General features: G+C 38.4%; 3 protein-coding genes and 1 long non-coding RNA gene across 4 annotated transcripts; 2 read left to right on the forward strand and 2 right to left on the reverse strand.

Moving 5' to 3' along the window:
- Positions 1–120856: 120856 nt before the first annotated feature.
- LOC128851306 (uncharacterized) lies at positions 120857–127045 on the reverse strand. The gene is made up of 3 exons (XR_008448633.1): positions 126822–127045; positions 122881–122930; positions 120857–121766 (listed from the first exon to the last, which is right to left on the reverse strand). It is a non-coding gene; the product is annotated as an uncharacterized LOC128851306 (long non-coding RNA).
- A 74450-nt stretch (positions 127046–201495) lies between these two features.
- ADCY2 (adenylate cyclase 2) lies at positions 201496–432245 on the forward strand. Its single transcript, XM_054060772.1, has 26 exons — positions 201496–201951; positions 220015–220212; positions 268917–269078; positions 309919–310068; positions 348397–348545; positions 349738–349849; positions 350925–351052; positions 353147–353305; positions 353666–353798; positions 354130–354306; positions 355614–355657; positions 358809–358889; positions 362890–362959; positions 365954–366051; positions 372357–372441; positions 383755–383892; positions 392807–392926; positions 395826–396010; positions 396527–396611; positions 403745–403903; positions 411256–411402; positions 412525–412632; positions 414722–414836; positions 417666–417790; positions 419102–424213; positions 432125–432245. Exons 1-25 carry the CDS (start codon positions 201550–201552, stop codon positions 419252–419254), a joined length of 3483 nt encoding a protein of 1160 aa, XP_053916747.1. The 5' UTR covers positions 201496–201549; the 3' UTR covers positions 419255–424213; positions 432125–432245.
- Positions 432246–436019: 3774 nt separating this feature from the next.
- FASTKD3 (FAST kinase domains 3) lies at positions 436020–448444 on the reverse strand. Its single transcript, XM_054060774.1, has 7 exons — positions 448337–448444; positions 446439–447902; positions 443187–443272; positions 442429–442591; positions 441124–441193; positions 439860–439974; positions 436020–439393 (listed from the first exon to the last, which is right to left on the reverse strand). Exons 2-7 carry the CDS (start codon positions 447871–447873, stop codon positions 439295–439297), a joined length of 1968 nt encoding a protein of 655 aa, XP_053916749.1. The 5' UTR covers positions 447874–447902; positions 448337–448444; the 3' UTR covers positions 436020–439294.
- On the forward strand, positions 448390–478464 carry MTRR (5-methyltetrahydrofolate-homocysteine methyltransferase reductase). Its single transcript, XM_054060773.1, has 16 exons — positions 448390–448477; positions 449594–449697; positions 451117–451309; positions 455672–455825; positions 457853–457970; positions 459380–459752; positions 462709–462831; positions 464480–464633; positions 467134–467222; positions 469088–469268; positions 471062–471104; positions 471528–471714; positions 473956–474074; positions 475102–475194; positions 475281–475460; positions 476321–478464. Exons 3-16 carry the CDS (start codon positions 451166–451168, stop codon positions 476463–476465), a joined length of 2103 nt encoding a protein of 700 aa, XP_053916748.1. The 5' UTR covers positions 448390–448477; positions 449594–449697; positions 451117–451165; the 3' UTR covers positions 476466–478464.
- The last annotated feature ends 98252 nt before the right edge of the window (positions 478465–576716 follow it).

Raw genomic sequence — 576716 nt, forward strand, 5'->3', positions numbered from 1 at the left:
TGGAGGTTTTGATGAGGTGTGCACATGTCTTTCCACGATTTGGACCTCTTTTACTTACAGTAGAAATAATGTGTGCCCAGAGACTGCATAAAGATGGCCTACATTTAACTAAAACAAGGAGACTTTTGTAGTGACATTTTGATTTTCTTAAAAAAGAAGAGCTATTCCACATTTTCATGACATGGAACCAACTGTATACTAAATTTTGTATCAAAGATACACAATCTTCTTGTTGCTTTTTAACTCTGACAAAATGCTTTGTGCACCATTAAAGCTGAGTTCTGCTGAATGCCTCTTTATTTAAGATAATCTGTGAGCATTTTCTGTAGCTGACTGAGCATGGTTTTAATACTCTTTTAACAGACAATATAAATGGAGGCTGCAGGGTATATCAAAGGGAAGCATGCTGTGGAAAGATAATGGATCCTATATGTGCGTTTCAGTATCTCTATGGTATTGAGCTGTTAGATTTATTATCTTTACTATCAGAGTCTATATTTTTGTGTTATTTCTCATCCAAAACATTACCCATTTTTTAAAGTGTTTTGTTGTTCAGTGAGTAATTTGGATTGACTCTACAGCATAAGACAAGCTACCAGCTGCTTCTGGCAACTCACTCTATTCTTATTCATTATGGTCTTAACACATGCAATATACACTAATCACAGTATTACTTTTACTTTGGAATAAATCTAATAAGCTTAATGCCATTGAGGGCTTTGCCTCTTGTCAGATCAAATTTTACAGGTTATTGTACTAGAAGAATCAGAGTTTCTGAAGCGGAGCTACTGGTGAAATCAGGATTTTCTTGCAGTCACGTGGAATTTTCCCTGAAGCTTAGATGACAGTGAGCTTTCTGTGAGGAGTTTCTCATTTCTGGGGAATGGGTCTAAGATGAAAGGGCTTAGGCATTTCAAAACTGATGTTGATCCTTTCAAGAAATCATGGGTCACATTGAAGTTGTGTGTGCATTAAGAAAAGGAAAAATATCAGGAGTGAGGAGATGCAAGCCTCTCCCTGCTAAAAACCCATCTTCAACCATTCCCCTCCAAAGAAGCTTCTGAACCACTTGTGCCAAAATATTTGATGCTAACCAGTGCAAAGCTCCACCAAGGCCACTTTGCATTTTTCTTCATGTCAAGAATGTTGACATGAAGAAGCCAAGCCAAGACTGAATGTTGTCCTGATCTTACAGCACCCTAGGATGAAAACTAGAGGGAAGGCATCTCTAGAAGGAAATGCCTTATAAGATTAGGGTGCTCAGACATGCTTGTCTCCAGCAGCTCTACCCCCTCAGCCACCTTTTATAGAACTCAAGAAGCTTCTTATATTGTTTTCAGACTGGGTGTCTTGGTTTATCTCCCTGCATTGTACCCGAGCCAGGTCAGCAGCTAAAATGGGCAGCTCTGTTCCCAAACCCCTCCAGGGAAAGGGGAAAAGAAAATGAGAGAGTGATACTTATGAGTCGGAAACTAAAACTAAAAGAGCTTTAGTTAAACAATTGTACTAAAAAGGAAAATATTAATAAGAGAGTAACAGAATCACAGAATCAGAATCAGAATCGCAGAATCACAAGGTTGGAAAAGACCTCCAGGATCATCAAGTCCAACCATTCTTATCAACCACTAAAGCATGCCCCTGAGCATCTCATCCACCCATCTTTTAAATACCTCCAGGGAAGGTGACTCAACCCCTTCCCTGGGCAGCCTGTTCCAGCGCCCAATGACCCTTTCTGTGAAAAATTTTTTTCTGATGTCCAGCCTGAACCTCCCCTGGCGGAGCTTGAGGCGATTCCCCCTTGTCCCTGTCCCCTGTCACTTGGGAGAGGAGGCCAGCTCCCTTCTCTCTACAACCTCCTTTCAGGCTGTAGAGAGCAATGAGGTATATAACAAATAATTACAATGAGGTATATAACAAAGTATATGCATTCATATAAAGCCAAATAAAACTTCCTCAATGGTTATACTTCACCATGGATGATGAAGGGCAGGAGAGGACTAGGGAGAATGGCTGTAAATTGGAGAGGGGAAAATATAAACTAGCTCTAAGGAGGAGATTCTTCACAATCAGGGTGGTGAGGCATTGGCATAAGTTGCCTAGGGAATTTGTGGATGCCTCATCGCTGGAGGTGTTCAAGGCCAGGTTGGATGAGGCCTTTAGCAGCCTGATCCCCATGGCAGGGAGGTGGAATTAGATGATCTTTTAGATCCATTTCAACTCAAGCCATTCTATGATTTGTGACCCTCTAATTAATCCATAGCATAGCATTTGGCATAAAATAAAGTAGCTAGCTGTATATGACAACAGCTAGATAAAGACGATCAGAAACCTGTAACATATGCCTTGAAGAAGCACATGATGTTGAGGGCCTCTGGAAAAGTTGAGATTGATGGATCAACTAGTTGTTCCCTACATTTTAGTGGGCAGTTGCAAAGATGATGGAGCACTTCTTGCTGGTACCAGATACTAAATCACGGAAATATCCTAGAGATACCACACAAGGGCTTTGCAGTTTTCTTTGCCCAGAAGCAGGGACCCTTCCACAGCACCACCAGCATGCCAGGCTGATTCCTTGTGCAGTCAGAATTGATGATTTAGCTGGTTTAGATTATGGCATGCCATGATATTTTTATGACAGGGAGGTATTGCAAAGAGAGATCAGTGCCAACATTGCCCTCTTCTACTTTAGCCAGCTCCCTGGAAGAGTTTGAGACTTTCTCCAAAAATCTACTGCAAATGGAAAGAACACCAGCAGCCTCAATACAGAGGGGTTTCTGAGCAGTGGCTTTTTCATGGCATGGGGCAGGGATGAGAGGCAACAGAAGCAAGCAGTACAAGTTCAATGTAGTGACCTCTACTGAGCAAGCCACCCGACCAGGGTTGACAGCCTCTGCTACACTGTATTTCTGGTGTCTGTTCCCAGCCCAACCTGTGAAGTATTTGGCTTATGGACGGTCTTGTAAAGGTCAGCTGGTTTTACTGCTTCTGCATCCCTATGTTTATACCAGAGAGCCTTCTGCTCATCGTTTTTGAGGTGAAGCATGCTCCCAACCTGCCTGTGGCTGCATAGCCTCCCTGGCACTCATCTTGAAACATCTAAATCTTGCCCTCTCTGTGACTCAGACGTTTCCCTCTTTGAATGAGCAGCACCTGCAGCCTACCTGTGCTGCAGAGTCTTTGCAAAATTCAGTTACCTGTGAGATGAAAAAAAATCCTGGGGGCATGAGATGATGCCGATGTCAAATTGCCTTTGGTGTAGGTAATGGTCGCCAGGCTTGTTTAAGCATTAATTATGCACAGGTGAAAGTCAATGTCACAGCCCAATGACTGGAGAGACCCCAGAAGGCACTATCAAGGCCCAGCAGAAACAGATTTTCAACAGAACACCCTCACAGGGCTTACAGGTGTGCTTCAGGGCTGAAAACACTGTTGCTGCTGGGGAATTTGGTCCTATATATATTGCCTGGCATGAGTAATGCATGAAGCAGTGAAAGTATAGTGTCATTGTTTGCCTTCCCCTTTAGGCACTCAAGCCCACTGTTTATACACACTATTAACATGTGCGAAATCACTGTGTATCTGCGATCTGATTCTTCGTAGACCTACACCTAACAAAGCCATCCATGTCTCTGCACGTGGGCCTGAAGGCTGAAACTGTTCTGCAATTAATAAGCTGATTGGTGGTCTTGGCATGCCTGAGGGAGAATTCCCAAAGGCTGTTTCTCCTATGTAATGTGCCAGCGGGGCCTGTTGCTGTGACATAATGAGAGACGATGCCACCCAAAATGAAGCTGGCATATTATGATACTGTATCACTGGACATCGAGAACTCATGTGAATGGAGGGTAAGATCCCTTATGTAACTGACTAGAGGCAAGTGGGGCAAGCCCAAAGGAAAAAAAGGTAAAATAAGCCCTCAACAGCCAGTGAATTAGTAATCAACCCAGTTGTTCAAATATTTGAGTAAATTTTCTGCTCTGAGCCTTTTGCATGTTTCAGTTTTGACAGTTCAACACTTATACTGTTCCATTTTCATACTGCTTTATGTTCTTCATCCATCTAAATCAAGATGATTTGCTATGCATGTTTTATTTTGAACATCTCCTCTTTTGGTACATGTTTTCTTTTTCACTCTCCATTTTACACTTCTTTTTCCGTATTCCATTATGTATCTCAGCTATTGTATCTCCTTTGGCATTTCACAAGCCGTGCTGCATTAGCATTTCAATTGTTGTTTTTGCTTGTCATTATGAATGATAGTTATCACAAATAATTTTATTTCTGATTTCACATCTCATTACTTATTTTCCAGATCCTCACTGTGGGTTTCAGTGTTCATGTTCCACCATACACTGTGGGGGGGGGTTTCTTCCCATCAAACACTGATATTTCACAACTTGTTATGGATTTTTCTTTCTGTGTTTCATCACACATTTAGTCTTTCATAATTCATTCTGCATTTTCCCTATTGCATCACATGATTGACTATTTAACTTCATTTTCTATTCGATTTTTACTTTTTGATCTTAAAGGTGTATTTTTGGTTTTGCCTATCATTACTCTTTCAGATTTTGTACTTCATGGCTTATTACAATTTTTCAACTTACTATGAATTTCTGATGTTGAATCTCATTATGAGTTTTTCTTTTCACATCTCATTACCTACTTTTTTGCTTCTGCATCTCAATATGAATGTTTTTTTACATCTCTTTTCCATTTTCCAGTTTGGGTTTTTGCTGTGTATATTCATTTTTATTTCACTGCTTGGTTTTGCTTCAGCATCTCATTATGTACTTTTAGATCCAATTAGGAATTTAATGTATCATTGCTTATTAGTCAATTTCCTTTTTGTTGCCCATTACAGACCATGCATAGCGTGCTAAGCATGAGCTTTCACATTTCTCCGCATGTTTTCCTTCTCTCACATTCTTCAGTTAACTTCTTACATCTTATGGTAAATTTCACATATTCCTACGAGCTTCTTACTATGACTTAAAATCTGTTATTTTTTTACACCTGAGTAAGCTGTCTTTCTTTTGCACCCCAAATAAACATTTTCTTTTAATATCTCATCACTCATTTTAATGCTATCATATTGCAGATTTAGTTTTTGTATCTCATACTAGCTTTTCATTTACACAATGTGTAGTGAACTTCCATTTGGGTGTTTTTTTTGAAACTTGGGGGTGGTGCTGCCTCTTAGCATACCTTTTCATATCTGCAAATCCTCACACATTTCCTTTTCACATTGTGTATTTTTTTTCTTTTTTTTTCAGAGCTATTTCTGCACTTTCCCTAATGCATGTGATTATGCAGCTTGTTTTGTTTCTAATGACATGTTTCAGACTTTGTAGTTCATGACACAGTTCCAATTTTGAATGCTCTAATGCTTTTCTTCTTTATCTATTTATGCATTATTTTTGCACTTCCTTATGAATTTCCCCTTTCAAAATGAATTTTCCTTTTTGTCTCTCACCAAGCTTAAATTTTTCTTAGAAGTTTTCCTGAATGGATTACCTAATTTCATTTTTTAACTTGGACATTACCTCCTTTGTTGTATAACATAACCCATTTTAGATTTTTCTGTCTCCTCTTTTAACATTAATCTCTGTTCTGCATTTCGTTATGGAACTCTATTATTCACATGTTGTTCCTCATTTATCCTTAAAATGCCATTACACATTTCCATTCTACAGTCCTTACGCGTTGTTAGTGTTGCATTTTTCCACTTATTAATACTTGTTTGTGTTTATGAGCAGCAGATGTGATCTCATACACACCAGATGTGATCTTTGCTCATATAGTTATCCACTTCTCTACCATCTCACTATATTTTTTTCAGGTTTTCCTTTTTTTATATATGTTCTTACTGCAGGTTATTTTTTCACAATTGATTAGGTCTTAAATTGCGCATCTCATTATGTTATTCTTTCATCTCTCATTGAAGTGTTTCACTTTTGTAACTCAGCATGCATTTTTGTATCTAACACAATCTTTTCCCTATAGCTCAACTTTATTTTAACTTTCCTACCACTCATATCCCTTCGCATATGTTCTTTCACCTTTTATTGCCTGCTCGCCACTATGTTGCACTATTTAATTTTTGCTTTTAAAGCGCTTGTCCATTTTTTTGTATCACACAACAGCTTTTAATTTTTACCTCTTATTTAACCTTTTATTTCTGTCACCTTACTTTGAATATCCTTTTCCCCAGGCTGTTATGTTTCCTTTTCTATAGAACATGATGTATCTTTTTATTTGCATTTTTGCGTTTTTACACATTTTTCTTTATTACACATCAGTCTGTGATGCTTTCACTTTTCTTTCACTTTTTCCTTTTCTTAAACACTTGCATTTCATTATTATTTTTTCCTTTTCATTATACCTTTTTCTACTCAGCTATGTCTTTTAAAGGCTTTACTTTTCACTTTTACATGTTTATATTAATATATCACCTTTCATCCTATATCTCCTCAGAAAATATTTTTTTCTCTTTTGCATCTAATTGCTTTTTTTTTTGTTTCTCTTTAAGTGTGTTACTTTCTACAGCACATCAGGTTTTGTTGGCATATCTCCTATACACCTCCTGTTTCGCATAGTTCTAAACTTGATTGCCTCTTATCATCACCCTATTTATGACCCCAATTATGCAATTTTTTTTCACATACCTCTACAGATTTGACTTTCACGTCTCATAATTCATTTCCTTTTCTCTCACAATAAATTTGAGTAGCTGATAACTTTGAGGTATTTATTTTGCCCTTGTGTAGACCAACTTTATACTGAAAACAAAGGGTACTTCCTCACATGGTTTCCTTGGTCCTTCCTTTTTTTTTTTGTAGTTGCTACCTGTGTATGTAAAAAAAGATTAAGTTAATACTTCTTTCTTTTCTCCCTACTGGATGACCAAGTGCTTTTGGTTCACAGAAAACCCAAGAAAAAATACAACAGAAAATATGAATGTCAGCACAGAAAATACATTGCAGACAGTATGGGAATATAGAAAGTTGAAGATGAATGTATGCTTAAAAGCGTAATTAGGAACCTTTTGTCAGGTTTGTTTGCTAAAATCATCCATCTTTTGAAATGCTGATTGCATTAGCAAGCACTCTCCATTTTCATAATCAGATTTACTTTATGAAAATCAGATTAGGCAGGTTCTCTGCTTTTCCCAGTTTACTTTGGAGGAGGGGAAAAAAGGTAAGAGAAATTTGGTTCTCTAGCTTGCTTCATGGCTCCAGGAATACAGATTAGCAGAATGGTGGTGGAGGTTATGTGACCGCTACCCTCTGAAGAACCATAGAAATGCTGTTTGGAGGAGACCTCTGGAGGGTTCTAGTTTAGCATCACAACAGACCTCTGAAGACACTTTCTAGCCTTCTGGCACTGACCAGCCCCACCTGGAGCCTCCCACTATCCAGTTCATGGCCCTGGAGCCCCATTCCAAGCTGAGCCTCTGGCCTTCAACCCTTGCCTGAGCTGTACTGTAGGAGTGCTTGTCTCCAGCTTGCACATTTGGACTCCGACCTGCATATGGTCTTCCCAGCTTGACCTTGGATCTACCTTGCCACTGCAGATCTGCCTGGACTCTTGGTTGAACCTGACTGTTCCCCCTAGCCCGCCCTACCTGCCCTGCTGTGACACCATGGGACTGGGAGTTGGTGGGCTGGCAAGCCCCTGCCCTGCTTCCTACAGAGCTAGACCTGATTTGTTACTCCACGACCTCATCCTCCCAAGTGGGGCAACACTAGATTTTGTCAGCCTGGGTATTGTCAAACCACAGCTTGAAAGCCTCCAACCATGTATATTCCATCTCTCCCTGGGCAACTTGTTCTGGTGCTGCATTGCCCTCTTATTGAAGTCCTCACACTGCTGATTGCAGCTATTGCTATTCGTTATATTGCGTGGCACTATGGTGAAATATTTTTTTCCCTTGGCTTTGCAGCTCCCTCTTCTAGCAGTGTAAGCAGAGTGTCCTCCAAGTCTCTTTACCAACTTCTCCTCCACTAGAGAGGGGAACAGAATAAGACCATTTGTGGTGTCTGTGTGTGGGCTGACTTTGTCCCTCTGTGCTGACCTGTGTATTTGGATGTGTGTATATGTATATATATGTGCTGTTCACATGTGCATGTGACTTTGGCTGATACATGTTCAACCTCGCTACTGGTTGGCTCTGGAAGCGTGGAGCTGCAGCAGCATTTTTCTCCAGGGCTACAGGATTTGGCAAATCCTAACAGTCATAAGCACAACCTTAGGTCAGTGTCCTCTACAGTGTCCTCTGCTGAATACGGGCTCTGTCACTATACAGGCCACCTGTGAAAATGTTGAAACACTGTTGGCACCAGTATGAATCTCCACTTCACTCATTGCCATCTTCAAATAGCTTGTTGATCTCGACCTTCTGAGCATGTTAGTCCAGAAAATTTCAAGGCCTTCTAAAAGTCTTCTTGTCCATTATGCTCATTCTCAGTTTCCATATGAGGATGCTGTGGGAGGAAGTACCTAAAGTCAAGTTGTATCATATCCACCTCTCTCCTAAATTTTCTCCATTTCCATTTTCTTCTGCCTCTAAAAGACATCTCAGAAAAGAAGAACTCTCTAGAATCATAGAACCACCAGGTTGGAAAGGACCCACTGGATCATTGAGTCCAACCATTCCTAACACTCCCTTAAACCATGTCCCTAAGCATTTCATCCACCCGCTCCCTAAACACCTGCAGGGAAGGCGACTCAACCACCTCCCTGGGCAGCCTGTTCCAGTGCCTGATGACTCTTTCTGTGAAGAATTTTTTTCTGATATCCAGCCTGAACCTCCTTTGGCAGAGCTTGAGGCCATTCCCCCGTCACTTGGGAGAATAGGCCAGCTCCCTCCTCTCCACAACCTCCTTTCAGGTAGTTGTAGAGCCTCCTCTTCTCCAGGCTAAACAACCCCAGCTCACTCAGCTCTAGATTTTTCCTACAGTGAGAATCCTAGAAATATTAGTATTGAATGTTTATCACAGTAATGACTATTTCTATGTCTGACAAGAGTTGCTACAAGATGTAACTGGTGAGAGACACATATGGTCTGGCTCTCCGTATTGACTACGTGGGGTCAGAAAGTTGGAAAGGAGTTGTGGTTCTGTTTGGCAACAAGAGACTTGGCAGTGTTGTAGAAGAAACAGACTAATGAGGAATTAGTTCCTTTGAATCCACGCTAGTGTGATCCCACCTCAGTGAAACTGTTGTCAGCAGTTTGATCAAAGACTGTGGCTTTTTACAATTTAGCATGTTATCAACGTTATCAGTGCTTTTAGTTGTCTAAATATTGTCTTGAAGTGCACTTAACTGTACAATGATTTTTACAGGAGAGGAAAGAAAAGGTGTCACTCACAAATGAACTTGCCTATTGAAGACAAATGATATTTGAAGCTGAAACGTGAAACAGCTAGGAAGCAACTGAACTGTTACTCTGATCTCTCAGCGCCAGTAAAACGAAGACCTTGTATTATTTTCAGTTGCAAGAGAAGTATCTCAGACAGGACTGATTTTTGCTTTGCTTCACATGCGTGCAAATAACTCTGTTTAAGGAACAAGAAGTGTAAAACAGCATAAGCAAAATACAGTAAAGTCCTTTAACTCAGGATAAAAGTGGGTCCGCTACCTACTCAACATTCATCCTTTTTTTGCATTATTCTTGAAATTCTGTTTAGAGAGAATGACATCTTTGATTAGTTCTTTGTATCTGTCCTTACTTTCTGCATTTCTGAATGTTTGAGAGCACCATGTTACTTGCTTACACTTAGCCACTAAAATTAAAACCTAGAATCCCTAAACATTATAGCCATTTAAAGGGATAGGAATAAATGAGATTACAGGGGAAATTTTTGCGCACAAATACTTCCTATATAGATATTATCTTCCCTAATGACAGTTCATTTAGTTTCAGACTGTGCTAGGAAATTTGTATTTGCCTGGACAGCAGTTTCCTGTGAATCTGGAAGTCACATGCTTTGCTGCTATACGTAATCCAGTTCCTGACTGGCCCTCGTAGCACTGATGTGTAACCTGAATATGGCTGTAGATGCTTATTGCATTCACATTTGTTCTGAGTGAAGGTAGGCAAGAAAAAGCACAGTAACTTTGTTCAATATTTGACCTCTTTTGAAAGGACACAGGTCAACATGCTTTGTGTCATGTGCTCTTTTTGAGTTCCTTGTAAGCCATTAAGCAAATGATCTGCATGAAGAACATACAGAACTTGCAGTCCCACGGTGTGTTTCAGTATACCAAATAAGAGTATTTTTTTCCATTTTCATTCCATGTCTGTAAGAAACAGGATGTTATCAATGTTGCCTGCACTTGTTATCTGACAGATTTGCATGGTAATGAAAGATAATGGATGGATTCTTCTACTGAAGATTCATATTCTGGATGCCTGACAGTTTGAATTGTGATGTTGAGTGATGGTCTAATATTCCCTGATGGCCAAAGGTTTGAGAAAGCTGATGGTTTTTAAATATGTATGCAAGACATTTGGAAGTGCGTCAGAAGTTCAAGGTCACACTAAGCTGGCATAGCCTGGGAGCAGTGCCTGAAATCTTGTGTGGCATTGGGCTATTGCCCAGTGAAAATATGTTTGCGAAATATTAAGGTAATATTCAAGACTGGAGTTCTGACAATCCAGCTGCATCCCCTGTAGATGTTAAAAACCAACAAAACCAAACAAAAATATTGCATTTGGTATAAACTTGATGGTCTAAAGATATTATTTGGATAAAGACTAGAGTCAGTAATGTCTTGTTAGACTAAGTGTATAATGAAGACAAAAATAGACAAGTTTGAGTAGGCAATCTCTTGTCCAAGAGCAGCAAACTCCGAAAAGAATTAGAGATTCAGATTGCTTCTTTTGTCAGATGAAATGTGAAAGGAAAAATGTTTGGAATCTTCAGAGCACAAGAGGAGAAATAAAGGTGGAGAGAGAGTTTTCGCATTCTGTGAAGCATAGGTATGTTGGAAGGGGAAGAAGGAGACTGTAATGTGCCATAAAAAGTGTCTCTAGTGAATCCATTGGTTTTGATGTCCTAGTGTTATGCATTTAATTCCCAGGTATGTCTGTGCGCAGTGTTTTCTAAGTCTCCCTTGAGGATCAGGACTGAAAGATGAAGAACTTGTTCTGTGCAAAGCATTTCCTTGCTGGCTGGATGTTTCATCCTTTACACATTACCACAGAATTTAATTTTGGCTGATAGTGGCTGCTTAGTTTCCCTTCCACGACTTGAGAGCTTTTGGTGTGCTGAGTGAAGTATGCAGGGGTCAGATCTCAGGAAGGAGTAAGGTCACTGATTGATTTCTTTGGGGATTTGGGCTTAAGTTTGTACTATTCAACATGTACATCAACAGGCTAAAAAAGGAAATGAACAGTTATGTGACAAAGTTTGCAGCCGATACTGAGGTACCAGTGTGGTAAAAAAGCGAACACTTTTTTACTATAGCAGAAACTCAGCATGTTACTGGCTGGGAACTACAATGAATCACAGAATTCTAGTTACATAAACATGAAGCAATTCACATGAGAATAATCCTACTTCCACAAACAAAAAGATGGGCTCTGAGCTGACTGTCACTGCTTGGGAGTGAGAATTTGCAGTTTCAAAAGGTGCTTCTAAGCATTTATCACCTTGGTGCTCTGAGGTGGCTGAAAAACAAATGGAGCAATATAAAGGCTCAGACCTCCAGCTGCTCTTGGTCAGAAGCAAGGTACTGGTGTTGACACCAAGAAGCTATATTTAGACCTGACCCAACATCACCATCCTTATATTAATGATTCTGTCACATCATGGCATTAGTGGTGTTTTGTTGACAAACCTTTGCAAGATTTCAACAGACTTCTTGCACAGTTTAGATTCCTTTGTTATATTTTGTGCATTGGAAGCGAATGCTTGAATTTAGCAGGTCTGGGAGTCTTATTAGAGGTTAGCAGCAAGATTTCATAAATGCTCTAGGGAAGGGGTTTTGTGTTCATGAATCTGCCTGATGTTTTCAGCTGGGTCACTCGGTCTAGTACAGAAAGTGGACAGGTTTCAAGGGACTGAACAGCCAGGGCTGAGTAAAAGTCCTTGGCCCAATGCTGCTCACATAATTCATTCACAAAAGTTGAATGTAGTACAAATCACAGCAATATTCCAGTTACCTTTTCAAGCAAATAAGCAGCCCACTTCCAGAAGCTGTAATGTGTCTTACTGTATTTTCTCTCTATTGAAAACACTTCTTTCTCCTCATCTGCTTGCTGAAAATGAAACTACAAATGTAATGACTCTGTGTTCCCAAAAACTTTTTCTCCATGACTAGACATAGGAGATTTCTGATGACGAATTGGTAATTTTCAGTCAACTTGCATCTAAAATTGTCTGAGGGTAATCAGAAAATTTGCAACTCTTGGCTTTACAAACTTTCTGGAGCACAGTTTGAGTGCGTACCTTTCTTTATAAGTTCTCTACACTGGCAATGATTTTCCACATTAGAGTATCATGCAAAACAGAATGAATTGAATGCATGCATCAAAAAAAAGGAAAAAAAAGGGCTGAACATATTTTATGTAAATGCAATAAAAAAATCCACAGTACTAATTTACACATCTGGTAGAGTATGGTAGCAGTAGAGACCTATCCTCTGCCAAATTAGCATTAGAAAATCATCTGGTTAATGGATGGGCTTTTTTAAGGTGTGTGGGCAGATGACTGAGTCACAGCCCAAGATCTAACTAAGCAATCAGACCATGAGAAACTACAGGACATGACATGAGAAATTGTTGAACATAACAAATAACTCAGTATGAAGCTGATAAAAGTTACAGGTAGTGTCCTGAGGAATGGCCAGGCTTCACAAATGGTTATGAGTGAGTTATGTGAGAGGTGGTGAGGTTTCAGTGACAAGTGGAGAGGAATATTGAGGGTCTTTCAGGGAGTACAATCTTGCAAGACCCCAAGTGTCTCAGTAACCATAACTGTAATATTATGTAAGACCTAAATGTCCTAGATTACAATATCAGAAATGCCACATTTAAGTACACAGGTGGCAAAACAGAGACCAATAGAAAAACTTATTAGAGATGTGTTGGGTTTTTTTGGAAGGGAGATAAGGGTGAAGGAACGGAGAACTTGGTGAATGGGGAGAGAAAGATTAGAAGGAAACAAAGAGAAGTTGAGGATGAAAAGTCCTGTGTCAAGAAGGATTATAGAGTCTAATCAGATTTCCTATCTAGACAGCAGCAAAAACCCAGGTAATCATTTCAGGGGAGATCCTTGTGGGAACAGATTATCTCCCAAAAGTGAATCAGTGTTTAATCCAGTAGACCTAAATTCTGCCTACTACAGTAGTTAAGCCATAAGCCTGTCCACAGAGGATGAACTTCTGATTATTCTCAATTACTTTTCTTCCTGTCAAGCCATTTGCAGTAGTTCATAACTTTCATACAAAAAAATGAGAAAGGCTCTTCCCTACATATACCTCTTTCGGTGACATAACCACCACATCTTCAATTTTTTAAACCAGTTTCTCTCAGTTCAGAAAAATATCACAAATGGCAGCCTAGTTCAGACAGGATTAAAGAGACTTTGTTTATCCTATTGAATCTGTTCTCTATTGCACAAAATAAACCTCATCCCCCAAGCGTAGCATAAACAAAATGAGCTTGAGCAGGGGAGTCGAGGCTCTTAGTTAGGATATAAAATAGTAAGATTGGGATGTCCTTTTGACAGAGATACGTTTATTACTGTGTTACTGCACAGGAAATTATGCTGATGCAATGGAAGGAGTGAGGCAGGGATGCAAATGAGACACTGGAGCTGGAATGAAAATTCAGGGAAAACGGATGTGCAGAGACCTTTAAGTTGGGGGTTGGAACTAGATGATCTTTAAGGTCCCTTCCAACCCTAACTATGCTATAATACTATGATACTAAGTATCAGGTTAGTGGGTATTTTAGGAACACGCTGTATTTCTAAATGTTGGACTCAAGTATCTATATATTCTTTTATCTCCATTTTAAAGTTCCTTCCTTCACCTGTTGATCATTTGCTCTTGTCTTTATAGATGATGCTCTCTTAAGTATGGTATAGAATTGAGGGCTTCGAGGTATAGAATAAAACCAGAGTAATTTAATTTGGAAGAGACTTTTAGATACCACCTGGGACAAACTCCTGCTCCAGCCAGGGCTAACTTCAAAACTAGACAAGGGATACTTCTTAAAGTACTTTCTGCACTTTGCTAAAACATTAAGAGCAGCTCAGTTTAATTTCTTGCTTCTAGATACTCTGGGCTATTTTAATGCAGTGAGTTATTTTAGTACTAAATTCTGTATCCATCTGTAAATAAATAAATAAATTATTATTTCCTTGCTTGATTTTTATCAGCTTGTGACAGCAGTTTGTCTTTGGTTTGTTACGCACCTAGAGGCCCACCTTTCAGCTGCTGCTGTGCTGAAGGGCCTCCTTGTCATACGGTCATAGAATTATAGAATGATAGAGCCACAGAATCATGGAATGTCTTGGGCTGGAAGAGACCCTTAAAGGTCATCCAGTCCAACTTCCCTTCAGTAAGCAGGGACATCTTCAATTAGATCAGGTTGCTCAGAGCCCCATCCCACATTACTTTTAAGGATTTATTATATTTGCTTGCTTCTTGACTGCATAGATAAGCAGGTGGTCATTCAAGCTAGAGTAATATACAGGCACTCTAGATTGCCATTGCCTACAAGGTGAGCTGTTTCAGTGTGGAAGATGGTTACGTGGCTGGAGCATTTAATGTACATGGAGAGAGTGAGGGAGCTGGATTTATAAGTTGGGGAAAAAAATGGTGAGTGAGAAGGAGGAGTGAGAAGCCTCATTACAGTTTTCCTTTACTTAAGGTAGTGGCAGAGAGGATGGTGTCAGACTCCTCCTGGGAAATATCCATCCTTAGGGATTTCTGAAATGTGATGAAACAAGGCCAAATATAACATGGGAATTAGTCCTGTTGGAGGAGGAAACAGGACTAGATGACCTTCTGAGATCCTAAAGCTGGAATATAGTTCCAGCCTAAAATATTTGATAATTCTTTGAATAGGACACTGTGGATTGAAAATATCTGGTAACTTCTTTTCTAAGCTTTGAAGAAAATCATCACATAATGTCACACAGGCCTACTTAAGAATTTTCTGTGGTACTGACCAAAGAAAGTTAGAAGAAACTATAGACCAATAGTATAAAAATGCTGGATAAATACAATTTACTGCTATTTTCACTTTGAAAAAGGTATGTCATTCTAAACTGAGAAACCACGTGTCAAAATTCAGTTCACACTAAAGAATCCTATGGACTATTCTTCCTGTGACTCTTGCCTTCACAGAATGGATAGATAGAAAATACCTTGTTTTCTTTAGCAAATTTTATATATTTTTTTGCTATTGTTATTTTTTTCTAAACCCAAAGGGTTAGAATATCAGAATAACTGGATTGTTTTCTTCCTCAGTTTGAATAATCTATTTTTTTATGAGGAGAGATTCACTTATATTGCATAAAGAAAATGATTTTGACTGTGGGCTATGGATTTTGACTGGTGCACCTTCTGTTGTTATCACAGATGAGTTTCTGCAAGGAGCAACACATTCTTAATGGTCCACTGTTCAAGCTATCTGATAACAACAAGGTTACCTGTCAAACAGGGAAAGAAATACACATCCTATTCTGCATGAAGTATGGACTGCCTGTTGACTACATTTGCAGCTGTTGTGAATTGTGAAATGCTACATAAGTGCTTACGTAAATATAAGAAAATGAGAATCCCATTCATTAATTTTCGCTAATTAGATTTTGTAAGCATTGAATCATAGAATCATAGAATCATAGAATCACTAGGTTGGAAAGGACCCACTGGATCATCGAGTCCAACCATTCCTAACAATTCCTAAGCCATGTCCCTCAGCACCTCATCCATCCGTCCCTTAAACACCTCCAGGGAAGATGACTCAACCGCCTCCCTGGGCAGCCTCTGCCAGTGCCCAATCACCCTTTCTGTGAAATTTTTTTTCCTGATGTCCAGCCTGAACTTCCCCTGGCGGAGCTTGAGGCCATTCCCTCTTGTCCTGTCTCCTGTCACTTGGGAGAAGAGGTCACCTCCCTCCTCTCTACGCCGTCCTTTCAGGTAGTTGTAGAGAGTAATAAGGTCTCCCCTCAGCCTCCTCTTCTCCAGGCTAAACAACCCCAGCTCTCTCAGCCGCTCCTCTTAAGACTTGTTCTCCAGCCCCCTCACCAGCTTTGTTGCTCTTCTCTGGACACGCTCCAGAGCCTCAACATCCTTCTTGTGGTGAGGGGCCCAGAACTGAACACAGTACTCAAGGTGCGGTCTCACCAGTGCCGAGTACAGAGGGAAAATAACCTCCCTGGACCTGCTGGTCACGCCGTTTCTGATACAAGCCAAGATACCATTGGCCTTCTTTGCCACCTGGGCACACAGCTGGCTCATGTTCAGTCGGCTGTCAACCAACACCCCCAGGTCCTTCTCTTCCGTGCAGCTCTCCAGCCATTCTTCCCCCAGTCTGTAGCGCTGCATAGGGTTGTTGTGCCCCAAGTGCAGGACCCGGCATTTGGCCTTGTTAAACCTCAACCCATTGGTCTGAGCCTATCAGTCCAGCCTGTTCAGATCCCTTTGCAGAGCCTCCCTACCCTCCAGCAGATGCACACTCCCACCCAGCTTACTGTCATCCGCAAACTTGCTCAATGGCTTCATCCAGGCCATTGATAAAGACATTGAACAGAACTGGACCCAGTACCGAGCCCTGAGGTACCCCACTTGTGACTGGCCTCCAGCTGGAGTTAACTCCATTGACCACCACTCTCTGGGCCCGGCCATCCAACCAGTTTTCAACCCAGGAGACTATGCGCCTGTCCAGGCCAGAGGCTGACAGTTTCTGAAGCAGAGTGCTGTGAGAAACTGTGTCAAAGGCTTTACTGAAGTCCAAGAAGACTACATCCACAGCCTTTCCCCCATCCAGTAGTCGAGTCATTTTGTCATAGAGGGTGATCAGGTTAGTTTGGCAAGATCTGCCTTTTGTAAACCCATGTTGACTGGGCCTGATCACCCGGTTCTCTTGCATGTGCTTCATGATAGCACTCAAGATCACCTGTTCCATGACTTTCCCTGGCACTGAGGTAAGACTGACAGGCCTGTAGTTCCCTGGATCCTTCCTGCAACCCTTCTTGTAGATGGGTACAACATCAGCCAGCCTCCAGTCTAGTGGAACTTTCCCAGTCAGCCAGGACGGCTGGAAGATGATGGCTAGGGGTTTGGAAAGGACATCTGCCAGCTCCTTCAATACTCTTGGGTGGATCCCATCTGGCCCCATAGACTTGTGGGTGTCTAGCTGGGCAAGCAAGTCTCTAACCGCCTGCTCTTGGATTATGGGAGCCTCATTCCGCTCCTCTAACTCCTGGGTTTATTCACAGAGGGAACAACGTCCCTTATTATTAAAGACTGAGGCAAAGAAGGCATTAAGTACCTCAGCCTTGTCCTCATCCCCTGTCACTGTTGTTCGTTCTGCATCCAATAGGGACTGAATATTCTCCCTTGTCCTCCTTTTCTTGTTAATGTATTTGTAGAAAGATTTTTTATTATCTTTCACAGACTTAGCCAGTTTGATTTCTAGTTGGGCCTTAGCCCTGCTGATTTATTCCCTGCATGATCTCACTTTCACCCTGTAGTCCACTCAAGATGCCTATCCCTTCTTCCAACGCTCATAGACATTCCTCTTCTTTTTGATATCTCTCAAGATCTCCCTACTCAACCAAGCTGTTTTTTTCCCCCTGCCGGCTCCTTTTCTGGAACATGGGGATGGTTTGCTCCTGAGCTGCTAGGATTTCATTTTTGAAGAGCGCCCAGCACTCGTGGGCTCCCTTGCCCTTAAGGACTGTTTCCCATGGGACTTTGCCAAACAGCCTTCCGAACAGTCCAAAGTCTGCCCTCTGGAAGTTTAATGTGACTGTTCTGCTAATCCCCCCCTTCATCTCACTTAGAACTGAAAACTCTACCATCTCATGATCACTTTGTCCCAGGTGTCCTCCAACCGTCACATCCCCCACAAGGCCTTCTCTGTTCCAAACAGTAGGTCCAGGAGGGCACCCTCCCTTGTCGGCTCACTCACCAGTTGTGTGAGGAAGTTGTCTTCCACACACTCCAGGAACCTCCTAGACTGCTTCCTTTCTGCTGTATTGTACTTCCAGCAGATATCTGGAAGACTGAAGTCTCCCATGAGGACAAGAGGTAGCGATCTAGAGACTATCTCCAGCTGTTTATAGAAGAGCTCATCAGCTGCTTCTTCTTGGCTGGGTGGTCTATAACACTCCCATCACAATATCTGCCTTCTTGTGGGCTCCTCTGATTTTAACCCACAGGCACTCAGTCCCTTCCTCACCATAATTGAGCTCGAGGGTATCAAAGCACTCTCTAACTTAGAGGGCTACCCCGCCTCCTCTCCTACCCTTCCTGTCCCGCCTGAAGAGTTTATACCCTGCCATAGCTGCCCTCCAGCCATACGAGTCATCCTACCATGTTTCCGTGATGGCAACGACATTGTAGTCACCTCGTCCTACAACAGCTTCCAGCTCCTCCTTCTTATTGTCCATGCTGTGTACATTGGTGTAAATGCACTTCAGCTGAGCTGGCGAACCTTCAGCCCTCATAAAGGGAAGAGAGTTCATTCCCAGTTGACTGATCCTTGGAATAACTAACGCCACAGTGCCACTTTCATACTTACTGTCCCCAAGTGTAATCGCTCCCACTTGCTCTGAGGTGATGTACTGGTGGTCCTCTCCAGCACACCATCTCTCAGTCACTGGAGTCCCACTTCCAGGCTCACTCCTAACTAGCCTGCAATTATCCCCGTCCCCCTTCACATCTAGTTTAAAGCTCTATTCAAGAGCCTAGCTAGATTTTTAGTAAGGACTTTAGTCCCCCTAGGAGACAAGTGTTTCCCATCCCTAGTAAGAAAGCCTGGGGGTGGGTCACCCCATGATCAAAGAATCCAAAGCCTCTCTCCTCATACCAGGCTCAGAGCCAGGTATTAATCAACAGCTTCTCTTTGACCTCTTGCTCCTCATTCCTTAGCATTGGAATGGAACTAAACCCTACTGGTGCCCCAGAGCCCTCCATTGCTCTCCCTAGAGTCCTGAAGTCTCTCTTAATGGCTTTCAGCTTTCTGCTCTCTATGTCATCATTGCCAATTTGAAATACTACCAGAGGATAATAATCTGTCTCTTTGACCAAGGAAGGAAGTTTTCTAGTTACATCCTTCACTGATGCCCCGGTAAGCATCAGTGCCCCGGTATTGAGTCACAAAAGACTCTCAGCACATTTTCATATAGCATTCAAAATCTTCTTCAAAGCCAAAAAAGTAAATGAAACCCATCTCCAACTTCTAGTTGTCTTCTAAGTCTAATCTGGAATTTCTTGACTACTGTAAGATTTGATAGGATGGATGCACTTCCCAAGGAAGAGTATTCTGCCTTCCAGCTCACTAAAGAGTGTTGTGATCCAAAGAGGACTTGATTGCAAACAATTTGAGACCTGCCGTTGTTTTCCTATACAGCTTTTCCCAAGCCCCAAGAATATGATACTTTTCTCAGACCACATTTGAAGCAAGACAAGGAGTCATCTATGAATGTAAGCCAAATCATTTAATAGTACTCTTGGTCAGATCCAGTCAAGTAGTATCAAGGCAGGTGACAAGTCTGAAGTCAAACCAGATAATCAGTCCACAGCTCAGGCACATCAATCGGGTCTGTGGCCAGGCACACATGTGCTATGATACAGCTAAAGACAAGCAAACCTATAGCATACATCAAACTGAAAGAGACTAACAATCACAACGGAGCTTAAAATGACCTGGACTCATGAGCAGAAGGGGTGGGTGGAGCCCACAAGTAAGGTTGACCAAGGTCTCTTAGTGCCCTCAGGGCTCTAACAATTCTTGGAACTGTTGAGCAGTCAATAACAGTATGCAAACAGAAGATAATGGAATTTTGGACCCTGAAGTTGACTATATTTGAGTGCACTATGAGCCTTAGAATTCATTAGATGTTTCCCATGGTCATCCTACCTCTTTCAGTGTACAGCCTAGCTGGAGGTAATTTTAAGCAAGTGTCTCTTCTTTATCTGTTTTCCTCCCCATATTTTTCAATGAGGCCTAATTTACTATATATCATTCAGAACTCACTCAGATGAAAAAAAAACTAAATATTTTTTTCACAAACTATTGTCTGGAACTCATCACAATATTATAAGCCGCATGATATATTGCTATTTTATCTTCACAGAAGCCCTGAGGGGAAGGAAACTTTCATAGGTTCAGAGCAACTGCACTATTCATTTCATTTCAAGCTGCAAGTATTTGATGCAGTTGCAAATCAAAAAAAGAAACCAAAAAGGAATTTAAATCAGGCAATAGAGTCTCAGTTAAGGAATCCACATAAATGAGTTACTACCTTCAGGAAACTTCCTTCACTAATTTAACAGTCATCCTTAGAGGTACACTGAAGAGATAGTGCCGCAGACTAGATCTACGAGTTAGGATTTAGTTTCTTTGATCAGGTGCCTTCTGTGGTCTCACATGGCTGTCTGCCTTCATCACACCATGCCTCAAACTCTGGCAGCTCTACTGCCTCTGTTATTGTACTGTCCTGTTTCAGCCAGAAGGCAGATAGATCTACTGCGCAGAATTAGGTATTTAAGAGAAGAAAAGAGGATTTTTGTAGTGAATATTAATGTCCATGTTTCTGAACTTTTTGCACTTGAGTCTACTCATGACATTTCCTTTGTATGACATTTATATGCTTTTCTTCTGCTTTAAAAGAGCACAGATCCCATCACAGAAGGGACAGTCACAGAGCCCATCATAAGTAGACCTCTTGCACACCCGTTTGTTACTAAAGTTAATGGAAAGACTAACATCAACAGCTGGTGTTATCTTCTATTCAAATCAGCCCTCATTCCACATATGTTTGTTGACAGCAGAGGAATGATAAAATTTGAGAACTGTAGGCACCATTAGACTTTCCAGAGTGAAAAGATACACTAATTGCCATAGGCTGTCATCCTGTCATACTTTCTTTTCCAGTCTGTACTCCTCTTTCTTGTACGCCTTTTTCTGTCTTAGTTCCCAAGGGAAGCAAAGGAGAAATACTGTTGGATTGGGAGTTTTATGGAAGACATTGTGTTCGAGGAGCTGATGATCTTGATCAAGGCCTGACAGCCATACTGTGTTTCGTGCTTGGTATATACATAAGTTCATGTGAGAAACAGCAGCATAACGCCAGGTATATAGCAATGGAGGGCAACATGCTTGAAGTCTCTCTGGATTTGTACTGCTCCTGGATACATTTCCTAGATAAGTTTACCTAGGCATAATCTGGTGGGCGTAAAGCAAGACACCTGTCAAAGCAAGATATACAGTTTTGTCTGCTTTAGGAGGTAAAAGAAGACATGGTACTGGGCAGGATTGAACCTTGCCATGGATGGGATCTGCACAGCATGCTGTGACCATGCATCTGGGTCTTGTCCAATGCTCCAGAACAGCAGGGTTCACAGCACCTGAAGAGACATACAATTTACTTACTATCTATATTTTTCTTCCTATTTCTATTTCTGTTTTTGTTGTTATTATTATTATTTTTACTGTTATTAAAACAGTTGTTGCACCATTTGCTGCTGTGCCTTTCCTACTGAGATCCAGAAAAAAACTGCCCCCCTCCCACTGCACAACAACTTACAACTGAATGAGGGGGGAGGGGAGTTAGCAGTTCCTTTATGAAATATGTAAATAGTTCATGTTGTTTACATTAAGGACTTTGATGGGACATGTCATTTAAGGCTTTGAGGAGTAGAGTGCCTCCTGTGATATGTAGTTATTAAACTATACAATGAAGGTATGGTGAGAAACATATGTGTTGCCATATCACTCCCCCATGACACTTTCCATATTTTTGCATTCTGAAGGGGTATAGCTCCAAGTCTTTGTGGGGAGGTTGAATCACATATCACTCCATGAATAAAGCATTTCAGCATTTGCATCTAAACTGAGAACTGTGTACATCTCCTTTATTAAAAAAAAATGAAAGTAAGAGCAAAACTTTTTTGCCTCACTGCCTGCCTCTCTGTTTTACTCTTCCTGTTACTTAGAAAGCACTTTCAAGATGGATAACCTGATTTACTACTACTAGAACATTAGGTTCTACTATTAAGTCAAACTCCTGTGAATACAAAGCAAGTAAAGAATTTCATTGCAATCAAATGTTCTATTACAAGGGTTATCATCAGCAGAGTTCATTAAATACCTTTTTCAACTCCATTGAAGTCTATCTTCACCTTTCATCAGGAGAGAACAGTGTATTTCTCTGCCTGCTAGAAAAAACAAACAAAAATAAGTCCAGGGAGACTGAATTATCACTTAAAGGAACTCTCTCTGTGCCTCTCTCTCTTTTTCATCTCTCTCTCCCTCTTTTTTTTTCCCCTCCCTAAGAAGACACATACTTTTGATTCAGCAGTAGTTTCTTCCATGCTGAATTCTCATTATTGAGAAGGTATGTTGACATAATATAATGCTGTCTCCAAATCTTAACTGATATTTCTCAGTCTTAGTACGTACATTCAGACTATGCTTTCAGCTTATCCAAGAAAAAAAGAAACTATCCTAGGAATTTAACTTTTCTTATACTTCCTCTTCAATAAAGAAAAGAAATAAATAAAGAATTTCAAAACTATTAGATAAGCCTCTTCCTAGCTGAAGATGAGCTTGGGTTCCCTGGTGAAGTCATGTATATTGTTCTGCAAATTCCTAGCTGAACTGAGTTCAGTAGAGTTGAGGACTCTTTCACAAGGTCCAGGACAATATATGGTGTCTCCATGGAAAGATGCACATTTCATGCTTGTCTTCAAAGAGCAGGCCGTGGTTAGGTGTTCTGCAGACTAATCCTGCAATTAACAGTCCTAAAATCAGACTTCTAGCACTTTGTATTCAAACAGTAATAAAGCTTTTTAGGAAGTAAATATCAGGACTTGGAAAACACAGCATAATTTCTTTGGAAAAATTGGATACATTTGCGTATGGACAAGCTCACATATTTTCACAATAAATTTCTTTGCGACATTTGAATAGTCAAATACTGTGCACATAAATGTATGTTCTGAATTATTTTATCCCCATGAGAAACTACCATCAGAATACAAAGTAGAATTAATTTTGCTAACTTGCTATTTGGTAGACCTTCGTGCAACAACACATCTCGCTGAGAAATGCACTGAGAAATTTGTGAGATCTTCAGAAAGGTATAGGAAGACAAGAAATTTTCATAAAAAAGAGAAGGAAATGAGGGCTATTTTAATAATTGTTTGCATTAAATTTTTTTTCTTAAGCAAAAATATCTCTAGCAGAAAACTCTTACCTGTGAAATCAGAATTAATGATACAACAGTCACTCATTTCCAAGAACAGTATATTTTTCTGTATTTGTTTTCACTGTTCATGAATGATCTAGCCTTTATGACCTAAATAAGGATTATAGAGAACAGAGGGCATGAGTCTTCTCACAAGCGTAACAGGGAAAAGAGATACAGCAGCACTTATAAGGAAAATTCTGAAGAGATGTAAGGATAAAATTCATCGCCTCAAGAGCATTCAGTCACTGGAACAGGTAGCTCTGTGAGGCTGTGGAACTGGCATCCTTGGAGATGTTAAAAACTCATGTGGACAAGACCCTGAGTGACCTGAATTAACGGTGAAGACAGTCTTCCTTGTAATTGTGCTTGAGTCAGAAGACCTTCAACGTTCCTTCCATTTTAAGTGCTTCTATAATCTGGTGATCTCAGTTATACCACTGATTGATGGGTAAACAAAACCCAACAGGACTAACAACCAACTTCACTAGAAAAGAGGGGACTGCATGAGTACATGAGGCACAAACAGCAAAAGGCATTGCATTCAGTTTTGAAAAGGAGTAGATCAGGGGGCATTCTGTGATGGAGATGGCTGCTGAGTTCAGAAATACATGGCAATACTTCACATGCTGCTGTTCAGCATGGGATTTCATGCATTGGGAAGTCACAATGTGAAATTTTGAGGTAAACCAATATCTAGTCAGCTGTACAGAAAAATAATGACTTTCTTTTCCATAATGCCAAGCAAAGTGCAATCCACTATTTACATTTGGAGATACAAATTGATTACTTGACGCACCCTTTGCATTTGTGACACTAAACATTAGGCCAGAGACTTAGATATAATGTCACGGTTTAGCCCAAGCCAAGCTTGTCTGGCGGCTATGGTGTAAGCAGTTTGGCTCCCAATTCCCTTCCCCTCTCTCCGGGGAAAGGGAAATGAGAGGAAAAAGACTTGTGGGTTGGAAGATAAAACTAGAAAATCTTTAATTTAACAACAACAATAAAATATACACAAATATACAAAATTGCCCCTTCCTCCCTCCCCAATGACTACATCACCTCAAATGCTGCAGAGTAGGCAAAGGGAAATAGTCACTGGTGGAAAATCGCAGGACTCGGGAACTATATTCTGGATCACATGGATCTGGGATCAGGGGCAAGAAAGATGGATGAGGTTCTCACTGGACATCAGCCATGGAAGAAGAGACAGTGACCCTCATGATCCCTCAGTTTTATACTGAGTATGACATATGTGGGACGAAATACTCTGCTGGTCAGTTTGGGGTCACTTGTCCTATGCACTTGTCCTTGCAGATGTGACGCTTCTTTGACTCTTTGGTTTAAGGCATTCCATCAGCTCAAGAATGGCATTGATTACTATAAGAAGATGTATGAGCAACAGCCTGTCCGCATGTCAGTGCCCTGTATTATCACTTCTAGAGAGAAACACTGTCTAAAAACCACACAGTTAACTTTCAGAATCACAGAATCACAGAATCACAAGGTTGGAAAGGACCCATTGGATCATCGAGTCCAACCATTCCTAACACTCCCTAAACCATGTCCCTAAGTACTTCATCCACCCGTTCCTTAAACACCTCCAGGGAAGGCGACTCGACCACCTCCCTGGGCAGCCTGTTCCAGTACCCAATGACTCTTACTGTGAAGAATTTTTTTCTGATATCCAACCTGAACCTCCCCTGACGGAGCTTCAGGCCATTCCCTCTAGTCCTGTCCCCTGTCACTTGGGAGAAGAGGCCAGCTCCCTCCTCTCCACAACCTCCTTTCAGGTAGCTGTAGAGAGTAATAAGGTCTCCCCTCAGCCTCCTCTTCTCAAGGCTAAACAATCCCAGCTCTCTCAGCCGCTCCTCATAAGACTTGTTCTCCAGCCCCCTCACCAGCTTCGTTGCTCTTCTCTGGACACGCTCCAGAGCCTCAACATCCTTCTTGTGGTGAGGGGCCCAGAACTGAACACAGTACTCGAGGTGCGGTCTCACCAGTGCTGAGTACAGAGGGAGAATAACCTCCCTGGACCTGCTGGTGACCCCATTTCTGATACAAGCCAAGATGCCATTGGCCTTCTTGGCCACCTGGGCACACTGCTGGCTCATGTTCAGTCGGCTGTCAACCAGCACCCCCAGGTCCTTCTCTTCTGTGCAGCTCTCCAGCCATTCTTCCCCCAGTCTGTAGCGCTGCTTCAGAAAATGAAGTTACTTAGACAAGACTTAGCTGAAGTTAGAAAACTGATTCTACTTTAGTTCAAACCAGAACATAAAGTTACTTACATATTCAGTTTTGCTGGTTTCTGTAGTAGAGGTGAGCAAGTAAAACAGAACATTAAGATAAACAAGCCAGTGGCAAGATCTTATCAAATATTATTGCTATCTCTTTCTCTTTGTTTGTCTGTGGAGATTAGATTCCTGCAGGCAAGTGTCCTTTGAGAAATCCAGGAGACTTCTCCCCATGCCCTCTGATGAAAGTAAGACGTGTTGGTGTTCAAAATTAAAAAGGCAGAGTGTACACTCCTTTTTCTTCTACATTTGCAGCATGGTCAATGCAGAAAAAAAGATTGTTAAAAGATAATATGCAAGACCCTTATTTATGCATGATTTGCATAGCTGCTACTCTCTGTTTTGCAAAGCTTAAGTTACAAAGTGAGTTTCAGAACCAGAGAAATATGGAAATAATGAGATGATTTTAAAATATCAAAAAGCGTTATTGTTTTCTGCTGTAAAACCCAGGACTGCCAGCTTCTGTGGGAAGTGAACAGGAGAAGTTGATAACTGCAGCAATGAGTAGGTAACATGTCTGTATTTCTATATAGTATTTCACTGATCACTTTTTCAAAAGTGTCACATTTGAGAATTATGTCTGAAAATGCTCTTGCGGGATATTTTTATTTCCAGTTCTGTGATAACGCTACTGGAAATAAATTCTGCCAAAGGCAGTAATTAAAGAAACCTTCCAACTGTGCCCCAGGCTGCCTTTTTGTGTTTTCTGCACTGGCAACAAAACTAGTCTTGACAGTAAAATACTCTGCTGGCATATCTTGAGGCATATGTTCTTCAGATAGCCTTGCCTAGTTTCTAGATTCCCAGCTCAAATAATTAACAGTATTTGCTGATGTGCTAGAAAGAGATGAAACTTAAAATTCCACTTCATATTTTTAAGAGTGTATGTTACACAAGGGCATGTCACACATCCAAGCTTACTGCACCTTCCTAGAGAATGCCTTTTTTCCCCCATCTCTGGCAAATCAGTGTGAGTGTCTTCACCGGCTAAGACGACATTTTACAGAAGTTCCTAAGCTTCAAGAGTGGGAGAAAATGCTGTGCCTTTTCTGCACTCTTTCAAGAAACAGACATCTTCTGCCTCCCACTGAACTCCCTTGAAAGTCTCCCAAACTATAACCATCCTCATCCTTCCCACCTCATGTCTTCTCATTGATGCCCCCGTTTCTACCAGCTTCCCTTGATTCTCTTTGTGCTGTCTGGTGGTGATTCTAAACCTGACAGGAGCAAAGCAGAATAACTGACATTCATTAAGACTTCCTTATTTCAACCTCAAATGCCATGCCCTGTACAAAACAAACAAACAAACAAACAAACAAAATTACAAAAAAACCCCACCCAACAAAAACCCCACAACAAGAATATAATTCAATATATTTTTAATACTGGGCATGGAATTTGGGCTAGAATAAGAATTAATCCCTTTTTAAAGAGGAAATTTGCAAAATAAAGTTTTCCAGACTTCCTGGTATTTCTCCTGTACCTTTCCAATGTGAAAGGAGAATCTCATGGAGTCCAACTCTTCCAGTACATCTTTTCAGTTCTCTTGTGAACTTCTTAAGAAACCTGAAATGTCAGCAGCAGAATAAACTTTTTTTTTTTTGTCTGCATTTTAAATAATGATCATCACCAGGAGTAATTCAGAACACCTTTTTTTTATGCCCTTAAGCACAATGCAGACAACAGCCTATGTCTTGTTTAACTGTGAACTCAAAACCAGGTTGAGTAGCTTCGGTCTAAATTTTGAAAAGTATCGTATATAGCCAAGAACAAAATTCTGAGTGCTAAAGTAATCTCTTCAACAGATGCTAATTGAAGCAAAGCAGGAAAACAGGTTCAAAGCTGAGAGCTTTTAAATAATCAGAAGCACAAAGTTATTTGCATAATGTTTGCCTAATTTCTTAAAAATGTAACAACACTATATCTAAAAGATGATGCATGCTGCAAGGTCAGCACTGAGAGCAACTGTTTTCTGTAGTACATTTAAAGTTGTTTAAATCAGTTAGCATGCCTTGGAACAGACTTACAAAAATAAATATTATTATAGTTTCACTTTTATAACATGGAGAAAAATGACTAATGAAATGTTTGTGAAATACAGTTGCTTTAGTATGGGGGATTTATGTAATGAATATGAACAAAAACTGAGTTTAATAAAAATTCTGTAGTTCTGAAAGGATGGATTTCATTATAGAAATAATCAAAAAATGAGATGATAGGACCACAGGAAAATTCAGTCTGGAAGCTAACTCAGGAAGTCACTTATCTGAACCTCCAGCTCAAAGAACAGTCAACTATATAAGGTCATAGAATCATAGAATCATAGAATGCCATGAGTTGGAAGAAACCCACAAGGATCGTTGACTCTGACTCCTGTCCCTGCACAGGAGAACCCCAAAATTTACAGTAGGTCAGGTTAGGTAATTCTGGGCTTTATCCAGTCTGGCCTTGAAAATCTCCAAATATAGAGACTGCACCAGCTCTCCAGGCAACCTGTTCCACTATGTGACTGTCCTCATAGTGAAAAAATCTTACTAAAGTCAAGGTAAATATTGTCCGCTGCTCTATGCACACACACCAAGCTAGTGATCTCATTGTAGAAGGCTGATTAAGCATGGTTTCCTCCTCATAAATCCATACTGGCTGCTTCTTATCGCCTTCATGTTGTTCATGTGTTTGGAAATGGTTTCCAGGATTAGATGCTCCATCACTGTCCCAGGGGTCAAGGTGAGACTACAGTTCTGTGGGCCCTTATTCTTGCCCTTGTGGAAGATAAGAGTGACATTCTCTCTTTTCCACAGCCCTCAGGAACCTCCCCTGATCATCACAGCCTTTCAAAGATAACTGAGAGTAGCCTCACAAGTATGATGTTGTCATAATATCAGTTGTTATGAAGTATATCGTCAGAAGGGAGAACTGTCCTGATATTAAATAGGCTACAGTTTTCTATATTGTATGGAACTCTCAAACCCAAATCATGTGATTAAAACAAAGCAAAACTCATTTTCTCTAGTTTTAGCTGTTTGATTATGAGTTTCTTAAAGGATATTTTAGATTTTTATTATGTGCTTGCAAGACCCAGAAATTCAATTGTTTAAAAAATGAAAGCTAAAATAATCTCAGGCCTGTATGCGATAAGAGAAAGGAGTTTTAAACTCTGTGTCTTGTACCACGCTATATTTGATGAAAGCCTGAGTTCTGACATTGCTACTCCTGCATAAATGAAATATTGTACTTTTCATTCTCCGTAAGTGAAAATTAATCTTTAGCATTTCTCTTATTTTTTCTTATTGTTAAAACATCTGTTATTCAGACATAATATTTAATAAGTTCATATAAAAATGCATTTGAAATACTCTGTGATATGATATTTAGACACTGCCTTTTATTCAGATCTTTATGAATAGTTTAAAAAGTAATCACGTTTTTTGTATTAACTGCTTGCTTTGAGCTAATCTAAATGGTAATAAGGGAGCAAATGAATTAATTATTTCATTAATTTTTCATGTTTTCCATAAGTATTGAACCATTTCCCTTAAAACTCCTTCTTCCATTCATTTGTGCACACATTTCTGTGGATTATTACTATCCACATATTGACATAATTATGTTTGCAAAGTAGCTTTTTCTTAGAGGAGTCCTGGAAGTCTCTGGACTTTTCATGTAAATGAAGATCAACGTTGACTTTTAGCCTTCCTTTTAAGATCAGCTTCATGTAAAATCCGTTTTCTCAGATTTCTAAGATAAAACATTCCCCCTGCCTAATTTTATGCCACGAACGCTGCTAGTTCCAGAAGGAATGCTTCTCATTTGTAACATCTCCAAAACCCAGTCCACTTAACTGCCAAATTACCACTTCATTGAGTTCTTTGCTTACGGAGACGGAACCATGGAAATCTGTGACAGTGCCCATTCATTTTTGAAAGCTTTATTCAGAAGCAGTCTAAGATGTTATCTCAGAGATGTGGCTGGGCTTTTTCTCGCATGAGATAATAACTAGAATACCTGTTTAAAATATCAGCAATGTTAATTACGAAGTATTTTAACACCAAGTCACCGTAGGCAACCCTAAGACTATATCCCACAGGCAACTGTAATATGACACCTCTCAAAAGCTGCTTCCCAAATTTACAAATTTCCCGACTTCCCTCACTATGCAGTGTAGCTGTGCATTTTCAAAATGGAATAACTGCAAACAGTAGAGTGTTATAAGACCTGGGTAAGCCTCTGAAAGAGGCTTTGTTGAGGCAAAGAGAAAACTGATAGTATTTCTTTTTGCAAAATTCGCTGTTATCAGCTGCTGAAGAGACAATTTCAGGTTACACAGACAAGGTAAAAGGCTTATTTGAAAGCTGACCTTTCTGACATGAGATGTTACGGCTTGCGGGAACACACAGATGCTTTGGAGTCTCAGCATGGGTTTACAGGAACTCCTGCAGCTCCCACGGTGAAATGAGAGGCACAAGTATAGTGAACTGCAGTATATACACATCTATCTCACCTGGCGATGTCAAGAATATCACTGAACAGTAAGGAGAGAGCTCCATAGCCAGGAAAAGGAAGAAAACATTCCTGAAAGCCTCTTGTATGGATAATAAAGTAACAAATATTATTGTATATGAGGTAACGAAACACAGAGCAGAAGAATGCAGAACCAGGTTCCTGCAGTTCAGCAAAGTAACTACGCATCAGCTGGGAAGCAGTAACTGGACATTCATGAATCCAGACTTCTATTATTCCACATTCCACATTGAGTTCATAAACTTAGATACCCAAAGGTATGTTGAACACCACAACAAGCTAAAAACGGATTTATAGACTATGATGAAGTCTTGGATGACAGACAATGAATTACTGAGCAGTATACTTGATCATTTTCTGGTAGGTGACATGCCCTTGATGTAGTGTTAGGTAAAATAATTTTAAAGCAAATAATTCTATTTAAATCTTTAAACCAAAATATTCCCATGGTGTTTGCAAAATTTTTTTGTCCTTTAAGGAAGAATGTATTTGCAGACTGTTAGTAATTGCACTGAAACCTGAGGGATTTATTAGTATAGAAGTTGAGTTAGATAGAAATCACTTAGCGTATATTTTGGATTTGTTGCTATTGTAGACAATTTGGAACCTGACAGATTAAATTAACAATAAGGAACGACAGCTAGAATCAACTGTCTTAAATCATTATGAAAATTCAGCTACTAAAATAGTGTATCAGTCTTCTGAAAAAGTGTATAATACAATGGGAGTATCCTCTGAGACAGTTGCATGTAAATCTAGAGCTATCATTTGTTTATCATTTAACTTCTTCAAAACTTTGATTAGACTCTGGGATTCTTTCACATTTGAAATGTTTGTGCCTAGAGTTTCAGGTCATAAATGTAATTCATTTAGAAGTTATTTATTTTAAAGCATTCGAATAAATGCAAAATATCAAGTTAATAAAATGTTTGAAATACATTTTCTGTCATGGCTGTTAACTGATCAAGACATTGAGGAGACCTGGAACTCTAAAAAGGACATTCTTAAATCTCTATAGAAAAAAAAATTTTAAAAAATCCTAAGTATGATTTCCATGTGAAAGAGAAAACAATCCTTCCAGGGAACCGAAATGCTTTCTGAATGCTTCTAAAAAAGCAAGCATGGGAATGTAATGTAACAGGATGAAAAAATATGAAATATCTAAGCACTACAGGGAAATTTGTCTCACAGACACAGTGCATCCATTGGAGGAATATATAGGTAGAATATATGCTGTAGATTACAATGATAAGTAATTATAAATGCCCTAGTTTTCTCATGTAACCAATGTCAGACATTTTCATATTGAAAGTTAATAGCTGTTGGGTGCTCTTGTAGGGTACCTGCAGTGTACGTTGCTCCTTCAATTTCTGCAGCTAAATTCAGACTTTCACTCTACATTTATATCACCTTCACTGTGTACACAGTCTAGTCCCTGCATCAGGTGATATAGAATTTCTCACAATCTTTTTTATCATTTAGAGGGCCCTGGCCAGGTCCACTAATTCCTTTACACCTTTACAGTAGAGCATCTCACAAATATATGCTTGTATTTTAAACTATTTTAGAAAAGGATTGCTGCAGCTTGTTGAAAGGGAAGGCCTGGAAAACTTAGGGTTAGCTAATGCTTTTCCCTGTTCAGTGGTTCTGCACCTTAAAATAGACCATTTTAATTTCTTATGTTTAAAGTAGCATTGTTTGGTGCCATGCTGGGAGCTGGCAACTAGCAGTGCTGCACTGCACAGCAGGCTTTTCAGAGGGCTACCAGCGTAGCCCCATAATACAGCAGAGTTCTGGCTGAGAGCAAGTTCTTTGCAAATGCAGACTTGGAATTCTATATCCCCTTTGGACTACAAGTTGCTTTCCTCTGATCCTAAGCCATCACAATTAGTAAGCACAATAGTACGTATAATAGGAGTGCATTTTGCAGCTTGCCGGACTTGATGTTTTACAGCATAATGACAAGTGCACAGCAAGCTAATAAGGGCATGGCAAAGCCTATGAGAAGACATCCTTGGATATCTTAGAGAATTGTATTAGGAAGAAGAAGCAAAATCTGGCAATGGTTTGGGACCAAACTCTTTGAAGAGCAGGGACTTTGGCAGAAAACATCTTCTCTTGCACACTCATGTTTCACTATGGAAAGAATTAGCTGGCTTGTTCCAAACCAGAGCAGTGCAGACAATCAGGTCCAAACTGAAATGGAGAATGAATTAACTTGGCAAAGACATTTGAACAATTATTCAAATAATCTTAATTTTAAACCCCAGCATTCACAAGCTGTGTAAACTCAAACTCCTCTAGAGAGAGGGGAACATGTGCACCTGGTATCGTTCAAAACCAAGGTCTGTTCTTCTCAACACAGAATGTAAATTGTGCTCACAGCCTAAGCCCGAAACGCTCAGAACGTTTTCAGCTCACTTACAAGTAGTTTTGACACAGTAAGTGGCCACTTTCTACGTAATTATTAGTTGTCATTCAAGAAGGTTGAACATTTGGGTTCTTAGTTTAAAGACGTTTGAGCTGCCACTTTGACATTTCAGGGAAGTGTCCTCACTTTAAGGATCTCAAAGTATTCACCATTGAAAAGAATGAGTACAAGAATCACGGTATTAAAGAGAGAAAGGAAAATGATAAATCTGGAACATGTCTGAGTCAAAAAGAGTTTCTTTGTTGGAGGAAATAATGAGTTCCATATGTTAAACTACTGATATAAAAAATCATACCTTTGAGTGTAAGATAACAAGTTATTCTTACTTCAAGAAGCAGGAGAAGCTTATGGTGCCTTGAGAGGGCTATTAAAAACAGCAGGACTTTCTTTTCATCCTAACCACAGACAGGTGAGTTTTCATAATGGCTTTCTGAGGTCTTATTCCCCTCTCATAGCCGCTTCATCCCCTACATTAATATATCTACCCATTTTTTCTATCAATTCAATTCATATTTACATCAAGAATATATGCTTAATTAGATTACTTCCACAGCAAACCAGCCATGAAAAACCTAATTGTCAGAAATATTAAAAGATAGTAGGACTTCTGTTTAAAGAAGAAATTATTTTTTCTTCTTTTTACTTCTAGTGAATGTAAAAGATTAAATTCATTCACTTGCTGTAAAAGTTAATAATTAGGATTTTAAGTTGCTTTATTTGCATGCATATATTTCCTCCCATCTGGAAATATGCCAATGTGCTGATTAACTTAGTATAGAAATCTAATCTAGAACAGTCATGGAAGGAAAAAACAAATAAAATGAACTTTCGTAAAAGCAATGTAAAGTCAGTGCTGCATTTATGCCTTTATGTAACATCCATTACCACTGAAACTCTCAAGTTGTGCCCATTAACGTGTGAAAAAGTAATCATATAAAAATCCTTGTGCCTCGCAACATCTACAACTCAATACTGAAAGTTTTAGACAAACTTTTCTGAGTTGAAATTAATGTAAAACAGTTCAGTGCTCAAAGCAGGAATCAAAGAGTTGGTACATTTTTCTTGTATGAACTATTTGGTCTCTTAAATTTACAATTTACTTGAGAAATCAGTTATGAGTATAACAAATACCTTTGTCAATTAATGGATTTTGCATGAAATCAAATATATCATAATATGTGCCTGTATAGTAAACCACAAAACTTTCAAAATGGACATACTCTGAAGTTTTTCTAGTTAGAAACAAGCACATCACCAGGGATTTAATCACAAAAAAAAAAAAAGGATTATTCAATTAATCAAACCCAAAAATGAAAACCTGTAAGTGACTACATGGCAAAAATACTCCAGATAGCAAAGGGCTTTAAAAATAGCCAAAAAAAAAAAGAGCAAGATTTAGTGTTTTCATCATTAGATTAGAGAAATCCGAACTTGAAACTGCAAATTTAAGTGTTAACCAAAGTTATTAATCACTTGAACAATTTTCCAAGCGTGTAGTGGTATTTTGGCACTTGAAGTGTTCAAACCATTCCCCACTAAAAAAGAGACTCTTCACAGAAGTTACTTAGTGAAATCATATGGCTTGAGTTGTTCTGGAGATCAAAATAGACACAATGCAATTTTAGTAGTGGCCTATGAAAACATGAAGGTGTCAAGAGGAAGACGGTAGAATTTGTAGCATTTTCCTTTTCACTTCTGCAGAGAGAAGGTGACTTGGAGACAGCTGAGTAGAAAGTCAAGTATCTGTTCCTTTGAGGACTGGTTTTGTCTGGTAGTCATGCTATTGGCACTGTAAGAGTTAGTAACTTTGTGGAAGTAACTTTCCATCAGCAATCAAGGTAAACCCCTGGCAGTTTGTGGGCCCTTCATATGCTGACGGTATATAGCAAGGGGAAATGTGGAGAGGAGAAATATTCTGCAGAATTATCATTAGCACTGGTCAGTGTATCAACACAGTGCCAGTCTTCTACCCCAAAAATGCTTTCCAGGGTCATGTATCTAAATTCTGCACCTGCATGCCATACTCCTTTGCCTTCCAGACAAGTGTGACTAAAACGTGCACACACAGACTTAAGCTCTTCCCTTTGCTAGGATCTTCAGATGCCTTCAGGTTGCAGGCTGCAGCTAGTGACTATGCGACACTAGAGAAGGAGTACCCCTCTGCTTTTCTCGTTTCTTTTCCTGAGGCTTTATTGAAAGCTTCTCTTGAAGACTGAGAAGGTTGTCCAGGACTTTGCTGTTGTTGCTATACTGTCTCTAACTGTGATGGAGTTAACTTTCATCATTGCAGCCCACACTCTGGTGCTGTGCTCTGCTCTGTATTTGTAGCTAAAACTGTTTGGCCATTCATGAGTAGTGCTTGCAGAACATGAAGGCTTTCTGCTCCATCTCCCTACCCAAAGTTTACCCACTGCAGTCATGAAGTTCAGAGGCAACATAGCTGGGGCAGCTGACACAAAGAATGTCCCATACTACGTGGTGTTATGTTCAGCAACAAAATCTCAGAGAAAGGGTGAAGAAGGGGTGACGTTTGTGCTTATGGCATTCATCTTCCCAAGCAACAGTTACTTATACTGAGGCCCTGCTTAGGAAGTGTTTAGACATCAGGCAGTCAATGAGAAGCAGTGACTGAATTCCTCTTCTGCTTTGCTCATGCATGCAGCTTTTGCTTCAGTTACTCCTTTATTAAACTTCATTATAATTACCTTCTCTCTTTTCATCTATTTTCTTTCTACTTCATGGAAGACTAGAGTGAGTGAAAGGCTTGGTGAGTGTTTGGTAGGGTCAATCCACCACAGTACCCAAAGAGCCAGTGCAGCTCAGCACACCGGAAGCATGCGCACTGATCTGTGGTCTGTATCCCAACATTTTACATAAGCAACTTCCAGTTTTTCTGTATGAAGCTGTATTACTGAGAGCTGGTTTATTTTTCTGCAGAACCAGAACTCTGTGCCTCCTTTTCCAGTTGTAGAATATGTGGAGTTGTTACATGTTTCTTGCAGGGGAGCGATAAGTAAAGAATATATACATACGGAGACTGGTCCCTGCTCTACACATGTCCCAGGTGACCTCTGTGGCCCTGAGGTATTGTTTTCCATAAAAAGACAGAAACATTAGGCAATAAGAAAGATACTTAACAGCCTACTATGCCTGAGGATATATACCAAGTCAGCCAACTTGTTCAGTACATGTAATAGCTCAGGAGTGACCTGATATCATATGGACTGAGAAGGGAATGAGGTTCTGAAGCCAAACTGGAAGGAAATCACCACGATTTAGTGGTACATGCACTGTAATAGTTCCTTGTGTTTGGAATATCTGCTTCTGCAAATTACCAATTTTTTTTTATATGGTGTCTCCACTTCAATTAGTATCATTACTGTATCAAATGTTAGTGCCAACAGAAAAAAAAAACCTTTATGTTTGGTGTTGTCTGGGCAGCACTTCAGTTTGAAAAATGGCATAAAAATTGTGCTGAGGTTTTTGGGCTGACGAAGAATACGGAAATAGCAGAAGAAAGAAACCATGCCAGTCTGAATTTAGCACAACTCCTTGATCAACTATGGTCATCAACATATAAATTTTAACGTAGAACTTTGAAGACCTTATTGAAGTAACAATTGACTAGAACTTTTAATTCAGCTTCCATTTTTCAAATTTATAGGAAAATGTAGTATCATCACAAATGAAGAACTTATGTTCCATTACTATTGTTTGCTGCTGAGAAAATAATTGCCTCAATAAGTGTATGAGAAAATAGGGCAAGGAGAACTGAACGTTGAAATAGTCAGTACAAACTATTCCTATTACAATTGCTAGAAGGGTAGTGGGTGAAACAACCTGCTCCAGGGACATGCTAGAAGCAGTCTGAAGGGTTTCTCTAGGCAGTTTTCCTTTAGGTTCTTCCGAAGTGCACTAAACTCTTTGTTCTCTGAAATCTTGTGCTGTTGTTAAGATTTGGGTGACTCTAACAGTCACGCGAGCAGGAAGAAGTCCTCATACCTGCATGCTCAAAGAGGGATCTGTTCCTTTTCAACACACAGGGCTAGCCACATAATAAAGTTACTGCATTAACAATTAATTTTCAGATATCAAGCTGATACATAGCAGATCCTTAGAAGCTAGTTAGTGACTGTTATTAAGATAAAGATTTTGTCTTATTGTGATGCCTTAACTAATGCTTTAGCAGAACATATCTGTTTTCCAGAGTGAAGACTGGTAGAAATGAAGCATCTGGTATATGGTTCACTCATTCCTTGTCCCTCCATTTGTTTTGCTGGAATATGTTTATGCCATTTTTAGAGACATTTTTTTCCGAAGTAGAAATTTAGGTAAAAAAAGACTAGGAATCAGATTAGGAAAGAGAAATACATACACACACACATACACACACATATGTATAATTTTATATGTGAATAAAAGAATTCTTGTTGGAGAAGTTCCAGTCAAATCAAACCATGCAAACATGACATGCTTATACTTTTATTTAAAAACAAAAAAATTCTTAGCTTAACTCTTGAAATGCTTAGACAGATAATTATTTGGGTACTCCAACTGAAGCAAACTTGGAGCTGAGAAACTGCACAGAAGCTTACCAGTGATTCCTGCCCCACGGTTTTAGCATCTTCAATACGACAGAAGGTAATGACTCTCTTGTGGTCACAGTACTCCTCCTGCTGGTGACTAGGAACCGTGCATGAGAAACCCGAGTTGAACGTAGAGGGAGTGATTGCATCAAATTGACTTTGCAAAACCAGACTTTTAAGAAGGCATCAGAAGTAGGCTGGGAAAAATGGCCTGAGGTAAGAAAGGAGTCTGAGAAACAACCAACAAGGTGTGGGATAATGAGAAAAAAATGAAAAAGAGCTAGCAAAAAAAATGAGTGGAAAGCCTTGAATAAGTAGTAAGAGATCATGAGTCAGAATATATTAACAGCAAAAGACAAAGGTGCAGAATAGGGTTTAAGATCTCTGACCAGTATAACTCCACTTTGTCAAAATAGGCATAAAGTTCACTGGCAGAGTGTCTCTCTTCAGTGGTTAAGTGAAAAAATTGAGAACAACTGTTTGTCCTGCCAATTTTAGGGTAATTTAGGGTAATTAAGAGGGACTTCTGTAAAAGAATTCTAAAATTCCAGATGGCTTATCACACAAGTTACTAGTGAGACATCATAGTTCAGATACTAATAAGTAAATTTCACAATGAAGCTGGTTAAGCAGTGGAACAGCTTGTCAAGAGAGATGGTGACATTTCTACCATTAGAGTCAAAACCTTCTCTGTACATGACCTTAAGCAACCTGCATTAGCTTCAACACTGCACTTGCTTGGAGCAAAAGGCTGGATCGAAGACTGATAGAAGTATCTTCCAATCTATATTTTTGCTGTGAACACAACAGGATTTTTCTGGGGAAAGTTCCATTTTCTTTTGGAAGAGAAGAATATCTAAAACTTGCACACACCACTATCAAGAGACAAAAGTTTATCTCAATCCTGGTATTTCTTATCCCCACAAACTTGACCCAGCTTCCAGCAAGAATTTTTCTAGACCCTTTTCAGGCATAGTCTATGCTTCAGCCACATGATCCATACCTTATTTAGATGATGGGTTGACATGTGCAGTGGGGGAGGCAGCATTGTCAAGACCATGTTCTGATTCATTGCAGCTACTGAAGTCAGTGAAGAAAACTTTGTAGGAAGAAAAGTTTACTTCAGGCAAACCAGTGTGGACCTGGAGAATATAGGTTATCCTCACTTGCATTGCTGAGCTCAATAGGCTACTTATGCAAGGTAAAGTTTTGACGAATGTATTCCTAGTTTTACATATGTAAAACTTCCATCCAGAATCTATTTTGTGGAAGTGCTGAGTGCAGGACAACAAGGAAAATGCATGAAAGAGCTTTTATACGAGCAGAGATTAAGTGAATTTAGGATCTTTCAGCGTGGAAGAGAAATAACTAAGGGAGGAGATATGACAAGGTCATATAAAGTCATGACTGGAAAAGTTGAATAAGGAATAATTCAAATAATTGAATAAGGAATTCAGGAAACATTAAAAGAAATTATGAAGCTGCAGATCAGAAGCAAATGAAGGGCTTCTTCCACACAGTGTAGTTAAACTATTGAAATCATTGTCCTAGAAAACCGTACATGAGAAAAATATAAATCATTTGTGAAAGTGATTAGACGAGTTCATAGATCATCCATCAAAGGTTATTACAATGAGAAAGGCAGACGTAACCTTTGACTTGGGAAGTCCCTCAAAGAAAAGACTTAGCATGAGGACATCTATTTTGTCTGTTGACATAAGCACACCCATGCTAAGTTTTCTCATCCATTCATAAGAGACTGCGTAAACAGGCTGAGCAGATAACAAATGGCATGTGCCTAACAAATAGCAGCGTTATCTCCTTTGACCAGATGCAAAGATAGGTACTATGATTTAAGTGCCCATTTTCTTTACACAAAGGATGTGACATATTGCAAAACACACTTATTTTATTGCCATGAATCCAGTCATACTGAAACCCAAGCTTTCAGACCCTGGAATGGAGCCAGCAATAATGTTAAAAAAAATACATGAGGAAATGTGTTATCAAAATAGAAGAACCAGGTTTGGGAGACTAGATTTAGCAACACATTCAAAGTGTTTCTTACTCTTTCTTTTACTGGAGTTGTAATTTGGATTTGTTTTTTTTTTTTATAATACTGCAACTGAAGTGTAATTAATTGCATGGGTTTTTTTTCCCATAACAAGTGGTCTTCCTGATATTTGACAGAACAGCATTGCTCTGTAACTAGTCCTGTTGTTATTCTCTTTCCCCAAATTTTCAGTTCTAGCTGCTGATGTATGTGAAAACACATTTTAGTCTTCACACTTGTAACAGTAACTGTCAGTTTTACTGAGGGTTTTCCATTACTGCTTTAGTCAAAGATTTACTAACATTGCAAAGAAGGAATCAAAATGCCTTCCCCTAACTTTTCCTCTTATATTTGGGTGGTAGTATTCTTTTGGCTGAGCAACCACAATTTTCAACATATGCAAGAGACTTTGCAACTTTGAAAAATTCAAGTTCAAAAATTCCCATACTTGGCATGACGGACTTGGAATTTTGATAGAGCATCCAGTGCTCTTGGTGCTACTTCGAGCCCTTGCATTACACTGCGTTCCCTGGTCAGCAGCAGCGTTCCCTTTGAAGTTCTTCAGGGAGATCTGAGTCATAGGGATTAATGAAACAAAAATGACAGGGGACTAGCAGCTGCGTGTCTTTTCCCCGAGGTATTAGGACTGCTTTTTAAAGGGGGAGAGAATGTGGTTAGAAGCCCAACAACCGTCTTATTAAAAAGTAATATGAATCGAGCACCTAACGGAGAAACAGAAATGAATCCCAGGAGGTGTTTTTTTTACATTTTTAGTCTCATGTATCTTCTGTGAGTCTAGTCCTAGATGTTAAAGGGGCTCTTCTCTGATACTGACAGTTAAAAAGCTCACCATGAAAGCATGTTAGATCAATACACGCTCTTACACAGTGGCTTGTTTGGATCTGTAGCAGACTGAGCACAGTAAGAAGCACATCAAAGACATCCTATTGTGACACTGGCTACAGTGCTACTTCTTCTGCCATCCGTTGCTCCCTGGCAGTCTCTTCCAAGTGCCAATCGTAGAATCATAGACTGGTTTGGGTTAGAAGTGATCTCAAAGATCATCTAGTTCCACCCTCCCAGCCACAGGCAGGGGCACCTTCCATTTAATAAGGTTGCTCAAAGCCTCATCCCACCTGGCCTCAAACACCTCCAGGGATGTGGCATACATGACTTCTATGATCGACATGTCCCACTGCCTCATCACCCTTAAAGTAAAAAAATGTATTCCTGATATTTAATCTATCTGCTTTCAGCTTAAACCCATTAACCCTCATCCTATCCCTGATAAACAGTCCCTCTCCATTTTTCCTGTAGACCCCAGAGAATCTGTTTGATAGTTCCATCTCACTCCTTTTTCAGGGTCACTGGCCAGCTGATAGCCCTGTCTAAAGCTGTGTCAGAAACAATTTTTATTCTCTTCCCTGGAGCAAAAGGGACATATTCTGAAGAGTTTCATGCAATTGTTGGACACACAGCATTCAGAATATCCCAAACCTGATGATACTAGGGTTCTTAGGCAGGGCAGAGAAGACCATTGTAGAACTAAGAATGGTGGCTCATTCTGACCTGGATATGAACCCAGGAACTAGCCTATAGGCACTTCTCAGAAGACTGTTTCTCATGTTAGCTCTGATTATGTTGCATTTTGTATATTTAATTAAGCTGTAATTAGGACAGACTGTAAACAAGAGAATGAGGCTAACACACAGGAATGAGAGACAAACTAGCTCCTTCAGGCCACGTTAAATACAATTGAGGACAGATACTGTTCTTGGTAGACTGTAGCCTAGACAGTAGACTGCTGTTCGTATCACATTTTTCCATGATTTACTGAATGTAAGAGAAAATGAAATGCAGTTCTCTAATCTGTGAGCACAGTGTCTTTCCTCAGAAGAATATGACTTAGATTCCGTTATTTTATTTGATGAATACTCGATACAAAGTACTTAAACTTTTATCAGAGCAGCTATTTGAATCCAGGTGAACACCCTAACCAAGTACAGTAGTTGCTCTATAGGTTAACAGTAAATTTATTAACCCATCTTTTCATGTGATCAGAACTCCTATAACACTACTGTTCTCCCCTCAAATAGGCCAGACGTGAATGTAATTTTTTCTCCAGGAGGTAAAAACTGAAAATCCTCATGTGAGTGCATTGTTGAAGAGTTGGTTCCCTGTGTTTCAGGACGGGATTCTGAGATAACCACCTTTTAGATTGTACTAGTTTCTGGAGCCTACTGGGTGACTTGGGAGAAAATCTCCTCAGGTAGGGCACTGATTCTAGCTTAGGCTTACCTCAATCTGAATGAATCCTTTGGGCCATTATGAGTTAGGCTCAGACAATGAGTAAGTCAAACAGTCAAAATATTGTGGAAAGTTATGATGAAGCTAATAAAAAAGTTCAGTGTCTCCACAGTTCAGCTTGTTGTCCAGTAGATAACAAGGTTTCCAGAAGATTTTGTGAGAACTGGGCTTAACTCCTTATATCACACATCTTCAGAAGCTAATTCTCTATTAACCAGAGAAAAAAAACAATCAAAAGAGCTGTTACAGAAGAACAAAAAATAACCACAGCCTCAGGCACAGAAACATTGCATGGCTATTAGAAATAACTGTGTCCTTGGAGCTCCAGAGCTGTCAGAAAATAAACTAACTTAGAACTTTTGTTGTTTGAGAAAACAAAACTGTGCCATTTTGAAAGACTTTTTGTCAAATGAGCAAGTTGTTTTCTATCATTATTTTCTTTATCTAAACCAACAAAAGCAGTGTGTAGAACCACAGATATTGGCTACGTACTTAGGTCTAGTAAAGTTAATATTATGGACCAAATGTTTCACTTGATGTAATTATAGCACATGATGGCAGGAAGTTCAGAGAACAATAAAACATTATTGTGTTTCAAAGCCACAAGCCATAATACACTCGAACACACATTTTACTTTGGGAATAATATATTGAGATACCATCTTCCTCTGTAGAAACAAACAACCAAGCAAGCAAATAAACAAATAAATAAATAAGTAAATACACACAGACATATTCTATTTTATTGGAAATAACTATTTATAGTTTATTTTGTAATTCTATGGAAGATTGTCTGAGGAATATTTTATATACTAACAGAGTGTAAAATACCAGAGCTCTCTGAGGAACTTAGGCATCACTTCTTGCCATTTGCTTGATGACTAAAAATAAACCAGAAGTTAATAAACGTGAATCTATAGCATGCTCTGTTCTGTATTTTTCATAGTGTCTTGTAAAGAGATCCAGAAACTGATGCATCTTCTGAAGCCAACATCACTGCTTGAAATTTTCAAGGCAGCAACCCACATCATAACAGAGCAGATAAAATTGCCAGATGCTTTACATTAAGTATGTTTTTTAATGGTAAACTATTTAGTTAGAGAAACTGAGGATGCGCTAGCTTTTTTCAAAGATTCTGTTGCTGACTTCTCAGACTAATTGTGCACTTAACTCTACTGAAAAGTAAGACCTTTTCTGTTTCTACGGACCTTCATTCACGCATCCTGAAAACTAACAACTATGTTTAAAGGAATCAACCCCTGATGAAATAAAAAACCCTCTTGTGTCATTCTTGTTGTGATAATAGCTGTTAGTGATCTAAATGAGTATTAAAGTATGGTTCAAAGCAGATACAAATAGATCACGTTAGTGTACCACGTTTTTTAAATGGAAGTTGTGGAGAAATTGTACAGTGTAGTGACCATGCCAGCACTTCCTTAAGAGCTTCTGACTGTTCTCAAAAAGTGAATTAATTAACACTGAAGAATAAAACCTTCAAAGTGAGACTTTTTTTTTCCTCCATGCCCAATTGATATTTTAGGGTCTTTTTTATCCTCTCATCAGGAGGATTCTGGTTTGATTTCCCTCCTACCAGCTACTCAGCACTCTCAGATTCTGCCAATTCTACAATGAAAAAGCATTTACGGATGCAGCTTCTATGAGAAACAGTGACAAAAACAATAAGTCTCACCATAAAACACCACAGAAGGAGATTCACTGGTATCTAAAAAAAGTGTTTGTTTTAATAGAGAGTGGAAAAAGCAATTGTTTCAGTCTTTGTATCCTAGTTATCAGGGGTACCGATGTCTTGTCTTATCTACTTAACCAGAGGCTGAGTTCTCAGGCCAAAAGTCAGACAGGCTTATTATAGCCAGTAAGACAGTGCGATAACACAGAATCATATCCACTTTCACCAATAAAATAAGGATGTGGGTTTGGCTGTAGGAAAACCTCTATATGATTACCAAATCACAGAATAATTACTGGAGTGTAAACAAATATGTACAGTCATTTTCTTCCAAACTGTCTTGTCTTCTCACCTAGTTCTCTGCTTGAAACAGATGGTTTCTTAACTCACGAGATTTAATTTTCAGGGGATTAGCTGTATTGTGTCTAGTGAAAGTGTTTGTTGTCAGAACTCTACAATGAATACAGAGAATCACAGAGGAGTGATTCTTAGATCAAGCTGCTCAGGAGTTTATCCAATCATGTTTTGAAAATCTCCAAGAACGAAGGTTCCTCACCCTCTGGGTAACAGATGCTCTTGTGGAGGGGAATTTTTTCCTTCAATCCACTTGGAATTTTCCTCGTGGCTCTTGGGTATTGTCTCCAATCCTTTCTTCGTTCACCTCTGAGAAGACTCTGAATCCTTTTTCCCTGCAACACCCCTTTGATAGAAGAATACAGTAACTGGATTCCCCTAAGCCCTCTCTTTAAACTAAACAAAAAATTTCCCAGCTTCTCACTGTACACTGTGCTCTATCCCCTCAACCATCTCAATGGCTGTCTGCTAGACGCACTACAGTTGTTTTGTTGTACTGCAAAGTCTACAGCAGCCATTGTCTTTGATCTATTCCAGCTTCTTCCACTACCCAACTGTGTAATTCCGAGAAGACCAAACCACAATAACTTTTCTTTTTCTCTTTCGACTTTGTATACTATGTCCCTTTGGGATGTGAATGCTTAGAAGTAGGAATTGCTTTTGCCACTTGCATGTGCAGTTCCAAGTATATCAGGATTCTGATCTCTATTGGCTTCTGGGCATTGCTACAATAGAAAGAACAATCATACTTATCCGCAGTAAGCACATAGGGAAGTAATAATGGAATTGAATGAAAAAAGAAAGACTTTTAACCATATAATAAAAGCTAAAGTATAAAATGAGGAATGATGATATTTTTCTGTGCCCAGATTGTTTCTTTCACAGAGAGAAAAATAAAAGTTAGTAGAAGAAGGAGTAACCACCCTATTTTTTCCCCCATTTTTGCTTCCCTGCCTGGAACCACCATTCTTTTATCTTTTACAGTCACTGGACATATGTACAGATCTTGAGAATCATCCCATGTTCTTTACACTAGAGTCTTCTCTGCAGGATGATCTTCACCGCTGCCTTTCTCTTTCTATGATGCCACTGAAATGTTGAAGTTGTGTTGTCATAAGTATAATGGGTGAAGATAGAACAGGCTGTAGATGTGATATGTCTCTCAGAAGTTTTGTGGGATAGTAGATTTTATGCACCTTCAGTGCCACTGGGTGTATCGTAGGCATCTCCAGAGAAGTTTCGCAGTAAAAAATTGAGTGTTTCCTTTGTGAGTTACATTTCTGAATGAACAATAAACCCAAGGAGTCTTAAGTCCAGTCAGGATATCGGTGTAGTTGTTATTGTTCTTGTTACACAAGTGACATTAATCTCATTCACGTAAGCAGGTGGCTAGATGAAGGATGTAACATGCCATTGAGTGAAGATTAATTTTCTTCACTACACCGTTCAAGGGTAAAATATTTTATCACTTCAAAAAACTTGACCTAACTTGCTAGTAATTTAAAATTTTATATGAGCACAATTTTTTTTCCTGTTCCAGTAGATAAGGCAGAAATTGTGTACATGAAGAATTCAAAGTACAGTGGATCAGAAAATAAAAAAAACAATTTTTTTTTCCCTTATCTTTTTCTGATTATACTTTCATTTGTTCCAAAAAAGCATTAAAGGAAGTTTTCCCATTTCCAGTTTCTAAATTATGTTTTGAAAGTATATTCTGTTGTTTAGTTCTCAATATTGTAGGATTAAAAATAAAAAATAATGTCAAAGAATTATCTGTGAAAGTGCGTGGGAAGAGGCTGTTAAAATTACTGCTGATAAAAGAACTTTTGTTCAGCCATATTTTTTGCTTCAAAAGGGGATCAGACAGTCTTAATGACTAAGTTTGTACAAGTAATTAAACAGTAATCTTTCAGGTTATAGTTCAAAGTATTACCCCCGACTTCTTGTCTCCTTTCATAGAGCTGACCAATATTGGAATGAGTAGATTAAAATGCATGGAAAGACAGTGGTGTTGTCCAGGAGCAAACCTGCAAATCAAATTACTAAACCCAAACAAACACAAAACTCAAAATCTCCTACAATTAAATATATTTGATGTTGGGACACTCTAAGATGAATTTGGAAAATGTGATTCTACTTTTGCCTATTTTAAATAACACAATTCTGTGTAATAAGGCAAAAATTATCTGTGGATTTTCTGAATAATTTGTCTTCCCCACAGAATTCTTGACCTAAAAAGCACAGGATTCTTGACTTTTCTGATTTGAAAATTCAGTTCCTTATTGCTTGGATAAAACCCTGCAACTTTTCTCTCAAGAAACAAAAGAAACAAAATAATATTGAAGTTTTATTGAAGATTTTTTTCTGGGAATTGCCTAGAACGGTCTAAAAAAATTCCATCAGTTTGCAGCAGTCCCTCTTAAATCACGATTTTTTAGTGGTTTTTGTTTTCCATACTGTAGATGTGGCTTTTTCATGAAAATGAATAGCTCCATGGAAACTTCAGATCAGTGCTCAGTGATGGCCAAATCCCCTGGTGAGTGCTAGTAAATTATTAGGAAAACAACAGACAAGAAAAGACACTCTTATGCCACTGCCATGCAGTTCTGAAATTTTTATTTTCTAACTTCCTCCTCCATTCTTTCACAGCAAAGAGGGCATAGCAAGGTTGGAAAACATATGCACAAGGTCAACAGTGAGGCTAAAAGGTATGGAAAGCCTCAGTCTGAGAACAACTAGACAAGGAATCTTCTTTTTGGGTGGAGGCGAAGGAGATCATGGAAAAAATACACCAAAAGCCTATGAAATCAAACAGTTTCGGGAGAGAGAGGATGCAGGTCAGTACTTCTATGGAATAAAACCCTAGGAGCCATCAAATAAGGCCAGCAGGTAGCAAATTCAAAACAAACCTAAAGTAGGAGGTCCTTCCCATGGTGTTAAACTATGAAATTCCTTGCCAGCGGTTGGTGAGAGCTAACAATTTGCATAGCTTTGAAAGGAGACGAGATAGTGTAAGAGAGAGAAATCGATACAGTGGAGAAATACAGAGAAGATATTTCTGCATTGGAAGTCCTCAAGCTGTGAATTCTTGAGGCTGAAAGAGTATTTGGAACTTACCACAACATGTCTTCTTTATCCCTTATCCTTTTCCTAGGTATTTGAGTTGATGACAGAGAAGGCAGAGGTATGGGGTCATCCATGTCTGTGTGGCAATGGCCAAATAACTGCACTTCCTGGATGAGTGTCCATGACCTTCAATGTCTCCTCATATCCATCAAAAATAGATTTTCCCTGCCTTCTTCCAGAACTGCAAAGGCAAAGCTTTAGCTCTGGCCAAGCCCACCAGATTTTTTATTTTCCCTGGTTTCTTCAATGCACACTGGTTTGTACCAGCCACCTGGACTCTTTCCGTATACTGAATTTAATGCAGACCCAAGTCATCCTCTTGCTCTAAACGTTGTGTAGAATCCAAGTCAGAGCTTGTTTTCACTTGTCCCATCTCTATGACTGATGGTTGTCTGCAGTGCTCATCTGACTTAGCAGGGCTAGGTGAGCCTTGAGAACACCTTAGCAGGCTGCTGCATGTGGTTGGGAAACAGGCAAAGGCGAAGTTAAGGACGGCATAGGGCATTGATTGCAATCATGCCCATTGCATGTGGTCTTGCAAGCTCAAACTGGTAGTTACTGATTGGTGGTAGGGTCTTAGAAATAGATATGCTGGTGCTGCTGGCAGTATATGCATTCCATATGCTAACCACAGATGATCTCTTAGGCTCCTGTGCACCCTGGCCAGAACAGCGAGAGCAGCTGATCTGCCTTGTCAGGCCAACACCATCAATACAAACTAGCATTCCCACAGTATGACACAAAGACTGAAGTCACAGTGAAAGTCACTCTCCATCTGGAGTCTAAGAATCATAGATTCATAGAATAAAATTGGTTGAGAGGCACATCTGGAAGTTGTCTTATCAAACGTGGCATGCTGCATCTTCCTGGAAGAAAAGCCTTTAAACTACAAAAGCAGTGTTATTCATCTTGGAATTAGGCTCCAAGGTCTCACTCTCTTCTTGACATTTCTTGTCAGCTGATGAAAGCTATTTCTGGTTTAATGTTTTAGATTCTGTTAACATTTCTCAGGTGCACAGTGCTGCCCAGGCATTATACGGCTAAGCTCGTATCTAATCCAGGTTTGAGAAGTCCCTTTAGTGGTACCACACTCAAAGAATTACTGTCATAAGGATGTTAAAGAGTAGATTACAACATGGTGGATGCAAAGTGTGTAATACCCACATGGAGACAAGCTTCCATCCAAACGGAAAGGACTATTAAATCATTTTAGTACAGTGATATTTGTAACTATGGAGGGAGTAATATATTTATTAAATAGCAATCCAATAACAAGAAGCCAGAAAGAATCCTCTTTGTGTTTTTTCTAAGAAAAATTCAAGAGGTATTTTATTTCATAAATTTATTTTAAAGAGCTCAATAGATCATATGCTGCATAAACTAATGGTAGTCTGCATAGACTGTAAATTTCTTCAGACATTATGTATTTTGTAAAAAGAATTTTGCACCATGATGAGTTATTTTGATCTTCTTATTTTCCAGGATATTTTTTTACCTTCTCTCTCGTGGTTCATCAGGCCAAATTTAAACTTTTAAATATGTGTAATTTCAAATGAACCTTACCACTTGGCTCTTTTCTACAGTGTTGAACTAGATTGTATAAAATAGATTTAAATATAGATCTTCTGATTAATTTCTGTCCCCACGTGTCTCATGTGAAGCGATACATTACTTGAAGGAGGGATATGGATGGGCTACAACAGATGTGCTTTAGTTCTAGTACATATGGAAAGAGAATTCCTAATTTCCTCAGACAGTACTGAGTTCTAATTTTGTGCACTATTTAGCACACACTGCGTGAAAGAATAAGACTGCAATCTAATATAAGATAGAATTCCTTAAGTGTAGTGACAAGTAGAATAAGAAAAGGAGTTGACCAGTGCTGAAAACTCGCATTTTCAAAAGCCGTTATGACTCTAACAGTAAAAACATACAGGATTTAATCTTAAAAGGAAATAATAATAAGCAATCTGTTAATAAGAATCTATGTTGGAGCACAAGAACAGAGCAGAACAAAAGCATGCCCTGTGTGTGGTTGTAGGGATGGTAAGCAGTTGAGTTTTAAACTCTCTAGTTTGTTCCAAGGGACTGAAAGTTAAGTCTGAATGAGTATGTACAAAAAGAGAAGAGGTGCCACCACTGACACAATTAGCATAATTATTTTTGAGAATGGCAAGTACCTTAACAGTAAGGTTAGACTACGTCTTACTGAACAGAGTTTTTCCTTTTGAATTTGATTTTATTTTGAGCAAAAATTGTCTGCATTATTGAGGCATTGTTTGCTGAACTTACCAGTTATTGGCATTGTATTACATTTTGCCAATAATGCAATATTGAATCAGATTTCCTGGCTAGGCTGTGCTGTCTTTATCCTTGGGCATTATCAAGGCCGGTCTGGGTAAAGCCTTAAATAACCTCATCCAAACTCACAGCTGAACCTTTTTTTGAGTAATGAGTTGGACAGGATGACCTCCTGACATCCCTTTTGACCATAATATTCCTATCGTCCTAAGATCAACCTAGAAACCCTTCTGAATTCACTCACTGGAGGGGGTGCAATACTGGACCTGATGGTTACCGATACAAGTGAGTTCATCAGTGACGTCAAGATTGGAGGCAGGCTGGGCTCCAGTGATCACACACTTGTGGAGTTCAAGGTCTTGATGGATATGAGACAGACGAGGAGCATAATCAGGACCCTAAATTTCAGGAAAGCAGACTTTCAGGTCTTCGAAGAGTTAGTCAGCAGGAGCCCCCTGGGACATGGTCCTCAGGGACAAGGGAGCAGAATGGAGCTGGCAAATATTTAAGGATGCTTTCCACGAAGCACAAGAGCGCTCAGCCCCCAGTTGTAGAAAATCAGGCAGGGAAAGGAAGAGACCAGCGTTGCTGAGTTGAGACCTGCTGGTCAAACCGAGGAGCAAGAGGGAACTGCACAGGCAGTGCAAGCAGGGACAGGGAACCTGGGAAGAGTATAGAGATGCTGCCTGGTTGTGTAGGGATGGGGTCAGGAAGGCCAAGGCACAGCTGGAACTGAACTTGTCAAAGAAAGTGAAGACCAACAAGAAGGGCTTCTACAGGTAGGTCAATCAGAAGAGGAAGGTTAAAGAGAACGTACCCCCACTAATGGTTGAAAATGGTGACTTGTATCAACAGATGAGGAGAAGAATGACGTACTTAACTTTTTGTCCTCAGTCTTCACTGACAACCACTCTCCTCACCCTTCCTGGATCAATGGACAACAAGATGAGGACCAGGGGGGTAAAATCCCTCTCACTGTAGGGGAGGATCAGATTTGTGATCACCTGAGGAACCTGAAAATATATAAGTCTATGGGACCTGATGAGTTCTGAGGGAACTGGCTGATGTGTTTGCCAAGCTACACTCCATGATATCTCAAAAGTCATGGCAGTCAGAAGTCGTCCCTGTTGACTGGAAGGAGGGTAGTATCGTCCCCATATCTAAAAAGGGTAGAAGGGTAGAAAAGAAGACCCTGGGAACTACTGACCGATCAATCTCACATCCGTGTCTGGGAAGATCATGGAAAAGGTCCTCCTAGAAGCTATGCTTAAGCACATGGAGGACGGAGAGGTGATTGGTGGCAGTCAGCATGGCTTCACCAGGGGCAAGTCCTGACTGACCAACCTAGTGGCTTTCTATGATGGGGTAACCACAGCAGTGGACAAGGGTAAACTGACAGATGCGATCTATCTGGACTTCTGTAAAGCCTTTGTCACAGTCCACCACAACATCCTTTTCTCTAAATTGGAGAGATATGGATTTGATGGGTTAACTGTTCGGGGGATAAGAAATTAGTTGGACAACTTTGTTCAGAGGTTAGTGGTCAATGTCTTGATGTAATGATGGAGTCCATGACAAGCGGTGTCCCTCAGGGGTCCATACTGGGACCAGTGTTGTTCAATATCTTTATCAATGATATTGGCAGTGAGATTGAGTGCACCCTTAACAAGTTTGCAGATGACACCAAGCTGAGTGGTGCAGTTGCCACAACGGGAGGATGGGCTGTCATCCAGAGGTACCTGGACAGGCTGGAGAAGTGGACACGTGTGAATCTCATGAGGTTTGAGAAGGTCAAATGCAAGGTCCTACACCTGAATTGGGGCTATCAGCGGATTCAATACAGGATGGGGGATGATGTGATTGAGAGGCAGCCCTGTAGAGAAGGACTTAGAGGTGTTGGTTGATGAGAAGCTCATGAAGGCAATGTGGGTTTGCAGTCCAGAAGGCTGGTATCCTGGGCTTTATCAATAGAAGTGCAGCCAGCATGGCAAGGGAGGTGATTCTGCCCCTTCACTCCACTCTTGTGAGACTCCACCTGGAGTATTGTGTCCAGTTCTGGAATCCTCAACATAAGAAGGAAATGGAACTGTTGGAAAGGGTCCAGAGGAGGGCTGCAAAGTTGATCAAAGAGTCATAGAATCATAGAATCATAGAATCACTAGGTTGGAAAGGACCCACTGGATCATTGAGTCCAACCATTCCTAACAGTCCCTTAAACCATGTCCCTAAGCACTTCATCCACCTGTTCCTTAAACACCTCCAGGGAAGGTGGCTCAACCACCTCCCTGGGCAGTGTATTCCAGTGCTCGATGACTCTTTCTGTGCAGAATTTTTTTCTGATATCCAGCCTGAACTTCCCCTGGAGGAGCTTCAGGCCATTCCCCCTTGTCCTGTCCTCTGTCACTTGGGAGAAGAGGCCAGCTCCCTCCTCTCCACAACCTCCTTTCAGGTAGTTGTAGAGAGTAATAAGGTCATCCCTCAGCCTCCTCTTCTCCAGGCTAAACAACCCCAGCTCTCTCAGCCGCTCCTCATAAGACTTGTTCTCCAGCCCCCTCACCAGCTTTGTTGCTCTTCTCTGGACATGCTCCAGAGCCTCAACATCCTTCTTGTGGTGAGGGGCCCAGAACTGAACACAATACTCTAGGTGCCATCTCACCAGTGCTGAGTACAGAGGGAGAATAACCTCCCTGGACCTGCTGGTGACCCCATTTCTGATACAAGCCAAGATACCATTGGCCTTCTTAGCCACCTGGGCACACTGCTGGCTCATGTTCAGTTGGCTGTCAACCATTACACCCAGGTCCTTCTCCTCTGTACAGCTCACCAGCCACTCTTCCCCCAGTCTATAGGGTTGTTGTGCCCCAAGTGCAGGACCTGGCATATGGCCTTGTTGAACCTCATGCCATTTGCCTCAGCCCAGCGGTCCAGCCTGTTAAGATCCCTTTGCAGAGCCTCCCTATCCTCCAGCAGATCCACACTTGCTCCCAGCTTAGTGTCATCCACAAACTTGCTGAGGGTGCACTCAATGCCTTCATCCAGGTCATTGATAAAGACATCGAACAGGGCTGGACCCAGTACCAAGCCCTGAGGATCCCCGCTTGTGACTGGCCTCCAGCTGGAGTTAACTCCATTGACCACCACTCTCTGGGCCCGGCCATCCAACCAGTTTTCAACCCAGGAGAGTGTGCGCCTGTCCAGGCCAGAGGCTGACAGTTTCTGAAGCAGAATGCTGTGAGAAACTGTGTCAAAGGCTTTACGGAAGTCCAAGAAGACTACATCCACAGCCTCTCCCTCATCCAGTAGTTGAGTCATTTTGTCATAGAAGGCGATCAGGTTAGTTTTGCAAGATCTGCCTTTTGTAAACCCGTGTTGACTGGGCCTGATCACCCGGTTCTCTTGCATGTGCTTCATGATAGCACTCAAGATTACCTGTTCAATGTCTTTCCCCGGCACTAAGGTCAGACTGACAGGTCTGTAGTTCCCCGGATCCTCCCTGCAACCCTTCTTGTAGATTGGTACAACATCAGCCAGCCTCCAGTCTAGTGGAACTTCCCCAGTCAGCCAGGACTGCTGGAAGATGATGGAAAGAGGTTTGGAAAGGACATCTGCTAGCTAAGGGCTGAATCACTTCTACTACGAGAACAGGCTGAGAGAGATGGGGTTGTTTAGCCTGGAGAAGTCTCCAAGGAAACCTTATAGTCACCTTCTAGTACCTGAAGGGAGCCTACAAGAAAGCTGGGGAGAGATAGTTTACAAGGGCATGTGGTTATAGAACAAGGTGGAATGGCTTTAAGTTGGAGAGGGGAAGATTTAGACTAGACATTAGGAGGAAATTCTTCATAATGAGGGTGGTGAGACTATAGAAGAGGTTGCCCACGGAAGCTGTGAATGCCCTATACCTGACAATGTTCAAGGCCAGGCTGGATGGGGCCTTGGGCAGCCTGATCTAATGGGAGGTTTTCCTGCCGATGGTAGTGGGGTTGGAATTAGATGATCTTTAAAGTCTCTTCTAGTTCAAAGTATTATGTGACTCTATGATTCTATGATTCTATTAATTTGCAGAAGTGCAAAGAAGTAATTCTTTCTGATACTAGCACTGCTCTAAATATGGCTATTAACACTATGAAAATAAGTAATTTTCTTTGGCACAAAGACTTTCAATGCGTAATAAGCTTCAGAGACTTTGTACCTCTTGGTCTACATAAAATGAATTATGTTCAGTACTTTCTCCACGTGCATCTAGTAACAACATGGCAAGAACTATGAAATAAAATTTCTGTGAATCTATTTTTACATACTACTCTGGCTTCAGTTTTCCCAGAAGGATCCACATTTTTTAATTATATTTGGCAAAGAAAGAAAATTTGCTTTGTATTTGTAGGCATTCTGGAGGAAATGTGTTATTCAGTTCAGCAGTGAATACTTAATAACTGAACAGCAAGATCAAAGTTTCTTTTTTCTTTTTTGTGAGAGTTGGATTTAAACATGTATATATGTCTCAAAAAAATATTCTGACTCCAGATCCTATAGGGATAGAGTACACTAGGATAAGGAGAAGGCAGTACTTTCAGTCTCATATTAAGCACTTCTGGAAATAGCAGACTTGGGTGTCTATTAATTAAGTACATGTAAGAAAAAGAAAAAAAAAATGATTAAGCTGTTGATAATGACATTCATTTTTAAGATTGTAGACTTCAGTAATCATTCCAGGCATGAAGTTATAAAAGGTGGATCAAGATCTTCAAAATAAATTGCTCCCTAGTCCCCAGAATAAAAGGTAGACCATTAAAATACCCTTTGAAGAGATTGCAGATACAAGGGCACGTCCCTTGAAGAAATCATGAAACCAGAAGAGTGGACTTCAAGCCAATGCTCGAGCTCCTAACCTGCCATCAGATACCAGCTCCTCAATTTTGAGATCCTCTGGTTTTGTGCCTCTCCTATCATTTCCCTTATCAGCCCTTGTTGGTTTTTTTCTCACATCAGCTTACACCAAAGACTGAAAGTCTATAGGTGGGCAGGTAGGGTGTATACAGCTGTTGAAGGAGAGATCTGGCCTAGGTTACTTGGCCCGAGAACCCAAGGGTCAGCATAAGTCTCTAAAGGAGCCAGAACTGCCTCACATTCAAAGCAGTAGCACCATCAAGGTGTAGGAGAAACACAATTTTAGGAGTGAGTGACTGACAATGTTCGTGCACCTTTATTCTGTGTGCGAGTGGTGTGTACCAGTGTGCTACTGATACATATTTGTCTACTGGATTCCTCCAAAGGCTCCTTAAGGGGTTGTTTTAGGACAATGACGGCTTGCACTTGTTTGAACCTAAGTGTTGCTGAAGGCTTTTTGCCAAAGCATCTGGGTGGACTACAGAGAGGCTCGAGTCTATCGGAAAACACCCTTTTCTCCCTACTCCCATTGACATGTACAGCTCTCCTGTGTTAAACTGTCACCAGTGTCCCCAGCCAGGCCTCACTTTGTCTTCTGCTACCACATTGTCTCTCATAGTCGTAACATCTGCTCAGAATAATATAATGTATATTAAGTGTTTTTTCCCATATTTTTGTATAACTAATAGCAGAAGGCTAACTTTGAAAATGTTAAAGAATAAGCACTACTGCAAACTAATACAAGGATTAACTCACCAAAGGATATCAGTCCTCAGCACTTCCCAGAAAGGCAAAGTGGAAGTATATGAGAAAATTTGACTTTTATCTGAGCAATAGCTGTTATCTTGTGTTATCTTCTAGCACAGAAATACTGTTTGGGAGCACTAGTTATGCTGGGAAGAAGCCCTGAAAGTTTCAAATAAAATCACAGGTATTTCAACAAAAACAGCAACCAGCCTTAATTATGATTCTGGGCAACCTAGTTCAGCAGTTTTCTGAGATCACAAAGTTGCTTGGAAATAAGCAGTTTTGGTGCATTCACACAGCTCAAAATTTACTGTTTTTCACACACAGCCGTGTGCTGTATTTTCCAATGATTCATCAATTATATGAATAAATATATACATGCACATATCTTTTCTACATCATGTGACAGAAAATTAATGTGCCCCGTATTTTTCTTAAGTCTAAGGTATTTACAAACATTCATGGAGAAGTAACGAGGGGTTCAGAAGAAGTGCCACCTTAGATATCTGGAGGGCAGACTTTGAACAGTTTAGGAGGCTAGTTGATAAATTTCCTCAAGAGGCAGCCCTAAAGGGCAAAGGAGTCCAAGAAGGCTGGATGCTCTTCAAGAAGGAAATCCTGGTGGCACAGAAGCAGGCCATTTCCACTTGCCCAAAAATGAGCCCAGGGAAGAAAACCAGCTTGGCTGAGCAGAGAGCTCAACCAAGCCCAACTAGAACTTAAATTGTCCAATTCTAAAGAGATAATAAAAAATGTTTCTACAAATATATTAACAGCAAAAGAAGGGCCAGGGAGAATCTCTATCCTTTATTGGAAGCAGGGAGAACAATAGTGACAAAGGCAGAGGCTGAGGCTGAGATACCTAATACCTTCTTTGCCTTAGTCTTTAATAGTAAGGTCAGCTGTTCTCTGGATACCCAGTCCCCTGAGCCAGAAGACAGGGAGGGGGAACAAAACAAAGGTCCCATAATCCAAGGGGAAAAATGCTAAAGACATGCTCAGCCAATTAGACATTTGCAAATCTATGGGGCTGAATGGGATCCACCCAGAGGTATTGACGGAACCAGCAGAGAGGCTCACCAAAGCCCTTTCCGTCATCTTGCTGAACCTCATGAGGTTCAACAAGGCCAAATGCAAGGTCCTACACATGAACTGGGGCAATCCTTCTTTTCAATACGGGATGGTGAATGATACGTTTGAGAGCAGCCCTGGGGAGAAGAACTTCAGGGTGCTGGCTTATGAGAAGCTTGACATGATCTGGCAATGCATGCTCACAGTCCTGAAGACAAAGGGTACCCTGTGCTTCACCAATAGAAGGGTAGCCAGCATGGCAAGGGAGATGATTCTGCCCCTTTACTCCAATCTTGTGAGACTCCACCTGGATTATTTTGTCCAGTTCTGGAATCCTCAACATAAGAAGGAGATGGAGCTGTTGGAATGAGTGCAGAGGAGGGCTACAAATATGATCAAAGGGCTGGAGCACCTCTGCTATGAGGATATACTGATAGAGTTGGGTTTGCTGAGCCTAGAGAAGAGAAGACCTCATAGCGACCGAGGAGACCTCATAGCGACCTTTCAGTACCTGAAGGGAGACTACAAGAAAGCTGGGGAGGGACTTTTTACAAGGGCATATAGTGATAGAACGAGGTGGAATGGCTTTAAATTGGAGAAGGGCAGATTTAGACTAGACGTTAGGAGGAAATTCTTCATAATGAGCATGGTGAGGCACTGGAACAGGTTGCCCAGGGAAGTTGTGAATGGCCCCTCCATGGAAGTGTTCAGGGCCACTTGAACACTTGAGCATGGGGTCTGGAGCAGCCTGATCTACTGGGAGATGTCCCTGCCCATAGCAGGTGGGTTGGAATTCGATGATCTTTAAGGTCCCTTCCAACTCAAACCGTTCTGTGATTCTATGATTCTATGATCTACCAAAAGTCCTTGCTGACTGGGGAAGTTCCACTTGGCTGGAGATTGGTGAATGTTATGCCCATTTACAAGAAGGGTTGGAGGGAGGATCCAGGCAACTACAGGCCTGTCAGTCCGACCTTGGTGCCAGGGAAGGTCATCGACCAGATCATCTTGAGTGCTATCACACAGCACAAACAGGACAACCTGGTGATCTGATCCAATCAACATAGGCTTATGAAAGGCAGGTTGTGCCAAACTGACCTGATCACCTTCTATGACAAGGTTAGTCACTTAGTGAACAAGGGAAAGACTGTGGAGGGAGTGTATCTGGACTTTAGCAGTCTTTGACACTGTTCCTCACAGTACTCTGCTTGAGAAACTGGCTGCCACTGGCCTGAACAGGCACACCCCCTGCTGAATGAAAAACTGGCTGGATGGTGGGGCCCAAAGAGTCGTGGTAAATGGAGTTAACTCCAGTTAGAGGCCAGTCACAAGCGGTGCACCCCAAGGATCAGTTCTGGGCCCAGGTCTGTTCAATATCTTTACTCATGATCTGGATGAAGGGATTGAGTGCACCCTCAATGAGTTTGCAGATGACACTAAGCTGGGAGGAAGTGTTGATCTGCTGGAGGGTAGGGAGTCTCTTGCAAAGGGATCTGAACATGCTGAATTGATGGGCTGAGACCAACAGGATGAGGTTCAACAAGGCCAAATGCCAAGTCCTGCACTTGGGACACAACAACCCCTTGCAGCGCTACAGTCTTGGGGAAGAGTGGCTGGAAAGCTGCCTGTCAGAGAAGGACCTGAGGGTGCTAGTCGACGGCTGGCTGAATATCAGCCAGCAGTGTGCCTAGTGGCCAAGAAGGCCAAAAGCATCTTGGGTTGTATCAGAAACAGTGTGCCCAACAGGATCACGGAAGTGATTATGCCCTCGTACTCAGCATTTGTGAAGCAGCACTTTGAATACTATGTTCAGTTTTGGGCCCTGCACTACAAGGACATTGACGTGCTGAAGTGTGTCCAGAGAAGGGCAGAGAAGCTGGTGAAGGGGTGGGAGAACAAGTCTTATGAGGAGTGGCTGAGGGAACTGTCTTTATGCAATCAAATGATTCTATGGTTCTACGATTATCTGCATCCTGCCCATTTAATTAATCTCTTGGAGTTACTTTCAACCATTATTTCTAAAGTTCAATGCAATCTCCACACAGAAAAAGAAAATCAAAATGTATAAAAGCTCCTATGATAATTTATGAAATACAAATTTAGGAAACTAACTTAAAATACATGAGATTGTAAAGAAATGCCCAGTTTCTAACTCTGTCTCTGCCAGATTCAGTTCAACGTGAACAGAGCACAACCCCATTAAATTCTTGCTATTCTACAATATCAAATTCTGATAATTATCAGGCAATAGATAAGTACTTAGAGTAACTTGGGCTAGATCCTTCAAACATGTGGGACAAATTCTATCAGTTCTGAACAGGCCAGGGTATATGAGCAGTTATTTTAAAGAAAAACATTACAGAAAAATATTGTAGAACAAGACATGATTTCTGTGAAGAACCTGCCATGACAAAAATATCTTCAGTCATGCTGAAATGGACCAAAGTGTTTCTGAAATAAAACCAAAGAGTAAATACACAGACACGTGAGAAGCTCTATGTGAAATGTTTGCCATAATACATAAAAGAAAATGAAAACCAATTAGTATCATACACAATCTATACTTAACTCAATTTCACAGAATATCCCTTAAAGTAGAAAAAAACTATGGATTTTATGTAAATAAATGTCAGCCCTCAGTACCTGAGCAGTCACTGTGAATGCCCACTTGAGAATTGTAGTTCAGCAAGATAACATTCAAAAATGAAAACTGCCTCTTGGAGTATTAATAAACTGATATCAAAGGAAGAAACATGATATGAGTAAAGTAATTATTCACTTTTAAAAAAACTATATAATTCTAAGCTCTATATTTTTTTTTATGTGAATCTTCTGTTATTTCTTCTGTGATGATGGTGGCAGAAGTGTAGGGCCAGCATCCCTCTTTTAGCTAATACCACCTACATTCACCAACAATAGAATTCTAGGACAGATATTATTTAACCTTCTCTGGTTCAGCAAAACACTTCAAAATCCTGTATGTGAAGTGACATGATGCAAAAAACATCATCAAAAGCAAACCCATTAGCAAAAGCAATCAGTCATTACTTGATAATCACCGAGCAGCGCTGTGTAATTCTCAAGTGGCCATAGCGCACACTCCCTTGCCATACATGATGAAAGGCAATCATAATTTCCCTGAACAAAGTAGCTGGTTATATAGCAGTACCTGCCTAGAACTTTCCAATGCAAGGAAATGTATGTTCCCTCATTTGTGTGTATATGTTTTCAATAAAGTTTTGAAGCTTCCAATAAGCCAAAAGCCCAGTTGACTAAATAGCTACCTCAAAATCTAATCTTTTGTCACTTTGCAAAGTGAGCATAGAAGTCTACTTTGAATTGAGCTTTCCAGACTTGCAGATAAATGCAGCTCTTAAATAAGCAGATATGAAGTGCTGTTAACACAATGCGATTGTGATCATGTAACACGTAAAGATGAATGTCCACTCTACAGCTTGGCTATCGTCACAATAGTTGTCCTTACTTATACAGCTTTTATCACAGATTTGAAAGATTAAAGAAATTTAATGTGGTTGCATTTAGTATAATTCAGATTTTTAACTGACAGTTTGGCCTCAGTTCCTGATTTCAGTGCTCACGTGTAATGTCCAAATGTGAAGTTCCTCATTGAGTCAGTTTTGTTATTGACAGTTGCAAAAAAAATGTCTGAGGTAGCCCTCTCTTTTTAAAATCAATTTCCCACTTAGGCAGGCAAGCAAGCATAATAACAAAAGAACACATCAGCTTTCCCATGCTGATATATTCTTTGTTTAGGAAGGATTTATGAACCAAGAAGTGAACGAGACAGGTTATTCATTACACAGATGCACAGAACACCTACACTGGTCTTCATATGTGTGAACTGACAATATTAATACACTAATAATACTGGGGTTTTATCAATCAGGATTTTTGCTGTTGTGATTTATGTGCTCCCTGCTTGCATATTCCACAGACATGTCAAATGATTTGATCCATGTTCACCATCCTCTAACCATCTCTTTTCCAGAACTACAGCTGTCAGCTCCATCGTTCCTGGATGGAGAATAGCTTGAAGCTAGGCATTGACTTTGCAAGGCTGTTCAGCTCAAACTGCACTTACATTAAAAGAATAGGTAGAGGTTGAAATCATTTATTTAAAACAATCCCAGCAGACCAGGAAGTCATGAGTATTTATACATGACACAACTGAAGAAATGAAAGAAAAATAAATATGCTTGTTCTTATGCAAAAAAGTGGCTGTCCTACATTTATTCTAATTAATTGAGAGAGCACATACTCTTCTTATTAATTTGAGGAACACTTTGTATCCTAAGGGTTACAAATGCTATTTTGCAGACTACATGATGTGCCTGAACTTATTTAGCCTACTTATTTAGCCGACTTCTTGACTCCGTATAAAGTGAAAATTTACGTCCTTCTTTATGTTTGGTAACTGAATGTTCTAGAAGACAGAAAGGGTCATCAGGCACTGTCAGAGGCTGCTCAGGGAGGTGGTTGAGTCACCGTCCCTGAATGTATTTAAAAGACAGGTAGACAAGGTACTCAAGGACATGGTTTAGTGGCAGATAGGAATGGTTGGATTCAATGATCTAAGAGGTCTTTTCCAACCTAGAGATTCTATGATTCTATGAATTCTTTCTATATGAATCTATGATTCTTTCTATAGGCTCTACATGTCACTTGTATTGTTAAACATATGCAAAAAACTGTTTAAATAGCATTAATGAACATAGCCTCAATGGAGACAAACTACAGCAGTAATTAGTTACCTCAGGAAAACATGAGTTTGAGGTGAAAGGTTTTGGAAATCAGTTTTCAAGGGTTACTACAAACCTGACCACAAATACTTCATGAGGCTTTGTGTCCCTTCATTGTGCTTATTCCACCACTGAAGAAGAGGAAGAATAGCTATGAAGGAATTTTTGGCATGGTCTGCCTGCTCTCTAAGCTCCGTGTTAGTAGGTCAGCTTAGTATTAGGCCTTGCTGGTGTCACTTTGCTGGCCATCAGCTTGACAATTCCTTTCTCAATCTTATTTATTTTTAATACTGAAGAGAATTTTCATACTTATTTGATTCTTGATATAAATATATAATCCTAACATAACTCTCCAAGTACAAAGCTAGACTGAGAAACTGATATGATTCTGCTGTGAATGAAATTAAGATACATAACTTTTTAAGAATGAAGTTTCACAATGAGGTTACCACTTTCTAGATTTTAGGAAATCCCTCTCTTATCTGCAAACAATTTTAAATTTTTGCTCAATTTCTTAAAAACCCATCAAACCTAAAAGTGCCTCCCTGCCCATATTTCTCTAAAATTCTAAATAGGTAGCTTAAAAAAGAAGAAAAGGCTTGGGAAGATGGGATTGCAGTGTTCTTCTACCCAAAGTCGTGTTGCAGAAGCATTTATGCTGTTGGCAAGGAACCTCTGCTTGAAACTCAGTACAGAATGGTGGACCAATCAGCAGCTGTGTTTTGTTAACATACACACTTTCAAGCAAATTTGGAAGTGGAAATCAACCCCCTGCTACCTGGTCAGAACTGATATGGCTGGCATCCTGTAGTAATTTTTCAATTTTTCACCAGTATATCATCAATGAAATGAAAACAAACAAAATAGTTCTTAAGTTAGTTAGAAAAAAAAAAAAAGAAGAAAACTTGTGGAAACATGGGCTTTTATTTAGGTTTCTATTCTGACTAGAGAAAGAAAACTTATCAATAAAAATAGGAAAAACAGATGGTTATGTAGCTTTTCAGTGATTTCATTAAAATAATCTGTCATTTCTTATTTCCTTTCAAACAAATGTTTTCAAACATGTTTGTCCCTTAAATGACTCATCAGCTAAAGACTATTTTCCTGCAGAAATGCATCCCATCCCTTATGATATACCACAGCTAGCATACAGCATTCCTCTCCTGTCCTGCCAGACAGCACCGTCACCACTACACCTCCTATGATCTCTACTTCTTCCACTTGCAGTGCCACAGCCTGTTGCCCTGAACAGTGCTCTCAAGCCTCTCTGCTCCCTTCAGCCAGTAGAAAAGCTGGAAGCAAGACACTTGACCATTAGTCACTCCCATGTCCACAAGATTCAACTGCACATACAGCTATCTGGTGCATGCTGGGGCCTCTGCCACAAAAAGGCAGGCTCTGGCTCCTCTGCCAGTTCCTCTCTGCTCATCTCTGCTCGAGGTTCTGATACTTGCAGCAGCTGTCTTTGATATACTTGTCGTCCTGCTGAGTCAAGTTTAAAAAGGGATCAAAAGGTTTTTGGGCTGAATGAGAAACACGACTCAAATAAACTTCCTTAGGATATTAGGATTAAAGCACATAATGCTAATATTTATATGTCTTTATTAATAATGCAAAGATATAGAGAGAGTGCAGGACTTTAACCAGCTACTCCATAGAATTTAATTAAAAGTTACACACAGAAATTCAGACAAAGGAGAAAATATGTTCCCAGACTGTAGTCCCTGGGAACCTACTTTAATATGAGCTAAGAGGAAGTACTGCTGAATATAAAATAACTGTGAGATCTTACAGAATTTGAAAAGAAGAAAAAGTGACTAAACCTTTTCTGTTTTACCTGATGGAAAAACAACAAATGTATATACCGTTGATTACAGTGACAAATTCGTTGAGGACAGCACAGATGTGTGAATCACAGTAGTATTCTTCCTGCAAGCTTACTCTTCAAAGCCAGGCTCCTAATCCCCTTACTACTCACTTTCTTACATCAATATTTAGGAACATTTTAAAAGGCTTCTTGCTGACAGCTTTCTGTATCTACAGGAAGCATACTGTTTTCAAGAAAATACTGCTCGCAGATGAGTGGCCATACTCTACCTTTGTCTGGTCTTCCTTAGTCTGCCTTTAGTCAGTGGGTTTATTTTCTTCCATATTTTTCCACAGTAGACTAAAATTAAATAGGATTTTTGGAGTAAACAATAGTATAAAAATCTGGAAGAGTATTGGTTTTCTTTCTTGAAACACACCGTAGTGGAATAATGGAAATGCACAAGCATAGCAAGACTAAAAAATAAGCATCTACATAAACAAAAACTGCCTTCAAAGTTCACATGAGGAAAAGAAAAATATTTATTTTCTTTCATGTTCTGACACTTAAACTATTTTGACTCCAACTGTTAAAATCAAACCCATGAGGAAGCAGACATTATTTTGAGGTTGCAGAAGAGGACTTGATCTACAGCTACGTTCTTCCTTATGCTCCAAGATGTTAAATTGGCTTGATTTCAGAGTATGTAAAATTAATCAGGTAATTATTATTTCAATTTTGCAGGAAACATTCCTTGATAAATACAGGAAATTCTGACTCCCTTTATTTGTCCATTTTTCTCATTTGGTCAACTGTTTCTGCCCATAATTCCAAAGAGCAACAAGCCCAAGCATAAAGCTCTGGATTTAGTGTAGGCTATTTTTGTATGCTGTTATGTCCCTACCTACAAACCTTTCCAGTGATGGCTTCTGCACATATAACATATGAGAACTTTGTGCACAACAGCCTTCGGTTAGTAATGAATATAAATCGTGTAAAGCGATATTTGAAAAATATGCACCCATGGAAATGGTTCATCTTGCACTAGTTTCAAATTGCACTCAGATGACACAGAGAAGAGATTAAAAACGTATGTTATGAGGTCATCTACCCTCTTAAGAACAGAATGATGACCTCAGTAAGGACAGACTGAATCACAACAGACTTAATCTCTGTATAAGCTCTCCCTGTGCCTGAAGGGAAAGGAGCTTCTTTACTGGCTTCTTCCTGGACATAACTAAATGTTCCTACTCAGCTTTTTATATAATTCAATACAAAGAAGAAAGAAAACAAGGAAATAAACCTGCCTTTCTTTCCTTCTGTCAGGGCCCACTCCCGACCTGCACAGGTAAAGAGGGAGGGTCTTTTGGTATCTGCACAGCAGATAAATCTCCCAGAGTAAATTCAAATGCAGTATTCATTTTGGACCCAGCCAAAATAACAAACTAGATAGTCTACTTAACTCTATGTGGGTGAATGTTATAGAATTGCCTCACTTGGCTTGAAATGAGGAGAGATCATGCCTATTAACTGAACTAATTGCAGTTGTATGGAGTAATGTAAAAAGTAACATAGAGGTCCTGTCAAAAGACACCGAACTGAGGGACACCAGAAGCAGCACCTGAGAACACTGTGACATTCCTGTGTGCCTTGCCTTTGTCCTTGCTGTCTAACCCTCCTTTGACTTCTATTTCCAACTTTCTTGATCAGTGTGAACCAACTCACAATAAATCTTCATCTTCTTTTTCTTTCTTAGGAGCTTCTCATTTTTTCTTTCCATCCAGATCTTCCTAATTCAGTGTTCAGCCACAGCCTCTTCCTGATTCCTCACCCCTCACTCTGCCAGTCACTGTCAGGGTCAGATATCTGTTATCAACTTGCTTCTGTACACCTTCTCTGCCTCCACACCAATCTACAAAGCCAACCCCAGACTGCCCAGCTGGTCCCAGTCTCTTCACTGAAACTCAGCCCTGAGTTCTTCATACTTGTGCAGTGGAAGTCCTCCATATTGCACAGCTGTCTATTTTGTTCCTGTGTGAATATGCTTTGCTTTCTTAGGTACATGACTAACAACACTGTGCAACACCTTTGAAACAACAAACTTCTTCAGGTGAAGAGAAACCGTAGTTATGATGGTGCTGACTCTGAGGACTCTCATGCCATTTTTTCAAAGCATACAAATAAAATGGTCTCAAATTTTAGCATCATTAAAGATGAAGGCTTGTAAGTACACCATTATCTTGTGTTTTACCATCATTTGTTGTCTCCATTAGACTGATGAAAGCTTTCTGACACTTTCTGGCCCTTTCTGACAACTTTCTTCTGTGCACTTCTCTAGAAAAGCAGAGGTTTATGAAGAGGGAACTGTAATTCCTATTTTACATTCTGAGTCCTATTACCAAGCATCTCAAAGAGCAATTTGTTAACCATAAAATACTATGCAGAACTTGTTAATTAACTGTGGCTATGTAAAAACACCTGGGAACTGTTGGTTATATGCAACACTGTAATGTTACAGCTAGTGCTGGCTGTTTGCTGTTTATGGTGTTCTCCCAGAATAGAGTTTGCTAGGCATGGCATGTTTTCATATTCATTTTTAAAAATCTATTTGCACATTCAGATTTTATTCCTCAGTTTATGATCTGAAATTTTAAAGTGAATATGGGGAAACTGTTGTTCGAGTGTTGAAATATTTACATGTGATGTGCTGGGGAAAAGCTATCTGGGTTGTAGAACAAAATTTTGTGCTCATTTGTACAGTTCAGTTTATGTTATGTCAAATGGATGCAGTTTTGACCACTGGAAAAATGAATGCATCTCAAGAGTAGTTGTGCACAATGTGCCATGTGGCAAAGCGAATTACAAAGTATACACCAAACTTGGGCATACTTGTCCCTGGTATAAAAATAACTAGCTCTTCTCTCTGTTAGATTTTGCAACAAGCACAACATTCTTTCCCTCTGCTGGAGGATTAGAATCCAAGTATTGAATTCTTCATTCCCTAGGGCAAGCATGCTTCTAATTTCACAGCAAGAAAAAAAAGAGAAAAAATAGAAGCACAACCCAGAACACAAGAGGTAAAGATCTACTGCTGTGTAGGATCCTGACTTATTATGTGGTTTTTTTTTTCCCTACAGAGCTGTATCATTTTGTGGTAAAATCCAGTAGCAGTTTATTGGATCACAAGGAAAAGTCCACTAAACTGTCCTTCTAACAGACTTACTCCTCAAGCTTGATCATAAACCTAATTATCTAATTTTAGCTCTGCATATATATATATAATGATTTTATTTTAAAATACGTTAATAGCTGTCTCAGTCCCAGGTCAGCTGCAGGCCGTGCTACAGCAATAACCATTGTACAACTGTAATACTATTGATCATTGACCTCATTGTCTCAGTGAACACTTAAGTAAAGAATGATAGCAATATACCAAATAAATATCCAGCAACCTTTGCTCCAGTTACTTTCACGTACCCCTACTTCCACTTATGAGCAGACAGGAAATCTTTGTGCAGTCCTCATGGAACAAACAGTTTCATAGGCATTATGAAGAATGTACATTTGGCAGCTCTTCTAATATGGTAGATGAGGTTTTCTGGAAGACCTTCAGAAAGCTGAAGTTGAAAGACGCACTCTGAAGACAGTATTGTGCTATTAAAATCATGCAATATAAATGTTAAACAAGCATAAAGATGTAATGAATTCTCAACATATGTGTTCTCTGTTCAAGAAGGGAACTCAGGAAAAACAGGAAAGAAGATAGCCATCTTAAGTAGAAAATAAACATGCACATAGAGACTACCACAGGATGAAAGGAAATCTTAGGTTTTAATGTTTGGTTATCCACTTCCTCAGGACAAAGCTTTCAATATCCATAGAAAATGCTAGATTTTCTGAATCTTTTTTTCTACTCCTATTCCTAAATATCTAGCTGTACAGAGTGGTGGTAGATGTCCCATTCCTGAAAACATTCAAGGTCAGTTTGGATGGGGCTCTGAGCAACCCGATCTAGTTGAAGATGTCACTGCTTATTGCAGGAAGGTTGGACTGGATCACTGTTAAAAGTCCCTTCCAACACAAACCATTCTATGATTCTATGATGATATTTCTGATGATGATGGTGAAGCACTGGCACAGGTTGACCAGGGAAGTTGTGGATGCCCTATCCCTGGAGGTGTTCAAGGCCAGGTTGGATGGGGCCTTGGGTTTTGGAACTAGATGACCTTTAAGGTCCCTTCCAACCCAAACCTTCTATGACTCTATGATATGCTCTGTATCCTCGCTTGCAACAATAAGGAGATACATACTCAGCTCATAAGCCCACAGGCAGCCATGTGAGGTGGAATAGGGATTATTATGGTCCTATCTTCTTGGAAGCATTGCTGACTTTAGGAACTCATATCTTAATTAAAGTCTTGCCTTCAGAATTAGATGTATCTGATGAGATGCTCTGACCAGGCTGCCCATGGTTTGAGCTGATGGAGCCTGCATCCACATTAGTAAGCTCTCAGCAAAACACCCAGTAGTCCTCACTTGCGTTTGTCCCATTCACAGTGCAGCTTTCGTAGACCCAAACTGGATGACTTTCAGAGAAACCTAAAGTTGGACAATTCTCTTTAAGTTCTTATCAAGCAGTCTCCATCTTCTAAAGAGAGATAGACATCAATGTGTTAATCACACTGACCTGACCTACTCTGGAGTATAACGGCCATTTAGCCATCAAGATCTCATGCAAAAACCTGAAATGATTTTCAGGCAATACAAAGGGCCAACAATCATGTGTGCCTTCAATTTTACTGAGGAGTTCCAGCCTTCAATTCTTTTCAAATTCATTGCTTCTTTCTCATCTATCCATTAATCTTCTGCTTAAAAATCCTTTCTCATCTTTCACCTGGCCTACCTTCTTTTGTCATAGTCTACTGATTCTTTCATCACATTCCATTTTTTTAGTAGGAGAAGGAGTAGTGATACCTTTCCCAATTTTCTCTTGTTATCTGCTCCCCTGGCACCTTCTGCTCCGGAAATGTCAATTTGAGTATGAAGGCAGAAAAACTGGAATTAGTATGTAAAAAAAAAAAATTAGGAACAGATTTTTAATTCAGGAGGAGTTTGGATGGAGAAAAAGTGATCATGGAACAGATCCTCCTAGAAGACATGCTAAAGCACATGGGGGATGGGGAGTTGATCAGAGGCAGCCAGCATGGCTTCACCAGGGGCAAGTTCTGTATGACCAACTTAGTGACTTTTTATGATGGGGTAATCACAACAGCGGACACAGGTAAACCAACAGATGTGATCTGTCTGGATTTCTGTGAAGCCTTTGACACTGTCCATGATAACATCCTTCTCTCTAAATTGGAGAGATATGGATTTGATGGGTGGACTGTTCAGTGGATAAGAAATTGGTTGTATTCAGAGAGTAGTGGTCAATGGTGCAAAGTCCAGATGGAGTTCTGTAACAAGTGGTGTCCCTCTGGGGTCCATACTGGGACCAGTGCTTTTTAATATCTTCATCAATGATATTGACAGTGAGATTGAGTGCACACTCAGCAAGTTTGCAGATGACACCAAGCTGAGTGGTTCAGTTGCCACACTGGAAGGATGGGATGTAATCCAGAGGGACCTGGACAGGCTGAGAGAGTTGGGGTTGTTCAGCCTGGAGAAGAGAAGGCTCCAAGAAGACCTTATAGCAAACTTTCAGTACCTGAATGGAGCCAGGAGAAAGCTGGGGAGCCGTATTTTACAAGGACACGTAGTAATAGAATGAGGAGGAATGTCTTTAAACTGGAGAAGGGCAGATTTAGATTCAACATTGGGAGGAAATTCTTCTCTATGAGGGTGGTGAGGCACTGGAATAGGTTGCCCAGGGAAGTTGTGGATGCTTCATCCCTGGAAATGTTCAAGGCCAGGTTGAATGTGGCCTTGGGCAGCCTGATATAGTGGGACGTGTCCCTGCTCATGGTAGGGGGGTTGGAACTGGATGATCTTTAAGGTCCCTTCCAACCCAAAGTATTCTATGATTCTATGATTTTATGATTCTGTTTTGGTGACAGTTTGTCTTATTTACCTATCAGAACAGTGTTACTATAGACTTGAAGTCAAAAGAACAATATTTTCTTGTCATATCACTACTTCTTCCAAACAGTCTTTCTCTGAAGGAACGTACACTGGCTTCAGATTCAATAGTCAAAAACATTTGCTGTAGGAAAAATAGTGTAATTTGCTAGCAATTATCTATTTGTAAGTAACAGTTGAGACACTTTTTTTCCTGAACTAGTGACTTCATCTGGTTAAGTGAATGGTTTGTAGAAGGTTTCTGAAAAATTTTGTGTGTTTTTTAGCAATCTGACATTTGCAAAGAAGTCATTATTTAGTTCCCTAAATTATTTCTTGCTATTTGACATTTTAGGAGCTGAAATTCCATTTGCATACAAATGTTAGCATAATTAATATACAAAAAAATGATTATTTGAAATAGGAAAAAACTTACTTTCCTGTAGTATGACTGAATAACTGAGATCATAACTATAATTCAGCTATTAGTTATCCTGCATTCAGTTTCACAGCTTCTTATACAATGAGTCTTATTCTCAAAAGTAGAACTTTTGTTAATTTTTTTCTTTATCTGGTCTTTTTTTCCTTTATCTGATTTGTTTCCAGTGTCAGTTCTGTAAAATAAGTTGTTTCAATAATGTCAGATGTAAAATTTGAAGACGAAGGTGGATTGTTTCTGCTGCAGATCAATCGTTATAGATTTCAGGTTTAGGACCTGTTTTAGGTGCTGTATGTGTAGTTGTATGACAGAATCATTATTTAACCCTACCTTGGCACTTGGATCCTGAGTTTCAGTAATGACAACGAGTGCTGTATTAGATATACTGGCCCTTATGGAGAAATAGGCACAACACTGGAAAAGACAGCGTTGCTAGAGGTGTTTCCCCAGAAGTGTTAAATATCCCTATAAATAGCTATTATATATTATTTATAACAATGGGAAAAAAGCCACTCCTGAAAAAAAAAACCAAACTCCCACATTTCTGTGCAAACCATATGTCACCCTTACTAAATTTGAAAGTGCTAGTCAGAAATGTGCAGTACACATTGCATTTAGGCTCCTGGAAAAAAAATGGGTTCATTTGGAAAAGCTGTTTAATCAGCATTGTGTGTAGCCACACTTGAACCTACGGTAAGTATTTTAGCAAATATTAGCTAGAGCTTAATATTGAGCCTTTGTTACAGAAAGTTCATCTAGCAAGAACAGAGTATAAACTGTAACACAGAGCAGTGTCTAACACAAAGAATGTGACTCAGGGTGAGGGGAAATGATAGGGCAGTAGATTTTTTAAAGAACTTGTAGTACCTTTAGTATCAGATATTCTGAGTGTTATTTATAGATGGCTGAGTTGTACAGTTAGGTAAGCTCTAAACCAACAAACAAACCAGAAAAATATAGCAGTTAATGACAGTGAAGCATGTAACACCTTATGAGTAATAATTATTCATTGATTACATTTTGTTTCTGTGTAAAAACAATCTAGGAAAGGATTTTGATGATTCAAAACCGGAGAAGTCCTGGAATAAGTAAAAACTGAACAAAAAATAAACAATTCTTCTAAACTGAAGATCCCCATGTGGTTTGAACTTTTCAGTTTAAACATTAATAAGTAAAAAGGAGTTTTGTAAAGACAAGGAAGAAAATATCCTGCTTATCTGTATTCTATGATGTTTTTCTGAAACAGACAGTTTTTTAGAAAATGAAAGAGAGATGTATTGTGCAAGGTGTTACAGAAGTTTTTCCTTGGGTAGGAATCTAGTCAGTGTATTCATAAATTACTTGACTGAATAAATGTAATGTTTGCAGAGATGTCTTACTACAAGTTAGTTTCAAGGAGTTTGGAGGAAAGGATTGTAATTGAAGATAGTAGCGACAGGGCAAGGAAAAGAGCTGAAATCAGGTAGAAAAACAAGAACTGCACATTCAGAGTACATTGTGATAGGGTGATACAAGTGAGACTTTCACAAACAAATTCTTCCACCTGCCAGGGAGCAGCAAAGGCCAGCTGCCCCCTCAAGGACATGAAAACATTGTCAGCAAGGCCAGGGCCACTCCAGTAAATGCCCAGTCCTACAGTACCCAACAAAGTGATCAGGGGAAACAGATGGCTGCTAAGCTCATCTAACAGTCTAAATCCTTAGGCAAATGCTTGGTAACAAGACAGGGCCAAGGTCAAACCAAAAATTCAATCTGCAGGTCAGATCCAGTGGCTATAACTTTTTTTTTTTTTTTTTTTTTACCTCTGAGGTTCCACAAGGCCGCAATGAGTGCTAAAAGGTACGTTGATTTGGATTTTCCTCTCCAGAGTCTTGGCCTCTCTCTCTACTTCTGCTGCTTGCTTTTTGTGTTGGATTGCCAAATCATGTGGAAGCATGGAGGAAATAACATGCTTCCCCATTTGTTTTGCGCTAAGAATTTTAAGACAGCATGCACAGCTTTAAATTCTGCTTTGAGTGCGACTGTGCCAAAGTAAAGATTCTGTAATCGTGTTGGTTCAAGCTAGGAAGCATCTTAGTTATGTAATGGACATACAATGCAGTGTACAAAAAAATTGAGTACAGTCATGTGGAGCTTCTCTTTGCCTGTTGGTAACTTAGAAGACTGACACTAATGAAGTCCCCTGATAAGCAAAGGCAGAACTAAAAGCATCCTGACTTCAAAAGGATTTTGTGCTTCAAACATTAAAGAGAAGCAGTAGAAAGAAAGGGCTCATAGTTGAGGAATCCCATGAGTTTAGTCAAAGTGCTTGAAGATTAAGGACCGTATCTGACCTTGTATCCCAGATATATAAATGATAGAACATCTGTTCAGAGGGGATTTGTTGTCACATTTTCTGTACAATTTCTAAGGGAACTTCTAACAGGGGACTGTGTGGCTGAAGCTAGATAAGCTCTGATGTTGTTGGGGGTCACCCTAATGATATGCATATGTAAATCCCACGTGTATATGTCTGGTAACCATCAATGAGGAAAAACATCAGTCATGCTTCACTAAGGATTTTATGGAAGTGCCAGGAACCGTGATATAATCCTAAAAATAAAGCTCCAGGAAGATTTAAAATGCTAATACATAATAAAATATATTGGAGTATATAAGAAATAAAAATAGGGCAAGAAAGATGGAGTGATTTACACAGTGAGATTTTACTATCCTAAAAATATTTTGTGTTTCTCACCATTTCTTAAAAAAATTCCCTGTCTGTGGCTACTATGGGTGTCTAATAGCAACAGATCCTGGCTGCTTAAATTAGGGTCTCTGATCACAAGAACAAGTGTTTCTGTGCAGGTTGATGACTCATGCAGGTTACGGTTAGCCAGGTGATTGTCAGGTACTTGGTGTAGGTTTTCAGACACCAAATCTATTTTGCTCCATTTCGCTGTGCCTCTGTGAGCCTCAACAGACGTCAGGAGCTCTCTTCTCAGTAGTGCAGTGCTTATGAACGGGACAGAACTAGCATAAGAGTGTGAAAATGCAGCTGGTGAAATGGTGATGGGCTAGGCAGGGCAAGGCTGGGTTTCTGGGCTGAGGTCAGGAGAGGAACAGAGATAAGGTGTTGGTTTTCAGCAGGAAAGTGTAAGTGGTAGGAGGGTAGGTGTGACAGCATGGGGCTGAGCTTTAAGTTGGGGAAGTGGTCTGGTTGAAGAGGCAGGAAAAATATTGTCATAGAATAACAGCCTTGAAAGGAGCTTGGAATGTCACCTTGCCCAACCTTTTATTGAAAGCAGGTTGCTCCTGAATTCTTTGAGACTGTGGAATCTTAATCTAGGCTTGGGAAAGGTGTATGGTTTCTGATAGGGAGTGGCCAGGGTTGAGGTGGCTCCCCTCTGCCACTTGCCATGCAGTTAAAAGGTTGCTTTAGCAAATGGTACATTTCTTGCCTGTGTAGGTTTGTGAACTGTCATGGAGCCACCAGGGGCTGCCATTTAACTTTTATGTAAATAGAATAAGCAGGTTGGATATCAAAATTAGAAAATACTTTTCACAATGAGTTTTGAAAAACATGATTCCTTTATGTGGGAAAATAAAATACAGAAGAAATTAAATATTGCATTCAGCAGGAAGATCCCAAGCCAAAAGTATGATTTCGAAAAGTTTGACTGCTTCTGAGGATCATCGATTGAAAAATCATGAACAATCCAGAGAAATTTTTTTCAGTTCAGGGGAAAAATTCAACTCAATTCTTAAATCTTAAGTAGCTCTCTAGGCTTCTCTTTAGGATTCTCAAATAGAGTCAGGGATCCAAATCCCTGTTCAGCTGTGCAGTCATTTTATGAACCTGACCAGTGCCTTGTACAGTTTAGAAGGAAATTGCTGCTACCCTGAGAGGGGAGTCAGAATCTATTCTCGACAAGTAGATAATATTTCATATTATGGGGGATATTTTAAATTGTTTTTGACTGATGAGTTGCTGTCCTGGTAATATGATGTGGATTTGAGTAGCTCTGAAGTCCTAGGTTTAGTTAGTACCTCAAAGGATCTTGAAGGATATGTAAATCCCAATGTGGGTTTTGGGATGTATTTTCTTTTAATATACAGAGCAGTCAGTGCCAATTTTCATAATTGTCCTTTTGCCATTATAGTAATTCCGAAGTTACCTTGCCCTTAGAACTTCTTTGTCCTTGCTCAAATAATAACCTCATACAGTCTTGCAGATGCTTTCAAACAGACAGAAAAAAGGAAGAGCTTGCACACCTACTTCTTCTATGTCTTTTCTTAAGAGGCAAGGCTGCAGGTGGCTGAGATGTCTCAAAAAAATACCAACTTTTTTTTATTAGAAAGGAGTGATTAAACACTGCAGGACTGTTTAAATGCATTAAAAATGAAAGCCTCTTGTGGTTTTGAGAGCTGGCGATGGTGCTGTATATTCTTGAAGGGAGAATATTTCTCTTGATTGACAGTTCTCAAAAAGCATTGCATACTTTCACGATTGAGATTTGAGGACTGTTATGATCAATCATTTTATGTTCCCATCTTTACAAATGTGTATTTATAGCTTGACAAGGCAAAAAAAAAAAAAAAAAAGGAATCCAAAATCTTCAAGTTTAGCAGCAATGAGTAGGATTTTTACTACTTGGAAAGTATTAAATGCCTTTTCCAGGATCAGAGTTTCCTTGTAGTCTGGGAAATCTTAATATCAAACAAAGCATTTGATTTCCAAGAATGTATGTGGTAAATAATATGAACAAGTCAAAACTGTATCTAAGTGATCAGAGGGCTTGTGTGTAGTGGTGGCTTTAGCTAACACATTGATAACTCATTTGATTAGGGAAAATTAGAAATAGTATGAAGAAATATACTTTACAATTTATTATATCTCTCAATCACAGTGAAATTTACTTATCCTAAGCTCTGTTCCATCTCTTCTTCTCAGGAATAGGTTTCCATATACAGAAATAGAGGTGAACGTACACTCAGGAGTAGAAATTAAATTATGTTTCCATTAAACGAATCAAGACAACTCGTGTTCTGCACAGTAAGAATTTTTATTATGTAGTCAATACCGGCAGGAAGACGCAAAATGCCGATCTTCCAAAGGACTCAGTCCAGAACACTAATGGGTGTCAGAGCAGTCTTCCTCCATAGACCTCCCATCTGCATCTGGTAGTGCTTACCTTGTGACAAAAAGACAGTGGGAACAACTTCATGTAACTGAAGGAACTTCTTTTCTCTGATTTGATATTTATTTCTTGCAAGACCCCATACAGATATTTACTGGGATGATTCTGATTACACAGGAGGTAAGAAGGGTTTTTGGATTTTCACAATGAATTGTCAGCACGTTGCAATCTTTTAAAGACATTACATTAAATAGCTACAGACCATTCCTCCCTGATATGAAGTATGTATTGCGCTAGCACATTATTCCTCCACAAACCAGAACACTGTTATCTGCAACCATTGGTAATGTAATTAAAAACAAATGAAAACCTAAATATACCTATCCTAGAAAATCTGGAGGGCTGTAAAATTTGTTTTCAAAGCCTGCTTCACTTAAAGAAGCAGCAAAATAATAAAGTTGTTTACTACTCTCCTACGCATTTTCAAGCTGTGCATTTAGTTTTATAATGAAATTTCTTCTTACCACATTTATTAACATATTTTCCTTTTGCTAAAAGCCTTGTGGGTTTATGTTAAAAAATTAGTCTTTAGTGATGAAGCTATAAACAGGCAAATATTCCAGAAAAGTATCTCATTCTTTCTTAGTGTTAAACATGATGAATGTGCCACAGGGGAAATGCAATAGCTTGATTTTCTGAGCTGTATTATCAGTACAAAGGAGGATAGCACGTCTCACTTTGACAAATGAATGCATTTTTTAATGCAAGAATATGATAAATATACTATAAAAGGATAACAAAATGCTGTTTAATGTAATTATTTCTGGCTTCGTAAGAAACATTCTTACAGACATTAAACTTGCTATTTTTTGTCCATATTTTTCCTAAGAGGAGTCAGGCTTAGATAGTAGGAATTAAAAGAAAAGAGACATTGAAAAATAGATTTGCTACACCTGGGATGCTAGAAAGACCTCATTTGTGAAACCATTGTCTGAACTGAATTACAGCCTCCTCTGCTGCTTGCATGCAGCACTTTAGGCTTTATGTCCTCAATGCTAAAATTTTCAATGTAATAATAATAGCAATAACACTAGTACTAGCACTAGAACTTCAAACGATGAGGTGTTCCCTTTGTGTTAGGTATTACACAAACACAACTGAAATGGAAAGATCAAGGGAAAAACAGATGCTATTATTTTTCCTATTTCACATCAATGGGTCACAATACATTTAAGCAAATTTCCAATGTTCTCCTGAATCAGAGTTTGATTCTGGAGTGAGGGTTAGAGCACATCTGCTATATCTGAATTAATCTTTGCTTGCACCATTGCACTTTCCCCCTGCATCCTGCTGCTTTGATTGCCGGTGTTAAGCACTTCCTGTAGCACGACAAGCGCCTAGACTCCCTTTGAGTGAAAAAGAATGTGCAGGGAAGGGAAGAGTAGGTTGTAATCTTCTTTGTTCCACTAAAAGTGGAAGAGGCTTACAAGAGGGGATCTGTCAAGGGTTGAGAGCTGAACTAGATAAGCGTAGCAGTGTTTATTATGAGGTCCATCAAATGTAGTATCTCACCTCTAAGAGAGATCAGTGGAAAGTGCTTATGATGGAGTACAAAAGCAGAGAAGCACACCCCAAATACTCACCTAGCCACCTCTGTTCTTTTAGCACAGTTAACATCTTTTGCGTTTCATAGACATTGATGTCTTTTTTACACCCACTAGAATTCATCCAATAGATTCTTAAACATACAGAACCCCTAAAAACTCATCAGTTCTCATGGCAAAGAGCTACATATCTTAGATCTACCCTTTGTCAAGTGGTTTGTTGGGTTTTTTTTGTTCCCAAAGAGTTGCAAATAATTTCCTTTGCTATTTCCTCTTGTAATTGAAAGCAACAGAAAACAGCTTCCTACCCTCTGTAGGCCATGTTGATTATAGAGGTCTGTTGCATATTTTCTCCCCAGTCACCTCTCTTCACATACTAAATAATCACATCTTATAAACTGTTCATGGGTAAAATCCAAACAACATTCTGGTACTTCTCCTTCTACCACTTTATTTTCCCCTCCTGCAACTGTCTTTAAAATTAGGAGCAAAAACACGTATAAAGTTCTACACAAATCTTGTGCAGACTTGTACAATGGAGTTATGCTTACTGGCTTTTTTATTTTTCTCTCTCTCTCCCAACAGGTCTTAAAACTTGATTTTCTTTTTTTGACCAGAAGTGAGAACTGAGCTGACGTTTTCACAAGTTCTTGCTCTAAACCCAAGAACTCTTTCGTAAGGGTCACATTCAGTCCAGAATCCACAACTGTACATAAAAATTTAGGGTTCTTCCCTGTCCATACATTTCCCCAAACAATTTGAACTTCATAAGTTTCCTGCTGGCTCACTTTTCCAGTTGTCATTTTCCCTCTGAATGCCCTGTATCTTGGAGAAGGAATATTGATGGCTCTTCTGAAACCCTTCCAGCTTAGTGTCTCTGCAAGTTTGTTGAGCGTGAACTCTATCCTATCATACAGACTTTTTATTGAGACATTAAACAGATCAAAATGCTCAGTCACTTGTCCTCCTCTCTTAATGATTTTCATAATTTCCGAAGTTGTTTTCTTTCATCATTCTCAAATACATTCTCAAAATTCTCAAATACATTCTCAAAATCTCTGTGTCTTCTCAGGTGGTTCTCTCCAAAGTCTGCAGTGGAAAGTATATTTAAATGTTTCCTTTTATTAAAGGAATTTTTTATTGTAGTCTGTTACCGAATTACATTTCTTATGGTAATAAAGGTGACAGACAGGCCCTTCTGTTGACCAAAGATTTGGATGTGGCTTGTCTTTCTGAGAAATACAATAGAATGTAAAAGAATGTTTCAGATCCTTTACTAGGGAGTGGACTGATACTCCATATTCTATATTAATTCTCTCATTTTTAAATTGTATTTTTTATTATACACACTTCTCTCTGATATAGCATGGGAAAGAAAATTCTGCTGCATTAGATAGGAAAAAGACCAGATCATTGAATTAAAATAATTGATGCATATCAAAAAGGAACTGTGAAAATAAAAGAAAAATATATGATACTCGGAGAGATGTGATGCTTCCTTAAAATATCCTTTGACTGTCCTTTAGTCTTGTGTTCAACCATTTGCTTTGTATCATAAAAGGGTCACTATTAGACTAAACTTACCAATTGCCACTTGATGTTCCAATAGTCTTGCAAGAACAGAATTAAATTTTGGCACAAATAATTTCTCCCTTTTCTTGTTTACTACCTTTGAATTTTAGGGGTATTTATCTTGGTAGGTTTGAACCAATTAAATTCCCATATTTTCAAAAAAATAGAATGGAATGGAGAACTTTTAGGTTACTAACTGAACCTGTCTCAAAATAGATGAATTTGAAGTGGGTAGCCGGAATTATAGGCAAAATTCTAGGTAAGTTCTTACATAATAGCATTTGAAGTGGAAAACTGGAAAGTTTGCGTAATGAATCTTAGCATTAGATTTGCCTCTTTTATAACTTCTGCAAACTAGTGGTTCACAGTCTGAATAACCACAGATATTGCTTTATCCCTCTGTCTTGCATCTGGTTTAAGCTGAGAGCATTAGTGTCAGTTCACCAATAAATGATGGTAAATTTGTGTAGTTTTACACATTGTCACATTTGTGTTGTCCCATTGTCACACTCTTCCACTTTGTTTTGTTCCATTTCTTCTCTGCTTTGACAACATATTCCTGGTGACCTGGTGAGTCATACTTCTAGACCCTGCTGCCCTGGCGCATTGTAGAATCATATAATCATAAAATGGTTTGGATTGGAAAGTACCTCCAAGATCATCCAGTTCCAATCCTCAGACCAGGTTGCTCAAAGCCCCATCCAGGAGTGGGACATCCACAGCTTCTCTGGGCAACCTCTTCCAGTGCATCACCACCGTCAAGGTGAAGAATTTCTTCCTAGTATCTAATCTATAGCTACCATCTCTCAGTTTAAAGCTATTACTCTTTGTCCTATCATTACATGTCCTTGTAAAAAGTCCCTCTCCGTCTTTCTTGTAGGCCCCTTTAGGTACTGAGAAGCTGTTATAAGGTCTCCTCAGAGCCTTGTCTTCTCCAGGCTGAACAACCCCAATTCCCTCAGCCTGTCTTCAAAGGTTTAATTTCAGACAGTAATCCACCACCAATTATCCCCAGTTTCTAAGCATTAGCATGGCTCAGTCTAGAACTTAAGGATGAAGCCTAAGCTTAAATGGAGTTCCAATCTGCAGAGCTTGTGTGGGTGGAGGTCCCAATTAAGGCTGGTTAAGACAACATACGTTTATTAGTATACTCATGGACCTGCATTCATGAATTACCTAAAAGGCCTTCTGAAACTCTTCAAATGACCAACTCAAACTGTTATTGACAGTTAAAATAGGTTAAAATATTCTGCTTCATTTCATCATTTTTTTTTTCCTTATGCAAATTTCTTTCTGGATTTTCAGCTCCATCCATCTGATCTAAAAGGAAACATTTATCTGCGAAGCTGGCTGAAGCTGGCAGCTGCTTCTTCTGTTTTACATATAGTGTATATCCTAAGTATGCTGTAGATTCCAAACCACAGTCAATGGTAGTAGCCAAGACAGTTTTAGAAGACCTGGCTCAGTCATTTGAAAATACACACAACCTTGCCAGATCTTACTATAAGTTAATTCGGTTCTGGTCAGAAGTAAGACACTTCCAAGTCAGAAGCAACGTCACTGTAGCACACTGGGAATAATGGCAAGACAGGTCATCAGTGCATGCAGAGCTAGTTTGGAAATAGTTTTGTTTCTAGAGCATTCCATCTACAAAAAGCGAATACCAGTTTTTTTCAGTCTAATAAAGGAAGACACGGAGCTCATCGGAAGGAATGTACCCATGCCTTGGCCACGTGCTACTAATTTGCAGCTGTAAATGTGTTATTCCAGTGACAATAGTAGATCCTTAGTGAAATGTTCCTGTGAAAATACAGTCCACATATGTCTGTGAGACTGAAAATCACCTCAGTGATTAACACGCAGATACCTTTATCCTAATCTCTCAGTACAATTTCTATTGCATCAGTCTGCTTCCAACAGTGGAGAAACTTATATTTGTCTGAAAGAAATTAAATATCTTTTAAAAAGAAATATTCCACTTCAAACAAGAACCAAGTCATGAGTATTGTGATTTGAGCTGCACCAGAGAGCTGATGGAATCATTTCTGCATGATGTACAGCCCATGTGCAGAATATAGCTCAGTGAGCAATATCTTTGGGTGACAGAAAATTTATGTCATTTGGCTTATCATCAGCTGAGAAGAGAAGTGTGATTCTTAGCTGGGTAACCATATAAGCATATATCTAAGTAGCCAGCCAAAAATGTACCTGCCCATACCTTCCAGACTGGAGGTATGCTGGTTTGTCAGCACACTAAGTGCAAGTTTTTCTTGTCCTGCTGCCCAAGTAAGTGCAGCTCTGTGTGGGTCTGCTGTGGTTTTGCAGGCAAGTGAGCCTGGCAGTGCACAAGTGCATTACAAAACTACTTTAAAAGACTTTTCTGTTTGTTTAGGTAGGGAAAGGTGACAACATATTTTGGGGGAATGGAAAGGAGAAAAACTTACTGCAGCAGAAAAGAAGGTGCTCCCTACTGTGAATAAATTAAATACATTTAGAAGTTCACCCACTTGTTGATACTTGACATGCCTGGGCTAAACTCATGCAGTGGTCCCTTCATAAACAACAGGTGGGTGATAAACAGGCAATTAAGGTTATACAAATTTTTTGCTTAGATAAAGTTAGGAAACAATGCGTGTTGTCCTGCCTTTTTTAAAGATTTTGACTATGTGATTTAAAATATCAAAATGTCATTTCTCTTTCATCACAAGGCTTGCATCTTGAATAACTTTCTGCTTGTGAAGAAAGCACTTTTGTCATATTGAAATGGTAGAGAAATCATAATTTTATCATTCTTTAGATACTAAAAGGTAGGCATTGTCATAAATATAACTAGTTTAATGCCATGTATCTAGTTTAATGCACTTTTTTTTCTTTGCAATTCAGCCCAGTTGTTCTTAATCTTTTCAATGATATTTTTCTAAAACAATCAGCTTTTTTTGTGGCCTACAAAATTCTTGTGCATGGAGAACAAAAAGCTGTGTTCTAGGACTCGTAAAAGCAATAGCTGATAAGGAGATATCCCATAGCTGCTGTCTCTTACAGATTTAATTTCCTCAGTACTTGGGTATACACATTGTCATATTTGAATTTAGCACAATGGCTGGCCAAAATCTCTGCCAGGACAGAGAAGAGGGGAATGTAAATGTAGGTGTAGGAAAAGCTGTATCTAAGTATAGAACTGAAAAAGAAGAGGGAAAAAAGTCGTAATGAGAGGAGTTAAGCCCTCTCATTGACCAGAGAGCTAGTGGAGTACGTGCCCTTGGACATTTTCAAGACCCAGCAAGGCAAGGTCATAAACAACCTGACTTAGCTTAGGAGGCAGTTCTTCTTTGTGCTGAGGGTTGGCCTCGATGACCTGTGGAGGTCGCTTGCAGCCTGTCTTTCTGTGATTTTCTGAATTGGCACTAACCAAAGAGTAACCTTATATAGAAGTAAACTATCTACCTCGGGAGACTTTCTAGCTGCTTATTTTATGTCACTAACTCTTAATATGATTCTTCAGTTACGTCAGATTAGAAAAATTAGCATTCCTTTGCAAACAAAATCAGCCTTGTTCATATGCCATAATCACTTTCACTTCTCACCTTGCAGATTTAGGCGGACATCTCAATGATTAGATGTTATCTCTCTGTTGACAATGTATGACTGTGCTTCTGAACATCTTAGTGTCAAGGACAAGATACTGCCTTCTTGCTTTTGGAACACTGGTTATGTGTGTGGCTTAGTCTAGGGGCACTCCAGATGAGTAAGATTCACGGGGAACAGGAAAGAAAGCAGTTTCCTCTTGCTCCTTGGCTCTCCTTCATTTTCATTCATCTCCTCCCCGTCTACGTTCCGAGTCAACTGCAGGCTTCAAATCAGCCCCTAATGTCTTTATTCTCAGTTTTCCTGGATATTCTTAAACCTTTCTTCATTGCTAGGTCTCACTGTTGCACTCTTCATGCTACACTTTCCAGAGGCAGGAGGAAAAATGAAAGACATACACGATGATGAAACTAATTATGAAGGAATAGATCCAACCTAATTCAGCCAGGAATATCCTTGGGAAGCAGTAGTGTCAACCACCATATGCAGCTATCTCCTAAACTTTTTCATTTTTCTGGTTGTTGTTTTTCACTGTGAGACTCTTAGATTTTTTTTTCTCCATGATGCATTTCTGGGTGCTTACTCTCAGTCCCCAGAAATCTATGCAATTTTTGAAACTACTCATTTTCTGTAGCTTGTTGGAGAATTCAGATGAAAGGACTAAATCTGGACAGTATAAATAGCGCTTCTTCCAGCTGTCAGACTCAAATGATATTTCGTGCAAGTCACAAGCCCAAAGTTAGTGTGTTTTCATAACTGAGGGTTTATTTTTCACCATTTTCCTTCCCTGATAAGCCCTTTCAAAGTCTTTCTGTAGTGTACAATTATATACGGCAACTGCACTGTTGACATAAATTACCTTTTTAGATGGCATAAGTTTTACATCCTTGTGATCTGCTCCTGAAATATCTCATGTGGGAAACAATACAAATGATCTCTTGTAAGTGACTACTGAATGGATTCATTCCTAAAGTGCTTAACAACTCACACTCTTAAGAAGGTACTTTACAGGCTTGCAAAGCCTGAGTTTCTTTTGAATATTTCAGCTTTGTTAGCTGTACACTTTTTGTTACAGTTCACAGCTGATACAGTCTGTAGTTCAATGAAAATTCAGACACTACGTGAATACTGCCCTTTATCTCCCAAATAGAGAGTCTTATCCTTTCTTAGATTGACATTGCTGTGCTGTATAAACTGGATCATCATTTATACAGCTCAATCTGTCTATAAAGATGTCTCTTTTTGCATTTAATAATGTCAGGGGCCAGAGCATGTTCCTTCTGTTCTGGGAGTTTATCAGACTACATTCAGGCCCAACTCACTGATGGGAGCTGTAACGAAGAAACAAACAACAGGATGCAAGAGAGGTCCCTTCTCCTTGCCTTGGGAGATGCCATCATGCTGAAGCTCTTTCCTTAGGTCCCTGCCTGAGCTGCCATGCCGGTATCTGACCACCTATTCTGCTGATGTGGATCCCGATACTGGCCCACACAGTGGACTTTCCATTATGACCACTGTCACTGTGTAATTGGCTGGAGATCACTAGACTTTGGCTTACCCTGCTCACTGTCTCTAGACGTGGTCTAGGTCCCCGAATTTTAAGACTGATTGGCACTTAGCATGAAAGGGCAAGGAAAACTGCTCCTTGTTACCTGATCATGGAAATGAAACAGAATTGCAACTTCAGCGTGTTCTCTAAGACTCATCCTTTTCAGAGAGATGAGACTTTAAATGTCCTGCAGACAACGACACTAGCATGATGTTTCAGCCAAACAAAAGCATTTTAGTATTATCTAATTTGGACGGTAGGAAAACCAGCCCTTGACACTAGTCACGATTTGTATATTCGACCTTAAGTCCCAATGGTACCACTGAGTTTGTTTTTTTCTAGTTACTGAGAGATGTAATTCTTCTGTAGTCACTGGAAAATTCAATGGTTATATCAGACATTGAAATAGTCGCTGTTTGAACTCTTCCTATCTATCTTATTTTATCTGTTTTTAACTGGCAATTATGAGTTTACGCTGATCTACAATTTCAGTTTCTTCAGCAGTACTTTTTAAAAATGATTTGGTTTTAGTCTGCCTTATTCTTCTTCAGTAATACATTTCAAGGTTTGGGTGCAACACTGAAATATACATAAAATTCCAAACGAGCCACATTTTTTTTGAACTGTATTATAGCAATAGAAGCTGCCCAGACTGAAAAAAGAACATAAAAGAGCAGAAAGGAGGGTGAAGAGAGAGCAAGAGAAAAGTAGGAGGAAAAAAAAATAGAAAACCAGACTGTAATAAAAGAAAAACTGCATAAGGAAAAGTAAACACAATAGAAAAAGATAGGAGGAGAAATGTTAAAAAGAGAATACAAATAGATAATTAAAGTGTCAATTTCTATTAAACCTTATACTCATAAACTTGACATAGTACAGTATCTGAAAGACTAACAAGACGGTGTGACATTTGAGTTTCAGAGGGAGAACAAACAACTTGAGATCAAATACAGGACAGAAAAATCAAGAAAAATGGTTGCTGAGAAACTGCCTTTAAAACAATTAGGGGAGTTATTAGAATGTAAGTTCTTAGACATCAGAGATGAGACTAGCTGAATTTCAAGAAATGATGGAAGCATTACTTTCTTGGGTGTCTGATTCTTTGGATAACCACCTCAAACTGGATGTGTTTGAAACTGATGTGTTTGAAAATATATCTTTTTATGGATTATCAATTGCACTTATTGTGTCAAAGAATAAATCAGATGTCTAATAATATCTGTCTTCATTTACAGCCTGTTTATCAGCATTAATTTTATTTCTGTTCTTTAATTCTTCTGCTGTTTTATTCCACGATTTTGTGGGTTTTGTTTGTTTTGTTCCACTGTCATGGATTATTCTAAATTAACCAGCCAATTGTTGCACCAATTGCCCTGCCTGACTTTCTTCATTCCATGGTGGGATGGCATTAGCACTCTCCCAGCCCTTGGACCTCTTTAGCCACTGCATTATTTATGATCAAATGTAGTCTTCTGGCCACAGCTCAATAAGTTAAAAGTTTTGTATTAGCAGATTAACACTGCCCTTCAATAAAATTTATCACCTCCTTGGGTCTGTCAGCATAAATTCACATGAAATATTCCTCTCTAACCTATGTTTACTGAAATGACCTGAGGGATTTTCAGCGCATTGAAAACAAAATGAAAGTATTTAAACTAAGGAAAAGATCTGATCAGTGTTTCTTCTTAAACAGCTCCATTGGAGGCAAAACATAACATTTTGGCATGTTTCTAGGGTGCTTTCTTTGTTTGCAATCCCTTTGTAAGATGGTGGGAGCTGGATGAAGGATTCCTGCCTTTGACATCTTAGTAAGTGTTCAAAAAAGTCATTAGGAATAGGCTGCTTGTTGTAAATTGTATCTGCCTCTGTTAAGCCTAGCTCCAACTGGCATGTTTGTGATGTTCAGCTGCAAGATGACTTCATTATAATGAACAGTGCACTGTAAAGTGTTGGTAACTACAGGGCTGTTAGCCTAAGTGTCCCTGCTTAATAGCCTTCTGGTCCAGACAACTATTAGTACTGAACTTCTGTGGAAACACAGCACATTATACACACATACCTCTTAAAAAGTGTGATATAGAACAACTTTGCCACACAATTTTGACCTTTGTGCAAAATCAGAATTTTGTCTACAAGTGACCATAAATAAGATTGGATGTAGAACCCACATGGCAGGAACATGCTTTCATAGAGATGCAATTATATAAATTATTGTCACTTGAGAATCTTGCTTCATATTAAATTATGACCATCATAATCCAGGATTCTCCTAACAGCTAAAACTTTGAGTATCTCCAGAGAACAGCAAGATACTTATTCTGCCTGGACCCAAGAGGTTACCCTGATGAATAAGACTAGTGAGCTGGTAACAATGGATGAGGATAAAGCTGAGGTTCTCAATGATGTTTTTGCCTCAGTCTTTCCTGATAACCCCTCTTCCCACACCGATTGAGTAGATGGACTGCAAGGTAGGGACTCAGGGACAAAGTTCCTCCTGCTGTAACAGAAGATCAGGTTCACAACCACTGAGGAACATAATTATACGTAAGTCTATGGAACCTGAAGAGATGCATCCCAGAGTCCTGAGGGAACTGGCTGATGTAGTTACCAAGCCACTCTCCATGGCGTCTGAAAAGTCTGGGTCTCGTCTCAGAGACTGCGCCCCAGTAATAGCTTGATGCCCAATTTAGGGTCGCATAAAGGTCTTGATGACTATACCATATCCCCTTCTCTTTAAAATAGTCCATAGAAGCTAGAAATAAGCAGAGATTACTCACTTATTTTAATAAGTTTGCTGGCGTCTGAAAGCTATAGCAGTCCTGATCCCTCTTCCTTACTTTCTCTCTTTAAGCAAGTTCAGAAGTTCATATATAGGAAAGCCAACCTAGTTTTCTTCCTCCCTGCTGTCTCACACTTATTTCTGTCCAGGGTTTATTGTATGTGTGTTGTGTGAAGGAAGGGACAGGGCTGGTCAAGATGGTTGTACTCCCTTTCTGTTGGCACTAGTCCACCATGAACTAGTCCACACTGAAATTTTGCAGATTCGGAGTGAATGGGAATGTCTCATGTTAAATATTTAAGAATCTCTCTGGAAAAAGAAAGGTCTCAGATAATGTTAAGATTTGTTAAGGCTGAGGCATTTCTAGACACGTTAAGAAGCAGAAATGTAGAAAACCGGGAAATACTAAAAGAAAACTGACCATAAGCAACTACAGAATTTGTATATTTTCAATAGAAGAAAGCAAATAAAGATTTTAGGATTGCAATTTCAGCCGCAGATAGATGTTACTTAAGTCTATTTCAAAGATGCCTTGCAATTAACCAATCTGCTTGCTTGAATTTAAATATGATGTTTTATCTTGGTCCTTCTTTAGCTGATTCTTATTATAAATATTTCCTTCTATAATAGATTTTTTTTTTAAAAAAACATCTTAACAGAAGATGTCCACTTCAAGAAATTTGGACCACAGCTTGTGAGATTTACACGAATCTTTCAATATGCTCAGAATGTTTCTTAATCTATTCTGAAAGGTGAATTATTCGACAAATATTTTCCATGAAAATAAAAGATACTATTTGTTTCCATGGCAAAACCATAGTTTCTTTTCCAGTAATCCATTTGCATCTTTGTACTCATGACACAAACAATTCATATAAAAGCGTAAGAAATAAAGCATGTTGGGGAAAATATAATTGAAAGTGGGTCAAACTGCAGGAGACAGGTTACACAAGATTCAGAAGAGAAAGTACAAAGGAGGCTTTACCTTCCAAAAAAAACTCTAGGAGGGATTTCTTCTTTTTTTTTTTTTTTTTTTTCTTTTAAACTGGTCAGATATTCTCAGAGTGTAAGAAAGGTCAAAAAAAGATATAGAACCGATGTTCTCACCATTTGTGTGATTGTATCATTTGAATTCGTGTCACACTTTGAAAGTTCAGTGCAACCACAGTCAAAAATTCTAAGGCACATCCCTGCTTCATGCATGGAAGTTAACAAATCAGTACAGGCATTTTATTTTCGAAGTGAATAGTCCTTTGGACTTTGGACTCTTTATTTGCTTTCGTTGTTAAGCTCTCTTTCAAGATTCACAAATTTTGGAAACAGTTATGAGAAAATATATGACATTTTTTATCACTTACCTCTCCAAAACCCTTAGCAAAACACCTACTGGCCTACAACCACCAGGTACCTGTCACCGCCTTCTCACAAGGAGAGGCTTACAGCTCCAAGTGAAGATTTGAGGTTACAGGTAGCCTGTGACAGATTATACCATGATTCACTCCAGTCACCGAAAAAACAAGTTTTGAATCATGATATCAGCTGGACCTTGCTATTTACCCTTACAAGATGAAAAGCTGATCAGAAAAAAATGCATTGTGCAAGGATGCAGAGAGCACTAGCGCAGTGCAACCTTGGTGCTTACAGGAGAGGATAATACAGCCAACCTGCTACTGCTTTTGCAGTTAGCAGGCTTACTTCAGGTTTGGTTTAAATTCACTGCAAAGTTGATTTAGGTCTGGTTTGGGGAGACCACCTGCCCTTTAGTTAAGAGATAAAGCACACGTTCATACTATCTGCTTAAGCCTTTCTTTTGAATTGCATTGTAACACACTAAGGTGGTGGCTCAGGTGAAATTTCTGGTTTAAAGCATGACAGCAATCGATTTTTATAAAATCATTGCAGTACATCAAAACAGAAAGCTTGTGAGGGAAGGAGAGGAGGCTGGAATCTCAGCCAGACTGCAGACAGCCGCTCAAGCAAGCTACAATCAATCTTTTCTTCAGGCTCTTACAGGTACAATTACTATTATAATTGCTACATAGATGGACATGACTAGACCATGCTCAAATAAGCAAATGGGAGGAGGCCTCTAAGGTCAATTAAGCAACAGTGATTATTCTAGGAAATGAGGGAGTGTAAGATCACAGGGATGGAAGGAATCTCAAGAGGTCTTCTGTTCCATCCTGTTCCTCACAGCAACTAGACTGCTAAATCTAGGTCACTCGCACAGAACGTTTCCCCAACCTGTTCTCAAGGGAGACCCGTCCTCCACCTTCAATTGGTGGAGGTGTCCCTGTGCTACTTACCTCTGTTACTTAAAAGTTGTGGGGATAGGACCAGGGGGAATGGGTATAAAATGGAGAGAGGCAGATTTAGACTGGACATTAGGAGGAATTTCTTCACTATGAAAGTGGTGAGACACTGGCACAGGTTGCCCAGGGAGATTGTGGATGCCCCATCCCTGGAGGTGTTCAAGGCCAGGTTGAATGGGGCCTTGGGCAGCCTGGTCTGGTGGGAGGTGTCCCTGTCCATGGCAGGAGGGTTGGAACTAGATGATCTTTAAGGTCCCTTCCAACCCTAACTACACTATGATTCTATAATACTTCACTATCAGGATCATCACAAGATATTTTTCCATCCTGAATGTTCCTTGTTGCAGTTTACTTCAGTGACCGTTTCCTGTGCTATATTTATGAAATTAATTATTCCTATCTCATAAGACTAATCCATATTAATTAGTACTTTGTAGTCCTGGGGATTAGGAGGTTGATAGATTTGGGCAGAAATATAAGAGGTGTATCAAATTTCCTTAATGATGAGAAATTGTATTGCACTGCTACCATTTACGGAGGCATCACTAGAAGCAATGTGTGCCTCCCTTATCTTCCCATAGCTCTGTTTTTACAGTAGAAAAGAATTCTATTTGATTTTTTGCAGCTGCAGAAACAAGCCAGCAAACGAGACTCAGCTGCATGAGTGAGGAAGTGGATCACAGGAAATAATTTCAGGCTGATCAGAAAGTAGCAACACACTGAAGAGAAAAGAGGAAGATAAAATACTCTTTTACTCCAAAAGATTCAAAGATTGTACTATAAAAATGCAAAACAGGACAGAAAAAATATAATAGATTCAAATTCATATTCCATCATAACCCAGGGATTGCTTGCAGGTTTCGTTACACGACACGGGGATCTGAGCAACCTGATCTAGTTGAAGATGTCTCTGCTCATTGCAGTAGCAGTTGGACTAGATCACCATTAAAGGTCCCTTCCAAAACAAGCCTTTCTGTGATTCTATGATATTTCACAGTGGGAACTGATTTTATATATATTAAATCATATTTTCATAATGTTTCCCCAATCAGTGCCAAGACAATTGGCATCTGACAGCACTCACTGTCTTTACAAGTTCTCAAAGAGTTTGAAATGATAACTTTAAAAAAAATCTCCCATTTCATGTAAGTTCAAGACTTATCCGTTTTTTGGTTTTTTTTTTGAAATTGCAGGTTTTAATAAATCCTGAGATCAAAAGAGACTTTAAAACCTGACCTTTTTCTTTGTAGTCTTCACAGGCTATGCAGCAGTCTGGTTAGGGACCTCTGTATTGCAAGCAGATCGGTCAAGTGGTTTCAGTCATGTCTTTCTAGAAGACTTTGAAGAAAGACTTTGAGAAATGAATGATCCAGCATTCTTTAGTGGTTATTCAGTTATTAACAACTTTGGCTTTTAAAATGTGGACTTTGCCGTGTATGACATAAGATCAAAAGAAATAAAAATAATTTGGAAAATTTTAGGCTTTCTGCAGCTTGTTATAGAGGAACTAATTTTCATGGTGTGCTCTATACAGGCATGTATAAAAAGCCCTGCTTCAGGAAGGAGGTATGCAGAGGGGTACAGTTACATAAAAGAAATGATAAAATAGTCTACCTGCCATTTTAGGTTCTCAACTTCAAGAAAACCCGAAGACCATACTTCCTGCTCTGGAGATACTGCCAGTTCACTAGTATAAATGATTAGACACATGGTTATCTGCCAATGGAGAGGTTCAGTATCACTAAGTCATGGCAACAGTCCTGCACTGTTTAGCACCTTATGTCACCAGGAGGCTCTTGGCATCCTTCTCTGGATTAGCTGATCCAGGAGGGACTGGGTCTTTTCCCCACAGCATTTGTCTTCCTATTAAGCTCTTGTAGATGGAAGAACTTACTCCCTCCATCTCTGCTGCATTTCCTATCTGTGTTTGTTAGAGAAATTGCCAGTATGTAAGACCCAAACTCATAAACTGGTCTAGAAGCCAGGATTTGGTTCTCTTTCCATCATTGCCCAGGGTAATTCCTTAGCAGTTGGTCTATAAACATGCTGAGAAATAGGCATTGGAGGTCCCTTTATCTGTACCCTTGAAATTGTTAGACTTGTGTAAGTCAGAAAAAGAAAGATGGAAAAAAGCCTAATGTTTGCCACAGTCTGTATATTGGATAAATGTTCCCATGAGTCTAAAGAGGGACTTCATTCTTGGCTAAAAGGTCTGACAGCACAAGTGCTTTGTTTAGTGCAAGAAAGTGGTGTCTTGGCTGGGACCCCTTCAGTCATGCTCCTCACTGGACTTCTGAACCTCAAACTATAGCAAGTCTTACCCCAAGCCTTCTGTTCAGTTTTTCCTAGTGTTTAGTCCAGCTTATCTCTTGCTTATCTTCCATAAACACCAAATTCTTCTCATTCCTTCCTCTTCAAAGTACATAGAAGTCCAATTGTGGTTAAAATCAGTAGAATTTAGGAATAGGGTTCTAGGGAGTGTAAATACCTTGGAAGAGGGGCCTTGGAGGATACAATTAGAGAGGAAAAAAAAAAAGCAGTTACAAGTTGAGACACATAACTTTGGCAGTGTCTAGATTTGTAAACTAAACAAGATGGAACATTTGTTTAGGTCCAGAAGCTTTTACAACACAAGTTGCCCTATGCTAGTAAACTTTCTATCTTCAAAAACAGGGTGCCCATACTCTGGTTATTCTCATTTTGGTTTTATACGGATGCTTGAGCACACTCTCTAGAGCTAAAAAAGGCATGAGCTGTATGCCTCTATGCTGGCAGTTTCTGTTGCAGCACTGTGCCACAGTATGTTACCTGTGACTCCCTAGTTCTCTCTGGGTTGCTGCTTCTCCTCCTGTTTTCCTTCCTTACATCCATGTCAGACAAGATATGTTACCTTCTCAGGGCCATGGGCACATTTTTACTTGAAGATGAGATCTGGATATATGGATGAGTTCTTGTTTGCTGTAATAAGATGTTTATAACAGTCTGTTTCAAGAGATTCTAAGAAAGAGGTATGATAAACTATGATAAACTTTGTTGTTAGTTAAACAGTTGAAGGAAACTTTTCTAATCTCTAGTAAATAGCATGCACTCTTAAGACAGATTAAATGAAACTCTCTTAACAGGAACCATTTAACTTCTGTTTCATGTGTATGTGTGTGAATTATCTTTGTGGCTGCTATTACACTATCTTTTTGATATATTCCAGCAATACAACTCTGTTGCAAGTGCTCTCTGACTATCGTCAGGGCTATTTTCCAGGTATTCGTTACCAGCCAAACTGTATGTTTATTTCATTTCTGCAAAGCTGTTGATGGACTAACCCTGTCTGTTTTCCAGTCTGAGACAGCAGGAGTGTAAATCCTCACATAAAAATGTTCCTCTACCCTGTAAACTGTTTTGTGTGCTGTTGCCAGACAGCACAGTGTGTAAGCAATCAGGCAGTCGTAGTATCATTTAGACTGAACTCTATGAACCTAACTACACACAATTAATAGAGGACCGTGTAACATCTCTCTGCTGACTTGACCTTCTTTCTGAAAGTCTGTCAGAGGTCTTTGACCCAAAACACTCAAAATTCAATATGTGTTTATTTTTCCAGACAGTCATGTTGAAGCAGGAACACTCAGAGGTCAAGTGCGACTTCCTGATGGCAGAACAGTAGATATATACATATTCTGTTGCTGTAGTAATTGTTTGACAGGGTCCTTTCAGAACAAAGTGACTCTACAGATATCATAGTCCCAAAAGATGTGTGTTACCTCTCTTGGCCCAATTCTGGTCAAGAAACTGATAGCAGGAAGAAGTTGAACACAATATCATTTCTTCATTTAGGGAAAGTGGGAGTCTTCTTGGGTTAAATTTTCCTTTAGTTTTGAATAACCTAGAAGTAAAGTTATTCACATCCTAAAATATTTGCCATCTTTTAACCTTTTGAAGAATACAACATTCTGTTTCAATGCTAGCACTTAGAGGTCAGTTTTAGAGCACTGACCTGCTACAGATCGCTCGTATATGTACTAGGCAACCAGTTTTCTTTTAAACTTCGTTTATATACACCTCATAAGCAGCACCATCTATGCTCGTCTATCACCTGAAACAGATTTCTGCTCTGAAACAGCTGTCAACATAACTAAAAATCCTTAGTTATTGTTAGTATCCAGGCTGTTATGGCTTTAAAGAAATATTATCATTGCAAAGCTCAAACACAACTAACGTCAGCAACTGGTACTGCAGCCATGACGTTCTCCATGGAGGTTAATCAATGAGAAACTTACTGGCAGCAGGTGGTTAATTTTCCATTGAATAATCTCACATAATAATGTGACATGGCATCCTTTACTTGCAGATTTTTTTGATAGGTGAAGGGATTGACGTAGCTCTCTTGGCCATCTGTCAGCCAGACTATCTGATCACAAAAACATGTCATAGGACTAGCATGGCTTAACAAAAGTAAAACAAAACCAAAGAGAAGTAATGTTCAGACAAATGAGTTTCCTGACCACTCCCCACTCACTTATATGAGCACTGAGGCTGCTGCACACAGAAACGAGTGACTGCAAGTAGAGGTGGTGGCAGGGTAGTCCTGTAGCAACATAGGTTTTGATGACTTTAAGCCACCCTGGAGTTTCATCTTGCTAAATTTAATTCAGGTGATTAGTGACATATACTGTAAAAATTCATTTCTTTGCTAGGGAAATCACTTGTGAAATTAGAGATTTCTTAATGTGACTATGTGAACAAGTTACTAAATAGGCAGGGAAAGGAAGCAACACAATATCCTCATTGCAAAGGCAAGCAAAAAGTTAATAATGTAATGTAGATCTTGACAGAGATATCCACGCAGTTAGTCAGACCTAGTTTGGTTTTCTTTGCAGAACATTGTTTTGTGACCCCTAATAATAATATTAGACCCAGGCACTTGTGCAGGGACACAAGATACTGAATCTATAATTCAGAACCCCAAGATGCCAAGCACACCATTCCTACTCTCTGTTGAAGACAGTTATCATACATCTGAGATACATATCTCACTGCTGTGAAACTTGTGATTTTGCAAGAATATTTCTTGAGTATGAAGCTGAGGAGTCTCTGTATCAGTTTAATGGCTGGACCTTATCATTGCTATTTTAGTGACTGTGCCTAAAGTAGTTTAAAATTATTAATAGTTCTAACAGAAAACAGACCCACTTTTACAGATCTACAACATAACAGGTGCTAACAACTGTGCCCAATGACTCTTACTTAAGCTTCTTCATATAAGTGAGACCATGTATCCCATTCTGTGCCACTTGCTCTTTCTCTTTCTTCTGGGGTCAGATTTCAAAATATATAGGATATCTACTAGTATTGCACACCAACATTTGCAAGATTTCCAGCCAGCTACAGTGTGAAAATGCAGGCTTGCAAAATCTAACACACGTGTACTCTGCTTACTCATGATTTAGCTCCTATTTCTCAGAGCAAGTATGTGAAAAAGGGAAGGAAATAGAATTCATGAAACTCCAGGTGCTGAAAACTGTTTATGTTAGCAGCTTTGCCTAATTAGTTTAGTTTTAAAAGTCTCCATATATGAGATAGATTTAAGGAATATTAAAGCAGTGCTTTATGAAATTATTTTTTTTACTTATTTTCAGATTAATTCTTTGAAGCAGGGCTGAACATCTCATTTTATTTAGCATTACACTGAAAGTCAAACCTCAAGGAAATAGCATGTAATGTACAATTATAAATAGGTGTTAGTAGATCACATCCAAGTTCGTAGAGGGCTTGCCATAGATTTTTGTAGTTAAAGACTGTAAATATTATTGAGGGAGGGGAATGCTTTATAAATTGTATGAAACATAACAATGGAATCTGAATACTGTGAACTACTATTAAACAAAATCTTAGAAAACTTAATTTTATTTGGAAAAAATCATTACCTTAGATACTTCTAGAACAGGTTTCAACATAATGTTTACACTATAGCTTAGGATGGAATAACGTATATTCTTCAAAATTCAGCAAAATGTATTGCCTGCTTTCCTTTATTTTCCTTCTTATTATTAACATACTACACATGTTTATGCTCATATTTCCAATGGCACACACTCCAAGTATTTTGCAGACCCAAGAATACTGGAATTGATTAATTATGTTATTGTATTATTGGTCACTGCTCTCTCACAGGACAAATAAAATCTTTGATAAAATCTTTGAGAATCATCCTGGATTCTTCCCAGCCTCCTGAGGGAAAAGGGAAAGGAATCATATCTGGACAGTCTCATTGGGACTATGGAGATGTAAGTTAGAAATGCAGAAGGAGGTAGGGCAATCTCAAGGGTCTGGACGCTGTTCATACTGCACTTTGTGCCTTTGTGCGTCTTGTTCCTGCTGAAGGTCTACAGGGATCCAGAAGATAGACAGAGTGCTGCTTATCCTGTGTTCCCAGTTCAGGAAGATATTTAGGGAACTCCCAGCACAAACTCAAGTCTCTCAGCTGAAACTGCATCAGGAGTAAAAAAACCTAACATCTTGAGAACATGCCATATGCCGTCTTCAGAAGAGCTTCCAGATTTGAGGTCTTGTCTAGGGCCTACAACTCACTTCCTGTGCTTAATGAATAGACTGCACATCACTGAGTAACCAACCAAGTGTCCTACAGTAGGGTCAGAGGAGAAAGGACTCTGTTGTGGAGTGTGTGCAGGTCCACGGGACAGTAAGGCTGGAGAAGCTTTCGGTGATGGCAGCTTTTCTTATCAGCCATTTGGGCAACTAGTTCAATTTCTCTCATTGAGTGACATGTCCACTGTCGAATAATAATGAACCATTAGAATTTGTATGGGCTTCTTATTGCATTTTTTAAATTATGTATAAATTTTGCTGTGCAAGTGAGATTGTTGACATCGAGCTGCTCTAGTTTTTAAGCTTCTGGGGAGCTACAGAGCTCATCAATAAATTCATGCTAGACTAATTATTTTCGTACCCCTGATTTCTCCATTAACTTTAATTAATCTCCAAGGTTGATGGCCTATAACATACATGCACATAAATATCTTATATCTACGTACAGAAATGCACATCGCTCCTTCTCAAATTATTTTTTTCCGGCATCAAGTCTCATAGTTATTTTTTAAATTACCTCACCTGTACTACTATACTTATCTTCTGCTGTTGCTATGCAGAAGTATTAAGGTAGCTGTATGTCCACAAACCTTCTAAAGTCCATTTCAACCATAGATTTGGAGATGAACATTTTTTTTAAGTCTTTTCTCCTTCTCCCATAGTTCTCAGGCCAGTAGTGTGTTATTTTTACTCAAGAGCATTTTCAACTTACCACTGCTTTTTAAGACTTTAGGGCACTGCTTCAAGACTGAATGTCTTATCAGTGAAATAAAACTTTTGCTACAAATTTTTAAAGAAGATTTGTATACGCTGAAGTTAGAATTTCTTTGAATTTCAATTTTTACTTCAATTCCTTTCGTCTTTGTCCAAACCTCTGTCCTCATGATTCATGTGTTTCCATTATTGTTTGAGTATTCTCGTAAAAGCACTTTAGCCCATTTTCTCAACTTGGAAAGAAGAGCAGCTAACACAGTACAAATCCCATCTCTTCCTTTCTTTTCAGTGAATCTGTGCTGATGCAGGATTAGTTTAATCCAGCATTTATCCAAGAGATTCTGGTATGTCTAGCATTTAAAAAATGTTGGGGTTAGGCCTGCCCGTTTCAAATTAATTTCTTTTCACTCATTGGCTAAAATACATATAGGAAAAAAAGGACTTTAAAAGAAATACAAAAGGATTCCCTTTTCAGAATTTGCAAGATATAATTGTTTCTTCTGCATGAAGTTTTTAGTCTTTATATCATTGCCTTTTTTTTTTATTTCCTGCTCTTGCATTTGCTTTTACCAGCAAAGGTCACAGAAGTCATTTTTGCTAAGTGCCACAATTTCAACTAATCATTAAAAAAAAGTCCAACATTGCACTGTTTGAGAAGTAACATTTGGGTTATTCACAGTTCTGAGCAGCTTGCTGCTATGTAGAAATAGATGCAACTTACAGAAAGACAAGCTCTGTAGAGATTAAGGTCGTCATCTCTACTTCTCCACCTCACCGACACTCTATGACCGTATTGGCACTAAGTCTGTGTAGCCTCATAAATACTGTTTTCCCGTTATTTGTAAAAGGCCACAGGCTTTGTACAGAACTCATAGGACACTTTCTGGTCTTGCCAGTTTAAAACTTTGGTGATTTTAGGAGGTATTAGCTATGACACCAGTTGCCTGGTGGCCACTTACTATTGCCTCCTCTGTATTAGCTTTGCTTTGGGAGCACTTGGAGATGATGGCAGGTATCCCTACTTTATCACTGCAGAACAAACAGCCCCTCTGGGGTAACAGCACCAGGCAAGGGCTGCATGAAGTTTTCAATGTTTAGTCTGAAAGAAGCAGGCTGTGATAAAGGAAATATATAAAAATAGCCAATTAAACATTAATTGGTCTAACAATAAATTCTTAGCTCTGCCCCTAGTTTATGTTCTTCTCTGCTCTTAACAAGACTTTGAGCATAACCGTCTAGTACACTCTGGCTATCAGAGCAGCTCACGTGTACAGATATTCTAGAGAGAAAAGCAGCTGCCCTGAACTATTAGAAATTGCCAAACTCACCTGAGAAGAGCCTTTACTAATAACCACTCATATCATAGCTCAAATAGGCTGTAAACAAAGAAGAGTAAATAACTAAACTTATCTTTAACCAGCAAATAATCTAATGATACTGAATATTCCCAGTCATGCATCAATTCCTAGGAAAATAAACAAAGAAAAGGCAAATAAACAAAGAGGCATAAGACCTGCATAGACTGGAACAAGCACAAGTTAAAAATGAAATACTATAAACTTATTACTCTCTGTACCGCAGAATCATGTGACTGCAAACAGCAAACTTGCTTTTATGAGGTAAAGGTATGCATTTCTTTCTCTTGTGAATTTGAGAAAAGGTTGACAATTTTTCCTAAGTGTTAAGAATGCAGAAATGTCTGGCTTGCTCCACAGAATTTATGCCATACTCCTCAAAATTAATTTGATATTTTTTCATAATTTTCTATATATGACACACGAGTGTGTAGTGTCTACCCATATCTGTACAGCTAGATTAGATTTTTGGTCACTGTCTTGTTACTCCCAAGATAAAGCATGCCACTATTTCCTTTTCTTCTGATTGAAAATGGTTGAGTTAGAAAGAACTCTACCATTACTGTCTGTGTCTTTGAAAGGGATAAATAACCACTGCCACACAACTGGTGATACAGAATCAATACATACAACAGAAGTTAATAGGAAATCTGGGGTTTTTTTACTTTGTATCCAAGTTTCTTTTCAGTCTGTCAGGGAAGATGTGTATCATGGATTGAATATAGTGAGAAAGACAGAAATGGTTGGCAAGAATAATAATACTATCAAACATTCCAAGTTTAGAGGAGTATTGGCCATATTTAATCTTGAATCACCTAAAATGTGATTTTGTGCTATCACAACAAAACCAGACTGAAGTCAGGGAATTTCACCTGAAGAAGGCAATGATCACCTCTTGTTCCTTGTTTAGTTTTTCTTCTGTGTTTATTCCTTCACTAAGCACCTTATCAGCATAGTGAAAAATGTTTCCAGAGGTGTCCTGCTAAGGCTGCTTGGATAATGCCATGGCAGATGGTAGGACTTTTTCCTTTGTGGGGTTAGCTGATTCCTAGTGTATCGTACACTGTTCTGGGAGAAGTCAAATGGGAAACTCGCTTCTCTGGCCTGAGAGTTCAAAAAACAGTGTCTGCAATACTGTTCGTAGCATACCAGGTATATTCTCTAGTCTCTAGCTTCAACACTTGCTGTACTATGTCAAGATCTACAGCAGCCAATGGATTTGACCTAATTCAAAGTAAATTGTTATCCACGGCTCTGCAATCTTGTGCACAGAACAAATAGGACTGTTGTAAGGCACACATATTTTGGACACAACATTTTTTTATCTGAGAGAATCAGCTGATTTCTAAATTTCACTGCCGGCCCCTGGATTGGTTTGATACTGCTCTTGACAAACCATTTGGTCCCTCAGCAATGGCAATTGGGTCCAACTGAGTATATGCAGGCAGGAATTACACCACCTACTCCAAACACCCAAAGCCTTCCTGCCCTGTAAGACCCTCAACAATGGTCAAGAGAGTGAACGATGGTAAGGACATCAAGGCAAGTGGCAGTAGGTGGCAGGGTACCAATTTCATCTATTCAAAACAGAGCTATCTCCTGCTAGAGTTGGACATAGTGCATAGCCTGTGTCCTTAGGCCATGGTCCCAAGAGGTGTAGATATCCATTTTGAGTAGCGAGTCCACCCCACAAAGAGAGAGTCTCTAGCCTCCAGCAGCTGCCTCAGTTTCTTTCTGAACTGTGTTTGGGCAGGGGCACTGTGGGCATTGACTGGATGATGTTTCTGTGCATGATGGCTGAGGTTTTTTATATAACGTTTCTTCTGCAGTGTTGTTCACATGTGCCTCAGGACTGGCTGAATTATCTTACAGTTTATAACACGGGCTCATTGCATAGGCACACTTCATGTCCCACTTTTCCATGTTTAAAATGATGGTGCTTAACTCTTCTGTTCTGACTAAACATGCATACACACATTATGGATGCAACAGAATTTACTGATTTTTACTTCTATTCTGACCACTTAGGAAAATACATCATATCCCACATTTCAACAAAATGGCTTCTTCTATGCTCATATATTTGTCTTCACTTATAGTCAACAATCAGCTCTCAGTTTTAAGGAATAATTTGGAAGTGATTTTCTCTAATGTTTATTCAGGCAAGAGGAGGATTTTGTACCAGTTTAAGTGTGAGTCAGTGTTTGGTAAAGATTTTTATAGCTGTAGCTTCTGGCAGTATTAATTAGAGCCAAATATAATGTGATAGACAGGTTTTGCCAGTTTAAAATGCTCAACAGAACTCCCTCTGTCTCTTTTAAAAATCAAATGGAGATTTTGACTGCATTTGCATGCCTGAATTGTTAGACTCCTTGAATGTAATACTCCATGAATATAATAGTCTATATGCATATTAAATAACCAGAAGCTTACTTAAACAGATAACCAGATGTCCACGTGTGCACGTACAGCATTAGGAATGGCGCAATACTAAGCATCATAAATATTTTGGGCCTTCTTCATTACATTGTTGTTAACAATGTTTTTCAATCTCAGCTTAAAATTTTCTGGTCAGGCTTTCCATTATTGACACTTAAGTAATTTTTCAATTATCACAGTTGTTAATTTCAGGTTTCCATTTGACTGGAGTTGGTGCTAAGCTATTAATTTGAAAAATTAGTATATTTTTAATGAAGTATTTTCTGTCATTATCTGCTCCAGTGGCTTCCTGGATCCCAAACAAAGACACTTAATTAGTGGTTCAGTCTCTCTCTGGTCCAGCAAATGTTTTAATTAACTAAAAGGAATAAGAGCCAGTAAGAAAAATTCAAAAATCAGTCAGTGTACATCATTAAAGAGCACCATTACTTCGGTTTCTTTCTGCATCCATGGCTTCTTTGAGAAAACGTAGTGTATTTTTTTGTGAAACACATATCAAGAATTATGTTTTGTGTAAAATGAAGTAATTGTTTTCTGACCAGCCCTGTTTCCAAGTTACAGCTTCCAAACTTCACTTTCTGAAGATGAAGTAATCTTCAACAGTATCTTATCCCAATGGCAGCAAGAAACGGGAGTTGACTATCCAATAAATCTCAGTATCTTTTCTAGAAAATGGATTTTTTAACAGGTAAAGAAGTGTTCTTTAACCATATATGCCATGCTACCAGGATCGCAAAGTGACTCACATACAAAATGTTAGGTATGCTTTCTTTGTTTTCCTAAGTGAAACAGTTAAAACAGTGAAAACATACCCCTGTTAGACTACATGTCTGGATATAAAATTAGTAACTCTAAAACAATTTTCTGTGCAAAGACACTGGAACTCAGATGACCAAAATAGACTCATCAACTCTCCTTAATTAAGCGTTCAGTTAATAATTACGAATATTAGGTAGTGTCTGTTGTTAATTATTGCATCTTCTTAACCTTGGCTGATCTCCCAATTTGACTTTGAAATTTCTGTAGCCTGACCTTCTTTGCAATTTCTGGGTTGTCAAATCTTCATGTTATTTGAGTGCAGACCTTGGCAATTGTTCCCACTTCACTGAGATACAATGCTGTCTCCAGAAGCCTGAGCATGCATAGACCAAAGGTGCAATCACTAGCCCTGTGATTGTTCCATACTTTCCAATGTCCCAGGGCAGATTTATTTCTCTTTTTCTCCTGATAATTGCAGATGCAAGGAATAGGTAAGCTTTTGTGTGTCAGCTCTTTGTTGCTGCAAGTCTCTCATTTTCTCCACCGTGACATTGATTTTAAACAGGTGAACCATAAACTCAGTGATAGAAACTGTTGTCTGTACAGATTTGTGTTCTCAAACCAAAAAAAAAAGAGTATTTGGGAAGCCCAAAGTTCACAAATCCTGCCCGGCTTCTGCATAGCCCACACAGCTTGTCCAAAACTGCCCAAAGCCCAGACGGCTCACCGAAAGACCCCTGAATCCTGCACAGCTCCCCCAAAGGTCCCCAAAGTCCGTACAACTTGCTCAAACTTCCTGAAGCCTTCACAGCTCACCCAAAGCCTGCACGGCTCGCCCAAAACTTCCCAAAGACCACATGGCTCTCCCAAATCCGCCCAAAGGGTTTTCAGTTTACTGAGAGGTAAAAGTGAAAATTTGTAAGAGCAGCAAGGTTTTGATCAAGTAGAAGCTTTTGTTACATTATAATACTAGTGTGCTGCAGAATGGAAAGGAAAATAACAATGAAGTAAAAATTTTAAGAATTTTGAGACTCTATTTTGTCTATAATATTAATTATTTACAGCTAACAGTGTGATCTAACGCTAAACATGATGCTGACTAATAGGAGAGGAAAGCTAAGTCCATGTCTTTAGGGCCTGTAGGTAAACATAAGTGTTTAAGTTTTGGTTTTTTTTATTTTTACAGGTCCTGACAGGTCTGCCTTGAGACTGCCAGTGGAGTCACTGTCAACCTCTGCCTTGGGACTGCCAGAGAAGTTGCTTAAATCACATGTTGATCAGCACTATAGTTAATAGAACCGGCATGAATTTAAGTTATCTTAGAAAAGAAGATGAAACTAAGTTTACCTTTCCAGAATATAGCTAATATAGATGGTTGAAGTTACATTTACTGTTGTATAGTTTTGAGTGGGATGATTGTAATGAAAAAGTCTTTTAGACTGCAAAGTTTATTACTAACGAAGATAAAAAAGACTGAAGTTTCATGTTTCCATAAATACTTTTTGTTCTCTGGTGTGGTGGGTCATTTTTCGTCTGTTTTAAACTTTAACTAAATTCATTGTTTTGAATCACAGCAGTAGCAGAAAATGGCATTCTTCCTGGGAGTTAATATTCTATATAAATAAATAAATAAAAATTATTTAAAACAAAATTACTCCCAGAGACCAAGCCCTTTTCTACTGCTGTACCAGTTTTATTATTTTATTATACTTACTCTGCAACACACAATACCTTAACCCACTCTACACAGTAACAACATGCTGTATGCACTACTCCACCTCACTCATTAAAAAAATACTAATTAACTCTAATTATCCAATTAATCATGCAAATTAGCTAACTTTTTTCCAACACACCCGAACCACACCAACCAACTCCTACCAAACAACCAGCACCACACATGAACAATGCAAACTATCCTACAAATTATCTATATACCATGCAACCTAACACAGTCCTCTAAAACACAAACATGAAAAAAGAAACCCAAAGGACCAAAATATGCAAATTAACCTAACAACTCATCAATACAAATGAAACGCACATCACACACCTAAGCCAAAGCGATTGAAAACCAGACACAAACTCAAACCCAAAAATCAACAGCAAAAGAAAAGCACAAACACTAAACACAGACCAGAGAACACCACACCCCAAATCAACTACCAACTAAAGCCAACAAAACCCACTTACAACGAACTAAAAAATAAATAAATTATGCAAATCCAATCAAACAAAAGAAATCGTTTAACTACACAAAATCACACACCTCAAATATCAACAACCACGCAATGAACTACAAAAAGCTACCTTAAACCCAACATAAAAAACGCATGCAAACACACCTCAAACCACAGTAACTATTAAACACAACACAAACAGTAAGAAACAAAAATCAACTCCACAAAACACAAACAACATAAAATACCTCTAAAGTACATCAAAGACGGCATCATCATGTGCAACCCACATTAACTCATCACACTAAAAACAAACCAAACAAAAAAATAAATAAAACACACTAAATAACAACCAGTACACCAAATTAAACACAAACTTCACCACCACTGTCAATACCTAAACATCCTATGACTGTACAACACATTACCAGCCCACACAATTACTCCCCACCACAATTACTCCCCACCACAACTAACTAAATGACAATGCAAAATATGGCACAAAGCACCCCCCCCAACCTCACATCACCTACAACAAGCTGCACCTACTGCTACGAAACACATGAGAAGAACACCATGAAACACAACCCACAGCAACAACTACACCCACCAACCCTCACCGAGGCCCTTCTCCACACAAACCAATACAATCCCTCACATGCTAACACACATGCTAATGCACTACACACTCACACTAGAATTGCAATTGCAAAAAACCCATAAACAAAATACCTACAGCCCAAAAATCATAACCTTCAAAGGACAACTGCACCAGATGTCCAAATGGTTTGAACCAGACTTGATAAACCACAAAGCACATAAACACAACAAACTTCCATACCAAATTGCAAAGGAATGTGCTTTCATTTCCACCACCTGTACTCCTTTTGTTACTCTCTCCCTCTTTCCAAGTGACCATACAGTATTGTCATCCCATTTCCAACCATTCAGCTCTCTCTCTGACATCAAATCCAATTTCCACTACACAACCCTGACAATACACAAAACCCTCACACTGTAAAGCAACAACACAAAAATCTACTTTCACACCTTTGAGAATTTGCCTCTAAAAACACACATAAACAGCTTACCTATCACTACGTCTAAGCCCAACTCAAACACTACATTTCACTGCATCCTAAAAAACTTCTCGATCACCAGCTTACCACAGACACCAAACAACCCCACCTCTTCAACTACAAGGATGAAATCAAGGTCCAGACACCACCGCTTCCTCAGACTCATGTCCTAACAACATAAAACTGAAAAACTTCATAAATTGACAGATGCAACACACACATGAACATTGAAACTCAGCCACACACATCAACACTTACCTACATCACCTCACCTGTTGACAATACCATATCAATTTACAGCCATACACCACACCTGTAATCTTACCCGCAGCTGGTACCAGCCTGGTGCCACATATAACTGAACATCACAGAATCAACTGACACAATAAAATCACACACTACAGGATCAACTAAGAATCTCACATTAAAAAATAATATTACACTAGGAGTTACACAGTACACAATCACACTACCTTTAACAGGACAGATTATACTTGTAGTATCACATTACACTGTCACCTTATACTACCAGGTTACAATGCCAGGTTGTGTGTTGGATCTCAAGTAATGATTAGGCTATAAGGTCAATGTATCACCTTACTCTAGCAGCCTACAGTTATGGGATCACCTTAAAAAATCAGGTTTTGATGTCACACAACAGTGTCACATTACAATTACAGTGTCTGGTTACAGTCTCAGATTAGGGTTAGGGTTTAGGGTTAGTGTTAGCATTAGGGTCTGGGTTTAGGGGCCATTAGGTTTAGGCTCAGGGTTAGGGGCCATTAGGGTTAGGGTTAGGTACATTAGGGTTAGGTTTAGGGGTTAGGATTTAGGATTTGATTCAGGGATTAATATCAGGGTTGGCCTTTGGGGTTAGGGTTTAGGATAAGGTTAGTGTTTGTGTTGTGCTTATTGTTAGGTTTGGGGCTTAGGGGTGAGGGTTAGTTTTAGAGTTAGGGTTAGGAGTTAGGTGTTATGGGTTAGGGTAAGTGTTAGTGGTTAGGATTAGGTTTAGGTGTTGAGGTAAGAGGTTAGAGTTAGGATTAGTTTTAGGGACATTAGGGCTGGGGTTAGGGTTAATGTTAAGGTTAAGGTTAGGGTTTAGGTTTCTGTTGAATATTAGGTTTTAGGTTTCAGGTTAGGTTTTGGGGTTAACATTGATGTTAGGGTTTATGGTTTGTGTTAGGGTTAGGGGCCATTAGAGTCAGAGTTAGGGGTTATGGTCAGTGACTATTAGAGTTAGGTATTGGTTTAAGGACATTCGGGTTAGGGTTAAGGATTAGTGTTTGGGTTAGATTAAAAAATAATGAAGGAAGATGAATAGCTGGTGTTCATCTTGCAGCAGAGAATTTTATTGAAAATATTTAGTAGAGTTCGTACATAGTATTATCTAGTCTAGACTTCTAAATCTGCTCATCATGAAAATCCATTAGTGCCCATGATCTCCTTCAGGGAGATCGCTCACTGAAACGTGTCCTGGGAATCAGACAGCACACATTAGGCAATTCAGTGGAGAACAAGGATGGGGTCATGTGCTGTTTGGTTGAGGTGCTGGAGGGAATATACATACAGTGATAATTACTACAGGAGAAAAGTCAAGATAACATAGATCTACTGACTACTTTTGATATGCAACATGGCTTCTGTTAGGTAACCATGACTTTAGGACTCACCATGATTTAACTGATATTTGAGTTAATGTGAACAACTTCAGTACCTAGTAGAAGTGAACTTGGATATGATCAGATGTATTTTTATTTCTTTGAGGAATGTGAAGTTCTTAGATAATATTTATTCCAAGAAGAAAGAAGCATTCAGAGAAAAATTAAGATGGTATAATAGGCAGATAGCTGCAAAAGAGGACAAACAAAGATATCAGATTATACAACATGACATTTGAAATTACTATTTACCTTGGACTTTCAAAGGGATTCAGAGGAGGTGCTTGAGGTCAAGCCCAGTGGTAGTCAAGATCCAGGACACCAATGGAAAAATTAACTGTATTAGCTGCAGTCGTATCAGCTACACAGGAGAAGGATTCCAAAAGATATCCCATTGAAAAACCAGAGTAAGATCAACACTAAACAGTTATTGGAATGTTGTAATTCCAAAAAAAAAAGGAGGACAGAGTCCTCTTCAAGGAAAAAGACAGACTAACACAAGGCCAGGAAGAGTCAAGTTACTGGATCAGCTGAATAATATCCAATATAAAGCCAGTACTTTTGGACAAGTTTGTGCCAGCTGCACTTTAGCCAATAGCCACTCCTGAATCACTTTCATCTGTGAAGTTCACAGGATTGCCCCAAAGGTGTAGAATAAAACCAGCAACAATAATGCTGTCTCATTAGGATTTCAGATCTCCTTAGTCACTGGTGTTTCTCCCACCCCTTTATTTCAGATTTTGACTCTAAATCCTTAGATCCCAGCCCTCTAAGAACTGTGAAGTTCAGGTCCACAGCTTGGCTGTTGGTGTGAATTACCAAACTTTTCTATTCAGATCCATGCCCTAGATTTGAGCCTAGATGTGCTTTAAAGTTTTGAAAGCTGAATCTGCTCCATCCTTATGTTAGTGGAACACATCTTGGTGTGAACTCAGGGAGCTGAAATTTTCTCTTACTGTTTCTTTCTTGTGTACAACAGGGTGAGCATATTGCAGCTAGACATGCAGCATCCACCCCAGGTTCACTTCGTTCAAGAAATATTCAGGATTCTACAGGGCTCTCTAGTTTTGTGTGCTCTGTAATTCAGGTGTAGGTTTTACTATGTATGTATCCTTCTTCCAAATATTTGCGTCAATTATTCCAACCCCATCTGCCCCATTATCGTGAACCAAGAAGGCTGTAATGCAGTTCAACATCTCAACACTGTGTTGCAAATCTGCAGTCAAGTGTGGTAAACCTTGAATGAAAAAGGCCACGCAGAACTCAGGAAGCAGATTGCTAGACTAATGGAGCACTATCATACATTTTGTGGTTTTGCTCTGAAGAATTTATATGCTTTCCCTGAAAGATTCTGTTAATTTACTGTCTGTATTACTTCAATGGCTAAGAATAAACCAGACTCTCCTGGTTGGGTTGCTATCTGAAATTCATTATGAAAGAGAATTTTTAGACTTCATAATGTTTTCACTCTTCCTGCATCCCTTTATTTTGCAGACAGATCTCTTTCAATAGTACAGAGGTCCTGCTGGCAAACACATGCCCATCCCCAAATATAATGGGCTTTCATCATCTTCCCTCGGCAGTCAGCAGCAACAGGGTGCTACAGCTGTCTGAAAAGTACCACTCTGAGTTTCCAAAGCAGTGCAGAGTGACCTGTATGTCATCTCCACCGGGCCTTGCCTCCCTACCTCAGTGAATCAAGAATTCAATTTCAGTACATCTATTTTGCTATTTACTATTTGTAAGTAGTCTTCTGAGGTGTGTCTGGCAAGACTACAAAAAGCAGTGATGTCTGAAGCCTGCTTCATGAATTATTGGGTGATAAGTTGAAAGAACTCCATACTTCTAAAACTAAGTTGACTTCTTAAGAAAACCTGTTGTAACTGTGCTGCAGGTCTAACCATTACATTCCCTGAGAACAAACCTGTATTTTTAGTGCCTCTTTCCTCTTGCAATATATGTTTTCCCTGCTTATTTTCACACAGAACACTGAGCTCTCTAATGAGGTTGCTTTGGACAGGGGAGTCCATTCTTCCTAGAGTTACTACCCCTCAAGACTTCAGATGTTCCATGGATTTTTCTTCACCATTTTAAGGGAAAGAGCTGTACTGGTTTCTATTAAAAATACTAGGATTCTGCCACCATCTCAACTCAGGAATTGAGGCCTGATATATGGGAATGAGTCAATGATTTTACCTCACAATGGCCATGTCCGGTGAAGTTCTACCCATCCCTGCTCTTCTGAGTCCTTAAGATATTGTCTTGGGCTCAGTATTTTATGCTCCAAGGCTTGCTTGGCTTCCTGCTTTATACATAGGCTACTAGAAGACATTTCAGGAAAGTAAAAAGCAGCACTACAGAAGCTTAAAACACCTGGCTTTTGGGTTGCCATGCAGCTTGCAGTGTCCTAATCAGATGAGAAAGTTTTGTGTTAAGGCTGTGAGAATTGGAGTGAAAAGAGGTAAACAGGTGGGAGGAACTCTATAAATTTTGACTCCTTTTAGGCCTTTCTTTTTATATGCCTGCCATACTGAGCCTGTTCAAGAGTTATACTGTCCAGAAAAATTCAAAAGCTGTATTAATTAAGTAATAAAGTATTAATAATAATTGAAAACTAGAAAGAAATAGGGCACAGAAGAAGTGGGTATAAGTTTCACAGTAAAAGAAACACAGTGACTGACTATCTTCACTGATTCCCCCATATTTTTCTTAGGAAGAATTCATTTGTTCCCTTCTTCAAGGAACTGCTGTGGTAAGAAATCTCTGTCTTTTGAAGATGATAAGATGTATCTGTCACAGAAATAATACTCAAAGTGAGTTAAATCAACAGGAGATGAAAAAAAGGGATTTAAAACAAGGCAAAACTTTGAAAACACCTGTAAAAATAACAAATCAGCATAGGCAGACCCATCATATGCCAGGGTAAAAACTAATAAAATGGAAAATAAGCTGTGGATTTTGGTTCTGCCTGTCGGATTTGCTTCAAGCAAACTTTCAAAAATGTTCAACTACTGGTGACAATAGGAATTTATGGCTCAGTTTGGTTTGTTGTAAAAGCTGCACTGTTGCAGCTAGTATAATAAAGATTATTTTAGGCTTGCTTTCAGTGCAATGTTTTTAACTCTGCAGTACATGATTACAGGAGTAGAGATTTCATGTGCACACACGTGTGTGTGTGTGTGTGTGTGTGTGTGTAAGGCAGCAAGTGAGCATGCTGCGAGGACTGTGGCAGGCCTAAATGACCGCTTTAACAAACTGAGATTAAGCAACAAAGCTGCCGTATTCTCAACTGTAAAGGAAATGTAGCAAATTATCTCCTGCGCTTTCCAGTGTTGTGCAATGTTAATGGAGAGTTATCCAAGTTCATCTGTCCCCAAAACGGAAATGGGAATAACATCATTTAATTCTCATCTTTCTCTGCCAGAATCCCTGGTTCTTAAATTTCTGCTTCCTGCAGGTTGCTGTTTACAGCAAAAATCCTCAAGTGTTCCCATCTGTAAGTTCCTGAAATTAGAACTCCCATAAAATAACTGTACTAAAGTTCTGCTCCTAGAACCCCTTCATCCTTACGATTCACAGTCACAGAAGGGCTGATGTTGGAAGGGACCTCTAGAGGTCATTTGATCCAAACTCTATTCAAGCAGGACCACCCAGCGGTGGTTGTCTAGGTCTGTGCACAGATAGCTTTTGAATATCTCCAAGGTTGGAAATTCCTCCTTGGGCACCCTAAGTCAGTGCTTCGTTATTCTCACAGTGAAAAAGTGTTTCTTGATGTTCAGAGGGAACCTCCTGCATTTCAGTTTGTGCCCATTGCCTTTGGTCCTCTCACTGGGTACCGCTGAAAACAGCCTGGGTCCCTCTTTGCATCTTTCAGGTATTAGTACAATTTGATGACATCCCACTGAACCTTCTTTCTCCAAGTTGAACAGTCACAGCTCTCTCAGACTCTTCTCATAGTAACAATGCTTGTGTCACTTAACTATCTTCATGGTCCTTCGCTTGACCCTCTGAAGCAGCTCAATATCTCTCCTGTACTGGGGAGTTTGGGGCTGGACTCAGCATGCCAGGTGTGGCCTCCCAGTGATGAAGAGAGGGGAAGGATCAGCCTCCTTCACCTGCTGGCAACAGTCCTCTTCCTAACACAGCCTAAGATACTGTTAGCCACAAAGACACTGCCTCAAAGACACATCGCTGGGTTATATTCAACTTGGTCTCCACCAGGACCACCAAGTTGTTTTCTGTAAAGCTACTTTCCAGCTGGTCAGTCCCCAGCACGTACTGCTGTGTGCCCTTCTGATGACAGGACTGTACCCTATTCCTCATTACAGTCCCCACATTCATCCCATTGCTTCCTTCCACCCCTCAGCTTCTGCTCCCGCTTAGACATCCCTCTGCCCCATAGCTTGCAGCCCCCATCCTCAGCCCATGCCTACTGTCTGCAGTTACTCTGCAACTCCATTTCTTTCTATTTTAAAAATGTTGATAATTCTTCCTTCCTCCCCCACCCCTGGACTTGGATTACTCTCCAGCATCCATTTGTCATTGATTCCACCTCCTTTCCTGACATTCCCCACAGGAAAAACAATAGTTGGCTCCAGGCTGCAGCTATCAAAAATCTGCCTAGACGTATTCAGAGGAAAGAAAAAGAGCAGCTGTCTGGGGGAAAAAAAAAAAAAGTATGATAGCGTGTATTATACAAGTAGGCATTTTCTTGTGAGCTAGTAATTATTGTTATCAAGGCAGAATCTCTGCAAAACTGACTGGAACTCTTTCAATTAGGAATGAATGCCAACATAAAGTTTGAAAAACTCAGAGATTTAATACAATTTTATTTCTTTTGTCCTATATATTTTCCTATAAATAAGAATTAATGCACTTGGACAAAAGCGGGACACATTGCAGTATTTTTAACTAGCTTTCCTTTCAGTATGCAGCAAATCCTGTCAGTCTCTTAAGTGGGGTAAGCAGATGTATTGAGTTACCTGCCACTTTGCCAAATGAGCCCTTCTGTCTCATCTCCGCAATTCACTTCTTCTCCAGCAGACTACTCAAGAATCAAAGCATTCATAAAGGAAAGCCAAACTCCTCTAAAATTCAGGATTCTTCAGTTTCATTAAATAGTCAAAAAAATACAGATCCTTTTCATTCAGCTGTTATGTTATTTCCATTTCAGTTTGAAAACCAGATGATTTTCCAGAGCAAAATAATCTCTTTTGAGCCAATTGGCTCAGAAGTTTAGAATACAGAATTCAGAAAAAAACCCCATTGCATATGGTTTTGATTAGAAATAAGATTTTTTCATCAAATTCTGTTAAAACCTGAAATGGTGGGCACAGGACTTTCAAGGATAAAGTAGCTAAGGAAATTCCCCAGAAAAACAGTAAGTTTCTCAGATTGGTGCTGTCAGATCACAAGACTGAGAGTGAATTCATTATATAACGAAAGAGTGTTTGAGTCTTTCTCTTTTTGTACTTTTCTCCTCTTGTTCAGGCCTAGCAAATGCAGAAGACAAAATGGAGAATAAAGGAACAGAGCAAGCAGGAATGGTTATGACAGGTTTCTTAAATATGTGCAGATTGAGTTCAAAGCAAACCTTCAGAGAAGGGTGAGAAAAAGGCAATGATAGGGAAAAGCATGAAGTACAAGATATGCTTGTAGTTGACAAATGTATATGACTGTTGTTAGGCTCATGTGGTGACTGAAACCAAGAAAGCAGATAAAATAAAAAATGGATGATACGTAGATGAAGAAGAGGTAACAGAACTGGGGAAGACTTACCAGAGCAGAGAAAATAATACAGAGATTAATGTCTGACTGCAGAGGCACAAAAGCTTATTGCCAGAAGAAAGAGACAAACCAGAAAATAATATATGTATTATATGTTAGTCACATAATATGTGTGACTCTGTGCAGTCACTGAAAAGAACACTTGCATTGGAGACCAAATCTCCTTCATTTGGCACTGAAAAGATATAAAGTGGTTTTTTTTCAACATTTACTTAATTTGTGGTTTTCTATTTTTATTTTTGTCATTATAAATGGTTACAAAGTGTTTCTTTGTATTCTATGTTTTCCTGTTGTCTTCTTTCTTGATATGAACTCTGCTGAAATGAGACCTTATAATGATAAAATCAGTGTTGCCTATTTGACATAAAGAAGATAGTTATAGAAGCAAATTGGTTAGAATATTTGAACTGCTCTAAATCTATAGGTCAATGAGATTTATTTTTTTTAAATCAACTTTTATTTCTAGATACTCCCTGTGTTCCTGGGATTTAGAATTATAGAATGGTTTGGGTTGGAAAGGACCTTAAAGATCATCTAGTTGCAACCACGTTGCCGTGTGCAGGGACACTTCCCACTATACCAGGCTCTTCAAAGCCCTGTCCAGTCTAGCCTTGAATGCTTCCAGGAATATAGATTTGCAACTTCCCTGGGCAACCTCTTCCAGTGCCTCACCACCCTCATCATAAGGAATTTCTTCTTAATGTCTTATATAAATCTTCCCCTCTCCAATTCCTTCTAGTTTTATTACTACATGCTCTTGTAAAAGTCCCTCCCCAGCTTTCATTTCTTTCATATGATGGAAGGCAGATGGAAGGAGGGAGGAAAGAATCACCCCCAGATTCTCTCATTAGCTGCCCCAAGCCCCTAAAGTCTCTTTTTATTGTCCTCGGGCTATGTACTGCAGCTTCGTCACCTCCCACATAGAAAAGCAGTGATGAGTAGTAGTCTGAGGGTTTTACCAGACGGGGCAGTTTCCTAGTGATACCCTGGGCACCTCACTTAACTTAAATCATGGATGTGGCCTGAGATTTCCAGTAGGAATGCTTGTCATCTCTCTGGGTGACATTCTCTTCTTCATGTACACTCTATTTTTACAGTAGAAAGTGTGGTGATGGGGAAGAAGTAAACAATTCCAGTGATTGTAATCTCATGCAGTCTGGCATCCCAGAATCAGTGTCAATAGCACCAGCAAATCAGTATAAGCAGAACAACAATTGTATACACTACCAGTTTAAAATTTGAAGATTTGTGTGTGTTTAATGTTTGAGAAAAAGAGCACATTGAAAATGCCTGAATCTCACATCTTCCATTTCTCCATGGAAGGGTTACACAGGGGGAGCTGGAGCATGGGAGCCTTAACAGTGAAATAACATGGTGTCGGTCACTTGATTACCTGTTATTCCCATCTTGTGCATCAGATCACCTTCAAACTGAGAATATACATGTGTCTTTAATTTTCACCAGTATCCGACTTTTGGGCCTCAGTGTAACATAGACATTGCCAGACTGCAGACCTTCTGCCATGGTGATTGGAATTGCACGCTGTAATGCAGCCTTCCAGAATCTGTCAGGAGTAATAGCAGAATAACTCTGGAACATACAACACCCATCACGTATTCCCTTCATCACCATAATAGTGTGCTTTGCTAGTGTGTTATTGGATGAGAATAAATCCTTTGTATAATGCCTGGGGGGTTCCTGCAGCTGAATGCAGACTTCTGTACATGCTGGTTTACAATTTCAGCATGATTATGACGGCAAGGGAGGGACAAAGTTCAGCCCCTTGAACATTTCTGTCCTCTGCCCTCCTGCCTTGTGAGGACACATATTCTGACTTTTTAGATACAGAAGTGCTGTTCTTGCCACAGGAATCATCCTGCTGGCTATTGATTGGAGGCCGCCACTCCTTGTGGGTGGCACACAGCCAGAAGCTGAACTGCAGGAATTAATCCTAAGCACACCTACAGCCTCCAGAGGCTTTGAAAACTAATCTGCTTGTTCCTCCTCAGAGAAAGGTGTGAGGGAAAGGTAATAAATTACAAAGAAGAAATAACAAATGGGGGCAACATAACCTTTTTAAAAATGCTGCTTTTCTCAGCAAATTTCTTTTGTTACCTAGGTTCAGAAGCAACACTCAGCACATCTCTTTGCTGCCCACTGGATCATTTTTCACAATTAGAGTGTGCTACCAGAGCACTGCTGACTTAAGTTGCATTTTCCCCAACATTTGACTTCTATAAGAAGAAATTTGAAGTAATCTGTTGAATACGAAGAGGTTAATAAGAGAGTGAACTTTCTCTAACAAGCAGAATTAAAGGAAGTGTTCCCATGGCCTTTCATTAATTTGCTTCAACTCTGTCAGCTGCTATTCAAGATGTCATAACTATTAACAGAGAAAACATTAAATTCTGAATTTAAACAGTCTGAAAGCCAAAAATATGAAATAGTGTGTCATTTCCCTCTGTACTCAGCACTGGTGAGACCGCACCTTGAATACTGTGTTCAGTTCTGGGCCCCTCACCACAAGAAGGATGTTGAGGCTCTGGAGCGTGTCCAGAGAAGAGCAACAAAGCTGGTGAGGGGGCTGGAGAACAAGTCTTATGAGGAGTGGCTGAGGGAGCTGGGGTTGTTTAGCCTGGAGAAGAGGAGGCTGAGAGGTGACCTTATTACTCTCTACAACTACCTGAAAGGAGGTTGTGGAGAGGAGGGAGCTGGCCTCTTCTCCCAAGTGACAGGGGACAGGACAAGAGGGAATGGCCTGAAGCTCCGCCAGGGGAGGTTCAGGTTGGATATCAGAAGAAAATTCTTCACAGTAAGAGTCACTGGGTACTGGAACAGGCTGCCCAGGGAGATGGTCGAGTCACCTTCCCTGGAGGTGTTTAAGGAACGGGTGGATGAAGTGCTGAGGGACATGGTTTAGGGAGTGTTAGGAATGGTTGGACTCGATGATCCAATGGGTCCTTTCCAACCTTGTGATTCTGTGATAACATATGAGGATATATCTGGAGAGCTAATGTTTTAAATGGTTTGACAAAATACTGAATGCTAGTGATGAAGTTTTGCACTTGAGAATCAAACTAGTTCAGTGTCCAGAAACTGTTTCTTTTACAGTTTCAGATCCTTTTTTGTTTCGTAGTGAGGTTTTCTAATGCCTGTTCAATGGACTGTATTGCTGCGAAAGATGATGGAACGGTTCTACTTGTTTGCTCATCGTTTAATTTATGCACACTGTGTAGTATGTCCTACTGTAAAAACAGTGACTGTGTATCAAGACAAGAGAGTGTCTCTGCTTTTTAGTGACTGCCACGCTCCAGATGGAGTGGAGGCCTCCAGAGACAAAGAGACACTGCCTTCTTCAGAGCTACCCAGCACACGAAGCATAGGGAGGTTCCCAGTGTGCTGAGAAAGGCAAGACCTACATCACCGGAGAGGTATTGGGAGGCTGGAGAAAATGTTTTTCTGAAACACAGGTCAGGTCCAGGTCAAGCTTTAGAGCTGTGAAGAAGATATGTTGTTAGAAGCGCAGAGGTAGTTGTGCATGGAGCGCTGAACCCAAGAAGCTATTGGAGAGGAGCTGGACTGCAAAACACAACAGGAAAGGCTGCCTCACCCCACAGAGAGTGCCAGAGAAGTGACTGGGTTCTGTGTCAAACGATAAAATGAAGTGGCATTTAATGTTTTTGTTTGCTAATGAAGTCTGACTTGGAAGTTCAGAGGTTTTCTACTTTTCAGTAACTCCTTTATGGGAATGCTTCTGCCTCCAATTGATACTCTATCGAGGCCAATTTGCTTTCTGTTCCTGGCATGTATACTTAGGAAACTGCATCCACATTATCAAAAGTACAATAATAGGAACATTTACTTGTCAGCTGAACAAAGCCAAAGGACTCAATGGATGTAAAAATCGAGCATATTGTAAATGCACATAAGGCCAGTGCTGGAGAGGCTTGATGTACTGTTGGCATTTTGTGCCTGGGCAGATGTAACCATCGAGGGAATATTTGTACTGAATTACCATATTCACCATACAAAAATAAATCTGAATGCATTTGTTCTAAAAAATAGTACGGTCTCTTCTTATTTTTTTTTGGCTGAAAATCATGACAGACAATTCTGCCTCTGAGGAGCTGAGCTTCCCTGAATGACAGGAGTGGAAGGCAGCCTAGATGAGATCAGAAAGTGTTAGCTATTGCACCAAAGGAGAGGAGGAAGGGAAGGCAGCAATGGTAGGCAGTATGAAAAGACAGAGCTATGAAAGAAAGGGAAGATTCTATGCATGTACATACAGATAGGAGGGATGCTTGTATACATGCTTCCTCGCACCTGTTGGCATACCAAAAGGTATGTGACTAGTGGAAGGGTGACATCAGTGTAGTTACGTCTATGTGCCTGGAGGAAAGTGAACTATTGGTCATTGCCATTGGTGATAGTTAAGCTTTCCGTTCAGGGCAGGACAACTTAAAAAAATCCTACATCTATGGAGTCCAGCACAAGGGATCTTTGAATGGGATACTCCTGGAGACTGTCAGAAGGTAAATCACTGCAATAGCTTATCAAAATTAAAGCAACGTAATGAAAAGCATACCTTTGAAAGCATTTCCCCCAGTACAGCTGAAAATGTGTTTTACTATATCTTCTGACAGCAAAAAGATATTTATCATTATTGTAAAGATTCTTAGCATGATTTTCTCTGTCACAGAATTATTAGCGGGCAATGAACCTAGGCACAAAATTAGCTAAAAGGTAAGCTGTGCATGACAGTACCTCCTCCTTTAGGAACATGAAATAAATTTTGATCTGACAGGATATTAGGAAACCATCTGCATAATCTACAGTAACCATTAATAATTACATTCCTATCTAAAGGAACTCAAGGCCTAAATTTTTTATGCCACAATAATATTTGCCCTCCTTTAACTAATTGCTTCCCTATAAGGTCAAGAACACCCTTTTTTTCTGTCTGTACTAATGCAAAGGGTACCAACAGGACAGCTTCATATTCCAGATTCCTTTTTTTTTATTTTTTTTATTTATGGTGACAGGAAATGGCTGAAATAGGTTGATTAGATATTTGACATCAGAGGACCAATTAGGGAAAACTTTTGACAAACAAGTCTCAACCTCTCCAGAGGGACAATAAATTTTTTGGTCACAACTATATAACCATTCCTGTCATCTTTTTATTTCTCCTCTTACTTATAAACAGAGCAAGAGTCACAGAAAGATTTCATTTTGAAAGGATTCCAGAGGTTTCTGGACACATCCCACCTTTGAGCAGACCCAATTTCAAAGCCCTATCACATTATTTGAAGGCTCATTCAGGTGACTTTTGAAACCTAAGGATGGTGACGGCGTTTACATTTCTGGACAACCTGACACTTACAAAGATAGAGAAATATTTCTTTATTTACATAAAGTGGAATAAATAATTGCACACTAACACTCCCACACATTTTTTCTTTTTCTGATTCTTATTATTTACTTAACTAAGCATACTACTATTATGATGTATGAAAGCCTTAGCAGATTGAAACCGAAGAAGCATTTGTTTCTCTTTTAAACAAAAAGAGCAGCACCTTTTAAAAGTGTCCAGCTCTGTTTGGAAGAGAATTTTCCTCACAGCAGCATAGGTCCAAGTGACAGATGGGTACTTTTTGAACAGTCCTGGCTTTCGCAGAGTTTTTAGCAAAGTAGCCAGCTCTTTTTCTTGCTGAAGGTTCTGATAAGCTGTCGTTTGCCTGTATGCAGCATCCTTGTCTTTGTTTTTTTTCCAGGCAAGGGGCAAAGTCAGTTCCAGTCAGTTCCTTCCCCCCGGTTGAAAAATAAAATACTTGTCCAGATCGCTGCTAAGATTTGCTGCTGTAAAAAGTAATTTTTCCCCCCCCCAATATTATTCCTTTCACTACTGCGTGTTCTTCTGCACTTACTTCATAAGTATGATATTTGACAATGCCAAACACAGAGAAGAGAGGATGTCACACACTATATAGATAGCTTTTCACCTGTGTATTTACAGGGATTCAAATGCAACATTTGAACAGAGCCTTAATTTTCTGAAGAATCAAGAGAGGTTTTTTTTTCTCCTGTCAGAAAATCTTTTGCAGCTGGAGCTCTCAAGTAGATGAAATTTCCCTTCCTGCCAGAAAGAGTGGTAGCTGCAGTGACAAATGCTCCTTCAGGGCCTATCTAAGATCCCGATGGAAGGTTATGCTCTGGACGTGCCACAATTTGAGCAAGAAGAGTTTACACAGCATTGGGCTATTTTCACTTAAAAAAATCAGGCTTCAGCTGGGCATACTGTGTCCACTTACAGATAAAGAACCTTATTTTCATTACAAACAGAGCTACCACACAGTGTTACCAACTTCTGTGATTTTTTTTTTGTGTAGGTAGTTTTGAAAGTACTCAGTGATCCTGACACAGTAAATTGTAACTCAACACTAGATGTTACCAGACATAATTGGGTACAAGACGGCTCCTGAGACTAGAAGCCTGCAGGTTATTAGACTTCAGATTCCAGGCACTTTTTATGACATCCATCCTGTACTAAATATTATGTTATACCTGGGGGTGCATATTGTTTGTTAAGAGGTGTTAAAAGGGCCTCAGAGCTGACAGCTGCAGGCATCTTAGGTAACAGGGAAAATTAGGTCAATAAAGCTGACTGTGTTTTATGCCTATAAAAATCAGCTTACTAATGAAAAAAGTCATATGAAAATGCATGGGTTTGAAGTGTTTTTTTACAGTGTTTAATCTGACTCAAAAAATGACTGCTAATTCACTGAAGACTGTTGCTTTCTGTCCTTTATTATCTATATGCCATATAAAAATATATTTGTTCACAAAGGTCACCATATCCTTTTTTCTTGGAATTAAGAAAAAATTTTTCTACTTATGCATGTTTGCACTTCTTTTAGTTATCAGTTGCTATTGATGCATATTCTTTATCTTCAGACCTTTAATAAATCTTCATACAGCATCTGTGTCTTGTCCGTTATTGCAATATTCTCCACTCTTGTAAGAGATGTTTTTCCTTTCTCAGACTTTGTCAGCGTTTAGACTGTGAATATGTAGATTCTGTTAGTGCATCAGGTTAGAAAACTACACAAAGTTTTCCTTTTTATTTTGACAGTACAGCCAAGTTGCATAATTTTAGAAAGAGAAGAAGACATGAATTCTATCCCAGCCACCTACATTTTGGCAGAAATCCTGATGTCAAGCAGTCTGTGTTTTGTGTCAAGACTGTTGTCAAGATTTGTGTCAAGATTGTTGTTTACTTTGCACCATATGGAGAAAATTCAAATAATTTTGCATTGTAATCATTTGAAAGTTCCAGCATGTTTTTCAGCACTGATTAAATGCTGAAACAAATTTTTAAATTACATTTGAAGAGGCAAAGTTACAATATTATTTGAGCTCTATTACCTGTTGTTAAATTAGTCTCATTTTTCCATTCCTCTTTTTAAATGCTGCTTAAAATACTGTCCTCTTCAAAACTGAAATATTCATTTTATGTTCTGTAAGTTAGTAGAAAGACTGTGAAAAAAATTTGATCAGCCCTGTTGAAATTGCATTTTACATGACATATTTTACATTTTAAAAATATAACATAAATTTTCAATTAGATTATAAGAAGCAAATCAAAAGGAACTGACTAGAAAGTCTCTGCAGCACTTATTTCACAGAAAGTTAATGGTAATTTTAATTTCTATTTCATGTCTTATTAGAATGTTTTAATAATCCTAATCCCTCACAAGCAAGAAAAAAATGCATAAACTAGAGATATCAGTACAATAGAGTTCTTTTTTTCCTTGAAAAAAATCCCATTTCACAGTGAAATCAAGCAAAGAAGAAAGGTTCAAATAACAAAATTAATCTTTAAGGTAAATGCTTAAAATCAACTTGGTTGGATGATACATAACCAAAACCAAGTGTATGTCTGTATGTATCAAAATCGTAGAGTTCTATGGACAAATAGTAGATATAAAACTCTGGTATTTGTTTGTTCTTATTCTAACAATCAATTACAATCTACCTTCTGTAATATGATAAATTCAGATGAGGATTCTGCAGAATCAGGAAAATTGGCCAGTTATGAGATGCACACAGATTGATTTTGTTCAGCCACCCTTTCATATTTACATGCTGGTGGAGCCATGCTCTGGTCTGACACATTAAATGTGCTAAACTATCCTTATAGGTCTTCTGTTTTCCAGTGGCAATACTGATTCACAGGGACTATTCCAGCTGTCAGGACCACTGAAGCACAGCACATATCAATCATAATTTATCCCACTCCCCCAGCACCTTCTCTGAAGAGTTCATTAAGCAAAATAAGGTAAAAACTGTAAAAAAATGATGATGCACAGCCAACAGGTTCCTCATATATAGGATCTGGAGATGTTGCTTCTGTAGGGGAGTCAGTTGTTGACTGTCAGGGACGATTTTTATGTGCTGCTGAACACAGAAAGTACAACTGACTCAGAACAGAGCCAGGTTCATGGCTAGTTGTTAATATAAGTATTTGAAAGGTTCTTGCTTTGCATTACACAATGCACACATAAAGTAGACCTTGAGAAAGCATTCTTCATAAAATGGTCGCTACTAGTACCAGCTGAAGTATGGTAAAACTACAAAGCTATTCCTCCAGTAAGCAGACAGCCAAATACAAACCTTTCTTTTCCTGTCTCTGTATTCTTCTCCATTCCTCTTTCCACTTATCTCCTTGTTTCTGTCATGGTATCTAACGTGATGTTTTACAGCACGTCATATAGCCCCTCTCATGCTTTTCCCTACACAGAAGCTTCCCAAATCTGATTTCTCAGCTCTTCCCAAAGATATCTAAAATCTTTTAGACATAATTGTCTTAAGACTACAAGACAGTTCTGGAATTTAGATGACACATAATCATTATTGCTACTGTTATTAATTCAGACAGCTGAATAATGTCACATTAACCAGAAAATCATGCACTCATCTTCCCTCAACAGAAGTCATCTCCATTCCATTACTGAAAAGCCCTCAGCAACCTGGTGTAGCCATGAAGATAGTCCTGTTTAGAGTACGTTTAGTCTAGAGGGCCTCCAGAGGTCCTTTTCCACTTGAATTTTTCTATAATTCTTACAGTACAACTTTAACCTGGAAGACTGGCACTGAGAAACAAAAACAGCAATGCGGAGGGGTAGGACTGTTAAAAGCCTGGGGCAACTGCGTAGGAATTGTACCAATTGTGTAGTCTTCTCTTTTTCAGTGTGTTCAAACGCAGTTTACGGTTACTTTTCCTAATACTATTGTGTTCCTAATGTAGACATAGTAACATGCAGGCCTGTAGTTAGAAAACTACAAGAGACTAATGCAAATCTTTGCAGCTGTGACATTCAGAAATATTTATTAGTTTATAATTACTGAAAAAAGTAATATGCCTTTTGTCAAATTATTTTCAGCAACCATGAAAAACACATGGCCAAAAGAAAAGAGTTTAAGATTTGAAGCCAACCAGCCCTTATGCGCAGCAGTTGTTTAATGCTAGGGAACATATTGCCTCTCTAAAGCAGATGCTATAAAAGAAAAAGAGGATAAAAATATTCTCATCTGAGTGATAGAAGGGTATTAGAATTCTGTGTGTTTAAGGCAAAAATTATGCCCAAAAATACAGCAATATCCCTTTAACATTGCCATCTTTCATTGTAAATATTCTTTTACATAAACATAGGAAAAACTAAGTCAGGTTCAATACCAGCTTAGTGGCACTGGTAATTAGTAGGGAATCTTGTTTCAACTTGAATGCTAATTATATAGTATGTATTGGGTAGTATCTGTTTATCTGGAGCTTACAGATGCTATACGTTATCTCTGCTTAAAAGGGCAGTGCAAGGACATCAGGGAGGAGCATGATTTCTTTCTCTGGATTGTTGGATGGGGGAGCAGAGATTTGTGAGTTTGTAGCACAGTGTACACTAAGAAACTCCTGGGAAGAATAGGGCTCGGCACAGAAACAGCTTCTTACTGACCCAGAGAGTTAACACAGCATTTGCTATAACTGGACGTCTGATGATTCATGCTAAAGCAGGACTGGAAGGAGCTGTGAAATGAGACAATAAGTAGAGGAAGGAATGTTTACAGACCTTTCTGTTTAGAACACCTTTTGCTCTACTTGCTTTTGTTACTAGCCTAGCCTCCACAAATACTTTAGGTGTTCAGATCAAGGAAATGGTGCAGTCAGAGTCATGTCAGAAGTCTGGCCAGTTCACATGGAGGTATGATACTGTGTCAATCCCCAACATAATTGTGTTCCGCTGGGCATCTCTGGGGTGCTGTGTAGTGCCCTACTAGCAGTGAAATCCTGGATATATTGCACTCCTCCATCCTCACAGAAACATTTCAGCATGTTCCTTTTGCCACAGCTGTGGAAATAACAAAATGCATTGAGTGGGAATGCTATCTTTTTGTGGCCTTGCCCACGTTCTCAGAGAAGCATGTATAACTCAGCTTGCAGAATGCAATTTATCCTCTTTTCTGACTGAGTAAACACCCTACCTTTGGATTAGCCTATGATTTTTTAGTGAATAAAACCACCTGTTGCCCACTCAGATCAGTTAACCCCAGGCAGTAATGAACAAAGTGAGTATGCAATTTTTTCTTTCTCTCTCCATACTCCTGTCTCCAATACACATATTAGTGAAATTATTGTGTTTGCATTATTGCAAATAATGCAATATCACATTTCTATATGCAGTTAAGTGGAAAAAACAAAGAAATGGATTAGATCGCTGTGCCATTGCACATAATCAAATGTAGTTTTTTTTCCTCATCTGCTTGTTAGAAGCCAGAAAAAAAACTGAGGACCTCACTAATGTCAGAGCTGCTTAAAGACTGCATTCTACAAGCAACTATTTGAGTATGGAATGTATAACAGCAGAACTTAGAGCTTATGCTAAAAACGTTTTCTTCATATTAATCTCTCAAATCCATTTAGATTTCTGAAGATTAGTCCGAGGTCTGACACTATTGCTAGTACACAAATTCACAATCTGTAGCAGTCTAGGTGTCACAAAGCAGCTAGCTGTGAGTGAGATTTGGCCTGCTGCACATGCTGGTCCAATGTGACCCTCAACTGTGCTTCGTTCTAGAACACAACACCATCTAGACATGCATACATCAGACTTTGACTGATGAACTGAGTGAACTGAGTGGATTGCTTTGCACTGTCTTAAAGTGTTCAGAAATGTAAAAAGTTGACAGTTTTATTATGAATATATTGGTCTGCAGAAGCAATCATGTGCAGGTGCTCTCCTCAAAAAAAGTTTAGGAGACTAAAACAAAGGCATGCATTCAAATTAGTATTCCTTGAATCTAAAAAGAATTTGCTAGACTTCCTGGATTGTGCAAAGGGATGCTTTGTGGGAAGTTGTGCTGCAGTGAAAGAGTTGCAAATGTGAGTAGAAACTTCCAACCTTTTTTAAAAAACCCAACCAAACAACCTGCAGGACAGATGTGGTAAAGAAAAAGTATAGCTAAAAAGAACAATGAATTAAATAGTGAAATCCCAGTACTTGTCAGCTCAATTCACTTACTGATACAGAAAAGAAGGACTGATGATCAAAAACCAGCTAAAGCCATGAGCAAACTGAGTTGAGATAAGTTCATTCTCCCTTAGGATTTTATGTTCTCCTACAGCCCGGGGGGCCATTATGTTTTTTCATCTTTATATGCATCTTGCAGATGTACATATGTGATGGGTTAGCCTTGGCTGACAACCAAACTCCCATCCAGCTGCTCACTCACTCCACCACCACCATCACCCTAGTGGAAAAGGGAGAGAAAAATAAGAAAATACAGGAATGAGAAAACTCATAGGTGAAGATAAAAACAGGGGCATTTCTTACTGATTACTGTCACAGGCAAAAGAGATTTGATTTGCAAAAAATTAATTTATTCCCAATTTATTTTATGGATTTGGCCAGTGAGAAACAAAACTCCAAACATTAAAGTGACCTCTTTCCTCCCACAATATCCCAAGCTCAACTTCACTCCTTTAGACTTGTCTACCCCACCCAGCCTCACAGGGGGATGAGGAACTGGGGGTTATGGTCAGTACATAGCAGGAGGCTTAGCTTCTCCTTTCTCCTCATTCTTTTCCGCTGACATTTTAGCACCTATAAACAAAACAAAAAATCAAAGACATGGAGAATGCCTTTTAAAGAAACCAAGACAAAATGGAGGGTAACTGAGGGGTGAACAGAAGGGTAATACTTTGGTGAACAGAAATTGTCTGAAAATTGTTCTGGACATCTGTGAGATCAGCCCTCTCATTGCCTCTGGCTGCAAGAAGTACCTTGCCATTAAGCCCCACATTTCCCAGACGTTGACTACATGTCATGGCTCTGCTTCAAGTTGTCAGGGGTGGTGGGGGAAAAAGAGTTTTTGGGTGCTTTGGTGCCCATTAAGCCATCCTAATCAGACAAAAGCCTAGTACTGGCAGAGCACTCTACATGCCTTGGTGGTGTAAATGTTGCTGTAGATATAAACAACAAAGAGTCACCGTGCCTGTGGTGATGCCATAACTGGCAGTGCTGAGCTCTGTGGTTCCGAAATTTTACAATAGAAGCATCTACTTCTACTCCTGTTGGAAAACTTTATCACTGTTTTTATCAATTGCCTTCCAGTCTGTTTCTTTTCTGCTGAAAATCTGCCTAGGCAGGATATGCTTTGTGACTGCTGGTTGTGTTTGGATTAATGACTGCAGGCCTTGGGCATCATCATACAGTCCTGGAGACAGGTGATTACTTCAATACCACACCGCTGAGGGTTACTTTTGGTTATCTTGCTCTTGGAGTGGGAGCTACAGCCTAACACCAAGTCAGAGGCCATAAATAGGAGACCTGCAAAGTTAGCACATCAGGGGTCAGTCTGTTACCTGTGGTCTGGGATAGGCACAGGCTGTCTCTTCCAATTCCTTCTGTAGGTCTGAAAACAAGATGGAAGAAAAATAATTTATAGGCTATGACAGAGAAAAAATGAGATGCAATGGTTGAGCTGCTTAATAGCAAAGAGGCTTGGATGCTGTTTTGACCCTAGAGGACTTTCCTGGTGACAATTTAGTTATCAGTGGACTTGAATTTGCAAGCAGTGAGAACAGAAAAAGGGTGTTCTTAAAAAGTCTAAGCATAAAATATTTTTTCCTAGTGAGGCAGTTAACTACTCAATATTTAGCTTACACAACTTAAGATGTATGCTGAATTCTCTATGCAGTTAGAAAATGGAGTTTGGAGGTTGACATGTGTCTCCATGTTTCATAACAGTGAACATGAGGTGTACCTCACTGTATTTAGCATGATCTCAAATAATCATTGTTGGCTAATGTAGTATAACGGCAAATGCTGCATAACAAATGTGGTATTTCTATATTGGAACAGAAATTTCTTCAATACAAGTAGTGTTAGTGGAGTATGTTTAAATTGCTGCAAGACATTAAATGTAGGCTCACCTGTTCTGCTAAAACAATGCTGTATGTTGTGAAAGCAGTAAAATAATGGTCTGTGAAATCAATTGTGAATGAGAAACAGCTGTTGACAACAATGCTTCTAGTGGAATCTTGCAGAGGTAGACTTACTAGAGCTTGTTGAGCACTGGCCCCTCCTTGCACAAGCACAACATCTGATAATCCTCCTCCCTGGCACTTGAAACTCCTTTTGTAAAATCAATAAGTTTGAGAAGAGCCAAATCTCGTTTTGGACTAAAATGTGGTCCAGATATTCACTGCTCCGCTATTTACTACTGACCTTCTTTTTCACACAGCTACACTTACATATAGGCTGCTTTTATCCATTTGCTTTTTTGGTAGTTTTATCATTTTGATCTTCTCTTTTCCTGGTATTAATGTTTCTCTCTATATATAGATAGCAATTGTTCCAGCTAAGAATTAATTTTGCAGCATTAGGAAAAAACAATCTCTTCTAGCCCCCTTTAAAGTATAAATAGAAAGACAGGGATTTTTATGCCTGTCCTCTGGAAGTCAGGGACAGTTTCCATGTCCAAGTGTGTTATCTGGTAGGATTCTTGTACTGCATTGAGGTGAAATTTGGGTGTACACCACTCGGTTTACTCTGTTTTTAATGGGAAGAATACCAGGGCACACAAGTGAAATGGAGCTGCCATGGGCTCCAGTTGATTACCCTTCTAGGAAGATGTGGAAAGAAAATGCTGTGGGATGCCCATATCTACAACATAGACATAGTTTTGTAGTTCTCTGTACCTGATCTGTTTTGTACTCATATTTTTCAGCATTGATATTCAGGAGTTTATCTGGTGTTCCTGATGTGGTCCCACCACTATCTATTTTAATTACAGTAATATTTCCCTCTCACTCTTTGAAATAAATTCCTCATATTGCATTTGCCTTCACTGATGCTTAATAGCTTGCAGTGAACCTGTAGCTAATTAGTTGAGATTACGGGTCTTGTGGCTTAACAGTTATTTCAAAAAGGAAATTCTCAATTTATCTGAGATCTACAGTATTTTTCAAGTGCATCACTTCACATATAGCAATACTGTTTTCATTATCATTTTCATTATTTCAGTCCTTCTGGTCATTCATTTATTACAGTCCTCTTTTATGGTAATACATCCCAGCTTAGCATATTCAGTATGCTTTATTGGAATGCATCTTTTTTAATGCCAACATCTTTAATAAAAATATTGGAAAAGATCATTTTCAGGGGCAATAGTTAAGAAACTCCACCAATCACCTTGTGCTGGCATAGTGTTTGTTCTTTCAGCAGCTACCTGCTGTATTCTCACCTTTGGCAAACACACTACCTGTCCTGCAGCTCCTGTACTAAAAGTCTAATTCTGTTATTCATTCGTACCTTTTTAAAACAGAGTTCCTCAAGCCAAACACATATCTGTCTAGTATCTGGTACTTCCGAAAAAAAGGGGGAAAAACATGTCAAGGAACATGAAAGGTAGACAGACATCTGCCAGCCATTAAGTTGAAATCAGTTGTATGAATGAGTAAACTTTGAAATCCTGCTAGCTTTTGTCTAAATTGCTTCTAATTTTTTTCTGACAGTGAATTAATTTCATAGCTTAAATTCTACATGGTGTTTTAAGATATTCTTTTTTTGGTTTTACATGTGATATCTTTTAAAATAATAACTTCATATTCAGCATATAATGGACACTTTTCTCTACATCATCATTCATATAACAGATTGTTTATGTCACATCTAAACTGTCATCCATGTCTGTAAAATTTTTATCTAGAGACTCACAGATAATTCTAGGAGTCCTTCTTATATAAAGGGCACGCAGAAGAGAAAGATGCTAACCACTATTGTTACTACTTCTTTAAAAAAGATTAGTAATTTGATTATTCATTGCTCAGAATTATGGTCTTCTTAACCTGCATACTGTTTATGATCCATTCAAAACAGGACCCACTTATTTCAACTTAAAATTTAAAGAAGAGAAATATTTTTGGATACTCACACTTTTTTTTTTTCCTCAGTGACATGTAAACTGATGAAAGGAAATATTTCAAAACAGGTTTATAATCAACCTGTGGAATCTGCTGCCAAAACAAAAAAATAATCCTTTACTGAGATGAAGAACTTGATTTAATGCCAAGGCTGGCACAAATCTATGAATTCATCTCAGCCCTCTTCCCCCTTCCTACCCTATTGTCACTTCATAGAGTCAAAGTATCTTACTCCACTAATGTTTGACAAACACTTTGAGCTGCTCAACCAAATAGAAATAATCCCCTGTCGGTTTTTCTGACTGCCCTTTCTGTCTCCCAGCTCTCTCTGGCAGACTCTTTAGACAGATTTAAATTTTGAAGTTACCTCTTAAGCAATGAATGAAGCAGGGATTTTGATGCTCAGCTGTCTCGCACCTCTTTCTCTAGAGTGCAATATATTTCAAAAACAATTAACATCATCTGCAGAGGATAAAACATCTCTAAACTGTGTCGGGATTTGTAAAAATGTCTGGGAAAAAAGACTGCACAGAGAAATAGAGATATATTCTTCATGATGTCATGAGGCAGCACATCTCACCATCGTCTCAAAACTGTAATATATCCTATAGTCCTTGCTTTAAAGAATAGGGGGAAGTTCAGAAAATATTTACTAGTTATGAAAATTCTTTCTAACTCGTTTCAGTATGTTCTGTTTTTTTAGTATATACAGTAGGCACTAAACCACTGAATCTTCTATTGAAGTTATTTTATCTGCCTTTGGCATGGGTTGGATAAGTAAGAACTGTGTTTGTGTCTGACAGATGATCACACTCAAAGTCATCAGAGAGATGTCGCAGAGCTCAGTCTACTGAAGTGAAATGCTCGTTTGGTACAGTCAACTGCATACATCCTTATTTAAGTGGATTGAAATGCATTTAACTTCTGTAAGTACTGGCCTCATTTGTTCTAGCAGCATTGCTAAAGCCAATTTGAGATAATGTTCCTCCCAAAATGTAGCCATTACATCTAGCATATTAAAGTTAATCTATTGTCATTGATTTTGGTTCAGTGCCACACTGGTGAACACATTACTCTCCATTTCAGAAAGCTTGAGACCACTCTTTGATATAATTCAAAGACCTTCTCTAAATCAAGTTTTTTAACGGCATATATCAATATTGTTTTTCATTCCTTAGCTCACAATTGCTATTCTTGAGACTCAGCTAGATATATAAGAAAACACATACATTTTTATCTCAGACCATAGAGATAAAGGAGACAGGCAGATGTTTCTTAAAATAGATGGAAAGAAAATGAGAGACTCATTTTCTTGCAACTGTGTGATGATAACAAAGCAAAACATGGATTTAACTGGTACTGAAGAATATCTACTTCACCTTTTTGTATTCCTTCCTCAATGCCTGTTGCTTTGGTCTTCTCTTTCTATCTTCTCTTAATCGCAGCTGCACCGTATTGTCCATGTAAGGCAGGTACCAATAAAACAGAAAGGAAAGATTTTTTTTCTGAGAAACTATGAGCTTCTGTAGTAGGTAGAACTTTAGAAAATGGTTTATTGCTTACAAAACATTAGCAGTTGCATACTAAGTCTACAGTGTCTTCATTGTACTGCTAGCAAACAGCACCGCAGAGCTTGGGGGATTAAAAAAGGAAAATAGATAGTGTTTTTCCTACTCTATTTTAGAAGCCTGCATTAGCAAGTCTTTTACATGTTTCTGAATATGGAAGGAGCCTGGTAGTATAGCTGAGCACTGAAGAGAAGAGTGTTTCTACTCAAATCCCAAACTAGAATTCTTGATATTGCATGTATCTTCCCTTAGAAGCAGGCAGTTTCTTCTATTTCAAAAGATCGGATGGAATGGCTACATTTTTTTTGGGAATTAAAAAAAAATTCATTTTGGATTTATTTATTTCACCATTCTGGTGAATAAATATATTGAAAAAAAACTATTGCGTTCTCTCCTTACTACAAATTACATTCATTCATTACCATACCCAGCAGCAGGAAAAATCCAGCCTCTAAACTCTACTGTAGGTGGCTCCAGGAAGGTCATCAATATTCAACACCAGTCTGAGTTCCTTCATCCACTCCAGCTGCCCTGTGTCACTTCTTCATCAGATGATCTGAAGAAGGGAGGATCACAGGAATATCATTACCATAATGCATTAACAGTATATTCAAGAGATGAGGAAAAAAACATTTTTAGTTGTAGGGAAAGAGATTCAAGAGTCTGTGGTGAGAAGCTAGTGATGTTTCTTACATGGAGATGTAAGATAGAGAACTGATGTTTATGCTTGGGATACTGAGTACTGGGAGACATCCTGCTAGATGAAGAATCTCTCCTGCCCCAAGTTATGGGAAAGAACAGCAACTTGTCCAAGGGCTCATATTAGGAATTTAGAGCAATAAAACCATATCTGTATTCCATAAATATATAGAGAGGAACAAAAGATGGTCAGGAGTGGGGATGAAGTGTGAGACACGGAAATCTATGTGTACCTGTCCATGAAGTGGTCCAAGAGCAGGGCTATGACTGTTTTACTACAGGACTAGATGAATTAAATTGAATATTGTTACCTAAATCAGGCATATTTTTACCTTTGCTCATTTTTATTTTTGTGTAGAAATGCTTTCGACTCTTCTAGTACGCAACTAGGATGCCAGCTGTTTCCCAAAATGCCCATCCTGAAGTGGGATGACTGTCCAGATGAGAAATACGGTCCTCTGCCCTATAAAATACACTGCCTTTCCCCTATTTGTATCTTGGTTGGATTTGCAAATGGCCTGTAGATTGCTAGTTAGTAGATACATGACCAGCTTTTGGCAGTCATCTGGGTAATTTTTGAAGTGTCCAGTGACATTAAATGGCAATGTTTTTGCTCTTTTTCCTGCCAGTACCATCTTCAGTCCTGTCCTGTGTCTGTTCCTGCCGTGGGTGGGATTGTATATCCTTTCAGTGATAAGCACTGCACAATACAGTATTTAGCTGGGCAGGGTTTTCTTGTTTATTGGAGTGTCAGTAGTGGCGCTGACTTGTCTCCTGTAATACCAGCTCTGAAACATGGATATTCCACATACTATAGGATCAGTTGCATCTTTAGTGGAATATGAAGATTTTCAGCAGTTTTTGATAAGGAAAATTCCTTAATGTCTGTACCGGCTGCATTTGCTGTTTCCTTGGACTGATGCTACATGCCACCTTCAGAAGCAGGGAGTAGGAATGCTTGCAATGTCTTTTGGAAATTCCAAAATGTGAAGAGAGAACACCTGAAAGGAGAACGTCTTAGGATGATGAATCATACATGACCTCAGACTACAGCACAGATGTCTAGGCTAGAGTGAGTTAGATATCTCTGGGAATTTGCTACCTCTTTCAGGGCAACTTCCCTGCACCTAGCTACAGGAATTGCTTTGTGGTTTGAGTAATTCTATAGACAATTCATGTGATAAGAATCAAATTGAAAAAGCAAGTGGGCTGTATTTGGATCACTATGAATGTCAAGACATAGATACAATCAGTTAATATATTTTTATTAAAACCAATCGCTTTAAGTAGCAGAAATAAGACATTTATGGAGAAATACTAAATACACTGAGATATCTACTATGTTCTGTGCTTCCCTGCTATCTATACTAGATTCTCATCTTTTATGTTCTGGGTACTTTTTAGGGAATAAGAAATTGGTGGCAGCTGCAAAACTAATAAGCAGGTAATTTGAGGTAGGCAAAAATCCTAAAAAATGCTTCCAATATTGAAGATTCTCTTTCATCCTATTTTCAATGTTCAGAACGTCAAAGTGCAAATATGCTGGCATCTGCAAATCTAGTATAAGAATTCTAGTCCCATGTCTAGCATTTTTAGGGAGCTATTAGTTTTTTCAGCATTTGAACACACCTTCAGCATCTAAAATCCAAGAACAGGTTTGTTCAGATGGACCCAGATATGCTCCTAGGAAGGCAAGAAATTATTACAGTGAAAATAATACACAGTAGAAATATCAGCTGGCAAAGTTAGGACTGCTTTAAAAACAGATATCCAATGCTCTAGTAACCGTTAATTTCTGACTCAAAATTTTCCTTTACTCCTATAGTTGTGTCTTGTGTAAGAAAGCTCTATTTATGTACCTTTCCTGTCCAATTTACTTTCAGTCTACCTCTCTTTGAACTCTTTTGCTAAACTTTTTAATTCAAATAAAATATTTCATTTTGAAAACATTCACCAAATGAGGAAATTCTAGGTGAGCTGCATCTCATAGGTTTGGCAGTATAGTTACAACTCTAGGCCGTTATTAATGGTGACATAATCACACAGATGTGGCCACCAGTAGCTCCCTGATATGTAAAACTGCATTTGTGAAGAAGAAGATGTTTCCAGTGAAAAATACTAATTCATCAGTCCCCCCAAAATTGCCACGAAAATGCTGCAAATTTGACAGAGTCATTAAATTATGAGAAGACTTGGATTTGCTACATGGTGTGATTTCCCAGCTGACTTCTATGGAACAGGTCTCTGCAATTCTGTAGGAAGACATACACATCAGGTTTTGATTTCAGGATTCCTGAAAGTGTGGAAGGCCCTCTTCTAAATAGGATTCCAAATTCTGCATTCCTGAGTCTTCACTTGAGTGGTTAGATGCCTGGGAATCTCCATTCAAGGTGAGAATACACTCTAGGTTCCCCAAGACTCTATTGAAGGCTGGTACCCTTCACAGGCTCCCAAGACCTTTCTTCTTCAGATCCGAGCAGCTAGTTGTCTCAAGCAATAAGCCTGTGCTGCCAAATATTTTAGACTTGGAGTTCCCGCTAGGGTTCTACTCCTCTGCTTGTTCACATATTTTAATTCAACCTTAGAACGTCTTTTGGAGTGAATAGATTTCTTGCACACAAAACAGAATCCAGCTAAGGTCCTGGGACACCTCGCAACCTGTGGTAAAGATGACCAGTTTTGACTCTTGCTGCCATATGCAATAAATGAACCTTATAGGCCATATGGAATGCATCAGCCTTTTCTCAGAAAAGTCTCTGTCTCAGTGTGCCATATTGCAGGATGTGTCCTTAGTTTCATATAAAAGAATGTTCTGGTGGATTGCTGCACAACCTTTGCATTGTTACTAGTAACAGTCACAATGCTATAGGACAAGACAGGCTGAAAGAGACAAGTGTCACATAAGATAGTGACAGTCAGCCTTCTCTAGAAGATAAGACTAGTGGGCCCACTTGTTCAAGGGTTATAATCTCCTCCCAAAATTGATCCATATATCACTCAAAAGGAAGGCCTGTATCCTGAAACTCTGGAGTAATCCCACCAATCATTTCACTCCAAAACCATGGATTTATTGATGTTCATCCTTTTGAAATGGCCAAGACTCCAAACTTCCGAGCTGTTTGCCCAGAAAAATGTTATTAGTGACATCTGAAAGCCCTACAAGAACTCTGGTTGAATTAACCCACATACTTATAAGCTCACAAACTATGGATCCTGTAAACAAGAAAACATGTGGGTTTTTACACATGTACCAACACACTTTTAACAGAAACAATATTTCAGGCAAGAAGCTATTGAGGTTTTCAGTGTTTAATGTTACTGCAAAAACGAGCTATTCTTGAAGCTAGGTTCAGAAAGTATCTCTTACTGACAAAAAATAAGAGCTAAAATATTCCAGAGAATTTTTATGTGTCATGGAAGTTCCATTATATAAGAGTCCCTGTTATCACTGCCATAGAAAAGTTAAGCACTGCTTCAGTGCTGAGGGAGGTAGTAGGTGAGCAGGTTTTATACAGATGACTGTAAGATGTATGTGCAATAACCATCTTTTAATGCACACTCCATCTTGTTAGTTAATAAATAATATGTATGCTACTTTGCTAACATGTCTTTGCCTTGCAGATATCCTTGATATTAAAGGCCACATTATGATTTTCAAAAGCATATGGCAATAGCAAAAAGTTTAAAAGAATTAGGCAGTAAATCATATGTAGTCAAGTGTGTTCATTAGATTGCCCTTGAAATGCTTTTTTTTTTTGGCTAATCACACTTCCCCGTGTTTGTATCCCATTTCATCATGCAGAAGTTGTTTGGACATTGCTCATCCAATCCTTAGGTCCAGATCATGACGCGTGGGTTATTCATGAAGAATTATTTGATATTAAGAAAAAATTTTTCTGAAGAGTTTCAAAACTTCCTGTAAAGATTTATGAACTTGGACTCATAATAGTTCTTAGAGATTCATAATAGTTCTTTAAGGTACAACAAGAGAGGATAATGTTTATTTTACTGATATGGGAATTATATTAAGTGTATATGTATGCAGACTCTATGTAAAGCTAGGATGTTCAAGCTTTAACAGAAAAAGCCTGGCACTTGAAAAATAAGAGATTTTTTTTCAAGATATTAAGTACTCACATCTTTCCTGGACTTCATTAACATCTACTGTAATCAAAAAAGATCTCATGGTATAACTTTGTTGATCCACTCTTGATATAGTTGGGCAATTCCACTTGCAGAAGTCTTAGCAGAGGCCATGAGAACATGATGATTAAGGCAGAGATGTTTCATAAGTAGTGAAGCTCCTAAATCCAGTTGCAGATACCTAATTTAGCAGTCACAGTGAAAGTTGTTAGAAGTCCAGCACTTTTGAAAATCAAGTCAGATAAAAGTCTAATTCTTGCATGCAGTAGTGATTTTCTGCCAGGATAGTCTCACTGGCTTAAGTGAAGTTACTTTACCAGGAAATGTGTTTGCTATGAGCTGAACTCATAGTTGAAAATGCTGTTCATTCACACACACAGTTGCCATATTGCTAAGACTCGTCCTCTGTTTCCCAAATGAAAAACTTTAGTGTTCCTGGGAGTACCTAGTCAAAGCAGCATTTCACACTGATAGTATGACTTTTACAGAGATAATGGGATGCAGCATAAGCAAATCATTCATCATAAAAAAGTAACTGCTTCATTTCAATATTTCTTATTCATTGGACTTTAAGTTGCATGTCAGTATGCTTAATCAATCCCTGTGTAGCTTTTATCTACCACCACTGACAAAGAAAACATTTCTTCCTTCATCTTTGGGTCTTTATTCTTTCCTGAAGTCACATCTAGTCAAGAATAGGAAATACTGATGTAACAGTGATGAAAATGATATTAGTTTATTGTACAGAATCTCTTGGTCCCCAAATAAGATATTGTTAACACAGGAAGGAAGAGAAACTTGAGAATCTCTCTTATTATGAAATTCAGTCTTAAATGTATTGAGTCTTAAAACTATGGCTACTCTAAATTAGTTTTGAAAACAAACAAACAGTAAAAAAAATAACTTTAATTTGTCCTGGAAGGTTTCTGTGAGCTCTTCAGGTAACTGTATTCAGTGACTTTGGCAGCTTGTTTTGCAGGAAGGATACTCCAAAAACCCCAGCAAAAATGATTTTGAAACCTCAGGAAAAAATCAGCCACCCTATGTGTAATTTCTTAACAGAACAAATAAAACAAATGAGACAAATAAAATACCCAAATAAACACTCTTGACTCTTGGCACATTCACCTACTCTGGCATGGGCTCCTTCAGGGTCTGCAGGTGGACCTCTCCTCCACCATTAGCCTCCATGGGCTGCAGGGGGATAGCCTGCCTCCGTAGTCTTCACCACAGGCTGCAGGGGAATCTCTGCTCCAGTGTCTGAGGCACATCCTCCCCTTCCTTCTTCACTGACTTTAGTGTCTGCAGAGTTTTTTGTCTCACATATTTTCACTCTTCTCTCCTGGCTATTGTTGCACAGCAGTTTTTACCCCTTCTTAAATATGTTATCATAGAGGTACTACCACCATCGCTGATTAGCTCAGACTTGGACAGCAGCTAGTCTTTTTTGGAACTGGCTGGCATAGGCTCTATCAGACATGGAGGAAGATTCTGGAGTCTTCTTGCAGAATCAGAATTGTTTAGGTTGGAAAAGACCTTTAAGATCATCAAGTCCAACCGTTAACATAACACTGCAAAGTCCACCTCTAAACCATGTCCCTAAGCACCACATCTACGCACCTTTTAAATATGTCCAGGGATGGTGACTCAACTACTTTACTGGGAAGCCTTTTCCAATGCTTGGGTGCTCTTTTGATGAAGAAATATCCAATCTAAACCTCTCCTAGCACATCTTGAGGCCATTTCCTCTAGTCTTCTATCACCTGTTGCTTGGGAAAGGAGGCTGACACCCACCTCTTTACAACTTCCTTTCAGGTAGTTGTAGAGCATGATAAGATCTCCCCTCAAACTCCTTTTCTCCTGACTAAACCACCTCTGCAGAACCCTACTACCAAAACCTTGCCACATAAAGCAAATGCAGCCAGGAAACACTCAGTTGTGCCTTACATGTTAATTGTACACAAACACTTAATACTGTTGAAAATCATATTTGTTGTACTATTTTTATATCACTAGGTCCAGTGGAACTTTTAAAATGAGATTATAAAAATACTTGTGTTCTCTAAAGCTATATCAAACCTTGTGGATGTGCGTTAGGAATAATAGCTTCATTTATCTTTTCAGAAATGCCAATTTGTTGACTCAAGTGTAATATAGCATATGCTGTACTTTCAGAGGGAAGAATTGCATCATCTTTGGATTTTTTGCAATTCTACTCAAAATTATATGTATAGCTTTATTAGATGTGTAGCATGGGCAGATACATTTTAAAATATCAAGGGTTTCTGTGATAGTTCCTCCATATTTATTCTGTGTATATTTACTTAACAAGAAGTAAGCTTTTTTTTTTGTTATATGTTTCTGTAAAATATTGGTAATGTATGTGACTCAGCACAACAAATTTATTAGTGATATAAATGATGAAATTTAACATGAGATCACAGCTTTTGAAAACGTTTGTCACTGTCAAATTCCTTTTATTTGAAATCCCCTACAGGATATAAAAGTATATTTACTTCCACTGAACTAAGATCACTCTCCAATGCATTGTAATTCCGCTTAGGATCTAGATACATGATAAACTAGTACCAAAAAGAAATCCTGTATTTGTGAAATTTTACAACTTTAGAGGCAGTGGCTAGGAAATCATCACCAGGTCGGAAAGTGCAGGAGTGCTCTTTTTTATCTACCAAAGATCAAAGGAAGACACATAAATGAAGACTGATGATGAAAATGTGGCATGGTGCTTTTATTTCAACTATCCACCAACTACCATAAATATGATGTGATATTTACATTCATTTAGAGTTTCAGGTTCTCAGTATTTTGTGCAGCCAAATCTGATAGAAAACTTAAGGATTCATAGGCAAATATACTGTATTAAGTTGGTAGACATGGAAAAATCAAAGGTAATTTTTTAGTTTCTATGTGGAAAATGAAGAAAAATGAGCTTAGTCAATACTATTGGTTCAAATTTGGCTGAAAAGAATGCTTAGGCATTCCATATTCCAGACAGCGTGAATGGGAGTAAGGGTGCAGATGGGAAAGAAAATCTGTCAAGGATCTTTCACTCCTCCCCTCACATTCTGCAAAGAATGCTCTCTTTCTGAAGGAGACATTATAATGTGTTTTAATAGCCTTAAATAGTGAAATAGTCTTTGCTCATTAAGATAAAGTCTAATTCCATTCACTATAGGTTGTTTTAAATATTAGTAATGTATTTCATTACTGCTATATTGCTTATTTTTATAGAAAAAATGAATAAGAGAAAGGGTAGATTCAATGTCTTTCATCAAGTCATGGGTATTTACTCTGTCTCTCCATCACAGACATCATGTAGAACAAAACAGAACAGTACATATTCATATTTGTAGTACTAAAATATGTGGTTTACCTTCAAAAATGTCTGTGCCAACTACTTTTATTCCTTGCCTTTTTTTTGCTAGCAAAATCAGTGGAAATTTTTCATGCTTTTTCTTATTTAAAATCTGTGATCCACCATATTTTATCCAGCCACGCATAATCAAACTATCCTTGTGAGTGATTTTAGAACGTGAGGAAAAATATAGAGAATGATTACACTAGATGGATTTTATATTTCAGTATTGTACAAAGAAGATATTAAACGACCATTTTATGCAAAGATATATCCAGCCTATACATGCGAATAATAGTTCTGTTTTTACCATTGTGCCTGGATTCATGTTGCCCTGAAAAACATTGTTTCATGAGAAGGAAAATAAAATCTTTTAAGGAATACTTTTGGAGTGATCTTATAAATCTTCCCTCTTCTCCTGTTTTAGTGGTTGTTGTTTTTCTTGGCTTGTGTATGCCTGTGAAAAAAATCTGTCATTTTCTGATGAGCGTGGGATACAAAGTGACAGAACCGAGTTAGACAAGTCAGGTAGCGGCAAAACCCCAGAGTTTTGCCATATCTCTCCTAGATGTGACGAGTGGGGAGAAAAAGTTATTTAAAAAACAATCAAGTCCCTGCAACTTTATTCTGCATGGGAACTAGGTTTATCTGCAATGTTCCTTTGTAACAATGGTGTGTTTCAATGATTGGAGTATTTAGGTTTCATTGATCTGGACTATTATGACTTCTGAGTAACACTTTGTTCACTACAGGGAACAGTATCTTGTCTTCTAGCATTTTTATGATCTTTTTAAATGCTAAACAATAAAATACAAGAGAAGCGACTCATGAGAACTGTCTTGGCCTCGGTGCTATTGCAGAGAAGGTCCAGGTCCAGGCAGGAATCAGAGCTTGCTTCAGTTGTTTTCCTGCAGGTTTCACGTTCAGAACTGCCCTTAGAGACACTCCCACCTCTTGCGCCCAGGTCATTTCACCCCCTCACTATCTTGTCTGGGTTGTCCTTCACTAGCCATAACATGCTCATATGTACACCTGCAGTCATTCCAGTCCCTGACACACGGACTCTCCTATCTGTGGTCTGACTCCCATGGCTGCACTCCCACCCCATAAACACACAGGTGCACATAGCACAGAGAGCCCTCCCCCAGGAAAGAGTTAGAAAGGAGTTTAATAAGACAGGACAGACTGAGCTGGTCAGGTGTAGGGCATGGCTAGAGAAGCATACTGACCAGAAAACTATTAATTCATGACCAGCCATTTTAATCCCCGTATTCCTCCTTTTTCCAATAATTTTTCTTCCCTGAACTACCTAATCACTTCCTTTTTCCTACTTTTGTTCCTCCCTGAACCATCTCATAATAATTTATGTTCAACCCCAAAATCTTCTTCTGCAGCCCATAATATTTCCCACACTGATGAGCAAATGCCCTTAATCCAAAAGTGATCTGCCGAGAACCTCTCATAGCTCATGGGGATTGGTGTCACACCTAGAGGCTGGAGACCGGACAGCTCTGAGATGAGTCCAGATAGGGCTGTTTGTTCCTTCAAGCCCTTAATTTTCATTCCTGCCTGCCCCTGCACTCCTCAGAGCTTGTGGCAATGTGTCTCTGATGTACTGAGGGCTCCTGTGATGGGCCTTGGAATAGCCAGGACAAGGGATTACTTGGGCTCCTCCACTATTGTCTCTCTATACTCCTCTACAGGTGTGCAGATGAGCTTTTATTGCATAACCAAACTATCTACATTTGCTTCGTTGTATATTGCTCCTTTTTTCTAGCTCCAGAATACAAGAGAAAGAGTAGCCTTATCTTACCCTTCAAAAGAAGTATCCAAGTCAAATAATATTGGGCCCTTGGAAAAATGGGGTAACATGTTTCAAACCAGAATGCATCATCAAGTTGCTCCACTGAATTTTATAATACTCTTAATATTTGAAAAATGGAGCAAAAGAACAAAAAATTAAGCTTGCGAAACTCAAAGATTCATTTAAAATCACACCTCCCCCAAACTATACTACCTTTTCCTCTTGACTTTAATCAACTCATGTTGTCTTTTTCTACTTGAGTGATCTTTACAACTTTTTAAATAACCCTCTTTCTCTTAAAGTGCTCTCTCTTTTTTGTTATGTTTCTAATCTATTTTCTACTTGCAAATGACTTCTGTAGTGACTGCAAAAAAAATTCTGGCTCGTGCACAGAGAACTGTGCTCCTGGAGGACAGGAGGCTGATGTGGGGACCGGAGAGAGAGGAAGGGAATGTGAAAAAAGAATGTTAAGTCTGTCTCACTTGGACTGAAATCAGACCTTATTGGCCTGGGATATGAGCCTAAACAAGCAAAAAATGGAGACATGTTTTGAGAGTGGCCTTAATGTTTTCATTCTAAATGCTTTGTAGGTCTACTTTCCATCTATTAGTTCTTTTACATGTTTTTTTCACAGATTTGAGTTTTCATTGCAGTTCAAGCTGCAGTGAATAAGAGCCTCTGCAACTTTACTGCTCACTAATATCTTGGAAATGCGAGAAAGCTGCAGATCATGTGGATTGTAACAACTGAAAGACAGCTATTGTGCATATTACGTTATAATTGTTGTGGCACAATCATGCCACGATAACTAATTTGATTAATAAATGTCCAAAGCTAATTGTGCTTTGGGTCAACAAGGTTTTGGAATTAGCATCTACTGAAGTTACTGCCCAACTGCACCATCCTACTCCAGTCAGAGGGCAAAATTGTGCAAGTAAGTGAAGAAATAACACTTTGTATACAAGAGGTGTGATTGGAGTACTGTTAAGAGTCATAGGTAAAGTTTGTCTCTCCTTTTTTCAACACTCGACATCACAATGCCTCAAGGTACAATGGGACTTCCACTGCAAACCTTAAAAAGCTCAGATTTTGAGATCTGTGCCTTACAACGAAAACTTGGGAGAGAGAGCAAACATGCCAAATTTACATTGGCATTGAGAATGTCCAATTTGTATAGTAGAGGAATAGTCTTTTAACTCTGAGCAGCAGTTGGATCAAGTGAAAATATAGCTGAAACATTTTAAAATGTGGTTGCAAATGAAGAACGGCCCTTTTCTGCTGTATTTCAGCTCAGTTTTTGTTTAAAACTCAGAGCTGTCTATGAAAGTAAATGGCCCATGTAAATGTTGTCTTAGAGGGCTAGAACAATCTGCACCACTTCTCTGAAAAAATACAGATGTAATTTAATTGTCTGACACATCAGTTTTCCTTCGAATGTTATTTATATCTTCTGCTAGTTCAGCATACCAGCATCTGGATAGAAATTTGAACAGGGAATCGTTTGCAGTTGTGTTAGTTTAGACCTAAATTTTAAAAGATGTTAGTACTTATCCTGCTGTTACAAGGTAGAAGGCCCTTGGAAGGATTCCTATAGTAACTAGATTTAAGCTGTTTGGATTTTTTTTTTGTGTGAGATAATTACATTTTTTTCTACTCTATTTCTATATTTGAACACTTTTCATTCCATTTTAGCTTCTCCAGGAAGTTTATTACCATTTAAATGATAGGAGCAATCATCATAGTAAGCATCCAATTCCAGATCCAGTCCACTTTATCTGAAATCTGAAATCCAAAGCGAAAATCTTTTTCTGACAGAATTGGAATAAGTTGGTTGGCCCAACATTGCATGCAGAGCATCTAGGAGTAATACAAAACTTACACATCAGTAAGGACTGGAGGGCTGAACAAAACTATGGTGAAAGGTAATTTGTTTGGCAAGCCACTTAACCAGTAATAATAGAGCCTCAGATCAGGAAAATGTGGGAGTAAATGATGGACATTTTCAGGAAATTTACTCTATTTGAGACCAGTATTCAGATGTAGTAATCATATCAGTTCTTGTAGAAGCATATCAGCACGTTTAATTATTTCAAATGCTGGCTTGAAGTGTTAATTTTTAAGTTTCCTAATAAGTTCTTAAACGGATAAAGACGGACAGTTCATATCTCCTCTTTTTTATTTTTTCCCTTTTTTGGTGTCAATTATATAACTCTATATTGATATAGTTTCATTTATATTTGAAAATTTTTCTTTATTACTGTAATAGAACAGGCTCAAACCTTTTATAAGCCTTTTATATTAAAAATGGGCACTCCTGCTAAATTAAATCTTATTTAGGTTGCTAGATCAATGTTTTAAAAGTGTTGCATATCCAAAAGAAAAAAAATCACAAGCTCTGAACCCACACAAGAAGGAGGAATAAAAGGAAATATATCACATTGTTACCATAAACCAAATGTCTATTGAGAAAAGAAGAGATTATGCTTTACACCATGCATTCATGTTATGCTTATACAAGCTGTGATTCCTCTGAATGTCATCCTCCTCATTCCCTAAAGAAGATGCCTACACGTAGCTGCAATTTGTGTCCTCTGGGACAGATATCTTCTTCTGCTTACATCGTAGGACACATCAACCTTAAAGGCTTCTAGGCTTATTGAGAGAGTGATTGAGATTGCCGACTTCCTAGAAGGCATACATAAGTCACCATATTAAAAATAAAGTCAGCACACCCGTTTTGTAATGGCATTTGTAATGCTCTACCAAAAAAAACCCAAACAAACAAAAGACAAAAACCAAACCAAAACCAAACCCCCCATTGTTATCAGGAAAAGATGCTGAATTAGAAAACATCCCTATAACAACAAGACTCATGGGACAGTAGGGTCACAACTTTCCATATTAAAGAAGAGTAAGCTGAGGACAATATGCCTGACACACCTGCTTTCGTCCCTAGCACAAACAAAGAAAGTAACAAATAAGAGAAGTCATCAACTTGCACATGGTCTTGAACTAATCAGAGCGCCAAGAATCACATCTCGCTTGGTGTCTTTTAGATAAATCACAGCCCAGAACTACTATGTTATATAATACACTGGATTAGATTAATTATTCCTGAAAATCTATCAACTCCAAATGAAGTTAACCTAGCCCTTTTAGTTGTTTATATATTGTTCATGAAAATAATTTTTTTTTTAAAAAGGATGTTTTACTTTTTCATTATAAAGGTTGCTCCATGGTGGTCATCTGCAGCTAACTGTATTTCATTCTTGCTTGAACAATTCTCCATTGATTAAGTATGAAATAAAGCCTTCCATATAGGCTCGGTAACACCCTTGTGAATAATATACATAATGCATATAACACTTTATTTATATATAAAGCTGCATGGTAGAACAATTCCCTCTTCCATAATCTTTCCACTCAGCTCAGGACTAATTTTTTAACAGCATGAGGGTCACTGACTTCATATGTATTCCCCTGAAGATGATGTTCACAAGAACAAGTGAAAATTATTCACTTGGCTAGAAGCTTCAGGATTATCCATGTAACAATGATGGAGTAAACCTCCACAAGTGAAAAAAACCACAAAATTGGCACTTCAGATGTAAAATGGAGATTAAGATCTTTCTTGGGGTTTTGCTAGCTTAAAAATCTTGGAATCTAGATTTCTTTAACTGTAGTGCACAGCATGCTTAGTTTGTTTTCTATTTCACTTCTTCTTTTTTTTTTTTTTTGCTAGGTCACGCGTTTCATTATTTCCCAGCATTTTAGCTCATTTGTGCCTGCTCTGTTTATATGAAGAAGTAAGAGTGATGCTACATATAAATGGCAGAACTGAAAGCATCCCTTCTCTTATTATAACTAGAGGATCCCCATTAATGGAATGCTCATGGCTATTGTAATGTCTGCTTCTGTCCCAGCTCCTATGCAAGGGCAAAGTAAATCATATTATACAAGAGTAACAGAATAAGTTCTTTAGTTGAGGGTATGTGACTTTTGCCAGAAGTATAGCCTGAAGGAGTATAATGTTCACAAGTTCCTGGAACACACTGGATCTAACAGAGGTAAAGTAGGCAAGAAGAAAAGCAACGGTATCATCCAAATGGATATCTTTGGGGTAAACAGAAGAACTGTTTATGCATACCTTCCAGTTTCTGAATGTATTTGAGCACGCGGACCAGTAGCATGAGCTGTCGTGAGACCAGAGGGAGAAATCATGACACCGTCAAACTTGATCTTCATCACTGCTAGTAAAACAGTATTCCTACTGGAAGAGATCTAAAGATATCACAGCAGATTGTCCTTAATATTCAATAATATTAAAGATTATTTGGCCTGTTTATACCATGCTCTGCACACGTATTCTTCAGTTGTATAATTATTATTCCTGCGTGCAATTGTTCTGGGCAAATAAAAGAGAGACACTACTTTACACGCAACAGTAACAACAGTGAGACAGATTTATGTCTTCGGGCCAGCCCAGCTGTAGAGCAGGAACTTGCCATGCTGCTTCACAACACCTCCAGTCATCCACGGCATAAACAGGAATGGGACTTTTGCATGGAGAAAGGATTTAATAGGTATCCTGCTGACTGCTGTTGCCACTGCAGTTACTGTTCTGGTTGGGCTGGGTGATAAGAGCTATAAGGAAAGGGGCTCATGGTTACCTTCATCTCAAGCAAAATCTTTACACAGCAAAAGCTGGACACAAGCATCAATCTGCATAATAGGCAACCTTCATGCAACTACTACTAGTGATTTAGCATGTCAAATAATTACTAGGGTGGTGCAATAATAATTTTGTCATTGTAAACTGTGATACTTATTTTGAATTGCACTTTGATTCAACTGTGTTCATGTAGCATGTCATTTTGAAGTGTGACATTTGCTCTATTTATTTATGCAATTTTTTTCATCGTTTATTCTTTTTTATATTACATTAAATTAACAGTATAATATTACATTAAAGATGGAAAACAAGGAAATTCTAGGGATTTTGTTGTATGAGTTCAAAAGGGGTATAAAGCAGTGGAAAATGTCAATAATATCAATTGAGTATTTGGGGACCATCAACAAACATACAGTTGGACATTGGTTCAAAAAAATATTGTAATGGAAACAAGAGCCTTGAAGAAGAGGAGGGTCACAAATGTCTTTCTGTGACAGATGACAACAAATTCAGGGCCATTATTGAAGTGAATACATACAAAATAACCTGAGAAATTGCAGAACCGTTGACCATTCAACAGTTGTTTGACATTTGCACCAAACTGGAAAATCAAAAAATCTCAACAAATGAGTGCCGCACAACCTGAATGAATGAATGAAAATAAAACCAATTGCCATCACAAGGTCTGCTCTGCTTCTTTTATGCAACAGAATCCATTTCTTGATCACATTGTGACATGTGATGGAAAATGGATAATGTATGACAACTGGTAGTGTTCTGCACAGTGGCTAGAAAGAAGTGAAGAACCAAAACTCTTCCCCAAACCAAAGGTGCATCAAAAGAAGATTATGGCAAATGTTTGGTGGTTGGCAAGTGGAACCATCCACTACAACTTCTTGAATCTTGGCAAAACCCTCACAGCAGAGAATTATAGCCAGGAAATGACAAAATCCACCAAGAACCACAACATCTACAACCAATATTGATCAATTGAAAAGGACAGATTCTTTTCCATGACAACACCATGTCTCACAAATGAATCAGCAGAAGCTGCACCAATTGGGTTACCCACCTTACTCACCACCAGACCTCTCTCCCACTAATTACCACATTTTCAAGCATCTCAACAATTTTCTGCAAGAGAAGGTTTTCCATAACCAAGCTCAAGACACTTTAAAAGAATTCATTAGGTTTGGGACTCCATATTTCTTTGGTACTGGAACAGACAGACTTATTTATTGTTGGCAAAAATGAGTAGATTCTAGTGGTTCTTATTTTGATTAATAATTTTTATTTCAAACTGAGATATGCTGCTTAAAAGTTGGTGGTTAGAAATGACAATTAGTTTTGCACCAACCTAACATATCTCCATGCATACCACTACTCTGCAGTACGTGGGATATAGCTTTTCTGAGGGATCTAGGGAATAGCTGGAAAAAACATTTACTAAAACAGGGTTTACATTAAACAGTAAAAGTTATGCTTAGAAATTAATCAGATTTCATATTGCATGTTTTTCCTTCATGAAGATGTAGAGTTACTGACTTTGACAGCTGTTTATTAGTTAGTTGAAAAGTAGCCTTAGATTAAGTTCAAAGATGTGAGTGCATATGTAAAACATTACAGCTACGCTCCCCATTTTTCCCCTTCAAAATACCACAAATTCTGTAACATCTGAAATATAGTCAGGAAACTCATCTGATCCCAGTCTGGATGAGTATCACCGCTACTGTTACATTTTGTGTGAGATGAAGGAATTTCAGCCTTCCAGCAACTCTTATTAAAATAAGTGCTTTTAGTTCTATTAACTGGTGAAGTTGTTAGCAGCCCGAAGAGGGAAAACAGCATGAAAAATTGAACTACATTTTACTTTGAGAAGTGGCCTTTCCTGTTAAGTACTGAATTATAATGCAAAACAGCATGTGAAGCTTTGCACTGCTGTGTTCTATAAAATACTCTTTCTACAGAGGAGGCCAGTCCCCACTGTTTTCAAGTTGACATTGATGTGGGCAATAAATCTGACACACACGAACAGAAGTTAGAAGAGGATGATATGCCTCCTTTTTAAGACAAAATAGCTAAAATACTTTAAAAACAAAGACATGTTGAAGACCTTGTAATGATGAGCTATTGAATTACATTATTGCATATATGGAAAAAGGTATTTTTCTTTTATCACTGCCTGTGGTGTAAACTACTAGAATGCTAATCATTTAGAAGGTCAGTTTGAGACTGTTTCTCCTATCTGCAGAGTCAGTTTGGGGAGGCTTGTCCTCCCTCCAGTTTTCCATATTGCCTCTTTTTGCTTCCTATCTTAGTTTACATTGTTGCAACTCAGGGCTAATGGCGTGTTTCCCTCATTCTCCTTCATGAAATGTTCATTATACCATGGCGTTAACAAAACAGTAAAATGAAGAGAAGGGCAAAACAGTATTTTTCTCTAAGGTTGTAACAAACAGAGAAAAATCACTAATTTATAAGCAAAGGTATTATAGCATTTGCATCATATTGCATAAGTTGTTAAACCAAACAACACTTTTATTTCAAGGTTGTTTTATTTTTTTAATACAAGACAAAAATACAGTAAGCCAATTCTAAAATCAATTGTTTTATGAAGCTAGAGGGTTCTTTGTTGCTAAAATTAGAATAGAACCCTAAAGATGTGAACAGCAAACATTTTACGAAGCAGGTAAGGGATGGAGGCTTTAATGTAAGTGCATCAAGCTGCCCTGCAGGAAGGCAGAGTAATGAAACTCTACTGATTTTCTGCAGCAGTGAAGAATGCCACTGTATGTTACTGCTCTGATAGTTCCTGTAATGTTTTTCTGCAGTAATTTTCTTTGAAGAGACAGAGCTTTGATTTTATCCTGGGACAACATGGTGGATGCAGCCCAAGTATTTCTGAATTATTTGGTTAAATGCCACATCACTGCAATGACATTTTCTAATGCAAAATTATGTAGTTGTTTATATATCTAATAATATGCATATAACTGTCTAGCATTTTATTAGACTTCTTTATGTTTGTAATCCAAATATTAGGCTATGTTTAAAATATATAATCTCAGACATCTAGTATTACCCTTAGTTACCACAGTGTTTGGTCACGCATGGTACACTTCTTTATGCTATTTCATTTAAAGGAAAATCTTGCTTTACTGAAGTAATAAAAAATATCATTTTCTTCTAAATGTTTTAAATTTTCTCAGCCTTGAATTGAAGGTGATCCAGCAAGTGATTTCTAAACCATAATTACTGATTGCAAAAGCCCTTTTAAAATAATTTGGAGAAACAGGCTGCAGAAATACTGTAGTTATTAGACATTATATAGTATATCAAATACATATTATATAAATAATACTAGCCATTATCAAAGGAGCATGAGTGTGTTTCTTACTAATTTGACAATGATCCTTAGTTTAAATGGGTGCCTGGACATCACATGATAAATCGTCTTGAAGTTAACACAGCCAGAGCTTCAGGACGCTGCACAAGCATTTGTATATCAATTTCTGCTTCCAGGGAATCCATGACGCTTTCTAGCTCAGTCTCAGCCATAGCTCTGTGCCCTGTTGACTCTGTATGATTGCCCCACAGGACACAGGAAAAAAATAAAGGGGAGGTGAGGAAAAGAGAGAAAAACACCTACTGAAGAAAACACGTCCTTGGCATGGGGGGAAAGAGAACATAAAGGATGCATCAGGCGACAAATGGGAGCATCCCAAACCTCCCTGGCACTGAGGGCAAGGGCAGGAGTAGAAGCAAGAAGTCACTCCAGCTATGAATAAAGGGAGCAAATGAGGGAAGCTGATGGGATGGAAGAAAGTCCAGGACCCAGCCAGCAACGTGCAACCTTTTCATGAAGTTGGCCTCGTCACTTACCTCGGCAGAGGAAAGAGTCGAGGTGAATCCTGGACTGGGGGCTGCTCTGGAGGCTGCATTGGTGGCACAGATCTCTCTTGGACATACTACTTATGCTACCTTGCCGCTGTGTAAGCTTGTAAGTGTGCAACAACCCTACTGCCTCGGCTGGATCCCTGAGCTCATAGAGGTGTTTCAAATGAATATAAGCAGTAATAGCAAATTAATTCTCAAGCTGCCATAAACTAAGAGCTATTATCAGCATTTACTTTAATAACTTCATCTGTATAATCGAACTCACAAACAGTCAAAAGGACCAAACTTTGATATAGGACGAAAGCCTAGTTTCATAGGCACAGTCTATGCACAAATAATGACTGACTAATCTGTCAAGCACTGTGATCAACTTCAGTCCTCTAAGGTTTGTACTGAAGCTCATTGGATTTTAGTGCTAAACTAAGGCTAGGATAAGAGGTTAATTACTTACTTTCATTTAGATATGAAATCTCATATAGGTTGCAAAATTCTTACTAGCATAAGACTTGTAAAAGCCCACTTTTTATCATAATAATTTAATATTATGCTTATTAATATAGCTGCAAGTAAAAAGAAAGAACATTTGAATTATAGATTAACATACTGTATGTTGGTAGATATTTGTACTAAGGGCTGTAGAAATCACTGTAAGAAACTATGATGTACAGTGAGGAGCAAGTTACGTCATTTAGTTCAGTTTTTGTATATGAGCTTCTAAAACTTACTCAGAAAAACAACTAAGAGCTTACTCACTGTGTAAGTAACATACATGAAAAGACATTTTGGAAGATCAGGCCTTCTATTACTAACCACAGGATTTTGCCTGAATAATCCTCAAGTTAAGAAGTAAGAAGAAGTTAGTAACTGAAAAATGCATAATGAATTAAAGGAAAAATTAATACAAGATTCCTGGAAAGACAGAGAGAAGATAAGTGTTGAAGGAAATGCAGTTAAACTATTTTGAAAAATTAGCCATAAGGTTTGCATTAAAAAAATAATGAGATATTTGAGTTATGTTTTCCCTTAAAGGCAAGCAATAAAATTGGAAGGCATAAAAATAGGCATAGTGATGTTGTTGGTATTAAGGGTTACCAAGCAGAAAAAAAAATAATAAAGAAATTCAATGAATTCAACTTGCAAATTGAGAAAAATTCTCACAAAATGAGTTAAAGGAATATTCAAAGTAATGTTCTTTTCCGGAAAATTTAGCACGTAATATGTGTAAACATAGTCCCAAATCTCTGCCGTGTTCTCCATGTTTCTACAAGACCTAACCAAAGAATTGAGGAATAATATTTCCTTAAATGTTCGTGGTTATCACTGTTATTGGTTCCTTTTACAATAGCAAGCACAAGAGACCTGAATATGGACTGTTACCAGTATGCTAGTTTTGTTTAGAAGTTAAAAGGATGGGTTTCATAAGCTTCCAAAAAAAAGTGATGCAAATAGTCATGCGCTTCATAATTTTCCAGTTATTTTCCTGTGTCTCTTTTGTGGATCTTCACATTAGTTTACAAGGACTCTTCATCTGATTTTCAGAAACAGGCAATTTAACAGCAACTGTTAAAGTGCCTCGCAGATGCTGAGATTTTCCAGTACTTGCTTTTTTGTTTTATTTTCTTTATAACTAAAATAAGGAAGAAGAAAAGAGTGCATTTGACATTGGTCTGTGGCAAAGCTAACGTCAGTTAATATCCCCTACCACATCTCTCAGTACTGCCCTGCAGCACAACAGATGTATGTTGCGCATCATAACAAATGTTGTTCTTCCTGAAAATTAAACATAAGCATGCCAAAAAGCTTCACAGTAAAATCAACATAAGCATTTGTAAGTAAGAAAAGAAACAATTAAGGAAAAACAGATGCATATTTGAAAAACATTCCCTTTTTGTATAGTTTCTGAAGCAAATGCAGTTGGGCAAAAAAACTTATGGTGATGTGTGCTTATTTTTCTGTCCATTTTAAATATATTCTGGTAGAGCACCATCAGCCTAGAATGTGTTCTATTAATTTCAAGATTTTTGGATACCACTCTGATTGATACTGCTGACACAGTCTAAAAAAATCTTGTTTTTCATTTTTTGGCTATTTACCACTGCCAATTGACAGCACTTTGAGCCTGCTCCAAGATCTGTCAGAACCATAAATAATCCATCTCCTTGCTCAGTTAATGCTTTGTTCCCTTTCTACTTTCTTGCACTAATTCTTATGCAGACTTTTCTCCAAGGCTGATAAGTGAGGTACCTTGAGCAGCAGCAGCAGCAGCAAGAGATGGCCCACTTGAGGTCTAGTCATCCCAATAAAACAAATGGAAAGATCGTCTTCTAGGATCCCCTTTAATAAGCCAAATCCCCAGTCTGTAAGGATCCAAAGCGACTCTATAAACATCAGACCTAGAAGCAGAGACAAAGGGAGAACTCCCCGGCTTCTCTCTACCCAATCCCCTCATGGAATCTGAAGAAAAGCCAAAGGGCAAGGAGATCCTAGTGTACAGCATTTGTAATGACTGAAATGGTGTTGCTGTGTCATGAGCTTTCCTTAAAGATCCTTTGGAATTCAATATTACCATCTGTTTCCTGTTGCTAACAGATCTCCCAAGTTTGTGTGGCTCCACATGGGATACTTTCTTAAACTCCTCAAGGCACATTGCAGATTGATATATGCCAAGTGTCAGCCTTTAATTAACTCAACCTGCAAGTGCAGTGTTCTGGTAGGATTCAGAGCATGCCCATATGCGTGTCCATAAGCTAGTAGCTGCCTTCCTTGGAAAACTGAGTAGACATATGGGAAGTAGATCGGTAGGTGGTTGGTATCACGAATTGCTACAGGTGTGGGATGTATGTGTATGTGGGAGGGAAGTTTTGCTAGGCTCTTTTGGAAGCCATAGAATGAAGATAACTTGGCATAACTGGGTTCTCTGAGAATGGGAAGAAATCTGCTGGAGGGACTGGGAGCTGCATTTGTTCTGTTTGGCTTCTGGAGTATTTCGAGATGGTAAGATGAAGCGTTAGTTTTGCATCCCATGTACTGTTGCTACCATCCTCACAGAGAATACTAGTGCTTCATACGGCCCCTTCACAGCTGGGATTCACAAGAGAAACATCACTTTTGAAAAAAAAAAAACAGCAGTCAGAAAGAAATTCTGCAGCCCAGCATATGATTTAAGATGTATGGCAGGCCGTGTCTGTCACTCGTGCATCATAGCAGTAACAGAGAATTGCTGCCAGTTCCTTAGTTGCAAAAAGTGAAGAGACTGGAAGTCTTGCTGGCACCGGTTCCTCTCTACAGCCACAGGAGGTTGCTTCTGCTGCTGTGCAGAGGCAAATGCACAAAGTACGAGATCACAATTTTTGGCCCTTTTCCTGAGCCATTATAAACCATATCTGAATGCAGATTTTTACTTTAGTTCAGGAAAAAAATGTGGTGTTCTTTCATTTTGAAGCCAGAACACTAATTTCCTTGCTGTCAGATTTTGGTTCTGGATGAATCAAAATTGCAGTTTGATCTATTACACAATTATTTGTTTTGTGGTTTTTTAATCCCCGAGGGCTCCAAACCAGAGGAAAAATCTTGACAGACAGTTCCAAATAGTTTGCAACTTTAGTTCCAGCCTTTGAATTTAGAACACTGAATTTTGATGGACTTTGAATAGGGTGACAGGTAGTAACGAACACTGCTGGCAGTATATGCCTTTGGGCCTTATACTAGATCTGTGGCATAGAAACTGCTTTGACCACTGTGTTTTTCTCCAGGGTCCCTCCAGTGCTGCAGGGACTATCCAGTCAGCAGCTTTCCTAAGCCAAGGTCTCTATGTGGTGCTGGAGAAACTTGAAGAAAATTATCCCAAAGCCTTGGAACATCACCTGTAATGGACCTGACAGATCTGAAGAGATTCTGTCTTTACAGTAACAATGGTGTTTTGTTTGCCTATATTTGTCTTTTCTATGTGCTGATATCAGAGTTCATGCGTGCTTTGCAGAGATAATGCAAATAATTTTAATAAGCCCTCTCTTTCATCTTTGTTTTTTCCCCAAACCTGTAATGCCTTTATTAAATAGGCAAAAAGCAAAGATTTTTTTTTTTAATATATATATATTAGAAACACTTCTAATGATCAGGCAAATTTTCAGACTCGTAATTCAAACCAGTCATTGATGTTTGAACAAAGTGAGACTGTAGTTCATACTGTTGCAAGTGAACACGTCCTATATAATAAAACAATCTTTATTTCTGATTTATGTCTCATATTAGGTAGAAATGTTCTTATTGAAAAATATTTCCTAGAAATTCAATGACTGAAATGCAACCATTACTGCTGATTATAAGTGATCATGCTGTAATTAGAAGTTCTGTTTTAATTTTGTTTAGGCAGTTGGTTCACGAAGTGTAAAAGTTGGTATGTGAGGTAAAATCTCTTACAGTCTTTGGGGTCTCAGCTGGCTTGTTTTATTCCAATCTTAGATCAACCTATTAGTCCACTCACTTTATGAGATGCCTATTTAAATCTACTTTTGTGGCAAATAAGAGGCTATATTACATAATCTTCCATTACATTTTCTGTTGCGCCAATTTAGATATGATTTCTCTGTAGGTGTTATTTCCAGATGGGTTGTCTCAGCCCTACAGATCAGGTGTAAAACTCAAAAACGAAGAAAAAATCCTCAACAAAATCTCCTAAAATGATAAGATTTCCCTGAAATAACAAAAAAAAACCCCTCCCCCAAACCAATAGATTAAGGATTTGTTTCAATCCTTTTTATGTACAGGAAATGTTTTTCTTTTGAAAAGTCTGACTAGAATCCTAAACCATGAAATTACTTTGATTCTATTGGAAGTGTCTTTCTTATGCAGGAAACTACTGCATTTTTCCAGTTCCTCAAATTAAAATGGAAAATTATTTTCCATTGTCCCTGCCTCATGCAGTTAATTATCCTCTCAGGTGTTCTTATCTGCTTTCCCAGCATCTACCAAGATTCACCTCACTCAGACCTGATGCTAGAGGTGGATTGAATGAGCATTTTATTTACAGGAGACAGTCAGCTCTACCTCCTCTTCTACTCAGATATTTCTATGTTCTTAAAGGGACGACGTGTGCTGTTCTCTACGGTAGCACTGGAAAAATACTCTGGGAAGAAAAACAATTTGGAAGACAATATTTCAGATTGGATTTTCTTTCTACAAATACAAGAAATTCCTAAAGGAAAGTCTAAAGAACTTGATATTGATTTATTTACTCTCCATTCTGAAATGAGAACTTCTGAAGTGTAAGGCAAGAGGTACCCACCATTTATTTCAAAGCTTTTCAAAACCCCTTCAAATTTAACTACTTCCTCTTGACTTGATGGAATGACCCGAAGTGATTAATTTAAATCTATTTTAATGTTGACTCATATCTTCAATGGTGGCATGTTACTCTTGAGGAGGAAGGTGATAACTGGATTAAAACAGAGATTCTTGTATGACAGACATTGTGGCCAGACAACAGAGCTCGCTATGCACCAAGGATCCCACCAGTCCTGTGATACTCCGGAAATCTTCACAGCTCCTGTGTTGGAATTGTAGCCTGACTCCAGGGAGAGATCAGAAGGTAGAAATACAGGATTCATATGACGATACAAAAAACCTTTCTGATTAGGATTGAATCAAGCTGAAACTAAATACTTTGCTGTGAGCTTTCTGGTAGAAAATCAGAGCTTCAAAAATTTCCTAGGATGAACTGTACTTGGTACAGCTCGTTGCACCAGTAAATCACTTCAGCAGAAAATCTCAGCTGGCTCTGATGACATCTTTTACACACATTTTCTTTGTTTTCCTGAAACATGAATCCAACTGTTCACAAGGAGGTGAACTGCTCACTCTACTTAGGCATTTTGAAAGGGAACTGGAAGACCGATGGCAACATTTCTGCCATTAGTAATAGCAAAAATTGTAAAAAAATGGCGATTAAACATTGAGCCCTATGGTCTATATTTGGTTTATGTTTGATCTATATTTAAGTAACAGTGCAGAGTTCAATTTTCTGAGTGCTGGATAAACATTAAGTAGCTTTTACTAAGGCCCCAGGCATGACTTTCATTAAAATGTTGTTTATCATTTGGTTTCTTTTCTGTAGGTTACAAAGAGTCCCCACTTTGAAAAACACTTTGTGTTTTTCATCTCTGTGAGCAATTGTTTACTACTATCTGTTCCAGACAAAGTTACATTTCCATAATTGATAAAATAATGACTCATGGCACACAACCCAAAATTTATTAAACACAGTGTGTTACTTGCTTCATTGTCATAACTATTTTTGAAAATGAAGTAAAAATAAGAGGTATTTTTGCTAAACTGCAGGTTTTCTAAAATTGCATCTGCTTATTTTAATGAACTAATTATATTTTTTAGTACAGTTAATATTCGTTAGCCTTGGCAACCTAACACAGCTCTGTAAGATGTTACCAACAGATGTGCTAAACGGTGGAATTATCAGAAGTTCGGTTATAAAAATATTTTCCTTTTCCAGAAGCAAAAGAGTTCAAGTTTCATGGCAGACTGTTCAGATTCACAATTAGCACCACCACAACTATTTGCATGAAGCCTAGAGAGAAAGAAAGAGTTTGGAAATTTGCCATATTTTTTTGTAAAGTTTTTTTAGAAGATGGTTCTCAATGTAGCAAAAGTAATTGTATCCAATCTAGTTTAATTTAAGTGAACTGAGATAAAAGGGCTTCAGAAATAATAACTAAATGTATCAAATGTAGAATTTAGCACTCTCACAAGGCCTTTTTTCATGTCTAACTGAGACTATATTTATCACTTCTGCTCTTTTTTCAAGCAAAAAAATAGGTCTGACTTGTACTGTACATTTTCTTATCCAACTCTAAAAGAAGCAAAGCATAAATGTGTCTCTCTGTAGAGATTCTCTCTGGTGCCAGGCCATTAGTATTCAGGAGAGGTAAATTAGTTTTTAGAAAGAGTTTATTTCTCCTGACAAGGTAAGTGGGTAAGAAACATTCCAGTAAAGAAGAGACAATAATAAATTAAGGAGAAAAGATTAGGTGGTGACATTTCATCCTTGAATGCAGTGTATTTTTACAGAGTAGGTATTATCATTAGGTTACACCCAAATAAGAATGATTATTAATGTAAGTATTGGAAGTTTAATTAAAGGCTATGGAGAGTTTAATTTAGCAAAAGTAGTATGCAGTTTTTCTAAAGCTACAGGAGCAGTGACCTGGGAGGAATATGATGCAGGGAAAGGAGATCTGTGCAGAAGCACTTCTTACCTCCTATACTGTAAAAATCACAATGCATCAGGTTTTAAAATGGGGCCTTACAACAATAGAAATAGAAATAAATAGCAGAAGAGAGAATAAGCAGAGCATTTACTGAGCAAGAAAGAATCCTCCCATTGAATTTGGTTTGAACGTTAGAATGCTAGATAGAAAAGAGGAAACACTGGCATTTCAGCAGACCAAAGCTTTCCAAGACATAGCTGTTTACTACAACACTTATGTTGCCAGTAAAATACACAGATGCTGACAGGAAGTAATGTTTCCTGAGCAAATACACACTGTTGACACCATGAATGCATCATGGACTATTGAAAGTAGTAAACTTGCTGGCAGTCAGCAGCTTCTTTATTACAGCATATGTGTATTTCTGCCTCCGAAAAAAAATAACTATTAGCATTATACTTTGTTGTGGGTTTCTTTTTTTTTTTTCCAGTTAGATGGTGTATTTCCCATTATAATATAAATTTCATTTAGACTAATGACTAAGATGCACCTGTAAATATCTGGTCTGAAAATACTGTCTTGCATATTAGATGTAGTTTTACTAACATAGGAACAATCACACCTTTAAATTAGAATAGTCAAGGTAGTTTTCAGACAAAGTTTTCCTCTTAGTAGGAAAAGAGTAACTCCAAAGAAATTAATAAATAACGACTGTTGCCCCTGGTGTAATGTGTTCCATATGGTGTTAGCTTTAAAAATGCAAATATTGCAATTATTTTACCATACAAATTTGCATATTGATGCTGCCTTGCTTCATCAGAAGATGAAGGATCTTATGTATTTTCATTTATTTATTGCCAAGTTTATAACATCTGGTATTTTTCTTGATGTCTGACTTACATGACTGCTTGAGCATATCAGTTTTTGCAGGGGGCTGAGTTTTTAAGTTAGAATTCCTATTTCACAGGTTTTTGAGGATGACCCTGTAGTTAAAACCTTTGAAAAAAAAATATTAGCAGGTAAACAAGAAGATTTTTTTGTTGTTGTCATTATAAAAAAATGTATAACTTGGGAAAGAATTAAAATTCAAAATCTTGCACTTCTGGGAATACCATGATCATGGATGCTCGTTATTGAGAGAAAAAAAAAAATTTGAAATTATCCTCAAACCAGGCTGTCTCCAGGCCTCTCATAGTCCAGGATTTTTTCAAATGTGACTAAGAGTAAATGGAAAATTTGACTATTTAAAATTTTTGTCTTCTGTCGTAATTATAAATAGAAGTGAATTTGTAGCACCAGCTAAGAAACATTTTGGTTTATTATTCCATGAAAGATGTTCTATGAAAATTGATAGTGCCAGTCAGATTCAATCAACTTAATGGGTTTTTCACGTACCACTGGGATGGTGCGATTTTTCAGTTTATTTTGGTTTTGATACATTCAATTTTTTTTTTTGGAAGGAAAATGTTATATAAAAGAGAACAAAACACATCCAGTTTTGCACTCTGATCTTAGCCATTCCTCAGAATTTTTGTTGCTGCCAGTGGTGAGTCATTTCCTGAAGCTGCATGTGTAGCTGGCACACTGCATTGTTGTATGTTCCTTCAGTCCAGTAGTTTTGATTGATTGGCATCCTTTTTCTTTTATTCCAACTACCTCAAAAGTGTTGTAAACAGAAAAATTGCTTTCTGTAGCTTTTTCTACTACAAGGTCTTTTTCATGACCTGAGGATAACTTTTCACATAGTTCTTGTTTTGGCAAAAACCGCTAAGTGACATTAGCTGTGACCCAAGTTTACAGCTAAAAAGCCACACAGAAGTGTAGGTAATTGTGAGATCTGTCCACAGCAACACTTTTGTATAAATAAGGTTTTGAGGCAAGTCTAATTTCTTTTTTTTAAGATGACTTGGCCACTCAAGGTGAAAGATAAACTGAGTTCACACAGTCCATGAATATTTATATACCCACACAGAATGTAGGGGCATCTGGTGTCTTGGTCTTCTCAAACAATTTAAACAAGCTAACAAGGTCCTCCGGAATTGCTATCTTGTTTGATTTGTACAGCTGTGGTATTTCTCTGTGTTAAATTCTAACTCTTAGTGGAGCTATCAGAATTTTGCCACTCACTTTAAGAGAATAATGATCTAAATATCTGAAAACAATATTCACATCATTGCAGTTGTTAATTTTTAAGAAATATTACAAGTTTCCTCATAATCTACTTCTAACAGCTTTTAGATGGTCTGTTATATTCTATGGTTTCAGATATTACATTATCTTTCTTGTATATATTTAAACCAGAGTACTGTGAATCACAGCCTGGGTTGGAAATGTATTTTGATTTGGGAAGCAATAGAGAAGAAAGAAAATTTGCAAGAGACAAAGATAACTATGAAAGAAATGTAACCAAATCTTTCCTCTTCATTTGGATAATACACAGGACGTATCAAACATTTTAAAAAAAATGAACTGATAAACAACAATTGCTACATTTTTAAGCTAGAAAGATAAAACTGCATCTAGCATTTAAAAGTCAAAATGAATTTGTGGCAACAGCAGCACCAGATTTTCTCTGCTTCTTCAGTAGAAATAATCCAATTTTCACTTTTAACCTCATTTCTACACAGTGACTGTCCAGGCCCTGCACAAGATGAAGAAACTCTGCCACCCCTTCTGTTCTGCCCCAGGTGACAGTCAGCGCCAGTATGGTGCTGCTGTGGCACCTCAGGTCATGGTGCTGTGCAAGGGGCACATGAAAACAACTGTGAGCAGCTCTTTTGGGGATCTCCATGTCTTTGTTTGGGAGCTGCAGGTAAGCTCAGGAACTGAGCTACGTTGCAGCTGTGCCTGTGCCTGGCCATGAACCTTATTGTCTCTGACCTGGCAACGTGACTTCTTGGCTTGACCTTGGGTGTGCCGTGTTGCTACAGGCTAGTGTGGCAGTCACTGGTCTGTCAGCTGAACCTGGCCACCACTTCTGTACATGTTGGCTGGTGTGAGACTGCACCTCTTGTAAGTGAGGTGACTACACCTGTCTGCCTCGCTGTCACCTTCAGTGTCTCATTCATCTCCTGCTTTGCTGCAGTCCCCTTTTGCTGCTCCTCAACAATGAGAGTGCATTGTTTTATCTGCAACATCAGGGTTGAGGATTGCATTAGGATTGATGCATTTGTGCATTGGTCTGCATTTCTCAGTGTTGGAAGATGAAAGTCAGTGTAAACAGTTCTGTTGCTCATCTCAAGAAAACAAACAAAAAGAAAGCAGAAATGGCAAAGGATTATATAGGTGATCAAAGGTGTGGAGTAACTTCTATATGAGAAATGACTAAATATGCTAGGACTCCTCATCCTGGAAAGTAAATGACTGATGTGGAACACGCCTCCAAGTTGTGAATGACCTAGAGATCATCAAATAAATGTAGTAGTGACAGATTCAAAAGAAATATGACATGATTCATGAGACCACATGCCACTGCATTGTGGAAATACTCTCTGATAAGCCATAGAGTCTGAAAGCTTATAGCTATTAAAAAGAAAACAAGGAATGAAAAAAAAAGGGGGAGGAAAAAACCACTCTACCAAGATATACTTACTTCTAAGACACTTTCTTCAATGACAAAAATCTTCTAACTACAAATCACCAGATGTTTGAAGCATCATTACATGTTTGTTCTGTTCTCATACACTTTCCTAGGCATCCGCTAAGGCCCCCGCCAGACAGGATGCTGGGCTAGACGGATGTCTGCTTTGACCTGATACAATTGTTCTAATGTCCTTAGCACCCCCGGTGGACACTAAAAAGTCATTTGTGCTGTCAGGATTTGTGCATGGAACAAGGACTTATGTTTTGAATCTCTGTGGGGAAAATAGGACGTGTTATTTCCCTTAAAGGATTCTGTCCAACTACTTTCAGTTCTGTAGTACCTGGAGGATGAATGCCCCAAACTGTTCTTTTTAAATCTTACCTACAAATTTGGGGGGTTAATAATCAGTTTAAGGTGGATATTTCCAACAACTAAATTTTTAAAAATAAACAATACTGTCGAGATAATTAGCAATTAAAGGCCTCATGTATTAAAGGCATTTACAAATTTTCCATGAGTAATATCAATTATATCAAAGATGTAAGCTATTTGGAGTATTTGAGTTCCGGGAAAGGCTATCAATGTATATTTCCTACTGAATGGTAGCTCTTGTTGTTGATCACTTAATTGAGTTCCTGTGCTTCACTGGGGAGACTACACATACAGACAGAATGAGGGCTGAATTAGTTCAACATGTTTGTCACTTGATCCCTTCAACTCTATGTGCCCATGGAGGAAACAGATGGGAGAGTGTCTGTAGAGTGGTAAACATGCGAACCACCAGCCTTGTCATCACAACTCCATTTTCCATTCTTTGAGTAGAGTGGAATAGAAAATTTTACCTTCCACCTTTTTCAGCTGAGTCATCTATGCCCTGTGGAAGATCAAATGAGCATTTAAAAGGAGGAGGGGAAGCTAATTTGAGGAGACTGTTAGAGATCAGATGCCAGAAACATACTGGAAGGAGTATAAAAACAGAGCAAGCTCTTCAGGCAGCAGTAATGAATATAAGATACGGAAAGAGGCAGAGAGGAGGGGCAAGGCAAAAGGACGGTTTGAATTATATTGAATGATCTTTTTAGGTAACTGAACCAAGTAATCCAATGCACCAATAATTTTGAAATTAATCAATTTAGAACAATTAAGTTAAATTAAATAATTAATAGTAAATCTACTCATATAAAATTACAAAAATTACCTTGCACCTTGTTTTAAAGTTAAATGAGTTATTAACACAGGAATATTAAGAGTACATATGGAACTTTCTCTCCCTACCTCAAGGACACAGACTTTTATTTTAATTACCCAGTCTAAGAGGAAAAAAACCCAAACAGATAATTTCTGATAAGAAAATTAAGGAAGAATTTTTCAAAGTGTCTCAAGCCATACAGCAAAATAGACTCACACACTGGTGTAGACTGAAATTTGCCAGGATTGTGTAGTGGGCATGAAGGAGTTCGAGAAGTGCCTTTTCACATAGGTTTGAAAGACTGCTGGAAGGAGACAGGATGGGGAGAGGAACTGCTAAGATCTGCGTCAAAACCGTCATTATAGTTATGTTTTTGCATTGAAGGGATGGAAGGACACTGGGAACATGGCATTACTCTTGCAGTGTGTATCCTCTTTTTCATCTCAGTAAGTAACTGGTTTACCATGAAGGGAAGTTCAGCCTTAGCAGTTTGGACAATGGTTGTCTTGCACCATAGGGTTTAGAAGATACCCACTGGTGCTGTGAAATACACCTGTTGTCTTATTTATTTCTGCCCATAGTTCTTCCTGTTGGAAAGGACCTCTGGAGCTCTTTTGGTCTAACCTTTCTGCTCAAATCATAGCTTCCTTTAATTTGTATACTCGGGACCTCCGTCAGTCAAAATATGAATATCTTCTAGATGGAGATTGCACAACCTCTCTTGACAACTTGTTTCATTTCTTGTCAACCTTGAAAGTAAAAATATTTTCCTCTAATCTAGTCTGAATTTTGTGTGTTTGTTATGTCCATTGTATTTACAGCTTGCACTTCTGAGAAGAATCTGGACACGTTGTCTCTATATGCATCCCTATGCTTTGTTCAAACACTCATAAGATATTCCACTAAACTTCTCAGGGAGAAAAAAACAGTTCTTATCTTCTCCTTGTACATCATGAGTTCCAACTCAATAATCAGTTGTTGGTCTTCCCCTAGACTTGCATCAGTGTGGCGACACCTTTCTTGTATCAGGAAACTCCAAACTGGAAAAGATACCACAGTCATTAACAGGTGATTTACCCTTAGGTTAATCCTGAACTCTGACAGAATGTTACCACTTTGGAACATAAGTACTTGTTTTCAAAGTACTTGGTTTTGTACTCAAAAATCAACTGCAAATCTTGTAGAACTTGCTGCTTTTCATCACATTTTCAGCCAGTGAAGAATTTGCTCCTTACTTAAAATGCTTAGAAATTGTTGGCTCTTTCAGAAGACTCTTTCCAACTTGGAAAAGAATGTTTTCTTTCTCTTCTTCTGCGAAAGATTTTCAAAGAACTGCTTGCCTATTTCTCATACATCCTACAGTAGTAACATCACTGGGTTCTTCCTCCTGTCGCATTTGAGTAAAAGGTGTTACTGCACTCTATGGTTTGCTTATCCTAGGAAGTATAACAGATAGGGTGTACTATCTTATTCTGTTACTCTTCTTCACTTTCATACTATTTTTTACAGAACTAGAAGGAATAATATAATTAATAAATTCATTTTTATATAAATTGCAATAAGAATGTTAATGTGTGAAAAGCTTATTTTGAATCTCAAATAAGATGCAAGAATCCAGCTGTTCAGAAAACTGTTAGTTGCTTAAGTATTTTGACAGAGCTTTTCAATTTAGAATTGAGATCTTAAACCTTCACCAAAGGAAAGGTCAATTGCCCAGGCTTTTCTCAGATGCTTAAAATACAGACTCTTCGTATTTATACTACCTAGGTCAGAGACTTTTATATATATATTGTAACACAGCATGTTTTTATTTGCCTTGGAAATGTTGTAAAGGTAGTAAGCAGTTCTTCATTAGGCTTTTAATCTGTAGTACCAGTAGTTAAGCTGCAGGTGATTCTAAGCCATTCTTCAACATAATTTTACGTATTTTCTGAGCGAAAGTGATTACTATTATATGTTATCTACAACACAGCTGGCACACAAGAGGAAAATACTGCTAGCATGTGTATTGCACGGATATTGAAGTAAAGTATTAGCAATGCAATCTGCAATAGCACATTGGGATGAATCACTTCCTTGAATTTGCAGAAAAACTATAATGCATATATGTGTTTGAAACATTTACTGCCGCATAACATCAACAAATACAATGGTACTCAAATCCAGAAAAACATTTCTATGTCTACCATACAACTTTCCTGTAAGTTTTCTGTATTTGCACTTCGTGTAGCCAAGGTCAGCTTTTCTCATTACAATGTTTTATGTTCACCCTGAGGTTTCTATATTCTGCTGTTTAGATTTACACTGTTACAATCCACAGGCTCTCCTCACCCGTTCACCAATAAAGAACATAGATTGACTCTAGGAAAGAGAATTGTAAGATTCAGTGACAAGTAATATGAAAATATACCACTTAGCTCTTCATAAGATCAAGCAGAACCCAGAAGAATGACCCTTATCTTCATTTTAAGACACTCTTAGGAGATGGTTAATGATAAAAACCAACTGTGTTGCTTTACACTAGGAGAGTGTGCAGCTCAGAATGATTTAAATACATTGGTTCATGTGCATTCATAGCATAAGGGTTTGTTCAGCTGTCCTTTGCATCCACAAATGGAGTTTGTCTTCCTGAACATGTAAGCAACAGGTGATCCAAACTTGGGGCTGGAGATCAAAGCCCTGTAATCCTTTCTGTGCTAAAAAACCTATCATCAAGTAGTATAAATACAGACAATGTTTAATTAAAAACCCCATCCTGATATAAAATCTGTAGCAGCAAGTTTTCACTAGCTACATTTGCAGCTGGAAATTTCATCAGCCAGAGTCTTTGTCATCTCTACATTATTTGGTGGTGTCACATTAGTCATTATAATTAAAAAGAAACTGACAATAAAAACACTTTATAAGAAGAGAAGTTTAAAAAAATCCTATTAGATACTCTGTAAGAGAGATTGGTTCAGAAGAGCTGCATGAATTTCCAGAAAGCAAATGACAGTATAGTCTGTGACTAGCCTGACATTATCTCAACCCATGAGCTCATCCTTCTTATTTTCTCCCATGTGCTATTGAAGAGTAGGAGTGAGAGAGCAGCTGGATGGGAGTCTGGCAGCCAGCCAAGGTCAATCCAACACAGTAATAATAAATTAAACCCATGTTTAGCATGGATCATTTTATCACATCTATCTATTCTGAGCGTAATTCAGAATCAGTTAAAGGGAATCACAGAATCACAGAATCACACAGAATCACAGAATCACAGAATCACAAGGTTGGAAAGGACCCATTGGATCATCGAGTCCAACCATTCCTAACACTCCCTAAACCATGTCCCTCAGCACTTCATCCACCCGTTCCTTAAACACCTCCAGGGAAGGCGACTCAAACACCTCCCTGGGCAGCCTGTTCCAGTACCCAATGTCTCTTACTGTGAAGAATTTTTTTCTGATATCCAACCTGAACCTCCCCTGATGGAGCTTCAGGCCATTCCCTCTTGTCCTGTCCTCTGTCACTTGGGAGAAGAGGCCAGCTCCCTCCTCTCCACAACCTCCTTTCAGGTAGTTGTAGAGAGTAATAAGGTCTCCCCTCAACCTCAGCCTCCTCTTCTCCAGGCTAAACAACCCCAGCTCTCTCAGCTGCTCCTCATAAGACTTGTTCTCCAGCCCCTTCACCAGCTTCGTTGCTCTTCTCTGGACACGCTCCAGAGCCTCAACATCCTTCTTGTGGTGAGGGGCCCAGAACTGAACACAGTACTCGAGGTGCGGTCTCACCAGTGCCGAGTACAGAGGGAGAATAACCTCCCTGGACCTGCTGGTGACCCCATTTCTGATACAAGCCAAGATGCCGTTGGCCGCCTTGGCCACCTGGGCACACTGCTGGCTCGTGTTCAGTCGGCTGTCAACCAGCACCCCCAGGTCCTTCTCTTCCGTGCAGCTCTCCAGCCATTCTTCCCCCAGTCTGTAGCGCTGCATAGGGTTGTTGTGCCCCAAGTGCAGGACCCGGCATTTGGCCTTGTTAAACCTCATCCCATTGGTCTCGGCCCAGCGGTCCAGCCTGTTCAGATCCCTTTGCAGAGCCTCCCTACCCTCCAGCAGATCGACACTTCCTCCCAGCTTAGTGTCATCTGCAAACTTGCTAAGGGTGCACTCAATGCCTTCATCCAGGTCATTGATAAAGACATTGAACAGAGCTGGACCCAGTACTGAGCCCTGAGGAACCCTACTTGTAATTGGCCTCCAGCTGGAGTTAACTCCATTGACCATCACTCTCTGGGCCCGGCCGTCCAACCAGTTTTCAACCCAGGAGAGTGTGCGTGGGAACACTGAGGAAGCTCATTCTTCATTGAACGTGGCTGCTATGTCACCTAAAAGATCTACTGCAGCAACTTTTACCTTTCGGCTAATTAAGTAAAAGATACACTGCACACCACGTGCATTTCCAGCACTGTAAAGAAAACTGTTAAGTGCTTAGTAGAACAGTATTTAGGAGTATGTTTGTTGAAAATTTCACTAGTGAAAGCTGCTTTACTCATAGAAGACAGGGCTGTTTAACCTTAGCATGCTGCCTAACGTAGTAAGTCACATGGCACATAGACATGGCACTACTTGGCAGAAGATCTAGGCATGTAGTACCAGGCAGAAGTGTTATGATACTTGTACTACTTTGTCCATTTTTTTAGTTTCTTCACTTTTAATCTCACTTATAGCAATACAAAGTTAGCTCACCCCTAGCTGCAACTTGAACAGGAAACAGTTTCTGGAGTAAATATATGTTAATTTAAATAAGCTATCCATATTTTTATTTTCTGGCACAACCCTTTCGCTCACTCACCAACAGAATGAGCCATGAAAACCAGTTAGAATCAAGAGTTAATGTAAAAATGCTTTGGCATTTCCACTTCCACATGTCATACATTTGCAAAGGAAATGATACATTGCCCATCCCTTTTCCTCAAGTACCTCAAATATTTTAACTATACTGTATGAGGTCAAGTTGCTCATTGGCACTGGTCTTACATGCAAGAAAACAGGCTGCTGGTTGATGCAGAGGGAATAAATCTCAGGGAGTAGCATGCTTGGATTTATTTTTAGTTTAATTTGCCTGAGATGATAGAAATTATTCTTGCTCAGGAAACAATCTGATAATGAGGAAAGGCCTGAGGCTTTTAAACACAGCACCTCTACTTCCCTCAGTGGGACTGGTGATAATGGCCAGCAAATTTCTGGCAAGTTGCCTCTTGCAGCAATATCATTTACTTGCTTTTGAAAGGAATATCTCTGTCTCTGGAGCAATTTTATTTCATTTTTAAGGTAGTTTTAAATAATTAATGAAGACCTAGTACTTCTATGGGTGTCAAGTTCTATTTCCAGCACCGATTCCTGCTACAGACCAAGAACGCACGTCTTCCTGACATCAGCAACAGCAGCATCTTGCTAATGTGCCATTGGCAAAGGACTGTCTTTGCAAGACTGGCTACAAGCAGTCCTGAGATTTCTCTGTGCGCTATCAAAAATCACCCCGTGGTGTTATTGTTCTGGTCTGGGTTACTAAATCAAGCATAGGCAATCTTATTGAGACTGTATAGCATCTAGACACAAGATGTTTCACGTCTGAACTTCTTCAAGAAAAGATGTAGACGTATTAGGAGCTGCTCATAAAGACCATTCTCAAATACCTGTCTGAGGAGCCTGGAAAAGTGCACCTGAAAGCTTCTCTGAAATGCAACACGGAAAAAAAAGGCAAGGCAAGGCAAGATGAGGCAAGGCAAGGTGAAGCAAGGCAAGGAAAGGTGAGGTGAGGAAAGGCAAGGCAAGAAAAGGCAAAGTGTGGAAAGGCGATGACAGGTGAGAAGAGTGTGGAAAGGTGAGGCAAGGAGAGGTGAGGAAAGGCAAGGAGAGGCGAGGAAAAGAGAGGCAAGGAAAGGAGGGACAAGGCAAGGCAAGACAAGGCAAGGGGTCAGTGATACTGGGAAAAATGAAATCCCTACTTGAAGGGAGCAGATGTTTACTGATATTTACTCTCAGATTTCAATACTGTTACAGTCAAATGAAGAACAACTTCAAGAATTAATGAAACGGGACAAGGATCTAAAAGTTTTTTAGAAAAACTTAAGTATTTAACTCCTTTATCTGAATGCCCTGTATTTGAAGAACCCTGCACCATGTTACAAAAACCATCTTCCTTTAATATACTGATTTTTGATCAGTTTACTTACCATCTCATAGCAAGGTTTCTCAAAATATGTATATTTCTGTATTGTCTGTTTCAAATATGAAATGTGTGACATGCATACTAATTACATATTTTTCCCCTGGGCTTCTGCATCAGACCAGTTTTTCAATATGATAAAACTCAAATTCTTCATTTTGCCATTAAACTGAGTAGACAGGTTCAAATTAGATTTTGAAGAGGTAATTCTTTAAGACTTTGCCATTGTTGTTAAGTTTAAATAGTGTCTGCTGTGGAAACACAGCTGATGCACTAAAAAACTTCATAGAAATTAAAGGGTTCAACATTGATGTCATGTTAGGCAGCAGGAATGTGAATTATGGGAAATACACTTGTTTGTTTCATTAAAAAAAAGTGTAGAGTATAAAGATACCATACAAAACCCCATTTTCCCATGCTTCTTTAGTCATGAAACACCCTCCATATAATAATTTAATGTCTGCTATACTCTTGAATAGCTTGACAAGTTGCAATTTCAGTCAATTTTGTCTTTCAATACTTGCTGTCATGGAAAGAAAAGCTGTTTCAAATAAAAGACATGAGATGAAAGGCTTGAATCTGGAGCAAGGTTCCTTAGACAAATGACCTTTCAACACAGGATAGACAGGATTATTTTTTAATTGGCAAAAGAAAGGATAGATTATGAATATTTAATTAACAAGACTTCAGTGCAAACCAGAGGCTGCAACAGACACAGGCAGATCTTAGTCTGTGATTATACTGCTCTTTTTCCTATTATTTAGAACCCTACTCCAAACCTTTTTTTTGTGTTTGTGCTGTCTCTTATGCTAATTGTAGTTTTAGCCTTTCTTATGGAACTGTAATTTACATGTTATAATGTTGTATGCTTTAGCTAGTCATCCTCTTGCAGCTCCCAGTCCATATATTTTTATTACATTCTTCTGTAGCTGGATGGATATATTAAGTCTGTTGGAGTGTCTATAGCTGGAGATATATCACTGTACACTTGATTATGTTATCAACTCTTTCTCAATAAAATCAGTAATAATTTACATGTTTCTTTAAAAAAAGGGGATTGATTTGGAATATGCAGCACTGTTATGCAGGTAGCATTTCTTTCTTATCTATTTCTGTTACAGAAAACTAGTCTCTGATTCAACATTAGCCTTTATGCTATTCCACTATCAACCACAGTTAAAACTTTTCTGGAGTTATCTCACCAGTCAGTGGCAAAACAATTGGTATTGTTGTGTAGATTCTTCTTGCATGTAGACTAGCCAGCCATTTCAATGGTTAAACATGAAATACAGTACAAAAAGGGAGAGAAACTATCTGTATTGGTGGCCTCAAAATTTGGCTTCAGTTCAGACTGGAAATGTTAAACCTGAGAAAATCAACACCACTATCCTTGCTGATTTCTCTACCCAGTGACCACCTTTAAAGGTAGTGGGCTGTGGTGAATGCCTGTCAGCTGCTTGTCCCTTGTAATGTTTCAACAGAGAATGAAGTCTTCCGAGTATTTTCTTAGGACTTCTGTAAGAAGGTCAATGCTTAGCACTGTATTCCTCCAGAAATCTCACACATGGGGTGGAATAACTCTAGTAAAAAGGCTGAGGATCAACTAGCTAGAAAGGAGCTCTGCAGAAAGGGGAATTCTGGCATACAACAAGGACATTAAAAAAAACACGGATGAGCTCTGTACCTCTGTAGCAAAGGCAGACAACTGAGCCAGCTGTAGTAGGAAGAGCGTAGCCAGCAAGTCGAAGGAGGTTTAGCACTCCCCCGTGTTTAGCAGTGGGGGTTCACAGCTGAACTGCTGTGCCTGCTTGTGGGTTTTCCACTATAAGAAACAAGGCTTTCCTGGTGTGAGTCCATCATCAAAATGTTTAGGGGACTGCAGTACATGGCACATGAGGAGAAACTTCCTGCCCTTCCCGAAGCTGGGTAAAATTGCCTTTAACCATTCATCAGGAAGAGTCTTTCCGTTCCCTCCTTTCCAATTCCAATGAACTTTAATCATGATAGAGTCTCTTCTTGCAATATTAGCCAGCTCCATCAGCACTCCTGAACAAATGTGTTTTTTTCTAGCATTCTTTCCCCCCTCCCCAATCTTACAAAGATAAAAGTTAGCTTCCAATATTGATGAATACGAGGTAAGGAAACTAGAGTCTTTCTTGTCCTCTTTCTTCAGCTTTATCAAATGGATAGTAGTTCAAGTTTTGGCTGATTCTCAAGTATGAGGATTCTCTTAATGCATCCTCAGATGGAATAATACAGTAATTTAATGTAACAGAGTGGGCAGGGTAGTCTACTAAAACCCAAATAATAATCCATGATGGAAAACATAATTTTCAAAGGAGATGAAGTCCCCTTTCATAAGCATGGTGGGAAGTATATTTTGTGGCACCTAAGAATATTTATCCAAATTCTGATGTTACCAATGATCTTTCATTGCTACTTCCTTCAAATCTAAAGTACAAGCATAGAGTTGTAAAAAACTGGCTGTGATTATACATTATGAATAAGCCCTGCTCATGAAAATAGGTAAGACCTAGATCTTTCTGTGCCTTTAAATATGTGAATGTAGATGTCCACGTAGGAAAGGAAAGAGCCCCAAACGAAGGCTTTGAGGAGCCTATTCTACGTACACAAAATATTGAGATAGGCTGCTGGGGAGATCACAGAACTCCAGATTCATTGACTGTAATATTTAAATTTCTAATAGTTACTTAGGAGGGACCTGAAACCATAACTTTTACTGGAGAGAGGGAAGAGAAGGCATGTCTAGATACTTGCAGTTGGCAGGAAGAAAGTAAAAAAACACCAAAGATAAAATGCTTGGTTTCTAAGGATTAGAAAAAACCCAAACACATAAGCCTGAATAAGGATAGGAAACTGAGGAAAAAGCAACAAGACTAATGCATGATGCTAACAAAGGAAAAAGCAGATACAGAAAACAGCAAAAAGTATTACTAAAATCTGAGCCTGCCTGAACTGATTTGGATATTGAAAGCTTAGACAAGAGGGAGAAAAAGCTAAGGTGGTGGAGAAATACAGGATGATTGAAAAGTGATTTATTCCAATACAATTTATTTTTAAAAAGAGAATGTTTTTAATACTGTAATCCAGACAACTATGCCTGTTATTTTATTAAAACGTACCCTAATTGAAAATTGTAGGTATGGGCTCAGAATGTTTTAATGGTTTCTGGGAGAATAAGATGTAGTTAGTAAAGCAAATTAATTACCGCACTGTTTCCAAAAAGGGGTAAGGCTCTGAGTGAGTTTCAAATTGTGTTAATTGATTCCTTGGGTGAACTGCTTGCCCATTTTCTAATTGCTCCATCCTTTCCCTTCCCTGAGCTTGGCTTTTCTCTGTCATAGCAACACGATAAATTGTCTGTTTGTCTAGCTGAGAAAAATGTTTACCTGCTTTTCTGAGGAACCTTCTGAGGTGGAGTGATGCCTGATTCCAGAAGTCGGTATAGTCTTTGGCTGTAAAGTTGTCTTTAGCAAATGCACCAAAGGCATAGTTTGCTTGAGATGGTGCTCAGGTCCATTGCTTATCAAGTACACACAGAGACATTTTGACCAGCAGTCAGGGAGACTGGTGATAGCAGTCAGCTTGTGCTTGAGGCTGTGGAGGTTGGCAAAAATCTGTCTTACCTTAGCCAACAAATGGAAACTGTTCTGGTGATAATGTTCTGGTTCCCTTCTCTTGTATCCAGAACCTGTGCAGGGCTTGGGCTTCTTGCTGGATGCAGATGCTGAGTTATGGTGACTTGTAGAGGTCAAGTGTGCAGACCATTCTAGAGTTAGTGCATATGGAGCTATTTGATAGTGCAGGCTGGCCGCAAAACTGTTGGTGACTATGGACTCCTTGAAGATTCTGTCACATGGGTAGCCTGCTTTAACATATGTATTTCAGGAGGCTTTGTAATTTTATTATAGAACATAAGCTATTATTCTGTGAATAATTTTAATTAAACTGGCATAATATCACCGAGGGAGAAATATAGCAAACCCCCATATTCTTAGGTCTTACATAAACCTAAGCTGAAGTATTGTTATCCTATTACCTCCACTGAGGCAGAATAAAGCTTTTAATAACTAAGGAAAAGGAGGGGAGAGAAAAGTGCTAAATTCCATGCAGTGTTGTCTGCCTTAGAATAAAATTCACCTCCAGGAAGACGAAAAAAATAATGCTGTATTAGCTGATTAGTTCAGAAGCATTTCTATGCCCTAATGAAGGCAATTCTGGAGTTACATGTCACTTAACTTGTGTGGAAGGGGCAATAAATATAAATCTATCTCACTGGTTATGGGCAGTTATTGTCTGTCACAGCCTTTGCAAAAAAGTTCGGTCTCTCACAGAGTGTGACATTTGAAAGCAGGGTGACATATACAGAAGGGAGTAGTCACAATACTTATGCTTCATGGCTGCATAACATACTAAGATGTAAAACATACTAATATATAAACATACTGGGGTATAAAACATAGAATCAAGTAACATTTAACAATGGAGCATTACCACAGCAAATCCAGGAAATATTATAAGTAACATTGTTGTCACAAGTGTTAGGTCATACTGGTTACATCACTATTTAATTGCTTGTATAATGAATGTGATCTTTATTATCACAATCAACGTTATTTTATTACAGTTACAATTTTGTATTTTAACTGTAATATGATTATTATGACTTTTACAATTATATTACAGCTCTAATGTTCTCATATTATAATGAAAAGTGATAATACTATTAACATGGGCTTACTTGTATCATGACAATAATATTTCATCCGTTGTTACTCTTTCAAATGTTTTTATTAATGTCTGAAATGCCAGACAGGGAGACTGGGGTGACTAGGAAGAAAACTGAACCGCCTGTGGCAGAACATGAACAGCCTGAGCCAGAGTGGCGTGATAAACCCTCAGAGCACTTTAAAAGAAAACAGAGCCAAATTATAAGGTACAAAATGTTTCTGCCTACACTTATTTTAAACATTCCAAGCAAAATGGCCACTGAAGCAAAATTAGTGAATGATTAGACAGTGAAGAAATTCAGAAGTCCTCTGGAAATATAAAAGTTTGAGGAAGACTTTGACAACTTACTGCAAACTTTTTTGTACATTTTCCATATAGATCTGAAATTTTCAGAGTGAGATCCAGACTGTGAAAAGTCTTGTTTTGCAAGAAAGAAGGGGAACGAGTATTGGAAAGACAGCAAAATATAAGAAAAAGGCAGTTTAACATGTGGAAAGCTTTTTATCACATCTCAGAACAAGAGGAACAAAAGCTAGATATATTTCTCCTAGAGCAGTTGTTTGAGCATTTGAAACATAATGGCACAGCTCATACTACTTCCTTTTCTGCTTAGTACAGTTTGCTAACTGTGTAATGAGGTTCGTTGAGAATTAGACAATATTGTGTATGTACAGAAGTCTTTATATGATGATGCATGTGATGCTAAATGTTTTTAACTAGAAATAGCAGAAATGTAAAAAAAATCTATAAAAATATTTGATAACTCAGCCATATAACTATATCCCCGAAATATTGAGTAAACAAACCTAGAACACTTACTCAGTGCCCCTTCTACACAGACTGCAGGCACTACCTTATGACTGAATACTTAATATGTCAAGTTCTTTCATCAAAATACATTCATAACCATAGTACACACATTCAGATTCTGAGTAAATGCGCTGCTTTTAATTTTCCTGCCACTAGAGTTCATTTACAAGGAAGAAGAAAAAGGTATAAAACAACGTTTTGGAAACCAGAAGCAGTGATGCTGTCTTGAATTTGACAGCTATTTTAGCATATGTGACAAAGTACCGAGTTTGTCCTTCCCCCGAGCAGAGGAAAGCACAAAAGAAAAAAATAGCAAAGATTTGTCAGCCATCCTAGTCGTCTTTGAGAAGCTTTAGGAGAACCTTCTTAATCTTTTCAGAAAATAAATATAAACTGTTCCTTTTAAACATTCTCACCTATGAAATACTAAATGCAAAGATTATATCTATAAATATCCTACCACCATGTTGTTTCCCAGTGTGGTGAGTTTAATTGGCAGAAGTTCTTAATTTTTATTTGAAAGTCTTTCCATGTTCGCTCAACCTCTATGCAAAGAAAAAAACAATGAATCAAAGAAGTATACTTCTGAAATTTATATAGAAAGAGAAATACTACTTCCCCACACCTCATCACGCTTCATAGATTAATCAGGCAAATGGTATTGAAAATAATAGTGCATAAATAGTAACTTTTTTTCCTCATGTATGATTTTTTCTTGTTACAAGTGAAAGAGGTGAAAAAAAGAGGTGAAAAGAGGTGAAAAAATTGCAGAGGTGAAAAAAATGGGAAGGGAGGAAGGGACTTGAATAGGGAACTTCACTTTTCTGAATTTAAAATTCTGCTAGAATAAGTGGAGAAGACACAAAATTTATTTTTTTCCTCTCTCCTCTGAGCCCTTCTGAAATCATAATCTCTGGCTTCTAAGTATTTTTGTCCCCGTAAGCATACAGCTCTACAAAATAACTGTGCTTATCATGCCTGAAAACATGGAACTTCACAGCTTATGAACTTGTGGCAAACAACGTCCTTTTAGAAACCTTTAATGGAAATGAAAGTTGGTTTTGGTTTGAAACTTACCCGGGACACCCACTCAACCTTTTTTCAGTATTAGGAAATTTATCAGTGGCTGAAACAGAAACTGATGATTTCTAATTCGTGTAATATTACAATATTTAAAGAGAAACAAGTAAAGAAGTGAGGTGCCACAAAGCTAGGACATTGGGAAAAATATGGAAGTATGATGAAGTTCCTCAAATAAGAGTCTATGATACACCACCCCAGAGAATGTAATGTAGTGATGGAGCTGTGAATAGTAAGAACACGGGTCTTCAGTCTGCAGTTAGTAAGAACCTCTCATTTAAAGATTTTTACTCTGTATGTTCCCCAAGTATCTTTTTTGATGTTTGAGAAAAAGTGTATAACAGCTCTGTATAGTAATTTGGTATTTAATATTTGTAGCATTTCTGCAACTTTTAATTGACTGCTGCTTATGTACGTGTTACAACTCAGTACAACAATTTTAGAGGCAGGTATTTTCCCTATTTCTTCTTTATTCCTAACTGAATAAAGCAATAATTCGTCTAAAGACGTGGAAAATACATGCTCTATGTTATGCTATCTCTTCTGAGTTGTAATAGATCTTCATCACTCACTGCCCTAAACAAAACCCTTTTCCAAATCCATTAAGACAAATCCTTCTCGCTGCTGCATACATTTCAGTCATTTATTACGCTATCCCTATTTGTTCAGCATTATCTCATCTGTTTGTCTAAGGGGTGTCAATTGTTTAACTGTAGCCACTCTAGTGCATTGATTTCACCTCTTGAATGTAAAGGCTTAAGATAATTTCTTTTCATAGTGGAACAAGGCTCTGCTGCTTCCAATATTTGATGCTTATTTTATCTAAAGCAGATGCTTGGAGCCTGTGAGTAATACTTCCTTTTACTTGAATGTATTTAATTTAGCACCCTTTCACAGTTATTTAACTCATCACAGCTAGTTAATGAACTACCAGCACAGGTATATTTTTCCTCTAAAAATCAGTGAAATTAATGCATGAAAAATGGTTTCAGTAACCATTGCTGATATAATCCTTCAATGGAATTTGATAATTAGTTTGGGAAATAGCACATATTCAGAAAAAATATAAAAAAGACAGTACTTTATAGCAAAACATACAAGCCAGCAAAATCTGAAACAAAAGTAGCAGCCTACAGATTAGAGGAACCTCTTAAGAATAGACTAATATTTTTTTCTAGTATATACTGCTCAGTCAACGTGTGACAGTCTTGCTTATGTTCTCCTCCAACAAAATGTTGTGATTTCTTATCCACAGATCTTATTAATTGAGCATTTATGTTTGCCATATTTTTTCCCGCAATAAAGCACAGCTCAATTAAAGACTGAATTTACTGAACTATAGGTTAAGTAAAGAGCTTTCTCGAAAATATGCAAGGATGGGGATCTCTGGGATTCCATGGATGGATGTTTTCCTTCAGGAACATCCGTGACACCAGCTTCGTGCCTGGCAAGTACAGCTTCTGCTGGAAAATTCTTGCTGAATTTCAGAAGCAAGGATTTCTCAGTGTCCAGATTTGTACAATCACTACACCCTTCTGTAAGGAATACACTTCTATTAGGCAGCTAATGTCATCCTTCAGCCAAAATAGAGTAAGACAAACAAAGATAAGTTATTCAGAACCTCCAGAGCACTCTGAAGTCTGCATCCAGAAAAGTAAACACCATAGCTGGAAATGTCACTTTATCAGTGGAGGAAAGGGAGATGAAAGCAAAAGGAAGCTACTTACAGAGAAATTAGATAGGAGAATTTTTCTCATTCCATGCAGTTAGCTAGTGTTGGCTTTACTACCTTTCACACCTCGGGTATTTCCAGTCTGTCCTGTGCATGCTCTGCTGGGAAGAGATTCTGTCTATTAAGCAAAACCTGTTAGCTTTTTATAGCAAATATCTGTTCTGCTATAGTATCCAAACAGATTTAATATTTCATTATTAAACAACTTGTTCTTCCTTGTCCACGATTGATACCCAATCGATACTTATGCCTGGCATTACTCTGTCCCAAGTGCAGAATTTGGCACCTGGACTTGTGACATTTCATCCCAATGGTCTATTCTATCCAGATCCCTCTGCAAGGCACCTTGTTCCTGGAGTGTTAACAGCACTTCCAATATGCAAACTTGCTAATGGTGCATTCGACTCCTACATCCACATCATGGATAAATATATTGAATTGCACTGGCCCTAGAATTAAGCCCTGAAGAAAATCACCGGTGACAGGTCTCCAGCCGGACCACAGCCCCATTCATGACAACATTTTATGCTTTGCCCTTCAGCTATTTCTTCACCCGGTGCACTACGAACCTCCTCATCCCACAGCTGGATGACTTCTTGAAAAGGATACTGTGAGGGGTGGTATCAGAAGTCTTACTAAAAGTCCCCAAAAACTATATCCAGAACCTTCCCTTCATCCATTAGGCAGGTGACAGTATCCTAAAAGGATATCAAATTAGTTAAACAGGATTTTCCCTCTGTGAACTCATGTTGACTGTGCCTGATTGCTGTTGGCAGGCTCAGTACCCCTTTTCTAAGCATCCTATAGCATATTCTTTGGAGTTGATGATCTAGTAAGCCTAGACTTGTGCTTGGTAATCTAGTTACGATTTTTCAGAAATTGGCAGTAAGAGCGAGATTATAAATTATTCAAGTTACTAAGTTTTTTCCACCTCTTTGTCCTTAAGACTAAACCGTGTTCTCTAACAGGTGCCTACCTATGATTATTTTTTTAAAAAGGATGAGTGTATATGGGTCCTGTCTGTGTCAGCTAATCAAAAGAAGAACCACACAGCTGAAAGCCTGTGAACATAATGGAGTGCAAAATGTACCCACAAGGATAAACGCAATGTCATGCATGCATCACACCTTTAAAAGCTTGAAGTTACACATCTCACTCTACACTATGTTGGACCTAAAGTGGTATTAATTGAAAGGGAAATACTAGCTTTCGTGGGAGATCCAAAATAGGGAATATATATTGAAGGAATGTGACTGGTTCACAGGCAAGACCTAAGACAAAGAAAATGCAAGAGGAGAAATAGATCATGTCAAACCAAAATAGTGTCCAGAAGTGTAACATGGGAACAAATTCAGGGATGATTCTTGCTATTCATATTGAGAAGTTACACCTTGGCCTCATTTACAAGAACTGCAGCTAGCCAAGAAGGTCAATGTCATCTTGGCCTGTATCAGAAACAGCATGGCCAACAGGACCAGGGAAGTGATTCTGCCCATATACTCAGCACTGGTGAGGCCGCAACTCAAATACTGTGTTCAGTTTTGGGCCCCTCATTACAAGAAAGACTTGAGTTGCTGGAATGTTTCAAGAGAAGGGCAATGAAGCTGGTTAAGGGACTAGAGAACAAGTCTTATGAGGAGCAGCTGAAGGAACTGGGGTTATTCAGCCTGGAGAAGAGGAGGCTGGACCTTATCACTGTCTACAACTACCTGAAAGGAGGATGTAGCGAGGTCGATGTTGATCTCTTTTCCCAGTGACACGCAACAGGACAAGAGGAAATGTCCTCAACTGCACCAGGGGAGGTTCAGATTAGACATCAGAAAAATTTCTTCACTGGAAGGGTTATCAGGCACTGGCACAGGCTGCCCAGGGAGATGGTTGAGTCACCATCCCTGGAGGTATCCAAAAGACGGGTAGATGAAGTGCTCAGGGATATGATTTAGTAGTGGACAGGTACGGTTGGACTTGATGATCTCAAAGGTATTTTCCAACCTAGGGATTCAATGATTCCATGAAGTAGATAAATGCAAAGAGGTGCCAGAATTACATGCATTCTTCAGCGTAACTTCATTTTTTGTTTGTTTTCTTTCTGTACTGGAGCATAAGAAACTACAAATGGCAAAACTCCCCTGAAACATATACCCTAGTTCTCATTTGTCCTTAATGGTATAGTTGAGTTATGGCTATGTACACTTGTTGTTTTTTCTAGTCAAATTAACTAGATCAAACTAAATAAAGTTTTCTAATAATTGCTTATTTTCTTTTACCTTATGAAACTTTTAGAATGGGCATCAATTACAACGAGTATTTAATGGTGGTATCACTGTAGCCCTAATCTCTGTTATTTTTCAACAGACATGCCTTGCTTAACGATGGTATATGGTTCTGACCAGAGCATTGATAATTGATTTTGTCCTTACGTGAGTTGACGTATACACCTGAACTAATGTAACCTACGCTAAGTTAACCTAACCTCAAATAACCTAATCTAACATTAGCACAATATGTAATCACATAAATTAATAACTACTGAAGTGCATTAATAAGAATACACTAATAACAGTATTAATACTGTAGTACCGTAATAATAATAATAATGTACTTACCAACTGCATTGTGGAGCTGAAGTTTTCTATCATCTTTCGTCTTGTGAAGTGAGGCAGAGGGGTTGTTTAAGACAACTCAGTGATATCACAGTAAAGAATGCCTTTGAAAGCATTTATATAAATCTAATATTGTACTGAATTGCATTACAATGAACAACTTACATTTTTAGCAAATGCTTGAAACATATATCATGGCCAATCTTAATAACACTTCTTCCTTTCTCATGTTTCTTTATCACTTTTACCTTGATTTTCAGGTCTATTACCTTCCTTTGCTCCCTAAGAGCACATGTAGAAGCTGATTGCTGTTGTGTGGGGGCCACGTTGAATGAAAACAGGGTGTATAAAAGAGCACTTGTAAGAGGATATTATTGTAACTGTGTTTGTTTACATATACTATACTGTTTATATCTCTAAAGAAGTTTCATTTTTAAAGCACAATGTTGTTAGGAGGTCGTTAAGCAAGGCACAACAGTATTTATTTGCTGGAGTTTTAATTTCTTCTTTTACTGGATTAACATTTTCTTATTAAAACAAATATTCTATTATTCTAACATAACTGAGCTTTTTATTTGAATCATGCTCCTATGTGGTACTTTTACTAACAGTTATAACATGCCAGCTGTTAATCTCCTGATATTGTGTAATGACGTAGATATTTGCAGTATTTAGAAGATTTGTGAGAAACTTTACTATATGTGTTTGCCACTCATTCAAGGTATTTCTTATGTCTGCTTTATTGCATCTCTTGTACCTCCTAAGCCTCTTTATTCAGTACAGTCCTCTGCTGCAAAGTCATTTTACTTACTTACGTTTCCTTGACCATGCCTTATAAGTCGTTTATTGTGCACCATTGCTCTCCTGTTAGATCTCCTTGTGACAGTTTTATTTTCTTGTTTTTAGGTTAATCTCTTTCATGTAAAATAACAGCTGAGCTGAGACTGTCTCTGTGAGGCTATCTGACCCTGCAGCTGTTTCATAAGCAGAACATTGGTGGGGTGGGAAAAGGGAAAGAGGAGCATGATTTTCTTTCTGTTATTGTCGCTAGTACAGAAATCTCTTTGTTCAGTTCAGCTTAACAGTGCTCTCTGAGATTTGCCTCAGCAGATCACATGCATGACAGCACTCCATTTGATTGAAAAGAGTGACTTTTTTGGCAAAACTTATCAATACTATCTGCAACTGGAAAAAGCAGCATTCACACTTGTTTAGAGTTTAGCTTCAGAACTAGAATAAGTGTTCTTGGGTTGTATACTAAATTGCCGGTATAAATGTTTTCCTGTTTGTAATGGACATTATGCAACAACGTTACAGTGCTATTAGGAAAATACAGCCAGGAGATTTGCACTGAGGTCACCAGTAACCTGAGGAGAAGCTAATTTCAAAACTGTAAGGTTAATTTTAGAAGCTTGTGTCCCTCTTTTTGTAAAACTATTTCCAGTCCAGTTTTGCAGTCTTGCAGTTGGCTCTTCTACAGCAAAGTTGCATGTAATTCTTCTCGCTGATCTCAATCATATCTCTGGGAATCCATTATTTTTAAGGATAAGGAAACTCCCTCTAAATAGAAAATTTGTTATAAAAGGTCCAATTTTGTGCCTAATATTTCAGATTTGAGTATTGTAATTTACATTACTTATAATAGTTGTTAGAGAAAGCTGCATTTTTTTTAAATAAACCTGCTTCCCCACAGCCTTACGAATTCACATCAAATATTCCTTTGGTCAATGGTATACATTCTTTGCTCCACAGAGGGAAGAATTTCTGTACATGTGAGGTCCCAACAAAAAGAAGCAAATAATACAGTTTATTTCTGCATAGGTATTTACAATAATTTCAGTATAATTTTAGCTGTTGTTATATCATGACCATACTAACTAAAACATAATATTTTTTTTTACTTAACTTTGCAGTTGCACATCTCATATTGTATCAGGAACTAGCCTTGGAACAGGAGCCCTTTTCCTAAAATAAAAGGAGGACTGCAGGAGAAATGAGTGATTGTGAAACAGAGATTGAATTCTTGATCTCTTGGGGGAACTTTGCTTGCATTAGTTTTGCAATTTCTGTCTTCATAAGCATGCAGCTATTTTGCAGAAACCAGAGAATAATAATGAAATACAGCACTTAAAGAATTATCAACTGCAGAAGACAGACTGCTCTACCCCTCCACCCAACTTGGTGAATCTTACTCATATCTTAGTTGCTGCATGGCAGCTGCCTCATGAAGTGTTAAATTTATTTTATTCTTATTTCACAGAGAATATCACCATGAAAACTTAGGATTGCATAAACAGCAAAAAAAAAAAAACAAAACAAGGATTTTCAATATCAAATTAAAATTAGTCAACATCATGTCTTGTGGAAAAAAATAAATTTTAACAAAAAATCCTTTTTCATGCCTTGTTTTTGTACAAAAAAAAAATACTTTAAGCAATTCAAACAATAGCTTCTGTCTACATGAAGCACATTTCCAAACTTCTAACGCCCCAGATTCCTTGGAAATCCTTAGGAGTTGGTTTCGAATGCCTCATGTTGCCAAATATGATTAAAATATATATTTTGTTCTTTAATCAAGACTCCTTTCTCTTGCTCTGCTATAAAATTACTCTGTAGCCTCATGGAGATGAAAACAATTCTTGGTTTCCTGTGTGCAGAGAATTATTGGAAAGAGGTTCATCTATTCCATTACCAGATTAAAGTACTTCTGTGCTTGTGCTTATGTCACTCCTGACAGACGCCTGTCGATCTTGATCTGAAAGACCTTTAGTGACGACACACACTTCTTTCACACCCACTCTATCCCACTCTTCTGCTGTTCTTAGCATTTGAAATCTTTCCTGAATATCTAATCAGAATCTCCTCTGCAGAAGTCCACTTTTTGCTCTATTTGGACAAAGGAAAAGCTACAAATTTTGCTTACTTTGACTTCAGGAAACTTTTGAAAGGAAAAATGATACCAAATTACTTTGAGAAAGATATGAAAGAAATTAAATTCAGCTGAATAAGGTGAAAAATAATCCTATGCAGGAATAAGAAACAGAATGAAGATTAGGTGGGATCAATGGAAATGGGTTTTCAGTAGTTGTGCATAAAAATATATAAAAGACTGTGGAGGATGATGAGATGGCTGTGACCCAACACTGTCAGGACACTGTGAAAAGAGATAAACATTGTTCTAGGAAGTATAAACAGACTTACTGAATAACTCTGCTATGTAGTACAAAGTAAAGTAAGGTTGGAGTTCCTACTAGGAAAGGTTCTTTTTCAAGAAAGATGTAAAGCAATTAATGAAAGCTCAGATGACAAAAATGGAAAGAAGATAAAGTATAGTATAGTGATATGTGATTTGAAAAGGTTGAACAAGCTGGAACTTAATAGCTTAAAGAACAGAATTCTTAAGGGGAAGATCACAGTCATCATCAAACAGGTGAAACAGTTACAAGGAGAAAAATATATAATCATTTGAAGACTTTGCAGTTGTTCTCTTAGCTTTTTCTAGCATATTCTGCATAGGGCTGTAATAATAAAGGGTTTTGTCTAGGAGCTACTCGCATGCCAGGATTATCAGGGCAGAGTTTGAGGTTGTCTTATCATCCTTGAAGTGTGCTTTGATCTGCTTTATCTGCATCCTGAGTGGGCAAGATTTTAGGGAGTCCATCTTCTCTTGGGTATCCATAAACTTGGTTCCCTTATGCCCCTGAGCATTTCTTGTGATCTCCTCTGAATACTGAAACCAGGATTCTTAAACAGCTTGTTATCAGTGGCATTGGGTGGTTGATTGGATCATATTGACGTGAATATTCCATTATTTGTTGACTGCTTCTGTGCACAGTTTCTGGCTCTCAGAAACAGTGATCCTGGATTGCGAGGCTGAACAGCCTTTAATAACGTTTAAGATCAAATAGAGCCACTGGAGCAAAGCTTCATCAGTTTCAACACAGACAAGTGAAGTGCATGTCCATTATTATTCCATTACTATGAAAATCAGTCTCCGGAATACAGGCTGATCATTGCAACATTAGAATTAACTACAAAAATATATAAAGATAAATTAAAATAAACTTATTTGGAATTAATATTGATAAATTCTTTCTACAATGACAAATTGTGATTAAATTTATGTCACCTCATTGCATGCTCTCAGTAAAAGGGCTTATATGTGAGATCTGAGATATGTAATGCAGGAGCACTAAATGCAGGCACTCTTGCTTGGTGTTTTTTTTTTTCCCATTCTTTCATAGTATTACAGTTTTATTTGGTTTATATCAATTCATTCATACTAACTTTGTTTCTGGAAGGAGTAAATGATATTACTTCTGAAAGGGAAGTACAACTATTTTAAAAGCATTGTTTTAGGCATTAAGAAAGCAATAGTTGTTAAACAGAGCATTTATAAACTCCACAGATGCTAGATAATTTCCAACTTCAGAAGAAATACTGTCTCGAGCATGGAAATGATCTCTTCCTCTTTCAGAAAGTGTATTTGGGAGACGTATGGTAAACAACAGAATGGATTTCAGTTACAAAGTGTCCCCTGTTCAGGAAAGAATCATGTCTGCCTTGAATGGATCTGAAAGTGGAACCGAGCAGTGTGATGACACACTGTTGGGATCTTGGAAGCTACAGTCATAGCTTGGACCAAGAGAGGTAAAAGAAGAAAAAGGCAGTTGCCACAACTTGATACGTTACTGCCCTTCACAAACAATGTGGTAATAAAAGTAGTACAACAAATTACGAATACTATCTGTTTTAAGGCAAAATTCATCTGCCTGGAAGTTTGCAAATATTTTCCAATTGCTCATCTGGATAATTAATCTCACATGTTCATTGTTGGATATAGCTCAAATGGCAAAGTCAGCTTGAAACAAAGTGAGAATTGCCGCCATGAATTCCTTTGATATTATGCTTTCATCTAACAGCTCTAGATTTAAGCTATCATTAACACAAGTCTCTGTGTAAAGAGTTATATATTTTTAGAATGCTTTTAGTTATAGATATGACATTTGCCTTACTCAAATACTGGAAACAGAGTAGATAGTTCACATCTACCATTTCTGTTCTATGGCGTGTTTAATTTCAGGGCCAGGCTGAGAATTCCTCACTTATTCTAGTTAATAGTAATCTACAAAAGCAAGTCTATTGGAAGCTGTAACACTTTTTGTGAAACTTTCTTATGGGTCTTATAAACTACATGCCAGTCTGTGCGAAGAAATTGTGGTACTGAATCTACAGCATTCTTTACATCGCCTTAACATTTGTCAAAGCATCGCACAAATAACGCATCAACCCCTCCCACCCCAAAACAATTAACACTTCTAAACTCCTCAAATTCTAGGTTCTTCTGGTGACAATGATCATCACAGGAACAAACCACTTCCTGTTTTGAACAACTGGAGACAGGCCTTCAAGGACATTCTCCTAAAGAACAATGGGGCATTCTGATTTGCAGGCAGAAGATCAGCATGATCAAGGGCCTCCTTACCAAGCTCAGTCTACAAAAGGAACCCCTTGGCAGGCAGAGGTGTGGACAGACTACCCAGGAGGAATGTAGAGATGTTACCTAAGGATGCACTGTTGGAGTTAGGAAAGCCAAAGCTCAGCTGTAGTTGAAACTAATGAGGTATGGAAAGAATGGCAATGAGAATAAGAACTTCTGTGCATTATATACATCAACATAGAAGGACATAGAAATGACCAGATTACTCAATGCCATTTTATTGCCCGAGTTTTCACCGGCAAGGTCTGCCATCTAGCTCCCCAGGTCACTGAGCCTACTGGCAGAGTCTCTGGGAATATAGCGTTTCCCATTGTACAGAAAGACAACTGGGAGGTAACCAAGTCAGTCTGGCATGCACAAATCCAAGGCATCAGATGGGCTTTACTTGAGGTTTTGGAGGGAGTTAGCCTGAGAAAGGCCATACACTGTTATCCTTGGAGAGGCATGGCAACTTAGGCATGTTTCTAATGAGCAGAAAAAGACAAATATCACATCCATCTTGAGGAAGACCAAGAAGGGAAGCCCAAGTAACAACAGACCTGTCAGTCTAACTTCTATGCCTAGAAGATTATGCAGCAAACTCTCCTGGAAGCCCTGTCCAGGTGTATGTAAGATGAGAAGATGACAGGAAAAAGCCAGAATGGATAGACTAAGAGGAAATTATGCCTGCTTATTACAAAAGAATGCTAGGCTCTGTGGGAAGGAGATAGCAGAAAACATTTGACACTGTTTTACATAGTATTTCTGTAGTCAATTTGATAAGATATGGACTAGAAAAATGGACTGTAAGATGGGTGAAAAATTGAGTAGACCTTCGGACTCAAAGTCCGATCTGTGATCAGCAGTACAAAATCCAAAGAGGAGCTATTATGCTGACATCCCTTAGAGGCTGATATGGGGATGATGTTTTTAGTATCTTGGGTAATAATTTGATGGGACAGAAAGCACGTTCAGCAAGTTAATGGATGATGCCAAATTGGAGATGGTCTGCTGTTCAGAAGGTCCTCAATGAGCTGGACAAAGAAAGCTGACAGGAGACTCGTGAAGTTCAACAAACACAGATTTATGGTTCTACATTTTTATGTCGAATAATTCTGTACAACTATACAGACTTGGCACCAACTGGCTAGAAAGCAGCTTTGCAGGAAAGGCATGGGGAACTCTGATACCCAAGAAATAAAATAAACATGAGTCAGCAGTGTGCTCCTACAGCAAGGATGGCCAACAACTTAACAGGCTGTGTTAGCAGAAGTGCAGCCAGCAAGTCAAGGGAAGTGATATTCCCCTTCTGGGACACTCACAGCTAGACTGCTGTGCTTGCTTGTGGTCTTTCCAGTACAAGAAAGACATTGCCATTCTGATGTGCATTCAATGGAGTGTCATCAAAATATTTACAGGGCCACAGCACATGGCATGTGAGAAGAAGCTGAGAGAACTGGTTTTTTTCATCCTTAAGAGAAGGCTGAGGAGACATCTTTTTGTTTTGAACTGTCTAATATGAATGTGTAGAGAAAGCAGAGCCAGATTATTTTCAGAGATAGACAGGTATGGGACAAGCAGCAGCAACAGGACAAATTGCATCTGAACATTGCCATACTAGAATGAGTCCGGTGGAGCTGATTTGAGACTGGAGTGTGTGAAATATTAGGTGAGGTTGACAGAAACGAGTTTGTTTAGCCTTAAGATTGGAAGTCAAGAGGATTTCTTACTGCTTTTGTAAAGTTGCTAACAGAATGACACAGAGAAAGTGGAGCGAGGCTTCTCTCAGAGGTGCAGAGTGTATTACTCAGGGGGCAATGAACATAAGTTGCAACACAGAAAATTCTAACTACATTCAAGGAAAGCACTTGAACAAGTTGTCCAGAGAGGTTGTGGAGTCTGCATCCATTCACCTGGACAAGGCCCTGCGCCTGATCTAGTTGAGCCTGCTTGGAGCAGGAAACTTCTTGGATTAGATGACTGTTAGAAGTTGCTTCTAACTTAGTTTCATAAATTATATAGTGTACTTTTTTTTTATACTTTTATTGAAGTTTATATGTATTCTATATTTTTAATTTAATGTTAAAAATTGACTGTATTAATATGTATTAACTTTCTCATTTTATAAGAGAGAACATTTAAAGGCCATATAAACATTTTCTATATTTAGAACATATAATTATACAGTCTCCTGAAATTTGTTTGTTTTGTTATAAATATAAGGCTTCTTTTTGCTTCCACATACTACAGAAGGCTTGTTTTGTTTAGCTGTAAAATGAAAATAGTCCCTAAATTAATTCATCTTAATTGTGCTTTTCATAATACATCTGCAGAGCATGTGTTTGTATACTACAGCTGAATATGCACCAGTCATGAAGAGCAGAGTTCTGCTCTGAGGCTGTGTAGTTCTTCCATTAAGTCCTATCCAGAATTTTGAAGGAAGGAAAAATCAGTAAAGCAGGTACATTTATAAAACATACATACACACATGTATACGTACACAACTTCTATTGTATACTTATACTTATGCATATCTCTTATGCAATCTGGAATTAAAGCCTTCTAGATAATTTCTCTTTCTACAGCTCTTACAACTATACCTAAGACTAAAAGGAATTCTGCCTTTACAGACACCTTTGCATAAACCACAAATGCTTTCCCAAGACTACCATGTGCTCAGGTGGTAGGGTAAGACTTGGAAGGGTATGTGTAACAGCACCACCTGGTGAAATATTTTTAAAGTCTAAATGAGACACTACTAGTTGATGGGCGAGTAGTCTGCGAAAGTCAATATGATGTTCAACCAAGCTTTCCTCAAATTAATTTTTCTAATTTATTACATATTTCAGAGTTGCTTTGAGGATCTCAAGTATTAAAAGCAGTCATTTAATATGGAACTTGCAATTATATTTATTTCACAGTCACGCCATTGCAGCAGTCATCATTGGACAGGAAGAGAAGCTTCAAGAGGTCATTTCTTCCATCCCATGGTTCAGAACAGGATTAGGATTATGTAGCATTATGTACATCCTGCCAGCTGATATCCAACTTGTTCTAGTGATGTAAGAAACTTTCTAGACAAAAAAGTCCTACAGACTCACTAAAATCTTCCCTATTAAACCTACAATCCCTCCCTGTTTTCCATATGGACAAATTATTTCCTTTTCTCCAGAGGTTTTTCTTTCCCTTAACTGCGCTGCGTGTTTTCCAATCTTTTACCGACTCTCACTTTTTCTATTATAGATTATCTTTACTCTGGTCTAGGTCTCCCTTGAACAGCAGTGCTGGACACTGATTGTAGGGTTCTAGCTTCTGCCTTACCAGTGCCAAATGGAGCAGCAGAACCACCCAGTATGAATTATAGGCTATGCTTCTGCTTAAAAACTCCAGCTGGACATGTAAGGTAACATATCATGATTATTGTCCTGCAACAAACTTTGGATCCCTTTTTGCAGTTCTATACTAGATCAGCTGTTTTTTGTTTTCTGCATGAAGTAGATTTCTCCTGCCTACATGTAGCACCGTATGTTTCCATCTGTGCAATAAAATCCTGCCTTTTATACTGCAACCCCAGCTTCTTAGGTTTTGTTTTCACTTCCAATATACTCAAGTCCTCTTCCAGCTTGGTCTCATTTGCAGACTTACTAAACTTATCTCATGACCCAAGCTATGCATGAAAATATGATACAGAACGAGACTGAGGACAGACTTGTACAGAATCTTCCTAGATCACTCCATTTATTCGGACGAGTCAGAAATAGCTGCTCTCTTGGAGCAGATTTTTTGATATTCTAGCAACTCTGCACACACTCTATAATAATTTAATCTGTGAATTGTTTCCCTGATTTGCATATGAGAATACCACCTGAGATGGTGTTAAAACCCTTACCTAATCATCTCCTTTCTGCAAAGTCTGCTACCCTGTCATGGACAGAAATCAGATACCATTAACCAATGCCTAGGATAAAGTTAAATAAGGCATAGCTGGTTGGAAAGCATCAGTTTTATCCATTTATTCCTTCTCTAGTAGAAGGTGGATTTTTTTTTTTAATCTTTTTTTTTATAGCAATCTGATTGTAACAGACCTTGAAAAGAATTATACCTGATCATTAGGCCTCTCCACCAACCATCCTCCTATATTCAATAGGTCTTTGGTTTTGATTTCACAACTGAAGTCATTAAAAAAATCATTGCTTACTACAGATTTTACTGTTAGATTTCTTATACCTCATTTCATGCCATAGTCTTTTTTACTTTGTTCCATCACATTAATGTTTTTGACTTATCATTTTAACCTAGCCTAGATTTTTCTTCTGTATATTTTCCTTCCTTTTAAGAAGAAGGTACATTTACTAAGAATTCATCAAGGTTGTTCAACAGGAAAGAAAATATAAAAAACTATTATTAATATCAGACATTCTGGTCACTTCTTCTATGATCTTAAACATTTGTTTTCTAACATGGATAGTATAGCCAGAACAACAACAACCCCAACAACAAAAAAAAAAGGTCAGGAAACAAAACCTAGTCAAACAATTAAAAAAAAGGGAAATCAAACAGAAAACAAGGCAGGAAAAAACATAGAAGGACTCTTATGATTAGCCTGTTTACCTGCTCTTAAACCCATGATAGAAGTACTGGGAAAAAAATGCCGCACTTTTGAGGATTTTATCTGGGGATTCTTATGCATCTGATACAGAGACAGGTGTGAAAGGAGAGTGCAATGGGTGGTCTGCAAGACAGGCACAGTATTAAAACAAAATTATGGAATAAACAAAATTATACTAACCCAAGAATGAGAAACCAGGACCATTCTTCCAAGGTCAGGTGACTAGGACTGATATCTGGCAATCTACTGCCACTCCTAAATGTCTGTTCTTATGCTTACATCCAGCCCTGCACGGCTGATCTTGCTTGGTCTGCATGTCTTCCAAACCACAAAGATGTGCATTACTTTTCCTGTGAATGTTTAAACTTTATAAACCTATTGCTTTCTAAATATTTCTTAGTAATAAGGCTATCAGTATACAAAACTACTCCAATATTAAATTAATCTCTATATTTTAAGGACAATTTTGGAAAATTGGGAAATTACTTCCCTGAAATGATGCAATTCCAGAATTCTATAGCAAATCCAGAACTGTACCACTTTGTCTTGGCCTCCAGCTAAAGCTGTTAACCACAAACATTATGATTCGTCTTACAAAAAATGTTGCTCATCTTTTGTTGTTGGTTTGTTTTTTTTTTTTTTCCCCACTGAGAGAGTTGTACTGATTCCAGGAATACTCAAATTTGCTGTCCATTCCTCAAAGCAGTAGGTGTATCTACACCAGGTAGACAGAATTCTTGCATTATCTGTGATCTGTGTAATCTGCATATCAACATTTGTGAACCCACCTTTGTTGCAAAATGCATTTATTTTTCTTGCAAATTTATTTACAACAAAGCACGAAGTTACAGGTTTTACTCTTTCACAGTCCAGTTGACTGTACTACACTTGATCTATAATTCACACCACTGTGCATTTTGATACTGATCTTATTTTTTTCCTGATATGTTGCACAATTTTGTTGCATGCCTTCTTACGTAACAATGTGGCATTAGTCTATAACTTAATTTTTCTCCAATCCATATGAGACACTCGTTCACATAACAGATCATTCTCACCTTTTTTTTTTTTCTTGACTGAATAAAAGGTCCAAGAACAAGAAGTTTCTTGTCTAAAATCTTGGTTTAACTATTCACTACAAGGGTGGTCAGGCACTGGAACAGCTTGTCCAGAAACATCGTGGATGCCCCATCCCTGAAAATGTTCAAGGCTAGTCTGGATGAGGCTTTGAGCAAACTCATTCAGCCTGGTCTTGGACATCTCCAGGGATGGGGCATCCACAACTTCTCTGGGTAACCTGTGCCAGTGCCTCACCACCCTCACAGTAAAAAATTCCTTCCTAATATCTAATCTAAATCCTGATCTAGTGGAAGGTGCTCCTGCCCATGGCAGGGCGATGGAAGATCCCTTCCAGCCCAAACCATTCTATGATTCCATGATTCTATTCCTCCCCTACTATGTTAATATCCCATTCTTTCTTAAACATGACATCCTTCACACAAATCTATCAGGCAAAGACATTGAGGAAGAATGTATGCTCCATATATAGGCCTGTTATGCTAGATAAGATATTCCACATTGTTTTATACCATGTTATAGTTTCTTGGGGATACAAGATGTGTGGTTAAAGATTTCAGCCTTTGCTCTGGCATTTTCAGCACTTGATTTTTCGTCTTCATGATTGCATTAATGTTATTGTCTTGCTTATAATAACAGTAACAATGTTATGATAATCATATCCCTGTTACTCAAAGTGAAGCAATATTTTCTGTAATAAAACAAAGTAAAGCAGTTATTTATAGATGTGGGAAGAAGAAGAGTCTACCTCTGGCAAATATGTCAGTGGATATTTTATATTAGGAATGACGGTCTTATCAGGAGAATATACTTACCCAAATGGGATTTCAGTCAGGATAAATATTTGTTCTGAGCTAAACTCTCTGGTTTCAATCTTATCATATCCTGGAAAATCGAAAAGAGTTTTATTCTCAGGCCGAAGACTTCACATATTTTATTTTTAATTTGTGTCCATAGAAAACCAGGGCTCAATGTCAACATTCAAAAGGTCTGAAGACCTTCAAACTCAGTCATACTTGTGTCTCTTTCCTTCCCATGCCTGATTTTCTCTGACAATAAGGAGGCCCTCTGTGTTACAGGAAGCTCTTTATTCCTTATCCATTGGAACCATAAGGTTAGAGGGATGAGGTGTTGGTATGGGCCCTCCACTTGTTGACACAGGGCATGTTCAGGATGCTGCAGCACAGTTGGAGTCTTACAGGGATGAGCTGGGGGTTCCTAAGGTAGTAGAAGCCAGCAAGGAAACTTCTGCGGAATACCTTAAGAGAAATAAGGGGTGTTTCACTAACCAAGTGTTGCAGCCAACAGCCCAGCTGAAACGCCTCTATACAAATGCACACAGCTTGGCAAACAAACAGGAGGAGCTGGAAGCTACTGTGTTACTAGAAAGCTATGATCTGGTTGCCATTACTGAAACTTGGTGGGATAAATCCCATGACTTGAAAGTGGCTATCAATGCTACAGGCTGTTCAGAAGGGACAGACTGAGAAGGAGGAGTGGAGGCGTTGCCGTCCATATCAGAAAATGGATAGAGTGTGAAGAGCTGTCATTGAAGAGTAACCACGAACAGGTTGAAAGCTTATGGGTTAGAATAAAAGACTGAGGCAGCAAAAGGAACCTTGTGGTTGGCCACCCAGTTGAGGAGAGCCTACTGACAAAGCCTTCTTCCTCCAGCTACAGAAGGCTTCACACTCCCAAGGCCTTCCAATACCTGAAGGGGGCGTACAGGCAAGCGGGGGAGGGACTTTACAAGGGCACGTAGTGATAGGATGAGGGGAAATGGCTTTAAATTGGAGAGCGAAAGGTTTAGGTCAGACATTAGGAAGAAATTCTTCACGATGAGGGTGGTGAAGCACTGGCACATGTTGCCCAGGGAAACTGTGGATGCCCCATCCCTGGAGGTGTTCAAGGCCAGGTTGGATGGGGCCTTGGGCAGCCTGATCTGGTGGCATATCCCTGCCCATGGCAGGGGAGTTTAGAACTAAATGATCTTTAAGGTCCCTTCTAACCCAAACCATCCTATGATTCTATGATCATATGATTCCATGATCCTACAGTTCTATATTATATATTACTTATACATTTACTAAGTCTTACAGTTTCTCTGCTACTGATCCTTCAGACTAGTTCACAACATCAGAAAGCATGGAGTATTGATGAAAAAAAATGTTTTGGCATTGTCACGGGTTCTAGGCTTAATCAGGGGCTCCTTAAGCTAATAGGTATCTAGTGTGTTTTCCTATTACAATACTAGCTAAAGGATAAAGTGTAATTAACATTATCTGTATGTTCTGGGGAAGAGGTGGTGAATTAATGCAAATCCTCTATTTAATCTGCCATAGCTAATGCTTTTAAGTCACAGATGCTTTTCTTAAAATATGTCTTTATCAGAGAGGAAGGGAAAGTGAGGAGTGTCAGTATGTTATCAAGAATTTATTTTCTGTTTTACCATCTATAAAATGATTGTCTTTTCCCCCAGAAATGTCATGCATTTTTAATTAATTTATTTAAAGAATTTTGACAGAAACAAAAGAATTAATTTACTTACCTCTTCCACTTTGAGTTCTTTGTTCCTCTAATTTATATGACATTTGCATCTCACAAATTTTTTTTGTGATTCTTTCCTGAACTATCATTTCAGCTGTTGAAAAATTGACTATGCCCTTGCCATTGAAAATTCCAGAATTTCACTCTATAATGAACGGCTGTGAACCAAAAGCATATTCTCAGATCTTCACCAGAACAGTCTTATGCATCATCTGCACATGTAAATATTCCAATACTATGCAGGAATTGGAAAGGGTGATGCTGTTTACCAAGGAATGCCTTAAAGATTTATAAATTGAGTGATAATATAGAAGTGACTAAAGTCCATTTGCAGTGTTCAAACAGAAGGCTTTTTACATTTTTTAGAAATAGGTATGGCTGAAAGAAAACAGAAATCCAAAGCAGAATCACTTTTCTCTTGATCAGAAGAGTTCTATAAATCACACTCCTAGGAATGTTAAGCATCCCCCACAGAAATGTTTGTAGGACTGTTAGACTGTTTTAATGGGATTTATCAGTATTTAGACAGCCTCAAGAACTCACCCAAAAATAATAAAAGAATGACCTTATTTTTAAATTATGGTTTCTTGCAGTAATTATGTAATTTAAATTGTTTTGTTTTTAACTACATTTTCACATTTAAAAGTGGCTGGCATAATGCTAAGACTAATATTTTTTGTCCTTTTTTAACATTGTTATGGGTATCTGTCTTTTTTTAGGGAAGAAAGACCTTTCCTGTTGTGTTGTAATTGTGCTTACGCCACCTCTATACAGGACTCAGAGGGGAGAAGGATGAAAGCAATACTTCATCTAAAGTTTTCTTGGACAACAGAGTCCCTTCTTCACTGGCCAGAAGTCATCTGCTCAGTTTTGAAGGCTGATCTTTTTCAGCTTCTGGAGAGGTTCGCCTCAGGCTGTTTTTTTTTGATTCACCAGTTAATTTCTTGATAATTCTACAGGAAAAGTAAAAGAGAGAAAAGGAATGGCTTTGTAGCTCATTTTTTAATTATGTTTACATAATATTAAATTTAACTAATGTTTTTATACAGTTGGGATTTTGGATGATTGTGGGTGAGAACTTAAATTGCATTCCTTGATTTGTTTGTTAGAAAGATATGTTTTCTATTACCAACCTTAATGACTGCCCTCCAAAATTTCTGAAGCACTTCAGAAACTCAAATTTTAACAGCAGAAGCATTAGAATGTGTGCAAATTGCTGCTGACCAAGATGAGAAAAATGAAATAGTTCTAGGGGAATAGTTTGGGCATTCCATGGAGATAATTCTCTCAAAGCCTCTTCTTAGCAAAGGTGCTACGGAGTGGGATCAGGGGTCCATCCACCCTGGGAACCTGTTTCCAACAGTGGCCAGTAGTAGATGCTTAGTGTTATGCATAGAAGTTCATGAGTAACAAGGACGTTGTGTGAAGATCCATGACTGAAATTTACTGAATTTTATTGCTAGTCTAATGCTGTAACAGTCTAACCAAATATAACAATCACTTAGTTTTAGTCTGGTTACAACAACACTACCACTTAGAATCTAAATATCTTAATTCTATTAAAGGTCATTAGTAATGTAATAAAATCAACAGAATCTGCCCTCTAAGCTCTCATCCTTCCAGTGGACTCTTACAGCAAATTTTCTTTTGCGAAGAGAAATACAGTGTTGAAGGTCTGTTCAGAGTTATTTTTTCAAGTTTCCTGATTTCACCAGTGTTAATTATAATATGGTAACTTATATTTGCTACATCTTATTGCCACTACTCCTTTAGAATCAGAGGAACTACACAGCTGAAGAAAGCTAAAGAAAAAAAATAAAGCTAAAACAAGCTAGGTAACATCATCTATAAACAAGCTTAACAGTACAGGACAGGCAGCACACACCTGGAAGCTAAGGTTTTACTGCCATAGCTGTGACAACCTGGACAATAGTCATCTGATCACTGAGGAGAAGAAACTTTTCACATATTGTTTTTTTGTAGCTACACTCAAAGCCAACTTCAAATACCAGACTGGCTGGGCTGTAAGGCTGCAGGAGGAAGCTGTATAAAAACTGGAAAAAATGTGTAGTAGTGCTTCATCTGACTCCCCTTTCAGCTTTCAGTAATTTGTAGCTCTAAAAACCAATTGTTCAGGAACTTTCTGAAGAGAAAGTTCAGTTGTGAAGGGGGAAGGGGAGGAGACCAGGCTAGTTGGGAATGAGCCTGGAAGTGGGAAACCGGGGGCTGAGAAATGGTGTGCTGGAGAGGACCACCAGTACACCACCACAGGGCAAGTAAGGGCGAGTACAAGTGGGGACAGTAAGGATGAAACTGGGTCTGTGGAATTAGTTATTCCAAGGACCAGTCAATCGAGAATAAACTCTCTTTCCTTTACGAGGGCTGAAGGTTCATCAGCCCAGCTGAAGTGCATTTACACCAATGCATGCAGCATGGGCAATAAGAAGGATGAGCTGGAAGCTGTTGTAGGGCAAGGTGACTATGATGTCATTGCCATCACAGAAACGTGGTGGGATGACTCACATAACTGGACTACAGCTATGTTGGGATATAAACTCTTCAGGCGGGACAGGAAGGGTAGGAAAGGAGGCGGGGTAGCCCTCTATGTCAAAGAGTGCTTTGATACTCTTGAACAGGATTACGGTGAGGACGGGATCGAGTGCCTATGGGTTAAAATCAGAGGAGCCCACAAGAAAGGGGACTTTGTGATAGGAGTCTGTTACAGACCACCCAGCCAAGAAGAAGCTGCTGATGAGCTCTTCTATAAACAGCTGGGGACAGTCTCTAAATCTCTGCCTCTTGTCCTTGTGGGAGACTAACTTTCCGGATGTCTGCTGGGAGTACAATACAGCAGAAAGGAAACAGTCTAGGAGGTTCCTGGAGTGCATTGAAGACAACTTCCTTGCACAACTGGTTAGCGAACCAAAAGGGAGGGTGCCTTCCTAGACCTGCTGTTTGTGAATAGAGAAGGTCTTGTTGGGGATTTGACGGTTGGAGGACGCCTGGGATTAAGCGATCATGAGATGATAGGGTTTTCAGTTCTAGGTGGGATTAAGAAGGGGGTTAGCAAAACAGTCACATTAAACTTCCAGAGGGCAGACTTTGGCCTGTTCAGAAGGTTGATTAGCAAAGTCCCGTGGGAAACAGTCCTTCAGGGCAAGGGAGCCCACGAGGGTTGGGCGCTCTTGAAAAATGAAATCCTAGCAGCTCAAGAGCAGGCCATCCCTGTGTTCCGGAAAAGGAGCCGGCGGGGGGAAAAGCCAGCTTGGTGGAGCAGGGAGATCTCAAGATGCGTCAATAATAAGAAGAAGCTTTATGTGCTTTGGAGGAAAGGACAGGCATCTTGGGTGGACTACAGGAACGAAGTGAGATCGTGCAGGGAAAAAATCAGGAGGGCCAAGGCCCAACTAGAATTAAAACTCGCTAAGTCTGTGAAAGACAACAAAAAGTCTTTCTACAAGTACATTAACAGGAAAAGGAGGACGAGGGAGAATATCCAGTCTCTATTGGATGCAGAAGGAATAACAGTGACAGGGGATAAGGACAAGGCTGAGGTACTAAATGCCTTCTTCGCCTCAGTCTTTAATAGCAAAGAAAGTTGTTCCTTCTTTTTACAAATCCAAGAGTTAGAGGGGCAGATTGAGGCTCCCGTGATCCAAGAGGAGGCGGTTAGAGAATTGCTTGCCCAGCTAGACGCCCACAAGTCTATGGGGCCGGATGGGATCCACCCAAGAGTATTGAAGGAGCTGGCGGATGTCCTTTCCAAACCCCTATCCATCATCTTCCAGAGGTCCTGGCTGACTGGGGAAGTTCCACTAGACTGGAGGCTGACTGATGTTGTGCCCATATACAAGAAGGGTTGCAGAGAGGATCCGGGGAACTACAGGCCTGTCAGTCTCACCTCAGTGCCAGGGAAAGTCATGGAACAGGTAATCTTGAGTGCTATCATGAAGCACATGCAAGAGAACCAGGTGATCAGGCCCAGTCAACATGGGTTTACAAAAGGCAGATCTTGCCAAACTAACCTGATCACCTTCTATGACAAAATCACTTGACTACTGGATGGGGGAAAGGCTGTGGATGTAGTCTTCTTGGACTTCAGTAAAGCCTTCGACACAGTTTCTCACAGCATTCTGCTGCAGAAACTGTCAGCCTCTGGCCTGGACAGGCGCACACTCTCCTGGGTTGAAAACTGGTTGGATGGCCGGGCCCAGAGAGTGGTGGTCAATGGAGTTAACTCCAGCTGGAGGCCAGTCACAAGTGGAGTTCCTCAGGGCTCAGTACTGGGTCCAGCTCTGTTCAATGTCTTTATCAATGACCTGGATGAAGGCATTGAGTGCACCCTCAGCAAGTTTGTGGATGACACTAAGCTGGGAGCAAGTGTGGATCTGCTGGAGGATAGGGAGGCTCTGCAAAGGGATCTGAACAGGCTGGACTGCTGGGCCGAGACCAATGGGATGAGGTTTAACAAGGCCAAATGCCGGGTCCTGCACTTGGGGCACAACAACGCTATACAGCGCTACAAACTGGGGGAAGAATGGCTGGAGAGCTGCACGGAAGAGAAGGACCTGGGGGTGCTGGTCGACAGCCGACCGAACATGAGCCAGCAGTGTGCCCAGGTGGCCAAGAAGGCCAATGGCATCTTGGCTTGTATCAGAAATGGGGTCATCAGCAGGTCCAGGGAGGTTATTCTTCCTCTGTACTCAGCACTGGTGAGACCGCACCTTGAATACTGTGTTCAGTTCTGGACCCCTCACCACAAGAAGGATGTTGAGGCTCTGGAGCGTGTCCAGAGAAGAGCAACAAAGCTGGTGAGGGGGCTGGAGAACAAGTCTTACAAGGAGCGGCTGAGAGAGCTGGGGTTGTTTAGCCTGGAGAAGAGGAGGCTGAGGGGAGACCTTATTACTCTCTACAACTACCTGAAAGGAGGTTGTGGAGAGGAGGGAGCTGGCCTCTTCTCCCAAGTGACAGAGGACAGGACAAGAGGGAATGGCCTGAAGCTCCGTCAGGGGAGGTTCAGGTTGAATATCAGAAAAAAATTCTTCACAGTAAGAGTCATTGGCTACTGGAACAGGCTGCCCAGGGAGATGGTCGAGTCACCTTCCCTGGAGGTGTTTAAGGAACGGGTGGATGAAGTGCTTAGGGACATGGTTTAGGGAGTGTTAGGAATGGTTGGACCAACACTATCAGTTTATGAATTAGACAAGATTGCAGGATGACAATTATGAACACCTTATGCTTTCCTCCTGGGAATTCTGATTGCCTTTTGAAATTTGTACTTGTATTTAAACTTACACTTTAAAATTTTACTATTATCTAAATGTCTCTGCTGCAAAGAAAACAGCTGGGTTTTGTTTTTGTTTTTTATCTGCTTCACTATGAAGAACCTCTTTAAAGTACTCTCTTAATTGTTTCATAATTGGATATTATTATAACCAGAGTATTTTATCCTAATTTTATTCTTTATTAGATTACCTTATAGTTCTTATCCTTTACATCTTGATAACTCTACAAAATACTTCTACACACATGGCACAGATGTCTCCAGTATTCTCTGCGAAGTCATACATACAACATTGTCTTGTATTTCTTCATCAGTCTATTGCCCTCTTTTGACTTTACCTCTCACCATAAGACTGATGCTGGACTTTGGACAAATGTAGCAGGTTTTCTATTGATTCTTCACTGGTTTCCTGTGCCCATCACCAAGCTGTTGCTTGTCCTATATTCTTTACTGTATTTATTCCTTTATTCTCTGGCTCTTCCTATCTTATTTTTAAAAGTAGAAGTAGTGACCTGCTCTATAAATTCTATTGCCTTTTCAAAGACTCAAATTTGGTTTTGACTAATACTTGATATAGTCCTGCCTATATTTATATCCTTAAAATATTTCTCCTTTTATTTGTTGTTGATTTTGCTGCCTTTAGCTGCATATGAATTTTAGATGTTACGCTGTTTTGAATCAATAAGCATACGGCCCATCTGACTATACACTACCCCACTAATGGATGATCACTTATGAATGCACATAAAAGAAAACATACTGCTAGTGAAAAATCAGGTCAATAGCTAAATCACTGGCATCACAAAGAAATTACTTTGATGATCAAAAGAAAAGCTATTTTCATGCAGTCAGAGACTAACATGGAAATTCAATTCCATATAGCAGGTATGATGTTAGAAGCTTTTAATTACAAAAGACTTGATATTAAAATAAAGGAATGACATAATTTTGATGAGAACCACCACAATTAATTGTGATTAATTCTTACCTGTTTCTTTCAAGGATAAAAATCATTAGATTGTCCTTACTGTCTTGCACAAGTTTCTGCCTATTGGTAGTAAAGATTAGAAAAGGCACATGAGAATAGCACATGTATAGGATAATACTCCCTCTGCTTTAACTACTTAATTTCTATGGATCAACATGTTTCAGTTTTTCCTAGCAAGTTCTCACACCCTATTATAATTTTTAATAGCCCTTGATTAATTAATTCCTTGATTTTTTTTCCTAGTCTATTATTAATGAATTTATACTTGGTGTCCATAAAAGCGGCAAGTAATGAATGTCACAATTTAATTATGTTGTGAGGGGTTTTTTTGTTCTAAAAAGAAATGCTTCTTTGCTTTAAGCCTGTCACATGACAGTTTTACCAGGTGTGTGTTAGTTTTCGCATTACACAAATTAATGAATGGCCATTCTCTATTGTCTGCTCTTACAGCTTTCATATTTCATAAGCTTCAATCAAATCGAGAAGTTACGTCCTCTTTTGAACAGTATTTTTCCATTAAGTTTCTCTTCTAACTGGGATCATCATCCTTTTCCATACCTTTTCATATTCAATACTTTTTTTTTTTTGAAATAGGAACTGTGCAGAGTAATCAAGATGTGAGGCATTGATACATGAAAGTACACATTAACATAATTGCTAGGGGTTTTTCCCCTTTGTATATTATTTTGAATTACCTTATACAAAAGCCTATAATTTTTTGGTTCAAGAATCATTGCCAGGACCTGATCTAGCCCACAAGCCTAAAGCATCCCTTCAGAATATCACTCCAGCTTCTTGAACCCCAGTACCCTACCTATCACTCATCCAATTCCACTGGATTTCATATCCAGAGTGACCTCTTGTTCTCAGTATCTGTTCAGTCCCTTATGCCTTGCTTCAGAAATAACACTTTCTCCAAAATCTTGGGATCCATCACTCTTGGTAGAACTCCCTGAATTTGCGTCCCGGATATTATCAATTCTTACAGCTTTCTACAATCAGCTGGGTGCTCTAATCAAATACTCAGCTGAAACCACTACTGCACACTTGTTAACATGATTCTGGAAGACATCTGTGATTAACATGCTTTTACTAAGGTCATTAAGTAGTTCAGCAGAGGTCTGTTTGAAAGCGAAGCAATCATATGACGTTTGTCTGTCAGAACCTGCTGAAACTGTGGGAAAGAAGAGGAAGAAATACAGGACCTCTGCAGGAATGGGACAGACAGTATAGCTCGGGCAGGTGGTAAGATTATGGACAAATTTACCCGAGATCCAAATCTAGAGTGGATCTACAGCTGTTCTGTAGTTTTGTGATTAAGTCCAACCCCATTTAAACATTAACTTGTTGATGACATTTCCTAAAGTATTCCTTTCTTGATCTACATAAAATAGTAGCTGATGGCCAATGAATAAATTATAGCACAATGACTGCAAAAACATGAGCCCAGACGGACTTTCCTGGCGCCAAGAAGACTATAAAATTCATGACAGGAAATGTCTCATTTCAGAAAACTACTGGCCATTCTGTCTTCCAAAACTTTATTTCACTGATTTATACAGAGTTTTCAAAAAGTCTCACAGAAGTCCTGGAAGTAACATGTATAGACTTTGGTTTGCTTTTAAGCATTTTCAGAAGTGGGATCATATCTTGAATTTTGCAGGACTGGACCATTAACATGTACTGTCATTTTCATCCTCTGTTAGAAGGGAGCTACCTTTAAAATAACTATGAAAGCTACTGAGGGAAAAAACTAAAACAATCACAGAGATTTTGCAAATATGTCTTTTTAGATACACATGAATCTGGTTTTCTTTGATACTCATGTAGCTACTTGTATTTATTTATTTTAGCTGTTCTTTTTATATGTAGATTTATGTGGTTTTTTTCTGTTCTGTATCTTATGTTCTACAGGTTAACGTGAGTTTGTCCAGTGAATTTGGAATTTTATAAAACTGCTTGAGTAGTTTTAAATTTCTGGAAAGTTTTATTCCTTTCCTCCCACCTTCCCTAGATCTGAAAGCAGGGTATCTGGAAGAGCAGGTGGTTTCCTAAGTAATACTATTAAGTTTGCAGGGATGTTAACTGTACCAATATGAAAGTTTAGGAAGCGTATAATTTGAGGTTAATGACTTGAAACTGGAAAAGTACAATTTGGAAACTAAATCAAATTATAACAGTGAGTAAAGAATAGCACAATCAAAATAAGAAAGGGCAAGGTGCAAGCAGAGAAAAAAATAATGCACTTTCAGATGATTTTCTTTTCATCCCAAGTCTTTTGAAAGAAGCAGACTGTGGAAATAATTAACTCACTATTTAGCGAATAACAGATGGTACCAAAACATCTAAAATACTGATCTATGTATGATCTATGCTTCAGTCTTTAATAAAAATGCTAGATGACCAATGTAGTTACCATCTATTATGAAAGCTGGGAATAAGGGAGATATTTTCAGATCATCTGGATCTTCAGTAATTCCTTCAGCAACCTCAGTACTTCTTAGTAATTACTCATAAAAGTTTACGGAAGCTGAGTGAGGCTCAAAGTTAGATACTGGCTTCAAATAGGGGGAGGAAGAAAAGTAAAAGAACACAAGGAATTATAGATCAGTCAGGCTGTAATTTAGCACCTTAAATAATAATGTTAAACAACTCCAACAAGTCTGTATCTAAATCAAATGTGAATTTCACCAGGTTCTAAATGTGAGAAATCAATTATATTTCTGTAGAAAATTCCATCATCATTTATTTGAAGAGCAACAGTAGCGCATTGCTGCAGTTATAAGGCTTGAGAGAGCCAGTCCTGATAACTGTATTTGGTAAAATGAATCAAAAATAATTCAGTAAATATTAGCAGTCTTCACTGTTTAAAAAAAAAAAAAGTTGTCTATCCCTTGTGGACAAGTTAATGGTTTTAAGTAATTGCCCACATAGATTTAATGTTTCTCAGTCTATGGGTTTCAAGGTAACAGGGAGTGCAAGGCCTGCCAGATGCATTGATATATTGCTTTTATGGCAGGGATGGCTTGTGGGTTGGTGTCCCCCAAGAGTTGCACTAAGTAGGGCTCGTTGACTTGTCTTTGGCCATGCTGCCACAGCACAGTTCAGCCAGTGGCTATGTGTAATCTTTACTGGCAGAGCAACTTGCTCTGCAATTGAAGTTCAATGTGAGTTAGCCTGGTGGATGCTGACAGTAGCAGTATGATGTCAAAACTATAGTGATGATTTTGTTCTTCTGGGCAATGTTGGTGGCCAGCTGGTGAAGAGGGGAATCTAGCCACCGGTGGAGTTTTGGGCAGTGTATTTTGCTCAGGCCAATCGTTATGGCTCTTTTGAGTGCTTGCTAAGTTGTAGACTGTGGGATTCGGCATCTCATCCTTGCAACTCATTTTCTGTGGCTAGGGATGTTCTAGAACTGAGTAGAGTAACTTAAGATCGAAAGATCTGTCTCTTCTCCCTCTGCTGAAAGCTAGTCTGCATCCCTGACCAGAAAACCCATGGGAGAGAAGACAACAAGGAAGGGAAAATGAAGGAAAGGGGTGACAGAGGTGGATCAAGCCTGAGTGGCAAAGAGAGTGGTGCAGGGAACAGAGGCTTCTTCTGCATCTCCTGTTCCTACTTTGCTCTCTGCCTAGGACCTATCACAGATCACCTGACACTGTTAATAAGCTGTGATCTCTCAGAATCACAAAACTGTTGAGGCTAGAAGGGACATCTGGAGATGGTCCAGACAGAAGTTCTTTAGGTTAATAAATCTGCTACTAGAAAATGTAATGGCTCTGGCACATGGTTGCTTTGACAAGCAGCTGTGGATCTCAACCTTTTGTTCGGTGTTGGTTTGTTTCTCCAGAGAGGTACAGCAGATGCTTAGATACCAGCTGCTCAAGGAACAAATTCTTTGACATCGTTGGAGTCCCAAGGGTACACAGTGGATAATTTCTGACAATCTTAAGTGCTAGCTTCCCCTCCCTTCCCCACCCCTTCTTTTAGATAAATAAGGCGAAATACATGGAGAGGCTTTTTTTCTATGAAAGTCCTTTGCATTTCAGCTCCAGATTATAATATTCACTGTAACTTCCTTTCTCTTGAGGCAGAGCAAACTTTCAGGTTGAGCCAAGTAAGGATGTATATTTTAGGCTACCTAGGGAAATTGGGCTCTAAAAACATATGGCTTTTCAACTTTAGCAATGACATAATTGTCATTTAACTGTAATAATGCTCATTTAATTAAATGCGTCCTGGGGAAAAAAAAAAAAGAAGAGTGTTAGCCTGTAAGTTAAAAAGTAGAGCATTCAAATTAGAATGTCAAATTTGTCTTTAGGTACTGTGCAGTTTTAATTACCTTGTCCACAGATAGAATGGTGCAGTTATTAATTACATGACAGTATGGCGGTGGTTGTTTTTTTTTCCACTGGTCCTTTGCCTCTAACTATAGATCTCCTCTAAGGATTGACAGCACTTCTAGACATTAAGGTGTGGGATGTTCCTAGCTGAAGTTTAAAGAATCATTTGAAATATGCAGGTTTCTTGTTTGGAGAGGAAAGGTGGGCAAGAAAACACAAAGTTGAATGGAAATGTAACTTGGTAATTCATCTTTCTCAGCTGTTTAATCATCTTACGCCTGGTCTTACAGAGGAGACAGTTATACTGAACTCATCATTCTTGAAAGGCATGAGATACCACTGGGTAACCTTTGAGTTAATTAAAATTTTTCTGTGGAATTAGAATTTTATTTCCTGAGAAATTGCATGAGACTAATATAATGAGGAATTAGTTATTACAGGCATAAGATCTTACTGAAATAGCAAACAAATGATGTGATCATCATAGTAAACTCTTTGGAATTACCTTTTCTGTTCAGCTTCAGAGAGGTGGAAAGTAATGGAAAGCCATTAAAGCAGAAACAGCTGGGTGAAGAAAGACAATCAGTAGTGTCATCTGTATTAATATAATGTGTAAGCTTCAAGTAATTTTTTGGGATGGCTTCTGTATATGCGGAACAGAGAACATACTTCATTTTTCCTGTTCTGATCTTTTACACATTTTTGAATCTGTACAGAATCGTGTCATTATTCTTGTATTGTAAATAAGTCCTTACATAACATTGATCTTCCCACCCTTGAAAGACCAAAACTCAGATGCTCAGATGCCTTCAAATCCCTAGTATTGTCACGTGCTTTTAAAAGAAGTTTTATATTGTAATTCTGGTTTGTCTCTTGATTTTTTCTAAACTCCCCTTGCTTATCCCACTGTATATGTGTGTGTGACAGTGAGGGTGGCTAACTCCACAATTTTTGAAGCAACCACAAGTAAAGCCTTTTCATGTTGCAAAAATTCTCACACCCACCTCTACTGACTCCTTCCCAGCAATTAATTCTGCCAGAATGTTCCTCCCTACATAGATTTATGTTCATCCTTCAATCTTATCACTGCTGCTGCTGAGAGTTTTTCACACTCTCTCTCTCAGAACAGTGGGCGCAGTTGTAACTTTCCACTTCTTCCTCATCTGTTCCTTCTGCCCCAACAAGCACTTCAGAGGAAGGAGGAGTGAAAACCAAGGAGCTTTTCTTCATTCCAGCCACCTGAGAGGAACAGGGTGCAGGGAAGCTTGGACATCATCCTTGCTTCAAACCTGAGGAGTTTAAGAAATGCAGGTGTACAGACAGGTCTTCTAATCTATCTACAATTTATTTCTTTGCTCTGTTAAACTGATGGTTGATACACCTTTTCTTCTGGATGAAGTCATGGGCAGTGGTAGAGAAAGAAGGTAGCTTTAGGTGTTAAAGCAGAAGCTTCAGTCCACATCATTCTAGTGACTTGCCTTCTCTTCCACCTGGCTAAGAGACCTCTGCTCCAAATATCTCACGACCACTTACGCCCAAGTTTATCACCTTTTGTAGTATTCTAGTACTCCCAGGTCCCTCTTGCTCCTAGCATTGCTCCAATCACCAGGAGCCACACTTGGGGACCTATATGCCCAGTAGCATCCACGTCGCTTTGCCCTCTTCCACTCCATGGAGAGCTTAGGCAGCCCTGCATCCCCTGAGAGGTAAAAGATGTGGCAAAGCAACAGTAAAGGCTGGACAGTGGGTCGGAGAGGGATTTGTCTGGTGAGGAGGGACATTCAGCAAGGCAGTGGGCTGAGGAAGAAGAACTGCGTATACATACTGGGAAAACTGCTATACGCTGCGTATGATGGATAGGTAACTTCAGTGAGTTACGTGTCCAGTTTGTTTCAAGTGCCTGCTTTGTGAACAAAAGTGACAAACATTCCTGGTTGTTTCAAGTGCCCGCTTCGCCTGGAATAAATCCTTCACAGCAAGGAAAGTTGTGGACATTACATGTTGTTCTGCTTCCTAAGCGGAATCTCTGGTTTTGGCACAAATGGAAGTATGAGGAGATTCAAAAAACTGAGGAGATTTTGCCTCCCGGGGAAAGGTTCCTAGCGAAACAGACCCGCGGGAGTAATTTCCGAGGAGATTTACCAGCGCACCTCCTTCCTGCGCCGGGAGCTGCTGCCGCCGCGCCTTCCCCTCGGGGCTCCGCGCTCCCCGCCGCCGGGAGAGGCACCCGAGGGAGCAGCAGACCCCCCGGCCGGCGGCCTCGTCCCCTCGGGCATCTCCTGGGGCCCGGGGAGGCGCGGCGGGGGCCGCTCTCACGGTCCCGCCGAGGGATGCTCTCACGGTCCCCGCCGAGGCGCCTCCCGCCGCCGCCCTCGGGCGCTCGCTGTGCGCTTCCCTCCCCGGCGAGGAGGAGCGAACCTCCCGCCCCCGGAGGAGCCGGGGCAAGGCATGTGCGTGCGGGGTGGCGCTTCCCGGAGGCGCCCCGAGCCCCGGGCTGGCTGCGCGGCGGCGGGCGCACCATGCCTGCGCCGCGGCTCCTCCTCTCCGCCTCCCCGCTCCACTCCCCGGCTGCCGCCTCCCGCAGCAGCAGCGGCGCTGAGCGACTTGAGGCTCTTCTGCCCGATGTGGCAAGAAGCGATCATGATGAGGAGGAGACGCCGCTACCTGCTGGAGCGGGCAGAGCAGCCGGGCGGCGGCTGCGGGGCGAGCGGGGAGCAGTCCCGCTCCCGGGACTGGCTCTACGAGTCCTACTACTGCATGAGCCAGCAGCACCCGCTCATCGTTTTTCTGCTCCTCATCGTCATGGGCGCCTGCCTGGCCTTGCTTGCCGTCTTCTTCGCTTCTGGGCTGGTAAGAGACTCCCTCCCGATGTGGGACCCGCGCCGCCCGGCATCCCCGCCGCCCGGCATCCCTCCTCCCTCTGCCCGTTATCCCCGCTGCCCGGCATCCCCACCGCCCGGCACCCCCTCTCCCGCTGCCCGGCATCCTCGCCGCCCGACGTCGCCTCTCCCGCTGCCCGGCATTCCCGCTCCTAGCGCCCGGCATCCCCTCTCCGTCTGCCCGGCATCCTCGCTGCCCGACATGCCCTCTCCCGCCGCCCGACATCCCCTCTCCCGCCGCCCGGCATCGCCTCTCCCTCTGTCCAGCATCCCCGCTCCCGCTGCCATGCATCCCCTCTCCCGCATCCCCTCTCCCGCTCCAGGCCGGCATCCCCGCGCCGGGCGGGGCAGGGCGGGAGGGGCGGGCGAGGGCCGGTGGTGCTGCGGCTCCTGCGGAGCGAAGTTGGTGCCGGGAGGCAGCGGGGGCGGCGGCGGCGCCGGGGAACCCTTTGCCCCAACTTTGCTGCCCGATGTTTCGAGGCGACGCTGGAACAGAGGCAGCGCGGCTGGTGGGGCGAAAAACTGAGTCAACAAGCGCATCGAGTTTAATTCACTTAATTCATTGGCTCTGCTCCTTTCCAACTGGCAGCTCAGCCGTATTGGCCTCTTCGGTGGCCGGGTTTAAATCGCCACGCAGAAACACCGTCCATACCAAAGCAACGTTTTTGTGGGAAGTCAGCAGGGGCCATTCCCTCCTTCCCCCCCCCACATTATACCGTTTTCTAGCTTTTGACCCATTTTTTCAAGAAAGCTTTTGGGGCGGCATAGCCTGGTCGGTGGGATACCTTTTCTGCATGTCCAATGTGAGGCTTTCAGCCTTTGGGAGGAAAAATGTGTCACAGGACACATGACATTCAGTATCAGTTAAGCTCACCCAGAAATCTGTGGCGTTTTGCCCTTGCGTTGAACACAAAGGAAAAGAAGGCTGCAGAGGGCAGTAAAATTCTTGCTCCTTACAGAGTATTCCTACCGTTAATGATTAGAAGCAGGCTGTTCGCGTTACTGTATGCTTCCGAAGTACAGTGGGGATTTGAGGGGTCTCCGACTTCTATCTTTTTTTTTCTTCTTAAAAAAAAAAAAAAAGAGAGAGAGACTTCTAATGGACTTTAGGAAAGCTTAATGTTTATTGAATACAGATACTGATCTCTAAGACCATGAATGAGTAGGTTGGTAAAATCTAATAGACTCTCTTCTAGAGGCACTGCATATCACAATGTTTGCTTGAACAGAGAATCCTATTTGCTTGCTTGTTATGACCAAACTTTTGCCGTAAAAACTGTAGGTACTTACTGCTTGCAGGATTAGCTAAACTTAGAGTTAATTTCTGTTTTATTTCCTTTTTGCTGTTGGTATTCATAGTTTTTTGAGGTTTTTGTTTAAAATGACATCTACTAAATACAAAACACTTGTAAAAGAGCTAATGTGGGGCCAGCAATGATGATACCTCATCATTCGGTTATTTACTGTCTGAATGTTTCAATTTTGGAGCTCTGCGTACAAAACTCAGGCTCAACATCTTCCCTAATTCTAGTGTGTTAACTTGGGTGCTTGCCCATGAGGGCTGAAGGGACCAATGATGGAAATGGAAGTCCATCAGATGTCGAGGCTGAGGCATAATTAGGCATGGAGACATACACGATACTCATCTACACTCAAGGTGGCAGATCTTGGACTTGACAGTGTTTATCGCTAAATTTCATACTCTTCAGCCATGGTTTGCAGCTGTTTTACAAGCTGCATGTGCTTGTTTTTTTATTCCATTTCTTGAGATAAATTGTGATGACAGTGATACCGTAACATTGGGCCCAGATTGAAGGACTGCTGAGAGCTATGGAAACAAAACTATTAGCTGACTGAATCTCACCAGGCTCTACTACTTAAGAAAGAGTGAAATTTACAGTCGTCTGTATTTGGAATTCCAGGCATACCGGAAGAGGAAAAAAGCTGCTTTTAAAACTTTTTTTCCGGAGCCTTTATCTTCCTGTAGCTAGCAACTGGACGACTGAGTGGAGAGAAAGGTGGGGTTCATCCTTACAGTTTCCAGTCAGTGGATGAAAGTAACTTAAGGCAGAGAGAAATCATGCCTATTTGGACTTCCAGCCACAGGATGTTGGGCTAAATCCTTTGGAGTCCTGCCTAGAGTTTCACCTAAAAGCATTTTATTATAGTCTAGCTCTGGTTGCATTTGTGATTAAAATATTCCTGAAGGTTTAGATCTGTTTCTTCTGCACCTGAATAAAGAATATACTTTTTATATAGCCTTGGAATCTTAGTCTATTTTTTTTCTGCCTGATGATATAAAAGGAGCAAGCAGTTATGAGTGGATGAGCCACAAGAACCAATATTAATATCCTTGTCTTTATTTTGCACATCTAATATGTATGTGATTGTTTTGACAAAAAGTTTAGTTTTTCAAGGAGGTGCAATGGAAGTGGATAGGTTTGTGTGGGTCTGTGGTGTGCATTTGAAGTTTAAGGAAATCTTTCTTAACAGTTGTTTCCTTTAGCTTTAGTACTAAATTTTTTACTGAAAATTACTTATGGCCTTTGTTGAAACAAAACTCCAAAATGACTCACCGTAACACTTGATTCGTATTTCTTGGTTGCACTTCAAAGCATAGCTTAGAACATACAACGTGAGATTGGACGTTGTTCAGAAAAAAATGGATATTTATGAAGTGTGAACCATTTTTATGTTCCAGGCTTTCCTAAAAAAGCCCTGAAACCAATGGAAGTGAGAGGCTTTCCTTCTATTTTATTTTTTTTTATTTGGTTATTAAAATATACCACTGTGATGTCCAAGTTGCCTTTTTGGGTTTTTTTTGGCAAGGTATTCTTAATTGTTCCAAAACACAGCCAACCATACAGAGATGTATTGCACTAACTCAGCTATTTGAACCTGTCAGAATAGGAGCCTTCCTGATTTCAAATGAAAAATTTATAAAAGCTGTTGCAAAATTACAGTGAACAAGATTACTTACAAAGTGTGACTGGAAACCTGTTTACTTTTCGTTCAGACAATGGACTGCTACTGATAGTGAGGTTTCTTGGGAGTCTTTCATTTTGTTTGTTTCAGAAAATATTGTGATTTTGACCTTTGGAATTAAGTACTCTGTCTCTTCAAAAACTAGATAGGAGATTCCCAGGATCTACTTGAAAGATTACCATTCACAGCTTGGAGTTTTAAATAATGTAGTGATAGTATCAACCTTTGAATTTCCTGTGTCAAAGTATCCTTTGTGTTTCTCTGTACCTGGTGCAAACTGAGAACTGGCAAAATGAGGTCAGTCATCCATGTTTAACTGCTCCTTTAATTGATAGAGAGTAAATTATTTTCCCAAATCTGTTGAAGCCTTGAAGGCTTAGTGCGTAGAAATGCCAGAGGTCAAGTTCACTTTCTGTGTGGTTATTGTCTTGTTCTTTCAATATAATATGTAGGACAAACTCATTATTCACCCCCTCTTCCTTTTTAGTACTAAATACTTATGACAATTTTTAGTGGTATCTACAACAGTTTCGTCTCCTACTAAAGTGTATCTATTGTAACTGAAATTTGTAGGAGAAAAATAAAATGCCATTTTACAATTCATAATTTCCCAGAACTCAAGGTCCACCCATCTGCTGCCAGATATACACGTGTCGTCTTTTAGGCTAGCCGTGCCCATTGCTCAAAGAGTGCAAACCTGCTGTGTGGTGTTTACCTTTAACAGTAGTCTGTGGCCCTTATGTGTCTCCAGAATTCTTGCTGCTACACATAAAGCTCTTAAGGTATTGTCCATATGTTGATATGGAGCTATGTGCTTCTTGATGGTTTCATTTGCCATATGGAACATGTGTTGTGTGAAGAATGCTTCTGCAATGTGACATTCTGATGCCTTCCCTCTTCTAAAGCACCATGAGATAGTTTTGCTTTAGTTGCCTAATGATTGTCTGTGATGAGGCCCCCCCAATCGCTTCTTCAAAATTCCTGAAAAGTTCATGATCATGCTATTAGGCTCAGTTATGATTCCTGAACCTTTTTACCGATTCATAAATCCAAGAGACAGGTTGGCTGCATGCCTACATCACTGACTGCCCAAATGACTTCTGTAGCGAAAGCAGGTATAGGAAACTACACTTAAAAAGAGAGTACAATTAACTTGGGAGGTGTAAATACAGCATGGTCGATGTAGGAACTGCAGGAACACGTTCCTGCATCATGCAAGAACTGTTTTTCTGGCACCAGACTGAATTTACCGTCAGCTAATGCTGCAATAGAAGCCAAAGCAGTTGCCTCATTCTGAAGGAGCGCAATGCTAAAAACCTTTTAGTTGACAACTTGGCTGTTAGGGAACTGTCTCTGTGCAAAGACAAGAGAATCAGCAGAGTCCTTCTGGAGCTTGAACTGGTTAGCGCCATTTCTTCAGGTCCTTGGTCAGAATGACAGCAAAGCCTCCCTCCCTCTATTTGGTCTTTCTCTGTCTTGCTGCTTCTGGTAAAAACAGGACATCAGCCTAATCCAGATTTCTGTGATCAGAATCTCATCCTGAAATGGAAAGTGAAAAGTCTTCAAGTCCATGTAGAAAAAGTAGCTTCAGAAGAAGTGTTTTGTCATTCTCATTGTAGTGTCTTGAGTGACTGGGTGTCCGCAGAAGGGCATCTGCTGCATGCCTGTGGTAATGTTCTCATCAGTACCTTGGATCTGAAAAATTGGATCTGAAAAACTCATCTGCACCAAAAGGTCACCACACCGATATTGTGGTGATGTTACATCCCTGTACATGGGATGCTCTGTTATAACCTAATTGCACAGAATAATTCAGCCATATAGTAAGGTCACAGCCATACTGTAAGTTCATTTGTGCTGCCAGTTTTAGGACATCTTTTGAGATAACACTGTGTAATTTAAATCTTTTTTTTCATTCAAGAACACTGTCTTCCCAAAGTCCAAGAATACCCAAGGTCTGAAAGCATTCTTTGGAATCCTTGCAGACTGAAACTAAGCCAAAGTGTCTGCTCTACTGTTTTCAAACTCCAGCATATCCATTCCCCACAAAAGGAAAGCTGTCACAGAAAAGGTGATGAACCGAGAAGAGACAGGGTTGTTTGCATGCTTGATGCTGTGGTGCTTGTGCCCAGGTGGTATCTTACCTCTTCTTAAACTCATTCTGCCAGACTATTGCTACTACCAAGATGAGGAAGAATTCAAACCAAACATTACTGTATTTATTTCTTTTCTTTTCATAATTCTGGCTATGATTGAGCATACAGTTCTCATTTCAAGCGCCCTGTTAGGATGTTCCATGTGGAAATTCTGTCTCTCATTTTTTTCTTATCTCTAGGCACCATAATACTACAATATATTCTTCCAACTATCGTTGCTGGCTGTTTGGCAGCTGTAGTTGCTGATTATTTGACACAGTCTTAGGATATTGTCCCTGCCAAATGTTCCTTCCAGTAGTTTCTTTGGTCAAGCATGACTTCTGTAGTCAGTATTACCTCTTTAGCGAGGACCATAAAGATTGCTGTATCTCCCTGTCTGAATCAGGAATGCCTAGCTTTGTGTCTGGTTTCATTCCTCAGTACGACATTAGTCTGGGCCTTTTCTTGTTTCATTTACTAATGACACTCCAAGTACATCTGTGGTTGACTTTAATGCTGGCTAAGAGCCTGTCTCATTTGCCAGTCCCTAACAAGCCTGGAAACGCAGAGCCATCAAAATAATGAGTTGCTGGTGGCACTTTGCTTACTTTTGTTTCATCCTTCATATTGAATAACCCGAATACAGAATAAGAACTGGATAAAACCATAGGTATGGCTATGTTGGACAAATACTTAGCCTTGAACTGTAATCTTAATAAAGTTTTGTGCATACCATGGCACTGAAAAGCTTATTTAATGTTACGAATTGTGATTCAAAACAGTGGACAAACAACTCTTAATCATTATTGAAGCTGACAAAAATGGCAAATAACATACTGACTAGAGCTGTTGTTTACTGAGGTGCAATGAGAGTAAGACGGATGATGGACTGGGCTACAACTGTCTGCTGTCTTTATCAGCATCAAGCCAGATATATGGATTCACAAATCATGTATTGGCAACTTCATAATGGATCTACCATGAACCTGTGGATACCTGTCTGCTTATCTTGCTTAAAAGTTTTTAAACTGGTTTCAATTTCCTTGTTGTGGACCAAAAAAAAAAAAAAAAAAGAAAAAAAAGTGGCACTTCTGTGGGGATCTTAAAACTCTCATAAGAATGGTGAGTAGGTTTCTTTGGTTGAGCTTCCAGTAGTTCTCCCAGATTAAGGACATTAACCAGATATCACAGTCCCTATGCTGAATAAGAAAATGAATTTAAAAATATTGAATGGGAGTATTGGTGAATAAGAAACCTATGAATGAAAAGCGATGAATAAGAAAACTTCTCCTTATTATAGTGGTAGCAGCCACTGGAATCTTCCAGACTGCAGTGTGCATCACTCCAAGCTGAAGGTGGCATAGACATTTTACACAGACAGAAGTGATCTGCAAATCTCTTGGGTGGTTGGGCATGCCAGCATCATGGGAACAAAGTGCAGCTGAACACCTGTCATCCTGTGCCTACATTCGCAGTCATAGCCAAGCTGTGATCCCAAACAAGCTAAGTGCTGCCATAGTGGCTTCTGCATATTTGAGAGAGAACTGAGTCACTTCAAGCCTTATGATGATGTGAAGATAAAACTTCTGGTTTGGGGGATCTAGTCTCAAAAATAAGCAGATTAGCACAATTCTGCCCCTTTTCCCTGCCTTCTCTTTTTAACTTTGAGCATCACTCCTGATCCTTTTGAAAAAAAAACCCCTAGCTCCACACATTTTCTTCTCCAAATTCTTTATTTTTATATCTTGAATTATCAACCTATGGATACAAAACCTTATTCAGATGGTGTTGAAAATTCAAGGGACCATCTGTGCAGAGGAGTGTGAGGCTGTCTCTACACTTATCCACCCAGTTGTCTGTTTCTCCAACCTGTATAGAAACATTTTCTTTATCTCTTTTCTCTAAACACGACTCTCGTTCTTAGTGTTGCCTACATGATATAAAAGTTCCTTGGTGTTCCTGATGAGAACCTGTTCCAGGGTTGCGTCTGGGAGAAGCAGATGAAGTGGGACTTGTTACCACTGGTCTCTCAGCCTTGCCCTCAGGTCTGTTGTCTGATCATTCACTTCTTCCATCATTCATGGTTCTAATTTTGAAGTTTATCTAACCTGGCAGATGTGTTCCAGAGTGCAGGACCATTGGCTTCTGGCTGCATGCTCAGATTGTGCTCCAGAGCGCAGCTGGGGTACAATGTGCTGTGGTCTGGATGTGCTTCCCTTATAGCTTCAGGTACAACCAGTCTGGTGTTTGATCATTGGATAGTCCCATGAAATTCAGTGTGGACTGATGGCTTTTCAGAGGCACTCGCTTTGGTTTGCAAAAGTAGTTAGAACTTGTTTTTTCCACCCGATGCGTCAGGCAGCTGAACTGTGTGCTATGAGACCTCTTAAAGACAATGCCATGGCAAGCACAGTGGACCTACCCACTGACTGGATAAGTGGGATTGCTGTCTTTCCATTCCAGGTAGAATTTCCCCATGTATGTTTCCAGTTTACCAGTACTTTAGTCAGCTCTGCAGGAAAATCCTAGGAAGTCTAGCTTCCCCCAGCTCCTTTTCCAGCAAAAGAGAATCCAGGCTGAAGATTCAGACACCTTATTTCTCCTGAGAGGTGTGTTAGGAAAAGAGATGCTCTTTGAAGTTGCTTGCTAGTGCTCCCATTGTAGGAGAATAATAGAAGTATTTTCAGGTTGGAAAAGAACTTGAAGATCATTAAGTCCAACCATTATCCTAATACTGCCAAATCCACCACTAAACCATGTCCCTAAACGCCGCATCTACATGTTTAAATACCTCCAGGGGTGGTGACTCCACCACTTCCCTGGGCAGCCTGTTCCAGTGCTTGATAACGCTTTTGGTGAAGAAATTTTTCCTAATATTCCATCTAATCCTCCCATGGTGCAACTTGAGAACATTTCGAGTAGTCTGAGTCTACTGGTCAAGACCCAGGAGGTGGTAGATTGTCCAGGCCAGTGGATGGTCCTGTAATCCCTACTGATGCCCAACTAGCTTGTGCCAGAAAGTCACCATAGTCAGTTGCTTAGGCCTGTTTTCTGCCACAGTGAGTCTAGACAATTTCAAAACCTGACTGGTAGGTGGTGGGATTTTAGACATCTTTTCAAGTGACATGATATCTGTTTAATGCTGAAAACAATTCAACAGATTGGTTTTGGCTTCTTTGATTTTTAATATTTTCTTAACTTGTGCCTTATTGAAATGGGTTAACAGTATTGGTTAAATGAGCCCTCAGCTAACACTAAATAGAAATGCCTGGATTTGCAGGATCTCTTTTGCTGTGTCTCCTACAAATGTGTCTGAAGTTTTGCTCCTTTATAGAGCTGCTTTTTGGCACAGTTCTATTTCAAACATAAGTTAACATGTTGGTTACCTTTATTTGAAATTCAATCATTATGGAAGTAATGCTAATTGCAGAACGTGAGCCTCCTCCCAGAGTCAAAAACAAAGTAAAAAAATCTCTTTGGTTTGAAGTCAGTTGAACTGAGAGACCTATGAGTGTATGGAAAGTTTCCTTAGGGGAGTAAACTTTAAGAACCATTCCTGCAATAATAACTGTGTTTAGTAAGTAATTTCATGACCATGGGATAAACTTGAAAAGTAATTACAGGATGATGGCAGTGACTTTTCAATATTAAAACTATTTTTCACGTTACCTCGTTATGCCAATATGTTAAATCTATCAAATATTATTGCAAAATGTATTTTTGAAGGACCCAGTAGAGAACGAATCCTAAGCTTACCTTAGAAAGCCTAGGCTTACCTTTTTCTTCATTAAACAGACCTCTAAAACAAACACTGTTTCCTCATTTGGTGAAACTCTCATGCTCCCTGGTTCAAATTTTGTGATCCTCACTCTTAAGCAAGTTCCATCTTGACATTTTTTCTTGATTACAGTCAGATTCTCAAGTTATTACGTCAGGATTAAAGTGGTGAGGGAAGGCTACCTTTTAGCTTTTATTTCAAAGTGACAGCCAAAATATTTAACTGTCAGTATTAAATAGTTCAAAGAATTGAACAAGTACTTTGGTATTTCTGGCTTCCACAGGTTTATATGGGTATAAGGAAGGCCATAATTTCACTTTTAATATGTGTTACAGTGCTGTTAATCTCAAAAACGTGTCTTGGAATCCTGTGAACTATTGTATTATCCGTGATGTTTAGCTGATGGAGCTCTTTCAATAATGACATACTTTGAATATATTTATATGCAGAGCATACATTTCTCATAAGTGTTTTACTCAATTCATCTTCATATACCCTCATTTTGGGCTGTTGTATTCATTGGAGAGTTTCTTTAAGATTATTTTGCTAATAAGATGAGGAAGGATTTTGAGAACATCTGCAAACCAAGCTAAACTACTTTATTAAGCCACATTTTGAGAGGAAATGAGAATCAATACGTATAGAATAAAGCTTGCAAGAGGAATATGTTGATCACTGCATTTACAATAATCAAAATGATGTGAGAAGGTGCTAATTAGCTCTAGAGCCCGGAATAGTTCATTTCACCAGAGAACAAACCTGTGCTCACTTTGCTGCATGTTGTCTCAGTCCTCTTCTGAAGGGGACACGTCAGGGAGCAGAATGTAATTAGCTGTCATTTCTCTCTGGGACATGGTTTATCTTCTGTGGCTGCCGGCTATTGTCATTGGGTAAGACAATGCTATAAGTGAACCAGCTGAGTGTTGCAACCACTAGTAACTGGGTTGGACCATCTTGATTTTCATAGGCTGTTAAAATGTCTTAAAGTAGCTCTTATCTGAAGAGCTACTTTTGATAATTGCCAGCCTGAGAGAAGACTGAAATGATGCTGGATAACCAGCAGGCATGACAGTCCTGCTTATGTTCCTTGACCCCCTGTGGGCCCTCTAAAGCCCAGCTTATTAAGTAAATGGTTGTACACTTTGATAGATTTTATATGACATGTGGTTAACAAGATGAGAGAATACAAATCGATGCAAAATAAATCAAGAGAGAGAAAACTGCCAATGTGGCAAGTGAGGGTGTGTAAAGAAACAGGAAAAGCTGCTTAACACGTGGATTGGGTGCATGGGGGTTGCACAGGGCATGTTTACGTGAATAAAATACACAAGCGCACACATCCTGATTCTGCTATTTATGTTTTTGGCAGGGTTAGGTGTCTGTCCTCTATCCCATGGCATACGATACAGGGTACAGTAGGAATGTTCACAGGCTCATGGGGTTCCCTGCCTACACATTTGCATCTTGGCAGCTCAAGTGGAGGTTGTTCCCTGTTGGTCTGACATGGACATGGCCTTTAAAAATGAAAAGAGCTGTATCAAAAGATGGTTTTGCTCACTCTGTGCAGAGATGAGAAACCTTAGAAACAAATGTTGCTCCATCAGTATCTAGCCACTGGGTTTCTAGTCTTTTCGTATTCATTTGGAAGTGCTGCTGGTGGTAGGACTAGAATTATTTACAGTGTTAATCATGCATTGAGGTGGCATCATGATGTTCTCTCTTGTTCTTTCTTTTCATATGTTCTGCGTTTTGGGTTGTTTCTTGACTGATAGTGACCACCATACTGATGTTTCCGTCAGCCTACCTGTGATAAACACCAAATATCTCAATTTCCCAGAGTTAATAGTCAAGCAAGAGCCCATTGTCATGTGCATAGAATTAGAATTTTTTTGTCTGAGCTGTGTCACTTCTCCACTGACATTCATTTTCTTACTCAATAGTGACTATTATGAGATCCTTTTGTAAATCTTCATAGCTGGTCCTCATCTTTGTCAAACTGCTATTCTCTCCATTTCCCAAGCTGTTTATGGACACGCTGAACAACATGTACCCCCGGATTCCTGAGGAGTTTGTGGGAACTTTGGAACTTCTGTTTTTAACAAATTTTCCCAGGATAGCTATACCTACTGGTATTTCCTTTTGTCTTTGAGAGAGGCCCCATGAGGGACTGGCATCACATCACATTCGTGTCCTTGGATGCTGGGGCACTTTTGGGTGGAGGTTACGTGTACCTATGGTTTTAGCGCTTTCTTCTTTGAGTCCAATTGACCCTTTCCAGTGAACCCTATCTTCTTGTGATGTTTCTTCTCCCATTTTGACTTCCTGCTTTTGTCTGTAATGCTTTATACTGATACTTCAATTTGAGGCAGATCTTCTGATGTGTTCCCCCCATACAGAATATACTGGAATGACAACTACCCCATGCTGAACAGAAATACCAAAAAAACTCTCCAGCTCTTTTTGCTACAGTTTGTTTTTCTCTATTCTTCTTAATAACTGCATCACCTGTTTGCTTGTAAGTCCTTTAGCAGGCTGCTATCTTCTGATTAAGTTTTGAAAAGAATTAATCACTTATTTTCATACTCTTAGAAGTGATTTCTCAAGCTCTTTTCTTGACTTGCATTATTAAGGTTTTATACTAATTCTGATAAATTTTGTAATCTTCTTATTAGCCCCTTTCAGTTTTTATGGTTTCCTTGCTTGGCTGTTCAGGCATTCTAGTTATGGTTTGGTCTTTCTCAGATAATTTTTGGGAACTGATTAGTGTTTGGGTTGTGCCTCTGATTTTATATTGTCTTCAGGCCACCTACAAAGATTTTTATCTGTAAGCTTCTAGCTCCCCCTTTCAATTTTAGTGTTTGGGTTATGTTTTTCATTTGTTTCCTTAACAAGCTTTGTCATTATTATAAAGCAGCTGCTCAGCTGTAATATGTTGTAAACCATGTTCTTTTCACTTCTTGAGATCCGATTGAGTGTTTTCTCTTTCTTTATGTAGGTCTTTGTTCAGAGGTTTTGGGATTTTTTTCATTTTGTGTTCTTGTTTGTATGGTTGGTTGGTTTTTCAGCTGTGCAGCAGATACAGACAGTGGTCTCAGCTTCTATCTGCCATTGCCAGTCTAGCTGGGAGTCACTGAAGTATCCTTTGACCTGTTCTGTTTTCTTCTTTGACAGCCTTTCTTATCTCTGTGTTTCATAGAATCTCAAATAATTTCTGTCCTAGTTGGATGACCAGTCCTCTAGGTAATTTATTTTGATAAGTCTTTGCTCTTCAGTCTATTTTTTCTTCATGTGCATAGATTTCATGATATTTGTTGATTCTTCTAGGTTGTTAATACAAACCTTTCTTCAATCCCCGAGTTTCAGACTTTTCTGATTTTTCAGTATTGTGCTGATGGTCTTTTTCCCACCATGATTTCAGTAAGATTGTTGTGTAAATAATGTTTTAACAACAGGCATTCTAACTTCCATCTAATTTCTTAGGCTTTTACTGTTTATATAGAAAAGTGTGTGTTTTCACGTGGGTGTTTTATTTCTCTGCAAAATTTAAAAAAAAGACAATCTGCCTGTTCTGTCTTTCTATTTGCCATTTTCTTCCTTCTTGATTTTAATCAGCTTCTGCCCTTGCCCCTAGGTGAGAATTACAGGTCTCCATGACGTTACTGCTTCTCTTAAACCATGTACTATGTTTCTATAGCCTCTTCAGTTTGAATGTTTTCCTATGACTTTTGCAGTGCCAGCAAACTCATTCTTTTCTGTTTTAGATTAAGCTCTACTACATTCTTAAAGTTTCCTCCCTATTCCCAGATTTTTCCTGTTTCTTTGAATTCCCTTTTTTAACACATTTCTTAGCTGCTTATTGAACCTTTGCTTGTAACTGGTTTTGTTTGGAAGTGTTTCTGGGAATGCTACCATAGGTCTCTGCTTCTTCACTAGCAATGTATGTTTTGCCTCCAGAATTTTTCTCTTAAACTTCCTTATGTTACTGTTATTTGCACAGCAGCCCTGGCCTTTGACTCTTCCTCAGCACCTCCAAAAATCCTTTTCAAAATCTCTATGATGTCTGATATTTTTGAATTAAGGAGAAAAGTCTGTGATCTCTGGTGATCTGTGATCTCAAAGTTCGTGATTTCAGACTTTGTGTTCTTAATCATTGCTGCTGAGGCAGGTGAGGTTCACTCATAGTTATCAGGCAAACTTGAAAAAATCTGTATGCAATTGTTTTCTAGTAAGTATGTGACAAGATGAACAACACCTATATGTAGTTTGACTCTCTATAAAGAATCCACTGGCTAGAAGTTCTTGGCACTGTAGTCGAGCTACAGTTAGTCAGAAGAGTGTTCACAACACTTACATGATTGGTCTCTGCGTTATCATTATTAGTGCTTGTGTGCTAACTAGAACAGACCTGTAAAGTCAAAGAACAGTTCCTGTTAATTTCTGCAGTATTATTATACTGTTGGAAAATGCCATTTTTCTCATGTGGGGTGACTTTACAGTGCACGTTGTTCCTGACTTTGAAGTTTGAGGAAATGCTCCAGATGACCAGAATGTCATCAAAAGGATTTGAATGAAATCTTGCTACTCTAATAATGTTCCAATGTACTAATAAATAAGAAATGGTCTAGAATATGTTCATAAGTGCGGAAATGCTTCTTGTTATATATGACATTGCGCAGCAGCTTGGCAGTTGTAATGTCAGTCAGAATTACCTGATCCATGTGATGTGAAAATTGCTGAACTGATTGCAGATTATCGAGAAGTCAAATACCACTATGTGCTAACAGCAACTGTAGACTGCACATCAGACTCATTAACAGAAAGAACTGAATTTCTCAAGACCACAGACATCATGAAACAAGTGAATTTGAGCCTGATGCTGTTATTATTGATCTACTAAGCCAAACAGGGAATGTTACATCAGAAAGAAAAAAATCTCAGGCATGCAATTTCATAGAGTCTTAGTGAAAATGAAAAGCTTTATTGACACAGTCTTCAGGACAGGTTGATTAAAAGGTACAGTTCAAATAATTTTCTGCTACTGTCCTTGAACATATTGCTAAAAGCTCAATAGAAGATTACAGAGAAAAAAAGGACACACAAGAAACCTGCTAACCAGGCAGCTAAGCAAGAAAAACAAGGCAAGCTTTGTGTTATGAAAGATAAGTGGTGGGCATGAAAGGCAGAGGAGTTGTGGATCCAGAAAACATCATGTATTTTGGAAATAGCAACTGATCTTAAAGGCATTGCGTGATTTCTGAAGTGAAGATGGACTAATAGGGATGGCATTAATGGAAAAGAAATCTGAGACTACCAGCCAAAACTTTTCAGTTGTTGTCCTAAAAGATGAAGTCCTAGATGAAGCTGTACAGCTACTTGGCCAGGAGCAGGGCACAGCACCTCCTAATAAAATGGAGATTTTTCCAGCTGTCTAGCAGATGGCACACAGGGCAGTCAGCCATACACAAATACACTAAAATAGAAAACCATGGGATAAGAGTCACAAGAAACTAGAAGACTTTTGCAACTTTTTGGCTTCCTAGAGACCTATTTCTTGAGGTGTTAGAGGATTGAAACACTGTCCACTTTTATAAAGAGAATGGTGATGACACGTCTACTGTAAATAGCTGTAGTTCTAATTCTCTCAAGTCCTGGAAAAGGCTTTACAGGAAAAATGGGCAATTTTTTCTACAGAGGTAGCTAAACAGATTCTTTCAGTCAGTTAGCCTGCTTAAAAGAAGTTGTTGTCCTCTTGGTGGAGAGGTCAGTGAGACAGTAATCCTTGAGCCCTGGTTTTTTTTTTTAACACTCAACATTTCAACAGTTAACATTTTTAACACTCGAATAGATGCGTGAAATCATACACAGTTTTAAGCTCTGAAGAACATTACTCATTTTTATATTTACATTTAGAAAGTGTTTCACTGATCTCAGCAAAAAGTGATTTTAGTAGGAATTTAATGTAATAAATGGTTCAAGTTATTTCAAAACATGCAGTGTTTCAGATCCCAGCATGAGTCCTGTGTCTGCACACTGCTGTCAAATTCCACTAGCTAAAAAGAATAAAAGTACTAAAAGAATGGGAGACCACGGTAAAAGATTTTTCGCTAAAAATGGTATTTAAAATGCTTGTTTGTTCATTTTTATAGAGCACTTCATCAAGCTGTATGGATTTATATAAAACAGTGAAATGCTCTACAGCAGCTTTGCTGTTTAATTTTAAACTGAGGGCATGGCATTATCTGGAAAAGGAAAGAACAGGATGCAGAATGAGAGAAAGTTGTGGGTTTTGGGAAGAGGAGTGAAAGTGATTCTTCAGATTTTAGTGGCGACAACAGGATTATCACACACTTCTGAAGAATTTAAGGGGGTTGAAAAAATTTCTAACAGTCAATTTTCTAATTTCTTCAGTAATTAAGAGGCAGCAAGATAGAAAACTCTCAGGAAGATAGAGCTGTCAGGCAAGATCCAGATATTGCAGGCTTAGCCATTAGGTTCAAAAGTGTCATGCTGATATTTTAATTCCATCACCTGTGGTGTATTTTAATTTCTGAGACCAGCAACAACTGCAAGTTACAATTTTATTAACGTGAAATTCTGAAGTAACAGGAAAATATTATTACAAGTAATTTCCAAAATGACCCTGCCTCACATGGCCTGCTTTTGTTGACCTGATGTATACTTTAGGCAGAATTGTGAAAAATGCCTGTGCATGCATTAAGGCTTTCTGGAATACATCAGTGTTATAACGGTGATTCTTTTCTCCAATATCTTTTAATTGCCTAATGTGTATACTATTCTGTCTTTAAATTTGAATTTGACTTCAGAATTCACATGGTGTATGGTGTGATGCAAGCAGCTTTCATCACAGTAGGCTCAAAGAGGTGATGTTTTGCTGCAGCCAGTGAGGTTGCATTCAATTACTTGTGATGAGGAGCTGATACGTTGTCGTCTCTATTTTTTTATCTCTGCTTATGTTTAAACCAAAACAAAATGCCATTCCCTTTCATCCTATCACTTGTTAGTTGGGAGAAGAGACCAACTCCCACCTTACTACAACCTCCTTTCAGGTAGTTGTAGAGAGTGATGTGGCCTCCCCTTAGCCTTCTGTTCTCCAGAGTAAACAACCCCAGTTCCTTCAGCTGCCTCTTGTAACGCTTGTGTGCTAGATCCTTCACCAGCTTCATTGCCCTTCTTTGCACATGCTTTGCTTATATTCTGATCGTCAGTGCTGCAATAATAATTGCTTAAATGTGCGACCTCGTAAATTTAAAAGGGAAGAAAGAATGAGAATAGTTGAAAGATGATCTGCCTTTTGTCAGGCAGGGTAGGTAGGATAAGTGAAAAATGATCTATGGTCAGAACAAGAAGATATGTACTTTCATCATGGTTTTCCCCCTTAATTTGAACCGTCCCATGTCAGCACAGAGTAGGGTCTCAGCTAATGCGCTCTGCAGAGAAGCAATCTGCATCTCTTCTTTTCTGCTGAAATGCGAAGGTTGTTGTTTGAGGTTTGGTAGCAGGTTTGTGCGCGTGAGTGGCTCCTGGTACAGGGCTGCCGAGTGCCTTGGTGGCTGCAGGTGTGATGGTGCGGGCTTCACGGTGGGGAGGAGTGGTCCCTCACGCAGCAGGTCAGTGTGGCAGTGGGCAGTGCATGTGGAGTCAGTTTGGAGAGGAGGGGAAAGAGCCTTAAAGGAAGTGTCTCTTTGTAGGTGTCATGTTGTAAAACGTATTAGAACTGGAAAGAAAGAAGGAGAAAAAGAAAGGAAAAAGAAAGGAAGAAAGGAAGGAAGAATAGAAGAGAGGGAGAGAGGAAGGAAGGATGAAAAGAAAGGAGGGAAGGAAGAAAGAAAGGAGGGAAGGAAGGAGGGAAGGAAGGAAGGAAGGAAGGAAGGAAGGAAGGAAGGAAGGAAGGAAGGAAGGAAGGAAGGATTCTGACAGCATTTTAACATTCTTGTTAATTTACAAATTTACTTGTAAATTTTCTGTTTTGCTATCATATCTTACACACCTAAGAGAGGGGAAAAAAGTCACATCAAAAAGCATTGAAATAAAACATTAAGCATTTAAGTTGAAAACTTATCAGTTGGTAAGATTTATCAGGGCACTAATGAAGCCACTTCAAATCAAGGGACATCTTACAAATCATCATATTGATACTTTCAGATTGCTCCTGAGCTTTCACCAGCATGAAAAAATGGCTATGAGGCTTTGTGTGTTAGTGGAGTTTTCTTATCCTGTTGCAACAGCAGCATTTGGGGCCTGCTCTTGTTATCCTTATTGCTACAAATGAGGGAATGATTAATGATCCTTAGTTTTTAAAGATCCAGACCTTGATACAGCGCTTTTCTATTTCAACCAGAGATACTTCTGAACACATACAGGAATCTAAAATCAGATATTTATTCCTTTTTAATTCATCTACCACCTAGTAATTTAAAGATATTAGTATAGTAACATTTATGCGAGTTCTGTAAATAGATTTAACTATTGTTTATTCTGAATCGCACTTCAACTTAGATTTTAGTCCTTGCTCCGGATGTTGCTTGCACATTTTGAAGTAGGCAGTTCCTAAGGGAAAATGTATGTATGCGTTCTAGAGCCCATCCTTCCAGGTTTATACGTTAAATAGAGCAAAATATATATTAGCTGGCAAATATCATTGTCAGAAACAGAGCTATGGACACACAGTTGATTTGGGAAGCATTCTGACAGCTGCAGTCTTCAATGGGGATGCTTGCTGTCACCTGCAAACCATACTAATCAGAGAAATCTTTTGGATACTGAAGCAGAAAGGCTATGCCAGTTCTGCAGACTGGGTTTGCTTTCCAATTTGCTCAGTTCTGCAAGTCTGGTGCATTACTGGAAAGTGATTTACAGTTTTCTCATTATGCTTCAATTCATCAATTTAGTAAACAAAGTATCATGCAGATTGTCATTAATAGTTGTTTATAAAGTTAAAACACCAAATAAACGGTTTCTTATAGGGAAAAAAATAGTATTTTCATTCATCTCACTTTTGATATTCAGCCATGTCATTCTGAGATTGCTGTGTGTGATAAGTTTAGAGTATCTTCTTGCTGTCTGACCTATAAGTACATTAGTTTTTAATTTCCTTTTCATTTTCCTCTGTTTCCAGGAAATTGAAGACCATGTGGCTTTTTTAATAACTGTTCCAACAGCCCTAGCAATTTTTTTGGCCATATTTATCCTTGTCTGCGTAGAACCTGTATTTAAGAAGCTGCTTCGTGTATTTTCTCTGGTGGTCTGGGTATGTCTTGTTGCCATGGGATATCTCTTTATGTGTTTTGGAGGAATCATCTGTCCCTGGGACCAGGTAAGACTGTCATTATTATTAAGTTTACTTTATTGGGTAGATTTCCAAGAATTGTTCTGTGTAAAAGTATTCACATGAATTTTTGTGGGACTTTAAATTTCTCATAAAATGGGTTTGGGACTAAGTGTCTGCATGCTGATGCTTCCTGCGTATATTTTATAAATACCAAACAGATGCCCATACTTAGGATATTTAAAGGATTTTGCTTTTATATTTTTAAGCCCCTTTGCATGATAAGCATTTCGTTCCAGACACCAGCTTCTTTTTATAGTGAATATTTGATTCTAGTGACCAATTAACATGACAGAAATGTTAGTTTTGTTCAAGACCTCCAATACTGTCTTCTACAGCTTAAAATGTTAAAGCTCTCAGTGTAGGCTTTCTGTGGTCTTCAAGATGTTCTCTAGCAACGCACAAGAAAAAAGGACTGGGAGTTTCCTTACATTTCTAGGGAAATAAATTAGAAGGGAAACAGTGAAGTACCCTTCAAAGCTTTTAATTTTTTTAGTGATGACAAAGCAAAAATATAATTGCATTTTAGTAGCACCACTTTTGAAATATCAGTAAATGATGTGCAATATTCAGTGCTGCTCCTGATCGGTTCTTTTGTGTTCTGCTATATCCTTTTCCTTCTCCTGAGCCTCTCTACATGGGAATACTCTTGATATAATAATTGCAAAACCCTTCAAAGGGTGGAGAAAAGCTTTAAAATATATAAATATATCTTCTGAAATTTTCATGCTGATTCCATGAGCTTGTTATAACCTTTAAATGGGGCTGCTGTATCTGGGGTGCCTTCTAGGTCTTTGAGATAAACTTGAAACAAATTCTCTGACTTGTTATTCAGATCTTGCAAAGACTTATGCAAATAGTGAACTTTAAGTATGCAAGTATCCTTAATTTAAATGATTTAAATTACTACTGTGTGATGGTAATGTTAGTTTTGGAGCCCTTACCTTTGTGGGACTTTTATATTCTCATTTTCTTGGAAGATATAGGGATTAATTATGAAGCCACCTTTCTGCTTCTTTTTTTTTTTAAGTATTTGAACCTACTGAAACAGACCACGCTTGTATGTAATAAAAGGCAAATCAGAACATGTAATATTTTCTTCTAGATACAGATTTCACTGTGGAAGTCCCTGTATCTTTGTGATATTAAGTCTAGATAATTCACATGGTTTTACTTTATTGATTTATTTATTTTTGTTGCCTGTTCCAGGGTATCATGCTAGAATGCTTAAGGCTTTCAAGCTTAGATGCAGATATTTAATTAGCCATATTATTTGTTCCTTGCAAATTTGACTGAGTTTAATTTTATTTGAAAGACATGGCAATGATTTTCAAAAGCACGTGGCATAAAAGAGATCTGAGAGGGATGTTGATGTCTTGATCCCTGGGTTGTATTTAGCTCGTGAACCTCGTTTGTCCTGTCTTGCTTTCCTTACAGGAAAATGTAGGCATTCCCACAGCACGCGATGGACGTGCACTGGCCGTGTGAGGCCGGAAAGGCTCCGGGGAAAGGGATTGTCTTCATGAAGGTTGCCAGGACACAAATCTTCTGATGTTTCAGTGTGCTTCTTACTTTGCATGCAAGTGTTGCTTGGAGAAGAGGATATTTGGGAGTGAGCTGCATTGATTGCTCTGTCCGTAGCAGCCAGCTCCCGGCAGCTGCCTTACCTGGCACCGAGCAGGCTGCAGCCCAGAACGGGCAGGGCTTTCCCAGAAAACTGTGCAGGCGTTTTCAGCATAGAGTCAGAGAGGGGCTATGCCGAGGTAGCCCCTTGGCCACTGTGAGGAGTCCAAGGTCATATGGCTTCCTGCAGTGGGACCCTTTGCTTTCCCAAGCCCATTTATTTTTTGCTATTGAATTGCAGTGCTGTTTTGGAGATCACTTTTGTAGGTATACTTCTGCCTACTGTCAGTTAAGAGTAAACTGTGGAAATACGCAGATTTTTCTGGGAATTTGACACCTTGCATAGTAGACTAATTGCAGGTTTGGTGTTTTTGAACATTTGTAAAGCCATGAGTGGTAAAAAACTGCCATGAATTCCTGTGATGCTGGTGTTCTGATTGCTCTGCATCAAGAATATGTAGGTCAATAATTAGTGTTCTCTCCTATACATGAAATTATATCTGAAAAAATCCTTCCTCCATGATCGCTGACATTTTCATTTTTGAAGCTTTATATTTTGTGAATTTTAAAAACATTTTGCTTGGCCTGTGGGGGTGTTTTTGTTGTTCCTTAAATCCTTTTTATGAAAGAAAAAAAAATGATATAAAATTGAAATTAGTTCTGTTTCAAATATGTCCTTGTCAACACAGTAAATTAGAAAGTTCTTAAAACACAAATAAACAAAAGCCAGTTCATACACAGTTATTTTTAAACAAGTGCTTTCTTTTAATTTCCTTCAAATTACAGCCTAACTTTTGTTCTGGTCCAGCAGAGTTTAAAAATACTCTTTTCATTTTATCTTTCATGCCTTCTGAATCCTAAGGCTGTTAAAAATATGGCATTTCTTAATTGTACTAGTAAGTACTGAAAGATAAATTTCCTGCCTACTATAGTTTATAGAAAGAACATGTTATTCTCTCATTTGTGTACAAAAGACAACCCTGCATCCTTTACATTTTGGCTTAATGATTTTAATGTCTCTTTTGGCTGTTTGCAACTGCTAAATGCAGTTTTTCTCTGTTATCTGAAGTAACATTAGGTGTGAGCTTTTGCAGCTTTTGTTTAGAATAAAAGTGCCACTTAAGAGAGACTATTTCGGTTATGAACTCAATATATATTTAACGCGGAACAGTTCCTCCTGAGCCTGCAGGCACATAGCTCAAATAACTTTCACAAACAGTAGAGGGCTGGAAATGAAGTGGCTGGTCAGGGTCATTGTTTTGCTGTTGGAAACCTGTAGGCTGATGTGAAATAAGTGCAAATCGTAATTGGTTTCAGCTACCTTTGTGCTGTCCCTGCAGACTGCTTTTATCTATCTGCATTTGCTTGTCTCTTGTTCGGCTGCAGCTACAGCACTGGAGAGAAAGCTATTATCAGGTAGGTATTGGCCACTGTTTGAAAGTGGAAGGCCGCACTGTTGTAGATGGTAACTCCGTCCCTTGGGCTGGTCTTCAAACCCCATGCTGGCTCTGTTATTGCCTGCTGAGCCTGATCCAAAGGCTGTACTTGTCACTAGGCATAATCACAAACCCATCTGTGAGAGTGGCCAGGGTATTTGCACTATCAACCCTACCAACTAACTTACCTCTTAAGTTAGTCCAAGTGCCCTTATCCCTCTATATGGAGGACGAAGAGAAGCAAGTACAGTGAGATAGAGGGCATGGAGAGCGCATTAGTGAGACAGGGCGGGGCTTTACATGAAAAAAGTTAAGACAGCGATGGCAAATGTGTTGGATGCCTGACAAACTTCTTTTAAGAGATGTGGCAACTCTCTCTTATTGGTGTGAGAACAAGTTTCTGTCAGTGCCAAATTTAGCAGTGGAGGCCCTGGTTTTCTGTGGTGGCCCAGGGAACTTGAATGCTTTTGATAGGACCTACATGTGTGACACCATGTTACAGCTCAAGCAGGAGGCTTGAGTTGGCAGGAAAGAAGCAGAAAGTAAGTCAAACGCAGGCTCAGAGAGGGGAATTGCTTGCTAGCAGTTTTTTTCAAGTCTAAGGTGTGAGCAATAATGCATGGAGATGGTTTCAGTGAGGAAGGCTCAAGGATGATGCTTAGAAAGGTCTGTGTGGAAATCAGTGGGTGGATGATGTGTTTGGTGGAAGGCCAGTAATGCAAGGCAGGCAGGCTGAGGAAGTAGTGCTGGTGGAAAAAGGTGATGTATTGATTTTGACGTGTTAGGAATTTTCCCTACTACAGAAAGGAGCACCTTTCCTTACAAAAGGTAGATCCAGTACCTATCCGTATGGAGTTACATGTCAGGGAATAAATTTAAATTAGTTTCCTCTTGTTTCGCTGACAATGTAGTTATTGTAGAATAGTCGCCTTTCCATGTCATCCTCTGACATGTCTAATACTTCCTCAGCCTTTTGTACAGGGTGTATGTAAATATGTCATAGCACATTGATATCAGTGGGTAAAATGAGCTCTTAAGGCATACAGTGGATGATATAAAAAAGAGAGTAATTATACAGCATTATACTAGTCTAATGAATTCTATCATTACTGGATTTTGGTATTCAATTCTACTTAATTATAAATACGTTTGCACAGCCCAGGCACCAGATGTGTTCCTCCTTTTCTGTATTCAGTTGCAGCACAAAAATTATTTCAAGCAGGGTTTGACACTTCTGGTTTCTGAAAAAGATTATCCATGGAGTAATGTGTTTAGAATATCTGTTTGGCTATTTAAGCCTAAATGCTACTTTTTGAGATGAATATAAAACACTTTTTTTTTGTTTTATTTTAATATGTTGGTATGGAATGATTCAATTTGGGCCTTGGAGCAGTTGTGGTTTATGAAGTGTGGGCAAAATTTTCTGTATTATATCGATAATTCTCATTTTTTAAATACTATCTTGGCACCTGAGGATATTAGTATATTGTGTGCTTAGGGGTGAGGACCTGCACAGAGTTCCTGCAGCTGTGGTAATTAGCTGCTGTATTAAGCAGTGGAATGAGACAATGGGTTTGCAGAAAGGAAAAAATTTTCTTTGTCCAGAATTATATCGGGTCCCATTTAATGCACCTGGATTGGGACCTGCCTTATATAAAGTCATACCTGATGAAAATTACTAATAACATCTTGTGTGGTTAAGCAGTGCAAAAGAAGTGAGTTAGACATTTGGGAAGGAAAGCAGGGCAGGTGTCAGTCAAGTCCCTGCAGCGCAGGAAAGCTAGCATGAGTTGCTGTCAGATGTACCACTGGCTCAGGATCTGGAATGCGGGGGAGACTTGACATTTTTTGAAATTCAAGATTAATCAGACTACCAGGCATGAGTTTCCTGAGCAAGGAACTAAATCTTATAGGAGCATGGTTCAGTACCTTGTAGATGAATATTGACTTGAAAAAGGACATAAGGAAAACCAGGAGGCTTATATGAAAGAGGAAGGTACTGCCCAGCAGATGATACTGTGCTTTAGGAGTAGGTATGATGGAAAAGAAAGAAATCCACAATCCACAAGTGTGAGCTGCATTTGCATTATATACAGGGAAGGAGAAGAACAGATGCTTTTTATCTTAGTATTATTTTTTATAGATATATGAAGTCACAGGCTTAATAGCAAGATATTTAACAGTGTTTATCAGGTCTGGTGTGGCTATATCTATATAGGAGGTATGAGAAAGCTGAGCTATTAGAGATCTGCCGGTTAGTCATTAAAATCAGTAATATAGTAGGTTAATATAATAAAATAGTGTATGGAACCTTGGAACACCCTGTTAGCACTAATGTGCTATTGTTAACCCTTGGTATGTCATGGCAGTCCATTGTGACAGCTGCTGATGAAAAGACACAATTTCTTTTTCTAAATAGGGAAAGCAGTTTTGTAAAAAAAAATCTGGTTTAGTGCCAAGTGGAAGACTAGAAGCACTGGTAGAGGAGATAAACATTATTAAAGTAACTGTACATATAGGCGAGGGGAAATGGAAGCTGGTGTGACTTCAGAGACCATCAGGTGGGAGGAAGATTGCTGGCTGAATTTCTCAGGAACCTCTCTGGGGAATGTTTGCCTTTATTAGTGGTTTTTACTAGTAGTGAGGTGACAGAATGTCACCACTATAATGAAACTTGTTGATGGCCCAGTTAAAAGATTCCTAATACAGCGAAAGATCAGTATATTGTGGGGAATAATACATGACCTTGAGGACTGCAGTAATAGCAACTAAATGAGATTTAATAATAGGAAATATGAGGTGCCTGCATTTGGAAACTAACAGCAGAAATTTCAGCGATAGGCCAAGAGTTCATCAGCAGAAAATCAACAGGGACAAGCAGAATAAAGACAAGAAACATTAGTTGGTCACTGGGTTGTTAGCATCTGCATCCAGAAAAGACTCAATTATGATGGCAAAGTATGCAGCTAAGAATGAAACCTCACTGGGATCACTGTGTACATTTCTAGTCACCTGCATTCAAAAAGGTAAAGTCAAACTGGAACAAATGCAGGGAGTACCAAGCAAGATCACCAGGAGAAAGGAGAGTTTTGTGACAGGAGATGGGAAGAGTTTGATTTGGGTGTAGATTAGCGGAGAACACTGAAGAATGGTGTGACTGCCATCTACAGATAATCTGTGGTTGCAAACATCAGATTTAAGGAGAAACTACAGAGGATAAGGGATTATTGACACACAAACAACAGAACAACAACAAGAAAAAAAAAAAACAACGAAAAATCAGCCAGCCATTAATGAAATTTACACTGGAAAATTGAATAAATCCCTTAGCCATTAGGGCACTGCGTTTATGGAGTGGCTAATATCCTCAAGATAATAAGGATTAAAATAGTGAATTGGTTTTACAGTGAAATGTTTACCTTAGTTGAGGATTGTTCAGTGTCTTTGATAGCAAGGACATGGACTTCACTGATCCAGGAGCATCCTTTTAGTTCTCTATTTTTAAGTACTAACTACATCCGAGGAGTACTGAGTTAGTTTAAGTGACAATTTACTTCAACCTGTGCTTAAAGTTCCTCTAAAAACTGAGTAGGTGAATTTTCTGAGTTATAAAATTTCATGGCATTTTGCTATTGAAATCATAGAATCATAGAATGGTTTGGGTCAGAAGGGATCTTGAAGATCATCTAGGTCCAACCCCCCTGCCGTGATCAAGGACACTTGACCAGGTTGCTCAAGGCTTCATCCAACCTGGTCTTGGACACCTCCAGTGATAAGACATCCCGTCTTTTATTTTTCCAATGTTCTGGAGCAGTAGTGTAGAAAATCACAACATCAGGGAATAATAATCTTGCTATATTTCTGATCTCTTCAGGCATTCCTTATAAGGCTTATGAGAGAGGTTTAATGTAATATAAAGTAGAAGAGACTAAATGTGTCCTTCGTCTTTATCAGAAGAACCTGATGAAACCCTTGTTTCCCCTGCTAATTTATTTTTCCTTATTCCATTTCCTGTTGTGATTTTTCCATCTCGGAGCATACAGTTAAGTACAAAGGCTTAGCTGATTGTAGATTCATGAAGATTATCACATAGTTTGTGCTGTGATATTTGATGTGCAAGTTGTGAATTAATTTTGCTAAATGAAGCATTAAGGTAAGATTTTTCTCTCTGATGGGAAATGACAGTTATTGATAAGTATATTAATTTTTCTGAGAGTATTGAACCTAAGCAATACTTATTTAAAATGTCATCGTATTGTTCGGATGTTGCTAAAGTAAAAAGGCCAGATGACAAATAGAAAATTAATTATTTAAGCCATTCATAAGGCTTCTTATGTACTTAATAACTAATTTTACATTAGTAAATATTTTAATAATTTCATAGCACATATTAGTTAACAATTACTTGCATCGTAGAGCTACCAGAAAACCAGTAAGGAAGGTATCCAGAATTTCTTGTTAGCAAGTGTAATTTAGAGTAGACAGCTTTCATTGGAATTGTTTTCCACTCAGAAATGTGATAGTTTTCCTGACTTCCAGGGGGAAAGGTTTTGGCTTGATCCTGCATGAGTTTGGTCTAGGCTCCTTGACTTGGCTTACCCGCCTGCCATGGAAAAGTTTTTGCCTATACATGGCCATAGGATATACTACTCTACATTTTAATTTTTGTGATTAGATAATGAAGCAGTGTATCACCATAGATCCCAACCATTGTTTGTTTATCACCATTTGCCTCACATCTATTTCTGTTTGTCAGTTTCTAGTAATGCAATAATTCAGTTAGTGAGGTGCTACACAAATTAAAAATAAAATAAATGCTGAAAATCGTTCCTATAAGCTGCATAAGAAGACTTCAGTTTACTTGTTTGAGAATGTTCACTCTTTCTGTAGCTATTATGAAGTTTTAGGCACAGCTGTAGTGTTAAATAAATGAATCTTAATATCTGGATTGTCAGAAGATCATTTTGCTTTTAGTCTAGGGAGCAGGTAACAGAATTTCCCCCCCATGTGCTAACAGTTTCTGATATGCTGGCTTTGAAATACCTTTCAGTTTCACTTGCCAGTATACAAATCTATAAGGCTATGCAGATATTAGGAAACATTGCTTACATTCGTTAAATTAATATTTGAAAGAAAACAATATGGCCTGGTCATTATAAATTTGTTGACAAGCTAGGTGCTAGGCATTCTTTTCATCCTGGTAGCTCCATGAATAAGGATGAGCAGGTTCAGTAATGAAATGGAAATAAAATATATGAGAGAAATGTTATCTCCTAAATTAATTAGTCACAAATACTTGTATTAAAGTGTTCTTCCATATCTGGTTGCTAAAATTAAAAAACTTGATCTTAGACCAGAATTTAAATCAATTTTGTGACATTAGCCTGTTTTAATTCTGATAGATGTCAGAAAAAGTTTTTGTAGGACAGAAGACATCTTAAGTGTCCTGGTAGCATTTACAACTGATACTGTATCAGTGTGGTTGAACACTCTAAACCATTTCTAGAGTTTTACAAAGTAAGAGATGAACAGGTAGAAATGCTTATGATGTACTAATGCTCACTCAATATGAATTCTAGATGTATAAAAATATAGCCCGTGAAATTATATGAGTAAATTTTTATAGGTATCTTAAATGCACAAATATAATTGTGTCATAGAACTGAGCTATTGTATGATTTCAAATATATTTAAGTTCAGCTTTTGAAGAATAAATGTAATTTAAAATGTAAGTTATATAAATAATAGATAAATTATAATTTCAAGTTTTACTGAGAACTAGAAAGCATGTGCTTTCAGGATATTATTTACCTTTGTTTAGAAATTTGTTTTATTTACTATGTGAGAAAATAAAGTTTTTGTATACAAAGGACCGCGTGTTGCTGGTTTATTGGGACATAGCTTTTATGTTTATATTGGCTCAGTTCAGCAATAGACTGTCTAGAAGAACAGGGAGAAAAATAACGGACCAAGATAATACTCACTTCTCAGAAAACATTTCAGTGTTGCAGAGGGACGATCCCAGAACTATTTCTCTTTTGTGATTTTGCTATGTCTTTAACTAATATATGAGATCAATTTACATATTGATATGCGAAGGGCTGAGAACGGGAAAGGCAAAAGGGCTTCTGCAAGTTTCAAAAGGAGCAAGCAGTCTTTCAAAAGGGAACAAGTAACCTCTTGGGAGAAGGACACAACATCTCTCAGCTTCATTATTGTGGAAAAGCTAAGCCTCTGGGGTCACTATCATAGGAACTCAGATAACAGTTAGGACTGTGTTTGTCTTTTAAAAGCTTTGTTTCTTCTGCAAAAATAGAGAAGTATTTGAGTGTTACGGAGAAGGAACAGTGATCAGACTGTCTTAGTCCTACTACAGTAGTTGTTACTACTCATCCTCACACAAGGAAGACACACAGTCACCCCAGTTCATCTGAACTTGCAGTGTGAGAATAGCGAACATTAGGTAGCAGAAGTCAAAGCCCAGGCTGGGCTTTATTGGTTTGAGGAATCTGGGAGATTCAAACAAACAACAAAAACCTTCCCAAACTAACAAACTGAAATGCTAGAGGTTCCATTCAGAGCAACCAAAAAGCGAAGAGAATTGCACACAGCCCATTATCTGTGACAGTTGGCAGAAAAAACCTTTTCATTCTATCAGGGAAAAACTCTACCTTCTGTCCCTCCACATAAATGCATTCACAAGGCTTAAAAAAAAAATCATGTTTCCATGCAATGCAGAATGCACTGTTGTGCCAGTTAAGAATAAGGTTTTCTTTCTGTTACTACTTCGAAGCTTCATATGGATTTTATAGCTTAAAAAAGGCTTCCTGTAAAATAACATATTTATCAATACTGGCAGTTTGGTGTTAGTTTGAACAGTTTAAAATTTGACAATATATTAATTATATTGGATTGCATTTTTCTTATTTGCTTCTTGCACACAGCATTTTAGCTAAGTTTTGTATGTAAATAAATACTATATCTTACTTTTCAGGGCATTATCTTTGCCTAAATTGGAAAACCTGAATCTCTTCTTACATGTTATGATTTCCATAACCTGATTTGCAAATATCTTTGTTTTGCAAGAATCACATATGAGATAGCAAGTGGACTGATGGCTTAGCAGTAACTACAGTCTCCCTGTGTCATGTTTTTATGTGGCATTGCGAAGTAAATTGCACTTTGTAATCTCCATGGTCTCTTTCTGCTTTAGTGCTCTCTGGATTTCTTCCTGGTTGTAATATCTCAGTTTGAGAATGCTTCTGTAATGTTTTTTATTTGAATATTTTCTGCTTATTTTTGGAATTTCACAATTCCTTTTTCAGCTCTTCCTTTCATACCTTTCCTCCTAAGTTTGCATCACCTTATCGTATTTACTATGACAGCTGTCTTCTTTCCCACTTTTTAATGATGGTAGCCTTTTTCCGGTCTAACCAATCCCAAGTAAATATGTTTGTACTTCTTATGTGACAGTGCTGTATACATTTTTCCTTATTATGGCATTGTTAGACTGGATATCATAGAATTTTTTTTCAAAATAATTCACAAGTGTGAACAAAATGGACTAAAGTCTCTGGTGTAGAGAAGGTTGATATCTAAGTAAATCATATTAAACATACATGTGCCTGAAAACTTGTTTTCCATAAAGAACTAAAAAAATCTTATTGCAGTTAAATGAGGTAGAGATTTGTGTGTCTTTTTTCCTCATGTCATGCTCTGATTACCCATTATGACTACATATGTTATCTAATGACAGTTCCTGTCAGTGTGTACATATTACTTACCTACCTACATAAACAGTATAATACAGTGTTTTAAATGACTTTTACACAGATGAGATTACAGTCTTACTTAGACATACATGAATGCTTTTTTTTTTCTTCTTGTAATAACATGAATTTATTGAGCATTTAGAAACTTATTTGAGAATATAAAACATGATTTTGAGTTTTTATCAGGTCCAGTGTGGATAGTGTGGATAAACTGCCAGGTCTACTGGATGGCTGATTATATTGACCAGGGAAGGAAAGATGTTGCCTGCATCACATTAATTTGTATATTAAATTCCACTAAAAGGTCAGGTTGGTGCACAAGAAAAAGATCGTGTGAAGATCATGTTTCTTTGGTCAGATGCAGACTGTAAAGCAAAATCCTGATTGATTAGAAAGCCCCAAATGCAGACAAGTGCAATAAAGGCATATTATCATGTGTGAATCATAATTTATTTCTGCACTACTTACTAAAAATCTAGCTAGGCTCTTAAATAGGGGTTTATATTAGATGTGAAGGGAAAGGGAGACAAGACCAGGCTAGTTGGGAGTGAGCCTGGAAGTGGGACTCCAGTAACTGAGAGATGGTGTGCTGGAGAGGACCGCCAGTACATCACCTCAGAGCAAGTGGGGGCGATTATACTTGGGGGCAGTAAGGATGAAAGTGGCACTGTGGAGTTAGTTATTCCAAGGACCAGTCAATTGGGAATGAGCTCTATTCCCTTTATGAGGGCTGAAGGTTCGTCAGCCCAGCTGAAGTGCATTTACACCAATGTACACAGCATGGGCAATAAGAAGGAGGAGTTGGAAGCTGTTGTAGGGCAAAGTGACTACAATGTCGTTGCCATCACGGAAACGTGGTGGGACGACTTGTATAACTGGAGTGCAGCCGTGGGGGGGTATAAACTCTTCAGGCAGGACAGGGAGGGTAGGAGAGGAGGTGGTGTAGCCCTCTATGTTAGAGAGTGCTTTGATACCCTTGAGCTCAATTACGGTGAGGTGCCTGTGGGTTAAAATCAGAAGAGCCCACAAGAAGGCAGACATTGTGATGGGAGTCTGTTACAGACCACCCAGCCAAGAAGAAGCAGCTGATGAGCTCTTCTATAAACAGCTGGGGATAGTCTCTAGATCGCTACCTCTTGTCCTCGTGGGAGACTTCAATCTTCCTCATATCTGCTGGAAGTAAATACAGCAGAAATGAAGCAGTCTAGGAGGTTCCTGGAGTGTAGAAGACAACTTCCTCACACTGCTGGTGAGTGAGCCAACAAGGGAGGGTGCCCTCCTGGACCTACTGTTTGGAACAGAGAAGGCCTTGTGGGGCACGTGACGGTTGGAGGACACCTAGGACAAAGCGATCATCAGATGATAGGGTTTTCAGTTTTAGGTGAGATGAAGAAGGGGATTAGCAGAACAATCACATTAAACTTCCAGAGGGCAGACTTTGGACTGTTCGGAAGGCTGGTTAGCAAAGTCCCATGGGAGACAGTCCTTAAGGGCAAGGGAGCCCACGAGGCGCTCTTCAAAAATGAAATCCTAGCAGCTAAGGAGCAAACCATCCCCATGTTCCAGAAAAGGAGCTGGTGGGGGCGTGGGGGGAGGGGGAAACAGCTTGGTTGACTAGGGAGATCTTGAGAGATATCAAAAAGAAGAGGAATGTCTATGAGCTTTGGAAGAAGGGATAGGCATCTTGAGTGGACTACAGGGAGAAAGTGAGATTGTGCAGGGAAAAAATCAGGAGGGCTAAGGTCCAACTAGAAATCAAATTGGCTAAGTCTGTGAAAGATAATAAAAAATCTTTCTACAAATACATTAACAAGAAAAGGAGGACAAGGGAGAATATTCAGTCCCTATTGGATGCAGAAGGACCAACAGTGACAAGGGATGAAGACAAGGCTGAGGTACTTAATGCCTTCTTTGCCGCAGTCTTTAATATTAAGGGAAGTTGTTCCCCCTATGTACAAGCCCAGGAGTTAGAGGAGCAGAATGAGGCGTGGAAGTGTGGATCTGCTGGAGGGTAGGGAGGCTCTGCAAAGGGATCTGAACAGGCGGGACCACTGGGCTGAGGCAAATGGCATGAGGGTTAACAAGGCCAAATGCCGGGTCCTGCACTTGGGGTACAACAACTCTATGCAGTGCTACAGACTGGGGGAAGAGTGGCTGGAGAGCTGCACGGAAGAGAAGGACCTGGGGGTGCTGGTTGACAGCCGACTGAACATGAGCCAGCAGTGTGCCCAGGTGGCCAAGAAGGCCAGTGGCATCTTGGCTTGTATCAGAAACGGTGTGACCAGCAGGTCCAGGGAGGTTATTCTCCCTCTGTACTCGGCACTGGTGAGATGGCACCTTGAGTACTGTGTTCAGTTCTGGGCCCCTCACCACAAGAAGGATGTTGAGGCTCTGGAGCGTGTCCAGAGAAGAGCAACAAAGCTGGTGAGGGGGCTGGAGAACAAGTCTTACGAGGAGCGGCTGAGAGACTCGATGATCCAGTGGGTCCCTTCCAACCTAGTGATTCTATGATTCTATGATTCTATAATTTGCTCTAGATTAACACAGGAGTTTCATATACATAGGTGATGTAAGCAGGTGGTTGCAGGGTATGGTTCCAGAGTGGCTAGCAAAAGAATCTGTACTTCTATACCTTTTAATTACTTTTCTTCTCACCTCTCCTTATTTACTTTTAACTACATTTCAGTAAGCACTACTTTCGTCAAGCCATGTGAATATTCTGCAGATGGCATTTTACAGTATTGCATGGATGTGCAGTGGTCTCTAAAGCCAGCTACAAATGGAAATCTTTCAGAATCTGAAGAATTTGCATTGTTTCTGTGATTCATTATTTAGCTAGCAGTAGTGATCATAGATTGGTGATTTCACATAATGTGGAAATGAAGAAGAAACCAATTTTGCCTCTTGTGGTGTTGTGGAGTTTCTCATTTTTTTTTTTTTCAACCACATGCTGTAGGAGTTTATAAATAAAATGGGATTTATTTAATAAAATGTCAGTTTTCGGTACTTTCACAATTGTGTTGTGAACTTCTATGAGTTTTTCTTGGATTTGTTTGGGTTTTGTTAAAACTGTTTTATCAAAACAGAGTGAGATTGCCAGGTCAGATGTATCCCGTTGTTGGGGATGGCTGCAGTCTCAGTGACTGAAGGACTAACGTCAGGATGAAGGCCCACCACAGCCATGTCTGGCTTCTGCCTCTCACTGTTTCTATGAGATGAGACCTGTACCCTCGGGTAGATGGCTGCCATTTGGTGTGCACAGGCTGAGCACTAGATGCTGGAGAACGTCGTAATCACTGTCTAAGGCTGTTAGAGAGGATGAAGGAATCAAGTTAAACTGACCACAGCCCTTGGGATTGATCCCATGTCCTGGGGGTTCTGTACTTGGAAGAGGCTGCCTAGAAGTGCAATGAAAGCTGTGCACCTCCACTCCTGTAATGTGGAGATCTTGGCATGAAGGCAAAGTAACGGCATATGTCAAATGGGGTGCCTGTTGATGTTTAGCAGACAGCTTTCCCTGCTGCTCTTGGGTTTTCCTTCTTTCGGGAAGCTGGAAAAGTTGTTCACACAGTCTTGGACAGTAGAAGGTTCCTGGGCAGCAACGTAAAGGGGGAATGGCTGAAGGGAAATGTGAAGAATTAGGAAGAGGAGTAGAGTTCAAACTGTAAAAGATATATAATCATTAATTAGGGATAACTTGGTGTAACCTGACGATAAATAAAATCTCTGGTTGCGTAGGCAAGGAGCAGCGTGCATTTTCTGTGTATAGGAAATAGACTTTCAACTCTTGTGTACTCAGTGGCAATGGATAGAAATGGGATGGCAAACAATAGAAAAATACTACAGGAGGTATAAAAATTGGAACAATTCTGAAGTATGGAAGGTCAACAGTATTATGTATTTGAGGCTGCTGTGTCTTATTGTCATGAGGCTATAGTAAGGTTTCTTAATGTTAAGGAAATGTCTTCTAAAATATGCCACATCATCAAGTATTTTACATATTGAAATTTATCTTATATGTTTTTAAACACAATTTAACACTTGGCACACTAATTTTTCTTTCTCAGTAATTCCTCCTATTCCTTCTTCCATTCTTCCTTTTTAAGTCCTCCTAGCCAGAAACTTCATAGTCAAACTTTCCTGGTCCACCCTCAGGCTGTATCTCTACCTCTTACTTCTTAGGCTTCCTGTCCCCAGTGTTTGCCTCAGTTTGTCTGCTCAAGTGTCAGTGCTACTGTAGTTTCTCACTCCACTGTGGCATGGTTTTCCACTGCTTGCCAGCAGATTAGCAGTCTTGTTCTGTAAAAACAGCTGGGCCTGATTTACCAGGTGGGTCTTCAAAGAAGCATAGCCGCAACTTCTGCTCTGGTTTAAATATCTCAGATGGGTGTCATTTATCAAATGATTTTGAACGAGACTGTTAAGGGCAGAAAGAGCAGTGGGACAAAGCAGGTCTATTCATGATGCAGTTAAACTTGTTTATAATTTCTGAAACGTTTCCAATTATTAATTCTAATTTTCAAATTACCATCTCACTAATTTTCACTTAAACTTGTAGGATAGTGCATACTTGAAACATTAGGCAACTTTCAGAATTTGCTAGTTTATGTCTCTCAGATTTTGTTAAAAAGTGGAGGTTTCTACTATCAGAGAAAAAAATAATATTAAAAAAATTTGGGGAATTAAAAAACCCTTAGTGACTGAAGTATGTAATTTCTGTGAATGCATAAAAACATCTGTAACAGAGCAGATCAGAAATCATTATGCAGTATTAAGACATAAACACCACTGATTTGTGAGAGCTTCTTCCCCACCTAACTGCTTAGTAATTTTATAGTGGGCACTTCTACTTGATCCCAAAGGTTTAGGAATCACTCATAGTGGACCTTGCCAATACAGTAAATTAACTTCATTATTTTATTGTACTTTGCACACTGATGCAGCTCCTAGTAGTTGAGTTAATTCAGGTATTTTTACAAGGCATTACATTTTGTAGTGTAGATGTAACCTTAGGCATCATTATAGCTGGAGCAACTGTCTGTTTCTACATACCCCTAAGTGTGCAGGACCCTCAGAATGGGACAAGTGTGATGTGGGACAGTGATTCTTTCCACTGATGTATCCAGAATGGAATCTTTCCCAGAATAGCATCTCTGATCCAGACTGTGCATTCGTCCTCCTAGAGAATGGCTTTGTTCTGTCTCCAGTCCAGAAAATTGGCTTAAAAGCTACAAAGAAGCCTCCTGTAAGATTTTTCTTGAGTTCTTCATTACAGTTTAAACCCCTTGCAGTGAGAAAACAATGTTATAAAGGTTGTAATTAGATTAGTGTGGTTAGAAATTCCCAGGTGATGCATTGCCATTGTCCACTTCGACATTTACATAGATTTAATGCTGACAAACTGCTGTAGAAGAGCTCAGCAGAGAGTAAATATGTTTCAATCATTAATCCATTGTGCTTGGGCAAGCATTTTATCTTGATTATCGGAATATATTTGCATGAATACAGTCAAAGGTGACATATGATCTAGCTCTTCGCACTCAGGGGGTAATGGCTTTTCAGCTTACTCCTCAGAGAAGGGAGAACAGCTGAGGAACCAGCTGGAACAGTTCCAATGTTTGGCAGGGTCTGAAGCCGAGCAGGAGGTTTTGCCTGGAGCAGCATCCAGGAATGGCAATAGTTCAAAGCCCTTCTGTGCAGCATCTCACACATCTTTTTTGTCCTTTTTTTTATTCCCTGAATCTTGGTATGATATTTGTAGATGTAATGCAATACCTGGTCTTGCATTACATGTGTTTATTTTTATTTGAAATATCTGATTTTCCTTGAATCTTGGAGGATGCATCATGTCTATATTTGTTTAATAGGTCATCATGAAAATAATACTAAACAAGGATCATTAAAGGGGATATCGTGACGAGTGGAGTTATTTTTAACCACAAGACTGAATAGCAGTTTCTTCTATCCTAGTCTCCCCAAAGACAAGAATGACTCACTTACATTTCAGACGAGATACGGTTACCGTCTGTTACCAACTTCATTCAGTTTGTGATGAAGCCTTCAATAGATTGCTTTCAGATAAAAAAAAAATAAAGAATTTAATAAACATATCAACAGTAGTGTTTGTTTGGCTCTGATTGCACTGTATTTCCAAGAGATAGTATATTTGGCTAATTTACATGCCATAGTGCAATTATTTTTTAAAATGTTTTTTTTTTTCTTATTTCAGTCCTTTAAAAACAGTAAGTGACACGGAAAAGCCTTGGTCTCAGAAGCCAAGAACTGTTGAATTCTCTACATCAGCTTCCCATTTGAGGTTTTTTCATGTGAGAAAGAATCATTACACCACTTGCAGAATATGAAGTTTAATAAAATGTCTTCTCCCCTGAAATAGCGCCCTTTTTTTAAGGTAACACGGAATAGTGAACTACTTTATCTGCCATCTTTTGTATGTGTCTGTAAAAGTAGCAGCATTTATGGCTAAAAATTACTGGCTTGTCTGAATTGATAGTAAAAAGTGAAGGGTTTACCTGTGGGAGAATAAATTCAGCTACTTGTAACAACTGCTATGATTTTGGTGGAAGTACTGAAAATTCCTCATTGAATCATATTTGTGGAGTAGCAGCCATTGCAAGTATTTAGTTCTCAGATTTTCTAGGGATCCCTTGCGAAGCAGAATCGATCACATGTCCCAGTGGTGTTTCAGCAATGTCCTACTTTATTGCAGCACAATAGCAGCATAAAACCTCCAGGGACCACTTTGAGATGGGTTGAGGTAATGCTGTTGAGAGAGACTATTCCTGTCAAGTGTTGATTTGGGAGAGCATGCAAGGTGGCAAGCCTAGACAAACGCAGAGGTAGCAAAAAGCGTGCAAAGCCTGCGCAGAGCAAGCTGAGGAAGAATCATGCAGTGCTGCTGTAGCTTGGACAGGGCTGATGAACTGGAAAGATGTCATGCGACCAGTGCTGCTGCCACCATCTGCCTGCCAGCTCACTGATCGGGGAGCTGGCTTTGGCAGCTCTTCCAGCTGGACCAGTTGTGGCTGCGTCAGAGATGCGTTTGTGGTGTTGGCTGAAATGATTGAGTAGTGTAGGAAAACAGGCAAGAAAGAAATTGGAGAATTCTCATTTGGATCAGCTCATCAAAGATGTGATTGCTCACCTGCAACACAGTTTTGTCAGTAGCAAGACATGTGAACTGACAAACCACTGAATGCACAGCTGTGCAGCTGATTATTTAGAGAAAAGCTATAATCCATACATAGGTGAGAGAAAGTGGGCATGGGGAGGCAGTATGTTTTGGTCAAAGGATGATCATAATGAGTTTCCATGCCATCAGTACAATGAGAAAAAGAAAAGCGTATTTTATCTGCAGTGATACTTAAATTGTTGTCTGGACAAAGAAATGGGGTACCTTTTGCTGAGTCAGGATGTGTACATGCAGGATCTGGGGACAATCACTGCAGACAGACCTGTTCTCCTCTACGGTGCCCCCTGTGCAGCAAGCACATGGTGTGCTGCACCCCCCTTGACTGGCATGAAGGGCTGTTGCGTGCTACTGGTCTGCTCTGTGCTAGGCTCGCTGGAGTGCGGGGGGCTGCTGGCTGCTCTACATGGTGACCCAAGGGCGTAGTGGAGAAAAGGCTGTGGGTCATGGCAGAGAGCCATACAGCAGGGGATGACGGGTGACCTGGGGTTTGTGTTTCCTACCCAGAGAAATCTTAAGTAGGATTTACAGTAGCAGGTGCTCCATCTAAAGATATTACAGTGGGAGAAGAGCACACATTTCTGGAGCTGTTTTCTCTCTCTCTCTCTCTGTTTAAGTGTTAGCAGCCCTGATCAGTTCTCACTGCTGGTGGAGAGAGCACCTGGCCATGGAGGGTTGGTGAAATGATCTGGAGGTGGACATAAACGTGTAGCAACCCACAAAAGGTAGCTCTACTTAGTTGTGATTGAATTGAAGGTTTCTCTCACAGGATCCAGTCTATGACATTGACACCTAAAAAATGACACCAATTAATACTTCCAGTGTAGTCTTGGTGAGTGTAAGGATCATATCCAATCATTATGCAGTATGACAACACTGAATTTGTTTATTTAACTGCCTTCATATGATACTGGATAGTGCTAATGAAAAACACAGAAGTTACCACATACCTGGAATAATACGTACAGATTTGCAGCACAATCCTGACCCATTACTCCTGTCAGATGCATCAGAGCCTTAACTTGGAGCCTACATTGGGAATATCAACTTCATGTAGATACAGTTTCTGTTTTCAGCTGCAACAAAAGCCTAAATGGATATGCATATTATTTTGTGTTATGCGATCCTCTGAACTTGGGCATAGATATGTGATGTATCTATATCTAGCTATCTGTGCTTGATTGGAGCTTCTGAACTGTGAATAGTGGATAGATATTTCTTTCCTCTCTAGGATAAAGTATTCAGATGGAAGGAAAAAAATTAATTTCCAGTGAACATACAGTTTTTCTGTCAGTGCCGTAAAAATAATAGTTGTTTTGCTAGAGGTTACATGGGTTTATTTTTAAGTAGAAAAGATGGAGGAAATTAATATGTGTTTTATGTTTATTGTCAAAGACATATATGATTACAAAGAACAAATTAAAGTAAAACAGAAAAATGTCTTCTTTAAATGTGAAAAAACTGATTATGTAAATGGTATTTGGGTAATGCAGTTTCTTCCCCCATATCAGCACTTCAAAGAGATACGCCAGCACTGCAGGATAAATGGGATGAAGCAAGCACGTATTCAGATCTCCTTCCACCCACTATTCCCCGCTTTAGTGTTTCTAAATGTTCGTTTGAGAACTTCTGAATTCTCATTTTCATCACTGAACAAATCTAAATCCAGTCCAGTAACTATCAGCAAAATAACATGCCGGAAATCAGTCTAGAAAGATCCTAATAGTTATACTACTATGAAATCAATGTAATGGATACTAGAATAATATTTTGCACATCTTTTATTTATGATTGGTTAGTTAATTTACCCATGTGAGAGAACTAATACTTAGCAGAAAGTCTTGCTGTTTGTGCTACCTTACATAACACTGTCTGAATTGCTGCAGAAGGAATAGTGCCTGATGCAGGAGAAAGGTAGGTGATATTCCGGATGCCAATTAAAGTGTATCTTTATAGTTTGTAGAACAATGTTTCTAAAGCTCTTGATCAGAGTTTTGAAAGCATTCCCATTTGAATGCTTCATCTCACAAGAGCAGCAGCAGCTCTAGGAATTATGTGCCATCCACAGTTTGTGTGCCCTTGTGGCCAATTGATCAGTAGTTTATCAGATGAAAAATTAAGATTGAACACTCATATTTTGATTTCATGGTCACATTCTCATTAGAGGAATACACTTGGCCTTTTTTCTGTGCTACTTAAAAAATAAAGTATATGGCATTTGTTAAAAAGAAAAAAAAAAGTTTAAATATTATCAGGAAAAAGGAACCTATCAGAGCTTTCAGTAATTCTGAAATAACTTGCTACCTGAAACACTAAGTAGCTGTATTCTGTGCGACACAGAATTTTCCAGTATGTGCTCTTAAGTCTTGTGTCATTTAAAGTGTAGGATATTGCTTTTCCATATTTCCCGGTTGTGATTGCTGCTCCTTCTGCTAACTACAAGCATGATGGTTAGCATCAAACTCTCCCATCTTCTTATCCTGGTTCCTTATAGCCTGTGTCAGATGCACCTGCCTATTTTCAAATTCAAAATATCTGTATAGACATATAATGTCTATATTGTTTCTAGATATTTGAAGCTGAACACCTGTCAAAAAGTATCCTCTCTCTAAATCCAGGTGTCTTTAAAATTCCAAGGCTTCTTTCTCTGCCTTGGTGGGAAATTCCATTCTGCATTCTTCTCTTAAGAAGCAGGAAAAAAAATTCTGGTTCCCCTTATCATAACCACTGTTGTTTGAAACAATGTCTAACCCTGAGGCTTTGCAATTGCACTTTAGCTAGTGGTTGCTATTGGAAGCCTTTGATGATTGAGACCTTTTTGTTTTACAGTTTTTAAGTAAAGGCTGCATCCTGACATGATAGAATTGATCAGAATTCCTAAGACGTACATAACTTATAAAGAACTGAGAAATGAGCCATTAGATGCTAGCAAATCAACACTAATATGTCTTCATTTTAGGAAAAGAGTAAACAAAATCAGGCAGAAAGTATGACATTGAATGATGACTAGGTATGCTAGGTTTCTTCTTTTACTGTTTCTAGCTTTCTTGTCTGAAGCTGTCGCCTTATATAGCCCAGTTATGTTTGTGTGAGCAGCACGAACCCTTTATTATAATGTAACATATTTTAGGTATGATAATTTTTATCTACTTATCCATTTACTTATTCTACCTATTGATAAAAGACAGTAAATCCAACCATTCAAAAAAATTCTTTATATTATGTGATGTATTTGATCTATTTTAGCAGGACAGGTGGCATTTTCTTGCAGATGACTGGTCAATAATGAAAACCAGGACTGCCAAGGAATGATTTCTTCAAGAGCCACATTGTATCTTAAAAAGTGCACAAAGAAACCAAGCAAAAACTGCCAAGAGGCCTGAAGGTTAAACGATTATTCTGTCTGAAATTTCTAACTGGTTTTAAACATCAGCTTTTAGAGGAAAACAGGACTACAGATATCGTTTGAAGCCTGTAGAATGCCACACTTAAAATAGAGTTGTTCCCAGGCACTTCTGTAAGGATTTTGTGCATTCAGAAACTTGAATATTTTAGAGGAATCATATGGGTCATTGCATTGCATGAATTTATGTACACTCTCATAAAAATGAGAGACTAAATCTCTCCTGAGATGGTAGCCTCCCCCTCTCCCAACCCTCAAACCACTATGGACTGGATTCCTCTGTAACAAACGACCAGTGCAAAATATCACTGACTTTGAAGCAGATATTTTACCTTGTATTTAAATTCATGTTTTGTGAGCACTGAAGGCCAAACACCAAGTCTGTTTAGACTGATACTCTGCTGTAGCTTTATTGAGTGAATACCATACTGAAAGATGCTATACTAGAAATGAAAGTCATTAGTCATGAAAACAGGGTCAGTGAAAGAAGTTACACCAACAGGAAACATTTGTGAGAGACAGGCAACTTTTCATTCACCATAGGCAGCTGCAGTCCAGACAGCAAAATAAACAGAGGGAACTGTGTTAGTGCTCGGCATGTTCCGTAATAAGACTGACTCTGTTGCTATTATATATTGATTTAAGTCTAGAGGGTGCTGAGGGAGAAAAAAACCCAACCGGGACTGATGAGAAAAACATTTAAGAACTCATTATGAATAAATCAGTGACATAATTTTATTTCTTCCTGAGTGACTGATAATTGCTCATTTTCCCCTAAAACTCTCATACTATCAATATGCAGACGTGTTATACATATGCTCTTCTTCTGGACAAATATTACCATTTGTCAGCTTCTTCAGGCTTATGGGCAATCAGCATGGCTTTTAATCTCTGTATGAAGAGTAGAAGAAGATTTATGCATAGGACTTTTCGAAAACCAGAAATGGGCTGATCAGAAATTAAGATTTTTAAATATGATCTCAATGTTATTTTTCCCATATGTAAACAGCTCCTGAAGTTGCTAGGGGAATTTTCACAGTTGGGAATGAATTTGGTCTCTGCAATTGCCAATAGGTGACTAATGGCTTCGTGAGATAAACCATCCCTATAAATATGTTGCTTTGTACTGTAAAGATGTCTATTAGACTTCTGCAAAGCACTAGATCTTCATATTCTTCTAGGAAAGCCTCTAGATGAGGTTCCTCATTTAAAAACAATTATTATTTTGCAAAAGATGGCTTCTAAAGAGAATTTCCTTATCAAATTTGATATATAAATTAATAGTTTATTGATTCGTTTGCAGGCTAGCATAAAGGATAAGAGAATATCTCATTTTCCCTTCTATTGAGGAAATAATCTCAAGGTTATATGCTTTACTTAACAAAAAACAATCCTTTTTTGCCTGATTGTGTAAATGTAAAGCAGGTAAAGAACTGAGCTTTGCGGGTTTTTTACTTAGAAGAAAACTAACCTGTGTATTATATTTTTGTTAACTATTTTTCGTCAATGTTGGAAAACAAGTGCTGCATGGTATCAGTCCTACTGAGAAATGATGTGATCACATCAGTACTATATTGATTTTATGGGTATCATTGATTGAATTATGTTTAAAGTAGAGTTTTTAATATTTTCAGTGGATGCAGAGTGAATTTTTTGCCAGATTTGGGTGGAATAAATTGGTACTTTCGATGGACAGCAGTCTTTCATATGTGAGGGGAGGACTGTTTTAAAACTGGTGCTTTTGCTTCTGCTTAAGTAGGAGTTTTCATATGATTAAACCTAGGCATGTATGGTCTGCAGGGTACTTAAAAATAACGTGCTACATAACGTTCCCTGTTTTTTATAACTCTAATTACTAGGTAAAAAAATCTCCATTACTTAAATCTTCGGTACATTTTAGGTGTTTCTGTTTCTGAAGCTTATTCTGGTATGTTTGGTGGTGGTTAAGAAGATTTGTTCCCTGTTTTGTACACCCCTATTAGCTGAAGGCCTGGAATTGTTCCTGGCTAGCTAATATGGGATGGCTGGCTGCAGGTCTATTATGTACTTGATCATCTGCCTTGTAGACAAGCTATCATCTCTTTCTCCCTGTGTTTCCTCAAACCATTCCCCTCTTGGGTGGTCTCCTGGGCCCTCCTGTTTGAATCATTTCACAGACTTTTAAGTCTTTGAGAAGTCAGCTATTCATTTTAACAACAGGTTGAGTCTACCAGCAGGTTATCATATTATTTAGTTCAGATTGTTCCATGCTCTTTTGAGGCTACTCTCCCTGTTGCCAACAAATGACTGACCGTTGTGACATTCACTAACAGTGTCTTAAACAGTCTTTGTTGTTTCTGTTCTCGAGCAAGAAGAAGGCCTCAGAGAAAGAGCAAGAGAGAGAGAGAAAAAGCAAGGCAGCCTTTATATTGTATAGACCTGAGAGACTATATCTGATTTACTCTGTGGTACACCTTGTAGACCTGATACCCATTGTTGAATAGGGGCCATACAACCATGTTTTGATGAGACTATATCATTCTTTCCACCTTGCTATTTCCTTTGGAAGGAAATCCAGACACACGAGGAGTGAAGGAGCTGCAGCGTGCTCTACAAGGAGCAATGGGTTTATCTTCCTAGGTAGGATAAGAAGGCTCTGAGTGCACATCTTTTCCACCCAGCGAGGTGACTTCCACAGGGGTGTACATTGTACATGACCAGCAGCTGTTTTTCCTGTTACGGTGCTTGAGTTCTGTTTTGGGAATTTGTATTGTAAACTGAGAACTCACTTTCAGAAATAGGAAATACTGCTTTACTTCAGTAGAAGAGAGCACTGGAAGGGGGGAAAAAACTCATGGTTTGGAACATTCACAGTGCTGGGGAGGAAGATGAAAGACAAGTGGAAAAAAGGTGTGGGTTGTTTTTTGAAGGTAAATAAATAAAAGAAGTTAAAGGCATATTTATAAAGAGAGGAGAGTGTAAGTATTTTTAATTTTGTGTCCTAGAATTCTCAGTATATCAGCCACAGAGTCTAGCATCAGACAAACCTAGCTTTCACCTAAGAATAATAAATTTCTGGCCTTAATGCCTGCAGACAGAAGAGCTAGGGCAAACCAGGATATAATCTGCATATGAGTAAACCAGAAATCAGGAGAAAAGTAGACTTTTTCTGTCTGAAGCAAAGCCAATCTGCCAATCATACTTGGTCTTTTCTGGGGTTTTTTTGGTGGTGGTTTTGTGGGGGACTTTTTTTTGTTTGATTTTGGATGGGTTGGGGTTTTTTTGTTTGTTTTGTTTTTTTTCCAACCGCTTGAAAAGCAGCAGGGCAATAATTGATAAAGATTTTTTTTTTGTTTGGCAGCAGAAAGATTTGTGTGAACAATGTTAAGCTTGAAGGTGCAAGGACACTTCAATAACGTGCTTGGGGAAGGGCAGTTTAGGAAATAATCAAGATGTGCAAAAAATGCCTGGTCTTTTGATAAGAAGAAAACACTTGCCAACCTTTCCCCCCCCCAACAATTGGGACCATTTTCAATTCTAAATCAAGTTTCATCCTCTTCCAGAGGTCTTTTTTCAAAGGACAGGCTTACTAAGCATACTAGCACAACTGTACTGCCAACAAGGAAGATTGTTAGTTCAATGAAGAAAGGCTCTATTTAACTCTCTACCCTGCAACAAGCAGCCATACTATGTCATTGCATTGTCCATCCTTTCCCACCTTTCATAAAATGGTACAAAACATAAAGCATTGCATCAAAAATAGAAGATGGAGTCCTGCAGCATGTTTAATCAAATTCCACAGTCGTTAGTGATTTGTCTGTAGTTCACAATCATAGTATAGTTTGGGCTGGAAGGGACCTTAAAGATCATCTAGTTCCAACCCCCCTGCCACGGGCAGGGATATCCCGCTAGATCAGGCTGCCCAAGGCCCCATCAAACCTGGCCTTGAACACCTCCAGGGATGGGGCAGCCACAACTTCCCTGGGCAACCTGGGAATCAACACACAATTTTTCTTGAGTGCCATAAGCTGTAGGTAAGATATTGTCTCAGGAGTGGAGTAAAAGGGAAGTCTGCATCGGAATAAATTTGTTCTTGGCAGAGGTGAATAGGAAGCTTGCTGGCAGAATAAGTAACTGTATATGATGCATCTTAGTTCCTTATTCTTGGAAAACATCTGTGGAAGACAGCCATTGGAAAATGAAGAATCAAGAGAATTTTGCATCGTATTAGCCCTCTATTTTGATGAAAATAACAGTAACATTTCACTAACATGTACATTGAGTTAAAATTGATGGTAGAGAAGAACATTTTGTACTGGAATAGTAAATGGAAACATATTTTAGTATAGGGCTACTGCAAAACCTCGATATTTATGTTGAGAAAGCACGTCACCAGTCTTGCACAGATTCATTCTTCTCACATATCAGTGGTAGCAGGCGGCTGCTGTAGCTTAAATAATGTGAGCGTTCACTGCGTTAGTGTAAATAATGAAAAGAATCAGATCATCCAGAGGATCTTTTTCACTCCAGTCAGCACTGTGTCATCTTTCAACTATATAAAGGCACTTTAGTATTCTTACTGTCCCCAGAAAAGGATTTCCCTGAAGAGGCCATTACTGGGGAGTTGGCCGCTAGCTTTCCTTGCATACATTAGCATAGGGACATACTGTGGAAGAAGACTGAGAGAGAGCTCAGGGAGGTGAGTTTTACACCACCATCGCCCAAATGTAAATAGACCACTGAATTGGCAGCATTTGGGAAGCTGCTGCTCTGATTATCTCTGAGGAATGAAGATGATCTCATTTAAGAAGGTAGAGTCGTGACCCTCAAGACCCTTTTGCTCCTCTCTTCCTGGCTCCTTCTCTGTTCACTCATCAAGGCTCTTTTCTCTCCAGGCGTCTAGTCTCACATGTTGTGTGGAGGGGGTCTTTCTTCTGTACAACTCTAACCACCGGTTTTAAGAATACTTCTGTATTATTTAGGCTTGCTATTTTTTTTTTTTAAGACGGAAGTATGCCTGAGAGAAGGCAAAAAAGACTAGAAATGCCATAGCAGTGTCTTCTTGTTACTGTTCCTGTTTTTGTCTGAGAACAACTGGTAAATGGGGTCCTAGATAAATACAAGGAAGAGAAAAATACGTTTGGGTTTTTTTAAGCAGTAAATCCAGAAAATTCAAGGCCAAATTTTTGGCAGCTGGGACACTACACCACCTGTCTTAAATAAGCCTTTGAAGAAGTAAATTACTGTGAAATGATTTAAATGAGAACGGGAAAGAAACCATATTGTGTATTACTGGTAACTCATTTTACTTTAATGTGACATTTCACTGGAAGTACTTTAATTGTGCCAAATAACCGGGCATTCAGAGTCTTTGTTTAATTTTGCTTCAAAAATCTAAAAATAAAGAAAGAAAAAATAAGAACAGCAATGAAAAAGATGTAAGGGAGAGAATGTTGTATTCCTGTTCCCATAGAAGTTTAGCTACCTTTCTTACATTACTTCCTTACGTTAATTCTTCAGAGAAGAAAGTAAATTTATCTTCAAGATTTGAAGGGCTGGAGTATCAAGTGAAAATACACCAATTAAAGTGCAAATCCTATGTGGCTTCAAAGTTCTTCTAAAAAAGTTATAATTCACAGAGGAAAATTAAAAGAAGAATCCTTTTTAATAAAACCACAATCTATGTCGGAGGCTTTTGTTTGACATATAGGCTAGCATCTCAAGAGGATATTATTATTGAGCGGAGATGTGGGTCCAGATTTGAAGTTCACAGTTTAGATCAAAAAGCTATTTACTGTCCCCATTAAAAAATAGTAACCATTGATTTACACATTTAATAAAAGGAAAATAACTATCACATCAGTTGGTAGCTAAGGAAACAACCTTAAATCTGAGACCATTTTCTGGCAGTACATTAATTATTATTTTTTCCATAGCCTCCCCAGAGGATGAAATTAGTGACACATCAGGAGGTGTGAAGTGTTTTATTTCTGAGGTCAGTGGACCTACTTATTTGTCTAAGAGAAGCGCTTAAAGCAACAGATTTTAATTTCTCTAAGGGAAGCCTTTAAAGGAACAATGCCATTAATGAAAAATCAAAAAAGGTTTAAATAATTTTCTTAGTTTATTATTTACGTAATCATACAAATTTAGTTTTGTAAACAATGGAATTTTTATTTGGAATTTTATTTCCTTATTTATTGTCAAAAGGAAAATTTGGAAGTCAGTTTGACTTTTGCTCATTTTAATGGCTTACTTCAGAGTTTCTGGATGAAACTCTGGTCACCTTGATAGAGTATTTCACCTTGAAAATTCAAATAGATTTCTTTTAGGTTTCTTTCTGCAATGTTAGTGAGCACTTGTCTTCATTACTGAGCTAATGAACGAGTCCTGTGGCTTTGGCATTGTGAATTGCTTTATTTAGTCTTTTTTTAACATTTATGTGCTATTTCTGCTGTGCAAAAACTGTAGTAGGGCGTTTACAATATGGAATTACTCATCCAGGAGGAAGACTAGCTCACACAATCTAGCAGGAGGAGGTTTTTTTATGAATGAGAAACAAATACATTAGGAGCCCAGGAGCCTCGCTGGTCTCAGTTTGGGTGCAGATTTCTGCCTGTACAGTACTCATTTATTTTTAAGTTTTCAGCAGTACAAATCGCTGAAAAGAGGGGAAGTGCAATCTTCCAAAATACTGCATTTTAATAAATTTTATTTAATTAAGTATTGCTATGAATAGTTGTATGCTGTGATATTTACTACCTTTTTCTAGTCTCATAATTAGATTATTTTCACTGTTTTATTTTCCATTTCTAGCCTTAGTGGAAGTCTTTGTGTCCTGTTTAAATTTCTGTTCCACTCTGGTAGTGCATGCAGAGGTATCTCTTGTTGCAGCATATTTAAGAGTAGGCATTGTTTGTGTGATAAACAATTCTTCTTCCTAGTACTGACATCTGTGTAAGTCTGATAGGTTTGTGTGGGAAAGTGCTTATGAACTTTAAGCCAGCTTACTTTGAAACGAGTTCAAGCATTAGCAGAGCTATAGAGTCTTGTAAATATGTATTTGCACATTTAATTATTTATAATTGAGAACAAGTATATATAAATGATGTCAGAAAGCACTTTTTTGTTGTTACAAACAGCAAACCAACAGTAACCGAAACTCAAAAGTTACACCATGTCACAGAGCGACTTGGGGAAGTGTATGGGGCATACATGGCGCAGGTTGGTAGTGGGGGCTGCACAGTGCCCTGTGCCGGTCACAGCAGGGTCCAAGCAGCGGTGAAACTGGTGTGAGAACCCCTTTGTGCACCAGCCACAGCAGCACACAGTGCCTCTGGATTGGCAGCTGCTGCAGGGGTAAGAGGCAGCTAGGGATGCCCTTGGAGAGATGCAGGGAAGAAGAGGCTGACAATGAGACAAGGAGCTGGAGGTATCCTCCTGGAAGGAGGCACTCCATTGAAAATGAGTATCCTTCTGGAGAGATTGCGTGTGACCCACACTGGGGCAGGGACACCTCTGGAGGACTGTGGCCCATGCTGGGGCAGTGCTTGCTTAGTTCTTTGTGTTCTTTTTTCTCCCTCCTCCAATACCCAAAGCAGTGATCAGAAGTTGGCAGTAACTGGCAATGAATAAAGTAAAAACCCCACAAGTAGAGACCATTTTGCATGTTACAAAAAGTTAAAAAGAAAAGCTAATAAACTTAGGTAGCTTAGGTCCAGCATGCTGCCGTTGAAAGCATGTACATTTCTCTTTGCATTTGCTGTGTGATAATCTAGTAACGTTAGAGTTATTTCCAAGGTTATCAGCTTCCTTCTTCCCTTTTCCACAAATTATTTCACCTTCTTGACTTGGGTCTATAGTTTTCCTTTTGTTTTTAAGACACAGCTATCTGTTTCTAGTATTCACTTTTGTGTTGCTGCCAGTCAATCAAAATGTCCAATTTTCCTCCCAAATCCAAACCAAACCAACCAGTTAGTGAAGGAGGCAAAGGCTTGGTATCATCACAAAGAAAGAGCAGCACCTGGGAAGAGGGATATCTGGCTGCTTTGGAGCTAGGGAACTTGTCTATCTCTGTTATATTTTATGATATTAGCATGCATTTGGGAACAGAGGGTAGTGCATTTGGGAATAGAAAGTAGTTTTTTACAGTGAACATCATATTCCTTCATATTCTTACACTGAAAATGCAAAGACATTGTCTTCATACATATAATAACATACCCAGGTTAAAAATAGCTATTTAATATTACCACTCAGAATCGGTGTCTATCCCTAGTAGGAACAAATGTGTTGAACCTTTGAACTGTGACGTTAGATATGGATAACCCATCTTAGGTAGCTGCGTAAGAGCTATAAAACCTGTCAGTTCTTCCCCATATAATCGCTTGGCTGGAAAAGACCTTTGATATCATTGAGTCCAACTGTACCTGTCCACTACTAAACCGTATCCCTGAGCACTTTGCCTACTTGTCTTTCAAAATACTTCCAGGATTGGTGACTCAACCACCTCCCTGGGCAACTTGTTCCGAATAACCCTTTTGGTAAAGAAATTTTTCCTGATGTCTAATCTGAACCTCCCGTAGTGCAACTTCAGGCCACTTCCTCTTGTCCTCTTGCATGTCACTTGGCAGAAGAGACCAACACCCACCTCACTACTGTCTCCTTTCAGGTAGTTGTAGACTGTCTACACACAGCCTCCTTTTCTCCAGGCTAAACAACCCCAGTTCCTCATAACACCGGACACTCCTCATAAGACTTGTTCTCCAGACCCTTCACCAGCTTCATTGCCCTTCTCCAGACACGCTAAGCACCTTAATATCTTGTAGTGAGGGGCCCCAAGCTGAACACAGTATCCGTGATGCAGCCACACCAGGGTACAGGAGCACAGTCACTTCCCTGGTCCTGCTGGGCGTACTGTTTCTGATACAAGCCAAGATGCCATTGGCCTTGTTGGCCACCTGGGCATGCTGCTGGCTCATGTTCAGTTGAATGTCAACCAACACTCCCAGGGCCTTCTCTGCCAGGCAGTTTTCAAGCCACCCTTCTCCAAGCCTGTAATCCTGCAAGGAGTTATTGTGTCCCATATGCAGGACTCAGGACTTGGCTTTGTTGAAACTCATTCTGTTGGCCTCAGCCCATCGATCCAGCCTGTCCAGATCCCTTTGGAATAGACTCCCTACCCTCCAGCAGATTGACACTTCCAGCGTAGTGTCATCCACAAACTTCCTAAGGATACACTCAATCCCCTCATCCAGACCATCAATAAGGATATTGCACAGAATTGAACGCAGCACTGAGCCCTGGAGAACACCACTTATGCCCAGCCTCCAACTGGATTTAGCTCCATTTACCGTGACTCTTTCAGCCCGGTCATCCAGCCAGATTTTTACCCAGCAGAGGGTGCATCTTTCCAGGCCAGGGGAAGCCAGTTTCTCAAACAGAATACTGTGAGAAACAGTGTCAAAGGCATAACTAAACTCCTGGTACACTATATCCACAATCGTTAAGCGGGTAAAACTTTCACTTGTGATGACATATAGAATCATAGAATCATAGAATTATTTGGGTTGGAAGGGATCTTAAAGATCATACAATTCCGACCCCCCCGTCATGGGCAGGGACACCTCCTGCAAGACGAGGCTGCTCAAGGCACCATCCAACCTGGCCTTGAACAGTTCCAGGGATGGGGCATCCACAACTTCCCTGAGCAACCTGTGCCAGTGCCTCACCACTCTCATCGTGAAGAATTTCCTTCTTATGTCTGGTCTAAATCTTCCCCTCTCCAGTTTATAGCCATTCCCCCTCATCCTATCACTACATGCTCTTGTAAAAAGTCCCTCCCCAGCTTTCTTGTACACCCCCTTCAGGTACTGGAAGGTCACTGTAACGTCTCCCTGCAGCCTTCTCTTTTCCAGGCTGAACAACCCTAATTCTTTCAGCCTGTCCTCATAGCAGAGGTCCTCCAGTCCTCTGATCATCTTCACAGTATTCCAGGTGGGATCTCGTGAGAGCAGAGTAGGGGAAAATTACCTCCCTTGACCTGCTGGCCACGCTTCTTTTGATGCAGCCCAGGATATGGTTGGCCTTCTGGGCTGTGAGCACAGAATGCCGGCTCATGTCCAGCTTCTCATGAACCGGCACCCCTAAGTCTTTCTCTGCACGGCTGCTCTCAATCACATCATCCCCCATCCTGTATTGAAACTGCGGATTGCCCCAACCCATGTGTAGGATCTTGCACTTGGCCTTGTTGAACATCATGAGGTTCACAACCCAGGCCCCCTTCTCCAGCTTATCCATGTCCCTCTGAGTGACATCCCGTCCTTCCGGTCTAGCAACTGCGCCACTCAGCATAGTTTCCTCTGCAAACTTGCTGAGGGCATACTCAATCTCTTTTTCTATAACATAGATGAAAACACTAGACAGTACTGGTCCCATTATGGACCCCAGAGGGAAATCACTTGTCATGGATCACCACCTGGACATCGAGCTGTTGTCCACTACTCTCTGAATACAACCATCCAACCAATTCCTTATCCACCAAACTGTCCGCTCATCAAATCCATATCTCTCCTATTTAGTGAGAATGATGATGTAGGGGGCTGTGTCAAAGGCTTTACAGAAGTCCAGATATATTACACCAATTGCTTTTTCCATGTACACTGATGTAGTCACACCATCATAGAAAGCCACTGCGTTGGTCAAGTAGTACTTGCCCCTAGTGAAGCTGTGCTGGCTGTCTTGAATCACTTCCCTGTCCTCCATGTGCTTTAGCATGTCTTCTAGGAGGATCTGTTCCATGATCTGCTCGGGCACAGAGGTGAGGCTGACAGTTTGGTAGTTCCCAGGGTTACCTCTTCTATGCTTTAAAAAACAGGCACAATGTGGCCCTTTTTCCAGTCACCAGGGATTTCTCTTGACTGCCATGACTGTTCAAATATCATGGAGTGTGGCTTGGCCATCACATCAGCCAATTTCCTCAGGACTTTGGGATGCATCTCATCAGGTCCCATAGACTCATATATGTTCAGGTTCCTCGTGTGGCCACAAACCTGATCTTCTCCTACAGCTGCAGGGGGCTATACAACTCTGGTCCCCATCTTGTTGTCCATTGACTCAGGAGGGGTGAGAAGAGTGGTTGTCAGTGAAGACTGAGGACAACCTCAGCCTTCTCCTCATCTATTGATATGTGTTCACCATTTTTGTTCACCAGTGGCGGTATGCTTTCTTTAACCTTCTTTTGCTGGTTGACAGATGCAGAACTCTGTCAAATATCTTAAATATATTTTTCTGCAAAGCACATGCAATATTGCAAGACAGATGAAGTAATTTAACATTATTGCTTACCTGAGTAATGCAGAGGTTGCCTGGATGAACGTGGAGCACTGAAAGCATTTTCAGCTCTGTGGACTACCTGTTATGCTCTGCTTCTGAAATGTTACTGATGCTTCTTAGTCTCTTGGCAGATTATTAGAGATTCTTTTGGTCAGGTGAAACTTGAATGTTTGGTTCAGTAAATGTTTCCAAACTGAAATGCGAAGAACTGTGAAGGGGGAAGGGAGAGAGGATAAAGCATGCTGAAAATGATCAGGTTTGTAGAAAACGATACTGCTTCATTTATTCCAGTGCCTAATTCTAAGTATATGAATAAGTCTATGGGTCTAAGGTTAAAATATGGAAGGAAGATAAGTGGATTTAAGAAAAAATGCTATATTATATTGCAAAACAAAAGCATTATTGATGAAATCATGCTCTAGCTAATGTACGCTGTGTTTTTTCTTCCATTTTAGACACATAACATGACTTTCTCACATCTGATAACATTTTAAGTTAAACATTTTGATCTCTACTTATTTACATTCTGAAGTTGTGGAGAGTGTGCCTCTCCTAGCTTCAATTTCACCTTATTTAGTGTTCCTCCAATATTTCCTTTAGCTATTCCCCAGCTACCAAAATGAATACTAAAATATGTAGATCCTATGATATAAAAAGTTTAGAAATTCTAATTTGGCTGCCTGAATCCAAATGTGTTCCTAACTCATCAAACTTAATTTTGGTCTCCTACTATTGTATATCAAAAATAACTCCCCTACTACCAACTTAGTATACCAGGTAAATGAGAACAGAATTAAGTCTACTTTTTCCCTCCTCAAGATGATTTTCTATTCTGCTGTTTGCGTAAAAGTAAATCATGGAATAAAAAGCATTGTCATTTCATGAACAGTGGCAAGCATAGTATCTATAATGTCTGATTATCACGTTGAGATAAGTCAGGCTTGTAAAACAGCTTGTCTATAAGGTTTCAAAGGGCATGAGAGATTTTGCTTTTCATGCGTGAGGATGGAAAGGGACTTTGAACTCTTAACGTTCTCAACGCTTTCTAGTCCTATTTAATCCCACATGCATTAAATTGTACCTTTTTTCCCCATTATGTAGTATGGAAACATCTGTCAGATTGTGGCAGCAACAGAAGAATGGTGGTTTTTTTTTTTCCTTTTCGTGGGATGTGTGCTGTGATAAGAGTCAAGTTACTTTACTGTAATTTCTTAACATTTAATAAAGATGCACTGACTCCAAAGGGCATAGGTTTTGTATGCCTCTGGAAAAAAAAAATCTCTCTTGTTGATACCACTTAAAAAGCAGAAGGCAATTACTGCGAAGTGGATTGTTTCTATTATATAATTTCACATGACAACAAAGGAAAGATGACATATTCTAGTAATGTTGATAGGAGTGAAGGGAATCAGCAAATTTAATCCTTGAGGCCATGAATCTCCAGGATACAATCTGAGGAAAAATCCTTACATATATCTGTATTAATATCACTGGACGTTGTACTGTTAGGCTTTGGTGCCAAGACCGGGAGGGTATTCATTACTTTAAGAATTTCTGTGTTGGGGTATGGTAGAGAACATATTCTCTCTTATGAAGATGTAAATGAAAATGCAGTGATCTGGAAAAGAAGCATTTGCATGGCTTTTATATGCACTAAAAATGTCTCAGGAATAAAAATTATAATGTCTGTGGTAAAAAGAAAATTATAATTGGAATAATGATAATTTCACCTAGAAATAGATAAGGGTATACATAAATTATCTTTTTATTCAACTTCAATACAGTGATGACAAATATTGCCTGACTTGCAAATGTAGTTAGCTGTCTCTTGTGAGAGCTGTTTTTAAGAGAAGCAATGATTGCAAAAGGTGCCACTAAAAGCCCCACCTTTTATAGTGTTCAAGTTTTAAGTTTTTAAGTTTTAATCCTTTCAGCTTTAATTCATATTTTTTTTCCATTTATAGCTAAAGCTTTCACTAAATTATTCATTTAGGAACAAGCTGCTTGCAGAGGTGGACTGGATGCAGAATAATGCTGAGATTTGTCCATTAGCAACTCAGAGTGCGGAAAACTGCATTTTGGAGCTGTGGAGTTCTGTTTCAGATTTCTCCTGTCATACTGGAGAAATAATTACAGTGTCTATAAGATGTATATAATTAGATGTTGTAATGGGAGTTCAGAAGTAATTTCATGAGCGTTTAGAAGTATGAGTATGGGAACACTGAAATCTTGTCATACCTGATTTTCTCTCTGGTTCTTCTAAGTACTGACATGTATCTTTTAGATGTTGTTCGGGTGCACTGATGTACACTGGCTTATTTCAGTCACAGAGGATAATGATATTTATCTAACCTGCCTGTGCTTCTTCAGTGCTTACCAACTGCTAAATCATGTTCCTGATGTAGTTGTGTTGTGCCTTAAAATAGTAACATCTGTCAAATTTTGAGATATGTAAATATCAGAGGATGTGAATATCTAATGTAGTTGCTCTGTGTCACCCACTTGACATTTTGATGCAGCTGCTTTGCTTTCGTTGATGTCCTTAGCATGAATGGAAAAAAAACCCTAGGTGTGAATTACGATTTCTGATGCAAGGGAACAGATTAAATAAACTGAATTATCTTCATAGGTGCTCCAGTCATGTTGAAAGATTCTTAAAGGTAAAGCTGTTGCTCATGTGTTTCTAAAGTCATTGATTCATGCTTATCATCAAAAGACATCTCTTCCATACAAAATCCCAAACTCCCGCTGACCCAGTTCCCAAGCATTTTATCTGTCTTACCATTTATTTTTACATACTCTGAAGTTGTACTGAGCACTGTGAGAGTGTGATTCAGTGTCTCATTTTTAAGGATTTCCACTTTGTCAGGGATAGTATTTGCCAGTTACCTAACATCATCCGTAACGCAATACAGGTTAAAATAACTATAAAATAAGTAGTTTATTTACAAATTAGGAAAACAGAAAGCTGCATAATTGCAAATGTTTTTGTGGTGGAATACAAAAAGTAAAGGAAGATCACAATTAGGTTTAGTTATCCTTAGATCAGCTCCAAAGCTTCTCTCATTCTGTGTGGTAGTTTGCAGCATCCATCTAATCATGTGGATGAAATCCTTGCATGTTCTTATGCACAGGAAACCTGTTCTTACGCAAAATCTGCATTTTTTTTATTCACGGAACAGAAATGTGATCTGGAATTGTATGTTTTCTTGAAACTCAGTCTGGCCTATGGCTCTGTTCAGATTCACGTCATTATCCTTTTCTCCCTTCTTGCTGGGGTAAAGCTGTTCCTACCTGGTGGCAGAGATAGTTATTAAGTCCCTTCTCACTGGACTGTTGCAAGACCCAGCACTGCATTAAATTATTAACCTACAAATTGCCAGCCTAATGGGAGGTCAAACTCTCTCTTTCACTGGTCAGAGCAGTGTCCACACTTGGTGTATAGTCTTTTCAGTGTTTAAATCTTAAAGTTGTGTTACAGTTGTAGCTTGCCAGTCTTGCATTGTACAGTCATTTAAATGGAATTAATTCCTGTGGCTTACTGCTTTATATTAAACACAGTGATAACCAGTCACTTTGCTATGGCTGACTTTTAACGTGCCACTGCAATAGTAGGGGATAGTTGGCATGCTAATCTGTAGAAGCAAAAATATATCCCATTGCTCCCAAGTAGTTCCCTTTTCTTCCGTATGAGAGGGCACAAAGAAAAGCAAAGGTAACATCTTCCACTGACTGAATGAAGCTCTATTTGTACTGAGTGTTGTAAGATTCCTCCATACCACTGAGGAGGCATCGTAACATATTCAGGGAGAAGGAATTAGGCAGCTTAGTTTTTATAAGAATGGCAGTGTGTTAGTCTTCTGAATAGGCTGTCTGGGAAAGAAACACAGGATGCAGGACTATGTTTAGTTTAAACTTTATTCCTCTGACTTATTTAAATGCTTAGGCCTCTGAACTGACTGCAAGAACAGATTTTTTTGCTTCAGCTGTCATGGAGGTGATGTGAAGTCTGGCTGCCTCTGAAGTGCACAACACATTTTTTTCATTTATTCTGTTAGCATTAAATCAGGTCAGTAGTGACTTTAAATTTGACGTACAGCACTCATCTGTAGTTGAATAGTCTCCTCAGAAATATATTGAGAATATAATCCATGATCTTATTCTTCTTCTACGAGTCATGTATGGTTTTCACTGATTTTTATTGTAAGATCCACAAACATTTATGAGGAGTTAGCATTTAGCCATATCTGTTAAGCTGGATGTCTGTGTGTCTTCATCTATTCCTGTGCATGTGAACAATCAGAGAGCAAGAAAAGAGAGACGATCACTACGAGAATGTTTGTATGTCACGCTTCTGTTGGATTGTCTCTTTTGTTATTGCACTCCCAAAAGTATCTGGAAATTATTACCTTTATTTTCCAATTATTTTTTAGTGAGCAAAGTTGCGTGGTTCCACTGAATGAGATTGTGGTATAATTTAGGTGGAATGTGATCATTTATTTTTTAACAGTTTGTGACTTTTCTAATTTTGATGGTTATTTTCTTCCAGTTGTATCTAGGAACTTGATCCTAGGAACTTGATCTAGGAACAAGATCTAGGAACTTCTGTCTAGTTGATTAGGAACTTGACCAGGTCTGAGGGTCTGGCTTCAACAGTGGTTTAGGATTGTGTGCATCAAAAAGAGATGAAGAGTATTCTTCTCATTTTGGGGTGCCTTGTTATGTTCACTTGCAAAGCTGAACATCATTATTGGTAATTTAAATGTTAGTTTCTACTATAAAAAAAAGATTTAAAGACTAGTTCAAGTTTTTATGTTGTACACCTCTGTTTAAAGCTTTTTTTTTTTTTTAAAATTACTTATCACTATATAAAAATGCATACAATTTTGGTAGACCACAGTAAACTAGTTCAAGATTTGTGCCCATCATATGAAGTGATTTGAATGTTACCTATCTTTGAAACTAGCCAGGAGACATCCAGAGGTCCCTTCTAACTTGAATTGTTCTATGATTCTATTAAGTGGAGAAATGTGCCAAATATTTAATTGTTTAATTAAGATAAACTTTCCTGTGATATGTGTGGTATACACCTTCTAGACACATTTCACTGGAAAAAGGTGCCCTTCTGATTCCTAGAAAGTTGTGACATGTTTTCTGTGATGTTGAGCATGCTGTTATTTCTTTTGGGGTCCTAAACCTCTGTACAAAATGTTCCACTGAAAACTTCCAAGGAGAAAAAAGATTTGTGGTGTGAAAGGTGTGAAAAGGAAAGTGTGAAACAAAATAACACATACTTTTCAGCAATCTGAAAGTTTCTGAAGTTGGAAATCATTTTTTGGTTTTCAGAAATAGAGGGGAAAGACAGTGTTGTGTAAAGGGACATTAGGACAAGTTCACATGCACAAAGATTTATTGGCGGGGTTTATAGAGGAAGGCATGCATTGGTTCTAGTGGTGAAAGCTACTTCTCTGAAACAACAAAACTTAAATAGCAGAGAGAGAGAAAAGGGAAAGAACAAACTCTCCCCAGTGATCACCTGGGAGGAGAAGTATCAAGTGGACCACAGACAAGCATCCTTCCTTGTGTATCCTCTCTAGTGCAGTGGATGTTCTTCCCTATACTACTTTTCCCATGGTGACTATATGGTTTTCTTCAGGACTTACTCCGAGACAATTGTTTCTGCATGTGATGCTTTTAGTGCTGACTGGACTGCTTGACTGTTAAGCCCTCTGCATGATTATTATGTCATGTAATGTAAGCCAAAAACCACAACTAAAGAGATGGAAAAGGAGAAAAAGAGGTATTACCCATGCCTTTGGCAATCCTTTCCCACAAGAACCCAGCACAACAGCACTGTTTGGGTTGACATGTGCAGGCCCGTGGGCATAATTGCCGGAGTTGCAAACAGAAAATTCTGAACAATATGAAAGGCTGATATCCCAAAGGCTGTGTGCAACAACCGAAGTGGTAATCTCGCCCTGTATTTAAGTCCTTGGGCACGTACTAGCAAATGATTTGAAAACCTTTGGGAAAGGCAGGTGTTGCAGGGAAATAACACAGGATTTTGAGGAAGTGCTACAGAACCTGTCTTAGACTCACGGCAATTAAATGCCATGAATTTTTGTTCGTTTGCCCCATTCCAAAGTCTGTATTGTCTTAACATCATTTTGTCCAATCTTCTGACATCATACACTTCTAAGCATATTGTTTCTATGATTAATAAAATTTTCCAAGGAGGTGTTATGTCCTATTTTGGCAGCTCTCCTAAAGAAGAAATCTGTTTCCTTCCTTTCTATTAGGATTATGCGATTACCACTCTGTAAACAGTCACAGTATTTCATGACAGTCATTGAGAGGCTCCTTTCCATGGCAATTTCTTGTATTTCTTCTCTGTTTTGCCCAAAAATATGTTAGGGAAAAACATCGTTTACAAAAAAAAAAACCCAAAAACCAGGCGTTCAGTTTATCAAGTTTCTGTAAGTGGAGTCATGCTACTCAGTCATTTAAATTTATCACATCTTTCCTTTGCAACAGATTGTGTCTTGAGTTGTTCAAGGACACTGTTACCTGTGCACTATTGATCTGTGCAAAGGAAATCCAAGTCTCCTTTGTTTAAGCTCCTCGCTATTCTATTTTTTTTCTTCTAGGTATACCCCAACCACGACCCTTTATCACCCTTCTCGTTATTTTCCCCTTGTTCTGACACAGCAAATACCAGCTTTCCAGAGATGTTGCCCTTGCTGACACTTGCATGTCTCAAGGAAAAGAGGCTTTGTTCCCTCTAGAGAAAGTGACTTCTCTTCACTGCATTATCATCTGCATGCTCCTGCTTGGTACTTTACCTGGGAAATGACTGGGTTACCGGATGCCATACACTGTATACCTTTTGTTCTCTGAAACTTCTTGTGCACCTCAGTTACTCTGCTGAGCTGCACTACAGTTTTGCTTCTCACCATGACCCTTCCTTTTTACTTCTTCACTTTCAAGCACTAGTCTTAAAGGGTTCTGTGATAACCATGAACACAGAAGATTTCCAGGGCTTCTCAATGTATTTTTAAGGCTACTTCATGGTTGCAAAATTCCTCTGGGTCAGTATGTCAGAAGCATACATCTATCAGGGCTTAGATGTCCTCAGGGCTTTGGGAGGTAATTCGCCAAACCAGGTCATGAGATCATATCCTGGGCTATATTAGGAATAGCCTTGCCAACAGGTCAAGGAAGGTATTCTTTCCCCACTACCCGGTACTGGTGTTGCTAAACCTGGAGTGCTGGGTCCATTCCTAGGCTCCCCTGTGTAAGAGAAATATGGACTTTATGCAGTGAGTCCAGTGAAAAGCCACAAAGACGACTGAGAGATGGGAATATCTTTAATTTGAGGAAAGGCTGATAGACCTGGGGCTGTTCAGCCTGGAGAAGAGAAGGCTCAGTGGGAATGCTATCAGTGTGGGTTGTTTTGGTTTTTTTTTTTCAAGATGGGTAGAAAAGAATTTAATGAGCTGTTCAAGAAATATGCACTGTGGATTCATACAATGTCATCATGATGCCTCATTATTCTTTTCCTAGTAATTGCTGCTTTTTTTATTTACCTTTTCAACTCGTGCTACCATTCAGTTTTTGAAAGAGCTGCTCACAGTGACTGCCGTGTCTTTTTCTGAGATTGTAGTAACTGCGGTGAGGCTCGCTTCTGCAAATGAGACCTGCTGTTTTGCATTTGTCAATGTTGGATTTCAGCTGTTATTTTATGGCCCAGTCACAGTAGCGTGAGGCACTTCTGCAACTTTTTGCATGTCTTATTGCTTTTGAATATTGTGAATAACATCAAAAACTCATCAAACATTGTCACATCACTGTCCCACTCCTTTTTGCAAATCATTTAGGAACATGTTGAATAAATCCTCTGAGTTCTGCAACACAATCCCTTCAGTGTAAAAATTGACCATTTATTTGCTATTTTTCATTTCTCGTTTTTACCTTTTATCAGTCCAATTTGCCTCTAATACTCTGGAACTGTCCTGGTATTTGGGAGGTACCGAAAATCAACATATATAATTCACAGCTCTTATAAGATGATTGATCATAGTTTATTGGATCTGCGGTTTTAAAATATCTCATCAGTGCCTGTGCTTTTATAAACTGGTTAGCCAATATTTTGGAACAGAAAACTGTGCCACAATTATTCTTTACTGTAATATAAATATGTGTTAGCTTTTCCTTTAATAGAGAACAGAATTTTTTATTTGATGTTTCTGCATTTTCTTTATTATAATTAACAATTTTACATTCTCTTATAATAGATGATCAAATTCACTCTTAAAGGAGTTTTTTGACAAATATGCAGATAAACCTCCTTGAATCTCCTGAAGCTTAGTGTATTCTGCTTCTGCCCTTGCTAGTTTATTATAATTCTTATTTAAATTAATTGTTGTCATTGTTGATATTTTGTGTATGTGCAAGCATGTATATTTTAACATGGACTTTCACATCCCTTCTCACCATATTATGTTTTTTATGCAGTTTATGCTTTTTTCCGGTTGTGTATGTTTCTTAACTTTTAAGGCAACTTTGAAAATGTTTTCAATATATATTCTCATTAGATTATTTTTAAATTTGAGGCACAAGTGCTTAATTGTCATAAAATTAGCTCCCTAGTAATCTAAGTGAAACATTATTTTATTGCTTTGGACTTCAGCCCGTTTACTGCATAATCATTTGAATATCTTTTGATTTTCCATTTTAAAAGACATTAATTTAATGGCAGTTTAATGTAGAATTGTGTGCTGCTATGTAGTATTGTTCTGGATGCAGCATGGGATTAGCTCAAATTAAATAGGCTTGGGTTTACTTTTACTGTGCTGTGGAAGACAAGGCTTTGGTTTTAACAACATGCTCTAATGCCTTTCTCACTAGCTGTAGATAAAAAAACATTTTGAGAAAAATTATTAACGTAGCATTAAAGAGGATGTTAACTGTCCCTTTCAGTGAAAACGCTAGTTGCAATGATCAGGAATTATTAGTGCTGTTTTAGGTTTCTTATTGTAATATTTATGGATGAAACACAGAAGAGAAGAATAACAAAGATGAAAGATGTATTCACTATTTCTGGTGCTTTTCACTTGTTGCATCACTAAAAAAAACATGAAGACCTAGCTTATTGTCAGTTTGATCCAGTTAGAGACCCAAATCACTGCAGATGCCATTGTTGGGCTATGTAGTGCTTTATGAAGTTGCCTTTCTGCTTGCAGGGACCTATCAGTATTTTAACAAAACAAATCCATCCCCTTGACTAATTAACCTATACTGCAAATGAGATACAGCAGCAAGAGAAGAATTAACTGAGGAAGAGACCACTGCATTAGGGAGTGAACCAAGTTTTTTTCTATTCAGAGTACCGGAATAATGTCAAAACTGGTAGAGATGATGGTAGCTCAGTCTTATGTGTAGCAGAAAGGACAAAAAATTGTTATGGATTGTTGAGGTCACTCCTCACAATGGATTGTTGAGGATTGCTGATGGTCCTTGGGTCACTCCTTCCAGATCCCATATCTGTGTCACTGATCCCATTCAGTGAAAGAGAAGATTCATTGACACAGAAATCAATCACACAGTAGACAGTACTTGATCATATTATATCTTGATTATTTCAAATGTGAATTTCTTTTCTAGAGTCTTTCATCTTATTGTCATATTATAGAATCTCAGAATTATTTATGTTGTAAAGGAACTCTGAGATCATTGAGTCCAACTGTTATCCTAACACTGGCAAGTCCACAACAAAACCCTGTCCCTAGGAACCACATCTACGCAAGCTTTAAATACCTCCAGAGATAGTGACTTTACCTCTTCCCTAGGCATTCTGTTCCAATGCTTGATAGCCCTTTTCATGAAGAATTTTTTCCTAATATCCAGTCTAAATCTCCCTGGTGCAACTTGAGATCTCTCCTCTCCTCTCCTCTCCTCTCCTCTCCTCTCCTCTCCTCTCCTCTCCTCTCCTCTCCTCTCCTCTCCTCTCCTCTCCTCTCCTCTCCTCTCCTCTCCTCTCCTCTCCTCTCCTCTCCTCTCCTCTCCTCTCCTCTCCTCTCCTCTCCTCTCCTCTCCTCTCCTCTCCTCTCCTCTCCTCTCCTCTCCTCTCCTCTCCTCTCCTCTCCTCTCCTCTCCTCTCCTCTCCTCTCCTCTCCTTCTCCCCTCCCCTCCCCTCCGACTCAATGATCCAAGAGGTCTTTTCCATCCTAGTGATTCTATGATTCTATGATTCAAAGTATGTTTTAACTCAGGATAGAAAAACAAGAAACTTTCTGCAAGTCAGACCACGGTCCATCTAGCACACTGTCTGTCTTCAAGAATGGCAAGAGGAGCATCTATCAAGGGGCAGCACACAAGCTTGATCACTTTTTGTGGTCTGTTCCCTTCATACTGCCAGACTCCACAGTTGTCTTAGCAATTACAGAGGGTTCATCCCTGCCCTTTTTTTTTACTATTAACTAAGGGACAAGATGTCCATGAATTTGTTTCATCTCTTTTTGAACCTGCTGATACATTATGAGCTCCCGTGGCAGCAAGTTCAAGAAGGTCACTATCATCTAGGTAAAGATGTACTTTCTTTTCATGTTTTAAATCAATTTTCTACTACTGTCATTGAGCGCCCTTTTGGTCTAGTTTTGCAGGATTTGATGAATAGCAGTTCCACCTTCGCCTTATTGAATACTCTTATAATTTAACCCTTTTTATAGATGACTCAGAACAGAAATCTATTTTAGCACTCGACGTTAGGGGTTTTTGTTGTTGTTTTATGTGTGTAGCATATTTTGTTCTTTGAACATGGCCCAGCTTTTAGAAGTCTGTGTCTGAAGATTTGAGCTGTGGAATTTAGAAGTAGTAGAATGACATAGACCCTTATGACATCTTAATACATATATTTTATTATATCATGAATATAGTATTTGTGCCTATTTTGTAAAATAAGTAGGTCTTACCAATTATTTCATGAAACCCTGTTATTTATTTAGAAAAACTGGAGTATCTTCTTTTGTGCTATTATGTATATAGACAACATTTGAAAACAGTAGCTGTAATCCAAGTGTTTTTCTAAGGGCAAATTCTTCAAGTACGTGGGGAATTTTTACTCCACTTAGACAGTAAGGAAGATGGTGATCTTAAAAAAACCTCTGAAAATGATCCTGTAGTGGGTTGACCCACTTAGTGTGAATATTTGTAGTGTAAGAATTTAATTAAGGGGCTAAGGTCTTTTCTGACTACACAGTGAAAAGCTAGCACTAATTTCTCAAGCATTTTGCTAAAAGTTGTCCCAAAGACCTACAGATATTTTATTAGCTGTTGCCTAATTACTACTGTCTGTGTCCAAAGCAGTGCTTTCCCCTAACTCATACTGAAACAGCACATTAAGATTTGCATACCTGCTTCAGTGCCAAGTTGTCATACTCCTCAAGGGGAAATTCTGGTCAGAGTAAGATTATGTTGAATGATTTTTGCTTATGCCAAGCCAGTTGTGATTAACCATTTAGCACAATCATGTTGGAAAACTGTGAGTAATTTTTGGAACATAATTTATATAAAATGAATGTTAGTATCTATGTACAGTTGTTCTCGGTGTCAAAAGTAACATCCCCTGTGGTACAATATTTGCAATGAAAGACAATTTTAATGTGTAAAATATATTAAACTACTCCATATACCCTTCAGAGTTAAGGCAATTCCACTCAGAGTAGAAACCAGAGAGACAAGGTTTCTGATGATGAGTTGTGTCCACAGGCTCTAGATGCTCTGCCATCACAATCCAAATCAATGGCCTTTCCAACAGCAGTGTTTGTGAACCACCAAGTGTTTTCCATCTCATACCAGTTCTTGTAGATCACAGTCACCAGTACAGATCAGAGGCTGAAGTGGCCAGCTTACATCTGGAGATGCTAGGAAAAAAAACCCAACATAATTAAAAATATTTACAATTAGTTTGATTTAAAGAATTTGAAGAAGGTCCTTCTCTATCCTGTACAGCTAAAATGTTTCCATTTTGCAAGATACGTAACGATGCTCACCTGTAGTTTCGTGTGGTGTTCTCTGACAAGAATGAGAGGTTGTGATCATCAGTGATATCCTGTGCCATGGTGTCATTATACCATGTCCAAGTCTCTGTAATGACATCACTACAGCAGTCTATTACAACTCGCACTGCCCTTCTGAAAGCAGCTGCACAAAATGCAGAAAAATAGTTACATAACGTATAGACAGCCACACTACTGCAGCTCATCATCCTTTAAATTTCCATGAAAAAGAATTGCTTATACAGTCAGTGAAAATTGTGGCACTTCTGATGTGTGGGAGAAATATACCCACAGCAGCAAACACTCTCAGAGTTTGGTAAGCTCTGACCGTCAGGAATGATGGGCAGGAGTCCTGGATATTCCTCATCAAAGCAGGAAAGCCACATGCTTTTCTGAGAGATGTTACGCCAGTGTTAAGCAAAAGCAAATGCTATGAGCTATGATGCGTACCATCAATGCCCAAATACTCCCCGTCTTCAAGGTATGGATAACATAACATAAGCTCATCAAAACAGTCTCTGAGAATTAAATTTCTAAAGCAATCTAAGTTCAGATCAGGACAAAAGGTGTGTTATGACTAGGTAGTCATAGTGATGACTCACACCAAAGATTGCTCCCAACACGGTTTCAAAACAGTGACAGGCTTTGTGTTTATTGCACACATTGGTGGAGCAGGCTGCTTTTAATGCTGTCAAAAATAGTGCATTGTAAGTTAATACTATATTTACTGACAGGTACGAACACCAAGTGCAGACATGCAGTGACATGCGTTAGCAGCTCTTGTAATGGGATAGTGGGATCCTTCAGAGCTTGGCATCACAACTTTTTAATATTTTTAATATCAATGATATTTTGCTACTTCTTACAAAAAGATTATGAAAAGGGTCAAGGGCGGCTGGCCATTCTGCAGGCTGCGAATTAGTCCAGGAAGCCTGTCTCCTCATTCTACATGAAGAACCACCCTACTCAGAGGCCTTTGACTGTTGAATTATACAATATCAAACCTAAATACAGCTACATTTTTAAATATGTCGAAAGGTCCTGATCTTGATATACTTCGTACATGTCCTATCAAGATGAAGGGTAGAAGCATCTTATTTCAGGCTTCCCAGGGAGAATATTATTGAGCCACAGTGAAATAAAAAAGAACGCCTGTGATAAATGGAGCTCTCAACTTCTTCAGTCATTGGACCATTACTGGAAAAAAGTGAAAAGGACTGTGGCCAAGAATCAAGAACTATTGACAGGAGCCATTTCCATGTGCATTTTGGATGAGAATTTCTGTTTTAGCAATCCTAAGACTGATATCTCTAGTACTTTGCAGCAGCATTCTCAGACCCAAATTTCAAGACTGCGCCAGCTGCCTTCTGATGTCCGTTAAGCATCTGATGTTTATCTATATGCAAAAAAAGAATTGACAAGTCAGTTTGTTACAAAGTGTTCTTTGTAACTGCAGTCTAGCTCAGACTATATGATGTTGAGAAGCTGAGAATTTGAGGTCCGAATATGTAGCATTAAGAGGGGTGAAATTTTGTAACTGTGGAAGGATGAAATTCTCCATTTATTTTGATCAAGGAAGATAGTGGAGTAACTTAATGAAAGGATACCTGTTTGCAGAGGCATAACAGATTTGGAGCTGATACAGCTGCATACTACTAGAAGCACTGCAAAATACCATACCAAAAGTTTTTTGGTTTTTTTTTTTTTTTTCACATGCTTAGTAGTCTGTTTTATACCAAAGTTGAAAAGCGACAGCATCGTATTATATCCACTAATGAGTTCTACTAAGCACCTAGCATATACCTAACAAGTGGGATGGATCCTTTAGACTGGCTGTAAAGTCAAACCATATTCAAGGACTGAAAAAATGCAAGTTCTGTTTTTTGGAGACAATGCAGTTTGGGAAGGATAGCTTTTTATTTTCTAATCATAGAATTCTCACAAATATGTAAATGATGCTTTCCTCCACATCAGTTAAAAGATAAACTTAGAAATAACGAAACCTTATTTTCATGAAAAGTTTCTGGGACTGGAGGCATTTGAAATCCTCCTTCCAGGACTAGGGTCCAGGATTCTTCTTCAAACCATTTTTGTCTCAGGCCAGTAAGGTATTTTGCCTCTGGAATCTATTCATCATACGCCTATATTAGAGGACCTTTCACACCCTTTGTTTTTGGCTAATTAATTATTCAGATTTTCCCCTTACCCTGGTGACTGTTATCATGGTAGAGGATGATTAAGATGATTTGTTCTCAGCAAAATCATATTGGCTATTATTTACGTTTTTCTTAAGTTTTAGAACTCTTGATTATTATTTGTTTTATTATCTGATCTAGGAATTTGAGCTAAACTCTCCAATTCTTGATTTCCTAGCCTTTTTCTTTGCCTTTCAAAGACACATGCTCTGTTTCCCTCTTATAGCCTTCCAAGACTTTCTAAGTCTTTCTCAAGTTTTGAGACTATCAGTTAGTTTTCTCAGTATCACAGTTGAGTTTTACCCAGCCAGGACAATGTTTCCTTGTGCTATCAGGTAGTGGATTAGAAGACCAGAGAAGCAAAGGTTTTCCTTTGCTTTTTTTCTGTTACTTTATTTTCTTACTATCTTTCATTTCCTTTTCAGTTTCGTTTCGTTTCATGCCATTTCAACTTTTTGACTCAGTGAGCATAACGGATGGTTGCTCAGCACCAAAAAGAGTATGAGTGGTCAGAAAGGAGTTGGTGTAATCTTAATGGAAGAATTGGAGAGAGAGGAGTGGAGAAGTGGACTTCCTTCTCCATCCAATTCTTTCTCTGTGATGGAGAGGCAAGCCTCCACTCTCTTGTAGGTACATATAGTTTAGGGTTCAGTTTTGACTATGGAATCCTCAGAGACAGAGTAAATGAACTGATAAGAGAAATGAGCGGTAAATTGTTTCTATGTTAAATACTGTGTGTATACGACTATTAGATGATGAGTAGTCTTGCAATTCTACTAAAACTGATGGAAAGGCTTAGGGAGGGATATAATTACACGCAAGCTGGCCATTTTCAGAATTGCCTACTTATTTATGTGTGCAAAATCTGTGTCCAAAATGTAGTTACATTTTCTCGAATAGGTAATGGAGTTTGGAACATCTGTGTGCCACCAAATATAGAAACCTTTGTATGTATAGCAAAGGAATCCATTATGCTGTTACAGTTTTGGCTGTGCATTTGGAGACTTTGTTCGATAAAATGTTAGTAATGTTTTTATAAGAAGCAAACAGTAAATTCTCCTTATGAGCTGTGATTGTCTGGGTTGTTTTTTCACGTCCAAATAAACATATTAGCTTAAAATGTAGTAGTTTAATGGAATTTCAAGTACATTGTTTAATGCGCATGAAGCATAATCTTAAACCAAAATGTTTGGCTGAACTCAGGCTTTTTTGTATAATGTCATGTTATATTAAATTGTGAACTTTAAATGCATCAAGATGAACGAAATCTCTCTGAATTGAAATTTGTTTGACTCTGTGGAGGGGTTTACGCAAATTGTTTTGTAATGCAATTCACAATCAGAAGCCACCAGTCCCAGGAGAATTACAGTCTAACTGTAAACAGTGTAATGAAATGAAAATTTAAAAAGAGAAATTTGAATTTTTACTTGAAAAATTAAATAAATTGAGATATTATGTAGTTGTTGAACCATGAAGTAGTATCTTAATTCAAATATAGTGTAAATTTTCCAACACTTCTTAAAGTGAATCCTTAAATCAATCTTCTACAGTGGTTAGCAGTAATTTTCTTGTAAATAACTGATGTGTAACTTTATGCTAAAGACAGTTAAAAATGAAATGCTGCTTTTTGAATGTTATTCCAAAGTGAATTTGACATGCTTCTTTTTTGTCTTGCTTTCTTGCACAGGTATCATTTTTCTTGTTCATTATTTTTGTGGTGTATACCATGCTGCCCTTCAACATGAGGGACGCTATAGTTGCCAGCGTCTTGACCTCTGCTTCTCATACGATTGTGCTGAGCGTCTGCCTATCAGGTACAGCTGTTGTAAAGGAACACTTGGTTTGGCAGGTAGGTGCTTTGTGGAATTAATGATTAATTGCACACTGAATAGCCTGGTAAATGAGCCAGGAATGCTGCAGTTGGTTCTTGGGAGTATAAACTTACTTCTCATTTCATTTCTGTATTGCTAAAGACTTAATTCACAGGTAGTCAATTTATAATAATGAAGGTGTCAGCAATGTTATGTCTGTCTGAATTGCATGCCTAAGTGGTAGACTCTGCAGCCACGTAGTGCTTACCAATGGAAAAACTAACATTGCTTGAAGAATTATGTGATGCAGACATGTTCTGTAGGTGCATTATCAATTTGGTATGTAAAACACATTGCTCCTCTCCTTGCCTCGTTAAAGCCTAACTTCCAAGACCAAGGATTTTTTCCAAGTATCAGTGTTATCTTTGACTTAAATAAAAGCATTGTCCCTTTGAGTAACCTAAGGTCTGCAGATGTTGCCCTCTTCAAGTCTGCTGTGATGCTTGTCCTCCTTTTGTAATTCTCAGACATTTATAGGAATTTTAAGGCTTTCTCATATTTGTACCCCCTGATTGAAGGGGACCTGCTGGCTCCAAACTCTGTGATGCTTAGGGAATCTATCTGTGTTTGCAGCTGGGTGTTGGCTTGTAATCTTAATACTTTACTACATGATATATTGCAGGTTAATAATTAGTGAAAATCTAAATATCAGGATTTGGTTTTGTTACTGTTTTGCAGAAGATCTTTTAAATTGTGGAACACTACAGTTTTTGTTGTAGTACTGTGATGATGCCAGTTGTCGTTGATAGAAATACGTATTTTTAAGGAAAAAAACAGATTTAAGCAAATACATGTGGGTTTTTATAGTTTTATATTAATATAGTTTTATAGTAAAAGCTACTTTATAGTAAAAAATAGTTTATAGTTTTATATTATAGTTTTATAGTTTGTTTAGTAAATATAGTTTTATGTAGTAATTTTAGGAAACAGAATTATATAGTTTAACTTTTGCATCAAAATGACACTGAAAATGTGTGACACATTTTTATAAACATACCAGTAGAATGAGAAAGATAAACACTATGCTATTTATTGTGAACAGCATGAAGAGTGAAGCAAATAGTTTTTACTGACCTTTAAGTTACTTAAGATTTTGTTTGAAAAACATTGTGTCTCAAAAGATAACTTTAAGATTGAAGTGATTTTACAAAAATTATGCCTTGTAAGTTGTTATTCAGGAAAAGATATTTTATTTTCAGACATGATTACAAATATGTATTATCTGGAATATTGAAATGGAAGTCCCATAAACAAACTGTGTTCTGAGATATAGTAAGTTCTAAGTCTCCATAGAAATTTTAAATAGATGGATGGTTTTGCCTTTGTCTTGCTGATTTGGGTTAGGCGTGTGTTTTTTGCAAAGGCCACCAAGTTGTGATGTGTCAAGGTAGTATTTTAATAATTCAGTAATACAGTTATTGCTAATTGTAGTGGAATAAAACAAGGAGAATGTTCTTCTTGGTTTATGTCAACCTTTGGCTTTTATTCTGGGCATGTATATGCTACTAAAACAGTATTAATGTTTGCTACTCTTTCCCCAAACCCATTCTGGAATAAAGTTGCTGTTTGCAGATTTTATTTCTTTTTCCTGCCTATCTTTCTAGCCCATTAAAATTTGGTATATCTAAAACAGTACTTTCAGAAGGTGTTATCTTTTCAGATACATCATGTCTGCAGAATCAAAGGAAATAAATCATGGGCTGTGATGTACAATTAGTGTCTTTCTTCTGTTCTGCAACTTCCTGTTTCATTCAGAAAGACTGAAAGTCTTTGAGCATTTATAAATTTGTTAAGAGTATTTAATTTCCAGGATGTTATTAGTTTTCTACTCTCTGTTAGTAAAATGTAGTAAATGTTCTCAATAGTTCGGCAGTTATGGAAAGTACTGAGTGCACTGTGTTCTTATAAATGTGTGGAACAGACCAAGTGCCACTATCAAAGTTCATTTGCCCTCTGTACACTTTTGGATTACTATTGTTTATACTTTGGAGTGTAAGCAAAAAAATGTTTGTTTGGTGTTTTTTGCTTTTGAAAACTGAGACCACAAATAAAGGATTCGATTAGAGATACTGATTACACTAAAAAGAGCTGAGGTATAGTTATTTAAAAGGGCCATGCTGTTGAATCTTTTCTTTTTTCTGAAAAAATAAATGTATGTATCGGTGATGCCTTGACTAAGACTGCTTTTGCACAGTTTGACCTCTAACGCCCAAAGATGAGAAACTTAACAGCAGACTGAAAATCTAAAGCTTAGAGAAACACATTCAGGGCACAGCAGGGTAAATTTGGCTTGTGGAATTACACTTAGCTTTGACAAAAATCTATTATTTTGATTTGTCTGAACAAAATAGAAAAGAATACGTGACACTTAATAAAGAATAATGTATTTCTCTTCTGACATGGAATTTTTTTGTAGAAGACAGATAGGAAACCTGTGTACTTAGAAAGCAGAAAGACAATGGCATAACAAATCTACCTAAAAGTAATCATCGGATATTATAGCATATATATCATGTGTGTGTCGCATGTATTGCACCTGCATCTCCTTTGTAATGACTTTCTACATACTGCAAGACTCCAATTGAATCTTCTCTGAGCTTTCTGTTCTTTTGATTGAACAAACCCCATTGTTTCAGTCTGTCTTTGTGTGTCAAGTTCTGTTGCCTTATAAGGCTTCTGGTAGCCATCTACTGGACCCTCTCTGATTTTTCAGCATCTTCTAGTGACTGGCTGGAAACCCATAGCATTTGACACTTAATTGTACTTTCAGTCTTTCAGTAGAGAAAAATTGATGTTCAGAAGCATGCATTTATTTTGAGATTTGGCATAAGCCTACCATGCTGCTTTTGTCTTTCCTTCAGTTGCCTCTTGTAAAGTTTCACAAAAGTTGCTTCAATAAAGCTGAAAAGCTTACCATGTTTTTGATTATCCAATGTTGGATGCAGTCAGATATAAAGATAAAACCTCTTGTTGGGATAAAGAATCCTTCAACACACTCTCTGCTGGTTACATGACCTAGTTTCTGTTTGACCTATGCATGTCTTTTGAGCGGAAAGGAAACGTCTTGGTTTAAAAATTCGTAATAATGATTTTCCACAAGCCTTCATATTTTTTCTGTGGTTGTTAACTTTTAGTGTTAAAATTTTGTTTCTCTTTCCTAATAGGAATTTGTCTAGCCTTGTCATCCAGCTCCTGGATCTTGATTTTTTTTTTTTTTTGGCCAGTAGAGCGACAGACCCAATAGTATCACATTTCTGTTTCTCCCGTGAGAGTACTTCTAGACTGTCATGAATTCTCCTCATAACCTTTTTGTCAGTAAAATAAAGGAGCTGCCTGCTTTTGCTCTAGCTAAACCTTTCATCAGTTTCACAGTTCTTCTTTGTGTCTGTCCTTGTGCTTCGACCTTTCTTGTAGCGTCGACATTGGCCTTAGAGGAATATGCCAGGAGCAGCTGCAGCAGTGCCAAATGCTAATAGGGGGCTAGTCTACAAAGGGGTTAGTGTCCTGCAGGGCTCAGCATGAGGACACAGACTCTACAGTAAAATACCGAGTTAGTCTCCCCTTGCAGAGGGTGGGGAGTTTAATGCAGAGCTATGGGATCTGTGACAGGCGGGATGAAAGAAAAGAGTCCTGTGTTCAAGTCTCAGTTTATAAAAAAAGTAACTGTGTATGTAAGGTTTGTTTTTTTTTTCCCTGTTGAAAATTTTAATCCTAACCTTTACAAAGCACACGGTCTGGAATTGAGGACTCTGCCCCCTCTTTCCAGGTAAGCATTCTACTGGCAAGCAGAGGATGTTGTTCTGTCTGCTCCTGGGAGCCTGGTGGTTAGGACTGCTGCATGAGAACATGAGTCTCATTATGGCATTAAGGAAAGGACTTTTGCGACTTAACATCTTTCAGTTATTGCTGGAATGGAAAGTATTCCACTGCTCTCCCTTGCTATAAACACATAACTTGTTTCTCCCCAAACCAGAACAGATTCTAATCAAATACTCATGTTTTTTCCTGGTTTGTTATCAACTGCTCAACCATTCTGATCTCCTAATGGGTTGATACTATCGTTAGAGGTCATTTTGTTCCTGATTTGTTAAAAAATAGGTAACAAAAATAATCAAACATCCTATAATGTTCCATTTTTCTTTTTCTCTTTTTTTTTTAATATGAGGGGTGTGGGTTTTTTATTTTGGTCTTTTTTAAAAGTATTGTGATTTTACTCTCTCAACAAGCAATTTTGTTTCTTTTCCAAATGTTGGGTACATCACTACAAACTGCCATTCATGTTTTTTTTTTCTTTTAAACTAGTATTCCTTAACTTCTTAGGCTTTTCTTTTTATTTTTGCAGCTGCTTGTAGCATTGTAAAAGTGATGCTTCTTAAATACCCAAAATTGCAACCGGGCAGTATACGTGTGTACAAAAATATATTTTGTTTGTTTGAATCTGTTCAATAATGCATGTAGCAAAAAGAAACAAATTGTGAACAACTTTCATGTAAGTAGTGTTTGGCCTTTGTGTGGTCAGTTTAGTTCTGTTAGTCCAGATAAAACCTAAGATAATGTTCTGTCCTAGTGGACAAAATACCACGCTAAATGAAAATTTTGTTATTTTTGAGAGTGTCTGAATTGGGAAATTCCAAGGCTACATCTGCGAGATCTTGTGCATTTACTGTCAGCTAGGCTGAGATCTGCTATTACAATATGAATTTTATCCTATGTGCTATGGACAGCTAAAGATGAAGCTACTACCTTATTTTTATGTGATCTGCTGGTGTATGTGCACTTATTAGTGTACATCCTGATTATGATTTCTGTTCGACTTCTGATTCATGAGCTTTTAGTATAATTTGTTTCAAGATCTGTAGTGACTAAGAAACGAGAGTTGTTTGGGTTAATTTTTTTTTAATAAAGCCACGTTCCTTTTTTTTTTAACCCACTATTGACTTGTTGGGTTTTTTTTACCTGAATAGGGTGTAGCCATTCATGTTTAACTTAGCAGTCAGGCAAGTCTTCCTGGCCATTTGAATCTCTAACTTTCTTGCTACTAGAATCTCTTCTTTCCTATGTAGAGGAGTTGGTGGTTCAGACACCTCCTTTTGCCCCTGATTCTGCAGACTGGGTTGAGACCCCACATATTCTTTGAAAACATTGATAAATTAAATGTTATGGACTCTCGTCAAAGTTAGGTAGGTAATTTTGATAGCATGTAGGTGGCCTTTCTGGTTTTGTCTGCTCACATGCCTGCTATTAGGATCCTAGTGTTTGGGTCATTTAATGTTTCAACTTTCAGAGCACTTCCAGCAGGCACACTGTGATGAACAAAACCCCCTCTGGTACGGCTGTCTTTGCTGTACTGGTTCTTCAAGACTGTCCCAGCCCCCCACCAGCAACACAAACCTCCTGGCTTGTGTTTTATACCTTCTTGCACAGCTGGCAGTTACAGTCTTCCTTATCTTTTTTTGAGTAACAAGTGTTTTTTTTCTACCATGTGGGTTTATTTTTTTTTTTACGGAGTTAAAGAAAGATAAGATTTGCTCTGTGTCTTGTCAAGGGAAACCTGTTAGCTTGATATGATCTGTAATTGCCAAAACTGTGCTGCATTTGTACACGTGTACACAACAACATATACATACATACACAGCCGGACACACAGACAGGCACACTCAGCACACATGGAAACATGAACAGCACCAACAGCCTCATCCTGCTCCGCTCTCTGGCTGACAGGTCTGAAGGTCAGTCAGTGGAATATCTACAATGTACCATGTGGATACCTCCAGCAGTTGGGCTCAGGCACACAGCCTGCCCAGTGGCTACCCCTGAGTCCCAGTCTTACCAGTTTCTGGCACCTGGACATGCCAGCCCCACTCCAGCTGCATGTGGAGCCTCCCTCCCTCTCAGCCACGCATGGATATCTCTGGCAGTCGCCTAGGTGGCATCGCCCACCCACCTGCTGGTCCAGTTTGATCGTTGTTAGCGCTCACTGACTTGCACACCTGTGTTCACTCCAGTTATTGCCACAGGGCTGCCTGTGGCCCGTGGCTATATCTCAGTTGCTGCACACAGACCCTCATACCACATACATGCACAGACTAGAGTCCATCACTGAGGGAAAGAGTTAGAAATGGAGTCTTATGAGAAGACAAGACCAATTGCACTGGTCAGGAGCAGGGCGTGACCAGGTCAGCATGCCGACAACCTGTTTCTATGTGGGTGGCTCCTTTTATCCCCTTATTTCTCCATTCTCCCTCTATTTTGTTGTTCCTCCCTAGACTACCAAGATCCCTCCCTTCCTCTTCCCTTGATTTCTGCCCTTAACATCCCATAATAAGTCTTGCATTGTCCTGCATCCCATAGCCCTGATCAGAAACCTCCCTTAGTCTGAGAGGTGGCTTGGAGAGCTGCTTTCAATGACCCCCCTGGACACTGTGGCTGAGGCTCCCCTGGGACAGCTTGGAAAGGAGTCTGGACAGGGTGTCCCTTCCTCTGTGTCCTTAGTTTGGGTTCCTGTCTGCCTGTGCCTCTGTGTCCCCCTGGGCTCGTGCAAGTGGGCTGATGGTTCCTGTGGTGGGCCTGAGCTGGGTGTTATTCAGGCTGTTTGTCTCTGTGCTCCTCTGTGTGCGCACAGCTTTTTATCACTTAATATAACAGTAATTACATGATTATTTTTATCGAGTTCCATGAGATGATGATTAAGATGTGTTTTGAATTCATACTTAAGGGAAATCTCTAAAATAACACACCATATCTAAATTACAAATATTTCCATAGATCTAGTCAGCTTTTTTGAGTTAATAGTGCTTATGCTTTTAAATCGCATCAGCTCCTAGAAAACAAGATAATTGACAGTATAGAATCCAGTGGACTGGAATTTTAAAGATGGGCAACTTCAATCTGTTACCTATAATATACATTTAGATGGTTTCATCAGCATGCAGCATATAGCCATACACTTTTTGTTTACACCACTGATTTAAATACAGCTGTTAATATCTGTAACAGATGATGATATTTACAAAGAAATGTTTTATGTAATACAGTGACATAACAGCAAAATACACATAAGAAGTATCACTGGCTAATAAAAGAAGCAAGCATACAGCTCTAGGGCTCAGAAATAGAAGTTGGTTCGTGCTGTTATCATGCAAGAAAAAAGCCATATTTGTTAAAAAAAAGAGCCCAGAAAGGATGTCCTTAAGTACATTCATTAGTGTATAAACCCTGAGGCTGCATAGCTACACAGTGAAAGCTTAAAGCACACAGGAATTTGAATAGGCTGAATGGCTTAAGGCTGTTGCTGTGGGCTGAATTTATCTTTTTCCCTTGAATACTTTGAAATGGGGAACGGTTATTCATGAGGGTAACACAGCTTAAATAACTCTTGCTGTCTCCTGCACAGTTACATGAAATGAGTTTCTGTTATCCCTGCTGAAGGAGTGGAGCGCAGCGAATGCTCTAGAAGGAAGGAGAGTGACTGTATTTGTTGCAGCAGCTGTTGCTGTCCCGTCCCTCGTCCCTTTTCCCTTTGCTCTCCCCATCCCAGCAGCAGTCTGGCTCATCACGTTGTGCAGCAGCTGCAACCCAGAGAGGAGAGAGAGGATTGCTGTGTCATCGTATCGCAATACAGGAAGCACAATTTTTATTATTGCACATTTCTTTAGTCTTGATTTTATGCTTAAATCTCAGCAGGTATTGAAACACCAGCTGCTATGTTTTTGGGTTTTTTTTCAACTAAGTTTTACGAGCTGCTGGTATGCTTTGGGTCTCACTCATTCTTCAACACAATCTGCACAGTTTGGATATGCTTATGAAGATCCTGCTTGCCTACAAGAGTATAGATAAGTAGGAGAATGCATAAGTGCATTTCAGAGTATTCAAGAATTAACATGGAGAATATGAACATCTTCCAAAAAGTCCCAAAGACTGTAAAGAGAAGACCTGTAATACTTACTGTGATAGAAAATTCAGCAAAGGCTGAGGATTGCAGTGCCATGGTGAAATGAATTCATCCGTGCAGATGGACATGCAGGGTTTCAAAAGCAGCATTTACCTACAGCCCAAAAGTGGCATCTCAGAAATGCATAGAAATTAGTTCTGGTGAGATGTGTATAAAATCATTAAAGCATAGAAGGTAAATAATAAACACCTCGTTTTTAAAAATCATGGAAAGACCTCCAGTTAGTGTGGATTCTTAAGCTTTCCTGAAAGGGTCAGGTTGTCTTTTGTATCCACTCCATTTAAGTTAATATTATTCTTACCCACGCATTTCACCTGTATATTTATCATTCTAAAACTACAATTTTTATTTTGGCAATTTTAATTTTCCAAAATATAAATCTATTTGATGAACAAGTCCACAGTCCTTTAGTATACTATTTAAATATCTGTGTTAGAATGTGCATTCCTAGGGCTGTTATGCCTCTGATGGTGTAAAATGGTTAAACAGGTAACTGGAAATTTCAGTACTTCTAAACTGGAACAGAGAACAGTGTGTTTTGCCAACTGTACCTTCTTCTCCCATAACACAATACCTTTTGCAAAGGAGTTGTATTCTATATCCTTTTAAGGATGACATTAACATAAATAACTCAGCAGTGAAAGCCTAAATTTTGTAATATTGTCCTTCTAGGTAATTTTTCTACCTTTAATTCTTTCAGTTGAGTTAGATTTACTTTTTCACAGACATTGCCTAGCCATTTCAGTTACATAGTACCTTTACGGCTTGGTATTATTTGTCAAATTTATTTTGAATTACTTCTGTTATTATTGCAGCTGAAGCATGAAATTCTGGGCGACGTACTCACTCTAGATGGGATGCTTTGCCATTTTATGTACTCTTAGAGTTATTATTTATCCCTACACATTACTTTTGAGAATTCAGTAGAAGAAAAATGCCTTTCACTATCAAGATGTGAATACATTTCCCCATCCTGTCAGCTGCTTTTAGTGCAATATAAAATAAGAGAGGTCGGGAGCACAAACACCTTTTGTTGTGTAGCGAAGCCTTTGGCAAGTCATAATCCAGCTGAGATGCCACCCTCCCCAAATTACTGACTTCCCAAATTTGCAAGGATTCGAGACCCTGTCTATTCAGAGACACCTGCAAAAAGATGTGATCATTTTAGTTGTTCTCTCAACCCCTCCACTCCTCCAGTGCTGTGCTGCTGGGCGGGCAGGAAAAGTCATTCCTTTTCCAATCAGTTATCCAAAATTTGCACTCGTGTGTATTCCTGCCAGTGTTTTCTTGCATGAGTCCTTGGATAGCCCTTGTTTCCCTCAACACACTTCTAGCTTATATTGCTCCTCAGCGTATTTCAGTAAAGCACTGGCTGCAGAGCTGCCTGGCTTTTAGTTATTAACTACAGCCTCCTAGTGCCAGTGTTGTAGGCACTGTGAAAGTGTGTGATGGTATCAGTTAATGCTTCCAAAAAGCAAGCAGAGACCAGAAACAAATGAGGTAACACGAACTTCTGCCACATACTTTCTTATTAGCAGCTACAGTTGCTAGAAGGGGAGCATTGCTCTGACCTTGAAAGTGGGTGGCACAGCACGGTTCATGTTTACCTGCCTAAACTCAACCCCTTCTTCTGTTCCCAGACAGGATGTCAACTTTCTCCAAATAATTCCTGTCATGTTCTGTCCCCTAAGTCATGTCAAGATTCTGGGAAAATATTGGTTGGCTTAGAGCAAAACAGTGCTAGTGAGCAAGATGACAGCTCTACAGCAGTGATGATCACGGAGCTCAAAACTGCCTTCCAGTCTTGTGTGGTTTATCAGCAGAGAAAAAGCTGGAAGACGTAATCTGCAAACCCTGAGGTATTTCTTAATTCTTCTCAGGGATTGTACTTTTAGTTATTACACAGCATATTCTTTCCTTTTCCAAGGTACATCTGTTACTGTACACCCAGAGAAGGGCATCAGTATTTTTTCCATGTAGGCCAGAGAAGGAATTATGTCTCTCCCTTTCCTCTCAATTATTACCTATAATAATAAATCACGTTCGTTTGCTGTCAGTGTAGACAGGTTCTGGGTATACTAAGGATTATACACTGCATATTTGTTGCAAACGACACCGGCGTGGACTCTGCTAGCTATATCAGTTTCTGAGTGGGACAGTATTAGTTACTGTTGATGTTTGACTCCTCCACTGTTACTGGTCTTGTTCTGCATGTTTTAACTTTGATGGCTGCAGTCTGAAGACAGCATAGTTTGTGGTTTATCAGACATGAAGTTATGTTCATGAATATATTTGCAGTTTTATTTTCTTTGTCTCTCTAAGGATGTATTTTCTCATAAACGCATAGCAGTATATCAGCTTAGAATCCACAAGAACACAGGCTTGGAATAGGCAAACTGGCTTTGCACTGAACTAGCTCAAGTCCATGGGCTTTGAGAGTTCAGGCTGCGTGAAAGCACTTACGCTTCTTTTGAAACACAGACATATGCTGAGGTATGTCTGAACCTAAACCTTAGGCCAGCTCCCATGTCTTTGGATATACAATAGCACAGTTAATCCACAGCCGTCTACACTGTTTTTACAAATAATTTAGACTTTTCAATGCTGAGACAGTATAGATCTCCAGAAGATTAAACTGCTCATAGATGCACAGAACTAGGACTGGTGGGTGGTCAGTAACTGGGGCCTCAGCAAGGCAAGAAACAAACACTTGAGCAAAATTACCTTAAATGATCCTAGCAGATGTTTGTTCTCAGTGGTGTAGAAGGAAGCTGATGCCCTCGATGCTCTTACCAATCTGACCCAGGGAGAAATTTCTCCTTGATACCTGTGCAAGAATAATTGGTTCTGCTGATCCTAGAACTAGGAAGACTTCCATACTATTCTATATCCCAGTGTCTGTCCTTCCTACAGCTGCCAGTGTCCTCATCAGAGGATGGAAAGAAGAACTTAGAAGTTCATCTGACCGTTTTTAAACTGGGACAATTTATTTAAGCTAGTTTCCATGCAAACGAGTAACACAACTCTGAAGTGTGAGATTTTGAGATCCTCAACACAGATGCTCTCTTGCCTTTTAGAAGCCAAAACTGATTTTAGTTTTGCTCTGAACAGATAAATTGAGATTTGCTCTCTAGAGATTTGTTCTGTTTGTTTCAAAGATTTGTAGGGGCCACCTTTGAATAACCTTCTTTGTCTTGAATACTGTCTCACACTGTATGGTCTTAGTTCAGCCATGGCTCTATCACAGGAATATTTGTTCAAGCTAACCACAGCAGGATTCTGCTGTCCTATTAACTAGTATCTTTCACTGCACTTTGTCCCAAGACTTGTGGAGATAAGATCTTGCCGAAATTTTTTGCAGACAGGAAGAGACTGTGTCCTGATGAGCATTTAACTCACATACATACTTCTAGTTAAACAGTTTGGATTATTCAAGGAGGCTTGCAGCAGCTTGCTTGAGAGAGCTTCGCAGTCTGAATACAAATACAAGGTGTGCAATAATCCTCTTTCCTCTAGTATGTAGGTGGTGAGATGGAGTTTCAGCTCCTGCTGGAGATCTGTTGGGGTTTTGCTGGTGGTCTCTGAATTCTGACCTTTGCAAACACACACATTTGCACACTCTCTTTCTAAGTATTGCTTACACACTGCTTGGTGTGTGGAAAAAATCATTAAAATCTAGCCCACGGAAAAAGCAGCACATACTGACAACAATTGTTCCCAGGCTGCCTGCCTACTCCAGTCAGCTCGCGGAGGCCCGTGGGCAGGAATGGAGCAATGACATAGTGTGCTCTCCGTGTGACACCTGGAGAGGCTGTTGCTGTAGTGATGGTGTCCTCTGAGCCTAACTGGTCAGTGAAATGGTGGCATTTCAGCTCTAGTTCTTTTATGCTAACAATGCTGTTTAAGTCCACTCATTTATCATGTTTAATTAATATCACGTCAAATCCACTCAGATTGGTTAAGACCCTTAGGGCTTGTCTTGAGTTCTGCCCCCTCCCCCTCTTCTTTTTAGTAAAATAAGTGTAGGATTACACTGTGAATATCTTAAAACAGTACAAATAGGCATGATGTAAAAAAAGAACATGCAGCAAAAAGCAAAAAGGACATGGGGAACAAGAAGAAACAGATGGAAATTATCTATGTAAAAACGATGACAAAAGTATAAATGCCAATAAGTAAGAGAAGTGGAATGCTGAAAAATTGAAAGGTGGAAAATAAGGCACCTTTACAGTATTCGCTTTAAGATTTTGCTTCGTTTATTTTTCAGTCATCAGTGATGACACTTTTTTTTTTTTCTGCTACCCAGCCGTTTAGACAGTGCATGTTTTCCTTGTGTTTTTGGCTGAATTTCTCACCTCAGTACAGTTTATTGATGCTCCACTGATGACCTCTGAATGCAGGGATGATTCCTTTTCTACTGTTATTGGTATTGACCATATCACTTCAGAGTCTCTTGCACATGCTACACATGTAGTCCTCTGAATCATTATCTCGTTATTTTCTCTCTGCTCCATTATTTAAGCTTTCATTGAGCTGCTTTAGCTAAGAATATTCCTGAGTCAAATCCTAGGGTTGCATGCCAGCAGTGCTGGCCAGCCTGGGACTCGGGGGGAGCAGGCAGCAGCCTTTGTAAAGGTGTGCTTTGAATCCTCCCTGGACCTACCTGTGTCAACAGCCCTGAGCTTTTTTCAGTAACTTTTTAGCTCCTACTCAGAGCCGTGTGCAAATAAATATTCCACTTTGCAACAACTCTGTCCTCAGTAGAGTCAGCGTTAAACCCAGCTCTGTGTTTGAGTTGCCTGATGCAGAGCTTGGATACACATCTGGTGCTGATGGGTCTTGACTGGCAAAGCTCTGTTGTTTTCTCTCCTTGATGGGGGGAGACCACAGCTAGGCAGCAGAAGGTGTGCTGGAAAGCCATGTTCAGCCCTGCTGGAGCAACCCCAGCAGTGACTCTTAACTATTCTCACACTATTACTGGAAGAAAGAATCATGGCAGTTGCACTGATGCAGTCCTTTCTAGAAAAACCTTGCCCCTACCTTCACAAGAGATTTACGTACTTTCCTTGTCATAGTCTTCTGCTGATGTCCATGTCTGTACTTTCCATACTCCACTGACTCTTCTCAGATTGCATCAGCTGGATAGATTGTTAGGTCTACGTTAATTAAAAGCTAATCTGCAAACATATGAAGGGACAGGGAAACAGTAACCAAGGAACCCCAACAACCAATCAGAGCAAGTAGGACACCCTGGCCCAAGTTCTCACTGGGCTGTCACAGGACAGCCATTAACCCCAGTGTCCAGGTGTGACACACATCAGCCCGGTGGGTATAGTATACTACAGAAAGAACTGGTCTGTCCTGGCAGTTGTTTTGTCTGGTGGCTGTATCTGGTATCAGGGTGGACCCTGCAAACCTATCCTGTTCAGTGCTTCAGTCCATGTGGGATTTTCTGGGACATGAGATCTTCAGGTTAGGTGGGATGTTGAAACGGACCAGTTCTTTCTGTGGTATACTACAGTAGGTCAATGGGAGTGACTCCCCAGCTCATCCTGCAGATGGAGGTCGCTACTGGCAGGTTATGGGTCTCATTATGGAATGCAGGGATAGAGCATTTTTGGACTGCACAAGACTTATTATCAGATATTTAGGGGAACGAGCAAAGATGAGAGAAGGGAGGGATCACAGTTGTTTGGGAGAGGAACAAGGGAAAATAGAAGGACAAGGTGATAAAAGAAGTTGATCATGTCTTAACAGACTGCTGGTCAGTAGTTATCTGACCGTGCCCTGGGCCTGACCCACACTATCTGTCCTGTCTTTTTCTCAATGTCAGTTCTAACTAGATGAAAGGACATGCACATTCTGTGTACATGTGTGTGTATCTCTGCGTGGAGAGACCACAGGACAGAGACCATGGGTTCCAGGTGCCTGTGGCAGAGCAGCTGGAGAAGCTGGAGGGGTATGTACAAGGCAAGGGGCCATGGGTCAGAGGGGCCCGAAAGCCGGGACAGCTGGAGAGGCTGTACTGCCTTATGTATTTTGTGGGTGTGTATCTCAGCTGGTCCGGCCAGACTACCTGCTGCATGGGGGATAAGGCCATAAACCTGGGTCATATACTGGAGAAGCTGAAGGCTGTGTCACTTGGCTGCTGGAGGAAGCGGGGACTGCAAGCTGGACCAGAGAGAGACTTGTTTGTGTGGGTGGGTGGTGCAGGACCCAGCTAGGGAACAGGCTGAGTATCTAAGCCAGATACTGGAGGGATACGTGGTGTATCTCTGTATATATTTTGTGCTAAATTGCTTTCATTCTGGTCAGTGGGAGAGGAGAGTCAGATCAAAACATGGGTGCAACTTGTGTTTGCCCAAGCACTGCGTTTTCAGTCTGTGTTGATCTGTGTGGCTGGCTGTGTATGTATGTATATATTCATTGTATGCGTATGTGTGCCCATATGCCTCACGGATAGATGGGCGTATGTGTGCCCATATGCCTCACGGATAGATGTGAGGATATAGTGCTGCAGCAACTTTGCCTGTCAGGCTACCAGATTCAGCAACCGCCAACATCAACCAGAGCCATATATTTACAACATCATTCCACATATATTTAAACAGCATAATAGCTTTTGTGTAGGAAGTGGTTTTCTTGCTGATCTTGATGAAGAGATAACAATATCTTTACAAATTAATCTCTTCTGTTTACTCTTAAGAAAACTAGGTCACAGAATTATTTTCTGCCTAAATCAATCAGTATAAGCACTTACACTATGTTAATAAAACCATATACTTCTTGCAAATTGCACACAGTTGTTTCCTTTATTAGTATGGTACTGGTCTTTTTACATCTGCAGAAATCTCTGGAGAGGGATTCTGCTCTTTGGCACTACTTGAGGTGACGTAGACTCACATGACATGGAGGCACTTCCTTCCCTGGGCATCTCTTCCCTCCTTCATATTCGCATGCAGGATACTCTAAGCCCTGAATCCATAAGCCATGCTCATCGTGAGAAACATTAAACTTTAATATCTCCTTCTAAGAGTTGTAGGCATATGTATTACTGTGTGATGAGGTAATCTGTTTTTTTACTATATATTTGCTGATAAGTGTCAGAGTTCCTGGCAACCGCAATAGTGCTAGAGTTAAAAAGAATGAGAATAAATGTGAAAACGCTGTTCCATAATTATTGGACTGATATGAAACTGACAAAGAAGGACTGCCTCGAACAGTCCTTGTGGGGGGTGCAAGAGCAAGAACTGTGTATGTGAGGGAAAGGCTTTCCTTATGCAAATTGCCAGAGCAGATAATTCTGACCCTAGAGAGATGTTGAACATCCATTCAAATGGTCGTGTACATTTTTTTTTTTTTTTCTTCATGGATACTGAAAGAAATGTAAGGATAACGAGCAGAGGTGAGCCCAGAGTGTTAGAATCAAGCCAGAAAGGTATTTATAGTTTTTTTGAGAAACAGATTGAACTGATAAAGTTTCTGAAAAGGGATCTACAGTAACAAATGCTTTTTCCCTGCCTAAAGTGTCTGACACGGTTTCTTCATTTCTCATTGAAATTTGGTATTACCTGTTAATTTGTGAAAACAACAGCAGGGAGGTAGTGATGTCCAGATTCACGTTATTGCTAGGCATAGTTTGGATGATTTGGTGTGAGGCATCATGGGTTATCTAAGGGAACTGAGGCGCTAAGAGCTAAAGCAGGAGTTGGAAAATCTACGGGTTTTTGCTTTTGCTCTCAAATGCTTCAGGGCTGTGATCCTCTGTATCTGTGATGCTCTTTCACAGCTGAAGTGCGTGCAGTTAAATTGGCTTTTTTTTTTGCAGTATAGAAAAATAAATCCTCCTTTCTTAGAACTGTGACTACCCTTCATATGATAGCTCTGAAAACGTCACCCTTCGATTCATATTGGCTATAAACCAGCAAAACTCAGAATTCTACCTTTTTGCTTTAGCCTTCTGAATTTGATGTTTTCCTTGTAAATTGCTGAAAGTTTTCTCCCATGATATATTCTTTCTACTTCCCTCAAGCTCTGTTTTTTGGTCTATTTCTTACAATTCATTCTTTTTTACAAAACTGTTTCTTACTTCTTTTTCTAACCTGGCAGGACCTTTTTCAAAATTCTAACTTAGGGATTTTTTAATTATTTTTTTTTTATCCTTCAGTATACTGTATCTTGCTTAACAGCATCTTGTTACAAAGAGTTCAGCAGCTTAACTGCACTGTAGAAAGAGCCATCTTTTGCTTATTTCAAACTTGTCATCTTTTTTCTTTCTTCTGAGACCCTCAAATTCTTACACTGGAAAAGACTGAACAGTTGATCTCTGTTCACCCCCTCCAGGCCATTTATGATATAATAAACCTCTGTCACATCTCCGCTATCATCTCTTTCCCAGGGTGAAGAACTGGAAATTATTTCTCTTTCCTTATTTAGAAGCCATTCAATACCTTTGATCTTCCTTGTTGCCTTTCTCTGACCTGAAAGGAATTTGCTCTTACACAATATGAAAGCACAGTCTGTAAGATGGAAAATCCATTAATACTTTGTAGAGAGCTTGTTTCATAAGGAAGTAGGTAATTTTCAATTCTGATGACCCTGAATAAAGAGAAAAAAAACCTGATGAGTCTCATCCTCAAGGCAAGTGCAAATTAGCTGAGATGTTACTAGTCATAGAAATGAAAAATCTGTGACCTGACCCATGCAGTTTTGAGGTGAAGACAGAATATTTTGCTTAACAAAATGCACATGATTCTGTCTTTTGTGAAGGAGGCTCAAAAGAATTGCTATGCATTTATTAGATAGAAGTAAGATAAATAAATATCTTCGCTTTTTATGTCAGAACTTAAAATGTTGAGGTCTACTTGTGTTAAAAATAATTCTAAAGGTGAAAAGTGTGACTGTGATTATACTGCATTATGCTAAAACCTGAGCAGTTAAGAGTGTTTCCACAGGGCTATTGCTTGTTGGTTGATTAGGATTATTATTGCTGCTGTTGTTGTCGTTGTTGTTGTTGTCATTGTTATTGTTATTATTTAATCCACCAAAAAGGCATACAAATGGGCATAAATCCAAAAACTGAAAAAATACAGTGTATCTGAATAATAATGCAATTACTATCTCGTTTAACTGGATGCCAAAAGAAGGCAATGATAATAGAGTGGCTGCTGATAAGAGAATTTTCAGAATGCATTATGGATATTGTACCTCATCCTGAATAATTTACTTCACAGAAAAACAATAAGCAGTGTCTAAAGGAGGTGTTGCATTTCAGCTGTTAGGGTCTTACTTTAACAAGCATTCAAAACATGGATCAAAGTAGAACTGTAGCATGTATGGCTTGGACCTCATATGTATCTCCTTGAACTCAGCCATGAAGATCTGTTCATACTGTGAATGCCAGATAGTTCACAGTGTTTTTCAGGTAAAAATAATGGTATGTTCTGTGGAATTCAACTTTTTAGCAGTGATGAAATGTTTCCCATTATATAAGGTCTTGACAGTATTAGTGCATGTATGTGTCTACATTTGGAATATGCAAAATCATATACATAAAAATATATATAGTATAGGTAAATATATATTTTTTCCTACACATATAAAACTTTGGTAGCAAATCAAAAGCGTTAGACTATTCTGTTTCATTTCAGCTGTGGTTAGCAAAGTTTTTCGGTTAGATTTTTGTGTAACTACCTTCCATTTTAGTTCAGTGAGTCTGGCTGGAATTAACCACATCTGAATATCACAGGGCCTTTCTAGAAATCGGAACCCAAGTATAGAAGTCTTGTTTCTGTGCATTGTGTTTTTTCATCAACTTCATGCACTTTGCCATGAGGTAAGTGACAAACCATTGGGTTTATTTAATCGTAGTTTAAAACACAGATCACATGAGGAATGCAATGTTGCCTCTGAGAATCAGATTATCTGGAGGGGCAGGATAGGCTTAGATGAGCAAGTAGTATATGTGTGGTTCAATTTTCTTCTACTAATATTCATAGTATTTCAGGTTAGGGGAGATAGCAGGGGCAAAGAACAGCACTAAACTCTACTGTACATGGAAAAATAATTTCTCTCTAAAACTCTAGATATTTTTGATAGTTGGCAAGTGTCCTGGACTCTTACATTCACATAAGTAAGGTTTTGGAAAAAGAACAGCAAATACAATACTTTTTTTGTGGCAGCCAGCTTTGTGTGTTCTGCTTTGGGTGGTTTTGTTTCCCCCTTTTCTTATAGTGCTGTAGGGAGTCACATTAAAAAAACATTATGAACATTGTATGAAGTACTTTGGTTTCCAAGTGAGTTAGTTACCTAAACATTCTTAAAACTGATTTCTGCTTGCCTTGCCATGAACTGTGAAGCTGTAGGAGGTAGTACTTCTAGAGTGGGACACATGACCAGCATGTAGTGGGGCTGACTGGCACAAGAAAAGGCTATTTGGGCTCTGAGTAAGGCTTACATCAACATGATTGATAATGAGGGAAAAAAAGAGGAAGAAATAATCTGAGGCAGCAGCCTGTGACTGTTGCTCAGATCAATATTATGTTCTTCACCTGACAATTCCCATAAAGGTTTCTGCCTCCCTTCCCCACGCAGTAAGTGTTGATGGTGATTGCCTTTGACAAGCTTGGAAAAAGCACAAAAAAAAGGAAAATCAAAATCTGTTTCTGCTTTTTCTGTCATGGAGCTTTCAAAGAGCCTTTCTGTATCCACTTCGGCACGGCTATACCTGTGCCTTAAAATTCAGACTGATTTGTTTATCTTAACATGGAGGAAACTTGGTTCTATCTTGTGAGATCTTGTGAGTGGATTTTCCTGTCACAATTAAGGCTTGGAGATGTTTGCTATGATCTAGGTCATGCTGACCTTTACTAAAGACCTAATCACCGTGTGTCAGGTAACATCACACATTATTTTGATAGTCCTCTACTGCAGCAGTTCCTTAAAGAAACAACAACTGAGCACAGCATAGGCAAACTAAAAGACATGCAATTAATTTGTTTCCAAAACATCTTTATTCAAATGTGATTTAAATTTGTCAGTTATGGAAATATTTCCCATGATATGATAGAAGTTCCTGTAAATACCGTAAACACTGGATTGGAGACAAATCTGGAGCATTCTATTTGTTTGGTTGTTTTTTTAACAGCAATAACAGGCACGTCTGGTCTAAAATGCAGCACATGAAACTTAGTCATTTGCCACCTACTCTCCTTTTTGTGGTTTTTTTGTTCCTTGCAGTTCCTGTATTATGTGCTATTTTGTGCAGCATGAAATTTCTTCCTTGCCTGAGGTCCCCCTGTGGCATGGGATCTGGGCAGGCTGCCTGGCAATCACAGGAGAGAAGGGAAGTTGCTGTGCTATTACAGCAGAGGAAAGTGCCCTTCTTAGGCACCACCTTCCCAGCTATGATACCCTGCAAAGTACCACTTCTACGCCCATCACATGATGCAGAGCAAGATGTTTGACAGCTCTGTAGTTTGTTAATTTTATTCTACTTTTCCTATTGTGGATATAATGTCATTATTTTTCTTTGAAAGAGAAAGAGGTTTCTTTCGGAGAAAGAGGTTGTTTGACGGGGAGTAGGATACAATATTTTACATATTTTGAGTGTCAAGCTATTAAAACAAGCTGATAATACAAAATATGGAAAACATAAGATTTATTGTAGGTGCAGCGAAATATTGTTTTTGGGAAATATTTAGAATCCATGTTTCATCTTGCAGCCCTACCTATAATTGTAAGGCATTTTCTTGAACATGTGTGTGATAGTCTTGGTGGTTTTACAACAATCTCAGTCAGCATAATGTTTCAGTCTGAGAACTGTCTTTAAGGCAGTTGATTTGCTTTCAATATTTTTCCCAAGTATTAGTAATATAGAAACTGAATGAAATGTAATGATATAATGAATGAAATAATTTCTGTATTTTAAAATTTGTTACATTTTCCTCTATTGTGAGGTAATTTCTCAATAATCCTAACAAAAATTTTCACTGTCTTTGTTCTGTATATTTGCACTAATCTTTGTGTCCCTTTTGTGCTTTAGTCCTTAATTATCAGTCTTGTGTTAGTGTCGACTTGCGGTAGGAGATTAATCTTTTCTTTCATCCATAATAGAAATTTTCAATGCACTTCCTTCTACTCTGCTGTAGTTTGTTTATTTTTAGAGGTGCTTTTAAGAACATGAAATGATAATGTGTTGGGTTGTGAGGTGGATTTTTTTTTTTAATATTTGTTTGAATTGGCTACTGGTTGTTGTTTGGATTTATCCATTAATCATTTTCAAACTGACTATAAGCATGTTGTTTGTGAAGAGCTCTATCTTGAATATTAAATTCATGTTGAAAGACCGGTAGAGGGTCATTTAAGTATCAGATTAATATTGCCTGCAGTACAAAACAGCAGGCAAGCATACAAAGAATTTATAAAAGAATAAACTGCTGAATGAAAGTTCATTAAACTCAGCTAGATCTTTTTTTGAGATGCTTTTAGAATCAATTTTAATTTGCTTTAATGCATAGTCATGAAAAAGATTATTGAACTATTCTAACTCAGTTTTTATTTTTTACTAGTTTAATTCCTGATGAGCTTTTTGTTTGAGTCTTCTTGGATTATTGTAGCATTTGCCTCAAAACAACACATCTTATTGTAAGCTCCATTTCATTTGATCGTTAATTGAACACATATAGCAATCGTTCACTAGCAAGAAACGTTGAAAAAGTGGTAGTGAAACACCGTGTTTTAAAAACATGTGTTTTTAAAAGCACCTTTGTCTTTTTCTGCTAAGTTTCACTATTGATTTTTAAAATTTGAATAGACCAGTATTTGTTCCCCTCTTTTCCGATATTTAATAGATGTGTGCCTGTTACGAACACCAGATAGTGTCATTTCCCTGTCTGTAATCTACTGCTAAAACTGCTCTTGAAACCCAGCTACTACAGTAGCTCTCTTTAAAACATACCTAACATCTGTTATATTTGCCCTTTGAATACCTGGATTATCTGTAAAGCAAGCATACATAAAGGTACTTCATTTAGTACCAGAACAGCTTCAATACTCTACGTAAACAAAGAGAATTTTACTCGAGGGGTAAACTCCAAAGTCTTAGAGTTGATTTTGTAGGGCAGGAAGATAATGCAAAGTTGAAGTGACCTGCATGGGAAAAGTGACTGCATAGTGTCTACGTATATTTCAAATGCAGTTTTGGTGCTTCAGTCCTACCTCCATTTAGAAGACAATAGTTAGTATGTTTTTACCTCCAAAAAGATTCTGGAGATAATAACTTTAAAGAATATGTTATTTCAGGTATTACAGTGAAAACAAGACAAAAGTCTTTTTTGTAGCATTTAGCGTTGCTCTATGAAAGATCCTTTTGAGCTTTAAATGCAGGAAATTGCAAGGGAAAAATCATTTAACTTCCAAGGGAAAAATCATTTAAAAAGCATTTGACTTTGGTACACTTATAACATGCTGACACAGAACCACTGACAGGTGTTCTGTCAGATTGCTGCTTTTGGTGAGTAAGAGGAGTAAAAACACAGAGGCCAGTTATGAATTTGTCTCGTTGCTTAGCATGGTTTTGCTATCCAGCAATGAGAGAGCAGTGTGTGACACAAACCTGAAAAAGCGCCATTTGCCCAGCTGTACTTCTATAGAAACTGGCTGATACATTGCACCTGTAAGTTTTCATTAGCCTGGCGTGGTGCATTATTGTATCCTCACTGTTACTGTGCTTACAGTTGTGTGTGAGGCTATTCTGTAGTCTAAGGTGCTGCAGGGCACCAGCTGAGTGAAGATCCAACCTGGCCTTGAGCACCTCCAGGGATGGAGCACCCACATCTTCCCTGGGCAACCTGTGCCAGTGCCTCACCACTCTCATAGAGAAGAAATTCTTCCTTATTTCTAGTCTAAATCTGCCACTCTCCAGTTTTTACCCATTGCCCCAAGTCCTATCACTACAAGCCCCTGTAAACAGTCCCTCCCCAGCTTTCCTGTAGGCCCTCTTCAGGAACTGGAAGGTCGCTATGAGATCTTCTCGGAGCCTTCTCTTCTCCAGGCTGAACAACCCCAACTCTCTCAGCCTGTCCTCGTATGGGAGGTGCTCGAGCCCTCTGATCATCCTTATAGCCCTCCTCTGGATCCATTCCAACAGCTCCATAACTCTCTGATGTTGAAGATTCCAGAACTGGACACAATGCTCCAGATGAGGTCTCCCAAGAGAAGAATAGAGGACCAGAATCACTTCCCTCGACCTGCTGGCCACGCTTCTTTTGATGCAGCCCAGGATACAGTTGGCCTTCTGGGCTGCGAGTGCACATTGCCGGCTCATGTTGAGCTTCTCGTCAACCAACACCCCAAGTCCTTCTCCACAGGGCTGCTCTCAAGCACATCATCCCCATCGTGTATGGAAATTGGGGATTGCCCTTACCCAAGTGTAGGACCTTGTGCTTGGCCTTGTTGAACCTCATGAGGTTCTCACAGGCCTACTTCTCCAGTCTGTCCAGGTCCCTCTGGATTAATGTGTGTTTGCCTGAAGGTGTAGATGTGTAGATGTTTATGCATGTTCTGAGTCACATTTTTGTGAACAGTGGTTTTGTAGGGCTGTGTTTGAGAACACTGGACTCTCTGGATTTTATTTCTATTAGTTACTTTGTTCTGAGAATAAATTTTAAACTCCTGTAGTAAAATGCAGTATTTTGAATGCCCGCTTCGGATTTTCTCACCAGCTGAGTGAGACACCGTGCAACACTGTGGAACAAATTGCTCCAGCTGAACAGCAGCCTGGTCACCAGCTACACTGTCTGGGGGAAGGTGAAGAACAGGGAAAACAGCCTTACTAAACCCGAGCAAAGCTCTGTATAACTATCCTGTCACCAGCACAGCAGAGGAATAGCTAGGAAAAAAAAATATAAAACAATAATGCAAGAATATTATAATCGTTTCCAAGCCTACTCCTCCAGCTCCCTCCAATTCTTAGGTGAGAGGTAGTATCTATATATTTAATGATAGTTGGTCAATTATACTTTGATAGATATTTCAGTTGACTTAACGTTAATATAAACTTCAGCTTCCTCAGCATCTCATGCCCAGGATTTGCACAGTTCAGTCTATCCTATATGCCTGTTTCCTTGATGTCCTCTTCACAGTATCATAGTATCATAGTATCATAATATCATAGTATAGTTTGGGTTGGAAGGGACCTTAAAGATCATCTAGTTCCAACCCCCCTGCCATGGGCAGGGACATCCTGTGAAAGCCCCATCCAACCTGCCCTTGAACACCTCCAGGGATGGGGCATCCACGGCTTCCCTGGGCAACCTGTTCCAGTGTCTCACCACTCTCATAGTGAAGAAATTCTTCCTAATGTCCAGTCTAAATCTGCCCCTCTCCAGTTTGTACCTGTTTCCCCTGGTCCTATCTCCACAAGCCTTTACAAATAGCCCCCTTCAGCTTTCCTGTAGGCCCTTCAGGTACTGAAAGGTCACTAAAAATCTCTGAGCCTTCTCTTATTGAGGCTGAACAAGCATCTTTTACTGTGAGACCAATGAACACCAATTCCTGTACGCTCTGTGCTCTACCTAACTAGGAGCGTGTCAATATTCATAATGTCACAATACTGTCCCTTTTCCAAGCTGAAAGGCTTTCCTTACCTTTTTTTTCTTGTTCCACCCCTTTTCAGAGGGATAGACCACCATTATGACCACCATGCTTGAAGTATAGTCACGGTATGCTTTTACACAGTGGCATATTTGTTTGACTGCTCCCTTCTTCATAAAGAACTTCCAAGCCTGTGTAGTTTCCAGTATAGCAATAGTGGGATTCAGGCTAAGCTACACTCACAATTCTGAAGTAACTCTTCTATGAGAGTGTTTTGTGCACCTCAAACTACATTACATGAAAACAAAAGTGACTGACCAGGGTATACAGTTACAGCTATGGTGCTGAGAGGGTAACAGCATCCCAGCATGTTCTCTGTAACATCCCAAAGGACATCTGAGAGGAGAATTAAGGGGAGGGGAGTGGCAATAGCATTGAGAGTTACCTCCACTGAAGCGTGGGACATAATTTGAGAAGGATTGCTAGGACTTAACATTTAGCATGTTGGCAGTGATAAATGACAACTGCTTTATTGATAATTTCTATGTCCTTGGTTGAAGAAGTATATTTTCTTAGGCTTCAAACTTTGGGTTTTGGTCGTGCAGTTTTGTGGTTAGCCATGTGCCACACAGATCCACCTCTAACTGATAGGTAATACAATTTGCAACACACCAGTGTCTCTCAGCTATCAGTCGTGCTCGTTTGTTGCAGACTGTGAAACTAATTTGTAATTTCTGTCTTTTATTGTATGGCAGAACAACTCATTGTTTTATGAAATGGTGTTTTGTTTAAGCTTTTACCAAAGCAATAAAATAATGCACTTAAAGCAGGTTCTGTTTTGATTAAGATGAAACAGCCATTATTCATAAATATATGCATGTATATGTGATTTGCTTCTTAGGATTTTAGGGTTTCTTCACAGCACTATTAACTGTTTGATCATTAAAAAATATTTAGGATTAGATAGGTACATTAATTTTTGGTAGATTTAGAATTTTATGTTTTCTGATTTTAAATAGGTTGTTTATTTTCCCAAACTAAATAGTAACATTATCTCTGTCGTTTGCAAACATAACATAAGTTACTGCAGTTACATGGAAACTAGTGAAAGATTTGGTAACAGTATTAGGCGTTTTATGTCACTTTTGAAAAAAAAAAAGTTTCAACATATTTTGTAGTAAGTCTGATGGTACAAGAATCTGCTTTCCTAGTACGTAGCACTAATTGACCAAAACCCCAGTTTGCTGAAGTTCGTGATCTTATATAATCTGTGCAACTGCAGATGAGCTTATACGTACTGGTATTTCATGTGACAGGTTATAAACTTTTGGATTTTTACCAACATGTGGGTATGTAATGAAAACTGTAGTTTGCTTACATATGCTGAATCTCATATTTATCCATGTATTTTAGTACATTAAATAATTCATGGTACAAGTTGATGCACAGGTATGACTTATTTTCATCAAAGCTTATGTATGAAAGCAATGTTTGAAATCTAAGTCTGGGGACATTGGTGAATTATAGAAATGATTATATAAAGGCAACTCTTAAGCATTAATCTATGTGAAATGCTGCTGGTGTATAATTACAGAAACTGGAAATTATGTTTTTAAAAACTATTAGTGCTTCAATGCACTTTTATTCAGTAAATAAAAGATACATTCACAGAACATGGATGAAACTTGATATGTAGATTGGCCAGGATGTTCCTGCTTATGTATCTATGCTATAGAAGGTGAACAGTTACTGTCACATTATGCCCTGTTCCTGACTTTTTACACTATTTTAATATGTAGCTGATAGAAATAGGTATCATAAATTCACTTTTTTTTGTTTATGAAGCACTGGTTATGTTTTCAATACTCAATCCAATGAAGTTGCTTGAGAATCTTGAAGGCAGTGAAATGGAATTCTGAGGTGAATATGTCCTTTTAATGAAAATGAAGTAAATTGACTTGTATTTCTTTTCAGAGTAAGACGTGAAGTGGTTATACTGGCAACACAACACTTTGCCTATGTCTTAGAACAAAATGGTAGAAGAAGAAGCTGCAACTCTGAAAATTATAATTCAAAGATCATACAACTTTTTTCTTATAGATAGTCAAAATCACTTTTCCTTGCCATGCTAGCTCATGGTGTTCTTTAGAAGCTCCATAGTGCTTGGCTTAAGGCTCAAGAAGGTCTCAGGTCTTTGAAAAGAAGCACATAAACGACAAGGTAGCAGGGCTGAAGCCTCACTGGCCAGATCACAGTCCCATAGCACCTTAGCAAGGCAAACCCAGAGACAATAACCAGGTTCAATGAAGAGTCAAGACCATAAGGCAAAATTATGGCAAGGAGACAGGTACGAGATCAAGCCAGGAAGTCAGTCTGTAGGTAGGGATCACGTCCAGCAGTTCCTGGGCACATCCACAGTGACAAGGCAGTGCTGAGGTCAAGTCAGTCCACAGTTTGAGGGCCAGATCAAGGAGGTCTGAGGTCAGGCAGAGTTGAGCTGACACTGCTCAGACAGGAGCTAAAAGCCATAGTCTATGCTTAAATGGAGCTCCTGGGCCTGTGGATGTAGGTGGAAGCCCCACGGGAGGAGGGTAAAGTCTGTTAGATTTATGTGTGTGTACCCAAGGCCCTGGCATATCCACCTCCCTTTCCTTATCCACAAAGCCAGTCATTTCACTGTGTAGGTTGTCATGTTGTTCAGGTGTGATTTCCCCTTTGTAACTCCATGCTGGCTAGTCTCTATCACCTTCTTGTCCTTTGTAGGGTTGGAAATGGCTTCCAGGAGGATTTTCATTATCACCTTCCCAGGGATCAAGGTGAAGTTATCTTTCTTGAAGACGGGAGTGACGTTTTCTTTCTTGCAGATCTCAATCTCTCCTCTGACCCCTATGAGCTTTCAAAGATATTGAGAGTGGGTTTGTAGTGATATCAGCAAGATTTCTCAGCTCTTTTGGTTGCATCCTTTCATGTCCTTGAACTGGACCTTCAAAGGAAGCTCTCCTGAGGTCTCTAACAACCTAATGAGAAAATAGTGTGCTGGATCTTTAGCATCTGAGACCATCTCCAGCAAAGAAAAATCAAATTATCTGGATTGTGTGGTATGCAAATACGGAGAGAATATAAATCAAAAGATAATTGTTGATGTGGAAATGGCAGATTGCGTTCGGAAAAAACACCGCATTCATCTCTGATATACCATTGCTGATTTTTGTAGTGGTGGTGTAGGTTCATTGGCTCAGAATGCTTCTCCAGTTTCACAACTAATGAAATTCCTTTTGTGGTAGACTCTTGCTAACAAAGAGACCACTTCAGTTTCATTTCCATTTCTCTTTAGGATAAAGTCAGACACTGAAGGATGTCATTATATTATCTGAGCTGTAGCTTCCCAAACCAGATGGGATGAAAGAAAGAATGTTAAGATTTCTTTGGAGGAAAAAAAAACTTCTTCCAGGACATAATCTCTGAGGCTCTGTGGTGGTGTTTGTACAGTCAGTGTGTGCTGCCTTACTGTGTTTTCAGAAATGTTATTTGGCAGGCAGTAAGTACGTTTAGCACAGTGCTTACTATAGAATTATCGATACATGTTCATAACTGCAGTGGGGATACATCTGCCCTCAGCCACAGAGGCAATGTCTGAAGCTCCACAAAACACCAAAAAAAGAAAGGCATGTAAATATTTTCTTTGGCAGCCTACAAAGTAGTTTTCATGAAAATTCTTTCAGAGTAAGAACAGAACAAAAGCAGCACATAGTTATTTTCTGTCAAACATAAATTTCTTTTTTATTCATTGAAAAGTTTATTTTTCATCTGGGTCTGCCTTTGCCTTGCTCAAGATCATTATTTCATGCACAACTTATACCTCTGTTAGTACCAATTCAGGATTCCAGAACTGATTCAGCCTCTCATATTTTTTTTGTCACTGCCCAGTTAACTGTCTCTAATAGCTGTTACTCTTGCTGCTGCGTACTGAAGAGTGTCTTTAAAGGACCACTTTGAAGCAATCCATTTTACACTTTTTTGTTACCTTCATGAACTCTATCTACACTATCTACACTATACACAGAGCAAACTCAAGATATCTTTCTTGTACTACAGAAGTGGACTACAGAAGTGGACAACTGGAGACAGAAGATGAATAAATCTGTAGGAAGACAAAATAATTTCATATTTTTGAACGTATACACAACAACAAACCAAAGAAACCCTGGAGCCACAAACTAAAAAGTTTAAACAAAGTGACTGAACTAAGGAGCGCTAACAAAACCCAAAGCAGGAATTTTTAAGCCTTAACCAGAGGAAGCAAAGTTTCTTTACTCATTGCAATTCTTTTTTGGCACTTTAACCCTTTATTCATTTTGTCTCTCTTGTGGCATTTTAAGCAATAAATAGTTGTCTTCTGTTTTGTGACCCTTACATGAAGGTCCCCTCATACTGGCCTGAGGTCAGGATTTAAGAGCTCTCCTGTGAGCTGCTGATCATATTCTTCCTCATGTTTTTATTTCAAGAAGTCCTGATGGCAGGGCCCAAATCTGTCTGTGTGCTCTTGCAAAAGCCAGGCCTACTGGTGTTACCCATCTCACTGGCCATTCAAAGATTACTTCTGAAGTTTACTGAGTAAATCCTGCCTGGTCATTTTGATACCTTTTGTTACAGTGTCTATAGCTATTTGCCATGAAGCCTGTTGTTTGGAATCTTGACAGTCTTGATAAGTCTTTATTAAATTTATGTGTAGAATAAAAGGGAGAAAGCATGTCTGTTTTTGTTAGGATCTGGCAACACTTAATACACTGAATCAGCCACTGTACTAGCCTCCTGTGACACCACTACCTAAATACTAAGTTCTTCAACTTTTGCATGGATATCTGAGCTATATTTGTTTCCAGACTGTCTCAGATAGCTGCTTGGAGACAAGTTCTGTGCAGAGTGATAAACTTGTGCTGGAATGAGTTTGAGAGGGATGAAACAGTTTAGGCTAGCCTATGTTGTTCGTCAGCATCCTACAGATTTAGATATGTCTACAAGCATATTCAGTTGGAGAGAGGAAGGAAAGCAGTCAGTTTATGTGCTCCTTTAGAGCCATTGGATAACTGCTGGTTCCTAGTTGTGATTGTGTAGCTTCCTCAAAGAGGAGAGTAAATCGAAAACTTTTTTCTGCAGAAGGTTGTGTATAATGAGGTAGTAAAGTTTGCTGATCAGACTGGGATATTCATCGTAGAGATAATGAGTGCCCATTGTGGAGACCTGAGAAATGCTTACATGAGCATGTTTAACTGGGAAGTAAAACAGTGCAGGGACTATTCTCCAGCCCCAGTGGTGGGCATGGCTAAAGTCCATACGCTCAAATTCATTTGAGATAAATGTTAAGTGAGGAAAAAACAGGGAAGGAAAAATTAGCTTAATGTGTACATAGATATACAGATTTGAGAAACTGTGATTAAAAGATTGACTTACATAGATGAAAAGGAAACTAAACCTGCCATTGTAGTTGGTGCTGAGAACTGCTTCCCTGAAATAGCACATTATTCTTAAACAGCAGGATGCTCCAGCACCCTTCTGTGATTGAGAAGGGGATGTATCTTCATGATGTATTGTCAAATCTTTCTAATGGCATGCAGTACTATTAAAAGGTATGTTGCAAGGTGAAACTTGCTTTACTGTAAAAGATAACTTGTTCTAGCAACTGAAACTATTGGGGTTTTTCTTGTAGGAAATTTTTTTTTGGTGCAGAATTATTTTTGTGATAGAGAATAAAACCTGTGGGTATTCCATACAGTAAGAACCCCAAATGTCAAATGCACTTTCTACATTGTTCATTGTGCTGCTTAGGATCAACTGTGATGTGATTTTTCATATTAGCTTAGAACATGCTAGGTTAAAAACAGGCATCTTTTATAGACATAGGTGGGAAGTGAAAAACAATAGAGAAGGGAAATGCTTTCTTAATTTTTTTGTTGCTACGTGTACATCCGATTTTGTAAAGATTATATTTTCATGTGACTATTTCTACTTTGTGCATAGAATTCCAATGCTGTTTCAGTCAAATTTGGGATTGAAGTGAGAAATTAATAAATATAATAATTATATGACTGCAGTCATCTGGAAATTGGAATATTCTTTACTTCACATTACTGGTAACTTCTCTTTGTATGTAGGAAAGCCTGTCAGTTTTTGCAAAGCATCATGATTTATTTCAATAACAGACTCACAGCTTGTCTTTTCTAAAATATGTAGAAGTGTAGTATACAAACTGTAAACCAATTTGTAATGAATGTGTTAGTGCAAAATCTGCTAGAACGGCAGAGCTGTAGGTAATAATAAACAAGATTATTATGGAAATGGCATTATTGCCAGTTTAGAGGACTTTATCTTCATGTTCACAGCATTAAACCCATTTGATTATTAAAATATATTGTTTAGAAAGGAAGATTTTGTCATGTTCACTGCCAGAATTTAGTATTCTGTCTATGCATTCATGACATAAAACCTGCTTCTCGTATGGTGCACAGAATTTGTAGATTCATCTCTGAAGCAAAACGTCAACAGAATGTTTTGAACACAGGAAGAATAAATTAAAATATGAGCAATGAAGATATTTCAAAATCTGTCAGAAAATTATAATATGGAAATTGATTTTTTACTTTAAATCTTACATAATATTAAACATTTTAAAACTGTAAGTCAGTTAGAATAACATTTGCCTTAGATGCACAGTAGTCTAAGTGTAAAAAAAGCTTATGGAGCTGTCTCGATTCACTTTGTGTCTTGTGCCTGTTGTAGTTGCAATTTTTACTGCTCTAAAAAGTCATTCTGCTAATTAGCGGTGATCTGGCAAGCTTTATCAGCAATTTTAGCATCTATTAGCTTCACTGAAGGTAATCAGCTAAAGTGAAAACATTTCATCAGTACAAATGTTTTTTGAAGTGTTGCAAAATGACTTTATATGCAGTTACACAGATCAGATAGGATTTTGCAGAACATATATCTAAAAGTTTATAATTTATATTAGATATCATCTAGATCCATGGCAGTGAACAAAAACAGTCTCCTCTTTCTTGAATACTCAATCCCTCTTTCAGCAACTGAACTAGCAAAAGGGGTTCTAGAGAGTCTCTAAGGCCATTTGACATCCAGGGAGGGCAAAGCCATTGCAGAGAAATGGCTTCTGTGTCCCTGTTCAGTGAAGAGGAAATTGAAGAAATTCCCACAGTAAAATCCTTCTCAGAGGACTGGGGACAGAGGGCATATATAGACTGGTCAGAAATAGACCTTGGTTTCTGAAGACCATAAGATGGCAAATGTGAAAAAAAAGTTCTATTATAGAAAGGGTCAGGGAAACTGTAGGTCTGTAAACTCGGTGTCTTCATGAAACAAAACCTAAAGCTGTAAGAACAGAGAAAGGGATAACTTATGCTATTTTGAAATAAATAAAGAGAAAGTGTATCCTGACTGATGAGTGAAAATTGTGACCTCATACAACAGACGAAGAGAAGGCAAAGAGAAGGACTCAGTAGTTTTTTTGCTTCACTCTTCACTGACAATCGCTCTCCTCATCCCTCCTGGGGATGGGGACAAGATGGGGACGAGGGGGGTAAAGCCTCTCCCACTGTAGGGCAAGATCAGGTTCATGACCACCTGAGGAACCTGAACATATATAAGTCTATGGCATCTGATAAGATGCATCACAGAGTCCTGAGGGAATTGGCTAATGTGGTAGCGAAGCCAATCTCCATGATATTTGAAAAGTTATGGGAATCAGAAGTCCCTGGTGACTGTAAGAAGGTCAACATTGTCCCCATTTTTAAAAAGGATAGAAAAGATGAGGCAGGGAACTACCAAACTGTCAACCTCATCTCTGTGCCTGGGAAGATCATGGAACAGATTCTCCTAGAAGCTATGCTAAAGCACATGGAGGACAGGGAGGTGATTCAAGATGGCCAGCATGGCTTCACTAGGGGCAAGCCCTGCCTGAGCAATCCTAGTGGTTTACTGTGATGGGGTGACCACATCAGTGTACACGGGAAAAGCAATGAGTATAATATATCTGGATTTCTGTAAAGCCTTTGACACAGTCGCCCGCATCATCCTTCTCTCTAAATTGGAAAGATATGGATTTTATGGGTGGACTGTTTGATGGATGAGAAATTGGTTGGATGGTTGCATTCGGAGAGTAATGGTCAATGGCTCAGTGTCCAAGTGGAGATCTCTGACAAGTGGTGTCCCTCAGGGGTCCGTACTGGGACCAGTGCTGTGTAATATCTTCGTCAATTACATAGACAGCAAGATCAAGTGCACGCTCAGCAGGTTTGCAGAGAACACCAAGCTGAATGGTACATTTGTCACACTGGAAGGATGGGATGTCATCCAGAGGGACCTGGACAAGCTGGAGAAGAGGACCTGTGTGAACATCATGAGGTTCAACAAGGCCAAGTTCAAGGTCCTATACCTCTGTCAGGGCATTCCACATTTTCAGTACATGATGAGGGATGATGTGATTGAGAGCAGCCCTGTGGAGAAGAACTTGGGGATGCTGGTCGATGAGAAGCTCGACGTGAGTTGGCAACGTGTACTTGCAGCCTAGAAAGCCAATTGTATCCTGGGCTGCATCAAAAGAAGCATGGTCAGCAGGTCAAATGAAGAGGTTCTAGCCCTCTACTCCGCTCTTGTGAGATCCCACCTGGAGTATGTTGTCCAGTTCTGGAATCCTGAACATAAGGATATGGAACTGTGGGAATGGGTCCAGAGGAGGGCTACAAAGATGATCAGAGGACTGGAGCACCTCTACAATGAAGACAGGCTGAGAGAGCTGAGGTTGTTCAGCCTGGAGGAGAGAAGGCTCCAGGGAGACCTTATAGTGGCCGTGCAGTACCTGAAGGGGATACAGGAAAGCTGGGGAGGGACTGTTTACAAAGGCATGTAGTGATAGGTTGATGGGGAATGGCTTTAAATTGGAGAGGGGAAGATTTAGACTAGACATTATGAAGAAATTCTTCACTATGAGGGTGGTGAGGCACTGGCACAAGTTGTCCAGGGAAGTTATGGCTGCCCCCTCCCTGGAAGTGTTCAAAGCCTAGGTGGATGGGGCTTTGAGCAGCCTGGTCTAGTGGAGGTGTCCCTGCCCATGGCAAGGGGCTTGGAACTGGATGATCTTTAGAGTTCCTTCCAGCTCAAACCACTCTATGATTCTTTGAACTCTTTCCTTCAAAATGCCTTGAAGTTGCCTGAAGGCTTCAGCAAACACGTGGCTGAGGCCTGTGTAATTGATAGCTCTACTTGGACTTCCAAAAGGCCTTTGAAAGAGTGGATAACAGCAGGTAGGAGTCAGTGGTAGGTTCATATATTCAGACTTAAGGTATAGAACAAGTGTGAATACATGGCAATGTTCTATCATGGATAATCTCTACCCTGGACAACTAGCTCCACTTGTTTAACTATTACTCTGCTCTAGTTGAAGAGTAGTAGCCTGTTCCTCATAATGATATTTTAGTTGTCTAGTATCTAGTATTTAGTATTTTAGTTGTCTATAATGTATAAACACATGCTGCTATATAGGGGTTGTCACTAATACTGGTATGAACGTGAGGTACTGTGCTAACTTTTGAGGTGTTAGTCAGAATATATCTGCACAAACCATGTGATTTATCAAAAAGTGGTTCAACAAGTCAAAAGTGTTTCACTCTCAGGCTTTGGAATAGAAAGCCTGACCTGGCTAATGACATCTTGGCAGTTTTGTGTCATGAAGGAGAGAAAATGGCACCTTTTGTGTAAAGATGGAATGAGTTGGCAGCAGCAGCATGAAGAGGTTTTAGTATTTACTTCACTCCTTCCTGAATGTAAACCAAATTAGTACTTTCTTTGTCCCAACTTGCTGACTCTTAATAGCATTTACCTGTCATCAGAAAATTGAATTTCAGGGTTTACTGAGTGTAAATTTTCCTGTTAGATATTTTCCCATTAAGAATTAACCCAAATGCTGATTGGAGATCTCATTATAGTTGAAAACGTTAACGAAGGTGATACATTATGAAGACATGTAAGAATGTCATCATTAAAAAATTTGGTTCTGAGGACATTCTGGAATTATTTTAATCCAATTCTGTAAGTCATTATTCTTCCTTCTGTTCCATATCATTCTTCATAAAGTATATAGCCAAAGATCACTGTTTCCTAACACAGGCTGCCAAATTATGAAAAATGAACTTAATAGAAGTTTGTCGTAGTCATCAGGCAAGCAGAACAAATACTTGAGGAATATTTTCTATTAAAAAGTTTATCCAGTTCATTATGAATACTGATAGAGAAAAATATTACATAAAAAACCCTTCATATAAATCATAATTTCATTAAGTTAGAGGTCATAAACAATGCTGTTTCAAAATGCCTAATTACTGTTGTCTATCAGTTAGATTAAAATGCAATAATTGCTAATGGTTTGCAACGCAATAGAAAAAGTATACTGAGTATATGTTCTTACTGTAATTTATCCATTTATCTGTTTGTCTTGCCTTCTTCTGGTAGCTTTTCAACTTATTGATTAATTTCTGTAAAGCTTGCCAGAGGCGCAGATGTTGAGAGGTATATATGTATAAAGAAATTTTGTGAAGGCTGGTAGATAATAATATGAAATAAACTTCATGAAGATAGTAAAGGAGAGATAACGTGGTAATACTCTTGTTGAGGGAAAGGAAGGAGAAATCTACTGTTACACATTTAACTTGGCAGCATACTGCTGATCCTGCAAGTAAATATATTTCTAACACAGTCTGTATTTGTAAATATATTTAATTGCAGAATTAGCAATTAGTTTGCTGTTTTTTTGTTTTTTTTTAAAGAGTGAAGCAAATTAATTTCTTGGGGAAGGTGAAGTGTACCTCAAAAATCAGACAAGAGACTACTTCTGTAATATATCAAAGATTCATGTATTACCCCATAGACTTTTTTTTTTTTTAAGTAAGCTTTTTAAGTGTTATGGTATTAAATATCCTTTTTTTTTTCTTTTTCTAAATAAATTACTAGTACCAATTCCTGTATCAGATATAGGGTCTAAAAATTAATCTCAGTCTTTTTGGAGTAACGTTTTAATTTTTAAGGTGGTTGGAACTCTTAGTTCTTTACAGATTGTGCTTCCAAAATTCAAGCTGAATGCAAAGTTACTGTTAGTTTTACGTAATAAGTTTTAAATTTTGTTTCTTTTTTAGGTTTTGGGTTTTCTTTGTTTGTTTGTTTGTTTCATTTAATTGTATATTCAAATTTGTTTCAGTAGTTTCAGTAATAAAGAAATAAAATGATCCCAGAGGCACATGTAAACACTGAAAATCCTGTCTACAGGCAGAAAGGGAAGTGCAGCGGCTGGCTGGTTCCTTGTGGATGAAGAGAGTATGAGATCCCTATTAGCAAAAAATTATTTTAGATTCAAAATATGAAAAGTTATTAATTAGAGTCAATTATATTGTTTATGTGTATTACACAGAAGTGACCTAAACGGACCATAACTCATGATTTTTTTTTTCTAGTGTATTTTTCCTAGTGTGGATTATGGAGGTTACATTTTATGATTTGTTTTCATCTACACTGGCATACAGATAGTCTCTTTGTATACATAGAGCTGAATAAAATACGTCTAATCGTTCCATAAACAGCCTGGACCTATGAAAATTGTCAGTCTGAAAATAATGATAAAAAGAAAATCACATCAAATAATATGGATGTTACAGAAAAGGAATTATCTTGCTGGTGTCCACAATGCTCTGTTTGCAAAAGCTGCGAAGAGTATTACATGTACAAATTAGAAGAGAGCGTCACAACTTCCTGGCTTGTAAATGACTCAATTCCTCTTCCACAAAGCGACTTTTTACCAAGTGTTTTTTTAGAACTGAAAATATGGACCAGTTTGCTGATGTCTGGATAATGAGTAATTAAATCCTTAATTTTTTTGTTGATTCACAGTTATTTTGAAAACTCTTGGTTTTCTTCTGGTGTTTTCTTTTTTAAATTGAGTCATTTCTTGCAAAATTGCAATTTGTTTTTCTTTTTACCCTTCTGAAAAACATTTGAGATTCTCCTTGATATAGACAAAAGGTCTGAGAATAGTGGAGCTTCCTGTTTCTTCTCTTCATCGCTAATGAATAATTAAAGATTTAAACATCTTTTACCTTTCAGAGTGTTAAATGTAATGTTGCACTCATTGAGGAAACTGATTTTTACTCTTAATTCCTGAGGAAGTAAGTCTGTAGTTGCTCATATTCTATGTGTCCTTCAACCTGTCGTGTTCTGTACCCAAATAACTTTAATTCATGAACTTTTACCATCAGCTGTGAAACAGAAGTAGAAATGCAAAAGATTGCTACATTCCTTTGCAAAAGACAGGAGCTCTCACAGAGACCTCAACCTAATGATCTCAGTCAGCCAAATACAGGAAAAAGCCAGTTGTTACACTGTGTAATGGCAGCTGGTGGTTCAGGCACCACTTGATCACTAGTTTTAGGACAACTATAAGAATCTTTGTCCTGTTTGAAGAGTTGAAAGTATTGTATAAGTGAGGAAATAAATGGGTAAAAGAATAGAAATCCATAGGAATCCAAATTTCATTAATTTTGTTACTTCCCAAACTTCTTGTTTTTGAAACAGTGGTTGCCATATTAGCAAACTGTCTCCTGTTTTCAGTTCTGTCATTCTTCTTGTAAGCTGTCACACAGCTATAGATATTGCTGACACTGAAATGTATTAAGATGTTGGAACTCCTGACTTGGGAACTCTGTAGGTCTGGAAATGTGAAAGGAAAAAATAAACATTATATAACTGACCAGAGCTCTGTGAGCAAGAGTGTTGCATAGAATAGCTGAAGAACCTCCTCAACACATGTACTTAAAATATTGGTATTTGACCTAGATCATGGTGACTAATTTACATGGTAGCTAAGCGTTTCCTTTTCAAATGCTGCTTTTCAGTTTCTAGCCAGTGTTTTTCTTTCTAACTGAATTTTGTCTGAGTCTAAAACTGTACAAGTTCCAAAGAAGTATAGACTTATTCTCTAGCTCGGCTAGTCATACCACAAACCATCAAATGAAAGCTTAGATAAGAGGAGAGACAATTCTTTTTTGTAGAGCTAAAGAAATTGCACCTTGGCAGTGACACAAGAATTCTTTTTTCTCCCATTAATTTCCATGCAGACATAAATTATAGCCTTTCTTGCCCACTCCTCAACTCCCATTTCCTCAGCTTTCTTACCCAGAAGAAAAGTGGAATCTAATACTAAAAAGTTATTGTTTGTGTTGGTTTCTTTGTTTTTTTTTTTTGTTTGTTTGTTTTAGTAAAAAATCTGTTTATGCAAGAATTGCAGGAAGGATCTGCAAGATATCTAAGAAGAAAGAAATATGACAAAATATCTCATAAACTGGAGCCTTTCCACATAGGGAAACTCTGTAGAGAACTCTCTTATAGTCAGTATTTGAACAGCAGTAATTAAGATATTTAACAAATGATTTATGCTTCAGTTGAGAATCAGCAGCCTATATTATAATTCTTTTATTTTTTATAGCATAGTACTTCCTTGTATGCATATACCTTTCTAGGCAGCTTTCATCAGTTGAACTTCTATATAATGCACTACATTTTCATGAGCAGCTCAGTGAACTTTAGTAGTCTCTTGAGAAATTAGTCATAGCTACTTAACATTGTCTTCATTTGCTTTTAAATACAGTCTATTTTGATAGTTAAGCTCTACACATCAGATTACTTTATATTCACTGATACTGAAAAATACATGCTCTTGAATGTAAAAATACTATTTAGAAAATGCCCCATTTCCTGGAAATGCATTTAGTTTTCCGTAGGTAAAAAGAGATGGACGGGAGATTAGGCGTGATAATGTTCTTTAAGTGATCAGAGGTGCAATCTAGTACTTTAGCTATCGCCTAAAGATACTTCCCAGTGGTATCCTGCTGTTCCATGCACTAATTTTTGACTCATATTTAGATAATATTCTGTAGACATTGAATTTATTCATTGATTAAACAGAAATTTCATCACAGTGTACACTCAATAGATATATCTAAAAGGGTGCAGACAGCCGAGGAGATGGACTTGGTTCTCCACTGACTACACAGAGAGATTGCTGTGTGACTCAATATTTCCATGTGGTGAACTGAGTGGGAGCTTACTAGAGTTTATGTATATTGTGGTGGGTTTTTTTGTTTGTTTTCATACAATTTGTAAAGGAGATTAACTAGGTTCAAGCAACACAGTCTTTGAGGCAGCCCTGGTCTTTTTCTGCTGTCGGTTTGTAGTCATTAGTTGTACCCTTTGCCACAGCTCAGGCTTGTCCTCCTTGGCAGAAGCCCTAACCATATTCTGTGGTCTGTTCAAGGTGCCCTTTAATGCCCCTTTAGAGGTTCTTGGTTGCAGTGGTATCTGCACAGTTGATCAGAGCTGTTGGAGAAAGATGCAGAGTTTCTCATGAGAAGATCCACCACATCTTCTCTTATTATTCAACATTCATCTAGTGAGGGAGGAATGCAGGGGTGGGAGAAGAAAGAAAAAAAGAGGAAAAGCGGAAAAGCCACAGAGTCCTAGCCTAAAGAAATGACGAGATAGAAGACTGATCTGACTCAAGATTTTAATCCAATTGCTTTGGTCCAGATAGGACTCACAGCTTGGGATCTTCTTGGAGCAGGTGTCTGGACAGAAGGAACTTTTTGTATGCTTGCATACTGAGTAGAGTGCTCACTTAGAAAATGGGAAGATCAGTTAATTTTTTTGGACTGAGGAAAACAATGAACCTGTTCCTTCTGGGAGGATGCCTATGAGACTTTAGAGCAAACCTGGGATGGAGCTTATCTCCAGCTCATGTCTTGACATTGGACCGAAGTTCAGAATACTTAGGAGAAGAGACATCCTCAGCAAGAAGTTTATAAGTTGTTTATTTTGTTTAGTAATGTTAATTACATTTTCAATTGGTGTACTAACAATATGCATTTCATGCACTAACTCCTCAGTCATAAATACAGAAATATTAACCCAAGACAGACTCTATACAGACAGAAAATCTGTTGGTCTGAATTAGGAACCAGTTCACCCATTTCATGGAATTTTTTTCTAAGCTAATACCCTAGTGACACATTTCTGAATTAATTCCATGTTAGCCGAAGAATTAACAATGTTTTGAATGCAATTTCTGTCTACTTGTTCGGTTATACACTTCTGTGTTACATCTACACTACGGCAATAGCTGAGATATCTGAGTTGTCTTTGAACAGCCTAATTCAGGTAGTAGAAGCCAGCATAGAACTTCGTGTGGGCTGAATTATCCCATTGACAATCTGAAAAGCCTGGTTAATTAGCTTCCTTGCTTGTCAGGCGCTTATTTTCATCTATAATATTTTCCCACTTTAGCTAGTTCAGTCATAAAACTGAAATCTGTTTTTCTATCACTGTGAAGATGATGCTTATAATTTACTCCTCCATCTACCCATAACCATATTTAAAAAAAAATTAATTAGTTATAATTCTGAATTTTTTTTTTAAATAGTCTATAACTTCATGAAGCTGGACAACACAGTTAGTTGAGTGTGTGTGCAGCTTTTCAACAAAAATCCCTGTGTAGACATTATGACAGCACAAGGTTGATTTCCGTGCAATTCAGTGTTCATTTTGTTACTAAACCTTCCTGCTGCATATCTGAGATTTTTCTGTGCCCAGCAATATTTATTTTCAGGCATTTTTTTTCATTTAATGATTTAATTTCAAAAAACAATCATGATTATCAGTTGGAACACCCTATCCCCACACTGTAATCTGTCATGCAAGATCTTTGTTAGCTAGTCCATATCTACTAAGAGCAACACGATGTTGCTGACTTCAGGGCAGAATCAAGCAGTTGTGATTTACAAAGAAATTTAAAAGCGTAATAAGTTCACGTATTTTTCTGTACAACATCATCTCTTATGCTTTTTAAAATTATTGACCGTTGTGAAATGTTTCATATAAACCATATCTTATTCCATTACTTTATAAGAGAGATTCGTTGAAAAAAGTGAGATGTGTAAATTTTTCTCCTTGGTTTTAGATTTATGTATTTTAGAAAATTTTAAGAACTCAGATGTTTCTTTTAGAGACATTATAATATCATGATGTTAAAGTTTTAGAGTAGTAAAATAAGTTTTATGAAATTGAAAGCATCAATCCTTTTTGTGGCAAGGGTGCATAGTTCCCGCTTTTAGCTTTGTGGAACTGAGAGAGATGAGATGTCAGATGTGTCACAGATAGAGGAACAGGTATTGCCTGTAATGACGTTATAATTTGTAAGGAAAATAAAAGCATTTATTTAAAACTTTCATTTTAAAGTGTGCATTTATAAAAGGAACATCAAAATTGGGTAATTTTTTTTGTGAATAGAATGTATTTCTCAGGGGGATGGATTTCTGTTAATAGGAAAATTTATCTCTTTTCTCTGAACCACTGTATAATGCTGTTGGACTTCTTTTTGACATCTCTAACTCTTTCACTGCTAGCAATTCATGAAAGATTACCTGGTACATAGGTACACCAAAACCAACCAATGAATGATCACTGGGGAAATCTGTCATAAGCCTCATGATTAGATTAACTGTGGTGAATTAATGAATTTTCTGCCTCCTTTCTTTTTCCTTCCCTTCCAGATCATGAGTACTATAACATCATGTAGTACGTGTAATCCAGGCTCTATGGTACACTAGGGCCTTACAGAGAAAGACCCATTCTGACAAAATTGCAGCTGTGTATCAACTTCAATTCCCTTTTAATATTATCTTTTTAATTGAATTAAGAGTCGGTTTCAATACTGTGTTTCTTCTGCTCTGAGTGAGCTAGGATGGGTAAATGAGTCTCTTGTTTTGGAGCAATAAATTGGGAACAGTTGAAAGTGTTAGCATTGCCATGCAGTATTCTGTAATTTTTGAAGTTCAAGCGCAGTAAAGGCCTGCTTATCTCCTCTCTTTATTTCCTTTGAGAGGTTTCAGACAATAAATAAAACTGGATTCTTTAAGTTAACTTATTTCTCCTGTTCATGTGTTGTTGTGCATGCTAAACTAAAATGGTGTTATTGCTTGGGATTTTGTCACTGACTGTGAAGGCATTTTGAAAGGTGAACCTTTGCTAGAAATCAAACTAAACCAAAACTTCTAACTGCAGCAACCTTCCATTGTTTGTTAGAATTATATACTGTTAATTTATTTATATGGATTCCCTGACACTTCTTTTTTTTCTTTTTTTTCTTTTTTTTTGTTTTTGTAACTCTCTAGATATTGGCAAATGTAATAATTTTTATCTGCGGAAACTTGGCAGGAGCTTACCACAAACACCTCATGGAACTTGCACTGCAGCAGACATATCAGGATACATGTAACTGCATCAAATCGCGTATCAAGTTAGAGTTTGAGAAGAGGCAACAGGTAAAGTCTGGGGCTGTTTTGCTGTTTTCGTACTATCACTCCATGCATCATTATATAATCCAATTTGCTAATACAAGAACACTCAATAAATCAGTTAAAGTTACTTGATGAAACATGCAAAGTCTTTTGAACAAGGTTGTGCACAATTTCCACCTGAATATAAGAAGGTATTGTAATTATTTTTTTTAAATAATGTTTATTTTCATTTGTTCTATGGAAATATTTTGTCATCAAGAAAGTTGAAAATGCTATTTAAATTCTGTTTGCACACCGTCTCTGTCCTCAGTGAATGAGCTGTGTGATGTGTGCTTTGGGAGTATTCAGTTCTTCAGGCTCGAGACCAATACTGCAAAATCACTATAAGAAGATATTACTGCACTGTTTTTGAAAAATATTTGAAAATACCATACTGAAGAATCATGTGATATAGTTCGAGGGGTCAGGTGTGTTAAGAGGAGCTAGGGGAATTGCATAATGAAACTATCTGTCATTTATTATAGCAGCTGAATAAAAGGCTTCTCTGATTTCTTTATACAGTTATTTTTCTCTTTGCAAGTTCTGTACAGTGCCTATCATCCTGACAGATAGGTGTTTCATTTAAAAGAATTTGAAATACAAATTAGTTCATCAAGTAATAAAGAAGATAGGTGTATTTTGCTTTGAAGGTCACCAAACTCAAACTTCTGTGAACTGTTAAGGGTCAGAGAATAGGGACTTCGCTGACCCATTTCTGTCATTCCGAAAAGTGTCAGATGTACACCCCATCCCAGTTGACCTTAATTCTCAAGTCTCTCTCACAAGTACCGTAGCCATTTTAAAGTAAGGTTTTCAAGATCCATCACTGATGCATTTTTTACAGAAAAAGCAAATGGAGAGTCCATACCAGTATTTTAACAGGTGATGTGTTCTGAGTGCCTTATTCTCCTGGACACTTGGGTTCCATACTGGCTGAAGATACTGCAAAACATTTAATGTAGTCTTTAAGTTCCACATTTTAGAGGAAAGGCAGGGTTTCATGGTTAGATACAAAATCTGCATAAGGTGCTAATACAGGAGAGGCTGTGTAAGAGCAGTAATTTGTAAGTTTCCACCTCTGCCTCCATCAGCTGAATGCAGTGTATCAGTAGGCTTTATAACTGTTAATACACATCACACCTTTTACTATCTGTTGAGGATGTAGGTAGAGTATATCCAAATTAGTTCCGGTGAGACAGCTTGTGAGTGCAGAGCAATCAATGCCAGGTATCTGGAAACAGTACTACTCCAGGATGAGCAGTCTGCAGTCAAGTGAGGCTGATAAAATGGCTTCAAGGCTCATAGTGACCACTGTTCCCTGTGCTTCGGCCTCAGCTGCCAGAACCATGCAGACCATAATCAAACAGCATAATTCATAGTAGGCATCAAAGTCTTCCTTATTCAGGAGACATCTGAACTAGCATTCTGAGCTCAGTTGTAAAGGCCCAGGTTTCTACTATGGGTTGCCTTTCGCTAGAGGAAATACATTGATGTTTCTGCAGGAAGCAGGAGGGTCTACTACTGGACACTGTCGGTAGGTGAACTTAAAGGGGTAAGGAAGCTGCTTGTAAAAGCCAGTAGTTAGCACAGACAGGTGATTTCTGTAAATGTGTATTATTTGCTAAACTCTACTAATTTCTATGGAAAGAGATAGGTAAGTAGTTTTAGTTTCATAGAATCATAGAATTGTAGAACCATAGAATGGTTTGGGTTGGAAGGAACTCTAAAGATCATCCAGTTCCAAGCCCCTTGCCATGGGCAGGGACACCTCCACTAGACCAGGCTGCTCAAAGCCCCATCCACCTAGGCTTTGAACACTTCCAGGGAGGGGGCAGCCATAACTTCCCTGGACAACTTGTGCCAGTGCCTCACCACCCTCACAGTGAAGAATTTTTTCATAATGTCTAGTCTAAATCTTCCCCTCTCCAACCTAAAGCCACTCCCCATTGTCCTATCACTACATGCCTTTGTAAACAGTCCCTCCCCAGCTTTCCTGTATCCCCTTCAGGTACTGCACGGCCACTATAAGGTCTCCCTGGAGCCTTCTCTCCTCCAGGCTGAACAACCTCAGCTCTCTCAGCCTGTCTTCATTGTAGAGGTGCTCCAGTCCTCTGATCATCTTTGTAGCCCTCCTCTGGACCCATTCCCACAGTTCCATATCCTTATGTTGAGGATTCCAGAACTGGATAACATACTCCACGTGGGGTCTCAGAAGAGTGGGGTAGAGGGCTAGAACCACTTCCTTTGACCTGCTGACCATGCTTCTTTTGATGCAGCCCAGGATACAATTGGCTTTCTAGGCTGCAAGTGCACGTTGCCAACTCACGTCGAGCTTCTCATCGACCAGCATCCCCAAGTTCTTCTCCACAGGGCTGCTCTCAATCACATCATCCCTCATCATGTACTGAAAATATGGAATGCTCCGACTGAGGTGTAGGACCTTGAACTTGGCCTTGTTGAACCTCATGATGTTTACACAGGTCCTCTTCTCCAGCTTGTCCTGGTCCCTCTGAATGACATCCTGTCCTTCTGTGTTTCCTGGTACTTCTGAAAGTCTTGCAAAAATGGTTGAGAACTGGCAATGGAGAGAAGCCAGAATATCTGGAATTCTATGCCAGATGCTTCCTTTTTATATTTTGGAGTTCTGTTTCTAGTATGCTGGGACCCAGAAAGATGGAAAGGATCAACATCCATCTTTCATTGATAAATTGTGTTATTGTTACAGAACAACAAAGGGCATTGTACACAACTTCTTATATATATATAAGTATGTGCTGTCATATTTGTGTTTATCTAATAATAAATATATCAAATTAGTTAAGACATCTACACAACTCTAAGTAGTGTATTGCAGGACTGGATTAATAACAGATGGATCAGTGTCTCACTAGACAGAAGTAAGTGAAGTATTCTATGAATGTTAATGACCTCTTTGGCTGCTGTTGAATCACTAGCTCATCAGATCATCTTATATAGTTTTCTTTAGCCTTTATCCTCTCAGCCTCGTAATATGTCCTTTATCTCACATCACAGTTTTTCCAACAGAAAAGACAAGTAGGTGCACATCATTATTATCATCTTTATGAATGCTAGATATTTAGATGTGAAAATGTAAATGAGGGTTAATTTGATCAGTTAGGTTGTTGGTTTTTTTTTTCCCCAGGGTTAACTTATTTCTTTGTTTGCAAACTTTTGTTCAGAAGTGGATGTACTTTAGTCTATCTTTTAATACTGCTTGTTCTGCCAAGAAGATACAGAAGATCATCCAAATTTTTAGTATTCAGGGAGCAAGTCAACGATATTGCTATTTTTAGAGGATTGGGATACATTAGAACATTAGAAGCAGTTGCATTTTTTAAAAAAATTGAGTTTGATTGAAGCCTTTATTAGGCTGTGAAAAGTTGTAGCATCTCTTTAACAGGAAAAAATTTATTTGAGTAAGAAGTAACACAAGCTACTTTTATACAAGTGCAGAGAGTAGGATGTGCTTCTAAATGCTTAGGGCTACAGATCAAATTTGCAATTTTGTCTAGATCATGGACATCCTGTCTTTTATAATTGTTTTTGAAAGATGTACAATTTATGTTCCAAATTATTCCCTGAATTTGCTCTTATTTTCTTTGGCTGTGGGCTCATACAAATGTAGCTAAGTGTTGTTTTTCAGTAGTGGGGGTTTTGTATGTCTTTGAATAGCCTTTTTGAGAATGCTATTTTGATTGTGTCAATGGATAAGTATTGAATTCCCACTCAATAATCATGCCAAAGAACTGAAGAGAAGCACTAAATTAATTGTTTCAAGTGAGACCATCTTACATTAGTAGCTGATGAAATAGAGGTGTGCATATATATACCGAGGTACAAATTAGGCATATTGTACCCACACCAATGTGTATTTATGTCAGGGCACAGCAAAGGCCAAATGCTGCCAAAGGGATGGGAATCCATGAGTGATGATACTTCCCAGCAGAACAGGTGCCTCACCAACCTTATCCCACAGCACAAGGTGAACTGGCCAAGCCTGGTTGGTAGCAGCCAGGGTCGAGCAAGAGTCCACAAGTTTGTGGTGATGAGGCAGGTCTGAGGCCAAGCCAGAAGGTCAATACATAGCTTGGGATCAGGTCCAGCAATTGCTAGGCAGGTCCAAGGTGAAGCAAGGAAGTCACACCAGTAGCTAGGATCAACAGGGTACATACAGCTCCTACAGCACGGCTCAGACGGGGCCTGAGCTGAAATGATGTTCCTCGGCTATGGGCGGAGGCTAGAGGGTGGAAACTCATGTGAGGTTGATCAGGGCCAGTAAGGCTGGTTAGTGTCCCCAAAGGCCCTTACAATTTCGTACAGTTAGCTTGGGTTTGCACTATAGAATCATAGAATCATAGAATAGTTTGGGTTGGAAGGGACCTTAAAGATCATCTAGTTCCAACCCCCCTGCCATAGGTAGGGACACGTCCCACTACATCAGGCTGCCCAAGACCCCATCCAACCCGGCCTTGAGCATCTCCAGGGATGGAGCATCCACATCTTCCCTGGGCAACCTGTGTCAGTGCCTCACCACTTCATAGAGAAGAAATTCTTCCTTATGTCTAAATATGCCCCTCTCCATTTTTTACCCATTGCCCCAAGTCCTATCACTACAAGCCTCTGTAAACAGTCCCTCCCCAGCTTTCCTGTAGGCCCTCTTCAGGAACTGGAAGGTCGCTATGAGATCTTCTTGGAGCCTTCTCTTCTCCCGACTGAACAACTCTCTCAGCCTGTCCTCGTATGGGAGGTGCTCGAGCCCTGTGATCATCCTTGTAGCCCTCCTCTGGATCCATTCCAACAGCTCCATAACTCTCTGATGTTGAAGATTCCAGAACTGGACACAATGCTCCAGATGAGGTCTCCCAAGAGAAGAATAGAGGACCAGAATCACTTCCCTCGACCTGCTGGCCACGCTTCTTTTGATGCAGCCCAGGATACAGTTGGCCTTCTGGGCTGCGAGTGCACATTGCCGGCTCATGTTGAGCTTCTCATCAACCAACACCCCTAGTCCTTCTCCACAGGGCTGCTCTCAAGCACATAATCCCCATCGTGTACGGAAATTGGGGATTGCCCTTACCCAAGTGTAGGACCTTGTGCTTGACCTTGTTGAACCTCATGAGGTTCTCACAGGCCTACTTCTCCAGTCTGTCCAGGTCCCTCTGGATTAATGTGTGTTTGCCTGAAGGTGTAGATGTGTAGATGTTTATGCATGTTCTGAGTCACATTTTTGTGAACAGTGGCTTTGTAGGGCTGTGTTTGAGAACACTGGACTCTCTGGATTTTATTTCTATTAGTTACTTTGTTCTGAGAATAAATTTTAAACTCCTGTAGTAGAAATGCTGTATTTTGAATGCCCGCTTTGGATTTTCTCACACACCTTTTCTATCTTTTCAGTGTATATAAAAAAGAAACATGAATATATTCTGATCTCTATTAATTTGCAGGCTCATTTCAAGATACAAGTACCTATTTAAAATAGTCTCTCATAACAGTATTTGTCTCACTGATACAGCCTGGCTGACAGTTTGTAGGGGTAATGACTCACTAAAACTCAGTGCAAGATCTTAATACTGACAAGCAGTTAGCATAATTGCTCCTCTCTCTCTCTTCTGCTGCTTTGCATCATGAGACATAGGAATGTACACCGAGAAATTCTTACAACGTTGCAGGGAGGTATTTGTAAGGTGTCGGTGTTCAGTGAGTTCTATAAAATGTTGTCTTTGAAGAGGAAGCAGTATAATGACGGTTTTAGAAACAACACTCAGGGAGCAGATGAAAATGAATGAGGTTTCAAATCATTGAGTGGGATTTTAATTTTTTCACTGAAACGTAGTGAAGCAATACCATTCATTACAGGAACTGAAATATTTCAAAATTGTTTTTAAATTAATCTAAAACAGAGAAACCTCATACTTTTCTGAGACTTGAGGCTGTTAGTAAAGAATGGAAACATTTTTTTTTTTCCACATAGCTTCAAGGCTAGTAAGCAGGAAAAACAAAAACTAGTTTTGGTCTTTTAATTTTTAGAGTCTACTTCCTACTGCATACATGTTTATACAAATGCACATGGATGAACTGCCAATACTCTCTATTGATCTACATGTCATTACCAGAATTAAAGCCTGTTCTGTGGAAGAATTTAAGTGCCAAGTTCTGCATGGTAGACCACATACAAGATGGATAGAGTATGCAAACAGGAACTGGAGAGTCCACCAAACAGCTATAGAGATATTTAGGGGACTGGAGCTCACTTTGGGGACCTTGGGATGTTTGGCCTGCAGAAGGCTTGAGGGCGACATCTAGAAGCTGCCTTCTGCCCAAAGGAGCTTACAGAGAGGATGTGGTTAGATTTTTCTCAGAGGAACACAATGCAAGGATCAGAGGTAATAAGCATGAGTTATGGCAGGGCTGGAAAGAGGTAAACAAGTGTTCCGCAAGGGAGGGATTAAGTACAGAAAAAGGCTGCCGAGGGATGTGGTGGAATCTGTGTACAGGGAGATTTTCAAGACTAAACTGGACAAGTTGTTACACTTCAACTCTTGTTGTGGGCTTAAGGAGACATGCTATAAAGACAAAGCTCAGGATTTATTGTTAGTCTAATTAAACTCTTAACAATCTAATGAAAATACAAAAAGCAGTTATTAGTAGTATTTCAGTTGCAATAATAACAACTCATAGTGCACATTATCTAATTAAAACAGGAAGACGTCAATACAGCTAAAACTGTCATGCAGAAAATTTTCTAGTATCTCCCTTTTTCCCTGATATTATCCTCAGTCTTCAGAACCACGTAGCCTCGCAATATGCTTTTGCATATGCCATTGCCATATGCTTTATTCTGAGGTTGCAAGGTCTCAAGCTTGAGGTTATTTGACCTTTTTTACCTTCTCGAAGCTTTTTTTTTCCTTTACTTGATTTAGATGTAACACCAAATTTTCTAGTGACAAGGTAGCAATAGCTAATTATTTTTACTTTTCTTATGTTAAGGTGCAACCATAGTTACTATATAGATAACAGTACTGAACAACTATTATGTGAAGAATTAGATATTTACAACTGTAACATAATATGGAAAAATATTGACTTGGCAACATTGCAGGTGCTTTAAGGAGTGGAGACACAGAACACATTGCAGAGGAATACAGGCTCTCAATGATTAGAGATGGGGCACCGGCTGGGCACTGGAGGCCCCAGGTCTATGGGTAGTTCTCCCATGGTCTGTTAAAGAAATCATACTCATCTTCATAAAGGACTCCAAATGCTGGTGACTTGGAGAAAGTAATCTCTCACCACCACTGCCAGGCTGAAGCCGTCAACCTGTGGACCTACAGAAACAGTTAAAGCATGAGCCTTTTACCACAAAAAGGGTTAGAAATTAGGTAGTGTATGTACAACAATTTAAATTGTATTATTGTTATTATTGGAATGTCACTTTTTGTAAGGTAGAAGTATTTCTTTATTTAGTTTTCTTCTTTTTTTCTTTTTCTCTAATGATTAAAACAGGAATAATCATTCTTAAATTAGACTATTAAGATTTAATTTATATTAACAATAAATTGGCAAAAAAAAAATCTTGATTGTCTGTGTATGTATATGTGTATGTGTTATCAGGTTTATTTCCTTTTTTGTCCATAGACAAGATTTTGTCTGTAACACTTCATATGTTCCTCTTGGTGGTAGAGTGAACGATACTGATGTTACTTGAGCAGAAAACAAGGAGGTCACAGCAAGTTGTTCGTGTCACAAGTTCTTCATCAGGAGGAGTTAAATACTGATGCTTTGGAGCCCGTTTTTCCTCAGTTTTATTCCACTTGGAACTATATTGATAAGTTTCCTATCACAACCTGCCTCCTTCTCCCTGCTTCTCAGACAAAATCCTGGAGCTGCATGCTGTCCTCCCCAGTCCAGTTACCTCAGAGGTGCTGTTTGTCCCACAGTGACGATCTAGGGGTACCAGCCCCTTGCTCTGGACGCTCTTGGAGCAAAGCCAACACAGAGAGGCCAGAGGCATGTGGCCATCAGGCAGTTGCTGCCACAATTAAAAATAAAGCCAAGGCAAGCTCAGAGAAGTCTGGAGAACCTGTGTTGAATACAAAGCTTATGGTGTTATGGTAAAAATCATATTTTCTGGGCTACAGAGGCCCTGAATGACTTCATTTCTTTTTGAAGTTAGCCACGTTTGGAACAAGATATTGGACTATAGATCTCCAGAGGTCTCTTCCAGCCTTCCAGTGAATCTGTAGTTTATATTAATGTGTTTCCTGTAGCAGAGGGCTGTAAAATCCAGTCAGATACTACTGAAATTCTTCCAGATTTATAATACTGACTCTTTGCTAACAGAAATATAGTGCAAGAAATAACATAGCCAATTTTTGCTCCAACTTATTGATGAGAATAATAACTTTGTAAGAGGTGTGTATGTTCATTGTCAAAAGTTGAGTGATTTGAAAATCACATAGGTATCCATTGTCACTTCATTATGTTCAGATTGCCCAGTCTCTGAAGAAGCTGAAATGGATTACATGAGTATGATGATGCCAAAATAAGAAGAATATTTTCTGAGATCTGTTTAAGAGTCTGCAATTGATTTTCTCCCAAGATTCAGTATTTCAATAAAAATCTGAAACTTTTATTTCAAGAGACACCTAAAAAGGTTCCTTGTTCCTACCTGGAGGCTTAGAAGTACTTGTGTTGATTCTACCTTTAAGAATTGCTTCTTTCTTATTTTCATGCTGAGTCATTTCATATAAGTGTTTTTTTTCAGTAGTAAATTGGTACATATTGGAAGATTTTAAATTGACAGTATTGTGCAAAAGCTTCTGAACACAGAAACATTTAGTCTAGACTGTTGACAAAAAGTCGCTTGTTAAGGGTCCAAAATGTGAATTTCAGAACCTGCTTTGAACGCTAATGTTTCATAGTTCAGCTGTCTTAGCTTATGTTTTGAGCTATGTGGTGTTACACTGCATATTTCACTGATAAATTTCATACAGCTAATAACATAATTTTACATCATATTCATTCACTGATAAAAATAGACTGTAATATTTATGATATCTTTCTGCTTTTTCAGTCTGTTATCTTTCTCATCATACAGTAGCTGTTTAGTACTGCTATTTCAATTTATTGCCCCCTATAATATTTTTAATGAACTTTAGTGGTGATTATGGTGTAATGCTGTATTGGGCTTGCATGGCAAGGTTTTGGTAGTGTGGGAGACTACAGGAATGGCTTCTGTAAGAAGTTGCTAGAAGTTTCCCCTACATCTGATACAGCCAATGCCAGCCAGCTTCAAGGCGAACCGGCCACTGGTGAATGCCAAGCCCAGTGATGGTGGTAGCACCTCTGTGATAACGTAGTTAAGAAAGGGGAAAAAAACTGTGTAAAATCAAGAGCAGCTGGGAGGAGTCAGGAATGAACCTGCGAACACCAAGGTCAGTGAAGGAGGAAGGGGAGGATGTGCTCCAGATTAATGGTGGACCTGATATCCATCTGCAGCCTGTGGACAAACCCACACTGGAGCAAATGGATCCCCCAAAAGAGATTGTGACCCTGTGGACAGTCTGTGCTGGAGCAGGCTTCTGGCAGGTTCTCCTGTGAACCCATGGAGAGGGGACCTGACGCTAGAGCAGGTTTGTTGGCAGGTCTTGTGACCCCAGGTCGGGGGGGACTCCACGCTGTAGCTGGGGAAGAGCGTGAGGAGTCCTCCCCTGAGAATGAGGGAGCAGCAGAGTCAAAGTGTGATGACCTGACCACAACTCCCTTTCCCCATCCCCCTGCGTCAGTGAGGGGGAAGAAGATAAAGAAATTGGGACTGAAGTTGCACCCAGGAAGAAGGGGGAGGTGAAGGGAAGATGTTTTAAGATTTGGGGGTTTTATTTCTCATTATCCTACTCTGATTTGGCTGGCAATAAATTAAATTGATTTCCCCAAGTCAAGTCTGTTTGGCCATGATGGTAATTGGTGAATGATTTCTCTCTGTCCTTATCTCAGCCCATGAGCCTTTTGTTATATTTTCTCTCTCCTGTCCAGTTGAGGAGGGGAGGATACTGTGGCTTTGGTGAGCACCTGGTGTCCAGCCAGGGTCAACCCATAAATGCTATGTGCAGAAGAGGTAAAATATGTGTGACATTTAGCGTTAGCATTCTACAACAAAGTAGAAATCCTGATATAGCAGAACAGGAACTAGAGACGATAGCTTAAAGTAGAATACTTTCAGTTATCATGCTTCTCTATTCTTTGTCTCTAATCTAAGATGGAAAAGCTTTTTTAAAGATTTTGTTCAAAAACCACAATGTTACATACACCTTTATTAAGTTTGTCAGAAAAATGGATAAGTACATAACAGCACCGCAGGTCATACATTTTAAAATTTTGATTATTCTTTTTAGATTGTTCTATCAAAGTGGGTGGTTCAAAGGCAGTTATTTTTGGCCTCAGAAATTAACACTTAAGAGGCTGGTGAAACAGAGGTATTCTAGTATCTGTGCTTGTACTCTTTTGTTTACTCTCTGTAATATATTTAGCTTTTTGCACTGGTGTTGAGATGTGGTATTCTGCTTCCTCTACTACTGTCTGTATCTTTACAATTCTTAACAAGAATGGTCTTTGTAACTTTCTTTTTTTTTCTCAGAAGTAGTAGCTGTTCTGACTTGGACAAGTCCTGATCATGAAATGTATTCAGAATAAAATTGTGACCTTGTCCCAGTTCACCATCGTACCAGAATTCTATTTGCAAAGCCTAGTGCACCATTTTTTTTTGTGCTGAGGGCTCCAGAGCTGGACACACTGCTCCAGGTAGGGTCTCATGGGAGTAGAGTAGAGGGGCAGAATCACTTTCCTTAACCTACTGGCCATGCTTCCTTTGATGCAGCCCGGGATAGGATAGGCTTTCTGGGCTGCAAACTCACATTGCCATCTCATGTCCAATTTTTCATCCCCTAGTAGCCCTAAGTCTTTCTCTTCATGGCTGCTCTCAATCCATTCTCTGTCCAGCCTGTATTTGTGCTTGGTATTGCTCTGGCCCATGTGCAGGACCTTGCAGTTGGCCTTGTTGATCATCATGAGGTTTACATAGGCCCACTTCTCAAGCTTCTTCAGGTCCCACTGGATGGAATCCCATGCTTCAGGAATATCAACTACACCTCTCAGCTTGGTGTCATCTGTAAACTTGCTGAGGGTACGCACGATCTCACTGTCTATGCTGTCAATGAAAATATTAAATAGTACTGGTCCCAGTATGGACCCTTAAGGGACACACTTGTCACTGATCTCCACTGGGACATTGAACTGTTGATCAGTTTCTTCTGGATGTGACTATCGAGCCAATTCCTAATCCACCGAACAATCCACCCATCAAATCCATTTTTCTCCAATTCAGAGAAAAGGATTTTGTGAAGGAGTGTGTCAAAGGCCTTACAGAAGTCCAGATAGGTGACATCCATAGCTTTTCCCTTGTCCACTGATGTAGTCAGTTGGTCACAAAAGGCCACTAGGTTGATCAAGCGGGACTTGCCCTTGCTGTCTGTTTTGAATCACCTCTCTGTCCTTCTATGTGCCTTAGCATAGCTTCTATGCCCATGTTCGGGCACAAAGGTGAGGCTGACATGTCAGTAGTTCCCTTTCTACCCTTTTTAAAAATGGGTGCAATCTTAATATTCTAACAAATTAGTTTGTCATAAAAGTGGTAGCTGTGATGGAATGGTATTTGTTCCACTTCCTGGAACACACATTTAATTTGCAAATATCTCGGGGGGGGGAAACTAAACCAAAACATTGGTGTATTTAAGTGCATGCAAAGAAATCATAGAGAATAGTTAGGGCTCTCCTGGCGATATTAGTAGAACAACTGAAACTTTCACCATCATTTGTGGTGATTCTGCACTGGCTACTTGATAATCCCAAAGATTTTTCCATTTCTTTAAATAAACCGTTTGTCTTCATAGCGTCATTGCATGTGCTGTGTGTTTCTGACATTTACTCTGCTTTAATAGTGACTCTACTCTTCATTCACTTCAGTCATATTTGCAGGCATCTCAATATAGACTGTTTCATGCTGGCTTTTATTGTTCATTAGAAAAACAAGAAAAAATGGATATTGGTGTTTTCTTTTAGGCAGAGGTAGTAGTTTAATACATTCTATATTTGGTGATAGTAAGTATTTCCTTGCAGTATTACTGAAGAAATATCTGTCATTTGTGGCAAAGAAGGTAATGATATTCAAAGTGAGAGGCATCTAGAGAGCATTAAAGTGGATAGATTTGTTTTTGATTGCTTTGGATGTACTATAAAACCAGAATATTTCCCCATGGTTGGGTTTTTTTCCTTTTTTTCTTTTTTCTTTTTCCACATCCATTTAGGATTATAATTCCTGGACCTTCTTTTTTTTACTTCTACAAACATTTCCATGAATTCATTAGGCAATTTTCAGTTTACATGGCTGCAACTGCCTTTTTTTCTCTCTTGATTCCTTTTCATGCTGCTTGTTTGTTCAACTGATGCTGTCATACTGCTAAACACAGCACTGTGAGTTTTGAAAAAAGGTCTGAGATAATAGACAGGACAATAAATATAATAGCTACTGGAAAAATTATTTCTTGCTCTCCATGAGCTGTGAGCCTCAGAAAGTGACTGTGAAACATCCTTTGCACAGCACGTGTTGACAAAGCACATACTGCAAGCTTTTGCTATCCAGGTCAGCTACTGTGCTTTACTTTTATGTCATGAACAAGACCTACCCATCAGAAAACAATAGCAAGGATAGGAAGTACAGAAGGTTCATACATGCCTTGTGGACTGGTGCTTTTGTAAGGTAAAAAAGATACTCAGTTCCTTGCCTGCAAATGGATGATGCATTACTTAGCATCCTGCATCTTGTTTGAAGCCTTGGAGTTATTCTTTCATACTACTTCACTGTTTCAAAAGTTGCTTAGGAGCTTCTGCCCTGTAGAAATGGAGTCTTAAAGAGGGATAGTTCGTTACCCCTGTTTGTATGGAGCTTTTCAGTTTACCTCCTTGGAAAACTCCAGTGGTCCATCAAGTGTGGGATACTGCCCTTTAGGTGCTTTCTTGGGGATCTCAGAAATTACCTTGAAATTTGTAGAGAATTACTGTTGACAGAAGACTACTTTTCTTGAGCTATTTTCTGATTTTCAGTCTGCTAAATTGTTTCTAGGAGCTATGAGAGTTCCCTTTTGTAGAAATAAGGCTCTCTATACTTTGAAATGTTATAAACTGTGCCTTTCACCCCAGGCAATGTATATTTCTTTCTTAGAGAAAGCCAAATCGTTATTGGAAGTGTAGTTATCTATGTGAAGACTGTTTTGAAATGAATGGCTTAACAAATACCTTGTGCAAGTATCTGTTGCACAGGTCAATAGAGACACTGCAGTTCTTGCATGTAATGTTTTTTCCTGCCTCAGGACTTCATGGAGAGAAAAGGTCATTTACCATTTTGCAGGGAAGTAGATGAGATTTCAGCTGCTTCACTGTGCGTCAGTCTGCGGCAATTTATTACATCGAATATCCTCAGATAAATTGATGGGTCATGCTGCTTTGTTTTAAGAATAAAATATTTAGTTTAAGCAGATATTAATTGCCACATTTTCATAGATATCCTGATAATTCTGGTTAAATATACAGCTAACAGGCCAATGTTAATTTTTGTCATGCTGTCTGCAATTTTGTCAGTCAATCACAAAAATTAATAGCTAAAATGTAGTTCTTTTTAGAAAGAGAGTGTCTTTTGACAGCGAGTCTGAAGTTTTCAATTTTTAATTATTCCTATAATTAATTACCTCATTTTTAAATGGCCATTTTATTTCCATTTAATAAATATTTAATTGCAAATAGATCCCTTTGTCATTTACTAACCTTGCTATGTCTTTTTCAGCTCTCTACATTGAAAAATGTTCTCTACAAGCAGGGAGTGTGGAGTATTGTGCCTACAGAAATACGCATAGATTTTGATAACATAGGGGGCTCTTCCAGTGATAGTGTTTTTTACATATAGAATTGCTCAGTCATGTCATAAACATCCTTATGATATTGTAAATAGCTTGAGCATCTTTAGGGGGTCTCTGTAATGAGATTTTCCAGACATCTAATCATTCTTATGCCCTTTTACTGAACTAAATCATGATTTCTTATGTGATTTTTATAGCAATCATATCTAACACACTGTTGTCAATAATAGTCTCAGTGAATATCCTATAAAGAGGTAAAAATCCATAAAGAAGTCTTTGTTACAAGCCTGTAGGTCACATTGGCCTGCTAGCAGCAGCACCATGGTGGGAGATCGTGCTCATTGGGTTAAGCATCATGAACTCTATATTCTTTGCAGAATGACTACTTTCCAACCTACTGGCTTCCATAATGTAAATAGTTGTTTTTATTCTGAATTAATTTCCTTTGTGTATTTTAAATCAATTCTGTACCGCAGCTTACAAACCATTCTGTATTTTTCTAGCATTCTTAGTAATCCTGTTATTCTTTATGTAATATCTAAATATTTTTGGTTTTCGAGTGACTGTTGGTACAAACATTCATATTGGCAGTGCACGTGTGCTAAACAGCTTAAGTTGGTGGTGTTTTAACCCTATGTACCACTGCATTCTTCCTTCTTGCACTATTGCACATAGGTTATAAGAGGAGAGGTGTGCTCAATGTCTTACGGTCTTCTCAGCAATCTGGCTAAATTGGGACATTTTTCTGGAAGTTCATATCCTTGTTACTGGCCTAGTTAGATATTATTTCTAACTCTTTTCAAATTGACAATCAATTTTCTTTCTCTTTTTGTAATATTCTTTCTTTCCTCTTCCCTTCAAACATTTGTCTCCATTAACATTTCTATGAATCTGAAGGGCTTCAGACTGTAGGAAAAAAACTTAGGAAAAAAAGATGACTCTAGAAAATGTACTATTCCCAGGTGCTTTCAACCAAAAGTGCATACCAAGTGATAGATGTCAAGTTTAGAAGTTCACTCTGCTACTGTCTAGGATCTCAGCTGGATGTTTGCAAGGCCAGCTGACTAATAAGAACTGTTATGAAGAAAGCTGTAAGAAGCTATAGGAGGGTCTCCTCATCCCTTAGGAGCTGCTTTTTTTGCTGAGGCTCTCATCCTTGATCCCCACCCGAACTACATTGCACCCGCACTGCAGTCATGCCTGTGCCATCTAATATGTTGATCTGGATCCTGATCCACAGACTTGACTTTATGGCTTAACCTCAAACCTGCCTGTCACAGTATAGTTAGGCGGAGATCACTAGACTGTGACCTACCCTGGTTACCATCTCCAGAAGAGATAATAGAATCATTTAGGTTTGAAAAGACCTTTAAGATTATTGAGTCCAGTAGTAAATCTAACACTACCAAATCCACCCCTAAACCATGAACCTCTCCCCGGCTTGCTAACATGACTTCATAGTTCTTTATTGGTGAGATCTTGAGTTCTGCCTCTTGGCCCAAATCTCTTGGGGAGTCCTGTCACTCTTGGCCCCCAACTTACCTTCCCTTGTAGAACAGACTGTTCTTGCTGCTTATTGACAGTTAGTGAAACTAATGTTTTTTGTATGGTGCTTCATCAGCTCACCTTCATATTAACTGTACTGCAGCTCTTTAGTGGAAGTTTTACCTAACCATCTTCTAGACAGAAAAAACAAGCATCTTCAGAACCATTTTGTGGATCTTAGACAAGGGTTCAGTTTCTCCTTCGATATTAACAGGGAAGGTGTTCTTCTATTGCTATTCATGCCTTGCCAAATTCCAGCCACAAAAGGCTCACCCCAGCTTTTGTGAGTCTACTCCAACTTTGGGAGGTCATAGGTCATTCAAGGACAGCAAAGACAGAAGGAGACAGAATACCTTCTTATCTGTCACATAGTGACAACCATGGAGCTACAGGATAATGTTGTCATACCGGACACACAACTCTTTCATCTCCTTGTTGTTCTTTGCTCCAAAGCCAATCCTGGTTGGACTATCTGATGTTTACTTTATCACTCATCGTCTCACCTCAAGAGTATTGTGCAGAACACATCTAAGATAATTTTAATTGTCCCAGCACAGTCAAGGCAGCTGATTTGAAGACTTTATCTGTTTCTGCACATTGTTGTAAAACTTGACATTCGGCTAGATCTCCTTTTGAAGGAGCTGGAGGGAACTCTGCATCTTATGATCTAGTGCCTGAGATTTTGGGGGGTTTTATATGGTGCAATTGAAGAGGATCCTCATGGCTAGAAGAACAAGAGTCCATTAAGTTTCTGTGGATGGCAATGTACTTTTTGGGGATTGACATGTTAAGTATTCAGAAATTCCTGGGGAAGCCCCTCTGCACTTGATTCCAAAATATCTTTAAGATACCCATTCTTTATCTAATCAGGAAAACTTTGTTTATAGTTAATTTTGGCTTGCTCACGTGAGAATGTTGGAGTTCAGATTTTTCTCATCTGCTTGCAGGATGTTTTCTTAGCAGACTCATTTGGGCTTTTCCACTGGACAAAAATCTGCTATTTGTGGTTGGATCGTTAGAATCATGTGTGTTTATGCTTACTGAAATGAGAAATAAAGACTACTTACTAGTAAGTGGAGGTCCTGTGAGCTGTGTTGCCCTGAAAGATTCTCACAGCCTGTGTGCCTTGCTGATTTTCAGAGCCATGTTTCATGTTTTGCTATATATTGAGTTTCTTTTAAATAGTCTTTCAGATTGAGCGGAATGTACTCAACTTATATGGGGAGGAAGGGAATGTGTCATAGATATGCTGATACTGTGTCCAACCTCAGATGCTTGCGCATATGTGTACCTAGAGCATGGTTATGTGCAATGGCTCTCAAAGAGTATGGACATTGAGGCAAGTAGCTTTTTGGTAAAAGCCTTGTGTATATGAATTATTCCAAATTATCTCATAGCTTTAGTGAAAGCTGTAATGCCTCAGACATACTGCTCAAAATACTCAACATAAAAATATGTTTCTCTGTTAATTGCATTTTATAATCTGCCAGGAAGTTGCATCGTAAGCCATTCAATCTGTGCTACTGTGCTGTTTTTTTAAACCAGAATGCTGAATAACACTAAAATGTATGTTTTTATAAATCTAAATCATCATATGAACAGTTGTTCTTATTGTCAACAAATGTGCTCTCACTTAAAAAAAGTGAATAAAGTAGTAAAGGAAACAAAGTGAAAAATTACAGCTGCTTTAGTTCTTGAGGCAGCTGTGGTTGAAACAAAGCTTTGTTTAAGATCATAGCTGAAAGTAAATTTGACGTCTTGATAAAAATATGCTTAGCCTTTTAAAAATGCTGCAGCAGTGAAGGTAAACACCCTACCTGAACTTCCTCTGTCTGTATTTCCTTATTTCACTGAAATCTGACATGTTCCTTCTAAAACCTTACCAGAGGCACTAGTGATTTCTTTCTGGACTCCTACAGTTTTAATGTATTTCTGATGACAGAGATTCAAAACAGAATAAAGAGGAAAAAATAGAAGTCAGAGACAAAGTAAAAGGCCGCACATTTAACTACTTGCCACTTCTACATTCACCTCTTACATATCTACTGAAACCCATTTTGTGAACTTAATTTGTTCCTTTTAAAAAGAGGGATTTGTGTGTAACTGAGGCTGTCAACTGATTTTCAGGAGCAGAAGTGGAATTGCAGAATGGGCTCTACTAGGTCTGTTTTCAAAATAAAATTTACAGGTTTTATTCCTACTTCAGAATGATTTGTAAAATCTTGAAAAAGAAGTCTCAAATGTGAAGAGATAATTTAATCTTTCTTGCTTGGTGGCAAGAACAAGTATACTTGAAACATCCTCAGCAGATGTGTGTTTAATCAGCTCTTCAAAATGTGAAGCTTCTAGACCTTCCCTAGATGATCTGTTCCCCTCAGTTTTTATATTTGGGGAGTATTTTCCCTGTTGCCCAACTTAGATATCTACAATGCAATCTATGCCTGTGAATGCAGTTCACAGTGGATGTGATTAAGTTTGATTCCTTTCCTCCTTATTACAGCCTTCTATGCACCTGAAGGCTATTGCTCTCTCCCCTCAGTTATCCCTTTAAAAGTGCAAACAAGCCTTTTCTTCCATTGTAGGCTTGTAGGCTGTTTTTGAGACCTCTGATATTTTGTTTTGTCATATTCAGTCTAGTTGGTCTAGGTGATTTTCTATAATGTTATAACACTGGCAGTGCTATGCTTCTTGTTAAGTTCAATTTGACATTTCAGAGGACCTTGGAATCTAATGTTCTATTGTCCTTTTACCATAGCATTTCTGAAAGATGGTTTAAAAATTAAATTACTGCAGGGCAGATAGAATCAGCAATTAAATCTGTTCTGTTGTTTACCGATGCTGAACTGGAACTCTCTCTACTGTTTAATTGATCTCTTACTGCTCCATTCTGCTCAGTAATTCACCTGTTTTCACATTGTAGCTATATAAGCCACTGTGCACTTAATTCAAACACAGATGATCTTCATGAAAGGACAAGTTATATTTGCTTATTTGCTGTAACCAAAATCTAACAGAAATATGAAGTATTTTTTTCTTCCTAAAATGAGAAAAAGAAAATTGCCTCAGGCACCTGAGACTGATGTAATTTAAAATGCTTTCGTGTTTTAAGTATTTTTAATACCGTTCATCTGTCTCTGTAGGATATACCCCGATCTTAGAAAAAAAATGGCTGCAGTGCTGTTGTCTTTTACTCAGTTACTGAGAAGTCTGCAAGATCCCTGAAATCTTGTACCCCTGGAATTGCAAGAACATAAATTGTCCTAGTCTTTCTGTAACTTTAGATGCCTCCCTCTTAACACCAGTTAGGGTTTTTCTTGCAACTGCTTGTATTTGAAGGATCTTTCGAGGTCTTACCCTTTTGACTGTATAAAAATATTCTGCTTCCAGCTAACATGCATTTGTGGCTGCTCTGATTTTAATAACCTAACTGTTGCCTTTCTCCCACACTGTTATTTATATCCAATGCTTTGGATTTCCTTTTTACTAATGAAATAATGAAATCTGATGGAGCAAAGAATTGCATCTGGCTTTTCCCAGATTCGTCACTTTGAATACCCCAAACCATCCTGTAAATAATTTCATCAAGAAGCATTCCTTTTCTTCTGTCATTTGCATTTGTGGCATCGTTAGCCTTTGTCAGATATTCTTGCTAAAAGGATCTTAAAATACAGTTTATTATCTTAAATATTATTCTCTTTCCTTCTTTCATGTCTCTCTCTGCCAATAAACTGATGTCTTCTACCATACCTCTTTTCATCTCCTGGGGCACCTCCTACATTCCTCATATATATTTTTCTTCTTTTAAAGTACAATTTTTTTCTGCACAATCATTCAGTGAGATCTTCCACCCTATAAAGACCAGGACCAGCTTACTCTTTAAGAATGTATGAGTTTAACTGCTATTACTATGTTCTTTTTATGTGATTAGTCAAATTAGTCCTTTTAAATATTTGTGAGTGTCTGATATGCTGGTCCTATTCAAACTTTATGCACCGTCTTTAACTCCACTTCCAGCTTCTTACAGATGGCCTTTAGTGGCCATTCAATAAAAAAACGAAAAAATGTAGAACAACCTACCTATCACTCGCCTTTAGATAGTCTGTGCAAAGAAAGGTAAACTCTTTTGAAAACACTAAAATGAAAAACCTAAAGTCAAATCCAAGCTACTCTATACTCTCAGCCTCACACTGTGGCCAAGGAACTGCTCAGAGACAAGAGAGTATCTTTGCCTATGGCAAATGCAAAACCAGCAGGAGGCTTCAGTCACATCTGTGTGGGCTGCGTAAATGTTGTGGGTTATGAGGTTATTATGGACTATGATAAAGCATGAATAGGTGTGCAGACATAAGCTTACTAAGCTATGTATGTTCCTTCTCAGATCTTTAAGTAAGTTAATCAGGGAAATCCCATAAGGAAAGTAAGCCTTGATTTAGTACTAGACACTGTGTGTGAGCATCCCTGCATGGTTAAAAGGGAAAAAAAACAACACAAAAGTAATGTTACTTTCGAAAAAAAGCACACTACATAAAAATCCGGAAACTGATTGAAAACATCATTTAGGAGATTACTTGAAATCTGAAAAGGCAGGAAAGAGACATGGAGACTACGTAAACCACTACATGAGATGCTCAGAGCTCTCTCAGAATTTAGAATATTTATTTAAAGTATTCCAAACAAACCAAAAGAGAGAAGTTATTGACAAGCAGAGTGAAAGAGAGTGCTAGGAATAAAGAGTATTAGAAGAGGCACTCTGACACAAAGGAAATGACCATCTAGCGCAATATTTTGTTGCTAGCCAGTAGCTTATGCCTATGAAAAAGTGCCAATGCATATAGTGATACTTCTCAGTAATCTGTCTGAGCACAAGGAAATCTGTAGCTCAGTTAGTTAATGAACCAGAACTGATGTTGTTGCATTTAAAAGTGCTTGACACATTTTCAACCTGTGAAGTTATCTGCTCTTTTTAAACTCAGTTTAAATTTTTGACATCTGCAAGTCCTGTAGCACACTTATTCAGCTCAACTGCAGACAGTGTGAAAAATTTTCTTTTTGTGTTTTTAATCATTGTCTGCATAGTTTTATTTCATGTCCACTAAAGTCACTCTCAAATAGTCTAAAGCCCACATCACTGTGTGCTGATGTTAAAGTTTCTTCTTCCTTATTACTGTCATAGGGTTTTCAGATTCAGCAGTTACCAGCTTTTTTGCTCAAGCAGTAAGACAGTATCAAATTAATTTTTAAATTTAAGGTCAAATTCAGTAGCATTTTTTAATTTTCTGCTTTTAGCAGATAGTGGAAAATTGCTGTATGCATGACTTTACACAGGATAATGAATTTTCAGGCTTGAATGATGGCTGACAAGCCCAAACATTCTTGCCGCATTGAATAGGAAGGTTCCTGTAGTATTTAGAAAACAGTGTAACATAGTGGTGAGTTAGCCATGGCCCACAGCCAGGCTCTCACCCAGCTACTCACTTGTCCCTCGGCAACCTCAACAAGAAAAGGGGAGAAAATTGGGAAAAAAATGAGGATGAAAAAGCTCATAGGTCAAGATAAAGACAGGGAAGTCACTTGCCAATTACCATTGTGGGCAAAACAGACTCAGCTTGGGGAAGATTAACGTAATCTCTTGACAGCTAATATAGCTTTAGCTACTGGGTAGCAAAAAGACAGATATTAAAGCCAGACCTTTCCTCTGCCTTTCCCAGACTCAACTTCATTCCTTCATTCACAACTCCTCTACCTCCGCTCAAGCAGCATGGCAGGGTATAAAGGGGTGGTCAGTACACAGCATTTCTGCATTGCTGCTGCTTCTCCCTCATCACAGCTTTCGTTTGTTCCATTGTGGGGTCTCTACAGGCTGCAGTCCTTTGGGCATACCCATCTGCTCTAGTATTTTACTCCATGGGCTGCACAGATATCTGCTTCAGCGTAGAGCTTCTCAGAACTTGGTGTTCCCTCTGCTGTTTCTTACTCTTTTTGTTCCCTTCTCCTCTTTTGTCTGGCATTTCTTTCGCTTCCTTACACGTATTTTCCCAGACAGACCACCAGCTTTGTTGACGGGCTCCACTGTGTTCTGCAGTGAGTTCTTTGTAGAACTACTGACCTCTTCCCACAGAGGCAACCCCTGCAGCTCCTCTGCTGTCAAAACACTCATGCCCAATGCCAACATACGTATCACAGAAGATAGGGAGGGACTGTAATGGCTGATAGTGATGGGGGGTGCTATGCAGGTCTCTGCAGTCTTTATCCTACTTGTTAAGACTAACTTTGTTTCATCTCAAAAAAGCTCACCCTGACAATTGTTTCTGTTCATTTTATCATCTTGCTCTAAAATCTGTTCTAACGCAACATTAATTCATATCAAGATCCTTGATTCATACCATCTTTGATGCTTTAATAGTTTTACACCTTCCCAATCTCACTCTTGTTGGTAGGAATGGAAGAGGTTTTTCTGGAAGTCTTTCTGCAGTGCATCTTAATCTTCCTTTGGCCCCACCAACTCTGGTTAAACAAAAATCCTTTATTTCCATTGTTCAGCAAAAGTTGTTTCGCCAGAACGTTTTTGTATGATTTAATGATTTTATGCTCTTCTCTATGTCCTGTATTTGGAAAGAATATCAGTTTTGGAAAATTGCCTTTCTCCAGTTGCATATGTGATCCTTTAGAAAAACTCTAGCCAGAGTAGATCCTGACACCTGCTTTCCAGCTCCAAGGTATACTGTCTACCGTGATCTTTCAATAGTGACAGGGCTGAGTAAAAATAAGGATTTAACTTAACTTTTCAAAATTCTCTTTGCTTCACAGGTGACGATCTGGTTTTGTGTTTGAGTCAATCTGTCACAGATACCTTTAATAATGCCCTTTAGAGCATTGAAGGGAACCTTCAGGCAGACCAGGGCTGATATGCTGCAAAAACTGGGGCTACAGTTCATTTCCTAATTAACTCAAAAAGAAAGGTCTAGGGCTTATAGGGATTATGTGCAGCTGTAATATGATCCACGCTGACACCACTCTTTAAAAAAGCACAATTAAAGTAAAGAGATTTACTCCAGATGAGTAAATCCTCAGCTCTGATTTTACAGTGTTGAGATTGCTAGACATAATCTGTCTGTAAAGAATGGAATTTTAAATTAATAGCAGCTCAATTTGCTCTCCGTGTTTAAAAAAATAATTTGTACTTGTAGTCTTCCTTCATTTTAAAATATTCTTCAAGGTTATTTTAAAATGCATCCTTGCATGGTCACCATACATTAAGAATGAACATTTGTTTTCTCTTACCATAGGGAAAAAAATATGTTCAGCTTGTTATAAAAATAGAAGATGGAAATTTTAGTGTGTTTGGCACTGCTATTGTGACATGCAAATACTCTGCAAATATGTACAAGGATGTCTGGGCTTTCTTATTGCTCTAGCAAGATCATTTAAACAAAATCACAAGCTTTTCTTTCTCTTTTTATACTGGACTTTTATGTTAAATATTTATTTTTTATATAATCTTTTGTTGCTCTATTAATATATGAGTCTCTAATAAGACTTGGTTGCTTATTTTGTGTGTGTCCTGTGATAAACTTTCTCTCCATTTTCCTCATTTTGTGTAAATTGTAGACCTGATTTTTCTCCCTCATATGAATTTTCTACATTTTTTGTAAATTAGTGCAGGCAACTTCAATGAGTTTGAGGAACAAACAATATGTCACAACCCAATTTAGAATCAGTAGCATATGAATAGCATATTGCTGTTAGCTGAAATGTCATTAATTTTTGCATATAAAATACAATTAAATATTATTGTTACTTGTTAGTGGTTTTGTCCAGGCTCTGTGCAAGAATTCTCTATTATGCCAACAGACTGTCATTAAAAGGCTGTGTAATGCTATAAATAGCTGTACTCTAACTTACATTGTACCATGGTTTCTTCCTAAACTTATTTATTCAGTTAAAATTATTATCCAATCCATAAAAGACATAAGTACATTATTGAATAGCATACATTAGTGTTTTAAAATATGACTACCTGAAGGTGAATTCAGTGACAGATGTGAACAGTATGAATGAAGATGCGCCTAATAGAAAAGGAAGTGGCAGTGCTGTAGTGTAATATGTCTGGAATGCAACATGGATACAGTAGGTGAATCTCAGGAAATTCTGATGACAGCTAAGTAGAACTGCAATGTTTGGGATGCCTTAAAATGCGGGTGGTTGTAAAATCTGTAAAATCTATAACACGCTGTCAGGGACACACTTAAAAAAAAAAAAGAATCAAATCAGCTTGATGCTTGTTGAAACTTTTGTAAAAATAAAAAGTGTAAGTTATGAATATGTGTAGGAAAATAGCCATTCATTTTGAGGAAAAGAGTGACTTTTCTAGATTATGATAAAAACATAGAAGCCTTGTGATAAGCATCTGTTAGTCATAGTGAGGATTTACAATGATTTAAAAAAAAACCCATGCTATTGTTTTCCATACTAGTAGGAGTAAACTAAGTAATCAGAGTCTCAGTGACAAGATGAAAAAAAAATCCAACACTATGGAAATGGATAAAGTCTTCATCCCTTTGGGGATCTACATAAGCGATGAGGCAGGACAACCAGACAGTTACATAGTCCAACCTGTGGACTATGGAGAGCCATGAGAGATGGGGTGAACTTATGAGAGATGGTGGGAGCTGAAGGGGTGGCTGCAATGTGTGCCACTACTAAAAGTAGATTGAAACTTTGCAAAAGAGATTTAATATCCTTTTAACCCCCAAATTCACACTAAAATGTGGTCCTGTGCACTGACATCACTGTTAAAATCAAGAAAGCCCTAATAGCATACACCAAAGGTGGTTTTTATGCTCTAGAGATATCACCAGATGCCCTGAAGATTACTCTGATCCTGACAGAGCATTGTAGGGGATACTTCGAATCTCATTTCAGAAAGCTTGGAGTTGATCATGAATTGATCTAGTTCAGTGGTACTTCTCAGATTCAAAAACTTGTTGACATATGCAATCCTCATTTACAATGATTATAAGACTTTTGGAAAACTCTTTCAATCATAATGAGCAGTTGTAGTGCAGGGACAAATTGGAAAAAGACACGAGGAGGAATTTCTTCACCATGAGAGTGGTGAGGCACTGGAACAGGTTTTCCAGGAAAGTTGTGGATGCCCCATCCTGGAGGCCAGGTTGGATGGGGCCTTGGGCAGCCTGATTTAGTGGGAGGTCTCCCTGCCCGTGGCAGAGGGGTTGGGACCAGATGATCTTTAAGGTCCCTTCCAGCCCAAACTATTCTATGATAATGCACACACAGAGCAGACTTCAGAATCACCTTATTCAGCCTATGGTTTCAGATCTGGAATGGCTGTTGCTGGTATAGCCTGGGTACATATACTGTGTGTAGGGAGGGCCAACCATTTAGTCCATGACAGTACTTGACCAAAGTTCTCACAGTTAGCTAATGGTACTAATTTGTGTATCCCCCTCTTGTGTCAGCTTATGTAAGCCTCTTTGTCCTCGTGTCCCCACTTCAAAGGGTGTTCTTTCACCTCCTCTTCTGGGAGCTGAATTAATTGAGAGACTTACCATGGAATAGTTATTTTCAAGCAAATTTAGTTTCTTTGATACTCATTAAAAATCTGATCAGTGTAGGGTTCAGTCACTATCTTTGTCTACTATGTCACATTTCTTACAGTTAGAGAAGAGCTCAGTTGCTACTGGCTTCAAAGACAGAACAATTGCTAAAACTCGTGTCTCTTCTTGAACATAAGCATAAACTCTACACACCATTGTCGTCTATTAAGTGACTCACTGCCTTCTTCCCTTTCCAGGCGTAATACCTGAAACTTTCTTTCATATATTAAACTCTTACCCCTAAAAATATCACCACTAGTCATTTACCTGAAACAAGACACATTTCCACCGAGAGGAAGAAAAAGTGGGTAATGTAATTGAAAAATCTATCATTACTTGACAAATCAACTTTATTATTTCTGAAATGCGCAAAGCCTCTTGAAGTTCTCTAGTATAGTGCCTTCTCTTATATGATGCTGGAATTTCAACCTGTTAATATGGGTAGGTAATAAGACGTTTTTAAGAAGTGGAAACGAAAATAAAATTACTGGTATAACAGGATACAAGGTTTTCATTCCATGGAATTGTGTGCTTAGAGTTGGTTAGGTGCTTAGCCTAGCTTTAATGAATGAATCAGTTTCTTAGTCTGAAAAGCCCACAAATTAAAAATAAAATTAAATTGCCATCTAATGAGATTTTTATTTTGTGAGGTAGATTTGGCATTAGGAACATTCTGGTGTCAGCTGCAGGGTGAGTGCAGTAACAGCTACTTCTGAGTCACTGCCTGTGTTAACATGGATGCTGGGTTGTTTACCCCTCAGTGAAAGATGCCCTGTTGAGAAAATTAGCTAACAGAACTTCAAAGGCTGCTGTAATTCCACCATACCCATCGCTTTGTGGTAACTATAACTGGTACAATATTGCCACTCTGTCCCCCTTGCCACAAGTTCCCATTTGTCTTGTGTCTGATACCTCTATGTGGGGCAATACCTATGCAGGACATGCTAGTAAGTTTTCTTCATTCAGAAAAGGAAGATTTTAGCTCTTCAACTGGAGAGCTGTGGTGTTGGGTTAATTGCTTTTTTCAAAGAGACTAGACATGATGTAAGATAACATATGTCAATGTTATGTAGAATCTATTGCTGAATACACTGTAGCACTGAAATTAAAGAATTTATATATACACATCCATATGCATAAAAGAATATTGTAATGAATTAGAGCAGAATAAGAAGGTGGCAAAGTTTTGTTAATTTGTGTTTTGATATCGTTCTAATTTCATGATGCTAGTCTCGGCTTTAAGAAGTTTGAAAAATACAAGTTTAAGGCAGTCTGTCATATCTGTGCCCTTTGAACTTGTAAGCTGATATACAGTACTTTATTTTACAAATCCCAAATAGAATGAAGTTAGTCACTTCTTCAGAAAGGTATCACTACTCATGCTTTAAAAACATTGAATTACTCACTCTCGTAAATCAAGTTGGGTGAATTCAAGTGCCTGTTGTTACAGAATGTAAGTGTATAAAAAAGAAGTAGTAGAAGTGTTAAAGGACTAGGCAATCTGTTGTGTAGCTTACTTGCTTTGTCTTCTTGGAATTCATTAAAATGTTAAAACATCAATTATGAGAAAGCTACTTTCTCTCCACCATTGAAAGCAAAGTATTTAGGTAAACAAATATTTTAATTTGATTAGTTCTCCCGATTGAGAAATTTTAAAAAAAAGTTTTTCTTTTTAAATCCCTCTTATAAACCATAAAATATGTACAAGTCCCAGAAAAAATAATTTGTTGTTGGAGCATGTTCCACCAATCTGCAGGGTGATATTTACAGAAGTGCTTTAGTGTTGCATAATACACCATAACATGGAGATCTGTCAGCATTTACAGTGAGATTTATTCTACCAAAAGTAAATCTGTAAATAAGTTTGATCTGTTATGTAAGATATTTATAGATCTCTCTTCATATGTAAAATAAAGCCTGAGTAGACAAGTACACAGATAGTAGTTTATGTACATTTCTAAAACCTTAAAAGAATACTGAAAGAGTAATTTTACAGGAAGTCATAAGGTTCAGATTTGCTGTATTTTTTCTCCCTTTATTACAGCGAGATTTTTTTTTTGTGAAATAACATGAATATTGGGGGTAGGTCCAAGTATTATGGTAAGATTTTGGTGTAGCCCCAACAAGCCCTTTCTTGTTGACCATTTGAAAAAAAACAAAAAGCAAACCCATCAGATTTAGGTAATTGAAGGTATTTTAAATCTGGCCAGTTATCACAGCCATTTTTCCTTTCTGTCTCCTATATCCCACTGAAGAAATATGATGTATTGCAGATCTTCCAGTTCCTCCTGGGTCATATTTTATTCCTTTCTGTTTACTCCCTTCTTCTGCACTGGAAGCAGAAACATGAAAATACTGTATTGCTGTTGGATTTCTGTACCAGCTGAATGGAAAAAGTACACATGGGGAGTCATCCTTTTGATGTGCTGCTGTTAGATACTAGAAACAAGCATCCGAAGAATGCAAGTGTGAACCTATAGATAAGGAAATTTAGCTGGAAACCGGCAGAGGAATTTGGTATCAAAAATGTCGCCTTCCACTTAGTGTTGAGAGAAAAATAAACTTTGAAGAAGTTCTGCTGGAAGATGCAATGTGACTGGTCTGGTTAGCTATTACTGTCATGAATCCAATTGATTTTGCTCTGCTGGAAGAGCTGTAGGTTTGACAAAGAAAGATGGACTGGTTGCGCTGAAACAGCTGTCAGTGTTTCAGCATATAGTCTCAGATCTAAGCTCCAGGCTTCTTTGGAGACTACACGGGGAAGGAGATACTGTTAAATAGCAGAAGAACTGATAGCACACCTGACAGATAAGATGCAGATCTTTATCTGTCAAGCATTAAGTAAGAATTGCCGTGTGTATGTGAAGTGTCATTCTTTTGAACAGTTGTTACATTCCAGAGGATGAGCTTTTGCAGTGAAAAGACCTTTTGCTCTCAAATAATTTATATAATTTTTCATTGCATGGTCTGCAGTCTCTTCAGGAGTAGATGTAGCTGGAAATGCTTAACATTGCTGGATCACTGAGAAAGTTTATTCGAACTTTAAACCACACTTGGTGTGACGGAGCATGACTCGTAGGTCCTTGGGTGGAATAACTGCCAGTCTCAAAAAAACCCTGGGTTTTACTTACACTGCAATTAACTTATTTAGAACAAGTTAACTTTTCAAACTGAAGAAAATTCAGAATCGCTGATGAAAAAGAGGAAATAGAAGCCTTGAAAATAAGTCTGTCATTGAGTCCTTGCAGGGCAGAGTTTCCTCCAGCGTTCTAGAAAGCCCTTCTAGTTCAACAGCTTCCAGTAGCTTCCAGCATGGAAACAACCTCAGCAAATCCCTTCTGGGCCTCCAGGAAATATTCCTGTCACCTTCACACTTTGTTGATAGTCTGCTCTGCAGAAGCCAGTTGCACTGTAGCAGAGTAATGTCGCACGTCTTCATGCTCTCTCCCTGCTTGCTCCATCCTGTCTTCTGGAAGGTTCCTTCTGCTGCAACTCTTAGTGACTCTCATTTAGATAGATCTACTAGACTAAGAGTGCTGCATTTGGAGGATAACGTTTGGTTTTCCTTTCTCCCCTTCCAGTCACAATTCTTGGAAAATAACAATTATTTTTTTAATACTGAGGTTGTATACTGCAAGCAAGCATGTTCTGCAATGACCCAAACCAAACATGTAGGGCACTTTTCTGTAGGAAGGCCCTGATTCATCAGAGCATGGCAGTGTATTTAGCATATGTTCTGTGGATTCTTGGCAGGACTTCGCATTTGCATGTTGATAAGCTGTGCTGGATGTGGAAATGCAAGTGCTGCTGAATACAGCAATGAGGCAGTCATGGGGAGGACAGCTATTTTAAGGTGTGCCTTGGAGGTTTTAGCAAATCAGAACTGAAAAGAAAACTGGCTCCCTTTGGCTCATTGATGACCATAGCGTGCTAATAAAAGTAAAAAAAAGTATATTCTATAATATTTCTTACTGCCACTGTCCAAAAAAATACAGATTTTTTTTTTTGCCATTTTCTTCAAATCATATAAGTACATATTCTGTAACCTTTACTGATATCATGCAGAAAGAGTTTTTAAGCAGTAAAAAAAATTTAACCAAGAGTACAGGAACAGGGTCCAAATATGAAAACAAGCAGCTTGTTACACTAAAGATGTGAATTTCAAGTTCTGCCTGCCTTTCCAGGATTTATGGTTCACATATGCTAAATAGTCAGCATTATGTGCCTCCATTGCAGAGGTTTCAATGATAAATAAAAAATTATGATCTTGTGCATTACATATTAAAATTTTATCTGTTATTATATATACTCAGACAAAGGTGTGTCTTCAAAATTACCTTTGGGTTTATCTCTTTAAACAGCAACACAATCTTAATTGTCAACATATTTTTCTGACTGATAAATATGTTAATCCTTGTTTAAAATGTGGAAGTTCAAATTCTTCAGGTTAGATAAAGGCATGGAGTATATTACTGGCATATGCTGGAAATTATCAAAAAGGATTTTAGGTCTAATCGTAAGTTTTCAGGAACAGTTTATCAAGTATCTTACATACAGTGCTTTTATTTTTTTCCTGATCAAGTTCCTCAAAATAGAGATATCTTTTCAAAACTCCGTTTTTCTTGTTTATCTTCCAGTAGGAGCAAAGTTTTTCATTTAAAAATTTATATTTTTAGTAGTTAGTAACGTAATAACTAAAGAGCAGTGGGGAGATTTCTATAATATATTATTCTGTGAATAAGCAAAACAGAAACTTGCATTCCCAAGATAGAGATGTAATGCAAATCATTCTTGTTCCCTTTTATTTAGACCATTGTAAGGAAACAAAAGGTCTGCTTATGAATGCAGTAATAGTGTATACCCTCCAGACATCTGCTTGTTCTTTGATTTCCACCTAGGGTGAGTCAGCTTCCTATGTCTTCAAAGCTAGGAAGTGAGCTGCTGAATGAATGGTGACACTTACTGCTGCTCAGAAAAATGATGCTGAAATATACAGCTTCTGTCATTAAAATCTGTCATCACAGTTTCAGAAGAAGTAGGGCAGATCCTTACTGTAGGTTCACATTTCATTTTTATATGGATGAAATAAATTTCTTGAGTTCATTTTCTCTTGAATAAACTTCTTCCATTTAAATAGGCTGTTGTATAGGCCAAACCTATGGTTGCCTACCTCTACTTTTGACTAATTTGATGCAGAGATTAAGAGTTTTGAGTTGGTTTTATTGCTGTCTTGCCCTGCTTCTGACCACTCTATCTGGCCCTCTTTGAAGTGTTAATGAGCTCCTGACAGGTACAGTTGAGTGACTGATCGTGTGTTTTGATCCTTCTTCTACATTGTGGCTAACATTTTGTCACAGAAATGTGTGGTATCTGTATGGTATCTAATAAAATATTGGAAAATTACTAATGAAATGCAGAAAGAAATCCCTTCTTGCCTACTTAGTTGTTATCTGTAAGCAGGGGGCTAAAACATCAACAGGCAAAATCTAAGGTAAGATAGACGAGCTTCATGCTAACTAGTAGAGCATGGTGGAACTATGCTGTCAATATGCTTCAGACATGATTCTTTTAATGTAAGTGCAATGCTGTGCCTTGGAAATGCTTTTGGTTTTGCTTTGGATTTAATGCTTTCAACCACAAGGCTGGACTCTAAACTGGTTAGCTGAACAGCAAACCTCTGTCTTTAGGGACTGTTGTATAGAACCTTTTAAGCAGTACTATTGAGTAACTTCCCTGACATGTCCCTTGTATGGTTTCAAAGAAGAAAAAGACATGGTGAGAGGTGTATGTGGTTTTGTTCATTTCCAGTGAAAAAATAACTTAAAACTCTATTCATCGAAATGTGACATTAGATGTAGTGGAGTTGAAGGGTTTATTGTTTGAAAGAATTGTATCGAGCAAATGCCAACATACTTGATCATTATTAAAGGTTGATATAGTAATAACCACATTAATGTCATCGAATACATTCTTTGCAAAATGCTGCTTCTGTCTATTCAGGAGTGGTTTTGAGATATATAAAACATGAAGCAAGAATTAAGAGGATCAGACTGAAGCAAACTTTGAAATTGTGTCAATTAATTAAGCAGCTCTGGCTGTGTATGCCATTATGTTCTGTATTTACTTTCTTGTTTTGCTGTTTGATGACTCAGCTCTTGAACAGCCACAGGAGAGGCACCTATTCTGAAGGTATAGTGAACCTTATTTGCAAAATTATTCATAGACAGCCTTTGTGTGCAAACTATAATCTATGCATAAGCATTAAACATCCCCTAAGTTCCTTGAAGGAATTTGTCTTTGCCAAGTATGTGGTGAGCCTGTGCATTTAAAAGAGGTTTCAAAACCGTACACTGAAACCGCTGCAGCAAAACGGGTCTTTCAGGTGGCTTTGATGGTATTTGGAGATGAAGGTGATCAACTGGATATTAACTGTATATGTGCGGAGTTATTCAGCAGCAAATAAGCTGGGTACACTGCGGGTGCAGAAGAGTGTGTATCTACTGAAAATCAATACTCCTAACAAAACCCTTGGGTCAATTGTACCAAATCCTGTTCTTGCTAAGTGAGCAAGTCATGCCACAGCCCCTTCCTGGAGGCTCAGCTCGGGGCTCCGGGCCAGTGTGGGGCCAGCACTGGGAGGGCAGCCCCTGGCAGAGGCTCCCCAGCAGTGAGATTGGGAGGTCCCAGTGAGGCAGATCCCTGTCTCGCCTCTCTGGTGGGAGATGCTTTTCAGCTGCAGATCTGCTGCTTGACTTGGTCTCAGCTACAGCTCCCGTGAAACCACCACCGTGCCTGTGACCGGTCATAGGTCATAGGCTCCTTGATCTGACCTCAGCCCCAGCCTCTGACCTACAACTAACTTCCTCACCCTCACCCTGGTCCAGTTCTGTCTCCCTCAAGGACGTGTCTCATCAGTATAGACTGAGCTGGTGACCTGGGACCTTGGTGGCAGTGCTGGGCATGTCCCGCTTGCCTGGTTTTGGGACTGGGCTCTGCCTGTCTGGTTGCCAGACTTGGGGCTCCCTTCCTCACTGCAGCAGGTCCCTGAGATGCACAGCTTATCTTCTGCAAAACGTGTGTGAGGGACTTTGTGTCTTATGGCTGGTGAAGAATTGAGAGGATGGTGCTTACATTCTGCTTGTGTGTTTTGATTTTCTAGTTTTAATATCGACCTCTGGCATTGCCAGCCTTAAAATTTCACTTATAGGAACATAAAGATAAAAAGTCTTACTGTGTTGTGCTTGGAGGTGGCCCAGGGAAGTTGTGGCTGCCCCATCCCTGGAGGTGTTAAAGGCCAGGCTGGATGGGACCTTGGGCAGCCTGATCTAGTGGGACGTGTCCCTGTCCATGGCAGGGGGGTTGAAATTTGATGATCTTTAAGGTCCTTTCCAACCCAAACTATTCTATGATTCTATGAATTTGTCAGTGGAGTTGCTCAGTGAATTGGAGTGTGTGTCATGTTCTGCAAGAACTGGTTCTAATCCTTAATCTGTTATGTATTATTTAGTAATGATCTAGGAGGTACATGAAGGCAATCACAGGCAACTGTTTTTGCAAAAAAAAGCCAAATATTACTCTGATAGTAAATACAGTGATATGGAATGTTTTATAAGCTATATTCATCAAGGTGCACCTTTATAATAACTGTCTGGTGTGTCATAATTCTAAAAGCAAAGAATAAGGGTCATAGCTGGAAAATCGGAAAGCTGAAATGTTGAAAAATATTTTGGAGGAATAACAGCCGGTACTCCAGAGATGTTACAGCAGAAAATTATGCATGTTGTGTCATGGACGTATTGAGGGGAATAGGGCAGGAGGATATGTGCGTCTTTGTGCACTAGAGCCGTGTGAAGTTTTGTGTCAAATGAACCTTCAAAAAATGTTCAAAGTTTATTGAGGGTTTAGAGAACTGAGTGTGGAAAATACTTAGGAGCAGAAGATTTATAGAGATAAATGTTTACTTGATGAAAAATAAAATTATCTTGTCAGTGTTTAACTCTACAGGGAAAAGAATGGGGACATTAATCTTGAGCTGAGAAAGACACAATAGGACCAAGACTTCCAAGTAAGAAATACAGAATGTATTTTTAACAGATTTTAACAGTTCAGCTGATTAACCACTAAAACAGACAACTAAGGGATTGATGAATTCTCCATCTCTTGATGTCTCTGTAATCAAGTTTAATATGTTTCTTGGTGTATATGAGTAAAATGTAATTTACTGGTCTCAGTACAAGTAATCGGATTGATGGAGGTTACTAAACACGGGGTAATAAGAGTGCCTCATTGTAAAAATGATCCCCCCCTCTCAGTCAAGAGTTCAAGTTAGCTTTAAAGGAATGCAGTCTCCAACTGTTTTTCGTAGCAGGTGTACTTAAGACTATGTGCATAACATCTGGATAAACAGTACCATAATTTGCCAAACAAGTACCCTATTGATCACCATCTCTATCTGATACGTCTGATTCATCATTATGTGATTAGGAATCACAAGGTTTCTTTCTTGTAGGTTATTTCTTGGTGCATTTCAAGGGCAGCTGAAAATTTCACTTTATTCAAGTTTATTTTTAAAATTTGTTGTGATGCTAGTTGAGTGTATAGGCTAATTGCTTCTAGAGCTCTTACTGCTGACTTATTGACCTGTTTTGTCAGACTTGCTAAATAGTTGAATAGATTCAGGCCACACCAATATGAAAACAAAACTGGCCACAGAAAAATAGGATTAAATATTCAGTGCCCTAGCTGATATTATAAGGGACAAACATATCCCTATATGGGATTATAAGGACAAAAATATCCCTGTATCACTTTGTTAATCCTTAAATATGTATTTTTTCTGCAGAGTTTTTCAATAACAGAAGGTCTTCCAGTAAGATAAAAATTTGGACCTGCAATTTTCTCCATAGATGAGGAGGCTGGGGGGAGGAAATAGAGAGAAGGAGAGACTTGTCCCCTGCAGGAATTCGATCTTAGATTCTGAGAAGTGCCTCAAAGGACAGGGTTTTTTTTCCATTGAGAAGGAGGGACTAAGCTAATTTTAATGTAGTGAACCCTGTCAGAATATCTTTGTTTCTTCATGATGACATTCTGTTGTCTATATTATTCAAGTGATCAGACTAAATGGAGGAGTATTTGGCCTTTAAATCTACAGGTGTTTAGGATTACTTATACTTTGGTAAAGAAAAGAGTTGATAGTCATGTAGTCTTGTACAAATGAGTGAATCAGAATTGGTAGATTACATAACAAAACAGGAATGAGCAAATAAATAAAGCCTTATTGCCTCAGGCCAAGAAAATTTTGATTTGTGAAATAGTCACTTAAGAAAATGTACCAGGCCAAGCACTTGAGGTCATTATGCTTGCTTACTGCATAACAACAACATGACCTCCATTGTGCAAGATATTGCAGATGCAACAGCCACCTTGCAAAAAACCAAGCAGTGCTATGATCTTTAACTGAGATATGTTAATATAGTCTAGCAAAACAAACGACTAGAGTTTATCAAGCTTTAGAAGACTGATGAATAACTGGCAATGACTGCTAAAGTAATTCAGGAAAAATTCTGATGAGGAAATCAATCTGGACGTGAGAGTTTGAGTGAGCAGGAGCTCAAACTAACAGGTGGACAGATACATCTTGTTAGAGAATCCAGGAAGGATGACTACCTGCTAGCCGTTTACTGGGATCCAGATGGACACGTTCTGAGAAGGAGTATTTAATCCTAAAAAGACATTATAATGTATTCAGTGTGGATTTCAAGCTCTGTCTTTTAGCCCTAGGACATAAAGTTCTCATCCACCAAAGATTCCAGTGGTGGGGAGAAAGTGTAGCCTGAGAGAACAGTCAGAACAGTCAGGAAATAGTCTTGAATTGCAAGAATCACATGTACTGGCTGTGAGGTGACGTTGGTAATATCAGGGAAAGATGTTTGTGAGGCAATATTCATTATTACTATAGCGCAGCAGTTTCTTTTTCACCAGAAGCAAGCACTGTTATTTTTAGTCTGAAGACTTTTATATGCTGCATCTTGACCTGCATTCAGAATTGCTTTGACTTTTTTCTGGCAGACTGTAGATCTGAGAATGGCTTCTCTGTCTACTATAAACAAACATTTTGTCTCAAAGTCAATGTCTTGTACGTGAGTTTGCCTAGGTTTTAACGATATTGTGCAAATTTTCTATCTTATTTGAGATATTACTACGGAATGTTTTATAAAATAAAAACCCACCATAAGCAGCAGTCTCGATTTGCAATGCTCCTCACATGGTTCCTATCCACAGAAGTTTCAGTGCACAGCATCAGGTACTGCAGTCTGATTAGTAATTGGTTTTGATCCTTCCACTCTGTTCTTTTTAGCCACGAGAGATGACAAAATATGAAGAGGTGTTCTTAAATGCTTTGCTTTTCTTAGGATCTTTTAGCAGAAAGAGAGGGAACAATGTGTTTGTAACCATTTTGTATTTGGCTAGCTGACCAGACCAGCCAAAGTCTTCATGAACAGTTGAGAATCACCTTCTTTCACAGTTGTGTTTTGGGGAAAGAAACCAAAATTAACAATCTGCATGAAATGTGACTTGATTATCACACAAGTGATATCTTCGAGACTGAAATGTGAGCACTCGCACCCTGCATGATGGAGAGGTTGGCTGAAGCATTTTGATGTAGCTGGGCATGACACGGTATTTTGCAGTGTATTTTGCCACCTGCAGCTTTCTAAAGTTACTTTGTGTTGTAAACTTCTCTTTTGCATAGTGGAAATGAAGCAAGGAAGGAAAACATTCTTCTGGAGGGAAGTTCTGGTGCAGTGAACAGCTTCACCAAGTTTAAACAAAATGGGATAGTGGTCTGGCCTGGAGAGAAAAAGGAGGGGAAATACTTCATGTCTCCTGTTGTCCCCTACAAAATGAGGGCATTTTGTTTTTCCTCTTATGATTTGTTAGCTTGTAGTTGACTTTTGCTGTTCATTACAAAAACTTTTTGTATTGCTTTTTTTTCTATTGCTTTCTGAAAACTTTCATTGCTCTTCTCTTTGACCTTTTGAAAACCTCTCTGGGTTTCAAAGACAAAAAAAGATAACCTGGGCATTGAGTGTCTGCCTCACTGCGTGTCTGGAATCATAACAGAATCATAGGAAAGCAAATGAGTTGACGTTTACTAGCCATAGTACAATGGGAGCACAGTGATGTAAAATTTGAGCTAAGAGGACTAACCTCTTTTTAACTGTTTCATGATAATTATTAGTAAGTGTTGAGCTGTCCTGTACATCACAAACCAGCAACTGTCTATCAGATAGCAGCTTGCAAGTGTAAGCTTTCATAATGGAATAAAAATCCATTGGTTTTGCAGGCATTCTTTATAATTTAGCAGAATACCTCCACCAAGGACAAGTGAACTACATTAGAAATTAAAATACATTGGCCTCTTGGATATGTACTTGCTAAAATGCCTAAACATACTAAATTAATCTTGCATTTAAGAAATAAAGCCACATTACCTTCTTAATGAAAATCAATTGCATATATTCTCATCTGGTACAAAGTGTCAAATCTGAGATCCTAACAGTAGGAAAACAGTTTATTTTATTCTTCACTCCTTTAGCCAGGCTAGAGACTGGGATGCTTTACCTTGACCATGTGCTTCATGACTTGTCTTACAGTTTATGTATATGCCTTCATATGCAAAATAAAGAGCAGTCCCTATGTAAGTGAATCAAAATTATTTTTAGATCTCACCAAAATGAAAAAAAAAAAAGAAAAAAGAAAGAAAATCTTTAGTTTAATATTACTTAGTAACAAGCAAGATTCTGTCTTGGTCCATAGAAACAGATGTTTTTATAAAGTGTGAGAAGGATTAGTTTCATAGGGTCTCTTGTAAGTTAATGATGTGCTTACAGGTTCCAAAATTCTGTTGGGGATGGGAAGTCTTCATTATGTGTTACAGAGAGAGATAGCCAAGGTAGCTGCAAATATCAAAGGGTCTGTATCCGCGTTATTGCCGTGGACTACTCAAGGTCATTAGACCTGAAGAGAAGTATTTTTTCCAGAGAGAGCACTGGATTACTGATTCTGGTACCATCATGACTAGAACTACAAATTCTGTAAAGTACGTGTAGTGAACCAAAGAGAACTCATCACTGTGAGTAACACACGTAGAATGCATTAATTTGAGGTCATCATGTTTTCTCTCATAGCCATTTCTCTCTCTCTGACTCCATTATGGGATTTTACAGCTGTCTTCTCCCACCTCACTGGTTCAGGGTTGTGTTTTTGTGGCAAGCCAGAACTAGCCTCTCCTCTCTGCCCACAAGAAAATGAACAATTCATGTTGAGTTTTGAGGTGGAGTATGATCAAAGCAAGAGGAGTTGTTTGGGTTTTTTTTCATAGTTCTAGCTATTCGCTTATTGGTTCAGTTTTCCAGAGAAGTAGGAACTCAACGGAAAGCTGTTATAGGTAAAATGCTCAAAACTAAGATGTACTGACATAAGAGAGCTTCACAAGGAGAAGACCATGAGTATAATTCCAACAAAAGAAAAAATATGCGGTGTTTTGGGTTTTTTTTAATATACAATTGACTTTTAGATTGATATTTTAAAAAAGCTTTAATTTGTCAAATGACATATTAAAGGAATTATCAAAGAGGAGAGTATCAAAAATGCCTACAAAAGTCTAATATTTTCAGTAGTTTTGTGTCCTGATGTTATCTTTTCATTTTCAGACTAGCAGCTGCTAAAACTATGACTAAACATTTAAAATACATTAAAAATATTATTAATCCTAATCATGCCTGAAGTGGACTGCATTTCCCTGAAGTCCTCTGAACAGCCCTTGCGGCTTTTGCTTTATTTACTAATTTGTATTTCCTGCATTCTATTCAGATATTGCATAGACTACTGCACATAACTTCTTCAGACATTAAGCTTAACTTCAACTATTCCTGATCTACACTAAACTTTACTTGGAAATATGTGCATATCTCTATCAAGTTCTCCCAGGTACTGATTAATTTTGGAGGTCATACGAGGCAAATGCCTGAGTGCAAGCCCTATCAAAATGTTGTAGGTTATTGACAGTTGTGTAAACCTTTGTGCAGTGTTGCTTCCATGCTAATTTTATTCTTCTTAAGGAAATTTTATTCTTCTTAAGGACATTTTATTTTAAATTTTAGGAGCGTCTTCTACTTTCTTTGCTGCCTGCTCACATTGCCATGGAAATGAAAGCAGAGATCATTCAGAGGTTGCAAGGTCCCAAGGCAGGCCAGCTAGAAAACACCAACAACTTCCACAATTTATATGTTAAAAGGCACACCAATGTAAGGTAATAAAACGTATCAACAACATTCAGGAAAAAAAAAATGAAAAGAAAATGCTAAGAAAGCAATTAAGAAAACAACTGTTTTAATATGTTTTTCAACAACTTAATGTTTAGTATTTGTTGGTTGATCAAACTATGACAATTCCAGGAGAGCTGGAACAGGAGAGCAACAAAAGTGATAATGCAAAGGGGTTGTTTAGAAAAAGCCACACATTAGAAGGCTTTCTTCCTAATGTCTTAATTTTTCAGGTTAAAGTACCAAATCCTGCTTTCATATATACTAGTCAAAATTGTAGTTCATGTCAGCTATACTATTCTGAATTTGTAATTTTCTTGGCTAGAGCAACTTCTCAGGTTTTAAATAATGTAAATAGAGGCAGTTATATCACATATGTATTTTACACAGTACCTGAGATAAAACATCCTGCTGACAAATCTGCTTATTTGTTAACTACAAATTTCTAGAAGTTAGAAGAATAATTAACTGTTTATTTCAAATATTCTTTTATCTTTACAAGTTGCTTTTCTTGGCTTTTTTTTTTTTTTTGATTGGACAAGTTAATTTGAATGACATTCCTAGAAATTACATTTTCAAAGCGAGTATTGCAGGATTTTTGAGGAAGTTGATTTTAATTTGCAAGCACAAATACTTTTTCGTAAGCCTGATTCTATGAATACATCAAGTTTTCGTGGTGAATAGAAGTGTAGTATATGGTTTGAGTATCTTAACAACGAAGTTTGAATTTAATAGTCCGAGTAACAAGTAAACAAAAACTTCCAAGCTGCATATCATTAACAGGTAGATCTAGACAGAAAATATCTCCAATGATAACAAATTATTAAGCAAGCTCTAATAACAAACTACTTAATTTGCTATATTGCCATTTTGTGACCAGAAAAAAGCTTTGTTTTTTGAAGACACTGTAATAAATATAGAATGCCTATAGATAACTATAGGTATAGGTATAGGTATACCTATCAAGGTAATACCTGTGAAGGTAATACCTATAAAAGTAAATGCAGGTGTATATATTACCAATCAATGTAGCACCTGTAAAGGTAAATATAGGTTTATCTGCAAGTATAGTTATATTTATTGTGCTGCATTGGCTGGTTTCAGGTTTTGCCATTGAATGATAAATGTGAGTTCTGTGGAAGCAAACTGGGACCAAGTTTTTGTTCATTTCTGTTGTAGCATCTTGTATGCAGATATTGTGGGATTCACTCGCTTGGCCAGTGACTGCTCACCAGGGGAATTGGTGCATATGCTAAATGAGCTGTTCGGCAAGTTTGATCAGATTGCAAAGGTGGGTTTCTACCAGGCTGCTACTGTTAGTTTGAGTAAATAAGTCATCGTTGAAATATTGTTTCTTCTTGGGGACTCTTCTACCTTCGAGCAGCATGTATGAGGCTTTGGCAGGAAGATTAGACTCAAAATGTGTGAAGAAAAAAATCTGGCTCTGGTCTGAGTGCAACAGTATGTTTCTGCCAGTATGACAATCTATGAAACCCAAGAGATCTCTCTCTCTGATAGGACCAATAAAGACAACTTATGAAGCCCTACGAAGCTTAATGGAAGGTGGACAACTCTTTAAATAGATATTTTACAATAACAGAGATTAAGAAACTTTGAGACAGAAACTGATACAGTCAGTTTTCTGATCTCTGGAAAAGCATTTAAGAGAGTGAAAGACAAGGAAGAGAATATTGATCAAAACAATTTTGATTACTGACCACAGCCTCATGACTACTCAAGAAAAGATTCAAATCTAATCAGAAGATTTTCTTCTCTTTATTTAGGTGTCATTTTTATAAAAATTATGTCAAATTTTGTGCTGTATGTGAAGGTGAAATCATAACCACTAAAACAGATAAAGGTTTCTTTGATTTTTATTAGTTCAAAAACTATTGTATTTTATTGGGAAAAAAAAAAGAAGAAACCCAGCTTTATGAAGCCTTAGAGATAGCAATAAGATTGTGATTGCAAGTTTCAGGAAGTATTGCATAGTACGTCTTCAAAGACATAAATGTGGAAGTCTAGGTCTTTTGATTTCATAGTTCAAACAAAAAGACTTTATTTCAATTGACTACATGATACTTTGGCTCAGTTTTTTAGTATCAGATGTGGACAACATTGCAAGTATATGTTTTGGAGTGAGCTTCCTTCCTGGTTTTGCCCATTAAGGAAGATAACAGGTGGAAAAATTATGTGTACAAAAATACATCGGCACTTCGTTTTTAGCAAGCCAAATCCTTGTCTACTGAAGCAAACCTAAATAGAGTTATTTTAATAATGACATTTAAGTCAGTCTTTGTAATAGTAACACTTCATTTACATAATTCAGGTAGAAAGTGATCATCTGACCTTACTTTTTTCTCCAGGAAAATGAATGTATGAGAATTAAAATCTTAGGTGACTGCTATTACTGTGTTTCTGGACTGCCTATATCTCTTCAAAATCATGCCAAGAATTGTGTGAAAATGGGACTGGACATGTGTGAAGCCATTAAGTAAGTGCTGAACTTTTTGTTAAATATTCAACAGCAAAAATTCTGTCTCTCTTCTATCTGTAACTGTGCTTCTATTTGAAACATCCAGACCTGCAGTAGTTGGTGTGTCTCACTACAGGGTCCAGCATGATAACCTTGATCTTAGCATCAGCAAAGAAATGCTTTAAGATGTGGGGTTGTGCCGGGCTATCTCATCACACCATACAGGGCCTGGAGCATCACTCGTATGAAGAAAGGCTGAGAAATCTGGTCCTGCTTGTCCTGGAAAACAGAAAGCAGAGGAGGGAAATCTTATCAGTGCATTTATGTACCTGAAGGAGGGGTGCAAAAAAAAAGATGGAGCCAGACTCTTCTGAGTGGGGACTAATGACAGGACAAGATGTGATGGGCACAGACTGAAACACAAGAGGTTCCCTCTGAACATTAGGAAACACAATCTCCAGAGGTCCATTCTGACCTCAGCTGTTCTGTGTTTCTGTGATTATGAGATGGTAAATACCCTAACAGACATCACTTAGGACTTGGGAAGCTTTACTTTTTGCAGAATCATGATGCTGCCACATACGTATTAGTCCAACAGCTCTGTGAGAGGCCAGAGCTTCCAACTCCTGCCGAGTTGGAAGTTCAGTAGTGGTCAGAAACAATTGACCCTCCATGATTAAAATGCCTTCAGCCCTGAGCCTGTGGAATGAGGCTGAGTATGTCTACCAAAGACATCTGATCGGTTAACATTTTAAAGGCATTTGAGGATAAAACTAAAGACATATTAGAGGAATCCTCTAGCTTATTACTCAATAGTAGATTGGGGGTGGATTGTAGGCAGTTGTAGCGGTTCTGAAAATGATAGGACTGTAAAGAAGTCTTGTGGAAGGGCAGCTTTACTCCCCTTATCTGACTTCAATCTGAACTCTCAGTGCAGAGGAGAAATAACTCTTTAGTAAGCAACCTGCCCTGGACAAGTTGTGGACATATTTCAGTGTGAATGTATTCAAACTTAGTTTAGATGTCTGCACATCATGTTAAACCTACTAACGTGGAAATTTCAGCTCAGTATTGTGTTTTATTTATTCAGCAAGGGTCTGAAACTGCTAGCTTATTTAGGAAACATTTTGTGAGGAAAGAACAATTTAAAATCCTTCCACTTCAATTTTTTTTTTTAAACCAGAGTCAGATGATTCATTGTCTGTAATTCATATCTGAAATTCCTGTCAGCTTGTAGGAGTTAAAATACTGTAAGTGGTTACCTATAGCAATTATTGTTAGTGGTGCTGTTTGACCCACCTGCAATCCACAAGAGCCTCTTCTGGAAAGATTATCTTCTGAAAATCTCTATCTTATGTATGGAGGTCTTCTGAGGTTTGGGTTGGAGCGAACAGATACTTCAACTATGTCTAATGTCACTAGATAGGTCAAAGGTTTAGATGTGATCTGAACAGTGAGGGGGCCTCTCTTTCTTTGTATAATGATCTAGTTGGTGCAGTCTTCAGCAAGCACAGGAAAGGCTGTTGAGTGTATGTTCTCCACAGCCTGCATGGCACTGAGCCAACATTCACAAAAGGTGTACAAGCCACCAGCCTTCCTCTCTGATTAGCAGTATGCACAAGCAGACATGCATGAGTGATGGGACCTAACAGAAGACAGATATGAGAAGGTCTCCAACATAAATATTATGTTCTTCAGATAGAAGGATGCGTAACAGTAGTGCCAGGTCTCCAAAATACATTTGTTGGACTGTCACTGTATTAAAAGCCATACCAAAGGCTGCCTGTAGAATGAAAATAGACCCTACATGTTACCATGAGACTGAACATCTCCACTACTTACTTCAGCCCTCCCAAATAATTCCAGATGAGCATTAAAGAAGGGACTTCAGATATGGACTTCAGAATTAATATTTACTACAAGTAGTTGCAATCATAGACTATATTAAAGGTAATATATAGAACTAAACCTAGCATAAAAAGCATGGAGGCAATTTAAAAAAAATAAATAAAATAAATACTATCACTTTTATTACTGCTAATGTGACTGGTAAATTAAGAAAAAAAAAGGCCCTATTGTGTATATTAACACAGATTTTCTTCTCAACTACAGGAAAGTGAGAGATGCAACTGGAGTTGATATTAATATGCGTGTAGGAGTGCACTCTGGGAATGTGCTTTGTGGCGTTATTGGCCTACAGAAGTGGCAGTACGATGTGTGGTCCCACGATGTTACTCTAGCAAATCACATGGAAGCTGGAGGAGTCCCAGGGTAAGAGGCTTCTCTATTATCTTTGAACACATGGATTTTTGTACCATGGAGAAATACATAGGTGCAATATCTTCAGCTGTCAGTCTTTCATTGAGAAACCTGAAATAATTCTTAGTTCTGTATTTAAAAAAGAAATGTGAAAGCATTTTTTCACGTGATGTAAAGTGTATATTTATGTGGATGGAAACCTTTAGATTTATGCTCATTAGAACTTCTAAAAATGAGGATACATGGACTCTAAATGAATTGAGCAGCATGTAAAAAGTATATCCAAAAGGCAATAAAAAAAGCTGTTCACATTCAAATTATGCTTTTGATCGGTATTTGTGATTCTGTCATTCTTTTAAAATATCATTTCAGCCGTGTTCACATCACATCAGTCACCTTGGCACATTTGAATGGAGCTTACAAAGTGGAAGATGGGGATGGAGATGTGAGGGACCCATATCTGAAAGAGCATAATGTTAAGACTTACTTTGTAATCAATCCTAAGGTTAGTAGTACTTTTATTTTGTGGTCAGTCATAGTTATTTTTGAGCAGGACCACTAATCTCTTTATTGAATAATTCACTACCACAAGATTATTGATCAGAGCTATTGCTGGAGCCTACAAAACCATATTTTTTTGCATTGCATGTCTTTCCTGCTCTTCAGAAATAAGTCTCTGATATTTCCCAGCAATATCGTTATGGATTGAAGGTTCTTAGCACCTCTTAATTTTTAAGTTCCTAAGCATGCAGATATGTGGTTCCAGCTGATGCATTACTGCTTCAAAAGGTATTGAACACCACAGCTGATACCGCCTTTCGTCCTCTGTCAACCAGGGAGAGAAGCGAAGCCCTCAGCACCACATTAGACCTCGACATACTCTTGATGGAGCCAAAATGAGAGCCTCTGTCCGCATGACCCGGTACCTGGAATCTTGGGGAGCAGCCAAGCCATTTGCACACTTGCACCACAGGGACAGCATGACTACTGAAAACGGCAAGATTAGCACAACAGTAGGGGCCTACTTATGTAATTTCATACAAATTAGCAATATTTAAAAGGAAAAAGGTGCTCACTGCTAAATACTTGGTTATTTCTGATAGAAGAAGATACGTGCATTTGCACAGGGCATAAACTCAGTGAAGTTTCTGGGAGCTTTTCCATTGGCATGTGAGCTTTGGATTAAACTCTAGGGAGCCATGTCTTGCTATAAGCACATCTCTGAATTATAAGGAGTCCAATGTACTTACTAAAATACACAATTTGACCCTCTGAACCTGTGCCCCAGTCACAGCATACAGCTGCTGTTCACCTTGTGGAAAGACATTTTGAACATAAAGCCAGAGTGCAACACCCTTGGGAAGGAAAACTTTTGATTCAGAGGTATGCCCTAAGATTTCTTGGCTATTTAGCCACTTTATCCATTTGGAACATGACCAAACCTGAAGCAAAGGCTGTGGAGGTAGAACATCGCTGTAGCACCTGGTATAGACTTTGTTAGAAGAGTTCTCTGGTAACCGAATCCACACTCATTGTGGCATCTACATTCTGAAGATGCTTTAACCACTCATCAGCTATGACTGATGACCTGAGTTTCACAGTGCTATACTGCAATGTTGGATCTCTTACAGTGAACAAAAAAGATCTCTTTTTAATTTTGATACCAGTATTTTACTGCTGTCAGTAAGATGCTCTCAGGCCAAAAAGTGCAAACATAAAGGTAATTTCTAGTAGTTTTCAACGCTGGCATTCAGTTTTGTCCTATCACATATGAGAACATAGGATTGAGCCACTTAACCCATCTTGTTCAATAAATGCATTGCATCAGAATGTGGGTTGTGCTGTGTTCATTACAGAAAGTGCCAAGTCATCACTATTAATCACAAAATAAATGTGGTTGCGATGGCTGCTGTTGCTTATAAATAAAAATAATGATCAGCATTGCTTGTATTTGGCCACTCAGGTTTGTTTTTTCGAAAACATTTAACATTGCTTTTTGCTGAAGCTGGCAGGAGTTTGGGCTACAATAAAGCAATGGTGACTTTGAAGCAGTGACTTTCAAGTAAAGCAAAACATTTTGGGGTCCAGACTGTTGAATTAGTTATTTAGTGTTTATAATGACAGAGCAGTTTGTCTCCAGGTCACTCTATCTTCCCTCTTGGCTGGATTTTTCTTTTAAATCATTTTAATCTAATACTAAAAGTATTTGTATTGGAAACTTTTGTCCTTACTTGACCCTGTTTTCAACACTGTTTTTTTTAACTCTCTGAATGTTGTCAAAGTCTATTATAGTTCATAGGTATTTTCTTCTGTTTTCTAGGATGTTCCTATGGGACCATATCATTTTCAGCGTTGCAGAGAGAGGTAAATTTTTTTTTTTCAAATAACATATTCATATGAAGTCCTTATAAATACATACACATTTGTATGCCATCATATATATATTTAAAGCATGCTATCAGATATCGAAGGCCATTTCTCACCCAAACTATTTTTAAGCTGATAATTCTTGCATAGAGAAAGTCTATAGAAGCAGATTTGGCAGACATGTTACTTATGAATTCTGAATACACCTAGCATTATTCTTAGTATTAGAATTAATTGATGGGTTACTATTCATTTCTCCAAACAACTCAATTCCTCCCTCAATGGGGAGAAAATTATATACATGATAGTTGAGAAGAGGCACAGAGGGGTAAAAAAAAGGAAAATGGAAAGGGCTATTAATAATAATGTGTAGTAAAAGAAACATTTTACATAGTTTGTTAATTGCTTTATATTTGTATTATGTTTGATTATTTCACATTCTGTAGTATTTTTGCAGTAGTAAACATTCCAAAGGTATTTTGTGGTCTTCCTGTAGTACTCCTGCTTCACAAAGTTTGCAAAATCACAGTAGATTTAAGTTTTCATTCGCCTACTTGGTAATTCAATAACTGTGGCAAGATGGTGAGAAATAAGAACAGGATTGAACTGATCACTTCTTTATAAACACATAGTATTTCTAAAAAAATAAAATCAAGAAAAGAATGGCATTTATTTAAAAAACAAGACTAGCACTGTCAGAAACCTGGAATGATTAATTTTTATTTTATACTACTGTAACACTTCAGATAATGTCTTTCTTGCGAAATTATAAGTACCATCACAAATGCCATGAAGCAGTTTGAAGGAATCCTTTAAAAATTTGTATTTTTATTGTCTTTGGTTATGGAAAAAAAGTCATTCTATCTGTTCCTTCCCCATATCTCTGCTTTGTAAATGTCTCCTTGACAAGTCATAGGTTAATGGACACCTATTCAATTACTTAAAACATTGCTAAATTCCAGAAGAAGAACATGTTTTGAATAAATAAGTATGATACTAGTTAAGACAGTCTCTGGTTTTAAAACTAAGCATTTAATTTTAGACAGTATGTCAAAAGGATTTCTGTCAGCCTTTTGGTAAAAATAAAAAATTGTTAGACTGTGCAAATAATGCATTGTTTTAAGATTCTGAGCTGTTCTTGCTTTTGTATTTCTAAATTCCACTTGAGAATAAATCCAAAAGGTGTAAATGCTATCATGTGTCTTGATAACATATTTATGGAAGGAGTTTCTAGAAACAGTTACTGAAGTCCAATGCCCATAGTGAGGCTTGTAACTAGGATTCTAGATAAGCTAATCTTTCCTATAGGAGAAGGCTAAAAGGATAATAAGCACATTGGAAACCAGTATTTCACTAGAATATGAAACTGTAAGTTTTGAATCCTGACTGTAGGCTTCTGTTTGTGGCAGTCTTGGCTCTTATCTAGTTACATGATTTCTTATCTAAAATTTATCTACACTTTCTTATCTAAAATTTATAGCATTAAATAGACAAGGAATCAGTTGTGTTATTTAAAGTTACTTTAAGTACACTAATATAATTTCTGTATGACTTTGAATCCTGCAGCAGGTTATCAGTTTTGGGGGAATAATCAAAAAACTTGAAATTGAAGAAAATCTGTGTTACCTTTGAGAGGGCTGAATTTGTAGATTAAGAAAATTTTGATTAGCAAAGAGTGAAATTTCAGATCTGACTGTTGACTTCCTACAGACCGCTGTTATTAAGTTAACATTGGATTTAAGTTTTCAGGAGGCAGAGACATAATTTGGACATCTTTGAAATGTTTAATTTTTAAGGCGAACACAAATGCTGAAAGGATGGATGGTGTTTGCAGAAACATATAATAGCAAAGACAAACACATTTTGATCATTCTCTGTTTGTGTTTTGGTTTAAACCCAGACAGCACCTAAGCCCCACACAGCAGCTCTCTCACTCTCCTGAGAGCAGGACAGGGGAGGGAATCGGAAGGGTAAAAGTGAGAAAACTCATGGATTCATGAGTTTAGTATCATGAGATACTAAACTGATAAAGTCAGTTTAGTAGGTAAAGCAGACACTGTGTATGCTAGAAAAGCAAAACCAAGAATTCATTGACTACTTCCCGTTGGCAGGCAGGTGTTAGCCATCTCCAGGAAGGCAGGGCTCCACCAAAGGTAATGGTTGGTTGGGAAGACAAAATGCTGTAACTCTCAACATGCCCCTCCTTCCTTTGTCTTTCAGCTTTATATTGCTGAACATGACGTCATATGGTATGGAATATCCCTTTGGGGTCAGCTGTCCCAGCAGTGTCCATTCCCAACTTCTTGCACACCCCCAGCCTACTCACTGGTGGGGCAGTGTAAGAGGCAAAAAAGGGCTTGACTCTGTATAAGCACTGCCCATCAGTAACTGAAACAACCCTGTATTATCAACACTGTTTTCAGCACAAATCCCAAACAGCCCCATGCCAGCTACTATGAAGAAAATTAACTCACTCCCAGGCAAAACCAGCACAGTCAGCTTCATGACGATTCCAGGGAAAATAAAAAAATCCTTATTTTCATTGCAGTTGTGTTATAAATTATAAAAAGAGAAACATGACATATTTTTGAGCTAATTTCAGACTTTGTGTTGTTTTCTTGTTAAAAATAATAGCATATTTCCAAGAAAAGAAGAATTAGCCGTCTTTCTGTAAAGAATACTTACTATGCCTCAGTGCACTAGCACATTATTGCTGATCAAACAATTCTAACAAGGATTTTTAAAAATAACCACAAGAAGCAGGAATGTTTTATGAATTTGAGCATATTCCTATTCTTTTTCATGAATTCATAGCACAATTTCTTCAATCAGAATTTCTTGAACTCTCTTAGGTTGTTTTTTTTTTAACGAAATGGTTTCTTATGTTTGTTTTTAAAGTGCTACCTAATATTTAAACTCTAGATGTGTGTGTGTGTATGTGTGAGAAACTCTGTAGCTTATAGTGTTTTCATTAAGAGGTTATTAAGAGGCTCACTGTGGTTTAAGCCTATAGCAGCTATTGCAGTATAAATGTTAAAAACTTGTTACCCATTTAAGTTTATGCCAGCTATGACTATCATTGATTAAAGTTAATGTTTATCAACAACGTAAAGATTTTCCAGAGTAACTTCCCACATGTTTATTTCAGAACAAAATCACAGAAAAGAAGGTTTGAGGAGGAACTGAATGAGAGGATGATCCAGGCCATTGATGGAATCAATGCTCAAAAGTATGTTTTTTCTTCTGTTATCTCCTTCCTTCAACTCTGACATAAATCTGAAACAGAGAATTTGCAATATCTCACTCCTGCATGCATACAAAAGCTGGGAAATAGTAAAGGTGTCACTAATAATGGTATGAGAAGCTCTACACATTGTGAAGATAGGCTGTATGGTTACATTTTCTACTATGTGGGATGAGACAGTGCCTGTGAATCATGGTGTGACAAAAGTTCTGGCTTGTCTTGATCTTCATGGCTAAGGGATTTTCGCTCTGCAACCATTCATATCTGTACACTCATAGCTGTAATGCTACACAATTACTTCATCTCAGAGCAGAGAAGTAAGACACAAGAAATAGCTATCTTGGGAATCAGAATGACGCAAACATTGATGCTTCAGATTGTCACAGAAACATCTCAGAATTAGAAACTTCCCTAAAATGGTAGTTTAATATCACTTTTTTTTCAGCTGGGTGGTTGATTCCTTAGAAAAGGCTAAGCTTGATGGCATATTGAAACTGTTGGAGGAAGCAACGTGGTGTGTATTGTGTCAGTGTCCTAGGAAAAGCTGGAGGCAGTATTGATGTTTTCTGTTTGCTGGTGAATAGATAAGACTGAGTGAAAAATCAATACTAGTCCAAAATAAGTGTTCAGGTTTCTTGTATTTATCTGATGAAATAACGCAACTGCCCTTCAAAAATGTGGACAATAACTGTGACGAATTACATGTTTAACCACCTACTTCTGTTACTCAGAATCTTCATTAGCTGAGTATTACACCTAATTATTAAATGCTTATATGTCCACTTTTTTTTACATCTGCTAGTCCTATTAAAAGGTACTTGGCTTTAAGAAAATACTTTAAGTTATTATTTATAGAAAAGAGTGTTGGTAATTACAGGTCATACAAAGAATACAGTGAAAGACAGTAGGCCATGTGATAGGCAAAGCCTTTTGATTACACTAGACTTCCCTAAAACACCTATATAAATTTTGGCAGTTTTTATGTGCCTTAGGTACACTTGTTCTGATAAGTGGATTCTAAAAATGATAGCTCGACATCAGAAAAAAAATCATCTGTATAAATGCATTGAAATAAAGTATTGATATGATCATACTGTGTGTTGTTTTATCTCAGAGAATCCCTGTCTTATCTAACTAGTGCATAAGTCAGAGAAACTTGAGGGTAAAAGAGGTGCGTGTGATAAAAAAGGTTACTGAAAAAGTTTCAGTGCATTTTGAGAGTTACACAGGGAATTGCAGAAAAATAAGGAATGATCTTCTGTATCAGAAAGGCTGAATATCACCTTGCAAAATGAGATTGTCTACCTATCCCAGTACTGATTTCCTGAATGAATCACCTTAACGGTATTCGTCTATTGGGTTCTTGAGAATAAGTTGTCAGAAGTGCCAGTTCCTCAAACAGCAAGTCAATTCATAGTATTTTAACTATGTGAGCACTAAGCACTCGGAAAAGATTTCCTACACTTAGTGCAAAAACCAATAATAGGGTTTTTTTATAATTGTGCGCTGTTTTGTGCCTCTGTTTTTTATATGTAAAATGAAAATAACACTATAAACTAACCTAATGGAATAGTTGTGAGGGTAAAATGTGAAGGTACATGAAAATGCAGACTTAAAAGAACCAGTGAGGAGCAAAGAGTATCTCTCACTGCTGAGTGCCTTAGTCATTAGGGTGTACCATCATACTTTCTCCATGTTCCTGTTTTCTGTACCTTGAATGAAGTATTTCTGGCAGCAAAGTGCCCGTGCTGCACAGGAAGGGGATGAGTAGCCCTAGCTATGCCACCCTGAATAACCCTTACCTTGGTGGTAAGGGAACTTCCACAGGACGTGTTGTGGATGGATAGCAATCTGCTAGTTAAAGATACACCTACAAGGGAAGCTAAGCTATTTGCTCTTTGATAGTAGGTTACTATGTTAAAGAGTTACAGAGACTCTTTTTCCTCCCTTTTTAGCCATGGTCACTGCTGTGTTCTGTGTATAATTCCTTGCTGTACATTGCCAATCAGTACAAACCCTATGCCTCTGTGGATAAAGGCAGAATTTATCTATCTGTGTTGTCCCTTGAATTGCAACAGAACTTAAACAGAATTTAAACAGAAATTTGGTACCTAGCTTCCCAGAAGGCATATCAACACATACTTGCAGATACTTGAGTAACTTTTAGGCTCATCAGGGAGTCAGGCTGCAGGCAGAATTTTTCAGCCCTTATCTCTGTGCCAAAGGTATGTGACCTGGCATTTCCTCTTCTCTGCTTATTCTGCTCTGTTTGTCTGTGTTATACTGTTTCCCTCACCTCAGAACTCTCAGCTCCTGTTACCTAAAACCAGTATAGTTTTTCTGAGCTTTTAAAAGGTTCTGAAAATGTGAGCTTGTAACGTGAAGTATGAGGTAGCATTTTGCTCTAAATGGCATTACTGACTTCACATGCAATCAGATGTGTACAGACCAAATGAGGCCTTTGGGAACAGATCTGTAGTCAGAACTTGTTAGCAGTGGGGTAATGGTAATTAAATCAATCTGCCTGTCAGATACTATAAGAAAAAAAAAGGGGAATTAGTTAAAAATTTGGAGAAGAGGGTTACTTTTTTGTTCAATTATTATAGCTAAATGGAAAAAGACTTAATTTTTACAGTTTACCAAAATTATTCCACAAACTGAATGTTTTCTCTAGTAGGTTCTGCTGCACATAAACAAAATCATGCTATATATACAACAATCACATCTGTTTCCTCTCAGAATTCTAACTGTAATGAGATGTAGATGTGAGCCATTGCAGAGCAAACGGGGAAATATATTTTTGAATTAAGTATACCTAGAACTGAATAAATTTTCAGCCTCTTTTTATAATGAAATCAGTTGCACAGGAACAGGGAGAGTTTCCCAGTCGAGGAAACAAATATTTTAGATTTCATAAATCAACGCTAATAGCTTACACTCCACTCTGTCCACTCCACTTTGACCATAATTTAGGATATATTCCACTGTGGCTCATTTTTGGTGGTTATTTGCATTGCAGACTATCAATTGAGATATTCCTTTTTGTTTAGAAGAGATGAGCTACACTGCTATCTTAGAGCCTAATTTAAAGTTATTGGTGGAAAGGCTGCAAAAAAAATCTCAACTCCTGCTATTAGTGTTCAAACTCAAATTTGCATCTTCAGAGAAGTAGTGTGCTTAAATATTCTTTTCAAATTTGTCTAGTACTCTTGAGATACAAGCAACCTAACCCTCTTGAAATTTAAATATTCTGTTTCTTTTCAAGTGGCTATTAAAACAAACGCAGACTTTCATAATAGAACATTTAATTTGGTAAAAGTCATGTGAAGCTTTTGTCAAGATTCACTTCTTTTAAAATAGATTTGTCATTTTAATGCAAGTACTTAGTGTATTTTGTATTTCTCATCTTTAAGCAGAGAAGGACTTTTAATAATCAGTAAAAAGATCAAAATCTACCTCTAGAGTAGAGTCATGGTCAAAAGACTAATCTAGCTCAAAGAGAAATCATTCCACTTATTTTAATAATTTTTTTTTAAATTTTCATTTGGAATAGGAGTTCATAAAGTGTACTTCACCCGCCACTCTTGCATATTGTAATGATGGGCTTCTTCAAGGTACCTTATGAAGGACTGGTTTTATCCTGGGTTCTCTTTTGTGAACTGGATGTACTACAGTATTCTGGACATAAGTGGAATGTTAGTGTCAGAATTACTTCATATAAATCTCTCCCTTGATTTTCCTAAGAATCATCCACAAAAAAAAAATATTCATATGTGCTTTTGTTTTAAGTGTATGTTAGCAATAGAAGTCAAAAGGCAGAGGGGATTTTCCGCTTTTGCTGTCATTGCAATTCATCATATGCATTGTAAAACACCAAAAATTGCTTAATTTAAAGTGATTTTCTTATTTCACTGCATTTCAGTAATGTAAAAAGACAAGACTACTTTATTCTTGTGTCAGTTATAATGCTCTTTTTCTTTTCTAGGCAGTGGCTTAAATCTGAAGACATTCAAAGAATATCACTTCTTTTCTATAATAAGACTCTGGAAAAAGAAGTAAGTTATTTTCATTGCAAGTCCACTGTTGATTCCTTCTTTTCCTCATCCCAAGTGAGGCTTGTATCCCTTGCTTTTGTAATACAGTCATGGCCACAGCACCTTTCCTGCAGGGAGAAGTGCTCAAACCTTACAATAATGTTTTTCTTACTTACAGAAGAGGTTTTATGAATATGATGTCTGAGATTGCTTTCCTGTTTGCAAGACTCCGCAGTTCACTGGAATTTCTTGAAATTTTCGTGGTCTTGCAGAAATGGGAGGAGGTTTGGCAGTCCAAATTTGGTGCAACTGGAGCAAAGAATTTCGAAGTTCCACCACCTATATCCTGAAAGAGCATTTCTTAAACTCCACTTTTTCAATTCTTTTTCTTTTGCTATGTCTCAAAGACTCCATCTGTAGTAACGATAGTCTTGTAATGGTATCAGTTGCTCATTAGTTTTCTTCATATGCACAGTCATTCTGGTGAAACTATATATTTTTTTAAGAATAATGCCTATCTGCCTTGGAAGCAAGACACTAAATGTTCATCTGGCTAATATGTGTGATAAAACATATTTAAGACATGCAGGTACAGATGGAGTAAATTACATTGTTTCTAGCCCTTGGAGTAATGATCAGAATGAAAAAGTCTTCCTTTTTAGGTGACTGCCATGACCACTAGCCTAAAAAGTCAGGCCTTTTCTTTGTTTTATGGCCTTGTAGAGCTTGAATGTGTTTCTACATACTGACACAGCTTCAGCAGGAAGACTGGAGAGTTGCCTCTGTCTGCTTTCTCATAAGCATAGGGTAGCTGATAGCTGAACAGTTACGTTGTCCTTCAGGGAAATAAGAGGTAGGTTTTGCCACAACTGACTGTATAAATAAGTGAACTTGATGAGAACACGGTAGAGGAACTATTACTATACTACGTTCATACTGTGTAGCACAGGTGATTGTGGTCCCATATGGTGGTCAAATACGTATTTATTTATTTTTGTAAATACATTTTTAATTATTTTTTGTCTTTCAGTTCAAAGCATCTGAACTAATTTTCAGATTCTTTCACAGCTCATCAGAATAGTGTTCTTATGGCCAGCTGCCAAAGGCACGTGTTGTATGCCCTTGCCGATGCATTTGTGTGACAAAAGTTTCAGGGCTTGTTGAGACTGCTTAGAGATTGTGTGAGAAAGAAGCTAGACCTGTTATGGCCTCATGCATAGTGTTAGAGGTTACACTGAGTGGATCAAAAGTGTGCATAGGAGCACATTGAGATTTAAATGTGGATGGTACTGACTGATAAATTCTGAAAGAGAAATTGAGAGAAAGTAATCCTATGTGCACTTCAGACAATCAGGGAGCAATCCAGGGAGCTAAGTTACTTGGCTGTGTAGGTGCTCTCTCTAGGAATCTAATCTGTTTTAGGCTGTAGAATGCTATGGAATGGCAAAGAACTGATTGTTCTTTCCAGACACAGCTTTTTAATATCTTTCTTTACTGCCTTTTAATCATTCACCAGTCCAGTCTTGACTTTCAAGAACCCAGTAAGAAGCCTGCCTTTGATTTGAACAGGAGCTTATCAGGCTCTGTAGGACCTGAACGTACAGCATAGTAATAAAGCAAAAAAGGTATTTAACCTAAGGAGTGAGTTGCCTGCTTTCATTCAGAAATATCTGGAGAATTGTGAAACACTGAAATGAATTTAGAAGTGGGTTAGAATTTTTTGAGATTTTAAAGTAGCTCAAGGTCCAGAATTGTTGGACAAGACAATTAAGGTACAACAAACATACTCGTCAGGTGGAGGAACAAAACTTCCTGCAAACCCGTTGAGCAAAGTTGTATTAGTGCCTTGAAATTTAGATAGGTATGTGTTAAGAATTGCTTTTAATTTGTCACACAATTCAATAGCACAAAAAACCTGTTGGGTTGCTAAACTCAATTTCTACATGTTCATGTAAAGTTTGGTGCACTAGTTTCAAGGGTAGAACTCGACTCTAAGCACAAAGACACAGCTGTGTGCTTGCAGTTAAAAAGCACATCTCATCCATTTTCTATTTTATGAGGTTTGCATTTTGAGCACTTTGTGAAAATCATCTTTGGTACATTTTCTTTTAACAGTCAAATCTTAAACTCTTAACCCTTTGAAAAAACTTTGATAGGGTAAGTAAGTTTAATAGGCCCACTACTTAGATAATTTTCCTTTGAGTACTTAATTGGTTTCAATCTAGACATATCTATCCCAAATAGCAGAACAATTCTGATAAATATTTCATTGTTTAATTCATATATCTTTAGACAGGCTAATTAGACATTCATACATAGATTTCTTTCATGACAAAACAGATGAAATTAACTCTCTCCTAAGAATATCAGGTGTTTAGTAATATCAGTGGATTTATAAGGCCTTGTAACACAGACATAAAACATTTTAATTGAAGTAATAAGATAGCCCCAGTAAACATCATTGTGACTGCTAGCTGTGCTGCTGGAAATACAGCATTTATAGACAGTTGTAGCACAGTTTACACTTTACTGATTTGTGTTCTCAGAAGTTCCCTGTTTAAATGACTGTTATGTTTTATTATAGCATTTTCAGCCCATTCAGTATTTATTAATAAATGAAAATCAGTTTGGGGAATTAATGAAAAAGAAACTGGGAACCAGCTAAGAATGGTTGGCCATTCCTAACAGTATTTTTAAAAAAAATGTTTTCACTTTTTTGTTTTTTAATTAAAATGTTTATGATGAATTCAAGATAGTCCTGTTGTGTAGAGGAACAAGACAAAACCAGTAGACATGACTACTTAATCTGGTTTTCAAGAAGTAAAAGGTTTTAATACTATGCCTGATAATCCCTAGCCCTGTGTGAGTGGATGTGGAAGTCACTAAACAACAGGAAGTTAACTGTTGCTAAGGATTGCCTACACATATCTGCATCTTTAACCTGGAATTTCATTTGGGTGATAACATATCTACTTTGGAAATTGTGTTTTTAACATTTGCTTTTCTTCCTTCTAGTATCGAGCAACTACTCTGCCTGCATTTAAGTATTATGTGACTTGTGCCTGTCTCATATTCTTCTGCATTTTTGTTGTGCAGATTCTTGTATTGCCAAAGTAAGTGGTATTTAACATGTATTCATTCCTAAATGCATTTGCCCATCAATGTAAAAGCTAAAAATGTACAAGTTAAAAATTTTGGAATTGTCAGATTACAGAGGTCAGTTCATGGAAATTAAACTGAACAGAGGGTGTTGAGGATTTCAGCCCATTTTCAAAGTTATGCTTCTTTATTTCTTTAATTTTAAACACTGTCAATAATGTGATGCCAAGCATTAGTGTCAATTCTTTAGTAATATTTAGTTTTTCTCTTTGCATTTAAAAACGTGATGATGACAGGGGTGAAATCTATATGTATATAAAGAAGTAATACAAGCTATAAATTTGAGCAATTAAAATTACATGTAAGTGTGACAATGGGATGTTGAAGTGGGACAACATGGATTGCAAAATTGGGACTGTGATTAAATAAATGTATTTAACATATCATTGTGATAATACTGCTTTATTCATCCTGCAAACAGAGCATTAATATTCATGAAATGTCTCTTCTTAAAACTAATTTTTAAATATTATAATAAATTACTGGAAAATTATTTTTATCAAAGATTATATATTATTAGCTAATTTATATTTGTGCATATAAATCAGCTATCTTTCTATCTGCATATTCTAGAAAGGCTGAGAAAAATGGAAGAATGTTCCAATAAATAGATAAACTTTATTCTGTTAGACTTCTTCAAATGTAATTTTGCTGTTGATTGTTTACATAGTGGAAAGTTGATATTTAGTTTTATAGCAATTGTTTCCAAAGCCAACACTTTATATTCCCTGTGATGCAATATTTATTCGCTCATAGTCTTTTCTACTGTGCAGTGCTTTCAGAAGTAGTATTTATAAACTGAGTTGATCATTTGGTTTTGTGCTGTAGTTCTTACATCTTCATTCAAAGCCAGAAGGAATTGTTAGGTCATTATAAATTGACTTACTGCAGACTTCTTTTATAACGTATAAAGTTTTATGGACTTCTTTTCACACATTAAATATTTTTCTTTGTTAAGGCTTTCCCAGTTATTTTCTATCATGGAGACACAAGCCGCAAAGGGATACTTTTCCAAGGGTTCAGGAGTATACTGCGCATGGTTCAGTCTGACTTTGGGCATTACTATTGAAAAAAATGAAATTTAGACTCTGACTTTGGGCATTACTATTGAAAAAAATGAAATTTAGACTCATGACTAATTGTCATTTTGCATACTGAGTCTACTTTACAAGCTTATACTGTATTTTGATTAGTATGGGAATTAATTCTGGGAAATTTGTGGTTCCAAACTTGAATCTAACTAGTTCCAGCAGCATGATTTAGGAATCTATTCTTATGTTTTGATTTCAGTCATGAAAATGAATCTAGATTTATCACATATCTTATATCTGGTAAGATGCTCATTCTACTGCATCATTATATCTCTTAAACCAATTGTGCAGCTCTTTAAAATATATCAGACACGTTAAAACAGTGAACTCTAGGGAGCTGTATTCAACTAATGGAAGTGTCCTCCAACTTGTAAAAGCATATGCTTATATTACATGATCTTTTTCTAACATCAGAGTAAAAGACACATCTGATTTAGCATTTCCATTACCCAAATGTAAATTATCTTTTGGTCATTTTATATGGCTCCATTTTAAATTGTAACAAGAGTGTAAAATCAGATATTGCCAACATGAACGGTATTCTGCCTCAAGGGGGTCATGTATTAATTAAAGGGCTGGAAGACAGAAATACACAGGCATCTGCATATTTTCTGGAAAACTAGGAGAATTGCAAATTAAAAAAAAAAAAGTTGAAAAATCAACAGTGTATGTATTAATCACAAATGTAGCATGAATTGAACATACTCCAGTGCTGGAGTATGCAAATATTACTGCTTCCCAGCAAGAAAAATAAAGAAATAAAGAAATTATAGTTTAGTTTAAAATCCTATCTAGCCTTTTTGTTTTCTTCCAAAAATTCTACAGGATTTTTGAATGGTGGTCTAATGAAGACAGGGAGATAAACTATGTCTGTCATTGGGTTTTATTGATTCACTATTCCATTAATCTGCTTTTGCAGCAGTGTAATATCATTGATTTCCATGCAGGCACACCACCTGCTGCTTTAAAGTAGATTTGGAGATATTTGATGGTGAATAACATCCAGCAAGTTCCAAGTAATATCTCCAAGATCATAAGCCATCGATTTAAAGGCTGAAATAATCTATTAATCTATTTTTTTAACTTATGTGGTGTTTTCATAATAAACTTTACACAAAGTGGTAAATATAAATTTAATGAAGTAAACAATATCTTGGGGTGAAATGTATCATGAGGGGTAGGTCTTTATTGTGACATTAAAGATGCAGCAAACCTTGATCATTACATTACTTCAGAACAGGCCTTCAGTGGTCTTCTAGCATTTGTGGTTTACCAACTGACAGAAGTATCTCTAGTAACTCACAAGAACCCTACATTCTTTATTTAGGGAACCAATGAACTAACATGGAATTGGTAGTGGGGTTTTTTGAAATACAAACTGATGAACTGCTGAAAGTATATTCCTATTGAACAGAAGTTAGATCTTGTAGTATTCCCGTAAGGGATTTGTTTTGGGATACATGTAAGGTTTTTCCCAGTCTTCACTCTCTGAGGCAGCTATGTTCAAGAAATTGTCTTTTTGTCCTGAGTCATGCCAACTTAACAACTGTCTTGGTTGTTAAGCCACCCATCAAAGGTGGCTAGGAGGCCTTAACATGGTATTTTCAGGGACAGCTGAATTCCTTCATAGAAAAAGTATTACGGAAATACTTTGTCTGAGAGCAGGCATGTAGAATACAAAAAAACTTAAAAGAATGAAAACCACTATTACTACCTATTTGTCTGCTGTATGTGATGTAAAAAAAATAAATAAGTGGAGTTATAATACTTGAAGGATTTTTCTTGACACTGAAACTGCCATAAAGTTAGCCATTGAATCCATGAGTGGCTTAGGGAAAGCATCAGTTAAATTAAGAAAGAAATAGCTACAATTAGATACCAAAAAAAGTATGAATTTAATATTGCCTTGTATAGTTCTCATTTGTAATTACTTCATTATGATTTTATCACCTCAAGAGAATTTGCAATCAAATAGTTCAAAACATGAATGTTAATTATGTGGCAAGCGAGGGAAGTTTTCTATATCCCATTAAGGGACATGTGCTGTGAGTCATATATTTTCCTAAAAGTTACAAAAGTGTAGAAAGAATACATTATCTTTTCAGTTTTTCAGTATCTATATCTTCGTAACACTTTTTTATTTTTCAGTTAAAATGTTGCCAACATGACATATAAGTATATAAATACAATTTTTTCTAATCTCACACCATCTGATAACAAATGAATTATTCAAATGAATTATTTTCTTTCAAAAAAAGAAAAATATGAAAACGATGGCCAAGATCATAAATTAGACTTGGAACTATCTGAAGCCTGGGAAGTTCTCATATTGTTTCCTTAATTTTAAACTCTGCCCCTCTGTTGGTTATTGACAAGGCTTGTCCTGTCAGGGCTCCATGTGCAGCACTGTAGCAGAAAGAAGACCTTTCAGAAATTAGATCACTCCTTGAAGCGTAAGAAGGGGCAGGTAAAAAGTTAGCTGGCTTTACGGATGCCAGGTGCTCTTTTGACAAAATAGTTTGCCTGGATCTGTCAATATAGTTCATTTGGTCACTTGTGCAGTGCATTTGATGACTTGACACAGTAAAGACCTGTACAGCTTTTGTAATGATCCAGTCACCAAAAACAAAACAAAACAAAAGTGTTATGGCTTTCATATGGTTGTTACCTCAAATGAGGCTTGTTTATGGTGGCACTTAATGTTTAGTATTCTTCCTTCCCATTATAGCACTTTCAGTCCACTTCTTTCTGCCTAGGAGCAGCATGAAACTGTTTCAGCTTAGCTTAACTGAAACAGAAGTCCTGCTGTTCCCAGAAAAGAAGGGATTGTGAGGAGCAAAAAGGTTACAACTTTTTTTCCTCTGTGTCCACCACTCAAATCTGGATTCTAAGATACCACTTTTCCTTTTCCTTATCCTCAGTCCTTTTCTCTTTGCCCTGTTAATCAGAATCTTTTTCACCTTGCTATGTAATTATTTTTCTTGTGCCACCCCCATAACATCATTGATCATGTAAAACAGCCACAAAGACCTTTTGTTCTTGCCTGTGGCCCACATGATTAAGTACTCTTTGCATAAGCTCTTCTTATGCCATGTTAATTTTATTTCTCTTGCTCTGCAGTTTCTTTTACAAATATCTTCATTTCTTCTTACACTTCAAACTTTAGTCATAAGGCTATTCATTTTTTTAAGTTGTGAAGGCTACTTTTTTTGTTTCCTTCATGTTATAGAAAGGATAGCAATAGTTTGAAATGCAGGAATGATTTCTTGAATCTTATTGAAGGACGTACATGATTGAAAATGTTTATGCACATATGAAAAACAAGCCTGTTAATTATATACTTTTTCTTTCATCTCTTCTGTTGCTTACTAGATTTTCAATTCCTAAGAGTAGCGAATGCAGCATTGCACATGCTGATGTACAATTTACTGTCTCAGTCTCTATAAGAAATCCTTGGAGAGCATAAGCAATAATTATTTTCTAATAACTTCTAAGAGAAACATTATTTCAAGATTAATATATGTTGTGAATTGTCAGTTGTTTGTTTTTCATCAGCTGTTCACGTCAACGTAAAATCTGATGAATACTTAGCATATAAGAGGTTCTCTGAATGATTGGCAGGAAAGCTCATAAATTATTCTCCAAAATGCTTTTAATGGCAGCAATGTGGCATAAAATTGATTTCTGACATTAATGCTTTTTTTTGTTCTTTCCTGAAGATAGCTTCTAGAACACTCTTGTTAACACAGATCAAAATGTTTTCCAATATTTGTATGTAATTTAAAGGAATTTATCCGTAGAGTTCTGCTCTGAAATCTTTAGTCTTGTACTTTCTAAGCAGTACATATTTGAATTAAGGAGGCATCTCTAAAGAACAGAGATGTATGCTATTATTAATTAGTAATGTTTATTATGGTTTTGTGGGAAGAGTTCTAAAACTTATTCTAAAATGTCGTACCAATATTTCTAGTGTACACGGTTTGATAAAATTGGATATTTGCTGATGCATAAAGGAATTTAGAGATACTTTTTAATTCTGTAAAAATGTTAAACCTGCGATTAAAACTGAAAGCAGATGCTTAGGTGAGGGAGTTTAGGATGTCATCTAGTTCCCTTGCTTAAACAACTCAGTTGATCCAGAGCTCCTGAACTCTTCTTGGCAATCATTAAATATAATCCTACTGCATTCTTCCCTAGGCAGCTGTACTAAGTAGCTCTTGCATGGTGCCTGATGGAGCAATTATATTCTACTGTGGTATTCATATTGAGAGATTTCCACATATGCAGAATGAATGCATGCCCAGATTGTTTCTGCATCCTTGTTTCTGTTTACCGAGTATCCAGTGATGCTGTTTTGGCTAGACTTTCCTATTTACAATGCACAAAACCAGGATGAGCTGGAACACTAAGCAAGGAGGGTTTCAGGAAGACTATAGATTATTCAATTTTTTCATTCAAATTCTGTTGTAGTTTTTTCTTTTCTTCATGGTGTTTAGTTTTTCTTCCCATCTTGTCTTCTGGTCTTTCAAAACCTACTGGCCAGACAGTCAAATTTGATATAAAGTGGAAATTTTCAGAGATATGGAATCCCTATCCATTCATGAAACAGTAGTCACCATAGTAAGGCCCGTGCTGACTGAGAAACTGCAGCATCACAGATATCACAGTTTCTAGCCACAACAATGGAAATAATTGCCCCATGCTATTGCTTTCCCTACCTTAAGGAGGAATGTGCTCTACCAACAATTTTATTTTGTGTATCTATTAGACTGAAATTATTTTAAGATCAACAGCATAAAAATGAAGCAATAAGGATCTTCTTTAATACAAGATCTTCTTCTTGCTTTCTAAACTAAAAGCAAAACAAAGTGTTGCTGCGGTTAATGCATTCTGTCACTTCAATTATTTCTGTGAAAATTATTATTTTCTCATGGTAATAGTTTTGCAAAGTCAGAACTAAAGCAATTTCAATCATTCCTGAGTTGAGAAGATGGCAGGGAAAAGTCTTATAATTCTGGTAGGATCAGAAGTGGTGTTCCATACTACTGATGTTTGGAAGTTGCACCATGCACATGGTAATTTTCCTGTCATCGGTATTACACACTAAGAAGAGTCATGCTACATGTGTGTAACGGAGATATTAATACCTGCATTCTTATTTGTTGTAGAACATCTATTCTTGGAATTTCATTTGGGACTGCATTTCTCTTGCTATCCTTCATTTTGTTTATCTGCTTTGCTGGACAGCTTTTGGTAGGTATTCAAGGAAATGTAACCCAGTAGTTAATGATTTCTTTTAAATAATATGTTCTGATTTTGCCAAGTCACTCTGCCTTCGTAGAGTACCAGTTAAATGAGAAAGGCTTGCACGCTCAGGCTTCTGAGAACATTGTTTTGTCTATATTAGCTGACCGTAAAATGTCCTCATTTGTCTGAAAAACAGAAAATGCCACTGCAATAGCTATCTGTATCTACATCGATATTTTATTTCCCACATGAAGCTGGATCCTGTGAGAGGTTTGCATTATTGTTTTATTGATTTTGTTTTCAAAATTTTTGCTATTGTGCTTATAGGATGTGACTCATGAGTGCTTTAATTTGTCGGACTGCATATTTGGTTAAGTATTGTGTAAGACCATTTTCTGAGTTTAGAGAATATTTCATGACAGTTTAATTTTATATATAAAAATTTTACAGTAACATTCTAATTTTGCCGTTGAGTGGTCCATGTTTTATTGTAATGCCTATTAGTGAACTTAATAATATGTTGAATTTGAGAATTTCATTTAATTCAGGATTTGGGCGAAACTTTAAGGGTTTCTCAATGTAGTTCACAAGTAGTATCGTCCTCTGTTCAGTTATTCTCAAATAGATTCAACATATAACTCTATCTAGAACAAGTTATTTCAGGTTTTGTTAGAAAGTGAATGCAATTTGAATTTGTCATATTATCTAGAATAAAACTATCTGTATACTTGTCCCTTAGTCCACACTTCTCCTTATCTGTATTTGCATTTTTCCACAAGCTCCCATAGAGAAGGCTGAGAGAAAAAAAATTATAAAAAATGAAAACATGCACATGGGAATGCCAATTACATCATTATGCAGTAAATCAGTAAGGAAAGGTGGCAAGGCAGTTGAAGCAAGAAACAGAGGAAGAGGGATTTCATAATTTCTCCCTCTTCCCTTGTGAAGCTTGTGATTAACTAGGACGTGCTTTTAAGAAAAAGTAGCCTACATTTCAGTGGTCTTTCCAATAAGACAGGAATGCTGCCACTGCTCAGGAGTTAATCTGAGCTATAATGCAACAGCATTTTTAAATATTTTAAATCCTTAGAATGAGGTCCTAGAGGTATTGCTATTACTTAACAGCAAACATTAGTTCTCCTGTAATATCATGCTTGATTGCTGTTTGTTATTGACATAAGACTAAAATGATGGAATCAGAGTACTAGTGTTGAATAAGCAGATTAAAAAAAAAATAAAAATCATTCAGGATAAAGCCAGCCATTGTCTTGTAGGAAAAAGAGATGCCAGTGAAATGGTATCAAGAAGTTCTGGGACCCTCCTGACACTCTCCTGGTGGTTTTCATTATTAATATTTCCTAGGAGGAATACAAGCATACTTTTCTGCATTTAAAAGGATAGCTAAGCAAATATCCCCAGTCAGAGTTAAGGAGTCATACCACTTGAATAATATCTAACACCTACTTTCAGTGCTGGTTGTCCTACATCTTGTACATACTATAAATATTTCCCCAAAATGGAGACCAATTATTGCTTTTCTGTTGACTTACTTATGAAATGTTGTGTTCTAACCTAAATAGCTTGAAGAGGAGCTATTTATGTCTATGTCTTTATGAGTTCAGCTGCTCTAATGCAGAAGCTATGTTGCTAAGAAGCCTTTCAGCAAATAAGTTGCAACCATAGTTGATGAAATGCTGTCTTTCCTTCACAAGCATGGATGTAGTTCTGTAAGGTGATGGATGAGAGGCAGCTAGCAAAAGAGACAGTAGTTTTATCTTTCCTGTCCTCTCCCTAAGATTTCTTCCTTCATATCAAAATGCAAGTATCGTTTCGTAGCTTTAACCACAGTGACCATTCTATGTTATGTTTTGATAACATTTCCGTTGTAGTATGTGACCCATAATTATAAATGCTCTCTTTCTAGAAGGAAATGCCTGAAATTCTCAGACTATCAATATCTGGGTTTGAACACTATAGTGTCGATATAAACCAAAATCCAACTTTATCATCCTAATCCCATTTGGGTTTGGTTGGGGTGAGGGAGTTACCAGTGTGAGGTCTACCCCCCTCTATTTCTAAAGGGACACATTTTAGATTCCCTTACAGAATGTGCGTAGTAAATGTGGACGTACTTGTGTATATACACACCTGCACATAATTAGTTTTAAATCTCAAAATATCTCTCTTCTAAAAATCCACAAACAAGATAATTTGTTGGGCTTTACTGACCCTGATACATGACATGTGGAGGGTTACACTTGGTTATGAGCCAGATACCCACCCAGCTGCTCATTCATTCTATGCCCTCAGCAAGGTGGGGGAGGAAGGTAGGATCAGGATGCTCATGTGTTGAGATAAAGGCAGGAAGAACACTTACCAAATGCTATCATAGAAAAAGTGGACTAAATTTGGGGATAATTAATTTAATTTATTGCCAATTAAAAAAGATTAGGGTAGTAAGAAGCAAAAGGAAACATGAAAGCCACACCATTGCTTCCCCCTTTTCCAAATTCAGATTCCCTCCTTCTTTCCAGTCTCCTCTACTTCCCCTGAGGCAGCACAAGGTGAGGTAAAGGGTAGTCAGCACACAGGTGTTTCTCTCTGCTTCTCCTTCCCTTACACTTCGCCCTTGCTGCAGCATGGGTTTCCCACAGACTGCAGTTCCTTCAGGAACATCCACCTGCTCTGACATGGGTCCTCCATGGACTGCAGCGAGGACATATGCTCCAGCATGGAGCACCTCCTCTTCCTCCTCTTCTTCCTTGCAACCGTGGTGTTCCCTCTGCTGTTCTCACCTCTCTTGTTCCTTCTTCATCTCTCTGTCCAACATTTTCTGTCTTTCCTGACCCAGGCTTTCCCCAAGGTGCCCACTCACGGCTGAGGGCCTTGACTGTGCCCTGCAGTGGGTCTGTTGGAGCTGACTGAAACCATCTGTGTCTGGCATAGGGCAGCCCTGGCTCCTGTAGGCACCGCCACCAACCTGGGCTCCTGCACCTGGTACATAAACTTGCAGTAGCAGTCAAATATTTACATGACACTTATAAAATTTATAGAGTGGGACCTGTAGTGCTGGCAAAGACATCAAAATGAGTTCAGGTTAGGACACCTGGCTGCCACTGCACTGCGCACTAGCCCAAATGCTTCAACACCTTGCCCACTCAGTCTTCACCAAATATAAACGGGTGTCCCCACTGCAAAGTACATCACACAAAAAAAACCAACATTGAACAAGCTTCTATGTTCTCATTTAATTGGTAAATGAAAAGAAATTCCAGACTGCAATGCTAAAATTACTAGCGCTAGTGGAATTTAATTACAATGTTGTAAGAAGTGATTTATGCTCACTCTTGCACTCTGAGTTTATTATTAGTTGATTTTACTGTTCAACAGTGTTGCAGCCCAGTCCAACACAATCTATTCTGGAGTGATAACATCAGCCATTGAATAAGAATAGGCATGTTTCCATCAAATGGTGTGGCAGAGTAGTAGCACAAATAACAAGGTTGCAGACTTCCAGAGCCTGCCTTTGTGGTGTGTCATTCTGTGCCAGTCTTGGGCAAACGGGCCAAGGACAGAGTGGGTTGACAGTTCTCGTAGAAAAAGTCATTTGCCCATGGGCATTAAACCTTCATCAATCCTAGCCAAAATTGGCATACATAACGAAACTTGAAATAGATTTATCTCTTTTATAGTCTAATTTCTTCTTTGTTCCTATGCATTTTTTTCTTTACTTTTTTTTAGGTAATCACAGTATTCAAAATTAAATCTCAAGACTATGAGTATTCTTGGTCTTAAAGATCCTTTTCGGCTTATATTTTCGTATTTAAAATGTAGATTTTTTTTCATTAATTTTGAAAATTGTCTTTCAAATTTTGTTGAGAGGTTTCCTTCCCAAATTTCATGCAGACAGATGCTGTCCTTTAGATCATGTATTTTCTGCGTGTCTTTATCTTCTTGAAGTGTAGATGAGTTCATCGAGTGAGTATGAAATGCCTTAGACCTGGTAACTGTTAGATGTGTTTTACCTTCTGTTGTGAATGCAAGGAAACAGAGATCTAGTTAGCTAAATGAGAGAATAGAAAGCGTAAAGCAAACAATAGAAAAAAAACACAGTAAGCACAGGAAGAAAAAAAATCTGTCATAGCTGAGGTAGCCGGCTGAAGCACTGTTAGTCTCAAGCAGATGTTCTTTGTGCACTGATTAAAATACTGTCTCAAAAGTTTCTTTGCATTACCTGGGACATGCATGCACTTAATTGACACCACATAATCTTTGTGCCAGCTACTTTCTATTAATAGGAAATGACTATTTGTTCCGTATATTTATCCCTTACAAGCCTATTTATCTACATCAGCTAAAAAGGAAGATTAGAAGTAAAAAAAATTCTTTCCTCATCTGAACATGTTTATAGTCTCTTTTAAATACTCAATTGAACCAAAGAATTAGGAAAACACAATAGCAACAAAACAAACATCAGAAAACAGTTGCCTCCACAGCTGAGAAAAATTCATCTAAAAGGTGCAGCCAGTATGTGAGTTGTCCTGTCCCTGCTAGAAAAGAGCATGTTATTTATTAGTTATGCCACACCACTGTAGACAGAGTTATACACAATCTTTAGCTTTGTTTGGAGGGATTTCTATTTTACTCTAAGGCAAGTGGCACATGTCCTTAACAGAAAGACTATGTACACCAAAGAAACTTAAAGCTCTGCAAGAACAGGAATATCAGCACCAGCAGTAGTTGGAAAATTTTTTGGCCTGGTATCTTACCTCTGATGTGTCTGCCTTAATGCAGATTTGAAAGAAAGATTGAAGCCTTTCACTTCCTTCAATAGTAAGACTTCTCTTGTAAATTAAGATTAAGATAGGCATGGAGGAAGGCAGTAAGCACCCAGAGAGGTACTCTGGCAGCTACAACAAGGTCCATAAAAGAGGCTTATCAAACCTAAAAGTCATTTTGATCAGCCTGTGGCACAGGCACTGCTATGGCAACTCCATCATTATTGAGTTAGGTACCATATTCAGATTTCAAGAACTGTCAGATATGTACTGATTTCAGTAACAAAAATCCTTCTCCATACTCCTCCTTGAGTTATTTGCTTATTTCATGTAAGGTGATTCTGACCAACTGAAGAGGTTGCCTAACCTGGTGAAAACCACACATTTCTTATGGAAGTTTTGCTAATAACTTATCTTTTAGTATTTTTGATGTGTTAGACTATCTTGATTTGGTTTTTTTTTCATATCTGGTAATGTTGCCTTTTAGCGTCCTTGGCCAAGATGAGATTGTAAATTCCCTCCAAATAAAGAGATAGCAGAATGTGCTCCTTAATACCAACAGACCAACATGCAAACAATTTCTCATGCGGTTAATTAATAAAAAGAACAAAAGCAGAGAGCATCCAGATTGTTTTGAAGGTTCTTTTACATGTATTATATGGGAGATGGTATCCATGATTTGTAAGTGCTGCAGTATAGTTGCAGATCAGGGCTGCTTCTGTGTTAGGAAATTTTGGGGTGGTAGTGGCTTGTTTGGAAATCAAGATGGTCAACGCAGACATGTCATTCAGAACTCTTTCCTCTAGTTCAGTGCCCCAGGTACTATGTTTAAAAAGTCGTTCAGGTTTCCTCTTTCTCAAAACCAGTGGCACTCCAAATATTTCATGTAAAACAGAAAACTTTGACAGGAGCGACTGAGAATGTCTTCTCTTAAAACAGCATATAACACACTGACTTTACGTTGTTTCAAAAGAGGAAAGCAACAAGGAAGTGCCAGGACTGAACTCTGAGTGGCTGAAGAAATGTTTATATAGCTTACTACTGTATTCTTTCCTTTGAATGAGATAGTTGAAGTAAGTAATAGAATCATAGAATCATTATGGTTGGAAAAGACCTCTAAGATCATCACGTCCCACCATCAGCCCAACATCATTGTGCCTACTAAACTGAGTCCTGAAGAGTCACATCTGCATGGGTTTTTTAACATCTCCAGGGATGGTGACTCCACCACTTCGCTGGGCAGCCTCTTCCAATTCTTCACCACTTTTTCAGTAAAGAATTTTTTCCTAATATTCAATCTAAACCTCCCCTGATGAAACTTGAGATCATTTCCTCTCATTCTTTTGTTCCTTACCTGAGAGAAGGGACCAATACCCACCTCACTTCAACCTCCTTTCAGGTAGTTGTAGACAGTGATAAAGTCTCCCATCAGCCTTCTCTTCTCCAGACTAAACAGTCCCAGTTCCCTCAGCCGCTCCTCATAAGACTTGTTCTCCAGCCACTTCACCAGCTTTGTTGCTCTTCTCTGGACACACTCCAGCAACTCGGTGTCCTTCTTGTACTGAGGAGCCCAAAACTGAACACAGTATTGGAGGTGTCCTCACCAGTGCTGAGTACGGAGGGATGATCACTTGCCTAATTCTGGTCATACTGTTTCTGATAGAAGCCAGGATGCTATTGTGCTTGGCCACCTGGACACACTGCTGGCTTCTGTTCAGCCAGAAGCACATGGCCATTTTAGTATGATTCTTTGTGAAGTACAGTAAACACTGCAAAGTGTGGTGAACTAAAAAACGTGATACTGACTTTATTTTTTTCCTGTTGTCTCTTTATTTAGGATTCTAGCTTTTGTCAGACCAATTGTACCATAGACTCTTCACCCTGATGCATTTTGTATGATTCCAAATCCCTGGCTTTAGGTTTACATGTGCCACCATGAAGTTAGAAAACTTGATGTGATAGGACTCATTTAGAAGTACTTGTGTCCTTTTTTATCAGCAATAGGACCTATAGAAAGTATGTAAAGTGTAAGCTTGTGTTGCTATACAAAAATCCCTCTTCTCCAAGCTTAGGACAGTGTAATCACTGTCAGCCAGTTCTTTGCATTTGAACTTTGGTATCTTCTTCAAGTCTGAGTGAAAATGAGCATTTAAAAAAAAAAAAAAACCACCTGACTTGAGGGGCTTTTTGTTACTCTTTATTCTTAGTAACACCAACATTAGTAAAATATTAAGTTGTATTTTAATGCAAAATTAAAAGAACTATAGAAAACAGGACTCACTGACTTTGTGTAAATAAGAGGTCTTCAGTGAAGATGTTCCAACTTCTGCCAGTATGTGTAAAAGTGTGACAGCTCTTGCGACACTGTCTCATCTACACACAGCTGTCACAATTAATTCTCACACCAATTCCTTGATCTCACTCAGAAAGACAGCATTCATTTTGTTAAATGCTGAAGTAGGTTTTTTTATGTTAGGAAAGACAACACAGGATACATTTTAATGACTTGAATATTCAAAATAAGTTATTACTCACCATCACACTAAGCTGTCATATTGAATTCAACATGTTCAGATGAAAAGGTAATACATTAGTCACCTTTCATACTACAAATACCTATTATTTCTAGTTGGTAAATGATAAACACTGAACCATGTTATGCCAGCTCCACTTAGAATAGACACAGAAGCTAATGCTACTGAGATCTGATATCTTACCCTTCTTGCATGCCTTCTAGAAATGATTACTTTCTTCTTTTCAGCTCATTTGCCATTTTCTTAAGAAAATTGCAAATAAGACATAACATTTACATGAAAAAGTGTTTGACTTAAGCTAATGAATCAGCAAAATAAACCTGCATAGTGCTGCCAGTTATATCAAGAGCCTGAATGTGATGATCATCCCACCGCTCCAGTTCTGCTTCCAGGAGTTTGCTAAATTTTCAGCAGTACTGCAGTTGTACTCTGTATGGACTGAACTTAGACTGCTCAAAAGTGAAACAAATTTCAGCAAATCGTCTAATTCACATAGAGAATTACTGATCAACAGTGTATTCTTTCACGTTTTCCAAGGAATTTCTACTCAATGATTTAAAGAGTGAATCAGCATTTTGTCAAAAACTTTCCTTTCAGAAGTCTTGTTGGCTTATCCTATGCAGGGTGCTCTCTCTGCTATTAGGGAGACCTGTCATCTATGTAACAAACCAGGTGGTCATGACAGACGTACCAAATAAACAATGATCCTTACTCTCCAGAACTCAGACCCATGAATTAAACAACCTGTCAAATACATCACTGAGTTCTGGTATGCCTCTGTTTTACAAGTGGAAAGAACTATCTACAACTTCATTTTTGAAGTTGCAGTCTAGCAACACTCATATTTTTCTCCAGATCACAGCCTGCAAAATCTGTAATTTTAGCAATAGCAGCTGGAAGTATTGAATTGATTAATCACACTGGCTGAATGATATATTGTTTCCTGACATTTATTTTATTCTCTAGGACTTTTATTAGTGATAAAGCTGCCCAGAGAACATTTTTTTTTTAAAATGGAAACAGAAAAAATAGCTTTTTAATGAAATTTAAAAAGTCATATACTCACAGAATGATAGAATGGTTTGAGTCGGAAGGGACCTTAAAGATCATCCAGTTCCAACCCCCCTGCCATGGGCAGGGACACCTACCACTAAATCAGGTTACTCAAAGCCCTATGCAGCCTGGCCTAGAACACGTCCAGGGACGGGGCTCCCACAGCTTCTCTGGGCAATCTGTTCCAGAACCTCATCACCCACATAGTCAAGAGTTTCTTCCTTATATCTATTCTAAACCTACACTCTTTCAGTTTAGAGCCATTCCCCCTTGTCCTGTCACTACATGCCCTTGTAAAAAGTCCCTCCCCAGCTTTCCTACAGGCCCCCTTTGGGTATCTGAAGGCTGCAATAAGGTCTCTCCAGAGCCTTCTCTTCTCCAGGCTGAACAAGCCCAATCCCTCAGCCTGTCTTTATAGGAGAGGCGTTCTATGCTTCTGTTCATCTTCATGGCCCTACTCTGGACTTGCTCCGATAGGTCCTTGTCCTTCTTATGATGGGGAATCCAGAGCTGGACACAGTACTCCAGGTGGCATCTCATCAGAGCAAAGGGGCAGAATCACCTCCCTTGACCTGCTGATAACACTTCTTCTGACACGGTTGGTTTTCTGGGCTGAAGGTGGATATTGCCAGGTTGTGTTTAGCTTCTCATCAACCAACATACCCTAAGTTCTTCGGCCCAGGACTGCTTTCAATCTGTTCTTCACACAGCCTGTATTTGTGCTTGGGGTTCCCTCAACTCATGTGCAGGACCTTGCCATTGGCCTCATTGGACCTCATGAGGTTCACATGGCCCCACCTCTTAAGACTGTCCTGGTCCCTCTAGATGTTTTCTTGTCGCTCAGTCATGTCAGTTGCACCACTCAGCTCGGTGTCATCTGCAAATTTTCTGAGGGTGCACTCAATCCCATTGTTTGTGTCATTGATGAAGATAATGAACGGTACAGACCCCTGAGGGACACCACTTTTCACTGATCTCTATCTGGACATTAAGCCATTGACCATAACTGTTAGAGTTTGGCCATCCACGCAATTCCTTATATACCAAATGGTCCATTCATCAAATCCATGTCTCTGCTTTGTTCAAATCTAGAATTATTGCAAGGAATTTTGGTACTGAAGCCACATAACTCAGTTCAAATGTATACAGGTACTCGGAAAGCAATAAAGCAGCCCTCAGCAATAAATGTAGTTCTCAGAGTGGACATTGCTAAGTAATCTCAGCAATTCTGTAGTACAATTTGTTCAATGATTATTTTAAAAACATGAAAATAATTCAAATTCAACAGCTTGAAGCACTGCTGTTAAAGTAGAAAAGTCTGAGAAGTTTTTGAAAGTAATATTCATGAATTTAGATATTGATCTAGTTCCTTCTTTCTGGCTAATCAGGACTGAAATTTGCTAGTGGAGCATATGCACATCCTGATTGTAATTATCCACAGGCACACTTGTGGTTGTTGGAGAACAAGGTCTGAAAGTTCAAAAAGGCATCTGGGCAGAAGTTTCTTGTTTAAAAATGCATGTTCCTTGATTTTGTGTGTTGTTGCTCTTTGTTTGGTTTTTTTGGTTTTTTTTGTTGTTTTTTTTTAATATGGGGGAAGAGTGATGTGTATATAAGGCTGCCTGTTTTTTCCCTTGTCTTTGCCCATCCTTGAAATTCCAGTTATTGTTTTGACATCTCTGAAACTGTCCAATCCACTATGCAAAAAAGCCTGTCATGAAAGAAAACAATATGTAAAAAACGTTCTAAGTATACAGTGGACTTGTCCAAATAGTGTGTAATTAGGAGGGAAATAGTTACGTGCAGTATGACAATGACCTTAATGTAAACTACGTCACATGTGTTGGGTCATAGTGTAATTTAGCATGATGTACCACAGCTATTGTACCTGAACTAATTGATAAGTGCTGTAAATTAATCCTATACTGGGTAGTTTTTAGTACCTGAGTCCTCATTTCAGAGACTTCCTGTTCTCTGCTGAGTGATGTGGCTGGAGTGAAAGCAACATGTAGAGTGTTTTCTGATAATGTTAAATAAATAGAGAAAATGAGTTGATAAGTGAGTACTTCGGACTACCGTTTTTCTTAACTTTTTATTGCTTAGTTTTAACAGAGTTTTCAGTACAGTTGAATTTGACATTTGCAAAGGGCACAAGATGCTTCAAGACAATGTTATCGCCTCATTGCTGAAGTTTTGGGAATATGACTATTTATTGGAATTGCTACAAACGGTTGATTATTCTTTGTGAGCATCTTGTGCCTCTAGGCAATATGCTTTTATGAATGGAGGCTATTGCAATGTATTCTTAGAAGGAGGTTGAATGAGTCAAAGTTTTTATTGTTGATGGAAGAAAAATTTTCTGTTCACTGAACAGTGTGGATTTGCTTTGCTCTGTTTCCTGTCACTTGAATTATCAAACAAGTCTTCAAACAAATTAAAGAAAAGCCTAGAAACCCTGCTATTTTGTAGACTGCCAGAGATATGTTTGTGTGTACAGCCTTTATCCTATGTGAGGAGACCTCTGCATCTCTGTTGAAGACTGTGCAGTCATGTTTTACCTTTTGAAGTTTTCTGACTGTATTAAACATTGCTCTTTCAATTGAGGTGGGGGAGATCAGTTTGTTTGATTTTTACTGATATGAGAGATAATGACACTGTTGTAAACTCTCTATTTGCTATTTATAATAATATATATTGAATGTTTAATAAGGCACTTGTAATTTATAATTATTGAACAGATTTTCTATAATGGCAGATATTTTAACTGTATTTGCATTTACTTTCATGTTTAATCATGATCTTGAGAACATAATACTGAATATTTCTGTCCAGTGTTTCAAGATTAATGCTGCCCTCAATCTTGAACCTTTTCAATTCTGCCTTTCTTTATAGTAATTAAATATACTAAAATAACTACTTTTGGGTTTTTTCTATTTTAAACTCTCTGCACTTAGCAATGTAGCAAGAAAGCATCAGCTTCATTGTTGTGGATCCTGAAATCATCTGGAATAATTGCGAACCGTCCTTGGCCACGGATCACTCTGACATTGACAACCACTGCTATAATATTAACTATGGCAGTATTCAACATGGTAAGGGAAAAGGGGGTATTTTTTTCTTGGCTTTTTTGTTTTTATAAGATCTTTTTCTTTGTTCAGTAGTTGTTCAGATGTCAAATTTATGGCCCATGGCTATGTCAGGAACATAATGATTACCAGAGACAGAAACCTAAAGCAGAACAACAGAGAACATAATGGAGACCTCTCCAAACTGGATACTCAGCAAGAACTTGGATCCAGTTTGTTAGAGAAAAATGTAATTTATAAGAAATAAAACATAGTTAAATCCCAGGTTTGAATTATGAGATCCCTTGCTTATCTCTGCATTGCTTAGAAAAACAGAATATTGCTCAAAGAATTAAGCATCTCTTTGCAGGATGTGTGGAAGACTTTTGTGCAAAACAAAGTAAGCTTTATTCAGATTTGTGATGCTCCTCTCCGGATCACAAAATGATCATAACATATACATTATTGAATTGCACATCCTTGTCTTTGGTTTTTGAAAAACAAAAAAAAATCAGTTACATTGAAACTTTGAAAGTTTTGAACTACAGGTTTGTTAGGACTTACCTCTACTTTAGGCATTTCAACCTGTTCTTTCCTCTCCTCTCCTAAAAGGGAAAATCTGTAATTCTATTATTCTTCTGTAGCCACAGCAAATACAGAGGAGTTCCATTATTAGGCTGCAAAAAGCCTGAATCCTAATGTCTTTGTTTATTCTGAAAGATGTGTTGTCTCATGGGATGAGCAGTATATGGGATAAATGGTCAGAATGATGTAACGTGGGCTTTTAAATGTGCATATCTGAAATTTTCAGTAGGACCTTCTCTCAGTTTTTTTTTTAATTGAATCATCCGACTCTTGTTTTCTTGATTTTTTTTGGGGGGAAAGTTGGTACTTTCTTTGTTTTGTTTTTTTTTTTTTTTTAAGGAGAGGAGATAGATAGTCTCAAAAACAATTGCATGCTCAAGAAAAATTTGCCTAATTGAATTTAGTGTTTAAGGCTGGTAGAAGAAAACTCAAAGAAGCAGTGGCTGGAAAATGAGAAAATAATCTCACTTTTTAGTAGCAAAGGCAGTTAGGAATGGAACAAATTATTGTGAACAGTTGTTGATTCTCCATCACATCTCATTCTCAACTAAAGACTGTATGCCTTTGTGAATGATAACCTTTAGCCAAGTAAAAAATTTATTTGGCATACTACAGGCCAAACACCAGAGATGTAGTAGCTTTTAAAATGTCAGTCAGATTAGACTTTCTCTTATTTTGAACTCTATAAATGCTCAAGAAGAAATGAAGTAACCTACTTGAGTTTAAAGTATACTTCGAATTAGAGTTCATGCAACCATATGGTTATTGATTAAGTTGAAAAGTGGGAAAGAAGATACGATCATCAACTGTTTCTTCCTTAGAATGAAGTTCTATTATTGTATGTAGACTATTTCAGATTTGGCCATCAACTAGTAAAAGACATTTTAGCAAAAAAGTAGCTGTTCAGTACATTATTTTTGGAAAAAAAAAATAAATCGAGTGAAGTCCATGGACTGAAGGTTACAGTAAAACTTAATAGGCTGCATTTTAATGTTTTTGTGCCTTATCGGTAATGACTGCAGTATTACAAATAATCATGTTCCATGATATTCATAAGATGATAATTTTAAATACAATTCCCACCTTGAAACTAAACCTTAATAGTTTGACTAGCAAAAATTACTTTAAATGTGATTGTGAAATTTGCATTTCCTTAATATTAATAGCAAATTGTGGGAGAAACTCTGAAGTATCATTATTATATCTCCAAGCAACGTGTACTTAATAGCAGAGTCCATTAACTGCATTTATTTCCATGAACTCTTTCAGTAAAAAAAAGGCAAAATGTAGCCATTAAGATTTAATGGAGATGAAAAGTGTGTAACCATCCCACGCCCAATAAATCATAATTAAGACCAAAATGTCAAATGAAACCCAGTCTTTATGGTCAAGGGACACTAGAAAAGAGTGGGGGTGCAATTTTATTTCTAATTATCTGCTTCAGCAGACATCTGAATCTAGTGTTCATGTTTAAGAGGTGTATAGTCATGATCAGTGGAAGGAAGTTGAAAAACAGTTAATGTGACAAAAGTTTCAAATACTTCTTAGCTGAAAGGACAGGGTGACTAATGCTGCTTCCACTGAGTATTAGAACTGGTGCCATATATAGAGAGCAACAATCAGCGGGTGAGGAAGACCATTTTTGTGAAACTGACCTATATTAAACAGAACATGAGAAGCCATACTGCAGAGAACAATCTAGACATTTCAGAGAGACAGTAGGGCTGAATGACTGCAAAGGATCAACTCTGGGAGCTAAATGAATGACTGTATACGATATATCAAATGATTATGCCTCACCATCCTCTGGGATTCATGTGATCTCAGTGAAAGTGGCATGATGAAAGAACCCTGAAAGAGCTCCTTATTTCAGTCACTACTGCATCAAATGCATGAATGGTTCTTGGCACAGCAACAGAATCTCAGGGCTATACTGTCCCAGGAATGTGCCTTGACTACCAGCTTTCAGGGTCAGGATGTTAACTTGCTTTCCTGTCTTTCACCCACTGGATTTTGAGCAACTGGACTATTTTCTCTGAAACAACATGTCTTTAGAAACATACGGACTGACAGAGGTGTATTTCTGTTCCATTGTTTAATGTATGCTTGTGAGCGTGGTTTGTCTTAAATTATGCAAATATTGGACCCATACCATTCTCCTTCTAGTCATGGCTGATATCTTGTGTTTTAATAATAAAAATAATTGAGAAGATCTGCTTCCATTCTCGTAGCAGGCAGTTTGTTTATTTAATATACCTTCCTTTAGTGTAGCTAACTCTATTAATACAGTTGCTGGCCTTGCTCAGTGCTATATTTTTAATAGGCAAGCTCTTCGGCAGATGTGTTGTAATTATATATCCCTACAGTGACAAGCACAATGAAGAAGCCCTCCTCCAGAATAGGAGGGTGCCTAATGCATTTCTTTTAAGAAGAATAAACCTGCGCTGTCTAGGGCTGGACCTTGCCTAGGAGCTGGAAGGAGAAAGGGGAATGCTCAGTTGCAGTCAGGTCATTTAGGTTGTACATGCAAGACCCCACCACAAATCCATTCCAGATTGTAGAGAGAATTTAAGAAACTTACTAAAATCAGTATCAGTCTAGGTAGACTGGACTAGCAGAGATGCACTAGCAGGTGAGATAGCAAGCAATTGGCACAAACCATCCTGAGATAATGTTTACAGCAGTTCTGGTGTCTTTCAAGTGTGTGAGGCATGCTGTCACATGATCATTTGCCCCACAGTCCAGCAAAGACGAACCTATATGAATGAACAATACTGTATTTGTCAAAGGCTATGATGGTATCTAAGTCTGTAAAGGCCCAGCAAGCTCCTTATCTCTCTTACAAAAAGTTATGAGGAGCTTTGAACAAGGCAGTTGCTTGCCACTGCACATTGCCTCTGCAGGGAGGCTGGGGCCTGAATACATGGGGACACATAGATCGTTATGCGTTTCACTTGGTACACAAATTTTTATAAAAAATTAACGAACATCTTCATTTTGAGAAATTTTGCTATTAACGAGACACATCACAGGACACCAATTAACATAGATGCATGAGCATTTGGAAGCTAAAAAATCTTGTACAAAGGCAAAATACTCTAAAATCATATTCAGTGCAGTGCAGTGTTCTCTGGATCTTCATCATTCTTTTCCAACTTAAAGTGCCTCAGCATCACCCCTTATTTATTCAAAAAATACTTATTAGTCCAGGTAATTACTTCATGTTCCAGGCTCTCCTTAAAATTCTGCTTAGGAGTTTGTGAAGACAAGGAATGATACCAGAATTTGGGGTTCTCCATATTATTTTTGGAGCATTCATGTGTGGATTTGGGGATAAATTCCTGACTCAGCTATCAAACCAACCGGCATTTTTCAAATAAAGCACTGATAGGCATTTTGAGAAGAAAGTTCTCATAAGCCATGTGGATATTTGGAGAATTGGTAGAAAAATTAAAAATTAACAAGGACATCCTTGCATGTTTGACTTAGATTTTCAAACAAAAGACCAATGATCAACAAAAGCATAATTGCTTCATTTCTTTTGTTTTAAGAAAAATGCAAATCCTCTAGTACAATCACATACCAGACTTGCATAGTTAGAAGTATATACTTCTCACTCTGTCTTCTGCTGAACTAAAGAGCAGGGCACAAACATGAACAACTTTGTTTACAATAACCCAACAAAAACTGTAGAACTTTGTGTCTTGAGGACGTTGCACAGCTCTTCTGGAACATCAGAAAATTAATTTAAAATTTAGTTGCGTATTCATAGGAGGCAAGGAGGTAGTGGGGAGAGAGAATGGTGATAAAGACAGGTTTTATACTTTATCTTACAGTCCTCACAAATCCATTTCCGGTGTTGTATAATAAGGAAGAGAAAACAGTGATGGGCTCAAATGAACATAAACTGTACATTCAGTTGAGCTGCATTTTTTTGGTAGCATGCCAGACCTTTGGTTTTACTGCTTATGTATTTCCATTGATGAATCACACCTCCTCTCCAGAACTGCCGTTCTGGGAGCACCTGCTTCCTAAAGAGTTTACCTCTGGGCTGTGGGGTTTCTTGCTGGTGTGTGAAAGCACACTTCTTACTCTCCTGAGGTAGCTTATCCCTTCTTTTTGCACATGAAATGATAGTACTATTTGTTTGCACGACATCGTGCTACTGCAGGTTGATGACCACAGTTGAACTCTCTGTGCACTTGATTCAATTCATTTTGCCTTTTACTCTATGATTCAGTAGTTCAATGAAGGGGGATTTCCCAGCTCTTTGCCTCCTGCCTGCTGATACAGGGTCAAACCATTCGCACAGTAGCTATTCAAACTTTGCACGTTTTATTGTGTGCATTTGATTAGTACACTTAATATTACATTCTACCACCTTTCCTTCTTCTCAGTAGGATGCTATTTTATGCATATTATAATGGAAATCTTGCCCTCTTGCTTAGTAAGGTGAGATATAACCCATTCAACTTGGCCATGTTTACGTGCTATCAGACTGTGTTCATTGTGAAGTCTTACTTCTGGTTCTTTGTGGACTGTAAAGAAGTGTTGAACATACCTTGGTGAGAAAGTTGGCTTTTTTTTTAGTACAATCTAAACTAGTGAATTGTGTAGTCTTGTGCAGATTCTTGGTCAGATAAGAACAGATGCACAAACCTGCTTATCCCATGTTCTGGGGGGGGGGATCTGTCACTACTTGGCTCCTATTGAAAGAAATAGCAGCACAGCAGATATTTTCATCATGTGAGGCAAGAAACTCACAACTGAATATTGCAGATTATATGAACATAGGAAAAGAAAAAGCTGTTAGAATCTGAAGTTAAAATGAGAATTTAATGGTAATGCGATCAGATGTTCCCTGGCAAACATTGGTATTCATAAAAAATATTGCTTTCATTTGAGTCATTTGAGTAGGTGTGACTGCTTAGTAGGACTGAGCTGTCTCTTGCGAAAAAATACTACGTTGGAGAACAATATATATCTCCAAAGCGTGATAGGAGATGTAGATAACTGATGAGAGACAAGAAAGACAAGTACAAACACATCATTCAGAAATAAGTGCTGTTTGGCTCATGGTGGATGACAACATTTCCATATCCTTTTTCTTTCCTTTTTATATTTATTTATGTATTCATAGATGTCACTTTTCATATAGCCTTCTGTGTATACAGGTCACTTTTACAGGTCAGAAATGCCCTGTACAAACCTCAAAACCAAAATTAAAATGCTTTAGAAGATATGAATGTATTTGAATATATATATATGTACATATGTATACATATTATAATTGAATTCTTCATGGTATATAATCTTTTTCTCTCTGGACATGTGTGGGATGGCATTCTGAAACTAAATACAGTTATTTCATGTTTGCAAAAAGAGTAAATGTACTATCGGTGGGATGTGGTGACTCTTTGCCAGCCTTTGGCAAATGACCTGTTTAATAACACTTATTAGGATAAGAATGTCAGTGTAAATAGTTGGGGGCAGGAAGGTGGATTAAATACTTGAAGTTGTCTGGAGGGCATTTGCCTAAAACTTTTCCTGTATCAGCTGGGTTAAAGAGGAATCAAGGCACTTCAGAGGGAATTTGAAGCAGAGGAGGAAATAGCATGGAAAAAAGTATAAAAGCAGCGTGGGAATTCATAACAGGAGGCAGAGACTTTGGAGTGGAAACAGCTGACTGTCAAAACCTGGTTTGACACTGTCATAAGTCACCCCCCGGGGCATCACACCTCTGCCTCAGCCAGCAAGAGCAGCCTCCCCGTCAGACACTGTGAGCTGCCTGTGCTTCAGCTGTGAGGAGACGGTGTGGACCATGACAAGCAGGGAACCACACCTTGGGTTTGTTGATGCACTTGAACTTGTGGGGTGCTTTCTCACCAGTATGTGCATTATCAATATGAATAAAGGCAAATAAAGCTAGAGCACCCACATCTTCTTACAGGAGGGGTGTGCAAGTACAGTAACCCATACTCCTAGAAGAGGGAGTGTGTGCATATAATGCACAGAAACTGTGAGAAGAGGCAGATGGGCATTTAATTCTGTGTCTGTGCATGATTGTTTCTCTTTGGGATCAGTTACAGAAGGATGTTTTGAAATTTGCAGGTGTTTATTAACCTTTTGTAGGGTGTGATTTAGGTATTGTGATATATCTGTTGTGTTACTGATACTGATCCCAAATGTAGAGTTAACTGATGGCCAGTTAATTATGTGTAGCTGCACAAAAACAGTCAGAGAAGCATATTTAAAAACGAAGACAACCTGAAAGTGCAACTGTACAGACAAAGGTGATCCCATTTTGCATGTTGTGTTAGGTCATGCCAACTTCTTATGAAGAAGTCTTGGTAAGGGAAGACATATTAGTCACCTTCATGAGCACATAACTGATCCTGCTTCTATTGAAGAGGTGTTAGAGTAATAATGGTTTCAAACTCTTCTCAGCAGCACCACAGAACATATCAAGGCATTGACCACAGGTGGTGGCTTAGCAGGTTGGATAGCCTTTTTTTTTAAAAAAAAAAAAAGTCACTGTGTAGGTAGTACAGTGCTGGGACACGTGGCCAAAGGTGGATGTTGGGTCTCCCTCCCTGGATGCTTTCAGAGCTTGGCTACACGGAGCTATGGCTGACCAGATCTAGTGTTAGTAAATCAATAAATTATTTTGATCTAGATTTGATTATTCTGAGTGAACTGATCACTTTTATTCTAGGGAATAAGTAAAAATGGGGATAGGGAAAGGATTTAAGGTGGGTTACAAACTGGTTGTGTGCAAAGCACGATGGGTGGGAGGGAGGCGACCTGTGGAGCTCTGCAATGGTCAGCCTGATGTGGATTTTCATATACAGTGTATGAGACAGACTGCAAAATTTCCTGATGAAGTTAAGGTGATAGGCAATGTCTGTGAGGGAAGGCATGAGATTTTAGAACAGAAGAATTCAGCTGAGGATTTGAGTGAAAAAAAATGGGATGAAATTTAGTACAAAGTGAAAGATCATGGTTGGTCTGACAGACAAATTCTCATACAAGACAGAAGCTCCTCAGGCAGACATGCAGTGAGTTCAGGATTTTGATTAGTTATTTGAGTTTAATGACAACTCAGCTGAATCACAATAACTATCCATGTAACTGGTCTTACTCATGTTAAGTATAAACTACATTTAGCTAAGTGAGCCCCAATGAAAGGAAACTACCTAATGTTTGCTGAGGATGTTAGTGTCTGGGATTTTGTCAATGTGAAGCAATGTGTTAAGCTGCTGTAAGTTCATGATCTGTCTGAGCCAGATAGAATGCTTTGCACGAGGTAAGATGAGCTATTAAGGTTTTATAGCTGCAAGCAAAGGAGCTGTCATTCTAGAATGTATGGAAACATATTTTCTGCAGAATTAGTGTTAATGCTATTGCACAACTCACTGATCAAACCTGTGGGAAGTGTGTTTGCGGTTTTCCTCACACAGAAGGTTGTATTGAACAACACAGAAGGTTGTATTGAAAGACATACATACAGAGGGTAACTACTAGAATGATTAGGAGAATTAAGAGCTTGTTTGCTGAGATGAAACTAGAAAAATTCAGCATCGTGAAGGCTGAGGTGGTGTTAAATGTTGGCAATGTAAATACTAAGGATAGAAAGGAGGTAGCTGAGAGCTAAAGGATGACATTAGAAAAGAAGAAAAAGAAGAAAAAGAAGAAAAAAAACATGGGAACTGGCCATACATACTGGTTAAACTTAGAAACAGTCAGTTGGTGAAGTTCAAAGCACTGGAATAATGTAGTCAAATATAATTCCTTAAGAAAACACTGGATCGGTACATCAAAGGGTTGACGGTGTTACCTGTGATATCATTTGGCTGAATTTGATGACCCAAGAGATAGTGGTTCCACTCTTCTGTTTCGAGATAAGTACCAATATAAGTACCATCACTGTTATTATGAGAAGGATTACATCTATGTGAATCAGCTTCAGTAAAGACTTCTTATTCTTTCTTTAAATTCCTTCTGTGTTTAGATAGGAGGTTCAGTTGAGGTAAACCCAGAAATTATTCATATTGAATTTATTTCATCATTCTTTCTAGTGTGTGAGCTTGTGATATATTAAAGTAACATAACAGAGAACCTTTCATTTTTTATTCAAATGGAAAGTGTCAGGTGGAGGCTAAAAAAGCTGGTTTTGTCTGAAGGTGCAGGAAGAAATATTCAACTGATGTCATTTTCGCTTTTCTATTTCAATTTGTGGTGAAGTACCAAAGTCAAATGATTACTGGCAAAACTTTCTCTTCTTCTGCAATTCCCCTCTCTGTTTTGACCTTAAACAGCTGACAACCTAATGGATTATATGTTGTTTTTCCTCTAGTTTTTCCTGGATAATGCCGTGAAAGCTTTTCCCTCAGTTCTTAATTCATCAAACACAAGTTTTCTTAATTTGAGTAATCAGACACGGTGGGGTATACAAAACAACTGTTTTTTCCTACCGGTAAGTTCATTTTACATTTCTTTTTTTTGTTTGTTTACAACGATTATACCAAATTGATTGTTGCCAGGTCTGCTTGAAGTTAAACACCCACCAGTTTTTATCATTAGAGCAAAAGCTTAATTTTCTTTCAGTCACCTGCAACTGCATTTGAAGGAAGTGGGAAGTTAAAGGGGGTTAGTGCTCTGAAAATAGAAGTTTGAATTAATGTAAGATTAAAAAGCAGGAAGCAGTCTCATAACCAAGAAGTGTAGCTCACCCATGCCAACAAATGAGCGTTGTGAGATATCAGAACACACAGAGACTGCAAAGCAGGCTGTGCACTGAAAGCTCCACATTATTGTCAGTGAGGAAACCAGGTTGATCTGCAAACAAGTTTCACAACAACTAATGGTAGACCTGAAAATATTCACCAGTATCATCATTGACCTGGCAGTAAATGTGAAATCTGTGATCATTACACTTCTGTCTTTGCATATTTGATTAAGATGTGGGGTGAGGGGGAAATACAACGTTCATGTACCACTATACAAACTGTTTAAAAGGTCTGAGCTGATTAGAAGAAGATATCTTAGTGTGAACCAAAGTGCAGTGGCACATGCAAGAAGAGGGGGAAGGGCACTCCTGTGGAAAATGGGATCTGTATCCTAGAGAGCAATGATTCCTAAAGGGATTATAAAGACCTGCAGTTGAACGTAGCAAGCTGTATATTGCGCCAATTAGGTCAATAGTCTTTGGATGAATAAGCAGGAGGCAGTAAGAGGAGAAGGGAGATTATTTTATCTCTATGCAGAACTGTTGAGACCACTACAAGAATGGTGTGTGCCGATTTCCACACAATACGTTTTACATAAACCTATTCACTATGTAAAACTAAACAATCCTAGACACACACAAAAGCAAGATGTTTATTATGTATAGAATCCTTCTGGAAAAAAATAGTTGCAGTAACTGCAGCACTTCAAACTTTCCAACATTTCTCTGATAAGGCAAAAGCAGAGCATGAGTTTCTTCAAACCTTGCTAACTAAATGCCACCAGGTGTGGGTAGGTGCCCATGTCTTCTTTTGGCCCTGGCATCAAGTTATCCTTGTTATTAAAAAAACAATGCAGTCCTTCTCTCAGCCTCTGCACTCAAAAGCACATAAAAATAAATTGTTTCAATGCTTATTTATATTTGGGGGGTTTTATATACTTATTTGCTTTTTTAATTAGCAGATTTTCTAGTCATCTTTTTTATATTGCTTGTTATAGTTTTGTACACCTTGCAAGGTATATTGTTTTCTTTTCTACCAGTAAGTTCTTCAACATGAATCTGTAGGATACAGTTTTCACAAATAATACTTGTTATTAAGATTCAGTCTGCTGTTCTTCAAAAAAAAACTCTTACTGTATCTTTTCCCTTTGTTTTCCCTTGTATAACTAAGATGTTAGTCAGGTCTTCACATGTTTGGCACGTGAAACATTTAGTGGTTTATAGAACACTAACAGGCTATCTATTGCACTTGGAATTTTCTTGATCTTTGTCAAACTGTATCCAGTTTTGGATTCAACACTGCCTTTTATTTGCTTGTTTCTTTTTCAAAAACTAGTTTCACAAGTAGAATGCCTCACAGAGTGAAGCATGGATGCTGCTAATTTTGCCTAACAGCATAACACTGAATTCGGAGTGTGACCTCCTGTGGAATGCAGCCACCAGAGAAGTTTTATTTTCTGTGATTCTGAAGAGCAGTTCTTTCTATTTCTTATTTCAAGCAGATCTCCAAGCAAATTAGAGTAACAGCAGAGATTCAGATGGCAGATCGATCCTGTCTGATGGGTGCTGTGAAAATTATTCATCTTGGTGATCCTCCAAAATTAGTGTACAGCAATTCAGTTTCTGTCAAAAGTACTGCCATCAACAAGTCAACGATAGCCTGAAATTAGCATATCTAGAAATAGAATGCTTTGTAGTTTCAAAAAAGACAACTTCCTTACAAGTGGCAGGACTGTAATTTCAGGAAGTGTCTTTGTCAAAGGTGCTGTATGTTAAGGACTAAGATAATGATTCTAGTGAGACTGTAGCATTCCCCTTTTAGCATTAATTTTGATGCTCCAACCCATTTCCAGGAAAAATCGAGAGAAAATAGCTTTACAGAAATTGAACTTCAACCATACACATTTTTGTTGATACATACGACATAGGAAAGAAATGTCCTTTTTTAACATTTGGATATGTTCTTATCTAGTCATAACTCAGGAGGATTTGAGAAAAGGATTTTTTAATATTGATATTATACATGGGTCACGTCATTAATTTTATATTCTTCATATCTTAGCTTTATTTCTAGAGTTTGTAAAATTGTGTTTCTGTGAGGTTCATGACAACTATATATTTCATCAATTTACAAATACCGCAGTGAAATAGGCAGTGAAATTGTTGGTTTCAGATCTTTAGACATTTTACCTTGACCCTTATACTAGTAATATATAGAGGGTAGTTATTGAACTCAGGCATGAGTGGAAACTGTGCGGTGGCACAGGAATAAATCTTTTGTCAGTCTGCTGGCATTAGGTTCTTATATTAGACTTCAACACCAGCAGTGCTCCTCACTACTCAGATAAGTAAATCAAAAGTGGCAAGGGATGAAAATTAGGAACTATAAATGAGGAGCAAATTCTGGATTCTAAGAAGTTTGGGGTGAATTGGAACCTAGTAAGAAAAAAGGGTCTGTTTTAAGAAATACCAATATCTGGTTGTTATTGACTGTCTGTAAATCATAATGTTCCAGGTTGTGATAGATTCCATGCTTAAATGGTCAGTTAATAATTGGAGTTTTAAACTAGGCTGAGCATTTTATTATGTATAATTTCCTACTCAAGGCCAAATTCTAAATATTTTCTGTCTCATTTTTCTTTGCCAGTATTTTATATACAGCTGCATATTAGGACTCATTTCCTGTTCTGTTTTCCTGAGGATAAATTATGAATTGAAAATGGTGATAATGCTGATTGCATTGGTGAGCTACAATGTTATCCTTCTGCACACTCATGGGCCCATGCTGGATGACTACAGTACATTTATGTATGCTACAGCACCTCTCAGAAGGTAGGTAGATAACTCCAGTCCTTCTGGTGTCTTTTTCCCAAAGCAGAGTTTTTGCTAAATTCTGTACAAGACCTAGTTTGTGCCACCTATGATTCTGAGGTGAAAAAGCATCTTGGGAGTAGATGCTACGGTTACTGTTTGTTCACATTCATTGGATACGGTCAAGCTCTCCATTATGGAAGCCGTGTTATTACATTAAAGATCTCTTTTTGATCTGTCTGCAGAGAATTAACATCAAATACTCTCCATTTGTTAGTAAACAAGGATATTATTTTTATTAAATCCTCATCTTATTACTGGATTCCAAAATGTAGGCACATATGCATGTAATGTAGTAAAGTAATCAAAGCTACGTCATAGAAATAAAAATATTTCATCAAATAATAAAGCATAAAATATTTAAATAGCTTTGTTTAAGTACCAGAAATTAGAATAAATTGTGGTCTTATTCTTGTGATAAAGTATTTGTGTTTAAACTTTTGAGCAGATTGCTTTATTTTTGTTTTTATTTTATAGGCCAGGGATACTGAAAGACCTGAAGACAATGGGCTCAATTTCTTTGTTTATATTCTTCATCACATTACTAGTTTTGGGTAGACAGGTAAGATGCACACTTCTCTTCATCTGTATCACTGGACACAATGCCAGCCTCGACATGCAGCCTCTCACCTTGTCAAACATTTTTTAGATTTTCTGACAAACACCTTTATTCCGTTCTGCCCCACACCCTTGCAAAGGAGTGTCCAAAGCCTCTAAAAAGCTATTTTTTCTTATTACCTTCCAATATGCCCTTAAACTCACCAATGACTGTCATTGAGATGTTATGCTGATAGTGTGCTGTGACTATTGCTTGTCATGCTGACCAATATTGTCTCATAGCTTCCTAGTGTGCTCCCAATCTGTCTGCATCCATCTGCTGTCTCCCTAGTTGCTTAATTACAAGCTATTTTCTTCACAGTTATTACCATTTGATGCAGATACAGAAACAATGTAGCATGCACACAGAAGTGTACCACATGCTGAGGCCGCAGTTGCACTATAACTATGACCCAACAGGAAACTACTTTTTTATTACCCGGTTGTGTGTTTTTAGTACAAATGTGATGTCAGTAGTCTTATCCTTTACAAAGTTGAGAGCAGGTGCAAGGGTAGTTCTCTCTAAATCCTCAGGTCTGTACATGATTCATGACTAAAAGCTACAATTCCACCTGTTGTGCCAGGAGCGATGTAGTGCAAAAGACAGGGCTCTGAGACGGAAGAGGCAATCCATGTGAAATCTCACGAACAGCCTGTACCACATAGCCTGCAGCCTTGGGAAGAATCTTATTACATACTGTCTTTCAATCAGTCACTTACATTAAAATAATCCAAAACTTAATGACTGTCATTTGAATTTCCAAGCAGGCCCTGCAGGTTAGTAGCCAAAAAAATCATATCTGGCAGCTTCTCCACTATTTGCTGTAGTGTGGAACATCCTTAGAAATAACATTCTTCCTCTGCCTAGCTGCCAGCACCATATTAGAGTTTGCTCATTTGATGATGGTAGCAAAGAGTGGGACTGGAGCACAGCTACTTCTATTCATAAAGAGGCATAAATTAATACATCACATCAGTTGAGAACATTTAGTCCCTGTCAACAAAGTTGTCACATGGAGGTGATGGGTGCAACACCAAGAAAAACAGAGAGAATGAACATCCTCATTAGATAAGGAAAGTATTTCAGCCACATTAACAAGAAAGGGGTTTTTTTTGCATAGAACAACTCTATTCTTCCCTGTCACACCAACAGAAAAATGATCCTGTAATACAAAAAGATGTCATTTTCAGAGCTATAGATCTAGGATCCTTGCCACAATACCACTTGTTTGTGGCTTTTCGGTCTGTTGCCTTTGATTTTTCTGTTAATTTATTGTCCTTTGAAGAAGAAGAAGAGAAAAACTTTTGCGCTTTCAAGCATTCTCAAAGTCTAAATGATAACTAGGAAAAGTTATGAACTAATTTTAATACATACCTGGCATAAGATCTGCCAATTTTAGTTACTGTTAGTGATACTGATTTGTAGCAAATGCTTGGGAAGAAAACAGGGGAGGAAGTGAACCTGCATAGGGTGATCCCTCCAGGGACAGCTTCCCACCTGCTACTGGTCAGCATTTCTGTGGCAGCATTTAATAGCTATTGGTTGCTCTACTTTCTGTTATGCTGACACTTTTTTAACTCATTTTATGTTGCTAGTCTTCTCAACATTGTGTAATAATGAAATTCACGATTTGATAAGAAGTCACGTGGCAATGTCCATCTTCTTGTATGATTTTAAACTTTCTGCTTGCTACTTTCATTGAGCGGCACTTGCAGAACACTATTTAGCCGTCTTAGCAGTGTGGGCAAAGTAAAATTAATCCTTACCTTTCTTCCATAGATGGTAACATATAAGTAATTTGTCTTTTTGCTGTTGCGTTTTTCTTCTTTGCAGGCAATAACATGTCTTTTCTCTTAATATCTGATTATTTTAACAATGCTGAAGATAATAATCACTGATGAAAAGGGTGGTCTTTCACTTAAGCTGGCATTGGTGCTCCTCTGTTCCCAGAGTTAGTAACCATGAAGTTCATCTAAAGAAAAAGCGAATGCTTTCCTACAAAGCATCTGCATACCTGCTCAACATCTGCAGGATCTGCATACCTGCTCAACATTGGTCAGAGAGATAATTGTCCTAATCAAAACCAAGAGGGTGAATGTTTGTATCTGGTTGAATGAGGTGAAGAGAGGGAGAGCCAGTATGTCATTACATCTCACATGAGCCAACTTAATTCTCAGGTTCAACTAATACTTCTAGCTGCACAACCAGCATCCCTACTGAAGGAAGTAGACCTTAGAAGCCCTTAGTGGCTCATTCTTATCCTTGTATCACCTCATTTGTACTGGCACAGCTGCCAGAGGGCCGAAGAGTGACATTGTCAGGCTTAAAAATTAACCCTAGAAAAGTGATTGGCTTTCAGCCAGTTCTGTTTCCTGATCTGTTTTTACAGTGTGGCTGAAAAATGAGAATGGGAGTGATTAGCCAGAAGTGAGGTAGAGAAAGTAGAATCATAGAATTGCTTGGTTGGAAAAGACCTTTTAGATCATTGAGTCCAACCATACCTGTCCACTACTAATCATATCCCTAAGCACTTCATCTACCCTCCTTTTTTTAAATACCTCGAGAGACAGTGACTCAACCACCTCCGTGGGCAGCCTATGCCAGAGCCTGATAACCCTTTAGGTGAAGAAATTTTTCCTAATGTCTAATCTGAACCTCCCCTGACGCAACTTGAGGCCATTCCCTCTCATCCTATCACCTGTCACTTGGGAGAAGAGAACAACACCCACTTCGCTACAATCTTCTTTCAGGTAGTTTTAGACAGAAATGAGGTCTCCCCTCAGCCTCCTCTTCTCCAGGCTAAACAACCCCAATTCCCTCAGCTGCTCCTCATAAGACTTGTTCTCCAGCCCCTTCACCAGCTTTGTGATCCTTCGCTGGACACACTTCAGCACCTCAGTGTCTTTCTTCTAGCGAGGAGCCCCAAACTGAACACAGTATTTGAGGTGTGGCTCACCAGTGCTGAGTACAGGAGCAGAATCACTTTCCTGGCCCTGCTGGCCATGCTGTTTCTGATACAAGCCAAGATGCTATTGGCCTTCTTGACCACCTGGGCACACTGCTGGCTCAATTTCACTCAGCCATCAGCCAACACCCCCAGGTCCTTCTCTGCCAGGCAGCTTTCGAGCCACTCTCCCTCAAGCCTGTAGCACTGCATGGGGTTGTTGTGTCCCAAATTCAGGACTCTGCGCTTGGCCTTGTTAAACCTCATCCGTTTGGCCTCAGTCCATCAATCCAGCCTGTTCAGGTTCCTCTGTAGAGCCTCCCTACCCTCCAGCAGATGGACGCTTCTTCCCAGCTTAGTATCATCCACGAACTTACTGAGGGAACATTCAGTCCATTCATCCAGGTCATTGATCAAGATATTGAATAGAACTGGACCCAGAACTGAGCCCTGGGTGACATCACTTGTGACTGGCCTCCAGGTGGATTTAACTCCATTTACCACCACTCCTTGGGCCTGGCCATCCAATCAGTTTTTTACCCAGCAGAAGGTGCACCTGTCCAGGCCAGTGGAAGTCAGTTTCTCAAGAAGAATACTGTGAGGAACTGTGTCAAAGGCTTTACTAAAGTCCAGGTAGACTGTATCCACAGCCTTTCTCTCATCCTTTAAGTGGGTCACCTTGTCATAAGAAGGTGATCAGATTAGTTTGGCAGGACCTACCTTTCCTAAACCCATTTTGACTGACCCTTATCACCTGGTTAAGTAGAAGTGCTTATTTTTTTTTTTTATGGTCGTGCTAGCATAGGCTACAAACATTCCTGGGCACTGAGATTAAGTGACGCATTTCATTCTTCACGCATACAGATAGAGTTACTTGAAAACGGGCTGGCAGTGAGCAGATGATATGTTGAGAATGGTGACTCTTGCATCCTGCTCAGGCACTGCTGAGGAGAATTCAGACTGGTATGGACTAGGCTGTGTAAGGATTGTACTCATATTTAAACATTGTTGAGCATTTAATCTCTCTTATGGCTATGTTGTATTACCAGTATTGCCGTAGCCTGTGAATTCCTTTCTCATCTGTACTAAAATTACGTGTATTTCATTACTCTGATGAATATTTTGTTTTTCTCATGATTGGCTGTATTGTGTTTATCAACACTGAACTTCATTAGCTATTTTACTGCCCAGATGTTTACAGCAACTTCCCAGCCATGAAAGCTGTTTATTTGTAGTCTGTGTTCTGTTTTTCAGTGAGCTTTTATTGTGAGAGAATTCTTCTCTTCTTAGATAATGTAGTCTTTTCAAGAGCCTCTTCTGAGAGAATTTAATGAAAACTTATTTTAAACTTCACTCCTATTCACATGCCCATTGATTTCTTTGTAGTAGGTGAAGGCATGATTACAGAAGAGATGTCAACTCTTCACCATTGTATCAGCCTTAGCTAATGTGTCTAAATAGCTCTTTTCCTCAGCACTGTTTTTTCCCCAGAAGTACCTTCTGTATTGTTCCCAGGGTCACCCTACTTCTGCTGCAAAGATTTGTATTATACCTTTACCATTTCTCAGTTCGCTGGAACTGTGGCTGTTTTGAATGATCAGGCTACGCACCATATATTTTAGACCAGCAGCTTTTCATTTTGGTTCCTTTAGAGCTGATGACTTCTTGATGATCAACTTACTTATGTGCTCTAAGACATCTTCTGCTGACGTTCCATGTTGAGACAGTTTCTTAGACTTGCTATGTGTAAGTAATAGCTCTGAGGTGGAATCTCCTTAGCTCCCTCATTTTAATGAACACTCATGTTTAATTTCTTGTGGTCTTACCTGCTTTAATGCTGCCCTTGCTGTCTCTTTGCTGAATGCCACCTATGGCACAAGCAGCTACTCTTGAGCTGTTTATCTTAGCTTTCTACATAGCATTCTTTTAGTGAGGAGAATTAATCAATTGCCTCATTCAGGCAAATACTGAACCAGGTGACTATTTCATTAGAATGTAAAAATATAGATAAACCCTTCTCTGTGAAATCAATGAGACATGAATCAGATTTTGTTGCACTTAACTGCTTTTGCCCAAGAAGTTACCTCTGACTTGAACCTCTGGGGTTGCAGTGCATTGCCTTGCACAATTGCATGGTAGTTTCTTGTCTTGGAGAAAGCAAATTGCTCTCTGATGCTGGGGGGAGTGCCATGTCCTTTATTCCTCCCTGGGCGTTCTACTATGTTCACCTTCTGGAAAGTACTGTCAAATAAAGCACCACAAGGTGAAAAAGGAAAATTTTGTACCTCAAGGCCATTGTGGTTGCAGATCTATAAGGGCCATTCAGAGACATTTTCATTCTTATGTGTTGTAAAGGTTCTGGGGATAATGTGTAAAGCAAGAAACAATCTTGGGTTTCATGACTAAAAGGCTACAGAGGTTGAACAGGATCTTTAATGATGTATGTACTAAACTGTCTGGATCATACAAACAAAAAAACCCACAATGTAAAGTAAGCTTTAATAAGGCAGAGGTTTTATTGTTTTTAAAAGTCTGAATAGGCATTTTGAAACATGATATGTTGACTTTTTTATTGTAATTTCAAAGCAATTTGTAGAATATGTTCTGCTTTAGTTTTTTTTTATTTCTGAGTTTTCTGACATTTTTGTGGCAGCCTAAATTTTATTTAAGAAATAATAAAGCAGTAAATAAATTATCTGTTTAATATTAGCTCTTAAAGAAGAAATATATCTTTTTGAAGACTTCATCTTATCTAACACCTTTTCTTTTCAATACAAAGTTTGTAAAATGTATGGATACATAATTTCAGTTTTATGCCAGACATCCAGTTTACTTTTGTCATTTTATGCAAATAATTTTGGCATCCTAGGTTTTATTGGATTTTTTCTGCATGAATACAGTTGGTGGCATTTGAATTTATCATCTCTGTGGGGAACTTAGATGTATAAATATATAATACACATATTTAAAATCCTACCAAATCATTTTAATGCCATCTCATTTTAACTTTCTATTCTAGCTTTGGCTGTGAACTCAACAAAATATCTATACATCATTTTGAGCTGTGACAGCCATTGCTCAATAGAACTACTCTCCTTTTGGTGTGAATGCTTACTGACTGCTAAGAGTATTATTTAACATTTTTAGGTTTTTCTTCAATAAGATTGACATAATAATCGTGTTCTCCTAGTTAATAACATAGTCTTCAGTCAGGCTGCATGATAGGGTTAAACTGTTGGACTACGCTGAAATAGCTCTAAATTTATATCAGCTCAAGTGAGATAGTCAGGCCAGTTGAGGCTTTACTTTATAAATAATGCTATAGAATTTATGACAAACATTGGCAGTATTGAAAAGAAGCAGAGAGAGGTCCACAAAAAATGCATTTTTATTCATTTTTCAATATCTTTTTAGCAGTATTGCATCTCCATAAATACTGATATTCCAAGAATGTCATAAATATCCACATAGTTCCAGTTATTGCTATTGTTTGGGATGTTAAAATAATTATTATGAAAACTCTGGGACCGAAAGAAAAGAAGGATAAAGCATTATAAAAGCAGTGTAAATAACAAAAACAAAGCAAAAAACCCCCAACAAAACTAAAATTGGGTTGGCTTAACTGTCTGGGCCATTCTGATAATGACTTGATAAACTGAAAGTATATTATATCAATAAGCTGTTTTTTCTTGTACCGCCCATTTTTTAGCAGGTTTATTGCATGATGTAAGTTCAAGGTCATAAAAGTTTGAGTTTTCCTGAAGTGCCCGTGATTTTTAAGTGAAATTCTACACTTCAGATAAATAAGACATTACATTAAGTTGCAAAAATGTAAATTGTTTCCACAATAGTGTTTGATTTCTGGAAATAATTTCTATTAAATCTTGAGAATGAATAAATCTTCTGTTGTTTAATGCACCTTGTAACTTTATCTTTTTCACAGGCTTTTTTGTTGGGGGGCCTAGAAGTTCGATTAAACATATGTCACAGTGCATGCTTAGGGGTCGATTTCTGTAGGACCTGGAATTGTATTTGGATGACCAAATAATAGCCTTGTCTGGGGTGTGTACTATGCTTATTTTGTCTCTTAAACCTGTACTCCAGCAGGACAAGATGCCTATTGTTTCTTTACCTCTGTGTCCTCTTGTAACAGAATGAATATTACTGTAGGTTAGACTTCCTGTGGAAGAACAAGTTCAAAAAAGAGCGGGAAGAGATTGAAACCATGGAGAACCTAAATCGGGTGCTTCTGGAGAATGTGCTTCCAGCCCACGTAGCTGAACACTTCTTGGCAAGAAACCTGAAGAATGAGGTCAGCCATCTCTGTATATCCTCTACTCTGTAAGAAAGCAGCGTATCCTGGAAATAGCACTTAAAGCTGGTTTGAACAGTAGGTCCACACAGTGAGATTATAGATTTACAGTCACTTCCATTGCCCCTTACCCACATGAAAGGCTTGCTTTATAGTACCGAATGCACCTTAGTACCTTGAAGTATTAATAAAAAGTGTGAAATTATCTTAAGTGGCAATGCACTGTGCCTTTTGAAGAAGGGGAGGAAAGAGTGAGGAGAAAGGGGTTTGTTGAATCAACATGGTTTTAAATTTAAATAATATGTATTCAGATTCTTTCTTCTTTGTGATCAGAGTGGAGCTTCACCCAGGTTCTGAATTTCTTCTGGTGATGGTAGGCCTTGTTTACTGCAGTGAAAATTAGTCTTTTCCCTTAAACAGTGACTATGTTAATTCTGGAAGGAGATTCTGAACACTGAATTACCTGTTTACTTACTGCATACGGAACTAATCCAAGCACCAGAAAAGTCAACCAAAATATCCCTGTTGACTTTGGTGGAAATTAGATCTGCTCCTAATATTGCTTTACAGCTTTAATAAAGCAAAAAAGATGAAAAAATAAAAGCATTTGGAGAGAGTAGCAGTCCTAGAGATCTTAAATGCAGTAGTTTGAATTACTTGTGCATACCAGACAATTGTTCCAAAACTGACAAAAGAGGGGACAGGGCAGCTTTAGGGATTACATGCTGATCTCCTGAGTCAAAAAGGACAATGTCTTCCCTTTCACTGCAGTTTGCATTAAGTGGTACTAATCAGAACTTTATATCAGTATATTAATTCTGCCTGCAAATACTCATTTGGTAACTAATATCAAATGAAAACTGCGGTGGGGTTCCTTTGAACTCAGTGAAGACCTTGGCTGGGAGCCAGGCTGGCTCAGCTCCAGTTGTCAGTTCAGGCATTAAACACAGCAAACCATCAGGAGATTGCTTTCTCACTTATGTGCTATTCCATCTGAGCTCCCCAGCAGAGCAACACCATCTGCTCACCTTTGTATTGGCAACTGGATTTATATTGTCACCCCTCAAGATTCTTAGGTTGGTACGTGTTTTAGTAAATTTAGGGGACATCAGAAATTGTAATGGGCTGAGCTCTCCAATCTTATCATGTCAGATGAAGTAAAGATAATTTGACATTATTTAGTGGCATCCCTTTAAAAAAAAAAAATCATGAGTTGTTCCTTGTTTTGTTTATCTTTACACACAGTTTTCAAAGAGGGAAGAAGCTTTTTTTTTCTGGAAATGTTCAGGAATATAAGCATCTGTCATGTCTTCAGATTTGTTTCAGTGTCAAAAAGGATGTGTTGAACCTTAAAGAACATTCTGTGTGCATGTATGTGTATCTGTTAGGGTAGATCAAGCCTTTGTTGTCTTTGTGTGGATATTTAGGAAACTGATACTGAATTGAAAAATTGTCCACATTTTCCTTTGTTGCAAACATTCATGCTAATATGGTTTTATGCTTAAAACAGATTTTGAGATGAAAATTAATCTAATGTATGAATAGTCTCTTTCAGAGGCTACTTCTCTTAGAATTTTATGCATGCAGCTGTATGGAGAAAAAGGAACATATAGTATGCTACAGCAGCAGGAATGAAAGAGGAAAAAAATGACTGGATAAATATTAACTGGGAACAGCGGGGCTATAGTTTTAGGTGACCAGCACTGGCCTTTTCATAACAGGATACACATTGACTAATACTGATATTGTAAAAGCAAAGGTACTTAAGAATAAATAGTAATAAAAGTTTGTTTGCTTTACCAGAACCTCTGGGACTGGATTTCTGGTTATAATCTGAATGCTACGTACTAAACAGGGTACTTTTGAGAGAGAAAAAGAAAGGAACAAATATAAAATGAAAAGCAGGATTAAATATACTTTCACCTGGCTTGTGCAGCTTTTTACTTCATGCTGTTCAGCATCCAGACCCCATATTAGTGAAAAGTGCCCAGAACCTTTTGTGCTGTAAGCCACCTGGCAAGTAAGAGGAATCCTTGTCTATTAGCTGCAGGATGGAGCCAGAATGCTACTTAGAGCAGAAATTCTTCCCCAGAGAAGGTGACTGCCATACCCTTCCAAGAGGTAGAATAGAACCACTTTGCCTCTTCCATTCCAAGAAGGTCTCCAGCCACTTTAGAAGAAGAGGGGACAGTAAAGAGAGCCAACCAACAGAAAATCAGATGTTGTCAAAGGATAAAAAAAGGAAAAAAAATGATTGACTGCAGAAAACAGAATGATTTTAATTTTGTTGGAAGAAGCAAGGCCATTCCTTCCTCGTATGCTGTTGCATTTAATTTTTCTGATTAAACAGTTTAGAAAGTGTATTCATAGGAAATTTAACAGTTTCAAGTGTACTCATAGGAAATTTAAGACACCCAATTGCCACAGCCTTTATTATTATGAATGATTGAAATAAACTATCTGGGAATGCCTCCTTAAAATTCTCTGACATTTATTGTGACAGTCACAGTTACTACTCGTCTGATGATAAACAGTGCCATTTGTTGTTGTTTCCATGCTGGTACTATGCTATAGAGCATTAGTAAGGAAGGATATTGCCCCAGCATTAGAGAGGAAAAAGAGAAATGGGACACTGTTTCTGAGCTTCAGCATATGACAACTGTTCACATACAATGTGTTCATTTATTTTTGAGGTGGAGGGGAAGAAGAGGTGATAACTCTGGTTATAGAAAAAGATTTGTATTTGTAATTGTGACAGTCAGGGCTGCAACCCTTTCTTAGGGGCAATTTGACAGCCATATGGGTGGACAGCCAACAGCATACAGCGCACTGATCTTGTGTCACAATAGCACTTTTGTTTGAATGTCTGCTCCTGTCTCTTGCTCAGTCATATTTCTCTTCTTGATGACTATGAATTGTTCAAGTTGCCATGATTTATTTTGGGCACACATCTGCTTTCAGGGAAGATAGCAAAGGCACTTCCTAGTAGCTAATTGGGGCTCCACATTTAATGTCTGTAAGAGAGACCTTTTTTTCAGTCACAATCATAATAAGGCAGGAGTTGCCACCCAGCAGCAGTCCAGTCAACTGCAGGGCCCCAGCAGAATCCAGTGTTAGATACTTCAGCGAAAGTTCAAAGGACAGATTAAGATTGAGATGATATTGAATGTTCTGCTTTTACCTGTATGGACATATTTTGCTTCTGCAGATATTTTTTATACTTCCTGCTTATGCATTTTTCTAGTATTCACATAAGCAGTCATGTTTTTAACCCTCTAAGCTCGTCTTTCGTGTTGTTGAATAGCAATGAAATATACATTAGAAGAGCAATGAAGCTGGTGAAGGGGCTGGAGAACAAGTCTTACGAGGAGCAGCTGAGGGAACTGGGGTTGTTTAGCCTGGAGAAGAGGAGGCTGAGGGGAGACCTTATTGCTCTGTACAACTCTCTATAAGGAGGTTGTAGAGAGGTGGGTGTTGTTCTCTTCTCCCAAGTGACAGGTGATAGGACAAGACGGAATGGCCTTCAGCTGCATCAAGGAAAGTCTAGATTGGACATTAGCAGAAATTTCTTCACCAAAAGGGTCATCAAGCACTGGAACAGGCTGCCCAGGGAGGTGGTTGAGTCACTATCCCTGCAGGTGTTTAAAAGGCATGCAGATGAGATGTTTAGAGATATGATTTAGTAATGGATAGGTATGGTTGGAGTTGATGATCTCAAATGTCTTTTCCAACCTAATGCTTCTATGATTCTATGATTCTCTATCTCATATGTAAAATATTTTCCCTTATTCTAATTTCAAATGTTCTATTTGTCTTCTGGTTCCTGTATTATGAGGTGATAAAATGAATCCATCCTCTACCGTCTCTGCTTCATATTAATCAGTAATGTCTTATGCAGCACTGTATGGTTGATCTCCTTTTCCTGTAAGGGCTCAGCTGTAACTCTTAACAGACCTTTATTCTTATTACTTAAAGTTATGTTCACAAATCAACCTTTACATAGCATTAGTTTCCATGTTCAACATAGCACTGCCCCAGTATCCCCTCTGTGCCTAGATTTTTTTCTGTTTCACAAAATTTACAACCAGTATCTGATCAGTAGTATAATTACAGCACATTTTACATTTTTAAGATGCAAAATCAGCAGGATTTAATAAAGAAAATTAAACAGCTGTTATCGAATGTTTATCTCATTAACTAAAAAAACTGATTTTTCTAACTAATTAACAGAATCCCTGAGACAACACAATTTTTATTAATAATAATTATAACTATACTATTAATTTGGCTAGATTTAACTTACTGGATTTTTCCATCTAGTAGGAATATAAACAATATTAAAAAAAATTTAATCACAAATGTATACAACTTATTTTATTTTGTTTGGTCAAGTTTCAAAAGTATGTGTAATAGTCCATGTTTTGAGTATTAATGATCTACATTTTGCTATGAATACTCTTGTATCTCCCTCTAGTCTTTCATATAGAACTGTGAATTTCCCTCTCTGTATTAGTCAGGCCTTATATTTGTGATGCAGTCCACTTTTAATCAGGATCACCGTGTGTGCAGCTTGAATTCCTTCATCCACAATTGGAATCAAGTTACAGGGAAGGTGACTTGAGTAAAATAGAAGGAAAGCTGAGTAAACTACAGAATGTAATCTCTGCACGTACTCAGCTAATCGGTCTAAGAAGAGCACTCAGCACATCAGATCTTAACTTTTTAATATATTTATATACAAATGTTACTGTAACTTGAATACAGACATGCCTGAAGTAAATTTGAAGGAGGTAGTGTGAAGCAAAATGCAGACTGCAAAAGCTAAGTATTTGAGGAGTGAGCCTGTTACTCTTCTATGGCTCCACATAACTAACTTCAAGCTAGTGTGATTATGTCTGCACCAAGCCTACATACATGCATACATACACAAGATATCTGCCAGTATATGCCAGTGCGGGATCACGGAGTGGACCTGGTTTTAAATGTGAGAGACTGGAGCAAAGTGAGGTCATTTGGGGCCTGAGCTTCTGGGTTTCTTAGAGTCAGAGTCATCCTGTAGTTTCAGGCATGCCTCTTGAGTGCCTACATGAAGAAAAACATGCTCCTTTAGCCTTTTTCCCCATAACTGACTGAGAGAGAAACAATATCTGAGGTGATTCTGCCCATCTGTCATTAAAATGATCTTCAAAATCAGCATTTCTGCCGTACTGACAATACAGGACACATAGGCTGACTGTGACCTCAGATTAAATGCCTCACTCGGGTGTTTAAATTGCCTAAATTTAATTGATGTCATCCAGCCAAGGGGGTTCCCTCTCACCACCATTTAATTTCTTTATTATATGGGTTGAATTTATTAACCAGTTGTTTATGGAGGAGGAAAAGCAGATGACAGAAAAATATTATCACAATATTGGTTCCTCTGTCTCAGGAAGAGGACAATGGAAATCTAGAACTCCTTTGAAGTTTAGAAGTGATCTGACAGTGAAGTCATTGGCTTAGATATTTTGTTTAGTTGCTTTTCATTTGCACAATCATGTCCCTTTAAAGTGATACTGATGTTGTATATATGGCTGTGAGCTGGAAGTAAGGTGGAGATGGGCAACTTCAAGTGGCTCAGCATAAGATTGTAAATAAGAATGGTGAACTGAATATATCCATCCCCAGTGGCATGGTGGAGCTTCAGTGATACTGTAGTAATGCATTCCTTAGAAAATAAAGGGGCTGAAAAATCCTAGTAACACATCATCTGCCTCCTCCAGCCGCCCATGTTCCTCCTTGTCCACTATTATTCTCATGTTTGCTCTCACATCTATGTTGGGATGAGGCAGTCAGCTGTTTTCCTATAGTTCTTCTATTTTTCAGTTATACTTCACCAAGATTCAGTATGTCTGTAAACATCTGGCTGGAGCACCTCCCTTACAACAGGCTGAGAGACAAGGTTGCGAGGAGACCTTATAGCGACCTTCCAGTACCTGAAGGGGCTACAAGAAATCTGTGGAGTGGGGCGCTTTTTATGAAGGGTTGTAGTGATAGGATGAGGGGGAATGGCTATAAATTGGAGAGGGGCAGATTTAGAATAGACGTAATGAGAATATTGTTCACAATGAGGGTGGTGAGGTTGCCCAGGAAAGCTGTGGATGCCCCCTCCCTGGAAGTGTTCAAGGCCAGGCTGGATGGGGCCTTGGGCAGCCTGGTTTAATGGGAGGTGTCCCTGCCCATGGCAGGGAGTTTAGAATAAGACAATCTTTAAGGTCCCTTCTGGCTCAAACCATTCTATAATTCTATGATCTGTGTAGAAATCTGCCACATTCTTTCAAAAAGAAACATAAGGTGAGTTAAATTAAAAAAAAAAAAGGTTTGATAAGTAAAAGGGAAATAATTTGTAATGATTCTTGAAATCTGAGAATAAATTCTGTTCACCTTATTCACACGAGCATTGAAATCCTTCTTTCACTTACATAATAACTCAAACAGAATTTGACTTTATAGTAGCTTACAGCATCTTTTATTGCTTTGTGTATAGATATTACTTTTTAAGTATTAGTTTAATAGTTATTCCTTCTTTCCTTTTTTCCATTATGTGAATTTATCCTGAGAGAAGAGATATTCTGATGTTTAAGGACAGTAGGGAGGAAACTGAAGTGGGGGTGGGGGAAGGGCTGCAGCTTGTGTGTGGTCTTTTTTAGCACCAGAATCTTCCTGTGGAGCAGAGGTACTCCCATTTCAGTAGTCACAGAAGGCAGAGGAGAGTCTGTCATTAATAAGTTTTGGTTCAGGTGACTTATTTCCCTTTGCCTCAGGTCCTTGTTAGGGGAAAAAAAATTGCAATTATTTTGTCCTATTAGGCATCTTGTCGTTTTTGATTAGGAACTGTCAGGATTGTGTTGCATTATGCATTTGTAGTACATTGAATTTGTGATTTTGTTCAGTTTTCTAGTTAGAACAATAATACAAGAAGCTAATAATGATTTAGAGATTATTCTGCAAAATATAGTTCTAGCTGTGCAAGCCAGATGAAATTCAGTACATGAGAAGCCTCAGAAATGGGTCTTATCTAATAAATTAATGAACATTTTATGTTCATGGAGTTCATACTCAGGAAGAAAAAAATGTAGCTTTAAATCACTAAAATATTTTCACCTGTATATGTTAAGTCTCTTTAACAAACAGGCTATACACGATTTAAAATTAAGAGTTGCAAAATATACCCAAACACCATCTAAGGTCTTCCAGCCACTGCAGCTCCTCCCTTGTCAGAATCAGGACACTGCATATTAATAAGGAAATGTTTATTTAGAACTGGATATGACAGATAATTTCTTTTCTCTGTTCTGTTTTCTTTTGGACAGGATCTATATCATCAGTCATATGACTGCGTGTGTGTCATGTTTGCCTCTGTTCCGGATTTCAAGGAATTTTATACAGAATCTGATGTAAATAAGGAAGGCTTGGAGTGTCTCAGGCTGCTAAATGAAATCATTGCTGACTTTGATGATGTATGTACTTCTAACAACAATCAATGTATGGTTTCAATCTTAATAACCCAGAATATGCATCAGTAAGCAAACATACTTGAGAGGGAGAGTTGAAGAGTTGTCAGAAAAGAAATTTGTGTCACATGGAAATTACTTACAGGGAGTATTAAAGAAAGAATAAATTTATTTGGGGTAAATCAGCTCTCTGATATCATGCTCAATTGCTTTTGATTAGCTATAATGAGAATCCTACATGTATATCTGATGGAGAAATTTCAAGTTCAATAGGTAGTCTTAACTGCAGTTCAAGAGGTAGTCTTAATACATGCCATATATTAACTAGTTTCTAAATACTAGTGCCTGAAGTCAGGTACATAAATCTATTTCCCCTAAAGTACAGCTTCATGTTATATTTGATCTGTATTGGTGTCTTTATATAGAGCATTTATTAGCTGATACATGAGCAACTCAAAGTATTGTGTTAAGTTTTAATATTCCACTCTCTGAAGTTACAAGCAGGTACAGAGTTTGCCTACAGATTAACTGGGAAAAGCTGTAAAGGTCTGACTGAGAACAATATTTGTCTTAAAGAAAGTTATTAGTACCGAATATATCAGAAAAAGGCATTAAAATCATATCATGACTTGGAGAACACAGTCTAGATTTGTGGGTCTGCAGCTATAGAGGGTATTTTAGCAGCAAATCCATTTGGAGAACATTGGAATGTTCAAATCAACCTAGGATATTAACTAAACCCCTTAGATTTTAATCTCATTGGCATAGATGCATACTTTCAGAAAGCTGCTTTAAGCTTGACTGTTTGCTCTTATGGAGACTCAGTTCCAATATCAAAGTCCACTGATGTTTAAGAGCTGTATTTACAATAAGGCGGAATTTTCTCATTTCTATAGATAACTATATTCACAGTCCCTTTATAATAAAAAAGTATTTTAGCATACAGAAATTCCCTTTCTTTGGAGACCATCTGTAACCATTGTTTTATCCATCCTGAAGTCCTTCACTCTGCATATGTGAAGCTACTTGATGTATATTAAGAGACTATTCTAAGAATTGATGCTCTGAATGCTGTTAGAGTAACAGGACTGCTGACCTGAATAACAAATAACCATCCTTGTTTTACAGTTATTGTCAAAGCCAAAGTTCAGTGGAGTTGAAAAAATAAAGACCATTGGAAGCACTTACATGGCAGCAACAGGACTGAGTGCTACATCCAACCAAGAACAGTGTCAGGTACAGGAAAAGGTTTCTGCTTAATAAAAAAAACATGTTAAAATGAAAGCTAAATTTCTGTTCATTAAACTGTATGTATAACATTGTGTCCTATTTTTTTTCTTATTAACATAGATTGTATTGTACTGGACAAGCGTATACTTTTGTTTCGTAGTCTCTGTGAATTATTGTTCTTCACATTGTGGCTTGAAAATGCCATCTCTGTATTTGCTAAGTCTGAAACAAGCCTCCTACTCTAAACACAATACAGCATTTTATTGCTGCTGCTGCAGCAGAACTAGATTTATGAAGTATACAAAAGACCTCAAGAATGAGTATTTTCCATTGCAAGCTGGAAGGGCTGAGTAGCTGTATTAACCATACACCTATGCAACACTCAGACTTAGCACTGGAAACATGTTCCTTTGTTTCAGGTTATCTGTAGAGGGTAGGACTGGGAACTGCAGTCAGTAGAAATGAAGTTCAGAGAAGCAATTCATAACTTTGAAGCAAAAACCTTTGCTTTTGCCATGATCTTTAGAGTACTACAGGTTAGCAACAGACAGAGCACAATTATAAACCAACACATTCTCTGGTAAGGATTAATGTGTTCTTGCCAAACTCATATTTCTTTTAGACAGAAGCAATTAACACATGAACTGTAGACCTTAAGTATCTTGAGAGGGAAAAAAAAAAAAAAGAATTATTTTAAATTAGCTCGGATACTTAATACAGGGAGGTGAAGAGGATGAAGGAAATGCAGAACTGTAGACTGGAGATGAGAAGACAGAGGATCTCTCAATAACAACTGAAACTAGTGCATGCACAGGAAGAAATCTATCGTCTAATTTATTTCTGCAAGCTGTGAATTGAGTCATCCAAGTTTTAGTGTTTCTTTTGTGATTTAGTACACATTTTCAAAGGAAATAATCCAAAGGTCAGCAGCCTTCAGTCCAGACACCCAGAGATCCACAGATACTGCAGTACCTAGTGTTGCAATGATTGACTGCTGGGCATACTACTGGGAACAGCCCCCAGCTTAAAACAAGCACCCAAAGAAGACTAAGTGCCCAAGGAGGGGGACTGAATACATCAACTGAACAGGAAACCATCTGTCTTAGTTAGGAGTGAACTCCAAAGGAAAAAGACTTGATTCATCTGAACAGCTGCTCTGGCAAGCACCAATACTGTCCCACCTAGGCTGATGCATCTACTCTATGAATCATCTCCCAAAGCTGTCATCTCTCCATCTCTTCTGTCATTTTATATCAAGAAATGAGGAAGATTCAGTAATTTCTGATAGAAATCAGCGAGTCCATCTCTTTTGAAATCATTTTTTGTCAGGATCTCACCCTGGGCTTTGGGAGCCTGAAAATCGATTTTCTTCTCAGCCTGAGAGGACTCAAAACAATACTTAGAAATCAGGCTACAGTGTTGATATATGAGGAGACATTAAGTCTATAGACTTTATAAGCGATATATTCTCTAAACTAGGAAACTGGGGGCCATAGGTTGCCTTCTTCCTCTCTTTCTCTTGTATTTTATTCATTTTCAGGTCTATTAGATGTTCTCAGAGATGCTTGCTTTCCTACCAGATGAGGTTAGTGGAGGAGCTCTTAAAATTCTGAATTTCACTGCAGCTTAAGTATTAACTAAAGTGCTGAGCTGTGCAACAGTGAGAGGGAGGAGTCTCTGTGAAGGTGTCCACAAGCATTATTTATTATTAAAGGGCATAAAATTGAAGCAGACATGTAAAGAAAATTAATGAGCAAATCCTAGGCAAACAAGTATTGAGAGCCTGCGGTATTAGCACCTAATCAGTTATTTGACGATCAAAACATTAGGTTAGACATAGGTTTAGATCTATCATCTTTAGCGTGCCTGCTTGTGTAAGCAAAATGCATCCTGGTCTATTGGCCGTTGTTTGACCTAACTGATGCTGCGCAGGGCACCATCTTCTTCATTACTTTTTTACTGCTTCCTGCTGTCATCAGAACATAACTAAGATTTTAAGTGCTTTGAAGTGATCAGCATATTTTGGTTGTATTCTCACAGCAACTAAGGCTGAAGAAAATGGGTTTATTCTGTTTGCTTGTCTCTTTAAATTCAGGAACCTGAACGACAGTATATGCACATAGGAACCATGGTGGAGTTTGCCTTTGCCTTAGTGGCGAAACTGGATGTCATAAACAAGCATTCATTCAATGACTTCAAGTTACGAGTGGGTATGTATCATGCGATTTTTATGGCAATATCATGGAAGAGGGGGAGAATTTTGTGAGAAGTACCAGCTGATTAAGGTGTCCATAGGACTGACCAAAAGGGCCATGAAAGTAAACAGCACTATCTTCACCCTTTTTAGAGGCAGTCTACATGGTATTGCCCATTAACTATAGCTGCTTGTAGGAATGTTTTAAGGCAGGACTCAGAAAAGAGCAGTATTCCTAAGAGTGGTTGAAAACCACATTCCCGTGGCTCTGAATTGTTTTATGGTCACTTCATAATAATTATTCTACAGGTTGTTAACCACATACATTTTTTAATCTTATCAATACCAAAGGACACAAGAACACTCTAGACAGGACTTTACAAAGCCATATAAATGGTTTTGAGGGACAAGAACTATAATGGGCCAGTGAGACTGGGGTTTGGAATATTTTAGATATACTAAAATCAAGCAAGCATACACAAAAAGCATTCTTTCCTTCCCAATGCTAGACAAAGGAGGATAGTTCTCTTCTTTGTTATTCTGTCATTATTGACAAATAAGAGCAAAGATGACTAGTTGTTTATGCTTGAAAGGGGTATCTTTTATATTTCAGCTTCTAATTGCTTCTACTTGTGCATCATGGTATTTAAAAAAGAAACAGGCAGCTGCAGTGAGCTGTGGAAAAGATGATGAAATAAATGAATTCAGAGTTGATCAAGAGCCATATGTTCTAAAATGTTTATTTCCTTATAGCAGTACACAGCAGTTTTACAATGCAATATGTAATTTGGGAAGTGTGAAATGAAAGCAGTAAATAAATATTGGAAACCCATAAATCCTGTAAATATGTCAGAGGTATTTGATTTCCAACAATTATTCTCCTGTCTTGTCTTTTTCTTGTTGTGCTGCTTGCTTTTCCTTTCTGTGTCTCCTCTCATGTTTATTGCACAGTGCCATCCACTGGCAAAACTCTGACTTGAAATATTCATGTGTTCCTGAGGGCGCTGCTTTGCCAGTGTGTTTTGTATTCCTTGCTAGAGTTAAAAAATGGAAAAGCAAATCTGAAGTATGCTTGCTTCTCAAAGTGTTACAGAAATTGATAGGTTTAAAAGAAACATGTAGAGATATCATATTTCTTTATAGAATAAAAGCTTTCTTCTTGCCATAGACAGATGACACGTGCCACATATTTGCAAACATACTGATATCAGGAATGTAAAGATAAAGAGCAGTTGAGTGTCAGGGCTAAATCCACAAACTGATTAAAGCAATACTGACTGCCTTAAAGTGAAGATCATGAAGCAAACTTTCTATGGGGGAAAAAAATATACTTACTTGTGATTTTTGAAGAGTTTACTATAGGCTCTGGAGAAGTCAGACTCCTTTGCTTCATGAAATTAGGAATGATTAAATCTATAAAGGGGCACAGGCCCCAAACTAACACTTTTGCCATCTTAATCCGATATAGACACAACTGAGATCTTCAATTTCCATCTTCCTTTTACTTCTCTGCTTCCCACCACCACCTGTCCATGAAAGCATCTAATATCCATAGCAATTGCGGCCACTGAAACATCTGAGCATCTCCCTCCAACACAATCCCTGCTATAAGGTTTTAAATCCAAACTGCCATTTGTGAAAGTCTTCCTCAGCCAGCATCTAACCCCAGAACTGTTGCAACTTACTACAGGTCTCAGCTTTCCATCTTCGTTTTCTGTGAGTGCCTGAAATGCTAGTTGTGCCTTAGGAAGTACACAGCCTACCCTGATGTTGCCAGGCAAAGGAGGGAAGCACCTACATTACATTTCAGGCATTCCTCCCCTTCTGTTAGCTTAGGTGCTTGATTTATTAGACAAGATCATACATGATTTTGTAGCAAGTTTTCCACAGGTACTGCTTTTTTTCAGAACAAAATAGAGGATGACACGTTGTTTTCCATATGCTTCATCCTTAGAACATTTGTCTGTGTTGTAGGTGAACTTAATATGGTTCCTGCTCGTAGCTGAGGCTGGTCAAGCACGAGAATCCCTGTTCCCTGGAGAATGCTTTGAGCCCAGACTGTAGAATACTTTGGAGCGAGATATTCTCTCTCTGCCCTGCTGAACAGTATTTACCTTTTCATGCAATAATTAAATGACGCTTTAGATACAAGAGTATTACTCTTCCAGCCTTGCCCCAACAAGCATTCACATGTGTCACGTGAAGGAGACTCGCACAAGTGGGAATGACATAGTACAGCACATCCCAGAATGCTTGGGTGGCCAAAACATTCCTAAGAGATATGGGTAGGAGTATCCTTGAAGTAGGAGGTATTTGAAGCTGGCTTCCAGCCCCCAAGATATTACTCAAACCAACAGCAGTGGTGGTTCAGGTGGTTCCAGCATTAGCTTATTCTACATTTAAGAAGCAAAGAATACTGTAAAAGTAATTTGATTTGGCCATCAACTATTGCAGAGAGGAGAACCCTTTTTCACTACAAGTAGAAATGAAAGGAAATTATGTGTATTCATTTTCCCAGAAGCTGCTGCTTTCCCACAGTGTGTTCCTCATGCTATCTACCTAATAAAGGCTGTAGAAGGTTATTAGGATACTAATGGTTAAAAATATCAAATTTACTCAGTATGGGATGGAGCTGTATAGCTAAAATTAGATGAACTAAATCTTGGCATTTTTATAACTAACATCTTTCTGCTGTAAATGGTTGTGAATAGACTGTTGGTTGCTGCACTGACTATTCAGCATGAGCCAAATACCACAGTCACCAACTTGACGTGTCATTAGGTGCACTGTGGGTTTCATGTTTTGTGGATCTTCTTTTTCAGTGTTAAGATCTGATGTTTTCCAGGTATCAACCACGGACCTGTAATAGCTGGAGTAATTGGAGCTCAAAAACCACAATATGATATCTGGGGCAATACAGTAAATGTGGCCAGCAGGATGGACAGCACTGGAGTCTTAGATAAAATACAGGTAAGTCTTGGTTTCTGCTAGTATTTATCATGAACCTATGAGTCTGGTGCTTAAAAAAACATCACATATTTGTACACTAAACAGATCTGTGTTTTGGAGCCAAGAATACCTACAGAAAACTAATTACCTACCCGTTCCATCCGTACCTTTCAAAAGAATTACACCTTCAGCAGGAAAATAAAGAATTGAAATAAGATTATAGGGAAGATGGGAGGAGAATCAACTTTGTCTTGACCCCATAGAAAAATACACGGAGGAAGTCCTGGGTTGCTTGGAAATGCAGCCCTAGATTAAAAGAGGATTTGAGGGAAGACACATTTCTATTCTTCGAATTTCTAGACTCATAAAATACTAGTTACCTTATGTCTGAAAGGCATTCCTGATGTTAATTATTTCTACATAAAGGAAATTACCACAATTGCTGTACATCAAGTTAAATCCGTAAAGCAGTCACAAAACTTCCTCTTTAATGAATCATGCTGATTAATAATATTTGTATATTATTATCTGTATTGATTATAGATAGACCTGTATAGAAAAGGCCTTCAATTTACTAACTTTCCAGTGATTCCATAGTCAGGGATCACATTTTAAGTATCTGCCTAGCGTGCTGCCTAGCACTTTGGGTTCCCAGCATGGGATTGAAAGCACTCCAGATCTATGATTGAAACTATTCAGAATGAAATAATGGTAAAGTTACCAACTGTGGGTCAAAAGTGAAAACAGAAGGGATATCAAAGCAATGATATCTACAAATAGTTGTCTGCTTCACAAAGAAACACAGTCTGTCTGAGTCTGTTGAACAATTTCTGATCTAGTGGACTTTCACCTAAAATGGCAGAACTGCCTAAAGTCTAGTTCACTGCCAGTTATGTGAGAAAATGGCAACAGCAGATCTGACAGATGAGCTAATGTCTTACTATCACTTCATTCACACAGCCTTTGCATTTGCAAAAAGTTGGGGAAGCTTGGGTCTACTGAAATGAAAAGCAGCTCCTGAAGTTGAGAAAACTGCAGTATGAGGAAGAGTGTTGTCCCTAGTGTCGGTGTGTGTCTATGAGCCCTCAGTTTGGAATCCTAGATAGAGAAATGGTTATATACCTGATATGATACTTGACGTAAATGACTAGAATCAGCATTCAGCAAAAAACTTTTTGAAAACTCAGCTGCTCAAACCTCACTTGAGACCCTTAAAGGCCTTATAAGCATTATAGCAAACCCCTTATAATTTCTCAGAAATTCTTCATGCTCTGGAAGAAGATTCTGCTTTGCTCCATTGTCAATAATGGTTATATTACTGTATTGTTGCAGGTTACAGAAGAGACAAACAATGTCCTGCAAACACTGGGGTACATGAGTACTTGCAGAGGAATAATAAATGTAAAAGGAAAAGGAGAACTGAAGACATACTTTGTACATACTGAAATGACAAGATCCCTTTCACAAGGGAATGTGGCATCTTGAAGAATGCTTGTACGTTTCATCAGTACCATATTTTCAGGAAAGTATCACGCACTTTTAAACTACATTTTGGCCCGTAACATGCGTGCTATTTTCTGGTATGTGGCACTTATTTTAATATGGCTGCAGAATAGTCCCATGAGCCATCGTTTTGCACCTTGATTTCCCATGTTCAAGGACAGTTGCAATGTACGCTATAGGACTGGAAGATTGTACTGCTACTTGCACTGTTATTCAAAGACAAGGAAAGAAGGAACAGGAATTAAAAGGAGATAACTCATCCTGAAAGGACTAAAAAGAGATGTTAGTGACAAATGCAGTGAAAAAAAAGGCAATAAAGCTAGGGGTGCATTCTATTTTCTGATGCATGGTGTTTTTTTGAAAATACAGTCGCTCCCCAATAGCATCCACTAATCTGCTATTAAAATATACAGTATTTGTAAATAAGTTTACTCTGTCCACACATGATTTGGATGTGATCACCAGTTGCATCTCATAGCCAGGGACACGTTGGGTGGCTTGCTGGCATTCTTTCTGAAGAGAGAACTAACAATGCTGGAATAGTTTTGTACAAACGTGTCAAATGTTTTGAAGCTATTGTCTTTTGTAAGGTTAATTCATTAAAAGTTTATATGTACTTTGTCTTACTGTTGCTGTCTCTTGGTTTTGCTTCCTTCCATGGCTTCTGTCGCTTTAAACCTGCACGTTCTCTGTTGCTGCCGCTGCTGCTTTTTATTCAGCAGTTAGAAGTTGAAGGCAGGTTATGGCCAGCTATTTCAATAGCTTGAGTCATTAATATCTCCTAGGCTTGCTATTGCCTTTCAGAAATTGAATCACCTCTCTTGTCTTCAGTCTTGGGTGGCATCCTAGGCACTTTGCAGTCATTTACTCCCTATGTGATACAGAAGACCTACCTCAAGTCCACAAACACAAGCAAAGTGAGGGATGCTGGAGACAGCAGTAGTGTTGCTGCTTTGCAACTGGCCTGCAATGCTCTAACAATAACTAGGAGAAGCTGTACAAGAGACGAAATGTTTTGTACATTGACAACCTCTTTTGCCTTTGCATGCCTTTCACTTAACCTTTATAATGCCAGATTTCATGGGATATTTAAAATACTCTAATTTATCGGGACATGAGTATGAGCGGAAGATACAAAAAATACTACTTGGTGGATATTTGAAATTAATGTAAATCTTGCAAAATCCAAAAGTATCACACTTGTGGAGTTTCATAGACTAGCCAAGTGAAAGACTGAAAAAGCAGGTAATTACTATCTATGCTTCTTTGAATTTTGAAGCATAGATAGAAAAGATTAATTTTTGCTTTGCTATAATTAGTACTTGAAATTTACATATTCTTTTAGTCATAACATCCTAAGAAGATTAAAATTAGTAAAATCCTCCTATTTACAGAAGAGCATGTAAGTACAAGAGTTTTTTTCTGACTGATATCATATGAATATAGAAGTCAATTTATGCATGAGTAGGTCTAGCATGTTATGGAAATGTAAAAATATTCAGTTTTCTTATTCCTGAAACATATATTTACATTTGTATTGCATTAATGTCCTTTCAGAAGGAATTCTCAAAACTGTGGGTCATAAATAAATGGCATGAGACCACAGTCTCACTGAGTGTGACGTGGTTTACTCACAGCAGTGATCTGCCCACTAGCAAACTGGAATGGCGGTATATTTCAAAATGCCTACATCTGCAGTCAGAAAGACAATTTGAATTTTGATCCCTTTAAGTTAGTCTAAAACCAAAATGCAAGTTATTTATGTCCAAAATTGCATGCTTGACCTCTCACCCAGAGCTGGAAACTTTTGATCAGTAACTCTCAAGATAGGTGCCTAGTCTAATAAGATTTCTTCCTTTTAATTAATCATTTAATTAAATTAAATAATTTTGCAATGGAGTGAAAGGCTTTCCAATAGCTCACATGGCAAGCAGAAACAGTGTCTCAGTCATTGGCTAAAAGAAGCTATCATTTGTAGTTACACTTAAGACTTCTAAATCCCTCCTCTCCATTTACTATAAATTTGTCCGAGGAACACATAAAACAATTTTTAATCTCTTTGATTTTTAATATACTCTGGCCCCTTAAAATCATTCTGGTATTATCATGGGTCAAAGCAATCATTTCATACTTTGGATGAAAAGCCCTTATGTAAAGTTAGTTATATTGTATTGTCATACTTATGTGCAGCTTTCAGGTATAACCTGTACATTCAGGATTTTGCTTTTCATTTGTATTCTCGCGCATCAGTAGCTAATCTGGTACCTAACTTGATAGCCTTTTTTCTCTGATTTTGATAAAAGTTAAACAGTATTATATTTCTGCAAGCCATGTGAAAGGCTAAAACATTTGAATGGTCATGAACTGACTGGTCCAACAAAATATAAAGATATATGCGTGCCCTCCAAGAGCATGTTGGAAATGCCCTTGTTCTCATCACTCATGTTTCATTGGTATTTTCATTCAGTCATTTTGTAGTTGCATTCAGATTCCTGTAGCCAAATCCCGATAAATAACAAGAAAATGGGCAAAATATGATTATATACACAGTACGATGCCCAGAAAAAGAAAGGTTCATACTGTCCTCTCCCTGGCCTTCAGTTGCCGAGTATGATTATTATCTTTCTAATACTGACAAGCAATTTGTATGCAATAAACACTTTTTATCTTCCAATACATTTTACATCTACTGTTTATAGTATTTTATTTTTCCCCTGTCTAGATTGACCCAGAGTTCTTATATTCTTTTTCTTCCTCTCCTGTGGATATTTCATTTTCCTCAATTACTGCATATGACACTGCTCATGTACCTGAGTGTAACTTGAAAAGCTTTATGAAAACCATACAAATCAGTATTCGACATTCCATACAGTCTACATCACAGTAAGGCTCAAGTTCTGCGATTTCTGTGTTGGTGCCATGGTTCATAACTTACTAGTGAACCACAAAGAGCATGACTTCCACAAGTACAATGCAAATGTATCACCTGGAGGCAGCAGCCAAAAGATCAATATGAGTGCTTCACTGTGGTCTGTGAAAATGAAATCCAAATGGGAACACCTGAGGAGCCTGCTGGATTTTTTTTTAAAATCAACACTTTGCTCCAATTTATGAAGTGCTACAGAAGTAGTTAGAATTTCCTGTAAATTAACACTATTTAGATGCTGTTTCTAAAGAGAGACATTAGCATCTTATTTATGCTGCCTGAAAAGCATTTTTCATTCTCCTTAAGTTCCTTTATTTTTCCTCTATTTTGAAAAATTTCTACAGGCTTTCCCTTTTTGCACTGAGGCACAGGTAGGAGTTCAACCTGTTTGTTTCTAAATACACAACTGTGCGCATCTGAAGGTAGAGCTATTGAACGTCTGTCCTGTTTTCTTTTCAGAACCTCACATCAGGATGAATAATTAGCTATGTTGTCAGGATGCTTTATATAGCAGCAGGTTCACTGTTAAAAACAATTGCTACCTTGTCCTTTGGTATGTGGTTTTTCTTTTTGGTTATATTTCTGTGTGAAGGTCTTTTAATTTTTCATTTTCAGATAGCAGATTCTCCATCTTTTTTTACAAGTGGAACCCAAACAATTTTAAGACTAGGGCTTTTGAGTTTTATTTTTCCTTTCTTGTCTAGAATAGTGGAGTGACCCTGGAGAATAAACAAATGTAGAATGAGATACCTGTGCCTTAAATAAAACATGTAATTAAGAGAGTGGTTTTGTTCGTTGAAGTACTTCAAATTTGTATGTATTTGTCAAAAGCAGAGTATAAGTCACTTGTAGGTGGTTCACCCTAAAGGTGAACATAATAATTTTAAAAAATGTCACATTTTGGGGCAGGGTTTTTTCCAGTCAATGTAGTTTTTAATATGTCAAAATGCAAGATAAGGACATTTTCATCCTGTTTGCAGCTATGAAGATATGAACTACATTATGTTGTAGGCTGCCACTATTCAAAACAAAAATTCTGCCAAGAATTATTGGAAATTCTTTTATTTAGTGTTTTTCAAATGTATTTGTAGTGGCCATTGAGATGCTTCATGAAAATCTCAATTTTGACAGCAAAAATATGCATGTGAAGTATTTTGAAAGATTGACATTCCTGGGATTTAAATTTTCATGCTTGCATTCCAAAGCAGTGTTACAAATAACAATTGTTATAAAGTAATGTCCACCTCATGTATAAAATTGCGTGTTACTCTACTTACCAAGAGGGTTATTGAAGAGAATAATTGTCTGACAGTGAATTGGAATATCCAGTCAGCATGCAAATAATGATTGAAATTATATCACTCAACCAGTTATAATTTTTATTGTTTTTAAATTATTAGAATTAAAACTATTATAATTACTTGAAAAGCCTAATTGTCTAGTCAAGAAGGTGAAATTGTAGTCACAAGCCAACAAAGAAATGCTTACAATCTGCAGATCAAGGCTCAGTCATAGTAATTGTGCAGAGAATTATTTGAATTATTGAAACAAAAGATATACTCAAAGAAAATTTTAAAATTTTCAAGTAACTCCTGAACAACAAAAAAGAAACCCTGAAGACTGCAAGAGGTGTGCTGACTTCTGCAGGTGATGTACATCTGTCTTCATGTCCTTCAGAAAACCTCTGAAAAACCTTCCCATTTGAGACAAGCAGTCCACCACTGACTTAGAGTCTAAAAGAAACAAGCACTTGTGTGAAATGACTGGCTTGGACTAAAGCTATGGTAGTGGAAAGTGGACAGAGGTTTTGAGCCATTTTTCTTTCAGCCTCTTTTTCAAGGGCCATCATATGCTGTACTTGGCTGTCTCTCCTTTGAGGATCAGCTGAGGTTCAGAAGCACATGGCAATCTGATATATGTGGAGGCCAAACAGCAAGGACAGAAGATGAATTGCGAAGCTTTAATTTGACAGCAGGCTAGCCACCTCAGCTCTGAGTGATGTGAGTTTGAAACAGGTATGTCAGCCTCCAGTAGCAAAACAGCTACTGTGGGTTTTTTTCTGCATATAAATAACCTGTCCAGCTATATGTCATCTGTCCTCCTGTGCCTGTCCCTTCCCTGTCCTCCTGTCATCATCTTCATGTCCCCCCATGCCTGCCACCCCCAACCCTCATTACTATTTGCTTAATAAATTCCTTTTAGGAATTTTCTTGCAAAGTTACTCCATAAGTCAGTTGGACATTTCAGAACAGTCACCCTGCCCCTGAGATACCTTTGTGACTACTGAAGTATATATTGACATAATTAAAATTCGGGAACCTTAGCAGTGGAACCTGAAAGGAATATTGCAATTCCCTAAAAAGGCAGGCAATTGAACTTCTCCTCCTTAAGACATGGAATCAAAGCAACTTTTAACACCTTGGTCTCTGAACTCACCTGTATTTGACTGCTTACTTTTGACTGTATAGATTAAAATTGCTCCATTGTCCTTTCATATTCGTTTACACATTCACATTTCAGTTACTAAAGAAACAGACTGACCTCCAACACTACTCTATAATAGGGACAGACACAATAGTACCACAGCAGCAGGCTATGATTTAAGTCTGGATGTAACTGGAACAAAAATGCCTGGGCATTCATATCCTGCTTCTGGAGAGTCTGCAAAAGGTGAGCAGGAAGAAAAACCCTTTGTAAGATTCAAAGAATTCTAAAGAGAGTTAATGAACTGAAAACCATTGTTTCAAATTATTTCAAATGAGTGGTTTAGGAAAAATCCGTAACAAGCATCCAGCAGTATTATTGACAATCTGAATCACATCCAGATAGCACACTTCAATTAATGCCATCTTAAATGTTAATCAAAATGAGCTACATGTGAATAGGAAAAGGAAAGCTGGAGAGAAACATTTCCAATCTGACTTCAGAGCTCTTGCCTAGCTCAGCTGAGATTTCTAGTGAACGGTTTCTTGCAGCTCTATTTATAGCTGCAGCTTCAGCTGAGCTGCTTATTATAAATGGGATTGCTATCTCTTGGTGCTCGGACTAAACTACAAAAAAGCACTTGCACAGTGGCAAACATGCTTCTGCGTAGGAAGCTGATGTAAGGCAGCTGTTAGATTTTCAATTCCACTGGTTGCTTACGCTGCACTAATTTGGCCCGTGCTGCAAAAAGAAGAGCACTGTAATTGGTAGAGGGATGTAATTAGCTAAGCAGATGGGAATTGTCACAAATTATTAAAAAACCCACCCACCCAAGACTGCAGAATATAAATACCTCCACACTGCACTTGAAGAAGCAAGAGGCTATATTGCCCAGTGTGCTAGTGATAGGAGAGTGCCAGCTATATTGTAGGGATAGGACTTTTTACATCAGTAGACCTGAATTATTGAATGGGTCAATGATGCCCAAAAGAACTAGCTGCAAAGATCTCTGGTGGACTGAATGTTGGGAGGGGGTGTTCAAATTAATCTTAGATGTTTAGTAAAAATAACATGTCTAGAAGAGTGCTGTTTTGAATCACAGAATAGTTAGTTAGTTAGTTGGTTAGTAAAGATGACTTTAAAGATCATCTGGTTCCAACCCTCCTGCCATGGGCAGGAAAATCCCACTAGATCAGGCTGCCCAAGGCACTATTCGACCTGCCCTTGAACACTTCCATGGAGGGGCCATCCACAACTTCCCTGGGCAACCTGTGCCAGTGTCTCACCACTCTCATGGTGAAGAAATTCTTCCTAATGTCAAATCTAAATCTGCACCTCTCCAGTTTATACCTGTTCCCCCTCATCCTATCACCACAAGCCTTTATGAATAGCCCTTCTCCAGCTTTCCTGTAGGCCCCCTTCAGGTACTGAAAGGTTGCTAGAAGATCTCCTCAGAGCTTTCTCTTCTCCAGGCTGAACAACTCCAACTCTTTCAACATGTCCTCATAGGGAAGGTGCTCCAGCCCTCCGATCAAAAAAAAAGTGCTTGTCCAAAGATACTAATAGCAATAATGATAGTAACGTTTTGCCTATGGCATATCAAGTCTGCCACTGTGGTTGCAGAAAAAAAGCTAAACCAAACCAAGCTAGTCACGGATTTTGACAATCTGATTTGCACCCAGATAGCATGCTTCAATTAATGCCATCTTAAATGTTAATTGAGCTACGTGTGAAGCTACAAGCAGCAGAGTAAGCATAGTTATGTGTATGTATTAAAGCAGGATGACTGTGAGGTAAAAAGATCAGAGCTCGGAGCCAGGTGCTACCAGAGTAGAGCAAGTTTAGAGTCAATATGTTGTTAGAGATTTGCACCCAAGGGATACTTTTGGTGCCTCCTACCTGAGAGTTTGTGCGTGAGAGATTTCCAACTGCATTGCCTGGATTGGCTGAACTTCTGTAAAAGCCAGTGCCTAAGAAGGAGAGGAGGTGCAGGGTGAAGAGACCCCAAGTTCTCCGAGACTCGGAATCCTCATTCTGGTGGAAGCTCTGTGTTTTGCTGTGGTTTTACTCAACCTCTCCACTTAAAATGGGATTTCTGGATTAGTGCAAAAAGTCATGGGAAAAAGTCAGTCCTTTTCGGCCAGGCTTTTCTCTGACCTTCTTCCCCAGCTTCCAAGGGCAGTAAGAGATCAGGAAACCCATCATGAAGGGGGGCAGTGTAGGTCAGGCAGCCTGTGTGCCTGCGAATCCACGCTGCTTGGAGAACAAGTCTAGGGGTTGGAGAACAAGTGTTATGAGGAGCGGCTGAGGGAACTGGGGTTGTTTAGCCTGGAGAAGAGGAGGCTGAGGGGAGACATTATTGCTCTCTACAACTACCTGAAAGGAGGTTGTGAGGTGGGTGTTCACATCTTCTCCAAAGCTGCAGAAGATAGGATGAGAGGGAATGGCCTCAAGCTGTGCCAGGGGAAGTTCAGACTGGATATCATGAAAAAAAAAAATCACAGAAAGGGTCATCGGGCACTGGCAGAGGCTGCCCAGGAACGGGGTTGAGTGACTATCCCCAGAGGTTTTTAAAAGATGGGTAGACAGGTGCTCGGGGACATGGTTTAGTGGCAGATAGGAATGGTCGGACTCGATAATCTAAGAGGTCTTTTCCAACCTGGTGATTCTATGATTGTAGGTTTTAACACCGCTCAGTTGGGAACGCCCGGAGCCCCACTAGGGTTCGGCGGGGACCGGTGCCTGCCAGGCCGCCCCCGGAGATGCTCCGCACCGGCTCGAGGCGCTGCGGGCCCCTGCTCGGCCCCCATGGCTGCACCCTGCGTGCCCGGGCACCGGCGGGCAGGGCCGGAGGAGGGGCTGGGGGGCGAGGCGGGGGGCAGGCGGCAGAGAGCCGTCTGCGCCCTCTCCGCCTTCAGCTGCATCCCGGCCAGGAGGGAAGGGCCTCCGGAGCTCAGCTATTTCCACCGGGAGGCCAAGGTGAGGGAGGGAAGGGAGAGAGAGCTGCCAGAGCCGGGGAGCGCTCGCACGGACGACCCTTCCTTCTGGGATTCTGCGCGGAGCAGCGCCGTCAGGACGAGAAGTTACTGGGACACGAAGTGGGGTGTTTTGGTTTAAGCTGAAGTTCATCGATGTAACTGTATTTGTAGACAAGGGATATGGAACTGTTAGAACTGGTCCAGAGGATCAGAAGGCTGGAGCACCTCCCATACGAGGACAGGCTGAGAGAGTTGGGGCTGTCCAGCCTGGAGAAGAGAAGGCTCCAAGGAGACCTTACAGTGACCTTCCAGTACCTGAAGGAGCTACAAGAAAGCTGGGAGGGAACAACTGTTCGCAAAGGCTTGTAGTGATAGGACCAGGGGGAACGGGTATAAACTGGAGAGGGGCAGATTTAGACTGGACGTAACAAAGAATTTCTTCACAATGAGGGTGGTGAGACACTGGCACAGGTTGCCCAGGGAAGCTGTGGCTGCCCCATCCCTGGAGGTGTTCAAGGCCAGGTTGGAAGGGGCCTCGGGCAGCCTGATCCAGTGGGGTGTCCCTGCCCATGGCAGGGGGGGTGGAACTGGATGGTGTTTAAGGTCCCTTCCAACTCAAACTATTCTATGATTCAATAGCATGTTTTTTATATAGCATGTGTTTTTTTTTTTCAAGTAGTGTTTCTCCAGGCACTGTTATGCCTTGTGTGAAGCGTGATCTCTGCTCAACAGATGTGTTTTCTTCTATAATCACCTCTATTTGCAGTCTTTCCCTTTCTCAAACGCAAGGTCAGACAGAGCCGGAGCCAGCTCCAAATTAGCAAGAGATTTGATTGCTGTGAAGTTCATAATAACATTATAATTAGACCTTGGAAAGCAATAGAATATGCATAAGATTTCTGGGAAAATTTATACATATACATGTAAGCAGGAAATATATTCTGTAACCAGCTGTGGTCTCGATGCACACGATTGATGAAGATCCACTCCCTCATGCTGCCCAGTGCTGACTAAAGGGTGTTTGCTTTCTAAAACTCCAAAACGAGTCTTAGAGAGTTTATTTGCTGGCATTTTCAGTATTACCATTGTGCTGGGTCCTCACTTTACTGTGAGGGTGGTGAGGTGGTGAAACAGGTTGCTCAGAGAGGTTGTGGATGCCTCACCTGTAGATGTTCAAGGCCAGGTTGGACAAGGCTTTGTGAAACCTGATCTAGTGGAAGATGTCCTTGCCCATGGCAGGGAAGGTTGAACTGGATGATCTTTAAAGTCCTTCTTGACCCAAACCATTCTATGATTCTGTAGTTCTATGACCAACAGGCCTCATAGTATCACTGAAATGTGAGACATCTTTAGGGAAACATTAGGAAAAGCGTTGTCTGTCACTCAGCTTGGATGCGTTGCCTGTGTTTTTTCTGGTAATGCACATTCTTGGGGACCCTTTAATGAGAAACTTCTCTAATTTCAGTTGTGGGAAAAGGTTTTCAATGTGCATGGCAAAAATTTTTCCTGTGTGCTCAGCTTTAACAAAGAAAATCAATGGAGCTATTCCAAACAGTAACAGCAATATATGCCTTGATAACTGAATGCTTCTGAAGATGTTGTGCTGACACGTAACATGTAGTAACTCAAGTACAGTAGCTGAGAGCTTTGCCCCTATACTCTGTGCTGCCTTGTATCACCATTTTCCCTCATTCTCTCAGCTGTCGTATTTAGAATCAGAAGTGAAAAGAGTTTTGCACCTTCAACCTCAGTCAGGCTGTGCTTCCTGGGTAGTAAACCTTTTTGTCTCTGAACAGTTATATGAGATGAACTTCACAGCTTTCAGAGATGAACTCACAGCTTTTCTCCCTCAAAACTGGCATTAAAAAAGTTCCAAAATATCTATCATAGCAATGTAATATAGCAGTATTATGGCAACATGTATTTATTTATAATTAAATAAATTTACCCCGTGAATCACCCCTTCCCACTCAAGTGACTGGCTGCTGAATGTGGAGAGCCCTCGGCAGTGATAGCTGGTAACCTGTGAGAGTTTGCAGGTTACATAGCACTGGGATCTGGGCAAGATGCAGACCACAGCACTGGGCATTAAGGCAGCAGCGAACCATGCATTGACTGGGTGGCTCTGCTGTAAAAGACAGGTAGATTCATAATTTCGGAGTCATCCGTGTTTATTTCAGCATTACCCTGGGAAGGGGCTCTGAGCCAAAGGTGAGCTGGCGCAGTTGGTGCCATGCTTAACAAAACACAGTAGGTAGAGCACAAGAAGAGTCAGGCTAGGTCGGGTCAGAGGGCTGGCATGGTACACTTGAGGCTGGTGGAGCTCATAGTCTGTCCCGTCTGCGCAGAATTAGCAGCCATATGGTAGAGCATTTGCTTATGTTCTAAACTCTGCTTTCACACTCCAGATGACCTGGTTTGTAGAAAGTGCTGCTCCAGTGGCATGGAAACAAACAGTGGTAACAGCTGTGTAATAGCTTTCTTCACAGAACAGGCCTTGGCCACAGGGGAGGAAGCAGATTCAACTCATTCTTCTGCACAATTAAGGAATTAGACCATTTGAAATTCTTTATTTATAAAGGAAAGGGAATTTTATTCCTTTTTGGCAGCTTACATACCTAAAACCAGCTATATCTCAGAGACTGAAGCAGAGAGAACTAGAGGAAGATGTGCTCAGCACATGGCCAGAAGCCAGAAATTCCTGCCTTTTACTTTCTTGGCAAACAGTTACTCACTTGATTACTTTACATAGCTTACTGTAGCCCGCTTGTGTGGTATTTCCTCTTCTGTGACATGGAGAAAGCTTTTACCTATTTTATGTGTATCTGGAATATTAATGAAGTGCTTGGCTTTAGTAGCAGTACACAGAGGATGCCTACTCTGAGTGTAAATTTATTGTCTGCTCCACATGATTCACTTGTTCTGATGGGTTTGAGAAACAGTTCACCACCACTGCCTTCTGAGCCAACTAAGTCACCATTTAAGAACAAAGAGAAACAACAGCAAAAAGTCATCAGTATATTGTGCACAGAAGAGTTGCTTCAGCCATCTGGTGGAAGATCTTGAGCAGATCATCTGGGATAGGGCTAGTGTTTAATGTAACAGGGTGGCTACCTGTCTGTGAATTTCAGGAAAAAGTGAAGTATATGCTCTGATACAGGTAACAAATAATGGGCAAATAATGCCACATGAAGAAAAACAAAGGAGCAAATAGCACCAGTGGTGATCACAAATTAGATGCCCACTGAAATTCTGAATGGAACCAGTACCATGGGAAGGAAAGGACAAGCAAGAAAGCACAGAAACAATAATAATAATGGAAGTGATAAGTCAGAGGCAGGATGCTCTTGAATGTGCCTGAAATTCCGTGAGGCCTGATGGTTTCTGAGAAATGAAGGGATGGATAGGTTAAAAATATCAAACCATCTCTCCTTTTAGCAGAACCAAGTAATGCAGACACCCTTCAAATGAAGCCTGTGATTAAGAGTGCTAGTGAGCCTGGTGCTTCACTAGCAGTCTTAACTAATGTTTCCTTTTCATGGAACCATAATAGCTGCCCTGACTTTACTTGTAAACTTTAAAACTCAAAATACAAGACTTTTTCAAAGGCTAAATTTGGCATGTAAAATGAGGTAAAAAAAAAAAAAGCCCAACAAAATGTACAATTTTACTAATTTGTTGTAGTCAGACATGCGTGAAACCAGTGATTGATTGATGTGTTTAGCAGAGTATGGACCTTTTATTGAAGTTCATTGACAACTGACATGGTATTTGAACAGGGGATTTTGCTTTTCTTTCCTTGAAAATCTTTTTCATTTTGAAATTCCTTTGATTCCATTGATGAGAGAACTTCTCGATTGGATTTCACAAATGTATCTGTTAGCAGATTAGATCTGTTATCTTGCTTACTTGTATGCAATTATGTAGACAGGTATCATAAATACCATAATATTCTGGCTTTCAGTGTGCTGTATTTTTATTCAACAGATATATGCATACTGCTGGATCGTGGGATTACCACTGAGGCATGTTTTGAAACTCTTCTCAGTTCTGCTTTAATCAGAAATTAACTGGTGATTCCACTGCAGGATACCTTTATCTATTTCATTCCATTTGAATTTTGACACTGCCTGCTTACCTTTTACATCACAGTGCCAGATCATTTGACAAATTTATTAACTGTTTATACATAGCTCAGATGAGTAAAACAAACAAGCAGTTAAATTTGCGAAAGTTACAACAGGATACGGGTCAAAAAAATAAGTAAACTACCACAAGGGAAATTTCTGGGCTGAACAGACTTTAAAAAAAAAAAAAAAGATATCTCATGACATTAGATATTTTTTTGTTGCAGACTTCCAAAAGAGTGACCCAAACTTGCTAATGGTAGCTCGGTAATATTACAGTTCTCATTATCTAATGCTGTATGTGCGTTGTTTAAGTATTGGTTTGCCTACGTGTATTCTGTAACTTGTAAAGTTAAGCAATACTGTGAATTAGCCATTTTTTTCCTCTTTTCTCAAGACAGGAGCTGTTTTCACCTATGATGCCATTTTTAAAAGACCAGAGGGTTACAACCAATATCTTCACCGATGTGACAGAGAACACTCAAAGAGTCGTGGTCTTAACTTTAATGAGGAGGTAACCCTTTGATAAATTCCTGATTATCTTTGTTAATGGTATTCTGTACATTTTTACTTGACTGGAGACTGTAAGCATTGTTTTATCCTTTATAATGCAGCCTAGTGCAGCAAAGGAATCAGGAGGAGGACATCATTGTCCTTAGCCTGGAGGTTTAGGAGAAAGCATTGGCCACTGAAGAGGGTTAGCTTTTATTCTTTGTCGTCCTGTAGATTTCCAAGTGACAAACCATATGCAAGTTGAAGTACGGGGAAAGGGATACACACAGAGAGGCAAACCTTCTGTTACAGAGCTTCAGGGTCACTGAGGGTAACTTCTGAACTGCCTGTGCCTCTTGAGCATTTGCAGTTCAGGTGGTCCTGCAGCTATTTCTGTGATGCTTGAAAACTCTTCTCTGAGAGGAGTGGTTTCAGAGAACCCAACTCAACCACTGCCCTGTGACATCCACCCTCCCTATACCAGCATTTGCTGAAAGACCTCAAGTCTCTGAAGGGAGCGAGTTTGTTACACAAATTTTTGCAGGAATTGCCTTGAAGGAAGGAAATTTGTAGGGAGTTAGTGCAAAGGAGGGGTCAAAGACCATGGACATACCTGGAAAAGGTTGGCCAAAGTATTTCAAAGCCAGCAGAGTCTGGGTTTGGTGTGCTTGCTGCCTGATAGCTAAGGAAGTATGCAGCCATGGTTTTAAACAGCTGCCTTGAAAACAAAAATACTATAATGTATATAGAGATATCTAAATAATACACAAACATACATATGTATTCATATATACTCTCACACACAGAGGCAGAGGTTGTCAAAAACCAAATTAAGTGCAACCTCTGTATGTTAATGGCCTCAAAACCCTGATGGGTTCATGGGATGTAAAGAGATGGGTAGGCTAAGAATGGCTGCACGTATTGATGATTATAGAGGTGAGAGAAAAAACGAGAGAGACAAGTATTAAAATGACTGTAACTGCTGTGTAATAAAACTGCTGAGACTTTTGGACAAAGGCCACTGCTTGTGATTCCTCTCACTATCAGCTGTATATGCTAGACATTTCAGTGCATAGCCATGATGCTCTTCAGCTCTATCAGACAATGCAGAGAGTATCAAGTGCTCCCTAAGGACTCCCAGGACTGCCCATTATCATCACCTGCTCATGCCTAATAACTCAACTGCAAATCTGTGTGAGGCCAAAAGCCATGTAAATGACTACTCTAATTAAAAATGAGCCTTTTTATTTGAACTAAATACAACCAATGTCCAATCTCCAGCTGGGAAATTTGTGTAGAAACAGTTTATCAGTGTAGAGCTAAGGTTTCTTACTGAGCTTTTGTGTCCTTTCAGTGTCAACAAAACTCACTTTCCTGCCAGTTTGCTTCCTAAAGCAAACGTGTATGGGCCAGAATTCATACCAGCTCTGCTGGGCAGTGCACACAAGGGACTCTGCCTGAACATGTGTCCCATAATCCAGCCCTGTAATTAGCATGGAGACACATCAAACTCACAGCTGTTAAATGTTACAACATGATCCTCCTGCACGTGATGACACCCAATACTGGATTTACCCACAACTAAGTGCAGGTCATGTACTGAACTCCTGCTCTTTAATTACCTCAGTGGCCCTCACAGACTTTATATAATACTAACAAGTGTATTATAGAACATAATAAATAAAAAGGCCACAATCCACATCTTTCTTCTACGACTGAAGGGAGGAAAAAAACAAACCACTACAAGTGAGCCTTTTTTTTCTTGCAAAGAACCTGGTTGCACCCAGGGAATCCAACAATAGTCACAGATACTCAGTTTAGCTACACATAGCACAGTGACTGCAGCAGAGTGTTTGCACAAGGCTGCCATTGCTGATATCAAGCATTAACAGTGATAGAATTGCATGCTGCGAAGGTGTGGAGCAGAACACTTCTTAGCCAATCTGCTGAATGCCGAACCTGCAAAGATGAAATGACACTGTGTACAGTCAGTGCTGAGCTACCAAGGATGCTGAAAACCAAATCTTCTTTGCTTAAAGGGCACACAAACTATCAGAATTGCATATTGCTCCCCATTGTTAGCACTGGAAACCCTGTATCACTAGCAGTGTCTTTCTTGATGGTACAAAGAATTTGTCATTTCTCCTTTCTTAACATGTATCCACAACAGGGGATGGGAAGGAAATGGTCTTATTTTTGCCTGCCACTCCTCTTGATTTTAATTTTTATTCTGCTGGGGTTATAAGTTGTTGTCCTGAATAGCTTATAATGAGGTGGAGTGAGGTAGGCAGGAAAGGTAGGGGGAAAGTTGGGGGATGAATGGTTGTTTTGGAGTGGGCTTTTGTGTTTTGTTTTGGTCGTTGTTTTTTGGTCTTGTTTTTGTTTTTTTAAAAAAATAAGGTTTGTCTTCCTGAGAATCTCAGGTCTACTTTTGTCTGTGAGTCTGGAAATGTCTTGCATCTGACTGCCCCTGCTATGAGACCCCTGGATCTTTGCTGCCACCTGCATCCTCACAAGAAATACATGGGGTCATGTGCTTCGCAAGTTCTATCATAAGCACTGATATGGCTCTGACTTGCATCTGTTGTAGCAAAGAAGTCATTTGTTTGCACTTGAACTGTGGTGCTGTGTTCACATTTTGATCTCCTTGTAGCTATTATTTATATTATAAGACTAGGTAAACACATTGGGGACCAAGGCTTTCTGTGTTAGCCAGTGAGGAAACATACAAGCAGCCTGATAAATCTGAGACCTTTGGCTAGGGAAAAGAAAACAAATAAATCCTGTCTTTTCCTTCTGACTCCAAAGCTCCCTATTGCTGTAGCACAGGAAGGAACTGCAGATTGCAGAGAGTAATTGCACAGTCACTGAAAGTGCAGTTTACGAAGAACAAGCTTAAAATAATATTTTATTTGTCAAGTTATTTTTCACCAGCTCCACTTTCCACCATTGCAGAGCAGTTAATTTGGCAATCTTACAGCTACAAGCATTTTAGTGAAATCTTTTACTGTGCAAAAAGATCAGTAGTATATGCTTTATGTCCTTTGGGGAAATCTTGCATAGACTAGTGGTTGCTCAGGGGTTTTCTTTAGACTTTGATTTTTTTCATGCCATGGTTTCACTGAAATGTGCAAGCAGGGTAAGTGTTCCTGTAGCAGGGGATGCAAATTAAATCTCTCCTGTTTTTCCAGTGAATCATGCAAGTCAGTGCACAACAAAAAAAAAAGAGAATGAAAATCTGCCGGTAATAAAAAAATTTCCAGTAATATAGCGTTCAGTTTGCCAGTAATCACAAGGCAACCACCTCTGTGTGTGTGTGTTGTGTGTGTCCAAGTGTATAAAAAATTATCCATCCACAGTAACTCATGGCACAGCTCCATATCTTATAATCTTGTCATCTAGTGATACATTTATGGTTTATTAATATACATGAAAAACTAGGTCAGGAATGGAACAGTAAGAGTACAGATTACTGTTTAATAAGTATACTTCCATACTGCAGATGCTGTAGAGTTCTGCCTGTTATTTTGCCCCTGGCCACAGCACATTTAGCAGTAGATAATGGGCAAGAATTTGCTCTGTGATTTACTTGTAAGGAGAATTTTATATTTTCACAGGAAATGGCAAGACCTGTTGCTGTTTTGTCATCTTCAGAGTATGGGAGACGCGTAAATAAACCCATTGAGCAGCCAATCAAAGATCATGCAAGATTTAATCACCTGCAGGCAGAACTCTACAGGGACAATGGCATCACCTGCTTACTGGAAAAACCTTCTTCAAGCCTGGATTCACGTTAAATGTCCTGTACTTGTCATCAGTAGCAATATTTACATGGAATAAAACCCACCTTGCATCAAAAAACAATGTGATGCTTTTGCCTTTTCCTCTACATTTTAGTAAATGAGAATGATCCAGACTAAAAATTGGATGAAATAACAGCTGTACTTTTCTTCATGCTACTTCAAGTGCATATTTTCCCCTTACAGTCTCATAAAAACCTCACGATGAAGAGCATCAGCAAGAGCTGAACATTCAGGTAGCAAGACTGGAAATGAGGCCTGTTGGTCAACAGCTGTCTCTCAGCTGTTTTAGGCAGTGCTTCTACACTATTTACAGATTTAGCATTCAAGCAAGCTTGTTCCTTAACGTGTCAGTGGTCGTTGACTTCTTAATCTTTACAGTATTGCTACAAAATTGCTAAGTGTTATTTTTTCTGCATAATAGGTGAAACAGGGATTCAGCTCCGATTTTCCAAAGTGGATGGGCTTGCCCATAAATGAGCAAGTAAAGAAATGATCTGATTTAGAGAAGTGCTTGGCAGTTTCAGTAGACTTCTAGTGGAATTCAAGCTAAAGGGAACTTCTGAGTAGTTAGCATTTGAATAGACAAAATCTCGTCTTTTCAGACATCCATTTCACTGACTTTCACAACACGAATGGTGTCTGAGGGATTGATCTGTTCAAGAGTGGCACAAGAAAAATCATCTTTGCTTCTGTATCCAATGTTGCAAAAAAGGAAAAATTAACATTAGGAGAAAAAGCACTAAATAGTGTGGTAGAAAGGATGGAGTAAACAAGGATTTGAGCAGTACTTACTTAAAAAGCATGTTTAGGGTAAACGCCTAAACTCGCTTAAGCATTTCATGCCTTGCATTCTGACTGAATCCAATATTAAAATTAAACAGTAATTTCATGAAAAGGAGTATCTCCTGCAGGGTATGCATCAGCTTGATTCTCAAGAGCCATTGATCCTGCTGTTATTTAAAGCTGAGGCAGTATTGTTCAGAAAGGAACGACAGCCAGACTGGTCATATCAGAACAAAGACTGGAAGTCCACAGCTTTGACATGAGTTCTGCCAGGTACCTACACATAGGAAATCTATATAATTTGTGAACACAGTGAGTCTTCTAGTTAAAATACAATAAAAACAAAGAACTTCATATAGGTTCTGGATAAGTAGGAAGTTAGGCAATCGATATTACTTGTTTAGCCTGATGTTAGAAGCAGAGCCCACCGAGCAGCCCATTCTAAGTGTTTATTGCTTTCATTACTCATGAGCTGCAAATTTCTGTGTTCAATAAGCTAGCGACAAGAGGGCAGTAACTGCTACGCTCCTTCTCAACAATAAATACTTCAATAACCAAATCCAGCAGCACTAAATGAAAGGAATCACAGAAAGAACAAAGTGAGAGGAAAATGTTTTCTAACAATACGTGTTTTTCAAAAACCAGTATCAAATGTATGCCCATGAAGAATGAGATGGAATATGGCAATAATCTAGACAGTTTATTTTTAGTTTGGGACAGTCAGTACAAATTACTTCTTTTAAGTAGTCTTACTATATTTACAAACCATCTGTGTGAAAAACTACAGGAAATCAAATCTGTTTGAGAACACCACCACCTTCTGGTGTGTGTGAGAAAGAAGCATCACAAACTCACTTCCGCTGTGGAAAAAGGCATGAGTCGTTTACATGAGCATCCGTTTCTCTCTCTCGTTTCTTTGCTTCTGTCACCCCCTTCTCATCCCTCCCCACTTTTGACTGCTTATGTCTGATTCGGTTTTGAGTGGCTTACTTCTCCCTTCAGTGTTCAGTTAGTGTTGAAAGAATACCTCGATTATTTCTTCTGTATTAGTGAGAAGTTCCTTCTAAATGTCTGCAAAGACGTTTCAGTCATTCTCCTTCAATTTCTCTTTTGCTACGATGACAACTATTAGGTTACCATTATCTCTTTGTGCGTCCTCATCTTTCAATGCTCATACTACTGCGAGTAAGGTTTTTAAACATGCAATAAATTAACATGAACAGAATGTACAGCATGATACAATCTTATTTTGGATTCGGATTTTGCATCCAAAAATTTCCAGGGATTGTTGGGGCAATTGACAGACACCTGCAACTCACCAATTATTAACAGTAGCCTTGGAAGGAAAAAAGAGCCACATTCTGTATCTATTGGTGAAATATATAGAACTTCTGGGATATAAAAGTTTCACCTTTTTTTGTATTACCTAAAGTGATGCTGGAATTCTGCTTTGCTACTCATAAGCAGTAATTCCACACAGTACAGGATTCACAAGCTAGCCTGAAAATGTGTTTTATGTGACAGTTCATCAACTACACATTACATGATTGGAACTAAGACTATGTTATCTTCCCGTCATCCCTCTGTAAAGCAACACTGAATGAAGTCAAGGCACACTTGTTTCTGCTGAAGTAGTTACTGGTTCCAGTTCTCCATTCCACCCTTCTGCCAGAATTTATACTCATACAAAAAAAGGACTGTATAGGACAGAGTTCTTTGGAACTTCACAGCATAATGGGTTTCAGTTTGGACTTGAATGGCAGGCTGTAAACTGACAGAACTCTGGAGTGCATACATTTATCCAGCTTAGCGAAAGCTGTCACCAAAGACAATACTATGAATAGTACATACCCAGAACACAGGGTAGCTCCTACAGAGACAGCTGTGTAAGTTCCCTACCATGTGGCAGTTGATCTTTTACAAAGTAGGCCAAATCTTTTTAATAGAAACTCTCATTTTCTGTAAGGCATTGCTTTGGTGAACAGCACTGTATATCTTAAACATGAGCAATAAGCCAATACTGCCTGTGCAACTACTGCAAATTTTAGTTTTATGAAATACCTGGGAAATCATACAAACAGCTATGAGTTAAGTGCATAATTTATTTTGATACTGTCAAGAATATTCTTGATGAGTAGGAGCACGACACATCCTGGATATGCAGCACCAGCCAGTATCCTTGAATAGTCACATCTGTCCATCTGCAGTTGTGAGTTAGAACCAGTGCAAAGACAAATGAAACCCAGCACTGACTGTCTGGCACTTATATCAGTTAAATTAGAATAAATTTTTACAGAAAACTTAAGAAAATATGTTGCTCTTTATTACTTTTTACATGTCAATTGTTCCAAATATTGGAAGGTCTCACATTCAAAAGCTCAAATCATCATAGGTGGAGATATTTAGAAAACAGAACTGTTCTTCCATGTACGATATTTACAGTATATAGTCCAGGAACTCAACCAGTGATTTAGTTGTATTCTCCAGTGTCAGCAGTCAAGTCTGTACGTATGAGGGAAGATCTTTTTGTGTAGATATTCTGCTATTTTTCTGCAATTTTGTAGACTCTCTACCTCAAAAAATGGAATCTGGAAATGAAACAAAAATGATTGCTGGAAATACTTTTTAATAAACAGGTGTGTAAGACTGATGTTATAGAATAGTTAGAGTTGAAAGGGACCTTAAAGATCATCTTGTTCCAACATTTACAATTACACATCAATGATGTTTCCATTTTAAACTTAAATATTTAATCCTAAACATATTATTAATCCGTAAGTTGCCCGAACAGAGAAGTAGAGAAGAGTACTCCAGAGCAGAGTACTCTTTCAAGCAGCCACAATTTGGCAAAACACAAAAGCAGAAATAGAAAGGAATTTCTGTAATACCCTCAAAAAAGGCAGAAGCTAGGCAGAGTAAACATGATATAGAAAGGACAAGACTCTATCTGCCTTGGGAAGTAACTGCAACTGCAGTTTTAAACATTATGAAATAATCATTTTTCACTTGTTTTGTTAGCCAGAGCAAAAGCAAACCACTGTCTTTGGACTTTACCTGCACAACTTCATAGCCAAGTAAGCAAAGATGTCTCTGTTTAATAGCTTCTTCTCCCAGCAGATTATGACTATTAATGCAAAATCTATTTCGACCATCAACACAGAGGGCAATTCTAAAATCAAAAACAAATTTAGTATCAAAAAAATCAGTTACTTCAGTTACCACAACCCCTGCAGTTCCTAAGAAGCATGAGACAGTATCTCCTAGAATTAGACGTTGTAGGACTGAAGTTACCTAGTTCAGAACCTAGCTCATCTTAAGGGTGTGAGGGGGAAAGGCTAGAGCTTAATAAAACTGATCTGAAAAGCTTATTTATATGCTCTGAACAAAGAGTTAATTACAAGTTAATAATTGAGTTTGATCTTTTTAATGCTACTATTGGTAAACTGGCTTGAATTCTAGAAGGAGAAACATAAAAAACTACTTGGCTTGAAAACATTTCAGCAGCTAAATTTATTCAACTTATTAGTGTACCTTTTAAGTTTAAGCTAAATATGTTTAAGTTAAATCCATATGTGTCATTGGCAGCATTACGGATTATAACTGTATTTTTTTCTACTTGGTGAAAAAAATCACAACAACTTAAACCAAAAATAATATTCATTGTAAAAAAGTTGCTTAAATTTTCAGTCTGTTAAGTATTTTGTGACCTTATTTACACATGAGAGCTGTAATTAAAAAAAAAAAAAACAAAACCGAAGTCCATTCTTAAACGCTCAGGGATGGGATTTTTGAAAGAACCTATATTATATACCACACAGGCAGGTCGCTTAGCTTTGTATCCACAGTTTTTCAAAATAAAACTTGTTTAATGTATTTTTTAAACACCTATGCATTTTTCAATAAAAATGAGCATCTGTAGCAAATATCCTCATTACACGATTCCTTAGAGAAGTAAATTGGTGAACTTAAATGTTAAATCTATGCAGACACACTCAATTAAAGTTAATTTGCTTTTAATTTGAAAATGAATTACAGAACATCAAAATACATTACTATAAGCCAAATCAGAATCACTTTGATCCTGACTGTAAAGAGACTGTCTAACACTGTACAATTAGGAGGCAAAACAGTGAGGAAAAAGTACAGATCATTTATTTTGCCAACTTTGTCTTTTTGTCAGTGGTTTCGGTGTGAAAGCTAAACTTTGTTTAGCTACAGAAAAAGTTCATTTAGCTTACATTCTGCCAGGGTTTCACTCTGCATGCTCTTTGTCAATGTTAACCAACATTTTACCAGCGATTTCTTTTTTTTCTCTTACCGTCTGTGTACTTCTTCACACTGGGCAGCAGGCAATACAAAACCTTCTTCATCTAATTTAATCTCAATGTCTAGTATAAATGAAAATGACATTAAAACTGATTTCATATAACAAACTATTGTAATTCTCATCCTCTTGCAGTTCATTGCTTTATAAAATAACTAAAATACTATTGTAATGCTTTTTTCTGATTCACAGTGGCTTGCAAAATATGTGTAGAGGTTATTTAACAGAAATGAGTGATAATCAAGTAACACTTCAGCCTTTCAGAATGCTAACAGCAAAGCAATATTCCAAGTCCACTAAAACCCACAATGTAGCTAAATGGCCCTTGCTGGGCTGCTAGATCCTCTAGAATTTTGAGGGCTTTGGACACACACACACACACACACACACACATATTTTTTGTATCCCTCTGGTGACCAGTGGGTCCAAGAGAGCCTGCCCTCATCACCTTATCATCCTCTGCTCCTGGGAACACATCTTTCCTCATCACTACCTTCTCTCAGTTTCACTTCTTGGCACATGAACACTCTTTTTTGCTCACTCTTCTCTTTCAGCCCACAAATCCCCACTGCCTATATGTAGTCAATAGTTCTTGCCAAGGGGAAAGGTGCCCAGCTGAGCAAGGCAGAGGGCTGACAACCTTCCAGCTCTCCCCTTCTCTACCAAAAGAGAAGTATCTCCACCAAAGCAGAGAGATCAAGCAAGTGGCATTGCCTCATTTTGCTTTACATTACACTAGTTTTTTACAGGGTAAGCAAAACAGGAGCTGATAGTAAAAATACAGGATACAGAATCACAGAATCACAGAATCACAGAATCACAAGGTTGGAAAGGACCCATTGGATCATCGAGTCCAACCGTTCCTAACACTCCCTAAACCATGTCCCTAAGTACTTCATCCACCCGTTCCTTAAACACCTCCAGGGAAGGCGACTCGACCACCTCCCTGGGCAGCCTGTTCCAGTCTGTTAAAGCAAGCAAAAGAAATAAAGGATACAAGATACAAGAGTTAGGAGCTATTTTCACTGCAGACCAACTATGCAAATTCCAAGTAACAATGTAGCTCTTTTCCCTCCCTGTTCTCTTTCTGACTTTGAAATGCATTTACTTTAAGTTCCCATGATGCTTCCTCATTTCAGACCTTCCACAGAGCTTTGTATTCCAGTTTAGTTTTTCTGCATTTGCACAATTTAAAATGTCCATAAAGGGAATAAAACCAATCATTTTTATTTCTGGAAAATAACTGAGTCTAAAGCATAAGCATGCATTTTACTATTGATCTAAAGAAATGTTACTTACCAACTGCATAGAAATATGGGGTTGATACTTCTGATGCAAAATAAATTCTTTTTTTCAGTAAATAAAGTAACCCAGTCTTCACCCTTTTGAGGAGGTAAAAATCCAGAGAACTGCGAGGTGTGAGAAAGGCCTTTACTTGATACTTCGGAAGGAGTTTGGGACCCTACACGATGACAGAAAAGCAAATCAAACAAAAGAAAAAAAGGGATATAACATTTTTGTTATTACCTCTTATTAATGTAGCAAAATGTATTCTGTGCATTTCAAAGCCATGTTTATTGAGAGACTTACAGTCTAAGGTATGATCTTCTGGAAACTTTAAAAACAAAATAACAAACCAACCACCCAAACATCCTCAGCAAGCTTCCATGCTATCATGCTGAACATATTGCTCATGAGAAATGCATAACTGTTTCCACTCCTCTGCAGTCAGGCCAACATCAAAGTGCCTGATCCCTTTTGTGCTCCAAGACTTCACAAGCCAAACATAAAAAATGAATAGTTGTTGGAAAAGTACTCAGAAAAACACAGAAAGCACTTTAACTTTGAGCTAGTCAGTTTTATCAAATATAAAAATATACCGAGTCAATCAAACAGCTAGAAATGCTTCATATTTTCATCAAGGAGGAAAAAAAAAAGCTGTTTCAGCTAATTCCAATGTTTGTATAGGGAAGACAGTCCTCCATTAATTATTAAGGAGGTCCTAATGACCTTAGCACCTCTTGTTAGCACCAGTTCTGGTTTTGTATGTACCATACCTCATAGAATGGGCACTCCAGGGTGACAGTCAGAAAAAGCTGGGTTAGCTGGGACGTAACAATACTGTCCAAACCAGGTGGCTGAGCTGAAATGACAATATTTGGGCTTTCAGGTGTACCTTCAACACAGTATTTTTGCACAAATCATCATGCAGAAGTTAGCAAAAGCTACTCAGTTTAACACGCAGAGAAGCTACTTGATGATTATGATTCTTCATCATTGTTTGAACAAACAGAAAGATCAGTTGTGAAATGATGTAGTTAGCAAGGAAATTATGTACAGCAATATCAACTTAAAAAATATATAGCTAATGAGATCTTAGTTAAGACTGTCATACTCTTTCACAAAAAAAACTTAGGATCTGAGACATGCAGGATGTTCTACAGGAAGAAATAAGTTTGAGTTGAGGTCTTGGAGAAATATCCCATTTTCTTCTTCCTACAACCCCTTCTCCACAAGTTATAACCTCAGGATCTCACTGTTTCACTCAGGTGTTTGTATTTTGTATGAAAGTAGTGGATAATTTTGAATAATTTCTGGAGATTTGTCTACAAGTGTTTTCATGAAGCATCTTTCATGTTACATGCAAAGTATTATTACAGAAAAAAAACCTGGTGTAGTGTAACATGCTAATCATGAAGGTCATCTTCTCGAGTTCTTGTTCTGAGCTTTGACCGCTTTAGAAGAATACCTTTATTGATTTAAAAGAATGTATTCAAAACAACTTGTACTGTGAGGTTTCTCATTTTATGAGCATCAGCTGGAGAACTTTAAAAGACACTCCGTTTTTTAGGACACGAGGAATGTCTGCTTCCTAAAAATCAACCCCTTAGGGTAGTACATGTTGAAAAGCTGAAAACTGAGTGACCAAAGCTTCTAATCACTTTGATAACTTGACCTGTCATACTAACAGAGCAATCTTAGCTAACATCTAGAGAAGTCTCTCATCTGCCAGGCATTGCTTATGCATCCCTACAATGCTACTGAATATGCTTTACTATCTAAGAAAGAATTACTTAAAATCTATAGCTTACAACTGTGGCGTTCATAATAAATTCTGCATCCAAAAGTGTTGGAATATGCAACAGTCTGGGTGATGTTCTAGAAGCTTACTAGACTAGGGGAAAAAAACAGGTGAAAGCAGTCTTTGCAGATATGACAGTCTTAGAAGCAGGCGGGAGCAGACTCTGAGCTCTCCTGGACAACATGGGATAAGCCACGGGGCAAATTTTTAAATTTCATAATGTTTTCAGCAGTATGGTAAGACATGGGGCCAAAGATGGGACTGTAGTGCAGGTTCAGATGCAGAAAGGAAAAGAGCTCAGGGCACAGAACAAAGATGGGCACAGGAAGCATCCACCAGAGAAGTGTAGTCAGCAGAGGGGATGCTAATGGCACCACATAACTACATCAGGCTCTAAATTAAAAGTAATTTAAAAGCCAGGACAAAGCGCCAATCTTTATGTCTTGTTGAAACATATGAGAGCCTTAAAATTCAATTTACGTTTTTACCTAGATAATTAAAAAACTCATACTAGCTTATCCTGAATTGCTCGTGTTTATAATGCCGTTACGTTTTACTGGTTCAGAGCTAACTTCTGTTTTAATTAAGCCAACAATTATGCAGTGCAAATTATTTTTTCAGCTTTACCCATTTACTCTTTTCACATTTCACAAGCTGATACTAATACAAAATGAAAGAGAAACACAACAAAGTTGGAAGCAAGAATATAATACAATAATCCTTGTCCTGACAGAAGAGTAGAGAAGAGAGCATACGTCCAGACTCAGTTCTACCTTAGCCCCACCTGAAAAGCGAGACACACTTACATGCAATGGACCTTATTTGAATCATAAGGCATCACAGTATTTGAAAACCACATTTTATACTGCCTGAGATTTACAAATTCTGTGTATATAATCGTAAGATATTCTTATCAATAATAGTAATTCAAATTCTTTTCGTCCAAATGCTAAGCTTCATTTCACTTCTCTCTAGAATTTGCACCAATCTTGACCAAAGTTTATAACGATCTTTAGATTATTTTTCTTAAATATAACAATAGATTATTTCTGTAGTAGCAGGTGAGCTTGCCAGTAACACAGTTATAAATAAGCTGTAGAGCAGTTATTGTAACTTTCCTTGCATGTCATAATTTGGTCCCAATTTTAAAGAATATGAACAGGTTTTCTGACAACTGTGATCATGTACCTTGCCCTCAGAGCCTCAGGTCTGGATGCTTAGGAAAATATCAGAAATAAGGACTATGCAAAGTCATAGAGGACTTAGGCGGTGAAATCTAACCATCAGTGCACAAGCAGGAGGTAATTATTTTACCTTCACAATCAGTACTGAGTATTTTAATCGTTTTTTTAAATGCATGCTCCTTTGGGCTAGCCCCAAGTAAAACTGGCCTAAGGAGTACCAGATCCAAGTAAGCAAAGCAAATTGTAGGGGAAGGAAAAGATACAGAAAAGTGAAGTGACTTGCCCAAAGCCGCAAAGCAAATGGAGGGCTACATCCAGAATAAAAGTCAAGTCTCAAAACTCACTATCCAGTGTTCCACCTTTATGCCACACCCCTCATGTGACAGTCAAGACAACAATTTAGAGAAAAATGAACACAGATTCACTGTACTACATTTTGTCACTCAAGCATCCATTCCATTTAGAATGATTCCAAACATTCCAACTGTTTAATGGCACTATCACTGCCATTAAGATTCTACCACTTTTGGTCTCGGCTTTGGTAGTTCCACAATAACTATTCTCTCTAGCTTTCCTAGTGTTATCAGTCTCATTGTAACACAGTCTCATTTCAGTGTCAGTATTCACATCAGTGACTGCATAGGCAAAGAAGTTTTTTAAAGAGCCCGAGTCAAAAGTAACACATTTCCTGCACAGAATAACTTAGAATTTAAAAACTGTATGGTTTTACAGCAAACATGGGAAAGACAAAGAGTCAGGGTTTTTTTTAGAAAAGCAGAAGAATTAATGAAATTTTGAAGAGATTTCAAATCTAGGTTTAAGATTGTTCACTGCAATGCTCAAACACCCCTAGAGGATATAAACTGAAACTAGGAAGTTTGTGGCTAGGAAGCAACAATCTTTGGCCTCCTGATCACTATCCTCCAGTCACTTTAATCAAGTCATTATTAATTTGACAGATTTAATTGATAATAAAAGGGTTCTTGATAAGAGATACCACGTAACAAAATACAGAATGTAGTAAGAGAAACACTGCTCCTTACCTTGAAGCCGTTGCAGAAAATAGGGACTAAATATTTTTGGCAGAAAATTTACTGGATAGCGTTGAATAAGGACACAGGAGTGCAGCAAGTTCAGCAAGGTACGAGGATGAAAGTGATTGAAGTGAGTATGCAGTACATTTTCGAGCTTCCTAAACAAGGAAGCAGCACTTGGTGGGAGGTAGTTAAGAGTGCCAAATGGTATAATATACTCAGCAATCTGGTCAGTGGTAAATCTGTCCGCATTGGAAATGAAATCTGCTGCAGCTGCATCAAAGATGGGCTTGGAAAGGATCATCTTTTGGCAGCAATATTGCATGACTTTGCTGACTGTTTCAGGATGCATGGTAAAGATGGACTTGGGAACATGTGTTTCCAGTGCCTCTGTAAAAATTTGTTCACGATGTCCAAAGTATAGGAAGGCTTCCAGTATATTTACCAGTTCAACACCTGTGAAACAGGGAACATGCTTCACAGAGTGTTTACACAGTGCTGTGACTAAAGGAATTGCCTGGGTCTGATGAAGAACAACGAGTGAATTAAGTATTACACTTGTGAACTTTGGGCTTAGCTGAGAAACTATGGTTAAAGTGACACTGTTCAATCTATTTAGCAAGTCTTGGTATTGTTCTCCTTCCCTTACAATCACCTGCAGCATCTTATAAACCATCACTATTTCACTAGGACTCCACTTCTCAATGTCTTTTTCTTGCAGGCGGTTCACAATTTGTTCCAGCATCACACAACTTGGGCCTTCCAACTCAAGCAAACTCTCCCCAAGAGCACAAAGATTTTTAACAGTAAACTGTCCTTTACCAAGTCGTTCCTCAGCCTCTGACAGCAAATTTGCCATCAGCGTACTCTGGGGATCTATACGTAGTTTTATCAAAGCTTGCAATGCACTCAGCAGCCCAGTGTTTGACAGTTTTGAGGATTCAGTTTCAAACTGAAAGCATAATGCCCTGAAAACTTTATTCTCTAACACTCCTTCAGGGTTTTTCAGACCATTGTCATCCACCTCAACTTCAGAAATCCTCTGCAGGGCTCCTGACGCAATAGTATCAGACATAACTTCCAGAGAGCTAAGAAAGTCAAAGATCTCTTCTGACGTATAAAAGCTGTTCAACTTCTTGAAAAACAGTTGTTCATCCATCCACTCATTCTCAGATTTAGGACTGCTCCCAGTATCTCCACAAAGATGCCCAGATTCATTAACAGGAAGAGACTGTATCCGCAGTTGCACATGTTTTTTCCTACAAAACACATACTGAGATTTATCTTTGAAATACAGGATCCTCATGGCTATGGGGCTACAGTTTTGGGGCTTTCGCTGCCCACTGATATAGCTCAGTGTTTTGCTGAGAGTCATCAAAATCGACCTGCTTGCTGGCGTGCTGGATGAATAAAACTGGAAACTTTTTCGGCTAATCAAAGCCATTCTGAATTAAGTGGGTTCTCAGAAGATACCTAGGGGGAGAACACCACGCATAAACAAACAGCATGAAGAACACACACATAAATACACAGCTTGAAGAACAGCCGAACAGTCACTAAAACACCGGAAAAAAAAAGTCCTTTAGGCGTCTGCAAAGGACTGGGATATTCCCTCTCGCACGAAAGCGATACAAAGAGAAGAAGAAACTGTCGGAAGGGGCGAGACCTGCGTGACAGCGGGCAGAGACCCCGCGGCAGCGAGCCTCCGCAAGGACACTAGGGGGAATGGAACAGGACGGGACACCCGCTCCCCCCGCATGGCGCCGGGACACGGGGGGCGATGGGTTACCCCGACCCAGGGGCAAAGCCGCAGAGAGCAGCGACGGACGGGCTGGCATCGCCGCACTCCTTTCCCCATCCCAGCGCTGCCCCCATACACCCACCCTCTCCCCACGCCGCTACTTCACCTCGGCCGCCATGACGGGCGACGCGGGGGCTGCCGGGAGCTTCCGGGTTGCTTGCGGCGCCCGCGGACTCGGACCGCCCCGCCCCGCCGCACGGCAGCAGCGGGCGTGCGCTGGGCAGCGCGTGTCGCCGCGTACCCCCGCGTACGTATGGAGGGGGTGTGGCGGCGGCTGAGGAGGGTCTCGTGAGGTTCCGAAGGGGCAACTGCGGGTGCTGCACCCGGGTCGGGGCAATCCGCGGTTTTCATACGGGATGGGGGATGTTGTGATTGAGAGCAGCCCTGCAGATAAGGACTTGGGGGTGCTGGTCGGTGAGAAGCTCGACATGAGCCAGCAATGTGTGCTCACAGCCCAGAAGGCCAAACGTATACTGGGCTGCATCAAAAGCAGCGTGGCCAGCAGGGCGAAGGAGGGGATTCTGCCCCCCTATTCCTCTCTTGTGAGACCTCATCTGGAATACAGTGTCCAGTTATGGAATCCTCAACATAAGAGGGATGTGGAGCTGTTAGAATGGGTCCAGAGGAGGGCTACAAAGATGATCAGAGGGCTGGAGCACCTCCCGTACGAGGACAGGCTGAGAGAGTTGGGCTTGTTCAGCCTGGAGAAGACAAGGCTCCGAGGAGATAGCGACCTTCCAGTAATTGAAGGGGCTGCAGGAAAGCTGGGGAGGGGCTGTTCACAAAGGCTTGTAGTGATAGGGCTAGGGGCAATGGGCATAAACTGGAGAGGGGCAGATCTGGACGAGACATAAGGAGGAAATTCTTCACGATGAGAATGGTGAGGCACTGGCACAGGTTGCCCAGGGAAGCTGTGGATGCCCCATCCCTGGAGGTGTTCAAGGCCAGGTTGGATGGGGCCTCGGGCAGCCTGATCTAGTGGGAGGTGTCCCTGCCAATGGCAGGGGAGTTTGAACTGGATGACTTTCAAGGTCCCTTCCAACCCAAACTATTGTGTGATTCTATATCATCTAGTTCCGTGCTGTGGTGTGGTGTCAGTGGAAAACTGATTATCTTTCTCCCTTTCTGAGGTATGAGACAGAATATAGTAATGAAATGCCACTTCATCTTTGTTGTTCTTTTCTCTATTTATAGCCAGGCATTGCCACCTGGTGACAAGAGATTAATTAAAGTGCAAACATAGCACATGACTAGGGCAAATCTGTATTATTTCTTCAGGGATCTGAGTCTGTTTAAATTGTAGTTCATATGAACTGGCATAATTTTTGTGTCATCCAGTTTCTTTGTATTTCTTTTGCAAAAGGAGGGTGAAAAGTCGCTTTGTGGATTGTTTTGGCTTATGCATTTTCTGAGCAGCTGCACATGAAGTCAGTTATTTAAATGAATGTATTTCAAGTGCCCATTAAGGTAATTATTAATATTTTCATGTAATATAATGTAATCAATTTAAAGTGAAAACGTCATGGAAAATGTAGTAGAAGAAAATACAATGGAAGTCTTAAATTTTTTTAGTAATTATAAGTTTCACGGAATTCATGTATGGTACAGGCATTGTACCCTAAGGTACTGTCACTTGGTTTTACCAGTTTTGTTTTACAAGTAGGCTTTAAAAAAACATAAATTGTAATAGGAGAAACTTTCCACAATACTATGGAGAGAAATATCATGCCATATCAGTAGAGTGCAGTATTCGTCTTCTGCAGTTGATTTATGTTTGTTTTCCTTTGAGAGAAACAGGGAAAAGATATGCCTCAAATTACTTAGCCGCAGGTTTCCATAAATCAGTGTGTGTGGCTAGTACACTGAATGCTTTCTGTAATTGAATCTGTGGGAGCAATAGGTGAAGTACAACAAACTGGCCCTAGGCATCTTAAGTTGGGAATTGAAAATTACTCAGTTTTGAGTCTAAGTAGTTCTGAGTTCTACTGCAGCTCCCTAGCAGTGACAAAATGTTGACAGAAGTTTAACGTGTAACTTACATATGAGAGACATTCTGCTTGTCTCTTTTATTCACTGCTCCTTGAAGTTGTCCTTGTATTTGTTGTGCTCTATGTCAGAATCATGAAAGAAAACTTCTTGCATCCAAACTTTCATGAGACAGAGGAATGGGTAAGGATATGCATCTCATTTCTCCTACTGCTTGCCAGACTTTGTGAAGGAGTGGTTTTCACACTACAGCAGATTTCTCTAAGATGCTTTCTTAGTTTTAGGAGGAAAAAAAAAAAAAAAAAGCCCTAACAGTCTCTTCTGCAGTTGCACTTGTGTAAGGAGATCCTTTTTGAAATATGAAGTGAAAAACAATGTTTGTGTTCTAAAATATTGAAGTGATGGACAGTAAAGCACGAAGACATTCAGGCAAAAAATACCGTTTTCAGCAAAGAAACTGAGAATTTTATTTTTTCTTTGTAGTTTGACTTCACTAAGTTTGTGAGGTTTTGTTGTGTTCAAATACATGTCAGAAAAGTGACCAAAGCGGTCACTGACTCAAAGTGGGAAATGTAACTTATGCAAAAAAAATAGTTTTTATTTTCATTGAACTAGTTTCTCTCATGTGTTTATAAACTAGATTATTGATACTGGGCATACTGCAATATTACTGCAATATCAAGGCGTTATAGTACATATGACCAATACCACGAGCCTTTGCAACAAGGCCTGCAAAGCTTTGTTGTGAGAAATGGCTTCTTGTCAAACTAGATGCCGCATTTCCAAGTTAGACACCAATACTGCTCTCCTTTAAAGTATTTAAAGTAATAAGTAAAGCAAAATCTTATTGTTCTGTGTGCAATAAATTCTTTTTTATTTTCTTCTTTTTTTCCCCTGCAGTGTCCTTTAAAAAAAAAAAAAAAAAAAAAGAAGTGCTGTATTTTAGGAAATGTGCTGTGATTTAAAAAGGAGATTTTTGCTCCTCTATGCAACACAAAAGGGGCAGGCAAAAGCCATAGCTGAGGAAATATGGCAGCAAGCAGGTGTCCATGGATTTGAAGCCGATATACACTGTATAAGTGAAATGGACAAGGTGAGATAATCCATGCTGTTTTGAATAATAGGTATTTCAGAGCTGCATTTTTCTTCACATGTTTGAGTGGTGGCTTTTAAAAATTGTGGAGGCTGAGCACATGCAACCACCTAAAATATACTATCTTGTTTTAAATTTTTGTTTCTTATGAATCAGCAATTTGGACCAATATCCACAGACTCTTAATAGCCTTCTGCCAGAGGTATATCTTCATTGTGATTTCTCTTTATTAGAATGTTAAATTAATATAGCTTTCATTTGTTCTAACAACAGTGCAGTTACTTCTTGAAAACTGTTTGTGTATGCAGTAGTGAATCAATTCCGTATTTAGCGGTCATCTCTCCTGTTGTTAGAAATGATGCTTTTTTTTCCTGTTGTTTTTGTGTTGCATTGAAGTCCTGTGTTTTATTAAGAAGCATGGGATCCAGCATGACCTTGAGCTTTTGTGGGATCTTCTTGAGTTACTTAGCATACGCACTTGCTCCAGTTCACACTGCATATTCTCAGGGTATAATACTCTAGAAAGGAATAAAAAGCTTGACTGGAGCAAGAAATTGGCTCTTTATTATTTGCTGTTATTCAAGAGTAAGGATCTGAAAGCTGTTAGTGTCTAACTAAAAGCAATATGGACTGTAATTTCCTTCACAAAGTACTTCCAACTTTATATCCTCAATCAAAAATATTAAAAAAACCCCAAAACTTGATAGCCTGGTATTTCATGTGAAATGAGAAGAAGATAGTACCTGAAAGAGGGTTTTTTTAATGCACTTAAAAATGTGAGAAGTTCATAAAAATAATTTAGTTCCCCTTTAGCAAGTTGCTTTTTTGAGGATAACTACATGTTGGGTAGCCGAACATCTGCTTTGGAAGGCGTACTCATAGGGTATGTAGCAAAGTGTTACAAAGAGACTTTTATGCAGCCAGAAGGGAATGTGAAGATTGTCCTTACATTCTTCCATTTCGTTTCTTCTGCCTTTGACGGGTTTGGAGATTAGTTTCGGGAAGGTGATAGACAGGCTATTTCTAGCCCTGCTATTGGCCTGCCACTGGAATAAATCTGTTTTGTCACTTTTGGTGAGACAACCTGGACCTATGAGTTATTGATGAGGTAGAAAGATGTATTGAATTGAGAACGTGAGAACTGGCTGCTGAGGAAAAAAGTAATTTCTGCAGCTTTGTAGGTTTCATCATTTAAGCTTTTCCTTAACCTGTAAATAAAGGGAATTTTAGGAAGCTTAAATGTAACTGGGGAGGGGAAGGCATGCTGCCATAAGGTACTGGAGCTGAGCTTGTTTGATTTTGGCGGGGCCCCCTGTGAATTCTTTTGGGCACGTTAGAGCTGAGAGTTTATTCCACTACATGCACAGTTCAGAGAGGTGTGTGTATGTCTTAGGTGAGCAAGGAAGACGTTCCTGTATTGGTCAGTTACAAGGCCTTTCTTTATGCAGCTTTTGGGTATTTTTCAGAAGGTATATGGATGGAACAGGCAGCTGCAGGATCAACAGACATAATTTGATCCTGTTTCCATGAAAAAATTAATGGTCAAATACTGCTCAAGTCTTGGAAACACTAGCAGTTTCCAAGTAGTGTCTCTCACCTACACTCTCGTAGGTGGGAAAATGTCATAAATCTTTGGTTTGTTACTGTGATCAATTTTACGCTTGATGAAAGACTGAAATGAAGTGAGGTAGGAGCAATAAAATAGCTAAATGGAGATCATCTTGTGTCACAGTGCATGCAGTCAGCCTTGGATGAGTTGTCTGAACAAGCACATTTACTACAGTACATATTATTCTGAATAAGACATCACCTAGTTGTCTGATCCCATCTTTTTCCCTCAGCAATCACGCACAGCTTGAGTGGGCTGCTCTCTGATGTTGTGTGCCATTGCTGTCCTCAGTTAAGGAGTATTTTTGAAGGGAAGAGGAAAGAATGGGACAAAGGTGTAACACCAAGGATATAGGAGGAAGTGGAAGGTAGAGTAAAAAATTGTGGGTTTTACCTCTGTAAGTGAGAGTTTCTTGTTGGTCTAGTAATACATCATACTTCCTGATACCTTACACAAGTCAATGCAGGGCCTATGTCCTTCCAAATCCCAGATGGCCTTTACTTTTCTTCTTGAGGAATCTGTCCACAATCATTCTGCTTCCAAAAGGCCTTTAAATTTGCAGAGGAGAATATGCAGTGAAGCAAGCAAGAATTTAGCTAGCCTGTCATACCTCTGTTGTAATATACCACCTTTTACTTTCTAAGATGTCTACTTTTTTTTTTTTTTTTTTTTTTTTTTTTTTTACTGGAACATTAACCTTCGCATTTTGTACCCAGGTTTGCTTTTGTTTGTAAAAGCAGTAGTCATCTGTGACAGGTCACTGCAGAAGCTCTTGTATTTGTACTTATAAAACTAGCTGTGGCAGCTTTGAAACTCTGGGTTGTTGCAACAGGACCTTTGAGTCCCTTTTCTACCCAACTGGTAGTTCACTTTTGGAAGTCTTCAGAATTTATAGGTACTTGGAGTTCACCTGAACTTTAAAAGACAAAACTTCTGAAGTCTGGCAGACAACTTCATGAATAACCTTGCGTGCTCACTGCCTTCTCTTACACTTCTCTAGATACCTACTCTTGGCCATTGTTAGAGGCAGGACGCTATTCCAGATGGTAATTGCTCCATGCAATTGTTTTTAGGTTCTTCAGGAAAGCTTTGGGAAAATTGACAATAGCAAAATCCCTCAATACTCTTTCTTTATGTTCCTAACCTTTTTGGATTGAAGATGTAAGGGGTAATTCTTTACATGCCTCAAGGAGGGTATAAGGTTTGAGTGATTTATTGAGTGAAGTGCTTACAACGTAAGTCTGAACTCTGAATTTTTGAAATGCAGTACTGAAACTGAAATGAAATGTAGCATCTCTTGCAACCTTTATTTATATTTTCCCATAACCCTATTATTTTATTGAACTTAGAATGCTGGGAGAGAGTTTAAACTGAAACCTACGGGGAGCTAGCACTAAAAGGAGCTTGGATTGCTTACTATGGCAAAGAGGAGGCTAAGGATTGACCTCATAAAAGCCTACTTGAGCCAAATTCTTCTTGGCAGCAGAATGGGAGGCTAAATCCACTGAGTGCAGCCTGATAAACTCAAATTTGGCACTAATGGAAGAAGTTCTTCTGGGTGGAAGAGGCTGCCTAGAAAAGTGAAATTGCTACCCTTAGACATTTTCAACATTCAGCTAGAGTCATAGCTGACATAACATAGTGCTGGTGGTTAGTCCCACATGAAGCATGGGTTGGGACTAGGTGACCTATGGTTGGGCAGACAAGGTAGCTGTGATTCTGTGGAGCTGTTTTTCGAGTAGGTTGCTAGCTGTCCAATTGGTTCAAACCCGTGTAACACGTAGGGATGCTGTGAAAGAGCGTGTTGTGTGGGTGACCTGACTGTGACACTGTCACAGTGCTGCAGCCTGCTGTCCGTGGAAAGCTGGAATAATCAAAGAAACAATGCTTTGTACTTCAGAAGTAAGAAATGTTTGCATGAGACTTGAATTTACGGAACTGATTCACATCCCAAATGCAGACAGTTATTGTTGACCTGGTATAATGGGAGTAGCCCTCATAAAACTGTGGAAATATGAAAGGTTGATATTTGAAAAGAGGAAATAAATGAATTGTGGACAGGGGGAGGGAGCCAAAATGAACTAGACTGTAGAGCACAGTGACTGATTTTCTCTGTTCAGAGCTACCTTAGTTCCCTCAAAGCAGAGAGGGTTTCTTTGTGTTAAGGTCAAATGTAACTAAAGTTACCAGACATAGAACAAAGTGATCCCTAATGGAACATAGAAATGATCCCCACAGTTTGTACGGCCACACCCCAGTTATCTATGTGAAATTATTGGGATTATGTCTGTATGATTGTGATCATATACACAAAAATACATTTTCTGATTGACAGAGCAAATACTGTAGGAGTTGTGTATTTAACCTGTCTTGAGTGCAGTTGTGGAGTATTCTTTGGATGTGTGCTAGACTACACAAAGTGCTGTCCCTCGGCGTTTGTGTGTAGGGTCATAGGATAATTCAAGTCGGAAGAGACTTCTTGAGGTGATCTTACAGCAGGGGTTGCTGAGTTCAGAGCAGGTTCTTGGGGACTGTCCCCAGTCAGTCTGGTCTTGAAAACTCCAACCAAGATTATAACTTGCATACCCAACATTGTAATTGATTGCAAGACTTGCTGTGGTTTAGTACGCGTAAGATGGGATGAAACATTTTTCTGTGTACCTTTGAGAAAAGCAAGGGTGGAAGATAATATTTTAAGGCCACAAATAGGCATCAAATAGCATCTTGTAACTCACTTGTTCTATTACTTGTAGTATAACCTGGAAACAGAAAAGGATCCTGTAGTTATTGTTATTTCTACTACTGGTACTGGAGACCCACCAGACACTGCCCGCAAGTTTGTAAAGAGAATTCAAGACAAGACCTTGCCACCTGATCATTTCGCACATCTCCAGTATGGATTGCTAGGTGATTTAATGTTTTCTATGTTATTGCAGCACTTGTCTGTCAGTAAATAATTTTTGTGTTTTTCACTGATGAATAGGTTGTTGTGGGGGGAGGAGGTTAAGTGCTTATGAAAACTTATTGCTATAATGTGAGCAGCTTTTTTATGTAATGTTCTCTATGAGAAATAAAGGAGAAGTGTCACGGAAGTAACCTGAATGTAAGCTACCAATTTAATTTTTTTTATAGTTTAATTTTCTTTGCATAAACAAAATATATAAGCTATCTATAATTGCTGAAGTACTAATGTTTTGTCTAGTCTGTAGTGACTGGATGAGTTTCCTTGCCTTTGCAAAGGGAAAGGAAACTCATTTTTTGCTACAAAGGGAAAGGCAATATAAAATGTTACTTAAAATAAGGTTTCAATATCATCCCATCCCTTTAAATTTGCAATAAGTTTGAATGTCATATTCGTCAACAGAGTAATATAACTTCAGGCTATCAGACTGATATGCAAAATTCTGACTTGGCAAAATGCATCTGATACATCTTGAGCTGATGGTAATGTTATTTTTTTTAATTTTCTGGTTGTGTTTAAACAAAGTCCAGAAACTTCTATTTGAACCTAAGTTATTTTTACCTGATACGTTTGATAGGTAGGAGTGAGGAAACTTCTTGATTCTAGGAAAGTACCTACTAGAAGGAAATTTCTAGTGAATATATAATGTGAAAGTCTGGAATATATGCATCCTAGCCATGTAACATTTTAAGAAGACTTTATCCTGTTGCATAGTAACACATCAGAGTTTGTCAAATGGCAATGTATTCATAGCTGAATGAATGCATATATAAAGATAACCGTTGTATTAATATTGATTTTTCTTGTAACAAATACTGTTGCCGTGACTAAGTTATAACATGGTGTGTTATTCCACTGTAAAAACTTATGTCTTAAAATACATTCGTTGTGTACATTTCAGCTTGTCCATACCTACTGTTCCTGAGAGAGAGCAGGTCTTCTTTTTTTTTTTTCTTAAAAAAAAAAAAAAAAAAGGAAAAGGCAAAGAAAAGACTCTTATAAAGGAGAAAGGGACAGTCCATTGTTAGGTGGGGATAATAAGGATCTGCTGTTCCAAACTTCACATAAGAAAGGGTCAGGGTGTGGAAAATTGCAGTAGTTTAGGATAGTGAAACAGTGTTGTGGATTACTTGGAGAATTTGTGAAGACTACGGCAGCCAGGGAGGGGTCTTTGGGGTTGTTAGAGAAGCATCTGTTAAGGATCAGATTGTGTAGTTAATCACTTTTAGAGTGGGTCAGTTGTTTCGTTGATCTCTTAAAATCTCAGGTCCTCCTGGAACATACCTCCTAGGACCACTGACCTTTTTAACTGATAGCAAAGATCTTCTAACAGAACATTTTCACAACTGTCATATGTCAGAAAGCCCTATGCATTGAAAATGATGATCAACAAAGAAGTCTCGGATTCCTGGGGAGGAGGATGTTGAACTGGATTCCCTTGCGCACATTTTTCTTCATTTCTTATTTCATATTGTTTAAAATTACTCCTATGCTTGATTTTTCTTTCCCACAGTTTGAATAATTTTGAATTACATTTAATACTTTCTACCTTTTGTTTTTGACACGTGTTAAAAATTCCAACCTGAAGGTGAGAGAATTTTTTTTTTTGTAATTCACATGCAGTTCATCAGTTTCACTCTTTTTCTTATTCTTTTAGTTCTTTATATTTTTCCTGTAGAGTGGTTTTGTATTTATTAAGAACCTCGAACTAAAGCAATATTCTTCTGAAATGTGAAATATTGAAGGCAATTTTTTTCCAGAGAAGTTCTGTGTCCTATGTTTGTGAAGGAGAAACCACTTTTTCGGCTCTACTTTCAGACAAACAAATTTAATGTTATAAAAGTGTCCTGGTAATATTCTCTTTGCTATATCACATTCTTCTGTTTGTCTGCAAGAAAATCCTGTGTTGTCTTTGCAGATATTTGTCTGTGTAGCACGTTAGACATGATTCCTCTTTCCTTGAACTTGCTAGGTCTGGGAGATTCAGAGTACACATTCTTTTGTAATGGTGGGAAGACAGTAGACAGACTGCTTCAAGAACTTGGTGCCCAGCACTTCTATGACACAGGATTAGCAGATGATTGTGTGGGGTAAGAGCTGAACAATTTTGAATTTAATTTCTTCAAGAGGCAATAATTACGTGCGAATTTGGCTATAAGTACTGAACTCCATAGAATCAGTTGAACTCAGCACCTCATAGGAATGAGTCCTATCTGAACACAGTATGCCTTTTCAGTCTCAACTGTCATTAAATAAAACTGCATTTTTAAAGTGTGAGCAAACATCTGGAAAAACGGAGGGTATTTAGAAGTTTTAGAACTTAAGTAGTCCACAATAAGTGGAGGGGTTTTAAAATGTTATCTGTTTCCTGAAGCTAATAAAAATAAATCCAATTCCTAGCCCGTGTGGTACTAGTGAAATGGTGATTTGTAAATGGTGAGATGGAGTGTCAACTGCAGTGTGTTAAAAAACAAGATGAACCACACAGATATGGCTACACCTTAACGGCTCTGGGTGGGATTGATCTCATTCCCCCTGGATATGCAATGAGATTCTAGGACTAAAGTATGCTTGTCAGTTCATGGGAAAATATGAATAGGAAAACACCTCTGAGTATATAAAGTTCTCTGAAATCACTGTATTGGGTAGAAGCACTCTGAGGATGAATCCTGAGCCTTCTGCAGCCCTATATAAAGTGTATCTGCCTTAATGGTTAAATTAAACTATTAAGCATAAGTTTTTGTTTCACTAGGTAATGGATCTCTTTCTGCATACATATCAGACTTTTATCCAGGCTCACATCTTACAGTAGAGCTGCTTTAAGCAAATCCTACAGTGTTTTTTTAATTATTTTTTTCTCTGTTCTGTAAGATAGCCATTTTTTCTTTTTTTTGTTCTGTGGTTTGTTTTGGGTTTTTTTTTTTTTTGTGTGTGATCACTGTAGTAGTGAAATTTTGTAAGAAGATTAGGGTTTGGTTGCTGTAGAGGAGTTATGTAAGAAAACAACACCCTTCCTGTTCTGTTGCTCTTTCTGGCCGGTAGGCTGCAGTCTTAGCTTATTTATTTTTAACTGCAGATTATATCAGTTCTGTGCATGTTGATACAAGGAAGTTGAACACAAACATCGCCATAAACATAGAACTTATAGCTTGTGTTCTAAAATAATAAAAATGGAACATTAGTGTAAGCTATTGGCATTGCACAATGAAAAATTGCATATCCTTCCCACTTCCTGTCATAAAGTTCAGCACAACCAAATAAAAATGAGAAACTGAAAGAAGATCAAGGCCGTTATACACTTTAGACTCCACAAATTTACATCGTGATAATAACTAAATGAAAATATTGTTTCAGAAAAAAATCATCTTAGTAACAGCTGTAGGTATGTATTAAAAATGGGAAGCTTTTGTCGTCCTTTCATTATTTGTAAATTAGCAGGCCAGTAAGTCACAATAATTCATTCATTCCCTTCTTTTTTTTTTTTTCTCTCTCTGCGCAGCTTGGAATTAGTGGTTGATCCTTGGATTGATGGACTTTGGCTTGCCCTCAGAGAAGTATTTCTATTGCAAAAAGAAAAAGAAGACATGAGCAGCAATGTCGATGCTGTTTCTAGCTCTCTCTCTGCAGCCCCATATAATGTGCATGAACTAAACTTAAGCTCAACAGTACAGAACTTGAAGCTGGAAGATGAAGGAGCAAGGAGTTGTGATGTTCTGTCACAGAAATTAGTTGACATCAATCTTGTGCCTTCAGCTAGAGACACCGAACCTTCCCTTGTTCATTCTGTCCCTCCTGTCTCTCAGTCTGTTCTTAATATTCCTGCCTTGCCGTCAGAATATTTAGAGGTGCAGTTTCACGACACTCATGGTGAGGTAAGGACTTCACTTTGAATGATGAAAGTCTCCAGCTCTGTTAGGAACACGGCTGTGTACCCTTACACACAACAAGTGAATATTTATAGAAAGGAGGTTAGTCTCTGAATGCAGGAGGTTTCTGAATTATACTTTGAAAATGTAGTTACCAACATATGAGCTAAAGGCACTTATGTCAAAGTATAATTTAGCTAAGTAATAATTTGTCATTGCAGTGCCAGGAATGGAAGAATAAAAATCCATATTATATATAAATTATTTATATATATATATAAATTATTTTTAAAAATCTTATGTTAGGACAGTGAAAACACTTTCCAGTAGAAAGGCCTATAGTATAATTTCTGTTCAGATTTTTAGTATTTTGAAAAAGTATTTTGTAGAATGCCTTAAGAGGGTGTAAAATTGCTCAAAATCTTACTGTATATTTAATAACAGAGAAACTTGTCATTGTAAAAACTTGATCATGGTTTTACTGTTGGAAATGTCAAATGAGCTGTAGATCAAAAGCCAGTGTGCTTAGCATGAGCTGGTGATCAGTTCCAGGTGGCATATTTGGTGTTCATAATGAGCTGGAAAGCATGACTCAAACTTTTCTGGTTGCTTGCGAAAGGGCAGATGTTTTGGTTATCCGTGTGAGGGAGGAGTGAGGACTGGCTGTCTGGCTGTCCTTTAAAGGACAAGGAGACAGGAACTGAGGATGGACAGTCAGATTCCCCCATACCTAAGCAATGCCAGGAGATGGCAGTCAGGATCCGTCAAAGTGTGCACACCATGAAGCAAGTTGGTGGGAATGAGGCAGGTCTGGTGTCAAGCCAGAAAGTCAGTCTACAGATCTAGACCCTGGAACAGCAGCTTATGTCGCCAGCTGTGGGTGAGGTTGTGGCTGACCTGCTGACCAGCTACCCCTATGATGTAGCTTGAGCTACAGGGACTGAAGACCGAAGGCTGAGCTGAGATGGGGCTCCTGGGCCCACGAGCAGAGGTAGGAGTGGAGTCCTCTGGTGAGGCTGGTCCAGACCATGAAAGCCCATAAGTATCTTCAGCGCCCTGACACTCTCTCTGTTGAGATTGTTAATGGTAATGTTGAAAAAATCATTTAGTCTAAGTAATATAACTATGTAAGAGTGTATGAATTTAAACACAAGATAATTTTGGTTTTCTTAACCTCAGATAATTGAGTTAAATAATCTAAATTACTTAAAGATTTATGATGTAGAGGTACTCTTCAATTAATGCCTTGTACTCGAGTTGAAAGTGGCGCTACAGTGGATAAAAGAGCCCATTTTGTTAGTTTAAAGTCCTTGCATAGATTCAGGCTGATCTCTTTAAATAATTGGTCAGGTCCTAATATTGATGCCTTAACTTTTCTGTAAATAGAAAAAAAAGTAACTTTTACTTTCAAACAACAAATTGAAAAAGCTTAATCTGCTAATCTGGGATTCAGTGACAAGTTGAATGTTATCATCCAGATTTCATTTATTGAGCTGGATGGTTATCTCGAGCCTTGGAAGGAATCAAATGCAGGTTTGACTTTTTTTATCCTTTGCCACTTTTTTTGACATAGTTTTCTAGACCTTGTCAACAAGGAGGCCCCTTTTATTGTACTTGTAAAACCGAACATGACCTTGCAATTCATCTCCTTTTCTCCTATCTCACATTGCAACAACCATGGGTATTTTGTATTTTTTGCCAAGCACAGCTGAAGTTGGCTTGTTTTGAAATACATCAATTTGAGATTTGGATATTGCCAAAAAGAGACTCCCTGCCATTTAAAGAAGGCTGGGTACACATTCTCTCTGGTTATTTTTATGTTCAGTCTCCTGGGCTGTTGAATCTCAGGGTTAACAAGCTATTGTTTATTAATAGTAGAGCAGTAATGGTCTGCATCTTAAGCCTTTGTAGCAAGTGTAAGATATACAATTTAGCTTAAATCTTCATCTCATTATGTTGAGAACTTGACTTGGAGGAAATATGTCTGTAGACAGTTATCACCGTCCAGCCGATGCACAATAACTTGATATAACTGAAGTCTTTAATCACCATGTCAAAATTTTAAGAGAATAAAAAAACTGACTATTGGACTCAAGTGATTCTCCTGGCTTCCTTTTTTAGACTCATCAGATTAACCAGTGTTCTTTTATTGATAGAATAATTACTTTCCATTTGATAGAGCATTCTTATGGACAGATTGGAATATCTCCCACCTCTTTTCTTTTTTGTCTGTGTTGATCTTGAATGAAGCTTCCTGGCAATAGTGATGGAGAAAAGAGGGCTGTAGTCTGATTTTCAAGTGACAGCCTCTGACAGAGATGGTCTGGAATTATTTTTGGTGCCCATTAACAATCCTTTGGCCATGTTTTTTTCACCTGTGTAGAGGTGTTTTTGTGTAACATGATGCTGTTATGTAGTGTGGAGTTTCCTGATTAGCTCCACATTTAACTGTGTTTTTTAAGATTTCTCTTATAAATTGCCTGTAATAATAGATTTGTTTGCAACCCTGTAGTCTTAACCTGTAAATCTGCAGTGGTGTTTTTCAATAGCTTCTGTTCTTACTTCTTATGCCTGTTCTGTAACCTAGTAATCCTTTAATTAAATGGGAAGGTTTTGGAGTTTTAGCATAAACATCATTCACTAATTGGCTATTTTCAAGGCACCTTTTGCAAAAGCAAACAGCTAGCTGCATTTGATAGTAGTTTAGGCCCATTAGACTGTTAAAGCCTACTGACTTTTTATAGTTGTATATATGCCTGTTATTGTTTGGGTATGATTTTTAAAAATGTAGAGCAAAACACTCTTGTTTATTGAATGTTCATGTATTTCCTCTTTGTTTTGAATTGTTTTCTAAGATAGTTTCGAACAAACTTGTACGAAAGCCAATTCTTGTATGTCATAGTAAGCTGTCATTCAGCTGATTTGCATTTTTAAGTGTATGCTTTCGTGTCCTCTTTTTCAGAATCCACATCTGTCCTCACTGATTTCAGAGGGAGCAACCTTTGAAGTGCCAATTACAAATGCAGTTCAGCTCACTAGAGAAGATGCGATAAAAACTGCATTGCTGTTAGAACTTGATATTGCAGTAAGTTAGTGATGGCTTTTTCTTTAGTGGGTTAAAATAAAGGGTGAAATGTGTGTGTGTGATCTTCAATAACTAGGGGGAAATTATTTATTTGACTGTTCAAAAAGAAAAAATAATTCCCCATAGAACAGGAGTGTTAGGGTTTTAGCTAAGGCTGATCCATTTAGTAAATGTAAAGCTTGATTTGTTCTCTGAAAGAGGTGACACCATGGAAGGAAAAACTGAAATAAAATGTCAAATTATTTTTTTGTTGTTGTTCCATGGATATTGTATTGACTGAGATACCTTTCTGAAGGGAGGAGAGCGGGCAGGGAATATTGAAAATTAATAGTCTTTCAGTTTGTAATTACACAGATTAGGAGATATTCGAAACTGCATAGAAAATCATGAGTGTTCCTTGTGGCAGGTAATCTACACAAGTAATAATTTAACTAGTGTGATCAAATGATAAGAATCGTTAGCTTCTGAGCACTCCTTCTTCCTCTGGCATTCATTGGCTCTGACTTGTTAACATACTACTCAAACTGTCAACCTCTGTTACCTTAGATGTAAAGACTTGTTCATTCAGGGATGATCATATTTTGTATACTGATTTGAAGATGAAAGGCAGGAAGTGCTCATTCTTACTTTACATGAAATCTTTAAAAGGAATATAGGTTGCTTTGGAGTGATTTTCCAAATTAGTCTAATTAGGCCTTTGAGATATTATGATTTTGGTACTAAATTTTCTTGGACCCTGTTAGCTTAATCTGTCTAAATCTTCATAGACATCTTTAAATCTCAGTAGTAAGTCTCTGAAGTTTTAAGCAACTGAGTCTCTGAGATGATATGGTTTTTTTTTAATATATTTATATGTATACATCTGTCCTGTCATAAGCTTACACTGAAAACTTGAACATTTTATGCCTTTTTTTCTTCACATTCTCAACAGCCTGTGTATGCAGGGCACTTACCTGTTGTATAAGAGAAACAATGTTGCACGTATAATGCCGTATGTTTCTAGAACAGACAGAACCTTGAATAATGCTTTGGCTCTTGGGCGTGTGATTCTTCTTAGTTGGCTGATGTTCTAGATCTTAACATCTGAGATACCGTTTAATTTTCTCTATGCTCCTCACTATGCTCCTCCCTTGCTGTTCCTCTTTTTTTTCCTCCAGAAAATAAAAACAGTTGGAGTCACTACACTCAGAGTTCATCAAATAGTTTAACCAGCAAATTTTCTTTTAGTGATAATGTATCTTTATGCAAAATTGCATTAATTATGACTTTTTTTTCTCTCCTCAAGCCAGAAAATAAGGCACAGCAGTAATAATTAATGATCTGGGCTGATTATATAACATATCCTTTTAATAACATTTATTTTCCTTCTGTTTAGGATGCTCAGCAGTTCTTATATTAAAGACTGTCCAAATATTTAAACCAGATAGGAGAAGATTTTTGTAATTAGTAGGGTTAAACTTGAAAAGAAAACATAAAATTATTTAGTTTCTAATGTGAACTAAACAGTGAAATGCTAGTACAGAGTAAAAGAACATAGGACTTCATCTGACTGAGATAATAGGAAGTTTGCTGTTCTTAGAAATGAGGATGCTTTTGGCTTTGGGTTTATGGTACTATTTAATAGAAAAGATCTCATATTTTGTAACAGGGTACAGTGTTTGACTACCATCCTGGAGATGCCTTCTGTATAATATGTCCTAACAATACCAATGAGGTGGAAGAACTTCTACAAATCTTGGGGCTTTCTGAAAAAGGAGAGTACTTCGTTTGTGTAAAAGTTAAGCAGGACACTAAAAAGAAAGGTACGATGTGATACACTGCTCATGAAAAAATAACTCTGTTCTGTGTCAGTAGTCATTGGTATACATAGTTTTGAACATTTTTATTTTTAGTATTGGGACACAGCTATAATTTTAGGGAGGCGTGTTGGAAGTCACAAAGATACGTTAAAAAAAAGTGTGGACACATCGAATGCCACTGGTGTTTTTACTGCAGATGAGTTAGGTTTTGACTGGGAACTTGAGCCCAGCATTGACATTCATCCATCTCTGTGCTCCTTCCTGTTTATGGAGTTGAGTCTTTACTCACATAACCTAACAATCTCCCACTTAAAAGTAAAATCTCTCCTTGCACAGCACCTCACAAAATCCAAAGAGGGCTGCAGTCGTTAAGTAGAAGACTTAGTGCTGCTGCACGGTGCCTGTATGGGAATCTTGCCATGCGAACCAATTTACCCATAGACTGGAACAACAAAGAGTTCTACCCCATCCTGCAGAGCTATAAGTGCAGCTCAGCAGCACTATTAAAGTGCAGGCTACAAGGCAAGAGAAGAGTGATTCTTACAGGTCCAGTTGGCAGTACCTGGGAAAATCTTGAACCTGCAGCTCCCACTTCTGGTGTGAGGGACTGTAAGATTCTGTAGAACATATCCACATAGGCTTTACCAGGGAGTCCACTGAATTCTGTTTACAATCTCTCTTTGCTCAAGTGAGAGGACAGAACAAATTATTTACAATGTGATGTGAAATCTGTTGTTCAAATACGGGGTTTAAGTTTTTTTTTAATTGCTTGTAGGAGCATCCTAGAAAGAGGATTAAGTACTTCTTGTAACATGTTGTCAGCATATTCAAGAAAAGGAGGTTTATATAAATGTGAAAGTGCCTCTTTCCTGTGTTGTATTTATGCCAATCCTCTTACCTTCTAAAAGTAAATTTTGTTCTTTGTAGCAAGGTGCTGGTGAAGGGGCTGAAGAACAAGTCTTATGAGGAGCAGCTGAGGGAACTGGGGTTGTTTAGCCTGGAGAAAAGGAGACTGAGGGTAGGCCTTATTGCTCGCTACAACTACCTGAAAGGAGGTTGGGGAGAGGAGGATGTTGTTCTCTTCTCCCAAGTGACAGGTGATAGGATGAGAGTGAGCGGCCTCAAGCTGCATCAGAGGCGGTTCAGATTGGTCATTAGGAAAAACTTCTTCACTGAAAGGGTTATCAAGTGATTGTGCCCCTGTACTCAGCACTGGTGAGGCCACACCTTGAATGCTGTGTTCAGTTTTGGGCTCCTCACTACAAGAAAGACATTGAAGTGCTGGAACGTGTCCAGAGAAGGGCAACAAAGATGATGAAGGGGCTGGAAAACGAGGAGTGGCTGAAAGAACTGGGATTGTTTAAGCCCAGAGAAGAGGAGGCTGAGGGGAGACCTTATTGCTGTATACAGCTACCTGAAAAGAGGTTGTAGAGAGGTAGGTGTTGGTCTCTTCGCCCAAGTAATAGGTGATAGGACAAGAGGGAATGGCCTCAACTGCGCCAGGGGAGGTTCAGGTTGGACATTAGGAAAAACTTCTTCATTGCAAGGGTTATCAAGGACTGGAATAGGCTGCCTAGGGAAGTTTTTAAGTCAACATTCCTGGAGCTATTTAAAAGATGGGTAGATGCAGTGCTTCCGGATATGATTTAGTGGTGGACAGGTACGGTTGGAGTTCATGATCTCAAAGGTCTTTTCCAATCTAGGGATTCTGTGAAAAGAGTTAAGGATCTGTAGGTAGAAGTTGAAGCCAAGAAAAATTATCAAGAGAGATACCAAAACACAAGTTGAGTTTGTAATTAAACTGTTTGGGATTTGCATTATTAATTAAAGATGTTTTGTCACATAAATGCTCTTATATTGCTTTTGGGGTTAGCTTAGAATGGGAAGTAGAATAGCTGCTTTAGCATGACTTGTCATGGGGCTGATAAGGCTGGCTGCATCCTGGCTGACTCCATGAAAGGATAGTTGGGATGTCAGTGTACCTCCTTCCCAGAAGTGGAACCTGTACGGAGTACAGGATTGATTATTTGCTTGTATAGAAAGCCCGTGGATCTGTTGGACTTTAGAACCTCCAGCTTGGCTCTGGCTGTATACACCTTTGGTTAGATCATTAGAGAACTTCAGCATGTTCTGATTTTCAAGAGTGCTTACTGATGGAAAGTAAAAGAAATGTGGATGTTGCTTTTCTTGAATGGTTTGGCAACAGAATGTATTTTAACACTCATACCCTTCTTTTTTTTTTTTTTTTTTTGCTTTCTTCTTTTTTTGCTTTCCTGTTAAGTTTTGACTGTTCTATGGAAAATAGTAATTGATACTCATTGGAAAACTGTCTTGCTTTTTAGTTGATAATTTCCACTAACCAGCTGGGGCTCAAATGTACAGAACTTAGTGCAGTTTAGCACACTTGCTTTTCATGAAGGAACAAGAAATCTGGTGACATTTTTAAGATGGTAATAGATGCATATTTTAAGTTTTGATTGGCTTTTTTCTCCCCCTGAACTAGGAGCTGTTCATCCACAGCACATCCCTGAAAGAAGCACTTTGAGATTCATTCTAACCTGGTGTCTGGAAATAAGAGCAATTCCCAAAAAGGTGTTTATATATTTTTTTCTTTTAAAGAGAGATCCTTAGTAATCTGTATAGACTTTTATAGATCTGTCCTTGCTTTGTGTGTAGTTACTATGTTTCTTGGTGAATAAGGATTGTTAGCTTGTATGCTGCTGTTTGTTCTGAGAAATCTGGCTTGTAGTACTTTGGCAAACTATGAGATACTGAAAACTGTATTCCTGTTATGCAGTATTTTGATTCATAACTAGTCTGGAAGTAAACAGAAGAGTACTAGATATTTGGTACCACATAACTTGAAGGCTGACTGAAGCTGGTCGTAGGCTTTTTGGAGAAATCATTCTTTCTAATCAAACACCCATGTCCACAAAGTTTTGTCACTGAAAATACCCAGCCTCTGTTTGGGTGCTGCTCTAACTCTGAGCTCCTGCTTGGAGTGCCCTAACTTTCTCACCTTCTCTCTGCTGCTCTCTCTTACTCCGAACTCCTCCTTTGAGTGGTCTTCCTAAGTACTCTGCCATGCCAGGCTTTATACACCCTTATCACCTCTTTAGAAGCTACCCCAGTGATTGGCCACCTCTCAGGATCCCTCAGCTGCAGCTGCCCTACAATTATCTCTTGTTTACAACCCACAATTTTCTTACATTTACCATATTACATCGTTTTACATTTTACATCATTTTACAACATTACATCATTGACAACATCTACATTTCCCTACACAACGCTCACAGTGTGTGAATATTATTTTCCTTGCATTCTGTGCCTGTGGAAAAAAAAGGAATCTTGCAACTAGAAATGCATGTGGATTTCTGGTATTGTCAAAACACGTTTTAAAGTTAACTTTGTATGAAAGTTGAAGCTAAACAGTTGCATTCATTGGGTTTGAGGGAAATAATTTTTTGGAAGGACATTGTAACTCAATTTAATAGATTTTGTAGCAGAAGAGAAGAGGAACTTCCTATTGTTTCAACCTTTTCAAGCCTACATTTAATAACTGAAAATTTGTCACGACAGTAAGGGTAGGCAGAGAGTGCTGGCTAGGGAATATTGCCTGAGCCAGTTTTTTTATAACTGATCTGCTTTATTACCTGGTCAGAGTAGAATATGCTTTAGTTAACTTTATACTCAAAACTATTGTCTGGAAGCTCAGTGTTTGAGAACACTCAAATTATTTTCTGAGTATTCTTTCGTGTAGAATATGTCACCTGAATACAGTTCATATTTTGGTTCACTTTTATGCACTTGTCTGTTTCCACCTTGCTATCGAAAAAAAGCTTGTATCTGTTTATGTCTGTGTTTTTTCCATTATTTAACAATGCCCAATTTAATTTTCCCTTAAGGAAAGCTTGCAGTACCATTATGTTGCCATAAAGTATGGAATAAAACACCACAGTGACATTTACGTGACTCATTAAATACCATACTTTATTTACAGTAATACCTCTACTAAGACTTTTTATTATTACTTTCCTGGCTTCTGTAACTTATCAAATAAGGCTTTGTCTTGAATTAATTTGTGTTATGAAGCTGTTAACTAAAGTGCAAATGCATAAATAAGAAAGCCTTTCATAAATATAGGATTTATCAAGGAATGGGTTGTGTCTGCTTATTTATCTCTTCCCATGTTGTTCTAAGTAGGATTCTCTGAACTGCTACCTCATCCTGCACACTAGAGGAGCAACTAAAGAAAAAAAAAGGAATGTAATTTTTTCATAGTAGGTGAAAGTGTGCTTTGGGAAATAAATTGCATTATCTATTAACCTGTCAGGTGACTGCTTCCTGTTGCCAGGCATCTCAAGTTTTTCCCGTGTTTCTGTCCATTTTCCCAAATGGATAGAGTTTTTTACCCTTCACTGTTATTTTCTTCCCTGCTATTTTCTTCCCTGCAGGCATTTTTGCGAGCTCTTGTAGAATGTACCAGTGATGTGGGAGAAAAAAGGAGACTTCAAGAGCTTTGCAGCAAACAAGGAGCCTCTGAGTATACACGATTTATTAGAGATTGTAATGTTTGCTTGCTGGATTTACTTCATGCTTTTCCAAGCTGCAAGCCTTCACTTAACCTGTTAATTGGTAGGTGACTGATGTAGATTTAATTAGATTTGGTTTCTGGAAATGCATTGGACTAAATGTTCGGTTTCTCAGAAAGACAATCAATTGTTCATTTAACTGCTTTAGAAAATGTTACAGTATTTGTAGTGATTAAACTGAAACAATTGTTGGGGAACAAAGCCCTGTTCTCCAGTTTATAGTCTTTGGCTTTCATTCTGCAAACACTTAGGTACATACCTATGCTTCAGTTCACTCTGATTGCTCCTGTGTGTAAAAATAAGCATACGGTGTCTGCAGGATCGGAGTCTTTAAGCAACAATTCATCCACTCTTACAAATGAAGAAGACAGGTGTTTACAACTTCTGACTTCACTGCCTACAGGTTCTTTTTTGGGGCTTTTACCTGCTAAATCTGAAAGCTTTTCCCAGTATATTTGTATTTATGTAATGTCCAATACACTCACTATGTTCCCTATGTGAAATATTGAAGGAATGAGACTCCAAATGTAACGATCTCAAATACATCTGAAAATACTGATTTATTTTCCAGATTAAAGCCTATAATTTCTTAATACATTTCAAGGTATCAAACAAAAAAATTACTTTTTATGTTCTTGCAGTTGTCTTCTCCATGCCTGCCCCAAGTCTCTCCTTAGTACAACGTAGGGATTTAAAAAAATAAATTAATATAAAAAAAATCCAAAACTCTGCTTCATATATATATATATATATATATGAATTTTCACAGTGAAAGCATATACACTTCACTTTTCAAAGGTTGCATTGAACGTGCTGTAGTAACTGAACTGAATAAATGGAAATTTTGAAAGGTTTTTAAACTTGTTCCCCTAGAAAAATAATGTGCTGAATGGGTTTGGTGTCTTCATGAAGTGATTTCACTTAGCTAGCTTTTCTTAGCTCTGACTTGCAACTATCTTATGTAGCAGAGCATCTTAAGAATATGTCAGTGTCTCCGTACTGGTTGGAACATGTGCAAAATGATGATACATGTGGCAAAGCAACTAAAAAAACATTAAAGCTCTGTGTTACCCTGTTTCTCCACTGTATGTTTTCTGGCATTTGCTATGCCCGATATTTCTGTTATTACTTGCCTTTTTGTCACAATACACCACCACATTGTTCACTTAGTGAGTACTTTTAATACACTCTTCCCCTCAGCCAAAATGTGCAGTCTGTATGCAAGCTTTTGCTTTGAAGGCATTGTTGAGTTTGGCCTTTTTTAATATGTACATACATGCATAGGTATAAATGTGTGTGTGATATATATATAGTGGGTTTTTCACTGAAAAATCGCCTAATTAATTGCTGCCTCTGTTTTTTTTAGCTCTAATTTAAATAACTTGAATAGATACTCATGGTGGTTTGAAATTGAGCTGGCACATCTGCTTCTAGCACAGTGTATATAGGAAGTTTTCAATCAAGCAGTTCCTATTCTGAGAGCTTTTTGAGCTCTATAAAGCACTCTTAGATGAAAGGTAGGAAAAATTAAATGTCAGGCTTCACCCTGTCCATTAGCTACCCAGAACCCAAGTAATTAGCTTTTGTGGCCTCGTTTTATAGGATCTCTAAAAGATGTTCTGTAAATTCTAAAAAAATATATTTTTTATAGATAGATTTCAGGTCTTAATAGCTTACTTCTGAACTACAAATGCTAAATGTTGATAGAGGAAAATTACAGTTATACTAGGCTTGTAATCTTCGGTAGTGTAAACACTCATGTGATATTTTCAGTTTCATTGGGTTCTATCAAATAATAATGTATTCTTTTTTGGTTTTGTTTGGTTTTATTTCCAGAACATCTACCCAAATTGCAAGCCAGATATTATTCAGTGTCAAGGTAAGGAAATATTCAAATTCTATCTTCTTAGTAATTTAGGTACGCTTTTTCCTTAAGAGTGCATGTATTATGATCGAAAGAAGAAACAGAGGAATGAAAGTTAAAACCAATTGCAAAAAAACCATCGGGTTTATCTATTTCAGACAACATTGTTTTAAGTATCTGGCAAGACTTTCGTAGTGTTCTCAAGAATAAGCTCCTACACCTGTGAATCTGGTAGGAATTGAATTCCCTTCTGTAGGCACTGGCTTTTGTGTCCAACCCTATGATGTTTTCTAACTATATATAAATATCACAAAGTTGGGAGAATATTGAGCATTTTGATTCAGCTGAGGTAGTTTGGGCTGCAAATGGATCTGTAAGGTTGTACAGCTTTCTCTGAGGGTTTGGGTTTTCTTTTTTTTTCACACTTTGTTGTTGCAGTTCAAACTTATATCAGCCAGGAAAACTGTGTTTCGTATTTAATATTGTGGAGTTTCCAGCCTGTCCCGCTAGACCAGTCTCACGGAAAGGAGTATGTACAGGCTGGCTTGCTGACTTAGTTGCACCTCTACTGCATCCCAAAAGAAGCACTCCGGATACAAAAGGTGGAAGACCTGCAACTGGAAAGGTATAAATAGTAGATTTAAACTCCTTAACCATTAAATTTATGCAAGTTTGAGGCAACTGCAGGGTTTTTTTTTCTCACTGCTCTGGTGTAATGCAGGTGTTTTGGCAGTAAGCATCTTCAGCTTGCAGTTCTAGCCTACTCGTCAGTTTACACTTCCCTCTGTAACATTTTTTTGGAATTTCATTGCTAAGTTGTTAAACTAAAGTATACATAAAGTAAAACATGAGCAGTTAAACTTGGCATTGCTGAAAGACCATTGTTTGTTTTCCACCCCTCTGCGGTCTTAAGCGAGTCTTGGGAGATATTTTCATGGACTAAAATACCACTGTGCAGTTAAATGATTATGGCTGTTACTGTTGTAGGAGAGAGGCCCTTAGTCATTTCTAGGAAAGCTTAGCAGATACCAGGGGGTAAATCATATCTTGTCAAGTCTCACACAGTTTTTAAATGCCAAGTTACTGAATACAACACAGCAGACAGTCTTCTGTGGTATTTCTGATGTGTATCAAGGACGATTTGGCATAGTGGGTGTTATTAGGAGAGGGTACTTTTTTTTGCCTCTTCCTTTTGCAGGGGAGAATCTTATGTAATTAGTAAGTCTCAAATTTGTTAGGTATGAGCTAATTATTAAAAACTTGGAATTCTATTATCTAATTAATATGACAAAATAACTGCTGCCAGTCTAAGCTATATTTCATTAAGAAAAATGGAAACAAGTGTAGAATTTAGCTACAAGAAAACTGTGCCAGTAGTTCAAGATGTTAGTCTGGCAAAATGGAAAAGCCATGAAAGCTATCTTTTTAAAACTAACCAAAAAACCAGACTGATTAATATGTGTGTTGTATATCTTATTCCAGTATTTACATCTCTTTATTAAAAATAAAATTGATTTGCAATGTATTAAAGATCAAACATGAAAAGGAGATGGAGTGAAAAGGATTCTTACAAAATGAGTCTGAATAAAGTTCAGAACTATTTGCATCTGCTGTGCAATCTAGAATTCAACATAGATAAATGTGTAGCAATACACATAGATTGCAGAAATATGTGGAATTCCAAAACAAAATAGATGAGTGTGATCTTATGCAAAAATAACTTAGAGTAATTGGAAACACTTGACATTATAAATGTGTTTACCATTTGCAGTATTTTTTAAAGGAATGACCAGTTTGGAATTATTAATAGAGAAAATTATCTCCTAATTCAAGTGTGGTTTGAAATAAAAAGTATAACAGAAATACAAATATTGCCCCTTGCAGCAAGAATTATGCCACTTTTTATCATCAAACCAGAAAAGTAATCTTATTTTACATTGTAGTATCTATAGCAAGTTAAATTATAAGAAATGAGTAGTACTAAACCTCTTAGATTTACAGAGCAGAGTTTAAATGCCTCAGTCTGGTGCTTCACTCCTTCCTTAAACTTGCAAGTAAATTCAAGTCCGGTCATAATTAGTACGCAATATAAATTGGATGTTTGCTTATGACTTAAATGGATGAAGCTCTGCTGTGGATGCTGCTTAGTCTTTTAAAGAATTAAAAACAGCCATCTCTCCTTTTCTCTATGTTACCTATACCTCAGAGAATAATTGTGACACTCCTGTGAAAATCATATTTAGACTTTCTTTCAGACACAGATCTGAAGATCAGAATTAGAGTTTTATCAATAGAATGCTATAAACTGTTTTCCAGGGTCAGTAAACAGTTACCTGACTCCCCTCACCTGTATGCATTTTTGGACATCATGTAAAATTTTTTTTGAAAATTAAGAAGGCAAGTTCAGTGTCAGTAGGCTTCAATTCACTATAAACAAATCTTTGCCTCCTCTGGAATATCTTTAGATGTCCACAAGGTTTAACTTACCTATAGTAGCAATAAGCTTTACTTCCCTTTGAGTACCAACACCAATTCCATGAATTTTGTTAACAATATTCCCCAAATTTATGGTATAGTCAACTTTCATACTTAGAAACTTTATGTTTGTGTGGTTTTGCCTATTTTTTTTCCAGACTGATTAATAAGTCTGTAAGTATAGTGTGGAGTATTGGGTTATCTTCAGAAACTGGTGTGAAATTTTATTTCAGATATTTGTATGGCATTAAAAATAAACTCTAAAGCTCAAGATTTGGAAGGGCATGTGAACACATACAATATGTAACTATTCTGAAAGTTCTAAAACGTTCATGGCATTTTCATTGCTTAAGAATATTATTCAATTGCATTCTATGTAATTTAATTTTAGGTATCTATTTTTGCTCGTCCAAACAATACTTTCCACTTACCTGCAGACCCATCTGTCCCATTTATCATGGTTGGTCCAGGAACAGGAATTTCACCATTTATTGGTTTTCTACAACATAGGTATGTACCGAGTTGTTACCTGAAAAGCGGCCTTTTTCTTTTGAGAGAAGTACAACCTCAGGTTTTGAGTACAAATATAGATAACCTTTGTATTTAATATTTTTTTTTACTTTTTGTAACAGTACTATTCTTTTTAGAAAGTCTTGTTAGTTTCAAACAGGCAGTGCTTGTTTGTTTATTTGGTTTTCAGCTGAGTAAAACTTGTGCTTTTATCTGACTGTGTTTAATAGCCATAGTGGGTATACAAGGAATTGGGTAGATTGCAGGAATATAAATAAGAACTTAAATCTTTTATCTGTGTGTTACTAGTGGAAGCCCTGTAAGTGGTTGTTAGTTTTTGGAAACAGCATTGGTTGGCTTAACTTTGCTATTCAAAATCCATTTCCTTCAGAAGTGGTATCTGTATTAAACGCCTCGGCATGCTGAATTGTCAAGTTTTCTCTCATATTCCCCTCTTTCTGTGTGTTTACAGATTTTGATGTTTTAAGATCAGGAGCTTGGCACCTGAACCCACTAAATGAGCAGTAATGTTGTTTTTTCTAAGTTTGTACTTGAGGGAAGGTAAATCCCCTTTTTCCCCTTCCAATTTCAGCAGCATTATTTTGTTGCAAGGCAAAGAGATGCTTGTTAAAAAAGTGAAAGGTACCTCATCACCAAGAACGTGTAAAAACATGATTTTTCAGAAGAAACAAAGAATTGGAGTGGAATATTTGGGTGGGAATGGTTGCAAGTTTTATAGATAACCAACACATCTTATATCATTCCTACATAACTCTTCCAATATGAAACTGTGATAAAAAAGAAACCTTTGAAGTTAATTGATTTTGAACTGGGATGAAAGTGAGCACTCCGGAAACTGAGAGGAGGGTTTGACTGTGATTTCACATTTCTGCCAGTGCAGAGGTCTACTAAACCACGACTTTAAATGAGAATTAGGTTATCGGTGTTTCAGATTCTGCACTTTCTAAAGCAGGATTGGATTTACATGCTATCAAGTATGTTCTTTTTTTTTTCCTTGTCTGTTTAGGCAGAAGCTCAGAGAAGAACATACAGACAGGGAATTTGGAGAGACATGGCTGTTTTTTGGTTGTCGGCATCAAGATCGAGACTATTTGTTCAAGCAAGTTTGTTATTTAACGTTAATTTTGTATTCATGAGAAAGTACTTTTCCTGGAGTCATTACTAACAGGTTATGTTGCCTTTCAGAGATGAGCTCAGATGTTTTCTTGAAAATGGCACATTAACTCATCTTAAGGTTTGCTTCTCAAGAGACTCTTCAACTACAGAAGTAGCCCCACCTAAATATGTGCAAGATGTCATTAGGCTTTACGCTAAGGATGTTGCCAGAGTCCTGCTGAAAGAGAGAGGTTACTTCTATGTATGTGGGTGAGTAGATGGACTGTTTCAGAAAGAGAACAAAGTAAGCAGAAATTTGAGGCTTTAGAAAGGCTTAGGGTTGTCCAAAAGAAAGTACCACCATCACTATGTCTATTTCTGTTGCTCTGGTCACTTACTACTTCTTTTTCATTTTTTTAGTGTTCAATTAAGCTATAGGAGGTTTCAATCTGATAGATTTCCCTAGAGAAAATGAGATACTTGAATATATGTGATGATGAACTGCACAGCATTGAGATAGCAGCAGTCCTCTGCTGTGTTCCAGGCTTATATAGGACAGAATGCTAAAGCTCCACGTCAGTAATGTATTTTCAAGTGGGAAATTTTATTTGTGGATGCTAACTTACCTGGAGGTTTGAGATTTTTAGGAATTTTGTTGATAAATGGTCCAATTGTTTGAATATGCAGTCCAAAGTCTATACTTTCTCCTTCAAAAATAAATGTCAACTATTTGTATTAAAAATAGCTTCCTTAATAAGTGAGGGGTTTGGGTTTTTTTTATTGGAACTATATGTTGATATAGTAACAAAAAATACTTTAGCAAGTCCAATTTTCCCCTGAAGGAAAGAGTTATTCTGTGACAACTCAGCTAGGGTTCCAAGGGTTTCCTTCTTACAAATTACAGCATGCTGAAACCTTTGTAACATTTTATTGAGACAAACCCTTACTGTCAATGCTGAACTACATGAAAACTCAGTGAGAATCTTGTCTGACCTACAGACTGTATTGTGTTTGGAATTTTTTCAGTGTCTCTTTCCTTAATAGTGTCCTGACTCTGAAGCTGTTGATAAAGGCAAAAATACACCATTATGCATTTTTTTCCTCAGTTTTGGTTGGGTTTTTTTTTTCAGAGACAAGAAGCGCATGGCTGATGGTGTAAGTGATGCTGTAGTGGACATTTTACGCATGGAAATGGAAGTTGACAGATTGGAAGCAATGAAAGTCTTGGCCACGCTTCGAGAAGCGAAACGATATTTGCAGGATGTTTGGAGTTAAATATTTAGCTTTTCCTATGCCTTTGTAACACAGAAGATTTTGTTTCACACTTACGCTTAAAAAAAGTGCTGTCTATAGTCACCTTTCTGTATTGACCTTTCAGACAGGAATAGAAGCCTTTTAAACAACAGCAAATCAGGCCAGCTATTGAAGCATATGTTTCTTTTTAACTACATTACATAGTGGACTGTCTCAGTGCCTTGATTCTCTGATTTTAAGATTGATTTCACATAGAAAGAAAAAAACTTCTGCACTTGTTCAAGTGTAATTGTTTATTTACATTATGTCATATATTTTTTCCTATAACGTATACATAAGCTACAGAGTAAATCTGACTTCACACACCAATCTTTGTGCCATCAAATATATTACTGACTTGCTAAGATTTATTTGAATGTATGTTGGTTTTCTGTGACAGGGTTTTGGTAATGGAGGGCCTGAAGGGTTGCCTTCTGTGAGAAGCTGCTAGAAGCTTACGCTGTCTGATAAAGCCAGTGCCAGCCAGCTAGCTTCAAAAAATGTCTGTGTGCCAAAGATGAAAAAATGCACTGTTTGCAATTACTGTAATCCATCTCTCTCTGTGGAGCTTTTTTTTTTTCTTCACAGAGATTACTTGACAGTTATTTATAGAACTGCCCTGCTAAAGAATTTCTGTGCAAAATTGTAGTTGACCCCTTGGAAGGTATTTAAATAATCATTACACAAGTTCTATCAGAACCTTAATTCCACACACTTCACTAGAATGTTTCTTCTTTAAAAAATTTTTTCTAAGTGATCACCATATTTTTGCTATATTTTTTTATCTTTAGTTACCTACCAATTAACAATCACCAGACAACCACAAGACTTGGAATAAGTCGTGTGGTTTTGATTATGCATAAGGCAGAACAAAATAAGAATTCGCCCCAGGGAATAAACAGTAATTTGCCTAAAATATTCTCTCATACAAGGAAACAAGAAGGCAACGTGGAAGTTTAGAAGTTAGAAGAAGAATGAGAGGAGGGTTAGGAAGAGATGCATGAACAACGTTTTCGGTCTTTCACCTATTTGCACTTCAAATGCCCTTGTTAGAAAGAAGACCAGATACTTCAACAATTTTATTTCAACAACTTGATTTTTGCAGTGGATTGTCATATGTAATGATAACTGCTTTCTAAACACAATACTAAACTCATCTTTTTAAGTGGAAGATATAGTAATCTGAGAATGTTATTTGCTAAGCAGTTCAACCCAATTGGTGGTATTCCCCCTGCATTAAACCACAAAGCATTTTAGAGACAAGAATGAAAATTATTTCAAAAGAATTCTGCAGGAAAATCTGATAAGGAGTAGCATGGAGTGTAGTAAAGCTTTCAGATGTTGGAATGACAGGGTGAGATAGGCATTGAAAGAAAACTTTAGAGTTGAGGTTTTGCAGTAACCTATTTGTTCAACATTCTGACCATTCTTTACTTTTGGCAGTTATTTGTGCAAGCAGAAAAAAATACAGTGTGAGGAAGTATCTAGGAAGTGCTCTGCAATGAGTTGCTGACACTAATCTGGGTGGAAGTGTGGATCTGCTGGAGGGTAGGGAGGCTCTGCAAAGGGATCTGAACAGGCTGGACCCCGCTGGGCTGAGACCAATGGGATGAGGTTTAACAAGACCAAAGGCCGGGTCCTGCATTTGGGGCACAACAACCCTATGCAGTGCTACAGACTGGGGGAAGAGTGGCTAGAAAGCTGCCTAGAGAAGGACCTGTGAGTGTTGGTTGACAGCCGACTGAACACGAGCCAGCAGTGTGCCCAGGTGGCCAAGAAGGCCAATGGCATCTTGGCTTGGATCAGGAACGGCGTGACCAACAGGGCCAGGGAGGTTATTCTCCCTCTGTACTCGGCACTGGTGAGACTGCATCTCGAATACTGTGTTCAGTTCTGGGCCCTTCACCACAAGAAGGATGTTGAGGCTCTGGAACGTGTCCAGAGAAGAGCAACGAAGCTGGTGAAGGGGCTGGAGAACAAGTCTGAGCGGCTGAGAGAGCTGGGGTTGTTTAGGCTGGAGAAGAGGAGGCTGAGGGGAGACCTTATTGCTCTCTACAAATACCTGAAGGGAGGTTGTGGAGAAGAGGGAGCTGGCCTCTTCTCCCAAGTGACGGGACAGGACAAGAGGGAATGGCCTGAAGCTCCTCCAGGGGAGGTTCAGGCTGGACATCAGGAAAAAAATTTTCACAGAAAGGATCATTGGGCACTGACAGAGGCTGCCCAAGGAGGAGGTCGAGTCACCTTCCCTGGAGGTGTTTAAGGGATGGGTGGATGAGGTGCTGAGGGGCATAGTTTAGGGATTGTCAGGAATGGTTGGACTCGATGATCCAGTGGGTCCTTTCCAACCTAGTGATTCTATGATTCTATGACCCTAGCTGGAGACCAAATGCGCACCCAAGCCACTCTTACTCCCTTTCCTTAGCTGTACTAGGGAAAGAAATACAACGAAAGGCTTGTATGCTGAGATAAGGGCAGGGAAATCACTCACCAATTACCACCATAGGTGAAACAGACTCGACTTGGGGATAATAATTTAACTTATTGCAAATCGAATTAGAGAGGGATAATGAGAAATAAAAACTGAATCTTGAAACACCCCCACCCCTCCATTCTCCCCAGACTCAATTTTACTCCCATTTGATCTGCTTCCTGCAGTGGTGCAGGGGGACAGGGAGTGGAGGTTGCTGTTGTTTCATGACATGTCTTTACTGGTCCTTCCTTTGCAGGGAGAGGACTCCTTAGACTATTCCCCTGAGCCAGTGTGGGGACCCTTCCATGGGAGACCGTCCTCCATGGACTTCTCCAATGTGATTCCTTCCCACAGGCTACTGTTCGTCACAAACTGCTCTAGTGTGGTTCCCTTCCATGGGTGCAGTCTTTCAGGAACGGCCTGCTCTAGCATGGATCTTCCACAGGGTCACAAGTTCTGCAAGCAAACCTGCTCCAATGTGGGCTCCTCTCTCCATGGGTCCGCAGGTCCTGCCAGGAGCATGCTTCAGTATGGGCTTCCCATGGAGCTACAGCCTCCTTTGGGTGCATCCACCTGCTCTGGTGTGAGGTCATCTTTGGGCTGCAGATGGGTATCCACTCTGTTGTTAACTTCCATGGGCCTCAGGGACACGCACCTGCTTCACCATGGTCTTCTCCGTGGGCTGCAGAGGAATCTCTGCTCTGGTGTCTGGAGCACCTCCCCCTCCTTTTTCACTGTGCAGGGTTGGTGTCTGCAGAGTTCACTGTGCAGGGTTGGTGTCTGCAGAGTTGTTTCTCTCACACCTTCTCACTCTTCTCTCCTGGATGCCATTGTGCAGCAATTTTTTTTCCCCTTCTTAAATATGTTATCATAGCGGTGCTACCACGATCACTGATGGGCTGGGCATTGCCCATCTTGGAGCTGACTGTCAGACATAGGGAAGCTCCTAGCAGCTTCTCACAGAAACCACCACTGTAGCCACCCACTACCAAAACTTTACCATGCAAATGCACTGACCTTCTTTTTTTAGGAAGGGAAACCCAGGCAAGCAAAGGCTACTGAATTGCCCAAGCAAAGAAGGAAACAAACAGAGACTTGAGGTGCTGTTACTTCGAGTGCCATGTTACTGACTAGCTCATAGATCTATCTTTCTTGTGCATTTCCTCAATAATTGCTGTCTGATATCACAGAAAATCTCATTACGTTCCAAAATTGCAGACGTGGTTTTTAACCATATGTTTGAGTAACTTTGAACAGTGGGATGGAAAATCTAAGCCTCAGACTTCTGGGGAAGGTGTAGGTTCCGGTGTGCTTTACGTAAATTCTGTCCTGGGACTGATATGTAGGAGGTGCCAGCAACGGGTATGTGAGAGTATGTGCGTAGTCGGTGAGAATCAAACCAGAGTAGCCAGCCAGCAGGGTAAGTATCTTGTAAGAAAGCTGTAGGAGTTGGCTGCTGGAAGGGCCAGGAGGTTCTGGACAACTGCTGGAGAAACCATGGGGTCTGGAGTTTGGAGAGACCTATTTGCAAGAGTGTGGGCCTGTGCATGAGGCAACTGAGGAGAGCAGGGTTCAGGGCCAGCTACTGTGTAAGGTGTGTGTCCAAGCCCAGCTACTGGTGGGATCCGTAGTATGTGTGTCTGTCAGTGTTGGTTGGACCCATCCTGCAGGTAGGTATGCATATGTTTTCCACTAATGACCTTTAATCTGGTCAGCTAGCAAGAGGAACCACTGCTGACTGGGCCTGGGGTCATTCAGTTCAGATGAGAGCCTGACACACACTGGCATATATGTGTGTAACGGTGAACATTCCTGAAAGAAAGCACTTTTAAATGTATTTTTTAAATAAACCCCAAGCTTATATTTGCCAAAACTTAGTGATTTTTAATTTTTTTTAATGTTTTACCACCTGGTGTTTGTGCATCCAGTCTAACTGAAGGTGAGGCCATGTGGGAATGTGTGCATTTTCATACATGAAAGGCCAAACACAAATTTTGTAGAAGACGTCTTGTGCCTGCTCCTCACCCTGCCCCAGTTTCAGAAATGACTGGTCATGTGTATAGGGCTAAGGAAAAGTTCAGTGAAGTCACGAGTCTTTTATTCCCGTGACATCCTTTGTACTGTTCTGGTAAACATAGCTGTATGGCTGATGACACGTTAGCAGATGCCACCATCTCTTCAAGCATGACATGGCAGTACCTCTTGTGCCCTTGTGTGCTGGAGGTCTCTGAAGCCCAGGTACTGCTTAGATTAGACTCAGGAACATGCTGAAATCATGTCATGGAGCTTTGTCTGTTTGCTGGTTGTTTGATTTTTTTTGACAAGGTCTATTTTTTATTGCTCCCGTCAGCTGCATCCACTGTTACATTTTAGGTTGAGATATGTCTTGCTCTTAGGGAGACTCATGGGACAGAAGGATTTTTCTCTTTCTTGCCCATAGAAATATCTGTGCAGCAAGATATCTCTTCTGGTGGAATTGTCTTCCTCACTTGACCCTTCATTCTTTTGTCATGATTTTAATTTATTTTTCTTATGCCTTCAGAGTATTTTTTTAATGGAGCCTAGCAGTGATAATTAGTTTCTGATAGGACTTTTAAGAGCATTTACGAGGCAAGTTATATTGTTCAGATTTTTTTCAGCTGGTTATAGTTGATCAAGACAGTGAAAGTGTTACTATTGATATATTCAATAAAATAATCCATTTCTGCACATTAGGTGTTCCTCAATTTCCTGCGTGTTCCTTGCAGTCATTCATTTTCTTGTTTAGAGCAGGAGATATGGAATGCCAAAGACTTAGGGGCACCTGTGCATATTTTATGTGAATTCTTCCATTAACCGTTGAGGTACTGTACTGTTAGTTATTGTAAATACTCTGAAAATCCTAATTCTTTTTAAACCATTCCTGAATGTTATGCAAATACTTCTCCAACAGTTATAGTCTATGCTGCTTGGTAGCAATTACTGTTACTAGATAAAGATGTTGCCATATAAACCATATGTTTATAACATACACTGCATGTTATATCTAAATGTTATTGTGTAGCCTTATCAATACTACTTCCCAGATGATAGTATTTCTGTGCTGTTGAGGACAGAAATACTTACTCAGGTTGGCTAAAGTAGTGCCCAGTGGCACTATCATATCCCTGAAGTAGTGGCTATGATACCAGGTGTCTATACCTGGAGACTTTGTGCATTTAAAACTTTTGTCAACATGTCATTGATAATTTTTAATGTATCTGACTCACAAGTCCTCTGCTTGAATGGACAAACTCAGCTGCAGCTGTGTATAGTGCTAAATTCCACTTAAATAACCATTAATATTCAGTCTATTATTCTGTTTTATTTTAAAAAGAAGAGTAAGAGGACACTTACAGCAAACATATCTGAAATGACCCACCTAAAGCTCAACTTTGAGATTTATGGTTTACATGAGGTCATATGCTTGCAAATTATATTTTCTGTGATGTAGATATGGATATTTTCATTGCATATTTATGCATTTAGCAGTTTCATAGAATCACAGAATCCCTATGTTGGAAAAGACCTTTGAGATCATCAAGTCCAACTGTACCTGTCCAACACTAAATCATATCCCTAAGTAATTCATCTACCCATCTTCTAAATGTCTCCAGGGATGTTATCTTGAAAACCTTCCTGGGCAGCCTGTTCCAGTACTTGATAACCCTTTCAGTGAAGAAGTTTTTCCTGATGTCCAATCTGAACCTTCCCTGGCGCAGCTTGAGGCCATACCCTCTTGTCATACCAGCTGTCACTTGGACGAAGAGACCAACATGCGCCTTTCTACACCCTTCTTTCAGGTAGTTGTAGAGAGCAATAAGGTCTCCCCTCAGCCTCCTCTTCTCCAGGCTAAACAACCTCAGTTCCCTCAGCCACTCCTCATAACACTTGTTCTCCAACCCCTAGACTTGTTCTCCAAGCAGCGTGGATTCGCAGGCACACAGGCTGCCTGACCTACACTGCCCCCCTTCATGATGGGTTTCCTGATCTCTTACTGCCCTTGGAAGCTGGGGAAGAAGGTCAGAGCAAAGCCTGGCCGAAAGGGACTGACTTTTTCCCATGACGTTTTGCACTAATCCAGAAATCCCATTTTAAGTGGAGAGGTTGAGTAAAACCACAGCAAAACACAGAGCTTCCACCAGAATGAGGATTCCGAGTCTCGGAGAACTTGGGGTCTCTTCACCCTGCACCTCCTCTCCTTCTTAGGCACTGGCTTTTACAGAAGTTCAGCCAATCCAGACTGAACCAACACCCCCAGGTCTTTCTCTGCCAGGCAGCTTTCCAGCCACTCTTCGCCAAGGCTGTAGCGCTGCATGGGGTTGTTGTATCCCAAGTGCAGGAGTCTTGCACTTGGCCTTGTTGAACCTCATCCTGTTGGCCTCAGCCCATTAATATTCAGCCAGTGTGATGGCACTGAAGGTGACCTGTTCCAGGAGCTTCTCCAGCACTGAGGTTAGACTGACAGGCCTGTAGTTTCCTGGATCCTCTCTCTGGCCGTTCTTGTAAATGAGTGTAACATCTGCCAGGACTGCTGGTAGATTAGCAGAATGGTATGAACAATTGGTTTGGATCTGAAAATTGAGCTATTTGACACAATGGTTTAATACAAGAGTTGTAGACTATTTTAATGAATCTCAAAAGCCTGCTCTGCAGTTGAAGAAAATGTGTAAATATAAAAAACTACTCAGTATTGTTACGGTTGCCTATCATAAAGAAATCAAAATACTTTGATGGTAAAAGCAGTATGTCAATTTGTTTATTCTCAAACCCAATTCAAATATGTTTCATATTGGAAAAAATGGAGCTTTATACAAATGCAAATCACAGTCTTGAAAAGTTGATTCAGCACCATTACAAATTACATTCACTTTCATTAGCATTTGAATAACTGCTCCACTTCTGGTGGAAAAGGTTTGTCACATTGACAAAGCACTCAAAGCCAATTGTGCTTATTAAAAAGCATAGGTTCTACAGCTATTTCGAAAACAGCCATTTTGTAAAGCTCCATCAGTCAGGGATATTAATTTCTAATCTACTCTTAACAGTATTGCTTAAATGATCAATTGCATTTCCTTATTTTTTAAAGAAACTCATTTTACTGCAACTTACTAGAAGATCAGGAGGGCTGTTCCTAGTCCTGTCTCCTCACCGGTGGCACAATGGTACTTCTTCATTGTTTTCCAGGTTGCATGAGCAAACGGTGTCGATTGCCCTCGATTTATGAACGCTACCAATCCAAGACAAAATTGCAGGGCTATGACTACTCAGCATTTTTGGGCAAGACCAGCTGCTGAAATAGGCACTTGTGTATGAACACGTCTTTTCCCATTTGTTAGTATAAACTGCTGCGTCTCCCGGCTAAACGCTAACTCCCTGCTTGTGATTCTTGCAGACCACTGCTTCTTGAGACTAAGATGATACTGCACTTTTGGTGGGGGTAGGTTCCTACAGATTAAGCCACTCTTTATGCCACTCATTTTTGTTTTCTGCAGAGATGAGAAAGGATCAGTGTATGAGCTATGGAAATTTTAGGCGGAAAACACTTTGTGGCTCTGGCAAAATGCTGTTTTCAAGGTAGAATCTCTTTCTGTTTTTCATATTATGGTTCCTAAACATGCTGAAAGGGGTGGCATTGGTGCCAATGGAAACACAGCTTGATACTAGTAAATTTTTAGATTTTCCTTGCCTAACAACAGTTAGAGCAAACACACATAGAAGGGGAAGAAAGAAGTCCTGTAAAATGTTCAAAATAAATGATTGAGTGCCCAAGAATTTCACACAAGCTGTTTTTTAAAACATCTGTTCCTATCAGAAGCACAGCACACTGATTTTTTTTAAAAGTTATTTTTTTAGAATTCTCAAACAAAAAGCTAATCCCTAAATAGAAGTGGCTATGTTTCTTACCAATGGGAGAGTTTGTTAAGGCTCTTACAGCTTTGCACAAAGATAATATTGCGTTTTAAGGTAAATGGAAACATTTTTCATATTTGTAAAACTTCCTACAAAAGCAAGTTCAGAACTCATGAGAAATGGGGACAATAATTCTTTCAACACTTTGTAGTTGGTTTGCTTTTTCTTTTTTAATGAGCTATGTAAAATATCTTTGTTTTCTTCATACATACACATTTATATAAATATAAATATCTATGTCTATACATTGCCAATATCTCATTTTAACTTTTGTCCTTGCTTTACACAAAAGACTTATTTTGAAATATCTGTCTGGATAACATTTTACATAGCTGTATTTTACTGTTAAAGTATATGTAGACTTTTATTCAGAAAATGTCAGATGAACACTTTCAAGAAAAAAAATAACATCTGGGCAGTTTCCTCTATTCATTCAGTGCTATCAAAAGAAAATAGTATTTTCCTTACTTTTTCATTTTATGGAGATAAAGAACTTTTGAGTGCACAAATAGTAAATAAAAAGGATAAATCTGTAAACTGCTGTACAGATGTAGTAGAAATATTTATTTCCTTCATTCTTTGTTTCTTATAGAGCTTATAGCATGCTAGGGACTTTCACATATGTGAAGAAACAACTGATCCTGCTTATATTAATCTTACTAACTGTAAAGGCTTTTGTAGAGTTGCATGTTGGCAGCTAACATTGCTATAAAAATGTAAGGGAATGAGCAAACCAGTGTATTTTGTAAATAGGTTATTATCCAATGTTTCTATTTGTGTATTTAACACATAAATTTCAAGTCCACTCTAGATTATCTTTGAAAGGTCATGATAACCAAAAGTTCCTGAGGGCTTGAGGAGAGTGGTGGTCACTCTTGTCTTCAAGATGGACAAAACGGAATATCTGAATAACTAGAGGTTGGTCAGCTTCACCTTGATCCTCAGGAAGGTGAAAAAGAAAATTCATCTGGAAACCACGTCTAAGGGCAAAATAGTGCCCTGGATTAGTCATCATGGATAATGAAGAAATAGTGGCTGACCCATGTGGTAACCTTCTGAAAGAGGAAAAACGGCTCACTGGATAAGGGGAGAGCAGTGGTTGTCACTTGATCTCGGTTGTAGTTAGGCTTTCAATGCCGTCTTACTGATGAAATATGGACTAAAGGTGTGAACAGTGTTGTTGATTGAAAACTGTCTCAACTGCTGGATTTCAATGGAGATGTAAACTGTGATTAGCTCAGCTAGATGCCAGTCAGTGGTGGTGTGCCCCTGGGGGACAACACTGGGGCAAGTCCTGTTTGACGTCTTCAATAATGGCCTGGAGAATGGGGCAGTGCATGCTGAACAAGTTGACAGATGATGTAGAACAGGGAATTTAGTTGTGATTGTTAGACAAGATAAGTGTACTGCCCTTTAGAGGGACCCTGACAGGGTGGAGCACAAAGCCAGTGCTCCAGTAGAGCTGCTTCCCTTTTCCTGATGTTTGCTTTAAAAATGATCACTAATAAAACTATATGTTGAAATTCAACAGTATTTTCCCATTATAAGATTTTCAGCAGCATCTTAAATGTTGGTATGTGACCACATTTGTTTTGTGTTCCTGCTTTGTTTTGCTCCAAGGCTAGATTAATCTCTTAAAAGAGAATATTCAAAGTATAACTTGAACTTCTGCCATCCAGTGCTCCTGGACAAGTTCGTCTTCAACAGAGCTAAATTGAAAACAAGCTGGTTGACTTACTGTGAATCAGGCTGCAAAAAGGATGCATACAGGCTTCAGTGAGGCAAAATATACATTCCATCTAGCCTAATAAACAAAATTTTATTTTGTATTTTTACTGTTGGTCTTGTGCGAAGAATGAGTACATTGCTGGTTTTAGAGTCATGTATTGAGGCTCCGCAGCACTGGAGGATAGTCAGATTTGCTCACAGAGGTCCAGGTAACTGTGATGTTCAAATGATCACTCCTTGCCTCTTGATTCTTGCATAATGCCTTAATGTCAGCTCTCACTGTCGATTGTGTGGAAAAACTAGACTAAAGAGGTCTTTTTCTATAATGTAACTGTGTGGAATCTTTGAAAAGTTAACTGATTTCTGCTTCTAATCTCTTATTTTCTTGCCTGCTTCTTTGCCCTTCCACCTTCATGTATAGACTTCTGTCATCTGCTTATTTTCTGATAACCTTTCTTCTCTCTTCCGCACATACTTGTGACTGTTTCTCATTCTAGAAGGCATCCTGTTGACAGTTTAAATATTTGCATTTGAACATGTCTTATTGCAAAGGCAATTCTGCCCTCCTGAAGGTATCTCATATTTTCCATGCACTTTTGTGTTTCATGGCAATAATTCCAACTGCAGCATCTAGGCTGGAATTCTGTCTTTTCTACCTCTCACAGAGATCTGGGACTTCTATTGCAATGAATTGTGAAGAAGCATATAGAAATGGCTGAAAGCCAGGAGTCGGCAGTGGAAGAACTTTTTCTTATCTCTTGTTATGTATTTCAGACATGATTGCTGTGAAATACCCCCTCTTTTAATAGGATGAATACTTTATTCTTCTGTTAATAAATTGATTATTTTCTCTGGACTCATACCAGGGAATTTCTGCAGGTTCTGGGTTGTCCTCTGCAGAGGATACGCAGAGGTCTCTGACAGACCATTCAAAATAGAGTGATGCAAATATTATTGTTTTCTCTAGCACTTATACTGATGAAATAGTGAATATGATGCAGATAGTGATGTCATCCCTTGGGTTTATTTAATTCCAGGTCAAATATATCCTATCAAGGGAAATGAAAAATATACACACATAACATGCACGCCTCCAGCACTGGTTGTGTGAAAGATGACAGAGTGTGCATCCTCTTTTTCCTGTTCTTATCATCATCCAGGCAGGATGTATGTGCGTGGAAATCAGCCCCTGGCAAGGCAGCAAATAAGCAATTAATGATTAACATAGTGTAAACAGATTTCTTTTGTTGTAAATCTGCCCATGGTCTGTGTATCAGCCTTTGTTTCAAGAAAAAGGAAGAAGGATCATGAAAGTGGGAATAATGTATCTGAAGAGCCATGAGTTTTAGTTTTCAGTATACTTGATTTTAATTTTCAGATTTTTTTTCTCCTTGCCGTGTGCTGGGGTTGAGATTTATTGACAGGCCTCCTGTGATTCATTGCTTGCATCATTCAGAGTAAACACAGTGGCTTTTCTGAGACAGACTGCCCAGTTTATGTCCACTAGCAAACTGTAGTAGAGAAATACAATAAATGCAGTTCTGCCACAGATGGACTTGCGTTTTAAGGAAGCAGAGGAAACTTACACTGCTGTCAGCTGCTGGGGACTCTGTTGTCTTGTGGTCAGTTTTAATTTGCAGTCAAAATTAGATAAAAATTCCACCAAATTCAGCAATGTAGGAAATATTTTGACCTAACGCTGTCAATCACCTGCTTTAAAGGATGAGTGCTTTCTGGGCAATTTATGTTCCTTGTGAGCTAGTTTTCGGAGAGTGGCATGTGCATCTGCCTTCAGTGAATTCTTTCACATCTTCAGATGAGTGTGTCCCACTTTGTGTCCCCACATTGCATGATACTGAGTATATCAACAGTAGCCCCCTATACTCCTCAAACACTCTTACCCTGTTCCATGAAGACTACATCACTCATGGCCATGGCCAGGGACAGCTTCAGTGCCAAAGAATACATTTTGATGGTGTTCATAATACCTACCTTCTTTAAGGTGGAGTAAGATGAAAAGGGCAAAATGCTTTTGGAAATGGCAACCTGGATGACATTAAAAGAAGTTGTCTAACATTGTCTTGTAGAAAGTAAAAAATAAAGATAACACAGATTTACTAGGGAAAGAAAATGTCACATTTTTTTTAGATGAAATTGCTACTCTAGTTAGAATATGATGTTACATCAGAGTGAAAAGAAATGGAACTTCCAAGCAAATAACATTGTCTATCAGCAGAAATCTGTGCTTGGGCATCAATATGGTGTTCTCATGTCCTAAATTAGAGATTGTGAGTGGATGGCAAAAACTCTCTGGAACACAAGTCTTTTGTGAAATCATCAGTGAAAAGATCATAATGTTAAGGGTGAAACATAAAAGAAATCCATTGTGTCTTTATTTCAGATGATCAAGTGCTCTATTTGCAGTCTCTCATCCTCTTTGTGTCACAGTGAATAATTATGATCCATTGCTGCCTGTTTTTTTGTGTTCTAGTCTAGGGAGTACCTGACATCCCATTTCTGCAAATTTTTACATTCAGTCTGTTCCACTTACCTACCATTATTGATGTATTCCTCTACTCTTCCTGCAGTTTTATTTTTACTGATTGGATCAGAGACTACAAGAGCTATGCCTGGTTTTACTCTTTTGATTTCAATGGCTATATTCTTTGTGCTGTTCTGCCCATATGGACATGCATCAATAGTATTGGTACTATACCAATGGAGAGACAAACAGAAAGAACACACATAAAGAGAGAGCTGTTGTGATGACCTTTATAAGAAGAGTTGAAAGGATCATGACAATGTTCAGAAGTAAATGAAAGATCACCTGAAAACGGTAGGAGAGAAAACATAATGAGAACGTCCATTGATTTAAGTTCAGAACAGTTTTAGAAGAGCTGAAAATTATTGCAAGACTTTAACGAGTGTAACAACAAGCACTTCTATTTATTATTTTCAGTTGGTAGAATTAGCTTCATTTCAGAAGCAATGACAGATAGACTTCTTGATTGATGATATATTCTGACTGGGGCCTGAAATAGCCTCTTAAAACCCTTGTAGCAGAAATCTTTTTTATTGGCCTATGGGTGGACTGATCTCCAGCAGAAGGTAAGGCAGAATCTTGGTGTAGCCACAAAATTACATCTCAAAAAAGAGATTCAGCAATCTTGATGCTCTGTTGGTTTTTTCTTTTAAGAGATATAATCTTTTGCATGAAACTGCTGTTAATAAGGTATCAAAAATACCCAAGAAATCCACTAATGAGTTTCAAAGTGTTTTAAAAGAAGCAACGTGTTTTTCAAAACTGGTCTTTTTGTTTCAAGCTTGGATCTATGCTTCTTAGTATGGCTTAATTGTAGTGTTTAAGTTTTAGGCAACTGCAATGACTAGGTAGTCAAGTGGTGAAAGAGTTTGGGAGCTGGAATTCTAGGCCTGGATGGGCTTTAGTTTAGGGAAACCTTGATGAATGTTCTCCAGAATGTGCTTCTGCTCTCCCAGAGATAGACACATATCAGAGCTTGGCAGGATTTTTGAAGTGGACTTCATTATTTACACTTCTAGTTGTCTTGGATGGATTTAGAAAGTTGGCATTGTCCTTGGCATTTTATCATTTGAGTTTATTTATTTCTCTTTTATTCTCTTTCCTTTCCCACCCACTCTTTCTCATTGCTTTGCTTTAGTATTTAAATATGTGTTAAATTTGTTTTTCAGCATCAAAGGAGGATTTTAGAAACATTGCCCAGTCATGTAGGAATGGTATCGAGAAATTCAAAGGTCATCAGGAGCTAACACTTGCATGGGAAGTTAATGACTTCATGAAAATCCTAGATTAGTAACAAATTCTGAGCAAAGAAAACGTGGCCCATTTTTAAGTAGGGCAGGTGCTGCAGTGTCATTTGTAATACAGGGGGTTGAGATACTCAGTTGCTGCTTTGCCTCAGCCTTCACCATCATAGTATTCCAGGCCTCTCTCTTTAAAGAGAAAGAAATGCTGATAATGGATGTTGATCAGATTAGGAATTACTTGAAAGAATTCAACCCATCCAAGCCTAGACCAGACAGGCTGCATCCTAAAGTGCTGAGAGAACTAGCTGCTCTCCACCGTCTTTGACATGAAGAGATCAGGGAAGATCCCCAGTGACTGAAGGAAAGTAAACATTGCACCAGCTTCCATACAAACTAAAAGAACAACTAGAGGAGTGACAGATTCATTAACCTCTTTTCGTTCTCTGGAAAAATCATGGAGCAATTCTTGGATACATTTCTGTGCAGAAGTTGATTGAGAAAGTCAGTATGGATTTAACAAAGGTTTATTATATCTTGCCAGTGTGAGTTCCTTCTAGAATAATGTGACTGTATTTGTGGATAAGGAGAGAGCAGTGGATTTAATTTATCTTAACTCTAGTAAGACTTTTGGTGCTATTGTCCACAATATTTCTGTATCTAAGTGTTATGGGCGGACCCTGGTCAGCAGCTAAGCATCAGACAACCTCTCTCTCATACACCCCTCCTCCCCTTCAGTAAGATGAGAGAGAGAGTAGGAAGAGCAAAAGTAAAAAAAATCATCAGTAGAGAAAAAAATGGTTTGTTATGTGAAGCAAAGACGTTAGGGGGAAAATGCAAAACAGTGGTGCAACGACAATCACTCACCACCTCCCACCAGCAGACCAATGCCCAGACAGCTTCTGAGCTTCCTCGGAAGACTGAGTGTTTGGAGAGCATCTCTGCAGAAGAAGATTCAGAGACCTTTGTAGACCCAAGCTAAATATGAAATAGCAGTTTGTCCTGGCAGCAAAGAAGGCTCAGCAGCTCAGAAGGACCATATTAAGAGGAAGTAGCCTGTGGGAAGAAGATATTCTCCTTTACTCAGTACTTGTAAGACCACATCTAAGATACTGTACCCAATTTTGGCCCCTTACTACAGAAAAGATTGTATTAGGGGGATGTAATAGTGGCTATCTGATACTTATGACTCAGTAAAATATGGGAACAGAAGCTTCAAAGTGGTGTTTAATAATAGGAGGACAAGACAAGGAGCAGAAGTTGAAAGAAACAAGATTCAGGGAGAACGTAAGGAAAGGCTTTTCACCATGCAGAGTGTCACATGGTGGATTGAGTTGCTCAGAGAGGCTGTGCAGCCTTCATCTTTGGTTTATTTCAAGTTTGGACTGGAGAAAGACCTGATCTGCAGTTGACCCAGCTTTCACTTGGGAGTTTGACTAGAAACCTGCTAAGATCCTTTCCAACTCAAATTATCCTATGGCGCTATGAACATGATATAAGTTGCAGAGTCTAATTCATCTTTCGATCTAAATGTCAGAGGAGCCGCCTGAAGCAGGGCAACTCCCTTTCACTATACATGTGTTGAAGTTTGCAGCATCATGGGAGTGAACCTTGCAGTCTTGGTAGGGCAGCATGGCATATTGCAGTAAGATAGGAAAGGACAAAACCAAAGAGATTTTAGGAACTCTAGTTCCCAGGAGATACTGTTTCTCAAGTGGAAAGACACAACTGACCAGTGTCACTGTTTGCTCTCCGAAAAGGTGCTCATTTGGAGTTCAGACAATCGTCGTATCATAGTATGTGTGCATGTGAGTGTACACGTGTATGTCTGTTTCCTACAGTGAAATATGAATTAAGATGCATTAATACATTTTCTTCTAGTGACAGTTTGTAATGAAATGCCATGTGAGAAAAATACAGCATGATGGAGGTGACTTTGGATCCCTATCAGGATGTTACTGGGATGGAATTAGCTATGATTTTTTTTTTTTATTATGAGGAAAACAGTTTTCTGAAGGGTGTGGGTTTGCTATTAGCCAAGCATTGTTTCTACCCGGAATACCATATGTAGGAAATGCCAACATACCAGAATAAATCAGCTTTGATACAATTTTAGAATGCTTCCTGAGTGCCATTAGATAACTACAAACTCTCTGTGTAATGTTTGATATATGGTTTTGGGATTGCACTGATGCAAACCAACCAGGCATGATACCAGTAGTTGGTATAAATAAAACATGTGTATCTACTGCACAAAAGCAATTGAACATTCAGCCTTAAGTCTATTTATCTACATTTATTGCTTTTTGGGTTTTGGGAGACAATAAAAAGGATTTTGTGTGTGTGTTTGTGTTGCTTTCATTTTCTTAACCCGATCAATAGGATGCATAGCATATTAAGTAAAACTCTTCTAATAATCTGTTAAGGTAGTATAATGTAATTTTCTGTAAATGAGGAAGCCAACTCACCCGATCTTTCAATCTTTTTGCTTTAATTTTTGGGAAACAAAAATATAAGGAAAAAAAAAAATGAGGCATGAAATTGTATGAATGACAAATACATTGTGTTTCCTTCCTGCAATTCTGCTTATGTTAGTGCAAAGGCAAGTCACTCTAGGGTGCTGCCATTGCAACAGGCAGTGCTGGCGGCTAGGCTGGTCATCACCTGGGGTCAGCTCTCCAGATCGTAGGAACAAAGAAAAGACAATCTGAACATTAGTCTTATTCCTGAAGTGCAGTGCTCTCAGATTCTGCCCTGGGGAAATCCCTTCTTTATCTCCAAAGACCGAAAAACTGTAGATATTATTACTAGCCTTGATGGTAAGAATTTGAATATTTCACTAGGGAAAGTTAAGAAAAACCCTAGTATATGCTGGTTTTGGCTGGGATTGAGGTAATTTTCTTCATAGTTGCTTGTAAGGGGCTATGTTTGGAATTCTGAAATGCTGAAAACAAGGATATTTTAGTTACCACTGAGCAGTGCTTACACAGAGTAAAGGCCTTTTCTGTCCCTCTCGCCACCCCACTAGCCAGGGGTTCACAAGGAGTTGGGAGGAATAGCTGACACCAACTGACCAAAATGATATTTCAGACCATATGGTTTCATGCTCAGCATATAAAGCTGGAGGAAGCAAAAGGAAGGAGAGGACATTCAGAATTATGGTATTTGCCTTCCCAAGTAACCATTACATGTATTGGAGCCCTGCTTTCCTGGATATGGCTGAACACCTGCCTGCAGATGGGAAGCAGTGAATGAATTCCCGAATTCCTGGTATTTCTTTGCTTGCCAGCACGGATTTTGCTTTACTTATTAAACTGTCTTTACCTCAACTAATGAATTTTCTCTCTTTTACTCTTCTGATTCTCTTCCCTGTCCAGCTAGGGGGGTGGGAGTGAGTCGCTGAGTTAGAAGCTGTGTGGTGCTAAGTTGCTGGCTGGGATTAAACTACAGCATAGTGAAATACTAGACATTCTGTGCTTGTTTTTTTTTTTGCCTCATCTTTATTTCTTCTTCTGAGAGAAAAACTGATTAACTAGACAGATTTCCTAGTGATGGAAACTCTTCATTTAGTTCAGACTGAACGATGGTATAACTTTTGCTTCACATCAGTACTTGCTTGTTAACATTAGAAATCCATGAATTTCTTGCTCTGGTTCCTAGATAGTGTGAGCCCATTAGGTTTAACAACATAAAAACATATGTGCAAAAATCAAATCTCTGTGGTATAGAGTGCTCTTGCTCTTGACAAGAATTCAGCACTGAAGTAATTTGCAAGCAAAAATGTTAAAAACACTGACATGTGGGAGAAGTTTCTGCAGAAGAGAATCAGAGGAATAATCATCAGTTCTATTTCTTTGGACATATGAGAAAATCAGATGCTTTCTGCCTGTGAGTGAAAAAAAAAAGACCCAACAAATTAAAAGAGTCAGTTATAGTGTATCCTGTTACCTCCTCAGTTATGGCTTCGGATAATACACAAAGAGGCAATTGATGCTGCCAGAAAATCAACAGATACTTTACAGAGAGAAATACCATCTTCAGGAGTACGTGCAGTTTGAGAACTGGAACAGACAATTCAAGTATTTAAAATGTATTCTACTTTTATTACCTCTAAGTAGGTCAATCTGTTTTATTGCCAAGTATAGTTGTTAAGAGTCATCTGTCTTCAAATACTTAATGTAATGGTAATAGTTTTGTGCAGTATATGATTCTGTTGGTTTTGACATCTAGCAGAGAGAAGTTTCATGTATGTCTATGCTTTTTTTAAAAAGCAATATGGTCAGTTCCTTGAAATGTAAGAGGTTGGTCTAAAAGCCTGGGTTAAAATTACCCTTAAAACATTCATATAATCTGAGCTTATTTAAATATGGCTTTGGAATTTAACTGTTCTCAATTTTCTACAAAAATCTAAATTTGGAGATATTAAAACTAATTTTTGTGGTAAAGCTTATGCAGCTGCTTTCATTCACATTCAGAATGGGTAATAAACTTGCGCAGTATTTGTAAAAGAATGAATTTTGAGTTTCATGGAGGGTGGGAAAAACTAAATGTTTGTTTGTGTGTGTATTGAAAAAGAAACATTTGCACAGTTCTAAAATATTCCTAAATTAGCTAAAATGAAAAATTCGAGTTTGGGCACAATAACCTGAAGACATCCATCAACTTTGTACTTATTTATTAGGAGTTTATTTATTGTTTTTAATTTTTACTGCAAATGTATTAGTAAACCATGTTTCCTCTTTCTTATTTTCTCGTTATGTCTTTCAGACTCTGTTTGTACCAGCAGTGGTTAAATAAGCATTTTGATCTGTCTGTGAAATAATGAAAAATACTTTGCACACAGTTGTAACGTTAGCAACATAAAACTCAAGTTGATCTCTTTAAAATGCTGTATATAAAATCTGATAAATTAAGTAATAACATTTCCTATACATTAAAATACAAAAGTTGCAACTGAATGGGAGATGAACTCACTCACCTATTATGTTGTGCTATTCTGAAAGCAGTCATTTTTGCTAACTGACCCAAAGCTTAAAGCTTTAAAAGTCCTCTATTGATCTCCATGAATGTTCCCTCAAGTACTCCATGAAAAGCCTAGAAGCCTCAGGTGTCTGAAATGGCTACTGTCATTTTATCATTTATAATTTGAAAAAGGGCCTTTTGGACATTCAGTTATACTATTCTAGTGAAAAGCTAAGCACGTCATGTAAAGTAGCTCCTCCTGCAGTTTTCTTTCACTCAGAGGAACAATGGACAAATGCAAGTGTTAAAGGAAATCCTGATTTTGATTTCTGCTCTGAGGTCAAGGTTTCAGCTTGAAAGTCTTGAATGCTTAAACTATCATTTCTTCAAGGAGTTTTGTTCTACTCAGAATTACAGTTTGAAGACTATCTATCTCATCTCCTTCATAATAACTTAGCTTGGCTTCCACAAGTAAAGGAGAATGTTTGTTCTCTTCTCTTTGGTAAGAGACACATTGGCAACTGTGTGTTACATGACACCAGAATTAAGCCCATTTCCCAAAAGAGGTCTTCAGGAAATCTTCAGACAGCTGTAACAAATCTGGTCCCCCAAATGCATACAGACTGCTGCTTCTTCCATTCCTATATTAACCATGCCTATGCTGACTCATCCAAACCCACACCTCCTAATTTTGCTCTGTCAGACTCATTGCAAGGGATCGATAGGAAATGTTGTGCTTTCAAATTCTGATATCTTTTTTTGTTTTCACAATTTTTACATATTGCAGTCAGACACCAGAACTGAGTAAAGTAAACAATAAAATACCTAAGAAGGAAACTTTTACAGCTCAGGCTTATGGTGGTACACAAGAAGCTAAGACATCTTCAAAGCCAGTTTTTAGGTGATTACTGCAATAATACTATTACATTTATGATTGAGATATGGATATCAGGAACTAATTCACAGAAATAGATCATGGTGATTTCCTCTAATCTGTTTACCGAGAATGTACCAGCCTCTTTTTTGGATCAAAATTTTCCAGTAAAGCTGCTGTTCTGTACTGATCTCAAGTGGGAACTTGCTGCTGTCAGTAAATGTCAGCAGCCTGTACAGTGAGGCTGGTTATATTTAGTATTCTGATTCTGTGTTATCAGCTCCACTGAATCGGCAAATCTGATATATGTTCAGTGTCTGTACTTGCTGCAACCACAGATAACCGTGCTGCCTCTACTATTCAAGGGGAGATTTTTCCATCACAACATTTCATCCTATCTGTCCATTTTTCTCTGGAACTGGAGAAGTCTCTACCCACTTTGCTCTTTTGGTGAACTCTAGGCATCAACAACTGGTTTGCCAACCCCAAGGCCTCCTGCCTGTGGCAGGTTCCTTCAGTCTAGGCCAGCAGAACATCCCTGAGAAGCAGAACAACCTTCACTGTTGAGACTCTATGGACAGAAGCCCTGAAAATGCCAAGTTACACGAAACTTTCCAAATTTCACAGAAACTTGTCTCCTTCTTGCTAACAATTTGCTTCACAGGTATACAAAATGTTACTGTAACAGTTTCTTTGTTTATTTGTGAAAGTTTAACACTGCAGTCCATAAACTACTTAAGTTGATGTAACATGTTCATAGACTCACAGAATCCCTAGGTTGGAAAAGACCTTTGAGATCATCAAGTCCAACCATACCTGTCCACTACTAAATCATATCCCTAAGCACTGCATCTACCCATCTTTTAAATACCTCCAGGTATGGTGACTCAACCATCACCCTGGGCAGCCTCTGCCAGTGCCCAATAACCCTTTCACTGAAGAAATTTTTCCTAATGTCCAATTTGAACCTCCTCTGGTGCAGGTTTAGGCCATTCCCTCTCAACCTGTCACTTATCGCTTGGACGAAGAGACCAACACTCACCTCTCTACAACCTCCTTACAGGCAGTTGTTGTTTCTTGTTTCACTCCTGAGCTATGTTCTCTTTCTGCACAACAGGTACTCATGTTCAGTTGTGCAGTTGGGCTACCAGACTGACTAAGCTGCTGAAAGAGATAGGGCTGTCTGAGCTTGTGCGTGGTACTGTACAAATGAATCTTGCCCTGCAGCAGGGATAATGAGCACATATTTGGAGTGATATGTCTGGGATATACTGCTTGGGTGTCTGCAGCTATGCTGTGCTGGATCATACAGATATGTTCCTCCTGGAATCATCAGCTTTGTCAGATTTGAATTCCTGATGGTTTCTAGCTGGTCATATTCCTTAAGCACAGGCTAACATCTGCACTTTCTCTCCATGTGATCGTGATTCCCATGTGGATATTCCCAGCTTTTCATTTCCCTCTCTCAGAGACTGCTGTTTCTTCTGTAGTTCTGCAAAACTATGTTCTATCAGAACTGGGAAATGATAGGGATGTGAGAAGTTTAAAACTTAGTTAAAAAGACCTGTTACAGCCCAATTCTGCATGGGCAAGGGAAGCTACCACTACGAGTGGAGCATTTCAAATGCTGCACTAGATGGAGCGTGCAGACCAGAGATGGAATCTCTGCTGTTACGAAGCTGCCCAGTCCAGCTTTGTAATTAAGCTCGTCTGGAGCAAAGGAAGGACAACCAGAGTTCTATTTCAATCTAAATCCTCTGATGATCCTATAAAATGATTATACCTAATCACATAAGGATAAATGCAAAACACAGTTACCTGTATGCATTCATGTGCCCAGATGAGCTAGAAAATAAGCAAACTATCCTTCCTGCAGTTGGGAGATGAGAATAAAAGTCACTAACAAATAGCAATTCTTAATGATAAAAACAGTATATATGGCCAAGAGATAATGCTTGTACAGAGAATACATAAAACTGAGCAGATTTCCTATCAGCTGCTGTGGGGAACTGGTCAAGGCTGACTAAGATGACTCTGTTAGCACTTTCAGAAGTCTAACACCCAAAGTGACGAAGAAGGAAGCACCATGTACGGCATTGCTGTTTCAGACAACAACAGGACCTGTTTTTCTTATTGAATCTTTCTTATTCTTTTACACTTGGAGTGCGTTTCCATTATGAGTCACACAGAAACACAGAAATAGTGTTCAAAGGTTTTTTACATTGTGGTACTGTACAACTCCGGGACTTTTTTAAGTTCACCCTTCAGTCTTGAAAAGTTTGTGTATTTAAATGTGCACTTCAATTTTGTTCTCTATTTTTCCCAATGCACAGGGGATTTAGCGAATCCAAATAATTAACAAATATTGGCAGGCAGGTCTTTGTTTTTTCAGTTTGCAAGCCAAGTGTTAGTAGGATTCAATTTAAAATGTTTGAGATAATGATCTCTCTCCTTGTAGCCTGTTACTTTATCTGGCCCATGCAGACCATTTTTCTCTCAGAAAGTCAAGCTACATGCCATGGAAGCTTTTAGAGCAGATAAATAATAAAATATAAATACTGACTGATTTCTTCATACCTGTGGCACATTTAGCTTTGACTAAATATTCTTGGATTTAAGTGCAAATTTTTCATTGCATTCATGTTAAAACTATGTATTAACTAGAAAATTATAGTCTCCTTCAAAAGGAAATATACATCATTATTTTGAATTGTACTTAAACCAAACTGTGAAATTAGTTTGACTTTATATTATATTTTCATGTAATTCTTTTATATTTGAAGCTACAGTTCAGTAAAACAGTTCGTTAATTTTAGTGAGGCTTTTGTTTCAGTGTTCAGAAGATATTATCTCATGATATGTTCTACTAGAACCCCTCAGAGGTGTTTAAACAAGTGATTCTCTTTCCAACACTGTTTGGTTTTTTTTCCCCCACGATGAAAGTAAGGCAACATTGGGGATTCTGGGTTGGAAGACTCTGGAGGTCTCTAAGCCAACCTCTTGCTCAGAGCACTGCTATCGCAAGCACTACCTCAAGTCAGCTCGAGCGCTGTCTACCTGAATCTTGAACACTGCTAAATGTACAGAAGGATAAGTATTTGTACATACATTGGTATAATTTTTTTGAATTTAGATTTCCATTTCAAATTCTAAGACTATTACAGTTATGCAGAAAGGATTAATGGAAAAGAGTGGAAGATGGTCTCTTTTTAATAAATTCTGATTTAATTTTAGAAAGTTTTACAGCTTTGCTGGTGATCTTCCACCAAATTTTTCAGGATCCGCTCTAAGTCCTATTGACATCAGGAAGCAGCAGGGGAAAAGAGCAGACCTGAGTGATATCACAGTCGTTAGCTCTAGGATAAGTGGAAATTTTCCACCCAGGTGCATTTCTACCATAGACTGCTGGCACACCAAATGTGAAACACTCTGTGGAAATGTGTCGACAAGTATGAGATCAGGCCTTGATCAGAGCTTCCATGGGCTGATCTACTCTCCACCATATGTAAAATCAATTGAAAGGGAGAGAGGAGCTGTTTTTCTATAGTTTGTGGTATTCTTCCTTTTCTTAGGCATGGAATAAACACTGTAAATATTGTGTAAGACATGATGCAGAACAAACATTGAGTATAAAAAACTGGGCAGGATATAGGTGTGATTTTAGACAGCATAATTTTAAGTCTTTGAGACAGGACACATTTTTGAATATAAAGAGCAAGTGTGCTTTTAGGTATATTCTTTGATTAATAGAAAATGGTGAGGTAAATTAATTTATAAGACTCTAATATTTGAATGTGTCTATACTACTGACTACACATGATTTCTCTCCTGTCTTACGAATAATAAGAAGAGAGGTTCATGACTCAAAATCTCACTAGATAAGATTTAACTTCCATAATTTTAATATTTAAACAACTATTCAGTGACTTCATTTATGTAAAGAGCTGCTCTCAGAAGCATTGCTTATTCTTAAGGAACAATCTTCATGTCTATTGTATCTTCTGAATTCCTTGTCTTTCCTGTCAATATTACTTTACATTTTGTGGTATGTGCTGGTGTTTTTGCTGCATAATAATACATTTTCTCTACTTAAAAGAACATTAATTGTTAGAGAATAATCAACTGTTGTCATCTCTTGCTAAACCAGAAAAACATTAACAAAGAATATGGACACTGGTTCAGAAATCGCCCCTTTTACTCCACTGCACAGGGGGAAGTAATAAGTACATCAAATCCATGCAAGTGAAATATTTGCAATGGAAGAGATGAAGCTTGTTTTTGTAATAGCACCAGAAAGAATCATGATGGAACAAATTATGTGACAGCCTGTTATCAGCATGTCAGCACTCGCAGATATTCTCCTGGTATTAGGACAATGTGATTTTCTCAGATGAGCTCTTTCTGAGGTAGTGTGTGTAGAAGCAAATTTTCTGGGTTAAATGAAAGCAGGTTTCTTTTAAGTCTTTGTCCACTTTCTTGTAAAATTGCACTTCATCCCGAGATCTTGCTTTCAGGACATATTTCTTTACAGATTGTGATATCTTACCATCTGAAAAAGTTTACAGGGGAAACATCACACCAGAAACAAGTAGAGAATCTGTGGCTGCAGTTGCAGGCAGAGATATGGTCTCTTACCCATATCAAAAGAACTGTAATGGCACTCTGAAGGTGTCAGCATAGATTTATGAAGGGGAAATCATGTCTGAACAACCCAGCAGCCTTCCACAATGAGATGTCTGGCTTGGCAGATGGCAGGAGTGCAGTGGATGTTGTTTATCTTGAGTTTGGAAAAGCTTTCAGCATTGCCTCCTATAACATCCCGCCTAGACAAGCTGATGAGGTATAGGGTAGAAGAATAGACAACGATAGAAAACTAGCTGAACTGCTGAGCTGAGGCAGTTGTGATCAGCAGCACAAAGCCCAGCTGGAGGCCAGCCACTAGTGGTGTTCCCCAGGCTCATACCGGGTCCATGCCTGCTTAATGTCATTAATGACAATTGGGCAGACTGCACACTCAGCAAGTTGGCAGATACTGCAGCTGGGCCAGGGATCTTAGTGGTTAATAAACAAGAAGAATAGGCTGCTTTTCAGAGAGATCTTGACGGGCTGGAGCATGGAGTCAACAGGAATCTCACCAAGTTTAGCAAAGGGGAATGCCAAGTCCTGAAAGTGGGAGGAACAACCTCATGAAGTTTGACAACAGGAAATATAAAGTCCTGAACATCAGGAGGAACAACCCTATGCGCCAGCGTATAGTAAGCGCTAGGCATCTGACAAGGAGCTCTATAGAAAAAACCTGGGAGCCCTGATGGACAGCAAGGTGAACATTAGCCATCTGTGTGCTGTTGCTGCTGACATCATAGGCTGCATTAGGAAAGGTGTTTCCAGCAAGCCAAAGGAGGTGATCCTTCCCTTCTACTTCATGCTGGGGAGACATACTTGGTCTGGTGTGCCTGGTTTTTGGCTCCCCTGCGCAAGAAGGGTATAAGATGTCCAGCAAAGGGCCACCAAGATGATTACGGAATTGGAGTATGTGTAATAGTAATAATAAAATAATATATTATTTGCATAACAAATTTGTGTTCATTTATGTTTTTTTTAATAACTTACCTTGATTTTTATTTACTTTCTAATTTAAGTGATAAAATAAATTTTATTATGTAAAACAATAACGTATCAAACCAAAGCAAGAGAATGAGTAGAAATCACAGTGATTTTTTTAACCTGTGATCTTTTGAGAACTGATTTTGTGGAGAGATGTGACATTACTTCTTTTTCTAAATCAAATAATGTGGAAAGATTTCAGTGTTTTGGAAAGTGAAGGGAGTGGGCATGCCTTAAGAACACATTCTCTAAAAACTGAAGCTGTATGACACAGAGTTTCATTTTAGAATAGCTGTTATTACATCAAGATTGAGTACATAATAAAATAATTATGAAAGTGAATCTGTCGGTTTTGTGATATGTAGTTTAAAAATAATTTAAAGTCATAAAATTATGTTGGCTTTCTTTGCATATCTGTGTTGGAGAAGCATTTCAGGGAAAGATGGGAAAGGAGCAGGAAAATAAGAGGTGTAGTACATTCTTAAATATACTTCCCAAGAAAGCAAATAAAACCTAAGCTTCTTGTGCCCTGAAGCCAAATGTTAAGCCTTAATTTTGCACTCAGATGACAGCTAAAAAGGAGCAGAACAGTTTTGAGGCATAGGACCCTACGGGCACATCTTAGGCTTGCTGAAAGTGACTCTTTGGCCTCCCCTGTCACACCCCAAGTAAACAAATAAAGTGAATTCTAGGTTAAGTGACCTGCTTCTGGCAATATTCACTATTTAGGGTCACATTCTACTGACAATGTTCGAATTAAAAGATCTTAACATAAATTATTTATAAACTGCATGAACAAGCTTGTCCTAAAGAAACAACCTGGTTTGTCCACTTGTGATGAATTGCTGCAGACTGACCCCTTTAAAATTATACGTTTACATAAAGAATGAAGCAAAATTAAAATATTGTCAAAGATTTCTTCATTATGTGCTAGGAAAACCTTCCTTGGTATTTGAGTAACCTGCTGGTGGTACAAGGTTTGTTGTCTAACTCTTCTGCATAAGTACGCAAAAAAACAGATTGAACTATCACTTTTCTGAAGACAGAAAGCCTCGTGGTCTATGAAAATTGGTTTATTTCCCATTCTTTGTGCTTGCAGATTTGGTTGACTACTCACTATGGAAAAATTACTGTTATATGGTGACAGTGGGGAGCAGCTGGTGAGTGCAATTCTCAATATAGAGAAGAAAAGGCATCAAAAACCCCAAAACAAGGGATAAGCATATGGAAAAGAGACAACAGATTAATTTAGGTTGTTACTGATTTTTTTTTGTGCAAAATCATATTTTATAAGTTCTCAATTTCCTGGAAAGGTGCTATTTACCTTGCTAGCATCTCCCATAATCAGTTGATCAGAAGAAGCCCATCATCTGAGCCTGTCTCTGAGTGAGAGATCCCGTGTGCTAAAATCCTGTCTGACCGACTTCTTTCAGAGACAGCAGTCAGTCTTAGTCAAATGCATTACAAGGAGAGGTCATTGGCACTGTGATACCCACACTAACCTCTCATTAGATGTATACCATTCTATAATGCTGTAAATTACTTTTCTGTCTTTTGTGGCACATAGATGTTGGAAGGTCCTTCTGACAGAACACTCCATAGATGACGTACCCAGCCCTGGACAGTTGTGGTCCTACTCTTCTGTTACAGGCTGGTGCATAAACTCACTGCACAGTTGTACCGCAATCATCTGCTCATGGGCTTATATTTTTATACTCCACACTTCATGTTGTACTTTTTCAAATTCCTCTTAGCCCCATCTCTGCTCTTCCTGGGCTGCATCACAAGAAGCATGGCCAGAAGGTCAAGAGAAGTGATTCTGCCCCTCTATTCCTCTCTTGTGAGATCTCATCTGGAATACTGTGTCCAGTTTTGGAATCCTCAACGTAAGAAGGATATGGAGCTGTTGGAATGGGTCCAGAGGAGGGCTACAAAGATGATGGGAGGGCTGGAGCACCTTCCTTATGAGGACAGGCTGAGAGAGTTGGGCTTGTTCAGCCTGGAGAAGACAAGGCTCTGAGGAGATCTTATAGCGACCTTCCAGTACCTGAAGGGGGCCTACAGGAAAGCTGGGGAGGGGCTATTCATAAAGGCTTGGGGTAATAGGAAGAGGAGGAATGGGTATAAACTGGAGAGGAGCAGATTTAGACTGGACAGTAGGAAGAATTCACCATGAAGATGGTGAGGCACTGGCATAGGTTGCCCAGGGAAGCTCTGGCTGCCCCATCCCTGGAAGTGTTCAAGGCCAGGTTGGATGGGGCCTTGGGCAGCCTGATCTAGTGGGATGTCTCTGCCGATGGCAGGGGGTTGGAACCAGATGATCTTTAAGGTCCCTTCCAACCCTAACTATTCTATGATTCTATGATTCTACGATTCTACAAAATTACTGAAGCTGGTTGTGGTTTAGTTCGTAGATGCTGGTTCTTCTGTGCTACTTGTTTATATCTAGCCTGGGGGTGATGAAGTGATAGAAGTCCCAAAAGAATAGGAAGATGGAGATCTCAGTATAAAAGTAGAAGCTGTTGCAGAATAGGCTGAAGTATTGTTTATTTAGTGTATAAATGAAATCTACAACATTAGCTTCACTCATATGCTACTTTTTTTGTAGTAGAGGACCTGTGGGTTGTTGGAGATAGTTTAGTTTACCTGAGAGATTTTTCCAGGGCTGAGAACTTACTATTCAAAAGAAAACCTAAATCCCTCACATTTAATTTTACATTTAGTTGCCTTCCCCCTTATCTAAATTAATAACTTGTTTGAATGATCTGGTTTTTGGAATAAGCTTATCTGTACACGCAGAGACTTTATCAAAGCATGTCATGTGTATTTGTATTAATGGGATGATTTACTGGTCAGATTTTCCATCCAGTGCCAGAGTTCTCTATCTCCAGTGATTATTTCTGTCATCACATGCTTTACTTATTTATTTTTTGGCTGACCTTTTGTAAGCATTGTCTTTCGTAAATAAGCATCAGTCAGGAAAATCATGACTTGCAAATTGCACCCTCCTTCAGTATTTAAAAGCCATTAACTCTTGTTGATGAGTACAGAGAAAACATGAAAGAAAGAATAGCCTTCTGAGTAAAGCTTTTGTACAAAAATCTGTTTTAACAAAATCTGTTTTAATTTGTGGTTCTGCCACACATTTCTTATGCGGCCTCTGGAGAAGTGTGTAGGTCCAGAATCCAAGCTGTGTAAACATGATAATGATAATTCCTGCATTTTGTATTTACCTTGCTATTGCATTGCAACCTTTCCAGAAAACACTATAACTTTTACTACAGTTACACTAGAATAGTGGTCTGTGGTAACACAAAGAAGAGTGTTAGAAGTAACAAATCATTGAGTTTTTGCATATTTTCAATTGAAAATTGCCAGTAAGTCTGCTGTGACTTACCCTGTAGGCATGGCATTAGTGTTTTAGACTCATACAAAACCGCCATTTCTAATTTCCTTTCATCTACCCAGAACGGCTCTAAGAATCAGAGAATGATGATGAAGAAAACATTTTCTCATCAGACTCAATTACCCATAAATATTGGTTAAATAAATTTGTGTCTGAACTGACAACCCTTTCTTAACCCTTTGTCAGGGATGATGTGCTGTCCTCTGGACCAGGACAGTGCTGTTAAGTGTGTGGAGTGAATGGAAGGCTGAATTAAGTTCCTGGTTTGCCATTTTGAGGACAGTACCTACAAGATTTATGTGTATTTCTTTAAAATCATACCCAAAGTCAGATATTCATGTTGCAAGAATTATCTGTCTTATTATTAAGTAGAATTACTCAAGAAAAGAAGGGATCTAATATCTATTTGTACTAATTTCATGTGAAGCTTCATAATGAAACTGAATCACTTTCCACATTTTCTTTTCCTTTTTAAAAGTTAATAAAGCTGCATTTGTGTTGCTAGGAATGCATAGTCATACATCCAAAACATAATTTCCAAATTCCTGGGGAAAGCTCCCCAAATTCAAATAGGAAATAAGAAAAAAAAATTACCTTCAAATTACTTTAAAATAATTAATTTGACTGGTCACATCATCCATATCCAGCAGCTGTCAAAGCTATCTACTAGAAAAGCAATAAAAAGCCTGGACAATTATACCAACACACAGTTGGGTAGAATAGCCTTTCCTGACCCGTGGAAGTGAACAGTTAACATCTGACATGAAGTAAGACCCCTGCATGCTTTGCTTGCATATTAAAAATACTGGTAACGATCACTGTTTTTTTTCCCAGTTCCTCAAAAAGTGAGAATTCATGCTGTTCTCCCTGAATCTAAAAAGTCCCTACAGATGTTTGTTTAGCAGATCAGTCAAAACACTTCACTGAAGAAACGTATTGAATATGCAGGCTGAGCATTGGGAATTTTCACACACAAATCAACTCTGACAAAAGTAGACCAGAAACAAATGCTCAGGTTAGTTTAATATTCCACCCTGGCAATCCATGTGGAGAGAGAGCAATTGCTTGTCTGGCTCAGACTGTTGGAAATCATCAAGGAGTTCTCAAAATTTGGCACCGCTTATTGCAACTTCAAGGGATGACAAGGCAGCACTTGAGCCCTGGTGGTTTCTGAAAGAGATTCTGCACAAAATGTTATGGTAGAATGAAGACCAAAGCACTTATGAATCTGTTTTTAAACTAGCAACTCTAAACTGTGTGTTATTCAAGTCTTTAGGCTGTAGCAGTTGACGATCATTAGGAGAGCAGTCACAAAACTTCAAACTTTTTTCTTGACCTGTTGCAAGAGTTCACGGTCTAGAAGAAACATTTGACTCACAGAAGATTACAGTCTTCAAAGGCTTTTGCATTTTTGAGAGTTTTTATTTTTGCCACTAAAGGAGACAGAAGAAAAGAAAAAGAGGTGTTGATGCACATAGTGTGTAGCTCTTTGTCAAATCAAACATGGATAACACTGGAGTTCCTCCAATTGTGTGTATCTGAGGACCTCCAGAGAAGAAATTCTGACTGAGTTTCTGGCCTCTGTAGCAGGAGACAATCGGGAGACTGAACAAGCAGCAATAAAGGACAAAGATTTAAGGTGGCAGCCTGGACTTGGGAAGAAGATACTTGCATTGGCAGAGGCTGAAACAGCCCCAACATCAAAAAGAACACCTAGTAATTGAACATGAGGATTCATATTACACAGTCTCTCTTTTCACTGGCCATGTGGTCTTTGAGACTGGGAGATAAATTTGCAGTGAATCTGCAGAAATAGTTTAAACTAAATAAATATTATTTTTACTCTTTGACGTGAATGTTCTATGCTTATCTGAAATGTCTGTTTTCCTATCTTTTACTGTTTTGCACTCTCAGGCGAGTTCATTCTAGCTTTATTCTGTATTTATCTCCATGTTTCTTCACTCTTTTAGGGTTTTTTTATTATTGTTTCCTGTGTTATTGCAGTCCCCCTGCTGCTCCCTGATAAGCTGCTTTCATACAAGTCCTCTTTCTCTAACTCCAGCCATCCTTCTTGTCTGCTTTGAGCTCTGACAACCCTTTCTGCTGTTTCAGGCTCCCCCAAGTTATTGTCTTTGATAGGTCCTGTACTCGGAACTAACACCACTATCCCTGCCCAAATCCCTTTCACTACTCCTCAATAGATCCTGCATGTCTTCCCATCACTCTTTTCCCGCTGTACCTGATGCTTGATTGAGGCCTGTAATAGGAGAGATTATAAGCAGCAGTAAAAATCAAGACACCTTGGAGAACAGAATTCCCAGTCAAGCTGCAGCCCTCAGTGACTCTTTTCCAGTCCTAGAAAGGTTGCTCTTAAGGTTTAGAGTGATGGCTCTGCTGTGAGCCATGCCAAAGAGACCGAGTGTTTGCTTGTGATCCCTCGGGATAAGTTGGATGTGCTGGATTTGGAGAGGTTTTCTTTGGAATTGGTGCACTTCAGTGTACTTGTTAGTGGTATTACCAAGCACTAGTAAAAAAAAATAAATTTGATTAAATAAACCATTGTTAAAGTTGAAATTGCTTTAGTAAAAATTGTGGGGAAGGGGAAAGGCATTTGAAACAGTTTCATGGCTGCATGAGTGGACTCAATCTCATCACTCCCTGTTGAACTTCATCTCTGGTTCCAAACAATTCAGTTCTTAAAAATAATGTTGTGCAAAGTTTCTGCAGTTGTTCTAGTGTTTAAAGAAAACAAATTTGAAGGCAGTAATGTGCTGCTGGCAAAAAAAAAATTAATTCCCTTTGGTCTGCTCTATCTCTAGGTCCTACTAAATTTTCTTTATTTCTAAGATCACTTATAGCAGTACTGTCCAGAAGGATAGCACTGTGTTTATAGAATGTTTGATTCAAAAACAGTACTTAAACATACCAAATGGTATATTTTGGTTTTAAGCTTTTCTACGTGTGTTTTCTTTGCTTTCAGGGGTGCTGTGTCTTTTCAAAAGACAATATTCCAAGTGAGAAGTAAAAAAACCCATCAGGGGCATCTGATGAAAATAAGGCAATACAACTCAACCAGTTTATTTTATAGCTTATTGGTAGTGGAGAGTAGGGGGAAAATGTTCATTTTAGACAAACCTTACAACTTAATAAATAATTATTACCTTCTAAACTCTAAGAATTTTTCCTATATGGTTTTGCTATGAGGCAGAAGGCACAGCACTTCTTTTTTTTTTTTTAAAAGAGTTTTTTGTTTATATGAAGAACAGTGAACTACAGGGAATGCTCAAATTAGATCACAACTCAAATTGCATCCAAAGGATTGCAGAGTGCAATGGAGAACATCCGCTAATTTGGTTTGTTTTCAGTTTGTGTTCTAAGTTCCTTCAAAAAGCAAATAAGTGGATCTGACCTTCCAGGGCAGAATGTCCTTTCTCTTGTGAGCATCTGAGACTGTTCCTGGGAAGGGTCTTGGAGACCACTGAGTTAAGAGCAGAGGCAAAGAACTGGAACCTGCAGCTCACAGGGGGAGACTACTGGGAGGAACAGGAAGCAGACAAAACCCACGCTTTAAGAGATGAAAACCCAAAGGCCTGAAAGGACTGCACAGAGATTCATGCAGCCCAGAAAGTTCTTGATTAAACTGAAGGGAAGACTACAATAGAAAGGGGGAAAAGTGGTTCATGAGCTTTTGAAATTTGTTTGCCCTCTTTTACAATTTAAAGGGTTTGTCACCTTTTACTTTCTCTGTTTAAGAAGTTGTTTTTTCTCTGTCTCATATGAAAATGTGGCATTCTTACAGAAGTTAACTGTAAGTTCACCTCAAAACTGTCGTTGTTTTGGGATACTTTTTTAGATGGTAAGAGGATTAGCGTGCAACTATTTCACTTATGTTTTCTTCAACTAATCCAAGTATAAATAAACTATATTCACATAATATATAACATGACACATAAAAAAGCAATGAAGGTAAATAAATGTCCAGTACAGTAAAAAATCAACCAGTTTAAAATTCTTGTTGGTTTTGTGCATTTCAGTCTACCAATTTATTACAAGGCACATTTCTAACTTTCCAGTTCTGATTGCTTAATCAATAGTGAGATGTGAATTCTGCAGTCTCTCAGACAGTTTCTAGATCTCTGCTTTTTTAACTCACTCCATTCCACCATTCAATCAAATACTAACGCAATCTTACCTGTAAGCATTGTATTGTTCTTACTCAGGTATTGTTAGGATTGATGTCGAATAGTAAATGGTTCTGCCTCATCTGGTGGGTTGGCAGGCAACGTTCATTGGCATTGGCAAGATAAAAAAGACTTCCATTTGTAGTAAACTGCAGAAACATACACGGATAAAGATCAAATGAGAGCAGCTTAACAAAACAGATAGGAATTTTCAATCATGTTCAAACAGGCAAGAGTTGTATTAGCTGGGATTCAGTATTGGGGACTTTTAGAAGACTCAGATGCTTGGCATCAGACGGAGACTTGGGGCTTTCAGCCAGCGGTTTGGGTTATTATTCCAGCTTTCCGTCCTCTTATGCATAGTTTATTCACTTGGCTATGCTTTCTCCTGCAAGTTTTTCCTTCCTAAGGGGTCCTACTGTCTTGCATCAGTTTGTTCTCTCTCGTTGTCTCAAGAGCTGCTTGTTCTTTTCTCAGTGAAAGGAGAAGTTTTATGTGTTCACTTTTATGTTTGAATAGACTTATGCTGGCCTAGAAGTTGAGTGAAAACTCTGTGAAACAGCTGCCATAACTTAGTGCAACTTGCTGAAGCTTTTGCAAGCCCTTCACTGCCCTACTCCAAGGCCCTAGGAACAGAAATTTCTTATAATATTTGATGTTTTACATGTGTGGGTTTTTTTCCAGAGAGATAAATACTAGGCAAAATCTTTGAAATTAATTCCCAGTAAGACAGTCAAGCAGACACAGACTTTTCTACTGATACAGGGAACCTATTAAAAACAACTACTGATAAAAATGTTTCTTCTTAGGCATTTTCTGTGACGATGTACTTCAGAGGTTCCTGGTGATATTACAAGTTTTGAAGCACCACATTAGAAAGTATTCTCATGAGACCTGTGATCTAAAAAAGATGAATTTCAGCAAAATCTTGTGTAGAAGGTGTAGAAGGAAACAAAGTTAATAGATATGCAATCAGACTTAAAAAAACACTGAATAAACATTTATATTTCCTACATTTCTTTTTGTCACAGGGAAACCATGATTCAAATAAAAAATCAAGATATATCTAAGTATTTAATATATTATTTGTGTAATGTATACCTTTGTGCATATATAGATACACATTCACTATACCCAGCATTTGAAAATTATGTGTTTTCAGCAAGTCAGACTTGACAAGTTCAAACAAGACAAGGGCTTCCCACAAACCGCATAGCCTTAAGGTAAACTATATCATTTTTTGATATAAGGTTTTTTTATGTAGTTGTGTTTTAGCCTTTACAGAAGTGACAGTGGCTGTGGTGAGGGAGAGATGGTGATAGTTAACACTACAGTAGGTACTGGAATGCTTGAAAATGAGGTATTAATAATTTAGATTTTTATTATATAAAAAATCTTAAGTACTGAATCTTATTTCTGAACTATTTTGAAATAATTTTGAATGGTACCTGGTGTATCTATTTGCTTAGCTAGCTTTGAGGAGGTGATTGAGAGCTAATTCCAGGTCTAATCTTGATGTTAGTAGAAGGTCTCAGGTAATTGCATGCACCTTAGAAATTCAATGATGATATATCTTTCTTATGTTAGTGATCAGTGGTGCAACATATTGTAGCAATATTCAGACTAATAAATATGGTGTGCCTACATATTTAGTTTGACTAAAACCAACAAATAATTTACCCTGATTTTCTTTTATACCATTGCTGAACAAAGTGACCACCATGTGGTCTTTCAAATTCATTACAGTCTATTTCAAGATGAACACAGGAAGAAATATTCTTTTCTTTTTCCACAAGAACTGCTATTTCCAGAATCCATATTTTTCATAGGTTCCTTACACAGTAAGGATTTGGTTAATCAGCCCTTAAGAATCACTGCTTGTCTGCATCCCAAAGAACTGGATACTGCTACTGCAGAGAAAAAACGACAACAGTGCTCCTGTGTTTGTTCTTTTTTGCCTCTCTGTGTAAATCATAGAAAAACTGTGTTATCATTTTCTGGAAGAGTGTAAGTTCATTTAGCTTTGCTGTGTAGTGATGATAAAAATTCCTTGAGATGGTACTTCAGTAGGTCTCTAACTTACAGAAGCTGTGCATTTCGAGAATCCTTCTCTCTCAGAGACGGATTAGAAATAAGTGGACTGAGAATATGAAGGGTGAAATTTAAATAGAGGATTTGGATTTAATCCTTTTTCCTTACTTTCTTCTAGAATTCAGGATATCTTGAAACCTTGTTTTGCTAGCCAATAGCAGTCAAATTGTAAAGAGAACTTTGAAAATGTGGTTAAGTTGGACATGTGCAGTCACTCAGTCTGACTTGGATTCCCTATCATCTGCTGAAAAGATTTTTCTTTAGATGGTGTAGTCTGCCTTTGAAATGATACACTACCCTGTATTTATTTGTAGCTACTCCAGATCCTTCTCACTTCATGTAATGAGGTTCTGGGTTAATACTCCAGATCTTCCTGTCTCCTTTTTTGGTGAGCGGGTTTTGTACGTGCACTATACTTCTTCCATCTGGCAGGAGACAACCCTTGGGGAAGTGGGAACTGCAGCCTCCCAGACAATGCCTTTCACTCAAAAGGCAGATGAGCATTGGCATCACTTTGTTTTATTCCATTTCTGAGAATCCTTTCTTAGTCCTCAAAGGGTCCAGGTGACGTTGCATGACCTAGAATCCTTATGCTACAGACAGCCCCTCTTAGGCTACTTAACTAACCTGCCCTCTACAAACAGAAATTAAAGCAGAGCAGGTTCAGAGGGGTGCTGAGTAGGTCTGGTGATCCCAGATGTCACATACAGAAATCCCTGCTTTAGCTTTTCATGGAGAAGGATCCTTTTTTTATGTGCTCCTGCTTACTGTGATCACTGGTTTAAAGTCATACATCAACTAATAAAGATTAGAAGATACAGGCCGAATCACTGTAGCAAATCAACACAGGCCTTAAACACTTACAGTAGAATTTACTTAATATTGGAGAATTCATTTTTTCCTCACTGAACCAGAGAAGTTAAATCTCTCTTAAAGGCAGTGTGTCTGAGAGATACATGAGCCTTATTTCCAAAAGCTGCTTGAAAGCCCAAGAAATCCCGGAATCACGAGAAACTGTGAAAACCTACTTGTCAGTGCAAATCCCATCAGTTGCAGCTTGTTTTTTTCCTGTCGTCGATGCAGAGGTGATCAGAAGGCTCACAAGCCCTTGTTTTCCATAACAATATTACCTGCAGCCTTCTCCTGTCTTGTGCTGCAGAGTTTGAATGACACGAAGTAATTATAGCAAGCTTTATCAGCAAAATCCAAGCCCTCTGGTCTTTTGAAGATCAAAATACTGCCACAGATATGATCAGTTCCATTTATCATGCTACCACATTCTCCATTTTCACCTTGTACTCCTGAAAGATTGTAAATTCTAGTCTAGATAACTCCAGCTGCGGCATTTATAATTTTTATTTCATAACTTTCAGTCCTGAGACCTTCAAATCTAACTAACTGCAACACTTTTTTCTGCTCGCTAAGGACTCTCTGGCTGACATGTTTTTACAATATAGTGAAGCTTGAAACCATCCCTGTGGACTTTAAAGGTTGATCATTTATTTGGGGGTGTTGATGAATATAAGTTGTGTCTGCAAAATTTAAACGTGAAATCTTTTCAGGATCTATGTTCCCACAGGCCCTTTTCATATTTTTCATCCCCAGAATTGAACTCATAAACTTGTCAGCCCATCATGAATATTAAAATCATAAACAAATAAAAGTGAGACCATATGATAAAGCACCCTATTTTCCCCTCCTCACAACCAGCACGTTAATATTGCTCTATTAAACCTGACATTTCAATCACAATAGATGCACTGTTGATATGAGGGATGTCTTAAATGGAATAAATGTAATGGAACACTTTCTCAGCCAGACATTAAATGTGCTCTGTGTGCAACTGGTTCTTGGCCATGTGTCTAACAAATATAAATATCATTAATCAAATTTTGAGTAGATTTTTCCTTTGCTTCTTAGTCTTTTCCTTCTTTTTAACAGCTAAGATGGCAAGGATTTCAGAGCAGAAGAAATGGACAAAAGCAGTCCCACTTAGTGATGCTCTATAATGCTACAAACTCATCAAGGAAACAGTCCTGGTACCTGAGCACTCAAAAAAAACCCAAAAAAAATCATAAGAAAAGCTACTTTTGACAGCAACATAAAATATCACATTTTTCTCAGTAAATGAACCACAGTAAGTGAAATGATGGCTGAACACGGCATCTGCAGGAGACAAAAACGACACTTTCCTCACACCTAGACAACACAGTTTAGACAAGTATGCAAGTTGCCTGCTGTGCTATTGCTTCATAACTTGTGTTGCTAGTGTATTGCATCTCTAAATGAATTAACTCCATACTGGTATAAAAATGGTTATTGACCCACAACTGCATTTATTTACTTTGAAAATACACAACAGATACACTGAACAAGGAGATTGTGGGTGCTAACAGTGCTTACCTGTACAAAACTGAACTCCCAGGTGCACTAGGGAAGGTTGTTTGAGTTCTTTGAAAGAGGAAAGATGGGTTAAGATGTAAGCAGCAACATTATTGTGTTTCTGGGAACCTGCTGTCTCACACTGCAGAGAAGGCTGCAGTTGTGCAGGCTATATTTCTTTATAGGCACTGTGGTGGACCTTATGTTGTGTTATATGCTTGGGCTGGGCTGCATCTTTGAAAGAAACTTTACATTAAAATGGCTTTTTCTGACAGGTTTTGTCTCAGTCCAGTTCAGAGACTATACTGGATTGTTCAATGCTGGATTGTTCAAATCCCCACCCCACCTCTCTTCTGCCACTTTGAGATGATAGGTCTGCTCTGCTCTCCTTCACAGCCTGGAGGCACCTGGTTCTGTAGCAGGCTTCCAGCTGGTTAGAACTTTCCTACTCTATTTCTTTGTCTCACTGGTCTGAAAACTTCTGTATCCCAAGCACTGCTGCTCTGAGGAATTGCTACTCCAGTGGGCACCACAGAGCCTTCTGCATAGCAGATTGAAGAAGGAGAAACACAACCTGCAGGAGAAACACCACCCAGAGCAACCATGAGTAAAGACTAATTCCATAATCGAGCCTGACTAATAGTGGCCACGTTCCTTCATGAAGTGGAATTCAGAACTTGGGGCCTAGTTACTCAGATACCAGGAAGCTGGGTATCAAAGCAGACAATTTGTTGTTTGTACTTCTTTTTGCTCTTTCAGAAGTGCTGTGTACCAATGAAAGGTTACTTCTCTAATATTCTTGAATGTTCACGAAATAGTTGCTTTCCTTATCAAATTATTAAGCTACAGATACTGTGTTTGGTGTTAAACTCTAACTATTGTAAAATTAGCTGTGGTGCAGCTGCTAGTAGCTCTTAGACTCACACAGGAAAATGTCTCATGACATCCTTATGTCCTTACACGCAAATATGCTATTTAAATTTCAGATATTTAAGTTGAAAAACATAATAAGAAAGAATTAAATAAGGAGAGTACTTAGTGAAATCAAATTCCTGCCCACAAAATATTGTTTCCCTAGGTGCAGTTTGAAACCAAATGTGAACATTGGGAATGGAAGTTCACAGAGGTTAATTAATTGCTCCAGTGGAGGCTAATAAGTGGGAAAAATCAGAGGTTTAAGTAAAGCCAGTGTGTCCTCTATCGTAATAGACAAATGCGATGTTTTAAGAAGGAATAACTAGTGCAAAGTTCATGAGCAAAACGTATCTTAGCCTTAAGAAAGGAAATACTGGACAATCAAGGACACAATTTCCAGTTGCCATTAGCTTTTAAAAAGCCTCTCAGATATTCTCTCAAGACTTCTCATTCTGAGTCAGCTTCTCTTGTAATCACCTATTTTTTCTTCCCATGAGTGACATTCTGCTTGTTGCAGAGAATGAAGGCAAGAGCATCCTTGAAATCATGTAGTGGTTCTTACCCTTACCTCTGCTAATGAAGTCCTCTCTGATTCACTGTTTACAAGTGTTAAATTAACAACTCTGCCCAGAGGCTTATATTGACTTAAAATACATCATGGATCAAATGTATTACTTCTCTTTGATTTGTTTATTACACTCAACAGTACAAAGTCTAGCATAGGAAATCTTCAACAGGAGCTCTGGTGCAGTGAATTAATGGAATGATTTGCAAGATTACAGTATTCAGCAGTAAACGTAGCACTGCCACACTTCAACATCCTGTGTGAGGAAATTGCAGCTTTTGTAGGCATTGCTGTCTTGGTCATACCACAACCTTTTTTTCTTATTACATACTTCCAAAATATTGGACCATATGAGCAATGAGTAAACTTTGTGTAGAACATCTTAAATGGTTTCTCACGTCAAATGGCACAGTATAAATAATAAAGGGAACTTCAGCGATTAAAAGAACCAGTGGTGATGTATGCAACTGAAAGGAAAAGTTCATATGTTCTGCAAATTCCCAGGCAGGGAATTCCTGAAGGTGGATTAGTGGGTAGATAAAAGAGCTTAAAAGGCTGAGTAAGATATAAATCATCAGCCATGTTTTTCCCCTTAAAATTCCTGGACAAAATAAAAATAGCATCAGCTGTTCACTGGAGAGAAGGGCTCACTCAAAATTAAATAAGTCAAATCAATCAAGTGAAACAAGTATGCTGCTGAAACAGAAGGCTCAGAAGAAAATTTAATTTGAAGTTCCACTCCAGGTTGTTCCCCATGCAGTTGCATGTCCATAACCCAACGCTAGCTGGTAACTTGAGATGATACTTTTTGCATTTTAGCACAAAATATTTAAATCAGTTTAATACTTTTTCCTCCTCTCAAACGCTTGTCTTCAGTAATGTATGTGTGTGGTTTTGATACACATTTCATCAAAACAGATTTACACTAAGGAAAAATAATTCCCAACTTGCTTCTACACTTGTCACATAATGTTAGTTGGGATGTAAAATACCAGAAGATAATATTTTTACTATGAGAGGAAATTCTGTGCAATATAGTAATTTTTACTTGTTTAGAAAGTAATATAAACATCACCCATTGTGAAAAGCTTTCCAAATTTTGCAGTGCTAGTACTTCAGTGGCTAAAGTTTTCTTGCCTAATTTTAGTGTCAAAATGAATAGGAACATACAGTAAGAGGGGGTCACCTGACTTACTGAGACCAGTGTCCTGCTGTTGCAGACAGTGACACAACCTGATGTCTTAAATAGAAACTCCATTTGTAACACCAATTATGTGTTTTCTCACTTGTCTCACTTAAAAAACTGTTGCAGAACTCACTCCTGAAGTAGAATTAAACCTCTAGAATCAAGCATTCATTAACAGAGAACCATTTGTTTCTGTGTCAAAGCATATCCCATAGCTTAATTAGGTGGTTTTATTTTCTCCCAGAGCCTGTGCTTCAAATGATGCATTTATAGAGAGTAATCATATCCCTTCTCATCCTTGGAGATACTTAACATTTTGCAAAATTCAATAAATAAGAAGATAGGCTATTTAGAAGAAAATACTAAATTCAGAAATAATACCAAGGAAATATCCGAGTCACCTGATCTTTTAAAGCAGAAAACACTCAAATTGTGGAATACAGACCGATACTTGCTCTTATATCATCACTTTCTGTTTTGCTACTCACAAGTGTTAACCACAGAGCCCAAACTCTCAATTACTGTGTGAAATTACATTTTACTTAACTTATTGAAACAAGAGAGGTAACAAATGATTAGAAGCAATTAACAACAAGTTAACAATAACAAATTTAAAGGCAATGCATCCAATCATTACTACAAGAAAATAAGTAAGGTAATTAAGAAAGACACGTAGACACATCACCAATTGCCCTATTATCATCATACAGATGTGCAGTCACTGAGGAGTGCCTTTTACAGTGAGGCTTTGGAGAACCTGTCCCAGCAACTGGGAGTTCTTACGCAGTGTGTCCACTCGTAGGTGATGTCTCGAAAGACACTGCAAGAGAGTCCAGCTTTTATATTTTTAAATAAACAACTCACATCATTCTAAATATGTGGAATCTCTGGTTTCAGCTACCTGTTGCCACCCCCTCTTGCAGCTTTGGCCAGAGCTCAAGAAAGGAGATAAGAAGACAGCTGGATACCTCCTATCTCTGAACTAAGGGGCTGTTGAGGTGCAGAATTCCTGTGTAGTTCTTCTCCTTTCACACAGTTTTCATGCTCGTGATGATTGGTCAGCCAGAAATTGTTCTTTTTCACCTCCTGTGTATGCTGGAAAAGCTACAATTAACATGGCACAGCCTAATTCTATCCATAACGCGACTACAACACATTTTCTCACACTCTATGTATTAAAAATAGCACAGCACAGTTCTACTGGTAGTGAGAAGTTACAGATTAAACAGTGCACATAACAATGCAATATGAATTATCCATGGGTCACCTATTTTGCTTTAGGCCTGTTAATGAGGTCCTGTCACTTCGCTTTCAGATCTAAGATATAGTAAAATTATGTACAAAGTAAGGAGTTAGTATGGACAATGTTCTGATAGCGAGGTATGTAGGAAAATGTGATGGGCTTTACACATAAACGGATTACTGGGAAAAACTGTTTAATTTAAAGAAGAAATATTTGCAGAAATTATCAACAGAATGTCTAGTAACCACACCTTGACAAATCCACTGGACAGAAACCTCAATGGATAAAATGGGGAAAAAGAAGCTCAGTTCTCCAGACTTGATCATGTAATTAATTTTTTTTTCTATTTGTGCTTTGTTATGTCATACATAGATTAGATTTTAAAGGTGTTCATGAAAAGTCACTGTAGAACTATTTGAAAGTATAATTATCACCAGTACCTGGTAGCTATATATAGCTCTACCTGTGACTATTTAAACTGTGTGGTCTACATTTACAGGTATAAAATTTGCTAGAAAATTAAAGGCCAGATTTATGCAAATTAGGCACATAGGTAAAAATGCTGCTGGATATTTCTGTTGACCTCAGTACGCTTTGAATTCCATTCTAAACATTTGATCTTTTCCGCATCAACTCTTACAAGGATTCTGTGTGACAAGCTACATTTCTATAAATTAGGAGAAGTAACATTTCCTGATGTTTTGGGATAATGCAAGATAATATTGATAATTTTATTGAAAAACATTGTTGATTGAAATTTCACCTTTAAAGGTCATGGCTGACAGGCAGAGGAAACCCAGAAACTAGAGCATTTTCATTTCGTTGTATAGGTCACGTACTGAAAGTACTAACAGGTGTACATTTTTATAAAAGTTATTCTAAAAGTGGTAATGCTCTCAGCAGTTATACTTTGCTCGTTGTGTGGAGTATTAGGCATTCCTGAATGGTTATAGTCTCTACTTTTCAACAGCAGCTAAGGTAAATTTAAGTACTAGTCTCATTCAGAAGACAAAGATTGAACATATTTTTAAACATATTTTTATTTGTATGAAAATCACCCTGGTGTATATATTGTGTGTTATCAGGTTTTCCAAAATGAGCTTTTGTTTGGCCGAATTTGATTAATACCTGTCACAAAACTCAAAGTTTTGTTCAGAAGACCCTATTGAAAATGCAGTCCAAGGTATGCTATAGTTTGAATTATATATGTCATGGTTTTTATCCTGCAATGATAGGCTGGAGCACAAGAAGGCAAAGACAGTTTACTATTCAGAACCACCAAACACATTTTTTAATTTCCTTTAACAAAAGCATGAACAACTGGGCAATGGGCTATGCACATCTCTGTTCTCCAAGGGAAAATTTCTTTGTTTCTGTTGGAGTTGGTAGTTAGGTTAAGTTAAGCACTAACTAATTGCAGGCATATTCCTTTCTGATTTAATAAGATAAGGAGTCTAAGCCGTGGTGAGACAATTAAAAAAACAGAGATATATGAAGCATCGGACATTTCATTCCTATACTTGGGCTCCTTCCATTCATTACCACTGATCCTCATTTTTGTTTTCCTGGATAGCACCAATGTCAGCAGCAGTTTACAGTGCTCAGGCATATTTCATTGCATCATCACAGATGTTGTATGATTGGAAGGGACCACCGGGGGTGGCTCATCCAATCTCTGACTTGCAGCAAGGTTACTGCCAGAATAAGGCCAGGCCAACCATGACAATCCAGACAAATCTTGAACACCTCCAAGGCAATTTTCCACATCCTACTTATTTTCTGCGACTGTGTGCCATAGGACCCGGGCAATGCCATATTGTTGTATGCATTCTTCTGAATTTTGAGCACTTGATTCTTCAGACTAAATGCAGTGTAAACTTTAACTTTTTTTCATTTGTCAGACTTTGAGCTCTAATTTTATAAAAGAAATGACATCTGTTTCACTGATACCCTCTGCATGTTGAAGCAGCTTTTTCAAAGTGTGAAGTTTAAATGAGGTGCATATTTACTTTTAAAGTTAATTTCTTGATTTTTGGTCATTCCAAGATAAGTATATTGAAATATATTGACAAAAGAACTTGCAATAATAAGAAATCAGTTTCCAATTCAGCTATAAATGTAGTTAACTGGTTAAATAACTAAAAACAATGACTCCGAAGACTGATATGAACCGATAGTTTTGTGCTTAAATAAAATGATTTCCTATTGGGTCATGGACATAATGGCTTATAAAATTTTCTCTCTTCTGATGTCTTTGGCTTTTTGCTATAACCTGCTCTTAATTTCCCATTTCTTTCCCACATGATTTCACTTTATGAACCCAAATAGAACTGACCACATAAAAACTAGACAAGGGCAGTACAGTATAAATCAGAATAACAATTTTGCATTCTACTTCTGCGATTATGCATGTTTTCAGGGCAGTTGAATGTTGAAGCCTGTGGAGTTAACTCCCTGTTTGGAGTACCACCTTTAGTCTGCATTTGTATTCAGATTTCCACTGAAAACCACAATTTAAGCCTAGACTGAGCAGTCTGAGACTTTGTGCTTTTGCACTTCTGGAGCTGCAGCAATGAAAGAAGAAACCTGCAGCAGCACTGGCTGCAAATTGAAATTAAAATTATAATTGAAATAAACCCTTATTTTATTACCATCTGAGCTTTGACCTGAATGGAGTCCAGGCTATTGGTGCCTAAGAAGTAAGGAACTGTCTTGTTATCAAGGCTCGTGTTCAGAATGTTCTAATGGTCTAATGGTCTAATGGTCTAATGGTCTTCAGACTGTGACTATCCTGAGTCGTTTTAATGCATTTATTATTTTACATTCTCTGAGAATAGCTGTAATATAATGTGTTAATAAAAATATACGTAACAGATTAATTTTCCAGAGCGATTAAAAATTTAGCTGCCCCAGGCAGGCGTAAGATATTTCAGCTCTACATCTTATAAGCATAAGGCTGATTCACATGCAGAATGTGTTTTTTAGTTCCAGAGAGAAATCAGCCTCAGTTTTGCGCATTAAGTAGCCTCACTGCATTTCATAAAAACACTTGCACTGGTGTATATTGTTTGTAAAAAAAAGCTATATGCTTTGAAGCTTGAAACTACTCACATTTTGTTTAGCTGGAACTTCTGGGTTTTTAACTTCTGTTTAAGCTGATCTTCCTATTTAATTTTTGAGAACTCAGAACCTGCTATATAGTTTCTTAGCCAGAAAGGTACATTATGCAGCAAATTTTTTATCAGCATGACCAAGAAATTACTGTCTTATCACAGATGTACAAAAAAGCTTGTTTCAGCTACTTATATCTGCAGATTCCCTGACATATGTTGAAAGTAGTGGTCTTACATTGAAAAAGCCTTAAAAAACTGAACTATTATTAGGCTATGAAGAGATGTGACTTTAGTTGTTGGCTATATCTTCAAGTCCACTTTCAGATGTTGAATAGACTGTGTGTTTGTAATGGTCAAAAAAGTAAGAATATGCTGCTTTTTAATTGGATTATAGAGAATATAAATGACTGATGATAATTTATCTGAATTGTACAAATTACTGAAAAAGGACAGGGAAGAAAGCTAGAATATCATGATATTCCCTTCACTATATTCCACTCCTTTCTAAGAGCTAAGAAGTTTAATATTTGCTATTTGAAGGTTCAGCTTCAATTTTCAACGCCAATTCTAGATTGAAATTTGACATTTGCTAGAACAAAGATCGCTGGCTCTCCTCCCATGTACCACATCTTCTTTCCCCAAACTAATACTTAATTGTACAAATGACTGATCTAGTATTTGAGAAAGAAGTAGAAATATCTTGGACACTTATTCACAAAGCCAAACACAAATGCTGCTGTGTTTTTGCATCAATAACCATGACATTCTGTAGAATTCATTCTCCACTTTCAGGTCCTTTACTGATTCCTTATTATAGTTTCTCTCTCTTGTCTCACCTAAACTCATCTCTGGTTGCACTCTCTGCTTTCCCACACTGCTGATCTTATAACTTTTAAGATAAAGGTCAGGAGAGCTAGACTATTTTCTACTGTCTCAAAAGTACCAGCCTCTTAAAACTTTAGAATTATCTGTGCTTCCTCCATATTTTTCACTTCATTGATTTTAATGTCACTTTCGGAAATTTCCAAATAAAATAACGTGTTGCGTTAAGTGCAACAAAGTCATCTACATAACCTGACATGTGGAGTCATTGTATGAACACAACAGCTGTGATGTGAATGAGTACAAGCCAGCTTTTATATAGAAAGCAAAGAATGGTAGTGTTTGGACATAGAAGACTCTTCCCTAATTATCAAAATCAATGCAACTTTTACTTTTACAAAAAAAAACATGTTACACAGACGTTCACCAAACAAATCTGGATTCTTTCTTAAAATGCTACTGCTGCCTTATTGCTGTTCAATTATCAGTAACTCTGTATGATACATCAATGTCGCCCTGACTTTGGGTTATATTAGCAAGCTCATACTATGTCAATGCAGGTTGAAAAATACCTGTTTTCTTGATTATCCTTCCATTGTCAATATTATTACGTAATCCTAATTCTCAGATCTTCTGATGCATGTTCCATATGCAAGCTATGGACAGCATAAATCCAGTTTATCATGTCTGTCAATTTCCAGTAAGAATAGGTTCTTAGATGAATATTCAGTTTGGAGGGCAAGGGATGATCTCAACAAAACAGGCAAAATCAAATCTGTATCTTTGAGACAGTAGGAAGAAATTATGGTAGACAAAAAGGAAGAATTTATTATGGGTGTTAGGGAAGATGTTGTCAAATGTCTTGCTAAAGTAAACATAAACAACATCCATTCCTCTAAACTTTTTCACTGAGCCAGCCTTCTCATCACAGAAAGGTGGTTGGTCAGGCTTTTCATGTTCTTCCTAGGTCTATGTGGACTAATCCCAATGACCAACTTGTGCTTAATATGGTTGGAAATGGATTCCAACCACTTGCTCTACCAACTTTCAATGGAATACAGAAAAGTTAACTGGGTTGTAGTTCTCTTGATCGTCCTCCTTGTCCTTATTGAAGACAGGAGTGACACTTGCTTTCTTTCAGTACTTGGGAACCTTCCCCCATCATCATGGCCTTTCAAAGGTGATAATGAGTGGCTTCATAATGACAACTCCCTTATTACTCAAAGACGCATTCTGTCACGTCCCATGGAATTGTTCATGTCTGGTTTATTTCCTAAGATGATCCTGCTCTATTGAGGGTAAGTCTACATTTCTGCAGGCTTTCCCATAGGTCTGAAGGTCCTGGTATTTGAGGGCAATTCTTGCCAGAAAAAAAAAGAAAAAAAATAAAAGAGGTGAAGAAGATATTCTGTAACTCAAAGTTTTCCATGCCCCTCATTACCAGGGCTCCTTCCCTCACTTGGAACAGGTTGCTCAGGGAAGTTGTGGATGCCCCATCCCTGTGGTGTTTAAGGGCAGGTTGGATGGGGCCTTGGGCAGCCTGGTCTAGTGGGACATGTCCCTGCCCATGGCAGGGGGGTTTGAACTGGATGATCTTTAAGATCCGTTCCAACCCAAACTATTCTATGATTCTATGATTCTATGATGTTATGATTCTATGACTGCAGTTACTCTGGTTTTCCTGTCATTTCTTTTGCTATCCTTTCCTCCTCAAACTGTTCCTAGAGCAATGCAGCAAAAACATGCACAGTAGTATCATACACAAACTCTTACAGAAATATTCTTTTACTTGAATATTTGAATTATTTATATGTATGACAATGGATTTTTCAGTTTTGAATAAAAGAAACTCATGTTTTCCCAACATTTGAATCAGGTATGAGGTACAGAGAATTTCCAAATAGCTATGAACTAATAAAAGAGAAACTTTCTACCTGGTTTCCTCTGAACATGCTTTTAGCCTTAATCGTTTTGTTCTAATTAAGAAATACATCAGAAATGTAGGTGAATATTACATTGCATCTTCTCTAGTGAGCCATGTAATAGAACATGGTCTGTAAAAGAACCTGCCATCCATGGTCTAATCTCTAATACAGAAAATGTTACCTGTGTTTAAGAAAAATATCTGTTGTTTTAGCAAAAGAGCTATAAAGTTTTTAAGTATTTTACACTGTTATACATTTTGCTAAGGAAGTACTATGCAACAGGAACTATAGTGGTTTGAAAATCAGGTGTGGTAGACAAGAATTATAAATTAAAAACACAGATGTTAAATTCTTAGAACAGTCAGTGATTTATTTAAGTTAAGTGAGTTTGATATACAGTACTTATGTAAACTTGGGGGGGAAAAATGGAGTTTAAAGGCTAAATAAGATGATATGTGTGATGCCATGTTTCTTTCCCCTACCTATATAGTTAATAGAAACATCAACAGATTAAAATGTTTTAATGTGCTGTTCATACACAGAACTGGTGAATTTTGCTAATGTTCTGTAGAGATGAGATGTAGATTCCTGAAAAAAGAATACACCAGAGATGTGTTCAATGTACTACTACTTTTTGCAACTTATTTTTTTAGGATATTACCCACTTTATTAAACTTTCTGGGGAATTATGTTTTCTTTCTACCTCTAATTTACATTCTCTGTCTGTCTTTAGCTAGACTACAACTCCTACAGAAAGTCTCACATTAATATTATAAGACATTTCTCAACACAATGCGGGACTTTGGGAAGTCTCCCACTGACGGTTGGAAAAGGCACATATCACAATCATAATGACACCTAGACCGCAAACAGCAAAGAATGAAACCCAGTGGTGGGCCTCAGGTTTTGGTTCACAAGTAACAGCATGAAGGCAGAAGAGGTGGTATCTAAAAGCACAGCAGCAGTGCTAACAGACTGAATTTTCACTCTGAATACTAAACAGAGCTTACTGATATTGCCAATGTGTTTACTCTGACCAAATGCTGCAGTATCATTTACCTTGTCGTGTAACAAGGCTGGATCAGAAAACACACAGACACACAGGCTGCTCTTTAAAAACCCCATTTAATAAACCCAACTATACAGGAAAAGATAATAGAATTGCTGAGACTGCAATAACAACAATGCAGTAAACAGCAACTCAAACAGCAGTGCTTTCACTCTACCAAAGGCAAAGGAACTTGTTGGGCCTTAATTAGTGATAATCTGGAACAGTGTCCTTAACTGGGGGTTACAGTGCTGGAGTAATTCCTGTCTGTCCTTTCTTTGCCCCCATTGTTATAAGGACTATGACTGTCTTTTACATGTTTTTGTTGTCTTCTCTGTGTTTTCACTGAATGCAGTACACTGTATGTATATTCCATTTTGCCTCTGTCATGTCTGGAATTCAATTCTACTCCACTCCCAAAGCTGCATTCTTTCAGTAGGGAGTAACTGATTGTGTGGTGTCAGGTGCATTTAAAAGATTTTCTTTAGCACCTTCTGAACTGTTCATGTGTTACATGGTACATTGCAATAGAGGGGTACGGACTTAATAATTCATTTCAGGAGGATGTCAGTAGGCTGCAGAGGGTCCAACGAAAGTCTACCAATATGGTCAGGGCCCAGGGCACAGAAGTTATATAGAGTGGTTGACAGAGTTGGACTCGTTAATCTGGAAAACAGAAAGTTAAATGGTAGTTTAAACTCATAGCAGTCTACAACTGCTTCAGGGGGAGTTGCAAAGAAAATCTTCTTAGTTGTGGTAGAAAAAATAAGGGACAACAACCACAGGTTGCAAGTTGAGTAATTTAGATTGGACATTTCTTCAGTCAACCAGAGAAACTGTAGAATCTCCGTCCCTGGAGGTTTTCAAGACTTGGCTGAACAAAGCCACACCTAACCTGATATAGTTTGGTGTTAATCCTCCATTTAGTACAAGCTTGGACTAAAGACATCCACAGGTCACATCTAACCCTCTCTTCTGGGACTCTTTGACCCAGGACACATTTTTCTAGCCTCTATTCCTTATCCTATGCCAGAAAAGGGGAGACACTTTCTCTAGGACTTCCCAGAACATAGACTGGCATTGGACCCACGTATCTCTGTTTTCTCAGCATAGCAGATTTGGTGACAATTCTCCAATATCTCATCAGACCCTGCAACTACATGTAGTTGGATTTTCACCCCAGAAATTTGGGATATACAAGAAAAGGCAAGGAGCTATTAAGTTTATTTTGCTAAAATAGGCACTTTCAATGTGTGTTTTCACTGAGAATCACTCAGAGTTATAAAAGAAAATATCAGGTATTAATTTATGTGCCACGTTTCAAAAGGTTAGTTTGTGTTTCCAAGGCATGCTATACTGCTTTAAAGTGATTTTTATGTTCCTTTTTATCTAGTATCAAACCATGCTTTTTCACAATTTCACAATTTTGGCTTTTTGGTTAGTATTTAAAGAGAAAGGATAAAGCTTGATTTTTAATGGGCAGCTAAAAGCACATACTTCTGAAACAACTGCACAGAAGTGGAGAACTCAGAAGTGGGTTGTATTCTATTGAAACATGAAATAGGAAAAAGGGAAGAAAACCGCCAAGCTAACACGTTCTTTATCACTCCCATTACAATTTGGGGTCCTTTGTGGCATCACCTATGAATAGAATGGTATTTTTTCAAAGGTCAGAATCATGGCCATACTCCAGAAGATGGCACTGCAGTTTCGATTACATTTTTTCATGTTTCAGTGGCGGAGGCTCAGAAAATGTTTAGGTAACTTCTGCTTTCCAGATGTCTCACAACTGTATCTACATTACAAATTTCACATAAAAAGGTGGCATTTCAATTACATTTGCCACACCTGCAATAATACTGCTACAAACTGCTTTAATTTTCAGAATGTTGGATGTTTAAGTCATGACAAGAAAAGAAATGTTTTGAGACTCAGAAACCCCTGTAACTGTTTTTCTCCATTGGCATAAATATTCTGTGCACAAGAGATGTTTGTGCCGGATCAATATGTAAACAAATATATCTGATGAGCCATCACATAGGCAGAGAAGCAGTTTAAGAAGGTGATAAAGAATTTAAAGTTATCTTTTCATATTGGCCTTTTAGGTAAAAAATGATGTTGTAACTAAGTGAATGATGGACATATTAGTTAGTGACAATTACATTCCCAAATTGTCACGTTCATTTTTTTGCCACATGAAAATTTACTATATCAATCCTACAGGAATTTGAGCATGGAGGGCGAGCTACATTCAAGATGTTGCAAAGAAATAGCCATATTTTGTTAAGGAGCACCTTCCTACTTCTAATGACTGTGTAGAGATGCTAGGACAAAACAGCTTTCTAAAAGTCTGTGCTTTGTTTGTGAACACTGTAGGGTATCTAAAAAATTCTGAACATCTCTGATGTGTCTCTAAAGTATTAAAAAATGCCCACGCTCTTTTAGCTGGACACCTAATTACAGCAAAAGTGAATTATTGCCAGGAGCCCAAACAGAAGTGGAGCAAAGGAAGGTTTGGTCAAGAACTCTCTTTGGGAAACACTTTCATTTTTGTTGATCTTTTTGGGAGTTTTTTTTTGTTTGTTTTTAAAATTAAACTGAGTTTTGTGCATTATTTCTCAGATTGCCCTTTACTCCCTGAGTGTATTCTGTTTCTTCATTGGCGTATTGTTATATGTATTAGAAAAGGTTTTATAAAAATTCTTGAAACAGGCTGCGTATGTCAGGTCCATAAGTCTATCAGCAAACGCTGTTAACAGGAGATCCAGATGGAGTTCATGGGCCTATGGAACTGAATATACTAGACTTGTTTAATGTAAGTTGCACTTGAGCAGCATGTGAAGTTACTCTTATTATTTGCAGTTATGTTTTCTGTAACAAAAACTATTCTCCCCAGTTTATGTTAACAGTTTTATCACTGCTTATCTGTAACTCTGTGAGACTTCTGAAAGACATCAAGTCCAACCTCTTGCTCCAAGCAGGGCTAACTCCAAAGCTAGATCATGTGCCTTATGGCCTTCTTCAGGAGGGTTTTGAAAATCCCCAAGAATGAAGATGCTACAACTTCTGCAGGCAGCATTTTCCAGCACTTAACCACTTTTATTTTCAATTGATTTTTTTTGATTTTCAGCTGTTGACTTGTCCTCTCTGCAATTCTGATAAAGTATGGTGTCATCTCTGTCCAGCTGCTTTCAAACTGCTTTTTTCCAGTCTAAGAAAATCTGTTTCTCTTAGCCTCCTCTCATAAGTCTGTAAGTGGAATATTTTCACTGAATTATTGGTGATATTTGATTTAAGTATATAATGCAAGGTTATTCATTATACACAGTTATGTCCACACAGTGTCCTTCAGAAAAAAATGGAATCTTTCAGGCAGAAAACATGTTAATAGATTATATTTTATTTTTAAAAAAGCAAATGGAAAACTAAGAATGCAATTATCTCAGATACAACATGCACAGTCTACCTAGGGAATGCTGGTGATGTATTTTTGCCAGTCAGGAAACATAGATAATAGGAGCAAACGATATTGTGCATGTTCTTTGCAAATAGGTTTGATGACAGAAAAGATAATTGGAGTAATGACAAAAGACTTTCAGAGTAAAAACTTAACTGGAATTCAGAAATAACAGGAAAGAGCAACAAAAATAAAAACAAACCAAAGCAAATAACCAAACTAAAAAAAAAAAACGCCAAAGAACAGAGCACCCAGAAATTTCAGATACATGAATTCTTGTTTTATGAATGGATAAGAACAGTAAGCATTAAGGATTTCATTTTTTCCTCATCCAATTTATAGTATACTTTCTATTTTAATTAAAAAGGTGCTTGAATGATATTTCTATGATTAAAACCTTAAGGCCATTTCCCAGTCTAATTACATATGTTTCACTATAGTTAGTCTGTATTTTAACAGGCTCTGGCTCTTTGTGTGATAAAACAGAGCTCTGAGAGCCCTTTGATAAAATCATAATTGGAAAAATCTTTCTTTTAATCTCTTGAATTTGTTATTTTCAGATTGTTTCTATTCTCCCAAACTAATTTTTAAACTCAAATATAATGAGGAAAAACCCACTATCAGCTAGTGGTCTGGTCCCTGCATCAAAAGAATTGCAGTCAGTGAAGCCCAGACAGTTGCCTGCTGTGAATAATTCTGAGCAGCTTTCAAATGTATTAGAAAAACAATGACCAACAGCAAAGGTATGAAAACAAAACAAAACTACATCTTTGCACTGTTGTTCAATAGCGTATTCCACAGTTTTCCTAATGTTTCTAGTGAAACCTGCAGGAAAAAAACAACAAACAAAACAGCAAACTACAACCGCAACCTTCTCTCCCCTTCAAAAATAACCACCCAACTCACAAGTGAAGAAATGAATGAAAGGTGGATTTTGCTCCTGTTCTGATGGAATTCTTGTTTGACTCTAAGAAACTAATGTGTTCAATGAAAAGGAATTGGAAAATTCAATTCTATAATGCCAGCAGGAGTATCTGTAGCTTTATTAACATACTTGGTGGCTGACATTAAGCAGATTGTGTTTGTCTGTGGCTAGAAAACAGTTTAGACGTGTAGCGTATTCTGTGACCTTGTCTATAAGGCACGTGTCACAGCAGGAGCCGAAGTCCTCTAGATGAAAAAACAAATATATACTGGAGTCATATATAGCTCACTCTCTGAAACAAGAAGCTAGACCATGGATAAGGGGTGTGTGTGTTATTTTATTCCCACTACAAAGCACTTCATGCTCTTTTTTTTCCACTAAAACTGACATAAATAAAACTGCCCCTGCTACTAAGTGAAGAATACCCACCTCCAGTGCAGGAATAAACTACTGATAAACATGTTCCCCTCATGGTGAACCTTTGTGACTCCAACCCCATGCAGTGTAGAGATCACTGTGTACATAGCTCTTTCTCTGTTGTTTGTGAAAAAATTCGTGGGGAAGATAAGATGGAAATTACTACCCTGAGGACAGACCTAATATCAGTACCACTGGCAAATTAAGGAGCAACCCCACAGGCATCAGATGAATGCTAAACAGTTGTGTAAGGTCAGGACTGACTCCTTTGTGTCTTTTGAAATTCCCAGTTTACTGTTGCCTGCTTCCTGGGTAATTTCATTCCGCAGCCTATGTTATTATCCTTTTGAACCTTACCTTATCTTCATTTTGAAGCCTATATTCTCTTGGATGGCGATTCTAGAAGTAACGTCCCTCACTCCAGTTTTATGTCTGCCAGCAATTTTCTCAGGAATTAAAGACTTTCTATGCCATTCAGCAGCAGCATCTCCGCATTTTTTTCTCTAATGTACACATATGTATACACAGTTAAGTTTATATTTATGTATGTATGCTCAGGGAGAGATAGGAGAAAGAGAGAAGTAAATCTTTCTCCTCTTGCTTCAGTGATGTTCCCACAGCAGATCTCAGAGGTTTTTTCTCACGGATTCTGATGAGACATAGAGTCCTAAGAGAAGCCATAGTGTAAAAATATCATATTTTCTCTATATTTGGTACCCAAAGAACACAAATTAATGTAAGTTTTAATCTGTATCTTTTAGATTTTAGCCTGTAGGTTTTATCTCTGTAGCTCAATGAAAATTATTTAGCAAAACACATCCGAAGTTTGTCTACAGCCTGTCCTACAAACTAGAGAGAAATGGGATGCCAAAGTGGAGTTTCCAACACTTTTAATAATGCCAAAAACATATACTGAGAACTTTGAGAAGTTGAAGGCTCTGCTAAAACAGTTAGTCCAGCTAGTGCAAATTGTACCAAAATTAGGCTAATACTAATTTTTCTGGATATGTTCAGAGTTAGGTCATGCTTAAACAGATGGAAATCCAAAGTAATATAATTGAAGTTAATACATATGTGGCAGTCCTGTTTCAACAGTTTTCCCCAGACGACAACCTTGTATTTTGCATTTGTATTCTTCCTTTAACTCTTTATACATTTAAATTTCTATATCCCTTTTTTCAAAAAACAGCCCCCAAAGCATCTCAGACACTGATTTCCTGATGCCATACAACAAGTTACCTTCTTTTGCCTTCCAGGTTCACCCAAACTGTCATTTGGAGGATTAGATATATGAATGTCAACTTAAGGAAAACTGCTATTTATTTCATTCTCCTATTAATTTAATTTCTTGCGTCTTCCTATCATATTGCTGGTACATCAAGAGTCCTTACAATTAACACACTTGAAAAATTGTCAGAGAATAAGGTTTAATTGAGGAAGGGTACACTGATTTGTTACATGTTCTTGAATGGAAACTGATGGAGTGAGATCATACCCAAACGCATATCCAAGTCCAAGCACCAAAACAGTTGCACGACAGCCTTCCAAGTAGTTGTGTGCAAGTGTGTGTATTTAACTTTGTTTTGTGAATCTCGTCTGTTACCATAACCTGCACTGTGGGCTGAAACTCTCTTTGTTCCAGATTGTACTTTGTGTTGTGTGATGAGGACGGGTCTAGATTGGAAAGAGTTTATCTTCACTGTGGTGTGTAACACAGCTGTAGAAGGCACCAGTGTTTCTCACCTTATAGAGAGATATGGAGTCAAGTCAGCCAGGGGTTTCTCAAGGCTCCGTTTGTTGATAAGGAAAACAGCCAAAAGAGGCTTTGCCATTTCTAAAAGTACATCAACCAAAAAGGTAGAACTCTCAAGCATTACCTGCACATGAAAAAAAAGAAACAGCATTCAGGTATCTGTGTTTTGCCAAGACTTGTAACTCTTTCGTGCTGGTAGAGATATGGGGTGGGTTTTTTTGTGGGGAAAGAAAATTAAAAAATACATCCTCCTCTCTTTACCTTGTTGTTCCCAGACACTTGACCTGTGTTTCAGAGTTACCTGGAGAGTGGCAGGAGGCTGGGGAGGTACAGCTCAGCCCTCGGTGATGACCAGCATCTAGAGATCAGATTTTGATGTCTCAAATACAGCAACGCAGATGAGGAATTGTATTCTAGAATAATAAACAGAGATAAAATCAATAACTCGTTCCACTACAAGCCCATATGGGACGTGACATCTAAAAGTTTGTGCATGCAATGACAGACTGTAGTAACTTAGCAAGAGCCAAAAAAGCTGGAGAGTTTTGTTTAATTTAGGGAGTAGGCACTAGTTCCATTTGTTACAAAGATTAGATAGACTGAAAAGGCAAATCCTGTGAGAGGTGAGGAGTATTCTTGTGGAGGATTTGGAATTCACCTCTAAAAACTGGGGCACTTCTGACTGCTTTTCCCTTTTATATTTCTGTTTACAGTGAACTTTTATAATTTCTGCTGTCCTTTCCCACTTTTTTCATTCTTTTAAATACAATCTTAGAATATATTTAGATAAAGGAAAAGACGTTTTCCAATTTGTGCATTAATAAATTAATGCTTTTTCATCTTTTTATAGAGGATGTCTCCTATATATTTTTTAAAAATCAGTTCTTTTGGCTCACATTGAGTATTAAAAACACTTAACTCAAAATATCTACATGAAGCTGGTCAGGCGCTGGGACACTGAAGGCCCTTGGAGCTTTCCTTGAAATTGTTGTTTTGTCTTGCAAGCATAAATATTTCCCAGAGAACTAAAGAAGGAACTTATATCACCATTACGGAAACATGAATGAGGGTGTAGTCTTTCATATAAATGACACTAGATACCCTCGTTGTGGAAATACAAATTGACTGAAAGGCTGAGAAGAACAAAGGGAAGAGTCGGCTCTTGTTGCAGAAAGTTGAGTTGATCCTCACTTAGTTTTTTACAGACTAAGAGGTCTAAATATGTTGTGGATTGCATGTTTGTTTCAGCGAGTGTCTCTAATCGAATAGGCAAGAAAAAGCTGATGAAGCATCCAGGCCGAACAGGGAAGGATTCTGGTTTGAAAGGAGCAGAGGGGTACAAAGTTGTTCCAAGGGCCTCCGCAAAATTCTAAAGCAGATTTTAGCAACATTTTACCCTTTTCTGAAACTGAGACTGAGACAGATGTTGGTTCCTGGCAAGTGCTTCAATGACTGTTTCACAGTCTTTCTCAGTCATTGCAGCTGCTAAAGGGAAGAACGACTGGTTTGACCTGCAAACCTGGAGTTTGCAGGAATGCATACTCTTTGAATTTCTTGTCATGTTAGTCACTACTGAAGATGTTAGTTCTGATTGCTGCTTATGTCATCTGCTGTTAACATAAGTATGAGTAAAAACAGAGCGCCTAAAATTCGAGCTCTATGCAGACCCCAATTCAGCCTTACTTTAGGTATAACACACCATTACTCTGCAGAAGTTATTCCACAGCTAACTTTTTCTTCTCTTTACCGCAATAAATTTCCTCCTCCAAGGAAGAACTGCAAAAATACAGACTACCACAGCCACCATCAATAGCCACAGAAAGTCCATCGCCTGTTAGAAAAATCTCAGAGTTCTTTGTGTGGAAAGGCATGATCTATCACAGGACACTGGCAGAGGAGAGAGCAAAGATGAAAAGCTGATTTAACCTGGAAAAAAAATAGAATATTTTCTGAAGAATGAATTTGACACTGGAAATAAAGAAGTTGTTTCTGGAAGGGTGGGAGAAGAGGATGGGGAAAAATTCTACAAAACAAATCTCTCGTGTACTGCTGACAAGGGCCAGCTTATCCTGTGATATTTCAGTCTGAGAGTCTACCATGGAAAATATAAATCACAAAGGAAAGCCTCTCACATGCATTAGTATGACACTAATTTTTATTTTTTTAATAATGAGGTTTTTTTATATTGAATTTGTCTTCTTTCTTCTCTGTTTTACTGTATACGTCATTACAGAATCATTCTGAGTATATCAGAAAGGTCATGCTCATGAGAGGAAAACAATATGATAGCAGAGATACATTTCTTTAAAGTAAATGTCAGACCTAGAAAAGAAGTCATATTAGAGAATGACTCGATTTTAACTGGTAAATGACTTGACACCAGTCAAGGTTGCAGTTTGAAGGTTGCAGTTTGAAGCAGGCTGGTAGTGATCAAATGATTGTTGTGTAGGCCATTTGGAAAAGCAAAATGTAATAAAACATTCTATTTGACAAGCTTAAAAAAATTAATAGCTCTACCAAATTAAATGTATGTTAATAATTTTTTCTGCTGCCTTAACCAACTTCTTCAAATTTCATCAAATGTAACTCAATTTCCTTCCAACATTAGAACTGCATTGAATTGCCATTTTGCTATTAATTGACCTCTGTGTTAATAACTGCATAGGATAAACATGAGTTTCAAACAAATGATTCCGAAATTTGTGCTTTTAAAAATCACAGCAACTGTGATTTTGGAAAAATTAGCCTTCTGAAGACGTTCCCATCTGTCAGGTCTTTAGAACTTTTTTAAAGGAAAGAAGTACATCTGTTGAGAAAGCAGTGGACCAGCTTAGTTTTAAACAATTACCCATCTGCTCAGAGATGTAGTAAAAATATATAAAACTGAAGCTTAAATTGTGCAGCATTTTATGTGGGTGTTCTTAATATTTTGATCTTTGACAACTTAAAGGTTAATTTTGCTAAGTATTCCCCCTCAAAGCTAATCAATTACGCCTTAAGCACATTTTTAAGGAATCAGGGGAAATGCTAAAGCTCTTTATTTTCCTTTTTATAAGAACAGAGGAATTAAATTTAATTTCTCAATCCCTAGTGATTCGTTCTCTGATGTAAAATAAATTTGTATGATTTGCAAGTGAGAAGTGTGTTGATATTGAGAGCTTCTTTCTTGTAGTAGAGAATATATATCAAACTACTCTTATGTGAATGCTGGCAAATACATGTCTTGGTAATGGATAGCATAAAATATGATTTACCTAATCCATTTTAAGGGTTACTAATTCCGGATGGGATTATAAGAAAATATTTGGAACTAGAGCTGTAAAAGAAACATTTATTACAATTTTATGTAACTTTACTGAAGTTTCAAGGACTTTCCTGTTGTGGAGTAAGCTAGACCAAAACCTGGTTAGGACCACAATAATAAAAGTGACAGCAGAGTGGACTCAATGAGCTTCAGGAGAGAAGTCTCCATTGGAATGCAGTCTGCTGGTTTGTATTTCTGTTTTGTCAAACTCAGCTTTTAGTCTTAACTGTAGGCATTCCTCTTGTCATGAAAAAGGCTTAGCTATGTAGGCATTGGCTAGCTAGAAACATTTGCCTTTTAGTATATTTTCTATTTCAGTTCAGGTGAATCATCAGAACCCTAAATTGTAGAATCATTCTTTCATGCTCTATTTCTGATGGATCGATATTTTCCAATCTGTGAGGAATACTTTATTTTTTTTCTTCTCCTGTTCTCTGTAGAACTGCCTTTTTTTATGAAAGAGAGCATGGTAACTTTATGATTTTTGTAAAGAACATCAGGATGTTGTGCTTTGGTAGGTTTTTAGCATCTAATGCTTTTGAACTGCAGTCTCTGGTTGAATAGTATCAAGACCAAATGAAAACACTAAGAAAATTGAGTGTTAAAAGACTATTTCCAATCCTCTTTGAGATTGCTAAAATAATTACCTCCATGCTGCTAATTAAATTTTCACTCTAGTTAGAGTATTAAAAAGCAAGCCTTTCTGTAAATTGTCTTTGCAAAGATCCTTGTAAATATTATCTGTAATATTAATGGAACAAAATATATTTTATCACCAAAATGGCAGGATTTTGTTGATAAGTGAAAGAATTTATGCAAAAAAAAATAATGCAAAGCATTCTGGGATACTTAAAGATGAAAACTATTCATTATATATGAGTTAGCAGCAGTATTTGCCTATTGCAGTTCCCTGATAAGATTTCCAGAGATGTACACACCATCAGCTACGGTTTAGAAACCACATATAGTAAAGGACACATTTTATTTCCCCACCAAATGTCAATTTTCATGACTTTGTGAATACTTTCAGCTTTGAGGATAGACTCTATCCTTGAAAAGATATGAGTTTTAAATGTCAAATAGCAGTCTTGGTTGGAACTAAGATTATAGGCTACAGGTGTCACACAAAGGTAAACAGGAGACAGAGCATTGTTATAGGGATAAATTACTGTCCCACTGAGTTTATTATTTCATTAATTTTGAATCATTATGGACAGATGGAGGTCCTTCCTTACAGTGTCCACCTCTACCTCTAAGTTTGCCCAGACAACATCCAAGGCAGTTGTATGTTCTTAGGATATATTTATGTAACATTAAAAAATATATACTGTAAGAAGCATAAAATAAATTGAAATTAATGTTAGGCTTAAATATGAGTAAGTTTGTGTTGATTTAGTTAGTGAACTGCAGATTTAATTAGTTAAAACAAATTACAGTTTTGAAATATCCCTAAAACTGCATTATTTTTTTCTGATAGTGACAGAACACCAGACAGATCAGAGGTGTTTCCTGGAAATCAGGAGTGCAGCATGCTGCAGATTAACCTGGAAATTAATACTGACCAAAAATCAAATAGCTCTTGAGGAGAAAAGAGAAATGATCTCCAACTCCTTAGTCTTCAAAACGCCACCAGCATTATTTCAGGAAGATTTTAAGACTGAACTTTGTGTGTCCTACTTGGGGAACATTTACATATATTCTTGTAAAGATGTTTTAGAGGGAAATATACAGTACATTTCTTCCTTCGTTGATTTGAAATAGGTTTACCAAAAAATTTGAGACATAGATAAAAAAGTCAGCTGCTTTTTCTTCACCTCCCATACAAAGCACTCTGACCTGGCTTACAGGCAACATTCACAAGGGACTCATGTTCTGGCAAGAAAAAAGTCACAACTCATGTAGCAAAGATGGACTCATACTAGCGTCCGCGCCATGCAATCTGCCAACAGAGAAAATAAATGGTAGTTCTTGCTTCAACCTTCCCATTAGAAAGTCATAATCACCCTGGGACATCCTTAAACACTGATCCTTTTATTCCTCCCTGACACAGAGGGTGAGGTTTTGAAGACAAAAAGATCTAGGTCTCACAAGATTTCTCCTTTTTCCAACAAGACAAAAAGAACTGTAAAAAAAATAAGAGAGCAACAAATTCACAGATTTTTGTTTGAATTTATTTATTTATATAGTCTCTCTTCCTGCCCTAAGTCAGATTTTTAATTCTGTACTATCTGCCTTGATTAGGTTAATACAGATATAAATGTAAATTTCATTTTCTCTTTTTGAAGGACACCTTGTAATGAGATTATCCATAAACTGATCTTTTCTACCTGTCTGCCCCTGTTAGCTTTTTATTGCCAGGTGCCAAATAAATGCATGCATTATCTTTTGAATTTATGTCAGTGTGAACCCATGAACCCTATCTGCCTAATACTTTTATTCTTAAAGTGGCAGCCTCTTCCATCATCTAGCAGTTAGTTTTTACTTAAAATAATATTCACTATTACCTTGGGGGTTTTTTTATGAGAAATGATCAAAACTGAGAAGTAGGTTGAAGTGCCCATCGTTTAATAACAAGTCTTGTATTTATGACTTGAAAGAAACTGCAAGCACTTAAAAATAACTGAAATAACTGATCGTTAAAAAATATTGGCTTCAATAAACTGTGTGGTAGAGAAGCTGCATCAAGCCATTACTTCTGAGGTCAGAGCAGATCATTTGTCCTGCCAATATTGATTGTGTCCCTACATTCCTCAGCCTCTGCTTCCCATGTCTCATCTTCAGGGAGCTCATAATCCAAATTAGGGCAGCCTTGGAAAGGGGTTGTACATAGAATTTTCTCCTTTGGATTTCTGGGAAAAAAACAAACCCAAAACAACCCAAATAAACCAAAGAAAGAACCAAACCAAACAGTAAATGAATAATATTTAGCAGAATTGGAGACACAATTCAGTGTATGATTGTCTGTATCTATTCCTGCTGCAGGCACCCGTGTTCCATGTGCACAAACTTTGCACTTGTGGAAGTGCCTTTCTTTTATAGATTATGTCCTGGAAAAGCTGCTTGGAGGCAGATTCCATACAGGATTGTTCAGCAGCTGGGACATGGAAACAGGGTAGGAAACAGAGAGGGATAATGAGGAGGAAAAGCACTGGGGAAGGGACTAGAGGCAGATCACTGTCCTTGCTGTGGCATTGTCTAGGAAGGCTGTGGACCCATCTGTCCTGGGGCTCTACTGGAACTGCTGTGAGCACTACCAGGTGCCTCCTTGTGCCTTGCCTGTGTGCAGGCACAAGGTATTCTTCCTACCGGAGAAGTGTTTCTCTGCTCATATGGTGCTGTCTAGAAGTTGTTGGTCTTCTCAGATCCTGAAGTGGCACAGTAAAGGGCTGGAAGACTCTCCTAACCCTGGCCATTTTAGGAGCTGTGGTACGAACCCGAGTGAGTATCTGGGAAGGGTGGAGGGGTTTAGCCTAGAGAAGAGTAGGCTGAGGGCAGACCTTATCGCTACCTATAACTACCTCAAAGGAGGTTGTAGAGAGGTGGGTGTTGGTCTCTTCGCCCAAGTGATAGGTAATAGGATGAGAGGAAATGGCCTCAAGCTGCACCAGGGGAGGTTCAGATTGGATATCAGGAAAAACTTCTTCACTGAAAGGGTTATCAAGCACTGGAACAGGCTGCCTGGGGTATTCATCAGAGCATAAGTTTGCAACTGTGTTGTGTTAATGCAACATCAAAGCAGTTTATGTGTGAGGTGCCATTTTCATCTTTAACCCTATATTTGGTTTCTCGTAACTTCCTCAAAGTTATATTCCTTGTATTCCTAGTTGAAATATCTTCTGCAGTATCAACAGAGAATTTTTTTTAATTTTTTAAAAAATACATAAATAAGCAAAGAGAAAACCAAAAGTGGTTGCCACATAAGCCATTCTGGAATACATTCTTGAATACACAAATGCAGAGAATAAGGTTCAGCAGCTTTGTTTCCTTGAAGACATTTCAATTTTAATTTTTATTTTATTAAAAAATAGCTTTTTAAAATAGAACTTTCAGGTTATATGAAATATATTTTCTTTTAAGACTGTACAGCATAAACATTGTATCTTTACTAGGGCTGATGTCAGAATTTATAGACATGTTCATTGAGAAATCATTGTGAACAAGATCGGAAAAAAAGAAGGGAAAGGGAAATTAACATTTCTAAATTTTAATACTTTATCACAGAACAAGATTGTCTATGTATCAGTTGCATTAGGACTTGTCTTCAGGATAAGCATATAAAATAGTACTAAGGTGATCAAGCTTTTGAATAATGAAAGATACCATAGAAAGGAAGACTTTTGTGGTAAGCAGTCTCACAAGGGAAGTATAAATAGTTCTTAAGAGGAAAATCAGGACAGCAACAATAAAATTCTTTTGTCTGTTCTAGATGATTTTGTAGAAAAATAAAGATTTCTTATCTTGCATTTGCCAGGAACCACCACAAGAAGCAGGTGAAGACTTACCCATTGCATGTAAGACATTCTTAGAGAACTACCTCTACACTCATACTTCTAGCTTTCTGTATCAAGGTATGTAGAATGTTTCCAATAACTTAATGACTCTTGGTTGGATTGGTGATTCACGGATGCAGAAATGGATTGAGGCTTTGGATTAGTTTCTTGTCAGCAGCTATTAGAAGAGGTATATAAGATGTGAGAGTTACTGTCTCAGTAAGGAGGATCTCAATTTGAAGTCTGAGAGTTATAAAAGAGTCCATTGTATGGGGAACTGTAACTGTGGGCATGTTTTCATGTTTATTTTAAGCTTATTATTATGAAATATGGGATCATGTACTTTATAATAATTCACATTTCTACTTTACATGCTAATGCAAAAAAGACTGCTATTAATGTGTCAGATATCTTTGGGATAGAAAGAAATGAACAGACATACTGATCAAGTCTTAACTTTACTAATACGAGCTTTACTGGCAAAGAGACAGAGTGATTTATGCTGTGATGACCATTGTGAATTTCTTTGGCCAAACTCAGTACTCTGGAAGGTGAAGTAAAAAATCCAACTTATAAAGTGAAAATCTTTTATTTTATGTTAAATCTTATTTAGGACTTTCAAAATTTGCTGTGAACTCCTAGAAGCAATGTGAGAGAACGTAATGAAACTGAATGATGTGAACAGAGTTCAGCATAATTTTTGCGGGAGGTGGGCAAGAAGGGAATGGGGAACAATTGGTTTGATTTCAGTTCTTGTTGCAAATTCTATTCTAACCAGGAACTGAAGGTGACAGGCAGATTTACCGAAATTTTATTTAGACTCAGTGATGGTGGTCAAAGTGACTATGCTGAGGAAAAAAGCAGTAGCAAAATTGTGTTGTTTTTCTCTATAGGCAGGGTAAATTTTGAAATCTGTTTGTTTACCTTAATCTAAATGTTATCTTTTTTTCAATTCCATTTTTTTCAATTTTTCAATCTCAAATGAAATATATCATTTAATTTGTTGTAATTTCATGGTTGCCTATGTTCAGGTAAAATAATACTTCTTCTGATCCAAGACTTTGTGTGAAGATAAGCATATAATTTTTACAGGTATTTTATTCAGATTAAACATGGATATATCTGAAAGTCATTTATATTTGACAAAAATATTGGGAAGTGGGAATAAAATCATAAGCTGTTTATATTTTTATTCAAAACTACATTGGCATACAAAGCTCATCGTTGTTAGTAGTGCTGATGGCTCTGGTTGCTGTAAAACTATGCATATATCAGATACACAGTCCTGTTTCAATCTCTACTTTTTCAATTTATATTCTTCCATTTCTAGTTCAGTTCTTTTGGGGTGACTATTTCAGCATTTTATGGATCGTAGTATCATAGAATAGTTAGGGTTTGAAGGGATCTTAAAGATCATCTGAGTCCAACCCCCCTGCCATGGGCAGGGACATCCCGCTAAATGAGGCTGCCCAAGGCCCCATCCAACCTGGCCTTGAACACTTGCCGGGATGGGGCATCCACAACCTCCCTGGGCAACCTGTTCCAGCTTCTCACCACTCTCATAGTGAAGAAATTCTTCCTAATGTCCAGTCTAAATCTGCCTCTCTCCAGTTTATATCCACTCCCCCGGTCCTATCCCCACAAGCCTTTACAAATAGCCCCTCTCCAGCTTTCCTGTAGGTCACTATAAGATCTCCTCTGAGCCTTCTCCAGGCTGAACAAGCCCAACTCTCTCAGCCTGTGCTCGTAGGGAAGGTGCTCCAGCCCTCCCATCATCTTTGTAGCCCTCCTCTGGACCCATTCCAACAGCTCCATATCCTTCTTACTTTGAGGATTCCAGAACTGGACACAGTACTCCAGATGAGGTCTCACAAGAGAGGAATAGAGGGGCAGAATCCCATCCCCCGACCTGCTGGCCACGTTGCTTTTGATGCAGCCCAGGACACGTTTGGCTCTCTCGCCTGCAAGCACACATTGCCGGCTCATGTCGAGCTTCTCATCGACCAACACCCCCAAGTCCTTCTCTGCAGGGCTGCTCTCAAGCACGTCATCCCTCTCTGTGTACTGAAAACAGGGATTGCCCTGACCCAGCTGCAGGACCTTACACTTGGCCTTGTTGAACCTCATAAGGCTCTCACAGGCTCACTTCTCCAGTCTGTCCAGGTCCCTCTGGATGACATCCCCTCCTTCCAGTATGGCAACTACACCACGCAGCTTGGTGCCAGCCGCAAACTTGCTGAGAGTGCACTTAATCTCGTTGTCAATATCATTGATAAAGATATTGAACAGCACTGGTCTCAGTACGGACCCATGAGGGACACCACTTGTCACAAATCTGCATCTGGACTTTGAGCCATTGACTCTTCGAATACGACCCTCCAACCAGTTTCTTATCCACCGTACCGTCCACCCACCAAATCCATATCTCTCCAATTTAGAGAGAAGGATGTTGTGGGGGACTGTGTCAAAGGCTTTACAGAAGTCTAGATAGATCACAACTGTCAGTTTACCCGTGTCCACTGCTGTGGTTACCCAAATATAGAAAGCCACCAAGTTGGTCGGACACGACTTGCCTCTGGTGAAGCCACGCTGGCTGCCATTAATCACCTCCCTGTCCTCCATGTGCTTTAGCATATCTTCCAGGAGGATCTGTTCCATGATATTCCCAGGCACAGAGGGGAGGCTGACAGGTCGGTTGTTCCCAGGGTCGTCTTTTCTACTCTTTTTAAAAATGGGCATAATGTTACCCTTCTTCCAGTCACCAGTGACTTCTCCTGACTGCCATGACTTTTCAAATATCATGGAGAGTGGCTTGGCAACCACATCTGCCAACTCCCTCAGGACTCTGTGATGCATCTCATCAGGTCCCATGGACTTATATCTTTTCAGGTTCCTCAGATGGATAACAACATTGAGAAGTTATGGTTGTTCCAGTATTACGAACTCTAAGTAGAGCAGATTCCCTTCTTATCCAAACATGGATAAGGTTCCTCATCCCAGAACTTGGACATCTCTTAACAATGGATGTGATTTATGCTCAAATAATATGCGGTTCAGGAGCCGTTTTTCTGTCATTTTTCCCTTCTTAGTGAAAAGAAGAAATTTAATATACAGAATACTCAGCCAAGACTTTTAACTAGAAGGCTGGGCAGAAAACCTGTGGAACAGCATGAAGACTGCCTAAGATTTAAGAGACATACTTTGGATAAAGAATGTCACTTGGCTCTTAAGTTAAATTATTACTCCAATTTATAAATAGAGAAAATGTGACAGAAATAATGGGTTTTTTTATTCCTCTTAGGTGTGCTGGCACCATCCAGGGAACATGAAATAATACTGAAAGTTCAGTCAAATATTGTTTTGGATTTTGCCTGCTCCTAAGCCTGTATGACGTGTATGAATCCAGTATGTTTCTTTTCTCATTAGAAAGACAAGGTACTTAAACCAGAATTATTTTCTCTCTATATATAGGGAAGTAATGCATCATAGCATTTCAAAACACTTGGAGAAGCAAATACTTGCACTTGGTTGATGTTCAAAACAGGAAATATACTTGTAATAGCAAATGGTGTTTAGGATGTTGACACAGCCTATTAACGTTTTTTTTCCCCAGAGTTATAGTAAATGTTAAGAAATGTTGTTGAGTGTTTTTTCCCTCAGCCATATATACATGGGTATTATAGCAGTATACCAACACAATCGTTTCTGATGACTTGCAGAATTTATTTTCTGTTTCCTCATTGGTTTTGTCTACCTCAATTTCACATACGTTTTACATTCGTGTCTGAAACAGTACTAACAATTCTTTGAGAACTATGAAAATATTTTTGTGCATTTTCTGAGATGTAGGTTAAATAGAAATTTAATATGGATTTAAATAAAGCACCAGGCTTCTAAAGTGTGTTTATTTCCCCAGACCTGTATTTGGTCCTATATAGTTAGATCTATGGTTTTACTGTTGTAGGTTTTAAAAATCAGAAAATGATCTGCTAACCCAAGGCCCATACCGTGTTTTAATATGATTACTAGCACACTGCATGATTCTAATCTGCTGCAATTACAGAATATAATTTCATGAACCAAGCGGGGTCTTGTGATCATTTGACACAGGAAGCTGTCCTGAAAGCCAGAAAATATTTATTACTGATGTATCAGATAGATTTCATGTCAGACCAAACCATGATTAAAATTTCCTAAGACAAACAAACACACATATAAAAATTTCCTTCTGTATTAAGATCTGTATTAATCTGTATTAAGATCAGAAAATATCATGGAAAACTTATTCTGCTGTAGAGAAAGGAAAATATTGCATCTGAACATGGGCTAGCTCTTGGCTAGCACTGGGTAAAAAGAAAATTCTTATTCTGCTCATGTTTATTTACTTTCAAATTATGTAATGGACCTGGTAGGTAGTAGAGGTTTTGCTTTGAATTCAGTTTCTCAAATGCAGACATCTCTGATAGAAACAGATTTGTGTCTTGAAGACTTCTATAGGTATTAGGGCACAGCAGGTTATTAGAGGTCACAGAATCATAGAATCGTAGAATAGTTAGGGTTGGAAGGGACCTCAAAGATCATCTAGTTCCAGCCCTCCTGCCATGGGTAGGGACATCCCACTAAATCAGACTGCCCAAGTCCCCGAAATATAGACTGTTTTATTAAAATCTGACTGCAATGGTAGGGCTTGGGTTTGGATCTTATGATTTATTTGAAATTTACTCTTCGACATATAACTAAGGGGGACCATTGCAGCCCCGAAAATGTAACTTTGAATGGAGTGTCAACTACTAACTTGTGATGGCTTTGCCATCTTGAACTTGTAGAATTAGTAAATCCAGTCTGTTTTGACTGTTGCAGACATGAGTAACTGCAATAACATCACCGTGAAGAAACTTCTGATAAAATCATCATTCCTAACAAACAAAAACTTAGCTCCTAGAGTACCCTACCTAATATAATTTAAAATATAATTTAGAAATAAGAATAATTATTAGAATTGCCTTAAAAATGACTATACCAAAAGCCATGCTTGATGGATTAAACACTTCATTGCAACAATGTATATTTTCCAATGTATATTTTCAGGTGTGAGAGTGTTTGTCTGTCTGTGTTAGTCAACTCAAATCTATTCCTTACTCAATCCAAGTAGTCACAAAGAAATACATTGAGCGCTTAATTGTACTCTGTGTCCCGTTTGTCCAACAGCCTCAAGCAAAGCTGCAACTACTTTTTTTCAAGCAGTTCTGGAAGGCACTTGCTAAATGTTCCCATTTCCTGCAGTGATCTTGGAGCATCAGTTGCCTCATATGTTGAACAAATGATCCAAAGCAAATCAAATACTTTGAGCTGAGGTTGTCACTTCTCATGAAGCCAGCTGACAAAGACTCATTCTGACTTGATGGTCTGGAAGACTTTTTGCACTCCCTGTTGGAAGCCTGCTGTTTGACTTCTTGTTGACTTATCTTTATTTTCTCATCTTTTGAAAATACAGCTTTTTATTCTCTCACGGGATGTTATCTGTCAATCATCCAAGTTCCATGCTGCTTTGGTAATTATCTAGTTTTTGATCAGAGGCCAAGAAATAAAAAGGTGAAACCTGACATGAACTGAAAAGGGGCGGCTGAAGTGGAATTAGGTATGACTTTTGGAGACCCGATTCTCAGTTTCTTCAGTACTAGCAGATGTTTTCAGTGTGCATGGACCAAGAACCTGGTCCCTAAGCTGTGTTGAACAGAATGATGGAAATACATTCCTTCTATGCCACAGAAGGTGCAAACTATCCTTACACAAATTAAAAGAAATCCAACAATATAACACACAAACTTTAAAAGAAGTTAAGAGAAATTTGAAAAGGATTGTCTCTGGAGAAAGCAAAGAGTTATTTAAGGAGAAAAGACGTGGAGATATAAGATTTTGCAGGGCACTTCAAGAAATGAGGTTTGCTTAAATCATGGTTGCAGGACAACGGAGATTTATGTAAGATAACTTAGCTGTTTTTTTTGAAAGTCCTTTATGTGGTAATACTTTGCTTAAACATCCACAATGTTTGGTTTTAAGAATGCCTCATCATTATATTTACCAAAGACTTCTGAGCGGTAGATCCAGAGGTTCCTGACCTTACTATAGTTAGCTCAGGGTTAATAGTGGACAACCACACAGCTATGTGCATGTGTGCCTATATGTATAAATACACATCTGTATATGTGCAGGACTGCACTGCAGTCAAATTCTCTTTCAGGACTGGGAGAATTATACTGTTCAGCCATGGACTAGAAAAGGCAGCTAAGAGACTTGTTGAGCCCAATCTTAATCTTTCTGGTAATGAATAATGCCACTGAAACAAAATTAAGCTCTTAACATAAATAATGCAAATAGTGTGCTTTAATTTAAGCTGAGCTCATAAGTATTGGGATATTTCGGAAGAACAATATTTTTTGAGCCTATTAATAGCATTAATAATTTTAAGAATTAATGTACGTTGAGAATTCTAATTTGAAGCCTTTATAGAGTGTTTAATTAAAATGTGCTGTTTTCCTAAGAAACAGCAAACATTACGGAAAGCAAGCTGACATCAGCTTTCTGTAGCTCATGTATAATTTTTAAAGGTGTTTGACCTGCCTGGGTTGTGACAGCTTGTGGAAACTCATGCTTTGTATATACTGAATCAAAGTGGTTAGTGTATGGTTTGCAAGATGGCAAGCACCACTCTGCTTTCTCTTTTGCAAAAGCTTTTTGGGCTAAAACTCCCGAGAGACTTAGAGTGCTGGTGAGTCAGAGCCAGGTAGTATAAAACTACCAACCCAAGGTTATCAGTTTAAAGGTTTCACTACCGAAATGTGAACATTCTGTCTAACATTCCAGCTGCCATCAAAAGTGACTGGATGCTTAAAAATTTATCACCTTGACAAATAGCTTACCCAGAGGGTAGTCATTCTGAATTAACGCTGATGAAGAAGTCAATATCCCTCAATGTATTTTTCTATCATCCGTCAATCCTTTTTAGAAATAATGTCAGTTTTTGTCGGTTACAATATCCTCAAGAAAGGAGTTTCACAACTCACCTGTGCATTGCACGCAAAGGGAAGATTTTCCCTTTGGCTTATTTTGTACGGCATATATGTTGCCCCTGGTTCTTAAACTGGAAGACAGACTGAATTTGTTACTGTTTACCTACTCCATGTCACATATCATTTTATAGCCACATCATTATGCTCTTTGTCATTTATTTAGCCTGGAGAGTCTATTTAATCTATTTGATCATTGCTCATACAAAATACCTTCCAAATCCTTAATTGTTCACACTGCTTTTTTTTTCCCCCTTTCAAATTCTGCTTACCCTTTGTATGGAAAGACCCAAACTGCACACTGTATCTCAGCAGGCTCTGCACCATGGATTTATACCATAACATAATGATGATTTCTATTTTATTCTCTATTACTTTCTTAATAGTCCCTAACATTTAATTTTCTGTCTTGACAATTGCTGAATGTCTTTTTTAATCCAACCATCTATCACAACCCCACAATCTCATCAGATCAGAGCACAGCACTCCATAAAGAAAATTTGTGTTGTTTTTACCAATGTACATAATTTTTCATTTATCTACACTGAATTTCATCTACGGTTTTATTGCCCTTTTACTCAGTATCAAGTTCTGCTTCATAATCATTCCCCTTCTTTATTATCTTGAATATGTTAATACTGTCAGCAAAAATTTCCAACTTGACTATTCATGTCTTTGCTAGTCCATCATGAATATATTACACAGCACAAGCTAAAAAATGGTAACTTCATAAATTTTGCATTATGAAACGTATATAGGAAATTTATTTAGGAAATTTAACTATTTAGGAAAAGTAATTATGAGAATATTTTACCCTTTTGCCATGATTTTCTGAGAATCCGTAGGAAGGATAAGTTTTACTAGGCAGAGACAGTGCTCTTTATTAGATTTACTAATATTCTTGCGGAAAAAGATAATCTTGGACATGAACGCAGGGCCTCTGCCAAGTCTCGAAATAGAAGTAACAGCTTTCAAAACAGAATACATGTTAAAAACAATTAGTTTGTTAAAAACAATGTTTGCTTAATTATATGCAAGTTAAACCATCTCTGGAAAAAATAGACCTTGCTGTCTAGAGAGAAGAGGGAACTTTGGGAGGGACAGAAACACAGAGAGGGAAAGCAAGAACAGGGTAAGCTGAGAGAGGTGAATAGCTATTGATCATTTAAGAGAAAGAGAAACATAGTCTGTAATCTGTGGAATATGGAGAGTTCAATGCTGGAGTGAGACTTTGTTACATACTATAAAGAGAGGTTTTTGGTTTGTCTTTAGAAGTTGTTTGTTATATTTCCTTTGTGGAGATGAAAACACCTCTGTAAAGGTGGAAATGGGGCAATTGTTTTCTGGGATATGTCTTTCCTTGACAGCTGGATATTTACATCGTGCGTAGCCTGGATGTACGAGTTCATGCTGCTGCATAATGGTTGCCTAATATCAACTACTTATATGTCCTGATAATGTCTGGTGCACTGGATGAAACATTTTACAGGACATTTGTCCAAGTGCAGGCGTAGCATCCAGAGATGCTCATAGTTCTGCTTGAGGAAGTATTCACAGTGAGTAGTACAGACACGTTAGCAAGTTTCATTTTCACTGCATAGGTGCACTCTATAATCAGTGCACTTGGGATTATGAAGAATTTGCTTTTGTTTATTGTTTTCATGAGGCTGAGAAACTGTTTAAAAGCCCAGGAATGTGGCTGCGGAAAGATTTCTTTCCAGGATTTTCCTCCAATAGAGGCTCAGTTTAATAACTTTCTATGCAAGTTCCAGGATTGAATGGTATATGCTAAGTGGGATTTTTTTCCTTATAGCTAGATAATTCTTTATGTGGTGTTCAAGGGACTCCTAGGAATATGATCTTTTCCTCTAGGTATCTTTGCTGGACAAAAGTGCTCTTTAGTTTCATATGGTGACTATCACAAACCAAATACAATGATGCAAGATAGTTCACCTCTATCTTTTATGTTTTGTCATATGATTCAGATTGTAGCTGATTTATATGGGTAGGTGTTTCTGCATTCAAGTTTACTATACATCATAGTTTGTAGGTTGATGGTGTTTATGCTTACTGCACCATTTATAAAAGTGAGGTTGGTATAGTACTATTATGGAGATAATTTGACAGAAGGGTGCAAAGAATTGAAATTGTGGGGAAAGCAGTAAAGGAGTCCAAATTTCTGAATCAAGTGATAGAGACAACACTTGTGCATCTTAGACTTTTTTTGTACACTTATTTTAAGTGCCTTCCTAAGCGTAGCTCATACATTCATAGACTGTGGGTCCATCATAGTGCTCATATCTATGCCTGTAAGCTGTATCACAAATTACTTTCTCACATGTACACATAGGTACACTGAAGATGCTAGTCTGATAGTGACACTATTTTCTTTTACTTTCCTGGAAGTTGTAAAGATAAACCTCTACAGTTTTTCTCTTTTTTTCAGCAAAACTGGAGCTGAACTGGAATATCTTTGTATTATTGCAGAAGATCCTAACCTTAATACCTGTAAAAAAAAAGGACTTTCAAACAACTCAATGACTGTCTTGCAGTGCACATTCTCATTTGATGACTTCCAAAATACAGTATGCAACATGGTTTACCCTTTCTGCTAGTACCGGAATAACAACATTTGCTGCCAGAAATTAGGTTATTCTAATAAGCGTGGAAGAATCACGATCATTTATTGACTTTAGTGGATGTTCACCTATAGAAATGTTTGAAAGTTTTCAATTAGGTGCTTTACTTCCAGCTTGTTACTGAAGCAACAGAGTTAGCAGGACTACTAATCTCATAAAAGAGAGATTGGTGTAAAAATGCAAAGAGAGGAAAGATTTCCCTGGCTAGTGGGAAGTAGGTTACAGAGAAGACTAGGACTAGGCAGAATAAGAGACTGTAACAGAGAATGCGAATGTTGGAGAGAGGATAGGAAGGAGATTAGACAGGTATGAGAAGCACCTGTGAGTGCAGGAGAGACCTGAACTGGTCAAACCAAGAAACCAAAACAATACTCCTACCAGTGTTCTCTTATTTAATCTGGCTGATCAATGAAGAATAAATCTTCAAAAATAGAATATTCTAAAGGCAGATAACACTTTTTCTCTTAATTGAAGTATTTGTACTTAAATTGAGACATGAATATTTGAAATCTTGTAAGGATACGAAATGAAACGAGTGTTCTTTCACTGGTAGCTGTATATTTAAAAACTGCATCTGTATTATAAAAGGGGAAAAAAAAACCACACAAGCCTATTACTTGGCTTTCCTGTGAGAGATTAATCCAAACATGAATCTGTGGCCCATTTAGTATGAATATGATTATTTAATATTAGTACCTGCCCCTCAGTCTCTTAGCATAATCATGATGTGACCTCAAGGGTTATTAAAATTGCTGAAAGTTTAGTCAATGTTTCCTCCTTTGCTTTATGCAAATGAATTAAATTGTGAGCACAGAAAAAAAAATATTCAGGACATGAACTTAGCTGCTATTAATTTAGCTAAGCAAATTAGAAAGGAAAAATCCAGGGACATTTTATAGTGATCAGTAGTAGGCAATTCTATTAACACCACATTTGAAAAATGGAAGTGATTCGGGCTGTCTCATTCTTCAGTATCACCACAGAAACCATCAGGTGAAATCTGCCAGAAAAGTGTTTGAGGAATATATACAGGAAACCAAGTTTCATAAAGTCTGAGGCAGAAGGGAAAACAAATAAGATTCTCATATGCAAATTTAATATAGATTTTTCAAAATGCTTTCTTCAGCACAGAGCAATTCCTAGTGAAGGACTGAAGTAATGTTCTGTTTTACAAGATATTGCAGCTTTTTGAGCCTAAACCCCCAAAGCTGCTCTTCTATACTGAACTTTAAAGAAAGGAGAAGTGTAAAACCTGATGTAAAACAGGTGCTGTTCATACCTGAAGCTCCTGCTCCCTCATATAAAGGTAGGTCCATAAAGACTGTTTCTGGGTCATGTGGTCATTCTCAGCTGCAAGTGGTCAACAGGGGATGTGTCATTCATATATATTCACTTTTCCTCATCCATTTCACACTAAAGATGATGGAAAATGCCCATTAGCAATTAGAGTGAATTTATCAGAGACAAAAAGCTCAAATTGCTAATAACTACCTCATTGATATTCCATGTGCCTACCTATAACAAGCACATAGATTTAAAATAAAATAAAAAAAAGAGACAGAAAATCATTAGACGTGTTTTCTGGAATGGCCAAAAATATTTTTGTGGAAAGAAATGCGTTCATTAAATTTCCTCTAATTTTGGAAGTTAATGAGCACTTATTCTAAAACAGAACTGTTTATGATATATTTTGGAAGACAGCATGATCTTGATTTCATTTATATTATTTTTTCACAGTCAAATTGTAAAAGCCTGCATCCTGGAAGAAATGATTGTTAAATAGCTAGACTACCAGTTAATAATGTATCAACTTAATTTGCAAGTAATTAACTTGAAAGAAAAAAAGAAAAAGGAAAGGTAAAACACTGAATGGTTGGGAATCAGATAGTGAGTGTTAAGGTAATTCAGAAAATCAATAGAAAAAATATTTGATAGGACAGAACTTCTATTTATATAGTTAATGAACATATTTATTATTAATATTTTATCTGGATAAGATCATGTACCCAAAAACCTTCTTCTCCAGGCTGAACTCATGTATAGAAATTTAACATCAAGATAGCATATACAATATACATAACGCTGTATTTCAATATTATCTTTCAGTCTATGTTCATCTTGCCTGGCTCATTAAACATAATAGGAATGGATAGTCAAATGTAATTGGGATATTTTATTTAAAATAATACTCTAAAATATTGCATCCTAGAGAACACTGAATCTCGGATTTCTAAGAATGCACCTATTGCTTCTGCATTATGACCTTATTAAGTTAAAATGCATTGGATGAATATCAGTCTCTCTTTAGTATCATTCATGTCCCTGATTTCTTTATTCCACATATAAATCTGATTTGAAAGCACACAGTGCGGGCACAACTACATCCTAAAATGTCAGTCTAATCAAGAATTTATCTATGTATCTGAAACAATTTTGAACGCTGAACTGAATGGGCAAAATTTGACATTCATAAGCTCTGATGCATTTATGCCTACACATTGTCCAGGACACAGCTGGTTATATAGAGCTTCCCTGTGACTACTGATTGGATGATATTAAAATCCTTTGGTTTACTTAAAGACCACATTCTGTGAAAAAGCAAGAAATTCAAAGATCTCTGATCATTTTTCCAAAACTCAGAGTCCCAAAACTCATTGCTAAGTACTAGCACTTGACAAACATCTGATGTTTTAAAATCTGGCTTTTTTCTTCGATGGTTAGCCCTTAGCAATCTATTTACGCTAAGGTGGAAGGGGTTTTTTTAGATTAATGTCAGTTAGCATACCAACTTGCAATTAATCACATGATAGCTGCTGAAAGAAATGTTCCCCATTTACTGATGCTAAAAAGCTAATGAAAGCATGTTTGTGCCAGCCAGTCTGGTTCCCAAGAAAACTTTGTCGTAGTTTAGGCTGTCTTGGGATGGTCTTAGGATGCCTAGCCAAGTCAAGCCCTGCTGGGTGGATGGAGTGACTAGATTCAAGCAAGTCTTGGCAAAATAAGCAATCAATTCGTTCCTGTACGAAATACTCAAGAGGAGGAATTTCTGGGGATTTATCTTGAGCTACTTTATCTCTTTTCTTGCCTGGACCATGAACCAGATGTAAGCATTGCTTTTGAAATTATTGGCAGTATTTAGAAGAGAAGATTTCTTCTGATATTCTCCACATTCCTTCTGATATTTTTATCCACAGGATAGAAGTACATAGCTGTAAAAGTATATTCAGAAGTAAAAAAATCACAATCCATTCTTTAAATTTCATTACTTATTTAAACTTTAGTCTCAAAATCTTAAAGCTTGGAACAGGTTTTAACTTATTTGGGGGTTGACATAAAGTTGTCATTATTGCCTAGATATCCAAAGACATTTCTCAGAAGTAACAGCTTACTTTGTTCTTGTTTTCTTATTACAGAAAAAGATAATTATTCTTGATAAAAGTTTTGTGGTAAAGCAGTTGAGAAGAATGGGTGACACTGTCCTTAACATTCAAGCCACAATAGCTTTTTGAGTACTAGGATGACAAACCCATGCATACTGAGGTGTATTTGCTCATTAAATGACTTTGTTAGCTTTACTGAACAAACTGACTCAAAACCAAATAATGTGGAATGCTGTGTCTTGGCTAACTTTTCAGCTGGGCTAGGTATGAGAGAAAAATATCTATGTGTCTTCTGAAACCAACAATGAAAGGCCTATCAAAAAAGAAAGCAAGCCTGTAGGCTGAAGCTAGCAGATTTGTGATGTAGTGTTTACAATTCACAGTACATCTCTTGCATAGAAATTTTCATGATGTGTGCCTAAGCTCAGTATTCCGTGCAAAACCCCTGAGGGACAGTTTTATGCTGATCTTCGCTCAGCTTTGTATTCTACACTTAACACTCAAATCTAGTTTTGCTAAGTGATTTTGATAAAATAACAACTGCTTGAATTCTCTAAGAATTAATTTATCTTGAAGTGTGAAGGTTAATTTTAGTGTAATGAAAATAAGGAATAGGAGATTGTTTAGTTTTTGGAAATTGTTTGTTTGTTCAAGTATTTCACATTAAATAAAAATGAACAGATAGATGCAACTTGAGTTTTTGTTTCTAGAACATACAAAATGAACAGACTATTATCTAAGAGTATTTCAAATTTGTTATGAGAGGAAGATGTTTTTAAAATAGCAGCTTACTTTCACAATTATTGATTATCATGCTCTACTGATGGATTCAGTAAAGTGTACATATACCAATCAAACTTTATTGAAACCTTAACTGGGAAGAAATAACTGCAGGCTTGTTGTTGCTTCAGCAGAAGCTACTGGTGGAGTTCATTTAAATGGAAGACATTTAACAGTGAGATTCCTGTGAAGTTGTTCCATAGTCCATTTATCTTTCAGTTAAGAAGAATTATATCTTTTTATCGTCATTATTTTCTGTTCAGCATGGGGAAGATACTAAATACTTATTTTTAGACACAGTAGTATTGGAATTTTTTTTGAGATAAAAAAGAATTTATTTTAACGTAACACGTAGAACAAATTTATATGGAGACAGGCACTTGGAGGATAAATACACAAGAAGTTACAAAAAATGCAGTAGGACAACTGACAGGTGGAACTGTTTCTGTTACACTGGCTGTTCTGGATTTTTCCAGCACAAAACTAAGTCTAATCACAGTACTACAGAAAGCTGGATTTATGTCACAGATGACCGTTAGCATTCGTTTTCTATGGTACCAAAAATTTCCCCAAAAAGTATTTCTCCTTTTTTCAAAACCTTTGTGAAGGCCCTAGAGCCATGCAGAATTCAGGCAAGGTGATTATCAAACATTTCTGGAGCAAATAGTTGGTAATGTTCTGCAACAAGCAGAGTGAAATGCAAGATTTTAACTTTGTGGACTACTGTAGTTATCATTCCCTGCACAGAACACTCTGTTTCTTTCCAAATGTGCAAGTGCTTCAAGACAACAAGCATCCTTAAATTTAAAACTCCAGACTCCTTTCTAGTTGCCCTTCTGTATAATCACAATTAAAAATTTCTTCTGTGACCTATAAGTTATTTCTCCTTCATATTATCGTTTATTCTCTTGACATACATGTGGAAAAAATGGACTTAATTTTATATAAGCATATGCATATACTCATAAACTGCATTTATTTCTAGGAAACAGATGGACTAATACTTTTAGAAATGCTGTTTATTACCTGAAATTTGTGAAACAGTGAGCTATAGCACCAACCAACTCAGATGAGTTCTGTTTTTTTCTTTAAAAACAAGTAGAAATAAAAAATAGAATATAGAAATAGAAATATATGTAATAATAGAAATAATAACTTTAAAAACAAGTAGAAAGTTTAAGTACAGTGTCTTCATATGATGTTCCACTCTTTTCCTCAGGCGTGATGTGTACATCCTCACTTCCCCCCTCTAAATGTGTGTTGTACTTATGTACTGCTTGTAATATTTGTTTCTGCCCCAAAATCAGAGCCCCAAATACACTGTCATCTTTCCTGATTTCAGATAAGATGGATATTACTGATTTTCCTCTGCCATCCTGTTGCTGGATTTCTGAGTACTGCCTTAAGCTGAAGCAGAACCCAGTAATGTGTCAGAAGCTATTGCATTTGGGAGAATTGGCTTTATTTTTTCTCTTTGAGAGTTGTTAGCAAGGTTGCTGGTGCTTCGTGCAGGCCACTTGTTTTCAGATAATAGCCCATTCACTTTGTTTTCCTTTAACTGTTTGTCTTTTATCAGCTATTTTGGTGGCATCCCTTTCCTTGGGTTGTCTCTAAGGTACTCTAAAATGCTATCCTTCACTCTCTGTTTCTCCAGCTAAGTACATTATTTCTGACAGTTCATCCATACACATCTGCTCTGTGCTGATTTATGAATTTTCTACTGCTGATGTTGGCATCCCTGGTATCTCACTTGGGATGAGTCATCATCTCTTTTAACTTGGTATGACTAAAAATTAATGCCTTAAATTTCTGTCATAGCTACTCTTTCCCTCTGTCTCTCTTCCAGCTGACAACTTTGAACAACAAAACTTGAAGGCTGTGTTTTGCTCATATACATCATACAGCCGTGAGATGTCCCTGTGCTGCTGCTTTTTCTTGTTCAACATTTCCCCAGTTCACCTCTAAAAATAAAGTTTCACCATTTTATTCCAAATCTCCCATTTAGGCTGTCATAATATTCTTCAATGACTATCATCACCTTTTTCACTTGCCGTTTTTCCAAATGCACACATCATCTAGCCCTTTGTAAAACTCCATCTCTGAGGTCATGTTGATCCGATTGCCTCTTTGCTTCATTTTCCAATGGTCTACCACATCTTTATCTGTATCTTCTCAGTTTTAAAGCCCTCTGTAGCTACTCTTCTTTGCAGAGGTGTTTGATGCATTCTTTTCTGTTTGCTTATGCTCAACGCAGCATCTTTTAGTTTATTTGAAAAGGTAAAAACCCTATTGAAGTAAACCTAAAGTCCATTTCAGTTGAGGCTCTGGCAGGCTTTTCTACAGCTTGTCTACAAGGCATGCTGCTGAATGATGGCTCTTTAGTGACAACTTAAATGTAGATGGTGGCTAGTTCTCCGCTCACAGTTGTCTGCATATGCAATTAGATGTTATAACTGGCATTGATGACTATTTGGCAGTTTCAGCAGAGGCCAAGTGTTGAAACAGTTTGGAGGCTAAATGGTTCTGTTGCTCCAAGATTCCATCATTTCAGATTGGGCCTGAGGTCCCTGATCCCAGACTGCTTTCCCTGTTTTCTGTGCTGAGCATTTACTTCCCTGTGTCTGTCAATCTAACATAACTTAGAAATGCTACACTAACTTTAGGAGAGATCACATGCCTAGAAAGTCACTGCATAAATATTGAACATCCCAATTTTCTGTCAAAAATGTAATGATCTCACCTGACAGCATTTGTCCAGCATTTGTCCTTTGCTTACTTATAAGAATCAGCGACATTTCTGCTTAAGCCATCAGTCCTTGTCAGTAACTTATCTTAGCTTTGCTTTTTTTAACCTTTACTGTTAGTTCACGCTGCCTATTTCCGCCTTTTAAAACATGCCAGGTAATAAATATGGTGAAGAATGTTTTTTGGAGGCCTTGCGTCAGAGACTGAAATAAAAAAAAAAACAACACAATATTTTGGTCACATTCTAAATATTTTCATGGACTTCATGTAATTCAAAATTTAATCTTACAGCCAGCTATGCCAATTTAGCAGTTCAAGGTTGTCCATACACTCATTGAGCTCACTGCAGGATCAGGATACTCAGAACATGTTACAATATGATTTGTCTGTTTAATGTGTAAGGGATTTAATAGTTATTTCTACTATAGCTTTAATATTCTGACTCATGTCATCATCTCTGAATAGTGGCTTAGAGAAAGGTATAAGTTTGTATTTCCGTGATCTTACATACCCAACTGACAGACACTTCCCAAGGACTTGCCTCAGATTGGAGTAATAATGCACTAAACACCTTCACCGAGAGTACAAAGAGTTGACAGGTGTCAAGGAGAGAGGGAGACTGATGAGAGATCTGCGAGTTGAATTATGTCCCAGCAAGGAAACATGACTAGTTATATCATGAAAATAAAATGTGAGCTTTGATGAGGTGTAACTCATTTGTGTTTCGTGCTCCTGGGAAGCAGCAGCAACAAAAAAAGATGCAATTTCACCTCAGTGAGCAGGAAGATGGTGATACATTTACAGCAATAAACAAGGGAAAATTAATAAAGACATTAAGAAAAGACCAATTGGAACTGAATTTGGGATCAAACACCACTATGAAGATTTATAGTCTGGAAAAGTGATATGAACTGTATATACAATTAGCATTTCTGCTAGCTTTTCATACCCCTTGTCTTAATTTGCAAGCTGATTCTTAGCAAATAACTGAATTGCTGTTAATTATACATGATTTCAGTGAAAGCAGAATTTTAATACTCCTGCCTCTGGTCTTGTTGTGATGTTTGCAGTGTGTCCTTGTCAGATTTTAGCTTTTGAATATATCAATTCTAGAGCAGAAACTCTGGCTTTTGAATTTTACAGGACACAACACAGTAAACTCTGGTTCTGACTGAGCCTGCTATGGCACTGAACAACAGGAACAGTAGCAAAGCACCAGTAACGAAGCGCAACTAAGAACCCCCACACTGTTTTCCTCAGCTGGTTAGGGGCAGATATGCAGAATTTGACATTAGTTTCTGGCTTCTAATATACTACGGAAACAGAATTTTGAAAAATTAATATAAATTAATCTTTATTTTAGTGTCATTAGGCTTCATCCTTCATCTTCTGATTTAAAACCTAGGAACAAAATCTGGAAAGAATAATATCAGGACAGCTTCTGAAGTCTACTGCTGCCAGAGGTAAGGTGGTGCAGGACTCATAGTGAATGTCTTAAACATCATTTTCCTCACTGATACTTAATTTCTAGAAGATAGAGTCCTTGCAACCCCTTCACAGACCGACTCCAGCCTTCTCCTGTACATATTTTCTTACAGAAAGAGTCATCAGGCACTGGCAGAGGCTGCCCAGGGAGGTGGTCGAGTCGCCTTCCCTGGAGGTGTTTAAGAAAAGGGTGGATGAAGTGCTTAGGGACATGGTTTAGGGAGTGTTAGGAATGGTTGGACTCGATGATCCAGTGGGTCCTTTCCAACCTGGTGATTCTGTGATTCTGTGATATTTATAAAGCAGTCCTCAGTAAAGATAAGAAATTTCCTTGACCTACCTTCCTTGAAGCAGCAAGTCTGTGAGCCAAGTCTTGCAGATTTTTTCCATCCTTGCTATCACTTTTTTCACTGGGAAAGATGGTCAGGCACAAATTCATTTGCTGAAGTATTGCGATCCATGGTTAGGCAGAAGCAGAACTGAAGGGAAATGGAGCCCCTGAACACACACAGGGGTGGAGGCCCCGGCTGAGCCTGGTCAGGGCCATTGAGAACTATTAGAGCACTGACAACATAGTGAACAGTATCCACAGCACAACTCACAGTCATATGGTTGGTTTTTATCTGCTATAGGATCTCCTTTAGCTATAGGATACTATCTGTAGACATACAAAGCGTTGCTCGAGACATGACGGCACAATCTTGTCCCATTCAAGATAGTGGCTCATGGCTCTTGCTGAGCTCAGAATAATTCTCTTTTTTTTTTTTTCCCTCCCTGTTCCCCTAAATACAATTGCCATTGAGTTCTTACATCAATGTTCATTTTAATAGGTGTAAGGGCAAATGGTTAACCACTGCAATGAATAGAAGCTGTATACATATATCATGAAACAAGAATCAAGCCCATGAATTCATCCTGACAATGGATCTGTCTAACCTGTTTATGTGTCATTTATTTAGTCTCTAAGGAACTGATACACTTGGCCTTGGGTAAAGGAATTTTAACTCTTACGCAGTTTATAATAAGAAATATTCAATGTTCTGAAATTGTTGAGCATTTTATATTGCTTATAAATTCCATGGTATTTTGAGATGTGGCATCTAGGATGATTGAAAGCAGATTGCAAGGATTACCTCAACAACTGTTCTGCAAAAAAGAAAGGTGTATTGACCCTTAGCAAGAGTAAAAGCCCAGTTATTTTTAAAAAGGAGTAGGCTGTAAAGTACAGACAGCAAAAGCTAAATTTGTGTATACGTGGAATTAATTTTTTGTTCCATTTCATGCTGCTAAAATTGGCAGTGTTAGAGCCGCTTAGCAATGTAGCAGTGACTTGGAAAGGGGGATGCTGCCTCTTCCTGTTTCCATTTAGACCTCTGCTGTGCTACCCACTAGTGATAATAAAAGAGCAACTGGAGGACATCAGCCTGTGGGGAAGGCATTGGGTGGTGCAAAGTCTTCTGCAGCCCTGAGAGGAGAAGTTCTGAGGATTTGAGGATTTATGATGAAGTTATGGCCACGCCAAGGACTGTCCTGCGGTGGTAGGGGTTAAAAAAGAGAATTCCTGGAGAGAAAATATATATTACTGAGTTTTGTTGAGTTCATCTCACTTTTTGCCTCTTTCCTGTCCTTCACTAACATCACCCCCATCCTGGTGGTTAAGTGTTCTACCCCACAGCTACACCATAGCCACTACTATTAGAACAAGCGAAACCTTGGGCTGTTTAGGGAGTTTATTTCTGTTTCCTGGGTTACACCATGGTCTGTGCTGAGATTCAGGCTAATGATCATTGCACAGTCCTACCCTTGGGAGAATTTTCCCAAGAAGGATGTTAATTAGGAGGTGTGCCAGAACCGATACTCTCTGTCTGAGAAAATAAGGTTGAAGCCTCCACTGAAAAAAAAAAAAAAAGCCTTGTCTTTGGTTTGCAGATGTTTTTTGCTTCTTCTCAGCCTCTATTTTTCGGTTTTCAATTTGTCTGCTCTTTTCCTCTGCCAGGTTACTGTCCATCTGGATGCTCATGCCTATAAACTGTGGATCTCAGCCTATGCTATTCTAATTATTTAAGTACTTCAGACAGTTCTGGGCTATGAACTCTAGTTAGACATCTCCTGTTTCCTGTCATAAGAAGGGAGAACCCTCCACTAACTAGCTGAAGATCATATGTGTTTTTAAATTCCACTTTCAGCCCTAATGAATAAAGGTCCTGTTTATTTTCAGCATGAGGCCACAAAGAGGAGACTCATATCAGTAGAAAATCTAAATGAGGACTGAAATTTCCCCTTTTCTGTCTTTTATAAATTAGAAACATACTGGGGAGTTTACTTTACACGCTGTGCACACTAGGAGGGAGGAGGGAGAGAAACAGTGCTGCCGACAAGCACTCCTCTGAAGCAGAACCCTTTCTGCAGCCACTTTGACAGATGATAATGCAGAGATTGCAACTGCTACACACCAGGACAAGGAGTGTGAGAGAGAGAGCAACAGCACAGGTTCTTTCTTGGTCTTAGGGATAAAGCTTAATAAAATAGATAAAATGGTTATTTTAATAAGGTTTTAATAAGATTTTAATAAATTGATGGAATAAAAAAAAAAAAAAAAAGAAATATAGACCACGACTAAATCTTATGTCGCTACAGGTAATGGGATTCCCACATTGTGCAGCATTGGATATACCCTGAATGGGTTTTCCCATGGGATGAGGTACAGATCCTGTTCCCCTGATGCTGCATCAAGATGCAGAGTTGGGAAACAGAGAAGGAATTAACCTGGCAGTCCACTCCTCAAGATTTTAAGAGCTTTTTTAAAGAAGAAAGCTTTAGGACTGGGATAGTACAACAAAATCTAAGTAGTATCTAGATCTTGCTTTCAGTGTGTGTTGCAAATCTACAATATGGGTGAAAGAAAGCAAGGGAATTGCAAGCACAACTAGCAAGTCTGTGGAGACGCATTTGCACTTAGGTAAACTGGAAGCTCAATGTAAAAAGAGAAAAGATTTGACTTTTTTCTACCAAACAAGAAATAATGAAAAAAAATGCCATTGGCACGTTAGTTTATCTAAGGAATGCAAACATTTGACACTTCTACCATTGTAAAAGTGACCTAATTCTTAGAACTACACAGATCACAGAATTGCAGAACAACAGAATAACAGAATTCTTGGGGTTGGAAGGGTCCTCTGGAGATCATCTAGTTCAACCCTTCTGCTAAAACACGTTCACCTATGGCAGGCTGCACAGGAACACATCCAGGTGTGTTATGAATATCGACAGAGAAGGAGATTCTACAATCTGGGCAGCCTATTCAGTGCTCTGTTACCCTTTCAGTAAAGAAGATTTTCCTCCTGTTGAGGTGGAACTTCCTGTGCTCCAGTTTGTACCCACTGGCCCTTGTCCTGTTGCTGAGCACCATTGAACAGAGTCTGACCCCATGCTCTTGACACTTGCTCTAGATATATATATGCATTGATAAGATCTCCTCTCAGTCTTCTCAACGCTAAACAGAACGGGATCTCCCAGCCTCTCCTCGTAAGAGAGATGATCCAGTCCCCCAGCCATCTTTGTGGCTCACTGCTAGAGAAAGGAGTTCAGAACTGGACACGATACTCCAGACACAGCCTCGCTAGGGCAGAGTAGAAGAGGAGGATAACCTCCCTCAACATGCCAGCCACACTCTTCTTAATGCACTCCAGGATACAATTGTCCTTCTTGGCCGCGAAAACACATCAATGTTTAGCTTTGAAATACACAGTTAGATATTAGTGTGGTTTCTAGTATCAATGGCCAGAGACTGAAATTTCAGTTCTGTATGAATGTATCTAAGACCAAGATGATAATAGTAAAAAAAACACTCACGGCTTTAAAGGAACTCCACTATTCTCACCAAGTTTTCATTTATGGTCTCCCATTTTATAAATATTTTCTTCTCAACCTGTTAGTAAACTGCCTTATAAATCACACAGAGGCTTCTGGCCAGGAGGAGGCAAGGTAATTGATCCTAATATCATACAACCATAGCAATAAGGACCCTGTGTACTAGTTGCATAAGTTTTGATTTGTGTCCCACTTTTTCTCTGACAATACTTTAATTTCATTGGCTAAAGAGACGGTATGGTACAAAAAATTGATTATTAGAGCAAAGTACATTCTAGAATTCAGTAGCATCTGAGAGTTACAGTATACTTCTTCCTGGCTTTAAAGCAATTACTAATTGATGATTATTTAGAAGTTTAAAGACCACCAGGTAATAACTGCTGGCTTCATGGTACATTGTCCATTTCTGCAGCATCTAGAAGGAACGTTTTTCCAAGAACCAGGCACTCTCTTAGGTAACTTATAAGCTGTGTGTGATCTAATTATTTTCTAAAATGAGAGATGCTATTACTTTGAACCTCACTTCTCTTTTCCACCTTCTTCCTCTTTACTCCACGTATTGTAGTTTGATCTAAAATTGAACATGTAAATGTCATTTCCATCAGTACCCACTGCAACCCATTGAGTTTTGCTTATTTGGTGTACCATCATGAAATTTGTTTGTAATTCCTGTTAAGGTGCAAAGTTAACATGCATTTAGCCATATTTATAGAAGCAACTACAAAACCAAGCAATAGATATGCCCCAACAAGATGCACTGCTTTTTTTTTTTTTTTCAGACTATGTGATAGAAACTACAACCATAAGTAAGATGTACTTTTTCGGAAAAGAAAGCATATAAATACCCAGTAAAAAAAAATCCAAACAGTTTTGGAGTTTCAGCCAAGGAAATAGTCTATTGTATCAGATCATTGCATCAGCACTTTTTTCCTTGTTGTGTCGTGGTTTATCCAATGATGCTTTTCATTTGGTTTCAAAAACGCAGTGTCTAGCGAAACAGACCCTAATGCTTTCAAGAGCAAATAAACCATTCCTATAACTTGCTGTGGATGACACTTCTAGGCAAAGATGAAATGTTGACTATTTTTATATTTGACATCCATCTTGTAAGTACGTTAACTATTTCTTAATTTTAGAGGTGGTCACACTATGCTATGAAGCAAGGGCTTGTTAAGCTTAACCAAATACATAAAAATTAATTGTAACCATTCTGTGCATGCTAAACAGTTTCTCATGTGGCTGAAGCTTGCTAGAAAAATGATGAATATTCAAAATATGCTTCCGTTCATTTGTCTTGATTCCAGTGAGCAGGTGAAAGTAGTAATTCAGCATACATTGCGCTAAGTCAGCAAAAAAATGACTTACCGAGCTGACATACCCAAACTCCTTCAAATTATTAATCTTTTTCATAAGCAGAGTGATGTCAGGTATAATGTAGAAAGAGGTGCGGCAAAGGTCAGTAAAATAAGAGAATTAGACAGAAAACTTAAATTACTCATCTAAGACAACACATGTAGTACTTTCAGATATAAGAAGTTATTTTAATCTAAAAACACCCAATAATATTTATGAAAGTAATGTAAATTTTCACTTGAAGAGGGATGACACATTAATTGTCCTCATATGTTTTATCTAATTGAGTGGACTAACTGAAGTAATTGGAATGTTGTAACTTAATGTCAGGCTATTATAAAGATTGTTGAGGTCAAGGACTTGAACACTAGGTAAATGACAGAGTTTGCTCAAATCTTTCTCTGTTATCTGCTTATGATGAAAAGAGATTTTTCTTAGGTGTTACTCATATGGCAATGTTTAAATTTTGGAAGCATTTTGTACATGAACTTTTATTCTGCTGAAATTGTATTTGTTTCCTAGATATTTTGAATGTGTTTTTTTTTTGTAAAATAATTACATGCTGTGAAAAAATTTTATGCAGAGTAGGCATAAGAATCATTGTAATGAGAGAAGCCCAGTCTCTGTAGGGAAGCAGATGTTGATGTCACTGGTCTCTAAATTTGTGGTGTTTTAACACATATTTTGAAATCAATAAAAATTAATTTTATAAAAATCCCAAAATTTTGTTATAAACTTTTTAAACTAAAGATTAGGATTAATTGAAAACTTTACCCAAAGACTATATCCAGTTTTTCTCCTCAACTTTGAAACTGAGCTTGTGATGATAACTGTAGTTTCTTTGCAAATATGACTCAAACATTCTAGGGGTTTTGGGTTTTTTTGACAATTCAGTGACCAAGACTTTGAAAGCAATACAGTGGAATTAGAGGCATAGTTTCCATTAGTTCTGCTGGGAATCATTTCTCAAATTTCTAGGTATCATTCAAAAATATCTCCTGAAATACATTATGAGCTTGGATTCATGTCACTTTTCGGCTATGGTCTGAATGCTTACCTACATAAAAAATGTCAGAAATATGATTATTTATAGTCTTGGTTTTTTTTTCTCATTTGTGTTTTCTGTTACTAATCGTGTGAAATGCTTTGTGTAAGTGTATCTTACATCCCTAATGAAAAGGAAAATTTCTGGCCTGAAAATAAAATAGTGGTTAGAGCTATGCCTAGCATACTTCTCTTGTAAAGGCAAAATTGCTAGGTTTAAAACAGCAGCTTGATTTTGGGTGTTTATCTTCCCAAATGAGTATCCTGGTGCCTTTGAAACAGAGAGTTTACCTTCCCTCCTTCTTTCTGAAATATTCTAAAGGTATCTCATGCCTTCCAGGGAAGAACAGAAAGTCTGTTTATATCTAAGCATGTTCAGTGAAGGACAAAAACCCACCAAATATTTAGATAATTTGTTCTAAAATTATTTTGCTTATTCATTTTCTCTGAATGTTTCACATATCAAAACATGCTCAGAACCAAAAAAAAAAAAAAAAAGAGCATTCCATCTCAGGTAAAAGAAATTCTTTCCTTAACATCCAAATATTTCCCTACCACTTCCGTGTATATTATCAGAATGAAATTATAAAAAAAAATTCCTCTCACATTGGGAAGGAGCAGTTTTCTACTTTTTTTATGAAGTGCCAGGAAATGCTGCTTTTGTTACCATATTTGTTTTTGGCTTTTTTTATCTTCCACTTATATTTTCTATCACAAAATTTCACATAATTGTCCTAGATATTTCACTTCTTAGTGCAGAGCTGTGTACTCTTCACTTTTATCCCTCTGGTTTCTGTAGTTTGTTAGACACTGTTCTGTCCCTTTTCTAAGCTTTATGTCCTTTCTATGTTCTTTTTTTTTTAAAAAAAAAATAACCCCAACCATATATATATTTGCACAGCCCAATGCATTAAAATCTGATTCAGACCATACAGGGAGGTTAGATAGGTAAAATCTTTCCTTAGGATGTGGAAGAAATATTTCTATTAACACCTCTACACTTAGAACACTGAATGATGCCCGACCCAATGACAGAGCTGACAGCCTTCACCGGCAGGAGTCCTGCTTGTGCAAACGAAACACGGTTTACCACTGTGCATCAAAGCAATGACATGAACGAATCACCTTCATCTACCCAGTCACCCATAGTGATATAAATTGTCACAGCATGCAGGTTTTGAGAAGTTCATAAAGCTGGATACAATGGGTTTGTGTGACTCGTATGTGTTGTCACTCAGAGATACGAGATTGTCAAGGAAGAAGTACAAGTGGCAAACCAAAGAAGTCTGACAATGCAATGAGGAAAAAGTGCATTTTTTACATGAAGGAAGGAAGGAAGGAAATATGAGGCAGAAAGACTCCATACAACAGATTTGAAGAGCATCTGTATCATCAAATTCTTGAACAGACCTTAAAGGAATGTTATAATGATCTTACTATGGAGTACCTCATCTCCTACCAATGCAGCAGTTAGCTACATATCTCAGCTTTCAACAGGGGGGTTTCTAACAAATATGAACTCTAGATATAGAAGATTAATAGCATTACCTTATATAATTCTTTTACTTGGAATTCTGGGTTATAGGTAGAGTCACATCCCCATGCTGGTATCCATGTTGCATGACAGTAATTGATTCCATATATTTTCAAGTAAACATGCATTCAATTAAGCAGTGTCACAGACTGAGCCATAGCCATGCAACAACTTGGTATGGTGCAACCTCCACTGTTGCAAAAAGTGTAAATCAGGTGTTTACTGGCTAATGCACACGCCAAAGATAGTAGGAGTGTGATGAGCTACTAGGCTAAACTCGACCATGCTCACCATCCTGATGAAATGACTGAAGAGTCTTTGCTGGTCTGACAAGGCGGGAGGAGTTTCCTTACTGGAAAGTAGTTGCTGCTGAGTGCTGTCTTACATTAGCTCCAGCCAAAACTGGATACTCTGACAAATCCACTTAATGACCCAGTGATTACAACAGTGATGTCCCAACTAGACTGACCATCCTGATTAGTCTTATTTTGTTTTGTTTTCTTCTTTTGGATCTTGCATTTTTCCATGTTAGTTATTTTGACCTTGAAATACTGAGATACTGCTGATTGTATCTCAACAATCCTGTTTCTGTCTGTAATGTTTACTGTCTTACCTGTACATATGCAGCTCTTTCCGAGCAGCTGAAGTATGAGAAAAAGGTCAGAGGAAGAGGAACACACTACTTGAAGACAAAAAAACTAGTTTTATTCCCTGTAAATCCCCCTCACAGTCTTCATATCTACAAGGCAAGAGCATTTTAAGACTGTCTCTTTTATTAGAATTGCTCCAGGTTCTTAAAAATTCACCATTTTGTATTGTTGATGTTTCTGATGATTTATGAGTGAGAAGCCTGCTACAACAACACTGATTGCTACAAGCACTGTAGGACTATCTAGTCAGAAAGTCGTGTTTTCCTTAGTCCACCTATCCAGCACTGCTCAATATTGCTGCTCTTTCAACAATCCACTGCATTCTGCAACAGCAGATTTCCACCACCTTGTTAAACACACCAAGAAAATCACTAAACTGGATTTCTTCTGTGGAGTCTGTTACACAACAAACCAACAATATCCTTTTGAGTCAAGTTCCCATTCAGCAGATTTGATATTCTGTGAGTGGTGTTCATGCACACTTTTTCATGGAATGTTAAAATTCCTATGATGACTAAAGATGTACACCTAGAAATACACCATATGGTCTTCTGGTTATTTTGTTGTTAAGTTACGTGTATGTGTGTTTGTTTACTGATTTATATAGTTTAGTTTACTATATTTAAGAACGTCATCTAGCTATGTGTACCGATTCAAGTAAAGAGAAAAATAGTATTTACTGAAGCAGAAATAGAATCAGCCTCAAGGAATTTACTTTTTAAAAAAATTGAACATCTGGTTTATAGATTACATCTATTTCCATAGTCACATATTCAGAGAAAAATATTTTCCAGCTATATTTGGGCTGAGTTTCTGATACTATTTTAGCATGTGATATTCTTCCACAGACAAGTTTTTATCCATCATACAGAATTTACTCCTTATTTGATTTCATTACTTTATTTGAACAACAAATAAAATAAGCAAATCTTCTAAAAGTGCAGCTAGATGAAGGAAAAAAACCCAACAAGCTTCTCAATAAAATCATATGTTTTGGTAATAACTCTGTAATACATTAAGGTAAATTGGAATGTGAAGTTCTGCAAGAATGTTCTTAATGTATTATAAGTCTGATATACTTTTTGAAGAGACATCTAGTTTTGTCATTGCATTTCAGTTTTAACATAACATGGTCATGTATGACATGAACACATTGAACAGAACCAAGTGAACAGAAATACGTGAAACAGAAGAGATCTGTAAGTACCTCCTGTCCTCCTTCTGTTGGCTAAGAATTTTTTATCATTCTTCCAGCCTGTTCCTTTGCCAGCAATTCCATAATCTAAAAAAGACATCTTTAGGGGAGGAAGTATATATTTTTCTTGTTATCCCAGATTTTCCTTCTACAGCTTCTCATTACTTTGTGCATAACATTCAAACTGGGGCTACCTCCAGGAAACTCTCTTGTTCCCTCTTGTCTTCCACTACCAATGTCAGCTGTTGTTGTATTCTTTGCTAGTACCTAACAAGTAATGCAATGTTTAGCTGTGCAAATGGTCATCCAAAGGGGCAAAATTCTGAAGGCAATGGTGGACTTTCAGTCTCTTGAATTCTTCTAGCTGAACACAGATACCTACCTGGAATATGTGTTTTTGACAAAGACAGTTTATTGCACTCAAGAGGGAGTTAGGTGAGAGAAATGTAATGGCCTGTGTTGACAGGACACCAAACTAGGTAGCTAAACAGTCCCTGCAAGCTTTACATTCTATGAATCTACTCTTATGTTGTACAGAGATGCATAAACCCACCCCAGAAAAAAACCTGAGACAAGACTTAAATATTTTCCCTCTAAATTTCTTATGGTATTTAAAACATGGGACCTAAAACTGTAATGGACCACTGGATTTATTGATTCTCGTCTCCTGGTTTAACATGTCACAGTGTTTTATAATTTTTAAAAGAATCTCAACTGTTCTTCCTCAAGGACGGTTTCACAGCCTTACTTCTCTGCTGACTGAATTTCCATTTATGATCTATTCATGGCTACCTTATACACCTATTCATTTCATGATGGCGTTGTCCTTCAGCTTATGCTCCTGATGTATATGAACATATCTATGTAAAACAGTCATATCTCTACTCAATTTTCAGTTAGATTGGTTGAACTGCAATTTTTTTTTCTCTTCCAATAACGCATGCCTCTGTTCTCCTGCTTACCCTAGCAGCCCTTCTCTACATTTCTATCAATCTGAGCTCATTGAGTGCTGAAGGATATTTTTATTATTTGCCATATTTTATTCCCTTTTTTGTTCTCCATCACTGCACTCTGGTTCCTTCATCTTTCACTGTTCTCCGTTCCATGATCCAACCTATTTTTCATTATTCTATTATTTTCATTCACTTATTTCTTTCCTTTTTTTCCCATTCACTCTACTCTATTTCCTTATCCATTCTATTAAACCTGAAGTTTTAGAAGTATCACTCTAGACTAAATCAAAGTCTATGACTAGGCTATCATTCTGTCTCCAGTGGTGTCTAGTAGCCATAAATAGGTAGGTGAAAGTATTTTGTTATACTGTGGAAATTCTAGTCTCTGGTAAATTATGATTACTGCATTAGAGATGTCTTTGTATTTCTCAGAACAATCAACTTTTCTTCAACAAATCAGCCAGCCTTTTACTAAACTACTGTTGATTTTACTAGAACAGTCAACAGCAAAGTGTTTTCAGAGTTTAACTATATGTTATGTTTCTTTACACTACATTTGAATCTAGTTGCATTTTTTATCATCTAGTACTTATTTTGGAAGAGAAACCAAACAGCTGTTCATAACCCTGCTCTCTTTAACAAACCAAAAACAACTAGTCTATTTAACTTGATTTTCTACTGAAGCTATTTCATTTATTTGGTTAACCTTCTCCTTTCATTGCATTCTGATTCTACTCTGTCCTTTTTCAGAAGAAGGTACTGGAACTACATATAGTATTCCAAGACTGGGTACACATCATCACATTTTATCATGTTTTCTGCCCTATTTTATTTTATCCCTAGATTTGCCTAATAGTATGCTTTCTTTTCTGTAGAGCTTTGAAGATCTTTTTCTAAGAGGTAATAATTAGTTATCCCTTAACACACATGCAAATTCAATCATGCTGAATATAGAGTTTTTTGTTTCTCTCTGTCATTTTACATCCGTTTTACACTGTCATTCTACTCCTTCACTCTTCCGTATCACTCAGTCTCAGAAGGTCTTCCTGCACATTCAGTGGTTGTCTCTAGTAGCCCAAATACTTTGAGATATCAAAATCTGTCACTTCAATATCCATCAAGACTTCCATGTCTTTTATGAATATGGCGAGCAGATTGTACTATACTTGCAATTTCAATACATGCAGAAAACTGATCATTAATTCCAAACTATTAATCATCATTCAGTTATCTGAAGGACTTGTTTCTTATCTCATCATAGGATATTTTTTTTAAGAGCATTTGATGAACAATCATGTTGAATGGCTTTTGAAAAGCCAATGGACTTTATGAATAGGATTTCTATCCTCACTAACACTTCATAGGTTTTATTAGAGACTTATGACAAATAACATAACTGCAAAAGTTTTCTTGACCTCTCCAGTGCCTGACATCTATCTATGACTTCTCCAATTATAATTTTAATCTTGCTTGCCACTGGTCTTTCTGTATAAGCATTAGATGTACCCAATACAACACACACACCCCCCATGTCATTAAAAATTAGCACTATATTCTGTTTTTCTGGAAGTTTTATGTGGTAGGTTACAAACCTGAGCTACTAGTCCCACTACTTTACAGTTACTTAGGAATTCCTGGGTGAAAATTCTCTTGTGCTAGTGATTTTATATTACTGCCTTTTTTTAATTCAAATATTCTAAGTACATTTTAATTAAAAATTTGTTCTTCCATGGCACCTCCTATGCCAAATGCCAATCTTAATATCAACCCCTAACCCCCGGCACAGGCCCTAAACCCTATCACAAACTCCAGCCACTAACCGCATTACAAAATCTATCCTAAGTAAAACTCATCTCATAATAAAAACCCTAAATCTCTAACTCCAAACAAACCACAAACCCCTAACCTCTGAGCCTTATCCTCTACAGACTTAAGTCTAAACTCAGTTATAGCATTAGTGTTAGGATTCAATGTAAAAGTTTAGGTTAGGTTTTATGTTTGTGTTTAATGTTAAGTTGGGGATTTGATTTAGTGTTGGGGTGAGGGTAACAGGGTATGGCTAAGGGTTATGGCCTGGTTTATTATTAGGGCTTGCAATTATGATTATGGATTTGGGTAGAGTAAAGCTAGAGTTCAGGTTAGGATTAGGTTTAGGAGTTATGGCTATGCTTGCAGGCAACAATTTGGGTTATAGTTTGGATTTATATTTAGAGTTCAGAGATAGGGTTTGAGTTAGGGGCGTTTACAGCTAGAGTTACAGTTTAATGTTCAGATTTATATACTGAACTAGAGTTCAGTGATTGGGTTCAGATTAGGATATGGGTTTGGCTTTAGCCAAATTTTGGGTTAGGTTAGTGCTCGGGATAGCTTATGAGGTTATGGTTTAAGATTAAAAGAAAGCTGTTGTTATGCTTTAGGTTTAGATGTTATGCTTTAGGTTTAGATTTTGTGGTTTAGCTAGGGTGCAGTCAGAGTTCGACTCCAGTAAGACTAAGGGTAGGTTTAAAATTTCAGAGTTTGAGTGTGAGTTAGAGTTATGGTTAGGGCTTCGTTTAATTTTGCAGTAGGGTTAGGGTTAACGAATATAATTATTCTTTGGTTTTGGTTGAGCATTAGAGTTTATTATTAATCTTACATTTTTTAAGGTTTGTTATGCTTAGAGAAATTACATTTTTAGCACTTGTTTGGATTCCAGCATTTTTATCAAGGCTATACTGAGTTAGAATATTTCTGTTTCTGGATAGACACATATTTGGAGCCAAATAGCCAGTTAAAAATATTCTTATAGATAACAAAGACAGATATATGCAATTTAGTTTAGATGAGAAATTATCTCAAGTATTTCCCCAGGTGCTGTAAACATTTTTGTATATATTTTCCATTAGGGCCAGTTAATAAAAAGTTTCAGCAAAAGAACAATAAAACTTCTGGAGATACTGTGTAGTAAAGAACTGATGGTATGATAAAAGCAGCATCAGCTCAGGCAGAACACAATTAGAAATGCAAGTGTTGCCAAGCACCCAAACAGACTACGTGAAGTTCAACCAATATATTATCCAGTCCTCAGAAATCTAAGTTAATCACATGAAATCTCTCCTGTTTTCAGAAGGAATACAGTCAGATGACAGCAAAGTTGAAATCATGGCCAACATAAACCATCCACCACTAATATAAGCAACTAGAATGTAACATTTCTGTACATACTTGGATTCATTAAAGTTTTGATGTGGTACGTATTTTTAGAAGAAGCTTGGACTGCTTTACAGAATTGATGATTTTGTAGAAATACAATCTAGACAGCAGTCACAAAAAATGCAGCAACAAAACAAGCAAGACTCCTAATTAGTCAGGATATATGTTTCAAGAAGCCTAGTCATCATTCAGACAAAGGAATCCTGCAATGGATTAGGAAGTTACCTGCAGAAAGATCAAGGTCCTGTTTCATGTATGTGCTGAGCTTTCATGTCAACCAAATTATTACCAATGAATACTGGCAACTGAGTTTGCAATAGGTTTTATTTTTTCTGCATGAATACAAAAGAGCAGATTGATGAACTATCACCTAGCATACATTGCTGTGACCCTGTAAACCTCTTAACAGCTTTATTGAGCTTGAACCAAAGGCAAGAAATGCTATGATGTGACAGACATCCACAGCTGGGCACCATTTTACCTTCAGACCTGCAAGGCATGGAAATAATACACTATGATATACAGAAAAGATGCTAAATGTAAGTCAAGAGTCAAAGTGGAGAATAAGCCACGTTTAGCACAAAGATTCTTATTCATGCAAAACAGCACCTAAACGTTGCCTGGCAGTTGTATTAAAATAAGCACATAAGAGACAGCAGCCTCTGTGGTGTTATGTGGACGGCTGGAATTGATGCTAATATCTTCTGAGAGGGTAGTTTGTACAGCTCTCTTCAAATGCTGATACCATGACACACTTGGCCGACTGACCCACAGAGGCTGAAACAGTGGTGATGGCTTAATCCAATGAATTATGACGTATGGTCCACACAGATCTGTTTGACCTTTATCCGTACAGATTAAGCTTAAATGAGCAAACTGCGGTTTATGCAAGACATTGTTTCACAGGGAAGAGTTATGAATAAAGACTTATGAATTGTTAATTATTTAATTACTTCTATTAATTAATTAATAGTTAAATTAATTCTATTAGCTCAACAGAGAATTTATGGTTGGGAAGGCTCTTTGATACAGTGCAACAGCATTCCCAGGGGCTGGAATGAAAAAATATTTGTGCAGGCCATAATACTTCTGTGTCTCATAGGCAGTAATCTGTTTCAGCTTGGTGTTTATGGTGGTAGTCTGTGATTCTGATATACTGACAGTAGAGATGAAAGAAAGTACACTTACAGATTTAACCTACATCACTCTCAGATTTACCCTACATCACTGTAGGGTAAATCCTCAATTTTTCTTCTTTTAGTAATTTCTGAAATCGTGATGATATTTCTTAAACAGTTGATGTATCTCCCAGGTAATAAATTCTGATAATCAATACTTGCTCATGCTGCTCACTACAACACAAATTAAAAATTGAAGGGTAGCACTCGTTCAAACTACGTATGTGGAAGGCAATATTGCATGTTTCAGGCTACTGTTTTGGGCAGCCTCATAAGTCCTGTGCTTTGTCTGATCAAATAGGCTTTCCCATGTGCAGAAGACACTGCCCATTTGCAGTGCTTCCCCATGCATCCCACAGTTATTCCTTCCTATAGATACACCCTTACAGATTGTATACTGTGCTGAGAATAGAAGACAAAGACATTCTGTTTTCTATTGATACATGAAAACTTTTGAGGTGCAAGAGGCCCACTTTCAGGCTGGTTTCCATAGACATCTTGTTTACATTAATGGAATGCAAACAATTCTAAAATTACCAAATCCAGACAAACTTTCTTAGACTGACATTTACTGGACTGCATTTAGACATTTTGCAGCATTGTAATAATGTAATGTTGTCTAAACTCCTTTTATTGCCATGCAGAGAAAGAGAGAATCACAGGGTTAGATTCTTCATATCTGAATGTGGATATCTGATATAGACCAGATAGTTCTGAAAAGCTGGCCAAAGTTAGAGCAGCTAAATCTCAACCCTAATCTTCCCAGGATGTTAGTTGAGATTATACATGGTTTCATTTTACAAAGAATGGTGTAATAGGTGTTTTTTTTAATAATAATTTGAATTTCCATCGCTTTTTGGCATCTTCTAGTTTTCCTGTATTAAACTACGTGAAATACACACAGAAATGGTTTATAGTCAAACCACTCTTTAGTGTTTTGCTCTTTTCTTATTGAAGATATTGTTAAAAGAAAAAACAAAAGCATCTTTGAAGTGCAGATAGATGCAGTCACAGTTCATCTTTTCCATCCTTAGGATAATGTGTTGTACGTTACAAAGGTCAACACTTATCACAGGTTTCCACTCACATGCTATCTTCCACCTATTACTATATCAACAATGTCACGTGTAAGACACTTTATGATGCTACTATTTATGATTTGATTCTTTCTCTAACTAAAAAAAAGGCACATCATATTGATTTACAGGTGTCTTTATGTGGACAAAATTTTCACAGTGATCTTCCAAACAGCATGTCCCTTCCAATTTAGTAGAGGCTCACCATCCTGGTAAATTTTTATGCTGTCATATAAGGTATATATCCTATACAATTTCAGTCATAATCTTGCACAAACCTTATCACCAAAACCGTGAGCCGTAATGACATTTTTCCAAGTCACTGGTCTAGTAGGATTTTACTTGTAACTTTAAGATGAAGTCCTTGAGGGATGACAGCCAATTACACTGCAGTTGTCCAAGATCAGTTACTATACCCATGGTCAATTTTGTAAGCATATGTTTTTCTGGATTCGAAACTGTAAATTTTTCTGCCTGGGTAAAATCTAATTTTCTGTTACACTTCTGTACTGAAGAAAGTGTCTCTTTCCAGTCTAGCTGTGTGAATGTCAAGCTAATACTAAAGTAATTATTTTCAGGTATGCTTAATTCATCTTCTCTTTCTACTGGTTTAGATCAATAATTTCAAAGGTTTTCTTGTTGTAGCCGGAGGATGTGAGAAAGAGTTTACAGTTTACAGCTGTGCATTGGGAATTCGGAAGTTAGTACGTATTTCCACGTCAGCATTGTGTGAACTTGCTACTGGTAAAAGGAAATCTTTTCTGTGTTATTAACTTGAATTGAGTAACTGTTGTATGGATTCATCACTCATTAGCATGCACTGTAGCTGCTGGACTGCAAACCTGTCTGAGCAGTCTGGCTCAGGGAGGAAAAGTGAAAGGAAAAGGGCACTTGTGCTCTGTTATTCAGGTTTTTCCTTTACATCTGGGATCCAGGTTTACCCCCCTGTGAATCCACCAATAATAATTAGTATGATGCCAGTGGAAGGATCACACGGCCATGTGTATGGCGTTTTCTTGACAAAATGTTTCTATCTCTGTAATCTAAGAAATGTCATATGTCATAGTCCTACAGATTTAACACATCCTGCTTTAATCTCCTATCTGAACTGCTTGCAAAAGGACATTACTTGAAGCAAGTAACATTTAAGATGTTGCCATTAGACCAACATTACAAAGTCAGACCACGGTGAGAAAGTTGTTTCTGGATTTTCTGTTCTTTCTTCAGGATCAGTGTACCTCCACACCATATCTCTTACTATGTTGGGTTTTTTCTGCGCTAATTGTTAAAAGCTGTCAAGTCACTCATGGAGAATAAACTTTTCAAGGACATTAGCTTTTGTTTGCACTTTTGAATGCAGATAGACTATTTAACTGTACAGCACATGACAGTATCTTTTCATAGAGTTCTTGTAAGTTATTCTCTGAAACCATTCATTTTCTTCAGTGTGTAGACAGTCACAAAAGTTCCCCTAGAGCTTTTCTGTCTGTCTGCACAAATTAAGCTTTCCAAAACAGGAGCAAGTAGCATGTAATGAAACATTGCTGTTACAATTATGTCTTTCAGAGTAAGCTGAATGCTAAAGATTTTGAACAAAAGAAGAGTTCCTCAGTTATTTTGAAAAGTGTTTGTATGATCATTTAAATGAAAAACAACAGATTAAAATCATGATCTCATACATTTTTTCCATTCACTCGCAGGAAAATTTAGCTACTTTTCCATATGTTCACTGACAGCTCCAAAGATGAACATTTGAACAATCAGGATATAATGATTTTTAAAGAGTATCACACATTTATTTTGGTTTACAGCCATTCATAAAATACCATAGAAGCCAGTTACATGACCAAAAACTGTATGATGCCTCCAGACTCCTTTTGTGCTAACCAAGGGCACATCCTTCCACCCTACCTAGTACAGATATCTCGTTTAGGATAAGATAAATTTCCTCTGGCATTAAGATTGTCTCCACTGACTGTGAAGGCTTCCCAGACGATAAAATGAATGTGAATGCTTTTTGACAGGTGGAATTGGGCAAGAAAAATCCCAACTATATGAGGCCCCAAGAAATTCACAGCAGACATTTGTTTTATAGAGGTCCTGTGCCTTCTCAACCTCTCCAGCCATCCCACCTAGTGATCTATGTGAGAAAGGATTCTGTTTTTCCTAACATACAACTTGCTTCTCCTTTCTTGTAAAGACTTCATGTTGTTCAACTAGTCACATGAATGTGGGAGATGTTATTTTGTTCTGTTTAGCAACAGCTTTTTGTGCATTTGCAAGCTGTTGTCCTTTTTTCCCCCCGTCTTTTCTTCATCAGGCTAAACAAAGCCAGTTCTGGATTTCATTCTAACTGTTGTCCTTCTTTCTCAACTTTATGAAGACCTTCCAGGAAAAAAGCAACACTGTAACGTGAACATTGTTGTGGCTAAAACCTTATCATGTAGACCAGGAGGACTGCTTACTGTTCTTGCAGGTTATACTCCTATTTGTATGTTTTCCTCTTCCACAATAGGATCTCACTGTTTTTATGGTACAATAATCTTCAGATCCTGTCCTACTGGTCCTTATCATGCATATCAACAGTTGTTTAATTGTATCTAAATGCAATATAATTACTTTTTCTTTCAGTCTGTTTCTATTTTTTTTCTATTATTTCCATTTTATCCAGATTACCTGTTACTCCAGTACTCGTTCAGTTCTTCCTAGTTTGCAATTGCTTGCAAATTGCCACTGTACTCTGTGTGAAACTGAGCAGAGAACAAAGCTACCTGCTTGGGCTAACTGAACAGCAATCACTGTTTGAAAAGGGAAAAAAAGGATCCTGTTCATTTCCTGGTTTCTCTAGCAGAAACAGCTTGTGGTTATCCTTCTCCTCTAGCTGATGAATTTGACAATTCAGTTTCCAGCTCTTTCACATCTTCCAGATTAAGATTTACATCCATTCCTTCCACGTGGTATTTTGTGACTTGGGAATCAAGAATTTTGTCGATTCTACTCTTTTTACAGGGGAAAACACAACTGACTTCTGGATCACTCTAAAGTGTGTTAGCAAGCCTGAAAGGCTAATAAATAACAAGCAGGAAGTATTTGCTGATGGTGGGATGCTATTCAGACAAAGGTAGATGGAGGTGTTTCAGAGATCTGAAGATAACATACTGGATAGCAGGAAACGTGGTATCATATGTTGACAAATACCAGTTCCAGAGGAATATTAACTACCAAATGTGTTCCTGGACTCTAGATTAACTGTAACAATGGGTTGCTATAGAAAGCAAATAAAAACTCCTGGCTCCATACAAAAGCAGAGACAGAACAAGAGGGAGAATAAAGAGAGAAGTAAATCCAGAAAGGAGACTAATTCACATGTGATCATAGCATGTTTCAAACTGATAAATAAAATTCTTTAGAACAGTGAATGTTATTATTTTATGACATAATTTATTCCAAAAGTTTACTAGAAACATTGATTGATATTTTTGATGAGAATATGTGCGGTGGAAAAAGGTGGAAATAT

This window comes from Cuculus canorus, chromosome 2 (genome assembly GCF_017976375.1).
Source record: "Cuculus canorus isolate bCucCan1 chromosome 2, bCucCan1.pri, whole genome shotgun sequence".
NCBI classification, from domain to species: Eukaryota; Metazoa; Chordata; class Aves; order Cuculiformes; family Cuculidae; genus Cuculus; species Cuculus canorus.

Bases quoted from the DNA above. Each gene is read 5' to 3' on its own strand.
- ADCY2 (XM_054060772.1), top strand. From the start codon at position 201,550: ATGTGCGTGCGGGGTGGCGCTTCCCGGAGGCGCCCCGAGCCCCGGGCT. The intron at 201,952-220,014 runs GTAAGAGACTCC...CTCTGTTTCCAG, and splicing joins TCTTCTTCGCTTCTGGGCTG to GAAATTGAAGACCATGTGGC. The intron at 269,079-309,918 runs GTAGGTGCTTTG...GTAACTCTCTAG, and splicing joins AGGAACACTTGGTTTGGCAG to ATATTGGCAAATGTAATAAT.
- FASTKD3 (XM_054060774.1), bottom strand. From the start codon at position 447,873: ATGGCTTTGATTAGCCGAAAAAGTTTCCAGTTTTATTCATCCAGCACG. The intron at 442,592-443,186 runs GTATGGTACATA...GTCATCGTGTAG, and splicing joins TGGAGTGCCCATTCTATGAG to GGTCCCAAACTCCTTCCGAA. The intron at 439,975-441,123 runs GTAAGAGAAAAA...TTTTGATTTTAG, and splicing joins TGTGAAGAAGTACACAGACG to AATTGCCCTCTGTGTTGATG.
- MTRR (XM_054060773.1), top strand. From the start codon at position 451,166: ATGTGCTGTGATTTAAAAAGGAGATTTTTGCTCCTCTATGCAACACAA. The intron at 462,832-464,479 runs GTAAGTTAGTGA...ATTTTGTAACAG, and splicing joins TGTTAGAACTTGATATTGCA to GGTACAGTGTTTGACTACCA. The intron at 475,195-475,280 runs GCAAGTTTGTTA...GTTGCCTTTCAG, and splicing joins GATCGAGACTATTTGTTCAA to AGATGAGCTCAGATGTTTTC.